Source organism: Aulonocara stuartgranti (assembly GCF_965226115.1).
Source record: "Aulonocara stuartgranti genome assembly, chromosome: 2".
In the NCBI taxonomy this organism is placed as follows: Eukaryota; Metazoa; Chordata; class Actinopteri; order Cichliformes; family Cichlidae; genus Aulonocara; species Aulonocara stuartgranti.
The window spans coordinates 22,464,355-23,038,977 of record NC_138940.1 but is presented as its reverse complement, the minus strand read 5'-3'; the positions used below and the strand labels follow the sequence as shown (position 1 = coordinate 23,038,977).

The 574,623-nt window shown below is 42.3% G+C and overlaps 19 protein-coding genes and 2 long non-coding RNA genes across 34 annotated transcripts in view; 10 read left to right on the top strand and 11 right to left on the bottom strand.

Moving 5' to 3' along the window:
* Positions 1–4,594: 4,594 nt before the first annotated feature.
* On the top strand, positions 4,595–16,655 carry mtmr7a (myotubularin related protein 7a). 2 transcript variants are annotated; one of them, XM_082508901.1, is made up of 14 exons: positions 4,595–4,800; positions 5,100–5,222; positions 5,365–5,527; positions 5,767–5,924; positions 6,007–6,135; positions 7,247–7,381; positions 9,764–9,896; positions 11,207–11,316; positions 13,002–13,127; positions 13,455–13,504; positions 13,589–13,789; positions 13,899–14,033; positions 14,180–14,306; positions 15,194–16,655. In XM_082508901.1, exons 1-14 carry the CDS (start codon positions 4,777–4,779, stop codon positions 15,527–15,529), a joined length of 1,950 nt encoding a protein of 649 aa, XP_082365027.1. In that variant the 5' UTR covers positions 4,595–4,776; the 3' UTR covers positions 15,530–16,655. The 2 variants fall into 2 exon arrangements, with proteins under 2 accessions (XP_082365027.1, XP_082365028.1); XM_082508902.1 differs by lacking the exon at positions 4,595–4,800 and having other exon boundaries at positions 5,217–5,277.
* Positions 16,656–25,210: 8,555 nt separating this feature from the next.
* Positions 25,211–33,067, top strand: cnot7 (CCR4-NOT transcription complex, subunit 7). Of its 2 annotated transcripts, XR_014271969.1 has the most exons (8): positions 25,211–25,404; positions 26,029–26,152; positions 26,227–26,420; positions 28,368–28,529; positions 29,566–29,710; positions 29,844–29,954; positions 31,188–31,379; positions 31,586–31,674. XR_014271969.1 is itself a non-coding variant. In XM_082508974.1 (7 exons), the coding sequence occupies exons 2-7, from the start codon at positions 26,036–26,038 to the stop codon at positions 31,715–31,717; spliced, it is 861 nt and encodes a 286-aa protein (XP_082365100.1). In that variant the 5' UTR covers positions 25,212–25,404; positions 26,029–26,035; the 3' UTR covers positions 31,718–33,067. The 2 variants fall into 2 exon arrangements, 1 of the variants encoding a protein (XP_082365100.1); XM_082508974.1 differs by lacking the exon at positions 31,188–31,379 and having other exon boundaries at positions 25,212–25,404; positions 31,586–33,067.
* A 53-nt stretch (positions 33,068–33,120) lies between these two features.
* Positions 33,121–45,399, bottom strand: zdhhc2 (zDHHC palmitoyltransferase 2). 2 transcript variants are annotated; one of them, XM_082508948.1, is made up of 14 exons: positions 44,919–45,399; positions 42,644–42,670; positions 40,941–41,035; positions 40,199–40,319; positions 39,951–40,020; positions 39,806–39,838; positions 38,563–38,683; positions 38,390–38,428; positions 38,092–38,224; positions 37,339–37,465; positions 35,949–36,041; positions 35,600–35,715; positions 34,400–34,467; positions 33,121–34,311 (listed from the first exon to the last, which is right to left on the bottom strand). In XM_082508948.1, exons 1-13 carry the CDS (start codon positions 45,043–45,045, stop codon positions 34,427–34,429), a joined length of 1,143 nt encoding a protein of 380 aa, XP_082365074.1. In that variant the 5' UTR covers positions 45,046–45,399; the 3' UTR covers positions 33,121–34,311; positions 34,400–34,426. The 2 variants fall into 2 exon arrangements, with proteins under 2 accessions (XP_082365074.1, XP_082365075.1); XM_082508949.1 differs by lacking the exon at positions 38,390–38,428 and having other exon boundaries at positions 44,919–45,398.
* A 2,689-nt stretch (positions 45,400–48,088) lies between these two features.
* micu3b (mitochondrial calcium uptake family, member 3b) lies at positions 48,089–69,394 on the bottom strand. Of its 3 annotated transcripts, none has more exons than XM_082508922.1 (15): positions 69,092–69,394; positions 66,006–66,153; positions 63,488–63,519; positions 63,254–63,332; positions 58,939–58,986; positions 58,749–58,831; positions 58,602–58,673; positions 56,703–56,744; positions 54,775–54,870; positions 54,252–54,340; positions 53,853–54,024; positions 51,715–51,823; positions 50,346–50,503; positions 49,825–49,893; positions 48,089–48,780 (listed from the first exon to the last, which is right to left on the bottom strand). In XM_082508922.1, exons 1-14 carry the CDS (start codon positions 69,356–69,358, stop codon positions 49,825–49,827), a joined length of 1,464 nt encoding a protein of 487 aa, XP_082365048.1. In that variant the 5' UTR covers positions 69,359–69,394; the 3' UTR covers positions 48,089–48,780. The 3 variants fall into 3 exon arrangements, with proteins under 3 accessions (XP_082365048.1, XP_082365049.1, XP_082365050.1); XM_082508923.1 differs by having other exon boundaries at positions 48,089–48,777; XM_082508924.1 differs by lacking the exon at positions 54,775–54,870.
* A 799-nt stretch (positions 69,395–70,193) lies between these two features.
* Positions 70,194–72,414, top strand: fgf20b (fibroblast growth factor 20b; the record flags this gene model as incomplete). 2 transcript variants are annotated; one of them, XM_082509003.1, is made up of 3 exons in its annotated part: positions 70,194–70,467; positions 70,701–70,804; positions 70,955–72,414. In XM_082509003.1, the coding sequence occupies 3 exons, from the start codon at positions 70,194–70,196 to the stop codon at positions 71,195–71,197; spliced, it is 621 nt and encodes a 206-aa protein (XP_082365129.1). In that variant the 3' UTR covers positions 71,198–72,414. The 2 variants fall into 2 exon arrangements, with proteins under 2 accessions (XP_082365129.1, XP_082365128.1); XM_082509002.1 differs by having other exon boundaries at positions 70,952–72,414.
* A 26,817-nt stretch (positions 72,415–99,231) lies between these two features.
* On the bottom strand, positions 99,232–100,664 carry her11 (hairy-related 11). The gene is made up of 4 exons (XM_082547902.1): positions 100,543–100,664; positions 100,235–100,330; positions 100,021–100,114; positions 99,232–99,934 (listed from the first exon to the last, which is right to left on the bottom strand). The coding sequence occupies exons 1-4, from the start codon at positions 100,594–100,596 to the stop codon at positions 99,345–99,347; spliced, it is 834 nt and encodes a 277-aa protein (XP_082404028.1). The 5' UTR covers positions 100,597–100,664; the 3' UTR covers positions 99,232–99,344.
* On the bottom strand, positions 100,616–141,088 carry ints6l (integrator complex subunit 6 like; the record flags this gene model as incomplete). Of its 4 annotated transcripts, none has more annotated exons than XM_082547734.1 (19): positions 140,800–141,087; positions 140,603–140,680; positions 133,557–133,706; positions 127,573–127,662; positions 127,197–127,380; positions 126,953–127,081; positions 126,324–126,487; positions 125,859–126,011; positions 125,486–125,618; positions 125,016–125,110; positions 124,817–124,927; positions 124,022–124,237; positions 123,776–123,902; positions 123,504–123,646; positions 123,181–123,412; positions 122,727–123,101; positions 120,598–120,691; positions 120,094–120,189; positions 100,616–100,733 (listed from the first exon to the last, which is right to left on the bottom strand). In XM_082547734.1, the coding sequence occupies exons 1-19, from the start codon at positions 140,908–140,910 to the stop codon at positions 100,631–100,633; spliced, it is 2,784 nt and encodes a 927-aa protein (XP_082403860.1). In that variant the 5' UTR covers positions 140,911–141,087. The 4 variants fall into 4 exon arrangements, with proteins under 4 accessions (XP_082403860.1, XP_082403862.1, XP_082403861.1 ...); XM_082547736.1 differs by lacking the exon at positions 100,616–100,733 and adding an exon at positions 118,305–118,561 and having other exon boundaries at positions 140,800–141,086; XM_082547735.1 differs by lacking the exons at positions 100,616–100,733; positions 120,094–120,189; positions 120,598–120,691 and adding an exon at positions 120,698–121,768 and having other exon boundaries at positions 140,800–141,088.
* On the top strand, positions 105,338–106,737 carry her5 (hairy-related 5). The gene is made up of 3 exons (XM_082507408.1): positions 105,338–105,570; positions 105,663–105,758; positions 105,869–106,737. Exons 1-3 carry the CDS (start codon positions 105,358–105,360, stop codon positions 106,334–106,336), a joined length of 777 nt encoding a protein of 258 aa, XP_082363534.1. The 5' UTR covers positions 105,338–105,357; the 3' UTR covers positions 106,337–106,737.
* On the bottom strand, positions 110,375–113,367 carry pfdn6 (prefoldin subunit 6). Its single transcript, XM_082547950.1, has 4 exons — positions 113,181–113,367; positions 112,907–112,977; positions 112,659–112,783; positions 110,375–110,642 (listed from the first exon to the last, which is right to left on the bottom strand). The coding sequence occupies exons 1-4, from the start codon at positions 113,242–113,244 to the stop codon at positions 110,522–110,524; spliced, it is 381 nt and encodes a 126-aa protein (XP_082404076.1). The 5' UTR covers positions 113,245–113,367; the 3' UTR covers positions 110,375–110,521.
* Positions 113,463–117,294, top strand: mmgt1 (membrane magnesium transporter 1). The gene is made up of 4 exons (XM_082547938.1): positions 113,463–113,705; positions 114,039–114,091; positions 114,195–114,298; positions 116,438–117,294. Exons 1-4 carry the CDS (start codon positions 113,558–113,560, stop codon positions 116,592–116,594), a joined length of 462 nt encoding a protein of 153 aa, XP_082404064.1. The 5' UTR covers positions 113,463–113,557; the 3' UTR covers positions 116,595–117,294.
* A 996-nt stretch (positions 141,089–142,084) lies between the features above and the next one.
* mospd1 (motile sperm domain containing 1) lies at positions 142,085–145,650 on the top strand. The gene is made up of 6 exons (XM_082547915.1): positions 142,085–142,198; positions 143,570–143,852; positions 143,961–144,036; positions 144,125–144,345; positions 144,684–144,845; positions 144,965–145,650. Exons 2-6 carry the CDS (start codon positions 143,699–143,701, stop codon positions 144,994–144,996), a joined length of 645 nt encoding a protein of 214 aa, XP_082404041.1. The 5' UTR covers positions 142,085–142,198; positions 143,570–143,698; the 3' UTR covers positions 144,997–145,650.
* Positions 145,651–148,847: 3,197 nt separating this feature from the next.
* Positions 148,848–157,508, bottom strand: pabir2 (PABIR family member 2). 2 transcript variants are annotated; one of them, XM_082558407.1, is made up of 11 exons: positions 156,459–157,508; positions 156,185–156,353; positions 155,988–156,066; positions 155,839–155,892; positions 155,271–155,314; positions 155,116–155,170; positions 154,731–154,832; positions 153,707–153,792; positions 153,475–153,539; positions 150,733–150,829; positions 148,848–150,304 (listed from the first exon to the last, which is right to left on the bottom strand). In XM_082558407.1, exons 2-11 carry the CDS (start codon positions 156,307–156,309, stop codon positions 150,166–150,168), a joined length of 846 nt encoding a protein of 281 aa, XP_082414533.1. In that variant the 5' UTR covers positions 156,310–156,353; positions 156,459–157,508; the 3' UTR covers positions 148,848–150,165. The 2 variants fall into 2 exon arrangements, with proteins under 2 accessions (XP_082414533.1, XP_082414532.1); XM_082558406.1 differs by having other exon boundaries at positions 156,185–157,508.
* A 1,322-nt stretch (positions 157,509–158,830) lies between these two features.
* On the bottom strand, positions 158,831–167,881 carry hprt1 (hypoxanthine phosphoribosyltransferase 1). Its single transcript, XM_082502850.1, has 9 exons — positions 167,647–167,881; positions 164,294–164,400; positions 163,870–164,053; positions 162,653–162,718; positions 162,264–162,281; positions 162,097–162,179; positions 161,923–161,969; positions 161,714–161,790; positions 158,831–159,751 (listed from the first exon to the last, which is right to left on the bottom strand). The coding sequence occupies exons 1-9, from the start codon at positions 167,671–167,673 to the stop codon at positions 159,704–159,706; spliced, it is 657 nt and encodes a 218-aa protein (XP_082358976.1). The 5' UTR covers positions 167,674–167,881; the 3' UTR covers positions 158,831–159,703.
* Positions 167,882–173,462: 5,581 nt separating this feature from the next.
* On the bottom strand, positions 173,463–181,051 carry phf6 (PHD finger protein 6). Its single transcript, XM_082547565.1, has 11 exons — positions 180,886–181,051; positions 178,875–179,038; positions 178,460–178,561; positions 176,984–177,117; positions 176,770–176,816; positions 176,397–176,557; positions 176,154–176,297; positions 175,966–176,070; positions 175,741–175,874; positions 174,410–174,536; positions 173,463–174,312 (listed from the first exon to the last, which is right to left on the bottom strand). The coding sequence occupies exons 2-10, from the start codon at positions 179,010–179,012 to the stop codon at positions 174,410–174,412; spliced, it is 1,092 nt and encodes a 363-aa protein (XP_082403691.1). The 5' UTR covers positions 179,013–179,038; positions 180,886–181,051; the 3' UTR covers positions 173,463–174,312.
* Positions 181,052–183,642: 2,591 nt separating this feature from the next.
* cab39l1 (calcium binding protein 39, like 1) lies at positions 183,643–192,713 on the top strand. Its single transcript, XM_082507424.1, has 9 exons — positions 183,643–184,030; positions 184,591–184,738; positions 184,839–185,003; positions 185,185–185,303; positions 188,391–188,559; positions 188,752–188,811; positions 188,894–188,959; positions 189,041–189,184; positions 189,708–192,713. Exons 2-9 carry the CDS (start codon positions 184,622–184,624, stop codon positions 189,897–189,899), a joined length of 1,032 nt encoding a protein of 343 aa, XP_082363550.1. The 5' UTR covers positions 183,643–184,030; positions 184,591–184,621; the 3' UTR covers positions 189,900–192,713.
* A 3,894-nt stretch (positions 192,714–196,607) lies between these two features.
* On the bottom strand, positions 196,608–199,715 carry LOC309715125. 2 transcript variants are annotated; one of them, XR_014279148.1, is made up of 5 exons: positions 199,671–199,715; positions 198,939–199,549; positions 198,423–198,570; positions 197,974–198,061; positions 196,608–197,392 (listed from the first exon to the last, which is right to left on the bottom strand). It is a non-coding gene; the product is annotated as an uncharacterized lncRNA (long non-coding RNA). The 2 variants fall into 2 exon arrangements; XR_014279149.1 differs by having other exon boundaries at positions 198,939–199,709.
* Positions 199,716–201,657: 1,942 nt separating this feature from the next.
* On the top strand, positions 201,658–527,293 carry gpc3 (glypican 3). 3 transcript variants are annotated; one of them, XM_082547798.1, is made up of 8 exons: positions 201,661–202,241; positions 211,498–211,659; positions 467,584–468,269; positions 488,786–488,925; positions 489,405–489,530; positions 494,661–494,772; positions 510,593–510,779; positions 510,965–515,059. In XM_082547798.1, the coding sequence occupies exons 1-8, from the start codon at positions 202,085–202,087 to the stop codon at positions 511,024–511,026; spliced, it is 1,632 nt and encodes a 543-aa protein (XP_082403924.1). In that variant the 5' UTR covers positions 201,661–202,084; the 3' UTR covers positions 511,027–515,059. The 3 variants fall into 3 exon arrangements, with proteins under 3 accessions (XP_082403925.1, XP_082403924.1, XP_082403923.1); XM_082547797.1 differs by lacking the exon at positions 510,965–515,059 and adding an exon at positions 525,627–527,293 and having other exon boundaries at positions 201,663–202,241; XM_082547799.1 differs by lacking the exons at positions 510,593–510,779; positions 510,965–515,059 and adding an exon at positions 504,497–504,779 and having other exon boundaries at positions 201,658–202,241.
* On the bottom strand, positions 317,394–325,518 carry LOC309715746 (ATP-dependent DNA helicase PIF1-like; the record flags this gene model as incomplete). Its single annotated transcript, XM_082549098.1, has 3 exons — positions 317,394–317,617; positions 319,180–321,410; positions 325,281–325,518. 3 exons carry the CDS (start codon positions 325,516–325,518, stop codon positions 317,612–317,614), a joined length of 2,475 nt encoding a protein of 824 aa, XP_082405224.1. The 3' UTR covers positions 317,394–317,611.
* Positions 326,240–329,033, bottom strand: LOC309715121. The gene is made up of 2 exons (XR_014279147.1): positions 327,401–329,033; positions 326,240–326,972 (listed from the first exon to the last, which is right to left on the bottom strand). It is a non-coding gene; the product is annotated as an uncharacterized lncRNA (long non-coding RNA).
* Positions 527,294–531,420: 4,127 nt separating the features above from the next.
* Positions 531,421–563,751, top strand: gpc4 (glypican 4). Its single transcript, XM_082547828.1, has 9 exons — positions 531,421–532,242; positions 552,351–552,509; positions 556,882–557,279; positions 557,610–557,775; positions 558,592–558,722; positions 559,976–560,122; positions 560,210–560,334; positions 560,433–560,605; positions 560,692–563,751. Exons 1-9 carry the CDS (start codon positions 532,092–532,094, stop codon positions 560,937–560,939), a joined length of 1,698 nt encoding a protein of 565 aa, XP_082403954.1. The 5' UTR covers positions 531,421–532,091; the 3' UTR covers positions 560,940–563,751.
* Positions 563,752–569,554: 5,803 nt separating this feature from the next.
* The window catches only part of brd8b (bromodomain containing 8b), a 15,214-nt gene continuing 10,145 nt past the window's right edge, over positions 569,555–574,623 (top strand). Inside the window, exons 1-8 of the mRNA XM_082550089.1 lie at positions 569,555–569,661; positions 571,317–571,413; positions 572,017–572,086; positions 572,233–572,282; positions 572,399–572,521; positions 572,610–572,690; positions 573,138–573,202; positions 574,209–574,378. Of these exons, the coding sequence (XP_082406215.1) occupies positions 569,643–569,661; positions 571,317–571,413; positions 572,017–572,086; positions 572,233–572,282; positions 572,399–572,521; positions 572,610–572,690; positions 573,138–573,202; positions 574,209–574,378 (675 nt within the window). The 5' untranslated portion in view covers positions 569,555–569,642. The remainder of the gene's footprint in view (positions 569,662–571,316; positions 571,414–572,016; positions 572,087–572,232; positions 572,283–572,398; positions 572,522–572,609; positions 572,691–573,137; positions 573,203–574,208; positions 574,379–574,623) is intronic.

The window sequence follows — 574,623 nt, the reverse complement described above, 5'->3', positions numbered from 1 at the left end:
GAAAAATGAGTTTTTCACATGTGAGGGGATGTTTAGGGAGTCTTCATGAACTGTACATAAAAGATGGACACACTTACAGCGATATCATCTATTTGTTTTGAACTGTGTTCTTTGAAGCCTCAACATTAACATTCTGGGTGCAGCCATGTTGCATTTTTGAAGCCAGAAGGTGAAATGCAAAAGCTTGATTTAGGCTTTTGCAGGAAATCTGTGTCCTAATTTATGTAGTAACCATGAACTCTGTTTATCCCTACACCGCAAACTTCCACAACATTCAAGTCGTAAAGTATGTATTGACCCAAAGTGTAGTTAAATTCCTGATAGGTACACATCATGTTACATAAAGGTTGCGGCATTGAGTTAAAATCATTTCCAGTTATGGCGTAAGTTAAGATTACGTAGATGTATAATTCACGTGTTAGGCTAGCAAGCTTGGTTAGCAAGCAGCATCTATAAACTGCACCAGTGTACCTCACAGACATGTATACTTTGTAGTTAGTGATAAATGGTGGTTTTCACCACACAAATACATATCTGTCAGATAATTCCAGTAAAAATGCTCCAAAAGGGCCTAACGGCACAAACTGGTGTGGAGTTTAGTGACTCTGATTAGTGGAGATGAGGCCTATCAGTCAGCTACTGGCTACAACTGACTCTGCGCAGAGACCTGCCAATCAGAGTGGCCATGTGAGCATGTTTTCAATGGATGAAAATTGGGCATTATAACATGGGTTTGTGGGAATTGACTTTCATTTTGAACTACACACCAAGTGGTCATTAGAGGAACTGCAGTTTGTGACACTTCTGTGTTGGCTGCATTTTTGTTCCCCCTGTTGGCCATTTAATAATAATAATAATAATAATAATAATGGATACTTTATTGATCCCCATGGGGAAATTACTTGTTTTTCTCTGCATTTGACCCATTCACTCAGTGAAGCAGTGGGCAGCCCACTAAGCAGGCGCCCGGGGAGCAGTGTGTAGGGACGGTACCTTGCTCAGGGGTACCTCAGGGTAGCCGTTAAGTGGATTCGAACCGCCGACCTTCCGATCATGGGGCGACCACTTTACCTACTGAGCTATCCCTGCCCCAGGAGAATTTTTATTCTAAAAATTCTAAATTGTGGTCTTAGGGCGAGTTTAGCGGAACTCATTTTATAGGGTTTGGAGCCTTTTCCACAAACTATGTATTTGTACTATTCAGTACGACTTATGTATGTGAAGGTTCTCAGTAGAGCTGGGCGATATAAGATTTTTTCATATCACGATATGTTTTTTTTCATTTCAGGCGATAACGATATCTATCACGATATAAGCCAAATAACTATAGTTGTAAGATTTAAATGTGCCGTTGCTCACAAGTAAAATGTGAAATAATCAGCAGCTTGTTTTTATTTAAATATTTATTTCCCATAATAAGTTCAACAGGGTAGATGTACTTAAGGAACATGAGACTTTTTCAGATAAATAAAGGCAAATATTGCAAACTACACAAAAGGCAGCCGCTAAAGCGTTTAGGTTTCAAAATAGAACAAACGAAACAGACTAAATTGTCGATTCCACTTAGAAACAAAATATTAATTCTAAAAATAAATCTTAGTTTGTTTTACAGAAGAACAGACAAAACAGACTAACTTTTGTCAATATCAAATAAACTGAGAACTAAAAGGAAATTCTCAATCTCTCCTTGTTGTATAGCTGAGCTTTTCAAACAGTTTTAACTAGAGATGGACCGATCCGATATTACGTATCGGTATCGGTCCGATACTGACCTAAATTACTGGATCGGATATCGGAGAAAAATAAAAAATGTAATCCGATCCATTAAATATCACGAAAGCACCTCACAAAACTTGCAACACGCCGTAACTCGCCTCAGAACGTTAGCACGTCGGAGCAGTATGCATCACGTGATAGAGCGGCTGTGGCATGCGGGACCTGTCGGTGGTCTGGATAGCATGTGGAGCTTCGCTAGCAACCCGGCATTTCATCTCCGACAAAGTTATCCCCGAGAGAAGTAAAGCAAGTGTGTAAGTCCATCTCTGAATGTTTGTAAAGCATTCCTGCGTTAAGCTTAACGAGCGACTGCCTCTTGCTCTCCGGCTGCTACTTCAATCATGAAACTGCTTAATGATCAGCTGATCGGCTTTTCTGTCGGGAGTCTGTCTCTCTTGTTTGTTTTTGGCCCACTTTGCACCAGAAAGAGGAAACCAGCGGCTGAACAACAGCAGCACGTTTAAGCTTGATAAGCTGTTGTTAGAATTTATTTAATCTTACTTTCTACTCAAGGATCTTTTTCTACGTAGCTGACGGCTGGTAACTGTGCAGGGGCGGATCTTGCAAAGTTTAGCCAGGGGGGCCGATAGGGCATTAACAGGGAAAAGGGGGCACAAAGACATACTTTTCTTTCTTATTCTTATTTAAAATGTCGAGCTTTTAATAAATAATTATCTGACACCCAAAGTTTTAATTTGATGTAAAATGAATAGAAGTCAATTACTGTATATAGTAACTATTAAGTCTAATATATATACCCTAGTAAGCTATAGTACTCTTTACTTTGGGAAGGTACCATCTGTGCAGTCTGCAATTTTGTTGAAGAAAGATGTTGAATCTATTTAATATTTCTTGAAAAATAATTGATTTCTGTGCATTTTTTTTCACACTGCATCAAATTAAGGTTGATTACGTCGATTAAGCATCATGAGGTGGAGTGTGAGGGGTGGTTCCCTATTTTTTATTTATTTATTTTTGTTGTTGCTGGGAGTTGGAACCCTATTAGTTAGGTTGCTTAATATTTACACTAAGTACTCTTTAAAATACCAGAATAGGGAGGATGGTGTAGGTTTAAGTTTATTAGATTGATCAGTATTGCTGAACTATGAAATATTTTTTTTGTATACAGGTATAACAGAATAGCTTTAGTGTAGTTGTTGTTTTAAACCTGAGTATGAACTTGCAGACTTGCAAAATGCAGCAAGATATTTTAAAAAACAGTTTTGTTGGTTAAAAAACACTATATCGGATTCATATCGGTATCGGCAGGTATCCAAATTTATGATATCGGTATCGGTATCGGACATAAAAAAGTGGTATCGTGCCATCTCTAGTTTTAACAGTTACTTTAGTCTGACAAAAGCCGAATGACAAATTAGCGCTTCCAGTCAGAGACTGAGGCTACGTCCACAAGTACACGGGTGTTTTTGAAAACGGAGGTTTTCCGTTTTCGTTTTAAAAAATAATCCCATCCACACATAAAGGGAGAAATGAAGGAAAACGCTGCTATGAACATGCCAAAGCAGCAGGTGGCGCTAGATTCCTAACCGTGCAGAAATGTTGGCCAATCAGAAGTCTAGAAGCCTCGGTGGGAAAAAGTAAACAAAGCTGGGGCATAGAAGCAGAACCGAGTCGTACATGTGGAGGGACAGTAACTGTGTGTGTATATGTAAGCATTTAAACACTGCAGAGAGTAGAATTAACAGTAACAGTATTGTAGAAATACATTTCACCGAAACAATAACGTGGCGCACAGTGTGACGTCAAAAAATGTGCACACCTTTGATGCTGCGTTTTCTCCGTTTTTCTAGTCCACACGTAAATGCAAAAACTGAGTTTTTAAAAATCTTCGTTTTCAGTGACCAAAAACGCCGTTTACGTGTGGACGAAAGGTGCAAACGCATAGAAAAATCTGCGTTTTCAAAAATACCTGGACGTAGCGCATGCACCAGTTTATTGTATTTCCAGACTTGCTTTCGGCACAATTTACCATGCACGCTACTCTGTTTTTTGTCAGACTTGAAATAGCCGAAATACCTTCACACTACGGAACTTCTATGGCTCTTCCGTTCGACAATCTCTCCGGCATTGGAACCATCATCTGTTTTCTCTTCGGTCACGCTCGGTTGATTTTTCTAGTCGGCACACTCATTTCCTCCATTACCCGGGCGGTACGGTGGCTGGCTGCTTCCCAAACAAATACACATGTGCGGCTTGGCACTTGTGCTGTATGTAACAAGTCACGTGACGTGACGCTGCGGCTGTGATTGGTTCGGCTCTGCGCTACTTAATTTGGATTGGCTGTTCTTTTTTTTCTTTTTTCTTTTTTTTTAAAGAGGACAAGAGCGGCGAGGTCTATCACGATAGTTGAATTTTTCTATCGAGAAAAAGTTATATCGCGATACATATCGTTATCGTTCTATCGCCCAGCTCTAGTTCTCAGTCATCCAGTCCAAGCTTTGCAAAGAGCTTGGAAAGAAAATGTTCTGGACTTCTGCTTCTTCTTGCTTGAAGATGTTTCACCTCTCATCCAGAAGCTCATCCAAGAAGCTTCTTGGATGAGAAGCTTCAAGCAAGTTAAGGAAGTCCAGACGCTTTTCTTTCCAAGCTCCTTAGACTATTCAGTATGTCCTGAAACCAGCGCCTGAGTTTTTAAAGTCATCAGGTCAGCATTCACTGAGGTTGTCGCCCTCTGTTGGCCTCTAAAATGAATGATGTTCAGGGCTCGTCTGTGTTGGGTTCACTTTTCAGACACAAAGCTGTTTCCATCTTTTATCTACTGTCTATGTTCACAACCGTGACGGTAACAGCACGACACCGAGCGGGCTTTAGGACCATGCGCTGAAGTCAGCTCAGGCAATAGCAATATTATGGCTGCTTAACCTGAGAGCTACTGACGGACAGCTCCAACCTTATGAGCCAATTTAACGCCTTTTATAACACTGTTGTGCACATATTCTAGTGCTGGTAGTTTAGCCGTGGCTGGAAGCTTAGCTGCCGATGGAGCACATCCGACTGCCAAAGGTAACCGCGGGTCTGGCTGCAGTGATTTGCTACATTTCCGCACTGTACCGCCACTGGCGCTCCAGCAGCAAAGCGTCATGCGCACTCTAAGATCAAATCTAAAGTCAAATAAATAAGACAAACATCTGTCTCAATCCAAAGGACGCGTGCTGCTGTGTTCGCCACGTTGGCAGTAAAGTCACTGCTTTGAGGATGTGTTTCTCTGTCATCTCACACATATGTGCAGCTGTGTCAAACACGCGTGAGATGTGCAGAGGATGAGGCTGTTTTGATGCTGTCCTTCCTCCTCCCCCTTCCAGGTGGAGAATGTCAAGCTGCTTGACAGAATCTCCCACAGAAGGAGGAGGGTGGGCACCCTGTACCTGACTGCCACACACACCATCTTTGTGGAGAGCGAGGCCGGAGTGCGCAATGAAACATGGGTAGGGATCACAGCCCGTGATAAGCAGTCTGTTTGAAGAGAAAAAAATGTTAAGCGTGCGTCACCAGCAGGCTGCAAGACTAACATTTTGCAATCCTCCAAAGCACACTTCAGTAAATTTGTTTTTTTTAACCTTTGCTCAGGTACTTCACAGTTTGGTGTGCAGTGTGGACAAACTGGCTGCAACTCCTTCAGGATGTCCTCTGCTTATTCACTGCAAGAACTTCCAGGTTCTTCATTTTATCATTTCTAAAGAGCAGGAATGCCACGATATTCATCTGTCCCTGCAGCGGCTCTCCCAGCCAGGTGAGCTCTGTCATTATGTCAGCAAAGGCTTGGACTGTATTCCTCTTTGATTATCTTCTTTTTTCTTTATGCCAGCATTTCTGTATCACTGTAAATATCCTAAATATCCTGTAAATATCTGCTCATTTGGTCTAGTTTTCATCTCCTCTGCTTTTGCAACACTTTGGCCTTTTGGACTGAAACAAGTTGAAGGTTGTGCTCATCAGCCTTTAGCTGTCAGTCCCTGTTTTGTCTTTCAGAGAGTTATGACGAGCTGTACTGCTTCTCCTATAAGCCAAATGTTGATGAGAAGGAGAGACGACAGGAATGGGACTTCTTGGACCTCAAGGCTGATTACAGCAGAATGGGACTCCCAAGCTCTCTGTGGAAACTCTCCCCAGTTAACCAACACTACAAGGTCACTGAGCTGGCCTTAGATGCACATTCATCCTAATATGGACAGCTATGCCTAAAGGTTTGTTTGGTCTTTTTTTCTAAAGGTGAGTGACACTTACCCTGCTGACCTGTTTGTACCCGAGAGTGCCACACCACCGGTCATAGTGGGGAGCTCCAAATTCAGAAGCAGAGGCAGATTTCCTGCCCTGTCATACTACTGCAAAGACAATCATGTAAGTTTATTACAGAGTATTTCTCTTTTTATTTCCCATACACTTCCAATCTGCCCCATAGTAATACAAGGGATATGAAGTGATGCTAACAGAGCTAAAATCTCCAGTCCTGCACAACGAAAAACTTTGCAGGAGCTGAGGTAAGAGATTATTTACAGGTATATAAAATAAGTTTTGAATGCTTCACTTGGACCGTTTTAGCCACAAAAGTGAGAAAAGTTGGTCTGTTCTTAAGATGAACATGAGTCACTGCTGTCAGGAAATCTTTTCCCATTTCCACGTGAAAGCAGCATATTCATGATGATTGGCCGGTAGAGAAACAGCACCAGATTCTGTATTTGTCTGAGGTCATGTATTCAGATTCAGATATCTTAATTAATCCCAAAAAAGCAATAGTGGCGACCTGAGAGCAACTTCCTGACAAAATGTGGTCAAGATGGTTGATAATGTATTTTGCCTTCTTAATAAATACATTCTTAATAAATGTTTTTTAGCAGGGGTAAGATATGACCCTGCTAAATACTGTTCCTCTTCTTCAACTTCTTTTTTACAGCCTTGTGTTACAAGTAAAGCGCTATATAAATACAGGCCATTTACCATTTACAAGGCTGTAAAAAAGAAAGCAAGACAGACGTCCATTTGGTCATTAAATAACAACATGAATCGTTACTGTCTCCCTGATCTTGGCTTCATATTTGTGAAAGTCGTATATCTGACACGAGAAAAAGCCAAAGTGCTCATAATTTATTTTATTAATCCATAATTCGACGTTTAGGAGTGCTTTATGTGTGTGAGGTCAGCTTCCCAGGGTTCAGGGTCCTGCTTGTGGAGTTCAGCGCATACAAAAAGCTCCACTTTAGTTCATGTGCCCAAGGGGAGAGCCACACAGTGATCTCTGGCTATTTCCCATGTTGCTATTAAATGTGGAGATATGAGAAACTGTGTGGTTGAATAATTTAAATTGAACATGCAGGGGAAGGAAAAGTACTGTGAATTTCAACTCGTCCTAATTCTCATATATTAGACTGGTTATTGTGCGTGTGCACTGAATGCTGTGAACTGATGAGGATGAGTCCCTGTATGAAGCCTAGCTCCTCTTGCTTCCTCGCAGGCTGCCATCTGCCGCAGCAGCCAGCCCCTGTCAGGTTTCAGCGCTCGCTGCCTGGAGGATGAACAGATGCTTGAGGCCATCTTGAGGTCCAATCCCTGCAGTGACTTCATGTATGTGGTGGATACCAGGCCTAAGGTGAGCCCTTTGTATCTAAAGGAAAGGCCTGCAAGTGTTTAAAGCATCAACTGTATATTCAGCTGGGATTTATTTTTCCAGACTGTGCGCTGCCGGCTGAAGATCTCACAGCAAACGCTTTGAAAACATCCCAGATCTCTGCTAGGTGTTATATGATCAGTATTGATGGCAATGTTTCTGCAACATATGCGTTTTATGTAATTTGGCCTCTGAAAGTGTTTGAACTCAGTAGTTTGCTTTGCTTCTAGATCACCATAACTTTGCATCTACACAGCAAAGCCAATGAGCATGAAATAACAACTCCCTAAACAGAGACATCCACTGAAATTCATCATTTTCCCTTTCTTTATATCTTATGAAGATCACGTCTCTATAACTCTTTTTGAACCATGGCCAGCACAGTGGCGCAGTGATTAGCACGGTTGCCTCACAAAAAGAGGGTCCTGAATTTGATTCCACCACCTGGCCGGGCTCTTTCTGTGTGGAGTTTGCATGTTTGCCCCCATGTTTGCGTGGATTCTCTCCACGTACTGTCTCTCTGTGTTATCCCTGGCGCCCTGTCCAGGGTGTACCCTGCTTCTCGCCCTATGTTAGCTGGGATAGGCTCCAACCCTTGACAAGGATAAGTGGAAGACTATGAACTGCTTTATGTTTGGACACTGCTTCAACTCCGTACTCAGACCATTCCACAGTTTCACTCCACACACAGAAACACAAAAACTTTTCCTGGTAGTTCACACATTCACAAAACCACCTGGTAGTTCATTACTTTTTGCTTTGAACAGAAATTGTGCTATTTGGAATTCCATTAGATCTGCAAATTTCAGTATTTCAAACTGTAAGAATAGTGAGTTTGTATAATTCTCTGATTCCAGACTTCTGCACAACAGCTTAAGTAAAGGGAAACCAGCGAACGGTATGGTAATATGGGGAGATGTACAGTCTAATGCCTGCTTTGCCTTGTTTAGTATTGCAATGCTTCTTGATACATTGGAATGAAAATATCTTACGTGTGCTCTCCGATTAAGTCTCTCATCTGTTATTACCCCAAGAAATATATTTTCATTGACTCTTTATTCTTTATGCCAACACAGAGGATTTTAAAATGTGACCGTGATGATATGTACAAAAGCACAGCCTCACCTGCACATTGCATCTACAGGATCAGTCCTACATTTGTCTCGATCTATTATTGTCTCTCCATTTGCCCTCTATTTGTTTAATATGCATTTTGAGCGACATATCGTGGTGAAAAACGACTCCCAAGGTTCCTCACATTGTTACTGGAGGCTAAGGTAATGCCATTCAGAGTAAGCATCTGGTTGATACCATATTTCTAAGATTTTTAGGGCCGAGTACAATAACCTCAGTTTTATCTTAAATGAAGAAGCAGAAAATTAGAGGTCATCAAAGTCTCTATGTCTTGAAGACATTCCTTCCGATAACTAATTAGTGTGTGTTATCTGGCTTCATTGATAAATAAAGTTCTGTGTCATCTGCATAGCAGTGCAAATGTATGCTACGCCCTCTAATGATACTGCCTAAGGGAAGCATGTATAATGGAAACAGAATTGGTCTCAGCACAGAACCCTGTGGAACTCCAAAACTGACCTTAGTGTGTGAGGAGGACTCTTCATTTAAATTAACAAATTAAAGTCTATTAGATAGATGTGATTCAAACTACTACAGCACAGCACCTTTAATACCTGCAGCATCCTCTTATCGTGAGTGGTATATCTACCAATTCTGGTATTCTATGGCAAATGCCAATTTAGCTCCATGGTCTGGACAGTGAGCACAGAGCCCGCTAAAGGATGTCGGGCCCTCTGGCCTTCCTCGTGATATCTGATGTCTCGTCCTGCTGATGGGTTAAGGACCTTCTATGGCCCTGTCCAGCTCTGGAATCTCCTTCATGCTCTTCAGACTTGGCTGCAAGACACAGCAAATCATCTGATTGATGTGCCATCGTGGAAGAGTTGGACTCCTCGTGTTAGATGCAGTGCATCTAACTAAATGCATAAATTGTGAAAAAATAATGAATGAAAATGTCTGTGGCTCCCATCTGTAAAATCATTCCTGATGTGGGGGCTTTTCTCATTGTTGCCCCTCTAGTGTACCTGTTGTCAATTCATTGAATAACAGTACCTTCTGCTACCCAACTGACAGGATCAATATCCCAGAAGTTTAATCAACTTGATCCTATAGTCTGATTCTTCCTTTATAGTATAATGGGAGGAGGGAAATAAGTTTTAGATACACTATGTTACTATAGTCCAGTATTGCTACTATAAGTTGTAAAACCAGCCTCTTTCTGAGATTACAGATTGTCGGGATTCTTGAATGACAGCTGGATAAAAAAACTGACAGAATTTTTTTTTCTAGCTGAATGCAATCGCAAACCGAGCTGCAGGAAAAGGGTATGAAAACGAAGACAACTACTCCAACATCAAATTCCAGTTTGTTGGGATCGAGAACATCCATGTCATGAGGAACAGCCAGCAGAAAATGCTGGAAGGTAATTACTATGTAATTATCATTTAGCTATAATGACAGCTTGAGCTGGGTTTTTATTTGCTTGACAGCAAATAAAAAAACCAGCTCAAGCTGTCAAAAATGTTTCACCACATCATATTTTACACAGATATTCTGGCATTGTCTGTTTAAATTGGCCGCATCGTCACATTACTAAAGCAGAGCGGGTCCCCCGTGGGGTTTTTTCATATGCAGTCACGCAGAGTGAACTGTGCTGGAATCAAGCCTCAAATGAGCCCACAGGAGAATTTCTGGGTATTGTGCAGGGGTGCTCCTAGGAAGACTTTGAATCCATCTGGGTTTTATTTCAGAGCTATTTTGGTTTCCCGGAGCGGACAAAACCCCGGACATTATCCCCCAAAGAGAGACAGAGGGCGTGAGAATGATGCGATTTCAAGCCTGAAAAGTTATAGCTGCTCTCAGTTGTGATAACTCTTTGCCCACTAGCAGCACAAGGGAAGTCTTTAAATGCTGGAGACAGTGCCTTGCCCTTTCACGTCTGCCCTCTGCCTTCCTCTCTCTGCCCGGTTGCATACTTCAATAAGATTAAGAAGACCCCCCTCCCGCCTGACAGCAAAGCCTCAAACATCTCTTCTTAGTGCAAGTCCACTGTGCGAAGTGTTACAAAACCTTAGAGGCTAAAATGAACCCGTTCACCTGCTTCTCTGTTATCAGCTCTTACAGGTCAGCAAACTGATGTAGTATCAACATAAAACCCACTTTGTCCACACCTCAGTGAGTAATCTGAGGGTTACAGTTTTCTAAAGGTGATTTGTGACCATTAGTGTAATATAGTCTCATCAGCTGAGTTCGATTGAGTTCGTGTCACGCTGCCTGTGAGTGAACCTGACGATGGAAAATGTTTGGAAAATAATTTAAATACATTTTACAATGAAACGACACAGTGAGCCTGCAGCCGTTGGCACTAGAGGGAAAAGTTAGTGCATCATTAAAATGAAAAGGATTCATCCTCTGGGGAACCATTACTGTCTGGGCAAATTGATGGCAGTTGAATAAGTGAACTGAAGTGGTTTTATATTGCTCATCCCCAAGTGGCTGTCGCTGGTGTGAACAAAGCCATCGCCAGTGGGAACAAATAACATGAGAAGATAAACAGAATCTGCTTTAAAAAAGCAAAATATGCTCGGGTGACCCGTATGTTGTCTCAGCGTGCACAGATTCCCTGTAAACTTGTCTCTGCTGCTGTCAGTGTTCTGTGAGGTTTTAATAAAGTCCTGCGATCAGGTATGCTCCGTGTTTCCTGACAGTGAGACAGCTGTGTTGTGGTTACAGTGTGTGAGCTGCGTTCCCCCTCCATGTCTGACTTCCTGGAGGGTCTGGAGAGCTCAGGCTGGCTGAAGCACATCAAAGCTGTTTTGGATGCAGGCATCTTCATCGCCAAGGTCAGTCTGGAGGCTAATCCTCACTGTCTGCCTCACCGTTGCCCTCAATATTGGTTTAGGTGTGGGTTTGTTTGTGTTTTGTATCTTCTGTGTGTCTGTGTGAAACCAACATCATCCATCTTTGCAGGGACGATACGAGAAGCCCTTGAGGCTTTCCCCCAGATTTACACGAATGAGCCACAACCACTGACAGATGAAGTGGTTATCATATTTATCATCTCATTACAATGTACAGCGGTCCCTCTTTTATCATGGGAGTTACATTTTAAAAATAACCGGTGAAATCCACAAAGTAGCCAACTTTATTCTTTACAATTATTATAGATGTTTTAAGGCTGTAAAACCCCTCACTACACAATTTATACACTTTTCTCAGACAGGCATGAACATTTTCACACTTTTCTCTCTAGTTTAAACACTCTCAAAGTTCAAACCTTTGTAGAAAAATAAGTCCAGTATCATAGAATGAAACCAAAGATCAAACCCTGTTTTCAGGTCCAGAACATGGGAATAGAGCAGCTGTGAGAGAATCCAATCAATGGTACAGAAGTGGAGGAAGCAAGAAGAATGAGTTGAGGAAAGTTTGACTTATCTGACTGTTTTGTTTCACTTAATGCACCTTATAATCCGTAGCGTCTACCTTCCTTTAGCATGTCCAGAAGTCCAACATTTTGTGCGATGGTTAGCATCTTTCTCTGCCTTCTGGGTGCTACCGCAGGTGTCTTTGATGGTGCAAAAAGTTTCATCGACATTGTTGTGTTTGTATGGGAGAAAACTTACAAACATACAGTACAGCACTTCAGAGCAGAGTGGGTTTGTTTTGCATGTTTTAACTAAGAGATGGGCCTGACAGCAAAACTGTATGCTCATTGGCTAACAGCGTGTGATTGGCACCAAGCATATCCATCGAATGATCAGTGTCAATAAAATTAACTTTATGTCTTATTCAATATTACCTGAAACTTATTACTGAACCTATAAATTTAACAGGAAGATGTTCACTGGGGTCAACGAGACAACAAGCCGAGGACCGTTTTCCCATAGACTCCTATACAACCACGAGTGTTTTGGAAAGCCAACATTGTTGCCCCCTGCTGGCCATTATAAAGAATGCAGGTTTAAGACATTTCAGTGTTGGCTTCACACTTCAGATCCACAACTTCCTCCATGTTTTATACTGTCTGCACCTCAAAACCACCTTTGTGGTGTTTTTAGCTACAGCAGATTACTCCTCGACCACATTTTGTTATGATACCATCACGAATGTACACAGAAAGACACACACAGACTGATACCGTCTGCGCTGCTGTGGCTTTTTAATAATGTTCCAAATTATCCAAGGGAGAAAGGAGTGTCATTAAAGAAATTGTGTGGGTCTTCTAATTAAAACATCATGATTGTACTTTTTTAATAACACGTCTCTCAGGTTTGAGGTAATACAGCTAAAATTAGTAAAAGGTCAGTATGGGGTACGGGGTTCCTGTGATTAAAACTTATCTGATGACTGGCTGGTTTTCTTCTCACAGCTGCTGTAAAATAGCGTCTGTGTGCAAAGCAGAGGTACGTATAGTGCACAAGTGGAAAATCACCACATCTAATTTTGGACGTTTTATTTGTCTTTGTGTGTGTGTGTGTGTGTGTGTGTGTGTGTGTGTGTGTGTGTGTGTGTGTGTGTGTGTGTGTAGGCTGTTGCAGAGGAGGGCGTCAGCGTCCTTATTCACTGTTCAGATGGGTGGGACCGTACTTCTCAGGTGTGTTCAGTGGCCTGTGTGCTGCTGGACCCCTACTACAGGACCCTCAGAGGATTCATGGTACATACTGGAGCTTTTTTAATTTAAGATACAGAGCGGGGTTACAGCTCAGTGGTATCATGTTAATATATCCAAATGCATTCTGGCTTTACATCAAAGGGGGTCATACTAGGCTCACGCTGCTTGTTTGTTTAATCCAAAGCTATCTTTACTGGCTAATGTGAAATACACCAGAAAAATAAATAAAACACAGAAGCCTACTTTTGAGAAATCCCCCTGGAGTCGGGGGGGAAATTACCCCACAAAGTGGGTGTGGAGGTTCAGTCGTTCTTCCCGTGACTCAAAGTCATCTTGCTTGTGTTTTAACACTTTTCTTTCTGCATTTAGGTTCTCATAGAAAAAGACTGGGTCTCATTTGGACACAAGTTCTCCCACAGGTCTGCCTCTGAAACGTGACTTTCATGGCATCTGCTGGATGTGGTTTAAATCTTCTGATTTCATTCCATGCATCTCTTTTCCAGATGCAAACACGTGGTTGGAGACCCCAAAGAGGTGTCTCCCATCATCGATCAGTTGCTGGAGTGCGTGTGGCAGCTGATGGAGCAGTTCCCCTGTGCCTTTGAGTTTAACGAGAGGTTTCTAATCACTATACACAATCACTTCTACTCCTGCCAGTTTGGCAACTTCATTGGAAACAACCAGAGGGAGAGGATAGAGCTGAGGTGAGATTTAAACCTGCAGACACCATGTTGGGAGAAGATTGTCTTTTTGTCTTTCCCCTGACCTTATTCTCATATTTATTTCCCTGTCTTCCATTTGGACTTCACATAGAGTTCATGAGAGGACTCATTCTTTGTGGAGTTATCTATGGGCGAACCGTACAGACTACACCAACCCCCTGTACAGGCCAAACCACAGCCAGACTCAAGGGCTCCTCCGTGCATCAACTTCCCCCTACAGTTTTAAGTAAGTTCTCTCCAACCGCACCAGCTCACACAGCATCACTTGAACCCTGGTATGTGCACTCTAATCAGGAAGATAATCATTATGTGAAAGGTAAAGACATTCATTGAAATTTTATTCTGCTGATGCATTTCTCTTTTTTTATGGAGATTTTGGAAAGGGCTGTACAACCGTTTTGACCATGGGATGCATCCTCGGCAGTCCGTAGAGGATTATCTACGGGCCATCCAGGAGGAGACACAGCAGCTGGAGGAGCAGCTTTCTTCACACACACAGGTAGGACAGGGCTATGCTGATCTGCCACAAGCTTAAAGCCATTTAAAAAAGGCCATAGGTGTAACAGAAATTGCTGAAAACCTGATGCTGGCTATAATAAAACAATGTTTTGGAGCTTGCTATGTAGCAGCAGAGTAGTCAGAATTCCCATGTTGATTCCTGTGGTCCTACAAACTGTGGTATGCATGTGCAAAGTAATGAAAGAAGGAGGACTTGTCTGATCACATTTTTTCTTTTACACTGACATATCTTTTGTTTACCTGAGAAGGAGATAACATCAGCGTGACCCGTGGGAGGAAGACAAACTAGCTGAGGTGGCGTGATGCTCAAAGGTCACTGGTTACTTTGGCAACCAGTGACCTAAACTTCGCTGCATGTCACATTCACCCCAACATGGCAGTTATATTCCCTCTTCCAGCAGGATAATGCAGCTCAGCAAATTCCCCAGACCTTCCCAAATTCTCCAGTATGTGCAGCATGCTGAAAAAAACGTAATTCCTTGTGAGTAAATTTAACAACCTGTGCACAAAGAAGCCATCACGCGTGCGAGGATATACTAAAAACTGGCACAGGATTACTTTAAAGCTGAAGAAATCTTTCAAATCGGATATTCTAGGAAAAGTTTTGGAGCCTTTTTATAACTTCTGACATAAATATTATTCCATGCTAATGTGATGCCAAAGGTTCTGGAGCCTGTCTCTGGATGGGTCGCAACTGTTTTGACAGCACGGGGGAGGGGCTGCACTATATTAGGGAGGTGATTTTAATATTGTGGCTGATCACCGTGCATTCATACTACAAGTCAAAGGAAAAAAAGAAAATTCCACCTGGATGTTTTTGTGATTATAGAAAATGACTGTTGTCTTCATTTCTTACATTATCAATAGAAGATTTCTGAGCTGGAGCAGGAGCAGGAGTGCAGTGATTCCTGCAAAGCAGCCGCCTTTGATAAGAGCCCCACGGTTTGGGCTCCTGGTAACAACCTCGGTCTAGCCAACACTCCTCAGGACTACACCGGCGGCTTCATCACCGGCAGCCCCTGTCAGCCTAAAGGACCAGACAGCATCCTCCTGCCAAAGAGCACGAACCAAATATCTGACGCCAGCTTCTCCAACGGCAGCGACCAGGAGTCTGGGATCGCGGACCTGAGCTGCCGTTCACCTCTCAGCGAGGACAGCACCAGGGATCCGGACTCCGATGAGGCAGCCTACTCGGCTGCCTGAGGACGTGTAGCATTGGCTGGGAGGCGCAATGCTAGCCAGACGTCACCTGAGCGACACTGAACAAACACTACCATTACGTTGATCGTGTGACCCGACTATTGGCCAATTTCAGTGCGGGTTTTATTGGGGTTGCACGATTTGCTTACACTTTTGTTTGCATGCATGGTGGACTTTCCATGTTCCTGCATTCCTTCGTGTTCATAGTTGTTTCCTGTAGCAGACTGCATTTAACCTTGTCTCAGTTAAAGAGTCCAAAGAAAGCTTACATTTTTGGACATTTTAATCCATATTCAACAGAAAGTAGGAGCAAGACTGACTCTCTGCAGTTTACTGTATTTCTAATGATAAGCCATGTAAGTGCTTCTATTCAGTAGATATTTGGCTTTACAATGTAAACACCTTAACAGTGTAAAATGACATGACGTGTGCTCTGAACATAGGCCAGTAATACATGGTATTAGTTAACATTTAATGCTGAAAGAGTGGCAGTGATTCTGATATGCCCAAATGTAGCAGCACTTCAACCCCAAAGGACTATATTTATGACTGAGGTGAACTCACTCTGCAGGCCACAGTGACCTCAGCTGGGGCTGGGAGTCATTACACTCTAATAACCAGCGGTCAGTGGTTTGTTTTCAGCACCTTGCGGTCCACTCCTGAATATTTCAGCATATTATAGGATTTCACGGGGTTTTACTGCCAAGGGACGTAAAAGGAAGCTTTTGAAAAGACAAAGTGATTTAATAAACGTCTGTGCAGCGTGTTTCGACATCAGTGCATGACTGAACTACCGGACTGAACACACAAACATGGTGCTGCTTAGGGCAGCAGATGACCAACAGAGACTCCTTTAGTGTTTGTGTTATCTCAGCTGTCCAACTGGCAGTAAAGCTGCTTGCTATAGTAGTGCAGTACCCATTATTATTTTGGTGAACTCCTGCTAAAGAACAGTGCAAAGATTACTGGGCAAAGCATGTGAAAATATTTTTGTACTATAACCTATTTTTGTCTCCTCTGACCTCGCTTTAAATGTTTGTTTTGTTGTTGTTTTTTCACTGTCTAAAATGTCTGAGTCATACCAAATTCTGTCCTTGTATTAAAAAAAATACCAGAAAAAAGCCTTAAAGCGTTCTGATGCTGCTCTCATTTGTTCAGTTGGATCACGATAAGTTTGCAAAAGTGCTCGAAAGGCAATCTTATGTAAATTTAAGTCAGTTTTCTGCCATATACTTACTTTTTTCTTGTTTTATTTAAGTGGGAATAGAGTCAGATTACAATATCACATTCAGAAATGGAGAACAGTGTAAGTAAACTCAGCCACTGCACAAAATGAGAGTCTTTGCTAAAGTGTGCTGTTATTGTGCCATTTGTGTATTCAGGTCACCCGTTCTCCTGATCTAATTTTGTTTCTCTAGTCAGATACTCGAGCAGCTGCCTCATAAATGCACAGTCTGACATTATTTACACAAAGCAGTAAGGCTCAAATCCTTCATCTGAAAACAATTTATTTGATATTTGGACTTAATCACCATAAAACAGATTTGCATTACATCATCAGGTAGGTAAAGATAAGAGATAAGATAAGATAAGCTTTATTAGTCCCACACGTGGGAAATTTGTTTTGTCAGTAAATGGCAGCAAAGACTGCCCCTCATTTTAGGGATGAATGATGAAGACTTCAATGTCCTTGTTGTTGCTGCACAGCTGTGCTGGCGGGGAGCCAGACCCCAAAGCGCTGCCACCACCAGCAGTCCTGCTCCATGGCTCATTCAGCTGTTTTATTATGGGTGTGAGTTTTTGGTTTATCATTGTAGTCTTTACAAAATGTACAGATTAAACCAAACCTCTACTAAAAACTGAACAGACAGTTGGCTAAGTAAGTAAAGTAAGTCAAATTTTATTTATATAGCACCTTTCAAGACAAAGATCACAAAGTGCTTCACAAAAAATACCGGGGCATTTAAAAAAACAGACAAAAAGTTAACCCAACACAATTCCAAAAACATGAGTTTTTAGTTGTTGTTTTTTTTTTAAACAACAACAACTCCTGAAGACAGGAGGTAAAGACTGCGGTTGACTGTTGTTGAGGAGATCCTACTGCTGGAAAAACTGAAACTACAGACTGAGCATGAAAAGAGCACGTTTTAAAAGACTGGGACAAATGGTTGACATATAAAGTGAAGGAAGGACATAAGTAATTTTAATTACTAAAAGAGACAGATTTGGTTCACACTGCAGGCTTAGGACTGTTTATATGTTTATGTATCTATTTTTTAGTCTTAGATAGCTTCCAGTTTTGTTCTGGCGTTTTCCTAATTATCATTATCTTTTTATGCTTAAACAAAGCAAAACAAATTCAATTCAATTTTATTTATATAGCGCCAAATCACAACAAAAGTCTCCTCAAGGCGCTTCATAGATACAGAGAAAAACCCAACAATCATATGACCCCCTATGAGCAAGCACTTTGGCGACAGTGGGAAGGAAAAACTCCCTTTTAACAGGAAGAAACCTCCGGCAGAACCAGGCTCAGGGAGGGGCGGGGCCATCTGCTGCGACCGGTTGGGGTGAGAGAAGGAAGACAGGATAAAGACATGCTGTGGAAGAGAGACAGAGGTTAATAACAGATATGATTCAATGCAGAGAAGTCTATTAACACATAGTGAGTGAGAAAGGTGACTGGAAAGGAAAAACTCAATGCATCATGGGAATCCCCCGGCAGCCTACGTCTATTACAGCATCACTAAGGGAGGATTCAGGGTCACCTGGTCCAGCCCTAACTATATGCTTTAGCAAAAAGGAAAGTTTTAAGCCTAATCTTGAAAGTAGAGATAGTGTCTGTCTCCCGAATCCAAACTGGAATCTGGTTCCACAGAAGAGGGGCCTGAAAACTGAAGGCTCTCCCTCCCATTCTACTTTTAAATACTCTAGGAACAACAAGTAGGTCTGCAGAGCGAGAGTGAAGTGCTCTAATAGGGTGATATGGTACTACAAGGTCATTAAGATAAGATGGGGCCTGATTATTTAAGACCTTGTATGTGAGGAGCTGGACTTTGAATTCAATTCTGGATTTAACAGGAAGCCAATGAAGGGAAGCCAAAACAGGAGAAATATGCTCTCTCTTTCTAGTCCCTGTCAGCACTCTTGCTGCAGCATTTTAGATTAGCTGAAGGCTTTTCAGGGAGTTTTTAGGACTTCCTGATAATAATGAATTGCAGTAGTCCAGCCTGGAAGTAATAAATGCATGAACTAGTTTTTCAGCGTCACTCTGAGACAGGATATTTCTAACTTTAGAGATGTTGCACAAAGAAGGTTTTAAGAAATTATAATAGGAATAGTAATGCATATTTGTTTACATGATTTATAAAAGGAAAGGGAATAGTAGAGGTGGGCGGATCAATCCAAATACTGATAGTATCTATATCAGCGCTGGTGCTGGTATCAGATTAATACTAGCATGATAGGATCGAGGCTTTGTTTCTATCCCCTAAGTTCAGTATGTAGCCCACTGAATTGCATATATATTATGCAATATATAAATACTATAAATGCAATTATTTAAAAAACATGTTTATGTATATATATATATATATATATATATATATATATATATATATATATATATATGTATATACACTCAACAAAAATATAAACGCAACACCTTTGTTACTGCTCCCATTCCCCATGGGATGGACGTAGAGACCTAAAATTCATTCCAGATACACAATATAACCATCCCTCCCAAACAGTGGTCACAAATCAGTCCAAATGTGTGGTAGTGGGCACATCTGCTATATTGAGATAATCCATCCCACCTCACAGGTGTGCCACATCAGGATGCTGATCTGACATCATGAGTAGTGCACAGGTGTACCTCAGACTGCCCACAACAAAAGGCCACCCTGGAATGTGCAGTTTTGTCTCACAGCAAAATGCCACAGATGCCACAAGCAATGAGGGAGCGTGCAATTGGCATGCTGACAGCAGGAATGTCAACCAGATCTGTCGCCCGTGCATTGAATCTTCATTTCTCAACCATAAGCCGTCTCCACAGGCGTTTCAGAGAATATGGCAGCACATCCAACCGGCCTCACAACCGCAGACCTCGTGTAACCACACCAGCCCAGGACCTCCACATCCAGCAGGTTCACCTCCAAGATCGTCTGAGACCAGCCACCCAGACAGCTGCTGGAACAATTGGTTTGCACAACCAAACAATTTCTGCACAAACTGTCAGAAACCGTCTCAGGGACGCTCAACTGCATGCCCGTCGTCCTCATCGGGGTCTTGACCTGACTCCAGCTCGTCGCCGTAACAGACTTGTGTGGGCAAATGCTCACATTCGATGGCGTCTGGCACGTTGGAGAAGTGTGCGCTTCACGGATGAATCATGGTTCACATTGTTCAGGGCAGATGGCAGCTGAGAATGTCCCAGTTCTTGCATGGCCAGCATACTCACCGGACATGTCACCCATTGAGCATGTTCGGGATGTGCTTGACCGGCGTATACGACAGCGTGTACCAGTTCCCACGAATATCCAACAACCTCGCACAGCCATTGAAGTGGAGTGGACCAACATTCCACAGGCCACAATTGACAATCTGATAGACTCCATGCGACGATGTGTTGCACTGCATGAGGCAAATGGTGGTCACACCAGATACTGACCGGTTCTGGGTCCCCAGACCCCCAATAGCGCAAAAAACTGCACATTCCAGGGTGGCCTTTTGTTGTGGGCAGTCTGAGGTACACCTGTGCACTACTCATGATGTCAGATCAGCATCCTGATGTGGCACACCTGTGAGGTGGGATGGATTATCTCAATATAGCAGATGTGCCCACTACCACACATTTGGACTGATTTGTGACCACTGTTTGGGAGGGATGGTTATATTGTGTATCTGGAATGAATTTTAGGTCTCTACGTCCATCCCATGGGGAATGGGAGCAAAAACAAAAGTGTTGCGTTTATATTTTTGTTGAGTGTATATATATCAAACATGCACTATGAAAGATGTCTGAATGTTTTTGTGTTGACTGTCATGTCTGTTTTATTTATCACCTACGTCACATTTAACCAGCAGAACAGCAACAGTGCTTCAAAGACAGACATATTTACCTTCCAGGTCACCAATAAAATGCAGTTTCAACAAAAGCTGAATGGTGTTTTGAAGGTAATGGCCTTCTTTAAAAGCAAAGGTATAGAAATGGACAGTAAAAATATTGAGGGATGCCATCCTCTTCCGAGAAAAAATCAAATACCTGCCATTATCATTCGTTTTGTTAATAGAAAACAGAAAAAAGAACTGCTCAAGCAAGGAAGAAAGCTAAAAGGTACAAAGTTTATTTAAATGAACACCTAATCAAGAAAAATGCAGACATTGCAAGACAAGCAAGAATATTAAGAAAACAGAAGAAAATACAGTCAACTTGGACGTCAGACTGTAAAATATTCATTAAGTTAAATGGAACACCAGAGCAGGCTAAGGTTCTAGTCATCAAAGAGATGACTGAACTAGAAAAATATAACTGATAAATGCAAAGCAGTGCTAAATATGATGTGACCGTCCAAGTGCACAACCAACGCAGATGTCTGACAATTTTCAACTAACAACTCATATAGATATTGAAAATAAGACATTGATGTATGACAGCAACATAGATCCTGATTGTAATTTCTTTAACAATAAGACAAATGAATGCAATTATTATACAAATGAGCAACTTAAAAAGGAATTCAAGGTAGAACAGGGTATAACAATGGTTCACTTTAATAGTCAAAGCTTATATGCAAACTTTCAATCCATCAAAGACTACATAACACAGTTTGAACAGCCATTCAATGTGATAGCCATATCGGAGACCTGGATAACTCCTGGAAAAGAAGAAGACTTTAAAATAAATGGATATGAATTCCTTCATGTAGACAGGATCAACAAGAAAGGAGGTGGGGTGGCACTTTACATTGATAAAAACCTAAAGTACAAAAGAATGGGAAGAATGACAACTGTTATTGATGGAGTGATGGAATGTTTATCAGTGGAAATAAGTATAGAAAAAAGGAAAAACCTAATTGTCAGTTGTATATATAGAACACCAGGATCTAAGATTGAGATATTTAAGGATAATATGGAGGACTTATTTACAAATATAAATCAGAAAAGAATGTTTATTTGTGGGGACTTTAATATTGACTTATTGAATCCAAATCATAATAAGAGTACAGAAGAATTTATTGATTCCATGTACAGCATAGGTTTATTTCCACTGATAACAAGACCGACCAGAATAACATCTCATTGTGCAACTCTATTAGATAATATATTTACAAATATAATAGAAGGAAAGATAAAAAGTGGGCTGTTAATCAATGATATAAGTGACCATTTACCAGTCTTTGCATCGTATAATTGCCATTATAAAGTGAACAACGATGGACATAAGATTATTTACAAAAGAATAAGAACAGAGAAGACCTTAAATTGTCTTAGAAATGAACTTTTAAAGCAAGATTGGAATATTGTATATGAACAAACAGAAGTTAATAAAGCTTACGAAGGATTTTTAAGAACATTTAACACATTACTTGATAAAAACTGCCCAGTAATTGAAATCAATAGGAAACACAACTATGCAGGAAGACCATGGATGACAAAAGGACTACAAAATGCCAGCAAAAAAAAGAATACCTTATATCGAGAATTCATAAAAAAGAGAACAATAGAAACTGAAATGAAGTATAAAACTTACAAAAATAAATTAACTAATATAATGAGATCCTGTAAAAGAGAGTATTACATTAAAAGGTTAGAACACAATAAAGATAACACAAGAGATATATGGAATGTATTAAACAGAATAATCAAAAATGAATCAAGGAATAATGATTACCCTGGGTACTTTATAGAAGGGACAAGAAGTATTAATAACATGGAGGAGATAGTAAATGGCTTTAATGAATTCTTCGTAAACATAGGGCCAAAACTGGCAGAAGAAATAAAGGTTGATGGAATAGAAAGGGACACTGGTGAAAATATTGAAAGGAATAGTAGCTCAATGTTTTTAAGAGCAGTGGAAGAGAAAGAGATTTATGACATAGTTAGAGGACTTAAGAACAAAACCAGTACAGACTGGAATGATATTGATATGGTAACGGTAAAGACAGTTATTGATGGTATCGTAAAACCATTAAAATATATATTCAACTTGTCGTTTCAAAAAGGAGTTTTTCCACAAAAAATGAAAGTTGCTAAAGTTATTCCCATTTACAAAACCGGTGAAAGACATCATTTTACAAACTATAGACCAGTGTCAATACTCTCCCAGTTCTCTAAGATACTGGAAAAACTCTTCATAAAAAGATTTGACAGTTTTGTGGAAAAATATGAATTAATGACAGATAGTCAGTATGGGTTCAGAAACAACAGATCAACAGCTTTGGCACTGATAGATTTAATGGAAAAGATAACGGAATGTATGGATAATAAGAGGTATGCGCTCGGAGTTTCCTTAGATCTAAAGAAGGCGTTTGATACTGTTAATCATGAAATTCTATTAAAAAAACTGGAAAAGTACGGGTTTAGGGGAGTGGTTTTGGAATGGTTAAAAAGCTATGTAGGGAATAGGCAACAATATGTACAAATAAATGAATATAAATCTAATTTGATGGATATAGCTTGTGGAGTACCTCAAGGTTCAGTACTGGGTCCAAAAATGTTTATTATGTACTTAAATGATATCTGCAGAGTATCGGAGATTTTAAAGTTTGTAATATTTGCAGATGACACAAATATACTGTGTTCAGGTGGGGAATTGCCACAGGTTTTGGAAATGATCACACAGGAATTAACGATATTAAAGAAGTGGTTTGATATAAATAAATTATCATTGAATCTCGATAAAACCAAATTTATGTTGTTTGGAAACCAAAAGAAAAACATCGAAGTAGAAATATGTGTTGACAATGTATATTTAGAAAGAGTAAATGAAATAAAATTTTCTTGGGGTGATCATTGACCACAAGCTCTGTTGGAAGCCACACATTACTTATGTTCGGGGGAAATTGGCACGGGGCATTGCCGTCCTGGGAAAAGCAAAGCATATGTTGGATCAGAAAGCACTGCACATTTTATACTGTGCTTTACTACTGCCATATATGAGCTACTGTGTAGAGGTCTGGGGAAACACATACAAAAGTAACACACAAACAATAACTATAATACAGAAAAGGGCCATTAGATTAATAAATAATGTAGGGTACAGGGACCATACAAATGCACTCTTTGTCAAAATGCAAGCTATTAAATTCCAAGACTTGGTGAAGCTTAAAACAGCGCAAATAATGTATAAAGTCAGAAATAAATTGCTTCCCAAAGAAATCTGTAAATTGTTCATAGAAAGAGAAGGTGGGTATAACTTAAGAGGGAAATGGAATTTAAAAATACAAAGTGCTAGAACAACTTTAAGAACTATGTCTATCTCAATTGCAGGAGTTAAATTATGGAACAGTCTAACAGAAGAAATAAAAGACAGTCAAAACATAAAACAGTTTAAAGTAAAATATAAAAACCTAATTTTAAATAAGTATAAGAATGAAGAAAACGGGGTTAACCCAGGATGGTAATGTTGCTGGTAATGGTGTTGCGGTTCTTTTTTGGTTGTTTTTTTGTTTTTTTGTTTTGTTTTGGTTTGTTGTTTTTCCATAACTTGTGTATCTGCAAATATACACATTCTGTATTTTTCATATGAAAGAAACTATACTGTGGTGGGGCTTGCTAATTTCTTGTTTTTGATTTATGTATGTTATGTTTTGTTTTACTTCATATGTTTATATGTTTCATATGTTGTTTGTTTAATTTAAGACAAAAAAAAAATTAAATGAATGAGAGGTAAAACTTGAGGGGGTAGGGACAAATAAGTAAATACTTCAGCCTACTCCTTTTCAAACAAATAATGGAATGATATTTTGTAATGATTGTGAAGGCACATGTTTGAAATGTTTGAAATAAAAATGAACTGAACTGAACTGAACTGAACTGTTTTGTTAACTAATTATTGTGACGATTTAGTGACCATTAAAATGTGTTCAAAATTTGCAAACTGATGATAATTCATTTTCTAAATCATGACACACTGCTCTACCGTCCATAAGCTGCTGGTATAGATTCAAATTAATGTAATACGGAGCCTGTATTTACTTGGTTTCGGATCAATAAAAAAACTTGGAGTATTCCACGAGACTAGAACTTAGTTGGTTAAGGTTAAGGTTAAAGTATTCTTAAATGTATGAATGTGATTGGATTAGGAGAATAAAATGCTGCAATATATTTGTCACAATCATAACCAAATTAGTTTTGATTGTGATTTTTTAACTTTCTTTTGTGGTAGAAACCGAACTTTCTTCTAATCATTTTCTAGAATAAACGTTGCTGCTGGGTTGGTCTTTTTTTGGTGTTCATACTTTGCTGACAAAAGTAAATAATAATATTAATAACAACAACATTATTATTGTTGTTGTTGTTGTTGTGTTTTTATTTACTGAAATGACTTTTATTCATGTATTCATTTTCATTATACTGACTGGAGCACTAGTGCATATCTAATATAGTAAAAAAAAAAATTAGTACAGTTTTCAAGGGCTCTGTGCTTAAGCTATACTTACACACGTATATACGCGTATGACGTTGCTGTGTTACGTGATGACGTCCAGTTGTAGGCTCAGCTATGATGGCAGCCGTAGGTTGACATCAATACGATACTGAATATAAAGTATTTAAAAGTTAGCGGAAACTCCCCCGACACTATAACGTGGAACAAACTAACAGTTTTCTGATAGTACACGCTTAAAACACACACCCGCCCGGTTTGGGGAACGGTAAGTTAACGAAGCTACGTTCACCTTTGCTGTATCAAAGTGGCGCCGAGTGTGTGTCTGTGTGTGCGTGCTTGCACCAGTCTCTTTCATGTTCTGCACACAGTCTCAGTTATCTGTGAGCTAGCTGTCCACTTGCAGGAGCTGCTTTGTCTCATTACAGAGCTCCTATTCCTCCTGCCCGTGTTAACTAATGCTAGCTCTGCAGCCTGCTAACTGTTGCAGGTAACCTAGCTAGCCGAAGTGCTGCCGAAAACCCGAGCTAATGCGAAGAGCAGTCGGCTAAGCCCGTCCTGCTCATCATGAGGAGATAGCTGCTCCTCCCACTGTAACAACAGTTAGCATACATTATACTAGAATAGAAACACTAACTGCGAGTAAAGTTAGCTTCCCCAGTGTACCACAAGCAGGCTAAAGTTATTTCCTGTGCCCAATATAGAAGCCTCATTTGTTTTCAGTCAAGTGCTGTGTCAGGAATCCTTCTGTGCCTTTGGTTTAGGTGTTAAAGTGCACTTGTTCAGCCCCCTTTAATGTAATATGCTGACCTATGACAGTACACTTATGCACCACGTTGCAGATGTTGTGTTTATATTCAAGTACAATTCTTTGTCTCCTTGCATGGTGAAGTGGCACTATGCCCGCAGCTACTGTGGATCACAGCCAAAGAATATGTGAGGTTTGGGCCAACAACCTGGAGGAGGAGCTGAAGAGGATACGACATGTCATTCGAAAGTACAACTACATTGCTATGGTGAGTGGTGCCACAGTCGCGGCGCCTCTCCGTGCCCACATTTCCGTTGTTCATCGTGACTCGTCTGCTTGCAGGACACGGAGTTTCCAGGTGTTGTAGCCAGACCGATCGGAGAGTTCAGAAGCAACGCTGACTATCAGTACCAATTGCTGCGCTGCAATGTGGATTTGCTCAAGATAATACAGCTGGGCCTCACATTTATGAACGAGCAGGGGGACTACCCACCCGGGACGTCAACGTGGCAGTTCAATTTTAAGTTTAACCTCACGTAAGATTGCAATCCGGTCTGTCTGTCTGTTGTATTCCTGCTGGAGCCCCATAGATGGATTGATCAGCTGATAACGGCCCATCAGTGCGTGCAAATAGTAAATCCTTTCTTGACTTTTTTTTTAAACTACATGTTATACATACGAAGATGCTCCATTGTTTACAGTACTCCTGGCTCGTTCTTAAGTATAATAAACAGACAGCGTTCACTGCTGCTGGAAAGACAGAGATGCTGTCTTGCTTGTGAAATACTGTAACTGCACACACTACTGGGGTTTTGACTCCCTAAAAACCAGCAATACAAAGTTCCCCCAAAATCCTTCTACTGATCAGACTTTATTTTTCTCGTATTCAATTTAGATGTGTCCAGATTTGCAGTTAACTCTGCAGTGTGGACATGCTGTTGCTGTCTGCCTTCTGACAGTAAGAAAACCGTGCCATGCCTTTACTCACTACTGTAGTGTGGCACTGTATCCATCTGTCAATACAAAATGTTGAGAGATTTATCTGATGGGCTTGATCCGCTTTGTGTGAATGCATTTGACAAAGGACTTGGATGTAAAATAAGTTTGTTTCTTTCTGTGTAAAAGTCTCCACTCCAGCTTTAACGGGACATGAATCGTTTCTACATGCAGGCCCGACTGTAAATATTTGGACAGCTTTTGGTCTACGCACTGTTTCAATATGACACTAAGTTTGAAATAAAACAATTAATACTACACTACACTGCCAAGTCTCAGCTTTAATTTTGAGTATTGCATTAAAACTAGAGAGAGAAGTGTGTGAGACAGGGGCCCAGAGTTTTGGTGCTCAAAAGTTATTCAAATACACACAAAATCATTGTGTTTGCAGTTTTGTAAGCGACTGCTTTGAGTTTTTGACTTAAAGACAGTTGCAGATGCTTTGTAACCTCCCTGCTGATGATCTCCCAGTCCTCAACTGCTCACGTACAGCTCTTTGCTGCTTGTGTCAGCTACCGCCACCTTTTGGAATGGCGCTCAATCAGAGGGCTGACTCGGCCAGTCGAGAATTTTCCTTCTTTTTACTCTTGTAAGCCTTTTGGTTTTATGTAGAGGATTGTAGTCCTGCTGAATAATGAAACATCCAACAGGTTCTGATGCAATTGGCTGAATGTAAGCACAACTCTGCATTCAACGTATGGCTTCTGCCAGCAGTGAAATCATCAACACCAGTGAGCCAGGGCGTTTGGCAGGGTTACGTGCACGAATCCTAACAGAAGCCCTTCGATGTTAGATGATGATGTGGCATTTTATGTTCCAAGCTTTTCCCTTCCTAGAGATGTTTAATCATTTTAATAGAGGTAAATTTTGGTTTGATCAAACAGAACGTGGTTCCAAAACACTACTTTATTTCTTTTTGTACATTTTTTGCAAACTGCAGCCTGTCAGTGGTGAGAGCTCTGAAGTCATGGACAGGGAGTCGTTTCTTGAAGGAAAAACATGTACACTGCATCCTGAAGTGCATTCATAGTTTGTTGCTACCATCTATATATTTTTTCTGCGGATCCACAAAAGACCCAACCAGCTGATTTTGGCAATCAACGTTTTCTTTTAGTTTTAGTTTTTATTTGAACAGAGGATATTCTTCTAGTACATTTCTGTTTAGTTTTGTGGCTTTCTTTTTCTTCACTGTTTGCAGTTTAGGTGCAGTGTGTTAAAGGGTTTGATCTCCCTTACATTTTTGTAATATTCATCTAAACCTACTCAAATGAATCCTGAGACTTGGCATTTTAATTTATTACACATTTTTTTTTGTCCCCCAGAAAAAAGCTGTCCAAATTAAACATGAGTTGATCGTCTAATGTTGTAAAATTTCGTACGGCCAGTTTATTTGTCATTCAAGAGCAACATTATAATCCCTAAACTTAAACTGATTACTGACCTGTTACCTAGTTGACTTTGTTGTTTGTGACTTTCTTCCCCTTTAGAGAAGATATGTATGCACAGGACTCCATTGAGCTCCTGACCACTTCAGGGATTCAGTTCAAGAAGCACGAGGACGAAGGCATTGAGACGCTTTACTTTGCAGAGTTGCTGATGACATCAGGTGTGGTGCTCTGCGACGGAGTCAAGTGGCTGTCTTTTCACAGGTATTCTGCTCTGACTTAATCTTCGCAGTGTCATTAGTAACACTTGTGTTTACCTGCTGCTTCACATCCAGAAACTGGCTTATAGCTATTTTATACACACATGGCAGCAAAGGCAGATTTCCACAATTTTTTACTCTTTAATAACAAAGCACTTATTAGAAACACAGCGTTTTACCTTTGGTACACTATCACCGAGTTTGAATATTATATATTACCTTTGTAAAAGCTCTTCAAATATGAGTGTTTGAACCAAATTACATGTCTGCTGAGCTGTTCAGACATGCTGTTTAGTTTCAATTTGAAATTATATTTAACCTGTCAAATAGTTTTGTCTTGTCTCGTCTTTTTAATAAGAAATGTTACAGAGCACCAAGATTATTTAGCCACAAACGTGTTAACACCAAAAACACAGCACTGTGCCGTCTTTTTTTGCATGTTGCTTCCAAGCAGCCAGACTTGCTGTCAGGCTTTCTAAAGCTCCTTCAAACTTTTCCTCTGAACACTGACGACTTTTTCACTGATTTTTTTCAAGTGTTTGTACCTGAAAATATTCAGAGGAATGTTTTTTTTTCCTGTTTGTTTGTGAAGCCATTTAGCACTGACCTCTGAATCGTCCTAGCATTAAATGCACCTAACTCAAGAGATGAACCAGTGTTGTAGCCACATCTAACACACTACTTTGCAAAGAACTGGTTTTAACTACTAACTTAACTACTTTGTTACTAGCAGATTTTCACAAAAACACATCATTTGTTCTCATTTTTATGTATGAAAAAATACCAAAGAGAAAAAAAATGGGACAAAAAAACCAAAGATTGGGTTTGAAGGTCACTGATGTCACTTTTATTCTCGTCTAGTTTTCTCAGTTGCCACAATGGAATTTATAACTACAGTGTATTTTTATTTCAGTGTTTCTTTGATATGAAACTCTTAGTTATCTTTGTTTCCTTGGAGACTGAAAGTGATATAGTATTTGACACCAGCTGCTGTGCTCCTAAGCAACTTTGTTAAAGTGTGTGCTGTGTGTGTTTTACAGTGGCTATGACTTTGGATACCTGATTAAGATTCTGTCCAACGCTAACCTTCCTGAGGAGGAGGTGGACTTCTTTGAGATTCTTCGCCTGTACTTCCCAGTCATTTACGATGTCAAGTACCTCATGAAGAGCTGTAAAAACCTGAAGGTGCTTCTATAAATATTCCAGCAGCATGCACGCAGCATCTCCTGCTTTATTAATTTAATCACCTTGATTTCTGATGCAATCCCTCAGGTTTTACTTTGACTGCATGCACTGATCTCAAGTGTGTTGCTTTCAGGGTGGGCTTCAGGAAGTAGCTGAGCAACTAGAGCTGGAGAGGATTGGACCACAACATCAGGCTGGTTCGGACTCTTTGCTCACAGGCATGGCTTTCTTCAAGATGAGAGAGGTACGTACCCCGTGTTCGAGAGTGGAGAGGATCAGAATAAGGACCCAGTTTATAATACAGGTTAACACGTTATCAACCCAAAACTCAGACGTGTTTAATACATGTAATCAGTTTAAAAACTTCAGTCTCTGAGAAAGGCTGAGAGTATGGTCAACATGAACATAGAGCTGGGGACACTGTAAAAATGGCTTCAAGTCCTAAACCGTTAATGGAGTACTTTTGTAAAACTCTGTGATTTAAAGTCTGCACTTCACTCACATCCTGATTGTTTGACGACTGATCTGACCATAAACTCAACAGTAAAGTGTTTAATGTCATAAATAATATTCAATTCAATTCAATTAATACAGTACCAAATCACAACCACTGTCACCTCAATAATACATACAGAGAAAAACCCAACAATAATATGACCCCCTATGAACAAGCACCTTGGTGACCATGGGAAGGAAAAACTCCTTTTTAACAGGAAGAAACCTCCAGCAGAAGCAGACTCAGGGAGTGGCGGGGCCATCTGCTGTGATTGGTTGGAGTAAGTGAAGGAAAACAGGATAAAGACATGCTGTGGACGAGAGCCAGAGATTAATAACAGATATGATTCAGTGCAGAGAAGTCTATTAACACATAGTGAGTGAGAAAGGTGACTGAAGAAGAAATACTGAATGCATCATGGGAATCCCTCCGCCTATTACAGCATCACTAAGGGAGGATTCAGGGTCACCTGGTCCAGCCCGAACTATATGTTTTAGCAAAAAGGAAAGTTTGAAGCCTAATCTTAAAAGTAGAGATAGTGTCTGTTTCCCGAATCCAACCTGGAAGCTGGTTCCACAGAAGAGGGGCCTGAAAACTGAAGGCTCTCCCTCTCATTCTACTTTTAAATACTCTAGGAACAACAAGTAGGCCTGCAGAGCGAGAGTGAAGGGCTGTAATAGGGTGATATGGTACTACAAGGTCATTAAGATAAGATGGGGCCTGATTATTTAAGCCGTTGTATGTGAGGAGCCGGACTTTGAATGTAATTCTGGATTGAAGTAAGCAGTAGGCTGGTTTTCCCATAGCAACCAGAAAAGTCCCCACCGTGCTGGCCAAACCTAATAATACAGGTTTATTGCGCTTTGATAGAGGTGGGCAGATCGATTCAAATATCGCAAGTATCGATACTAACGCTGGTACTTGTATTGGATCGATACCAGCATGAAAGAATTGATACTTCACTTTGTTTTTCTTCTCTAGGTTCAGTGCGTTACTCCCAATCATCAGAAAGTAGACATGGCAGTGCAAACAGCGCTTCTTTCACACAGGCTCCACCCCCTCCTCCCTGCTCTGCTGTGTTTAGTTGTTCTGAAGTCATGTGACTTGAATGCTTGAGGAAGCATAGTGTTGACCTTGAATGAAAGCATTACAAACAGTAATGTGTGTTGGAAGGTTTGTTTTATTGTCTTAAATAATTATTCTGGAAAGTTATACCACTATGATATCAATATCACCAATACCAATAACTGATATCGGTAATTTTGGCCCTTTATTTACTTGGTACACTTTGACGTGATCTTTTTTTCACACTTTGTGTGTTATCCTAACCACTAATCGATTGTATTATTGTGTGGGTTTTTTTGTAATCCTTCCCATAGATGTTCTTTGAGGATCATATCGACGATGCAAAGTACTGTGGTCACTTGTACGGGCTCGGCTCAGGCTCCGCCTATGTCCAGAACGGAACCGGAAACGCCTATGAAGAAGAGGCTAACAAGCAGCAGTCGTGACATCGCTCCGAAACTCTTCCCATCCTGCACTTCACACCCAAAATCAGTGCGGCTCTGACGCCAAGCTCCCGAGTGACAATAATGATGGAAGAAGAAAATAACCTACACGTGCATCGTTTAGCAAGCTGTTTCTCAAGTTTCTCATAGGCTCTGCTCACTTTAGACCAATGAATATGATGGTCCAAAAAAAAAGAATCACCGCTGTCCTCACACATGCAAACAACTGCATGTTTGAGTTTAGTCTTTTATTCCTAAGAGGCAGCGTAGACGGCGTGTGGTCGGTTCAGTTCAATTTAACATGCTTAAAAAGGTGGGATTTTAGTTTTCCTAAAGTGTTCTGTAGAAATGTTTTGCACTTTAAAGCTCTAACCTGATTTTATAAGGAAAGCTGAAAATGTTTCCGGTGTGTTTGTGTGTCTCTCTGGCCTCTTTGTTGCCTTCTCTATGTTCCCATTTCACATTGTGAACATGTAAAGCTGTACGATCACAACTCTCACCACGCTCAGCCTTAATAATAACTGCATTCTTATCTTTTAACTTTTTAATTTATTGGCATGGACTAGTTGCCCCCATTTCAACACTAAGTCCACACAGATTTCCTCTCTGATAGTTGGGGTGTGTTTACATGCACTTGAATCTTGAGGATTTTTCTAATCGGTCCCGTTAATGTTAAGTTTATAACGACCCGAGTAAGAGCTAAGTCCACTGTAATAAGCCTTTTAAAGCGGTGCAGACCATAAAGCAAGTGGATGCCATTTCTTTATTATCAGTTGGTCAGAATGGATGCACACTGATGTGCGTGTAAACATCATGGATACACATCACCTCAGCCAACCAACAAAAATGTGTTGGGAAGAAAAACAGAATGAAAGCTGTAGGAAGTGCCGAGGTAACCACTGAGTAACCACCAGAGAGTCAGTTTTTGTTTTAATTTATAGTTTTAGTGTTGAAATAAAAGAAGAGGAATGTTTTACTCGAAGTGACGGTGCTTTTTTAACAAGCGGGAGTTCATTTGTAGTTCTGACCTTTGAATTAGACTTTTTGTGCTTTTTGGTTCCCTTCAAGTGTTGCTTTTCCAGTTCATTCATGCCGCATAAAACTGCCGCATGTACAAAAGAAACAAAAACAAGAATAAACGCTGTTGTTGAATAGTATCCTGAACTTGCATAGGTGCGTGTTAAAGCGTAGGCTCACGGCTTATTAACCTCCGGTGACAGAAACTCGACAGCTGAAGCACTTCCCTCTTTCTGCAGTACGTCTTTCTCTCACTGTAACCGAGTCGAAGAAGAATATGCAATAAAAAAGAGGAATGTTTTTAGATGATTTTGTAAATAAAGGCTTGAAATTTTTCTACCATCGTATCTTTCAGTGGCTTCGCGTTCTTCCATTAAAGAATCGAGTGAGACCGAAGATGAGCTCATTTTATTCTTGTAAGGCATCACAACTGTACAGTACATTGCCTCTCACATCCATATAGTCTTTAAGTCATACACAGAAGAATAGAAAAATAGAGATCGAACACTGACTGTCACTATGAAGCTTTTTGTTTTGAGAAGAGCGTACATTCTTTAATTTTCAGTGACGCTTTTAATCGTTTCCAGCCTCAGAAGGTCAAAGTGAACCACACGAAGCGACCGGAGCAGATTTTTTTCTTTTCTTTTTTTTGCTCTGCAGTACATCCACAACATGTGAGATATTAAAACAATCAACAGAATCTGCAGCAGCATCGCACAAAGGCTTGTTTTTGCTGGCGGGCCCTTCATAGACAGAACAGTCGGGAAGCTTTTTGGCCAGCAGTTTGACGTCAGACTGTAGGACATATTTGGCAGGAGGGGGGACTGGGGGAGGGGCGCTGTCATACGCACAGAGCACCACCAGCTTTTCGGTGTGACGGCAACATCCTCATATATGCTATAAAGATCTAGCAGAGCCCTTATTGGAATTTAATTACTACTAACTACTCTTTTCTGTGGTGGGCGGGGGACACGTTCACTTCACAAGGTGTGTTTGCGTTGACATCCTGAGATGAGAGCATGCATCATTTCATCAACTTGCACAATACTCAACACAGCGGGTGGAGAAACCTGCCCCCAGCCCCTCAAACGACAAAAAAAGAAACAGAAAAAGAAAAATGTCTGAAGGAATGTCAGTTATATAGCACATTAACATCACTACTAATCTATACTCAGAGCAAACATTTGGCAAACTGCATCTACTCGAGCGCTACGCTGTGAGAACGACTGAAAACGAACAGACTTGCAGACTTTTGAACTGGGACGTACAAAAGCAGCTCACTTATAGTTCAAAGTGCAAAAAGTCCGCTCTTCTGTTGCTGCTCTGTGCTTGTCTGTATAGAAAAAAGAAAACGGGATAATTGGAATGCAGTTTCAAATACGGTCGACTTGTTCCAACTTTCAGGCAGCAGCAGATAATAACGATAAGAGAAGTAAATGACGATTATTATGTTTTCCTCCGGTTTGTTAGCGAAGTCAGTCTCTCATAAGCATGGTGCACTAATGGAAAACGACAAATATGATGTCACCACCACGTCACGTTCTGATAGGCACGGACACAGAGGAGGGGGCAGCATAGACCTGCGAGACAAAACAAGGAAACGTGAATTTTAAAAATATAATCCTGAATCTCATTCTGCAGGTAAGGTGTGCGTGAGCGTAAACATACTTTTCTGGTTTGTAGTGTCAAACGTGGTTACGCCTCGTTCTCTATGGTCATCCCTGGGTTACTGGCACCTGAATCAAACACACAGGTGGAACATTACTCAACATCTTGGAGTGCAGTACTGTGCAAAACTCCTGAGCTCGCACTCAGTTTTTAACATTTTAACTGGAAAATGGGAAATAGGTGCAGCAATCCATGACTGATGGTGCTCCACACACACACATATATTTCACTGCACTGCGTGTTTGGGATTTTTGCCATGCAAAAAAGAATAATAATTCCATAAATTATGACAACATCCCAAACACGACCGAGGGGAATCCAGCCCAAACCATTACAGAGCCTCCAACGTGTTTTACTGATGGCTGTCAACACAACCGTCTCTCCTGTACGGTGGCCCTGAGTGGACAAAAACAGACTGCAACTTAAGAAAACACCAGCAATAAGAAAAACGCTGCAATAAGAAAAACGCTGCAAAAGCACACAAAACACAACGGAAATAGGAAAAAAGAAATAGAAAAAACGAAAACAAATAGGAAAAAACAGATTTCCAAAAGCAAGGGAAGTGTTTTTGGGGAGACAATAACTCGACGGACCAGTTGCAGGAACCAAAATATGCTAGGTGTGTGTTAATCTGATGATTCATATAATACTGATGACGAATTTTTAGGCTAATAGTTAGGCTAACACACTTACCTCTCATCTTTTCTTTCCTCATAAAACCGATAGATCCTCCACTTCTTTTAAGTGTCTCCCAGAGCAATTCTTAGCATATTTTGGTTCCTGTAACTGGTCCGTCGAGTTATTGTCTCCCCAAAAACACTTCCCTTGCTTTTGGAAATCTGTTTTTTCCTATTTCTGTTTTCATTTTTCCCCTTTGTTTTGTGTGCTTTGCAACGTGTTTCTTATTGCTGGTGTTTTCTTAAGTTGCAGTGTGTTTGGCCTCTCAGGGCCACCGTACTCCTGACCTCCTTCGCACATACTAACAATGTTTTGAGCCAAAATTTTCAAATTTGCATTCATCACCCCATGAGGCCTGATTTTCAGTCTGGTTCGTGTGATTTGGCATACCTCAGCCTTTGATCAATAGCTACTAAAAAAAAACCATTCCTCTGAAAATGAGTGGCTCAAGACCTTGGTACAGTGCTGCTGTTTTATCATCAAGCAGCTGCGGAGAACCCTACAGAAGGAGCATCATCTTACCCTTTCTGTCCTTGTCCGTTGCAGTTTCATTCTCTGACCAGGAGGGGGTGCTGGTGAGCAGACGACTCTGGCTTTCTCTGAGTGGTTTGGAGGGGAACTGACGGCCCTCTGCTGCACTAAGATTACACAAACAGAACCGGGGGTGAAAATCAATGCAAAATGTTCCTGTAATCTAAACCTGGAGACCCATCACTGATAATGGAGCTGCTAACAGGTGATCTATTTTCTTGCATAATTAAATCTGCACAATTGATAAAACCCCTATAGGCTAATATGCAGCTGTGCAGACTCTGTTTCTGTAAAGTACTCGAGTTCACATATTAATTGGATGGTGTTATTTTTTACTCACCTCTTGTTGGCTGGGTTGGAGCCAGTTGGTGAGGAGGGCTGCTCCGGATCCAGATTCACCAGGCAGGTTGGGAACGAACAGCCATCGCCTAAACTGTAAGGCCACCAGACAAGAAGAAGCACAGTTGTCATGATCCAATTACTGCAGATTGTAAGTGTTCTATGTTATGGATGCATATTTAAGTTTAAGCAGATTCTGTTAAAGCAAACCTGTGTATGTTTTTACTGAATATGAGTCCCTTGAAATTATAGGATTAAAAAAAGCTAAACATTAAAGCATGTATGGATAATCAAGGCAGGAAAACGACTCTGCAAAGTTAGTTATGCAATGCAGTGTTGTTAGGTAACACTAGCCACCAAAAACTGCTATTCATACCAACCGCTGTGAAATGCTAAAAGCTGCAGTTCCTCTAGTGGCCACTTGAGCCCGCCACCAACATTCCGTCAAACCCCATCGACTACAGTGTTAAAAAAATCCAACTTTACAGCACAAATAAGCACGGTTACAGCTTTTCTCTTTAAAACATCAGATATTTACATTTAAATAACAGCATAGCTTGGCGTGTAGTTAATTGTAACGTGACATCCAGGAAGTCCATGTTCCATTTTTATCGCAGGTCAGATTCTTGTTACTTTGCAGTTCATATAGCTGTCACTGCCAAATTGCTGTATAGTCACAAAATAATATTTAAGCTGCAAAACTGGAGCATCAGCATCAACTCACAGCGGTGATGTTGCTGTTTCCTGAGATCTAATGCTCTGCTGCTGTCTCTTCTGGGACTTTCTGTCTCTTTTGAACCATTTTGTTTCAAACTAAGTGGCGATGCTCAGCAATCCCTGAGCTCACTGCTGACTTCATTCATTCACGGCTGCTTTGACAACGTTGTGTTTAAATATGCTAAAATAATTCCCTAAACTGCTTCTTTTTTTTACAACATTGCCTGAAGGACATGATTATGAAGAAGATAAATGTGAATTCCCCACATGACTGTAAGTGTAAATGTTTATGCCGGCATTATTCAGAGCTGGTTTTGATCTAATAATATAACATTCTGAATAGGCTGTTTGTATGACTTTACTTAAGATACCAGGGGGAAAAAAAACATAAAAGAATGCTCTGATATCATGCTTGGACATTTTTCAGTCACATATTAGCCTCTCAGCAGGTGTGGGATGATTATAATTCTACTGATCACATTATTGTATCCTGAAGCAGCTCCTCGAGTCTCTGACCTGATTGCTCTTCAGGCTAGACTGAAATTTTAGTGGTCATCGGGGTTTATAAACTGTAAAATAACCCTCTGTAGGCTGGTGTTAATCATTTATGACTGGTTCAAATGCTTTGTCTGGTATTTGAGAAGTGGTTTTCAAGCTGCTTTTGATGAGCTCACCTGGAGAAGACAGGGATTGGCCAGTATTTGACTTCATCGCCAAACACCTGGCGGAAGTTCTTGCTGAAGCCCAGACTGAAGCCGTTCTTATCTGTGCCGTGACGAAACACAGGAGAACGCACTGCCTCTGTAACAGCAGATGAGGAGAAGAAGAAGAAGAATTAGAAACACAGCACTCCCTCCTCAGCCTCTGCACAATCTGCTAATTTTAAACTGGAGCTCGATCAAACAGCGGATCATCGCGGGACCCGCTCAGGCTGAACTGTGGCATCGAGAAAACAACTCTGAATCAAAGTGTCTTTGTTGTGCAGGAAAAACTAGATCTCAGGCTGTTTCGCCAGGTGTGACTTCTCCCTCTGAACACCGTATCAGTGTCTCTTACTAAGCTGCTTACTGCTCCCAGCCTTGTGTCTTTGCATTACACTGTAACATACTCCTCTGGATAATCCACTCTCCTCCACGCACAGGGACAAAGTGTGCCACTGTGCACGCATAATGGGAAACTCCTCTGTCTGACAGCAGCCCAAAGAGGCTCATCAAGGCAGTGTGCTGATGAGAATGGTGACAGATGGAGAAAGGGGGGAAAAAGGCATACAGCATCCTTCATCATTAGTGCAAAGATGATGCTGTGCAAACAGAGGAGGCAGATTCCTAGAAAACAGAGCGCTGGTGTCCAGCTGAGGCTTTGCAAACACTGCGTCAAAACTCAAAACACACAGACGCACGCATGCGGGCGCGGAGGACGCTACCTACCGAGAGTGGATCTGTTCTTGCAGACGAGCCAGCAGTGATAGATGAAAAGCGAAGCCAGGCTCACGGAAAACATGGAGGCCGAGAAGAAGAGGAAGAGGATGTGGAACTTTGCCTGAGTGTCTGGGAGGCCGTTCTGAGAAGGGAAAAACACACACACACACTTTAACAGAGCTACACCGGCACAAAGCTGACACAAGAATAAACTAAATCTCATCAGCGGGTTTTCTCTAACTGGAGAGACTTCAACTAGCTGTTTTAAGGGAAGCAGTCTCTAATTTAGTAGCTGGTTGGTTCATACCAGGTATTCTTTTAGGCGGAAATGTGCTCTACCTCCAGCCTTGTGAAAAAGGGTAAAACATAAATATTCATCTGTGATTAAACAAGTTGTTTAAAAACAACAACAGCAACAACAACAACAACAACAACACATTCACGCACGGACATATTACACCATGATCGCTTCGTACTTACAGTCCAAAACTTGATGAAGTACTGAAGATCCGTAGCAGTTATAAAAAGGCAGTAGAGTAGCGAGTACAACAAAAACAGCATGAAAAACTTGTAGTTGGCGAATCCCACACAGTTGTTCACCCTGCAAAATAACGAATGGATGAAAGGACGCAGGCTGCTGATGGAAACGATTGTATGCACACTTCAATATTCCTGAGACAATTCGGACACCCTTTACATCGCTGTGCAGAGCAGCAGGGATGGGCTAGGGGGAGGGACCTTTTTTAATGTTAGCTAATGAAACTAAACCGACAGAAAGCAGCTGTTACATTTGTGTCTATTATTTCAGCTTTTTAAAGGGGTTTTTATAATAAAAACGCATAGCTCAGTCAACAAAAGGGGAAGATACAGTCTGCCAGGCAGCAAAGTGACAGAAATGTAGTGTTTCTATCAGGTGTTTGTGAATTTGTTTGTATTTTTTAGCTGGAAAAATCATCAACCAGCAATTAGTCCTTTTAACCAATCAGAGGCCAGCACAGGTGTGTGTGGTTTCACTCCCAAATAAAACCAGCTAATTAAATAAATAACTAGAAATCTCAGATTTTATTGCTTCATGTCCCAGTATAAACTATATACACAGTTCCTACTGATTCTCCTGTTTTTCCCCTGAACACCAGATATGGTGCATTATTCACAAGAGAGCCAACAAGCTGATCGTGTTTACCAAAAATTAGACACACTAGGATCGGATTTGTCTTGTCTCCCTCTGCTGCCAGAACCAGCTGGTAGCTTAGAGTATCAAATCAAGCTGTTTGTGCATCTACGTCAGGGGTGGGAAACTTTTTCTGTTTTTCCAGAAGGCTTTACTGACTTAGATAAAAATGAAAGCTGGAACACCGAATCGAAATTTGCTCAGAGGTGATGATGAAATTATTGGAAGCAGAAATGAAAATTCCACCAAAAAATTAGTCTATATTTTTTTCCACTAGCCTGATATGCAACACTTCCATTATGAAACTGTTAAGGGCAGAGTGGGCTGGGCTGTGTGGTCTAAACGAGGCCTGTTTGCTAGTTATCTTGAATGCTCTGGCAATGTGGTGCAATCTCAGTATGATGGATTGCAGTGAAACTCTATTGCTGTGGGGCTTTACTGAAAGGGAATTTATATCGCTAAAGAGCATAAGTGCACGTGAGTACAGCGGTGCACTAATGCAGTGTCAATAATCCAATACTGTGTGTTAAATAAAAGACAGTCACTCCATACCAGGGGCAGTGGTGATCCATCTTCAGGATGCATCTGTAACACAGCAGGGTGAGACGTCAGTGAAACTGTGAGTAACTCTCTGTGCACCTGCGTGCGGCGAATAGTGCGGTCTGTTCTCTAAAGGTGCATGAGCGAGGAGCCGTACTTATCACAGACTGAACAGTGGTGACATCGATCAGGCTTCAGCAGCTGGCAGCGGTCACAGAAACGGATTGCTGAGGAGACACAGCCAATTCAATCACACAGCCGTCAGCAGCAGTACCAGCAGCCTCTCCTAACTCCTGACCACAGACTAACAAGGTGACAGGCGCTGAAATGAGCTCTGAGAGCTGCGCGTCAGTCTAGACTATTCCAGCTGTTCTGCCTCAGCGGCACCGCGTGCCGTTACTGTACCTCCGGAGTTGGTGCGGGTGTAGATGGGCAGATCCTTGGCTATCCTCCTCAGGATTTCCTGCTGAGACTCTCCCCGATCTTCACGCTCCAGCAGCTCCTTGTCAGAGTGGGACAGGTGAAACTATGGAGGGCAGAGCACGGAGGGAAAGGCAAACAACACCTGTGATTTATCAGCAGACCAATCTCCCATCACTGCTGTTCACCGCCCCTTTGCATTTGTTAAAACCGATTGAATTATTCTGCCAGACAAGCCCCATGCTGTGTGAGAATCAGTAATGCGGGAATTTCTACTACTGTGAAAGCCAACTTAGCAGGGCACTTTCTTCCATTTGTTTCTGGGTTTTCTTTTGGTGTTTTTTTTGGGGTGGGGTGGGGGGCTTTCTCCAGCCCTCGCAGCCACCGGGACAATTTATAACCGAACACTGGAAACAAATAACCATAACAAACAGCACAGCACATGTAAGTCTGGACTTTTATTCCAATGATTGCTGCCTGCGTGTCTGCGGTTCGCCTCTGTGGAAATTGCAACCGTGGCTTTTCTCTTAAGATGTATGCATGCGTTCACCCCGCGGGGCTTAAGTGCTGTGGCCAGGATCAGAGCCATTAAGAGTGCAGATCCAGGCACTTCCACTGGAGAGTATTATTAGTCTAAATGCAGCATTCAATCACACGGGGAAGCGCTAAACTACAGCTTCCCTTCACACTGCGACATGCACGCTGCGTCACGGTCGGACACACTCACCTCCTTCAGGGGGTTCATGGGCTTGGTGAAGATGGTTTGCCAGTACGCCCACACAAACATGATGAAAACGACATGGTACACCAGCAAGTATACGACTGCAAGCAAAAACAAGAAAGAAGAACACCAGCGTCAATTTTCAGCGGTGCGCGTACACTCCATTGAACAAGAACGATGTTGGTGATTCAGTTTCGCCTTTTTCATTGGAAAATCGGTAGAGTATTAAAAATCAGCCTGCGGTAATTATTATTTGTTGTTGTGCCAAACACTGGGACGGTGTAAATCAAAGTGAAGGAGAAATCGGGCTCAATGAACAAGTTGTATAAACTCAGCATTGAGCCAATCATGGCTTCAGTATGCAGCTTAATTACTTTTAAGATGCCTTAAGTGTGTGCTGATGGAAATTTTATTGCAGGCACAGAATCCATTTACAGAGAGTCTCTTTGATTATTTCCTCTGCTAAAGCGAGCGCCAGGGTGGAAGTGTGCCATTGCTGTTTGTCAGCAAAAACAACTGAGCTGAATTTCATGAAACTTGGTAGGAAGCATGTGAAAGAGAGTCTGGAGGTGGAGGTATGCTCTGGAGAGAAGAAGAATGAAAATCTATAGTAGAAGCAAGACAGAATGCATCTGCGTGAATAGTGGAGGTATAACAGTGGAGATGCAAGGAGGTAGTGAAGGTGGATGAGCTTAAATGCCTGGTGTCATCCAAAGCAACAGACAATGCATAAGAGAGGTGAAGAAGAGAGTGTGGGCAGGGTGGAGCAGGTGGAGATGAGCATCAGGGGGTTTGTGACAGAAGGATAGCATCAAGAAACAAAGGGAGGGTTTACAAGATGGTAGTGAGGTTATAAATTGTAATAAACTATAAGACAGGAGGCGGACTTGGAGGTGTCAGAGTTGAGGATGCAAAGGTTTTCATTGGGAGTGACCAGAATGGACAAAAACAGCTCAGGTTGGAGATTAAAGCTAAAGAGGCAAGGCTGAGATGGTTTGAACGTGTGCAGAACAGGAAAAAGGAGGTTGAAGATGGAGCTGCCAGGCAGGAGGAAAACAGGAAGACCTCAGAGAAGGATGTAGAGAAGGAGGACATGCAGAGGGCTGGTGTGACAGAGGAGGACGCTGGAGGCGGGGTGAGATGGAGGCAGATGATCTGCTATGGAGACCCCTAAAGGGAGCGGCCGAAGAGAGACAAAGACGCAATATAATTAAAATTGAACTGAACTGAGATCAGTTTCATGTAACTGGAATTTTCCAACTATGACAATGAAGTTTACAGCGTAACAGCTTAATAGGTCTTCTGACAAAGCAATTAATTTATATTTCCATGCATTTTAACATTATTTAGCCATGTTTCTTTTTTAAAAAATAGGTGGAATCTAACCTGTCGGTGACATTAAATGCTACTAGTTATCAGGATTTATCCTCTGGAGAGTCTGAATATTTAACTCCATCCAACTTCCCTCCTTAAAAAGACTGCTGAAAACAAACCACTCCTGTCTTCATTTGGTGTCTTTGAACTTACCTCCATAAATGCACACTAAATAAAAACCTTTAAACATACAGTTTAATGACAAAACCCAATGGCACATTTCCAGCTGGAGGGCTTACCTTTGCAAAGACTAAAAGGCCACTCAGCTCAACACCTAACAGAGAACAGCTGCCTCATGGAGCTCAGGATGATAAACGCCATTATAAAGCACTTACCCTTTTCTCCTGTGTCTTCAATGGACTCTGAAGAATGGAAAGGGAAACAGTGAAAAGGCACAGTCAGACTACCAGAAACAGATTTTTCACATATGCATTTCTTCCTTAACTTGGGGATGACCCACGTGTGGGGTGGTTCTCATTGTGACTGTCAACATGCTCGGCCATCAGTCAGCGCCTGAATTGAAATCAGCAAAACGGAGAAACGGTGACTCTGTAGAGCCTCCGTCCCAACGTCGGGTCTCACACCAGTCACAAAATCAATATGCAACACGCTCCCTGTCAAACAGTTTGACTCATTGTTCCTCCATAGATGAGCATTGAGTACAGGTAGTGAAAAACAAAGGAGCATCCTGCACAGCGAGTGTGTCTGTGTCTGAGTGTGTGAATTCCCACTGAAGGGACCGGGTGAAGCTGGAGGCTGACAGGAGCACCTGGATGAGCATCCCAAAAAAACCTGCACACGGACACACACACACCTTCAGCGCTGGACTAAAACATTAGAAAGGCAGAGGTTAAGACCTGTTGGGAAATTTCCTGTTGGTGTTTTTTACATTTACCTCAAAGCAATGATTAGTTAAGCATACGGAATCATCTATCTTTGGCAATCAGGCAGTAACGCAGCGTGCACACACACACAGACACTCAGAATAGGTGAGCCAAGGAGTTGAATCGTGGCACACAGTCAAAAACTGTGTGCATGTTGCCATGCCAGCATAAAAACCCCAGAGTCTGACGGTGTGTGTGTTTGATTAAGGACATGTACATGGATCAGCGCTCCCTAATCGTGTTTGCATTCCTGACAAAAAGTGTCTCCAAAAATGGACAAGAAGCTAAACAGCATCTGACTTCAGTTCTTTAACAATCTTTAAAAGGCGATCGATTGTTCAAAAGGCTGATGTTGTGGGTGAGGGGGGGGGGGGGGTTGCAGGAAAGTGGGTCAACCTCAGATAGCTTGGGGGTGAATTATGTAAGCCAGACAATGGGATTAACATGAGCTGATGAGCGAGCTGTATCAGCTGATGATGCTTTCACACAACTGACTCTGTGTATGGCTGCGGAGAGCACGCTGGCCCCGAGCGGCCACTTTCCTGGCCTGCTGCTGCTGTTTTCATCAGCCCATTCCATGTGACCCGAGAGCATCGCTGTTGTTTCCCCGTTGTTCAGCAAAACAGTGCAGTTTTATAAAGAAAAGGCTATTTTTCTATTCCCCTGAAGTAATGAAAGAAGTCTTGTGGGTGGCGGCAGACACGTGGTGACCTGTAATTCTAGAAGAGGTTCATCGTGGGACAGGATCTAGCTGCTGTGTCATGACACTATGACTCCTGCACACTCTAAGCTCTGGTGTCTGTCTAAATTTGGAGAAGATCAGATAAAGGATCAATCAGCCAGAACATCAAACTGCTTCTGTTTGGTCTCATTAGATGTTCTCCATTATTGTGCCCCCCCCCCCCCCTTCTTTTTTTCCCCCTTTTTTGTGACAGAGCAGATTTTCTTTCCTTGTGGTCTGACAATGTGCCAAATGGAGCACAAGAGTAGGCTGCCGAGACTCCACTGAGACATCCTAGAAACCATTACTCACTATCCAGGTCAACTTTGTGCTCACTGCTCACCGAGGAGGCTCGCCGTCTGTAACCGCGCCACCCAATAATCAGCTGCAGGAGGGGAAGTGAAGGAAGGATGCCTGACTAAAGCCATAAGAGACTTTTATTGCTATAGGATAATGCCTGCAGTGTTTGTCACACGATGAAGCTACTGCAAACTGAACCTGAAGCTATTACAGTAAGACTTTAAGATAGTGCTGATAGAGGCGTTAGAATCAGATAATCTGAGACAGATGGTCCAATCCCAATCTCACACCCTGTGCTACATACTTCATAATAAAAGCAGGCTGCACAGTCCTCCAGTTGCACTGTGAAAATACACATTTCTCACTTGCCTGCAACAATATGCTGACAACTGGCTGAAGTGTTGTTGTCATGTGACTGTCCACACACACACACACACACACACACACACACACACACACACACACACACACACACACACACACACTGCGTGAACAATAAAGACATTCTTGTGAATGCCAAAATAAAATAAATAAATAACAAGCCTGATTCACAAACTGCTGAAAGGGAAATGTGTTTCCACCCAATCTCAAAAAATCCACACACACACACCAGTTAGGGGCATTTCCCCTTTCCTCACACACACTCTCTCTCTCTCTTACACACACACATCATCCCCCCTTACTACCGAGACAGCTCATTCTTACCTATGCAAAGCTGCAAAACATACGCGTAGTATGACCACGCCACTATCAGAGCGATGAACAGGACCGGGATCCAGTACAAAACTCTCTGACAGCCTCGCTTGATACTACGCGAGCCCGACGGTGCCATAGTCTAGGAGCGGATCATTTCCCGTGCGCATTCGCGTGGTGCTCTCCCCTCTTCTCCCCCGCTGCGTGTGTGTGCGTGTCTTCCCGTAGACTGTCACTGCATCGTAGCTCCGGCTCTGATCAGCCTAATCGACAGCTCAGACGCAACATCCTAAACCAGCCTCCCGCCCTGCCTCCTCCTCCTCCTCCGCTGCTGGTGGTGGTGGTGGTGCTGCTTGCACCGCTCTCCCCTCTGATCGTCCTGCTCGACTACTAGTACAGACTACAACAACACATCAGACGGCTCACGCACACCTGTGCACGAGCTCAAGCACACATTCACTACGAGTCCGCGCTCGCCTGCTTCCCCACAGGTTGCCATGACGTCCGCGGGATGCTGCAAGCCTGGCACATTTTTCAGCGCGCGCAGAAAATGGGTTCAGCAAGTTCAGACGGACTCGTGCGCGCGCGCCGACTACAAATATAGGTCCAGTCTACAGAAGACTGTGAGGTCAGTTGTACCTCTCTGGTCTGTTTTATTTTTTTGTTCAGATGGAGTGAGTGATGTGATTCAGCTCCTTCCTCACACACTCATCCTGCTCTCTGTGTTCTTGTTTGTTTGTTCGCTCTTCTGTCCCTCTCTCTCCGTCCTACCTTTGTGTTTAATCATTGCTTGACAGTGGAGGCGGAGGTCTGCGCGATCCAGCTGCTTCTACTGCATCTCCACCTGCAAAATATTCTCGCAGTCCTGCCGCAGGATGCTTTGTACAGGCAGACTGCACACTATAGCGTGTGCCATATTTTGCACAGTGATTTATGATTTTTAAAAAAGCAAAGAACTGGAGGTTCAAAGGGAAACAGAAACAAATATCCCATAAAAATGTAAGTAAAGAGCACCTTCTTAGTATTTTAAAAGGGATAGGCACACATTAGATTATAAATATTAGTATTAATATGTAATAGTATGTAGTGTTTGCCCTTACATTTACTCATTCCTGGGTGCGGGCTGTATTCTAACCTCCTTTTCTCATTTCATATCAACACATGCTCCAGTTGTGTAGGCTACAGCGTTAACATGGCCTCTTATTTAGAAGGGAGAACATATATTTTTCCCCTTCAGACTGTGTTGTAGAGAATCCTAACCCTCCCCTTCTTACATTGAAAGAAACATTAGTATAGAGGAGCAGGCTGTTTTAGAGTACCCTGACACAGTATGCCTTTGAGATGCAGGCTGTTATTGTGACATTTTTTCTCCTTCATTCAAAAAGGGCAACCCTGAAGGCACGTGCAAAGTTGTGCAGCCATGTCTTTTCAAAAGTTGATGTTGCATGGTTAGGGCCAGGGCATGACACCACAAACCTTTGCAGGTCTAAAGCTTCTTAATCTTCGGAGTGAAGACTGAGAGAGAGCACGCCAAAACTCCGCACAGTAACATCTTGCATCCCAACGGCATACCCAGTCAGGATGCTCTATAATACAGCCTGCACTCATAGAGTAATGTAAGAAGAGGAAGTTAGCAAACAGAAAAAAGGACAGTGCGAAAGACTCAGCAAAGATAACACAGTATGATAAACAATGAAAATAATTATTTGAAAGCACCACAGAATCACTGGGAGCTTCGCTGTATTATATTTCAGTATAAGCTGGTTATCCCCTAATTTATGTGTTGAACTTTACAAACGTTGCAAATTGATGCGTGTAAAATGTACCAAAGGACAGAAAATGTATTTAAATTTCTTCAGAAAGGACTTCAACCTACACTTAATGTGGGCCACAAATGAATCATAATTATAAATATAACTATAATAGAATAAATAATAGAACAATAAGCACTTACAGGTCTTGTGCTCATTCTATGGACTCTCCCCTCGTGTGCCTCACAGTGTTTGGGTACACGGACCAAAATCAATCAAGTCAATCAATCCAGATCATTATGGCTCACTTTTTGACCAGTTTTCAAAAGTATTTATTTTACTAATTAATATATTACACATGTGTATTATTATTATTTGCTATGCACATTATTGAGAGCCCTGTTGTGCAAAGCTTAATTAATTGTGATCATGAATACGTGAGTTTACATGAGAATAGCTGATGTAAGGTTTTATCTGACGATAAAGTGAAAATATCCTTATGAATGTGTGTTACTTTGGGAAGTACAGCCCAGTTAAATGGAGGGAAATTAAACTGATTGAAGAGATGGCGCTGGAGGGCAGCGCAGATGACCTGAAGCTTTCAGTGAAGCCACAACGTGACACAACAGCAGGCGTCGGTTACATTTCCACATGGATTCAGACTAATACACTTGGATAAGTGATGCTCCTCAGCCTGTGGAATGTGGAATTCTTTAATGTTTATAGTCTCTCAACTTGGTGCAGTTCTTTGAAGTTGCTGAAGCACCACTAAACAGACATTTTCAGATGGCACAATATCTGTTTATATGAACTTGATTGCTCACATGAAAGTGAAGGAAAAGTGAAGCCCTCATCAAAACAAGCTGGAATGCAAAGTACAGTTGAATAGCTAAGAATGAATGTGTGATCACTGAAATGACACTACCTTTCATGTAACTTCAGTAAGTGCAGGATTAGAGCTGAATTAATCATTCAAAGATTAAAAAAAGCCCCTGATTAGAGTCTTGAACACCCACACAGCCCCAAGTTCCCAATGATTAATACTGTTAATGATTTGCCTTCAGGTTGAGATTAAAACAGCTAATTTTATCTAGTGTGGTGCTGCCACCAGTCCACTGTAATCACAGAGAGGAGAAAGCAACAGCAGTTTGTTGAGAGGACGCTCGGCCGAGAGCGGTTTATTCGCTTACAGGCGTGAAAACAGTGATCACGTGAGTGACGTGCATGTCGGTGTAACAGTCAAAGCCTGATCTGAAATAAAGAGGCAGCTCAGCTATTCCAATATTTAAACAGAGAGTAGTCTGAAATGCAAACACATTAGTGTGGTTAATATTAAAGCATGTAACTTTTTTTCCCTCAGCACAGCTCTACCCAAAGCATGACATTGCTTAAGAACTCATTACAATAAGTGGAAGTTAAAGGAACAGTACATTTAGTTTCGGTAACTCCATTTATATTAAAGCTCAGGAGTGAAACAAACATATGGCTTTAGCATTTTGCATACGTTTATACAGAGGTCATCCCTGCAAGTGGTGTGAAAGCACTTCTCTGCACCAGCCAAGAAATGATTAACACTGTTAGCTGCCTGTAGTCAAACGGGGGGGAAAGCCACAGTGAGTGTGTTCGGGCCTGCTGCCTCTCTGGAGGATCCTGGAGGGTTTTAGCTGCAGAGCTTTGGGGGCGAGCGACAGGAGGAGGGGAAGCTGATCTGTTCAGGGGGGCTGCAGAGACCACAAAAGGACCAAGTATGCAGGCATATCAGGCTCAGGACAGAACGAGTGACCAAAAAAAATACTTAAGCATTAATAAGAAAACCCTGATTTTTCTTTTTTAAATTAATAAATAAAAGTCAGCAACAATAAATAGCAAAAGCATATAGTTAGACTTGCAGAGTCCTGTAACACTGGGTGTTAAGTAGCAGGTCACTGTGTTCATTTGACCGCTTACAACGCCTCTTCCATTTGGCTGACCACATCCTCTTCGTGCCACATCCTGTTTATTTCAAAGCTTCTAAGATAGAGCAATAATGTGCTGCAGTGTGCATTAACCCTTCTGTCGTCGCAGAGAGGAGACGCTGCTGATCCACACTGTAAGACATGCACTGGTGCTGGGACCTGCACCTGCTGACAAAACAGAGAGAAGAGAAAAAAGTAACCATGAAACCAAATCGCATTAAGGGAGCATTAAGACAATTCAGTGTTTCCCTCTGAGGAACAAAAACCTTCTCTTAAAAAAGGTCATGGAGCTCAGTGAAGCAGCAGTCCTGCAAGTATGTAGAGAAGAAAAAAAATCAAGGTCTTTTGAAGTATGATGTAAGTTTAGTAGAGTAAATTTTTAGCACAGGCTCTGTACACCTATTGAGCACAACACTGTGCCCAGCTGCCTAATATCATGTTTGTGCCCCTTTTGCTGCCAAAACATCCCTGACCCATCAAGGCACGGGCTCCACTAGCTGTGGTATCTGGCACCAGGATGTTAGCAACAGATCCTTTCAGTCCTGTAAGTTGAGATGTGGGGAATTTGGAGGCCAAGTCAACACCTCAAACTCATTGTTGTGCTCCTCAAACCATTCCAGCAGACATTACCCACAACCTAACAGTGCCTTCACCAGCTCACCTTATTCCTATAGAAGCATTTCCATACACAACAAACTGTGATGCTCTGTGTATTCTGACACCTTTCTGTCAGAACCAGCATTAAGTTTCCAGCAGTTTGAGCTACATGAGCTCGCCTATTGGATCGGATCATGCGGGCCAGCCTTCACTCCCCGTTTGCATCAGTCAGCATTGACTGTCCATGACCCTGCCAGCGGTTCACCACTGTTCCTTCCTTCCTTTAGTTTCTTCCTTCCTTTTCTTCCTTCCTTCCTTCCTTTTTTTTTTTTTAATCAGAGATCAGATTATTATGCCCTCTCCTGCGAGGTTCCTTTGAAACATGTATACAGCTTTAAACTGCACTGCTCACTGCTCATGTATGCAGGCCTAAGCCGGTATCTGGTGGCAGTTGTTCAGGCGTTAATATTACAGTGAAACTTAATGCTGCCGACGAGGACAGCGTGGGCTTCAAACACATCTCCAAAGACTGTGTGCTGTTGTAGTGCAGTTTTTAATTCTTTGTATTTTGTCCCATTCGTCAGTGAACGCTGACACCGTGCAAAAAGCTTTTACCTATTTGCCTGAAAGCTTCTTCTTCATGCAGGATTTGAAAGAGACAAACTTTTCCTCCACTCGGACGCCCTGTGAATTATGTGCGAAAGGGGAAAGAAAGAGAAAGAAAGTCAGTTTGATTTGAAGAGAAGCCACTAGATGGCAGTATAGTGCCATATAAAGCTCAACTCTTTGAGTTGTGTTTCAGTGACAAAATGCAGCAGGAGTGTAATTTAAACATTACTATGTGGTGTATCTAAGGATACTGCAAGCTAAAGAAAAATGGCACAAAATCAGCCTTTACTTAAAGTCAAAATTAAGCAGAACACATGACGATTTTGTTACTAGAAGCTGATCAAGTAGAGGAAATTAGTATCGCTGAATGTAAACATGCATATTTGAGTTCTTAATTAAACCGTATTTTCCTGTTTGACTCTGATTTATGTGCTCACCTTTGAGCCCATTTGCACTGACAGAGAGAGTTAAAGAAAAAAAAAGCAGAAAATAGATCAATAATGCATAAAAGCCCTCAGCTGTCCTACCCCAGCACGGCGGTGCAGCCGGTCCTTCATGACGCCAACAAACTCCCTGTGGCTGAGCTTATTGTCGTGGTCCTCATCGAAGATCCTGAAGACAGTGCTGACCAAGTGGGGGGTCAGTTTGATGCCGGTGGCCACGTACACCGCTCTGGCAAATTCCTCTGCAGATGACACATTATCACATGTGTATTACCAATGTTAACAGTATCAAACATCAGTATCAAGCTTTGGATCCTCGCAATTATGTGGATCATACTTTGATACCATCCACCTAAACATTGCTGCAGTGCTGCCACGCTCCATGATTCCCCGGATCTCCGTCCAACTAAGCATCTGTGCGATATGTCAGACCAAGGACACGAGGCACCCTCAGAAGGCCTTATTTATGCCCTGAGTGGCTCCAAGCTGTTTTCGTGGCACCATCACCATATTAGGTTGGTGAATCTAATGCTGTGGTTGGTCAAAGGAGCAATATTATAAATATTAAAGCTCTCTCAACTTTTAAATGAAAGTCAGAGCGGTTAATTTATTCATGAAGAGCACAACTCAGACTGGTGGAGGAATTTACGACACTCTGTGCAACAAATAAATATACTTCTATTTTAATCGAATGGATTTAAGACTCGAGTTCTACACAAAGCATCGAATCACATTTTAAACAGGAGCAGCTAAAGCGCAAGCTGAACACTTCAGTCAAAGTCACCTATGAGTCAAAGGTCATCGAGCCCATCATCTCTGACCAGCCTCACAAAACTGCCTGTAGCTGCATGGGAGCAAATCCCTGCAGGCAGGTAACCTGCTGCACTGGAGGCTGCTTGAGCAGTTGTAATCTGTTAATACACTCACATGTAGATTCAGTGTTCAAGTGTGGATTTACTTTTTCTGGCTCTAGCTAGATGATGGTACCATTTTTTTTCAGATCTGTTAACGGTAATGATGCTAAGGAGACGTTTAAACTCTGCACTTTTTGTCTCTTTTTACAAACATAAAGAAATTGAACATTAGAGTTGGAATAATCATAAACTGTAGTTATATCACAGATTTCGACGTCATGCGACAGACTGGCGACCTGTCCAGGGTGTACCCTGCCTCTCGCCCTGAGACAGCTGGGATAGGCTTCAGTCCTCCCGCAAGCCTGAAAAAGGTTAAGCGGAAGAGAATGGATGGATGGATTTTTCTCGACTTAAAACTCTTCATAATTAGTCCAGGTAGACTACGAAATGGTTGGTCTTTTCTATAGAAGTTTAGAAGTTGTGTTTTTGGTTTTCCCCCATGAGTCAGAGACAGACAACAAGAAGTCAGAGACACAAAATAAAACTAAAATCACTTTAAAAGCACCTTCTGTCCATGCATCCACAATGTGAGACGTTACCTTGCCCAGTTGAGCGGTTGGCAAAGTTGTACATTTGCATGGCGATGGTAAAATCCTCCAGGTTGTTAAGGAATTGGAAGAAGGACCGAAACTCCTCAAAAGTGATTCCCTGCACAGGAATAATAACCAAATAAAAAAGGCAAAGCTTTTATTCACGGACACGATACCGCCGAGACACGTAAAGCAAACAAGACACATGTGTCAACACTCCGGCACCGTGTGCTAAAATTCACACAATGTGTAATCTGCTTTCTTTCATCTGGTGGGGAATCCTTTAGTGTGTGTGGGACCTTGGAGTCATCAGATAGATAACACACCCAAACAGACAAAGTATACATTGCTGGATTTTCCCTGTGCGGTATGGACACGCTGAGCTGTCAGCAGTGGGTGAGGAAGGGGGGGAGGATCGTCGCTTTTGGGAAGAGGTCAGGCCGTTTGCAGACTTTTCTAAAGCAGATTAACCTGATACTTGAATAAACAAAAACAAAAGTGATGAATCCCCAAACATCTCAGGCTTGGCTGATGACTATAACACTGAGCCCATTGATGTCCACTCAACCATCCTGCAGCTACTAGCTGCTTCTCTCGCCGGGGGCCCAGCCAAACAGACAACACACACAGCCGAACAAATGGAGTAATGACTAATCTGTGATGCTTTGCTGTTTTAACAATGTGAGAGCCATAAAATATCTCTCAGCGTAATGATGAGACCCACTTGATTATCAATGGAAATCTAGCAACAGGCTACTCCAGTTGGCTGAGGAGCTGCTGGCACCTTCTCATGCGGGTCAGCGTGCCAAGAGGAAAAACAAATTCAAGCCAAAATGAGGCTGTTTCACTCAACAGCTAATTCACAGAGCGGCATTAAAAGGAAGAGATGGGTGAAATGCTTCCATGTTCATGTAAACCAATATCTTCGCAGACTACTTCGGGATTAAAGCCCCACATCACCACGCGAGGATCCAAACTTTGTCTTTGTAGAAGAATCGTGATTCTACAGAGCATCTAGTGAAAAGTCTGCATAGCTTTTGGAAATCCCCTCCGACTGCTGGAGTGATGCAGTGTTATGACTTTTGCAGTTGTTTTTATTGGGGTTTAGCAATTTTGAAGCTTTGTGTTTTATTCGGGCCACACAGAAGTGGGAATTCTTTCATTTTGGGAATTTAACAGGACGGCCACAATATTTTGTGGCTTCACAAGGTCTTATCTTGTCTGATGTAGTAGTTTGCCAATTAGCAGCAACACATATCTTCCATTTAGGATAGAGAGTATACTGGACTATAGGGGCGATATCATTCCCATGCATATTTAAGTGCAAACTTAGTTGAATTAAACTAACCATCTTCAAGCTAAAGTTTGGCACAAAAAAATGTCAACCCTCTTTTCTTATACTCAGCAGCTAATTACAGTGAAATCCAGTGAAATGCAGAAATTCTGAGCTGCGGCTGCTGCTGCAGAAAAACAAAGTCAATGCACAGTTGCCAAAAACTGCACTTCCCTGTGTGGCCACTTGAGGCTCCAAAAGCAAGCCGACTCATGGGCATCAGGGGGGACAATGTATACAACCTGCTGCAAAAATTATTTGGTCATTATAGCTAAGTCTACAGCAGCCAGGCAATTTAAGAAAACACAAGCAAATAGACAAAATGCTGCAAAAGCACACAAAACACAATGTTTCGGTTTCGGTGTTTTGTTGGCTTTTCATTGCTTTTGCTGGTGTTTTCTCAGGCTGCAGTGCGTTTGACCTCTCAGGGCCACCGTATATTTACCCCTTCATAACAATTGTACTGACTATGACATGCATATAACTCAACTCTTCCAACTAAATGAAGGTTAAAGGTTTTGTGACAGCATGAATAAGACCACGGCCTTTATCATGCTGTATGATGAAGGGCATGGACACATGAATATGGTATTTTATTTTATTTTTTAAAGGTGCAATACTTTAAACTTCGGGTGACATTAGAGTTTTCATTCATACAGGCTATGATGAAAATACAGATGTACTTCTTAAATTCATTGTTAGGAAGTAGGGGGATACTTTGCGAGTATACTGGTGGTATTGGATTATATTATACTGTAGGTTAAACCTCGTTGTTTGAGTAATGTTCAAAGGGAAATTGAAGGTAAAAGCGCACCTTTTCATCTGGTATACTGTGACGCATGTTCTCCAGATACCCGCTAACATCCTCGACATTGGTGTAGCGAAGGAGGACCTGAGCAAAATCTTCCTCGCCGATGGTGGGCATGCCTTTGGAGTAGGAGAGGAACTCTATCTCAAGCACCTCTGTCTGCAGGTTGTCCATGAACCTGAAGGAGGGAGACAGACGGCAGCTGCTGACAGGAAACGCCATCGCCAGAAGCTTGGTACAAAGGAATACTTAACATAGTCAATAACAAAACCACTAACTGTCGGTGGGTTAGTACGGTACGGTATGAAAATGATTAATGGCCGTATAATAGCATCAGATAATGATTTTTTTTTTCCAGGGACATCGTCATTAATCACCGAGCAAGCAACGGGTTTCTCGACTCACTTGTAAAAATCCTCAAATTTCAACTCAGCTTTGCCTTTTTTCCCAAAGAAATGCACCAAGAGTGTGGTCTCCGATTTTAAGTCCACGTTCTATGAGAGGGAACAAAAGTTCACAGCATTAACACACAGATTTAGCTACAGACTGCAAAACCACACAATGCAACAAATCCCACTGATTACTGCAACCATTAAAGCAGAAACAAAGTTTCAACAAAACTTCCCATCCAGCTGTCAGGTTCAGCTTTTGAATGTTCCAGATTCAGCTCAACTCAGAATTAATTAATTCTCCTTTTTAACAAACGTGTGCCATGCAACAGAACCATCAGCCATGCCACGCTTCTTCCTGTCGACGCGCCATTTAAAAAATTCACACCACTGATTAGACAGATGCGTAAGTGGAGAGCGCTGTGCTCCCTAACACATTATTGTCAGATTCCAGCAGAAGCATCAGGAAACTGAGGATCATGCACAGCATCGTTTTTGTGATTATTTAGCAAAACAGCTAAAAAAAAGTGCCCGGCTACCTCGGTGAGATCAGAAAACAGAACTTGACTCGTGCCACGTCTGAGAACATCCCACATGCCTCGGGCAGCCACATGCTGACCGTCTTTTTTTAGAACCTGTGGTAGCAATCGAAGCACAGCTGTTAGAAGACATAACACATCTGGTTCGTGTCACCAAGAGAAGGGGAATGGAAGGTGGATGAACAGACTCAGACGGTACACGGCGTTACAGGCGGGAGGATCGAGGAAACAGAGCGAGATGGAGAACTGGGCAGGCATACAAAAAAAAGACAGACAGACAGGTGAGCTGAATACCCACAGAGACAACGGGGACAGACACATGCAGAAACAGCGCGGGGCTGACACCTGCGTATCCGAGAGGCTGATCGGCCCTGACATGAGCCTGCGCTGCAGCGATGCATGCAGCCTCTTGGCAGGGATGTCGAGCCAACGTGGCTAACACATGTCCAAAGCATGCGAGGTGTAAGACCTGGAGGAGGATTCATGCCGGGTCAGCGCTGAAACTGAATCCGACAATATGTCATCGTTTGATGCTACACTGCAAAGTAAATGCAGGCAATCAAACACCTTCCATCTCCAGAACTGTAGTGTTTTTTTGCCCCACGTCACATCCACTGCTCGATGCTTACTGGAAGCCACTCTGCTGTATTTTTCTCAACGAGCTCGGGCGGCTTAGATCTTTGATTAACGGATAATTACCATTATTACAGTTTACACTTCTTCCTTAGCCTTCCCAGCTGCCGCGGAGCGACTACAGCTGCTCCAGAAAACATTTTCTCCTTACTGATGTGCAATAAAAAAAAAGAAAAAAAAGATCACAGGAAACCAGTCTTCTGTTTAGTGAAGAAAAACAAATGTAACTCCCACTTATGAAACAAAAGATGTTGGTCCCCTCTCATTCTCATTGTTTATTATTTCAACCCATCGTTTCTTGAGCCTCAAGGCCTCTCAAGTCCCGACATCACCTCCCTGAAAAACAAAAGTATTGCAAAAACCAACCAGAAGCAGCCAGCTGCTGCTGACACGTGTTCTTAAGTGTGGCTTGCTTCATTTCATAATATTTATTTATCTTATTCAGTTCTTTTTTTCATCTCTCAGGCCCGAGGGAGAAAGCGAGACAGCTGATAAAACAGCTCTTCGTCTACGCCTCAGTGCTTCTTAGCAGAGAGGGAGATGTACGGCATGATCCCGCAGCTAATTACGGAACAGCTCTTTAATGCTGGCCGCTGTTCCCATCTCATCCCATGAAAAGACTCTGAAACACTTGTAATTAGAATATGCTGGGGAAAGCCCAACCGCAGCACTCAAGACGTGCCTGTTATGTCTTATTGAAAAGGTTTGACTTTTGAACTCTGTGCAGGAAAGACACCTACAGTAAAGCAGAGGGAATCAAAACACACAAAAAAGAAAGAAGAAGAAGACACACCTACAGGTAAAGTGTTCAAACAGCGCTCTGAGTTAGCTGCAGGCTCTCCTACGTGTTTGCAGAGCGGCTTTCACAGTGCTTCTGCTGCTCCCGTCTGACTGGCATCTTCATGGTCAAACCCATCTCTAAAGGTAACCTGAGCCTAAATACCACTCCTCAAGAAACTGTAAAAATAAAACATGTGGGTCTGAGCAAAAGCGGTGTCAGTCTTCAGGTAAGAGCTTTTTGAAGTGAAATCTCTTGCCCAACACTGACAAAAGGCGAGTACATAAATCATCTGAGCTGCACCCCTCCTGCTTTTGCCACACACACAAATATGAGATAATTCTAAAGCACAGAGTGAGGTATTTCGGATTTCACTGAATGTGAAGTGAGGTTATCTCGGACAAATACGGGTGGTGTCAGCCCCTCAGAAACATGTATATTTCCTATGATAACTCAGGTTAAGGAGACCACATTCCAGAAAGCGTGCAAGAAGAGGCACCGTTTACAGGCTACATACGCTGCGATCCTGGGATTTGTGATTTCCGTAAAGCTGCAGGCTCTGAAATGCAAAAGAAAAAAGACGACAGGTGAATTAGTGCAGAGCTTATAATTCACAATGTATTTTAAAACAGGAAGACAGCTGGAAAAGACATCAAGTCGAGACAGCGTATCTGACAATGGTCCCAAATTACTGTTAAGCCTTATAAACGCATGCACAGCCAGCCCATCCTGATCTAGAGAATCCATTCTAATGATCTTTTTGATAGTTATACGGGCGCAATTTTAATTCAAGGCCGTCCAGAGATGCTAACGTTTGTCCCAGCAGAATAAGCTCCTCTATGCTGCGTTCTTATGAGATAAGACCTCAAAGAGTCGCTCTTATCGCTCTATTGAGCTCGCCCTGTTTACATCCACCTGCATGCAGTGTAAGACAACTCCAAAAAGATGAAAGCCTTAGGCATGTTTTACCCTGTATGACCACCGTCACCTCTGTGCAGCGAGTTTTCTCTCTAGGATTACTGCAAGTGTCTCAAGCGAGCACAGACCCACACAGTCTGATCTGACCTCAATGTTGAGATTCAGACTGATGTCTTTAAATCTGCATTACTTCTTTTCTTTTTTTGGCACTAATGCGGGAAACAGAGCAGGCAGTAAACATGCCGTCTCACCAGCTTATTAAGTTCATATGAGAAGAAGACTGACAACATTTCATTGGAGGTTTCTGAATGTAAATCAATCATTCATTCTCCTTTCAGCTCTGATTTTGGCCTCCACCACCTCCTCAGGGACAATATGGCTCTTTAGCTGCAAACTATGTTCTGCTCTAAGGGGGCAGCATTCGTTGGATTTCTAAAAGCTCTTTTTTTCTTAGTTGGAAACAGTTAAAAAGAAGCTGTTGTAGCCCATAAAAAATAGCTAAATATATAAAAATTATGTTTTGTTTCAGCTCTGTCAGTTCACACCAATTCCCAGTTTGTGGTCAAAGCGCGAAAATGCACTGAATAATGAAGGAATGAAAACTGCAGTTCCTCAACGGCCATATGAGGTCATTAACAGTAAACTCCCTGTTAAAATGGCCAACTTAAGTAATGCTAGCAACACTTTTCTAGTGTTGCAACTCAAACCGGTGGCTGCTGTTTGTTGCTATACTTGTTTGGCATTCAGTTTTATCTCTACCGTTAGCGTATAACTCTCCAGCTCATTATCGTGTTCAGTTTAAATAAAAATAGCTTAGCTTGAGGCAAATTAGTGGTGGCATCTATCGTTTCCTCAGAACAGCTTTTGTGACACACTGAATTACCACCTTGTTGCATGTTGTTGCCATAGATTGTATGTCAGAGAGAGATGTCAAAAATGTGACTTCACCCACTGGCTAAGTCCTTCAAAGTGGGCTTCAGTGTGGAGCCAGAAATGAGCACATCTTGAATACTGAGCTATTAGTTTAGTTCACTAGCACCTCAAGGCCCTTTATATTGTAAGGTAAAGACACTACATTAATAGAGAAAAAACTGCAACAATCAGATTACTACCCCAACCACCAACATGAGTAAGTATTCTGTGACAGCGGGAAGGAAAAACTCCCTTTTAACAGGAAGAGACCTCAGTCGGAAACACACTCAGGGAGGGGCTGCCATCTGGGCTGATGATTTGCAAGATATCAATAGACTGTGTCCAGTGTGTGCACAGAGACAGGAAAAGGTGTTAAATTAACCCCACAGCAAGCCTCATTGCTTTTCTGATAAGCGCATAAAAAAACAGATCCAGACCTCCAATAGTTCCTATATGATAAGTTGCAAACTTTGTCACAGTGTTGCTTGTGCAGACGGCATGCAGCATGCTTTTCAGGCCTTTTCTGGTGAATCCAGGCTGATGAAAAAAACCATTAGAGCCACTAAAAAAGGATTTAAGCTCATACTTGCTGGTCCTGTCTTTGCATATCTTCAGTAATGTCTTTTCTGTCCTTCTTCTTACGGAAAATTTCTTCCAGCTAGGATAGAACATACCATATATTAAACATCAAATCCATGTGATTAAATCTGATAAATAATGGTGATTTCCATACCACCAAGAACTCCCTTTTGTCCACCATTTCATTTCCATCTGCGTCAAACATGTTGAAAGCAATCCTGAAGCCTGCATGGGGCTCTAGAAGCAAACACAATGGATTTACGTCAGACAGGCGTCTTTATATTGCTTTTTTAAAATATAAATTTTAAAGATAACAGAGTAAATCAGTTCAAAGGTATGCTGACTTGTTAAAATGCAGAGCAGGAAGAGGTACTCTGTATAACTGATGACACCTAGAACAAAGACAAAAAAAAGAAAAGAGTCAAAACAAGAAACAAAAACCTAAATGTTCCTTTTCACCCTCAAAATGGCATCAAATGACTTAACCAGGTAGCTCAAGGTGTTTGCAGATGTTCAAAGTCATGATGCCGAGATGAACAATCCATCCAAAGAAACAGAGCACGCCTTCAGACACAGGTAATCTCCTCGTGCTTGGCGATAACATCTTAAAAGGTGCCTTTTACTTCATGCTTGGTGTTCCCCTCACACAAACACCAACTTTACAACTGAGCTGACCTATCTGGACACAAACCCAAACAAATTTAAGGCCCGTGGCTTTCTGATCGTGTTTGGGTAACAAGGTGTAATACATTCTCGAGTGATCTGTCACTGATTGAGAATAGCCGATTTGGGCTTTGTGTCGCATCCTTCAGCCCCCTTTGTTGTGTGACACGGTAAAGAGAAGAGTAAGTGTCAGGAGACATCTCAACCAACTAAGGAGGCTTCTCCCTCCTGCCTCTGAAAGCATTCCCAAGCTTTTGTTTGCTCAGGAAGATCGAGAATCGAGGTAAGATAGTTCTGGGTGACTGCTCTGGATGTTATGGGAAAAGAATTCAGGTACGAGGTTTGCTGCAGGGAGATATCTTCAGAAAGAGGAACACTCGAGGAATAAAACCCAACTAGTCAGGAAAGATTTAGTTATTACCGTCTTATGCTTCTCCTTGGAGCTGGAAGCATTTTGCAAATGCACAAACTAAGGTGGGAGAAGATCATCAGTTGTGCATGGGATCAGCCATAAAATCATCGAAAAATATTCTAAAACAAAGCACCCAGCTCTCTCAGTTTGGCAGGTATGACCCTATAATGACAACAGATCTCTACCTTCAAAGCTTTTAAAGCTTAAACAGCTTGAAGACAGGGAAAAAAACTTTTAAGATTCCTGCCATGTCTCACCAATACCACACACCTTCACTCGTGGAGGGAGACCCCCCTTCTCCCTTCAAGCTCAGCCTCTGAGCTCAAGTAGATGTTGTTAGACAATACAAAGAATTCCACAAAAACACTTCATACAGAGTGGCAGTCCCGGAGATGTAATCCAATGCCATTCTTAGGCTTCATCATGTCCGTGGTGATCAGGGGGGTGGCCAGTGGGACATGTCTCGACACAGCTGGTTTCAAACAGCTCCCTCATTCTCAAAAGCAACGCTTTGTTCACAGATCAATCTAGTCCTTTTTTCACTGACAAAGCTGCAACGTTTAACAGCAGGATTAAAAGCTCCAAATCCCAGCATTGGCACTTAGCTAAAGCAACACAGGAGGAGAGCAGAACAGTGAGATCTGATGCTCCACTGCCACGTCTGACCTGCTGCGCTCAGAGTTTGAAGGCCCAGGTGGAAACATTAAAAGGGGACTTTGAGTCACACCGACAACTTCAGTTGGGCTTCGTGTGATCTCACGAAGACCTCAGGTTTGCGGCAGTTTCACAGTCTGCTGTTTTCAGCACATATAGGCTAAAGACGTGCAGAGTGCAGTGTTCATGTGTACGGTTTACGGGCCTCAGGAGCCTGCACGGTGCACACGGTGAAGACTGGGAAGTCACAATGTTGCCGAGTGCAAAGTGACAGATTTCAGTTGAGCTGTCAATGTAAAAACTTAGCACATAAATTCGATAATTTATGCCACCAACAAGAAATCACTACACTTGAGTAGGTGACACCAGAACATTTTAAAAGCTCTAACCTTCTTCATGTTTTAGCTTTTTAATTGTGCATGGTATAATGAGCATAGTGGCTCATAGTGTAGTGGTTTACAAGTGAAGGATCCCACTGTGTGTTTTGCATACTGTAATTAAAAGTAGAGGGCGATCATGGCTCAAGTGTTGGGAGTTCGCCTTGTAATCGGAAGGTTGCCGGTTCGAGCCCCGGCTCGGTCGTTGTGTCCTTGGGCAACACACTTCACCGCCTACTGGTGTTGGCCAGAAGGGCCGATGGCGCGATATGGCAGCCTCGCTTCTGTCAGTCTGCCCCAGGGCAGCTGTGGCTACAACTGTAGCTTGCCTCCACCAGTGTGTGAATGTGTGTGTGGATGACTGGATGTGTAGAGTGCTTTGGGGTCCCTAGGGGACTAGTAAAAGCGCTCTACAAATACAGGTCATTTACCAAAACTTAGGGAAAATCTGTCTTGGTTGCCTTTTCTCCTTCGTATTTGTGACGCTCTGTCTGAAATGTAATACATTCTTCAGCAACCTGTCCTTTCTTTATATTTTATGAGCAAAATGGGAATATTTATTGAAACGTGCAAACATACAGGGAAATATAGTATAAAAGGCGAAAAGAGAGTTTGTACAATTCTAACGAGCTTAAAAGTGAATATTTGTATGATCACCTTTATTCTTCAGTGCAGACTGAACTCTCTTAGGCAGCTTTCTTTTCAATTCTTTAAGTAGTCTTCAGGAAGAGCTCTGAAACATTCAAAGCTCTTCTTTGGATGTCGGCTACCTTCTGTTCCAGGCTCTGTAAAGATGGTCCCACACTGCTTCAATAATGTTGCGGTCCGGGCTCCAGGGAGGCCAGTCCGTCACTGATAGTGTGTTTGTCTATCCAGGTATGGTTTTACTGTGTTGGGAGTATCCCCAGTGTGTCTTTTGTCCTGTCTTACTCCCCTCACATCCAACCAGTCAGCAGATGGCTGCCCCTCCCTGAGTCTGGTTCTGCTGGAGTTAAAAGGGAGTTTTTCCTTCCCACTGTCACCAAGTGCTTGCTGATAGGCCATCATAGGTTGTTTTGACAAGATTCCCAACACCACTGGCTGAAAGCACCTCAAACCATGACAGGGCCTCCACCGTGTTTTACAGTTGGCTGTAGACATTTACTGTTGTACCTCTCTCTCTCCAAAACATTCAAATCAGTCCAGTTCTTGTGTCATTCGGCATACGTACGTCAGCCTTTTGTCCCCGTTTCCCTTCCTTAAGAACGGCTTCTTGACAGCCACTGAGACCATTTCTGATGAGGTTTCAGTGAACAGTAGATGGATCAGCTAAAGGGTCAGATGCATTTCTCAGGTTTTGTCTCAGTTTATTAAAGACATGACTTTTCACATACTAATCAACTGCTGAAGTTAGTTTTTAAGCCTGGGTATTTTTTCATCCACTTCTCAAGTTTCCTTTTATTTTATGGATACAATGTGCACCATGCCAAAATCTTCCAAGTTTTCAGCTAATAAAGGCGCCCAGTGTCCAAAGAAAAACACGAAAGAGAACTGTTGCTCATGACCACTTTAAAAAAAACAAAATTAGAAGAAAGTCTGGCTCCTTGGAAGCAAAATATAAAGAAATAACCTGTGGATCAAGACTTTGGCAAAGTACTGTATATTTACTTGTATATATATAAAACCTTATATATACATGACCTCTCTGCATTGAATCATGTTGTTAATCTCTGGCTCACTTCCACAGCATGTTTTATATCCTGTTTTCTTTCTCTCACCCCAACCAATCACAGCAGATGGCCCCGCCCCTCCCTGAGCCTGGTTCTGTTGGAGGTTTCTTCCTGTTAAAAGAGTTTTTCCTTCCCACTGTCGCCTAAGTGCTTGCTCATAGGGAGTCAAACAATTGTTGGGTTTCTCCTCTGCATATATTATTGTAGAGTCTACCTTACAATACAAAGCGCCTTGGAGTGACCGTTGTTGTGATTTGGTGCTGTATAAATAAAACTGAATTAAATTGAACCAAACAAATAATTTATGTACTTGTGTTTTTTGGAGGTTGGGTCTGTGACCCAGCATTTTTCTGTTATTTTGTATTTTCTTTGCTTATATATTGAGATAACGTTAAGTTCTAGTATTATATTAGTTTGACTTGAGTTTTAGTCTCTTCTATGTCGCCAGATTTATGAATCTTTTCCTAACATTTGTAGCATTTTTAAGTGCTTTTTTTTTTCAAGGATGCTTGTCACAGGCTGCTTACAGTCATAATTATGTAATTTATGAGCTTCCAAACACTTCACCTTTGAAGCATTTTACTACAGACACAAACAAGCCTTGTTGTGTGTACTGTACCATCAATGAGCCATTCCTTCAAGAAAAGGTTATCTAAAAATATATCTATGACATGTTAGCAGACTGATGGAAAGATAAGATAGAAACTACGACCCACGCTTTCTGCTCCAGATTGGCACATGGACAACAGAGCACGCACTGAACGAGACATGGGAGGGCCTTAAAAAATAAAATCTCACAAAGGATTTATGTGTACAGCAGGAACACAGAGAGTGGGTTCTTTACCTCGTTCACGGATATTTCTAAACAAATTAGATGATCCTTTCCAAACAGGTGGGGTATCAGCCAGCATCTTGTCTAATTCCTGCGAGAACAGAAGAAAATCCCTGATCTCACATTCATTTCTTAGCCCTTCAGTGTGATGTATTTGCTGGTGTTACAGTAATTTGAGAGGATTTTACACAGATAAGGAGGCTCTGTGAAGCAGCATCAAGGGCTACAAATGACGGGAAAACTCACCTTTTTCGTAAGGGACTTGCAGACTCTCCTACCTAAACGAAACAAGGCCAACAGTTAGTTGAGTCAAAAGTACAGGACTGGGAAGCACGAGTGAAAACAAATGTTTACAGGGACAGAAATATACGCTGTGTGTTTCCATGAGCACATTCCAGGGGCCAATAAAGCAGAAGATAAGCAGAACACATCATAAAAACACCTGACTGGGAAACTGTGTCGATAACATTGACATTAACCCTCCACCGACACATTTTAAAGCCTCTGTCTGGAATAACGATCCTGCAGATCTTATGTTTGGCAGCACTGAACAGAAAAGCATGGCTTTATTACAGCCACACAATTAACACTAAGCAGCTTCACAACAATAACAAATAGCGTGCCACTACCTTTCTGCCTCCTGTTTACCTTCATCATTAGATGCAGCGATAGAGGCCACACACCTGATGTTACAATCAATCACAGTAAGTCAAGACTGCCTTATCATTACATTTATGGTATCCGTGCTAAGTTGTTTGGTCTCTGTGGGTCCCTGTGACTTTGTTACCACATAAATGAACCATAAAAGTAAGGTTGCTGGTAAAGATGTCTATCTTTATGCAGGTGTTATGACTGAAAGCACTTAGAGCTGTGTCTAATTGTCCGATGATACTTCGCAGGCCCTCAGCAACAAGGATATTCCGGAAAACAACACCCTGGGGGTTTTTTTTTTTGTTGCTTTTTTTAAAACTGCTATTAAATCATTGCGTAACTGAAAACAATCGGATGAAGGAGTGGAGATTTATCTGGTAACATGACGGACATGTAATTAAGCAAATGGCAGCTGACAAAAGCAGTTAATTCATTCGCAGAACAACAAAGCTCACGGAGGCCATGCGGCATCTGCTGTGTTTGTGAAGTAAATGGTAGACCAGGTCCTCGTGCACGGATGACAGAGACATCTTTAAATAAATCAAAGTCAGATAAATCTTTAATACAACAAATGTAATCTCACCAGAAGCATTATCGCCTGCTTTTAGGATGCCACTGAACTCAAGAGCCTGCGTTTCACTGTAAAATTAGCATCCCAGTAAATGATAAGGACTTGTCCCCACCCTGTCTTTGTGATCAGCCAAGGAGAAAAAAAAGATGCTGAATTCAAAACTCCATATTTTACACACATCCTGCAGTCTTAACCAGAGAAACTAAATGAGATTCCTTTGCCGAAGTTCCTGACTCCTGAAAAGTCTGATTTCTGGAATGGCACTTTCCGATATGAACCCCTGCGAGACACAATACAGCATAGTTACAGGTGCTAAATGTTGGTCCAACCCTAACCTGAGGCTCCAGGTAGCAGTCAATTGCCACTAAAAGCTATATTAGTATGAAAATAATTAACAAGATTATTGATAAAGGTGGAACGCAAATCCGTGAGATAAAGAGACGACAGTCAAGTAAAGTGTTACGTCCCTCTGCAGCCCAAACTGTCCTCGCACTGATGATGGTGGACTGTTTGGGTGTTGCATGGGCTTAATTAAACACCTGATGAGGTGTGGGTGGAAGCATGCTGGGTTGGCTTGGGAGGATACACCATTTCTTGCTGTCCATCATGCTCTCCTGGATGTGTATTCAAGAGGCTCTGAGGACTCAAAAATGTTGGCTGAATAACGTGAATTAAAAAGCTAAAATATTTCAGCCAACTTAAATGTGCTTCAAGGGCCTGTAACCGTGAACAGTTTTCATAACAGGAAGGTACAATTTCGTGTGGCTTTGTTAAGTATACTAAAGTTATTTTACAAAAGAAGAAAAAGAAAAACAGCTGATTCTTCCATGGAATGAGCACCCGCGCCCTAGATTTGAACCTGGTATGTCTGATTATTTTATAAAATGCTTGTTTATTATAAACAAGGCACAGCAGATGGCCCCGCCCCTCCCTGAGCCTGGTTCTGCTGAAGGTTTCTTCCTGTTAAAAGGGAGTTTTTCCTTCCCACTGTCACCAAAGTGCTTGCTCACAGGGGGTCGTGTGATTGTTGGGGTTTTCTCTGTTTGCTTTGATTTATTTTAGGGTCTTTACCTTAAAATATAAAGAGGTTTAATTGATTTTATATAGATAAAATAAGCTGAATTGAATTTTACATTGTGGCTTTATTTACTGAGCTGTAAGAAAAGAACCAAAACTCAATTTTACCATTTATTTCAATGTGCTAAAGCAATACACATAGGTGAACTGAAAAAAGGTTTTTTACTGTCAGTTTCTTGTTCTAAGGTCTCCAAAGGTCCTATTGGCTCAATAAAGGGCAAAGATTTAAAAGCAGTTTATGAATTGTTTGACCGTGTAGTGAAAAAAAGGAGGAAAACACACTCTTTATAGCCCCAAAGGCCACAGTGAAATCTTCAAGCTAATCCTGGCATTTTATAAAGTAGAATAAGTAAGAGATTAATTGACTGGCTAACCATTTGACCCGAGCACCAACACTCATTCCTTCATTCCTTTCAAAGCACATGTGGCACTGTGTTGTGAGCTGGCTGTCAGGAGCTGACTCACTCTTTGGTTCGCTCAGAGTGACCGACTCGATGAAGTTCAGCGGAGTCATGTAGAGCTGTCCCTCGTACTCCACCGAACTGAACAGACGAAATCTGTTTTCATAGGAGGACATGTAGGCATCTCCATCATCCAGACCGTAGGTCCTTGTCTGCAAGCACACACAGACACACATGCGCCATGAAATACTGCAAATCATATCAGTGATTACAGTGTCTGAAAGATGCTTCTTATGAAATCCATGGAAGCTTTTTCTGTCACGAAAAGCCTCGCTCACATGGCACAACAAAGAAGCCCATGCTTTAATTCGGTAATGGGGCGCATGTTATGTCAGCCTTATTTTTCATCCCTGCACAGCAGATAATGTCCCTACAACTGCTCAAACCCAGGCAGATCAGAAGGCCGGACTGGTGAAGACAGAGTGGATCTCTCTGTCAGGTGGCACACCGCCAGGTCCACTGGGCACAGAGCAAACACCCGGGGAATGCGTGCCCCCCTCTGCTTAACCATTAAACCCCCTCTAACCACCCCCGCCTCTCATCAAATATCAGCATGTCCGCCAAACTCTGGTGTCCAGTTTCCTGTGTCCCTGGATCCCCCCTTTATGTGGACACCAGTTGAGCTTACCTCCCTCCTAGCCACAGATATCAAAGAAGCAATCTTTTCGCTGCGTGGAGCCAAGCGAGCACATCACACATGGTTTACGAGTTTGTTTACATCCCCCAATGATCTGTAAAAATCTTGTTAGCATTGTCGACACATTTCTGCGGTGCTGTGTAACAGGACACAATGCACACAGGTTAAACAATTAGAACCAGGCTGCAAAAGTCTGTGTATGAAGCTTATAATTGGTGCTGAAAAGAATGGGTATAAACAGGGGGAGACCTGAATCAGAAACATTTAAAAATCTGCTGAAGTGACAGCAATTACTTGTTTCTTTGGATTTTAATTTATCTATTTATTTATTTTTTGCAGTTGTCCTCTTTGTCTAAATGCTACTAAATACTGTATACTTTCCAGTGTGTTTTAATCCTTTAAAGCCAATATTTGATACATGAATTTGGGGGGTTTTAGATTTCTACATCATCAGTGTGACTCCCCCTGATGTAGCAAATATGACACAAATTAAAACTCATACATGCAAATTAATATTTAATTTTTTTATCAGAAGGTTCACAAAAAGGATTTAATTTTCTGGCAATTACTTCATGTTTTAAAGAAGCTTTAAAGAATTAAAATGACTCCTTTGTGTGTTGTTCTGGTTTACAGCTGCTCAGATGCCATGAATTGTCCTTGCTTTTTGAAAGAAGGCAATGTTGCGCCTGAAAAGCAAAATCACCACAAAGGTTTCATTTACAAAGAAAACATAATATTTTAAAATAACATCCAGTCCTGTTTAGATAAGATGATCACTTACTGGCCACTTTATTAGATACACCTGTCCAAGTTCTTTTAAACACAAATATCTTATCAGCCAATCACATGGAAGCAACTCAATGCATTTAAGCACATAGATGCAGTGAAGAAAACCTGATGGAGTCGAAACTGACCACCAGAATGGGGAAGAAATGTGATTTTTTTTTAAGTGACTTTGAACATGGCATGGTTTTTAATGCCAGATTGGGATTTTCTCACACAGCCGTCTCTAGGGTTTACAGCGAGTGGTCTAAAAAAGAGAAAATATCCAGTGAGCAGCAATTCTCTGGGCAAAAATGCCATGTTGATGCCAGAGGTCAGGGGAGAATGGCCAGATTGCTTCAGGCTGATAGGAAGGCAACAGTAACTCAACACAACCAAGGTATGCTGAAGAGCATCTCTGAATGCACAACACGTCTAAGTTTGAAACAGATGGGCTACAGCAGCAGAAGAACAGAGGCTATAATTCACACCAGCTCACCAAAACTGAACAAGAGAAGGTTGGGGAAAAAGACTCCTAGTCTAATGAGTCTCAATTTCTCAAGAGACATTTGGATAGTAGGGCCACAATTTGGCAGAAACAACATGAAAGCATGATCCATCCTGCCTTGTATCGACAGTTTAGGCTGGTGGTGGTGTGTGATGGTGCAGGGCATATTTTCTTGGCACACTTGGGGCTTGTTAGTAACAACTAAGTATCATTTAAACACTATAGCCTACCTGAGTATTGTATCGATTATACTCATCCCCTTATTATCACAGTCTTGACCTCTTGAACATGACAGTGAGTTCACTGCACTCAAATGGCCTCCACAGTCACCGGATCTCAGTCAAACAGAGCACCTTTGGGATGTGCTGATACAGGAGACTCCTATCGTGGAAGTGAAGCCGACACATCTGCAGCAACTATGTGATGCTGTCAAGTCAACATTGACCAGAACCTCAGAAGAGTGTTTCCACCACCTTGTTGCATTTATGAAACGAAGAATTAAAGCAGCTGTGAAGGTAAAAGAGTGAAACCTGGTAATAGGACGGTGCATCTGACAAACTGATCCGTGAGAGTATAGATAGAGGAAGTATACTGCAGTATATATCGTCATACTACAAGTCATTCAGACCACTTACAAAATGCTAAAATAGTAAATTATAGAAAAGTATTTTAGAAAACACCACACAGAACAAATTCTGATATTAACAAATACACTGCAGCACAGTATCTGGTTACAAATGCAGTCAGGTGTTCCTCTTATGTTGTCCACCACTTAAATCTACACAGCAGTGCGTACACAACATTAAATGTTCAGTCTTGGCCCATAGGCTGTAAGCCAATCAGGCAAAACCTTCAGTCATGGTGGCCACTTGGCCACGCGATCTGGGACGCCTTTTGACCACTTTTTTTTTTTTGCCATTTCAGCACCAAAGGTCGCGGATAGCTCCTTATGGTAACGACATATAATTATAACTGTCACTTCACGTGCACGAGGCTGTCTTGGTGATCACGTGCTGGGGTTCAGGTTGCTGCTGTTCATTGAAGATAAACTGAGAGTATTTTTAATTTCTTTCCTCTCTCTCTGTGTGTGTGTGTGTGTGTGTGTGTGTGTGTGTGTGTGTGTGTGTGTTGGAGTGAGCTGAATGTTGTCGCCATACAGCAGCCGCTGCTTACTTTATCGTACCTTATCGGTGGCGGAAACTGATGGCAGCGCCAGATGCATGAGTCGAGCCTCGACGTGGCTCTTCAGTCCGGGGCGCCTACCGACGTGCGAGCGGCAGGAGTAATAATAGTAATAGTAATAATAAGCGGCGCCGGCTGTGATGCTCGCTCCCGCTGCGATAAGTTTCTGCGCTTTAGTCGCCTTTGAGGGTGTTTGAGGCGGTTTCTGCGCCGTGAACGTCTCTGCTTTGGAGCTGAATGAAACGATAAGCCTGCGCAGTGCAGCCATGGCTGTTTACACTATGGTGTCGTAACCGATATCACGCGCACACACAGACAGAGAGAGAGGGAGAGCAGGGGAGCTCGAGCCGTCTGCTACTCGCGAGCTCGCGAGACATGCCGTGGGTATTTCAAGTAGCTCGTGGATTAAAGAACGTCAAATTTGTAGGAGTGAAAGAACTGCTGGGGGGGAAACTACACGTAGAGTTATATCTCGTGTAAAAGGTGATGTAAAGTGGTTTATAGTTTATCTTTGCTATTTTTGGTTTTATTTTAAGTGATGCGCGCTCAGTTTAAGCCACCAGCCCACCAACAACTCTCTTTCTCTCTCACTGAGATAAGAGGGGGAAAAGGCCCTGTAAGGGCACGTCTAATCTGACAGCCCCGCCCACTACGAGTCCTGTGGTTTTGCACCTGCCTCTGAGCACAAAACCTCCAGGAGCTCCTTTTACCTGCACTGCAGCGTTCAACGAGCCCCTTACTTACTGAAACCTCCGCCACGGCATAACAGAGGCGCGAGCATCTACTGTGGACAGGTATGCAACATGCGGGCTGTCTGACCAGCAACTGCAGCCCACCTCCAACTGATGAAGAAGGCGCACCTTAAAAAAAACAACCCAACAACAACCCGGAGAAGTCTGTGCAGCCAGTAGCTGAGATTTTCTGAGTGTTTGATGTCAGGGGAAACGAACCCGAGGCTGTGACTGCCACACGGGGACATGTGCTAAGTAACACAGGAGGAGAAGGGACGTAAACATGCAATAAGTGGCAGCCAGGTAGCCTACTACGCAAGAGCGCTCCCTCCGGACCTCCTCTCTGAACTTTACCCGCTGAGCTCGGACGCGATGGCTGCTGCTGGTGGTGGTGCTGCCACTCTGGGAGAAGTTGGAGGCGTCTGGCACGGCATCGACGGTGTCGCACAAGTCGGCTCTCATTTCTTCCTCACGGAGAGCCAGACGCGGCTGGAAGAGCACCTCGTACCTGGGGACAGATTCTCGGATTTAACGCACCTCAAAGGAATTCTCAGGAGGAGGCAGTTGTACTGCAGAACTGGATTTCATCTGGAAATACTTCCGGATGGCACAGTGCAAGGCACGAGGAAGGACCACAGCCGTTTTGGTAAATACTAAGATCATTTTTTTCAAAATATAATTCCACTTGCAGAAAAGTAGTTGAGATTAAACAAATGAGAGGAAGAACGAAAACGCGCCAACAATGGTATTAGAACAGACAGGTTTCGATCTGATTCTGATTATTTACAAATATTAATTGTGGTAATGAACTGAGTTTCTTTGATCGTATTCTTTTATCTCTGCCAGGCTTTACAGAACAACTGTGTTATTCTCCTGCAGGTATTTTGGAATTCATAAGCCTGGCTGTTGGATTGATAAGCATTAAAGGGGTGGACAGTGGACTCTATCTGGGGATGAACAACAAAGGAGAGCTGTATGGCTCTGTAAGTATCATTTCTCTTGTTCCTGTTGCCCAAATCTTTATTTCTCAATTTTTTCCCCTGCGAAAGACTTTTTCATTCCTCTATAATTAATAATCCTAATGAATAACTGGGATGTGTGTTTCTGTTTCCCCCCACATCATGTTGCAGAAGGAGCTCACGGCTGATTGTGTCTTCAGGGAGCAGTTTGAGGAGAACTGGTACAACACGTATTCATCCAACCGCTACAAGCACGGAGACAAAGGGACGCGTTACTTTGTGGCATTAAATAAAGATGGGACACCAAGGGATGGGACTAAATCCAGGCGGCACCAGAAATTTACACACTTCTTGCCCAGGCCTGTGGACCCTGAGCGCGTGCCAGAGCTGTACAGGGATATCCTGGGACACAGCTGAGAGCTGGAGGCCTGGTCCAGATCAGGAATAGATGCTTAAAAAGCCTTGGCAGGCAGTCCTGGGAGCAGAAAGGAAGAAGGAGGGACGCAGGCGGGGATGTGACCGGTCGCAGGCTGGTGAACAGCAGCCCGACCAGCGGGGATAAAGGCATCGGAGAAGGGGGTGGGGGGCCTCTTGTAGGAATGCACGGGCCATCATCTCTCAGCAGCCAGGAGGACAGGCTAGAATGTCTGCACGCTCTGCATGAGGGCGTCATTTGTTTCCACAAAAGTACCTGCGTGGATTAGGAGACAAATAAGAAGCAGGGCTGAACGGTTGTGGAGTATCTCCTCAGTTGGACAGAGATGCCAGCTGGTGTGGAGTCTGTGGGAATCTGTGACATTACAAGATGGTACTACAGTGTCACTCAGAGAGACGTAGCTTGATCAGAAGGACTTTGAAGGAATACAGATTTTTCTTTAATCTCACCTGTCTTTAGACCTGTTTAAAAAAACAAAGTGTAAAAGCTTATTTATTCATTTTAGATACACATATTTATGCTATATATTTATTTATTTGAGAATATATTTTTACAGCTAGAATTGTAACGATAATATAGAAAACAAAAGCCCACTAGAAACTGTACTATAGAAAAACTGACACACTGAACTGAACTGTCATTTATTCAGCTAGTACTAATGACTAAAAAATTATAAAAAAAAAACAATAGCAAATTCTTTGAAAAGATTCCCACATCTGGCATGCATTTTATCATAATGTGATTACTGTGAATTTTTTTTTTTATTTTTTATTTTTTTTGACACGGCAACTGACACGGGGGTATTTAAATAAAAAAAATAAAATAAAATAAAAAAAAGTGTGCTTTACTGGTTAACTTTGCCTCTGAACAGTTTAAACCTGCTTATGAGATCAATGTTGTCTTTCTTTATGGATGCCATTACGCCTGGAGACGAATCATAGACCTGATGGATGCATAAAACTTCAAAGCTTCCCTCCCGAACGCTCCAAACGTAGAGGACATGATCGAAGCCAAATAAAATCTGACCTTTAGCTCGGGTCCTGCCACTTTAGCAGCTGCATAAAAAGAAGAGGTCAGGGCGATAAGGATTAAGAAAGTCCTGCTCACCATTTGAGATTTGTAGCCTTGTTGTCATGTCCTATTAAAGAATGTCCAGGTGGCCAAGACATCTTTAAGAAATTGTAGTCTCTCTTTCTCTCTTTTTTTTCTCAATATGTCTTTATGTTCAAAATATTAATTGCACATGAACATCAAAATAAAACTACATTGCAGTATCTCTTATCTGTACACAGTTTCCTCCATGGTTGGGATCAGATCTGTGTTGAAGCATGAAAGATCAGTCTGTGAACTGTGTGTGTGAGTGTGTGAGCCAGTGGGGTTGTCTTGATATGGATAGTCAACCCTGCTGCCAACTCTCTCCTGTCTACAGAGTGATACTGTGGGACTTTCCCACCTGCACACCTTGAACATCAACTGCTGTCGATTAATGACAGCATCCAGGAGTGGATTATATATCCTGCACGCACGTGGACATCCCCCTGTCCATCCAGTAAACGCACGCAGGCCTATTCCAGCATGTCTTTCTTTAGACACTCAGTTTTCAAACAGGGCTTTGTTCCTGTCTTGTTCCATGTTTTCCAGAGTTTGTCCGTGACTTTGACCTGGAGCTTTTTGCTGTTTTTGTTCCCGACATCTCCAACAATACTAATGTTTCAGTGCAGGCTTTGTCGCCATTGCCTTTGTAGGCACGAAAAGCAGACTTTGTCCAATCTAAGCGCGTAAGCCCTCCCTTTTCACATTTTGAAGGTCATCTCTTTAAACATGCTGGAAATCCTGACTTGTGATACCTGATGCCCAGAAGTGCTCTTTGGCACTTGTTAAACTGGTGGGGTTTTTTGGAGTCAACTTGGCCCCTTTAGACAGATGCTTTTGTTCCCCCCGTTCCTCCTCCTCCTCCAGGTGGTCCACGACTCCTTGCTGAAAACACTTAAACCCCTTCGTCCACACCCACTCTGGAGGGCCGTCTGCCATGCTTAATGGATGCTCCACCGACTTTCATCGCGTCCTCAGCAGCGGCCTTAAAGAGCCCTCGGGAGGGAAAAGCAAATCAAGTTTGTGTGAATGTGTGGGTATGGCATGAGTCCACTGGCAGGTGTGGAAGTCAGTGATCTTCCTCATCTATCTTCACAGTCCAGTCAGGCAGCGCAGGTGTTCCCTCAGCACTCCAGCTCTCACACTCTGATCTCAGGCCTGCTGTTTGTCAGCTGGGAACATGACTTAGCAGCAGCAGCAGAAGGAGGAGGAGGGTGTAAATATAGCCGGCTTTTGTTGTCTGCCCCCAATTATCAGAGAGCATAATTTCTATATTTAGAAGGCTGCATTGGGGAAGACAGGGGAGGTGCCGAGAAGCTCACCTGTTGCTTTAAAGCTGTGGCCACTTCTAAGACTGTGTTTGCACAGGGATGGTGCCTGCAGCTTTGTGTCATTGCAATCCTGCAACTATTGATTTCAGGCTCTTTGTTGTTTGTTTATTCCTTAGTAAATTGCTGTGCGCACAAATTATTAGCTGCATGTGTGTTTATGGGCATTACAGCAGAAGTGTAAGTATAGCGTTATCCACTTGATACTTTTAGGCTTTTATCCTAGTCTATGGAGAGACACAGAGAAAGAGGGAGAGAGAGGCATTCCGGAAAAATCTACATCCAGCCTTCCCAAATATCATCCCTTGATCCAAGCTTCCAGTAGTCATTCATGTTTTGTGCCCTGAAAAAGAAAAATAGAGTTTTTTACACGTCCTGCATTGTACTTTGTTAGAGTTCAATAATTTTTAGTGTCATAGCTAAGAGGATTTTGTGGTTTTGCACTTCGCACGCTGCAATTAGACCGGCATACCTGATTTACTGACACTCCACATCGCGAGCTGTCAGCTCCAGTGGAAAATATGCTCCTCTGTTTGCATCTCCATGGAGACATTAGTAGAAAACAGCCATGTTTAGGTGTTGTGCGGTACAGAAAGGAGAAGAAGCCGGGGCACATTTCTGCAGCGTTTAGAGTCTCGGTTAACAAGGCATGAAACGGTGCCGGTGACTGACGGTGCTTTGTTCGACTAAAGGGACGTGAACACACAGAACCTGGTGGAGGCTGAGGAATCTGAGCTGGAAAATCCACAGCTGCCATTTTTAGCATCTAACAGAGCAAAAACAGCACACAGAGATCAGCAGGGTGTCGATAAAAGTATATACCACACATGATGCACTCTAATCACCAATCACACGCAGATAACAGGGTTTAAGAGAATGTAAAAAACAATATAAAACTTTTTCACACTTTCTAATCAGTTTGCAAATTTAATTATTATTTTTTTATGGAGTCAATAATCATCTTTATGTCTGGATTTGTTGATAATTACAGCTCCACCTTCAACTGTAACACAGATGCTAAATGCTCCACTATGCCAACATCCACTCAACAGCTCTGTCTCCTGTTTGGCAGAGTGCAGCTGAGCCTTTTGTCACTGGAAATAACCGTCTGCTCGGCACTTGGAGCAAAGTTAAGAAAGCATTGGGAGTGAAGCAAAACAGTCCGGCTGTGGCCAAAACAAAGAGCTAAAAGGCATTAAAACAGTACGCAGAGCTGAAGCTTTGATATTACAAACAGGAATTTCATCAGTTGTTAATATAAACTATGTGCTAATGCAGCGTTGATTGATCGAGTATTATATGACAGTACTGTGTGCTAATTTATCATTGGGATAATGGGTAAGCTCACATTTCACACTTGAGTGCACATTTCTGATTAAATGTTTGTGCCTGTTTTATACTCTGAAGGCATGAACTTTAACTGTTTTACAGAATAAAAATTGCATCTTTTTATTAATTCCCCTCACTTTAGACCAGCTCGCTCAAAAGAGGCCCCTCACATCTGCTGACCAAACCAGTGTGTGAGTTCCTCCGGAGCAGCCGTGTCACCGTTTCCTCTGGCCTGCGTGTCCACATTACAGAGTCACAAATTAGGTCTTGACATTTCGACGCTATAATTGCCTCCCAAAAAGCATGAGGCATCAATTAGGCTCTCAGCACCATGGCAGGTTATCCCTACAGGACATAATCGCCACTCCGGGCTCCTTGGCTGGACTGTCCCACCAGGGCAGATGCAAAACATCCACACACACAATAACCCTGCAAATATGCAAATATGTCTGGATCACTAGTGGATTTGTTTTTTGTGCAATCACGCCAAGATAAGCAATAAAACCAGCCGCTGTGGTTCCTAAACAGTTGCCATTCTCATTAACACCAAATTATCTCTTTGAACTGAAAGCAGTGTGGCAAAAAAAAGTGTGTGAAATCCATGCTGGGGGAGTGGCAGCAGGTCTGAAGGTGCCGCCGCACTAAATAACAGCACAGATCTCTTTGATTTCCCAACTCTGCTGCAGTCTGACAGTTTGTGCTCCCGCAGGGCGTGGAGATCTCTAGGGTCAGAAAAAAGGTCAATTGGTTCATTTCCATAGCTTCCACTTTTAACATTCTTGGACACTTTGGAAGCAATTGAAAGAAAAAAGGAACACCAGCTAGCATTTACAGACATGCATAAACAAAATAACACACAGAGAAATAAAATATAAGACCTTGTGTAGCTTGGAAATGCTGGAACATATTAGATATAACAGACTTCACATTCACTTAGAGCATTGTCTTTCTTCTAATCTGGTAATTTGGGAAGATTGCAGGCAGCTACAACAACAAATAATGACTTTATTAAAAGTTATTTGACATTTGTGCAGCTGCTTTAACCAGTGCAAAAGTCCACCGAAGACACACATGCTAGTTTGGTTTAGATGAGATGAAAGCATCACACAGTAGCTGCACGTTCATGACGTGAATGTGGCGTTCCACCACATCGCAAAGCTGCACCACTCAACTGAGATCTGGTGAGTACAGTGAAATCACTGTCATGGTGAAGAAACCAGTTTGAGACGATCTGAGCTTTTGTGACAGTGACTGTGAGCAGAAAAAAGAGCAGTAGTCTTAAAATGTGATGCAAGAAAAACAAGCCTTTCTTGTCTTCATCAGCAGATTACCTCACTGCGTGAAGTCAGGCTTTCACTTAACTATGTTTGCCTTGATACATCACACCGAGTGGGACTGTCTGTTTTGACCGTACGGGTAGAAGGCGCCAAAGTAAAGAGTCCAGCTATGTGTAACGCTTACCGCCTGGTTAAAGAGCAAGTGAGATAGCGGGAGACTGTACTCTCGCTGCCTACCGGTGAAAGTGGAAATGTGCTTTGTTGCCCCTCAGTCAGGCGGAAAATTGCAAACCCATTTGTCATTGTGTGCCAAGATGCAGAGGTCAGTCAATGGGTTCCTTCATGACAAGCTTACGGAATCGAATGTTTTTCCACGGCCTCACCCTTTCACACCTGCACCTCCAGGTAAAATAACAAAACAAGGGGAGAAGGAGAGAAAAGAGGGCTTAAAGCGAGCCACATAAAGACGGGGGAAGAGAAAAACGATACGCGAGAAGAATTCACCGTGAAACCCTGCACGTCTATTGGCCATTTCAGCTCATTTGAACCCAATATATGTTCAGCTCACAGTGGCAGATGAAATGCCGTGCTTTGGCCAACATCCAAATCTGGAGAATACCACTAATTATTCCTGCGAGTGACAACAGAACATTCTTTGTTTTTTGTTTGCCTCTCATTGAGGACAGCAACTGCTTGAGCTGACAGAACAACAGCAACACTTAAAACTTTTCCACTGCTTGACTGTTTCGTCCACACAGAGGCTCTGAGCTGCAGCAGTCTAAAGTAAAAATAGAATCAGGTTGATATGTGCCTTTAAAAAAAGTGATTATGCTTTAAATGAAGAGCATGGACAACAGGTAAAAGATGAGAGAGGATCACACATTTTAAAAATATTTGTATTATTTGATATCAACTTTAAAAGTCGTAACTATATCTTAAACATCTGCTGTTGTTTCCAGGAAATCAGAAAGATATCTTGCATGTTTTTCACCTTGTGAAAGGAAAGTGAAGAAAGCAAATATTCTAGCTTTAAATATCAGCCTGTGAGACATTATTGCATTTAACCTTCTTTTTTTTCATGTCTTTCTGTTTCCCTGAACTCTGTTGCCTTTTTTCTTGCAACACATTTATCCAATACATTTAGGCACTGGGCTCAGTTTCAAATATTTTCATCTCACGTTTTCAAAGCATCATTATTTCAGAGAGGTTTTTGTTTTTATTGCTTTTTACTCATGGTCAGTATAAAACATGGGAGTAGTTTCCGGGTCAGAAAAATGAAGCCATTGCAAAATTGCCTTAGACCATTCTTAATGCATTCTCTCTAAAGGCCACCAGGTGGCGATAGCTGTGGTTGAAAAAAGACGTGATCCTATAGAAGTCTGTGGGAAAACAGCTTTCTGTTTTGACCCCTGTTAACTCTTTCCAGATGTGTTTATGGGCACTGTCATCCATCTCGGGTCACAGTGAATATAAAAGTAAAGTCTGTTTTGTAAATCTTGGTCATACAAAATTGAGGATTATCTATTATGCTCTTTGGCTAGCAACTTGTTGCTGTGGAGCAAGTGGTTTTTCACAGTTAGACCCGCCCTTTCTCATCCCATTCATATTTTTGAAATCAAGATGGCGACCAGTGACTGTAAAAAAGTGACAAAAATGCTCCTATTCCTCACGATATACATAAATTTAGCCTGGATATGGGAGCTGTCATCTTGCAGTATTGATAGATTCAAACAGAATTAGCTGCTTAGCTAAAGTACTTTCTAACAATCACCCAATGCAAAGACTCAAGCTGCACTCTAAAATCTCAGTGTCAACAAAGCTATGGTCATACCAGCAGTTAGCGAAGTGATGCTAACATGAACATGCTAAGATTTTTACCATGTTGACATGCTAGTCTTACAGCACGTTTGCCATCTTAGTGTGCATAACACTAAGCAAATGGTAACACTAAATACAAAGGTTTATGAGAGTATTACATGAAATTTAGACGTTGATTTGACTGGAACATCCGACCGGGCATGCAAAAATTTCCCTGTAACCCGAAAGCTATTTGACTACTCATATAAAAGACATTTGAAAAACAACTACCATCTAACAAAGAAAGGTCAATAATTGCTCTCCATATTAAGAATTTAAAACCACGGCAGCCTAATATTTGTGTAGCACTCTTTGAACTTAGAAACTCATATTCTAAACATGACGTTATCTGGAGATCACGCTGCCAGAAGTACAAAGACAAATGGGCTGCAGAAGAAACCGGGAGACAAGAGTTTGTAGGGATTTGCATAGCTTCACTCTAAAGTGTGAAACTTCTTTTGCACTTAGATCAGTTTTTGTCAAGTAATCCTTAAGTTAAACAATTAAAATTCATTTTCCTTTCCCTTCTAGGAGAGTGTGTTTAGTGATTGTGAACAGCTTATCTCCTATGACAAGACTGCTCTACAGATAGAGTAAACAGGGCTTTGCCATACAGTACATTAATCTGTAGCTCTTACATAGTTGCATTGTATAAATCACAGGGCTAAACATGAACAAGCCCCAGCGAGTCACTAGGCTCTGAGGGTGCCGCTTGAGTCGCTTGTTGTTTTGGAGAATAGAAAGGAGTGTGAGCCAAAACAGAAACCACTTCAGAGAAATCAATGTGAATCAATAGACCTGTAATCTGCTGCATTATAAATGCTACGACCCCTAATTACATCACTTATGCATAGTGTTAAGTGTGTATGATATAAAAGCTGGGTGAAAGTGGATTTGCACAACTGTTATCACGCCTGTAACCTCGGATCACATTAAAATGAAACCAGACAGCGGTGTGTGCGTCTGCGTGTGTGTGCTCCCTGCTGCTGCGGCTGCTCTTCGCTGTGATCTCTGGGAGTGTTAGCGGTGCAAAACGTTGTGGCGAACTTCAAACAGGCGTTGCAGCAGAGCTCAGATCCTCCTCCACAGTAATAACTTTGAGTGCTTCTGGAAGAAGGAAATCCCCTGGCCAGGAAAGACACATGACTCCACTACAGAGGCAACGAGACGGGCGGTTTAACACAGCCACCTCACTGACTCCACCTTTAAACCACAACACACAAGACTAGTGGACGGTGCTAAACCTCGGTTAACTTGGACACAAACTTCTGCACGTCCCAGACACCACCAACTGTAAAACTGAAGGCCATTTTGTTTTTGTAAAATAGGGGGGGGGGAGAGCCTTCTTATGGGTTTATTGGATAAGATAGCATTAACTCATATCAGGTCTGTATTTATACAATCTAAAACCAGACTAAGTCTATCTCAGGGAGCTTCACAGTGTGCAGACCATTCAACAATATGTGGATCTAGTCTTATAGACCTTTCTTCAGATTAGGAAACCTTTTACAAAGTAACAGAATTTGGATCTTCTTCTAGTATAAACAGATGAGAAAACTGGATGAATGACAATGAAAATGACTTTAAAAACTCTCAAATGGAATTATAACATGATTATTTCCCAGCCAGCATGTGTGATGAAAACTCCTGTGACAGTATCTTTAGAAGACTTTCTAATGGACCCATATCAATCAAAATCCATCCCAGCATGCTGCTCACAACTGCTGATATCTCCTGCTTATCACAGATTCAGTGTTTAATCAGCAAAGCCTGGAGCGAGCTTTTATTTTCCCAAAGCCTGCATTTGTTCCAGTATCAGAGGCAACATGAAAAACCACAAAAGAACCGCAACAGGTGATAAACCACAAGAGTTAAAAGAGACTGAAAGAAGAGGACGCGCCGTTCAAAGATCGAGATTTTGACTTTTTTTTAAGAACAATTCTAGTTCGGTGAGCATGTTGCATACATGGTGTAATACCTGAGATGTGAATTGGCAAGTTGCGTGTTCAACAAATATAACGAATGCAACATCACCAACTGTCCCTTAGAAGAATACCAAATTCTTCTTCGCTGAAGATGAAAATATCACACATATGCACAACAAACAACATCACAACTCGTGCACGTTAAAGGCCTCATAAAAATCTGATGTTGTCTGCAAGCCAGCTAGCATTGGCACCGTTGCCACTGAAAACATATCCTCCTCTTTGTGGCTGAAAATTGGGTTGTGGGCATCTCTTTTCGTCATGTATGAAGCGTACACAGTAATTGGAGACTAATTGACTCACTATGCAGTCACCTTGCAAATTTGTAACAGTTACAGTTAATTGCTGTCTTCAAACTGACGTTGGCGCATCAAGACAGCGATAAAGTGGCAAAAAGATGGAGCCAGCCTGCTATCAGTGTCAATTAAACGTGTTCAGGTTGGCCAGTAAATGCAATATCTTTACGATAAATTGGCAAAAAAATCTCCAATTTCTTGCTTTGTACATACACAGAAATTCACATTAACTACTTACGTACATTCAGCCAGAACCTCATAGATTTGAAACAGAACTTCAGAAATCAGTGCAGACTGACTCAAACTGATTGCAGTGTACGGGCGATCTGTCTGAGCAGTTATGTGAAAAACTGTCTGAGAGTAAGTGCAGTTGGCGATAAGTTGTCACAGGTGACCTGTGCAATCGCCTTGCGATCAAAAGTTGGTTGCTGCAACCGCCTGATATTTTTACTAATTATAAGGAGGTTGCTATTCTATTTTTACAACATGCAGCTGAGCCATGCTAGAAACTCTGAGACACATTAATGCTTTCAGTTAAAAGCAAAGATACAGTTTAAGAGGCAAACATAGTTCAGTATATAACTCTTCATAGTTCTATCAGGACCACTTTTTGCAGTCTGGCTCTGTTCTGTGATGTAGATATTGAAAACCAGTGCCCAGTTTATGGTCTCCACTGTCCTCATGAATTGTAGCACATGCCAATAGTGACAACTGCTGGTGTCGAAATGCTCTACTGTCATTTGGGTTGGATTTGAACCTATTGGTTTTTGTCAAGCTTAGTTTATGGTAACCTAACATTAAGCAATTTGTGATGGCAACAGTGGCAAGCAAAAACTAGATGTAAATGGTTGAGGAAATGTGGTGACATCATAGTCAAAGCATGCAACAACCAATGGTGTGACCTTAAACTACACTTGAAAAGGTGGAGAGAGTGCAGAATGTGAATCACAGAACAGAGCGGACATCAAGGACAAATGAGATGATATATAATTCCGAAATGGTGCAAATAACATGAAAAATTGGGTGGGTTGCAAATTAGCTTGCAGGGGCAGTGGTAACTATATTCAGGCTAAAGGGTGCTTTAATGCGGGACTTTGCTCGTCTGCTGAGAATGTTGGCTGATCTTGACTCCATGGTCCACTTGAGCTAACGCTGAGCTCAGTTTGAGCATTGTATCATGCTAACATGTGGATATGAACACTAAACGCAAAATCAGGCTAACGTAGATGCCATTTGTTTTCCAGATACATGCTCAAGAAGTATTGGCCAAATCAAAAACTGGATGTGGCCATCAGTTTTATTGTAGACCTTTCCAAACCCTAAACCCCAGATGTCAAACTCAAAGTGACATTACAGGAAAATTCATGCAGATTTTTAAGAGATCTAATAATGTGGACATACGTGGTTTAGTCTCTAATAACACCCAGGACTAGTTAGAAAAGCCTTCACAGATCAGTGACCGCTATAAGTAGAATACAAAGATTAGCAGTAGCTGGACAGGGAGTGGTTTTGATGAGGTTCTTCTTCCTTGTCCTCCTGCTCATAAGGCATGCATACCTCTCCACGTCCCAGTAACTAATCACCATACAGATCTGGCCAAGAACAGAGCGACCGAACACACAGGAAATATCATATTTAAGCTTTGTAGACCTTCACTTGTGCTTCTTGGGTTCATTTCCCATGCCTCAACCAAGGAGATATGAACAGTGTCTGCTTCAGTAGGCAGACATTAGACTTCAAAGCTTTGGGACTCAGCAGAACAGTTTGGGGAGTTGTTCAAATGTTCCAGTGTTAGAGAGAGGAGCCATTTATTTCCTTGCCATTTCCCTATAATGCTTACTGTGCTTGCACTAATAGGCTGGTCCAGCTCACATTAGTCTGTCTGGTTGGCTCTGGTCTTTCAATAACCCAGGTGTGTTTTTATTGGATTCAGAGTTATCAGTGAGGTGATCAAAAACCTGCTGCCAGCTAGGCAGGTCAACCACTCTGTATTATTGAAATGCAAAAAGAAATTGTTGGGCAAAAGAAAGACAATACCTGGTTTCATTATTAAAGAAAGCTAATTTTGTCATATTTGAGTATTCAAAGGTAGAATTTGACACTTTTCTTTCTCAGTCTTGGTTTAGATTAGAAAATAACTCAGTTTGTCTCTAAAAGAAACAAACCAGGAAAAGCACTATCTTCCAGTGAGTTGATACCCAGGATCAAAGCGCTTCCTTGCGCACATCAGGAAAATACTGGGGACTCATTTCAAGCGCTCAAAGTGCCACATAGATGCTTAGCCACACATTCCCCCTGTCAGAGTCAAACAAAGACAGTTTTCTTGTGAGGAGAAAGGCATGCTATTTCCCCAACATGCCTCACCCAGAGCGACCAATCACAGTCGCAGTTACAATCCCGGGCCCTGAAGGAAGACAGGTAAGGGTTTATGTTGTCATTGGTGGATGTTTTGCAATTGGGTGTAATACATCTCACAGTTAATGTTTATTTTCACAGAGACCACCTCATTCCTTTGGTCTGACCCACAAGGATGCTGCGCAAGATCAGAACAGAGCTGATTGAAGTATGCTTGAATGTCTGCAGAGTGGCTGACATAATTAATTTGTTCAGGTTTGGCACTGGGCTTGTCATTCTGTAAATTGGAAACATTTCAGCAACACATCCTTTTAAAAAAAATGAAATCAAATGCAAAAAATAGCATTTGGCATTTGCAAAAGATTCCAATGGGGGGAAAATGGCGATGGCCCACTGGTTAGATGGCCCACATCTAACCAGTTAAGGTAAAAAAATATGTTTTTGAAACAAACTGGTCCAAGCAAAAGTATTTATATCTCCAAAAAAGAAAGGTGCTGAGAGATACTAATGTGAAAATGATACTATTGATGCTAAAAAAAAAAAAATTACTGTGACAGAAAACTATTACTGCTTTCAGCAGATAAAGTTAGCATAATTTAGATGAACTGCTTTTGCTAAGGGTGGAAAATAGTGAGCGTAATCTGCTGTCCTGGCACTGCAGCTCAGGACCTCAGTCCAACACAAAAGTCAGGGCCTTGTGAAGTCAGATGTAGTGCCACAGAGTATCAGATCAGTAATAAAACATCGCTGTTAGCTTTGGGTTCTGAGCTGAACCTGAAGAATGTGGTTCTAATGGAGAGGGCAGCAGGAGACCCAATGAAGTAGATAATTATGAGATGAGGCTTGAGAACTCTTTCATGCCATCTTTTACTTCTGAAAGCCAGTGATATGCAAAAGTATTGTCTATTTGCCTCGCTGTGATGTTGTGGGCAGAAAAGAAGAGAAGAAAAAGCTGATGACAGGGTACTTTCATGTTACTTATCGTGGCACCTTATCAGAGTGATCTAGATGGGCTAGACAAAGTACCACCAGGTCCCGTAGCTCTGAGGAGAATTTCATCTGTTCCATCACATCGCCTTGCCTTTACTCCTCAGGGAAGATGAGAGGTTGGTGGTCCATGCATTTAGACCACAGTGAAAAAAGAGGAGGGAGCCTGAATGACAGATAAGTCTAGTCTCAAGAGGAGGCAGCTGTGTTTTATGAAGAACTTAGAAATAGGGAGCTGGATGAAAAGAGACAAAGAAAAGCTCTGATAAACTACACACACATGGTCTCACGCAACACTTCTCAAGAGGAGATAGCGTGCTCATCTCTTAAAAGTTCCTCAAGCTTTCAGAGGGTATGTTTGAGGATGGGGGCGATGGGACTCGAGAAGAAAACGTCACCACCAAAAATAAACACTGGGAGAGGCAAACTAATGCTTATTTATCAGTGCCGGAGAATCTCTGATTGTGACGTAGAACAAGCGTAGCAGCTTTGATGTTAGAAAGCACTGATCCCCTCGCAGTACATCGTGTCGCCGCTCTCAGGCCTTCAGAGTGTGCTATGATAATGTTCCCAGATGTCACCAGATATGTATAACACACACAGAGGCAGGGAGACTGTAACGGGAGTGACAGTGGAGCTTGAAGTAGTCAGGAGAGTTAACAGCATTGACACAAGAAAGCCCTGCAAATCCTAAGATGTCAAAAATGAATTAGAAAAACTGAAGATTTATGCTAACTAACTAGCTAACTCCTGCTAACATGCTCAGAAAGACAGTTTGGATAAATGTGTCATTAGTTTAGAATAGCGGCATGCTAATGTTTGCAAATGGCACTAAACAGAAAGTCCCAGTCAAGCGAATGATTGTGGTCATAAACAGACCTGATGATGGTGCCAGATAACACTGTAAATGTAATGCGCTGCTGCTAGCTTGGCTACTAGTCAAGCTAGCGGCAGCTTTTGCAAACAATGATTTTAAAAGTTTCTGGGCACATCTTCTCATACACCTCTGGACCATGTTAGGGTCTCCTCTAGAAATCTGTACTCACTCCTCACCTGATCCACAACCTTGAGCTTTGGAAACTGTGGATTCTCCAACTAAAACCCCTCACTCGCAGCCGAAGACACAGCTAATTACTATAATGAAGACCAACTGGACATGCTGGAAAAGCTGATGTGAGTTTGAGATTGGCCATATTTACATCAGGTTCCAGTAAATGTTTGATTACACATCATAAATAGCCAGGCTAGTTGGGCTAACCAGCCCGCTAGCCGATCTTGGAGCAGTTTAACTTCAGTGCACAGATTCAAGCTGTTTCCATCACAAAGAGTCAGTGAGTTAGAGTTGGATGATTTGAAATTATGGTCCTCGTGGATTGTATGAAATGATAAACTGAACAAGTCCTAAAAATCAGAATATGATCAGAATGTCACAAAGAACAGTTCATCAGCCAGGATTTCACTGTTTACACACCTAATTATAAAGAATGGACAGTTGACTGTACAGTGGTGAAAAACTCACAAGCATCATATAACCAACACACGGCCTGGTCCATTTGTCACACACACCAGGAACATCCGACACCTACAGCGATGGGCTCTGCTGTGACTCTGCTGTGTGCAGAGTTTTACTGGCATGCTGTACGCCCACCAGAGTTCACCTTTATACCCCAATGAAACAGAAATCTGAAGAGAGTGGTCCCTTCGATTTTAAGGCACGATAGGTCACTGAATTGTTAAATGAGTATGATATCAATCAAATGTTATGATCTTTGTGGTCATCATATCTCAACCCTCCTGACCGCTTTATGAGAGACTGAAGCTAACCTGTATTAAAACCCGATTCTTTGATCCCCATGATAGAACAGAGAAAACCCGACTCATAGTGGTCAAAAACATTTATAATTCTTTTTATTCAATCATCTTCCGGAAGAGAGAGCCCTGCACAGCCCTAAAAGCCAGTTGCAGAAACTCTAACATTAGAATTTAATAACGTCTCACATATAGGTGTTATTTTGGTACTTTACACGTCACACAGTTTCGATACAAACACTCCTTATATGGTACAAGTTCCTCTTTTCTGTCTGGCTTCCTGTATTTATTAATATACTTGTACAGCTCTACACTAACTTCCTGTTTTTCAGTCTGGCTGAGCACTCAGTTTATGAGTCAAAAGTGGCCTTGCTTTACAAACCTTCATTATTAAAGTACATAAAACAATATAATAAGAAAATAAGCACTAAGGATATATTAATTACATGACAGCTGGCAGCATATTGTGGACCAACACCTTAGTAAGAAGTTGTATATTGTATTTTTTTCCCCGTTTTTCATACACCAAGCATCACTACTCTCTGGTCACTTACTGATTAGCATGACTGCACTAGCCACCTCACAAATGACTACCACCTAAGTTAAAAGTGTAGGTATTTGGCAGTCAAGATATATAATTTCCTCCTTTCCGTTGCTCTGGTGCTTGTTCCTGCATGGAGCTGCAGTGGGAAACCCCAGATCCCCAAGACAGAGCACACTCTGCTCACCTACATCAGTTCTGCCAGGTGTCATCTTGTGAAAGTGCAATAAAAAAGCATTTTTTCCACACTTGTAATGCATGAGTAAGTCAATAAAGGACTAGAATGCTGTCTTGATTAGTTTGTTCATTCTTAGAAAAAGAGGCTACCTCGTTTCCTGAAAGAACACCAGGCTTGTATTTATAGATTTGTCATGGCGTGGTAAATTTGGAACACTGTGCACTTTGGTGTCAATCACCTTTTATCAACCCTTCCTATTAAACTATCCACTGTTTGCTGTCAAACATAGCGCAGCCACTATAAATTGAGGCAATACAAAGTCAAACACAGTTGCAATAAAGACTAATTTTATTTCAACCGTGGCTAATTTTAGAGCTTTCCTAATATGCTTTTTATTGTTCATAAACTCTGGCTTCAGACGCTGCCGTCTCCAGCAGCAGAGGTGGAATTCTTACTTTGTCGAGATAAGGACAGAGTGCTCTATTTGTCAGTGCATGGGGCCCCTTAAGGTCCCGGAGAATCTGATGTCCACACACTCTTTCGCCTGCACTGACATTTTCTCAGCAGTATGAGGTTACATACAAGAAAAAGACATCTGCATCATCAAGCCCGCTTTTTGTCCGAACAAAACAGCCTCTCACTCCTGTTTCTGCAGACGTTGGCCGGTGGAAAATGTCAAAAGTTCCCAAATGTTTCCCTGCAAAACAAAATATTCCGTAAATAAGAACGGACAGGAGCTAGTATTTTTAGATGACCTATGTATCAGTGGCTATTTTTATCTGCAGCTTCTGTTTGGTACGCTGACCTGTGACCTGTTGGGCTCCTACTGAATTCTAGAAAGGGGCAAAGAGCACTAAGCACACTGAAGTACATCCCTAGGATTACAAGCATTGCAGGGTGAGAGTTTGTAACCTGTAGTGGCTGCAGGCAAGCAGGGTCACAGCCCACCCATGGGTGGGGGTGGAGGGGGCGGACAGGGTCACGCAAGCTGAAGAGGATGCATGTTCCCAGACAGAAAATGGAGCGCTCCAGAGCTCAAACACAAAACACAGGAAAATGCTGGAAAACAGGCGGGAGAGGCTCGAGTCAAAACCCCAAGTTTGAAGAAATGGCTCCTCTGGGTTAAAAGTTTAAGACAAATGTGATGAATGTAGCACTGTGATGACGCCAACAGAGATGCATTTCAGGTCAGAACATGCTGACAATTAACTGCGCTTTGAATCTCAAGATATCGCTAAGCAGCACTGGGAAGATTACAATTTGGACCGCGCAAGCAACGCGAATGACAATATGCTTTGGCATACTCGATTGCAAAGGGGTCCCCCGGGAAGAAAAGGTTATAGGATCTCTGAAAAGACAGCCATTGTTCATCATCTACAGCAAAATGACTTTGTAAAATTGAGAGGAAGAAAGGCAAACCACTGGACCAATGTGATACCAGTCTCTGAAAGTGGAGAGCACTGATGCATGAGTGGAAAGCGCCTTATGTCAAATATAATTGCCCTGCTCTGAAAAACAAGCTAGCAACATCTGATTCAATATCCTCTCGTTTGGCTCAGGTTACTTCCTGTCCACTTAAAGCATGTTTGTCGTGACAATGGAGCTCCCGTCAAGATGGTGGGATGTTCAGTCTGAGCTAAATGTGTTACTTTTTCTTTCAAGTGAAAGGATTTATTTTAATCCGGCATAGTTTCCAATCTTAAAGTAACAGTTGCACATTTAGGGAAATAAGATTTTCACTTTCTTGCCAAGAGTCAGGTTAACAACTGTGTGTGTGTCTCTACAGGCTGCAGATGTTTGCGGGTTTGCTTCTGTTAGAAGACTGGAAAGAAACAGTTTGTCCAAGTGTAACAAAATCTGCATCCCAGTATTACCAGCAGTTATTCAAGTTATACATTTTTCTTTAAACATACTCACTATATCAAAGATTGGCCTTCAAATTTGGCTTTTGGGCTGTTGCCATCTTGTCTGTTCAGGAGTTTTTTTGTTTTCTTTTGTGAGATCATATGTAGATAATTGGGTAGACCAGAGGGGTATACTGAGAAGCAAGATTAATAGATTAGCCAGATATCTCAAGCTTAAAGTCAGAGTTTCCTGTGTTACGAAAGGGGCTCTCTTTTTACCCTGCTAAATCACCATGGTAACTGATGTAGAACACATAACCTGGTTATGTCAGTTTAACCCTTTCATACATAGCGGTCACGACAGTGGACAGCTATTCAAAGGCTGTTTTCTTGTATTTGTGTCGGTGTTGATGGCATACTTGCACATAAAGCACCACATTGCACACTGACATGTCACTCCATACCCTGGCACCCACTAGTCCTTTAATGTTATTATAGATGTGTGACGTGTTTCTGTTATTTAACCCTTTCAAGCATGAATTATGACAACCTTAATCAAGATTTTTTCAATTATTTTTATTCATCTTTCATGCCGAAATATTAGGGGGAAAAAAATCCTGATTGAGGTTGTCATAATCCATGCATGTAAGGGTTAAAATCCTCTCAAATTGCCACATTTTCATTTACTCCTTTGTGTACTTCATGTTTCAAGCACAGTATAGATTTTCTGTTGGGTTTACATGTTTTATATGAAACATATGTAATGCAGATTTATTCCATACTCGAATAAAACCACAGAGTTAAGTGCAAACTGCATTGCATTGTCACAGGAATGTGCATGTTGTTTAGAAAATGTGTACATGTTTTATATTTGATTCTCATTGGCTATTTAATCTGTTTCACACAGCTGGAATTCCAACAACTGGAACGCAAAACAGACACATCAAGAATACCTGTTCAATCAGTGCAATTAATTTCACTTTCATCTGCCAACAAACCTTATTAGTCTATGAGATGGTAACCTTTAATGTTTAAATGTATCCAGGTTTAAGTTTCAGAACTTGCAGCCATCACCTTGTAAATAAACAGCAGCACTGAGAGCGCACTCAACAATAAAATACTTAAATAAATTGTATTTTATTACACTAACTCACCAGACACCACTATCTAATATTGTCACTGACTGGAGTAGGTGACACTCATAGGAATCATATTCTGTGAAGAAAAGCCATGTGACCTGTGAAACCTTTTTTTATGTGAGCATGCACATTGTGATATCTGTTATCGCCAACTGGGGTTTTAGGATTTGTCAAGCCAAGCTAAGCCTAAGACAGCCTGGCTGTGTTGAACTTAATATAACCCTCTAAGGAATTACTAGCTGATGCCAGCACTAGCTAGAGCTGATAAAAAAAAAGAAGCATTCATATCTCAAAGTGATATTAAATGGGATGCTAACTTTGATTTAAAAAGACAATTTAAAAATTAAATTGACTTTCACAGGAAACTGGGTAGCTGACTCCAAAGTCTGTCCTTTACAATCAAGTACTGAAGAAAACAGAAATGCACCCACCCACCTAGAAATGCTAGCTGTGTACCTTATTACAGGCGTAACATTTTGCAAGAAGGGTATGCAGTAAAAATGAATAAATACCCATCATGCAGTTGTTTGGAAGAGGAACGTAAAGTAGAGCAGTCAGAACTGTTTTTGTATCAGGCTGTCAACATATTTCTTGTAAATTTGGGCATTTTAACATATTTGTGTGTGTGTGTGTGTGTGTGTGTGTGTGTGTGTGTGTGTGTGTGTGTGTGTGTGTGTGTCTGTCTGTCTCTCTCTCTCTCATCTGGAATGTAAGGGTGTGGTTAGATGAGAGTGATCTTGGAAGGAAAAAACACTAAATCCTGACTGTGGCATTTCCAGTTGAGCCAAAAAAAAAAAAAAAACAGAAAAAAAACAGAAAACCACACAAATGCAGAAAGACTTACATGAAATTGTAATGAATGCAAACAAAATAATGACTGTAAGCACAATTTTTAATAATATTACTATTTTCTTACCTTTACAAACAAAATGTTGTCGAAATGTGGAACTCTGTCTCTTTTTTCATGCAACAGCTGATTCAGTGAGATTTAATCACAATGCAAATGATGCTTTTTTATTGTAAGGGGAGACTTCTTCACACACAAAGGTTAGTTGTGGTTTTCACGCACTTCTGTGCTCTGACCATTATTTTTTACATATACACGCTTCTCTTAAGCAATGTTAATAGAAGACATAGTGTATTTTCACTGCTATGCAGATGATATTCAGTTATATCTATGAAGCCAGATGACAGAAATCAAATAACTAAACTACAGGTATACCTTAAAGACATAAAAGCCTGAATGTCCCATAATTTTCTTCTCCTGATTTCAGATGAAATTGAGGTTTTTGTGCTCAGCTCTAAAAATCTTAGAACCATGATGTGTACCCAAATACTTACTATGGACATTATTACCTTGGTCGGCAGTAACACTGTGAGAAATCTTTGAGTCGTTTTTGATCAAGATATGTCCTTCAGTGTGCATATTAAACAAATTGCTTTCTGTCCATGCAATATGTGTAAAATTAGAAACAGCTTGCCTCAGAGTCGATGCCTTTATCATGTCACAACTGGACTATTGTAAGCCAATATTATTGGACTGTTCTAGAAGTTTCCTCTGTTGATCCAGAACGCTGTAAGACCTCATAGTACTTTACATGTTGGGGAGGTAATTTAGCCATTTGAATCAGCTGTGTTGGATCAAGGACACATGTAAAACCTGGAGGACACTGGCACTCGAGGCCTGGAGTTTCCTACCCCTGGTCTAGAGATCTGCAGCATATGTGCAGTAATATTGTGGTTTAATCGACATCGATTACTGAATGTGTTATCTGCATCATCAAACTAGCTTCTTCATTAATTATTTATTACATTAATAGTGTTAATGAACCAGTTCCAATCTTTTTTATGTTATAATTGAGACTGTAAGTCATAGGTGTCAAACTCCAGGCCAGTGTCCTGCAGGTTTTAGATATGTCCTTGATCCAACACAGCTGATTTAAATGGCTAAATGACCTCCTCAATATGTCTTGAAATTCTCCAGAAGCCTGGGAACAAACTAATCATTTGATTCAGGTGTGTTGACCGAGGGTGAGATCTAAAACCTGCAGGACACCGGCCCTGGAGGCCTGGAGTTCGACACCCCTTCTGTAAGTCAAAGCTATTGTGAAATACTGCAGTTATAAGTCATCATCACTACATATCATAAGTGTGAGACATTTTTTTTTGCCATAAATGAAACAAAAAATCAAAGCAGTTCTTTTATAATTCCCTCCTTCGTGTTTGCAGATGCATACTGTTATATTGAGATAGAAAGGTGGAGGAGGTAGATGTCTCCCAAGGACACGTGTCACACTGCGTCCTGCTTTGGTTTGCAGTCCTGAGTTGTTGGCTCGGTGCTGAGATGTTTGCAGTGGCCCTTCTCATGGCTTTTCTTTTGCCCCTTGCTGCTGGCCTGGAAGCATGTCCAGCTGTCCCATCATTCTGTCAGCGCTGCTGTCTCCCTCAGCCCCAGATTAAAAACGCTAAAGGGGCCGCCAGGAAAAGTGGCTTGCCCTCGTCTCTCAGGACTTATGTCAAAAATGTTTCAGTCCTCAGGTAATTTGCTACAGTCTGGGATCCTTTCACTATTTACATCAAAGACCTTTGCAAAAAGAGGGAAAGAGAAAGAAATGAAAGGTAGGAAAAAATGATATTTAGTTGTGAGTAGTGACAGATCTACATTCTTGAGTATTGACATGCGATCTTAGTGAGGAGTCCTCCTCTCTGCGCGGATGCTTACGGAGTCTAGAGCAGTCCTTCAATCTGACTGATAAAAGCAGTGGGTCCGTGGACTGTCTTCCAAAGCAAAGCTTAGTCAAACAAATCGACTCAACTCCAAAAGAATGCACAGTCACTCCTACACAAATAGACAGCACACCAGACACCAGAGGTTCAGAAAATCACAAACAGTTACTCCAGAGAGCAGTTCCTCATCTGTTTTTCTCACATTCGACAGATTCCAAAATATGAAGGGCAAAATGTGCATAATGTGCTGTCTGGATTTTTCCTCTGCATACTTTTCAGGCAATTTCATCATGTTGCCAAAATATAGGGAGGAGCACTGGATCAGTCTGAAATGGCCTTGGAAAGGTGCACAAGTATTCTGCATTTAAATGTAAGCTGATTCTCCCTCCTGTGTAAGATCATTTTCCGCTGTTGGACCTACAAACGGGTTAAGACCTGTGAAATGAGGGAGAGGAATCAGAAGTGCTCCGATTTTGAAAGTGTATTTGTGTTTTTTGATTTAGTTTCAATGACAAATACCAAGGAAAAAATATCAGGACTGATAAGATAAGATAAGATAAGATAAGATAAGATAAGATAACCTTTATTAGTCCCACACGTGGGAAATTTGTTTTGTCACAGCAGGAAGGACAGTGCAAAAGTTATGAGGCAAAAATTAGAATACAATAAGAATAAATACAGTACACAACTGTACAGAATAGAATAAAATAAAATACTATATACAGTAGAATAAAATAAAATAAATATACAATAAGATAAAAATAGAATACAAATACAAATACTATATACAACTGAGTAAAAATACAACGATGACAGAAAGGATTATTGCACTTAGTATTATTGCATATGTATGGATGTGTGTGCTTGATCAGTTAAAGTCTTTATTATGGAGTCTGACAGCAGTGGGGAGGAAAGACCTGCGAAATCTCTCCGTCCCACACCGTGGGTGCCGCAGTCTCCCACTGAAGGAGCTGCTCAGTGCTGTCACAGTCTGCTGCATGGGGTGGGAGATGTTGTCCATCAGGGATGACAGCTTAGCCGCCGTTCTCCTGTCACTCACCACCTCCACTGGGTCCAGAGGGCATCCTAGAACAGAGCTGGCCCTTCGGATCACCCTGTTCAGTCTCTTCCTGTCCCCAGCAGAGATGCTGCCGCCCCAGCAGACCACGCCATAAAAGATAGCAGAAGCCACAACAGAGTCATAGAATTTCTTCAGGAGTGGGCCCTCCACTCCAAACGACCTGAGTCTCCGCAGCAGGTACAGCCTGCTCTGCCCTTTCCTGTAGAGGGCGTCTGAGTTATGAGTCCAGTCCAGTCTATTGTTCAGATGAACACCAAGGTACCTGTAGCTGTCCACAGCCTCAATGTCCATACCTTGGATGTTCAGTGGTTGCAGTGGAGAATGCTTGTGCCTGCGGAAGTCTACCACCAGTTCCTTGGTTTTACTGGCGTTGATCTGGAGGTAGTTCAGCTGGCACCAGTCCACAAAGTCTTGGGTCAGACCTCTGTACTCCTTGTCGTCCCCATCAGTGATGAGGCCGACTATTGCAGAGTCATCAGAGAACTTCTGCAGGAAGCACTGGGTGGAATTGTGGGAGAAGTCTGCAGTGTAGATGGTGAAGAGGAACGGAGCCAGAACCGTTCCCTGTGGGGCCCCCGTACTGCAGACGACCCTGTCCGACACACAGCCCTGAGTCCTCACATACTGTGGTCGGTCGGTGAGGTAGTCCAGGATCCAGGTAGTGAGGTGATGGTCCACTCCAGAGTTCACCAGCTTGTCCTTTAGAACCGAGGGAAGAATGGTGTTGAAGGCACTGGAGAAATCAAAGAACATGATTCTCACAGTGCTTCCAGCGGTCTCCAGGTGAGCGAGGGAACGATGTAGGAGGTGAATGACGGCATCATCCGCTCCAATGCCAGGCTGGTAGGCAAACTGAAGTGGGTCCAGTGATGAGCTTATTAGGCGCCGAAGCTGAGCCAGGACCAACCGCTCCAGGGTCTTCATCAGGTGGGATGTCAGAGCCACCGGCCTGTAGCTGTTGAGGTCCTTGGGGCGTGAAGTCTTTGGCACTGGTACAACACAGGAGGTTTTCCAGAGCTGTGGGACTCTTCCCAACCTCAGGCTCAGGTTGAAGAGGTGCTCCATCACCCCACACAGTTGGTCCGCGCAGGACCTGACGACCCTCGAGCTGATGCCATCTGGACCCGCTGCCTTCTTGCCATTAATCCTCCTCAGTTCCCTCCTAACCTGGGTGGTTGAGAGAGACAGGCTGGAGCCTTGTGTTGAGTGTGTATTGGATGCTGTTGTTGGGGGTGGGGGGGAGTGAGCAGGGTGAATAGAGGAGGTGTGAAGTGTCTGAGGTGGAACAGCAGCAGTGGGGGTGGGTGAGTCTGCAGCCGATGTTGCAGACTGCCTCATGGCTGAGTCAAATCTGTTGAAGAAATGATTCAGTTCATTTGCCCATCTCACATCCCTCCCAGGCAGAGAGTTCTGCTGTTTGTGGCCCGAGATGGTTCTGAGGCCTCTCCAGACTTCACCAACGTTGTTTTGTTGAAGCTGGTTCTCCATCTTCTGCCTGTAGCTCTCCTTCCCATTCCTTATCAGTCCCCTCAGCTCTCTCTGCACCCTTTTCAACTCCTCTTTGTCTCTGGATTTGAAGGCCCTCCTCTTCTGCTTGAGGACGGTTTTAATTTCTGGGGTAATCCAAGGTTTGTTGTTGGAGAAACACCGTACAGTCCTGGTAGGTACAGTGTTATCCACACAGAAGTTTATATAGTCAGTAATGCATGTAGTAAGGCTGTCGATGTCCTCACCGTGGTCATGATTTGGTGATGATTTTTATTTAAAAAATTGAAATGATCTTTTTGGGGCAACGTGATATGGTGCATAGCACTGTCACCTCACAGCGAAGAGGTCCGGGGTTCGACTATAAGCTTGGGCCATTCTCCCCGTATCCTTGAGGAATCTCTTCAGTTTCCTCCAAAGTCCAAATACATGTATGGGGTTAGGTTAATTGGCCGTAGGTGTGAATCTGTTTCTCTGTGTTAGCCCTTCAACAAACTGGCAGCTGGGATAGTTGGGAGTTTTAATCTATTGAGCATTTTACACAAGTTATAACAGACAGTTCAACACGTGGTTTTTAGCTTAGTTTTCGTCTGGCCTGACCAATGGGCTCCGGTCATGGTGAGGCGTCCGTCATCCATCGACAGTCCATAATAAGACACGTTACTTCTCCCAGAGTACTGGTTAGATTTTAGTGAAACAAGATTAATTTGTCCTGCCGGTAACTGTGAGCCCCACTGACACCTTAGGGGATTTGAATGTTTCCATACGTCACACATTACAATAACCTGTGACTTGAGCGACCAGATCACTGACTTTGAGGTGACCTCTAAATTCTAATACAGTCTGCTGTCTTCATGCGTAAAACAGTAAATGATTTTCATCATCTCACAGTTTGAAATGTGTACTTGTCCTGATTTTTTGCACTGCAAAAGAAATTTAGCCTTTCTCTAATCCTTTCACATTCCCAAGAATCTGCCGCTGCTATGAGTGAAGCAAATGATGGAAATCACAGTCACAAACATACCCTCCCACAAAAGATAAGTGTTTTAAACTGTATTCTTTGTAATGACGAGTAGGGGGCGACTTCAAAAATTATGGTGCCATTTAGAGTAAAATGGACAGTAAAGCATTCCCTACCTTGTGACTGACAAGTCATTAAACTATGAGTGTGCACAACCTTGCTTACTAATTTCTTTTATATCCTATTGCTGGTTACTTTCAGGATCAGTGTGGATTTTCCAATACCACAAATGTTGTAAGTGTTGTGATGCCATAAGCCAACTTGATCTCTCAGATGGCCCCAATCAGAAAATAATCAATAGAATACCTCTTTTTGCATTTCTTGTTCTCTTCGATGTGGGCGCCCCCGTGTGGTCACAGACTAAATGGTAAATAGCCTGCATTTGTATAGCATTTTACTCAGTCCCTAAGGACCCCAAAGCGCTTTACACTACATTCAGTCATCCACCCATTCACACACACATTCACACACTGGCAATGGCAAGCTACATTGTAGCCACAGCTGCCCTGGGGCGCACTGGCAGAGGCGCCCCAGGGCATCCACATATGACCATACATGACCTTTTTGAAAGGGTGGTTCCAACATCAGAGATACTACAGTAGTATGATAGCTTCAACATACTGAATAGAATTAGATTTGTCAGTTCTACACTTTAAATTGCGTCTCATGTAGTTTGATTTGATCATTTTGTGTGTTGAACCCTAACCAAAAACAACAATAACCTAAACTTTATGGTTATTCTTTAACAAAAACTAAGTTGATGACCTGCATCTAAAACCCGCGATGCATGTTGGGTACTGATTATCAATCAACGAAACATGAAATGTCCAAATGTGCTCTACCAAAGCTGATAAATATATAAGAGCTGCTTATAAATCTCTGATGTTTGTCACCCTCGGTCCTGAAAAGAACGCCTGTAGATGTTTTCTGGATGTCTCTCCTTCTGGCAGACAGTCATAACGAGCACCTGCGTTGTGGACCTGCTGGGCTAAGTACAGTGTGCATACTGTGTAGTGTACATACTGCACTTTCAACACATACAAGTGTGCACATGTGTGATGGAAGTGTTTGACACCAGCATTTGGACTTTTGAAACGCACCAACACAAAGGAATTTGCAGATTCTCTGCAGGCCGAGACAAACCTGTGACATCTTCACAGCACAACATCTCGAGCTTTCTACAAACCAGGAATGCAACCTGGCAGAAAAAAACAGTGATTAAAGAGGGTAACAGGATCAGCTGTAATCAGCTTGTCCTGAGAAAATGCCAGGGATTTTTCATCCTTTGTCAGGTCAATCCAAGAGGTGATTTCTTTTCCTATTAATTATCTGCCATGCCGCAAAAAAAGAAAAAAGAAAAAAATATCATATCTCCAGCATGAGCAACTGTCTCTGCTTTCTTTCCAGAATTATCAAAATAGGCAGTGTGGGGAAGCGAGCTATACAGTGATGTGCGTGCCCTCTCATTTCTTTGACAAAGAACAATGGCTACCTCATAACTCCAGAGTTTCTTCAGAAGTGGGGGGGGGAATAACGATTATCCAAAGACATGTTCTCTCATGTGACAAATTCTGTTTTCACAGGCCAAATCCTTTGGTGCCTCTCTGCTGAAAATATTCCGAGCTTGTAATAGAGATTTAATCAGAAGATAAGGAGTGGCCTGAGCACTGAGAGACGGAAAGAGAGAAGAGTGATGATCGTGCATCTCGAGCTTATCGCTGATGGAATAGCTCAATGACATCCTCTATTTAGCCCGAATGACAGCCGCCTTTTATAGCACCCGCTGGAAGACAGGTCACGAAGGAAGCCAGATCACCTTCTCTGCCACACAGGTGTATGCTGTGTCAATGCTGCCCTCTTTTGATCGTGTAAGGAATATCATCAAACCGGCTCAGCTTTTTTACACTTTCATTCTTGTATCCTGGAAACTACATGTGTCCACTTATACCCTACAGCTTAATTTATGGGCAACACAAGAGGGCTGTGTTAAAAACATATTACAGAATATCATCAAAGAGGAACTTTGACATGGTTTGACACCTTTGAGTTAATTTATTGCACATTTTTAAAATTGTATGTATCCTAACTTCAAACATTGCATCAGACAAATTTTAAAAAGTGATCGATCATCATGTCAATGTTCAAGTTACTTCATTTAACGGCTCTTATCCATTGCCCTTCCAAAGCTGGTGAAAAAATGTAATTAAAAGATTCATTTCATAAACACAAACACATTCTGTTCAAGCTTGGTCCTAAAGGGCATGCTTTAGTATTGTTTCTAAGGCACACAGGGCAGGGCAGTAAAGATCAATTACTAAGTTGCTGTGTGAATTCAAAACTGTAGTCAAAACCCAATGAATTCTTCAATTTATCTCACACAGTCTTAAGTACAGTCTTATGGTGCGATGTGGAGGCTGTGTATATGTACCCTAGACCCATGGTTTTCAAACTTTGGCTCTGATGCCCTTGGTGGGGCATTACTGGGGGAAGCATGAACATTCTTTGGCATCTAAGACAAGGTTTGAGAACCAGCGGGATAAACTATGCCTCTAATGCTCTTTAATGCCACATAAGTAACATGACATTAACATACTGTGTGTAGGCTCATTTTTAGCCAGCGGAGCTGCTTCTGATACTGTCCTAAAACAGCAGGGAACCAAATGGAAATTTGAAGCCTAATATTTGCAAAACACACATTAATTATAATGGATTGGATTGATATAGCACTTTTCAAGGCACTCAAAGCGCTTTACAATACCACTATTCATTCACACACTGGTGGAGGCAGCTACAGTTGTAGCCACAGCTGCCCTGGGGCAGACTGACAGAGGCAAGGCTGCCATATCGCGCCATCGGCCCCTCTGGCCAACACCAGTAGGGTAAAGTGTCTTGCCCAAGGACACAACGACCAGGACAGAGAGCCCGGGGATCGAACCAACCTTCCGGTTACAGATGCGATTCCCAACCCCCTGAGCCACGGTCGCCCTTATTATCACTGATGCAATCCAGAGCTACACTGTTGCACTGTGGTTGATGAACTGCCCCGTGTTTCTTGGGCAAACACGCCTCCAGATGTTGCCACAGCCTCCATCAGTTGTTGCTTTACTGCTGTGACTTGTGAAAATGTACATGAAAATAATGTTTTCAAGCTCTTTTAGTGAGATTATAAACAAGATTTGATTTGATATGTCACCACTCACTGTGAAGTATTTTAAGGCTGCCTGAGAAATTGCCCTGCACCTCTCAACAACTCTGAACAATAAAATTAAATGCTAATTGTAAAGCTGTTGTTGAGATCATTGGCTGTTAAGTTTCAAAGAGCTGAGACACTCAAACCATGAATGGCCCACTTTACCTAATGGGCCCACTTTACTACAGTTTACCTTATTAGCATTTTAAAGAAAAATACATTTAGCATCTGTTGCAAGGTTGTTGGGTTCTGGTTTTGTTTTTTCCCTTACAGATTAAGAGCTGAAAATACAAATAAAATAAAATCAGTTTCTGGTCTCAGCCTGGCCACAAATATTCTTTAAAAAAATGTATGGCTCTGCCATTGTTCAGGATTGTTTAGGAGCTATTGATTTAGATTAATGACATGTCACATGGGCACGGGAGGAAGCAAATACACACTTTACGAATTTGAACTTAATTTATTTACAAGAATAGTAATACATTATAGGCAACTTTAAAAATCTGTACACTGTACATTCAAGGCTTTGAGAATTTTCCACCCTCAATTGCAATTTATCCCCACTAGGTGGCTCTGCTCCTGTCAGCATGTCAGTCTCTGATCCACATCAAAACCAAGGCCTCCAAATGGGTGGGGAAGAGTTTGGTGCCAACACTTCCCTGTGTAGAAGGTTTGAGGGGGGTCTCATTGTGGTGAGAGGGGAGAGGCTGGAGTGAGGAACTGTGGGTGAGAAGCTAAAGAAGGAGGTGTTGGAAGATGGAGGTGAAAGGCTGGGGGGGATGGAGAAGAGAGAGGCAAATGACGCAAAAGAAGAGGTGGCATACATGGAGAAAGAAGGGGAGAGCCAGGGAGAAGGAGGAGGGCTCAGGTAGTCATGGCATGGCGTGGAACAAGCGAGAGGCTGAAATGGGGAATAAGACGGGAAAAGCAAAACGGGAGGATCTTTGGAGTTGGATGAGCAAATGGTATCCACAGATGCTGCGCGCTGGTTGAAGTCTGGTTTCAGCTGCAGACCCTCTGCGTGATGTTTAAGCCCCTCAATCAGGCTTGTTCTCTGTGCCGGTGTTATCCTGTGCATGTAGCTGGTCAGCTGGGCCACACACTGCTGAAAACCTGCGCTCTCTCTGCCAAAGAGAGGAGGAGCATTGGACTCCGAGTGGCCACTGTCTGCCAAAGGAGCATGAGTATCAAATGAGTCTGCAGGATGCAAAAAGACAGAGATGTGAGGGATAAACAAGTGGAACATGAATATGCTGGTTTTAGTTTGATTTTGCTTAACTAACCATTGCTCGGGCCCTTTTTATCAGTCCACTTTTGGAGATAGTCAACAGCCAAGTCCAGAATCTGTGCTTTCTCTATTTTTGGATTCTGCAGCCGCTGTTGATGATGGACAGGTCAAATCAAAGAACAAAGGAGAGGAGAAACCGTTTTTTCCCACTGCATTTATGGCTTACTTGCCAACTCATACACAGTTAAGGTTGTTCAGACATTACTCACTGGATCAGATGTGGCATTCATCAGCAGATGCCTCAGTTCAGCTAGACTTTGATTTATTCGATCTCTTCTCTTCTTTTCCACAACTGGCTTCAGAGTCTTTGAGAGGTCACGACAAAGCTTTGCTTTAGTGATGTGATGAAAGTTCAACACAACGAATGCTGACTTCACTGCTTTGCTAAAGCTAAGAAGCTACTTTGTCCTCGTCTACCCAATTTAGAATAAGAACATTAGCTTACAGTGATAAAAAGTTTTCCTAATCCCAAAAAGAATCATGCAATATAACACAGAATAATGATACAGTTTCCTACCCTTTTCCTGCTCTTCCCATCATTCTGGGTTTGGTTTTGGAGTTTCCTGGTCATGTTGCAGTGCTCTATCTAAATGTCCTCCAGCGGTTTAAAGCCCCCTGCCTCCTACAGGGGGACTTATAAGTGCACCTCCTGCGACCTCTGATTGGCTGGCACGTGTGCGTGATGACACTGACCAGAGACTGGAGTGACTGTGGGAAAACCGAAACTTGAAACCATTACCAACATGGTGACAATTAAAGACAACATGTTAAATCTGTGGCTAAACGTGTGGCCTATAGATAGATAGATAGATAGATAGATAGATAGATAGATAGATAGATAGATAGATAGATAGATAGATAGATAGATAGATAGATAGATAGATAGATAGATAGTTTTTTTTAATAAGGAAAGAGGTTTGGTTGCAACACCAAGAAGGTGCACTTGGTGAAGTGAGATCATGGGAAACATCCCATTTTCGTGGGAACAGGGACAAAGTGAGAAAACGAGCAGCTACAAGGACTTTTGTGACGTGTGAGACATCAGCACGTTGCATGAAGTGATTTTTGTCCTTCCTCTTCTTTAAAGACCAAGTTGAGATGAAGGAGCAGGGCGCAAGTTGAAGATAGCCTCGTGTGTTGTCTGCGTTTGCAGCTTTACGCACACAAGATAATCGTTAAAAACTAGATTTAAGCAACTTCGTGAGCGCACAGTTGTAGATATGGGCCAAATGGGAGAAGGGCAAGTTGGTGTGCTGACGTGATGACGTGTGAAGATGATGATTATGACACCCAAGCGTTAAGTGTGTGCCAGTTTCTCCTTCGGGACAGTTGGTTGGGTGTTTGGACTTCACACAAACTCTTTCAAAATCAAACCACTTGTCGACCTCGCTCCACGTTCCCAAACCTGTCAGGTCCGACACCCAGCCTCCTTTGTCACTGGCACACACGAGGAGTCACCATATTAGAACTGAATGCTCCATTTCTCTGCTAGAAGGGCAGCATTTCAGACCAGTCAGTTTCCATCCTAGGTTTCACGGGCTCATTATTTATGGGGCGGGTTCACGTGGCTTAAATCCTGCACACATTAATGCTCGAGCGCACTCGGAGACCCAAACTGTGCGTTTACTTGTATTTGCATTCACAACTTGAACACCTAATTCCTTTCTATATCTATATTTTATATCCTCATGCTGGAAATGGTGTATCTTAAATAGCGAGTTTCTTTCCCGACTGCCATAGAAACCAGGGCTGATCCCCGGGCCTCCACTAATCGCCCTTTCTTTGATTTGAAACGGAAGTATCATTGCTTTTGAAAAGCTACTTAATCTCCTCTGGATCCCCGTGATCCGATCATCCCAGTGTTATCTCCACACTCTTTAGCCCATTATGAGGATCAGGGTGACCATAAATGCAGTGCACAGAGAGCTACACCAAGCTAAAAGCGCAGTTAACGCCAACTTCACTCACTCTGCGTCATGTGAGAACACGCAGGTCGCACTGAAACAGTCGTTCAGCTCGATGATTTCACTATTTGTATTTCGATAGTTAATAAGTACGCCCGGGAAAGATTTTTTTTAAAGAAGGAAAAAAAGTGGGTCTCACCAGCATGACATGTTGGAAACAATTACAGTAGATCAGGGTCAGAAATACATCTGTTAATGTATAAAATGTTTAAGGCCAAACACATGAAACAAACAAGTTTAAAGAACAGCAAAAACATAACAGTGTGTGGAAGCGAGATGCCGTGAGGGCATCCATGTTTGTTATTCAGTAGAAAACTAGAAAAAGTAGATTTTTTTCTTGGTGATGTTGATAATGATCATTACACCTGAGTGTAAAAATCAACTTCTAAAAAGTCTTGAGCCATTCCTCGTGGCTTTATGCTTCGCCTCCAGTGACTTTCTGTAGTGTTCAGGCTTTATGGAGGATTTTGTGTTTTTCTGGACATCGAATGCTTTTTCATATATTTTCAGTTGTTGTATCTGACCACTGTCTAAGCAATATCTTGGGGATTTTTTTGTTTTTGTTTGCTTGTTAAGCCACTTAACATCATTCAAGCATAAAAAGGCACCTACCTTAATGGAGCAAATAATCTATTTTATTTATTTTGTTTTAATATTTCTGTATTTATTTATTGTTACCAGCGGCCTCTATCTATGGGGCAAAAATGCCAAATTTAAGACACAATTTGACATGCAGAAAAATGACTATTTTTTGCACGAATAAGGGGATTCCCAAAGAGATTTTATTCGAAACATGGCGTGTGCACTTTGTCCTTAAAAAAAAACAACAACTGAGGACAATCCACAGGTGGAGGACAAAAGAAGAACATGCAGGCCTAAAAACATATCACCAGCTAATGAAAATATCAGTAATGAAAAGCACGTCCTTAAGAAACAAGGGAACAAAATCCTGACACAAGACCTGAGAGATGCCACTATTCCTTCAGCCATTCTTACAGTTTTTTTTTAAATTGGTTTGGTACTATTTTCATAACTAAAGTGTGCATTTTTAAATCTCTCAGTACAAAACTCACATTTGATCACATTTGTAACACCACTAGTCATTCTTTAAAATCTGATGTCATGATTTCATTGTATTTGCACATATTTTCATTCCACTTAATCATTGTTTCAGAACACATGATCATTGTGATATATTTTGAGAACATTTGCTTTAATCACCCAAACAAAACAGTAAGATCTTTTTTCAACTTAGTACTTTTACCAATCATTTCATTCAGGAGCAAATAATATAAGGTAAGCGTTTCAAATTGTCCCTGGTGATGAATGAGTGTAACTGAACTGTAAAACTTTACACAGCAAATATTACACTTATGTTCAGACATAAAAAATATATATATATATATGTGTGTATATATATATATATATATATATATATATATATATATATATATATATGTGTGTGTGTGTGTATATATATATATATATATGTGTGTGTGTATATATATATATATATATATACACACACACACACACACACACACACGAAAAAGGGAGAAAAAACAACAAGTCATTTACATAAGCACAATATATTTTTTATTTTATTTTCATCACTTTTACACAATTAATCAAGCCGGTCATTAACATTGGGCCATGAGTTTTCATCAACATCACAGTGGATGTCTTCATTGTTCAGGCACCGTGGGAAAAATCTCCTGGCATGACGAATCCAGGCTTGACATTGCTCAGCAGTTATATCACCACAAGCTTCACACATGGCTTGAAGAAGGGAGACATGCTCATGGGGATGGCGATCATACACCTTCCACCTCCATGTAGAGATGAATTTCTCAATTTGGTTGAGGAAAGGGGAATATGGTGTGTTTGAAACCATTCCTGAACCAGCTGTGCATGGTGGAAGCTGACATTGTCCCACACAACAACATAGACGATGTCTTCTCCCTGACAGGCCTGCTCCAGTTCATTTAAAAAAAACTATCAGGTGTTCAGTGTTGTATGACCCTAGAACTGGTCTACAGCCTACCACACCATCTTCAGATATAGCTGCACACATTGAGATGTTCCCCCCACATTGTCCAGGGACGTGGATGGTAGCCCAATAAGGTTACGTCCTCTGTGTCTAGTTTTTGCCAGATTGAAACCGGCCTCATCAACAAAAATATACTTGTGATGATTCACAGCAGCATCCAGCTCCATCACCCTCTGTTACAGTAATTGCATGCCAGTTTAGTGTTGTATCTGAATATATTCTGAACGCAGTTGTTTCACCTGGACATTGTTCCTCTCAAAAGGAACTTACAAATGACCAGACAACAATCAGTCAAGTTGAAAATCCATGGACATAATGAATGATTCATTGATTAAACATTAAGATCGGTTGAATTAAATGACAAAAAAATGTATTAAACTGAATAATAAGGGATGCAAATCAAAAATTTTATAGTGATAACATTATGAAAGGCAGTAACTGTGAACGAAACATTTATTTAGATGAAACACTTATTTTGTGTAGTGAAAAGGATATTATGTCATTATGTGTATTGTACTAACACAATTGAAAATATGCTGAAATGTTTGAAAAAGGTGCACTTTTGATGATCTGTTGTGATATAAGTACTAAGAGTTTTGAAAATGTACCAATTGCTTGTGGAAACTGCGCCAAACCAATAAAAAAAACTGTAAAGGAAGGAATTAAGGGGTGGAAGGCTGAGGTCTACCACACTACACACGAAAAATCAGTGCCGAAAAATCAAAGTCTGAATCTGGGGTGCTGAATCCAACTTTACATTTTTGTTTAAATCGTCATCAGCATGTGGAGAGGAGGCCAAGAGAGACGACTGAGTGTATTTATGCAAAACAATAATCCTATAAATCGAGTGCCTGTTCAACGTATTCATTGGATCACCATTTTACTTTCCAAAAGAACAATTAGACAACTGTTAATGGCATCGCGTTTGCTTTTTTGTTTGTTTTGAACGAGTCTCTTTGAGTGTTAGGTTTTTAAGGTATTCTGTGTCGGGGTGCACAAGCAAAAAGGCAACATGAGGCTGATGAATTGATGAAGAAACGCACAAAAATAATTCAAAATAGAAATATGAATGAGGCAGTGTTTGCGCAAATACCGCTGATCTTTATTTTCAAGCATCAAGCAGACACAAGCATTAACCGCAAAGAAAAAGGAGTAGACAGAGTTCATGCTTTTGGGGAGCCGATCTAAAAGAAACTGTCCGAGTTAAATGCGTAAAAAAGGCAGGCCTCGTGTGTAGCTGTTTCACTCGTTCAAAAAGTTCCATTAAATCAATAAACATTTTTAATAAGAGTGCCTAAACAAAATCATTTAAAATTCAATGGAAGCAACGGCTGTATCGAACCACGTGACTCAGATTCTTTCGGGTGTCAAGAGGGGGCGTGACCGTGTGCACGGGGATCAACAAATTGCAACAAGGGCGCAAACTTGTGTCATTCGTTCGGTTTGGATCTGCAGCAACGAGGAGAGGCACGAGGCAAGCATGAAGGCTATATCTTCACCTGGAGCTCGAGGACAGAGGGCCGCCAGAAGGGTGAGTTACATCTCCGCAGGAGCAACACTTTGTGCAAAAAGCGCGATCTTCCTGTTTGCAGTCTAAAGTGTTTTACTTTTTCGCCCACAAAGATTTCTAAACCTCAGATGGAGAAGCGCAGGCGGGAGCGCATCAACCACAGTCTGGAGACTCTGCGAGTTCTGATGCTGGAGAGCACCCACAATGAGGTACGTCTCTGCGTCGTAGTTTTAATTTCGATTGTTCATAATGTTTTTGTTGTTGTTGTTGTTGTTATTTATTTTATATGCTGTTTGTGAGTGATTTGATTTTAATGCAGAAACTAAAGAATCCGAAAGTGGAGAAGGCAGAGATTCTAGAGAGTGTGGTCGATTTCCTGAAGGCAGAGGAGGATGTACAGAAGGATCACCAGGCTTCAAAGAGGGCCCTGTCCGTGGAGCAGAGACCGGCCTGTGCCTGCCAGTCCAGCTACCATGACGGCATGAGGACCTGCCTGCTCAGGGTCAACCAGTTCATAGCCAGCAAGAGCCAGGAGGCAGGGGAGCCCAGCGGAGCGGCTGTTCGGGCTTCCTTTACGCTTCCAGAGATCCCCATGCACCCCACCACTCCCGGCCACATTCACCATCCTCCTGCTGCTCTGCCTCCTCATCCTCTGCCCTTCCATCACCCCCAGCTCTCTCACCACTACCTGACGCAGACGGCTGGCTTCCACGCTGACACCAGCAATCTGTCCCCCGCAGGTGTGGGGCACATCCCTGATCCCCTGTGGAGGCCCTGGCCTCAGTGATTCCAGCATCAAGACCGAGGCTTATGTGTCCTTGTAACTACTGTACCAACTATGCGAGCAAAATGTATAAATGTGTATTTTTTAGGCTACTGCGCAGCCTGTATTTAGCTCACTCAAGTCACTTTCTATTACCTCGCACATGTACGAGTGTAATCAGTGATTTCTCTTTTTAAAACGTTGAGCCTCACCTATATGTGCTCATAAGTTTTTTGGGGGGGGGGGTTGGGTTTTTTTTTTCCACATTTACGCATCAGTACGTAAAACATTTATTTGTGCTGACAGGACGGGCGAAAAATTGCTTTCCCTGCTTTACTGTTGCTGAGGGTTTTGTTTTTGTTTTTCCCTCTTTTTTTTTTTTGGCTCGAACGTGTGTATATATTTGAGCCACTGTGTGTGAGAAATAATTCATGAATGTGTTTGCTGAGTCTTCAATAAAGACACAGTTTGCTCAAACCTCCCAGAGTGGCCTGTTGTATCGTGTGAAGCTTTTAAAGCTGCTGCACTTGTAGATGAAACGGGCACAGGATAGTTAACCACAACGATCGACAGGTATGACATCCTTTGTGATGCTGATAGGCAGGCGAATCATCAGAGCAGTTTTTTTTCAGGGGTAGAGGAGCAAACAATGGCGCCCATTCACACACTGTCCAGAGTCTAGACTCCTTCAGGGTGCGGCACCATCCAATCCACAAAATCCTCCCACGTCAAAGAAAAGGCTATAGGAAACTAAAAAGCAAAACCAGGTGTGAAATGGAATAATATATATATATATGTGTGTGTGTGTATATATATATACACACACACACACACACCTGTGGGAGGGGGGGTCAACATTAGGGTCTTTTCTTATTCTTTGATATGCCGACAGCTTTTTTCGTTAATTTCTCTGGCATGAAGTAATGTTGCTACTATATGAAGTAATGTTGCTACTATATGAAGTAATGTTGCTACTATTTAAATGTCCAACATATTATAAATGAGGGATCGATAAAGGTGAATGTCTGGTTTAAATCTAGTGCGTTTCCTTTTCAACAAATTTTATTGTGTTTTGTTCAAACAGAAGCCAGAAAAAAATAACAAAAATTAGATTTACATTTTTGCATTGAATCATTTCTAACTAAAAGCCTTACTAAGAAATTATCTAAATATGTTGATTTATTTGTTAAAGTGAGACCTTTTACCGGGTTTAAATTGACTCGGAGCCTCACTGAAATTGCTGTATTGTTTTATGGTGCATTACTTACCCTACATACAGATTACAGACTTTACAAACCAAAGTTATATAGCTGGATGCTCCGGCGGATCCTCTTTTCATAGTTACAAATCTTTAGTTAACTGAATGCAACATTTTTCTGAATGCTTGTGTAATGTAAAATAATGTAAGACTTATAGATTATTCCTCTCACAGATACGATGCAAAAAAATGCTTCTGAGGGGAAATAAATGCAAAGTTAATTATACAAGTTTTAGTGTAAACTGTAGAGATCCACAATTTTAGAATGAGCTTCAAAGCAGTTGCTACTAAAACCCTGTATGATAAAGACCTTTTAAAACTATTGGATTGGTGTTATTTATATGTGAGGATCCTTGGGTTATTTTAGGATATTTGCATTGATTTAGGGTAGGATGATAATATATGCTGAAAATTATATATGTATTTGGTCCATGTTATCTAAAGTTTGAGTCCCCATTTATAAGCTTTATATAATATTATGTTGGACCTTGTATTTGAGTTGATTTGTGATTTAAGAATAAACTGAAACTATTCCAAACTTCTTAAATCTTATTCTGATAATTAAACACACATAGAATAAGTAAACTAATTAAAGTAAATACATTATATAAATACAAATATATTAAACTATATTAACGTCCAGATGGTAAAATGGTCTGGTTGAGTAATGTAGGTTTGCCAGTTTTGTTGAGGTATATTTGATGTGGTCTGTTTCCACCAAAGACCTATACTTAGAACATATACTAACAAGGTTCTGTAAAAGGAGCATGTTGGATATATTCAGCCAGTGTCTTGATGCATCTCCATCATTTAGATCTTGGGGATATTCAGCCAGCAAGTGTTTTGCTGTTGTTTGTGTCATCAAAGCCACTGAAAGGACAGCATCACGGAAACTGTCTCTGGTGGTGAGGGGAGGGGGGCTGATATTTATTTAGCCTTGAGAAACTTTGAAATCCACGTTCTGGGTTTTGGTGACAGATTTGATGAAACTGTCTGAATAGGCTACCGCCAGGTGTGATCAGTGCGATAACAGCCTCGATTGTGTGCTTATCTGCATTTGAAAAAAAGATCCACTCAAAACTGGGAACTGCCCTCCATCAGCATTTCAATGCACGCTGGATGTGATAGGTCACAGCCCAACGCTTACCCGTCCTGGATAAAGTAGCGGTGATTGTCCTGCAATCATCCCCTTTTATTTGAAAATGTAACTGCTCTCGTTTTCCCTTCACATCGCTGAAATGCCTTAAGTTTTAAAAAAAATGACAGAGGACACAAATAAAAGAAGACATTTTAAAGAATGTATGTTTTTCTGTGTTTGTGCGTCAAAACTCACAAACTCATCCACAGCTTCATGTTTATAGCGACTTGAAATATCGTGTGTCTCTTTAAGTCTCCTTATCAAAAATCCTACAGGAATTCCTTCAAAGTGCGTTTGAAAACATCTATCAAAGGAGGTGTTAGTCCCGCTGCGCTGATCTCTGGACAGGATGCTCCTTTGTGCGCCTCTAAGCTTTAACCGCACGAAGAAAAGCCCACACAAGACTAAGTAAATCAATTAAAGTTGAAATCAGATTAGGTTTCATTAGAGGGGCATCTGTCTAAATGAAGATCAAACAGGTCAACAGGAAACTTGTTTTTTTAAAGGCGCTGTGAAGTGGATAAGAATACAACCTATAAATCAGATAGATTTGCTCAGAATGATGCCAGAGAGGACATGAAATTGAATTTTGTCCCAAAACAAATATCCCAAACTGCATCGGAAAGTGTTTGACTAAACCTGCAGATCAGCAGTTGCTCCCGCCCGTGATGGTTTTCCCACATTAGGGAGAACACAATAAACACGCCGTTTGCCCTCCACAACAAAGCATTTGACGCTCGCAGGAGACACAAGTCAGAGCCACAAAATACAGCACATGATTTAATAGCAGGTAAACAGACAGTTTTTATTGTCTGAAATCAATAAAAAACAAAACAAAGCAAAGTATCTCTCTCGTGTAGACCGACTAAATACCCGAACGTTCAGCTGGTTTCGGTCTGTCAGTGGCTCGGCTCTGGCTGTGTTTAAAGCATATTGCACCTCCAGGTGTTAATGGGTCTGCTGGAGCACGCGCGCTGGAGATAACCGACTCGTGCACGAGGACACCTTCGTGTCGTAGTGCCAATTACCGCACGTCCTCGTGAGGTTAGCGTTAGCCAAATTAAGGATACTCACAGCAGATGTGAAACATTTTAACGCAAACCGGTGATGCAGGAGTTTGAGCCCCTAAATGCGCTCGGCTTCGGCTTTTACACATGTAGCCTACGCTGCAAAGCAGGGTTACAATTACACAGGTTAGCGGCGAAATTCAGCAAAGAAACCGATTTACGTGCGACTTTTATAACACAATTGGTATTTCTTCTGTATGAACAGTTTTTAAAAGCTCAAAATCCGCTGGCTGACAACAGTTTAGTCGCATATCTATATTAATTTAGAGTATATGTTTTTCCTTTAAACCCTCAGACAGGCTTCACTTCTTGACTATTAGTGAACCCCTCCGCTGGTGGTAAATGGAGAGGAACGCACATTCATTGAGTTGAACAAAGCAGCACCGCTGTGCTTTTTTCTCTGCTGTAAGCTGTGGAAGAGGTCAGTGACTGGACAACATCTGCTCTGGTGGCAACCAGCATGCCCCAGTAATTAAGGCAAATGTTCACAGAAACAAACACAGAGTGCTGCACAGGCCTGGTGTGTAATTTGTCAGGATGCAGCACATGTCCTAAAGGTAAAATGCCCCCTAAAATGAAAACTAACGCAAAGGTGATGGTTCATGACAAAAAAAAATGTTTATTCGTATCAAGAGAAAAGTCACAGTAATAACACTGCAAAGAAATGCCAAGAAACAAGCAGAGTGTCGCAGGTTTACATGATATTAACTACTTTGTGTAAGCGTGCGTGCAGCTACATCACTCCATCAGACTTTGCCCACAGCGAGGCCCTGTGCTTTCTGAAACTCCTGTTGTAAACTTGACAACACTTCTCGATGCTGTTCGGATTTCTTTTCCATGTCTTTCAGTAGCGTCTCATACCTCTGACTGCAAAAGGACAAAAAAAGGAAACCACTGAGTTTTAAACACACACACAAATGAGGAATATTTAAATCCCATTCTTGTACACTGAACATCTGTAATTATTCAGGATTATAATACTTTAACATTTAATATCTCAAACCATTCAAACACAAAAAGAACGCTACCTTAAATTAAGTATTACAAGCCCACACACCCACATTTTTGCATTTTGCATTTTGTTGCCTTGTACTTGTGACATGTGCAATGACAAAGTTGAATTCTATTCTATTTTTATCTATAATTGTACAAAAAAATGTAACCCGTTTAAAAAGCACAAAGTGGCAATAAAGCTGAATCAAGAAGTTAGTTTAGTACTTTTGCCTAAAGGACTCTGGTCTTTTTAAATCTTCTTCTGCTATTATGTAATCTCAGTGAGGACAAAAGACTGACACAGATCAAGCTCATGACTGCCCTCTACCTATGAAGGAGCACAGTGACACAGCTAAAGTCTGTTCTCATATCTACAATGGAGTCATCTGTAAGCTGCCTGCACAGTTCATTTTTAATGGGCAGGCATTGTTTCTGATTTTATGAGGTTCCAGTTGTCCCAAAACTACGTTCACATGTGAACTGTAGTGTTTACCACAGTATTAGACATGTGGCTATAAAAACACTTTGGAACAATACATATTGGAGCAATAATCAGCTGCCTCTCCAGTGAGTCCAGTGAAAAGACTCTGGTTTCACTGTCTTAAGGTGCAGACTGGAAAAGGACTTCAGTCCACAACAGGGGAAATGGAATCAATTTGACCATAACATGAGACTTTCTTTAGAGGCAGCTGGGTGATATTGAGGACAGCTACAAAACTGGCTTGGTGTGCACACCAGTGGGGAAACATGAGGCGGGAAGACCTGGGGCAACACAACAAGAGCAAGGGCACAGCAAGATGGATCTATTCTCCTGGACAGATTGCAAACAATGGGGAAAAAAAACAAAAAAAAAAACATGAAGTAATAAAATACTTTTTCAAACACTGTCCCATGTATGTCGACAAGGACAAGAAGAGCAAAAAGAGGAAAGAATTAATGTTGGAAGTTGAACTGAAACAGACAAATGTTTTCCCAGAGCTGGTTTAATTAGCTCTGTAAGTATAGCCTGGAGTTGAAGTTAAAATGCTTCATAAGAGTCTTCTGTTGCAGATTCAGGCCACAGTGGGACCAGAATATTGGCACAAAAGGAACCTCTGAGTCCACTGTATTTAGTCTACAGCGAAGCAATAGTAATCCTAAACAGATTTGCTGACTCCCACCACATCCTGAACTCATCCTGAACAAAACTAATTTCCCATGTGTGGGACTGATAAAGGTTATCTTATCTTATCGGAAAAGAAAAGAACTTGGACTCTTATCAGTTATTCCTTGAGCTTAATATGACTAAACAACATGACAGCTGATTTCAGGAAGTCATGCACGTGTCCAAGACTGACTGCGAAGCAGCCTTTACAATAACACCAATAACACCTTGAATTACTGCTGCAGTTGGTGATGGCGCTGCTTGTCTTTTTACTTGTGTGCAATCACCAGTGAATCTGAGCTCTTGGACTTGACGGTAGTTTTTTTGTTTAAATTGAACTCTCTGAATGTCACAAATTCTGCAATACTGATGAGTCTCAGTTATAGACCAGAGGAGGCCAATTAATTTTCCCAAGAACCCGGGACTGTTGTGGAGGATTGCACCAATAAGTTGAACTCAGATGTGCTAAATATGAATTCAATATTAATTTTAACTTCTTTATAAGCTTGTTGGGGCAGCCATCCAAAACCGCCCCAGCTTCTCATGTTCTCAAAAATCATTGCCCACCCCCAATATAGACGGTGTGTGCGCCCGCTCCACCTCTCCCCCATCATCACAACACCTACACTTAGTCAACTCACAGCGGGTGTTTTGAATCATAATTGATCCCCAGTGACCAAAACCTCATGTATTCCCATAGCACTGTGAAGGTGTCTTCACACATTGGTGTGGGTGAAATGGCTTACATTTCTCCGTTGATGTACTCCAGCCTTTTGGCTACTGTGGCTTTGGCCTCATCTAGGTCCTGCTTCACTAATACAGGACCAATGAGCTTATAAACGGTGTTTGAGCAGTCCAGCAGATCAAGCTCCTGGAAAGACAAAATGAGATCTCGTGTTTACTACAGAACACAACACATACCGCAACATAGAAACAAATGGTATGCCAATGGTGCTATCAGTGAATATAATAGCAAATAAGCGATCATAGTTACCTCTTTAACAATGTTGTTCTCTGTCAGCTGCGTCTCGAGCTTCTGTCTGGCTGACATGCTCTTGCTAACCTCTGAACAATACACAGTTAGCTAATCAGGGGAGGAACTGGTTACATTTTAATTACAGCGAAAGTATTGTTGCGACTATAATTCAAATGAATACGGCAGTTATAACGAAACACTTTAATGTATATCTACCTTTCCTAATATGGTCAGTTAGCTCAATGCATCATGTCACACTAGGAGAAACCACGCAGGGCTAGCTAGCACCCACCTTTCTGCATCTGCGCGTATTTCTCCACTTCCACCTTCAGCTTCTTTTGAATGGCTTCTGCCATATTTGTGTTTGTTTTAAATAGTACTGTCGAGTGAGTAAATGTTTCAAAGAGATATAATAAGTTATAGATGATATGGCATATGAAAGCTCTATGCGAGCTAACCGGAAAGGGCAGAGGCTAGAGCGGATATTAGCTCATCCCTTCAAAGTAAGAGCACAAATGGGTAAGGGCCGTGTATTCGCGACCAATAAAGTAGTCAAATTAAACCATTCAGTCTGTGTATATTCAGGTATATTTATATATAACTTATTAATATGTGTTTCCCTTAATAACTAATTTCCCACTTATTAATAGGGTGTTTTTTTACACCGCCATGTGTGCGGCTGTTTACGACACCGTTTTACGACACCGTACGCGCAGTTCCTCTTCGCTTCGGTTCAAGATGGCTTCGTCGTTTTGGAAAGGTGTTGTCGGCATCGGACTTTTCTCCTTAGCTCATGCGGCTTTCTCAGCGGCACAACGTGAGTTTCATTGCACAGAGCCAAAGACACGTCTCTGTAGCTATATTTAACGCACACTGTCTCCGGTATCACCGGGTAGCTCGACAAAACAGCAGCTCGGGCCTTTTGGCTAGCTAACATCATGCTAGGTGGGCTCTGCTCCGCTTTGAATGGGGCGCAGTGGTTGCGATTGAAATCTTTTCCTTGCAGTGCAGAGTCAGTGCTAGTGGTAGACAGCTATCTAGAGTAATGGCATTTCTTTTGGAGCCCTTTTTAGAGTTGGCTAATTAGCACTGTTTGTGTGAGGTGTTCATTTTATTAACTGCATTAGCTCAAACATGTTTCTCCCATCAGATCGATCATACATGCGACTTACAGAGAAGGAGCACGAGACGCTACCAATTGATGTGAGTAACTTTTATCCTTACTTTCAGCCTTCTTCCTGATTTCAAATACTTTTCTTTTTTTTCTTTTTGTTTTACCAAGCGTTTTCCTTCTTTATGTTTCCAGATTGTACTGCAGACTTTGTTGTCATTTATCATGACCTGTTACGGTATTGTCCACATCGCTGGAGAGTTCAAAGATATGGATGCTTCCTCAGAGCTGAAAAACAAGTAAGCTGACTTCACCTTGGCACACCTCCACTCCCTCGGCAGTGCAGTTGTTTTTTTTGTCCTCTGTCACAGGGGAAGCTCATGGCTCACCACCTCAGCGACATTTATAGTAATATTACTGTGAAGCTGTTCACCTCGAATCCCACAGATGCAGCTTTACATCACACAGCTAGTGTGTTGAAAGCCTCCTAAGACTGAAAACGTATTCAAAGCAAAGCCAAAGAATGGGGCCTATACGTGAAAGTAAATGAAAGGTTGCTGGGTTGACAGAAGAACTTTGGGTCACAGTGTGACATTATTATAACTACAGCTGCAGGTGACAAGATGGTGTTTTGGCTGGAGCTTCAGTCTGTTGTTCAGTGTTATGAACATTGACTACTTCAGCTGTTAGTGAAGGGAGGAGTTGTGTGCCTGTCTAGTATCATACTGTTGCAAATGACTAAAATTATTAATTCAATAATTTTTAGCAGTGATTAATATGAGTCTTTGTGCTTAAACTGTAAGAACTGTGTAACATTACAAACAAAACACACATTTCTGTAGTACATAGAAAAGTTCATGTGTTTCACTGTCATTTATTTGTTTATATATTCATTACTTTGGCATTGTGTGTATGGCTGTAGGTAGGTAGGTGAGGTGTTTATCAATAGAAAAAGCTGTCAAATTCATGAAAATACTGTTAAACCCAGGCTCTATACCCTTGTTTACATTTTTCAAAGGCATGGAGTGGGCCCGGTCTGAATCCTTGTCAGGCTGAATCTGGTACCTAGGCCTCATGTTTCCCATCCCTGCTTGATCACCTTTAATCCATCAGTGAGGTTTTATCAGATCAGATAAAAGAATGAATAAAGTGATTAGGACGCAACTGCAGCAGCAACATTGTATAAACTAAGCAGTCTTTGGCTACGTTCACACTGCAGGTCTTAATGCTCAATTCCGATTTTTTGATCAAATCCGATTTTTTTGTCTGCTCGTTCACACTACAATTAAATGCGACAGCAAACGTGCTCTAGTGTGAACGCTCAAAGCGGCCCGCATGCGCAAAAGAAGATGTCACACACAACGCGCTCTGTTTAGACCCAGACCAACAGCATTGTTTGACTGATGGCCCTTAATATGAAGACTTCGGACTTCACGTTTCCCAATTTTTGCTTTAAGTTATTTTGTTATTTACATAATAATGTAAATAACCTAATAATGATCCATATTGCTGTTTAAGAGAGGAGCGGTGCTTCAAAGGATAGCTGCAGATTTCTGTCAGAATCTGCAGATTATACAGTACAAATAAAATGTTTACGTTGTCTTCCCAACAGTTTCACTGACATCTACACTGGATGGCCAGGAAGCGTTCGCGATGTCTTCTCGGGCGCTTCTCTGGCGCTGATAATTGGCTTCAGTCTTGTGTCGGTGACGTAAAAGGCGAATTTAATGCGACTTGACCGTTCAAACAGCAGTCGCTTTCTAAAACATCGGATATGTATCGGATTCAGTACCACATACGAAAGTGACCCAGATCGGATTTGAAAATATCGGATTTGCGCCGTTCACACATGATCGGATATGGGTCGCATAGGGTCAAAAAAATCGGATTTGATGCGCTTTCGCCTGCAGTGTGAACGTAGCCATACATAAGAATTAAAGAGATGTTTTAAAGTAAGGCGGTAAGAAAGCCAAACATAAGTGACTTGTTCATGTTGTGATCTGCTAACTGGTTAGTTTGAGTGCTGAACCCAAAATATAGGCAAAGTTTTTACAGCGGGAGTGTAACCACTTCTAGATTTAATAAGTGAACCCTGTAGATGCAAATCGGCAAGCAAAGCATCCCACATGAGAAATCACAGCTTGAATGTTACACAGTTGATGCAATTCTCCCCTGAAACTTTCAATTTTACCTGAAAAATGTCTCATCTGATGACTGGACACTGGGTTGTCCACACTGCAACACTAATGATTCCAGTGGGTGTTAACATTGGTTTGTTTCTTTATTCTAACTCTGTATTGGGATGTAAACACACTTTTCTGTCCCTTCTCTCCTACAGGAGTGGATTATATAATTTAACAAATGTAATCAATCTCCATAACTTCCTGCCTCTTGGTGCCAGTGTTTAAGACGTTTTTCTATTTTCTTTCTTTCCCCAGGACTTTTGACACTCTGAGGAACCACCCATCCTTCTACCTTTTCAATCACAGGGGTCGGGTGCTATTCCGCACACCAGAGGAGGAGCCCTCTTCTGTACGCAACCAACAAGCTCTGCCCAACCCCATACGGTTACGCAAGCTGGAGCATTTGCACTGAGACTGGCCTTTTCCTGTCTGTAACACGGTCATTGTCAGATAAGATTTGTTTTTGTTAGGCAGAAGGAGGGAGAACGTGTCAGAATTCATCTTTCTCCTATTTAACTTTTCTTTATTTTTTTGTAAATAAACTAATAATGCTGTCTGAACATGCATCTCTGTCCATAACGTGGTTGCCACCATATTCAACACTGACTGTGCCAACCCCTCAGTTTTTGTTTTTATTATTTCCAAGCAGACTTGTTTGTATATACAGTATGTAAACGCTTTGGAGTCTTAAAATATTGAGACATGTACCCCTTTGATCCCTTCTGAACTGAACTGGGATATTACTCTCCTTTGTATATCTTTTGTATGAAGGGAATAACAAAGCCTGCTTTGGTTGCTGTTTCGTTTCAAACACACGTCAGCAACTGAAAACTTTGTCAACTAAAATGAGATTAATCAGTGGACTCTAATATTTGCTTTATTATTTCCAGGAAGCATAAATGATCTGTACACAAAATGCTTTTTAAGTCACAGGAAATGAGGTGAACACTGGGATGGGCGATATTAGAGCGCTATTATAATGAGACTGTGAACACTATAAGGCAGACTAGCCAGTACTGGTACATTAGAGTGGATTTTTATTTCCCTTCATTTTACATTTCGTCAATATTCAACAGATTGTTTTTAATTTAATAAAAGGCATACTGATTTTACGAAGTGTCCAGATCTCCTTTTTTGTTGTACTTGGGCTGGAATATTGCTTTTGTGAGACAAAACTAAGTGGACTATTTATTTTCCAGGTAATCTATTTATGCAGGAAGAAGTTGGTACGCATGGCTTTAAAAAATTTAATTACTATAGTGACAGTCTGCAGAGCTGTGCTGTACCTGTGACCTTGGTGCAGGACTGCTGCGTCACAAAAAAACCCTCCTGATTCAAAAAACCTGCAGCTGCTTATGATGGACACTAGGTGGCAGTCAAGGCTAAAGTTCCAGTCTGGGTTAAAATGGAGCAAACTAACAAACCATGTAGAACAGAAATGGAGAAAAAGTACATATTAAATGCTTGTTTCACTAATGTGTCTTTAATATAAAAACACAAGAATCAAGTAATTTAAAAATTGAGACTTTAAAAGATTTCGGAGATGTACTGGTGCAATTTTCAAGAACAAGTGTGATGTGCAGAGCTGCACTAAGTACACAGGGATCAAGTTTATGAGCTGCATCATAAAGTAGGAGGTCATTTCGACCACGTCTACACGCTTAAATTCGCGGAGTTGCTGATGTGTGATTGGCTCGCAAGACACCTCCAATAACAAGCAGTTGAACAGGCGTGCCTAATAAAGTGGCTGCTGAGTGTAAATGCAATTCCAGCGTTTGCAGGCCTTTGTAAAATTACAATTTGTTGTAATCAATGACAAAGGGTCACCAAGAAAATAGGTCCAGCTGCCGTGCGTGTCGCAGAGCTCTGCTCCACAACTCCATCACTCTGTCAGACACACACTGAAAGTGTTGTGTCTGCAGCATTTGCTCAGTTTAAAAGTGAGGCTTTACAAAAGAAACACAGACTCTAGAGACTTTATGGGGGTTAAACCAAAACTGCTTGAATAAAAAAGATGAAAGTAAGCGAGCTGTGTGCTCATCAACTGTTTAAGTATTTAAAAAAAACACCAACTTCAAGCTAGAACTACACAGTCTGACGCACAAAACACCGTTCTACCCGTGGCTTAATTTTTTATCATTTTTTTTATTTTTTTGTTTTGATGAAAAAAGAAGTAGGTTCATAAAACTTTCCACTTTTTATATGTATTTTAACAGTTTACAAAAATGGCTTTGAACATTTGTCTTTCAAAATATTTCTTAGACTCTGAAATAAGCAATTTCACAAAAATAATCTCTATTCCCTATGAACATTAAAAAGTAGTGTACATCTGTTGTAAAAACAAGGAGAACTCAGGAGGAGTGCTGACACCGGGTTCATCTGAAAAGCAGCAGAGGAGAAATGCAAAAGGTTCAACTTCAACAAAAAGGCGACTGCTGGATGCAAAACTGCGTTACGCTGGGGAACCACTGGAGCGTTTGAGGTGTGAGGATGACTCGGGCGTGAGTGTGCGCCTGTGGAGTTGCAGGAGTGACCCATGTTGTATTGCTGTGATGGCAGGTGAGAGGAAGAATGCTCCTCGGTCACTTAACCAGTAAACACTGCTGCTTCTGTGCAACTATCACAAAAAACACTGATTCGGCTACTTGGTGCTGTCCTTCAAAGTCACGCTTTAAAAGGTTGGAGCTGGTTGTGGGTTCAGAACATGTTGGGAGCTGCCATGAGTGAGGCATATGTGAATCTTATTTAATGCTGTTTGGGGTTGGGCAATATGGTCATATTCACACTATGAGTTTGCTATACTGACTCAAATCTATTACACACCAATACTGAACACAGTATTGTCCATAATGTGCAGCCTGCTGACTGATTTAGCCATAAATACACATTTCTAATGCATTCCCAGAAAAGCAACGCTTTATCGCTACTAAGGGTGGGTTTAAAAAACTCACTTTTCTGATTCAAATCGATTTTAGCTTGAATAACACGTTATCGATTCATTATATCCTGAATTGATTTTTAAATACAAATGTATTTTACCAGCAATGTCAGAATCTCCGGTTAAAGCTCACAAAATTATTTCAGCAACCACCAAACAGCTAAAACAGAAAACGAGAGCAGGTAAACGGATTCTGCACGAAGCGCGGATTGTTCAGCCGATGGCACGGACACGGACACGCTGTCGGGCTGAAAGCCGACATCTCACAGATTCTGATGCTGAAGGTTTGGATGTCTCAAATCTCTGTTTTCTGTTACTTCTGCTACTATGGCACTCATAGTCCTATTCCCATATTGCCCACCTCTGATGCCAGTGCAACCAGTAATAATCATATTGATCAACAGTAACATGGACAACAAAGTGCATCCTGTTGCCGATTTAACACAAAAAAATATGAGGGTTTGTCTTGCTTCTGGACAGTATTTCTCCTTCCATCCGTGAATTTCCATGAATGTACATTTTATTACCCATAAAACACTTTTCAGACCAGCTGAAGAAGGGCCTGTTTTGTTTTGTTTTTTATTTTTTAGCATAACTATCCCAATAAGCCAGTCTACCCACTGCTTTGCTGGCTTACTGTGTTATCTGTCTAATGGAGTGTATGTGTGGTTTCTGAGCAACGTCCCCATACAGACAAAAGCCATATGGGTGTTTAAGGCATCTGTCAGAGGATTATTTTTAAAGTGTCTGTACTCATCCCCAGTGGAGCTGCTCCCCAAGGCCCCTCCTCTGAATAAGCCCTCTGCCTCTAACAGGATGTGACGTACAGCACAGGGACTATCAGTGCATTTGTTCCTCTCCCAAGCTGGTTTCCAAATCGGAATTTCTGAGGCTTGGTCTAGAGGGATGCCTCTCTTCGGGTTGCGATGTCCAGCCGGCAAGAAAATTTAAGCAAAAGTGGCTTTGTCACTACCTGCCATGGTCATTGGGAAGCTGTGGTGTTGTTTGCTTCTCCTCCAGCTCCGTGAGGGCGTTCTCCAGCTGCTGGATCAGTACTCGCTTCTTGAACCTGTTCGGGACATGTTTAGATGTTACTTTGGATCACAGCGACGACTTTTCAATAACAGGAAGAACAAGGAGTTGTGCGACATCAACCTCACATGAAATCAGTGTAAGAAGAGACAGAACAGATGAATCCACAGATGAACTGCGGCAAGGTGTTTGGAACAAGTGCAGTTGTAATGCTGGTGGGAGCTCACACTATCGATTTGATTTCCTTTTCCAGCTTACTGCAGTGGGAACCTCAAACTTTATCAGAGTGCTGCAGATGAATTTGATTCAAAGGGCTATGAAATGAATGCCATTGAAGCCGCAGTGCCTCAGAAACACTGAACTCACTGTATGTCAGTGCAGCGACGCGCTGTTTAACAGGCTTGTCTGGGGATTTCAAAAGATTCAAAGCCGCTCAGTTTCTTACCTCATTGCTTCTTTGATGGCGTGCTGGATGAAGTACCTCTGTACGTTTGGCGGGCCTTTCACCTGCTGCAGTAGTCTGAGTATTGCATCATAGTCTGAGAAAAGGCACAAGGTAAGGAAGCGGTTCAAATGTTCCCAGTACGTCCCCAAATTAGAAATAAAATGAATCAGTATTTTACATTTCTCTGCCACCTCTGACTGATTTAGCTGAGAAATCAAAAACAATTTGGGATTTATATGAAAAAAAGTTTTTAAAAATGTGTAAACATATTGTTAATGTTGTATTACTGGCCGCACAGCTGACAGATCCATTATGTTTTATTTTTAAAAAAAAATACTGCAGTGTTCCTCACTGGGTGCACATAGACTGTAAATGGGCTACAGCTACCTCTTCTCTGATGTAATGAAAAAAAGCTAAAAATCAGAAAACGAATCCAATTTTAAAACATGTGAAAGTGTGATATGATCAAGCATTAAGGACAATCAAGCTTCGACCTTTAACTTTACCCCCATAAAGACGACATCTGACAATAACTCTAACAGACGCCCAAGGAGAAAAGAGTTTTCATGTGTTTGAAGAGGTTTAACATCCGTTTCATCCGAACTTTGAACTAAAGGGAAACATTTTATCTTAAAAGAACATTTTAAAGGCACAGCAGCATAATTCCCCCACCAACAATGACCAAAGACTGTTTTAGAAAGTGCATCACTCAGTCTAATTACCTTTTTAGAGCATCTTCATCTGGGAGTTCACATGAAAAACTAAATGCATGGGGCTGAAAATCAGGACCCTGAAATCTCATCAGATGACTAGAAATCAGCTTGTGCTGGAACTCATAATCAGATGATGAATACGAACCGTAGATTACCATAGATTAATAAGTATTAAATGTAAACAGCTAAAGAAGTCTCACTGTGGCAAGATTTAAACATTATGGGACGAATGCTGCTGTGTTTGGCTACGATGCGCTCGCCTTTCAGTGTACCAACTTCCTGATAAAGTGAAGTATAATGCAAAGAAATTCGCTGTTGAAAGGACAATGATTTCAAGTTCAATAAATCCTCTGTGATCGGGCGCCGGTTTAGCTCAGTGATTTGCCACGTGTCTTCCCCTGCCTCTCTGTCTTTGCTGTCCCTTCCTGTCATTTCTTCACTGTATCTGTCAACAAAAGCTGAAAAAGACCCAAAAAATCAATAAAAATCAACTGTGATAATTTAAATCACAATATTGTCCAGAATGTCCGACCGTCCACTACAAACACTAACACAAATATTTTAAGCAAACAAAAAAATCTGAAAAGGTTTGAGGAACTCTTTTGAACTTTCTCCAACGTCGTCTGAATAAGTCCGTGTTTCATGCACTTGAAATTGATCATTTTTATTTGAAATTAAATATTTCTTTTTAAAACTTGCACTTTTTCCTAATAAACTATACAGACTGTCACGCATCAGTCTTAGTTCTGTGTTTTGCTTCTGCTTCTTTTCATATTGACAGTCTTTTTTGGCTATTATTAATATGAAGGCCTGGAAAAATATGTTTTAGAGACTCACCAATTCTTAATGTAGCCGTTCACACAGACCACATAATTTTGCTTGATAATTTTTGGCATTTTTTCCAATCAAGCTTGAATTTTCCATTTTTTTGCAAATAGATGATGAGAACAGATGTGACTAATCAGGCCACTGCCTTTGGTAACAAGTGACCTCGTAACACACATATACAACTACTAAAATAATATTATTATAAATCAGACACACAGCTAGATGCTGATTCAGGACAGTTAGCTCTCTGAAATGATTTCACAGCTCCCAGCTCTGCTAACAAGAGATCAAACTGCCCACTGACGCCCTGAAATATGTACGTAAGCGGCCGTGATGCAGTTTCATCTCCTGGATCGAACCCTGAGGAATTGGATGAACTGAGAATCTGTTTCTTCCTTTTCTTGTTGTGAAACATCAGGACCAGCTCATCGTGGTTTGATGGAAACTTTTCATAAAATCGTAACGCTTACGTTACACGGCAATGCCAGAGCTGAAAAATTCTGAATTTTGTGTTGGTTTTTTTTGCAAAGCACTCTTTGTGTAAAGATCTTTAATTATGATATTGTTGAAAAACAAAAATGCACTCACTTCGTCCGGGTTTGCGGACCTCCTTGATGACCCGCGTCCGCAGCTCTGCCAGGTTGCCGTCTAGTGGAGCTATGAAAATGATCTCAGGCACTGCCGGCTCAGCGTCAGCGCCATCCAGCTGGCTCTGTGGACTCAGGCGTTCACAGTTGTGCTTCTCCTCCAGCGGCTGCTCGTTTAGATGATCTTCCACCAGCCTCTCCTCCATCGTGCCAAGGTCCTCCCCGCGAACTGCTGCTCCTGTCCCAACGTTCTCCTCTAAACTCGGTGAGGATGTATTCCCTGCCTCAGTTTCCATCTCTGCAGGCCAGATTTCCCCAGAGTCGAGCCCGAGAGCGCTGTCGCCATTACTCTCTGTGACCACCATGCTATCCACTCCTGATGATGCAACAATGAACAGCGTGAGCCTCATATTCACCACCTTCGAGCATACTTTGTTATTACCTTCGCATCTTACCTTTGTTCTGTGGACCCGGTTTGAGGAGGTTCTGCTGCCCCTGAATCCCTGCTAGGTTCTTCCCAATCACCACATGGTTGGTGTTCCCTGATGGGGTCTGCGGCCGCCGCAGCAACGGTGACATGTTCCGCCTTCTCTTCACAGTAGCTCCCGAATTGGAGTCACTGGAATTTCCTCTCTTCTTATTTTGAGGGCCTGCTACAAACTCATCCGCCTCATCGATCATCATCCCCTGGGAATAACAGACAGAGAGAGGAAACCGTTACACAATGTAAGGGCGCGATACGGAGTGAAGACATCTGTGTGCAGCTAAACTGCATTACCTTCTTATCCTGCTTGAAAGGATTCCCAAATGTGTGCAGCCGTTTAGGCTGATCGGGATCAATCTCTCTCAAAGGGGACGGCATCATTTTTAAGTACTCCTGATAGTTTCCCATCTGAGCCACTGGAATACTGTGCAGGGAATCTAACAACCACAAAACGATGATTTCATGAAATGGTGTAGTAACTACACCGGATTCCAGCTGAAGAAACGCATGATGCAAGCTCATTAAGTTGTTGCCTCCCACTAGCAACACACTGCGTATTGACTTACCTTCATCTTGCCCTCGGATCAGTTTTAGTGACGTCCGCAGCAAATTGGAGCGCATTCGTGTGAGCTGATCCAGGAGGTTCCGTCTTGGGATGTCGTAGGCATTCCGATAAGCTTGAGGCTTTACATCCTGCAAACACATCTAGTCAGAAAGAATCCTACCAAATACTGTACACGCTGTGTTTTCCCTCTCCGCTGACAGAAAGTATGCCACACACTGCACAAAGTGTCCGACTGTCCTAAACCTACCTTGTTGAGCAGGACGATCTGGAAACCGGCAAACTCTTTGAAATTAATGTCCGGCAGGCGAAGGGGCCCCTCCCCCGTGATTCCCTGCAGCAGCTGCTTAAAGTCTCGCCGGTGGGCTAGAGAAAGCGAGCTGGAGTGGTTCTTCACCTTTATGCCAGTTTCCTGCGGAGCCTTTTTCCCCACCGACACAATCAGACGATCCGACTCCATTTTTGCCTTCGAGCCAACAAAACAACATCTCAGTATGAGGATAACAAGCAAAGTGAAATGAGTGAAATATAATTTGGAAGACATCTCTCCACTCCATTTCTTGGCAGTCTTTCATGCAGATAATTTCAGCCACAGATAATCATATTAAAAAATAAGACAAGTATTTATAAAGACTTTATATCCTCATGTAGAAACTCTTTTAGCTCCACACTTGATAGTTAAATTATGGCAGCACGGGACTCATAGCTGTATAGTCAGCACCTGTATCTGCAGCAGATGGTGAGACTGTCACTCCTGAAAATATCCAGTCAGCGTGCATGAGTTTCCAAACTATGACTTGAATAATACTTCCACTTAGACGCCGCTGCTTGATGCTTAACATACTCTTTAAACTAACAGAAGAAATAAGATAAGAAGCCTTTGATGGAACCGGAGGCCTCACACAGCATCAGTGCTCGTTGTCTTTGACAAGTTTATAGTTTCAGTTCAGTCTCCTCAGCGCTTGTGTCGTTTAGTCTGATCTCTACATTTCATCACGATCAATAAGCACCACAAAACCTCTTTTACTGCCTGGAAGTGACTTACCTGCTGGCTGAGCTTCTTCAGGTAAGAAATGACGCTGTAACTCAGTCCGCAGTCCATGGTGTCCGCGATAAGGTTAGGTGCACCCATCATCCTCAGTGCCTTTTTCAAGGGCTGTCAGAATTTAAGATGTTAGTTACAAGAAAAACACCATAAATCAATTTAAGCTAAAGGCAGCATTAAAGATGTTGCATTCATTTACCAAGAGGTAGTATGGCGGCATCGTCTTCAGGTACATCTCAAAGGCCTGTCGCCACTTAAGGTTTGGTTTTAGTTTGTGCACTTTGAAAAAATCGTCTGCAGGGAGAAGGAGAAAATGAGCAGTGGGTTAGTCTGAGAGATTATAGCATCTGCATCAGTGTCCAGCTGCAGCAGACCCACTGATCCACATGCATCAGTACTGAGGATGATGATGGTAAGTCTACAACAAGCTTTGAAACACACATAAAGACCCAGACAATATTCATGTCTTGTACAGAATTGTTAAAGATAAACCTTTTAATGATGTTCTGTGTTGTTAGACTGATACTTGTCATGACTGGAGATGATGAGGTGTCCCAGAAAAGGAGAGCTTTTAAATATGATGTCAGCTCAGGCCTACTGACCCAGAAGTTATAGTTTTGGGGGTTTTTTAGGCCACCCTAAAGACAAATTTACTACAATATGTCTCACCGAGGAGTGGGAGAAGGACTGGGTAGTTGTACGGCATAACAAACAGATTAACACAAGTGAGAGTGGTGCTGGCTTTAAGGTAGCCAAAAGGATGCCCCAGGTCATTCTGCTTCCCGCTGCTGCTGACAAACACCTGAGGACAGCAAGAGAAAACATGAAGGTAAAGCAGAGCTGCTAAAAATGAAGCCAAGCTGTATTCACAGAGCTTTAATGGCGTGACCAACAACTACTTCATAACAGCCCAAAAAAGGTGAAACGCTATGATGAATTAAGCAAGTAACCTCATTATGTCTGGGTTTCTAGAAAGTCCCCGAGGCAACACCTGTGACTTTGTAAACAAGGCGAAGAGCGTTAGTGGAAGCATTTACTCTACCTGCCAGCACATGTGTGGGGACTTCCTTTCCAGGATGTACTGGGTGAGCGGAGAGGGCTCCAGTTCATACTTGTCGAAGGGAAGCTTGTCGATCACCATGGGTTCACAGTCCACGCAAGAGAAACGCACCACGGGGTGAGCAGTGCGAGGTGGCTGTGAGCAGCAGATGGAAATGAGCAAACTGTTAGGTGTGTTTGTCTTTGATACACAATCCTCTGACGTCCTTATGACAGCAGTATATAACAAAGCATTAAAGTTTTACAGGTAATCGCAATTATACTGGACGGTTACTAAAAGGTGTTACAGAAAAAAACTGGTGCCAATAAAAGAGAAAGGAAGTAAGAGAGTTTGCGTGTCCATAAAGCTACACAATACAAATATTGACATATAATCAAACACTATAAGATGTAATCTGAAAGACAGACTAAGAAGGCTGCTGAGGTATTTTGAAGCTTCTCTGCTCACTAGGGTTGGAGAGTTCTGGTCCGGCCAGAAGGACTCTGGTATGGGCCAATGCCCGACTGGCACCCCAGTCTTTGGGTTTGGTCGCACATAGATGAGTTTGTGGCAGCTGTGCCATGGCTGTGGGCCGAAGGATGACACAGGCCGATTTGAGTCCACAGAATTATCTGGAAAACAAAAAAAAAGAAAACAATAAGCGGGCTGATACTAACTGTTCTACTTGGCAGGATCACGCCACGTTGACTGATATGAGCTAAGAGGCAAATAAGAATACGTTTGCACGAACGGGGGAAAAAATAACAAAATATGCAAATGGGAAAGAACAGAATTTGATTTTAGTTGATCACATTCATCCAAACTACATTCAACAAGGAATCTCTAGTTTCTCTTTCACTCAAAAAATGATTCTTTGCCCTCTTAAACATGAAGCGATAATTTTAAATAAAATGCAACTTAAACATATCAAATCAAAGGTTTATTTATCCAAATAACTAATCATTAAGTACTTGGCCAAACTAGAAAATGCACTCAGTTCTCCTTTAATTTCATTTACTGTGTTTAAAGTTTAAACAGGTGAAAAACTTCATCCTGGGATTTGAACTTTTAATGGTCGCTGCGTTCTGATCACTCACCTTCCCCAATTGGAGGCGGATCTGGCCCGTTTTTTTCAAAATTAATGACAACACCGCTTTGAACCTTTTGGACCAGAGACTCCAGACACTGGTTCAACATCCTCTGTGTTCGCACGCAATATGATCGCCCTGAGCGGAAAAAGCAAGACACACGCCGATCAGGCATAAGAGAATTTATTGTGGACTCTACCCCAAAGACTGCAGACACACAGTGAATGAATGAAAATAGGAAAACATGACAAACCTCCAGTAACTTCACACATCTGGGTGATTGCAGACTCATCCGTGGGGACACTACCAAGTTGCTCATTATCTGGTGTAGCTGCTCCTGGCAGCCTCAGTACCAATGCAAACAGACGCTGGTCCCAGCGAAAAGGCTCTTTGGTCAGCTCGCTGCCAGCCAAGGGAGAATTCAGAGGCAGGTGCAGCTACACAGCAGACAAGAATGAAGTAGGAGAGCAAGTTAATAAGTGGAAATGCAAAAGGTCGCTCGTTTTACAGATCTTAACCTTCAGATGGCTTCAGCGACTCAAAGTATGACATGTGTGTACAACAGGCCCAGCTGGAATCACTGTATAAATACTACATGGTAGTGCCACTGCATTTGTTTGTGCTCTCACCTCATCTGGCACTCCCGAGCTGTGCGTGAGCTTGTTCCCATCAGTGATGGTGATGATCACAGATGGCTCAAGGAAGAATGGGTTGCGGCCCTGAGAGGGAAACGATAACATTCAGCAATTAATTCCAAGTTCAATACTAAATGGAAAAAAACACTGAGGCCATTTATTTTCACTACTCTGACTTCTTTTTTTTCTTTGCATTCCAACTCACTGTTCAGGGCTCTGTGGATGAAAAGGATCATAAAATTGGTAACACATGTGAACCTAATAGCACAACCGTTACACGTTGCACGCTTCACCTAATTGCAAAATGCTGGTAAACCGTTTAAACAGACATCTACTAAGATGCAGGAATCATTATGGAATTACCATCCCACAGAAACTACATGTAATCTTTTTCTTTGTGTGTGGGTGAATCTGTAAGGTGCAAAGCGTCCGTGTGTTCCTTGTTAATAAGGACAGAGGCCTTTAGTACTGCGCTGCAGAGGTCAGCCTCATCTAATTCAAACACACAGAGAATGCTTAAGTAGATTTAAACGCTCCTGATGCACAGAACTCGGGTCACTGCCCGAGCGTAGTAATCCATCTGTGCCTTAGAGCAGGGGTTTAGAAAAAAGATGTACTTGACGAGAAGATGACTGGGTTAACTGAAGTGAGGTCGAGTGGATTAGGCAAAAGTCTCTATTCTCCATGTTGTCTCCAGGTACATGATGTCTTCCTCTTATTACTTCAGTTACATTTACTCCAACTTAAGTCTTAATTTGGGTTTAGCCATAAAATGTCTCGGTTATAAACACATATCAGACTCCGCTATTCATTTTTGTACTTTTCTTTAAAAGTTAAAATGAGTAAAATCCACTTCTCCTTTCACATTATTCTGGTAGACCTGCCCTTGGTCACCTGATTAGTACATGAGCAGCTTAAACAAGCAAACCTAAATTAAAACATCAAAAAACATACAGGGTAAAATCAATTCAAAACTACATCAGTGTGTTAAAAGCACTATTGTGTCCCATAATTTCTTTTTAAGACAATGCATTTATATCACTGACTAACAGTTTAAAGCAAACACACAAGGGCAGAATGTGTGAATCCATTTTTCCACCTTCAACTCCACAAAAGCTGTGAACTGCATGCAGATGCATTAAACAGTAGGAATGCACAAGATTAAGACTGTGCATGCCTCTGGTGCTTAATCAATTCAGGTTCGAGAGTGCATCTCTGCTCTTGCTCTTGACGAAGGCAGTCGCACTTTTCTCCTCTCCTCCTCCTCCTCTCCCTTAGCTTCCCTGCTTAGCCTCTTATGTCCTTGTCTAGTCTTGTGTTTTTTGTATTACTTTTCCCTGGAACACTCTCTCACAGTCTGTTCTCTAAAACCTAAAAGAGAATTATGGATTTGATCAACTGGTCTCTGAATGCAATTGACACCCCTTCTGAACGAGAAGTCTGGGCTCGGGTGAGCCTGACTGCTGAAGATATCTACCTATTCAGAACCATGATAACAGGGTTCGTGCTGATCGGAGCTGGCTTGGCCCTGGCTTATCGAAGAATTAAGGAAGCGGAACCGGCTGTTCAAACCCCCACAAGGCTGCCCGCTGGGATTGAAATGATGGGACGAGGCGTGAGTTTCTCAAAATGGGCTCATTGAGTACAGCACGGAGAAGATCTTGGAGAGGCTTACGGCTGCCGTGAATACTCAGAACAAGACCTCTGAGTGAAAAACTGGATTACATCTGGAGGGGCTAGCTCAAATAACACCTTTGAGCGCAAATTCGATCACATCTTGGGGAAGTGCACTGCGGTCGTGAGTTCTCAGAACCTGCTCTTTGAGCAAAAAGAATGACAACATCGCGGAACTTAAGTTTGGATAACATCATAGAAAGCTCACGGCTCTCCAACGGGAGATTGAGAGACCAGTGTTGGACTGTTAGAACACCTTTGAAATTCATATGAGTTGTTCGCACTAAAGTAAAAAGCACCATCACTTCATGCGGATACCCTCTCGGCGCCAGCTGCGGTCGCAAGGCTGGAGCCGAACAAAAAACACCCTGATAACGACTGTGTTTAGACTAGAGCTGCGCAATAGAACGATAACGATATGTATTGCGAAATAACTTTCCCTCGATAGAAAAGTTAAACTATTGCGATAGGCCTCATCTCTCTTGTCCTCTTTAAACAAAAAAAAGAACAACAGCCAATCCAAATTAAGTAGCGCAGAGCCGAACCAATCACAGCCGCAGCGTCACGTCACGTGACTTGTTACGTGCCGCACATGTGTATTTGTTTGGGAAGCAGCCAGCGGTAATGGAGGAAATGACTGACTAGAGAAAAATCAACCGAGCGTGACCGAAGGTTACTGAAGAGAAAACAGATGATGGTTCCAATGCCGGAGAGATTGTCGAACGGAAGAGCCATAGAAGTTCCGTAGTGTGAAGGTATTTCGGCTATTTCAAGTCTGACAAAAACAGAGTAGCGCGCACGTTAAATTGTGCCAAAAGCAAGTCTGGAAATACAATAAAGCGGTGCATGCTCAATCTCTGACTGGAAGCTCTAATTCATCATTCGGCTTTTGTCAGACTAAAGTAACTGTTAAAACTGTTTGAAAAGCTAAGCTATACAACAAGGAGAGATTGAGAATTTCCTTTTAGTTCTCAGTTTATTTGATATTGACAAAAGTTACTCAATTTTGTCTGATCTTCTGTAAAACAAACTAAGATTTATTTTTAGAATTAATATTTTGTTTCTAAGTGGAATTGACAATTTAGTCTGTTTCGTTTGTTCTATTTTGAAACTTAAACACTTTAGCGGCTGCCTTTTGTGTAGTTTGCAATATTTGCCTTTATTTATCTGAAAAAGTCTCATGTTCCTTGAGTACATCTACCCTGTTGAACTTATTATGGGAAATAAATATTTAAATCAAAACAAGCTGCTGATTATTTCACATTTTACTTGTGAGCAACGGCACATTTAAATCTTACAAATATAGTTATTTGGCTTATATCGTGATAGATATCGTTATCGACTGAAATGAAAAAAACATATCGTGATATGAAAAAAATCTTATATCGCCCAGCTCTAGTTTAGACTGTTCCTTCCCATTCCATGCAAGGCCACCTGGGTTGGCTGGAAGACTGTTTACTTAGCCTAGCAGGGCGAAGGACACTGTCTCAGCTGAACTCTGGACACGCACACACATACATATACTGATATGCACACACTCATCCCTCCTCCCTTTCCAAACGCCTTCGACGCTTATTCCCTTCCGATGCTGACGGTGGATCAAGGAGACCAGCGCACGCAGGCCCGGATGTACTGTCTAAATCGGCTGTCTCTCACCCTTTACCCACCCCTGTTGCTTGTCATGTGTTTCTTTGGTGTATTAAGAGTTTTTTTTCATGTGCTATGTGCAGAGGTGTTTTTTTCTGTTCTCAAACTGATCTCCCTGTTGGAGCTCAGTCTGGGGGGAGTTATTTTTTTATCTCCTTATCTTTCCTCATGTTGTGCTTTTCCATGTTATACCCCTCTGACCTGTCTTCCCCATGTGATGTTTTGTGTCATGTATGTATGGTCGGAGGGTAAGATGGCGCCGCCATTGCGTGCAATAGGTCGGCAGCCTTATGAAATTATGAAATTTCCCCTTGTGGGACTAATAAAGGTATATCAAATCAAATCAAATCAAATCAAATCAATAGGTTTAAAACATTTCCTACATGATAATATGAGGCATGGTGTAAAATGAGACTGTCGAGCACACCGACACTGTCACTAAAACCTGCCATAAATGCTGCCATAAGACAGAGTCAAGGTGTTGAATACATCCAATATGTTTCTGATAATACAACCATTACCTGTAATAAAGTGTCATAAATCCCACATATGTTCGTTTCTAAACAGACAGAAATTCATTTATATAATTTGCACTCTGAAACTTTCCTGTTCTTTTTGAAGATAACCAGAATACAGCCAGTTGAGTCGAGTCCCCTCAAATTGTGCTCATTTACCAAGATTCAATCCGACTAATGACCAGAGATGGGCAGTAACGCGTTACTTGTAACGCATTACTTGTAACGCGTTACTGTAATCTGATTACTTTTTTCAAGTAACGAGTAAAGTAAGGGATTACTATTGCAAAACGGTAATTAGATTACCGTTACTTTCCTGTAGGAACGCTGCGTTACTAAAACCGTGATTTTTTTTGCGAGAATGTCTCATGACAATGACATAAGCGAGTGCGACGTTCGTGACAACAGCTGTGCGCAGATTAACAATGGATAATATATCGAGTGCGGGAGAGAGTATGAGCGTGCAGCGTTTAAATCGTGGAAGTACTGACCTTATTTTGAGTTTGATTCCATAAAAAGTGACAAAAACATTAACGTCCGTTGTGCGTGGGAAGAAAACTTCTTTTTACAGCGAAAAAAACCCCTAAACAAGCACCGAGTGCGCTACCACGTAATGGGAAATTCACAGAGAAACTGCCGTATCCTTCCACTGACCGCTGCGGCACACCTGCACCAGAGCACACCTCCGCCTGCAACTGTTTGCAGAAAAGTTGCCTCCTATTAGGCAAATATTGATATTCCATGGTATGATATCTATTATATATCAAAAATATCACATTTTACTTAATAAAATATCAATATTTGGTGTCTAGTATTGTTACAATATTGCCACGCAAAATATTGATTATGACTATGACATAGACTACTGACTATGTTGTCCTGATTTTTTCTCCCCTAGCAAACAGTAACAGATTCCAGTGTGATCTGGTCACAGTCCTGTGTTTCTGGTTTCATTTATAGGCTGATATTCAGTGGGAGCCAGTATGTGAGCAGGTGACAGAGAGGATGAGAAGAAAGAGAGACGATTTTTTTGATGAATGTCTGTGCAGATGTAGAGTCGGAGCACAGGATGGTGGAAATGTGATATACAATAAATGGCTTCACTCAGTCAGATTTCATCCCAAACTCCAAGACGTCATGCACTAATGGGCAACTTTAACTGCATCAGTCAGCCCCACTACACAAGATTCCTGTGGTGAGACACTCAGTACTGTTGAGTGAGGTAATTTCAGACTCATGATTAATGGCTCATTCACATGAAAGTAAAAGTAGGATAGCAACCTCCTTGTGAATAGGAAAAAAGCAGTTGGTTGCCTGATGATTGCACTCAACATTTTTGCTTTTGAAAAAACTGCAAGTAGTTGTAGCAACTTCTTTTTTATCACAAGTAAATTGCATAAGTCACCTGGTGGGGTACCTGTCTCAAAACCATCAGGATCTGATTGGGACCGACTGCAATCGCTCTCAGCCACACTGTGAAAGCTTCACAAATAACTGCTGTCTAATTTAGAAATGCAGACAAAGTGCCAACGCATTGCAATCAGTGTGAGTCTGTCTACGCAACCCTACTGTGACAAGTCTCTTCACAATAGGAGACTTGCCTCAAATGGTTGCCAGCTATAGGGTATATTCGGATATAAAAGCAAAGTTGCTCTACACCTGTATTACTCTGCAGATAAATCACCATCCTGCAACACTTACACCACTGTTTCTGAATTTCTATTTAAGATTGATGACATGAATGCGTAGTTATTGTAAATTTCTGAGTATGTAGCACTAACAGATTTGGGATTTTTCCTGACTTGTCACATTTTGTTGCCATATTATCACAAACAGACTGCCAAGTAACTGAAAACTATACACAAAAAGGAACAAGGAAAATAAACCTCACACTACACACAATAATCTGGGCCACCTTTGCAGATCATGTAAACATAAATTGGGATTTTGCTTTACTAGACTTGATGTATACAACGTGAAGTGCGACTTTGCTCATGCGTACTGTGGCTCTCCCTATGAATGAATCTGTGGGGAACATGGATGCTCGAAAAAGGGCTTAAAAATAACTATGCAGTGTTGTGTTAACATCCATAACAAACAATGAAACAAGTTCTGTTTCAATAACTCTGAAACCTTTCACACCTGCCCGTAGTTGTCGATTCCCGAGATGAGGCGGTTGAGGTTAAGCAGGTCGAAGGCGGTGCGAAGAGCGTGTCCTAATGTTGTGAGCCCGGACGCCTGCAGATTCTTCAGCTCGCACATGAAAGTGGCATGGTTCTCCTTCCAGCCGGCCTGAAACACAAGCAGTGCAGAGACATGTGTTAAAGGCACAAGCAGTAGCGAAGGAGGTCTGAAGTCACTGTTCTGCAAAAAAGACTCACACCCACACATAGTTAGATCAAGTCATTATAAGAAAGAAAAAAACACAGCAAATTGTGTTCACTGAAAAGCTCAAACTGACCCTTTGGTAAGAGGAGTTTCAGTTTCACTGACTCTTTGCACCGTGGCTTAATTGTAACTATAAAATTTGATCAGGTAATGTGAAGTTCTGGAAATAGAAGATAACATTGTTGAAACTCACACCCACGTTTGAGCTGCAAGTTGCCTTTCAGAAAAGGTCTAATTTCATACATGACAAGCATCCAAAAATACACTTCCCAGCGCTGCCTGTCCTCCGTGACAGAGAGATACTGCTAAGAGAGGATGTGAGTGTGTAACTGCACTTGGACTTTTCTCCAGCGGGGTCAAGTGCTTTACCGCTGCAGATTCATGCTTAATCTAAGGATGACCTGCAAGCTTACCACTTCCTTTGCTAGGAGAGGGAGGGGAAGAGACAGAGAGAGAATAAAAAAAGAAGCTTGAATTGCTGGGGTGAACACGAATGCTTCGAATCAAGCCAGTGGGTAGATTTTTGGATTAACATGAGATATGACTCCAAAGCCACGATTTAGATGGAATTTCTACACAGCACACTGTTATGTGAATGACATTAGATGAATATTGGGCAGTTATACAAGAAAACCTCACTAAAAACACTCAAGAGGGTTAGCAGCAAAGTAACCCAGACACCGATCATCCCTGACAGAAGTGTAAAGCTTAGTGTGCACTCAATAATTCAGACTACAGAATATTTCTATTTTCTTCCCACCCAACCTCATCTCTCTCTCCCTCTGCATCAACAATTTATTGCTTCTGTAACTGTGCAATCAGACTAGCTCCGTTCACTATAACCTTGTCCTTTATCGTAATCCTCGGCACACAAAGAAAGCAATAAAAGAGGGGACAGCAACAAAGACAAAGAGAGGAAGAGCAGGATGAAGCTGAGGGTAGACTTTAGAATGAGGAAAAAGCACTTCAGCACCTGGGTGCTTCTGAGTGGTGGGGGGGTGAGAATCATGTTTTGGATTGTTTTAATCTATAACTGGTGGTGAATAGGGATGAGTACCGGTATCCGGTGCGTAACCAAACCAAAAAGCAGCACACATTTCAGTGCTTTATTTCGGTGCTTTTTTTTCCTGAGCTGTGATACACTTTAGATTCTAGCCAATCATTTTACGTTTCCGAGGATAGTAGGCGGGTCCAGGTACGTACGTTCTGTTAGAGCAGAGCTACAGATTAAAAATGCCCAAGGCAAAGCGGTCAAAAGTCTGGTTGTACTTCACAGCAAAATATACAAACTCAGCAGCCTGCAACAAGTGCTTTAAGCTGATACTGTGATATTGTCAAAGGAGGTAACACCTCAAATCCGATGAAACACGTGGCAACGCATAACGTTTTTTTTAAAAGCCCAGAAATGCGCCGTATTTGATAGCTTGCCTGCGAGACCTCACACCGAGCACGTCTACTGCGGGTGCGGTGCCTGTTATCGGACCCGGAGTTAGCAACATCCCCCAAAAACCCGAAGAGGAGAGTCCTGGCCCCTAGCCCTGCCAGTGTAGCAGAAATGATGACGGATGATGATGGCAGCAGCAGCCGTTCTTCTCTGGGTCAGTAGCTTAATGTTGTTCGTGTGTAATTTACGTTGAGTAGGCTAACCACGTTATTACATTAATGCATGTAAGGTGAACTAGCAAACATCATCATAGCTACATGCGGCTGTCCTCTTGTTTGATGGCAGATACTCCCTTCACCCTGGCCAAAAAGGCTAAAATGACCAAAGAAAAAGTGGAAAACAGTTAAACATGAGAGGTTTTTGGATAAAGTTTGTGTTTTTTCCATTGTTTAAGCACTGCTTCCAGCCAAGAGTGATACCATATATGCCCCATAGCTGCAGAAAAGGCTAACATTGTTATCTTTTTACAAAAACCAGCTGAACGTGAGAGGTTTTTGGACCAATTTTGTGTTCTCCATTCTTTAAGCACTGGTTTGAGCACCGTTTAAGCACCGGCACCATTTCAAAAGTACCGGTTTGGCACCGGTATCGGATAAAACCTAAACGATACCCATCCCTAATGGTGAATACTGTGAATACAAGTAGCATAATCTGAGTCCTATAGATAGCAATATAACAACCATATGGTTGTTATATTCTATATTGTTATAGAACTGGTTATTAATTGATCAGCTAATTTTGGATTATTCATCAATGCAGCTTTAACAGAGAGTTCAAAATACTTATACTGGTCCTTGGCAGGTGCTTTCATTTCTTTCACGCTCTAAAATAAGCAGTTTAAGATAGGGCTGCTCAATTAATCGAATTGTAATCACAATTACGATCTGGGCTTTCAGCGATCATTAAAAATGACTGAGCCGATTATTAGCCCCTCCCTCGTACTTTACTCTCGTGCTGCTCCGTGTGGCAAATCGAGCGCACCTCTCTGCATTTCGAACACGCGTCACAACAATTAAGAGCAGCGGTCCCAAACCTTTTTTGTGCCACGGACCGGTTTATGCCCGACAATATTTTCATGGACCGGCCTTTAAGGTGTCGCGGATAAATACAATAAAATAAAACTAGTACCGGTACCGAAAAAAAGAAAATTTATTCATAACACGAAAAGTCCAAGGAAAACCAAGTAAACGATAAAAACGATAACAAAATAACGCTGAAAACCGATAAAAACCCTGAAAAATATACATTTCACACCTGAGCCTCAACTCTCGCGGCCCGGTACCAAACGACTCACGGACCGGTACCGGTCCGAGGCCCGGGGATTGGGGACCGCTGATTAAGAGGACCCGAGGGAAGCTCGGAAAGCTTCGAAAGCTCGAAAATTATTTGGAGAGTGACTGCTGTTGGTTGAAAAGAGAGGTAAAAAAACTTCAGTGGTGTGAAAACATTATTGGTTCGCGGAGTCAAACGTGGATCAAGTAGACATAGAGTGTAAACTTTGCTACAGTGTCGTAGCTGCACCACAGAGCAACACTGCAAAGTTCACTAAACATAGATGTTTATATTTTTCATTTATTTTTTATATTGCGAACATTTGCACTGTTATCAGTATTTGCATACTATTTTATATTATTTTTTGACAATCTTTAAAGTCATTATTCAATACATTGTTATTGTTAAATAAATATCGTCAAATAATCGAGATCTCAATTTCAGTGAAAATAATCGTGATTATCATTTTTGCCAGGGGATTTGCCACACGGAGCAGCGCGAGAGTAAAGTACGAGGGAGGAGCTAATAATCGGCTCAGTCATTTTTAATGATTGCTGAAAGCCCAGATTGTAATCGTGATTACAATTTGATTAATTGAGCAGCCCTACATCCAGGCATCCATGAAAACAGAATTAATTCAATTTAACAGATTTAGAAGTTAGCAGGAAGTTAGCTCGCTAGTTTCCACCTAAACATGGTATAGCATGTTCTGACTGAGAGATTTCTGAAACAAATTAAAACGTACAGCTCTGCTATCACTTCCAACATAAATGAAGAGAGAAAACTAAACAGCAGTGACGTTTGTAGGGTTACTGAAGTTGGACTAGCTGGTATATAATAATGTGCTACGTGGTGTCTAGCTACACAGCTATGTTAGCATAATATAAACACAGTGAAGCTGGAGGATGAACGCTAACTTTTTTCCACTCGATAAAAGTTAATGTGGGGGTTCCTGATGGTTGGAGACAAATGCAGTCGCATGGCAGGATACTGTAAACGGACCAAACTTCAGTCAGGAGAACAACTGAGATAATCCATCCACAATATGAGGTTAGTCATTAATATACTGCTGTGTGAGCTGGGCTGTAGTGACATCGTAAGGATTTAAAAACTGAGCTTTAAAATAAACAGTGGTAATAAAACTGAGAGAGGCCGACAGTGATCCCTGCCTTTTTTCACGGGCTTGTTCAGATTAAATAGAACAAGATAAAAAGCATTAAAACATGTTAAAAACACAACAGCCTTAATAAACGCAGAGTAGTTTGGAAAGAAGCAGGTTTCATACGTCATCACTTAAAGACTGGATTGGAGATATGAGCTCACTGACATCATACAGAGCCGCTGTTAGTGCCACCTTTACCATTACACTTGGTTATTAATTGTTCAGTTAATTTTGATTACTGATTGTGAGAGCTTTAAATTGACATACAACTTTTATATTGTTTTTAAAAAATTGTAGTTTCTTTTTAATTTTATCAAAAGTATAAAATTCACATCATCCTGGAGTCTGAAGCCTGAGCTTTTGCCTCAATATGAGCTGCAGAGGTGGACAGAGAGACGTGAGCTAAAAATGGTCTTTTTGCCTTATTTTAATATGAAGGTCAACGAAGAGAAAGAGCCCATCTTCATCTTTGTAGCAGTCATCCGAACACACACACACACACACACACACACACACACACACACACACACACATATATACATATATATACACATATACATATATATATATATACACATATACATATATATATATATATATATACACATATACATATATATATATATACACATATATACATATATATATATATATATATACATATATATATACATATATATATATATATATATATATATATATATATACACATATACATATATTAGGGGTGAAACGATACACAAAATCACAAAATTCACGGTTCAGTTCGGTGTTCGATACTTTGGTGTCACGGTTTGATTTTTTTTTTTCGATACAAAAAAATGTTGATGCCTTTTTAATTTGTCATTTATTAAAATATAAATATATATTTTAACTCAGAAGTACAGTTTTTAAATTTAATGTTGCTGAAACAACAAAATAATAAAAAATATCTGATCAAGAAATCACTCATCTTTCCAAAATAAAAGCTATACTACGCTTCTTCTGGGCTATATTCTCAGCAGCATATTAAACATATCAGGTCGCCATAAGGAGAATCATGTGCTAACGGCTGTCTAAATGACTCGGGTAAAGTTTGTAGCATGTTTGTCAGAAAAATTATGTAGTTCATAACTTAAGTGATGCAACAGCAAATGCAAAAAATCCTTTACCATATTAAAAAAAAATTTTCTTCTATATATTTCATGCATATAGTATGCATGAAATATGTGTAGGGTGTAGCATCAGTAACAGCAAATGGCATACATCGCATCGCTTATACATGACACATTAATATGCATGAATGAGAAATTGTAGCCGTATGCTTTACTCAAATAAATGCCATTTTTAAAAATGCATGATTTTATAAGTACAAATAAACTGATATTGTGTAAACTTGCACTTTGTACTTGCTTCCATTATCCCATCCAAACTGTTGCTGTGTTACTTAACACATATTGCTTGTATATGAATTTTTTATTTTTTTAAACCTCTAAATATGCCAATAGAAAAGACGTTTACTGCGTTAAACCAAACAGCTGCTAATTGTAACAGACATTTTGTAACAGGAAAACAAAAAATTCCGAGCTGCCCATCTTCACTACATTTTACAACCTATTTCACAAGACGATAAAGTTACAGAAGTATAAAAACTAGCATTCTGGCGAAAAAGTAATTACACAGTAGTCAAAAGTATAACTAGATTAATAGTAGTGAGTTGAATGTTTTAAATTTAAAATAAGCTTTTTTGAAACCTTGAATTAGTTTGAATAATAAATAATGATTTTAAGTATATTATCCAAATGACTGGGCATATGAAGATGGAGCATAAAATACTGTGTCACATAGTTTGCATTTAATTATCATGAGATATGATTTCAGAATCTCACTTCTGGTTTCAGTGTCTTTAAAAACACCGCTGCTGTTTGAACAGTTCAGAGTAAACAGTAACTCAGCTTTTGAGAGGATTATAAAGAACTGAAATGTGGAAGTAATTTATCATCACACTGTGAGCTGAGCGATGCTTTCTAACATATGCTTTTGTACATTTATTAACTCTTCAGCTTTGAGCATTTTGCTTCTTGGTAGTGAGGCATGCAAACTATTCTGTTTTCTCCAGGCAGTGATGGCACAAGACGGAGTAAGCTCCCTGCACGCTGTGTTGAGTAGTAGAGTGTGGTTTGTAGACAGAGTTATGGAAGCCTGGAGAGACCTAATATAGTGTAGAGAGCAGCCACTGAAGCACACCAGGGACCTTAGGGGTTCATGTGGATTGTATTTTATTGGGAATGAAAAGATCAGATGGAGATATGTGTCTGGTCATAAAACATGTCAATAGATTATAGTCAGGAAACCTTTGTTGATATTAACCCCGTGAAATTATCGCAGTGATTCCCACGCTGTATTTATTTGTTCCTGTGTGTCTGTGCATGTATGAAGACTACTGCTCCTATGCAAGGACATGACGATCACTCGTATCGGGATGACAAATAATTATAATATGAATAATGAGAACATGAGCAAACTCATAAAAATACAAAAAAAAGAGATCTCATGATGAAGAGGGCTTATCAACTTTCAGCCCAGATTGGCCAATGGCGATGCGTGACTGATGCAAGGGGCGGGGTAAAAAGTGATCGGCGGGCTCTTTGACCAGTCTACACGTTGTTATATTAAAAAAAGAGCGACGTCATAGCTGATAATAAATCTCCACGCCTCCATCTCAACGCCCGAGACTTTTCTCAACACAAAAGCAAAATGTCTGCTGGATGTTCGGAGGCAGTGCAGCTCCGCGTTTGTCAGTATTTGGAGCACTAATTTGCCGTTTTTTGCCACCGGGAAGCCGCCCAACACTGACTACAAACCAGAAGGACAATAAAATCTCACTGACAGAAAAATACGAACGGCTTGTAAAATGTAAAAATGGCATCAGTTGCTAATTACCTTCACTCCGTATGGTGGATCATCGAATGTAACTAGCATGTACCTGTCGCCTCTACTAGCCGGGTCTCGGGCACGCAGCTGTCAAAAAAGAAAACCAAAACAACATATATTAATTTTGACCTATCTTCCCCAAGGAACCCTAAGCTAACCAAAGGTGCATACGTGCTGAAAAAGGTCGGGGTAAAATCATTATTTACCTTCATAAAGACCTCAACCGCGCCTTTAGCAACGTCCAGATACGTCGTACCCAAATAAGTGCGCTGATTCATAGAGGCGGACGTGTCTAACAGGAAAAGTAAAATAGGCATTTTAAATGTAAAGCCGCGGTTATATGCTTTTCTAAAATAACTATTATCCACATATGACCTATCGTGCAGCCCAACAGTTCACACATGTGTGTATATATTTGTTATAATAAGCCCCCCCCCCCTCCAGTAGAGGGCCGTTGCCTCTGCCCTCTCCCTATCTGCCTTTCTAGAGCTCTGTCTCGGCTCGCGCTGTTCAACTTCTGCTCCTAACCGAATGGAACGCCCAGCTCCTTTCAGTGCGACGCCATTGGCTGAGTCCGATGGAAATGACCACGCCCCCTCAAGCACAGATATAACGAAGTCGAAATGGCTCGTGAGTACAGTTTGTCAGTCTCCTGGTGTTTGGGGTGGTTATTCAAAAGCGTGGTATAATGCCCTCGTATCTGTGGTCTCTTGAGGCTAGTTTGAAGCCACATAACTGTTTGTTGCAGTGTGAGAATTATATTCTTAGACCTGAAATTTCTTGCCGCTTGCACCGTATCCCTCCCGCCCCATCACAACTTCATACGCGCGCCCACAGATGTGATTCTTTTGCTGCGTTCAAGGCGTCTCAAAGGCTCCGTCCTTCTGACTAACGTAATAACAACGCATGTAGTTACATGACCTTGTTAACTAAAACAAAAACTGGGGAAGAAACTTACACATGCATGCTTGAGTTTGCAAATACCACAGCGGGAAAATAATTCTCGCTACCGAACCGTGTTTTTTGTATCGTTTGGCCGTAATGGTGGTAACTCCGACAATACTGAAGTCACGATAGTGTGCTTCGATGCTACCATGATATTAAGAAATAACGGAAAAATCAAATTACAGTAAGTTTTAAAACTTTATACCAGCAGTTTAGAAAAATACCTCATGCCTGGTGGAAGTTTAAAACAGGCTATTTCTTGTTTTCAGTTGGCCTATTTATACGTTATATGCTAAAGAAAACAATTTATTGCACTAGGAAAGTGTGAGTATACTTTACATCTGAGCACATTTTTTTCACAGCAGTTGTGTTGTCAAAGCATTCTGCAAATATAATTAAATTATGCCTGGGGGATAAAGTTTTCTGTGCTCCGATCCAAACGTTGTGAAATAGTAATAAACACGTTAGCCCGCGTGCTGGGAGAACATTTACGTTCTCACGTACTCGTCTTCTGCCATCCCAGCATGCACCGCGAGGTCTGCAGTACAATTATTCACAAAGAAAAAAAAGGCTTGAGGAGCAACAACAACAGGGTGGGAGCAGAAGCACAGATCTCGTTTACAGCTCCAACGTTTCACGAACCCGTGTGCTGACAACAAGGTAAAGTTTCACTCTGACTTGCTATTGAAATTAAATAAATCTGCGCTTTGCTTTCTGAAATGACACTGCGTGTAGACAACGTTTAAGAGGCAATTTGCTATCAGCTGGGTTTTCTTAGCCGGCTAACGCTAGCCATCAGTATTGAACACCGTTAGCATTACAGTGAAAATATGTGTTATTACACGAGCAGATAAAGAACATGTTATACCATCGGTATTACTTAATAATAGGCACCGTATTAATTTAAAATCACAGTTGTTATAGATTTATGTCAAATATTCAACGAAAAACCTATTTCTGGTGTTTGTTTACGTTGTTACCTGTGCTTTAAAGACAGTTTTGAGTTTATATACACTAACGAAATGCTAAAGAAATCTAGATAACTTAATAACATATCATATCTCATATACTGAAAGTGACTTCGTAGCATCGTGCTTCAAATGTAGTGATTTTATTGTGTTTTTCTGACGTGGAGCAAACTATACGTAGAAAATAAAAAGTGTTACGACACCACAGGTCTCGCTCCTCGAGTTCTTCCGTTACCATGTAAACACAAAGGGCCACGTGACCAGGCACATGGAGTTCACTTTAACTTTGTTTGCCTTTAATAAAAAGTTGTACCAATGAAATTGCCTTAGCTTTCTCGCTTATCATTAAGGTCTGAGTTTTGTTTCAAGTATTTGCCTTTAAAAATACACGTAGCGTTAAAATATAGCACGTGTAGGATTATCAGTATATAACAAAACCTTGCTGTGCTCAAGTTTTAAAGACATGGGTTTAGGTGGTTTAGAAAAGGTTTATCAATGTAAATATCTTATTACACTGTTAAATTAAAAAAAAAAACAGACTAAACTAAAACATTTAGATGAGTCTAACATTTTCATTTTTTTAATCACGTAAGTGATATAATAATATTTTTTGCTTTAAATACAGAGTATTTAAAAACAGAGTAAATCTAGAATCTAATTAAGTTATAAGTGTTTAAATGTACTTTTAAATATACTAGAATATCATAATAAAATTAAGGCTATGGGGGTGGGTTAACATTTGTTGGCGGGGGATGGCTTCACTCTTTGTTATGCAGTGGGGGTGTGGAAACAGAGGGTGTGAACCCACAGAGGTGGGGGAGAAGCTAAACAGACAAAGCATCCAAGAGGTGGGCAGAAACTTGCCTTTGAGTCACTAAAGTAAACAAACAGGCACAGTAAAGTGTAAGGTAACTAGAAGCTATAGGAGATATATGAAAAAAATGAAAGAAATGTATTACCACTACACTATTACTAACCTATTAGAGTTTCATAAAATGTAAAAGAGTGACAGGCTGTTGCCTCTTGGCGTATTTTGCGTTTCATCACTTGTGTTTCTTCACAGTATCATGTCATGGCCCTAAGGAGCTGAGAGTGGGAAGTGCTGTTCACCTGAAGGGAGCTCACAAAGCTTGAGAGTTGCTAGAGAAGAGTTGGCGGGGCCTGGGCAGAGGGTAGAGCTCAGCGGGAGCCAATGCAGCAGCAGCATCGACCGCCAGAGCTGGTGGGAGGAAGCCTTCCCGTGTTCGTGTTCCCCAATGAGCTCGTCTTCTATGCCGATGATCAGTCGTCTCACAAACAGGTGCTCACGCTCTACAATCCCTATGAGTTCGCCCTCAAGTTTAAAGGTCAGTGAGCAGATCGAAACAACATCTCTGTGTTTACGTATAATTGTTATGTTCATTTTTCATCTCCAATCACATGGCTACGTCGTGTATTGTTTTCTTCGTTGTCAGTGCTGTGCACAGCGCCAAACAAGTACACCGTGGTGGATGCAACTGGAGCCGTCAAGCCTCAGTGTTGCGTTGATATGTGAGTTAGTTCACGCTTTGGTGAACCTAAACTAGCAGATTGATTAATTTATTGCTATCTGTACAGCTAACTTTCTGCATCCACGCAGAGTAATCCGACACCGAGATGTGCGCGCGTGCCATTATGGGGTCTACGACAAGTTCCGGCTGCAGGTGTCAGAGCAGAGTCAGCGGAAAGCTCTGGGCCGCAAAGAGGTGACGGCCACTCTCCGTCCCTCTGCCTCACAGGACCCGCCTAGCCCCCGGCCCCAAGATGAGGAACGCCGAATTGCTGACAGCGAGTTTTTTGAACAGACTGCATTCCAGACAGGTAGGAAAAAGAGGGGAAATCGCTGCTGTGTGAAACTGCCTCTAGATGGAGCCAAATTATCACAAAATTCAATTGGTGAGCATTTCAAACGATATCGCTTATTCTAATTTTATTATTGTTCTTCCAACCCTGTGTTGCTTTGTTTTAAATAATATTCTTAATTATACCCACATTAATTTAGTGCCACATAATCTGCTGTATATTGCTATTGGGTCCCCCTTCAGACTTAAATGGAAGCAGTTTAAGTTAGTTTGGTAAATTACCAGGCTTTTTCTGAGTTACACAAGTGATTGCACTCAATCTAAGTGTGTTTATTTGTGTGTATGTGACACTTGCAGAGAGCCGTCCTGTTGCTGGAGGACCCAGTCTGTTGACAGTACTGCTTGGGCTGGTGTGTATGGCCGCCCTGATGCTCCCGACACTTGGGGAGCAAGAATCTACTGTGCCTGTCTACCTCCACTTAAGTGTTAACAAGAAACTTGTAGCTGCTTATGTTCTCGGTGAGTAAAAACAGAAGGAAGTTGCATGTTCCATTCTGAAGTGAGAACCAGGCTGTTTGTTTTGACAAAGCGTGTGATGAAATTTATAATACCCGGTGTTATTTCTTGTCATATTTTAGGGCTTCTTACAATGGTCATTCTACGCACATGAAGTGCCGTGAGCCGAAAGGAGGGAAGAAAAGAAACAGAAACATGAAGAGAATGTTCTCCCACCAGAGGCACTACTACGAGTAAAAAAAAAGTAGAGCTGACAGCAGGGGAACAGGGGTACTTATTCGATTACCTCATCCTCTGAAAAATACATTTTAGCATACTTGTTTTCAAATCTACACATTTGTGTTAATACATACACGGAACTAAAGTGACGTAAATGGGAAGAGCTGTCGTGTGTAAGGTCAGAGTGAGGGGAGCTGTCCCTGAGATAAAGGGCCTGTGAAGAAGCGTGAGGCCATTTGCTGTTGTTTGGCCTCACATATTGTCTGTAACTCTGTTGCCATTATGTGAAAGAAAGTGGTCATTTCAGTGTGAAGGAATCAACATGCAAACGCGGTACTTGTATATAAAGCCATTAAAGTTTTGTTACCTGTTACCATTATTAAATTGATGTTTTTTTAAAGCTTTTTAGAGTAGACTGAAGACTAAATGCCGTTCCTTGCATGTGTGGATACTTTGTATGAGTGGGCTTTAAGTTTGTTAGCAGTAAGATACTTCTACCTGTCACCAAAGGAGGGGTCTCCTCTTGAAAGAAGAATGGTTCGCTTGCCATGCTTTATCAAATGTTTAATAAAGTCTCAATACAGCTGTAGTGTGTCATGTTCAAAGATAGATTCTGTTTTATTTTTTACACATTACATGTTGTGTCAGGAAAGCACACGGCACAGAACAGGACAATAAAGCTCTTGTTAGCTTTGCAATGATGGTGCCTGAAAATAATCCAGCGGTCTCCCTCGGGGAAGGGGTGTCATCTCAAAGCAACATGATGTGCAGCTGCTTGGGAACCAGTTGCCTCTAAAGCTGTAAATAAGGCAGAGAAATAACACTGAAGAAATTATACAGAGAGGGACGTGACACTCAAGAGAATGCTGAACTGAAATCTGTGGAAGCATTTTCCAGCAGCGAAGATGGAGGATACGCATGCACAGGGTTGTCTGATGGCATGCAAGACATTATGCACACATTGTTCTATGAAGTATTAAGATATTAATAAAAGTAAAGTACTATGAAATTACATAAATATTAACAAAACACAGCTAAATACAACCAGGAGTGAGAACGGTGTAAAGGACTATTATAAAGTTGGTGCATCCAGTAACCTACGTTTTTTTCTAGTACAGTCATTTCTCCACAGTCATCATCCCCACGTGGACACATGTTAACAGCACAAATACTTATTTCAACTTGTGTTTTTAATCACATTTAAGGAAGAATATTTTAAGCCACCCAAAGCGTCTGTGAATATTTCAGCTTGGACACCACTATCTAAAGTGTCCCGACAAAAACGAAAAGAACAAAAATGAACTATGATTGACTGATTATTGAGGGACTGTCTTGAAAACAAAGTTCAGTGACTCAAACTTGATCCACCAAAGCAAAAGTTTCAGGTGTAATTAGGGAGCATGCAAACTTTCACTGTTACATCGACAGTTTTAATGAGCAGCACCTGTGCAAAGTTTGCTGTGTGTGTACATCTCTCTGATTCCTGTCAGGATGGCCTGGACCATGTGATCTCTGATGGAGCGTTACACAATGGCCTGGCTTTATGTTGCTGTGTGAGTGGCAGGGATTCAATTCAAAGTGGCCTTTCTAACATCAGTGGAAAGTTTATTCAAAATCTGAGATGCAGTGATCAGAAGGACTCTGAGAACTCTCACCACTTCCTGCAGAGCCAGCAGCGTGGAGCCCTGTGTTTTATAATTTTTACTTCAAGCCATTCAAACAAAACTGAGATACTGAAACATAGTTTAACTGGTACAAACTCCTTCTCAAAACTGACTCACTGAAACTTCAAGTATATCTGGGCTTGAAACATAACGTAATAAACATAATTTGAAAGAAAATCTGCAAATTACTACAGGATATGGATGGACCTTGGATATTTTGTTTCAGCTTCTTATTCATCAAAATTTTGCAGTTTGAACTCCCAAAACCTTCGAAGAGAAACAAAACAGATTTCATCTCAGCATTTATGCTTCCCTTTAAAAAGCCTGGAGGGGAATCCCAGCATGTATCCTGTAAACAACACAGCACAATCATAATGCCTCAAATAATAAATAGATTAATTACTAGGAAATTACCTGTTGCCATCTTTTCTTAGTTAATAATTTTCAGAGTTCGATCTTATTCTAATAAACAAACATTTACATATAATAATAACAATATATTAATAATGATACTATTATCACAACTGCAGATATTGACTTTAGGTTGTGCACATTGTTACCATGTGGTACAACAAGCATCAGCATGAAAAAAACTGAAGTGCATTAAAATAAAATGAGAGATCCCATCCTGCAGAGGTCAGGCTCCTGCTGTCCTTTTCTCTGCCCACACTCACGCAGGCTCTGCCCCCTCTAGCCTGCAGATGTCACTGTTGAGGCATTTTGAGCTCAATTTTGATAAATGTCCCTGCAACTATTAGGCTACATAATTATAGGTTGGCTAAAAACAGTTGGGCAATGTTTTTGGCACACTTTGGGCCCCTTACTACCAACTAACTATCGTTACAACTATGAACTCCTTTGTATACCAAAGTATTCTAGAGTCAATCTGTCTGACAGGTAAAGCTTGGCTGAAAGTGGGTCATGCACCAGGAAAATGATCCTAAGTATAGCAGCAGTGAGACTTGCACTACATTCCCAAAAGTATTCACTCACCCATCCAAATCACTGAATTGTGAGTGAATTCAGGGTTCCAATCACTTCCATGGACATTTCCATGACTGTTCCACAGTCAACTGTTAGTGGTATAAGTGGAAGCAACTGGGAACAACAGCAACAGTAGAATCACAGAGTGGTGTCAGTGGATGCTGAGGCACACAGCCTCCTCGTCCAACATCAGTGTCCTCAAAAACGCGAAGCACTTTGAACTGTTTTGAAAAGTGCTATATAAATAGTTTATTTTTAAATGTGCTTCTGGGAGAATGGTAAAACATTTCCATAAACTCAGTCCTAAAGAGTTGAAGCTGTTATCACTATATCATTAAATCCTATGGATTAAGAATCAGATGTCACTCAAGTTCATATGTGAAGGTAGACGAGTGAATACTTTTAGCAATATTGTTTACTTCTAGAAGAACTGGTAACACTGTCGTGCTCCTTGATGCATCCGCATTTAATTTGTATGTTTTGGTTTATGAAGTACTAAAACTGAGAAAAATCAATAATTGACACCAAAAAAAAAAAAAAAAAAAAAGTAGTAAAAATAAATGCACGAAATGTCCTATAAAAATACTGGTACCATAATTGATGAAATGTGAAACTTGCTATTCAGATTAAACTTCTCCATTTCCATATGTTTGTTTTCCTATATTTATCGTTTCCCATTTTCCCCATGCATTATTTTTATATGGATTTTTAAATATATCCAGTGCATTTGATTGGATATTTCTTTAATTCATTCCTTATTTTTTTCTGGATTTTTGGCAGTCATAAACTGAGAAAAACCCCACAAACTCCAATTTCCGTTGGACTAATATTTCGGGAATTTATTTTTATTTTGGTAGTTTTGGTCTTCCATATACGAGCGCTAATACAGAAGAAAACACTGATACAAAAGCATAATGAAATAATTTATTTACTCCTGATGTCCGCTACAATAGCAGTCACAAAAGACGAGCAGATTACAGCCTCTATTACAGACATACAGTATAGCATATCATTTGCTAAGTTCATGCCCTGAACACTTCATAAAATGAGCAGAAGAGAGAAAAAAAAAAAAAAACGCATCGTGAAGGGAACAAAAACAAAGCAGAAACCCCCAACATTTTCCTATTTGTATTTAAAAAAAACAAACAAACAAAAAAAAAACAAACCCATTCAGTAAGTGAACTGCAACCACACTTGTTTAAATTAAAAGGGCACACTTCCATAAAATGATTTACAATCACTTCCTTTTTGTACCGGTACATAAACATTTAAGGTTACAGAGCCACAGAGGGGTTCGGAAGTATCGAGTTATACGGATGGATATGAACACTGGGGTCAGGACAAATGAAACCAAATTTAGGTGCAAATATCACAGTGCAGGCTTTAACCTCTACATATTGTAGTCAGACTTTTTTCTTCTTCAAATTTAGTTGTTTCCTGCTTAAGACTCACACAGGCTGAAACACTACAGGACCAAGCATCCTGTGCAATATGTGTTGGAGAAAAAAAAAGAAAAAAGTGTAACCACAGCAGAAAGAGCAGTCTCTTTACTCACAATGTGATGGTGCTGTTTTTTTGCCTCGTGTTCCAGCAGTCACTTAATTTGGTGTAAATGACAGCACAGATGGCTTACTGCAGATAGAACGAATCCAATTTTATAACAAATGTGTTGTCCATAAATAAGAACACTTTGCCAGAAGGAACAAGGGGAAAAAGAAGTCAGATTTTCATACTTTTATCCACAAAAATCATCCTGGTAAGAACACAGGAACTTTTAGTGTTGAGACTACCAGGAATGATCATGATTTACCACTTGCTCAGAATTACCAATTAAAGTAGCAGCAAATCATTTTTTTGGAGCTGAAGGGGAGGGAAGAAAAAAAAAAAAAAAAATGCAAACACCACAGTTCACAGCCTATACCATAAAAATATTTAGAATATCTGCTCAGGCAGCAGGAAAACAATAAGTTAAATCTTTTCTTACAAAATCTGCAGACTGTGCACACACCAAGGCCAGTGGGCCAGACATTTTCCAGCACAAAAACAGGGAAATGCACACATCCAAGTAGTCTTTATATGTCCAGTGCTCAATGTCTCTCTCTCTGGTGAGGGGAACTGGCAGGACAGATTTATACAACAGCCACTTATTAGTATCCCTAAGAAAGGCTGGCACCATCCAAGATCAATTAGCAGCTGGTGCGCGCAGCGACTTCCCTCAGTCCTAGTTTTACTAGGATTACCTCTTACACAAATACATCCATGGCTGTAGTCTCCTTAAAATCGAGACCCTCCATAAAAGATAGCCATAAAAACAGCCAGTCAGAAGAAAGTGTGGGGGAAAACTCCACTTGAAGGAAATGTAGTTGGCGATGTGAAGGGTCTGAAAAGGAAACCAGTTCCCTGGAGAGAAGTCTTTTCCACTCTTCCCCCCCCCCATAGTCTTAGATATCCCATGCTCATTTGGGAGACAAATCCTGGAGAGAAGCAAAGGGTGAGTTGCTGGACGAGGAAGGAGACACTCCCTCCATTTTGCCTGGCGAGTCGGTGGAGGAGCCCACGCTGCTGAGGCTTCCATCCAGTAAATCTGGAGAGTGACTGAGAGGGAAGAAAAAGGTAGTCTTCAGAAAAGTTTGCATAACTAATTCACCCTGAATGAATGCACTGCTCAAAATCTCAAATGTCAGCACTCACACTGACTCAACTTTGAGACAGAATCGCCCCAGAATCAATATACTTCGATTTCTATGGAAGTAAATAGTTCTTAAATAAAACTGTAAAACTGCTGCCAGTGAGGTGACTGACATTTGATTCCGATCAGAATCAACAAGGCTCAATAAAATCCCCTATTAATTACTCAAATCCTCTTCATGTAGGGGTTTCCTTGTTTTTCCATTTACGAGATGGTGACTAGTAATCAAGCTTGGCTTTTAGAGCCAGTGTGTCTGCCTACTTGCCTCAGCACTCAAAAGCTCATCCTTATCTAAGCAGCTTCTTATTTGTTGATGGGCCTGAGAGTTACTTACCAGGAGCTGAGATCTGACAGGTTGGAGACATCCGAGGACAGCATGGTGGTGGTGCCCTGGAAGAGCCTCTTGGGTTGACTCTCCATTTCCATCTCACCTGCAGAGTAAAAGGCGTCCAACATTTAGAAATTGACACATGAGCTGTGCGACTATTCACAAAAGAGCCAGGCAGATGAACAGGCAAAGTTTACACTTGGTGAACTTTTACCTAGTCACATCCATACTGATTAACAGCACGTTCAATCTGCAGCGTGGCAGTGTTTTGTCAACAGAGGACCACAAAGTACACATGCACACACCAACACACCCAAAATCAAAACAAATGTCATGTTTAATGATTAAGGATTCAAATGTGAACCTCTCAGAATTTGCATATTGCAATAGGTTTACTCTACTTTACCCGTCTGTGTGTATACACAGGCACACATTTACTGGCTACAATGGCAGCAGCAACAACCAGCCTGAGCCGGTTGTGACACTCGTTACCCTCTCATATAATGTTATTTCAGTTCAAAACAATGAGGTTAGAATGATTTAATATTCTCACACTGATTTACTCCATTTAGAAATAACATGCAGTCAGTTTGTTGACTGAAGAGCAGGTTCATTTCAGATGACTCAGACTGAGACTGAGTTGAGACTCCTCGTCAGACATGTAACCAAACCGAGTTGTGTGGCATTAACATTTAGTGTCCAGATCACAAGTCAAATGTTTTTCTTCCAAGAATCTTTATTTCCATGAACCATTATAGATACTGTTTAACCACAGATATGGCACAAGCACAACATCATCAAGTCTGTTTGGAAAATATTTTGAATCTCATGTAGAACATCGGCTGGCATGTCTAGCCCTATTGGGCTGTTCGCTATAACGAGATACATCAGACGAAACATCTATCGTTTCATGTTACGCTATTGTTTGTTTCGTGGTATCGCAAAATAAACTGTTGACAGCAAAGTTTTTTCATTGTTTTGATGGTAACTGTAGAATTTCTTGAAGTTCTCTCTTTCTCTTATATTTAATATAACCACACTACAGATGGACAAGTGGCTGTTTTTAAGCGTTGTCATTAGCAACAACAACAACAACAACGGTAAAATCATTGCGTGGCTCCGCCGTCCGCTTGCTTATTTCCCCACATAAACCTTTCATAATTAAGTTGAAGATCCTGTTCAGATTTTTCAAAATAAACTGAATCACACAAAAGAGCCGTCAGGTACTAAAAAAATAAACCTTAGAACAGGCGTTTCCCTGCTGCACGCCGTGTAATAAATACTCAATGAAAATTGCGGCCGTGCCTCGACTCCAGGTACACCGCGCTCAGCTGAAAACACTTTAACCAAGCCGAGTTGCCCGAGATTCACAGAATTTACAGAAAATGTAAAAATGTATTTAGTTGTCAGGAGGATGATAAATGTCTCATATCGGGATATGAGATTTTGGTCATATCGCACAGCCCTACCAGCCTAACAAGCATTTCCTGCACCACAGCGCTTAATAAATTAACTTCATCAATATAAAGACCACCGAAGACTCATTTCCACAACATTTGTCCTGTAGTCTAAGAACAGTGATGATTAACAGAAATATGCATGTCATACCATTTAAAATGTATTAAATTCTTAGATGTCCGACATTTCTTTACAAATATATTCTTCATTAGAATCAAAGCTTCAAGGCCGACATGTTGAACAGATGGCTTCTGACTACAGTCGTGCTGATGGACGATAACATCAGAGCTCACCAATCAAGACGACTTTCACCTCATTTCCCCTTTGATGCATTAAATTAAATATTATCCGATTCAAGTTTTAAGTTGCATGTTCACATCCACATCCCTCCCATAACCAACACTTTCGAAACATATGTCCGAGGGCACACAGGTTCATGCCCAGACTTTCAAATTGATCATCATTATATGACAGAAGACTAACAGGATACTTCTGACTGCATGATGGTTTAGAAACTGGAACTTAATGAGCCCACTCACCAGTTTTTTGCTTTTTGGGGAATTTTTTGGCACATTGTGCTTTATAAAGGGTGGATAGTGCTGCCATAATGGAGGGACTATAGATCAAATCATCCAACCCTAGTTCCAACCATAAAAGAAATCTACATCATGATCAGAAAACCTTTTTAACCCTTCGCTGTGACCTTTCAGAGTAATCTCACGTAGACTGAATGGTGTGGAAGGTCACAGCCTATTGAGTTAAAACCAGTTTCTGGTTATGATGTAGATTTCCTAAATAAGTCTAAATCAGGCATTAATCACTGGATGTGAGCACCAGTCTCTCAAGTCAAAACAGATGAACACCTTGGCCATGATTAACTCCTCCCTCAGCAAGGTGTTGTAAAATAAAGTGGCCCCTGATCCCACAGCGAGAACAATGTGCAGAGGTTACACCAGACAAGTCAGAGGACTGACGCCTAAACCCTAAAAACATAAAGTAAAATATGCTTAAGGTAGCTAAAGTTTGTTTTAGGACGCCACCAGCAAACTGATGCGATTATAGCTCATCTCTTTTGAGTGGGAGGTCAATCTCATAATCTCCGTGTAAACACAGAGGGTCAGAGGTTACAAATGCCAGGATGTACATGCACTCAAATCAGCTTCCAAAACAGAGAGCAGAGGTAGGTCTGATTGCAACACACTCAGAGGGAGTGTGCCTGTTTGCTGCTGCGTTAATGTGCAAAGCCTCCCTTACACAGAGCATTGAAAGCATGTCTAAAGCACGACTCACCTTTGCGTTTTATTGGACCGAGTATGCTGGCTCTGATGCAGTTGATCGGACTTTGACTCCGTCGACTGAACAAGACAGAAAACAGGAACAATTAAAATCAATACATTTGGAAATACAGCAACAAACTGTGGGCATGAGCTGAAGTTGCAAACATAATTGTGCAAAGTTTGTAACTGACAGATTTTAACTCTTTAACTTTAAGCTGTGACAGCTCAAAAGAATTTGTACTCACCCAAATCGCCGTGTTGGGCTGGGTATTGGGCTGGGAGTGAGACCATTGCTGCTCACCAGAATTTGTAGTGAAGGAGAGAAACACTGCTGCTTGTAGGAGGGGGAGAGCAGAAAACATAGATAACGCATTAGATAAATCTGCAACTGATAACATTCAAGTGGTGAAAAATTACTGCTTAATCGTCACCAACTTCAGACTGCTCCAAATACTCAGTTTTAGATGGTTTTACATGGTCACCGCAGGAGGGGGGACAAATGAAGGAAGAGGAGCAAGAATTGTTTGTTTCAGACCACGGAGACATTAAAGTGTAGTGCTAATATAAAAATCTGAATTGTTTTGTGGAGCTGGAAAAAAAGCCGAATGAATCTCTTAAGAGAAAATGTTGCATCTTGGAGCTGCAGCAAACTAGAAGCCTTTTTTCACTAGTACCTAATTTGGCTCGACTTTGGTTGGTTTCCACTACAAGCCGGTAACACCTGATGTGCATGAGGATGTTAAAGCAATGCAGCCCAAAGTCCCCTGAAGTCATGTGTATGAGACATGAACACCACAGCATGTTGAGGCGATGGTATATCTGCCGCTCGGTCTACAGCTTTTTGCCAGACTCTGGGATCACGGTGTTTTTTTTCTGGCCATCATGCTCGTTGCTGGGTTTAAAAGAGGGACGTTTTGATTTTCACGAAGGAGACCCTCTCATGACTCATCAAGTGATGCCACTGACTAGCCAATCTGTGAATGCAGTCTGCTGGCGTCACATTTCCAGATCGCATCGGCTCTTTTTACCAGGCACTACCGCATAATGGAAAACCTACAAACGGAGTTGAGCTGTGCTGAGCCAAACAGGTACTAGTGGAAAAAGGCTAAAGGTCTAAGAAGCTCCTGCTTCACTGCAGCCAACTGTTCCCTGTAGGCTGCACATAATTAAATTATTAGTCAACTGGGTTATAGTGAGTAACTAGATCTAGTTAATGAAACTATAATGCGATAACTGTGTGACTCTAACCACAGTTAATGTCAGATGTACCTTTTTTCCTATTCCTCTTGTTGGGGACGGGGCTGGAGACACAGGCACAAAGTCGATTCGCTTTGGAGATGAAGATACAGGCTTTTCCAAATCATTGTCACTCTAAAAAACATTAAAGATTTCACAGTTCACCGTGTGTTTACAGAATCCTTTAGTCCAATAGTAACATCACTGCAAGTGTGGGAGTATTATACTACCAACTCAGCCTGACCTTTAGAGACTGGTGGCCCTGTTAACTCCCAGTTATTTCAGCGTTACTCTAGCATGTTTCTACTTGTCCTCTCTATAGTAACAAAGAGAGACCAAGAAAGGCCAGGGGCCAAAACATGCAAAACTGCCCGTCAGCAGAACATAATCAGCAACATATATGGGACAGAGTTTTTACCAGACTAAGGCTTTCCTCCCAAGAATGGCTCATCTGCATAGCAGCTTGAACTTCCCTGAGTGCACAACAACAATCAGAACATGGAGTCATCAGCCTGTCACCAACAACACAGCAGATCTCCTCATTCAAACACTGTGTATAAATGGATAGCTTACCGTTCATGTGCAGTTTCTCTGTTCATCACGTCTATGCCCTCTTCCTGCAAGAGAACAAAAGAGACCCAAAGGTTTAAAAAATAAATAAATAAATTTAAAAAAAAAAATCACATTAGCTACCATCACATCATTTTAACTTTTCTGAGTTATGTTCTTTAAAGTGGACCCATTACATTTTCCCCCTGGATAAAAATGATATGTACTCTTATTAAAATATTATTAAATATGGCAGAGAGAGAGAAAGACATCTTTTTTTGATGGGGGTCAAGAAGAAGCGCTTCAGTTCACAGTACAAGATTAACAAGCCCATTTCAGGCTCAGTCTTATCTCAGATGCTACAACTGAACCACTCCCCACCACCAACATCCATGTGTTTTCTTATGGAAATCAAGACTTGCTCTGCAGGAGTGTGATACTAAGAGTTGATTGGCTTGTTAAGATCAAGGACCCTGTGAATGCCTAAAGAGGTTGCTCTTGCATGTCTCTTACTACAGCCGACGTAGACATTGGTCTGAAGAGCTCAACTTCCACAGGAATTACTTTTACTGCAACCACCTCAATTCCTTACTTGTTTAATTTGATGAAGTCTGGTACTCGGGACCCGAATGGGCGATGAAGGAACCTGTAAGAGGAGGACATGGCTGATAATGAGTAAACACTCATTACAGTAACTCAGGCATCTCAATCAAGTTAGAATATGTTTATGAACCACTATACCATGTTGGGCCTGTTCACAACTGTAGTGCTATTTCTCCGGCACCGTAGGACCTCCTTCTGGAACACCTGGGAGTTATCACTGCAAAGACGAATTATGAACGCCTTTAACCATCATGTCAATGCAAATGAACTTATTTCAATGTGTGAATAAGGAAAGAGTTTTAACTTTGCAGTAAATTAAAGTCAGATTGCCCTACCTTAATCCATTTATCATGGGTGCACTGTTGGATCTTCTCAGGTGTCCATCACTTGGAAGTATGGAAGCTGGGATTTCCAGATCCAGTTCCATCTTTTCTTGTGGCATTACTCCTGAGCTGTTCATTTCGCTAAACAACGCTTCACCACCACCCCTCACCGATTCAGCAACTTAAAATGGCGAACCGACTCAGTAAAGTTACATTACTGATCTTCAACCTGTGCAAACTTTACATGTTCTTGAAGCAATATGAGTAAACAGGCAGTTGAGCTCACCTAAGACAAGCCAACACAGTGTAGGTAACTCTCGGCAATCTGCAAGGCCCCGTGCCCAGGGTGACTCCGGTGCTGAAGCAAACTAACGCTGTATATGTACCATAACGGCGTCCAGTCCACAAAGCAGCCGTGTGTTCACCGAAGCTGCCCCTCATCAACCCTGTCTGTAACCGGTCACCAACTTTCCTGATGGATTGTTAGAGAGCCATGGCTATACACACCGCACAATGCCTACTAACAGTTGGTCTGCTGGTGCAAGGCAGCAGTTTGTGACGAGTGGATCCAAACTACCGCTGCATGTTAGCGCCTTAAATGAGCTAGCCGTAGTTAAACTAGCCAAATGGTCGCTCTGTCCACCAACTGAACGCTCGTCTTTCAGTCTACTACAAACGACATTAAAATAGCAGAGCTACATGTAGTGATGCTGATCAGCATACCCCGTAGCTAACACCGCACAGCTAGCTAATGGAAGCCAGTTGGCTCAGCGACAACAAGAGTCCAGCTACCTAGCCCGATAAGCTAACTAGCTAAGTTAACCACAATGCCATTTTCAGAAAGAGAGAGGCCGGGTCACCGTCTCACTTCACGTTTTGTCCATCAGCCCGACAGCTACAACTGCACGCAAGACGAATTAATCCGTGTCAGCTTGAAATATTGTCCACAGACTATCAAAAAAAGAAACGCTTCTGCTGGGCACCGCCAAGAATGAACCAGATCCCCCAGATGATCACACAAGAGCGAAAAGCTAGCAGCGAAGTTCACGCCCCTTTTTTTTAGCATTAGCAGGCCTGTCCAATAAAAGCGCTCCATTAGCCGGCGTGCTCAGGCGGAAAGTATTATGCTCCATCCGTGCGTTTGTTCCCCTCCAATTTCCATACATGCAAACGGTTTCACGGCAAGCCCCGGTATTCACCAGTTCCACAAAGAAATCAAAATTTACTCTGGCACACAAAGACGGCTAACGACGCGATAGTTTGTTAGAGACAGCTATGTTTGTCTTATTCCGGATATTGTTTATATCCTTCCTTGCGATCAAAAAAGATTAATTGAAAAAGAAAGGCATACAATTTATGAAGTATAGTCTCAATGTTTTCTGTAAGGACACTTTTTTTCAGCGCTATAAAATAATTATGGCTAAAAGATTTCAGTAAGGTTTTACGGCAGTAAAATTTTACTGGAAAACAAACACCTCAACAGGCCCTGTACAGGATGGACTGGCCTTACTGTTTTCACGGGTTGCTTACTACCTGCAGATAACCATGTTTATTATGGTGCCAGTTTTGTGGTCATAAATGAAGTGAAGCTTGCAGTGAGGAGGCGAACTAGGCAGAGAAAAGTGGTTAATTTAAGGCTGGGTCTTGATAAGCATCATGAAACACAGCTGGTTATGGTTAAGATTAGTCTCAGTTTGAGGTAAGAGGAAACACACAGTTTCCATTAGACTTGACACATGAAATTGGAATATAATCTAGTGCCTAGAGTTAAACATCCAGTCAGTATGAAAACAAATGTGAGCGGTGCATCTGCAAACATGAGTGGCTTTTCATCAACAGCACAAATTAAAAACCACAGTAATTATTAATTAGTGGTTGGCACTCTTGCCTCAGAGCAAGAAGGTTGCTGGTTAGCTGGAGCCTTCCTGTGTAGGCTTCCCCCCACAGTCTAAAGACACCGAGGTGTAATGTCCAGGGGGGTTATGACCCCCCCCCCCCCAATAATCAGACCCAACCAATATAACCCCCTCAATAAAATTATGAATTATCTTGCATAAATAGGCTGTTGATTTTCTTTACTCATTTCAGGTATTACCAGCAAAATAGTTGCATGTTTAATGATCTGGGAATTTACCCAGATTTATTTATTTACATAGGCAGGGGTTTCTCCACCAAATACTGAGTCATCAAATGCTTATTTCAGTCAGTGACATGGAAACAGTGTATGACTTTTAGGTAACGTGTTGGGCTTTTTCTGGATATTTGGTTAATATTCTGTCTCTCTCCATTAAAATGCAACTGCTATAAAATTACAGATTTTTTGCAAGAGAGCAAACTTAAAAATCTTACAAATCATCAGGGGACCAAATAATTATCCCCCAATGTTAGCTTCAATTTCCAAATGACGATCAGACAACAGGAGCTCAAATGTTCATGATCTTAATGAGCAAAGATGGAAGACCAAATCTTGGCAGCATCATTCTGTCTCTGTCACTATTTATATTTTTTGGCACTTCGTGTTTCAATATATCAATAACTTGCTGTAATAGTAAAATGAAAAACTTTCTTTCAGGTTTGGTGTGGAAAATTTTAATGGCTGGTGCTGCAACACTGACGATTACAGAACATTTAATTTAGCGAAACTGCAAACAAAAAGGATATTTTTTAAAAAGGGGCCTTTAATTAAATTATGTGTGAATAAAACATGTAGATACAGATTAGGAATTTCAAATATTCAAATGAAAGATTCTTAACCATTAACAGTTTGTGATTGAATATCTGCAGCGTTAAAAGGATCACCTTTTATGTTACACAAAGGAAGTGCATGTCTAAAGCTTTGATTTCATTCATTTTCATAAATTTCTTCTCAGGTTTACCAATGTCTACATAATTTAATCAGGGACAGCAGCAATTTACTTTTCTACCTAATGTTTCTTCAGCGTTACAAAACAGTACCGTAGAAAAGTGAAGTATTCTTCCAAAATATACACACACTTCAATAAAATTTTACTTCCTCTTAAGGTGTCCCATAAAACAAAAAAACAAGCACATTTTAATAGTTTCAGGTAGAATTACACAAACACAAAATAATAATATTAATAATAATAACAATAATCATTTTACACAAAATACAAAATATGAAAGAGGAGGTTGTAAATCTTATGGCAGCACAACAATTACACGACTGCACTTGAAGCTAGCAGCATTTCCCTAAAATGCTCTCAATTAAAAAATAAAAAAGGAATAAAAGTGGGGACCATAAAAGCAATATTCTAATTCAAGGTGAAGCTGGGATCCATTCTATTAAACCCAGACGTGATTCTTTCTCAAGCAATCGAATGCAAAAAAATTGAAACCTTTGCGTGTCCATGCGTGGTGATTCAAACACGGGATTATCACGTTGGGTGTATCCTCAGGGACCCTGAGCAAGCCGATTATATTCTCATGACACAATACAAAGCAATGAAATATAACATCAATGCTAAATGGAAATGAAATAACCAAATGTTGAAAACTGTTACGAGGTGCTCTTCATGCTTTGTACTTCTCCTTCCCTGTTTCACTAATGACGCAGATATGCTGGAACAGAAAAGAAAAGAAAAAAAATACACTTAATTCTGTCAGAGATGTATAAAGAGAAAAATAGTTTTAAAATATGAGTTACAGTACTAGGAAAAAGTCTTGAGCCACTTCTTATATTTTGCTAGGAAATTAGGAAACGGCTGTAGCGATTGACAGAAACGAAAACAGAAATGGAACTACAGAGAGCAAAAACAGAGTTTGTACAAATGCAACAAACTTGAAAGTCAATATTTGTTATGACCACGTTTGTTCTTCCACACAGCCTGAATTCTTATGCTGAAAAGTTAAGCTATTCTTGGTATTGTATACTGGATCAAAATCTGACTTTTCTAGGTTCATAATAATGTCCATTAGTTTCCCATCCCCCTGAGCCATGGATTGCATTTATATAGCGCTTTTCAAGGCACCCAAAGCGCTTTACAATTCCACTTCATTCACACACTAGTGGAGACAGCTACAGTTGTAGCCACAGCTGCCCTGGGGCAGACTGACAGAAGCGAGGCTGCCATATCACGCCATCGGCCCCTCTGGCCAACACCAGTAGGCGGTAGGGTAAAGTGTCTTGCCCAAGGACACAACGACCAGGACAGAGAGCCCGGGGATCGAACCGTTGACCTTCCGGTTACAGGTTCCCATCCCCCTGAGCCACGGGGCGACCTTTTCAATATACAGATCAACTGCCTGGGAACTGGGCAACACGGTGGTTAGCACTGTTGCCGCACAGCAAGAAGGTCCTGAGTTCAATTCCACCATCAGGCCGGGATCTTTCTGTGTGGAGTTTGTTCTCCCCGTGTTTGCGTGGGTTCCCTCCGGGCACTCCGGCTTCCTCCCACCGTCCAAAGACATGCAGTTTGTGGGGATAGGTTAATTGATTAGTCTAAATTGCCCACAGGTGTGAATGTGAGCGCTAATGGTTGTCTGTCTCTCTGTGTTAGCCCTGCAACAGACTGGCGACCTGCCCAGGGTGTACCCTGCCTCTCGCCCTATGACAGCTGGGATAGGCTCCAACACCCCCGGCGACCCTGAAAAGGACAAGCGGAAGCGAATGGATGGATAGATGGATGAACTGCCTGGGAAATGGAATCAGTTCTTGACCCTGACAGGCCGGTCAGCTCTGACTACCAGATGATCTGTTTCGTGTATGTACAACACATACGCACACGCACACAGTGGTGCTGGGAAATAGTTGTGCAAAATCTTACTGCCACATGCTAATATGTTGCTTAAGCTCTTCACTGTGAGATCAATTGAAACAAAAGCATCAATAGAATTCATAACAAATCCAATAATACACTTAAAATCACCCAGCTGAACGTGGACATTTTAAAGAATCTGACAAAGTCAAAGTGCCTAAAGCTCAAACCATCCAGAACTCAGAGCCAGCCACAAGCCAGGGGCCTCAGTATGAGCACAGGGCCGAGGCAGTTATGAAGAAAATTATAAAGACAAGTGGAAAAAACAAAGACTTGAAACTGATATAAGAACAAAACTGATATTTGTTTTGTTCCCGTTTTGTTTGGTAAGGTAAAATGTGTCAGGTGTTTCTGCGACAGGTTCCCATAAAGATATAATTTAAAATCAGTTCTTTGCCAAGTCGCCTGCAATGTGAAGAGTCAGCACTGGTTCATCCCTTGAGTTGGGTGCGTTTTTATGCTTGATTTATTCATAGGTTAGTGTTAAATGGCTGGTTAAACTGGGTCAAACTGTTAATGAATACCTTTTGAGACAGGCTGCTAGTAACAAAGTGTCTAAAGACAACCTCTGGAATGAAAATGAGTGAAAAAGAAGCCAATGTCTAAAGAAAATCTTTGAGAGACCTTCAGAAAACCTGGAGAACTATGGCCCAAGACCATTTTAAAAACTTACAATAAAGTCTAAAAGGCTTGCAAGCAAAAGAAATGAAATATTAGAGGGCTCAAGACTTTTACACGATACTGTTTATCTCTTTCAAATACTTACGTTTAGATCTCTAAAGTACTCGTTGTAGTCTAGTGCATAACCCACCACAAATTTGTCAGGGACCTCAAACCCTACATCTGGGAGAAAAAGAAAAAGAACACGTGAAGCTTTTCTTACATCTTCATTGTTGCAGTTTAACAAACTGTTCTATGAGCTGAACTTCAACCAAAGTCTGTTAGGAATTCACAAGTTACAAATAATCAACTCACAATCCGGTCGGTAGCCAACACTTCTTGGTGTTCTCTTCACCAGCAAACTGAAGACACAAACCAAAATGACGATAAAAATCTGCTCTAGCTGCTTAAAACCCCTCAGCCTGAAACATACCAGTCTGAAGCAGCTTTCCAGTAAAACTCCAGCAGTTCAGTGAAGCCATGAATTACCTCGCTACTTTGACCATTTTAGGATTGTACTGTTTGAGGAGCTGCAATAGCGTCTTCATCGTCTTCCCTGTGTCGATAATATCCTAGAAGCACAAAAGAGGAGCACAGATAAGCACTACTGGAAATAACAGCTGCCTACTTTAATACAGATGAAAAACAGTACGTACCTCCACAATCAAGACATTCTGTGTGCAAGAAAAAAGAAAAAGCCATTAATCAAGTGAAAAACAAGTCATCTTAAAATGCAACTGAGCTGAGTAGGAGAGCTGTGGTCTCCTGATTACACAGGGAATGCTTGCAACAGTGCAAAAGGCTGTAACTATGTGGGAGCTGTTTTACTTACAACCACATAAACAGGCCTGTTTTAAATTAATGTAAGATATTTGGGAAATGATTACATGAAAACAATAGCTTTGCTTAAATGTGGATATATTTCTTTCAAATATCTGCTCATCCTGACTGCTAGCAACTTTAGATTGGAGAAAAAACAAGGGGGTAAAAACCAGCCTTTAATATTTTTAATCATGTCAGTAGCGTTTTAGCTAGCTGTCTTTACCTTGCCTGTCAGAGTAGACAGGTCGTCTCCACCGATTACTTTGATTTCACCCGTCGACTGGTCATTCTGTGCAGACAAAAATAGGAAAAGAATAAAGGAAACCTTCAGACTGGCAAGAAAGAGTCTTTCACAGGGCGGCACAGAGTCGTGCAAAAGACCAGACAAAAGCCTGTTCTAACGTTTGAGTCTAAGGTTTATTTTTTAGCATCTGGCGGCTCTTTTTTACTTCTCATCCCTAATATAATCTGCTCTTTCACGTGGTTCAGTTTATTTTGAAAAGTCTAAACAGGATCTTGAGCTTTATTGTGAAAGGTTTATGTGGAACATAAACAAGTGGACACACAATGGTGTTACCGTCGTTATTGCTAACCACAACGCATAAAAACAGGCGCTTGTCTGTCCGTAGTGTGGTTATATAAACTTTAAGAGAAATAGAGAACTTTAAGAAATTAATATAGCCACTACAGTGACCATCAAAACGGTGAAAAAATATTGTCGTAAACAGTTTATTTTGCGACACCACGAAACAAACGATAGCGTAAAATGAAACGATAGACGTTTTTATATCGTCATCCGATATATATCGTTATATCGAACAGTATTCTGGAGTCAAATATGAGCCCAACTGTATGACAGCTAAAGCTTGCATGATGCAATGGGACAATGATTCCAAGCACAGCAGCAAAACTACAACAGAATGGCTGAAAAAGAAAAATCAACGGCTCAGTCAAAGTGCAGACCTCAACCTGACTGCAATGCTGTGGCAGGAGCCTAAGAGAGCTGTGCATAAACAAATGGACTGATGCAACAAGAAGGTCAAAGACAGAAAGTCCAACCATGAAGTCTGAGGCTGAAAATGATTAGAAACAACATTTATGGGTTGTTTTGCGTTCATGCAGTTTCTTCATTGCTCTAGACAGACTTCATATTTTTTGTTTATTTTATTTTAATAATTTAATTGATGTTAAGGCTTTATATTTCCAGGCATCCCCAGTGGGCTGACTGAAAGACACCAGCATTGCCTCATACGACCATCATTTATTTGCCGAATCCTTTCCCTACTGTGCTGTTTTGCATTTTACTTTTATAATTTAAGCAACTTTTAATCATCAGCCAAACTTTTTAGTTTATTTCCACTTTTTTTAAGTGTATACTCTAAGAAAAAGTTCCAAGAGGCTTTGGTGATTTAAAGAAAAACTATAAGACAGATCAATTACATAGTAGCTCTTGAGGCGTATGAAGTCGACCGTCATTGGGATGGAGCGGTCGCTGTTCCTGTTCAGAGCCTTGATGTAGTCGAGCAGGTCTGCGAAAAACTTGTAGCCCCCTTTCAGCACACAGAGAGCCACGATGTGGTGTCCACCCATTTCCTTCATGATCTCTCTGGCCAGCCTCTCAGTCCTGATATCACACGGTTTGGGGAGCAAGAAATAGAGGATAGTGACCTCAGTGTTCTGCAACAGTCAGCAGAAGTTGTCATTTCTTTTCAGTTTGTGTCAGCAAGCAAATGTTTCTGAAAGATTTCTGATTGCTGTAAGTTTGTCTGCATTAATCAGTGAATCCAGGTTTAACAGAGCACTTTCATCCACCACTTGCAGGAAATCTCTGGCAAGTCATAGCTGTATGAATGGGACCACCCACCTGTCCAAAATGAGTCCATGTGGGATATAGACCCTCTCCAGGTCAGCAGCATAATGCTTTGGTATGCAGAAAAGGTCCAAGTCATAACCCTGCTCCTCATCACTGATCTGAAAATAATAATAAGAAAAAACATTAGCACAAAAGAATTGAAAGAAAAATCTCAGGGGGGGATTACCAAACAAGGAGCATGGGGGGGGGGGGGGGCCTCACCTGACACAGGGCAACCAAGGTGAAAGAGATCAGGTTAATGGAAGTCTACTTTCCCACGAATTTTGCTGCCACACTAGTTTATCTGCCTCATTTTACCACCTAGGGCCACACTGAGCCGTCTCAAGAAAAAAACCCTGGATTCTCAGAAAGAGGAAGTTTTCCAATTTGGACATCATTAAAGCGTCAATGAATCATTTCTTTGTTGCTGCTGAAGGTCTCCTCACAAACATTTTGTCCAGCAAGATACTGCCATCTGATCTCCTTCCAGAAGTGTATGCCTCTTCCTAAGGAGGTACTTGGTAATTTGTAAAATTACATTTTATGCTGCAGGTCAAACAGCAGACCACAGGAAACCAAACAACATGACTGGCATCATGTGACAGCCGCAGCACAGAGTTCGAGGAGTCGTGGGAGGGATGAGAAAAACTGAGAAAGGGACGGTGCAGAATTTGAATCAAATACAGGAATGAACGCACCAAAACTCTGGATAACACGGTTCCCATTCTCGTGCCACATGCAGCTACACTGAAATAAAGCCTTTCCCTTTAGTCCTGCTGACATGTGGGTCAGTTTGTGAACTCTTGATAAAGGCTGATACAAAGCAGATGTCATCACAGTCACATGATTAGAAAGAGTATGTTCCACTGTTACTCACAGACTTGCCGTTTGTTTTAAAGACGTATTCGGTTCATTTCCTGCTTCGTATATTCAAGAACTCAGAAATCTATCATACCAAACAAAAACAATAGAACAAGGAAAAACAAATCAAGAAAACATAGTTGTATTTGCTTTATTTGTGGGCATTTTACCCTTTATTGGAATGGGCGGTGGAGAGAAGAGACAGGAAAGTATGGAGAGAGGAATGGGGATGAAATGCAGGAAATAAGTCAGCAGCAGGCTTGAAACCAGTACTCTAAAAGTACTCTAGCCTTCAGTAGGAGTCTCCTAGTCAACCATAATTTCCCTCTTGATTAGAAATGGCAGCTATTTTAAAACCCATATACATTTAAAGCCCAAAAATAATTCAGAAAATGACAGCAGACAGCACAATTATGTGCAACAAATAGTATTATCAGATATTCTAAAACAGTCATAGAAACACCTTAATAAATACGTACCCCTGTAAACACACAATGATTTGGAAATGTGCTTACAGACTAGCCCTGGTCAGGAACAAAGGTAATACAACTAGCAAAATGTCACTCTGCTGGTGCAACATCCTTTATCTATAGAGGACAAGGAGCAGATAACAGTGAAAAGAAACAAACTTCTTTCACATACATTTACCTAATATTTTAAACTTAAGCTATGTCTCATATAACTGCTGTTATAAAGCATCAACATTTATCAAAACGCAGAAAAACAAATCCAGTGATCCAGACTGTGGTCAAAGGAATGATGACCTTTGTGCTTGCATATTGGTCTATGTTTGACAACTTGTCAATTTTTCTTTCAATGTGATTAAGACAACAGCACAGTAAAAAGATACATTTTAGCCAAATGGACACTTTGCTTTATTATCTGTGTCTGCAAATGTTTTGGGAAATCTGTTTCCCAGAAAGGATCACAAGTACACTGGGCTTAAAATGCTGGCAACAGCCTGAAAAACAGCACACCGGTTATCTATTTACTGATCCTAGTGTAGGGGCCAGGGTAGCCTGTAGTACAGTGCACAACACAAAACACACACCAACAGATCCAGTAAGGTAGGACCTTGTATTTTGACTCAGAATGATGTAAGAAAAAGTAAATGTTACTTATCTTTTGTTAACAGCTATTTCAGTCCATCTGTGTGTCTTTTCTTTAATCTTAAAAAAGCTTAAAATTCAGTACAGCTTGGGACTTTTTCCAGAAGCAGAAGAGAACTTTTTCCATCTGTGACATCAGCTCTGCAGCGCAGACATCCACACCAACATATTTGATGTAATGTCACACATACTGGTGGTGAAATCGAATTTATTTCATTGCTGGGCCAATTTAATTTTCCACAATGCAATCACTGTACACCACCAAGCAGCTCTTCTACAGTTAGCTACTTTATATTTCAGACTGAAGTGGGCAAATCGAGCCAAATATCAGTAGCAATACTAGTATTGGTATGGGCTCAATACTAGCACAAAAGGATCTATACTTTGACTTGTGCTAAATTCATTGTTTATTTGGAAATGGGTATAAAATATTTATTTATAGCCTATAATACATTTAAACAACAGAACTACTTATGACGTTGATTACTTATGATGGAAGGTAAAAATCACAGTGATTTGGTTGTCATTAAAATGTATTTAGAATTGTCAAATTAATGATGACATCTCCACTACTCTCCTCTCCATCAGCTGCCTTTACGAGTGAAAAGTATCGGTATGTGTACTGGCCCTGTATTTACTTGGTGTCGGACCGATACCAAACTGCACGCACACTCGGGATCCTAAAGGGTTTAAAGACACCACATTCTCATACAAGTGTGGAAGCAAGATTTATACAGAGGTCTAAAGCCGCCCCAACATATTCGTATAGTACAGAAATACCACAATAGACCCATTTCTGTAATATACTTACATATCTATATTATTGCTAATATATATTGTAATATATCTATATCATGGCTAAAGCACTTCTGGATGGATGAAAACTGCATTTCGTTGCCCTGTACCTGTGACATGTGCAATGACAATAAAGTTGAATTCTATTCTATTCTATTCTACACCAACATAAACACAGTGCCGTGCACCGTTACTTAGGAGCCACACTTAAAGGGCGCGTGCTCTAACACGCCCCCTTCTTTACCCCCTCGTTCGTTTCGAGCACTTTGTTATTTTGTATAATGGTTCTGCTGACAGACGTATACACCCACACGTTAGTGGGTCCACCGCTTGCGTCACGTACGTAAGGCATATGTGGAGCGCGTGTCTATAGAGCGCCACAGGCCAAGCTGTATTGAATACAATATCCATGCAAAATAAATAAAGCAAAATACAACAAAAAGTTACCGATGTGTGAGTGGTGAAGAGTACTCAGTCCACACAGGTAGCTATCATCTAATAACTGCGGCTAACAGCCCGTCCACACACAGCGTGTTTGGCTGCATGCAGAGGTAACCTCCAACCACCTTCTGTCTCTTATTTCACTTGGGAAGAACTTACCACCACACAGGAGCTGGAAGTCGCCATGTCCGTGTCAGTCCCTGCCGTTAACAACGTGTGTACTCCAAGGTGCGGACTTCAGACAGAAAACGCTACAGCGTATCCTCAGCTTGATCTCGCGGACTCTTCACCCTCGCGACAGCGTACACATGGAGCAGATAGCTCCGCTGCTACCAGAGGTGTCTGTCTTCTTCCGGGTTCGCGCCTCTGCTGCTGTCCCGTTGCAAGCACGTGATCGTACGCACAAGGGCGGCGGGCAAATCGAAAAATGCGGGGAGGGGTCAACTCCTCCCATCGTACATAGGCTGTTGGAGAGCTGCCAATCAAAGAACAAAGCTCCGTCGAAATCCAGCGAACCCGAGTTTAAGAAGATTCTATTGGTCATAGATACACGATGTTGCACACACCCACCCAACACTTCAACCAATGACCTCGCTTAAAGTTGCACTAATGAAAGAGGCTACCTTTTTAGGCGAAGCTGATCATCATTCAGGACAGGGTGTTAACCGTTAACTTCTTCATCATCTTCTTTCGGCTGCTCCCCTTCTTCCATCTCACTCATCTCACTCCATCTCTAGCATCCTCATACCAGCCCTCTGCAAGTTCTCCTACACTACATAATCTTCTCTGTGGTCTTCCTCTTTTCCTCCTGCCTGTCAGCTCCATCTTCAGCATCCTTTGTACAGTGTATCCACTATCTCTCCTCTGCACATGTCCAAACTGCCTCAGTTTTTCCTCTCTAACTTTGTCTCCAACCTAAGCTGTGCCTCTGATGTACTAAATTCTAATCCTGTGCATTCTGGTCACTCTCAATGAAAGTCTTAACACCTACAGCTCACTCTCCTGTCTTTAAGTCGGTGCCACCTTCTCCAAACCATAATTCAATTTTCAATTCAATTTTATTTATATAGCGCCACATCACAACAAAAGTCACCTCAAGGCGCTTCATAGATACAGAGAAAAACCCAACAATCATATGACCCCCTATGAGCAAGCACTTTGGCGACAGTGGGAAGGAAAAACTCCCTTTTAACAGGAAGAAACCTCCAGCAGAACCAGGCTCAGGGAGGAGCGGGGCCATCTGCTGCAACCGGTTGGGGTGAGAGAAGGAAAACAGGATGAAAGACATGCTGTGGAAGAGAGACAGAGGTTAATAACAGATATGATTCAATGCAGAGAGGTCTATTAACACATAGTGAGTGAGAAAGGTGACTGGAAAGGAAAAACTCAATGCATCATGGGAATCCTCCGGCAGCCTACGTCTATTGCAGTATAACTAAGGGAGGATTCAGGGTCACCTGGTCCAGCCCTAACTATATGCTTTAGCAAAAAGGAAAGTTTTAAGCCTAATCTTGAAAGTAGAGATAGTGTCTGACTCCCGAATCCAAACTGGAATCTGGTTCCACAGAAGAGGGGCCTGAAAACTGAAGGCTCTCCCTCCCATTCTACTTTTAAATACTCTAGGAACAACAAGTAGGCCTGCAGTGCAAGAGCGAAGTGCTCTAATAGGGTGATATGGTACTACAAGGTCATTAAGATAAGATGGGGCCTGATTATTTAAGACCTTGTGAGGAGCAGGATTTTGAATTCTGGATTTAACAGGAAGCCAATGAAGGGAAGCCAATACAGGAGAAATATGCTCTCTCTTTCTAGTCCCTGTCAGCACTCTTGCTGCAGCATTTTGGATTAACTGAAGGCTTTTCAGGGAGTTTTTAGGACTTCCTGATAATAATGAATTGCAGTAGTCCAGCCTGGAAGTAATAAATGCATGAACTAGTTTTTCAGCGTCACTCTGAGACAGGATATTTCTAACTTTAGAGATGTTGCACAAATGGAAGAAAGCAGTCTTACATATTTGTTTAATATGTTCGTTGAAGGACATGTCCTGGTCAAAAATTACTCCAAGGTTCCTCACAGCATTACTGGAGGCCAATGTAATGCCATCCAGAGTAAGAATCTGGTTAGATACCATATTTCTAAGATTTTCAGGGCCGAGTACAATAACCTCAGTTTGATCTGAATTAAGAAGCAGGTTTCACAAATCACCTCTAACACTCGACTCCACCCACTCCTACCCTGCATGCACTCTGTTCTTCACCTCTTCTCTGCATGAGTGGGAGGCAGGTATAAACACGTGCATTGCTTTGACTTACGTTCATTCTTCTCCTCTCCAGTATAAACCTGCACCTCTTCAGGCTCTCCTCCACCCACCTTCTACTCTCACTATGGATTTGTATTCTCTGTGAAAATCATAGTCCGTGCAGACTCCTGCCTGACTGCATCTGTCTTCAGTACAAACAAGTAGGGGTCAGAGCTGATAATTGATTTAATCTCACCTCCCCACCTTGAACCCATCTGTCCTACTGCACAGCTCACAACCGTCTTACTGTCCTCATACATGCCCTGCACCAGCCCTACATACTTCTCTGCCACTCTGGAATTCCTCACTGCACGCAGCAGTTCTATACTAAGAAAAAATGCAGTTTTATGCTGCAACTCCCCAAATGCACCCCCTGAAAGACATCTTTACCTAAGAATTATTTATTGGTGGCACTGCACTTAATTGGTTTAGGTCTTATTTGTCAAATAGAACTTTCTCTGTCAGCCTTCTCGGTTACGAATCGTCTTCTGCTCCTCTGTCATGCGGTGTCCCACAGGGCTCAATTTTAGGGCCACTGCTCTTTTTACTGTATCTATTGCCTCTGGGTTCCATCCTTAGAAGGCATGGGATCTCATTTCATTGTTATGCCGATGACTACCAAATTTATTTGCCATTAAAGTACAAGGATGGCATCTCCATAAAACCTCTTTTGACATGTCTAGATGACATTAAAGCTTGGTCGGCTCTAAACTTTTTAAATTTTAATTAAAAGAAAACAGAAGTGTTGGTGTTTGGACCCAGTGGTCCTTGCGAGTGGTCCTCTGTAGATTTGGGACTCCTGGAAGTCTATTTTAAACCTTACTGACCTTGGTTTTAAGTTGGACAGTGATTTTAAATTGGACAACCAAATCAGAGCAGTGGTGAAGTCCAGTTTTTATCATTTAAGGCGACTGGCAAGAGTAAAATCTTTTCTTTCGAGGCAGCACCTTGAAACAGTGATCCATGCTTTTATTTCTTCCTGCCTGGACTACTGTAACTCACTTTATGTGGGGGTCAGTCAGTCATTGCTCTCATGTCTGCAGCTTGTTCAAAATGCTGTTGTGATTTATGGTGACAACCGAACAAAACACCCATTGTTGTGTTACATTATTGTGAAACCTGTTTTTATGTGTAAGTCACAATGTCTGCACACCCTAAAATTCTGTATATAAGAATATAATGACAGGTCAAAATGTAAGTGGGAAGTAGTTGAGAATTACAGACATATTAAAACCGTTTCTTTCCGTGGTCATTTTGTCACAATGATGGAAGAAATCCTATAGTCACTTGTTGACTTTCACTATAATACTACAACTCAGTTTATTAAAGACCCATCAATGATTTTCTTAGGAACAAGTGTACATGACGGTTCTTCTGAATTAATTAGATCTTATAGTAAAGTAGTACAGCCACAAACTGAGAGAATACAACTGTGTTCATTTTTCATACAGTTATGTCTGATGGTATATGGAGGGTGATGTGACTTTGGCTCTGTACGCGAACGTAATAGATTTTCCAATGAAGGAACTGAGATGCATTGGAAGCATAGCCTTTTGCTAAAACGTATTACATTTACCACAGTCCTCAATCAGCAGTGTCTGGAAATTATGACCACCATCAAAGAACGTGTGCAGCCTTTACTGAAGCTGTGTTCAGTTGTTTGTTTCAGCGTTTAGTTTCAAGTGAACTACAGCTGGATTGGGCTGAGATTCATTGCAGAAATTCTTGTGTTGCTTTTTCATGATATTTTAAGTCACTGTCCATCTTTTCTGCAAACTACTGCCCAATAACCTTTGCTGAATTTGTCTATATTTGAGCAGACAGCTCAGGACTGATCAGGCTGCTTCTAACTTCTGTCAGATCATCAGTAAACACCACAGACCCAATCCATTAGAAGCCATCATGCTCATTCCTCACACTGCCATCATTTCTCTGTCCATTCCCTTACAGGCTGATTTGAGTTTCATTTGTGCTGTTTCAGAGCTGTTTGGGCGTCTTTAGTTGTTGTTTTTTTAGCCAAGTTTAATCTGGCTTTTCTAATCCTCAGACTGATGATTTGTTTGTAACTTGTGGCGAACACTGTGGATTTCCACTCATGGCAGTCTGTCTTTATGATACACTTTCCTCGTAGACACCGTTCTTTACTTGGCTTCCTATCAGGGGTTTTTATTTTCCATGGAAATGATCTTGTAATCACTCATTACTGGGTTCTTCAACAAGATTCAACAAGCAGCTGGAAACATTTCTTGAGAGATTTTGGTCCATGTTGACATGACGACAACACTGCTGCTGCAAATTTGTCAGTGGTGAATCTCTGAATGGTGTGAATCTCTGTTCCATCACACCCCAAAGGTGCTCTACTGGATTGATATCTGACTGCTATGGAGGCCATTTGCCTACAGTGAGCTCATTTTCATGTTCAAGAAACCAGTTAAAGCTTTGAGTTTTGTGACACGGTGTAATATCCTGCTGGAAACAGCCATCAGAAAAAGGCTACACTGTGCTCATAAAGAGATGCACAAGGTCTGCAATAATAGTAAGGTGGGCTGTGGCATTTAAATGATGCTCAGTTGGTACTAAGATGCCCACATTGTTACACCCTTACCCTGAACCGCTGTTACAAGGCAGGATGAATTCATGTTGGTTACACTAAACTCGGACCCTTCCAACAGATCGTCACAGCAGAAATCAACTCATCAGATCAGGCAACATTTTTCCAAACTTCAGTCCAATTTTGGCGAGTCCATGTGAAGTGTAACGTCAGATTTGTGTTCTTAGCTGGTGTGGGATTCTGCTGCTGTAGCACATCTGCAATCAGCTCAAAGTAGTCTGACCTCTTGCATCAACACAGCATTTTTGCCAAGAGAACTGACTTTTTTTTTCTTCCCCTTTTATGTCCTATTCACTGTAAACCTGAGAGATGCTTGTGTGAGAAAGTCCCAATAAATGAGCAGATTTTGAAAATACTCAGATCAGCCTGTCTGGCACTGAGAACCACACCATGTTTCAAGTCACTTTAATCACTTTTCTTCTGATAATTAGTTTGAACATCAGCAGATTGTCTCAACCATGTTGGCATGCCTAAATACACTGGCAAAGTTACTGCCTGTGATTGGTGATCTAGATATTTATGTTGAGCAGTCGAACAGGTGTACCTGTTGGCCTGTGAGTAATAGGCTATTGTAGCATAATGATGGCTATATTTCACTTGCACTGATGACTTTTTCAGCTCATGTTGATCCCAGAAACAACTCCAAATACAACAGCCCTTTCAGCAGCCTAACCTATGTAATCAGGGGACAGTCTGTGGAACAGCTTTGAATCAACAGTACAATAACTTTTGGCCTTTTGAAAAAGAGTGCACATCAATACAGCGTTTTTGGCAAATAGCTAAAGCAACAAATGTTGCATCACTCTGTAACAACATACAGGCCTGACTGTACCTGCATGTTCTCACAGCTAGCGTGTCACATTTAAACTTTTAAAACTCACTTTTGTATTTCTTTTGCCTCCTTTCTGGGTTGTTTTTGTTTTTTTCCTTTTTTCTCGTTGCTTGTTTGGTAAATAATAAGAGAGGAAAACCCTCACTTTTAATACTCTAACAGGCCACGTGTAGGGCTTCTAGTCTCTACTACCCTTAAGACTCACTTTTAAAACAAAAACTCGATTCACTCAGTAAAAGTGTAAAATAAAAATATTTTCTATTCCAATCATTCATGGATACATTTGTAGAGATACAAGTAACAGTACATCAAACAAAGTCAAGCCAACTCCTCTAAAGGGCTCTACTTGGCCCTTTAGCAGCTAAATAAAAAATGCCACCTTTAACAGTGGGAAAATCCAAGTGCATGCTGGCAAAACTTGTAATTGTGACTGTCTGAAATCCAGATATTCAAAAGTACTCATGATGATAATACAGTAGCAAAATATTACATATCAAGAAAGAAAGGCTAACATGAAAAGAGTATTCTTAAGACGCGATTACAGAAACAAGGTAATCAAACTGCACAACGTCATCGACACTAGTAACAAACAGACCCCTCTTAAAAGTGAGTCCTTTAGAAGCTAGGGAAGAGGAAACAACGCTTTGACGTTCAACAAGTGTGGGTCATGTCATTTGTGGCAACATGGGCAGTGAGTGACAATCAGAAGATCAGTTCATCATCTCCTTTCCCCGACATTAACATGTAGTTTTCAAAATTGGTTCAATAGCTGAAACTTGGGGAAGTCTTGGCTTGTTATGATGCTTTTGCAGTCCAGTGCACTGCCGAGTACCACCGGTCATCCTGTTCAACTCTTAAAAAAAGGGTTTCATGAAGAAGACATCTGGTGCACACTGGGGGCATCCTGTCCACGTGAAACACTTTGGGAGCTTGTAGACCACAACTTTGTGAGTAGGCTAAGGTTTAGTATAAAGAAAGGAAAAAAAAGAAAAGAAAAAGAATCTCTCTCCGAGGTCTTGCGCTCTTCGGGTTTTCTTCCTACGTCACACCGACTGGGCCAAACCTGTTAAAACTGAACCCACCCTAAAAAGCAAAAATCATAAGGAAAGTTTGGTTAATGATGGCAATCGGACATTTTTACACTAATTCTTTGTGCACAACCAGAGGAGCAGTTACGTACTTAGTTGCCATTCACTTGTGTTGGTGTTCCTGCGTGGTGGATTGCTGCCCTCTCTCTACTGCGATTCTCTCGTTCCTCATCCTCTTCATCTCTCTCCTCATTGCCACTGTGGTTCTTACAGTATAGCCTTAAAAAACAAAAAACACAAACAGTGTTTGTAAGTTATGGAAATGTGTTTGTTTTTTTAAGTGATGAATAACTCAGGAAAGTGGAAAACCACAGAGTGAGTGCTGAACACGCCGCCAACACTATGCTGATTTCATTACTGCAGAGCTCCAAACTTCCTCTCCCATTAACATCATCACAAACACTGTGGACACAAACACTGGGAGCTTCATAGCAGCTCCTGTAGGTGTAATGTGTAGATAGAGCAGTGCTTTGGTCCATATAATGTAGCAATCTCAGCTGCAAACCATGCACACCATTTATCAAACCTTAAAAAAGGACCATGTTGCTGTATTTTAGCCTTAAGTCTTTAGTGTTTAATGGTTTGCAACCTCTGTCATGCTAACACTGCACTCTTCACCTCTGCTGGAGAGGAGAAAAATGAGGAGTCATTCAAAACAGCATGTGAATGGTGTTTATCAGAACAACCTGCATGAGCTCCAAAAAAACTGTAATGAATCATATTAACTTTTTTTTTTCCAGGCTGACTGATAACAAACTCAGAAATTAGCCACCTGGCAACAGCCGCTTTGCTAACTGCATTGCAGAACCGGGGCAGCCTGCCAGCAGCTGACTGTCGTGGCTTGTTGCTCCTCAAATCGACCCTAACACAACTATCAAGGCACTCCGTCTGGCAGACCATCGGGTATGTACTGAACATCGTGAAAGAGGTGACTGTGTGCATCCTGCTGGATCAAAAGATGCATCTTCCTGAAACACACACTTGTACTGAACGAGCAACAAAAACACTTTAAGGAGAAATAAGCAAGGAAGGAATTCTCCTTTCACGATACACTCGATGCTTTGTGACAACACTAAAAAATTAATAAAAAGTCTTAAGAGCACAATTTTTCTACCTCACTTCCATAGTCGTGATCACAAAATTGGGGCCGGGATTACGATAAACATAATATATACCAGAAGGTGTTCTTATTCAAATCCCTGCACATCACTGAGACAACCATTAATTATCTTTGTGATCCAGTATTCACGTCAGTAACTGAGTTACAAAATAATTGCAATGCTCTTGATGATCACACATAAAAACAAGTAATTGTGTGTTAACAATTACTGTCACTATAATGAGACCACAACTGTGCAATAAATATATAATTAAGCAGTTTAGGACACAAAAACAGAAGATAAAATAGAGAAGTTTTGCTCACTTGTAAATGCCACGCGCCATGTTTTCAATATACTTGGCTTTGTCCTGCAGGCCGCAGTGGTAGTGGTAGGTCTTCACACATGCTTTGATTTCACACCCAATGGTAGCACCCAACTGAGTACACAGCGTGCATTTCTGGGGGGGAAAAACCCAACACAATCCACAACTCTGTCAAAACGAATTTTAGATGCAAAACTTTAAACTGCTATTTGTTTCGTGTCCCCACCATTCTTTTGCCTCTTTTGATTTCCTGGATGACAGTTTTCACATCAAAGTTTCCAAATTCGGCCCGTGACGTGGTGGTCAGCTGTACCGTCCCCGATGAAAAAAGCTGAAACAGATCAGAGATTAAATGCAGGCCGGCGGTACTTTAAAAGCACATCCACAGATTACCCTCCGAACGGGAATTCTCACCATGCACTTGTAGTGTGCGGCCACTTTTTTGGAGTTATCCGTATGAAGCATGCCTCTTGTTTCATTCTCTTCCTCACCAGCATGGCAAAAGCCGCAGCGCTGGCCGCTGTCTCCAGGGCTGGTCCGGAGAGGTGACCTGTCCCGCTAAATAAACAAAAAGGGCACATCAGCTAAAATTCACACCCAGCACAGACACCATTCAAGGGAATCTCGTATTGTTTTATGGACTGAGCGCTGCCGTACGTGAGAGGAGCTCTCCTCATCTGCAGCCTGTGACGAGGTAGAGCGTGTGTCTTCTGACTGGCCGCGAGATCCCGCCTTGGCTCTCCCCTTCTCGAACCTTCCCCTGCCCCTGCTTTGTGGAGGCGACGAGTCTGAATCCTCGGCCACAGCTCCCTCTTCATCTAATGACAAAGAAATAAATCGGGTTTCACAAATTTCAGCTTCACAACAACACAAAGACACATGCAAGTGGAAGTGTTTTGACAATAAAACAGATTACAGTTTTAAATCAGAATACTGCTAACAATGGCTGTTGTTGCACAGGTTCAATGATAAATGTCACAGGCTTGTGGTTAAGTAGTAGCAGTGTAACTGATGTTAAAGTAAACTTTACCTTGAATGCCATCCTGGGAAGCATCCCTGTGTTTGCGGCAGTAAACGCTACAATCAGAAATAAAAGAGTTCAGTTAAAAGACGCCAGGACTGAATATGAGTGACAAATGGTTGAGATTAATGACCAGCTGTGCAGCTATAGTTAATAAATGCCTGGGTGTATGACTGTTTATTGTACAGTAATGCTCAGCAGAATCCAAATGTAAGAGTCTTACAGGTAAATCCCTTGCGAGGGATTCTCTTTGATCTGGGCTTTGTCCTTAACAGCACAGTAATAGTGATACGTCCTCCGGCACGTCTTCACATCGCAACCGATGGTCGCACCCGGTCGGTGACAAGAAGAACACATCTACAACAACAGCAGATGCAGCGACATTATTTTGTACGCCGATTCAAAACAGTCATCCATTAGTAACGCATTCATACGTGGATCTGAGAAATGATCGCTCCAAGTATTATGGGTCTGGTGTGTCATATGAAAATATTAAAAACATGTCCCAGTGGGACACCGCTGATTGATTCAAGAGAAGAACAAATTAAAATCAGCAGGGAAGGTTAAACCAAAAGGAAAACAATGTGATACAATTTAAAAGAAAACCAGCACAGGAAGCTTAGAGCGGCTGATAACATACCGTCTGTAGATGAACACTGAACTGATCAGAGAGCGTTATTTTTAAAAACTGATGAATATTTTTAATTATTTTTTCCCCAAAATGTAAGGATGCTTTGTTGTTTATGATCATACACCAAATGTGTAGTTACTGGTCAAATAGGACCTGCCTTTTAAAGGAAGGGATTTAACGTTTTATAGGCAGAAATATGAGCCGATTCATCAACATAATATCCAAAAGATGAATCAGTGACAATCTGCAGAAAGGTTTGGGAAACAAATTAAAATGTTTGCAAACGCACAACTTTAAAGGCTACATTTTTTACTCTTTACTAAGTGATGATGTAACAAAAACAATTATTAAATAAGTCAAATACAACATGTGCAACTTATTAATGCACAGCTCTGCAGATCAATTCTCATTTTGAAATAAGCTGCATTTCAGTGTGACACCCCTCTCACACTTATATACAGGAAATACAGAATAGTGCAAGCACACACTTACAGACCACTGCAGTGCATCCCATTAGCATTCAGTGGCACACTGACACACACACAACCAGTTTTGAAAGCATCCTGGAAAAGCCATCTTTTTATTTAACAGTGTGTCAGATTGAGGCAAGAAGAACCAGCAGCTTTAGATCTTTTATTGGATGAGAACAGCTGACATTTCCCACTTAAAGATGCCAAGAAAGAGGATATAATGTAATAATAGTAGCTGGTATCAACCCCAGTCCTCTGTAGCAAACTTGCATAGTTACATAAACACACACACACAGCTTAAAAGGTGAGACACCATTATTATAATGATGATGATGATTATAGCAAAAGCAGTAAAAACTATGAGTACATTTTGGCATTAGTAACTATTACTTAGAAGCAGGCATTGTACAGCCACAGATGTGCAATTTCCTCAAAGAGAAATGCGCTCAGGGTCATTCCCTTGAATGATTCCACGACTGCTTTCAGATGCTAAACAGTCTCTGAACTGAAAATTTGGGCCTTTAACACTAATTTGGCAGCGGTGCTAACCCATGGATGCAGCCTATCTGCTGACCTGAGCACAACAGTAGGTACTCACCAGTTTATTTCCCCTCTTGATCTCTTTTTTCACATCCTCAATGGAAAATCCTCCAATGTTTTCACTGTCTGAATGTGATGTGACGAGGGCTGAAGAGAAAAGCTGAAGAGGACAGAAAAAGAAGCAATAAAATAATGAGAAATTTATTTACGTAGCATTAATATAAGGATGAATTTGATATACAGAACATCTCTGGGATTATTTCTCTTAACTATTGCTGATGTACAGTTTTCCACAAAGGCATTAGATCATTTATGGGAGAAGAATCATTTCATTTCACAACTGCATGAAGAAATAAAAACAAAAACAGACGTGAGCTGTTCACTATTCTGCTCATGTGGCAGAGGGCTGCAAAGTAGGCAGCTTGGATGACGGATCCCGGGCTGAAAAACTGAGAACAACGCGGCTTCCTCACCATGCACTTATGGTGGGCTGCCACCTTCTGGCTGTCAGACATCAGCAGCTGCCCACACTCCTTGTCCCGGTTGGTTCTGCAGAAGGCACATTTGGGTAGCCGTGCTGCTGCTGCGGCTCCTTTCCTCTGTCCTGACATGGCCAAAGGCTTTTTTGTTTGTGAATCTAATTTAGAAAAGGAAAAAAAAAAAAAAAGTAAGAAAAACAAGATAAATTTCACTTGCAAAAGCTTGTAGACTCTTTTAGCAGGGATGGAATCAAAGGAAATGTTCACTATGATGCATTGGTCTACATGGAGTTTAATCACCGCTCATAAACTAGAAACTACAAGACAGTAGATACTCACCGCTAACGTAGGCAAAGAGTGAGTGATGAATAGAAACATCACTTACAGTTTGGATATTTAAGCATAAACCACGTTCTTGGACTCACACACCCCCAACCCCACGCCCTCACTTAAGTGAAATAACACATAAGTTGCTTTGGAAATGAGCCACGAGAAACTCTTTTCCAGAAACAGCAGGAAACAAAAACTTTCAACTACTCGCAGACAAGTAACTTCAAAACAGAGGGGGAAAGTCACAACAGAGCAGCTCGTGCCTGCTTTAAGTGCTGCTTGGCAAAGCCAGGAATGGATCACACATTTTTTTTTTTTTTGGGGGGGGGATTTCCCATTTCACTTCAGTTTTTCCAACTTCAGAATCTCATAAAGTTTATTCTAACAGAGCATGTGGGGGTTTTTTTTCTAGATGCTGAATGGAGAGGGAAAAAAAGTAACAACCACCTACAGTTTTTGTGTGAAGAAGGCAGTCAAATATAAAATCCTGTTGTAAAGTGTCATGGCTGAAGGCCATATTGTGAGGATACAGGGAACCTTTACCAGTCATCCAAAGCCTAGATAAGATTAAAAAGGAAGGGAAATCAGCAGAAGCTGGTGGAGCACATCTGATGCAACCCGGAGTACTTTTAATTATAATGTCCTCCATAGCAGTTTTATTTGTGATGACTAGTTAGTACACAGGCATTACCTGGAGTTTGAATGATTTCAAGGTTCATATTGTTTTTGATTCAATGCCAGCTAAATTTTAAATGCACATCTTATTTATGTATTAATCTAAATTTTATTAAAATTCAAACAAATCCGTTAGTGTATTCTTCAGAGTGCATAGGTGGATCAAACCCCCAAACGCGTGCTGTTATTCTCACATAGTCCGCTGTCATAGTGCTCTGCACACATTCTTTAAAGGAAAATAACCCAAAAAGCAAAGGAAAACTTAAAAGATATAATCAATCCACAAACGAAACTGGGTGATTTTATGTAGATATTAGAGAAAGAAAGAAAAAGAATCACAATAGCAGTACGCTGCGACGCCTTGATAGAGCCATTACAGCCATGACAGCAGGGCCAGGATTTCACTGCGGCGGCTCCAGCAACAGAGCTCAGCGTGCAAACACACAATACTGGCCGAGCAAATAACACCAAAAAGACTATATTTCAACATCTGCTGCTCTCTGAATCGCTCTCACATCACAATCTTGCACTACAAGACGATAGTTGTGGGGGGATTTTTGACGAGAAGGGGCGAAACATAAGAAGCGACTGAAATTGCTCCCACAAACTTTTGAATTAAAGGGGGTGTGTGACTCTTTCTCCACCAAACTAGTTATAACTGAAAACATTTTTACTACGAACATCTCAGCGCCGCGAAATGTTCCTCCCAAGGCCTTTTCATGCAGAGAAATAAAGGTCGGTTGCAGGAAAATGTGACTCTTCGACATTATGATTTCACTGGAAGTCGAAAAACTGCGAATATTTCCCTTTAAATGTGGGAAATTATCATGACAGGCGCGGGTCTTTGCGAACCGTTTCGAAGTAAAGAGCGCCATACGTGATGTATCCCTGTGAAAAGCGAGCAGCTCGGCTTGTACGCAAGCAATACGGCCTGAAACGACAACAGGCCATAAAACACAGCGGGTATCATCCAGCCGTGGATTCACAGCTCGTAGCTTACCTGTTAATGTAATCTTATCGCGCCGAAACGCTACAAAAGAAGGAAAAGTGCTCCGGCCAGCGGCTGTGTTTCTTTCCGTCCTTCAGAAGTGATCGTGTGCTTTTCGCAATAGCACCAAGCTAGCTAAAATGTCCACGGCGCTAGGACTTCCGGGTCTGGCTTTCACAATAAAAGTCATGACGACAAACTTACGTGTCAGGCGTAAAAAAAAAAGCAAAACTATTTTTTAAAAAAGACCTAAATGAAATGGCTTTAATGAAGTGTATCTTTCCTAAAAGCAGAGCAGAACAATGGCCGGACATGCAGGTTTAGTAAAAGCTAGTACTGATTTTAATTTAAATATAAGTTGTTGCTGCTGTTATAGCTAAAATCAGCCCATGTTGTCATGTTTTGGGGATTTTTGTTTTAAATTATCAAAAATAAAGGTCTCTTCTAAGAAAAAATCCATTTGATTTAATTTATTTTCTTTCATGTTGTAATATTGCTACAAAGATAAGTGTGTCTAAACCTTGTACGTTATCACATTTTTATCACATATCATCGGGCCACATGAGACCATCAAAGAAGGACTTGTAAATAAATGCCATTTACACTGTGTAATGTAATGTAATTACAGATGGATCTAAGTTTGGTCCCCGTGACACACATTAAAAGATAGATAGATAGATCAACCTCCTCATCATACAAAACAGTTGTCTTAATAATACTGTCTGTTTTGTGGCCCGTTTGAGTTTGCTGGGTATATGCAGAGTCAGGTATTTGACTATGGTCACCACAGCTTTTCCTCTAATGAGGACAACTGAAGGATGTGAGGTCTCCTCCTACCACCACAATCTCTTTTATGTTCCCCAAATTTCCCACAAATTGTTTGCATCACACCAGCCAACAAGTTCTTCCACGTCTCTCCTCTACATTGACTCATCATTAATTGCAACAGCTGCATCATCTGTAAAAGTCACAATATGATTGCCCGGATACTTTGCTGAGCAATCACGTGTGAGTAGTGTGCACAGTAAGGGGCTCAATACAAGCTTAATCACAGCTGAGTTTTTATGCACTGGGACAATAATGGACCTCTAAGGCACCACAGTCTGGGATATGTTAAAAAATGCATGTCAACACCATGGTGGGGCCCTGAGTAGGAAAAGTTTAAACCAGTGATGTCAAACTTATTTTATGTCATGAGACACGTGCATCCTACTTTGATCTTAAGCCAGGCGGTCCTGTAAAACACCCCTTTCTGTCACTCTAAAGAAATGTAACTTGCATTTAAACCCTGAGATATCTTAATATAAAAAAGTACAATTTCAAGAGAATGCCTCAGTTTTTCTACATGACCTGAACGGTGATAAACAAAATAATGAAGTAATAAATGTGTAAAATTACAGAAAAAGTTCTATAAAAAATCCCAGAAATTTCCACAGTATTTCATTTAATTACTTACGTATTACTTTATTATTTTAGTGTGATATGAATGTCAAGGACACCCTTATCAGTAGGAAAAGTAAAACTTACACTTGCATGGTCTAAATTTATGCCCTTCATTTACTGTTTTCAAAGCCATCCAGTGGGCTGAATTTGGAGTCTTTGCCAGCTCAATTCTGGATCCCCTCATGTTTGACACCTGTGGTTTAAACTATTCTAAAAACATACAGCATTGTGCAAAAGTCTTGAGCTGCCACTCCGTTCTTTGTATTTTGCTTCCAAGGAGCCAGACTTTCTTTTAGTAATAGTTTTGCATGCTTTCATCGTTCTCTTTCAGCTAATTCCTTTATGGATCTCTTCCATTATCCCACCCTATACCTAGAATCCACCTCTCTCACTCCAACCATCTTTCCTTTTTCTCTCTCTCCTCTGTTCGTGTGTGTGGGTTCCTGCCTGTGTTCCAGAGGTGGAGTGTTTCCTGGGCGTCGGCCCTGCCCACACACCTGAAATTCAGAAGCAGTTGTGTTGATTATTACATGGACTGTTAATCCAGTCATGAATTGGCCTCCGCAAAGCCTGGACGTCAACAATATTATTATATAACATTACTAAGACAATGTGGGATCACCCCGGCAGAGCATGGAGCAAAACGCAGCCACCTCCCGAAGAAGAGCTTTGAAGGTGAAGTGTCCATATGTTCCCTTAAATGACATTCAAAGTTTCACTAATGCAAGTAAAAAGCTTATATGCAGGGTTTGTTAATGTAGTGTGGTTATTATCGCAAATTTGGACAACATGTAGTTGGAGAATACAGAGGAGAGTCAACTCATTATGCCTGTCATCCGTTATTAAGTGATGGTAAGTGGACATACATTAAAGAAAGACTTTGGTAACTATTCACGTTGAGGAACTTTTTGTGGTCCATATGTGTTCTAGAAATTGCTTGCTTTGATAATATCTAGTGAAATGTGTTTTATAGATGTTGCTATTGGATACTGAATTTTCTTGTGACTCAACAAAGAAATCACCAAAAGGCGATTAGATGAAAGAAAGAAAAAAAAACAACTAATCCTGTTTCTTATTCTGGCCGATTTTTACAACGTTTAGATTTCATAACCACAGATAAAACACGAGCTATTTCTCAACTAATGGCTCATCTCTTCCCGAGAATTTAGATGCACTTGATTTCTATTAACGGGATGTCCGGTAGAGTGGCTTCCTCTGCAACATACTCCCCCTCATTAGTATGTAACTTTGTGAAACATGCGCTCCCATAGTGGGGTAGAGGGCGTGCCCACATCACGCAAAAGTGATAGGATAAAATTGGTGTCAGTCATATTACATAGCAAAACATGACCGCCCATTGTCCCCGGGATGAGAAGAGGACGGGTGTTTCGGCAGAAAAGAACAGGGAAATGAAGTTGACAGACGGGCAAGCCCAGCAGCAAGTCACTCTGTAATAACTAGGAAGCTAGCAAGTTCGATGACAGGGGTCACTAGAAGTGAAATTTACGTCAAATATCACTGCTATGAATGTCTCCAGTTTGAGGAAGTTGTAGCTACAGTTAGGGGACGTTAGGTAGCTACAGCTGTCAGACAACGTTACAGACTTTTTCAAAGTAACGTTACAGTGGATATTGAAAGTGGAGACGACTCGCTAGCCCGCTAGCTCACCTTTGGTCACCGAGCGTCTTTGAAGTTCAAAGCTACCCTTCATTCGGTGAGTGTACACAGCCTGAAGTAAATATTTCAGCAGGGTGTTTTGTGCGTGTGTGCTTCCCCACAACCGTCCTTCTCTAACTGCGTCCTGTTGGTAGTTGCCTTGTTTCTAGCTATAGCTAACTAGGTCACAAGCTAGCTCAACTTTTCCGATGAGCATGCTGCAACGTTGACATTTTGACGTCCTGTTCTCCGTTACATCCTTGTTTTGGTTTGAAAGCTTGGCTTCTACTGTTCAGCTGACCCCGCTTAGTTTGAAAGTGGACTAATATAGACTAATATAATGAATACACCCTAAACTCGACGTAAGAAACGTTAAGTACGAAAAGTTGCTAGCCTTTTTTTCGACTAACGTGAAGTAGCGTTGTGAGTTACTTTAAACTTTAGTCTCTTCCTTATGAGCTTCTGTCTTTAGCCAAACGCCATAACTCACTCATGTCTAGCTCATCAGGTGAAGTTTTTTTTGTTGTTTTTTTGTTAGCGATTTCCTGATGCAAAGCGGTGCAGGAAGTCGAATAGGTTTATTTGCACAATTTAAAAACCCGTGTTATGTTTCATCAGCGATCTGGTCTTAGATTACCTGTCTTCAGCCATGCCTTTTCCTTTTGGAAAGTCTCAGAAGAACCCAGCTGAGATAGTGAAGAGTCTGAAGGACCATGTTGCATATATGGAAAAGCTGGATGCTGGTGACAGCAAGAAGTGTGAAAAGGTCAGCTGTGGATTTCTCTGAGGATGGCATGAATGTTAAAAATTACAGTAACGCTGAGCAGCAGCTGATCATACTCTTTTTACCCCCTCATGTTATTAAGGTTGCAGAGGAGGTGTCCAAAAATCTTGCCTCACTGAAGGAAGTACTTTGTGGAACAGGTGACAAGGAGCCCCAAACTGAAGCAGTGGCTCAGCTTGCACAGGAGCTGTACAACACCAACCTTCTAATTTCTCTCATTGCAAACCTACAGAAGATTGATTTTGAGGTAGGAGAAAAAATGCCTTCTTTCTGCACTGACTTTATGAGTTTAAAGTATTGATTGCTTGGTGCACACATTGAATGATCAGGGGGAGTGCGTGTTTGCATGCCTGATTTGAACGTCTATGCCCAAAGCAAAAAAACCCTGTGTATATCAGCACCCAGTCTGAGTGGTTGTTACTGTGCAGGGGAAGAAGGATGTGGTCCATTTGTTCAGCAATATCGTGAGACGTCAGATTGGCACCCGCACGCCCACGGTAGAATACATTTCTACACACCCACAGATCCTCTTCATGCTTCTCAAAGGGTAAGTTCATATTTTCAGTGTACAGAAACTCAGTGTTTGGTCATTTGATCTTCAATCTGACTGCTCGTTGTCCATTTATATGCATTAACAACAAATCCACCCTCAGAGCCTCATAAACAAACAAACAAATCCTTAGCATGAAATAAAAAGCATTTGGTTTTTGCTTTTTAGGTACAAATACCTTCCTTTAACATGCCTTGCAGTCTTCTGCATTAGCCAGTATGAGTTTCAACAACTCCCAAAGGAACAAGCATGAACTTGCTCACATGTGGGCTACACATGTAGATGATGGATAAAGCAAAAAGTACAGTGCTAGTTTTACAGCTCTGAAAAACTGAGTCATCCTGCTCACTCACTCAGAGACCAGCTGCATGCTCCGGCTGCTGTTTGGTGGATCGAATGCCATCTTATCCGGTTAAATGTCACAACTATAAAGTGGAAGATTTGGTTTGTTTATGAGAGGCAGACATCAAAACCTGACATTTAACGTTGATGTCTCGGTTTGTTACACTGCTAATGAACTCCCTTGTTGTGCGTAGGGAAATTGTGTACTTTTTTGCACAGGAAAAAAATACCTCTCTGTGGAAAATGAGATCTAGAAATGGCACGTTCAACCCAAAATTATACCAAACAACTTCATTGATCCCACTAGGAGCGATTTGTTGTACACAAAACAGGAACATTCATACAAACGGATGGGTAATAATGTGGAAGGAGATGGATTAAAATAGAAATGTATATGAATTAAAAAAATACTAATAGAATATAAACTACACAGAGCATTTTGTACTATGATTGCAGAGGGAAAGATTGTCCAAAGAGGTAAAACATTACGACACTCTGATGGCTGCAGAGGCAGCTCACTTACAAGACCACATTCAGCCAAAACACTTCCTGCTTTCATTAAAAAAAAAAAAAAAATCTTTTTTTGGTTCACTGTTGAGCTTGTGAACAACTTTTATTAATAATGCTGTTCAGGCTGTTTCTACTATTTACCATTAAACCAATAGATAAAAGGAAAAAACTGTGTAGACTCACAAAAAGTGGACAGTGGGTAACAGGACTGGCAAAAAAAAAAAATTAGGTGTGGAGAAACTGATTTTTTTTGTTGTTGTTGTTGTTGCCCTCTGTGGTCATAATAAACCTGGGGATCATGAAAAATGCCACCAAAATATTTGTATAACGGTTCCCACACATCACCTTTTCAAAGCCTCTTTCAGACGTCCAGTCCTCTCTGCTCATCAGAGACATCTGAATATGTCAGCTGAATGGCCCCCCGGCTACTTTTCCATGGAAAAAGTCACAGCTTTTAATACTGCAAGAATCTGAATGCAGATAGGCTCACATGTCTCGCGCCAGTATCTTGCGTTGCCCTGCTTTTGTTAAGAAACATGAGAATGCTTTAAAGAGCAACAACATGGGGGGGCGAAGAAAAAGAAGTTTGTATGAGACACCTGCTTTCCTTCTGTTTCACAGTCTTGCACTGCCCAAGCTCATTAAGACCTCAAAACAGATTGTTCTTTAAATAAATTGTTGTACATGTCACAGAGGACAAAGCATGAACATCTAGGTTGTTCCACATTTTAGCACAAAATTCGAAAGGCACATTTTGTGTACATTTAATGGCCCGATGAGTGCACAGACCTCTCGAAAATCACAAAATGCCTTTCACATCTATGTTAACGTTGTTCACTTTGCGTCATTTGTATCATTTCACATCTATTACAGATTGAAATGTTTATAAAATCCAAGTTTACGTAAGTTTCTGCCAGGTCTCTGTCTGAAGAAGTCTGCGACAGGTTGGATTAATCAAAGTCAGCAGTGACGGTAGTTTGTGTTCCAGCTGTTTGTACAAGTCTTCTGAGTTCATAACTAACCTGCAGCAGCAGAGAGCAGTGCGATAACATATGCTATTACAGGGTCCATCGTGATCGAACTACAAAATCCTTACCTTCAGACTGGTAGGTGTTTTTTATAAACTGGACTTTAACGTTTTCTCAGCTCCATATGGGACGTTGCGTTTCTAATTATCAAAGCGACCAGAAGCTTTTGACGTTTCTTGATGTGCTGTCAAATATCTGGCAGAGCTTAAGGGACACTGTCTAGCATAAGAGGGTTATGGCTCATTCTGTCATAGTTGTGAGGATATAGGGATGAAACCTGGATGGGCATTAACTTAATTGACCTTTATCTGAATACTGTCTCTTTAAAAGATTGATGAGAGGGCTTATAATGCATTCTTTGCAGCTCCTTGATTTAAGCCAAAGAATATATCACACTAAGAAATAGTACAGCGTCCACTACTGTAAATAATAAAGACTGAGAGTGTTAATGAGACCCTTTGAAAGCAAACGGCAGCCTTTTTATTAAAAGTTACTATTGTGACGTTGTATAAACAGTTCTCAAACAAAAGCTTGGTGTACTCCTTGCCATTTTTCTACCTGCTTAAATGAGTATAACAAGCTTTGCATCCTGTGCTCCTCTCCCTGCCAAGTAAGCAAATTGCATTGGTTCAGACTTTCCATTCACACTTAACAAAACATAGTTTTCTCCCAAAGTTTTTCATAATTAATGAGCACAACTGATCTAAAATCACTGCTTATTGGTCATCTTTAGATGAGTACATAAGTGCTCCAAAATGCGAAGATCTGGTTTCAGGGTAGTGACCTATGGAGGATGCTGCCATTCAGCAGACTTGTTTTGGACCAGATGTAACACTTTTTATTTATGTATTTGTTTTAAGGATCGCTTACACATTCTTCAGGCTCTTTTAAAAATATAAAAAATATTTTGGCGATTTACAGAATCTGTTCCATAAGTTTTACCCTAGTTTAAATTCTCAGCGTCACTGAGTGATTGACGACTTCTCTGCGTGTAGATCGCTGCTGCTGTACTCACGTTCTGCCTTAGTTTAATCCATTTGTTTATTTTTTGCGAGGATCTCGTTCCTTCGTCATTGGAAACACAGAGTTGATGTCAAACTAACAGTGACAGTGTTTAGGATGTGATTATACATCTCGAGTGAAAATTGTATAACTTGTGATGAGTTCACCATCACTTGGACCTGACATGTATGAACCTGTGCAGATACGAGGCTCCAGAAGTGGCTCTTAACTGTGGGATGATGCTGAGAGAGTGCCTGCGTCACGAGCCTTTGGCCAGAATAGTGCTCTTCTCTGAAGACTTCTTCTGCTTCTTCCATTATGTGGAGCTGTCAACCTTTGACATCGCCTCAGATGCTTTTGCCTCGTTCAAGGTACACTTTATATATATATATATATATATATATATATATATATATATATATATATATATATATATATATATATATATATATATATATATATATATAAAAATTTTAAAAAAAAAAAATTTTTTTTTTTTAATGGCAAGATTAACATCCTGACTGTTCCTAGTTGATATCTTGACCTCTTCTATTCCCCATCAGGATCTTCTCACGAGACACAAGATTATGTGTGCAGACTTCCTGGAGAATAATTATGACAGGGTGAGCTTTCTTGAGTGGTTTTGATATTTAATTGGAAAAACTGCTCATTCTTTACCCAACTTACTTTTGACATTTTTATCAGGTGTTTACAGAGTATGAAAAACTTCTGCACTCTGAGAACTACGTCACAAAACGGCAGTCTTTGAAGGTACATCCTCCTGCTCAGTCTTAAGTTTAACTGACAAGTTTGTGGACTGATTCTGTAAACTCATGTATATTTATTTGTTAGCTGCTAGGTGAACTTCTCCTGGATAGGCACAACTTCACTGTCATGACGAGGTACATCAGTCGGGCAGAGAACTTGAAGCTGATGATGAACCTGCTGAGAGATAACAGCCGAAACATCCAGTTTGAAGCATTCCACGTCTTCAAGGTGCGCAAAAAATTTCTCAAAATCCACTCTTAAATCTGAATTGTGTCATGAAAACCCCACATACCTGCTACCTTAAGTTGGTCTAATATTGAATGTGGGTTTTTGTTTAGTCAGGCTGAGTCATTGTGATTTCTCTTATTTAAAAGTTTGGTTGCTGCTAACAGCTTCACCTCTCGTTTTTACTGCTAGCTGGATATTTGTCCAGCTTTCTGTTATGCCAGTGTTTAGTATCATTCAGCTGCTTCTCCTTGGAGTCCTCCTGTCTAGCAGTTGGTCAGTCAGGAGGACTCAAACTCCGTCTTGTTGGACTACAGCTGGCGAAGGTGTCCTTGATCTGCTCTGAAGATGGGATCACTGAACCTAATCAGAACCTGCAGCAGGAAGAGAACTGGTTCATGATCAAAGCAGAACAAGAACTACCATCACAGCTGCAGTGCAAGACTTTGGCTAAAAGTAGATTCACTGGACTCTGTGCATTGCATCCACAAATGGTACTTAAACTTTTTACATAATCTTTCCAAAGGTATTTGTTGCAAACCCCAACAAGACTCAGCCCGTGATGGACATCCTTCTGAAGAACCAGACCAAGCTCGTGGAGTTCCTTGGCAACTTCCAGACGGATAGATCTGAGGACGAGCAGTTCTGCGATGAGAAAAACTATCTGATCAAGCAAATCAAAGACCTGAAGAGACCCACAGCGTCCGAGGAAGCTTAATGCAGTCGTCCCATTCTAATAATGGGACGACTGCTCTGTCAGGTGGTAGATTTTAGAGGTGGTGGTTCAAGAGGAAAAAACAAAACAAAATAAAAACATGCATAATTAAAAGTTCATACTAAGTATAAAAAATAGGAAACGTTAAGTTTACTTCCTTCACTTTCTGGCTTAGTGTGGATGTGGATGTTCTTTCCATCCAGCAACCTGAGTGGGCCAAGAACTGTTATTTAAACCGCAGTGCTTCTTATTTAGTTATAACCAAATGCCTTTTGGTTCCTTCTTCTAATGTTGGACCTTACACTGTTACTTTTCCATATACATGGAAATTCGCAACCAGCTCGAGCACTGAGGTCATTTTCCAGAACTTGTACATGCTTTAGAGATTGAAAGGTTGAGAGGTAAATATATTATTTTTCTAATGTATCTTTTATGCTAAAACATTTAAAGCCTCCAGTAACTCTTCTTTCTGAATGATGCTTATTCTCATTGCTTAGGTTTGGTTTGTTGCGTCTTTTGTTTTTTGGAAAGCTGTTCTTTGTACAGGGACTGTCTTTAGAAATCCAGCTTTAGAAGAGTGGCACGTCGGCTCATATTGGGCAGGTCAGCTCGTAGTAGTAACATTTGGCAATTATTGCGCAGTTTTCAGGCTTTCGTTGGAGTGCACGCGATTATGCTGGTCAGAAACGACTCCGCAGTGCTGCACTAGCCAATGCATTAGCTGTCACAGGAAGAGAAAATCAAAACTATAGAGGAATCAATTAATTGTACTGTGATTTTTCAGGCTGTGCTCAGCGATGCTTACATGACTGAAATAGAAACAAGGCATCAGATAACGCTGCAGGCTACCAGCCCATCCGTTCACAGCTAACGCGGACAGCCAGGATACACCGATTGATCTCGCTGGATGCGCTTCATTTCTTCTTCACGTTCTAAAACTGATGGCAACAAATTAACAAAAAATCATAAAAATGTTACACTGTTATATTCATATCGGAGCACGGTGTGTTATTGAACCACAGACTTTTATAATAATTTTAATCAGGGTCGTGTTTTTCCCCTGATTAATTTCACTGCTACACTGGACTTGATTAGTCTGAAGACTGAAATATTACTAAAACAAAATGACATTTCACCTCAGAAACCACACAAATGCAAACTCCTAACCACACCATCATTCACTTTAATACAGAAGAGACAAACTGCTTAAGGAAAAGGTAAATTGTTAGGTTAGCTCTCTTTTCTGATATGATTATAACAGTGACACAGTGCAACAACATGCCTGCAAAGCATCAGAACAGTAGGTCCCATCTCATGTCACAATATTGTCAGGATAACCACATGCACTGTTCCACATGAGATTTTTGGATGATGAGCACTGACTTTACTCCTCACGTGCATCACCAGAGCTCAGTTGAAATAATTACCCTATTTCTGCTGTTGTTGTTGTTATAGTGGCTGAAATTACAGCGTTTCAGAATGCGTTGTCTGTGCAGACTGTTAGTGTATATACCTCATGGGATTTGAGTTTGCGGATGCTGGTTTTTATTTTTTTTTATTTTATTTCCTTGACAAGATATTTAATTTGACATTTGACCAAAACAAAAGCACACAGCAGTGGTTTGAATGGATGCCGACATGTGATACATTTGTTCCGACTTGAGCAGGGACCGCAGCCTGGTTTTCACAATGGAAAACTGGATCCTTTTTTAAAACTTAAACTTTTCATTGTGTGGTACCTCATAAATGTTAATTCATAATGAATTGCAGTGTGGTACCTTGTAATGAATTTTTGCCTTATTTAAAGACATTTCATGGATCATGATTGATTCTTTCAATTTCTAATTTGTTTTAAACCAAAGCTGATATGAAAAAAGGGTTTAAAAATGTAAAAAATTAATTTAAAAAAATGTTAATTTCAGGTCCCAAATACATTAGCAGTTAATTTCTCATGTTCATGCGTAGACCAGGTTTATTACTAACTGCGATACTTGCTTATATGTAAACCCTGGGAGTGTAAATATATTTTAAGAGATCTGTAGTAGGCATCACACAGTGTAGTTTTCAGTTGGGTTGATTTGGCTTGATCATTCTTTGGTCCACTTCATGAGACCGTCACAAAGAGTGAGGACTTTCAGGAGCCATTAAATAATTTGATAAACTTGCTGTGAATGTGGTACACGATGCATAGATAAACTGAAGTCCTACACACCGTGCATTGTCATGTCATCAGTTTAGAAACTATAAAACAAATGAAAACTGTGAGAATACGTTGGGAATAATCCGTATACACAGTGGTCATTACTGATGTCTCCATGCCGCTGACTATAGATTTACTGAGGACAAAAAGTCTGTTATCAGTAATAATTAATGGAAGGAGGAAAAAAATTATTGCCCGTATGAATTTGTATGCAGACTTTGAAATTTGGCCCCAGTCTTGACATGCACTTTTAGAAGGATGTGTTGTGCGCAGCCATCCCACTAGGGGGTGCTGTTAGCAACAGTGTTAGCACTTGTGTTAGTTGTACAAACAAAGCATTTCAAGTTTCTTTAACCCTACCTCCTGTTATGAATATACGAGTCACTGGCAATATGTAGTCACAAATTTAAATTCCTTAAAATCAATAATATGTATGAAATGAATTTAACTTTTCTGGGTTATTGTGCTTTACGTTTTTTGACTCTGTTGCCTTCTTTTCTTTCTTTACCTTTCCACACTGGATATTTTATTTTCTTCGGGAGGAAATTATGTGTATATAACTTTATAAAGGATAAGTGAAGTGTGAGAGCATTCATGAAAATAAAATGTCATTGCAATGTTTTGTTTTGCATTGTTTTTGTTGCCTAAACAATTATTACACATGAACGTGTAGGGTGATACAGAGTGTGGTAGTCACGTATTAGTTTATCTCTCACAGCAAAGCTTTAATCATCTTAGTAAATAAATAAATAAAACTCATGAAATTACGCCAGACTTTTAGGAAACTACCACAAATGAATGTATGATATTTATAATAAGGGTGCAAATCAATAAAACCTCAGGACTAATAACTTTGTAGCAAACAGTTAATTATTTATGCATAAAGTTAAGGAGCAGCCTCATAATAAATTTTTGCTGATGTCTCAGAACACAGAGAATGCTTGAGTGATATGGCCTCCAGTTTTGTGATAATGTTTGAAGGAAACTGGTTATTGACACAAATTTCTAATCACCCAATCACATGAGAGCAACTCATTAGCATATTGACATCAAGACAACCTGCTGAAGTTCAAAGTGGGAAAGGAACTCTGAACATGGCAATGTTGTGGTACCAAACAGGGTGGTCTGAGTATTTCAGAAATTGGTGATCTGCTGGAATCTTCCTACAAACATTGTTAGGGTTCAGAGAGAATGTCCTGAAAAAGAGGAAATATCCAGTGGGCAGCAGTTCTCTGTGTGAAAATGTCTTGTTGACACCAGAGGTCAGCAGAGATTGGACAGGCTGCTCTGAGCTGATTGGAGGGCAACAGTAACTAAACCAATGGATCATTACATACCAACATATGCAGAAGAGCATCTCTAAATGCGCAAAGCAAGCAGATGGGCTACAGCAGCAGAAGACCGCACTGGGTGTCACTCCTCTCAGCTCCTAGGACAAAAGAGGGCAGCTTCCACCCAGAGCTTGTTGCCTGTTTTGTATTAGTATTTCTCAAGTGCTGCTACACAGAGCAAATTTTTAACACAGCTTTTCAAAACATCGTATCCTGAACAATTCCAGCTCATTCTCCTTCAAAGAATCTCTCAAGCTCCTCCAGATTTCATGATCTTCCAGCATAGATCCTGGTCTTCAGTTCAACACAGAGATTTTCAGTGGGATTCAAGTCAGGGATTTGTGCCGGCCAGTCAGGAATTTTACTTTGGTCTTCTGGAGGTAGTTCTTCACCAGGAGCGACAGATTTTGGGTCGTTGTTGTGTTTGAAAATAAAGAGACGACCCAGACCCAGGATTGTTTCTGACTCCTTGAGGTTTCCTTCCACCTTGATGAGATAAAGAAAAGAAAACTAGTTTGTTTCAAAATGCTATTTTCTGTTTTTCTGTTCTTTGATAAAAACTTTAAAATTCATAGCAGGGCTAATAATTTTGTCCACGTCTGCATGCGTTCTTCAAGCTGGCTCTAAGTAAAAAAGCAGGGTGTATCGCAAGCGGAGTGGGCAGTAGTATCGTGATTTATGAGATGAATCATCATCAGTTTGCAAATTCTGATTCAGAATGACTGACACTGATTCTGAGGATAGAAACAAAGTATGTATCCGATACCAATACCATCGTTGGTATCAACACTATCGATATTTTGATTGATCCTCTCATGTGTAGCAGGCAGTGCGACGGCAGGAGGAGCAACTTGATCTGTGCTGGAGTTGGGCGCAGTTTCGATGGCGGGGGTAACCCCGAGCCACCTACAGGCACCAATGTAAACCACTGAGCCACCCTGCTGCTGCCACCAATGCACACAATGGACTCTGCATTTTTTTTTCTGTGTTTCTATGATGATCCCTTTTCTTGTGTCTGTGCAGACATCAATCACGTATTGCAGATGAGTTAAATAAAATGGCAGCTGGGGGCCTTCTTTCTCTTTATGCAGCCAATCACAGGCTTTCTAACACACATACAGCCTGGGAAACTAGGTCAAAGTTCAACCAGAGAAGACGGAAAGTAAGGCAACACTGCAGCTCGGCTCCACGGTGGAGAGGGGAGTGCCGCCGTGCTTTGGAAAGGCCGTGCATCCCTCTGCTTGACAGCTGAAAACAGAGTTTTATTAAATGGTGTTTTGTGTGGGACTGCAGAGGAGGGACATCCTGGCTGCGGACAGCACAGAAGGCTATGTGGGGGCAGGGTTTTACTGGGGTTATAGGTCACAAGCTTCCTGGGTTTCTTTGGCCAGCACGGGAGTGAATGGATGAGTGAGGTGGGTCAATAAAACTGATCTCACTTCAGGTTTCATATTCAGATTGTTTTTTTCTTCCCCAGCGGATGTCGCTTCAGAGGAAAGCTTGTAGATATATGATACCAAATATCTACAAGTGCATTGATTATGAGTGGATTTAAGGACGCACATCCGCCTGCGCTCCTGCCCCCACCCCCACAAAGAGGAAGAAATACAGAAAGAGAAAAAGATGCTGTTACAATTTGATGAATGACAAAAGTTTTTTTGTTGTTGTTGTTTTTTTGCGCTGAAGGGTGGTAAAAGGAATACACTGAGATGGAAAATCCACAGAGATACTGCGAGATTTCTGCTTTATGGGAAGCCCCCGTTGGTTTGACTACACCCATTAAACTGAATGAAGCTCAACACGATCAGAGGTAAGCCGTGTGCTGACAACTGCGCTAATAGAAACGTTTGATTGGCAAGGTCTGGACATAAAGTCTGATGCGGCTGTTGATTAGTTTGTCGGCGCCACCTGCGCATTAATCTGAACGCTGTGTGAGGCAGTATTGAATCTATCGGATTATTCAGTCTTGGTGTAATCTGCACACGAAGGCTGACAATAGCTTGTTAAAGTGCATTTGCTCAGGTCGCAAATGAAGGCCGATCTCTTTATTAATCCGCGAACACCTAAACATGAACCCGCTTACTGCTCAGCAGCCGGCACTGATTGTCTTAATTGCGTCATTAGATTGATTGAGTGCTATTCTTTAATTGAGGGACTCCATGCGCTCATCAGGGCAGCACCAGACGCCGCTGGCGCCGCTTCGTGAAAGCAAAGCAGAGCAGGGCAGGGCTCGGCTCTCCGGCCTTCTGAAACTTTTAGTTCAGGGATAAAAAGCGAACAAAGATGACCTCCGATGTTGTATCCTGAAATATGGTTTTGGAAAATGGAGCGTCGTAAGTTTAAACTTCCTCCTGCTTCTCCAAACTTTAGTGAAACACGTGGGCCGTGCTGATACCGTGGAGAGAAACCTCTAGAACTGCACTGAAAAAAATATGTTGTTGGATTTACTTAATTCAATGGTGGACATTTGTTGCACACAGATGTTTTGCTTTGGCAGCAACTTAAACAATTGAGTTAAATTAACACAATTTATTCATGTTCAATAAACCTGTGCAATTTGTGTTGATAAAATGTGACTTAAACATGTTTTGATGAAGTAATTTGAGCTCTTGAAATATTTTAATCCTTCACAATTTTCTCACTTTATCCCAACACCATTCAATAACTTTTACCCAATACTACTTGGTCACTTAAATACTACATGTTATCTTCAAATTACATTTTGCTATTATATTCTAGTATCAAATACACAATTTTCAAATGGAGGCCTTATAACAGATTATATTGTTCTCTTCCAAGATGGTTGCTGGCATCCACCAGTAACCTTTCAAAACAAAATGTCTAATTTCACTGCATTGACAGTAGGTAAAGAATTAAACTGACATTACTCCACTACTGAATCTATATAAACCAACAGTTAAATAATGTCAGTTCTTCCGTGTTCTCTGGAATCAATCACAGCAAAGAAATTAGACTCTTTCTTTTGAAAAATGTTGGGAAAGAACAATACAAAACATTCTATTTAAGGCCTCTGACGTCAAGATTCAGTTAAACAACAATTATAACTAAACAATTTGAGGTAATGTTAGTTTCCATTAACATTAAATTAGGTTACTGAATTGGCAAACACCTTCCTATTAACATTACCCATTTTACCCCAATAACTAAAGAAATTAGCACTTGCAGGTCAAAACCTTTATTCAAGAGATGCAAAAATAACATTGATACGGTGAGTGACTGTCAAAAATTACGGCACTGATCATACTGTGACATCTTGGTTCAAAACAGCAAGCTTAGAAATATTCAACGTTCCTTACTTCAACTGAATGAAACTGAAAATACCATTTCACACGACCCATATGGGATATTTAGACTGCATAACTGTTCATGCTACATCTCTTCACTAGTAAAAGAAAGAAAAAATACAAAGAGAAATTTAAAAATGCTGCCAAACAGACAGAGAACTTGTACAGAGCAAAAGGAAAAACAAACAACAACAACAACAAAAAAACGGCTCGTCCTCATGGCAGTTGCAGTGTATATAAAAATGAACCCTGCGATCTGTTCCTGGAATTGAGCTTCAAAAATGCAGCAGAACAAGTGTGAGATTTAAATGTCTTCTCACCTAGAGCTGGTCACCTCACATGCATAACAGTGAGCTTCGTTGCAGGAGCAGTTTTGTCTTAGTTGTGAGCTTTTCTTGAGAGCTGAGTTGCTTCCAACTCCATTACCACCCTTTGAATCACCTCAAAAGTGTAGCAGAGTTGTGATGGGTAACTCATGTTGAAGGAATAAAAAAGGTCCAAACAGCATGGCTACTGCAAAGGTCACGTTATCCAGATCTTGAAGAACTACTATACCCTCGATGATGATGCCAACGTCAGAAAAGTCATTGCCTGCCGCATCCTCTGGAGACAGATGTTCATTGTGGTTTTCTCAATCTGTGCAGTGGCCTCAGTCAAGTCCTGGTTAAACACAAAACATTTCTTTAAGATTCCTTTTTAAACTCATCTCTTTTGAATCTACCAGTTCTAATGTTAGAGTAATTTAAACCAATGCAAGCAACATAGTAAATAGCTATAGCCAAAGAGTGGCCTGCCATGCTGCCATTCATGGTCTAACAGAGTTTCTAAGAGAGGGTGAAAAACATAATTTCAAATGCTTTACATTAGTTTTTCTTAGAAAGACACCGGCCCATCAGAAATCCAGGTTTTGTCACTCAGAAGATGTTAGAATTTAGACTTTCAGCCCCACAATTTGGTTAGCTGTTGGTCTTTTTTTTTTTCAAACAAAAGCTAATGTAAATATTGGTGGGATTTTCCTTTGTTCACTAGAATGACAAATTTAAAGTTTTTTCACACTGATGTGACCCCTAATACAGGGGTGGGGCCTCAAGGGCCGGCGGCTGAGTTCACTACCAGGCCTCATGTGAACTTCAAATTATTAAAGAGGACTACTGGTCCTAACTGGTCCAATGAGGATCAAGTGGATAACTAAATGCATTTTAAAATGTTGCAAAGCCACAATCTACTCATAAAACACTCACCATGAACTCCTGCACCAAGATGTTGCAATTGTCTTTCACACAGATGCGGAGCACTTTGATGAGACTCCCTTTGAGCATTAATGTCATCCTAAAGTATTATAACAAAGAAAACAGAGATTTGTGAACTTTTCAGTAGCACAGAAGAAAATGATCCCAGACCAAAACTTAAACCAGTCAACATGCAACACCAGCATCTACAAAGCAATATCAAAAGTTCCTGTTTGACATCAACTTTATGGATATATAGTTTCCAGAACATTTATTTTTTTAAAAAGATCAATTTTTCTCAGTGGGCCAGTAAATGCATGACGAAAATTATGGCATCCTTTCGGTGGAATCAGTACTCACAGGTAATAGTTGACTGTTTCAATGGATGCAGCATAAAAATCTTTTACTGACCTAATGCAATACATATACACTTTGTAGTTAAAGAATTTTAAAGTTCTTACTGTCATCATGGCAGCTACATCCTTTAGCTTTGTGCCCTGTTCCCCCGATCACTTTGCAAACACTTTCAGCAGACTGTCAGAGAGAAACTCAGCTCTGTCAGAAACCTGTAAAGGCATGGTTGGGATGCACTGGAATGCTGCATTTCATCTGAAATGACATAAAATTATTTTGAAATAACAGCAGGCACTGTGCTTGGTTAATAATCAGTAATGTTTTGTTGAATAAAAACTGTGTTTCCAGATCTTATGGGATTAAAAAAATGTTTATTTCTGATTTGCAACCCAAGAACCCACAAGTTACAACCTCATTTTAGTTCAAGTGTGCATTAATGTGAGTCCAGTAATCACCTTTCTGACAATACATACAGGTATAAGTCAAACCTATGGCAGATTTTGGATTTCTCAGTTGTATTAATAGGGTGGTCTATTTGAGTATGCATGCACCTAATAATTATAAAAAACCTATTATAATTAAGTTACAGAAACCTTAAGCGAAAATAGAATATACTTTCTTACCATAACACCTTGAACCCACAATCCATCAGCTGACTCCTGGTGAAATGCAGAATAGATGTGGTCTCTCAATGTGCATCAACAAAAACAAAAACAAAAGGACAGCAGGTGAGGGCAGGAGGGGTAGGGATGTAAGCTAGCATAATACCGCTGATGATATTAGCTAAAGCTGTTCAATGTCCAAAATCTCACTAACACCACGGTGCAGTAAATACACAATGTAACTGAAGAGTCAGTTGTCAAATCTATTCACACAGAAAACCAGATTATGTTATGAGTGCCTCGTAATTAGGTTTAATGTGATATTACGGCTCTTGTGCCAAAGACAAATTCAAATGAAAAAGCGCCAATTCTTTGATAACAGATAAAACAGCAAATAAGCTAACGGCTCTTTTTTAGCATGTTACATGGCGGCACTTTAGACGTTTAACTACATTTGGCTGAAATATGGTAAATATTAATTCAAAAAATCAAGACATACCAAAAAACGTAGAGTTGGCTGCTCGACTTGACTGAGATGGATGCATTTTTTAAACCACGATCCAAAGCCCGCGAGATGAAATCACGCGTGGTTTCACGAGATTTAACGTTGCTATCTTATTGACTTACTTCACCTGAACATGATATAAACAATTTAATACACCCTTTCTGCATATCATGTAGTTTTTACACTATATAGTTACATTTATCTTTAAAACATGAGGCAATTGTGTTAAATACATGCAAGATGCTTACATAAATCCAAGAGATGGCCAGTCCCTTTTTTTCAGTGTGGTGTGGCTCGATCGAAGATTAAGGCTTGATTGTAACCTTTGGGTAATGTGGAGTACCAAAGCTGGCCTGCACTCATGCAAAACTCGGGGTACGTCGGATCATTTGTGAGGCGTTTTTCACGGTTTTATTTCTGAAAAATGAGACTTCACATTGGTGCAAAGGGAAACTTCTCCATGTTTTCTCCACGCTGCAGAACAGCTTCGGCAGCCCGTTGTAACTCAGTTATAGGATTTCCTCGGTGCATCAGCTGGTTAAATCTGATGCAGTGTTTAATTGCACAGGTTAATCGGATTTTTAAATGAGCAGACGGAATAATTTCCTTTAATGTGAAGGAGTGTGTGCACGTGTAACATATCAGAATCTCTTGGACTGTAACTTTTGCGTGTCAGTGCAGGGCTAATGGCAACGTGACCATCCTTTTTGCAATGTCGTGCCTGTAAACCGCCGTTTATCGTGTTTAACTTCTTTTTAACTCTAATATAGAGCACGTTGGTGTTAATGAGTTTCCTATACCACTTAAAGGCAACACATGTATCCAGTCTTAATATTGGAATCCGTTTAAGTAATTATTCATGTTCTGTTTGATTTCCTTGCAGATCGTGCAGACTGGCGGTGTGTGGAAGTGATCCAGTTTATCACTTCCCTCCATTTTTGCCTCATGGTCCTCCAGCTAAGGTGCATCTAGTGTAGTTGGTGAAGTATTCAAAGTCTACTGCCCTAGTTGCCCCTTCTGTCTGGAGGGCTTGTTTTTCAGTTCACTTCAATTGTGTAGCGCCCAATCAACAAGATGGCGTACGGCGCTTTATATTGCCCCCCCCCAACGAACACTTGGCGACAGTGGTAAGAAAAAACTCAATGGACAAATATCTAGATTGATAAATGGATGCTTTAAAGTTGCCCAGGGAGTTGTCCCCCCCCACGGCCCACCCATCAATTTGTATTTTTAAAATCGAAAAATATAACACATGCCACTGGAACATAGAAGCAATGGCTGCTGGCCATTTAAAAAAATTAAAAAAAATCATCTTGTATAAGTGTGACAGTAAAAGCAGTCTGTGTCTGTCACATGTGCTTCTTTACAGGTCTTTCCTCTGACATCTTCCCTCATGACTTTTCATTCCTTGAGATGAACACACTGTTGTCCAGGCAGTTCCAAAGTGCTCACAGTGCAGGTAGTAAACGTTCATCTACTGCAGTTTGTGCACTTGGGGTATTGCTGGTCACCTTTCCGCCTGTTCATAGCACTTAAACTCAGCTGGGCTTACAGTGAGTTTTGATGGTTTGTTCTCAGCTTCTGAAAGACTCTGCTGTGCAAATCCATGCAAAGCTCTCTGTTTCTCAGAAATGCGACACGCGTGTGTTTTGTCTGTCCTGAGCAACACTTGAAAGACTGAAAGCCTTTCACAGCAGGCACGAGATGAGCTGCTGCTGTTTCTACTTCTGCTGTGATTCTGGTGTTGTGACACTTGCTGTTTTTAAGATGGATGATTTAAATTTCAACACTTAACATTGTGAATAGATGAGAAATTAAACTCCCAAAACAACTTTTCTGACTTGATGAACTGTTCGGTCTGCGGAGTTTAATATCTTGTCCTTGTCTGTTGGGCAACGTTTTTGCTGTTGACATCCACACTGAACACTAGATGGCACCATCTCAACTTTAATGCTTGTAGATCTGAGTGAAAGTAAGACTCATTTTAAACTGACATGAAGAAATCTGTATAATGTAACAGTGAGTTTTGTGCTTCGTGCACAACCAGCTGTCTGTATGAACAATCTCCATGTGAATGAAAAATAAACTGCCGCTCATACATGTCTTTGGTGTTTTGTGTGCAGCTCCTGGTAAACACGGGTTTAAATGTATAGTGAAACGCACGAGTGATGTGCCCCAGTTAAATCCCGTACGGTTAATCTAAAGCGGCTCGTGCAGCGCATTAAGCCCCTCATATTTCCACTCGAGCGCCCACACAGGGCCACTGTGTCAGCGCATCACTGAGAGGAGCTCTCTGTAAGCGCAGCTAGCTTCACGCCGTGGCGCGCGCTTTTTAATGAGCGCGCACATGGAATCGGGGGGGGGGGGCGTTCATCCATCTGTGCGGAGAGATGACGCTCGCTGCTGCAAATGAACAGGGAGTCATAAGTTCTCGGCATCCGTGTAGCTCCAAGAAGCCCGAGAAAGCAGCTTTGCAGAGTGCACGGACTCTGAGAGGAGGAGAAGAGGAAAGCGGAAGGATGCTGATCCGAGCCGAGCCGGGAGCTGCAGCTTCACCTCATCAGCGCAAACGCTGGCTCCTTCTGTAACTTTTAGCGCGCTGAACTTTACCGCTGCTTCTTCTACTCTGTCCGCTTTGGTTGAGTGCTGCTGCCCGTCAGCCATGGCTTCCTCACCGGTCCACAGTGCGCTCTTTCTGTGCGCCTTCCTCCAGCTGTTCTCCCTTCCCGGCGGACACGTGCCAAACTGCCAGGAGGTGCGCACAGTATTTCAGTCTCTGCACCCGGGCTCCAAGTGGGTCCCCGAAACCCCAGTGTCAGGTAACTGTCATTAATAAAGCTCGTAGATACGGGACGTTAATGTTTTACGTACTCCTGATAATGTTGTGGGATAGAGCACGTTTCTAACAATCGGCACCAACGCATTAAGTCAAATATAGATTTGTAAATATATATTTTTTCCTAGCGGATAGTACCGCTATAGCGCTTCTGTGTTTTGTTTTAAATGCTGACCTTTTCAGTGAGAGCCAACCCACACACTCTCCATCCCTCTGGCTGAACGTTTACTAACCTGCTCTGAGAATTTTATTTTATTAAAAAAAAAAAAAAAAAATCTGGCCGCATTAAGCGGAATATCCTGTTACAAATACGAAACTGAAACTTGTAAAATTTGTTCTTGTATTGATCTGAACATGGAGTAACCTTGCCTTGCACCTCACTTTGATTCTGTTAGTGCTGAAACATTGCAAGATTTGAGTTAGGATATTGACAGCCTCCTTAAAACACTAACTTTGGTGCTTGTTTAAATACATGACGACGGGGTAAAAGCTGAGGGAATGAAAGAGGATTAATAGTCAAAATGTACACAGCCACTCCTGTTACATTGTCAGCAAATATCAATTATGTGTGTGATCTGAGCTGCAAGCAAACTGGAAGTTATTTTGTAAATGATGCAATGATCCAAACTCATCTTTATTGTTTTTGTTCCATGGAGCTCAACTGTCACTGACTTCTATCTTCTCTAATGAAGAAGGAATAGATCTGGAGAAGTGAGTTGGCAAAAAACAGAAAAGGTTAATGGTGAAATGATTCGGGTCTTTGTGGACAGAAGTCCATATTTTTGTCCTCTTTTGCAGAATGCAGCATGTTGGTGCACTGGAGCCTGTTGCGTGCATTCTGATTCACTATGGAAATGGTAAAAGCCTCTCATGTGTCTGCATCACAGCCAGCCGCAAATGTTAATTAGGTGTTTTAGTGTCATGTCAGCACAGGGAAGTGCTCCAGGTTATCTGTTTTCTCTCCGTTCGCAGCATGCAATACTCCCACCTGATTCAAAGAGGGGTGTTTTTTTTCTTTCTTTTTTTTTCTTTTTGAATAACACTAAATGTTCTGTAAACATGAAAGAGTGTGGCGAATCGCAAAATACTTCAAATCAAACAGCAGGAGAGAGAGAGCGCGATGCACTGTGAAGCATATTTTGTCATGCTCCTTCTGCCATATATTAAGCTCCCATCGTGTAAGGTGCATGCAGCCCTAACCGCTGAGCCCTACATTTCTCCAAGCATCCATGTTTAATCACACACCTTGCACCTAGGCCATCAGGCGTTTTATCTGCCAGCCAAAGGGGAAGCTAAATATTTCTCTTGGCAGGCAATGAGAAATATTTAGCCTTCCCAAATCTGAGGCTAGGCAGACCAGCTGTCTGTGCACCATCTCTAAGGAATCAGTCTGAGCTGGACACTAACAGTTCATAACCATTACTTTCACTGGAATCAATTCACCAATCAGCCATAGAACAATCCATCACGGCCAGCGAAGGCATGGTTTGGTTTACTCATCCTCGCTGCAGGTCTGTTGCAGATTAATTGCTTGGTTTATGGCTTATACAGTTCTGCAGAAAAGGTGTTCACAAGCGTGTTAAACCTAATGTTCTGCTTTGGCTCCCTGAAGTCTGCTGATTGACTAAATGTTATGTCGGATATAAAAAAAAAATGTTTGTATCCCCTGTATCTATGATAGAGGTTAACAGTACCCTCAGTGATGCTACACACAACTGATGCTCCTGGCAATTTGTTAAAAATACCTTGTGCATGGAGGAAACATCTAGAAGTTTTATTTGGCCTTGAGCATTTTGGCAAATGGAAAAATATACTGTACATTAGGTCCTAAATATTCAATAATACTCTATAAATACCCCCTTCTCAGCAAAACAATAGCACTTTAAGTATTTTCTCCCGTTAATCAACTGTGCAAGCTGAATTTTCTGAATGCGTTCTGCATTATATTGTTTCAATGCAAAACAGCAAGAGATAAAAAAAAGAAATCAATCACTTTCAGCAAAGCAAATATCAGACAAACTCCAGGGTTAATATACCCAGTTAGAGTTCTTTCTCCAACATTTAGATTTAAACGTTAGAAAAATAAGAGTGTACTGTAACACAGCTCCCAATAAAGTATCTATAGTACATCCCTCAAGCTAGATTTACCAGCATGAAACTGTTATTTTGACAGCTACTGTAAACTACAACAACAACAACTGTAAAACATCACTGTACTGATGCAAAGACTGTAACACAGCATTACACTTGCAGCACTTTATTCTGTCTTCATTCTGTCTTCAACATTTAAGCACCGGCCCTGCAGATAAATGTTTGTGATTTATCGCTGTTAACCGCTTGGCCCATTGCTAATCAAACTCTAAATACCATTCTCAGTTTTCAGGAAAACACACCAGTCAAAGTCAGAGTGGAAAATAACTAATAGAACCATCACAAAGCTGCTGAATTAATGATTTCCTCATAAACACCCATGAGTCACTGCTGTAGACAGGTTGGAAATGACCATGCTTCAAGTCTTTGTCACTTACTTCTTCAGTTCTTTAACACTGACTGAGCACGTTGCCGTACATCATTTCATCAGTTTTTACAGCATTTGTATTAAAGAGTAGGCCTCTGTGAGTGCGCCCCAGGGTGGCTGTGGCTACAATGTAGCTTGCCATCACCAGTGTGTGAATGTGTGTGTGAATGGGTGGATGACTGGATGTGTAAAGCGCTTTGGGGTCCTTAGGGACTAGTAAAGCGCTATATAAATACAGGCCATTTACCATTTACTTATGACTAATGAAGAATTATGTAACTGTACCTGTATGGTGACAGGTGTCTCTCACGTTCACTTCATGTCTTTTGAAAAGAAACTGAAGTAATATAGGAAATTAAAAATCCCAGATGTCCTGAAATATCTGCAGTCCCGCTGTATCACAGATACTGGGACGGATGGGATTTGATTTTGGGCTCGCGGTAGTGACGCTGAATGGCCCCACAATGCTTTATGTGCAGTGACCAGTGCTGGTCCTTAACAGATTTTAAGCACTCTGTAAAGATTTCAGAATGAGCGGCTTATTGGGCATGCTCGAGCTTTTGGTGGCATTTCCATAACTCTCAAATCTTCCACTTTTGTCCTAATGAGCTGACTTTATTATTATTAGTATTATTTTTGGGGAGGACATGAAATCGGCAGTCACTTTTCACACATTTAGTACATTTTTGACCTATTTTTTATTCATTTTTGGTCATGTCTCATCTATAATATATACTCACCATTAATTCATGCTGAATAAGTTGGAGTCACAGCTACAGCTGCTTGTCATGCAGGCTGATATAACACGAGTTCTCCGATGAGGCGCACAGTAAATGAAAGATTGATGAAATTACTTGTTGAGGGTGGCTAGTTGTGATCCGACTGAGGGAAGTATAACTTTCTGCGTGCGTGCGTGTGTGTGTGTGTGTGTATGAGTGAAATGTGAAGTGGACTGTATCGATATTGAGTATAGTGTAGGGGAGGTGGCTGATTCAGAAACATGTCCGCAGGAAGGCAGAGCAGAATTTCTAATAATGCTGCATGTGGTGCCGGAGGGGGCAAAAAAAGCACCAAAAGACTAAAGTTTTTCTTTCCAAAAGTGTGATTCAAAAGAAGTGAGTGCAGAGGAAGATTACAGCAGGCATATAGAGGGGAAAAAATCAAAGCTTGGCACATCTGTAGGAGTAGTACCACTCGTGTCTTTGTTGCGGCTGTTGCTGTGGGTGGTTGGATTGGCTGAAGGTGAAATGGAGGCTGGGTGTCGGTTCACTCCATCGTGTCATCACATATGTGTGAGGCGAGGCGCACAGGCAGCGCTGAACACTCACCCCGGGACATGAGCGAGAAAGCGGCTCCACTAGTGACGGCGCTGGCTTGATGATGGGAAGACCTTTTGGATCTCCGACAGCGGCGGTGGGACCTGATTCATGAGAGCAGCATCAGATACTCACGAAATATAAGAGTAACACTTGTGTGCTGGAGGCTGAGATCCAACTAGTTTCAGCAGAAAATCCTGCAAAGAGGTCCTGCAAAGGAGTTTTTTCCTCCTCCTCCTTTTGCTGTGAGCTAAAACAATTATAGCTTTGTGTTGCTTTATAGTTCTCAGCAGGATGCCATGCAAAAAGGTCCCAAATGCCCCTGTTTTAGAAATGACAGCGAATGACTAATAGGTGGATGAGTCTGATTTGAAGCGAGAAGCCTTTCCAGCTGGTTAAACACCGATTCATACTTGGTTTTATTCAGTTCTTCCTTTTTGAACGGTCCCACTTTAAAGACAGGAGCCTTTTGTTTACTGCCTCATTGTTATGTGCAAAACAAAAAGGAAAAAGCAGAGAACAATGTTGGGCACTTTCACATTCCTGCTTCCAGCTTTCAAACCATTGCTTCATCAAATGGTTTAAAGTGGAGCAGCTCTAAAAATACTTAAAGCCACTTTAATCCCCAGTAGTTAATGATATTATCACTCCTTAGGTTGGTTGTAAATGGCTCTATCTTTAAAAAGTGACACTGGCTTATTTTGCCCCGGAGAGGTAGCCACGGAGTCCCACGCGCTTCCACTCGAAACTAGCTGTTGTATAATTTATGCTCATAATGAACGGCTTTTAGCATATTCTATATTTTAGTACAACTTGTTTTTTCCCCCATGGTCGCCATCATTAAGCTTGCATAGTGATAGCTTTCTAATTGGTGCCGAGAAACTTAGACACATAATGCACTGTATCTGTTCCCCTGACTCTGATTTCCTGGGCTTGTTAAAGATGTGAGGACTCCTCCAGTGTTTGTGTGTGTTAGTGTGAGGACAGGGCCATCGTTTCCAGCAGTGGCCTTTCAAAGGAAACTTTCTGTGAGGGGTAGAGCAGCGAGGATGGTTAGATGAGGCTGTGACAATCTGAAGGGCGATCAATGTGTTTATAAAAGGCATTCAGAGACACTCATAAAAACAGCAGCTGTCCTGCACGTCGAATTACCCGGCCTCCTTTCACAGTATTGATTGAAAGCACGCAGTAATTTAAAGGCGCCACCTTGGACCGAGGTTGCATGCTGGGGAAATTTACATGTAAATTGCTACCTTGTCTTTCTTCATTTTGCGGGAGAGAATTGGCCATAAGGACGCCCAAAATTGACCAATTAACCAATAACAGGCTGATTTTAAAGTTGCTCACAGTGCCCAGGAGCTGTTAAGCTCAAGGTAGGTGAAGGAAAACGAGCTCGGAACAAAAGTGCGCGCAGATGAAAAGGAGTAAAAGAGGAAAAATAAGAAAGCAGAGGGGCGAGAAACAGGGATGGAGCCTAAAGCAAAGGGGAGCAGGAGGAAGCTCGTTCCCCAGTGATGTGTCAGTCAGAAAGAAAGCTTTATTTAGACGGTACGATTTTGTTATTTCTGAAACTCTACGGGGGAATCATCTCCCTCCCGAATCCTTCGCTTATTCCCTCAGTGCTGTGGAACTCGTGTAATGAAACACATTTATCATCTGCAAAACGACAAACGGTGCAGATGAATCTGCCTGTTTCGCCGGAGATAATTGCTAAATCCCCGTCTCTTCTCCGCTCAGGCCGCGCTCGCCTCACCTACGGCGCTATTGACAGCTTAATAATTTTGCCCCTGCAGTCTGAAATTAACTTGATCTTATCCGTCAGGAGTCTTTTGTCCGCATTGATTTAAGATATTAAGCCTGTCAGTATGCACACAAAAAGGTGCTGGGTGACAGCTTTATTGCCTCTTTTGCTCATTAGACTGTACACCCTAAACCCTGATGGGAGTAAGGGGTGAGCTGGGAGTTAGCAGAAGCTGTTCTCTGTTTAATTCTGCAGCGATTCTTAATTATCAAGACTGTCGCTCTGTTGCATCTCCCGGTAGTTTAATGTGCACCGTGTCTGTGTCTGCATTGTTGCAGCCCGAGCCCGCTACTAAAGATCTATTCTTTTGAAGATCTCACAGAGAAAGAGCCCCGATCCAATAGAGACACTCACTTTTGTTATTAAGATAAACCCTCTGCCTCCACAAAAGCCTTTCCTCCTTCTTTTGACACGCCAGCTATCAAGACTTTTCTGATTCGCAATCCTAGCAGCCCCCCCTTCCTCCAAATTAATCTCACTGCTTCCGCCTCCTTATATCCTCGCACCCAAAGCAGCGGCAGCCAAAGCTGGCAGGCTCCCCTGACATTTGTTTACCGTGGCATCAATCAGGCCCTTGTCACCGATGCCTCTCAGGGAGGCAGTTCCTGGAGACAACTCCTCAACGAGGCTTTGGCACGTTACCACTGCAGCCTCCACTGAGCTCTCAGCAGCCATGTGGGACAGAGAGGCTGAGAGGGGGAAGCACCGAGGAAAGGGGTTTTCATTGGAGCTGCTCTTTGTATCTAAACACTGGATGGTTGTGTCCTACTTATGTCTGACTGTCCATCATTTTCAAGCAGAGATAAGGTGGAAATCTTTAAACTTTGTAAGTATTTGGACAATTATGCAGATTTGTAATTTTGCAATGTTGCCTCTCTACACGACAACAGGGGATTTTAAACCAGTCAGTTAGTTTCAGCTTTAATTAGGAATTAAAGCCTGTTTTTATACACAATCTCCCATTTTCAGAGGCTCAAAAGTTTTTAGAAAATTGGCGGAAACCGATATTACTCTCCTTTATGTGGACAAACGTTCTGATCTCTACAAATTTTCAACATGAAGGTTTTGGTTTCACATAGGAATCTTAAATTTTATTTAATTTTATGATCAAATTCTAACTTGAAATGGGGTTTCTGCGGCCGAACTAATCTCCTACTCACTCGAACTCCTCCACTGCCTCTTTTTGTCTTTATAATTTTTTATGTTGTTGTTTTTGTCTTGTTCTTACTGTTTTGATTACTATGTAATGTTCTTTAAGTATTTGCAAAAAAAAAAGTAATCAGAAAATTGACTGACAGGGAGTTTCATGGCCTGATGAGGCCCTTTCCTTCATTATTTTATGACAAGATAAACAGATACACTTCCAGTGCTGAACTTGCATATGACCGCTGTCGAGAGGCCATCATTTGGTCGAAAGATCAAAAGAAACAAGAGAGATGGCAAAAACATGTCCAAGTCAAAAATCTGGTGCTTTAAAAGAAGGAATTCACCACCCAGCTCAGCAACATCAAACGTGAAGTGAAAAAGGTGAATGATCACAGAATTATTTCTATGATGAACAGCTTCACAACATCTAACCAACTGAAGAACCCTCTCAAGGAGGTGGGTTAACTATTCTCAAAGTTTGCAATCAAGAATGGAGCAAATTATTAGACGACTCAAAATGCAGAGGATTTACAACAAGGTGCAAACCACCGATTACATTCAAGAACATGAAAGCCAGATTAGATTTTATCAGAAAACATTTAAAAGAGTCTGCACAGTCCTGGAAAAACATCTTTGAACAGGTGAAACCAAGATTAAATTGTAGCACAATGAAGGGAAGAGAAAAGTATGGAGACTGACAGGCTCATGATCTGAAACACAACACATCATCTGACAAACACGGTGGAGGCAGTGTTATTGCATGAGTGTGTATGGGTGCCAGTGGAAGCAAGGTCACTAGTGTTTATTGATTATGATACTGCTGATATGACGTATCAGGATGAATCGTAGCGCATGCAGGGCCGTAGTCTCCAATCAGATTCAGCCAAATGCTGCAAAACTGATCAACCAGTGCTTCACAGTTCAAATGGATAACGACCCAAAGCATCCTGCAAATGCAACAGAGCAGCTTTTCAGTTATTAAATGCAAAAGATAGGCAGAAAGACTCACAGACAAACAGCAACTGAAAGACAGTAAAGGTCTGGCAGAGCATTTGGTGATGTTTATGGGTTCTACACTCCAGGCTGTCACTGACTGCACCGGATTTTCATCCAAGCACTAAAAACAGTCCTTATATTTGCTCCTTATGTTGGCTCCACAGTGTGGTGGTTAACACATTTTACTGGCAAGCAAAAGATTGCCGGTTGCAGGTGGAGACACAAATCTACTTTGGGGCTGAATCAGGAAGGCCACCCGGTGTGGAGACCACTTGTGACAGCTGAAAATAGCACGCATCAAAAAGAATCCTTAAATTTAAAACGATGCCACGTTGTCCAGTTACTTTTGAAGCTCTGAAAATGTGGAACTAAAAAAATTAAAAACACTGTAATTCATATAAAAATGTCTGTAATTTCCAAACAGTTATTTCAATATTTTTTAAGCCCTCCCCAAATTAACCCGATCTTCTGTATTTGTGTCACATCTTGACTGTTCAGGCTAAAATCCACTGTGGGTACACTGAACTTTAGCTCAGAAAATATGATGCAAAGCATTTATTTAAAGACACAGATATTGTGTTGTTTCCTCTTTATTAATGTGAACTCTTTTTATCTAAAAAAACAAAAACAAACAAACAGATTTCACACTCCTTTTAGCATGACCATGACTCGAAGTTTACTGAGTTTCACAGTGGCGGCAGGCTCTTGTTTATCTTTCCTGCTTTCCTCCTGTGTGGGATTAATTGAATTAATTTCTTCGAAGTGTTTGCTCTTTGATCAGGTCGTGTCTGGCTACATCGCCCCTCTGAAACATCCCTGACACCCCAGTTTTGCTTTCGCAGGCTTGAATGCGTTGCTCAAAAAGGAGCTCGGGGAATCCAATTATTTCTCATAGGTGTAAACAACCTTTAGTGTCCACAGCCAGGTGAACGAATGTTGTTTCACTGCCTTCAATCTTACTCGTGGCTGTTTTTTTTTAATGTGTATCCATAATGAAAGCATGCTGGAACCTAGGTTTATTTGTCTGCATGATGCACTGCTCCTGGCTCTCATCTTAAGTCTAAAAACACAAAAAAAACATACTTTTTTTGATCCTCGGAGTGAAAAGTGTAGCCTTGAGTGGAGGAAAAGTTTCTGTTGACCAAATTGATCTCTGAGGAGAACTACACAGCTTTAGTGTTTTGCACGAATGTGGATCAAAATGACTTATTTTTAAGCAGCAATTTATTTTTGACTTGAGCCCGGCTACATAACACAGCCTCTACATAATAATCATACGCTCATTAAGGCTGCGGACTCTGCTGGAGATATTTCTTAGTTTTTGCATTCGGAAAATGCTGCTGAATCTATTTGTGTGTGTTTGTGTGTCTTTTTTTTCTTGAAAATTAAACACCAGTGGCTTCGCAGCTACTTCCCTCTGTTCATCCAGACTACCATCCTGTCCCTGCTGATTTCCTGCCAGGTGCAGATCTGCAGGTTTGCCAAACCAAAGGCCCGACCTGCTGTTCCAAGAAGATGGAGGAGCGGTATCAGGTAGCGGCGCGCAGCAATATGGAGTCTGGTCTGCAGGTTGTCAGCGCACAACTCAAACGTCTCATCATCCAGAACGCCGCGATATTCCAAGGTAAGCAGTCTGCACAGTTCATCCAAGACCTGCCTCGAAGAAAGACGAGATAATTTCATCTGGCACGCACAACAAAAAAACAACCCAGTGTCACAAATGCACACATTTAAACACATAAATCAACAGTGTTCACTTTCTTGGCTACAATTTTTTTTTCACATCGGCAGCTCACTCCTCCAGGCAGTGAGTCACGTATAAATAAAGCTGTAGCAAAATGCATACAGACAGGAGGCTGCTGTTCAACTAAATGTTGGAATGGCAGCGACGCGTTGTTTAAGTGACTTTAGATGTAGTGTGGTTGTCTGTGCCAGACATGTTGCTCCAGAAAGTGACAGCCTCCTGAGATTTGGCGCACTGCAGTTGGCGATGACTGTTATTCACAGGGAAAGAGAGAGAAAATCCCCCACGACAGTCAGCAGCCTTCCTGGAAACCTGGATGAGAGCGGTCAGAGGAGGCGCGCTGCTAGGACTAACTCAAGCGAACAGTCGCATGCAAAATAACAACTCGGGGAAACGGTGACGCGAAAAAAAGACGTAGATTTTGTCGAAGGTGCAGGAAGCAGGTGAGTGACTGAACAGTGAAATGAAATACCTGGTGTAGCAGGTGCTACTCAGGTGTGCAAAGACTATTACAGTGTCCGAATCATTCTGTTAAAGAAAATGTACGATGCTTCTGTGTTTTCCTGTTGAAAATTAGATGAAAAGAAAAACACTCTTGGAAAGTAAATGCAAAGTTATAACCTGCAGTAGGTAAAGGTGTTTCCTCCTGCTTCTAGTGTATGCATGGTTCAGTAGTCCAAAATAGTCCAAACTATGACATTTGTCATGCTAAAGCCAATATGTACAGATAAGATCTTCACTCTGAGAATAAAGCTTAAAATACGACTGTTATCCAAGTATTCCTCTCAGCCGGACTGGACCAGTGAAATTATGAGTTAAATGGGTAAAATTACAGAAAAGGTTATGATAGTTCACTGTCCAGATTATCCTGTAATTATAAAGTTTTTACTGTGAACTCACTGACCTATTAACCGCCCTCAAAACCCCCCAAACCCAGACATTTTGATATACATGGCAGAAAAACTGAAATTTTTTTGTCATCGTTTAGCTATTATTTAATTACTCTGGTGAAGTATGAATTTTAATGCCTCTTTATGAATAGAATAAGCTGTAAAAGTTACAAAAATACAGGCAAAAATCTATGCACTCCTTCACATTTTCCGGAGCTGCCCAGCTGGCCAGATTGGACTCTTCACTTGGCTGATTCTGGCCCCTGGGCCATATGTTTGACACCACTGCTCTACATGGATGCTTTCAGGTGACCTGGGAGAGAAAAAACAGGCAGTGAAAAGACACTGCTTCTGGTTTGTAAGATCCTGGGCATCGGTTAAGAACTCCTGTCACCAGTCAAAAAGAAGGGAAATTAAAATCTCAATACGGCCACGTCTCAAGAATGACAAGTTTGACAAAGACCACTCTCCAGGGGAGAGGAAGAAAAAGCGGACAGCAAAAGAAGTGGCTGGATAACATCAAAGGAACTATTAGGGCTGATGCAACACAAGTCCAGGCTAAGAAATGAGACAGACATAGAGAGAGCTGGCCGGTCGTGTGACTGCTGTGGTGTCTCCACAGTACGTGGGATCATTGGACACATGCATCGTAAGAATCCTCCAGAAGCCTAGATTATCCACAGCACACTCATTGGCTAATGACTTGTGATTGACAGGTAATCACAATACGTCTTCTAGTAAGGCAATAAAGCAGAGGTGTCAAACTCCAGGCCTCGAGGGCCGGTGTCCTGCAGGTTTTAGATCTCACCCTGGGTCAACACACCTGAATCAAGTGATCAGTTCATTACCAGGCCTCTGGGGAACTTCAGGACATGTTGAGGAGGTAAATCAGCTGTGTTGGATCGGGGAAACATCTAAAACCTGCAGGACACCGGGCCTTGAGGCCTGGAGTTCGACACCAGTGCAATAAAGTAACGTGTTAGTGTACTACATGCAGTAATTACATTACAATTGTAATCAGATAAAAAGGAAAAAAAAACATGAAACATGTTTTTTCTTTAATCAACTGATTTCAGTTGAGTGGAGATGCGGACATTGTTTTTATTTTTATTGCACTGCAGGAAAGAGCACAAAGTTCAATCGGCACCCAGGACAGAAAAAGAACTTGTTGTGCTGCAAACAGACTCTTTGCAAACATCTGCAGAAACAGCATGCTAACACAAAGCTAGCAAAAAAAGCTGAGTGACTCCCAACCCCAGTGACGAGCAGTCAGGCTGTAGGCTCTGTTTCTACCTGCTCATGTTTCTAAAGTAGAGTCTCTGTGATGATTACTTTGAAGTCTCTCTGCGCTGGTTTTCAGCTTTGCTTTGCGTTCATACACGAACAATGAAAGAAAGATCACACGTGTCCTTGGCAGGACGGCGATTTCGATCAGTGTGTGGAACTGTAGCCTAACTGGTAATTAGGTTACAGTGTGTATCAGGTCATTTTACCAGACAGTAATGTACTGAGTAGTGTGATGAATCTTCCAGGGAATAATGAAGTTACGTACTTCGTTACTGTCAAGAAATGTGATGTGTGCTACATAACATTTTCATTTAGTTACAATCCCAACACTGCCAGTGAGCGAGTGGTTTCACAGTCAGAGTTGTTGTTTTAAAAAAAGAAAAAACCAAGATGGCGACGGCAGAAATGACACAATCTCACTTTGAATGAAAACTTTACAAAGTGGTTTCAAATGAGCTGGACGGCAACAAAGAAACACACTGCTCGTTTCTCTCTGTCGCCACGCTATCGACAGCTCTTTCGAAGTATCCCTTTCACTTTTAATGTTGAGCTTTTGTTATCGTGCTATGCAGGCCTTTTCAACCCAGCAAAGCAGCACTGTTTACTGTCTCGGGGTTTCCAGTTGAAGAGGGACTCACTGGGCCAACTTTTTTGAGAGTACACACTTATGGGCTGTGAAATGCGGCACCATCCTGACACGGCAATTAAAACTTGAGGTTTAATGGGGACCGTGGGGTTTGCTTGACTTGGTTGTTTCACACTAACAGTGTTAGAGATTGCCGCTGTGGTTTGGCTGCTCTTTCCTAGAAGGGGTTCAATACTAATTGCTTTAGCATAGGGCTGGAGAGAACTCCCCAAACAGCCCACGGACTGAAATCCTTTTAACATCCTGGTCTTATCTGTTTCCCTCAACTTCATTTTCATCCTCTCTGTCTTCTCCTCCTTTCTTCTCTATCTCTCTGCGACCCTGCCATTCTCTCTCGCCCTCTCCTTTCTGTCTCGTTCAATCTGCTCAACTTTTCTCTCTCCTTCTGTCTTCCCCTCTTTTTCTATCTTCCTTTCGCGTTGGTGCGACTATTGGGAATTGAGTGCATGCCTTGTTTGCAGTCTTCTTTGCAGCTCTCTGTCTCTTCTCTTCAGCATCCACTTCTGCCAGAGATCAAAGGGCTCCCCCTCTTCACTCCTCTGTCTCCAATCTCTCCATCCCTGCATCCTCCTCTCCTTCCAGCTCCACCTGCCTGCTCTGCTTTCCCAAGCCTCAGACTACACCAGAGTTTTCACCCTTTTGAAGTGAACTTCTGCAAACAATGGAAAAGTAATGGCTCTGTCTATCTTTGTCTTTTAAGTAGTAAGATGACAGGCCGCCTTAACTTTAGCTTTCTTTAGGATCAATACCAGGAAATAGGTAAGGCATTAGGAATTGTGCTTTGCGCATGTTTCAAATGCCAGTTCACAATCTAATGAGCCTTAGCTGATCTCTTTATAGCATAGCAGGAAAATACAACATAATGGATAAAACACCGCATCCTCTCTAATATGACAGATGATTGGATTTCACTTTGATTCGCATTAGCGCGATCATACGGCCGTGTTCGCCGAGATTGCCTCACGTTCAGCGTCTTGATGATGTCAGTTTAGTTTCAAAATGAGAATCTGTACCCTGCGCAGGATGCACAGCTTTAAATCTAATCTTTGTAACGAGAGTCTGATCTCATGCATGCTGAGAATTTAATTTGGTAAATAAATCATGGAGTTCAATATTTCTGACGAGTGCATTAGTATGTGATGTTGCACATCGGTGAACATGTTTTTTATTGCAGAGTTTGGAGTGGTGAGAGTAGATGATAGTGATTAGGGTAATTTGAGAGTCTTTAAAGGGGCATTGCATAGATTTTAAACATAGAGCTTGATCTATGCTTTTCACTAGTAATAACACATCTGGTGAAAGTTCTCATATACGGTCCCACGTGGCTTTTTAGCCTGTCCTCAAATAAACATATAAATAAATAAACACGTGACATCACAAGCTTTGGGACCACAGACTGTATATAAAAGATAGACAAGCCTGGACTTCAGCATAGTCGCTATTACAAAATTGGACTTTTGAAACTGGGTGTGATGAATGTAACCACGACTGAAAACATACCCTGCTTTATCATTTCTTGTACTAACTATACTAATAATAATATTAAATAATATTAATAATATTAAAAAAGACTAAACAACAATCAGTGAGATCATAGGTTCGACTGCAAGTCTTTACTTAGGTCATGAGTCGATCAAATGAATAAATCGCATTTATACAATTGGGCTGCTTTTAGTTTTTTGCAACTGCCCCCTGCTGGCCATTAGAAAGAATGCAGGTGTAAGGAACTTACAGGAATTGGCCATGCTTTTTACACAGTGTGCAAAAAAAAATGGTATTTAAATTTTTCAGTTGTATCTTTTTATTAGATTCGATTGAAATAAAGAATTGTATACTGGTAATACTTTTGATAATTTACATTTTAAAAACTTAATTCTAAGACACTGCAATTAAGTGAAATGGGCGTGTTCATAGTTTAAAGTAGATACGCCCCAGGAGAAGGAGGAGGGACTCCCAGTTGCTGGGAACTGGGTGATAGTCGGCCACCAGCCAATTGGGACATGTGGAGGCCACACCAATCTTTAATCTACAGTCTGTGTTGAAGACTTCAAATTAAACAGACCACCCATAAGTCGACTATCTGGGTTATAGAGTTACAAAAACGTGGTCTCAAGGTCCTATCTCTATAAGTCTCTCATCAACACAGGCATGTAAACACTAAACTGTTGCATAAGCCCTTTGAGTGCCCTGTTTTCTGACTGCTTGTGCAATCATACAGTCTAGACAATTTTGAAAAATAGTGAGAAGATAATGACGGCTTCTCACAGCTCAAGCTGGCAACCTTTTAATTGCTTGATTTGTGTGACTAACACTCGAAAGCCCCTGGAGTGCTCGAATCACGATTCAAAATAGACAAAAGAAGAGAACCATCAGATTTGAGGAGCTGGAATTAGGAAGAATATCTGAAAAACTAAAACACTTAGTGTGGGTTTGATTTTATAGCATCCAGCTGACAGTGACCAAACACTGATGTTGTGAGTGCTGCCCGGGGCAGTGAATTTATCATTTTGGTTAGCTGCTTCAGCACTAAAGTTCTTAAGCGGACTGTCAGCACTAATTAGAATGAACTTTCAGGTGTGATTTTGAGTTGCACATGTGCGGTAAACGGTCTGCTCTGAAGAACAAGTCCAAAAATGACGTCTTTATGTTGAGGCTTAGCGAAGTAAGCCACAGATTTGTGTTTGTGATGTGATTACACTTCACACCTCATCTCATCCCCTCTGACTCACCCATCCTCCCTGTCGTCTGTGTAACTGCCCGACAAAGCAGAAATTCATCCAAAACTGTCTTCTGGCATTTTGGGTGATTGGCAGCTCTAATTGATGTTATTTCCCCAGTGTTGTCCTTCAGAGCTGCGCTGCCACTGTTGCGACGACACTCAGCCTGAGCCCGCAGATTAAAAATGAAATTATACTTCTCTGTTAATGAGAGACGCGTTTATTTAACTTTAACTAACTTTTATTGGAGTGATCTCTTTTTGCATTAGTGCTGAAAGCCGCTGTAGCTGATTGGCACTGCGGGCTGGATAGGGCTGCTTTCTTGTGCGGCGCTTGTGTAAAAAATGACATATCAGAAAATGACCACAGTGCTGTCTCGCTCAGTTTCAGCACAGCTTGGCGTTCCCGAGGAATAGTCTTCACCCAGAAGGGAGTCAGATTCAAGTCCAAGAGCAAGCCTAATTAATAAACATGAGAGGACAGGATTGGCCCGATTGCTTATAAAGTGGAATGTGTGGGGAGGAAAGTTGTGCAGTGCAAGCGTGCGCGCGCGTAGATATCAGAGAGTCTGTGTGATATCTGTTGAAAAAAGTGGGACAGCCAGCCTGGCGCTCCTGGAATGACTCAATGAGAAGGCTGGCTCAGTGGGGTGTTCGAAAACAGGTCTGACTTGGACTACTTTCAGGCAGCATGAGGGCGATCTGCGTGTGGCTTCACTCGTTGCCGCGAGGCAGGGGAGCTTTCTCCACTTTACTCTGAACTCACAGGGGTGATGCTCTGTAAATTATCAGGAGTTTGGAAAGAGTTTGAAAGGATGCTCGTATCTTTTTATCAAACATAAAGACACCGGGAGTCCTGCCGTGTTTATTGCTCAACAAACTTGGCAAATGTTTTAGTGAAGAAGAAGACACACACACGCACACTCCATCATTTTAAAAGGGAATAAATCTTTTGTGTCCTTGAGATCCTCATGCCTCGTTCCTAGCGGGCCAACAAATTAGCATCTCATTAGCAGTCTCAAAAAATTCCATCGACTTCCCCCGCTTCTTCTGGACGAGTTTTAATTACTCTGAGTGTATAAGGAATTACAATGGCAGACCCCCTGTGGCCGTAGTGGAGGTGGTTGTTGACCTTGACAGGAGTTTGCCCTCATTTGTCTCTGATAGTGCTGAATGGACATTTGCTGTGGCAGTAACCCAAACGAGATGTGGCAGGAGGCGGATGATGCAGAAACCTGGCAGACTCGAGCTGCCTCTCCTTCCAGCAGCCAATAATCAAAACCAGACCTCGCTGCCCTCTGTATCCCTTCCCTGTCTCCTGCTTGTTAGCCATCCGCTCGATCCTAAGTGCTCCGGGCGTCTGGCCTGAGCAGGCCTTTCCTCTGCTCTTCCCATCATCTGCTTTCCAATAATCATCCCGTAGCTCGCTCGCTCCATGGAGTCATTTTGTCTTCTGGAAAAGTTTCCCTGAGTAATCCAATAACGGTGAGGGCTGGTGGGATGTATGCCTGCAGTGAGATGTCTGAAGTTGTTTACTTGCTGCCCCGGGCTGATCTAATAACTTAATGATGGGGAGAGGCAGTGTTGCTATGTCCAATGGGCTCCTTCGAGCATCGTTTACCAGACACGATGAGATATACCAGCCATTACCACATCTTCTTTTATCAACTGGTAACTTGGTTTTAAACTAATTGCTGCTGTTTTATCATTGTGCGTCACTTATTAGTTTTCCCGTAATGAGATTTTCAGTACTTTTTTGATCCCTCTGCTGGGCCGGCAAACTGTTGTACAGATTGATACTTAATAAAGCACTGTAATTCTGAAGGGTGTGCTGTCTGTCTGACTTCTGAGGTTTCTCTTGGAGCTCTGGAGCCACAGAGGAAAAAGCGTGTCTCTTTGCTGTGAGCCCGAGAGAACATAGTGAGCTAGATGAAGAAACAGCAGCAGCAGCAGATACAAAGGAGCACCCAAACATCCAGGTACAGCAAATGTACGAAGCCTCCTTATTGTTTCTGTCGCTGTTTTGTGGAGAAAGCCTAATGTGATTTACTATTGGCAAACGGATGTTTGGGTGCCACTGAAATTAAACTCTAACATGTGTGTTTTTCTTTTGTGTGTCATCCTTTTCTGCACGACAAAGGCAGAAGCTGAGAAGTACTGCAGACAGAAATGTATTAATCTTGCTTCTTCGCATGTTCTTTTAGATTGAAGTGGAAAAATTGGAAGAACATACATGAATGTGTTAACAAAGTTGTGTTGTGAATCACATTACCTTTAGTAATGGTGTAAAAACACATTTGCAGTCTTGTAAGAACCAAAAAATCAATATGTGTTTTATGCCAGCAGTGCTTTGAATTCAATGAACTGATGTCAGAATTCTCAGAAACTCTTGTTATTATAACGGCGCTTCAGCTATTTGGAATTCTCTTTTAGTAGGACTTTGAGTACATGTCACCTTTTTTCATTTCCTTGAAAGAAGGCACAAAATAGGCAAACTGAATTGAAAACAGTTTCTCAGAGTGATGAAAAAGTTGTGCAAGTTTGTGGCTTCCTGGACTAAGTAATGTGAGTGAGTATGTGAGTAGTATAGCCTGGTGGTCATTTGTTTGGCCAGCTACACCCTCGCTCTCTGCCTCCACTATCTGAACTTGATCTTTGGCTCAGTGCTGAATTCACCATTTTCCTTTCATGTAGCATAAATGGTCAACACTGTTTCCACAGGAGGTCGGTAAGTCTTTTTTTCCCTAGCCTTTAGGTGGGTACACTTGTGATGTGGCATTGGTCTGAATGTCTTTCATCAGATTTTGCTTTGCTGAGTCACACCATTGGTCACAAATTGCTTTTAGTCATGTCTCAGATTGTTATCATAATTATGCATTTAGGTTCACCCTCTAGTTCTCTCCATATTATATAGAGGAAAATGGTGCAACAGGGGATACAGTATCCTGTCCCACGCTAGGCTACTTAATACACTGAAAATATATTATTAATACAGGCTCTGTCAAAAAGAATTATCCAGTTTCAAAGTGCTTTAATTCCACAGCCATTCACTGGTAACAACTGAAACTACATTAAAAAGAGCGGATTCGTGACTTAAATGTGGTTTCTGGTAGTTAGCATAACAACAGCAATGGCTAAAGTGATTCCAGACATGCTAACAAAAATAAGGGACAAGTCTGACTGTCGTATGGACATGTGCTGTGTGTCCAAGGGGGACCCTTTAGCACGTGTGAGAATTGTAAGTTTTGTATGTAAAACTATATTATAATGACGTCAGATCAACCTCAAACTCTGCAGATGCAGCTAAAAGGTTTGCTGTGTGTTTGGCTTCCATACTGTGTACTTCCATACTTGTGTTATTTTGAGTGTGTTCACACTATCAGGTGTGATCCTGAATACTTTTCTGGATGGTGTGTGGACTATGTGTTGCATACTTTGCTCCCATAATGGTGGGAAATGGAAGGAGAACCAAACAAGGCAATGCTTGATATCTAGCTAACTGTTAGCTAGATTAACAGTGAGGTTGTTATTGTAATTACCTAAAATAAAAAAAGCAAAGCAAAAAGAATTAAGCGTGAAAAAACATTTTTAATTGACCTAAGTAAAACAAAATAAAACAATCCTGTTAAAAAAGTAAAATAAAAAAAATATTTAAATACTAAGTAACAAACAGAAAGAAAAAATACCCATAATGCCTCAAGCAATGTATAAGAATAAAATACTTCATGCAGTTATTTAGGTATATATCAGATTTATTCACCTTATGAACTCCAATGTGCCACATAAATTATCTAGTATATAAAAAGTTCTATAACATTGACACACTATACTATCAAAAGAGAAACATTCTTCAATAAAACTCAATAAAAGGTCTTGTGTAAGACCTTTTATTGAGTTTTTCTTTTCTGGGCATTAAATTTTTATGCTTCTGCCAGGAGGAAATGTAATTTATTTCAACTTTATATCAGCTGTTTGCTCTAAGTATTACTGTCATCATTTGTGGTCATGGGACCAATCATAGGTGATTTAAGGTGGTAGTGCCTGTGTTTCATTCTCTGATGAAGAACAGGTGTGCGCTAAACGTCACACACTACTTAAGATGATACTCATAAAGTAAACTGGAGTTCTGCAGCGTGTGAGCTGTTAATTCCTTTGTTGTAATTATTTGATTTTTTTTGTAACTAAATAAAGGGTAATGATTTGAAAAGTAAAAATTTTTAAATAAATGTCTTTTCATACAACTCAAATATCTAACATAAATTAGCCGTATTAGGCATTAGGATTTGTTTATTGAGATTTAGAGTGTACGCCAGAATCGTGATGTTCTGGAAGAAAAAATTGTATTCATGTTCTCCAGAGGATTTTGATTGTGAGCCATAGGGGGTGTCCAAATTCACAGGCTGCATCCTCCTGAGGCCGCATTTGTAGTCCAATTATGTCACAGTGACGCGATGAAGGCTGTCCAAATTTGTAGACTCCTCCAAATGCGGCCGACAAATGCGTCCTCCTTTTCCCCAGATTTGAAGCATGGGTCAGTGTCACTACCCGATCCGTACCGGAAACCCGATCGGTACCCCGCATGCGCAAATCTTACGTCACTTCCTCTCTTTGCCAACATTGCGACATTCAATATATTTGAATGATACGGTTAGCGCCCAGTTAGCTCCTAGCATTTCTCAACAGCTCTGCCTCCTTTTCGACTGCCCGGGACATTTAAACAATGGATAATCCGTATACAAAGAAATCATGCTTTTCTCCTCAACAGAGAGCGTCCCCGATTGAGCAACAGCGCTGTAAAATAAGAAGAATGGCGCCTAATTACAGAGTTAATAATGCAGACTTTGTAATATCTCACGTGTAGATTCATCAGCCAGATTAAGTGTTTACTGACAATTGACAGTGATAGCGCACATCATCATCACTATTCCAACAATCCTCTCCTCACAGACAAGCATAAACACACTCGACTATCGCTAAATCAGATTTAACACACGTTTGTAATGACGATAATTCAGTTTATAATAGGGTTTATTCGCTCGGTCAGCAGGTGGCGGTATCCTCGTACACTGGGGAGTAAACTGCCATTAAACAAACAGAAGAAGAAGAAAACATCTGCACATGCGCGGTACGGATCGGGTAGACCCGATTTGTACGGTCAGACTTTACACATGCGCAGTAAGGATCGGAGAGTCCTGATCCGTAACTTTCTTTTTATTTTTCGTTTTTGTCTACATTGTACTGAAATGCTTCATTATTGCAAACATTTTAAGATATACTTGTTATTCTTAACATCTTAACTCTTACTCTGACCCATAACTATCGTAAAACGCTACGACCGGAAGTAGAAACCTTTCGCGCATGCGGGGTACCGATCGGGTTTCCGGTATGGATCGGGTAGTGACAGTCAGGTGTATACTTCGTGGCCCAAAATATCCCAGAATTCATAGCGCGGCCAGTAGGGATGGGTATCGAAAACCGGTTCTTATTGAGAACTGGTTCCCACTGTTTCAATTCCTTGGAATTGTTTGCCATTTTTGCAAACGATTCCCTTATCGATTCCAGTCGCCCCGAATGACGTCACCACGTTGCGGAGCATCATTTACCTGGCAGGAAACACGGCGCCTAAGCGGCTCAAACGCCCAAAAGTTTGGTTATACTTTACGAGAACGGATGACAACAGGGCAACTTGCAATACTTGCAAAGTAGATATTTCATTTAAGGGAGGAAACGCTACGAATATGCAAAAGCATTTGCTCACAAAACACACGATGACCTTAAATGAATGTCGTGTTTTTAATTCTGCTCCGGACTCGTGAATCTCAACCCAGCAGCAGCGGTAACGTTTGCACGTCCTCTCCCGTTAATGCGGCAGGTAAATAATCAACTAACAGTGCATATTATGTTAGCAGAGTCTGGCCGGCTCAGATGCTGGCAGTTCTCGCTGCAGTCTATCGGTAGCGTCTCCTTTCAGGCCAGGATAGACGAATGTCACCGAGCAGTGACTAAGTTTGTGGTAAAAGGCTTGCACCCATTTGCCACAGCAGATGCCCAAGATTTTCGGAATGTGTTTAATTGTAGGCAGGGAGATTACTGGATATTCTTGTGTAATTGCTACAGAATAATTTATGTTATACTTTGTTATTGCTACAGAAGAATATTTATTTTATTATTTTACATTTACAATTTTTTTTCCTGGGGGCCCTGTGACACCCCATTGAAGAGCCGTAGGCTGGATCTCTTAAGATCTCACTGTTGGGTTTGTAAGGCCATGTTACTCCTAAATTTCTACCTTGTTCAAAGAGAAAATGTAAAACAAAGTTCTAAGCTAATCGAACTTAGTGTTCTCCTTTAAAAAAAAAAAAAGAATCGATAAGAGAATTGATAAAGAATCGAATCGTTAAACAAAATCGAAAATGGAATCGGAATCGTGAAAATCTTATCAATACCCATCCCTAGCGGCCAGCCAATTCCAGTTTCCAACAATGGCGGCAGCTGCTTAGTTTTAATATTACTCTTATTAATCTTTCTGGATCACAAAATAAACTTTCAAGATGTTTTCAGGTGAGAATATAGCTGTGTAAACTTCAAATATCTGCTCGGTTTATCAAGACATCATATATTTGCAAAAGTGCTCCGACGTTTTCTAAGACATCTGTTACCCACCAGCTCGATAGCTAGCCCGGGGTTCAAGGCTCACTAGAGCCGGCGAGAGCAGCGAACTCCCGGCACATCGTTTTCAAACCCCCCGCAGTCTTTCACTACTCAGGTTAAACATGATTTATAAGTCACTTAGATAACTTAAAGATGTTATTGTTTGTCTTTTTTCAGTGTTTTACTTGTTTGTGAGTAAATCGGTTTGGCTGAGATTACAGCTGAATAAACGTCAAACGGAAAACTGATTAAAGTGTGAGATGATCGAGAATTTACGGCAGTGTCCTGATATATTTTAGATAGCAAGGAGCAGATGCTGAGTTTATTAATCTCCACCGAGACAGCTCAGTGGAGTTTAATAACTGAAGGCTAGAGCATCCCATTTCACAGCCGCTCACTTCGGGCCTACCCAGCCTTCGGAGGACCCGGCCCACGAAGACCGCAAAGGCCGGGTCCTCAGGAGGATGCAGCCTATGAATTTGGACACGGCTATATTCTTATGATTACTATTACTTTCTATGTGCTACAAGATTGTGACATGATGGTACATGCTCCTTTAGAAACTGCAAGTCTGTATGATACCAAACTTATTTCAACAATAAGGTAATTTATTTATGATATGTTGCAAAAGAACTACTGTACCCACAATTCTAAATAGAAATGACAGCGTGTGATCGGTAGAGCTCACTGTGACTACGGAAACGTCACAAACTGCTGAGTGGTTATTGCAGTCAGGAACACATCATTGTGTCATTACAAAACATATTTAAAACTCTTATTATACAACACTATGATGATGAAACGGATTCAACTGGAAAAGGGATTTACAGTGCATTATTCTTAGCAAATTCCAAATAATGATAGAAGAATTGGTTTAACCGCCACTTTCAAACCTCAAACAAGTGGACAGGTGTTCTGTTTGACTTGAAGTAAAGTAAGCCTGTCAAAAACGGGTACAGAGTACATATAGTGGATATAAAATGGTACTGAAAGACATCTATAAATTAGAAACACTTTACTTTTATACAGAGACAACAGCAGGTTTATTGAGGTTTGCTTCACTGGTCCTCTAACCCGGGCTAACTCACATCATACTAACTAATCAATGGCTTTGTTTATTGGTGGAGAGTCTGTAGAAACAATTTCATATCATTCTTTTTATTCCCCCAGATACAGTTTTTTTTTCTTTCTTTTTTTACATTCTTTTATTTTTCCATTGTTTGGCTTTCCAAAGTGTTCGCCTTATCTCTGCAGGCTTTTGTGTTGGCTGCTAGTCGCTCCTGTCTCCACAGGAAGCCTCAGCCTCCTATTCCCAACAGGGTTGGCATCCTGTTTAAAGTGCTCCTGTAGTCTTGTGCGCGTCGCAGTACACCTTTTTAATCGGGCCTCTGTCTTTTGATTTGACCACGCTCAAGCCCCCCTCAAAAAATGCAGCGTCTGTCTCTCTGCTGATAATATGTCAGCCAGTCAGCACCCCATGGGGTACTTATTTGCATATTATTTCAACTGTGACTCTGGAAATCTTCAATAGGAGAATTATCACCCCAGGAAGAAATGAGCCAACTCCCTCAGACGAACTCTTTGGGCTGTTCGTCTTATTCACTCCCACCATTATTTTTTAAACAAAGGCTCATTCCTCCGTTGAGATTAGGAGCCGGTGTAGTATGTTCATATTAAATTTGGAAAAACCTGTGAAAGATTGGTTAGCTTTGCTTCTGAGCTTTTAGAATTAAATCTTTAGAAATAAAAAGAATTTAAAAAAGAAGAAATTGCTTTAAAAGTTGCAGGTCCATTTTTTTTGTTTGTTCCGATCTAGCTTGTGTCCTTGAATGTTTTCTCGTGAAAAGCAACATCTTACTCAACATAAATGAGCCTTTCATGGTTCTGAAGTGAAGCTTTTACTTGTAGTTGCGTCTGCAAATGCACTCATCCTCCTCCTTGAGCTGGGACGCAGGCGTTTGGGCTTCAGCTCCCACCAGATCAGAGACAACACTTAGCTCTGGCAGATCTGCCTCATTAGATTTATTTATTCTATAGAGTTTTGACTGAGCTTTGGCGTCACCTCAGCGGAGCGTTATCTGTGGGGTGAACGCGTGGTCCCGTTCAGTTCTACAGTTGCGACATCACCTACCCTGTTGTGTTCTGTAAGCCGACGCGGAAAGACAAAATTGTCATGGGTGGTTTCTAGGGACGAGCCTGGCTCTCAGTGTTTGAGCCACGTTTGAATGATGTGCCCTGTTGCACGCCTCTCGAGCCGAATTTCATCATAGAGGAAAAAACAAACAGTGTGGAGTGGGGATCAAAGTGTCATTTGAAATGCTATCATCAAAAAGCGCTGTAGGGACTGACAGCTCCTCCCAGCTCCAACTGAGGGAAGCAGCCTTTGTTTCTTTCCAAGTCTGATGACTAGTGCATCAGCTGGGAAGGGAAAGGGAAGAGCTCGGATTAAAAAAAGGAATAGAGAAAATGAAGAGTAAGTAGCAGAAATGCAAAGTAAAGAGAAAAGGATGAAAAGCAGCATATTGATATGTACACATCGCCTACCAAGCTAATAAGCTCCTTTAAATGAATCACCCAGTGTCTCCATACATCATGTGAGACTTTTTTCTCCCGCTTAATGGATGATACAGATCTGCTTTTCAGAAATGCCTACAGTTCTTTTTAATCAAAGCCTGCTCTGCCAGCGAAATCAATGCAAATGTAAGCTCACATCTGAACAGCCACATCTATTAACAAGGCGCACTTTAGAAGGCACACATTTGTCTTCACATTAACCCAAATGGAGTCTATTTTTAGATGTCACTTTGTTTGCATCCTTGCACCAGGGCGGGCACGTTTGGTCTTGATCTGGAGGCTGAATGATTCTTTATAGCTGATACACTGTGGCTCCAAAAGTTCCCTTTTGCTCAAAGCTCTCACTCCCTCAGTCTGAAGTTATTTGAGCGCAGCTCTGTGGGGGCAACCCAAGCAAGACCTGAAGGTGTTTGCCTGTCAATCTTTTTCTTTGTGCACCACGTTTGGCAGGTCGTGGCATGGGACCCCTGTTCCAGAATTAATCTTCAAGGTTGCGTTGTTTGTGAAAAGCCGCCTCTGCTTTGCCGAAATGCACTCCGCAGTCGGTTCGCGCATGTCTGACATGTTTAAGTGTAATTCAGGTTACTATTTCATGGTATCAGCAAAGCGTTTGCATGAATAGGAAGATTGTAGGACTGTTACGGCAGCCAGGAGTGAGCCATTTATCTCTGCTCATCTATTTTTCCGCAGTTCATACTTCACCTCCCGACCCCACCAGGTTGCCCTGCAATCGTGCACTTATAGTTCAAAGAGATGCATTTTTCATTTCGGCCTATGAAATATTGAAAAACTTACGCAATGTGTGCTCAGCCATGTGAACATAACAAGCATGTCAGGTCAGAGTGGAGCAGGGCAGAGGGGCTTATCTCCCATCTTTGGGATCTCATTGCCTATTTCCAACAATATAACAACATTTATTCAAATTCAACTTCCTCTTGAGGAAGAAGACTCGCTGTTTCTCAACCAACACTATCATGGAGACAGTTCAAATGACTTATGGCTGTTATTGCAGTGAGACTATAAGGATTTCTAAGTTGCAAAGATAAAGTAATATGATATTTACAACATGTATAACCTTAGAACTTAGCCCAGATTAGTTGTCTAAACTGATTTTATCTATATGGAGCCAGAGTGAAACTGGGATTTCCTAGTTTTGTTAATTCAAACTACACATGCAGTTATGCAAATGACATAGAAGAATATGAGACTGTGGCTCAGGGAGAAATGCTTTGAGTTTAATTGCTTATGTTAGCATAAAGCCATGTTAGCATATGTTAGCATAAAGCTAAGCAAAATAAAAATGCTATAATGGAAATGTAACTTAATCTCCAAAAATATAGCATAGAGTCCCATGACCAACATGGAACTGGCAAAAACTGCTGCTTCTCTCTGCTTCTCCCAGTACACAGGTTTAATGTTTAAATGTCCACCACTACAGCACTGAAAGCATGTTAAAAGCCCAACAAAGTTAGCTGGAGTAGATCATCTGCTAGGCCTCTTCCACTATTTTTAGTCTTAAACTGTGCTGCTTTGCTGTGTGTGCTGTTAGCTAACATGATTAACACCATGGCTTATTGTGAGGTAGAGACTATCACACAAGCTTGTAGTTGTGTTTTGGGGAATGAAATTCTAGTTTATTTGGCTGTTTCTGTGTGTTGCAACAGTGCGATTAATGAATACAGCTTGCTAACCGAGCTAGCTAGCATTAAGTGATAAATTACCACGCCACCCTTTAATCCATATAGAGGTTTTTTTCAGGTCATTACTTGGCATAGTTTGGGAGTTTTCCCACCATGTTGAGCATTAAACAACCACTGGTTGCTAAGGAAAAATGTGTACTTCCTGTTTGGTTGGTAAATGGTCGCCCTAAAAACTTCCTTGCAATTACTTTGGTAGCTAGCAAATTTCTGTGGCTTCTTGTAGTTTGAAGACTGAAGACAAGACGGTTTTCATTGTGATTGGTGCTTACCAGATGACTGGAGACTGGTGTATAGGCCTGTATGACTGAGGTCTTATTTAGTTGACCCAACATTGTCACACATCCAAAGTGGGAGACAGGTATATGTCATGTGATTAGTGGTCATATGAATGCAAAACCTCATTAAGCTAACATATGTACAATCTCCAAAATGACAAAATAACACTGGACCATATTAGTTAATTTCTCTTTTCATAACAGCAGTGGCAGCCATGCACGCACAGAAACAAGTTAGTGGCATGTTCACTTTAGCTGGATGACAAGCGGCTGTGTGTTGGTTTTAGCTTAGCTAATTTAAGTCAATGGACTAGACCTCTGGACTGTTTGTGGTAAAGGTGCCTTCTGGAGCATTTTTGATACAGTTGTCTGACAGACATGACCTGCCTTGTGGTTTAATTGTACTAACTGTACTTTTGGCTCTAGGAACGCTCAACTTTAATTGAATCAAAGCAGGACTTTGCACACCAGCGGGTGATAGTACTTCCTAAGCCAATAAAGCAGTTTTTTTGGTCCTACATTAAAACTCTTTTCTTAAGAGAATATCTAGTGTGTAGTCTTCCATACAGTAATGATTGACCCTAGAAATTATTGATGAATTGGAACACTGTGTTCACCCAGCAGGAGTGTGTGAAGAGGGCACTGTAGCCCAAGGACGTGCCAAGACGGAGCAGCTTAACGAAGGAAAGAAAGAGAGGTGGAAGTGATGGTGGTGGGGAGCTGCTGTACACTTCCGTGTCTGTATGGCGTGACTGATGTGAAGAGAAATGTTTGGGTGGTGAAGAGTCTGCTGTGAGTCCCGGTGGAGCTTCATCAGTGGACCCACCCTACCACCCCTCCCATGACTGGACTAGAGGCTAAGTGGTGTGAAGCAGGGAGCTCTCCGACAAGCTCCATTACTCCTCCTCAGCCAATTCCCCTGGTCTGCCTGTCAGTGAAGAGGTGATGGGGTGGGTGCTGGGGAGTGGTGGGTCGATCAAAGGAGGTAGAATGGAGCGGAGTCTTGTTCATTTACCAGCTCCCTCATCAGCTATGTGTGCTTTTTAGCAACTTCCAAATGAAGCCTCTAAAAGTAGTTAATTCTGCCTTGTTAGGCGGACTTTTTAGCATGCACCGAGAGATCGTCTCTCTCCTCCTAAGAGCCAGCGAGACTGAGAAGTGGCGGGAAGAGGGGAGGAACAAACAAAGATGGAGAACTGTGTCACGGCTAACTTGAACCTCGTTAGTATCGATCCTCTCAGATCGAGCACCCTTTCATTTATAATTCATCTCTGCCTGATGGACACAGATGGAGGCTGGAGAGGGTGGGTGCAAGCTGTGTTTTAGTGCGTTTTCATTAGCAGTCTGAGATGTTTGCCTTTGATGGCGGCAATCATAATGAGCCACCAGGGGCCTGTGTTGCAGCTTGGGTGTCCGAGGGTTCAGCCTTGCTCTGTCAGGTCTGATGGGAGCTGCGGGCGACCCTGGTGGCCTCTGGTGCATTACAGGGGGCCGGGATGTTTGCTCTCTACTGGAGTGCTGTTGTCCCAATTCAGGGAATGTCAGTTTGAACAAGGCTAGCGGAGGGGATCGCTCCCTATTAATATTTGAGGAGCTCTCGTCGCTGCAGCTGTTTACTTAACAGAACACGCTCCGGGGCTCCCCTGAAGAGCGCGCCGCAGAGGAGCTGGCAGTGTCACCCTGTCACTCACTCCTCTTGTCCTCACCCTCCCACACCCCTCCTTGTCTCTCATGGGTGCTGTAGTGCTACCTGTCTCTTTTCCCTCGAGCTCCTTCCCTCCACCCTCACCCCCATCCATCACAGCCCTCATCGCGCTGCTTTTCCTACCTGACAGCTTCTGCTGGGACTGTCATTATTTTTCATTTCTGCAGCCATGTCACAAAAGCGTGTGCTCCCTCAGTGAATGCTGCGCCATCTGCGTTCTCCGCTTCAATTTGTAAACACATCCGTACACGTGTGATCTGCTCAGTCGGGATTGTGCCGACGTGTGACGGCGCTCTGAGCAGCCTGGGTGGATTAATGGCTGCTACAGTCAAACTCTGCCCTCCCTCTCTACCAATCTAAAGATAATAACAAGCGTTCACCCGTGCAGGCCTACCTGGTCCCGGCCTCATTTGGCTGAAGTGCATATCACCGCTCTGAAGTCAGACAGAGTTCAGGCTTTCATGCAGCTTTAATAACCGAGATTTTCCTCCCTAATTTCTCTCTGTCCTGCCTGTGCAGATATGACACAGATCACGCTGCTGAAAGGAGCATTCAGGGCTTTATGAATTATGCCCGTTTGCTTTCCTGCGTCCTTCAAAAGTGACGATCAATGCAGCACTTGTGTTTATATGCTAACAATGAAGCTATTATATACGTATAACAGTAATGTGATCTAAAAGTGGTACTGATCTTTACATCTGTCTTATGAGTAAAGCCCTGCCTTTGTGCAGGCTCCAGAACAAATACTACCAAAGTACTAAAAGATGCAGGATTTTAAATGTCCTCTTTCTGCTCTTTTAGGCCCACTGTTCTTTTTTTAAATCTCTGTCTTTGTCATGGTTGCAGCTGTGTGCAGGCTGGATGAGGACCCAATCGCAAACTCACGGAGGCAGGAATTAACTCAAAATTCACAGCTTTATTGCTGGACAGAAAAACCATACAAACTAAACTGGAAACTATAACATGTTACACGGAAAAACACACGGCCAATGAATGAGGGAGAACACGACACAGAACTGAGGGAGACGCAGACATACACAGAGGGTTAACGAGGGAAGTGGGAGCACACGGGGAACACAGGTGACACTGATAATCATAACAAGACACGGCGGGAGTAAACGCAACACTGACGTGAGACTGTCAAAGTAAAACAGGAAGTACGCAGAGGTTCAGACAGGATGAGAGAGAGCACGGGGAGAGCACAGACATAACGGGCTGGGGAAAACATGGAATAAAACACAAGGAGGGGAAACGAGGGCTCACAGATACACAGAGGGTAATCAAATAAGGAACATCTTTACAGAACCTAGGAACCACGGCATAAATAAAGAACAAAATACAAAACACACGAAAACCAAGAATACTGGGCCAACATGGCCCAGGACCATGACAGTCTTTGTTTTTCCAGTATTCTTCTCCCAACTGTCTTCCTTTCTGAAGGCTTCCTGTTCTCCTCAGTAGACCAGGATTTGTCACAGGTGTTAGCAGGAAGCTCTCGTTCTCATTATGCCATAAAGTCTTTTCTGTCCTGCTTTGAACTCTGCTTCATTTTGGCGATTTCAGCATCGAAAAGCAGACTCGATACGCCTGAGTAGATTGCATAATCTTAATGACCAGGCCCACATCAGGCTGAGAGAAAAGGTGTGTGTGTGTGTGTGTGTGTGTGTGTGTGTGTGTGTGTGTGTGTGTGTGTGTGTGTGTGAAACGCCCCGTTAATTGAAGCAACAAGAGCCTCCCTGAGCCGATGCAGATTTCCCCCTCATGTTGAGCTTTGTCTTTCGCAGCTTAATTTGCACACCTTACACCACGCTGGTATCTCTTATGTTGTGTTATTGTTTGATTCCAGGCCGTGTTTTCTCCTAGTGGGCTTGTTTGTCGAGCAAAACTGCACAGTCAAATGCACCTGGGAAAGTATAGAAGCTGCTCATGTGTCTGTCTGCACGCAACACGTTCACATACTTCTCTACGCTTTTATTTCCTCTCCTTCAACTACAAATACACAGTCATATAAACCACTCTTTGTGTGATGAGGCTTAACATCTTGTATAGGTGTATAAGGGAAAAAATATCTCTTGCTTCTGAAGGTTGGCGGAATTTCTTTAAAAACGAGGTTACTAAAGGATGGAGTATTTTATTTTTCTTTAGAACGGATTCTTTTAATTTGGCGGGGAACACAAAGACAGAAAAATGACTCGATGTATAGTTAATTGATTACTCATCAGTACTTGAGTAACTTTAATTACAGTTACAGTCATGATTAACTCAATCTTTTACTTAACTTTTCTGTCACCTTCACAACTGTCACCATCCATTACATAATGATTTCAATCCCATACTGCTTCTGTATTTGTCTGAACACTAAGCAAAATCTATGCAAAATAACCGATAAATAGCTTCTAACACCTGAAAAACTCTCATATGCTAACGTTGGTCAACAAAGCAGACAGGGGCTGATGCCTATGTTTGTCCCCTATATCAATACCTATTACCATATGATGTTTTATAGATTAGAAAAACCTCAGATTTTATTTTTTCCCCATCTGGATTGACATTATGACACCAAGTGAGCTTCACGTGCTCAAGATAAGCAATTGGTAAAACCCTAAGACTAGTCAGCAAAAGATCGAAGTTAGACTTACTGTATTTTCCACACTATAAGGCGCACTTAAAATCCTTTAATTTTCTCAAAATTAACAGTGCGCTTTATTATCTGGTGCGTCTTATGTATGAATTCTGGTTGTGCTTACTGACCTCGAACCAATTTTATGTGGTACACGGCGCTCAAAACTCTGTCAAAAAATGTTTTAGTATGACTTTGCTAAGCTACGAAGCCGCACCGCTCGATGGATTGTCGGAGCATTACGGCTACCGTAGGCAGGAGCCTCACGGAGGAATCTGGGTCCAAAACTGTGAAGCTGGAGGATGAACGCTAACTTTTTTCCACTGGATAAAAGTTAACATGAGGGTTCCCGATGGTTAGGGACAAATGCAATCACATGGCAGGATGCTGTAAACGGACCAAACTTCAGTCAGGAGAACAACTGAGATAATCCATCCACAATACCAGGTTAAACATTAATATACTGCAACAACATGGGAATAGAGCAGCTGTGAGAGAATTCAACATTAATGAATCAATGTTACGGAAGTGGAGGAAGCAAGAAGAATGAATGACTAAAGTTTGATTTAACTGTTTTGTTTTGCTTAATGCGCCTTATAATCTGGTGCACCTCATGTATGAAAACAGACCCGTTCACCGATGGTGCGCCTTATAGTCCGACAAATACGGTACAAACCTCACTATGTACCTTTTTTATACATTCATATTTCACACTCTTTTATGTGGAAAGGTTACGCACACCTGTGAAAACCTAAAAACACGCTATGATTCAATAGGTTGCAGAACTACTGAATCTTTAGCAGCAATAACCTCAAGTAAGTTTTCTGTATGAATTTATCAGTCTCTCACAGCTCTCTTAAGGTCCTGACAGCATTTCAATCAGGTTGAGGTTCTGGACTTCACAACTCCTGTTGTTTTTCTTGATTACATTAAACATTAAGGGTAAATATCACCATCCTAATTTGAGCATTTCGTGCAGTTACATTAGAGATATTTCAGTATTAATGTTAAAATATCTGCAATGCAGTTATGTGGTTAAAACACTGGTTAGAGGTACACCATGAAAACAGTAGGAGCAGTTTGTTCAGATGACTCACACATGCAGTAAAAGTGTCCAAACCCTGATGAAACCCCAAGAGAGGTGTTGGGTTTAACCGCGACATTTCAGAGCAAACTGTAGACAAGACCCAAGGGTGCACTGATGACTGGATCTCCTTACAACACTCCAGTACGTATACAGATGCCCTCGTGAGGTTAAGAGAGTAAAAATGAGAAGAGAGCCCGTGAAGGCTAATGACCATCTCAGGGGAAAACATGGTCAGCAGCAACGCAGAGAGGAAGAAGAAGCCAGATGGCCCTAAAGGAACAGACAAAATATTATAAGATTTTCCCCTTTGCTTCCAGTTCTAAATATTTATGTTAATTTCATGCAAATCTCTTTCCAAGAAATTTGAATGCCGTGTAAAATGTTAATGAAAACAGAATTCATTGACTTGTAAATCTTTTAAAACCCTATATTATTAGGTGAAAATATACCAAAATAACATATCAAATGTGTCTCTTACGGCGGGGAAAACAAGTGTTGAGCGCATCAACATATTTTTCACTGAATATTCTTTAATAGGAATATTGACATTAAATTTCCACCAAATCCTGAAGGTTCCGGGGGCCTCGTATGCCTCACTCCATGATGTTTCCACCTCCAAACAACACTGCTGGTGTGGTGTTTTGGGGGTGATGTGCAATGACATCCAAGTAGTTCAGTTCTAGTCTGACACGATTTTTCTCCCAGTAGTTTATTGGTCTCTCCAAATGTTGTGCAGCAAACTTTAAGTGAGCTAAACATGGCTTTTCTTCAGCAGAGGAGGTTTGCACGATAGTCCTGATTAGTCTTTTGAATAGTCTGCCAGAAATCTGCTTGTGGCTGGTTTATGGTGGAATTTCCACATTCCTGGATGCCCCCAGCAGTGCTCATGGGTACATTCAGAAGTTAAGAAATATGTCTACAACCACTGACAGCAGTGTGTTTTGCAACACTAAGGTTGCGATGGGCTTGAGAGAGCTCTTTGCTTTTACCCATCATGAGAGGCTTCTTCTGTGAGACCCTGGTTGAAGCCTTTTTTATAAGCCATCAGTTACGACTGAATCAGCTGATACTAAACTGCACTGACAGGGGGAAGGATTGCTTTCAAAACAGACAGATATTTTAGCTGGTTTCTTGGTTTTCCATGTATTTTTGCATCTCCTTTTCATCATATGTTTAACCCACGTTCATTCCGTGTCATTCCGCTTTATTATTATATGGACTTGTTTATTTTGATTTCTTTGCATGTGTGGATTCCCTGGGTTGTCACTGACATCTGGTGAAAATTTCCCATCAATAGCCCCATTAAAAATATATTTACTGAAAAAAAAGGAAAAGAATGTTGACATGTTCAATACTTATTTTCACTACATGTTACACTTGATCCCCCCCCCCCCCCCCCCCCCCAAAAGGGCTGGAATAGTTGCGTAGAAACTGGTGAAAAATCTAGTTTCATCCATTTTCTCAACTGTTCATCCAGCTGAGGGTGGTGCAGGGCTGCAGCCTGTTCCAGCTGTCACTGGGCGAGAATGGACAGGTTGCCGGTCTTTAGCAGGGTTAATCTCACAGCTAATTATGTTCATTAGTGACATGACTGGGTATTAAAGGAGCATCTAAAGAGCCTTTTAGTTGTAAAGATTTTAAAGAGTACATCACTCTCTGTAAGATTGCAAGGGCAAGACGTTTAATAATTCAAAAATGGTTCCTCAATGTAAATTTGCAGAGGGACTTCTTTCTTTACAACATTAAAGGTTTAGAGAATCTGGAGAAATCCCTGTATGCAAAGAAGAGCGCTGAGGCCATTATTGAATAGCCATCATCTTCTCCATTGAAAACAGACACATTTGTGTAGTGGGAATTGTTACACAGGCTTAAGAAGATTTCTGAAAACCAGTGCGCGTGAACGCTGGACACAGTTCATCTCTGCATCCATGGATACAAGTTAAACCACTCGCATACGAAGGAGAAGAAAAACATTTCAATTAGTGAAGCTGTAGCCTTCTGTGCCAAAACTTGGGCAACACAGCGGTGGAGTGGTTGCACTGATGGATGGATAGACAATACAGTCTCCTGGTGGATGTTTCCTTTGCACTTTTTCCAGTGAAATGTAGGCTTTAAATGACTTGCAGGTGAATGCATCATGGCTTTATGTTCATAACGGGGGCATGAGATCACTAGTATAAAATGTGCACTAAACAGCTTGAGCTTGAGCACTAATGAGTACTCTGTTACTAACTTACCATTAACACTTTTTATTAACTGTGTCAGCTGGAGTCTTTCTGTGTGGAGTTCATGTGCACGTCACGGTCCCTGTGTGGGTTTCCTCCAGGTAATCCAGCTTCCTCCCACAGTCCAAAGACATGCACGTTAGCATCATTTAGGATTTCATATTGGCTGTGGATGCAAAGAAGATAAACTGCTTTGCGAATACACGTGCAAAAGATAAATATTGCCAAGCCGTTCCACCTTAGGCTCCTTGAGAAAACCATCACCCAGTTTCACATCCCCCACCCGCCGATTGTTCTGGTTTTACGGCCCACAGATTTTTCCTTTTTAACTTTTTTTTTTAAGGCAAACCCTTTTCAGAGAAAAAAGCTACTGCACACACCAGAGAAAAGAACAAACCTATACAGTTACCTATAGTGACCTAAAAATGTCGGCTTAGAAAAGAAAGCAATCCAAACAGTACTGAAAACAGGGCCATATTTAAAGTTCACCGCAATTAACTTAATAAACTTAATAATGGGAATGAGAATCAGCACCTCCAAATCTGAGACCATGGTCCTCAGCTGGAAAAGGGTGGAGTGCCCACTCCGGGTCGGGGACGAGACCCTGCCCCAAGTGGAGGAGTTTAAGTATCTCAGGGTCTTGTTCACGAGTGATGGGAGAAGGGAGCAGAGATTGACAGACGGATTGGTGCAGCGGCCGCAGTGATGCAGACGCTGTACCGGTCCGTTGTGGTGAAGAGGGAGCTGAGTGTAAAAGCGAAGCTCTCAATTTACCGGTCGATCTACGTCCCTACCCTCACCTATGATCACAAGCTGTGGGTAGTGACCGAAAGAACGATACAAGTGGTGGAAATGAGTTTCCTCCGAAGGGTGGCTGGCCTCTCCCTTAGAGATAGGGAGAGAAGTTTGGCCATTCGGGAGGGGCTCAGAGTAGAGCCGCTGCTCCTCCACATCGAAAGGAGCCAGTTGAGGTGGTTTGGGCATCTGACAAGGATGCCCCCTGGGCGCGTCCTGGGTGAGGTGTTCCAGGCATGTCCCACCGGGAGGAGGCCCCGGGGCAGACCCAGGACACGCTGGAGAGATTATATCTCTCAGCTGGCCTGGGAACGCCTTGGTGTTCCCCCGGATAAGCTGGAGGAGGTGGCTGGGGAGAGAGAGGTCTGGGCTTCTCTGCTTAGGCTGCTGCCCCCGGTTATTATAGTTATTATAAAACTATAATAACCAGTGCTGTGTAAGGAGTTTAAAACTTCTGACAGTTCCTGTCAATGACTTGTGTCTAAATACTTATTCGCTTGTTATTGAATTTAATTCCCCATAGTAAATTAGCTGAAGAAAATAAGCAGACTTTTTGCACACCACAGTGAGATACCCAGACTAAAATATGCTGGCTGCTATTGTCCATTTTAATAACCTGCATAGAAAATTTGCTGTCAGAGCCACAGCACACAGATGGAGCGGGCTGTAAAGGTGTCATCTCTGTTTAGTGTTTAGCAAAAGAACGTAATGATATAATAGCTGATTAACGAGGTTCACGCTAAATTAAAGTGCCAGGTTTGTAAAGGCTGATTATTCAGGCGAGCTTTGAAGTTTGGCTTGAGGTTTTCAGAGTGATTGCTGTGCGATCAGCGATATAAACATTTAACAATGAATTTGTACACATAAAAAAGTTCATAGCCCGAGAACCTTCCGTTCTTGGCTGCTGCAAACAAGGCTTTTGTGCTGCTGATTTGTAGATAGTTACTCCAGCCAGAAATTCTTCGTATGTCTTTGGTTCATCTGGCAGAAAGCTCCCCTGTTCTTTGAAAAATAATAGGCAGCCTTGGGAATGTACTGAAATGAAAGGACAAGACAAGGCATGTCAGGAAATTACTTTCTCACTAAATGATTATTTCTTAAAGAAACTGAGTTCTCTAAAATAATGCCTTCCATTGACCATTTTCCTGAAGGTGTCTTTTTTTACTCTCTTTGTGTTCGACAGTGAAAAATAAAAAAAACACAAATTGAATGAAATTTCAGTTAAATGCGTTTCCTTAAAAAAAAAACCTTACAATCGATAGCTGTAGTTGCCATTTGTGTCGCAGGAATGGACAAAAGAAACGTTGACTGTGAATGTCATTTGAAAGTCTGCACACTTTGAATGGCAGCTGCTTTGAGTCTCACAGCGAGACACTGAAGTACACAGAGAAATTAAATCTAAGACACAGAGTTGCAGTCTGACTGACGACGGCTGTCACTTCGTCTCTGACTCTCACAGCCGCTGTGACAGTGCACATGCACTGCAGAGCCATCCGCAGAAAGTTCAAACTGGATTAGCCGTGACTATGACATGAAATAAATAGGAGCGTTAGTGGAGACAAATGCTTTGTATGCATATGTGTGCTGCTGCTGGTGCACGTGTGTCCTTGCTCCTGCGGTTGTGGGTCTAATTATCGGGCCTCAGACAAGAGCCAGAGGCCAACAGGTGCCTAGAAGAGACTGCTCTGGATCAAAGCCAGTGAAAATAATTACACAGCCCGACTCTCCGTCTCTTAGATAAGACTAACTGCCTGCTGCCTCGCACTCGGACACACTCTAACCGCAGACCACATATCCGCAGCCCTTTTACTTGAAGGCAAAACAGCACAGTCAGTTACATTTATAACCCACGGTGTTGTGACGACAAGTCGACAGACGGACGGACACCCTTGCTTTCTGTTTGCTCGCGCACATGCCTGCATATGCAGCAAGCTGAGAGGGGAGCACAGACAGGCAGACAGACAGCAGAGCGGTGCCACCCGGTTGAATTTTTTATCTGCTCATCATTAACACGCAGCCAGGAAGCCAGGAGCAGACTTTAAAGGACAGACGCACACGCTCCACCAGTGCTCTGGCATTTTCATGGCCTCATTTCAAAGCACCCTTTGAAGTCTCTTAACTCACTACATTTGAGCCACATTTATCTAAAACTACTGTAATATGATAGAAGTGATCAGTTCATCAAAAAAAGAGGAGCTTGTGGTTCAATTCGACGCCACCGGACTCGCCCCACGGTGACGTGACTAACCTGGGCTGATTAGATTTTTACTCAAAAACAGATATGCGTGTTAAAAGATTTCCTACTGCGAGGAGAAAATAGCAGGTGGAGTTTTTTTAAATACAGAATTAAAGATAATATTAAATCTGATTCTTTTATACTGAAAAAAGATGGGATTTAAATGACTTCTGTTCAGTGTCACAAGCAGACAGACTGTTCTGAAAACAAATGCCTCTACATCCATCATGTATGACACATCAGAGATAAATAAATCTGAGCTAAATCTGCAGTTTAAATTGACTTCATCTGCAGCTGTGAAATCACGTCACTCTATATGCACAGCGGCGTTTTACCTGGATGGAACGATGTAACTGACACCGACAGCTTTGATTAAATGGGCTCTAACGCAGTTTTATCAGCTGGATGTTAAGCAGACGTTTATATATTGGAAAATGTTATAGATTATCTCATCAGCTCTGCACAACAATGCTCAAGTGATATTTTATATTCATGCCCCACAGTAATATTAGTTCAAACCCTGCAGTTACACACAGGGATATCGTGCCTCTGGCAAGATGCACACTGGATGTGACGAGTATGTAAATGAAGTCTGACTTTACGTTGTGATCCTGCGATTCTGACTTTGCCTGCCGTCCTTGCAAAAGTGTCTTTCTCTCTCTTCACTCACAGAATAAATTTACATTTACCTCAGGTTCACCAAAGCTATATCCAAAATACCTGATCATCCATGCTATCTGTATATGCTGTTCACAACAGACTTGAACAGGACTAGATGACATTACTCATAAGGCCTCTTGTGTTCCTCTAGAAGGAAAAATCTGTGTGATTTTCCTTCCAGGTGAAAGGCACTGCTCAGTGACCACAACCACAGATAACATCTGCCACTGATGGACATTGTTCTCATTGATTCTCAACAACAGAATATGTTTCTCAGTTGACTGCAATACACTGTGTAACCTGATCAAGGACAAATTTTGCCCCCGATTATAAATATAGCAAAGAACCATGGGAGTGCAATGGTAATGGGTAGGAGGAGAAAGGGGCTGATGTCCTTGAATGTTTATTTTGTACCATACAGCTGTTTTCACACATGAACTTTGGAAAATGTCATAAAATGCCAGGAAACAGGACAACCGCTCGCTTGCTGTGAATTCACCCAAACAGTATCTGGGCTGTCATCGCGCTGGACTGAAATAGCTAGCAGGTTAAAGACATTCTAATGACCGATCAGACTGTATTTGTGTTCTGCACCTAGTGGGTAAAGTATGAAAAGCTTATGTGTAAAAACAGCTTAAAGTTAGTCCGTAAAATCTGAACAGTAGATGTCAGTAGATTGCAGTCAACTGAAGTTTGTTTTCTTACCCATCCCAAGTTCGAGTGCATTAACCTAGCTAACGCTGTGGCCACCGTTCATCTGTAGTGAGTGCAGCCTGTTTACGTCAGGTGGTGTCCATGTCTGTTTACTCAGAGGAGGAAGTGAAAGGAGTCTGAAATAAGTCAGTGAAGCTCACTTCTGTGTGATGATAGCCATACTGAGGTAAGCTGTTGAGGAAATGCTGCTGTTAGCATGTGTTAGCTGCTGTTAGCCTCTTATAGCTACTGTTCGCCTATGTTAGCTGCTGTTAGTCAGCATTAATAAAATTTTCTTTGATGTCCATCTAAGATTGTTGGAGTTGGACGTTCAGTGAAAAACTCTGATATAATGTGAGAATATAATCAAACTGTTTATCAGAAGGAAAGTGTGACTACTAGGACACTCAAGCTTAACATTAGCGGGCATAATGTTAGGTTATAACCAGCTGTTGTTGTTTAGCCTGCTTGCTTCAGCTGTCTAGAGACATGTCCCATGTCTAATCTGCAGACATTAAGTAATTGTGACAAGATTTGGAAATGTTTATGCACATTTCTGTGTGTTGGAGCTCTGACTTTGACTTAAAACACTTGAGGTGAAGAGGTAGAGGATGACGTTTCATTAAGATGCTGGTCGTGTTGTCTTTTTCCTTCTTGTTTTCTTTTTTTGGTGAATTGGACCATTTCTCAGATGATAAAACATAGATATGATCCCCCACATGTTGAGTCTGAAGGTGCAGCAATGAATTAAAATTTGCCTCCATGATTCTTGAACTTCTATGAGTTCTCGGCTCCTCTCCTTTTGATGAATTATGCATGTGGCTGGTCTCGATGTAATGTCCACCTTGGCCACTGTATCCAGGATGGTGAGGCAACATGGCTGCTTCCCCAAACTCCTATGTATTTTTAATGGATTCATTCTAAGTTCATGAGACCGTATCAATTTGTTGGAAGAACCTCAAAAAATGACTCACTATACCTTCAAATCTTTAATTGAACAAACCATCCAAGAAGCTTCTTCTTCTGTATTGGTGAATGAAATTCTGGTATTTTGTTGGTCTGTTATTTAGAATTAAAAGGGATGTGTGTGTGTCTGTTCTTTGTACCTGCATAGTTAATGGAGACTTCCTTCTAACTAGCTAGTTAGTCTTTTCTGATACTTTAGTACTTTTAGTAATAGCTGTTTGGGTGTTAGAAACCCCAAATAAAGCTAGAGCGCTAAGGTTGAAGCCTCAGACTGGGGAGTATGAAGCCACGATTTATGTGATGCGCGTGATATCAGGATTCTCAATGGTTTTTATTTTTAATGGTTATCAGTGTATTTATTTTTTATCACAACCTTGAGTGGAATTTATTCAAAACAGATCAACATTTCTTTCTGTATAGTAAATATTTATTCTCTTATTTCAAGAGGCTTATTGACGGCACTGTGTGATGTTGTTGCTTCCTTGAGTTAGCGCTGACCTTAGAAAGACAGATTTTACATTTTGTGCTCCACATACCTGGAACAAATTAGAGCCTGATGCTGTGAGAGCAGCGGGACATTCACCCTTGATTAACTCTGAATATAAAGGATGTAATTTGTTTGTTTGAATCAATCCAAGGATTTTGTTTCTTCATTTCAGGACACATAATTGTGTGTGTGTGTTTTTTTTAGTTTGTGCTAAAATACACGTGTTGGGGATGTTAGCTAAAGTGAAACACAGCCGCCCTCACCTCGCAGCTCTGATTTCACAGATTGGCAGGGCTGTGTCATGGTGAGATCAGGCGTCACTTGAGGCTTGAACTTGGCTGCCTCATCTGCCCGTGAGCGAGAATTCCTCCCTGGAGCCGTACTGCCAGGCTCGGCACAGACTGTGTGACAGACAAACCGCCGTCTGTGGCAGACCACAGTGGACCCGAGCAATAGAAGAGCAAGGCCCAATAGGAAAGGAGGAAGTGTCCGTCTTAAGCTCATGTATGTGTGTGGGCACGCGTGTGTGTGTATGTGTGCGGGAGCACATATATGCATATAGTCCAGACACTGCCTGAGCTACTTAACGCAGGCAGAAATGTGACGGGACCCCCCAGTGAGACTTGAACTTCGGCTCTTGTGGCTAAGGCCCAGAGGCTGTCAGACTCTTAAGTCTGCTCTGTGAGCCTGTGATCAGAGCTGGAAAGAGTGCTATTGAATTCTGGCCAGGTGGAAATATACTGCTTCCAATGAAGTGTTATTAAAGTGGATGAAAATATAGTGGTTCGAGGTGGTTTGTTTTTAAATAGGAGTAATATGTATATGACCAGATCAGTAGAGGAAGTAAATCATCAAATACATTTGAATGTGTGTTTTTGAAATGAAACGAGGATGTAAATGACCACGGCAGACCCTATGGCATGAACATACTTTGCAGCATATTGGCTTACCAAACTGGTTGCCACTCATGTCAGCTAAGAGCAGGAAACTGAAGCTACACTTCACATGGGCGCACCATAGTTGGGTAATAGAAAATACCTGCTGCAACATTCAGATGGTGGGGTCAGAATCTCGAAGCGTGGATCCATTCTGTCTTGCAGCAGAAGTTCAGGCTGCTGCTGGTGCAGCACACCAGGATTACACACCATGTGATCAACCTCAGATCTTCTCAAAGTGCATACTTAAAAATGACAATGAGTCCATTGTACTCTAATGGCCTCCACAGTCACCAGATCTAAATCCAATAGAGTACTTTTGGGCTGTGGCGTAATTGGAGAGTGGATGGATGTGCGTCTGATAAATCTCTGATATTTCCAGCACCTTGCTGAATGTGTGCTATGAAAAATGAAGGCTGTTCTGAAGGAAAAAGGGGGAACTAGGGAGTGGGAAGTCTAGTAAAGTGACTGTCGAGCTTAGATTAAAATGGTCTGTAGCTCCGGTACAGAAGGTAACCTCTGAGCCTGGAAAATGAAGCCAAGGAGATATTACATGGCATAACAAACAGAATTAAGTCTGGCACAAACTCTCACTTGTCTGGATTGGAAGCAAAACAGAGAGAAAAGAAAAGTTTACTTCGCTGACACCATATCAATATTCCTATTTTAGCTGGTAGGATTCAGAGCTGACATACAAGATGTTTTATACCAAGAACAAGAACGTGTTTATGTGTTAGCCTGTGAAAAGAAAACCTTGTTGCTATGCTGTGAGCTAAATGCAAAGCTGACAGTGCTGGAGGTATTTTCAGCACGTAGACTCTGCCACTTTACTATGGCTGGATTTACAGTGTCTCCAACACTAACATCCTTTAGTCATCAGTCAGAACTTTAGTTTGACTCTGGCCTCCAGGTTTCATAGTGTCATCAGGCTCATAGGGGATTAAAGACTCTGTGATCTTGCACAGCCACGGGCCAAGTCTGGATTTATCTTAAAACATCCTTTTTAAACACAAACCACCTCTCTGTCCACCCTGGAAGAGGGAGCCCAGCTTCATGTCTTTCCTTTTTTTTCTGTTAAATGATTCTGGGAGATTTTATCCAGGTTACAAAACCCCAGAGACAAATGTATTATTAGTAATCAGTTTTTGTAATTATTACTAATTATTCTTAAAGAATATTTAAATAACCTTTTAAAAACTTTGAAATTAAAAAGCATGTTTAATCTTAAATGAAGCAGCTTTGGCTCAGGAGGCAGAGCAGGCTGCTAACTGGAAAGTTGGTAGTTCGATCCCCGGCTTCTCCAGTCTGCACATCAGTCCCTAAACACTAACCCCAATCTGTCACTGGTGTGTGATGCCTGCTTCTTTTTCTGTGTGGCACATCACTGTAGGCGTTTCAATGTGTGCTTTATTAGAAACATACGGAGCAAATGCGTGAAGGGCCTCAAAGAGCTTTAGAAAAAAAATCAAGACACAGCAGTGTGATGGTTTCAGCTCAGCAGTACACAAACAGATTTGTAACAGTGATGTAATTCATGCACTCCAATCCTGTTTTAATTAAAGAAAAATGCAATAAAGCGTAAGCTTAAATTCTAAACTCATTCATCCTGCTCTGCTACTTGTGCTGGAATCACATAATGCTTTGGTGTCAGAATTAATTCTGTTTACAGGTGTTTGGATTATCTTGTCGCTTGAAATTTCCACAGCAACACAGAAAGCGCAGCACAAAGGCGTCTGTCTGTGCCTGCGTGTTTGCGAGTCATTGTCCAGCGGATGTATTTACAGCATGCTTTCGTTGTTGCGTATGCTCACTGGGATTGGGAAAAACACAAAGCAGATGAGCGGGGCACAGCGTATTCTTACAGCGTCCTATCCCCTCTGTTGAAACAGGAGACTGTCGTTTCAATAAAAGTATGTGTAACGTGATGGTACACTCCATATCCTTATATTTTCAAACTATACTGTCCATCCATCCGTCTGTTTTCTTTTGTATATCCAGTGCAGGGTCGTGATGAGGACGGAGCCATTCAGTCTATTGCAGTAGCCACTCACACTCACATTCACTACTTACAGCCGACTACTCCAATATACAAGAGACTGTAGACCCCGACTCATATATCTTTGGGTCCATATTACAGGAGCTATTTGACGATATATTAGCATTTTGAATATATCGGCTGGCAGATAAATGAAAAAAATTACAGAAGAAACAGCCATGTCATGAGTGTAGACTTTACATAGTTCGTCCACTGTCACTCTGCAACGCCACAAAAACAACAACAAGCTAATGATGTTTTTATGCTCGCCTTTCATCCCGTGTCAGTCGGTGTTGTGCGACGAAACCGACGTGTTATCTGCTGTACTGAGGGTGTAAACGAGTGAGCCACGACTTGTTGTGATAATAAAACAAGTTTAAATTTTTTTAAATTGCACTGTTGTTTTAACGGTGGCACGGTGTTTAGCACTGTTGCCTCACAGCAAGAATGTCCTGATCCACCATCAGGCCGGGGTCTTTTTGTGTGGACTTTGCATGTTCTCCCTGTGCTTGCGTGGGTCGCTGATAATCACACATAAGGCATATTCGGGAAATCTGCTTATGTTGCATGTTTCTGAAAGAAACAAAAAATCTGCCAATATATTTGATTTTGAATTCACAAATATAGGCATTAGTGTTAAAAACCCTAAACTGGTAGCCACTGCAGGCCCACCCATTTGTCTGTAGACATTTTAAAGCCTGAACATTAGCATTTTGGTTGCTGCCATATTTGTTTTTTTTGTTTTGAGCCAGATGATTGCATTTGGACAAGTTATCAGCTAACAGCACTTCCTGTTGGCTTCATTTTTTAGCCATGGAAGTTGCAGTGTATTGAGTTGTTTACCATCAGAAATGACCAGTCGGGTTACCACAAGTGTGCTAATTACTCTCATTATTAAGGTAAAATTGTACAAACCCTTAATAAAAAACCTTACAGCTCAGTCAGACTGCTGAGTTGTGAAAGATGCACCGAGCGTGTTAAGCACAGCACATTTGTTGTGTTTCTCTCTCTGTTGGAGTCGTTTCCTTTGATGATTTCTTAAAAAGTCAATTGACTGGTGTGTGAGATGAAGCTGTCTACGTGAGGAGCAGTGAATGTCTTTCTATTCTATTCGTTCACGGGGCCGAATCTGCTCTGGCTGACTTCAATGACACACTATTTATTTATCCTTGACTTTTGTACTTTCAGCATTTGTACTTTCACAGTGTTTGTTCCGTAACACAACACGCTCAGTAAAATTGCATCACACTTATTTGTCTTTCATATTTTCATATTCAGCGTGATGCGGCTGTAGTTCATTAGAGACCAGACTTCAAGGAACAGATGGGAGCGCTCTTAATGACCAGGTGGACAAACATTGATTTACATAATCAGCACCTGATCTGTCAGGCTGTGATGCTGTGAAGTTTTTTCTTCTCTTGGATTATTTGTTTTTATTCGACTAAGCATTATATCAACCCAATTAAACAGCTTTACCAAAAACTGTGTTCAAATTGATAAAACACATGGCATAGATGTGTAAAAAAAATAAATTAAACAAAATTGCTGGCTTGTGAAAACCAAGTAGCTCCATGTTTGAATTTGATTTGAGTTGCCTTTAAAACCGCGATAAATCTCCAGCTTCTCCTAAAACATTAACAAGAACAGCAGATAAGCTGAAAATAATGACTCCAAAACTGAAGACATTACCTTCCTAACTTGTTAAAAGCTGACACCTTAGTTTCACACAACAGCAGCACTAAGCAGAAACCCACCAGATATTATCAACTTAATTGCAGTCTGCACAGAGCAACAACATGACAGCGTAAAACAACTGTTTTACATATTTATTTATGTGATGCTCCAATCACGTTTTATATTTAGGAACTGAAATATAAGAAGACAAAAAGATGTGAAGAGCCAGGCTGTAGTCCTGTGTACATCCTTAGTACATCATTAGTGTATTCACAGGAAGTAAGAGGGTTACTAGCAGCTAGGTGTTTCTAATCAAATGCAATTGATTAACTGAAGATTGTAGCATTGTGGGTTAACACACAGTATTTGTTTGGAGGGTTTGCCAGGCAGCACAGGTTAGGTTGCAAATGTGTCCCTGAACAAACCACAAGACTTCTGAAACAACGCCCAAACAAGATCAGAGTGCACATGTTCGGCCTTAATGCACGTGCAACCTTATTTGGTAAAAGCAATGCTGCAGAGCAACACAAACACCCACAGCAGCTATAAGGACAGTGGTGCAGGGGTGATGATTTGGGCTTTGCAGACAAAGGACCTGGGGACCCTGCAGTTATGGAGTCCACCATGAACTCGTCTGTATATTAAAGTATTCTAGAATCAGATCTGAGACTGCTAAAACTTTAAATTGGGTCATGCAACAGGACAACAGCCCCAAACACAGCAGCAAATCTGCAACAGAATGACTGAAAAACCAAATAATCAAAGTGTTGACACCTGAACGCGATTGAAATGCTGTGGTGAAACCTGGAGAGAGCTGTGCCAAAGTGAACACCTCGGTAAAGTAAAGCAACATTGTAAAGACGAGTGAGCCAGAAATCCTTCACAACGATGTGAAGTTATTGCTGCTAATGGTGGTTTTACTAGCCACTGAATCTTGAGGTGTAGTTAGGTTTTGACAGAATTACATAGAAAAAAATATCTGTAGCTATTTCTCCAGCTTACCTCAGAGCATGATGACTCTGTCTTTACAGACAGAAGAAATCAGTCTAGCTATAACTGTAAGTGAATGTCAGTACTTCTGCTGGCTTTACACTGTGCGATCTTTGGCCCATTTTGAGCCGATTTTTCAGCCTTGCGACCGTTTTGGGGATTGGCCCTAGTTTCGCCTTCATCGTGTGTCGTGCATCGTGTAGTATACGTTGAGAAGCGATTAACACCTCACGACCAGCTCCCGATCATCAGTCGTTTGGTCGTAAGAAAATCAAACCTGTTTGAAATCCTGTCGACCGTCGTGAGGGTGTAACCGCAGCCTCTCACACTGCGCAAAGTGAAAAACGGAGTAGCACAGCAGTGCAGCGCGTGATCTGGACACAAGCGATGAAGGCACAACTTGTAGAACTTTGGCTCACCTGAGCCTTTTCGATGTGGCCTCACAAAATGATCGCGACTGCAACAACCGTGAAAATAGTTGGATCTACATTGCTGCTCAATCACAGCTGTCTGATCAATGTTTTTCATTAGCAATTTAGCAAAGTTGATGGTGGTGGCGTGTCTGTGTGAGTGAAAGACAGATTTTGTGTTATAACCTTCATGTTATGGACGCACAGTGTGAGCACTCAGGTCGCATCAGAGCATCGGGCCGTTTAGTGTGAGACCCTGCATCGTGACCTACGAACTTCTAACCTCTGCGAGTCAATCATACAGTTTGAGCAGGAGCTGAATAACGCGACTGAAAAAAATTGCACAGTGTTTGCCCAACTTATCAAATCCCAAAATGTCAAACTGTAACTGTAACCTTTGGTAACACAATATGTAACCAAATAACTGAAGCTCAAATATCCGCTCTAGCTTTAAGCCTAATATATGAAACATCAAGCTTTGTTCTTTCTCTTTGATGTTTTTTCTTTCGTTTTGAAAAGCAAAGTTCATCTGGTGTCAGCAGGCCTTTCATACCTGTAATAAGTGACAGCAAGTACGTGTACGTGTCGCTCTTCAGCAGTGAGCAACACATGTACTGCAGGAGTGTGCGCAACAACCTGACATAGATGCTGTGATCACTTTTCACGATAACAGGAAATAATACGAGCGTTGACACTCAGGTGAACTGATTTTATTTTATAAGTGACACTCTGCATGCACACTGTACTGCTGCTAATCAGTATGTTTAGTCTTTCTCGTGTGGGGTTGTAGTGAGATTTGTTTGTGTGAAACACCTTCAGAATTGTGTGGCTGAGGACAAATCTTTTGGCTTGTTTGTGTTCAGTCTGCTCATCTGTTTGTTCAGCTGATTGAGAACATCCACGAGGTTTCTCTTACACCGTCACATTTCATTTTCATTAATTCCTCGGTCTGTTTTCTGCCTCTTTGTCGGCTTCGCTTTTATTTTTACGTCTCTGCATAATTTTTTTTTTTTAATTTCTCTGTCAGCTACTCGCTGTCTTCCCTTCTCATTGCCACTTCAGACGCATTTTTCAGGGAAGACAAGCACTTAAACTAAATCCACAAACATTTCTTTAATAAGCTCAGACTTTTACAATCATTCTTTGTGAACTAGAACAGCTTGTTTTCAGAACTGTAAATCAAAGAAAAGCATATGGAGAAAAAAGTCCACATTTCTGTAAGAGATTCAGACAAGTTTCAGGGAATGATCAGTGGCTCCATGTCAGTGTGACTTACAAAACAACACCTCCCAATTGTTACCTTTTTTATGGTTACATTTAATAAACCATCCAATGAAAACAGACCAAGAACAGTTGATAAAAATAGCTGCTGTCTTAACTTAGACAGTAGCACAAATGTGAGTTTTTTTATATGTGTAGTGTGGGAGGCATGTCTGCAGTGGGCTGATTCTAGCCCATAGTTATATATGTTAGCACTATAAAGAACTGTAAAAGATGACCGTGGCTAAGTGTTATCAGCTGGCTAGCTAGCTTGGTTTGTAAGGTGCATCTGTGATTCACATAGACCAGGGGTGGGCAACTCCAGGCCTCGAGGGCCGGTGTCCTGCAGGTTTTAGATCTCACCCTGGGTCAACACACCTGAATCAAATGATTAGTTCATTACCAGGCCTCTGGAGAACTTCAAGACATGTTGGGGAGGTCATTTAGCCATTTAAATCAGCTGTGTTGGATCAAGGACACATCTAAAACCTGCAGGACACCGGGCCTCGAGGCCTGGAGTTGCCCACCGCTGACATAGACTGTATATAATAATAATAATAATGCATTTTATTTGAGGTCGCCTTTCAGAAACCCAAGGTCACCTTACAAAGAACAAAATTAATAAAAGGAACAATAATCGTAAAATACATAAAATAAGTTAAAATTGCAAAACAGAGCTTGACAACAGATAAAATCAGCACTAAAGTGAATAAACCAGTTTAAACAGATGTGTTTTGAGCTGTGACTTAAATACGGAAAGGGAGTCAATATTTCTTATGGCTGGAGGAAGAGAGTTCCAGAGCCGAGGAGCAGAGCGACTGAAGGCTCTGTTCCCCATAGTGACAAGGCGTGAGGACGGAACAGTAAGATGAATAGCAGATGATGATCTGAGAGGGCGGGAAACAGTGGTGATATGGAGCAGGTCACACAAATATGAAGGAGCAGATTTATAGATACACTTGTATGTAAGAAGTACGATTTTAAAATTTATCCTGTCTTCTACAGGCAACCAGTGAAGCTGCTGAAGAACTGAGGTAATATGAGCTCTTGACGGAGTGCAAGTTATGACCCGAGCTGCAGAATTTTGAAGAAGTTGGAGTTTATGAAGGGACCTTTTAGGGAGGGAATTACAGTAATCAATACGGGACATAATAAGACTATGGACAAGGATGGCAGCAGCATGGGGAGTAAGGAAGGGACGGAGTCGGTTAATATTACGTAAATGGAAGTAAGCAGACCGGGTTATGTAATTAATGTGAGACTGGAATGAAAGAGCATTATCAAGTAGGACACCCAAACTCTTAACCTGAGGGGAGGGAAGGGTAGGAGAATTTTCAATGTTAATGGAAAAGCTGTTGGATTTGGTTAAGATAGATGGTGTAGCAACAAGTAAAACTTCAGTTTTATTACTGTTAAGTTTGAGAAAATTGGAGGAGAACCAGGATCTAATCTCAATAAGACAGTTTGAGAGGGAGGTAGGTGGGAGGGATGCATTGGGTTTAGAAGAAATGTAGAGCTGGGTGTCATCGGCATAACAGTAATGCCAATGGATGCTATCCATGGTATCAAACGCTGCACTAAGCTCAAGAAGGATGAGGATGGATAGGAGACCAGAATCAGCTGCCATCAGAAGGTCATTGGTAATCCTTAACAGAGCAGTTTCTGTGCTATGATTGGGGCGGAAACCAGATTGAAATTGTTCATAGAGATTATGGTTATTGAGATGTAAATGAAGCTGGGCGGCGACAACTTTTTCGAGAATTTTTGAAATAAAGGGGAGATTTGATATAGGGCGAAGATTATCAAAGTTATTGGGGTCTGCACCAGGCTTTTTGAGAATTGGAATAACAGAAGCATTTTTCAGTGCTTCAGGAACAATTCCAGTGTTCAGGGAGGAATGAATAATAATCGTTATGAGTGGTGCTAACAAGGGAAGACAGACTTTAACTAACACAGTGAGGAGAGGGTCAAGTTGACAGGGGGATGACTTAGATTTTTTAATAAGATTAGATACATCAGTTATGGAGGGAAGAGTATAGCTGACAATAAAATAACTGACAGGAAGACAGTGGGGGAAACAGGAAGTGTACTTCAGAGTCAGAAGCTCCTAAAAAGTTAAGTTGACGGTGAATATCAGAGATTTTACAAGTGAAAAAAGAGATAAGAGAATTGCAAAAATCAACAGAATACATGTGGGAAGGGAATGTGTCTGGAGGTTTTGTAGTTTTACTGAACAATGAAAAGAGAGACCTGGCGTTAACTTCATTAGAACTATAAGGTTCTAATATAAATGGTGTTGCCTTAAACCTGATTTCCTTTTGATGGTCAGCAGGGGGCGACTTGTCTGGTTGCAGAAAGATTTTTTGTAGCCTTTGCTACTCTTGCATGTGAACATCAGTAAACATTTTTCCTGATTACTTCATGGGCCCAAATGCTAGTTATTTTTCAGAAAGAAGGATAATACAAGTTGAGCTCTTTGGCTAACGATGTGTCAATCAAGCTGTTTGGTAACTTCAGAGCCTTTTTCTAACAGGACTTCAATAACGAGTAGGTAAATAACTGTGGCTACATCCATCTTTTATATACAGACTGTGGTAATTCACATGGATATTAAATGGAAGTGAACAACATGGAAACCTGGATAGTGGAGCACTTTTTGTTACTTGGTTAAAAACAATGAATAGCAAAAGAATAAAAAAATGCACGCCAAATTTATGAATTAATTAAATTTATTAGTATTTCACCCCAAGTTTGTGTTGGAACAAAAAAAAAGAGGTTCTTTTAATCATTTGCAGGCCTGTGGATCCTTCCTTTCAAGCTTTTGGACTCAAATGTTTGTAGATTTAAGTTTGGTGTCTCTTTGTCAGAGCTCCTGCTCATCTTTAGACTCTGTGTAATGCAACCCTTTTAGCTTCCACTGTTATCTGCCACTTACTTCCTGTCACACCTGTACCTCTGATTTCTTGTCCCCTGCCTCCCTGAGCCCCGACACTACTCCATCTTTCACCACCATCATCCACTCTGGGAATCCTTCTCTCTCACGCTTTCTTTTCAACTTTCTCTTCCTCTTTTCCGCTCTTTAATGTCTTTGACATTAAAGCTCTTTCCTGGAATGATAAATGTTTTATTAGGTCTCACTCTCTTTTTTTGAAGGGTAAATACAAAGAGGAAGTGAAGGAAAAGTTCGTGTCTCTGTCTCCCTCTTGACTTAATTTCCATATCTGTCAGTGTGCTCTCCTCCGCTGTGACCTCTCATCTCCATTCATCCTCGCTCCACTCTCCTCTTTCATCCAGTCTCTCCATTTGATGCTCTCATCTCGCTTTACTAGAAACCAGCAGCTATGTATTCGCTACGCAGAAGTCCGGTAATTGCAGATGGAATAGAAGTCTCAAGACAGATTAAACCCAAGGAAAATCCTCAATTCTGCAGCTATAATATTTTGTGATGCATCAACAATTCCTCTCAATAGGTGTACAAGTATCTTTGATGAAATTTTCCAGCAGCTCAAACACATTTAGAAGTGAGTGGGGGGTTTGCTGGTTGGACTTTAAAAGGACTTAACTCCTCTGCTGCACTGTTGCTGAATCTTACATTTAGCCTCTAGGCTCATGGATGATTGTATTTCCTGTGCTGTATCGCTGTCTGTCTTCTGGGACTGCATGTGTGCTCCCTGTCTCTGGCACCCCTCGGCTATGCTGCTGATTGCTCCTCCTTTTGGAAAAAAATGGGTCACGTTATGTGGGCTGCAGCTCGACACCTACTTCTACCTGATTTCAGGACAGCCAGCAAGCAATGCTTGATGAATCCCGCTGCTGACTAACTGCCTCATGTTGCGAGAATTGAAGAAAATGGCAGAAACGGTTTTTAGCCATGCTGGCAATGTTTGTTTGTTGGTGAGTCCTTCTGTCCACCATTTACCAGTCTCTCTACTGTTGGACAGCGTTCCATGAAATTTGGCACATCCATTGTTCCCAGAGCATAAATCCCACTGACTCTGGCAAGTGTTTCATATATGTAATTCCATAATTAGGTCATTTTATAAATGTGTTCAGCTTTGTGTGCTAAAATAAAAATCATTCTAAAGTGGTCTTTAACAATAGTTCTCCAGGCTTTTCTTTGGACTACACTGGCTGCTTTTTGACTCATTTTCAGTCCAGTCCATGTATCTGACTATTTTCAGAGGATAGTGGAAAGGTGGCTGTCAAGAAATCATTCATAAGGAAAGGAAACATGGAGAAGGGTTGAGGTGATGCCAAATTACACAAGAACTGGATTTAAAATCCAGGCAACAGGTCTGATGGAGTGATGAATCCAGGTTTCAAGATTACGGTTCAAGTTGCTGTCAGAGGAAAGGGACGACAGCAAGTGTGTGCAGCCATCTGTAAAACACGGTGGAGGCTCTGTCATGGTTTGGGCTGCATTTCAGTCAGTGGTGTTGGAGATCTTGTCAAAATTGATGCAATTATGAATGCCGAAAAAGTACCATCAGACTTTAAATCATTCCAGCGTTAGAACCTGAGTTACAATGTTCTAAAAGTAACTAATTACTAGAAAGAGTAACTATTGCATTACTAAAACGTTTAACCCTCTGGGGTCCACTGTATAATTGGCCATTTTTGACTACTTTTGATTTTATCTCTGCATTTCACCTTTAACAACTATTTATCTTGCCTTGTTTGGTATCATTCTTTTCAGCACAACCTCACATGTCTGAATTTACATCTATTTTTTCATTTCGACATACTGTATTAACACAATTGATATAAAATCAGACAAAAAACATAAAATCTGAGTAGAAAAAGGTTAGATTTTTTACTGTAACAACCACAAACATGTTTAACGAATCATTTTCATAACTTGAAATGCAAATATAAATTGTAAATTTTAAAAACCTATGCACAACTTTTGCAAACCACAAAGTTATTTGCAGCTATTTACCTAAAAATGCAGCCAAGGTGTTTTTTTATAACCATTTCAAACTATTTACAGAACAATCAGGTGTTCCTGCATCAAATAAGTTGAAACACAAATTATTTGTGCCGCTCCAAAAAGTAGTTCCTGTCCACTATAAGACAAAGGAGAACATTGAAAACCTGATAACTGCAGGCCTGACAGCACGAGGTGTATCATCCTGTTTTCTACCTGGAGACAGGGTTTACGCTGTAATCTGCCTTTGGTTGCTTTTTGGCAGCAACTGTGACATTCACCAGTCCCCTCATTGTTCTGACACACAACACTAAACTATCCACTACACAACACACTAGCTACACACTCCAGACATGCTAAACGTCACAAATCTCGTGGACTTTCAACACAATTTGAAAACTGGTTTATAGCATCTTGTTGCTATGACAGCTTAAATTGGTCATGTGATTGGTTTACCATGACTACTTTATGCTTCCTCAGCCAATTAGCAGGACTCGTGCGATTGTTTCGCCCCACTAGCTCCCGGTAAGAAGAAGACAGCTTCAACCCTCTGTGTGTTGAAAAACAGTGACGCATTTTCATGTTAGCAATGATAACAGCGTTGTAACGATAGAAATTATTCCCATCACTGTTGCTGACACAAGTGGAGACTGACAAAAGGTGGTTTGAAGAAGCTGTTCAATAAGTTGTGTGTGGATTGGATCACTAGACAGACAGTTGCCTCTTAACCTCCAGCAGACAGCCACCTCATCACTCTCCGTGCCTCCTCTGCACCCACCACAGAGCCAGCAGTTAGTTTGCCAGATGATTTTGAGTGTTTGTGCAAGAAGCCTGATTAGAAGTTAAAAAATTAATCTTGAGAGCTAAGTTGGTTATTTTGCCCTCTGTGCTGTTAGCTGAGAGCTTTTTGCAGTAGTAATTCGTAAGTACATTTACGCTGTACATACTGAGCACCTTGTGATAGTTTAGTAGGAGTTAGAAGGCATTTTTTTATAAATCAGTTTTCTCCTATTTTGTGGTTGGAAGTAAAGCTTAGAGAATTGTGATTTGCTTGCCTTTTATTTTCTGTTAGAGAGAAATAAGGATCACTAGAGGTTTTTTGTTTGTTGTTCGGGGAACTGCTCAACTCTGAAGTCAGCCAAATGCTGTTTAGCATCTTGAAGTGTTCTCACTTTCTTGGGAGTGGGAAGAATTGTGCATCAAATTATGTCCAGGTTTAAAATCTGAATCATGTGCACACCATCTTAAAACCTTAGAGGCATTTTCCAAACCACCAATTTTTATTACTTCTTTCCAAGCAGATATCATTATTTGTAGTATAGGTTTATCTGCCATATGTATTTTATTCTGCAATTTTATGTCCGATATTAAAGCTGAAACTGGTATTTCTTTTACTATTGTTCCTTCAACATCTTTCCATCCGGCGGTGTAGTCTGGACAACAGAGACAAATCAGTGGTCTTAGCTGAGCTGCACAATAATATTCTCGTAGACAGGGAAGCCCACGACCTCCCTTTTCTTTCTTTAATTGGAGCGTTTTATATTTAACTCTAGCTTTTTTCCCGTTCCAGATGTATTTTGACAATGTTCTATCCCATGCCGCAAACTGTTTTTGTGGTATGGCAATCGGTAAAGACTGAAACAAATACAGCAGTCGGGGAAGAATATTTAATCTGACTGATTCAATCCTGGAGTGTAGGTCCAGAAACGGAATAGTGTTCCATCTTTGTATGTCTGATTTTATAGATTCATTTAGCGGGGCATAGTTGGCATTGAGCGCTTTGGTGAAGTCACGATGTATTACCACCCCTAAATACCTAATGCTATCTGCATCCCATTTCCATTTATAGCGATTCTTAATTTCGACTGGTGGTTTATAGTTTAAATTTAATACCTGCGTTTTATTTACATTGACCTTATATCCCGATAAAGAACCATACTCTGATAGTGCTTCCATGATTTGGGGGAGTGCCTGTGAGGGGTAGGATAATGTTAAAAGTAAGTCGTCAGCAAATAATGCTAATTTCTGTTCCCCTCCTGGCGTTCTTACTCCTGTTATATCCTGTCTCTGCCTGATCCACTGACTTAATGGTTCTATAAACAAAGCAAAAAGCAGCGGTGAAATGCAGCAACCCTGTCGTGTCCCTCATTCCAATATAAATGGTTCGGTGAGGTCTCCACTGATTTTGATTTTAGCTGTTGGTTTGTTGTACAGCCCTGAAATAATATCAATTATAGATTTATCAAAATTAAACTTCTCAAGCACTTTGTATAAAAAGGACCATCTCACTGATAATATCATTTCTAGTCTCTTAGAGATAATAGATGTAAACAACTTGTATTCAATATTCAATACACTGATTGGGCGATAGTTACTATATTCTAGTTTATCTTTTCCTTCTTTTGGTATAATGGAAATTATTGCTTCCCTCCATGAAGAAGGGATAGTTTTCTTTTCCATTACCCAATTAAATGTCTTTATCATGGTGGGAGTCAAACGATCCTGCATTATTTTGTACCATTCTGGGCCGAACCATCTGGCCCTGCCATTTTCCCTCCCTTTAGTCTTTTAATTGCCAAGTAAATTTCTTCTTTAGTTATTGTGGACAACAGCATTTTATTTTGTTCCTCTGTCACACCTTGCAACTTTAGACCAGACAGGAAAGTATTGACAATAGAGTTGTTATCTACAAAGGGTTGGGAGTAAAGTTTTCTGTTGTAATTCTGGAAGCATAGTTAAATTTTCCCCAGTTCAGTTTCTATTTGTCCATTAAGAGGATTCTTTATTTTATGTATAGTCCTCTCTGCTTGTTGCTTTCAAATCCTCAAAATCAATATGATAATAGATTCAAAAACTGGATTTCAAAAGGTATAACTAATTATTATTCATTTGTCCATAAGGGAGCATTTCAAAGCTTTGAATCTTTAAGGAGTAAACATGACTTAGGGTCAGATGACTTTTTTAGATATCTACAGGTCAGAAATTATTTTAATCAAAACTTAAAAGTGAACCTAAACGAATTACAATATGTAGAAACATTATTATTACTAACCAAATCTGGAGCGCAAAGTAAAATTATTTCCAAATTATATCCCAGCATCCTGCGGTGTAAAAACGACAGCACTGTGTATATTAAAGCGAAGTGGGAAAAGGAGGGTAATTTGTCAATTACAGAGAAGTGTTGGGCTCACGCATGCAAGATACAGTGGGCTACCACTGGGTCTAATGTTTGGCAGGAATTTTGCTGGAAAAGCATCATGAGATTTTTCATTACCCCTGCTCAACAAAGATATCGAGGACTTGGTGATAAATGTTGGAGATGTGGGGGAGACGCAGCCAACCGTTTCCACATCTTTTGGGACTGTAAAGTTATTCGCCAGTATTGGTCTCTAATCCATGATCATTTACAAAATGTTTTTTCATTTGTTTTTCCTTCAACTTTTGACTGCACTTTTTTTGTGCAATGTACCAGTGGATAAACTGAATTCCAACGACAGAAAACTCCTGTATATCCTACTGGCCGCAAGTAAAAAGCCTCTTACGAGAAGATGGCTTAAGCCTGAACCACCAACGATGGAAGACTGGATACATTCTGTGCAAGAGATCTATACGATGGAAAAAGTGTCATTTTCTCTTAAACTTCAGAGGGATTCCTTCTACGGAATATGGTCTAAATGGACAGACTATGTTAAGCCTGTGAGGTGTGATTTTGTATAAGAGTATTATGTAAGCCTCCCTGCCCTGCTGCCTCCTAACCCAAGTTCCTTTTTTTCTTTTTTTTTCTCCCTCTTCTTTTTTTCTTTATTTTTTAATTATAAGTTAAAAATGTGACAGCAAAGAAAGTGTCAAAGGGCATAGTTATGTTCAACTGCTGTCTCAATGAAAGAGATAATAATAAAAAAAAATTATGTCCAGGTTATCCCCAGGCCAGGGATGTAACAACTGCCAAAGCAGTAAAAGCAAAACAATAGAGCTCAATCGGTCATAGACTGACTTCCTGGCAGCTCGGACCACAACGTCATTGAACCAGTGTGCGATCTTATCTTGACAGAGAACGGAACAAAGGGCTGCCAATATCTAAAGAAGGGCATTTCTATTAGAGCCATCCTGAAATCTACTTAAAGAAATGACAAGAAAGTTGCCAAAGAGAGCTCAGGCTGTGCTGAAGAAAGTGGTCACATCACATTGACTTTAAAGCTCACTGGAACTGTAAAAACTCTGTTTTTGCCCCTCATATACTATGTGCTTAAACATTTCAATAAATCATTGCACTTATTTCCTATTTTCTTAGCAAAAAAACAAAAGTGGAGTGGCTGACGACTTCTGCACAGGCTTGAACATCTAAAAAGAGCAGCTTGTGCCGGCTCTTAAATTTGACTTTCATTTTCTTTAACAGAAGATGTTGCGTCTCTTACTGACTGAGCGGCTGTGTGCTGCCCAACAGTTGAAAGCCTGACAGGAAGCATCTGAGTCGTTTCCATTCCCTACAAACACCTGTGCTGTCACTGACCCCTCCCTCCCCTTTGTGCCCTCACACACCCACTACGTGTTTGTCATGTTTCCTGCAAAATCTAACATTTCCCGCTTTGTTCCTTTTGAGCGTCATTTGTGCCGTAATCGCACCAGGCTCAGCCATAGCTGCACGCAAAAACCTGAGAGACCGCACACTAAGAGAGCAGCTCTACAGCACTCCATTTCCCCTCAGTTATCTCATTAGGCTATGGGGACATGTGATCGGTATGCCGGCTAGCCTAGGACTAATGATGCATGGAGCTGTAGCCTCTGGTTAGACGCCATGGACCAGAGGAAACCAGCCAGGCGCCCGTGTACAGTGCTCTGCGCTGCCCTAATCGGTCATCCCCCGAAACATTAAGCATGTCAAAGCGGGTAATGGATTGGCCCAATTAACATGGATCTTTGACGGAGAACACACCTGTTTATACGTCCAGCCCTGACACATTTTTCTTTTACCTTGCGGTTTGTCTCTGAGACTCTCTTATCAAGGTAAATGCAATTTAATTTGGGAGCTGAGTCCTCTCTCGCGTCTGCAGACAATTAGTGTTTAGTGATTATTCTGAGAAGCGGCACAGACAATGGATTTATTCAAACAAAGGAGCTGAAATAATGGTTCGCAGCCACCCCCCCCCCCCCCCCCCCCCTTCACAGTTGTAGAAAAGCTCCCCGCAGCTCCATCCTCGCTGATGTTGAATGTCATTGTAGACGTGGTTTGTGTTGGTGTTTTCGTCTGTGTGTGTGTGTGTGTGTGTGTGTGTGTGTGTGTGTGTGTGTGTGTGTGTTCGTTTTAGTATGTTTGACCCCGCAGTTCAAGGACAGTCTTGTATGTGCCGCCTCTGGCTCCTCCAGTCTGCACCCAAGTGGTGTTTATTTAGGGAGCTCATCTACCCACAAACACACAAACGCACACCAGCCTAACCTTGTTCTCTGAAACACATCACCCCGAGTTCTACACATATATCAGAAAACAAAAACTCTGGAGTTTCTATCCTCTGTTTCCTATAATTTACGTTGAAACACACACACACACATGAACACACACACACAGTGTCCTGAAGCTCGCAGTATGTCCTGCAACCCTGCCTCCCATCCTACTGGATTAATTACTCTCCTCGCTGCCTGTGATCCCCGAGAGCGTCTGAGCCGCGTTAGCCGGCCTCTACCTCTTGCTGGTGGGCACAGAGATGGCAGCGCTTGCCCATTCATCACCGTGACTTTGGGAGGAGAGACACGAGGGACGGGGCGCGTAGGCGAGCACGAGTAAGAGAGAGGGCAGAAGTGAAGGTGAGACTAAGGTGGTGGGAGAAGGGGAGCGTAAAAGAGCCCGGTCCCTGCTGACTGAGGCCCTGATTAAAAATTAAAAGTGTTGCAGTTTCGCCGGTTTCAGAGGTTCAGAGTGTAACGCGTGGATTGCTGAGGTGATTCTCAGAGGAGGAGACGGAGGTAGTGAGGTGGCTGAAGAGGAGCTCTGGGGCTGTGGGAGTATAGGATTAGGAATGGGGGAGGAATAGTAGGGAAGAGACACATCTTTACCTGGAGATAAATAACCTAACATTGCTCAGCCTGGGGACTCTCCCCATTGTTTCTGCCCCAAGAATATTGTCACATTCATTTTTTTACCCTGCTGCAGACATCTTTTTTACTGTAGATGGATGAGGGCTGGTGTAGGAGGGGCTGGGAGGGATGTGGAGGGGGGTGGTTGGCCAGGTGGAGATTGGTGCAGAAGGTTAGCGCAGCTCTACGTAATGGAGACAAAAAGGAAAGCAAAGACAGACAGAGGAGAAAACTGCACAGCGTGGATGCATGCATGTGTGTGTGTATGCGTCGGCCTTTGATCAAACCACTTGTCAGGCTGCTTGTGAGTGTTTGTGAGCCCTATTTGTGCCTCCGCGTGTCTCATTTGTGTGCTGGTGGCTGAGGCATGCACCGTGCAAAACTGGGATCAGCCTTAACAAGTGTGTGTGTGTGTGTGTGTGTGCGTGTGTGTGTGTGAGGGCACAGACAAGGGAGTCCTGTTCTGCTTGTGGGATGAGAAAGCTGCATGTGTGAGGAAGCAGTGAAGAAGAGGAGGGGAGACTGGGGAGGATCGAGGAGGGTGAGGTGTGTCTCAGCCATTCAGGCGGCGTAGGCGTATGTCTTTCATCTCGTTTCTCACACAAACAACAAAGAGGCTCTGCAAGTTTTCCCCCCGTCATGTACAATACCCTTTCCTAACTCTCACCTATTTATAGTAGCACAGGTTGAGAAGTACCGTACACCGTTGCAGCATCACTTAATTAGGTGCTTGTTTACCAATAAACTCAGCGTGGCAAATGCAACTCAGAAACTACAGTGTATGAGACTCAAGTCTCTTATATGACAGGTAGGAGAGGGAAACTGGCTTATAGTCAGCCTGGAGTGTTACTCTAGTCCTGGTAAAGGAGGAAAAGGACATTTTTAGTAGGTTTTTTAGGATTGCTCTTTCGTATAGTTAAGCCACATCACTAAGACAAGGAAAAACGTAAGCAGTCACAGATGCAAATTCAAGCACCGCTTGGTGCAAAGTCACAAAATTGTGGGAGGAAGTGGCGGAGGCTTATTTACATAATGTTTGCCAACAATCACATTGACGGTTTACACAGCAGCAAGACTCGCAGAGCAGCTGTGATGACGTAACCCGTAACCCAGACAGTGAAATGTAAGTCCATGTTTTTAAGAAGAGCTGTCGGATTTTTCTTCAGCGTTACTTTCTGAGAGGGAGCGCGTTAGTACCAAGCCTCACGTCGGAAGTTATTACCCTAGCTTTGCAGAAATGACTGCGAGTCCTTAGAAACAGCTGGCTTATTTCACGCAACAGTGTTTCCCACCCAGGTGGGCTATTGGTTCTTTAACGGGGCATGTAAAAAAAATATTTAGGCAGATAGTTGTAATATAAAATAAAATACAGATTATATTCCAAATGGGAATAAACTATAATGGAGCTTGGGGCGATTCATTTAGGAGCAAACAGGAGCTGCTAATTGCATGTTTTCCTGCAAGAGATGCTTTATAATGTTTATGGCACATAATTACCAAAAAATAATAAAATTAGAAGAATATTCTGGTGTTATTTATGTTTATACAGATTCTATCTATGTTTACAGTTTTTCACAGGACTCTATGCAGTCCTGTGAAAAACTCATTATACCCCACGATTCAGTAGCGTACCAGCTTTTTCTGTATGACTTTATTGGTCTCTCACATCTGTTTGGAGGAATTTTGGCCGGCTACTCTTTCCAACATTGCTTCAGTTCATTAAAGTTTTCCGGTATTTAGTCATTCACTGCTCTCTTAAGGTCCGGCCACAGCATTTCAGTCGGGTTGAAGTCTGGACTTTGACTGGAACATTGCAATTGTTGCATGACCCACCTGTTGGACGCATGGCCTCACATGTGAGGAGTTCATGGTCAACTCAGTGGCTGTAAGGTGCACAGGTCCTGTGGCTACAAAGCAAGCCCCTCCACCACCGTGTTTGAGCAGAGTCTGATATTGTTGTAAATTTGCTGGGACGTCCTGTTACAAAGATTGTGGCATTTTGATTACACCAGACCAGCAAACTGCAAAAACTTCTGCTTTAATGGAGATGTTTGCACTTGCTGATGATCAGTTAATCAAGTGCAATGGACTAGCAGCACGTAGCTGCTAATCTTTCCCGGCGACGTCTCTGAACGTCACCAGCCTCAGTCCACCGCTTCTGAAGCTCTAAAAAGTCCTTGATGAACTTTTCTTGAAAATCCTCCCAGGTCTGCAGTTATTCCCGCTGCTTGTGCATCTTTTTCCTCCCACATTTTCACGTTTTTAATTTCGCAGTAATATGCAGCACTCTGTAAACAGCCAGCCTTCACAGCAATGACCTTCTGTGCCTTTCCTTCTTTGTGAAGGGGGTGTTGATGAGCATCATTTGGACAACTGTCAAGTCTGCAGTTATCCCGACGACGGTGGTTGTGTGCAGTGACCTAGACTTCACTGTGAGATCTGTGATGTTTGAGTATTATTATAAAGTGAGATACTGCATTTTAGCTATCAGCCATCATCAAGAATAGGACAGAAAAGGTTTTAAAATATTTCACTTTGTCTGTAATATGATTTATAGAATGAAAGTAAAACATGAAAGTTTACCTTTTTGAATTAAATTACAAAAAAATGAACTTTTTCTCCTAATGTAACTGTTTAAAACGCTCAAGTGCACATCAAATAAAACTGCAGGAATATTGTTTAGACTATAAACTCAGGATAGTCATCAATACATTAACAGTTTACAGGTTTCCACAGTTCAGTCTCAATGTGAAACTTGAATCAACATCACTGACCAGCGTCTGACTGAAGCACTACCAGACATCAAAGCGGACCCTATTTTCCTGCTATCACCGCCACATTGGTTCCAGCTGCTGTGCTGTTTGACGTGATGCAACAACGTATTTATTTTCCATTACCGCTTTACCACAGCACATCAAAAATATTGACACTGCATGATTCCCAATAAATGAGCTTAAAAAAAAGCCCCTGCAGTCTCCTCCTACGAGTGCACCAGATGTCCTGAGATTTGGGGATTATGCCAGTTTGTGAAACAAGAGACAGAAACAATTAATCTCTTGACCAAAGAGGAAGAAGGATTCGGATCTCAAACAGTCGGATTGTTGCCTATAAGCCCTTTTTAATCTGAAGCAATTATTTTCTTAAGCACGATGACACGGCGGTTTGCAAATTATAATAAACCATCACATTCGGATTGATAAAGGGCATAAAAGCCTCTCTGGGTTATTAAAACTAATAAGCATAATTGGCACTAAATCAGGAAAACAACAGAGCAGAGACCCCTGAGTTGTGTTTTAACATCTGAAATATGCATTAGGCTTAGTACCCCAAACATCATTTCAGCAACAGACATCACAATCTGGTTAAAGCCTTTTTCCGGGACGTTCAAATGTGTTTTGCTGCCGTAATTGACTACAACATTGCATCTGGTGAAAATCGTCATTCATGGTGTGTGGCGTGCAATGTTCCTTTTAAATTTAGCAAGGTGATGAGAAGGATATATTTGGAAAAATATCAGCAGAAAGGATAAACAACAGACCTCAGACAACCGAGAAAACTGGCTCCTCTCATCTTCTAGAGATTGTGTGTGTGTGTGTGTGTGTGTGTGTGTGTGTGTGTGTGTGTGTGTGTGTGTGTGTGTGTGTGTGTGTGTGTGTGTGTGTGTGTGTGTGTGTGTGGTCTCCAGAAAGTTTTATTACCAGGGCTAAAGAGAACTTTGAATTTTGGAAATGGTCAATGCTCAGATTCTGGAGGAAGAGTGAAAAGTATCAGGAGTATCAAGAATCTGAGGTCTTTGAAGTCCAGTGAAGTTTCTGAAGTCGGCCATGTCCTCTACTAGTGTCCACTTTGCTTTATCGAGCCTAAAGTCAGCCCAGTCACCTACCCAAAGAGTGTAGAGCAGGTCAAGCTTCCATCTGCTGACAGAGTTTATACTGATTTTCTTTTCCAGCAGGATTTAGCATCTGCCCAAAACTACTGCTAGCCAAATCGACTGACCCAAAGCCCACAGAGACTCCATAGAGTGAAGGAGAAGCACCTGACCCAATAATCCAGACGAGCTCAATGAGTGTTGGTGTCTTGAAGAAAATCCCATACTTTATCTTTAGTGAAGGCTTAGCTGAAAATTTGGGAAACATGAGCGTCCAAGGTTAGCTTGCCTGCTGTTATTTCACAACAATCAAAGTTCTGTAAAGTCAGGCGTTTCTCCACCAGGATGAAATGGCCAGAGTCCAGTGGGAGAAGGTTGTGGTGCTGGAAACAAAGCTGTTGGCAGATTGTTTCTATCTCTCCATCTTTTCTGCTTCCACGGTTTTCAGCAGCAACCAAACAAAAGCCTGGCTTCTTGCCTCTGAACTGCCTGTGTGGGATGAAAAACATTGAAGCACACTTGTTGCGAGTTGTGTTCACATTTTGACATATAACCTGGTTTGTTCTCTCGCTGACACATTCAGCAGACAAAGCTCAACAGAATTTCACTTATTTCACTAAAAACTTTATTATCATCATGTTTGCCGACGGCTGATGCTGCACCGATGCTGTGAGCGCTGCAGTGCTGCTGAGAATCATCGTTTAGTTTTCGAACAGGTGCAGAGACCTGTTCGATTGGCCACCGCGTAGCAACCACCTGTCGCTGGGGAAAAATTAGTGTTGTCCCACTGGTTGCGAGTGGTTGCTGTGAAATTGATCGCTAGGTCAGTCACGCCAGCCTAAGCGTGTATTCCCCGACCGAGGCCCCGACACATTCACCTGTACTTTGGATTTTTCAAATAAAAGCATAACCGACTGATTCTCCTGCCCTGCTTTGTTCTCTTGGTATTTCTATACTGTATTTTTTAACAGCTTGCTTTAGCAACTTCTTTTTAGATTACACTGTTAACTTGGTTCTTGCATCACAGTTTCTCTAAAGGGTTAAATATGTCACTTTTCCATCAAGTAAGAAGAAAACACCCGAAGAACATGAGTATTTTCTTAGAATTGAAAGCAGGCAGCTAAATGTGTGCATATACTGCCAAAACCATGGGCTGCGAAGAGAATGAATGTCGTGAACTCTATTGAGACTGCGTGTAAACCGAATTTGTCTCAGAGCAGGAGAATAAGCAGCGGCTTTATGATTTTTAAATGAGCCTCTCAAAATGCTGTCTTAGCTCATTCACCTTCCTTTGTTTTTCCTGGCATCCATTGTTGTCGTCACCACGATCTGGAGTTCCTCCAGTTTACACATGAACAGCAATGCACTGATGCATTCTCTGTCATCCTCTGAAGTCTGGCTTTGTGAGGCGTCGTCTTCTTTGCTCTTTGACTTGTTGCCACTCCCAAACATTTCTTTTGACACAGCTGCCTCCTTTTTTCTCAAAACTCTTTATCTTTCCTCTGAAAGCTATCTCAATTTTAGTGGAAGCTTCTCAGCGGATCTTTCAAACACTGTTGTTAAATCAGCATAAATCTGTAGCCTTTGGCTATTTCCTGCTGATATTTTCTCTGCACTTCCATGACCTCTGCGCACCCCACCCTCGACTGTGTATTTTAGCTGTGATACCTCCCACCTCAGTGACAACTATATCGATAAGCTGAGCTGCTGTTTCTGAGCTGCAGGGTCCAACATTTCCTTTCCTTCTTGAATGTGAAGACCTGCAAGAAGCCCAGCTTGTGCCTTTTCTTCCTCCACCACTTTTTTGTGCTAAATTGTTTCTGCTAAAAAGCTCCATATTTCCATGTCCTACATCAAAGTCTGTCAGCATGTTCCTTATCCTCGAGGCCACCTATCTTCTCTCAAAAGTGAGATTTTACACTCCTCCTGCAAAAAAAAAAAATGTTGCAGCCATTTTTCCCTCAAAGTTAATCATTGTTGGGCAATCAAACACACCTCACACTGATTCAGTGTTTTGAGTCACATCTGAACCCACGTTGACAAACCGGGAGAAGAAACACTCCTCACACTGCACTCTGCGGCTCTGTAATGAAACTGTCATCGGTGTCCTTCAACCCACATGGCTTGAGGCAGTCAATTACAAACACGATCACACGCTAACACACACACTCAAAGTCCATTTGATCTCATGACAAAGGATGGGAATAAGTCGTCTTCAGGCAGTCCTGACACTATAATAGTGGCATCGTGCAAGGTGCATCATTATTTTCAGGGAGAATGTTCCACATATAGACGAGCCACAATTAATTATTAAAGTGGCAATGACCTGGCCTTTAATCTTTTATTAAATTCAGCTTGTAATAATTAAAAAAACCTCATCTCATTTGTTCACACACACATACAGAAGGTTAGAGTGGGACTTCATGATAGCTCGAGCAACAGGACTGTAAAGTGTCAGAGCCTCCAACACGTGTCAGGTTAAAACCTGACGTGTTTTAACTTTATTATTATTATTTTTAATCCACCGAAAGTTATTAGTCTGGGTTTTATAATTAAGGAAGCCTCCTCTCATGCAGCCTCACTATTTCCCCTCACACTGTGCACCCATCTGCTTCAGAACTTCAAAAACACTTGCTGCTTCTCCTCATAAGTTCTCTTCACTTCAGTCCGCTTCTCCTTTTATGTGTCATAAGCCCGACTTCAAAAAAAAAGAAAAAGGGGATCACGAATCTCATCTTTTATTACTGCGAGCGCATCGTGAAATGGCAACGCAAATATTCCCTCTATAACATTTGTCTCTGTTTGAAATTGAGCTGTTCAGCATTAAGCCGATGCATGGGCGTAATGCGGCGCAAGCATGAAAACTAGCATGAGGGTGAATGAGTAGGAGTGCATTCATCACGAACCACAGGATCTACTTAGAGATGCATATTGGATTAATAGAGCTCGGATGCTTAATTTGGAGTGGAGTGCTCGCGCTGCGTTAGTCGTGACCTCTCTCATCTTCGATCAGATGTGGACGGACGGGCTGCGGGCTTTTTATCCGCGGCCTTGAACGGCAGCCCCAGAGAGCAATAACGCCTATGTTTGTGTGTTGGGTTGTGTATGTGTGTCCTGTCTCTGCGTCTCGGTCTGTGCGCTGGAAATGAATCCATTATTGGAATAGCCTTTCACTCAAGTATCACTTTTCTGAGTGGTAGGATTCCTCGGGGTCCGATGTGTATTTTGTCTGCGAGGCGAGCGTTTGATTGGGGTGTCAGGTCTCTCTCACCCGTGGCTGAGTTTTGGCGAGAGGAGTGCGACGTGTCTCACAGCTCTGGCACTGCTTGACTCCAGATGCCTTTGAATGGAGCTTCAAAGCTCGCCTCGCTGAATGTTTCTCTCCACACGTTCTGGCACCATTCACTGAACCCCCTCCTCCTCCTCCTCCTCTACCTCCCCTCCAGCTCTCAGTTGTGTTTTTCCACTTCACTTTTGCCCTCGCGTCCTTCCCACCTCGCCGTGTCCTCTATTCTGCTGCACACCGTGTCCTCTGACAGCGCCTGTTTGCCGGTTAGAGATACAGCACGGCTCAACTTTGACCTCTGCATTGGAGGCCAGTGCCAGAGATCAATGGAGTCAATGGTGACAAGCAGAAATATGGAAGCACGGGAGGAAAGAAAAACTGGCTGCTGGCGTATCTGTATCACCCAGGAACAGCAATTTCTATCTCTGTGTGTCTAATGCTTCCTGTTTTAGATTTTGATGGTATAAGAAGAAGTAATCGTGGATGTGGTTTATTGCTCTTGGAATTGTTTTCCAGTCAATGAGATGATGTGTTTCTTATACTTGGATAGTTCTAATGATATTTGGCTGAGCTGTCAAAAAGGAGGCAGGCACAAAGCACACACAGATGCTACTTTTATTGCAGATTTTTTTATGGCATTGGCCCCACTTCTGAAGGTGAAAAACAGTCTACGCTCCACGACCCACGTTTAAAAAAAAAACAACCCACGATGAATGGAGAAAAAACGCTCCAAATTGAATTCGAAACACATTTCACGTTTTAACCGTTGTCGTCTGCACCCATCAGCCGCGGCTTTATTCCCCAGCAGTGGCACCTGTGGGGAATAAAGCCAACAGGTATGATAAACTGAGTGGGAATATACACTCATCTTAATCCTTCACAACTGCTTTCTTTTTGTAGCTGTCACAGTAAGTAAATAGTTTTCCACTAATTATCCCAAAGCCGCTTTAGATATTTGTCCTTTTTTGCAATAAAGTTGATATTCTTAGCAAATTAACCAGAGCTTAAATGGAACTTGGTAAGTGTGGAAAAAATCTTTTGCATTAAAAATTATTAAAATATTTTGTGCTCTGAGCTCCAGTGAATCAGTTTTCTTTGTTGTTGTGCTGTTTGATGAGCAGACCTCTGCTGCTCTTTGTGAATTCAGGCAATTGCATTTTACAATGTATTAAAAAACCGTGGCTGCCATACATCACCATGGCTGCTTTCCAACTCTCAGCCAACCAGGTAAAAATAAAGTCTGATACTTGCCAGCTTATTTTCAAACCAGTGACTTCTATGCCTGACCTAGCTTGGTGGTTCTCAAACTGTGAGACCTGTTTAATAGAGGACAAAGTCTTTGCAGGTGGGCGTGGAGAAAAATACTGAATGTACACTAAGTAAGCAAACATGGCTGGTAATTATGAACAAAAATTTGGGGATGTAGAGTCTATGCATATCATATGTACATATGCATATATGTACATAAACATCAAGCTTTACATTTCTTCATGCTTGTGAATGTTTTCATCCTTCATTGTGCTCATCATCTGAACTCTATTAGCGTAGCTTGGCAGGCTTCACTGTTTAAAGTGATTATTATTTATCTTATACTGAGCCACTGTGAAGCCCCTGCAGTTCCTCTGTCTGAAACAAGCCAGTATGGCTCTCCTGCCTTTTAGTCATCTTCTTTCTGATTGTCAGCCCCTTGCAAATACACATGCTGCTATAAACCGAATGCTATAAACAGTCTGCATCCTGTGCTGTGGATACATCAATGGAAAGTACAGTATGTTAGGCCCAAACAGAGTTGGCCCTGCTGTATGGTGGAAAACTTCATTTCATCTATTCATACAATGTCACCTTCAGCTTTTCAAACCAGCCACCCTGTGAGAGGCACATGGATCTGTTTTCTCTAGTGGCTCATACCCAGTGTTACATTGCAGCAGAAGGACGGCACACAAAGATGAGCTATGCAGTGCGCCCCGACTGTGACAGCAGCAGCAGAAGCTTGGAAGTCAATATTTGGTATGACCACCTTTATTCTTCAACACAGCCTGAGCTCTCCTAGCTTTCTTTCGCCCTGTCTGAGTTTTCGTGTATTTTGTATTTTGCTTGAGTTCAGCAGTAAAGCTGCTGTTTAGTTCAAATCCTGTTCTGTGTGTCCTAACCTGCCTGGCCCACAGAACCACATGCGTAATTTTAATTTTGAAATAGTCGTCAGTATGAATGGAGGAAGTCAGAAGAGAGGTCTGTAAAACACAGCAGAGGCTCTGTCATGGTTTGGGCTGCACTTCTGCACTGATCTTGTCAAAACTGATAGAATTATGAACACAGAAAAGTGATCGACCAGATTTTGATCGACCATGTTATAAAATCTGGAAAGCATCAGATTGGCAACGGCTTCATTTTTTAGCATGGTAATGATCCCAAACTCACTGACAATGCAATAAGTGTAATCCTGGAACACTATCAGTCAGTCAAAAAGGAGCCAACATCCAAAGAAAAACTTGGAAAGAGCGTCAGAAACCCTGGAGAACTATTGCTGGCTGAAGCTCAGGCTCCTCAAATAAATAACAAAAAAGAAATGAGAGATGACAAATTTTGCCAATTTTTTTTACTGAAATAGAAATATTTGAGAACTATTTTTTCATTAATGCATCAAATTATGAAAAATATCTTTTAACTGTCTCAGAACTTTAGAAGTAAAGTTCTGTTTGTGTGTTTTTATCCAGCGCAGCTTGGGACTGCTACCTAGATTTTAACCTTCAATTAATGTAGAACAGATAACGACTTGAAGATTATCCTGAAATAATAAACCACATTTTCAAAAAATATACACAGAAGTAAAAGTGCTGTATATTTTTTTCAGTGGATCCGAGTGGACTGTATGAGTTTTTGGAGAAAAAACCCCCCAAAACAAACCTCTCGAGTTGTTTTCTTATTAGAAACAGACTACGAGTAATAAAAGCAGTGTATGAATTTTGTTTATTTTACTGCCTAGCTGGGAGGAAACATTAGCTGGACGCTCACAGGGCAGCAGTTAAATGAACACAAAGAAAAATCTGTTAGCGTGTGTGTGTATGAGTGTCCTTACACCTGACTTACACCTTGCCATCCCACCATGGTCCGCCAAATGTTCGCCCTCGCTGTCACCACCTGGCTGCTGCTGAGTGCTCTGATTGCATTGTGCGCGGCTGCGTGTGGGCACGTGCGTGTGTGTGTTTGTGTGTTCGATGAGGTGCTCCCTAACAGATGGAGTAACCTAATACACCTCTCATTTCTACCCCGCTGTCCATTGGCCCTCATGGTCTGCTGGTGATGTTATCAAGGCCTTACCAGCATCCTGCCTGCTTTGTTCCTGGAATCAGCCGGCCCCGCCCCGCTCTGCCTCTCTGCCGCCGTCCCGTAAAGCCCCGAGCAGATGCAAACGTACAACAATCCCGCAAGGGGGAAAAAAGGGCTGTCAGGTGGAGCAGGTCTCAGGTTACCTGAGTGCAGAGTGCTCTGAGTGAAACGTGCCTGGAAAATGCAGCGCACTGTTTACAGTCAGTGAACAGATGCTGCTTTGTTGTAGCTCATAAAATCACGACTGAACGTCGACGCTGCTGGGAGGTGTCTGTTAGAGTCAGCCTGCGCACGTGCTTGGTGCACCCACAGACACATGATAAGACAGTTGGATCATCACCGGCCCCCTTTAGAAGCCCAATCACCTTACATCAAAAGTGTCACCGTGGCACCCCCGCCAGTCCTCTGTCTGCGTCCCGGACAGGTACGGCTTTGTTAACGGGACCAGGTGGCAGCGACTCCTCCATCCGTCTCCATGGCAGCTAGAGGTGAAACTCCATCAGCCAAATGGATTAGTCTCATTGGCTGGGTAATTTATTGATGTTTTCCTCTCAGGGGATAATGGGTGTATGGGCCGCTGATTGATGAGGCAGCACGGTGCATGTCTTTGCCTTCGCAGCGTGTCAACCACAGGCAACGGTCAGCCAAGCCTGGTACGTTATGAGCCGCAGATTTATGTACTTATACGTAACGTGGAGACTGATGGGCTCCTGAACATCAAATATGCTTATTTGACAGGCCCTTCATAGATTACGGGAGCGCCTGTTTTATGTCAGAGCTGCAGTCACTTAAAGGCTTTAGATGTCAGAAAGAATTTACCTCATTGTGCCGCAGATTTATCAGACTTATTTTACTAATAACATGAAATGTGTGATACTTGATCGCTGCTTAATTTGGGATTAATGGCTTGAAATGCACAGAAACCAGATATTATGAGAAATTCGCATAGTAGAGGTTTACTGGACCGCATTTAGTCAATCCGACATGAGCATTTCAAGGCCTGAGAAAGATGAGATGCCCAGATGCCTTGGAGTAAACAGGTGGTCTGTCAGTAAAAGGCCTTCAGTCTCAGGAGAAACAGCTTTCCAGCAGCCTTCTGCCTCCATCCCTGACGCTCACAAAATGAATGTTACTGCTAATTTTAAGCGTGACCTAATATGCTGCTCTGGGCTCCTGCTCTTGTAATGCGTGCTCTTGACCTCGTACACTTGTATCCGGCGTGTCACAGGTCCCCGACATACGGCCCCATTCCCCTCCATTAAGGGATACCTGATCCCGTCCAGGCTTTCACCGCTGAAAGAACGTGAGGAGCATTTGCAGGAAATGGGCTCGCAATGGTTCATGCTATGACCCCGGCTACTCAGAGCCATTGAATTGCATTTATGAAGAGCCCTCTAGTATTTCTCTTTACCATCGCAAAGTGGCTCTCCTCTTTACGGCGTGAGAGATGCTACAGGTAGCGGCTGAATTTCAGGGTTTGATGTGGGTGGATTTTTTTTAGAAACCGCTTTGTGAGCTGGATACATTTTCTCACTGCCTCCACTTTTCAATCGATAACCAAATATCTGCTTGTTGAAAACTTTCTGTGCTCATCTGCGAGTTCTGTGTGTAACCGTGTGTGTGTGTGTGTGTGTGGGTTTGTTTTCCCTCCTTTCAGTCTGTCTCCTTGTCTCAGCTGGCAATCTGCACATCTGCCTCTTCACTGATCACAGAGGGAAGTGCTTCACAGACACAGCAGGACAGCCGTAGAGTGAAAAACCAAACAGATGTGCGCTGCTCCTGAACATCCTCCAATGCTTTTCTTAACCTTTAGGCAGCCAGCGACTGTTCTGCTGAGCGAGCAGGCTGCTTACATACACATTAGACCCTAAAGCTGCAGTTTACTCCAGCCTATGATAAAGTTTGCTTAAACAGGTTCAGTATTTTATTAACTAAAGCTGGCTACTTACAGGGTCGTTACTTCTCTTTAGCCAGTTAAGGCAGCATATTTCAACACTTTCAGCATTTTAAAGTTGAAAACCAACTTTTAAACTCAGGCTTACAACCTTGAAACATGGCAGTGAAGCTATGCAACATCAAAAAATGTTCTAATATTTCCTGTTATTTCCAGAGCTGAGCTTAATTTTCCCCGTACAAAGGCAAATACCTTGTGCCGCAATGAACACGATAAAATGGGACCAGAAAGATTAAAATGATTCAGCAGCAATTCAACAACACAAAAAGGTGGATTTAGTGTCAAATTATTAATAATAATATGCTCTGATCTGCCTGCTAGTGTGCAGTTTGGTTGCCATAAAAGGGCAAATAAGTGCGCTGCAGACATTCATTCGTGCTAGCAAGTAAACCACAATCTGGTTGTGCTATATTTGTTTATCCTTTGATCTGAGACTTTGACAGAGAATCAATTTCTTCTTGTTTTTTTCTTCAAAATAAGTTTCTGTAAATTAATAAATTGAAATCGCTGAGCCTCAAAATGAGTTGAAACATTTGCAGCTCATATCAGTGTGTTTTCACCTCACTTCACACCACAAATAGCAAAGCTGGATCACTTCGGGCCTGCTTGCATTTATGCATTAGCTGCTGTGTTTCGAGTCCTACTAAACATGGGAAGAAGAAATTGCACTCGTTTCTAAGGTTTTACATATCGGATGATAATAAAAATCTTAAAACGAGGTAAATATAACCTCAGATGAACAAAAACACTGTGAATGTTTAATTTGAGGAACGAATGTGTTTATTCCTCTGTGAGAGTTTACTTAGTTTACAGAATTCATTTCAATCATAGTGAAACATCTCATATATATGTATTTATATCCTCATGTGGATTTGTTTACGCATACACAGAAAGTCACATTATGTCCTAAAAACAGAGGAGTTAAATTGTTTCTCAACGCCAAAGCTCCGCATAGGCTTCACTGACCTCAGAGAGGCATGAAGAAAAACAAATTAAATTAAAGCTGCAAGCAGCGTTATGAGGGCCCTCGCACCCCATCGCGTCGAGCCACGCCCAACACCTACAACCAGCACCTCCGATCTGATGTCACATTGATGGAATTCATGCATTTAACCACCAGCTAACATTTCAACTCATTCATTCATGATTAGTTAGTCGTTCCACTAGGTGGCGCTCTAACCATTACGTACAAATGGCATAACAAACATTTCCGAGCTCAAGTCTCATCACACCTGAGACGTTTGGGAGAGATTGGACATTGTGTTTTTGAGTGACAGCAGATTACTGCTTTTTGGCGATTGTTTGAAACTCCACGTGGCGCCATGACCATCCCGTTTCACTGAGCGTAAAAAGCTTCGCAATTTAACATCACAAAGGTCTTTAGATTCCACACACTGGAGATTGGTTCAATATGATGAAATCCCTTGGAGGAGTTCGTCAAAGAACGATGCCTGGAAAGACGGGAAAATGTTGCCAAAATTACACATTAATTTTAAAATGGCTGACTTCCTGTTGGATTTGGGATATTGCTCCAAGAGACTTTTTTGTACATCTTGATATCTCCTATAAGCTTACCAGGTTTAAGACTCATACATAAAACACAGAGCTGGGGCTGTGGTTTTGAAATTTTGTAGGGGGCGCTGTGGAGCCATTTTGGGATATTCAATGAAAATGATCACATAACAACAAAGCCTTCGTCACATTGGAGGGGTGTGCCAAATTTCAAGCCTCTATAAACTTGCCAAGACCCTCAAAAGCCACTTCATCTTTCATCGTGAACAGCGTTGCCACCAGGGTGCGCCGTTCAGTTTAAAGTCACAATTTTTGCACTGAAGCATCACGAGGGACTGATGGTGATATTCACCGCTTTTGAGGTGGCCACGATGAACCTGTGAAAATCAGTACAACAAAATTAAAGCCATGACATTTCCTGTTGCCACTAGGTGGCGCTGTCCGTATTTCTGACAATGGGCACATCAATCTGTTCAGGGCGCGTCTGACATCGTGCCTGTAAAGTCTGGTACTGATCAGACTGGATTTCATTGAGTTATACTAATTTGTTTCTTCATGGCGTGACATCAAAGTTCGCCATGCTGCTGGGGTCACACCCTTTCGCGAAAACTCACAGTTTTCACTGTAACCCAAGACCAACTCCTTAAGGCTTTCCTGGAGAAATTTGAGGCTGCAGATGTCACCCATTACTATACTGTACCCCAAAGTGTAAAACATGACATTTCCTGTTCCCACTAGGTGGCGCTGTCCTTGATGTCAAATATGGCAGTTGAAATATGTTCAGGGGTGGAGCCTTATCATATGTGTTCACTTTGGTCAAGGTCAGAAAATGTATGACAAAATGAGAGGCAATAAGATTTTCATGGCGAGTCATCGAAATTCGCCATGGCGCCACGGCCTCATAGTATTGTGAAAACTCAAAAGCTCCGCAATTTAACATGGCACAAGGGTGTAGTTGACACTGTCCAAATTTGAAGGTTAAGAAATGAAACCCCAAGGAGGAGTTCGCAAAAGTTCGAGGCATGGAAATGGCAAAATTAGAGCCAAAATGTCACCTTCTCTTCCAAATGGCGGACTTCCTGTTGGGTTTGCGTCAATGGGCCCACAGACTTTTTTGTTTGTCTTGGCATGATACACATGTGTGCCAAATTTCATACATGTAGCTCAAACCATGTGGTCGTAGGGCTGCATTTAACAAGGCATAGGTGGCGCTGTAGAGCCATTTCCCAGTGCTCATATGTAAAACCATTAAAATACAAAATTTTTCACCAGACCTGGCATGTGTGCAAAATTTCATGAGTTTTTGAGCATGTTTAGGCCCTCAAAAAGGCCCTTGTTTGGGGTGAATAATAATAATAATAATAATAATAATAATAATTAAAGCTGCAAGCAGCGTTATGAGGGCCCTCGCACCCCCGGCGCGTCGAGCCACGCCCAACACCTACAACCAGCACGTCCGATCTGATGTCACATTGATGGAATTCATGCATTTAACCACCAGCTAACATTTCAACTCATTCATTCATGATTAGTTAGTCGTTCCACTAGGTGGCGCTCTAACCATTATGTACAAATGGCATAACAAACACTTCCAAGCTCGAGTCTCATCACACCTTCGACGTTTGGGAGAGATTGGACATTGTGTTTTTGAGTGACAGCAGATTACTGCTTTTTGGCGAGTGATTCAAACTCTAAGTGCCACCATAACCACCCCGTTTCACTGAACGTAAAAAGCTTCGCAATTTAACATCACAAAGGTCTTTAAATTCCACACACTGGAGATTGGTTCAATATGATGAAATCCCTTGGAGGAGTTCGTCAAAGAACGGTGCCTGGAAAGAGGGGAAAATGTTGCCAAAATTACACATTAATTTTAAAATGGCTGACTTCCTGTTGGATTTGGGATATTGCTCCAAGAGACTTTTTTGTACATCTTGATATCTCCTATAAGCTTACCAGGTTTCAGAATCATACATAGAACACAGAGCAGGGGCTGTGGTTTTGAAATTTTGTAGGGGGCGCTGTGGAGCAATTTCGCGCTATTCAATGAAAATGATCACATGCCAACAAAGCCTTCATCCATTTGGAGGTGTTTGCCAAATTTCAAGCCTCTATAAACTTGCCAAGACCCTCAAAAGCCACTTCATCTTTCATGTTGAACAGCGTTGCCACCAGGGTGCGCCGTTCAGTTTAAACTCACAATTTTTGCACTGAAGCATCACGAGGGACTGATGGTGATATTCACCGCTTTTGAGGTGGCCAAGATGAACCTGTGAAAATCAGTACAACAAAATTAAAGCCATGACATTTCCTGTTGCCACTAGGTGGCGCTGTCCGTATTTCCGACAATGGGCACATCAATCTGTTCAGGGCGGGTCTGACATCATGCCTGTAAAGTCTGGTACTGATCAGACTGGATTTCATTGAGTTATACTAATTTGTTTCTTCATGGCGTGACATCAAAGTTCGCCATGCTGCTGGGGTCACACCCTTTCGCGAAAAGTCACAGTTTTCACTGTAACCCAAGACCAACTCCTTAAGGCTTTCCTGGAGAAATTTGAGGCTGCAGATGTCACCCATCACTATACTGTACCCCAAAGTGTAAAACATGACATTTCCTGTTCCCACTAGGTGGCGCTGTCCTTGATGTCAAATATGGCAGTTGAAATATGTTCAGGGGTGGAGCCTTATCATATGTGTGCTGTTTGGTCCAGATCGGAACATGTATGACAGAATGAGAGGCAATAAGATTTTCATGGCGAGTCATCGAAATTCGCCATGGCGCCACGGCCTCATGGTATTGTGAAAACTCAAAAGCTCCGCAATTTAACATGGCACAAGGGTGTAGTTGACACTGTCCAAATTTGAAGGTTATGAAATGAAACCCCAAGGAGGAGTTCGCAAAAGTTCGAGGCATGGAAATGGCAAAATTAGAGCCAAAATGTCACCTTCTCTTCCAAATGGCGGACTTCCTGTTGGGTTTGCGTCAATGGGCCCACAGACTTTTTTGTTCGTCTTGGCATGATACACATGTGTGCCAAATTTCATACATGTAGCTCAAACGATGTGGTCGTAGGGCTGCATTTAACAAGGCATAGGTGGCGCTGTAGAGCCATTTCCCAGTGCTCATATGTAAAACCATTAAAATACAAAATTTTTCACCAAACCTGGCATGTGTGCAAAATTTCATGAGTTTTTGAGCATGTTTAGGCCCTCAAAAAGGCCCTTGTTTGGGGTGAATAATAATAATAATAATTAAAGCTGCAAGCAGCGTTATGAGGGCCCTCGCACCCCATCGCGTCGAGCCACGCCCAACACCTACAACCAGCACCTCCGATCTGATGTCACATTGATGGAATTCATGCATTTAACCACCAGCTAACATTTCATCTCATTCAATCATCATTATAGTCGTCCCACTAGGTGGCGCTCTAACCATTACTGACAAATGGCATAACAAACATTTCCGAGCTCGAGTCTCGTCACGCCTGCTACCTTTGGGAGACCTTTGGGAGAGTTTGGACATTTTGATTTTGAGTGACAGCAGATTACTGCTTTTTGGCGAATGATTGAAACTCCACGTGCCGCCATGACAACCCCGTTTCCCTGAACGTAAAAAGCTTCGCAATTTAACATCACAAAGGTCTTTAGATTCCACACACTGGAGATTGGTTCAATCTGATGAAATCCCTTGGAGGAGTTCGTCAAAGAACGGTGCCTGGAAAGAGGGGAAAATGTTGCCAAAATTGCACATTAATTTTAAAATGGCTGACTTCCTGTTGGATTTTGGATATTGCTCCAAGAGACTTTTTTGTACATCTTGATATCTCCTATAAGCTTACCAGGTTTCAGACTCATACATAAAACACAGAGCTGGGGCTGTGGTTTTGAAATTTTGTAGGGGGCGCTGTGGAGCCATTTCGCGCTATTCAATGAAAATGATCACATGACAACAAAGCCTTCATCCATTTGGAGGGGTGTGCTTAATTTAAAGCCTCTATATACTTTCCAAGCCCCTCAAAAGCCACTTCATCTTTCATGGTGGACGGCGTTGCCACCAGGGTGCGCCGTTCAGTTTAAAGTCACAATTTTTGCACTGAAGCATCACAAGGGACTGATGGTGATATTCACCGCTTTTGAGGTGGCCACGATGAACCTGTGAAAATCAGTACAACAAAATTAAAGCCATGACATTTCCTGTTCCCACTAAGTGGCGCTGTCCGTATTCCCGACAATGGGCACATCAATCTGTTCAGGGCGGGTCTGACATCATGCCTGTAAAGTCTGGTACTGATCAGACTGGATTTCATTGAGTTATACTAATTTGTTTCTTCATGGCGTGACATCAAAGTTCGCCATGCTGCTGGGGTCACACCCTTTTGCGAAAACTCACAGTTTTCACTGTAACCCAAGACCAACTCCTTAAGGCTTTTCTGGAGAAATTTGAGGCTGCAGATGTCACCCATCACTATACTGTACCCCAAAGTGTAAAACATGACATTTCCTGTTCCCACTAGGTGGCGCTGTCCTTGATGTCAAATATGGCAGTTGAAATATGTTCAGGGGTGGAGCCTTATCATATGTGTTCACTTTGGTCAAGGTCAGAAAATGTATGACAAAATGAGAGGCAATAAGATTTTCATGGCGAGTCATCGAAATTCGCCATGGCGCCACGGCCTCATAGTATTGTGAAAACTCAAAAGCTCCGCAATTTAACATGGCACAAGGGTGTAGTTGACACTGTCCAAATTTGAAGGTTATGAAATGAAACCCCAAGAAGGAGTTCGCAAAAGTTCGAGGCATGGAAATGGCAAAATTAGAGCCAAAATGTCACCTTCTCTTCCAAATGGCGGACTTCCTGTTGGGTTTGCGTCAATGGGCCCACAGACTTTTTTGTTCGTCTTGGCATGATACACATGTGTGCCAAATTTCATACATGTAGCTCAAACGATGTGGTCGCAGGGCTGCATTTAACAAGGCATAGGTGGCGCTGTAGAGCCATTTCCCAGTGCTCATATGTAAAACCATTAAAATACAAAATTTTTCACCAGACCTGGCATGTGTGCAAAATTTCATGAGTTTTTGAGCATGTTTAGGCCCTCAAAAAGGCCCTTGTTTGGGGTGAATAATAATAATAATAATAATAATAATAATTAAAGCTGCAAGCAGCGTTATGAGGGCCCTCGCACCCCCGGCACGTCGAGCCACTGCCAACACCTCAAACCGGCACGTCCGATGTGATGTCACATTGATGGATTTCATGCTTTTAATCACCAGCTAACATTTCATCTTATTCAACCAGGATTATAGTCATGCCACTAGGTGGCGCTCTAACCATTATTGACAAATAGCATAACAAACATTTCCAAGCTCGAGTCTCATCACACCTGCGACCTTTGGGAGAGATTGGACATTGTGTTTTTTAGTGACAGCAGATTACTGCTTTTTGCGAGTGATTGAAACTCTACGTGCCGCCATGACCACCCCGTTTCCCTGAACGGAAAAAGCTTCGCAATTTAACATCACAAAGGTCTTTAGATTCTACACACTGAAGAATGCTTCAATATGATGAAATCCCTTGAAGGAGTTCGTCAAAGTATGAGGCCTGAAAAGGGGGGAAAATGTCATCAAAATTACACATTAATTTTAAAATGGCTGACTTCCTGTTGGATTTGGGATATTGCTCCAAGAGACTTTTTTGTACATCTTGATATCTTACACAAGCTTACCAAGTGTCAGACTCATAGATGAAACACAGAGCAGGGGCTGATGTTTTGAAATATTGTAGGGGGCGCTGTGGAGCCATTTCGCGCTATTCAATGAAAATGATCACATGCCAACAAAGCGTTCATCCATTTGGAGGTGTGTGCCAAATTTCAAGCCTCTATAAACTTTCCAAGCCCCTCAAAAGCCACTTCATCTTTCATGGTGAACCGCGTTACCACCAGGGTGCGCCGTTCAGTTTAAAGTCACAATTTTTGCACTGAAGCATCACGAGGGACTGATGTTGATATTCACCGCTTTTGAGGTGGCCACGATGAACCTGTGAAAATCAGTACAACAAAATTAAAGCCATGACATTTCCTGTTGCCACTAGGTGGCGCTGTCCGTATTTCCGACAATGGGCACATCAATCTGTTCAGGGCGGGTCTGACATCATGCCTGTAAAGTCTGGTACTGATCAGACTGGATTTCATTGAGTTATACTAATTTGTTTCTTCATGGCGTGACATCAAAGTTCGCCATGCTGCTGGGGTCACACCCTTTCGTGAAAAGTCACAGTTTTCACTGTAACCCAAGACCAACTCCTTAAGGCTTTCCTGGAGAAATTTGAGGCTGCAGATGTCACCCATCACAATACTGTACCCCAAAGTGTAAAACATGACATTTCCTGTTCCCACTAGGTGGCGCTGTACCTGGTGTCAAATATGGCAGTTGAAATATGTTCAGGGGTGGAGCCTTATCATATGTGTTCACTTTGGTCAAGTTCAGAAAATGTATGACAAAATGAGAGGCAATAAGATTTTCATGGCGAGTCATCGAAATTCGCCGTGGCGCCACGGCCTCATAGTATTGTGAAAACTCAAAAGCTCCGCAATTTAACATGGCACAAGGGTGTAGTTGACACTGACCAAATATGAAGGTTATGAAATCAAACCCCAAGGAGGAGTTCGCAAAAGTTCGAGGCATGGAAATGACAAAATTAGAGCCAAAATGTCACCTTCTCTTCCAAATGGCGGACTTCCTGTTGGGTTTGCGTCAATGGGCCCACAGACTTTTTTGTTCGTCTTGGCATGATACATATGTGTGCCAAATTTCATACATGTAGCTCAAACGATGTGGTCGTAGGGCTGCATTTAACAAGGCATAGGTGGCGCTCTAGAGCCATTTCCAAGTGCTCATATGTAAAACCATTAAAATACAAAATTTTTCACCAGACCTGGCATGTGTGCAAAATTTCATGAGTTTTTGAGCATGTTTAGGCCCTCAAAAAGGCCCTTGTTTCGCCTGAATAATAATAATAATAATAATAATTAAAGCTGCAAGCAGCGTTATGAGGGCCCTCGCACCCTGGCGTGTCGAGCCACGCCCAACACCTAAAACCAGCACGTCCAATGTGATGTCACATTGATGGAATTCATGCATTTAACCACCAGCTAACATTTCATCTCATTGAACCATGATTATAGTCGTCCCACTAGGTGGCGCTCTAACTATTACTGACAAATGGCATAACAAACATTTCCGAGCTCGAGTCTCATCACACCTGCGACGTTTGGGAGAGATTGGATATTGTGTTTTTGAGTGACAGCAGATTACTGCTTTTTGGCGAGTGATTCAAACTCTAAGTGCCGCCATGACCACCCCGTTTCCCTGAACGTAAAAAGCTTCGCAATTTAACATCACAAAGGTCTTTAGATTCCACAAACTGCAGATCGGTCCAATCTGATGAAATCCCTTGGAGGAGTTCGTCAAAGTATGAAGCCTGAAAAGAGGGGAAAATGTCGCCAAAATTACACATTAATTTTAAAATGGCTGACTTCCTGTTGGATTTGGGATATTGCTCCAAGAGACTTTTTTGTACATCTTAATATCTTCCATGAGCTTACCAAGTTTCAGACTCATAGATAAAACACAGAGCAGGGGCTGATATTTTGAAACTTTGTAGGGGGCGCTGTGGAGCAATTTCGCGCTATTCAATGAAAATGATCACATGACAACAAAGCCTTCATCCATTTGGGGGTGTGTGCCAAATTTAAAGCCTCTATAAACTTTCCAAGCCCCTCAAAAGCCACTTCATCTTTCATGTTGAACCGCGTTGCCACCAGGGTGCGCCGTTCAGTGTAAAGTCACAATTTTTGCACTGAAGCATCACGAGGGACTGATGGTGATATTCACCGCTTTTGAGGTGGCCACGATGAACCTGTGAAAATCAGTACAACAAAATTAAAGCCATGACATTTCCTGTGGCCACTAGGTGGCGCTGTCCGTATTTCCGACAATGGGCACGTCAATCTGTTCAGGGCGGGTCTGACATCATGCCTGTAAAGTCTGGTACTGATCAGACTGGATTTCATTGAGTTATACTAATTTGTTTCTTCATGGCGTGACATCAAAGTTCGCCATGCTGCTGGGGTCACACCCTTTTGCGAAAACTCACAGTTTTCACTGTAACCCAAGACCAACTCCTTAAGGCTTTCCTGGAGAAATTTGAGGCTGCAGGTGTCACCCATCACTATACTGTACCCCAAAGTGTAAAACATGACATTTCCTGTTCCCACTAGGTGGCGCTGTCCCTGGTGTCAAATATGGCAGTTGAAATATGTTCAGGGGTGGAGCCTTATCATATGTGTTCACTTTGGTCAAGGTCAGAAAATGTATGACAAAATGAGAGGCAATAAGATTTTCATGGCGAGTCATCGAAATTCGCCATGGCGCCACGGCCTCATAGTATTGTGAAAACTCAAAAGCTCCGCAATTTAACATGGCACAAGGGTGTAGTTGACACTGTCCAAATTTGAAGGTTATGAAATGAAACCCCAAGGAGGAGTTCGCAAAAGTTCGAGGCATGGAAATGGCAAAATTAGAGCCAAAATGTCACCTTCTCTTCCAAATGGCGGACTTCCTGTTGGGTTTGCGTCAATGGGCCCACAGACTTTTTTGTTCGTCTTGGCATGATACACATGTGTGCCAAATTTCATACATGTAGCTCAAACCATGTGGTCGTAGGGCTGCATTTAACAAGGCATAGGTGGCGCTGTAGAGCCATTTCCCAGTGCTCATATGTAAAACCATTAAAATACAAAATTTTTCACCAGACCTGGCATGTGTGCAAAATTTCATGAGTTTTTGAGCATGTTTAGGCCCTCAAAAAGGCCCTTGTTTGGGGTGAATAATAATAATAATAATAATAATAATAATAAGAAACGGAGCAGATACAATAGGGCCTTCGCACTCTCAGTGCTCGGGCCCTAATAATAATAATAATAATAATAATAATAATAATAAGAAACGGAGCAGATACAATAGGGCCTTCGCACTCTCGGTGCTCGGGCCCTAATTAAAGCTGCAAGCAGCGTTATGAGGGCCCTCGCACACCCGGCGTGTCGAGCCATGCCCAACACCTGAAACCAGCACGTCCGATCTGATGTCACATTGATGGAATTCATGCATTTAACCACCAGTTAACATTTCATTTGCTTCAACCATGAGTATAGTCGTCCCACTAGGTGGCGCTCTAACCATTATGTACAAATGGCATAACAAACATTTCCGAGCTCGAGTCTCATCACGCCTATGAGCTTTGGGAGAGATTGGACATTGTGTTTTTGAGTGACAGCAGATTACTGCTTTTTGGCGAGTGATTCAAACTCTAAGTGCCACCATAACCACCCCGTTTCACTGAACGTAAAAAGCTTCGCAATTTAACATCACAAAGGTCTTTAGATTCCACACACTGGAGATTGGTTCAATATGATGAAATCCCTTGGAGGAGTTCGTCAAAGAACGGTGCCTGGAAAGAGGGGAAAATGTTGCCAAAATTACACATTCATTTTAAAATGGCTGACTTCCTGTTGGATTTGGGATATTGCACCAAGAGACTTTTTTGTACATCTTGATATCTCCTATAAGCTTACCAGGTTTCAGAATCATACATAGAACACAGAGCAGGGGCTGTGGTTTTGAAATTTTGTAGGGGGCGCTGTGGAGCAATTTCGCGCTGTTTAATGAAAATGATCACATGCCAACAAAGCCTTCATCCATTTGGAGGTGTGTGCCAAATTTCAAGCCTCTATAAACTTGCCAAGACCCTCAAAAGCCACTTCATCTTTCATGTTGAACAGCATTGCCACCAGGGTGCGCCGTTCAGTTTAAACTCACAATTTTTGCACTGAAGCATCACGAGGGACTGATGGTGATATTCACCGCTTTTGAGGTGGCCAAGATGAACCTGTGAAAATCAGTACAACAAAATTAAAGCCATGACATTTCCTGTTGCCACTAGGTGGCGCTGTCTGTATTTCCGACAATGGGCACATCAATCTGTTCAGGGCGGGTCTGACATCATGCCTGTAAAGTCTGGTACTGATCAGACTGGATTTCATTGAGTTATACTAATTTCTTTCTTCATGGCGTGACATCAAAGTTCGCCATGCTGCTGGGGTCACACCCTTTCGCGAAAACTCACAGTTTTCACTGTAACCCAAGACCAACTCCTTAAGGCTTTCCTGGAGAAATTTGAGGCTGCAGATGTCACCCATCACTATACTGTACCCCAAAGTGTAAAACATGACATTTCCTGTTCCCACTAGGTGGCGCTGTCCTTGATGTCAAATATGGCAGTTGAAATATGTTCAGGGGTGGAGCCTTATCATATGTGTGCTCTTTGGTCAAGGTCAGAAAATGTATGACAAAATGAGAGGCAATAAGATTTTCATGGTGAGTCATCGAAATTCGCCATGGCGCCACGGCCTCATAGTATTGTGAAAACTCAAAAGCTCCGCAATTTAACATGGCACAAGGGTGTAGTTGACACTGTCCAAATTTGAAGCTTATACGACCAAATCCCAAGGAGGAGTTCGTTAAAGTTCGAGGCATGGAAATGGCAAAATTAGAGCCAAAATGTCACCTTCTCTTCCAAATGGCGGACTTCCTGTTGGGTTTGCGTCAATGGGCCCACAGACTTTTTTGTTCGTCTTCGAATGATACACATGTGTGCCAAATTTCATACATGTAGCTCAAACGATGTGGTCGTAGGGCTGCATTTAACAAGGCATAGGTGGCGCTCTAGAGCCATTTCCCAGTGCTCATAAGTAAAACCATTAAAATACAAAATTTTTCACCAGACCTGGCATGTGTGCAAAATTTCATGAGTTTTTGAGCATGTTTAGGCCCTCAAAAAGGCCCTTGTTTGGGGTGAATAATAATAATAATAATAATAATAATAATAATAATAATAATAATAACTAGAAAAATTTGCATTTCCTGCGAAAATGCAGTGTGGATGCTTAAAGCTGAAGCTGTATGCAAAAAGTAGCTGAAAAAGCTGAAAAGTTGCAGAAATTGTAAAAACTTTGCAGAAGCAAAAGAAGTTTGCTAAAATGGAATAACTTAGCAGAACTGCAATATCTTAGAGGAAACATAATACTTGGCAGAAATACAATAGCATAGCAGAATTTAGCAGAAATATTGTAACTTACCAGAAACATGATAACTTCTCAAAAATACAAGAATTTAGGAGAAATAGTATAAGATAACAGAAAGAATATATTTAGCCAAAAATACTTAAACATTACAGAAACACTATGATTTAGAAAAATAGTACAACAGAGCAGAAATATTGTGATTTACCAGAGACACTGTGATGAACTATGAATATTGTAATTTTAAATTAAGACTATGTTTTAGCACAAATATTATAATTTGGCAGAAATACTATAATTTAGCAGAAATACTATATTAAGCACAAATCCTATAAAAAGCAGAAATGGTATGATTAAGCATAAATACTACATTTAGTAGAAATACTTTGTTTTAGCACAAATCCCATAAAAAGCAGAAATACTGTACTATGATTTAGTAGAAAGACTATAATTAATCAGAAATACTAAATTTAGCAGAAATACTATATTAAGCACAAATCCTATGAAAAGCAGAAATAGTATGATTAAGCATAAATACTACATTTAGGAGAAATACTATATTAAGCACAAATCTTATAAAAAGCAGAAATACTATATTAAGCACAAATCCTATAAAAGCAGAAATAGTATATTAAGCACAAATCTTATAAAATAGCAGAAATAGTGTGATTTAGCACAATAGTAATAAGTTAAACAGAAAAATTGGAAAAGCAAAATGGACAGCTGAAAAAATGCTGAACATGCTGAGGTTCCCTCAAATATACTTGTTAAATGACAAAAATCAGCAAAAAAATTTATGACTGCCACACAATTACAAATATGTACACATGAGGAAACACACATGCACAGAGAGACACACACACACAAGATCCAATTCAGTCAACCAGTCTAAATATATTGAATTTGAATCTTACAATGGGATCATCCCATTAAAAGGCTTTCTCTCTCTCTCTCTCTCTCTGTCACACACACACACACACACACACACACACACACACACACACACACACACACACACACAGGGAGAGAGAAGTAAGTTTCTTGGTCAGCCTGGGAGCTGGTGAATTTGAATCCACCAATCAGAGAGGCTGTGCACTTTTCCCCACCAAAACAGGTGCATCTGTTTACACACGCAGCAGCACAGAGAGACACAGGATTTTTGCAGTCTATTTCTCATAGTGACGACTCCCCTCAAACAAATGACCGTAATTTCCTAACCGTAGGGGCTAGAACGGTCATTCTTACACCGTTTTGTTCAGAAGAGATGGGGGAATCTTCAAGTGTTGACAATTTAATATTAAAATATGAATTTTTAGAGATATATGACATGGATGACTTGTTGACTTAGAAGCCACGAATTCCCCAATATGCAAATTTGAATGCCTGAGACCACATATGTGATTGGCTGGCTGGGAAGCCGTGCAGGCCCTGATTTGTGGATTTGAATTCCTCAGCCCTCAGATATGATTGGCTGGCTTAGAAGCCACGAAGGCCCCAATATGCAAATTTGAATGCCTCAGGACACTTATTTGATTGGCTGGGAAACTGTGCAGGCCCTGATTTGAAAATTTGAATGTCTCAGTCCTCACAGAGGATTGGCTGCCTGGGGACCTGGCAGAAATATATAGAAATACTATTATTAAGCATAAATACTACATTTAGTAGAAATACTATGTTTTAGCACAAATACTATAAAAAGCAGAAATACTATAATTTAGCAGAAATACTATATTAAGCACAAATCCTATAAAAAGCAGAAATACTATAATTTAGAACAAATAGTATAAAAAGCAGAAATACTATAATTTAGCAGAAATACTATGTTAGGCACAAATCCTATAAAAAGCAGAAATACTATAATTTAGCAGAAATACTATATTAGGCATAAATCCTATGAAAAGCAGAAATAGTATGATTTAGCAGAAATACTGTATTTAGCACAAGTACCGAAAAGTACCAGAAATACTATGATTTAGCAGAATAGTAATAACTTATTGAAACACAAATGCACAGAGGGACACACAAACACAGGCTCTAATCCAGTCAACCAGTCTATGTTCAATTTAAATCCTACAATGACATGCTGCCAAATAAGGGCAGGGTCCTCTCTCTCCCACTAAACACACACACACACACACACACACACACACACACACACACAGGGAGAGAGGACTAAGTTTCTAGGTCAGCCTGGGAGCTGCTGAATTTGAATCCACCAATCAGAGAGGCTGTTTACGTTTTCCCGCCAAAACAGGTGCATCTTTTTACACACGCAGCACAGAGACATAGACCTGCTTCTTTCAGTTTATTTCACATAGTGAGGATTCCCCTCAAACAAATGACCATAATTTCCTAACCATAGGGGCTAGAGCGGTCATTCTTACACCGTTTTGTTCAGAAGAGATGGGGGAATCTTCAAGTGTTGACAATTTATCATTAAAATATGAATTTTTAGAGATATATGACATGGATGACTTGTTGACTTAGAAGCCACGAATTCCCCAATATGCAAATTTGAATACCTGGAGCCCACATACATGATTGGCTGGCTGGGAAGCTGTGCAGGCCCTGATTTGTGGATTTGAATTCCTCAGCCCTCAGATATGATTGGCTGGCTTAGAAGCCATGAAGGCCCCAATATGCAAATTTGAATGCCTCAGGACACATATATGATTGGCTGGGAAACCGTGCAGGCCCTGATTTGAAAATTTGAATGTCTAAGTCCTCACAGAGGATTGGCTGCCTGGGGACCTGGCAGAAATATATAGAAATATATAGAAATACTATGATTAAGCATAAATACTACATTTAGTAGAAATACTATGTTTTAGCACAAATACTATAAAAAGCAGAAATACTATAATTTAGCAGAAATACTATATTAAGCACAAATCCTATAAAAAGCAGAAATAGGATGATTAAGCATAAACACTACATTTAGTAGAAATATTATGTTTGAGCAAAAATCCTATAAAAAGCAGAAATACTATATTAGGCACAAATCCCATAAAAAGCAGAAATAGTATGATTAAGCATAAATACTACATTTAGTAGAAATACTATGTTTTAGCACAAATACTATAAAAAGCAGAAATACTATAATTTAGCAGAAATACTATATTAAGCACAAATCCTATAAAAAGCAGAAATAGGATGATTAAGCATAAACACTACATTTAGTAGAAATATTATGTTTGAGCAAAAATCCTATAAAAAGCAGAAATACTATATTAGGCACAAATCCCATAAAAAGCAGAAATAGTATGATTAAGCATAAATACTACATTTAGTAGAAATACTATGTTTTAGCACAAATAGTATAAAAAGCAGAAATACTGTAATTTAGCAGAAATACTATATTAAGCACAAATCTTATGAAATAGCAGAAACAGTATGATTTAGCACAATAGTAATCAGTTAAACAGAAAAATTGGAAAAGCAAAATGGACAGCTGAAAAAATGCTGAACATGCTGAGGGTCCCTCAAATATACTTGTTAAATGAAAAAATCAGCAAAAAAATGCACAGGGAGAGAGAAGTAAGTTTCTAGGTGAGCCTGGGAGCTGGTGAATTTGAATCCACCAATCAGAGAGCCTGTGTACTTTTTCCCGCCAAAACATGTGCCTCTTTTTACACAGGCAGCACAGAGAGGCACAGGATTATTGCAGCCTATTTCTCATAGTGAGGACTCCCCTCAAACAAATGACCATAATTTCCAAACCGTAGGGGCTAGAGCGGTCATTCTTACACCGTTTTGTTCAGAAGAGATGGGGGAATCTTCCAGTGTTTACAATTTATCATTAAAATATGAATTATTAAAGATATTTGACTTCTAATGCACCATAACTGAGTAGAGCGAAGCAAAAACTGCCTTGACTTGCCCTCAAACAACGCTTTGTAACTCGAAATCTATTTGGAGTATCGATATCATTCTTTCACCGTAAGAGACAGCAGGCTTTGGTGAACAATCATGGAAATTTTCAGGTCTCTGTGGAAATCCAACAAAAAGTTATGACGAGAGAAAAAAGTGGTTCATTTCCACAGTTTGAAATCTGAAGAAATCTGAGCGAAGGACGAATTTCCTACCCTCAAACAAGTCCAACTCATTTCAGAACGGTAATAGGTGAGAAAGAAATTCTTGAATTGTGAGCGTCAGGGGTGTCTGAAGATATTCGGGGACAAGCCTCATGTCTTAAAGTCGCTTCGTTAAGGAGATATGACGATTCGAATATGCCTCTCATTACAGAAATCCAGCGATGATTTTGAACAAGCTCTCCATTGACTTTATATGGAGAGTTTTGAGACCTTGTGTTGGTCTGAGGAGATTTGCAAAAATTCTATAAATCCCACAACAATGATAGTGACATTTTCTGAAAGCCAGCAAAAATACCTACGTTTTGATGTATAATTTGTGGAAGTTGAGTGAAAATTGAGCAAGTAGCAAGAAGTTGTTCGGACATGAAGTGAAAATTGCAAAACCTTCAGTGGCACACTGGAAGCCAAGAGCATAGCAACCATAACAACGCATGTATTTTGTGAAAAATCACAATTTTGCAACTCAAAACTTTAAGAGGCATAAAAGTAAAACAGTAAAAGATTTGAAAAAGCTGAATCATACCTGAATAGCCCAATAATTTATGAACATTTTAAAGTTTGAATGGTTGTTCTAGGTGAAAATATGAGGAAGTAGTTAAGTTTCAAAAACAAGCAAATTTTAGCAGAATTGCAGAAGTTTCCCATTCATTTCAATGGGACAAATTAAAGGAAAAAAGCTTAATATTTTAAAAAGTATAATAGTTAAAAATAGCAAAAATCGTAGCGTAAATTAGCAGAAATAGCAGAATAGTTTAAAATTTGAACGGTGAAAATCGGCTGAAAATTGTGGAAGTAGTTAAGTGCCAAAAAGTGTACGGAAGCAACTAGAATAATAATAAAGAATAAAGAGAAACAGGAACTCAATAGTGTGGATGCTTAAAGCATCCACACAATAATTAAAGCTGCAAGCAGCGTTATGAGGGCCCTCGCACCCCATCGCGTCGAGCTACGCCCAACACCTACAACCAGCACCTCCGATCTGATGTCACATTAATGACATTCATGCATTCAACCACCAGCTAACATTTCATCTCATTCAATCATGATTATAGTCGTCCCACTAGGTGGCGCTCTAACCATTACTGACAAATGGCATAACAAACATTTCCGAGCTCGAGTCTCATCACGCCTGCGACCTTTGGGACATATTGGACATTTTGATTTTGAGTGACAGCAGATTACTGCTTTTTGGCGAGTGACTGAAACTCCACATGCCGCCATGACCACCCCGTTTCCCTGAACGTAAAAACCTTCGCAATTTAACATCACAAAGGTCTTTAGATTCCACACACTGGAGATTGGTTCAATATGATGAAATCCCTTGGAGGAGTTCGTCAAAGAACGGTGCCTGAAAAGAGGGGAAAATGTCACAAAAATTACACATTAATTTTAAAATGGCTGACTTCCTGTTAGATTTGGGATATTGCTCCAAGAGACTTTTTTGTACATCTTGATATCTCCTATAAGCTTACCAGGTTTCAGACTCATACATAAAACACAGAGCTGGGGCTGTGGTTTTGAAATTTTGTAGGGGGCGCTGTGGAGCCATTTTGCGCTATTCAATGAAAATGATCACATAACAACAAAGCCTTAAGCACAATGGAGGTGTGTGCCAAATTTCAAGCCTCTATAAACTTTCCAAGCCCCTCAAAAGCCACTTCATTTTTCATGGTGAACAGCGTTGCCACCAGGGTGCGCCGTTCAGTTTAAAGTCACAATTTTTGCACTGAAGCATCATGAGGGACTGATGGTGATATTCACCGCTTTTGAGGTGGCCACGATGAACCTGTGAAAACCAGTACAACAAAATTAAAGCCATGACATTTCCTGTTGCCACTAGGTGGCGCTGTCCGTATTTCCGACAATGGGCACATCAATCTGTTCAGGGTGGGTCTGACATCATGCGTGTAAAGTCTGGTACTGATCAGACTGGATTTCATTGAGTTATACTAATTTGTTTCTTCATGGCGTGACATCAAAGTTCGCCATGCTGCTGGGGTCACACCCTTTCGCGAAAACTCACAGTTTTCACTGTAACCCAAGACCAACTCCTTAAGGCTTTCCTGGAGAAATTTGAGGCTGCAGATGTCACCCATCACTATACTGTACCCCAAAGTGTAAAACATGACATTTCCTGTTCCCACTAGGTGGCGCTGTCCTTGATGTCAAATATGGCAGTTGAAATATGTTCAGGGGTGGAGCCTTATCATATGTGTGCTGTTTGGTCCAGATCGGAACATGTATGACAGAATGAGAGGCAATAAGATTTTCATGGCGAGTCATCGAAATTCGCCATGGCGCCACGGCCTCATAGTATTGTGAAAACTCAAAAGCTCCGCAATTTAACATGGCACAAGGGTATAGTTGACACTGTCCAAATTTCAAGTTTATAGGACCAAATCCCAAGGAGGAGTTCGTTAAAGTACAAGGCATGGAAATGGTAAAATCAGACCCAAAATCTCACCTTCAATCCAAAATGGCGGACTTCCTGTTGGGTTTAGGACATTGCCATAATAGACTTTTTTGTTCGACTCTGAACGTTATATAGGTGTACCGACTTTCAAACATGTAGGTCATACCCATACCGGGGGCTCGCGTTTTTCATTTTTCTAGGTGGCGCTACTGAGCTAATTTTCCCTGGCCATGTCTGAGAACATTAAAATACGTAAATTTTCACCAGACCTGACGCGTGTGCAAAATTTCATGAGTTTTCGAGCATGTTTAGGCCCTCAAACGGCCAATTCATTTGCCGGAATAATAATAATAATAATAATAATAATAATAATAATAATAATAATTAAAGCTGCAAGCAGCGTTATGAGGGCCCTCGCACCCCCGGCGCGTCGAGCCACGCCCAACACCTAAAACCAGCACCTCCGATCTCATGTCACATTGATGGAATTCATGCATTTAACCACCAGCTAACATTTCAACTCATTCATTCATGATTTGTTAGTCGTTCCACTAGGTGGCGCTCTAACCCTTATGCACAAATGGCATAACAAACATTTCCGAGCTCGAGTCTCATCACGCCTATGAGCTTTGGGAGAGATTGGACATTGTGTTTTTGAGTGACAGCAGATTACTGCTTTTTGGCGAGTGATTCAAACTCTAAGTGCCACCATAACCACCCCGTTTCACTGAACGTAAAAAGCTTCGCAATTTAACATCACAAAGGTCTTTAGATTCCACACACTGGAGATTGGTTCAATATGATGAAATCCCTTGGAGGAGTTCGTCAAAGAACGGTGCCTGGAAAGAGGGGAAAATGTTGCCAAAATTGCACATTAATTTTAAAATGGCTGACTTCCTGTTGGATTTTGGATATTGCTCCAAGAGACTTTTTTGTACATCTTGATATCTCCTATAAGCTTACCAGGTTTCAGACTCATACATAAAACACAGAGCTGGGGCTGTGGTTTTGAAATTTTGTAGGGGGCGCTGTGGAGCCATTTCGCGCTATTCAATAAAAATGATCACATGACAACAAAGCCTTCATCCATTTGGAGGGGTGTGCTAAATTTAAAGCCTCTATAAACTTGCCAAGACCCTCAAAAGCCACTTCATCTTTCATGGTGGACCGCGTTGCCACCAGGGTGCGCCGTTCAGTTTAAAGTCACAATTTTTGCACTGAAGCATCACGAGGGACTGATGTTGATATTCACCGCTTTTGAGGTGGCCACGATGAACCTGTGAAAATCAGTACAACAAAATTAAAGCCATGACATTTCCTGTTGCCACTAGGTGGCGCTGTACGTATTCCCGACAATGGGCACATCAATCTGTTCAGGGCGGGTCTGACATCACGCCTGTAAAGTCTGGTACTGAACAGACTGGATTTCATTGAGTTATACTAATTTGTTTCTTCATGGCGTGACATCAAAGTTCGCCATGCTGCTGGGGTCACACCCTTTTGCGAAAACTCACAGTTTTCACTGTAACCCAAGACCAACTCCTTAAGGCTTTCCTGGAGAAATTTGAGGCTGCAGGTGTCACCCATCACTATACTGTACCCCAAAGTGTAAAACATGACATTTCCTGTTCCCACTAGGTGGCGCTGTCCCTGGTGTCAAATATGGCAGTTGAAATATGTTCAGGGGTCGAGCCTTATCATATGTGTTCACTTTGGTCAAGGTCAGAAAATGTATGACAAAATGAGAGGCAATAAGATTTTCATGGCGAGTCATCGAAATTCGCCATGGCGCCACGGCCTCATAGTATTGTGAAAACTCAAAAGCTCCGCAATTTAACATGGCATAAGGGTGTAGTTGACACTGTCCAAATTTGAAGCTTATACGCCCAAATCCCAAGGAGGAGTTCGAAAAAGTTCGAGGCATGGAAATGGCAAAATTAGAGCCAAAATGTCACCTTCACTTCTAAATTGCGGACTTCCTGTTGGGTTTGCATCAATGGGCCCACAGACTTTTTTGTTCGACTTGGCATGATACACATGTGTGCCAAATTTCATACATGTAGCTCAAACTATGTGGTCGTAGGGCTGCATTTAACAAGGCATAGGTGGCGCTCTAGAGCCATTTCCCAGTGCTCATATGTAAAACCATTAAAATACAAAATTTTTCACCAGACCTGGCATGTGTGCAAAATTTCATGAGTTTTTGAGCATGTTTAGGCACTCAAAAAGGCCCTTGTTTGGGGTGAATAATAATAATAATAATAATAATAATAATAATAATAATAAGAAACGGAGCAGATACAATAGGGCCTTCGCACTCTCGGTGCTCGGGCCCTAATAAGAAACGGAGCAGATACAATAGGGCCTTCGCACTCTCAGTGCTCGGGCCCTAATTAAAGCTGCAAGCAGCGTTATGAGGGCCCTCGCACCCCCGGCACGTCGAGCCACTGCCAACACCTCAAACCGGCACGTCCGATGTGATGTCACATTGATGGATTTCATGCTTTTAATCACCAGCTAACATTTCATCTTATTCAACCAGGATTATAGTCATGCCACTAGGTGGCGCTCTAACCATTATTGACAAATAGCATAACAAACATTTCCAAGCTCGAGTCTCATCACACCTGCGACCTTTGGGAGAGATTGGACATTGTGTTTTTTAGTGACAGCAGATTACTGCTTTTTGCGAGTGATTGAAACTCTACGTGCCGCCATGACCACCCCGTTTCCCTAAACGGAAAAAGCTTCGCAATTTAACATCACAAAGGTCTTTAGATTCTACACACTGAAGAATGCTTCAATATGATGAAATCCCTTGGAGGAGTTCGTCAAAGTATGAGGCCTGAAAAGGGGGGAAAATGTCATCAAAATTACACATTAATTTTAAAATGGCTGACTTCCTGTTGGATTTGGGATATTGCTCCAAGAGACTTTTTTGTACATCTTGATATCTTACACAAGCTTACCAAGTGTCAGACTCATAGATGAAACACAGAGCAGGGGCTGATGTTTTGAAATATTGTAGGGGGCGCTGTGGAGCCATTTTGCGCTATTCAAGGAAAATGATCACATGCCAACAAAGCCTTCATCCATTTGGAGGTGTGTGCCAAATTTCAAGCCTCTATAAACTTGCCAAGACCCTCAAAAGCCACTTCATCTTTCATGTTGAACAGCGTTGCCACCAGGGTGCGCCGTTCAGTTTAAAGTCACAATTTTTTCACTGAAGCATCACGAGGGACTGATGGTGATTTTCACCGCTTTTGAGGTGGCCACGATCAACCTGTGAAAATCAGTACAACAAAATTAAAGCCATGACATTTCCTGTTGCCACTAGGTGGCGCTGTCCGTATTTCCGACAATGGGCACATCAATCTGTTCAGGGCGGGTCTGACATCATGCCTGTAAAGTCTGGTACTGATCAGACTGGATTTCATTGAGTTATACTAATTTGTTTCTTCATGGCGTGACATCAAAGTTCGCCATGCTGCTGGGGTCACACCCTTTTGCGAAAACTCACAGTTTTCACTGTAACCCAAGACCAACTCCTTAAGGCTTTCCTGGAGAAATTTGAGGCTGCAGATGTCACCCATCACTATACTGTACCCCAAAGTGTAAAACATGACATTTCCTGTTCCCACTAGGTGGCGCTGTCCTTGATGTCAAATATGGCAGTTGAAATATGTTCAGGGGTGGAGCCTTATCATATGTCTTCACTTTGGTCAAGGTCAGAAAATGTATGACAAAATGAGAGGCAATAAGATTTTCATGGCGAGTCATCGAAATTCGCCATGGCGCCACGGCCTCATGGTATTGTGAAAACTCAAAAGCTCCGCAATTTAACATGGCACAAGGGTGTAGTTGGCACTGACCAAATATGAAGGTTATGAAATCAAACCCCAAGGAGGAGTTCGTTAAAGTTCGAGGCATGGAAACGGTAAAATCAGAGCCAAAATGTCACCTTCAATCCAAAATGGCGGACTTCCTGTTGGGTTTAGGACATTGCCATAATAGACTTTTTTGTTCGACTCTGAACGTTATATAGGTGTGCCGACTTTCAAACATGTAGGTCATACCCATATCGGGGGCTCGCGTTTTTCATTTTTCTAGGTGGCGCTACTGAGCTAATTTTCCCTGGCCATGTCTGGGAACATTAAAATACGTAAATTTTCACCAGACCTGACGCGTGTGCAAAATTTCATGAGTTTTCGAGCATGTTTAGGCCCTCAAACGGCCAATTCATTTGCCGAAATAATAATAATAATAATAATAATAATAAACAGAGCAATTACAATAGGGCCTTCGCACTGTCAGTGCTCGGGCCCTAATAATAATAATAATTAAAGCTGCAAGCAGCGTTATGAGGGCCCTCGCACCCCCGGCACGTCGAGCCACTGCCAACACCTCAAACCGGCACGTCCGATGTGATGTCACATTGATGGATTTCATGCTTTTAATCACCAGCTAACATTTCATCTTATTCAACCAGGATTATAGTCATGCCACTAGGTGGCGCTCTAACCATTATTGACAAATAGCATAACAAACATTTCCAAGCTCGAGTCTCATCACACCTGCGACCTTTGGGAGAGATTGGACATTGTGTTTTTTAGTGACAGCAGATTACTGCTTTTTGCGAGTGATTGAAACTCTACGTGCCGCCATGACCACCCCGTTTCCCTGAACGGAAAAAGCTTCGCAATTTAACATCACAAAGGTCTTTAGATTCTACACACTGAAGAATGCTTCAATATGATGAAATCCCTTGGAGGAGTTCGTCAAAGTATGAGGCCTGAAAAGGGGGGAAAATGTCATCAAAATTACACATTAATTTTAAAATGGCTGACTTCCTGTTGGATTTGGGATATTGCTCCAAGAGACTTTTTTGTACATCTTGATATCTTACACAAGCTTACCAAGTGTCAGACTCATAGATGAAACACAGAGCAGGGGCTGATGTTTTGAAATATTGTAGGGGGCGCTGTGGAGCCATTTCGCGCTATTCAATGAAAATGATCACATGCCAACAAAGCGTTCATCCATTTGGAGGTGTGTGCCAAATTTCAAGCCTCTATAAACTTTCCAAGCCCCTCAAAAGCCACTTCATCTTTCATGGTGAACCGCGTTACCACCAGGGTGCGCCGTTCAGTTTAAAGTCACAATTTTTGCACTGAAGCATCACGAGGGACTGATGTTGATATTCACCGCTTTTGAGGTGGCCACGATGAACCTGTGAAAATCAGTACAACAAAATTAAAGCCATGACATTTCCTGTTGCCACTAGGTGGCGCTGTCCGTATTTCCGACAATGGGCACATCAATCTGTTCAGGGCGGGTCTGACATCATGCCTGTAAAGTCTGGTACTGATCAGACTGGATTTCATTGAGTTATACTAATTTGTTTCTTCATGGCGTGACATCAAAGTTCGCCATGCTGCTGGGGTCACACCCTTTCGTGAAAACTCACAGTTTTCACTGTAACCCAAGACCAACTCCTTAAGGCTTTCCTGGAGAAATTTGAGGCTGCAGATGTCACCCATCACAATACTGTACCCCAAAGTGTAAAACATGACATTTCCTGTTCCCACTAGGTGGCGCTGTACCTGGTGTCAAATATGGCAGTTGAAATATGTTCAGGGGTGGAGCCTTATCATATGTGTTCACTTTGGTCAAGGTCAGAAAATGTATGACAAAATGAGAGGCAATAAGATTTTCATGGCGAGTCATCGAAATTCGCCATGGCGCCACGGCCTCATAGTATTGTGAAAACTCAAAAGCTCCGCAATTTAACATGGCACAAGGGTGTAGTTGACACTGACCAAATATGAAGGTTATGAAATCAAACCCCAAGGAGGAGTTCGCAAAAGTTCGAGGCATGGAAATGGCAAAATTAGAGCCAAAATGTCACCTTCTCTTCCAAATGGCGGACTTCCTGTTTGGTTTGCGTCAATGGGCCCAGAGACTTTTTTGTTCGTCTTGCCATGATACATATGTGTGCCAAATTTCATACATGTAGCTCAAACGATGTGGTCGTAGGGCTGCATTTAACAAGGCATAGGTGGCGCTGTAGAGCCATTTCCCAGTGCTCATATGTAAAACCATTAAAATACAAAATTTTTCACCAGACCTGGCATGTGTGCAAAATTTCATGAGTTTTTGAGCATGTTTAGGCCCTCAAAAAGGCCCTTGTTTCGCCTGAATAATAATAATAATAATAATAATAATAATAATAATAAGAAACGGAGCAGATACAATAGGGCCTTCGCACTCTCGGTGCTCGGGCCCTAATAATAAACAGAGCAATTACAATAGGGCCTTCGCACTGTCAGTGCTCGGGCCCTAATAATAAGAAACGGAGCAGATACAATAGGGCCTTCGCACTCTCAGTGCTCGGGCCCTAATAATAAGAAACGGAGCAGATACAATAGGGCCTTCGCACTCTCAGTGCTCGGGCCCTAATTAAAGCTGCAAGCAGCGTTATGAGGGCCCTCGCACCCCCGGCACGTCGAGCCACTGCCAACACCTCAAACCGGCACGTCCGATGTGATGTCACATTGATGGATTTCATGCTTTTAATCACCAGCTAACATTTCATCTTATTCAACCAGGATTATAGTCATGCCACTAGGTGGCGCTCTAACCATTATTGACAAATAGCATAACAAACATTTCCAAGCTCGAGTCTCATCACACCTGCGACCTTTGGGAGAGATTGGACATTGTGTTTTTAGTGACAGTAGATTACTGCTTTTTGCGAGTGATTGAAACTCTACGTGCCGCCATGACCACCCCGTTTCCCTGAACGGAAAAAGCTTCGCAATTTAACATCACAAAGGTCTTTAGATTCTACACACTGAAGAATGCTTCAATATGATGAAATCCCTTGGAGGAGTTCGTCAAAGTATGAGGCCTGAAAAGATGGGAAAATGTCATCAAAATTACACATTAATTTTAAAATGGCTGACTTCCTGTTGGATTTGGGATATTGCTCCAAGAGACTTTTTTGTACATCTTGATATCTTACACTAGCTTACCAAGTGTCAGACTCATAGATGAAACACAGAGCAGGGGCTGATGTTTTGAAATATTGTAGGGGGCGCTGTGGAGCCATTTTGCGCTATTCAAGGAAAATGGTTACATAACAACAATGCGTTCATCCATTTGGAGGTGTGTGCCAAATTTCAAGCCTCTATAAACTTTCCAAGCCCCTCAAAAGCCACTTCATCTTTCATGATGAACCGCGTTGCCACCAGGGTGCGCCGTTCAGTTTAAAGTCACAATTTTTGCACTGAAGCATCACGAGGGACTGATGGTGATATTCACCGCTTTTCAGGTGGCCACGATGAACCTGTGAAAATCAGTACAACAAAATGAAAGCCATGACATTTCCTGTTCCCACTAGGTGGCGCTGTCCGTATTTCCGACAATGGGCACATCAATCTGTTCAGGGCGGGTCTGACATCATGCCTGTAAAGTCTGGTACTGATCAGACTGGATTTCATTGAGTTATACTAATTTGTTTCTTCATGGCGTGACATCAAAGTTCGCCATGCTGCTGGGGTCACACCCTTTCGCGAAAAGTCACAGTTTTCACTGTAACCCAAGACCAACTCCTTAAGGCTTTCCTGGAGAAATTTGAGGCTGCAGATGTCACCCATCACTATACTGTACCCCAAAGTGTAAAACATGACATTTCCTGTTCCCACTAGGTGGCGCTGTCCCTGGTGTCAAATATGGCAGTTGAAATATGTTCAGGGGTGGAGCCTTATCATATGTGTTCACTTTGGTCAAGGTCAGAAAATGTATGACAAAATGAGAGGCAATAAGATTTTCATGGCGAGTCATCGAAATTCGCCATGGCGCCACGGCCTCATAGTATTGTGAAAACTCAAAAGCTCCGCAATTTAACATGGCACAAGGGTGTAGTTGACACTGTCCAAATTTGAAGGTTATGAAATGAAACCCCAAGGAGGAGTTCGCAAAAGTTCGAGGCATGGAAATGGCAAAATTAGAGCCAAAATGTCACCTTCTCTTCCAAATGGCGGACTTCCTGTTGGGTTTGCGTCAATGGGCCCACAGACTTTTTTGTTCGTCTTGGCATGATACATATGTGTGCCAAATTTCATACATGTAGCTCAAACGATGTGGTCGTAGGGCTGCATTTAACAAGGCATAGGTGGCGCTCTAGAGCCATTTCCCAGTGCTCATATGTAAAACCATTAAAATACAAAATTTTTCACCAGACCTGGCATGTGTGCAAAATTTCATGAGTTTTTGAGCATGTTTAGGCCCTCAAAAAGGCCCTTGTTTTGCCTGAATAATAATAATAATAATTAAAGCTGCAAGCAGCGTTATGAGGGCCCTCGCACCCCCGGCACGTCGAGCCACTGCCAACACCTCAAACCGGCACGTCCGATGTGATGTCACATTGATGGATTTCATGCTTTTAATCACCAGCTAACATTTCATCTTATTCAACCAGGATTATAGTCATGCCACTAGGTGGCGCTCTAACCATTATTGACAAATAGCATAACAAACATTTCCAAGCTCGAGTCTCATCACACCTGCGACCTTTGGGAGAGATTGGACATTGTGTTTTTTAGTGACAGCAGATTACTGCTTTTTGCGAGTGATTGAAACTCTACGTGCCGCCATGACCACCCCGTTTCCCTGAACGGAAAAAGCTTCGCAATTTAACATCACAAAGGTCTTTAGATTCTACACACTGAAGAATGCTTCAATATGATGAAATCCCTTGGAGGAGTTCGTCAAAGTATGAGGCCTGAAAAGGGGGGAAAATGTCATCAAAATTACACATTAATTTTAAAATGGCTGACTTCCTGTTGGATTTGGGATATTGCTCCAAGAGACTTTTTTGTACATCTTGATATCTTACACAAGCTTACCAAGTGTCAGACTCATAGATGAAACACAGAGCAGGGGCTGATGTTTTGAAATATTGTAGGGGGCGCTGTGGAGCCATTTTGCGCTATTCAAGGAAAATGGTTACATAACAACAATGCCTTCATCCATTTGGAGGTGTGTGCCAAATTTAAAGCCTCTATAAACTTTCCAAGTCCCTCAAAAGCCACTTCATCTTTCATGATGAACCGCGTTGCCACCAGGGTGCGCCGTTCAGTTTAAAGTCACAATTTTTGCACTGAAGCATCACGAGGGACTGATGGTGATATTCACCGCTTTTGAGGTGGCCACGATCAACCTGTGAAAATCAGTACAACAAAGTTAAAGCCATGACATTTCCTGTTGCCACTAGGTGGCGCTGTCCGTATTTCCGACAATGGGCACATCAATCTGTTCAGGGCGGGTCTGACATCATGCCTGTAAAGTCTGGTACTGATCAGACTGGATTTCATTGAGTTATACTAATTTGTTTCTTCATGGCGTGACATCAAAGTTCGCCATGCTGCTGGGGTCACACCCTTTCCTGAAAAGTCACAGTTTTCACTGTAACCCAAGACCAACTCCTTAAGGCTTTCCTGGAGAAATTTGAGGCTGCAGATGTCACCCATCACTATACTGTACCCCAAAGTGTAAAACATGACATTTCCTGTTCCCACTAGGTGGCGCTGTCCTTGATGTCAAATATGGCAGTTGAAATATGTTCAGGGGTGGAGCCTTATCATATGTGTTCACTTTGGTCAAGGTCAGAAAATGTATGACAAAATGAGAGGCAATAAGATTTTCATGGCGAGTCATCGAAATTCGCCATGGCGCCACGGCCTCATAGTATTGTGAAAACTCAAAAGCTCCGCAATTTAACATGGCACAAGGGTGTAGTTGACACTGTCCAAATTTGAAGGTTATGAAATCAAACCCCAAGGAGGAGTTCGCAAAAGTTCGAGGCATGGAAATGGCAAAATTAGAGCCAAAATGTCACCTTCTCTTCCAAATGGCGGACTTCCTGTTGGGTTGGCGTCAATGGGCCCACAGACTTTTTTGTTCGTCTTGGCATGATACACATGTGTGCCAAATTTCATACATGTAGCTCAAACCATGTGGTCGTAGGGCTGCATTTAACAAGGCATAGGTGGCGCTGTAGAGCCATTTCCCAGTGCTCATATGTAAAACCATTAAAATACAAAATTTTTCACCAGACCTGGCATGTGTGCAAAATTTCATGAGTTTTTGAGCATGTTTAGGCCCTCAAAAAGGCCCTTGTTTGGGGTGAATAATAATAATAATAATAATTAAAGCTGCAAGCAGCGTTATGAGGGCCCTCGCACCCCCGGCACGTCGAGCCACTGCCAACACCTCAAACCGGCACGTCCGATGTGATGTCACATTGATGGATTTCATGCTTTTAATCACCAGCTAACATTTCATCTTATTCAACCAGGATTATAGTCATGCCACTAGGTGGCGCTCTAACCATTATTGACAAATAGCATAACAAACATTTCCAAGCTCGAGTCTCATCACACCTGCGACCTTTGGGAGAGATTGGACATTGTGTTTTTTAGTGACAGCAGATTACTGCTTTTTGCGAGTGATTGAAACTCTACGTGCCGCCATGACCACCCCGTTTCCCTGAACGGAAAAAGCTTCGCAATTTAACATCACAAAGGTCTTTAGATTCTACACACTGAAGAATGCTTCAATATGATGAAATCCCTTGGAGGAGTTCGTCAAAGTATGAAGCCTGAAAAGAGGGGAAAATGTCATCAAAATTACACATTAATTTTAAAATGGCTGACTTCCTGTTGGATTTGGGATATTGCTCCAAGAGACTTTTTTGTACATCTTGATATCTTACACAAGCTTACCAAGTGTCAGACTCATAGATGAAACACAGAGCAGGGGCTGATGTTTTGAAATATTGTAGGGGGCGCTGTGGAGCCATTTCGCGCTATTCAATGAAAATGATCACATGCCAACAAAGCGTTCATCCATTTGGAGGTGTGTGCCAAATTTCAAGCCTCTATAAACTTTCCAAGCCCCTCAAAAGCCACTTCATCTTTCATGGTGAACCGCGTTACCACCAGGGTGCGCCGTTCAGTTTAAAGTCACAATTTTTGCACTGAAGCATCACGAGGGACTGATGTTGATATTCACCGCTTTTGAGGTGGCCACGATGAACCTGTGAAAATCAGTACAACAAAATTAAAGCCATGACATTTCCTGTTGCCACTAGGTGGCGCTGTCCGTATTTCCGACAATGGGCACATCAATCTGTTCAGGGCGGGTCTGACATCATGCCTGTAAAGTCTGGTACTGATCAGACTGGATTTCATTGAGTTATACTAATTTGTTTCTTCATGGCGTGACATCAAAGTTCGCCATGCTGCTGGGGTCACACCCTTTCGTGAAAAGTCACAGTTTTCACTGTAACCCAAGACCAACTCCTTAAGGCTTTCCTGGAGAAATTTGAGGCTGCAGATGTCACCCATCACAATACTGTACCCCAAAGTGTAAAACATGACATTTCCTGTTCCCACTAGGTGGCGCTGTACCTGGTGTCAAATATGGCAGTTGAAATATGTTCAGGGGTGGAGCCTTATCATATGTGTTCACTTTGGTCAAGGTCAGAAAATGTATGACAAAATGAGAGGCAATAAGATTTTCATGGCGAGTCATCGAAATTCGCCATGGCGCCACGGCCTCATAGTATTGTGAAAACTCAAAAGCTCCGCAATTTAACATGGCACAAGGGTGTAGTTGACACTGACCAAATATGAAGGTTATGAAATCAAACCCCAAGGAGGAGTTCGCAAAAGTTCGAGGCATGGAAATGGCAAAATTAGAGCCAAAATGTCACCTTCTCTTCCAAATGGCGGACTTCCTGTTGGGTTTGCGTCAATGGGCCCACAGACTTTTTTGTTCGTCTTGGCATGATACATATGTGTGCCAAATTTCATACATGTAGCTCAAACGATGTGGTCGTAGGGCTGCATTTAACAAGGCATAGGTGGCGCTCTAGAGCCATTTCCCAGTGCTCATATGTAAAACCATTAAAATACAAAATTTTTCACCAGACCTGGCATGTGTGCAAAATTTCATGAGTTTTTGAGCATGTTTAGGCCCTCAAAAAGGCCCTTGTTTCGCCTGAATAATAATAATAATAATAATAATAATAATAATAATAATAATAATAATAATAATAATAATAATAAGAAACGGAGCAGATACAATAGGGCCTTCGCACTCTCAGTGCTCGGGCCCTAATTAAAGCTGCAAGCAGCGTTATGAGGGCCCTCGCACCCCCGGCACGTCGAGCCACTGCCAACACCTCAAACCGGCACGTCCGATGTGATGTCACATTGATGGATTTCATGCTTTTAATCACCAGCTAACATTTCATCTTATTCAACCAGGATTATAGTCATGCCACTAGGTGGCGCTCTAACCATTATTGACAAATAGCATAACAAACATTTCCAAGCTCGAGTCTCATCACACCTGCGACCTTTGGGAGAGATTGGACATTGTGTTTTTTAGTGACAGCAGATTACTGCTTTTTGCGAGTGATTGAAACTCTACGTGCCGCTATGACCACCCCGTTTCCCTGAACGGAAAAAGCTTCACAATTTAACATCACAAAGGTCTTTAGATTCTACACACTGAAGAATGCTTCAATATGATGAAATCCCTTGGAGGAGTTCGTCAAAGTATGAGGCCTGAAAAGGGGGGAAAATGTCATCAAAATTACACATTAATTTTAAAATGGCTGACTTCCTGTTGGATTTGGGATATTGCTCCAAGAGACTTTTTTGTACACCTTGATATCTTACACAAGCTTACCAAGTGTCAGACTCATAGATGAAACACAGAGCAGGGGCTGATGGATGTTTTGAAATATTGTAGGGGGCGCTGTGGAGCCATTTTGCGCTATTCAAGGAAAATGGTTACATAACAACAATGCCTTCATCCATTTGGAGGTGTGTGCCAAATTTCAAGCCTCTATAAACTTTCCAAGCCCCTCAAAAGCCACATCATCTTTCATGATGAACCGCGTTGCCACCAGGGTGCGCCGTTCAGTTTAAAGTCACAATTTTTGCACTGAAGCATCACGAGGGACTGATGGTGATATTCACCGCTTTTGAGGTGGCCACGATCAACCTGTGAAAATCAGTACAACAAAGTTAAAGCCATGACATTTCCTGTTGCCACTAGGTGGCGCTGTCCGTATTTCCGACAATGGGCATATCAATCTGTTCAGGGCGGGTCTGACATCATGCCTGTAAAGTCTGGTACTGATCAGACTGGATTTCATTGAGTTATACTAATTTGTTTCTTCATGGCGTGACATCAAAGTTCGCCATGCTGCTGGGGTCACACCCTTTCGTGAAAAGTCACAGTTTTCACTGTAACCCAAGACCAACTCCTTAAGGCTTTCCTGGAGAAATTTGAGGCTGCAGATGTCACCCATCACAATACTGTACCCCAAAGTGTAAAACATGACATTTCCTGTTCCCACTAGGTGGCGCTGTCCTTGATGTCAAATATGGCAGTTGAAATATGTTCAGGGGTGGAGCCTTATCATATGTGTGCTCTTTGGTCCAGATCGGAACATGTATGACAGAATGAGAGGCAATAAGATTTTCATGGCGAGTCATCAAAATTCGCCATGGCGCCACGGCCTCATACTATTGTGAAAACTCAAAAGCTCCGCAATTTAACATGGCACAAGGGTGTAGTTGACACTGTCCAAATTTGAAGGTCATGAAATCAAACCCCAAGGAGGAGTTCGCAAAAGTTCGAGGCATGGAAATGGCAAAATTAGAGCCAAAATGTCACCTTCTCTTCCAAATGGCGGACTTCCTGTTGGGTTTGCGTCAATGGGCCCCAAGACTTTTTTGTTCGTCTTGGCATGATACACATGTGTGCCAAATTTCATACGTGTAGCTCAAACGATGTGGTCGTAGGGCTGCATTTAACAAGGCATAGGTGGCGCTGTAGAGCCATTTCCCAGTGCTCATATGTAAAACCATTAAAATACAAAATTTTTCACCAAACCTGGCATGTGTGCAAAATTTCATGAGTTTTTGAGCATGTTTAGGCCCTCAAAAAGGCCCTTGTTTGGGGTGAATAATAATAATAATAATAATAAGAAACGGAGCAGATACAATAGGGCCTTCGCACTCTCAGTGCTCGGGCCCTAATAATAATAATAATTAAAGCTGCAAGCAGCGTTATGAGGGCCCTCGCACCCCCGGGGTGTCGAGCCATGCCCAACACCTGAAACCAGCACCTCCGATCTGATGTCACATTGATGGAATTCATGCATTTAACCACCAGTTAACATTTCATTTGGTTCAACCATGAGTATAGTCGTCCCACTAGGTGGCGCGCTAACCATTATAGACAAAGGGCATAACAAACATTTCCGAGCTCGAGTCTCATCACGCCTGCGACCTTTGGGAGAGATTGGACTTTGTGTCTTTGAGTGACAGCATATTACTGCTTTTTGGCGAGTGATTGAAACTCCACGTGCCGCCATGACCACCCCGTTTCCTTGAACGTAAAAAGCTTCGCAATTTAACATCACAAAGGTCTTTAGATTCCACACACTGGAGAATGGTTCAATATGATGAAATCCCTTGGAGGAGTTCGTCAAAGTATGAAGCCTGAAAAGAGGGGAAAATGCCGCCAAAATTACACATTAATTTTAAAATGGCTGACTTCCTGTTGGATTTGGGATATTGCTCCAAGAGACTTTTTTGTACATCTTGATACTTTCCATAAGCTTACCAGGTTTCAGACTCATAGATGAAACACAGAGCTGGGGCTGATGTTTTGAAATTTTGTAGGGGGCGCTGTGGAGCAATTTCGCGCTATTCAATGAAAATGATCACATGACAACAAAGCCTACATCCATTTGGAGGTGTGTGCCAAATTTCAAGCCTCTATAAACTTTCCAAGCCCCTCAAAAGCCACTTCATCTTTCATGGTGAACCGCGTTGCCACCAGGGTGCGCCGTTCAGTTTAAAGTCACAATTTTTGCACTGAAGCATCACGAGGGACTGATGTTGATATTCACCGCTTTTGAGGTGGCCACGATGAACCTGTGAACATCAGTACAACAAAATTAAAGCCATGACATTTCCTGTTGCCACTAGGTGGCGCTGTCCGTATTTCCGACAATGGGCACATCAATCTGTTCAGGGCGGGTCTGACATCATGCCTGTAAAGTCTGGTACTGATCAGACTGGATTTCATTGAGTTATACTAATTTGTTTCTTCATGGCGTGACATCAAAGTTCGCCATGCTGCTGGGGTCACACCCTTTCGCGAAAACTCACAGTTTTCACTGTAACCCAAGACCAACTCCTTAAGGCTTTCCTGGAGAAATTTGAGGCTTCAGATGTCACCCTTCACTATACTGTACCCCAAAGTGTAAAACATGACATTTCCTGTTCCCACTAGGTGGCGCTGTCCTTGATGTCAAATATGGCAGTTGAAATATGTTCAGGGGTGGAGCCTTATCATATGTGTGCTCTTTGGTCCAGATCGGAACATGTATGACAAAATGAGAGGCAATAAGATTTTCATGGCGAGTCATCGAAATTCGCCATGGCGCCACGGCCTCATAGTATTGTGAAAACTCAAAAGCTCCGCAATTTAACATGGCACAAGGGTGTAGTTGACACTGTCCAAATTTGAAGCTTATACGACCAAATCCCAAGGAGGAGTTCGTTAAAGTTCGAGGCATGGAAATGGCAAAATTAGAGCCAAAATGTCACCTTCTCTTCCAAATGGTGGACTTCCTGTTGGGTTTGCGTCAATGGGCCCACAGACTTTTTTGTTCGTCTTGGCATGATACACATGTGTGCCAAATTTCATACATGTAGCTCAAACGATGTGGTCGTAGGGCTGCATTTAACAAGGCATAGGTGGCGCTCTAGAGCCATTTCCCAGTGCTCATATGTAAAACCATTAAAATACAAAATTTTTCACCAGACCTGGCATGTGTGCAAAATTTCATGAGTTTTTGAGCATGTTTAGGCCCTCAAAAAGGCCCTTGTTTGGGGTGAATAATAATAATAATAATAATTAAAGCTGCAAGCAGCGTTATGAGGGCCCTCGCACCCCCGGCACGTCGAGCCACGCCCAACACTTAAAACCAGCACGTCCGATCTGATGTCACATTGATGGAATTCATGCATTTAACCACCAGCTAACATTTCAACTCATTCATTCATGATTAGCTAGTCGTTCCACTAGGTGGCGCTCTAACCATTATGTACAAATGGCATAACAAACATTTCCGAACTCGAGTCTCATTATGCCTGCGACCTTTGGGTGAGATTGGACATTGTGTTTTTGAGTGAAAGCAGATTACTTCTTTTTGGCGAGTGATTGAAACTCCACATGCCGCCATGACCACCCCGTTTCCCTGAACGTAAAAAGCTTCGCAATTTAACAACACAAAGGTCTTTGGATTCCACACACTGAAGAATAGTGCAATCTGATGAAATCCCTTGGAGGAGTTCGTCAAAGAACGATGCCTGAAAAGAGGGGAAAATGTTGCCAAAATTGCACATAAATTTTAAAATGGCTGACTTCCTGTTGGATTTGGGATATTGCTCCAAGAGACTTTTTTTTACATCTTGATATCTCCTATAAGCTTACCAGGTTTCAGACTCATACATAAAACACAGAGCAGGGGCTGTGATTTTGAAATTTTGTAGGGGGCGCTGTGGAGCCATTTTGGGATATTCAATGAAAATGATCACATAACAACAAAGCCTTAACCACATTGGAGGTGTGCGCCAAATTTCAAGACTTTTTAAACTTTCCAAGCCCCTCAAAAGCCACTTCATCTTTCATGGTGAACCGCGTTGCCACCAGGGTGCGGCGTTCAGTTTAAAGTCACAATTTTTGCACTGAAGCATCACAAGGGACTGATGGTGACATTCACCGCTTTTGAGGTGGCCACGATCAACCTGTGAAAATCAGTACAACAAAATTAAAGCCATGACATTTCCTGTTCCCACTAGGTGGCGCTGTCCGTATTCCCGACAATGGGCACATCAATCTGTTCAGGGCGGGTCTGACATCATGCCTGTAAAGTCTGGTACTGATCAGACTGGATTTCATTGAGTTATACTAATTTGTTTCTTCATGGCGTGACATCAAAGTTCGCCATGCTGCTGGGGTCACACCCTTTTGCGAAAAGTCACAGTTTTCACTGTAACCCAAGACCAACTCCTTAAGGCTTTTCTGGAGAAATTTGAGGCTGCAGATGTCACCCATCACTATACTGTACCCCAAAGTGTAAAACATGACATTTCCTGTTCCCACTAGGTGGCGCTGTCCTTGATGTCAAATATGGCAGTTGAAATATGTTCAGGGGTGGAGCCTTATCATATGTGTGCTCTTTGGTCCAGATCGGAACATGTATGACAGAATGAGAGGCAATAAGATTTTCATGGCGAGTCATCGAAATTCGCCGTGGCGCCACGGCCTCACCGTATTGTGAAAACTCAAAAGCTCCGCAATTTAACATGGCACAAGGGTGTAGTTGGCACTGACCAAATATGAAGCTTATACGACCAATTTCCAAGGAGGAGTTCGTTAAAGTTCGAGGCATGGAAATGGCAAAATTAGAGCCAAAATGTCACCTTCTCTTCCAAATGGCGGACTTCCTGTTGGGTTTGCGTCAATGGGCCCACAGACTTTTTTGTTCGTCTTGGCATGATACACATGTGTGCCAAATTTCATACATGTAGCTCAAACGATGTGGTCGTAGGGCTGCATTTAACAAGGCATAGGTGGCGCTGTAGAGCCATTTCCCAGTGCTCATATGTAAAACCATTAAAATACAAAATTTTTCACCAGACCTGGCATGTGTGCAAAATTTCATGACTTTTTGAGCATGTTTAGGCCCTCAAAAAGGCCCTTGTTTTGCCTGAATAATAATAATAATAATAATAATAATAATAATTAAAGCTGCAAGCAGCGTTATGAGGGCCCTCGCACCCCCGGCACGTCGAGCCACACCCAACACCTAAAACCAGCACGTCCGATCTGATGTCACATTGATGGAATTCATGCATTTAACCACCAGCTAACATTTCAACTCATTCATTCATGATTAGTTAGTCGTTCCACTAGGTGGCGCTCTAACCATTATGTACAAATGGCATAACAAACACTTCCAAGCTCGAGTCTCATCACACCTGAGACGTTTGGGAGAGATTGGACATTGTGTTTTTGAGTGACAGCAGATTACTGCTTTTTGGCGAGTGATTCAAACTCTAAGTGCCGCCATAACCACCCCGTTTCCCTGGACGTAAAAAGCTTCGCAATTTAACAACACAAAGGTCTTTGGATTCCACACACTGAAGAATGCTTCAATATGATGAAATCCCTTGGAGGAGTTCGTCAAAGTATGAGGCCTGAAAAGAGGGGAAAATGTCATCAAAATTGCACATTAATTTTAAAATGGCTGACTTCCTGTTGGATTTGGGATATTGCTCCAAGAGACTTTTTTGTACATCTTGATATCTTACACAAGCTTACCAAGTGTCAGACTCATAGATGAAACACAGAGCAGGGGCTGATGTTTTGAAATATTGTAGGGGGCGCTGTGGAGCCATTTTGCGCTATTCAAGGAAAATGGTTACATAACAACAATGCCTTCATCCATTTAGAGGTGTGTGCCAAATTTCAAGCCTCTATAAACTTTCCAAGCCCCTCAAAAGCCACTTCATCTTTCATGATGAACCGCGTTGCCACCAGGGTGCGCCGTTCAGTTTAAAGTCACAATTTTTGCACTGAAGCATCACGAGGGACTGATGGTGATATTCACCGCTTTTGAGGTGGCCACGATCAACCTGTGAAAATCAGTACAACAAAGTTAAAGCCATGACATTTCCTGTTGCCACTAGGTGGCGCTGTCCGTATTTCCGACAATGGGCACATCAATCTGTTCAGGGCGGGTCTGACATCATGCCTGTAAAGTCTGGTACTGATCAGACTGGATTTCATTGAGTTATACTAATTTGTTTCTTCATGGCGTGACATCAAAGTTCGCCATGCTGCTGGGGTCACACCCTTTCGCGAAAACTCACAGTTTTCACTGTAACCCAAGACCAACTCCTTAAGGCTTTCCTGGAGAAATTTGAGGCTGCAGATGTCACCCATCACTATACTGTACCCCAAAGTGTAAAACATGACATTTCCTGTTCCCACTAGGTGGCGCTGTCCCTGGTGTCAAATATGGCAGTTGAAATATGTTCAGGGGTGGAGCCTTATCATATGTGTTCACTTTGGTCAAGGTCAGAACTTCTATGACAAAATGAGAGGCAATAAGATTTTCATGGCGAGTCATCGAAATTCGCCATGGCGCCACGGCCTCATAGTATTGTGAAAACTCAAAAGCTCCGCAATTTAACATGGCACAAGGGTGTAGTTGACACTGTCCAAATTTGAAGGTTATGAAATGAAACCCCAAGGAGGAGTTCGCAAAAGTTCGAGGCATGGAAATGGCAAAATTAGAGCCAAAATGTCACCTTCTCTTCCAAATGGCGGACTTCCTGTTGGGTTTGCATCAATGGGCCCACAGACTTTTTTGTTCGTCTTGGCATGATACACATGTGTGCCAAATTTCATACATGTAGCTCAAACGATGTGGTCGTAGGGCTGCATTTAACAAGGCATAGGTGGCGCTGTAGAGCCATTTCCCAGTGCTCATATGTAAAACCATTAAAATACAAAATTTTTCACCAGACCTGGCATGTGTGCAAAATTTCATGAGTTTTTGAGCATGTTTAGGCCCTCAAAAAGGCCCTTGTTTGGGGTGAATAATAATAATAATAATAATTAAAGCTGCAAGCAGCGTTATGAGGGCCCTCGCACCCCCGGCACGTCGAGCCACGCCCAACACCTAAAACCAGCACCTCCGATCTCATGTCACATTGATGGAATTCATGCATTTAACCACCAGCTAACATTTCAACTCATTCATTCATGATTTGTTAGTCGTTCCACTAGGTGGCGCTCTAACCATTATGTACAAATGGCATAACAAACACTTCCAAGCTCGAGTCTCATCACACCTGAGACGTTTGGGAGAGATTGGACATTGTGTTTTTGAGTGACAGCAGATTACTGCTTTTTGGCGAGTGATTCAAACTCTAAGTGCCGCCATAACCACCCCGTTTCCTTGAACGTAAAAAGCTTCGCAATTTAACATCACAAAGGTCTTTAGATTCCACACACTGGAGAATGGTTCAATATGATGAAATCCCTTGGAGGAGTTCGTCAAAGTATGAAGCCTGAAAAGAGGGGAAAATGTCGCCAAAATTGCACATTAATTTTAAAATGGCTGACTTCCTGTTGGATTTAGGATATTGCTCCAAGAGACTTTTTTGTACATCTTGATATTTTCCATAAGCTTACCAGGTTTCAGACTCATAGATGAAACACAGAGCAGGGGCTGTTGTTTTGAAATTTTGTAGGGGGCGCTGTGGAGCCATTTTGCGCTATTCAATGAAAATGATCACATAACAACAAAGCCTTAAGCACAATGGAGGTGTGCACCAAATGTCAAGCCTCTATAAACTTTCCAAGCCCCTCAAAAGCCACTTCATTTTTCATGGTGAACAGCGTTGCCACCAGGGTGCGCCGTTCAGTTTAAAGTCACAATTTTTGCACTAAAGCATCATCAAGGACTGATGGTGATATTCACCGCTTTTGAGGTGGCCACTATGAACCTGTGAAAATCAGTACAACAAAGTGTAAGACATGACATTTCCTCTTCCCACTAGGTGGCGCTGTTCATATTCCTGACAATGGGCACGTCAATCTGTTCAGGGCGGGTGTGACATCATGCCTGTAAAGTCTGGTACTAATCAGACTGGATTTCATTGAGTTATACTAATTTGTTTCTTCATGGCGTGACATCAAAGTTCGCCATGCTGCTGGGGTCACACCCTTTCACGAAAAGTCACAGTTTTCACTGTAACCCAAGACCAACTCCTTAAGGCTTTCCTGGAGAAATTTGAGGCTGCAGATGTCACCCATCACAATACTGTACCCCAAAGTGTAAAACATGACATTTCCTGTTCCCACTAGGTGGCGCTGTCCTTGATGTCAAATATGGCAGTTGAAATATGTTCAGGGGTGGAGCCTTATCATATGTGTTCACTTTGGTCAAGGTCAGAAAATGTATGACAAAATGAGAGGCAATAAGATTTTCATGGCGAGTCATCGAAATTCGCCATGGCGCCACGGCCTCATAGTATTGTGAAAACTCAAAAGCTCCGCAATTTAACATGGCACAAGGGTGTAGTTGACACTGTCCAAATTTGAAGGTTATGAAATGAAACCCCAAGGAGGAGTTCGCAAAAGTTCGAGGCATGGAAATGGCAAAATTAGAGCCAAAATGTCACCTTCTCTTCCAAATGGCGGACTTCCTGTTGGGTTTGCGTCAATGGGCCCACAGACTTTTTTGTTCGTCTTGGCATGATACACATGTGTGCCAAATTTCATACATGTAGCTCAAACGATGTGGTCGTAGGGCTGCATTTAACAAGGCATAGGTGGCGCTGTAGAGCCATTTCCCAGTGCTCATATGTAAAACCATTAAAATACAAAATTTTTCACCAGACCTGGCATGTGTGCAAAATTTCATGAGTTTTTGAGCATGTTTAGGCCCTCAAAAAGGCCCTTGTTTGGGGTGAATAATAATAATAATAATAATAATAATAATAATAATAATAATAATAATAATAATAATAAGAAACGGAGCAGATACAATAGGGCCTTCGCACTCTCGGTGCTCGGGCCCTAATAATTAAAGCTGCAAGCAGCGTTATGAGGGCCCTCGCACCCCCGACACGTCGAGCCACTGCCAACACCTCAAACCGGCACGTCCAATGTGATGTCACATTGATGGATTTCATACTTTTAATCACCAGCTAACATTTCATCTTATTCAACCAGGATTATAGTCATGCCACTAGGTGGCGCTCTAACCATTATTGACAAATAGCATAACAAACATTTCCAAGCTCGAGTCTCATCACACCTGCGACCTTTGGGAGAGATTGGACATTGTGTTTTTTAGTGACAGCAGATTACTGCTTTTTGCGAGTGATTGAAACTCTACGTGCCGCCATGACCACCCCGTTTCCCTGAACGGAAAAAGCTTCGCAATTTAACATCACAAAGGTCTTTAGATTCTACACACTGAAGAATGCTTCAATATGATGAAATCCCTTGGAGGAGTTCGTCAAAGTATGAGGCCTGAAAAGGGGGGAAAATGTCATCAAAATTACACATTAATTTAAAAATGGCTGACTTCCTGTTGGATTTGGGATATTGCTCCAAGAGACTTTTTTGTACATCTTGATATCTTACACAAGCTTACCAAGTGTCAGACTCATAGATGAAACACAGAGCAGGGGCTGATGTTTTGAAATTTTGTAGGGGGCGCTGTGGAGCCATTTTGCGCTATTCAAGGAAAATGGTTACATAACAACAATGCCTTCATGCATTTGGAGGTGTGTGCCAAATTTCAAGCCTCTATAAACTTTCCAAGCCCCTCAAAAGCCACTTCATCTTTCATGATGAACCGCGTTGCCACCAGGGTGCGCCGTTCAGTTTAAAGTCACAATTTTTGCACTGAAGCATCACGAGGGACTGATGGTGATATTCACCGCTTTTGAGGTGGCCACGATCAACCTGTGAAAATCAGTACAACAAAGTTAAAGCCATGACATTTCCTGTTGCCACTAGGTGGCGCTGTCCGTATTTCCGACAATGGGCACATCAATCTGTTCAGGGCGGGTCTGACATTGTGCCTGTAAAGTCTGGTACTGATCAGACTGGATTTCATTGAGTTATACTAATTTGTTTCTTCATGGCGTGACATCAAAGTTCGCCATGCTGCTGGGGTCACACCCTTTCGCGAAAAGTCACAGTTTTCACTGTAACCCAAGACCAACTCCTTAAGGCTTTCCTGGAGAAATTTGAGGCTGCAGATGTCACCCATCACTATACTGTACCCCAAAGTGTAAAACATGACATTTCCTGTTCCCACTAGGTGGCGCTGTACCTGGTGTCAAATATGGCAGTTGAAATATGTTCAGGGGTGGAGCCTTATCATATGTGTTCACTTTGGTCAAGGTCAGAAAATGTATGACAAAATGAGAGGCAATAAGATTTTCATGGCGAGTCATCGAAATTCGCCATGGCGCCACGGCCTCATAGTATTGTGAAAACTCAAAAGCTCCGCAATTTAACATGGCACAAGGGTGTAGTTGACACTGACCAAATATGAAGGTTATGAAATCAAACCCCAAGGAGGAGTTCGCAAAAGTTCGAGGCATGGAAATGGCAAAATTTGAGCCAAAATGTCACCTTCTCTTCCAAATGGCGGACTTCCTGTTGGGTTTGCGTCAATGGGCCCACAGACTTTTTTGTTCGACTCGGCATGATACACATGTGTGCCAAATTTCATACATGTAGCTGAAACGATGTGGTCGTAGGGCTGCATTTAACAAGGCATAGGTGGCGCTGTAGAGCCATTTCCCAGTGCTCATATGTAAAACCATTAAAATACAAAATTTTTCACCAGACCTGGCATGTGTGCAAAATTTCATGAGTTTTTGAGCATGTTTAGGCCCTCAAAAAGGCCCTTGTTTCGCCTGAATAATAATAATAATAATAATAATAACTAGAAAGTGCATTTTCTGAAGAAACTGCAGTGTGAATGCTTGAATCTGAATGTATGCACTGAAATGAATTAATTGCTGAATTTTGAGTTAAAAATATTGAATGAGATTAAAAAAAACCAAAAAAAAAACCGAATTTAACCTGAAAACAAAGGTGCTGAACTGCTAAAAGCTGAAGGTTACACAGAAGAAGAAGTTGGAAAAAAGCTAAACATGTTTAAAATGTAAATAATAAAAAAATGAGTAATGACAAAAGAAAATTTAGAGTCAGAAAATCTCTGAATGAATATTAAAAGTTCAAATTCTTCTAACTGAAATGAACTTAAAAGATGAACAAAAATTCTGGAGAAAATACAAACTTTAATATACAGCATAATGTTTTTCAGACATATACACATGTGTATATCATGTTTAATAGTATTACATACATCAATTTGTTTTGTATGTCATAGAAAATAAAAAAAAAATCTTAAGTCATATTTTACAGCTTCTTTCTGAAAAGGACTAGTAGAATAAATAAAAATAACTAAATTAAATAACTAAATAAAAAATAATAAGCAAGATATGAAATACATGAAAATTCAACTTTTAAAACCACAATCCTGAACCTTTAAATTGTGTTGGTTTCTTAGAACATGGCTGAACAGCTGTTTCTATCGTCCTACTTAATCTGTCTACACATCTTTTTATTACTCATTCTTCTTTATGTTTTAATGTAAACAGAGTCCACACAGTGGTAAAAGAGAACTGTATAGAGATTTTTGAGTAAACTCAAATGAAAGCCTAAGGTGGTGACACAGTTTAACACGTGCAAATAATCAAATAAACACATTAGTCCTTTTTGTGAACATGGATAAATAAGTATCCATACAGCATTGTTCAGCCATGCCACTAAATGCTTTTTTACACATTGTTTTAACCTGGGCTCAGACACAAAGTCCCAAAATTAGTTAGTCCCTGACTTTGAGTTGTGGTTATGACTAATTATTATACACAAGGCTTTATCTATGTAAACTCTAAGTACACAAATATGAAAAAAAAACCTATACTTACCAGCTGATACCCCACACTACACACTAGGTGTGCCATGTGACCTGAAACTTTGGTACAAAATCATCATAATCATTCTGTTAACACTGTTTTTTAACACTGTTTGTGTTGCTGTTCAGCAGTTTAAAATGTTTTAGATTGGATTACATGGAATGAATTTGAATTTTCTTGGGGGGTTTTGTGTGTGTTTTGTTCTTAGCAGATTTTTTCTTCCATAACGTTGAATTCCAGTTACCACATTTCTGGCCATATGACATCCCGAGTGCCCACTTAAAAAAATCCCCACAGTTAATTCAACATTAAAACAAAATAAAAATATGTTAAATAAATAAAGGTTTGCTCTGTGATGAAATACTAAATAAGCATACATTGTACAGAGCACTAACAATGACAACAATCCTTTAGCCTGTTGATCAGAGAGAGGCAGTCATTATGTCCATTTAAAACCTGTAATCACAGAGCACAACGTTTCTGTGAAACTATGAAGTCCCATATGATCCTCATCATGTCCAGTGACTTCAGAGTGGATCCTCCCTGTCATCCGGCCAGTGTTTGATGTGTGGCAAGCAGCACAGAAGCAGGATAGCTGAGGACTTTAAAAGAAGAGCAGAAAACAGGAATATGTAGTTGTAAATGTAAATATCAGTGATACTTGTCTTGTCAAAGGGAATAAAATAATGAAAATGTTAACTTACACACTCATTTAGGGAGGATCTTGACACTGCACAGAGGAGGCACAGTCAGTCTGACAATGATGGTGATCTCCAGGGATGTTTTCCTGCAGCAACATTCCTGCCAACTGGCCGTATGATCCAGAGTAGTTGGTTTGTAATAAACAGAAAGGTGTATATGTTAGGTAGTGTGCACTCAGAGCTGGTCCTAAGAAACAAACACATCCTGTAATAAACTGAATACCTGTAGTAGTGCTGCTGCAAATATGAAGCCCTTCTATCATGAGTGGTTTCAAAGAAGGTGTTTTGGAGGCTCAGTCACAGAAACTGTGCCGTCTGTTCAGTCCTGAGTGTCTCAGCTCTGAAGGGGATGGATCACAGAGGGAAACACCTGAGTACAGACATTACAATACACTCTAACACTCCTAAGGTCAAGTGAAAACACAATTTAAACACTTCACAAAGAATGAATACATGTTTTCATGGAAATAATGTCATTAACCCTTTTTGTTGTTAGTAAATCTCACCGACTGCTTGTGGGACAAGCTAGAAGGAAGACTTATCACAGAATCTCTCCTGTGCTCCAGATGTGAAGTCTCACGCTCTGATCGTATGGCGATGAAGATGGTGATGATGAAGTTTCTCTGATCTGTGGCATTACAGTTTCTAGCTGCTATGTGCTTCACATTGTTGGATTTTACATGTGAAGATTGGAGAAGACACAGGAGGACTGTGTCTTGCTTAAAAAAGAAAAAAGAAAAAAAAAGGAAACCTAACAGGAAAGGAAACCCCCCCTCAACTCCCACCGTACCCTCCCCCCCCCCCCCCCCCCCCCCCTCCCACTCAACTCCCCAACCTCACACCATCAAATGTCTATACAAATGTAGGGTATCAGCTGGTAACAGAAAGCAAGTGTAACATATGCACTACATATGTAACACTGCTGAAACATTTCTGGCCAGAAATGTGCAGTTATCAACCCAGACCCACCCTGATGATTGCACTGGCCAGAAACATGATAAAAGCTCATAAAAATTTATGTTTCATAGTAAAATTGGTCCAAAAATATAATTGTGTACTTTTGAAAAAGTTTAAAGTTTATAACAAACCAAAATAATAATATTTTTGTAAATAGTATTTCAAAATAGAGGCACACATAAAGTGGCTTAACTGTCATTATTGCTGTAATTAGGTTTGTTTGTTTGTTTGTTTGTTTTTTTAAAAAGCAACCTTTAGTCATTATTGTTCTCTCAGAAACAATGAAGAAGCTGTTGAACATTTATGTGTTGTGTGGGCAATCCTCTGGTCCACCCTCCCTCCCTCCCAGCCACAGTGAGACTGGGGCAGCCTGGCAGGATGTTGAAGCCTGGCTGCAGAGAGGATATGCCTACACTATTCATTTTAAACTGCTATATTTGATTTTTCTGACATTTATAGGTTACTGTTAGTGAATTTTAGATTTTCTGTAATAAATAAAATTGTCATCTTTTACTGATATCATTACTTAATTCATGTAATTGTATTTTATGTAAACAATTCAAACATTATACTGCAATGCAGGGCGTCAACTTTTAAATAGCGCTCTACTTTCTTAAGTCATTCAAAAATATAGAAATTACTTACTGTATTCAAAGATCTAGATCATGAATCATCACAGGACAATACACAGTATACTGGGTCATGGTAACTATGGTATGTCTTCATGACTCCAGAATGGAGACATCGATCTGACTGAGAAATGAAAATAAGGTCAAGCAGTGTGTTCTTCTCTGTGGTAGGGGCAGTGATGACCTGTGCGTATCCCCTAGACTCAAACAACTCCATGATTGGTTTGTTTGCACTGGATAAAACATTCTCATTAAAATCACCACAAACTATGATGGGATGACAGTCCATGATCTCCAATGAGTCTAATAGGCTTACCAGGTTTTTCAGGAATGGCCTCAGAGTGTAGTCTGGAGGTCTGTATACAACTGCAATCAGAGCACTGACTGGTGCTTCAACCTTTAAAGCCAGAAATTCAAGGTCAGTTACATTATGGATGTACTGTTTTTCATGCACTTGAATGTCACTTTTCACATAAACAGCAACTCCACCACCACTTCTGTTTGCCATCTGGGGAAAGTTTGTGTAGGACAGGTGTCTGTTGCGTTTGAACAAATTATAATTTTCCAAGTGGAGACTCTCTGCGACAAAAGAGCCCCGCAGGTGTGTTTCTGTTAGGCACAAAACATCTGCTAGACACAATTCATGGTGACTTTTGATGTCATTAATGTGAGCTGGCAGTCCCTCTGTATTATGATGAACAATGGTGAAAACCTCTGACCTGCTGAGGGTTTGTCTCACGTGTAGAAGAGGCATCATGTCATCAAGGTTGGCTTGTCTCATGTTCTCAAGTGCTGCAGTGATTTCTGGGTTGGTGAATATTTTTTTCTCCTCCATATCAAGAAGATACAGTCCACTGAGAGACGTCACTCTACTGACAGCTACGTAGGCCATGCCGGGCTCAAAAATGCTCTTAAGAGAGACAACAGCTGATGTGGTTGTCATACCCTGTACCTTATGTATTGTACATGCAAAGGCCAGCTTCACTGGGAACTGTCTTCGTACCACTCCTTTCTGCTTCAGATTCTCCTCTGCTCTCTCAATGTACACCATGTCGTCTGCTGGTGTGCGGTTATTCTTTCCAGATGTCTCATTATCCATTTTAAGTCCAAGCTTGATGATGTGTTGGTCGTTTTCAGAGTAAACTACTCTAAGTAGTTTTCCAAAAGCTCCATTAACCAAACCATTTTGTATGTCAATGTTTCTGGTGAGCATGACACGAGCTCCTTCTGCAACTTTCAGTGTGTCTGGTAACTCGTTTTTACCTCCTTTCAATGGTCTGTCTTGAAGTGCCATTCTGCCAGTTCTAGGATCTTTTCTAAAATCATCTGCATCGATGTCAATGACATGAGTGTGGAGCAGAGCCAGTGTTGCAGAGTTGTGTGCATCCACTTCTTTATTAGTTGCAAAAATGTGCAATGCATCAGTCGGACAATGGGCTGGTTCAGTTATGGCCTGTAACAACAAATCTCTATCTGCTTCGCAAAGCTCATCCAACTTTCCTTTTACACGAATTCTGTTCAGCATCTCTGCAAAGACAACATCATCTTTCTGACGCATAATCTCGGTCAGAGTGATCATCTGAAAATGCTCCCGCCACAGGTCGATCTCGGATGGGTTGTGCACACAGAGAGGTTTAGACTGTCGCACTGGGGGTAGCTGATAGAAGTCTCCGACAGCAATGACTGACATGCCTCCAAAGGCTCTCCGAGTCCCTTTGATCTGTTTGAGTCTTGCATCTACATATGCAAACAGATGTCTTGACACCATAGACACTTCGTCAATGACGATTATTTCAGCATTCATAAGTTCTGATCTGACTTCATCCAGCTGATTGCCAAGTCCCTGAATGGGAGGTTTTAAGCTTCTAGGCAGCTTGAGAAGAGAATGCAGTGTTGTTCCAGAAATGTTAAATGCTGCAGTCCCAGTGAAAGCAGTTAACAGGACAGTGGGTTTTGATATGTCAACGTCGTCTGCATATCTGGGCACTTTGCTCAGTATCTTAGATGCTTCTGAGTAGATGCATTTGATAAGATGTGATTTTCCTGTTCCAGCACCACCATTAATATAAAAGAAAAACTGCTCTGGATTTAGAGCACAGACTCTTTTAATGCACCAGTCTCTAACTGCATAAAATATGCAGGCTTGATTCTTATTCAGATTCTGAAACATCTGACGTAACAATGTGGGATCAATAGCAGGGGGTTCCCTGATGGCTCTGACTTCTGTTGAAGCATCAGCCTGACGGCTGTAGTCGGGCACATCTTCCTGTTCATTTTCATTGTCTCGCTCTCTTTCTTGTTCAACAAGTGGCAACCTTACGAGATCTGATTCAGGTGCCAGATTACACCATTCGTCAGTCACACCTCTGTTCTGCTCATATTCCTCAACAGCGCTCTCGATCTCCTCACTGTTTTTCTCATATTTTTCTCTATTTCTTTTGACAATGTGTTGCACGTACTCAAGACGGTCAGTACCTGGTAGCTGTACACAGCCAGCACCATAGAAAGCCTGATAGGTTGGCAAAGATGGTGTTTTCAGTTCGTGGTCTGAACGATGAGGAAGGTACAGTTTAAGCAGTCTTCCATAATATTGCTCTGGATGTTTTTCTTGTGAGCAGCGGTGAAATCTGATGATAGCAGGCTTATTGTTTTTGCGCCTTTGCACAAACCCCATCTCATTGAGAAGGGGCAAAACATCTTTACCTTTTTTCTGTTGGCCATAGACAATCCTGCAAGTAGCAGCAAAGTCTGCCATGCACATCTCCTCATACTCTGGTGTTTCAGGTCTGGCTTTGTATTTGTCATTCAAAGATGTCATCCAAACATTGGAAGATTCAGGTGTTGTGTTGTCCAGAACTGACAGGGGACGACTCATTTTCACAGGATTATCATCAGTTGGTATGAATATTACAGCACGTGAACATTGCTTCATGTGAAGACCACATGCACGAGCAACACATTCTTGTGCACTGATCTCTCGCTTCTTTGAATATGCCTGCATGACGGCTCTCATTTCATCGCACTCATTTACACTGTCCTTATGGGAGTTCTCAATGACAGTTTTCAGGTACTCAGATAGCCCGCCCTCTTTTTTTGATATATATTTCATTAAATAATTTGCAGCACCAAAAGCATCTAAAACAAAGCTTATGTCGATATTACTGTTCCAGGCTTCAAGCAGATGTGGATTATAGCCATTTATCCAAGAGTCTTTTGGATCACGCTTTAGTATGATCGTACTCCTTGTGTTCATTTTATTCAGGTATCTCTGATATTCTGCATGTGTCAACTTGCATCTTGCCAAGAGCTGCTCTAAACTCATGGAAGCAGTTTCAGGTTCATTCAGCAGCTGGTTCAGTGGTCTGAGCTTGTTCTTTGCCGTTTCTACTTCCAGTGCATCATCCTCACTGGGTCTTGTGATCATTGTCTCATTGCAGGGTGGTTTGGGAAAACCAAAACGGCACCCGGAGCTTAAACTCCTAAAGCACGTCTTTGTGTGGTTCTTACTGTGTTTTTGCACTTCTGTTACTTTTTTGTACAGTTCAGGTTGTTTATGTGGATCAGGCAGCTGAGCTGTGATGTATTTGTTTATAAAATCAAGAACAGTTTGCTCATCATCCTCCTCAAACACAGGAGCACCTTCTACCCACAGGAGGCAGTGTATGTGTGGGCTTCCTCTGTGCTGAAACTCAACTCTGTAAAAGTAGTCAATGACTTTGCCAAGTGGCTCTGCGGGAGATAAGAGTAAATCTCTGAATAATGCTTCAACTCTCTTGTCAAACATGCGCATTGTTGTGACAGGATTGCTTCTCAGGATGTCACACTTTGCTGACCAGTCGAGTCCTTCAAAATTCACTTGTTCACCTTGCTGCCTTGTTATTGCCTCGATCACTTCAGGCCAGCGCATTTCAGCAGCTGAAAATGTGCAAAAGAACGTGGGAGTTCCCAACTGTCTGATCATGGCAAAAAGATCTCTTGTTGTTTTCTCCCAATAGGCTGGGGTTCCTCTCAGAGGCTGCATGAATCTCACTGCATCTTTATTTCGCACCAGTTTCTCCACCTCATGTTTATCTTGTAACATGCCTGAGGTTATTTTTCTACCATCTCTGGTCAGAGGCTTTGCCTTCCTTAACTGTACTGTCATGCTGGATGTAGCCAAGTGTATTTCAGTCACAAACTGTGCAAAGAACAAATAGTTTGTGTCTTTGGCAAAACGATCATCAATGCAGAAAAGTCTTGATTTGAAATACCCACTGGGGGATACTTTGATCAGCCTTCTTTCATCAAGTGTGTTTTGACCTGTAGGAAACTGCACAGGGAAGGCCATGGCCTCCAGTTTAGGTGTTTTGAAAAAACTTATTGGATTGTTTCTCTCTGCAGGAGCAACAGAGTAGATTCCTTCACTGAAACATAATATCTCCTCAGCCACATCAGGGGGCTGCAAACAGGACTCGAGTGCAAAACCACCATTAGTCAGTCCATCTGCTTGCTCTGAATCATCTCTCATCTGTTCATGCGATTGTTCACCATCACAGGGTAACATGTCAATGTCCTGTTCATTTATATTTTGTGCTTCACTCAGTGCATTTTTCTCACAGCTGTCAATTTCCATTAAATCAGCCTCATCATAATCGTCCTCATTCATGTTTTCATCATCATCATCCTCATCATCTTCATCAGGAAGAGTTGGATCACACAGCTCAGCATCATCTCTGATGCTCACATCCTTATACTGTGGATGAATCTGCTTGAGTTTATGCAGTGCTTGCACAAGTTTAGACCAGCTTACAGTCTGAAACAGCTGATGACCTTTGTAAGACAAGCGTCTCTTCAGTTTCACTCTGATCACCTGACAATTAATTCTCAATCGAGGTAGTGTTTCAACAGTTTCCTGTACCTCTGATGGGACACAGACCACATTTCCTCTAATTGCTCTTTGTCTGCCTTTGGGAAGAGGAATGATCTTGGCAAATGGTATGCACTTGGCTATGAGATGTCTCTCCAGTATGTTGAGATCAGACAGTTCAGCTGGAATATCAGCAAGATCCAACTTATTGGCAACAGCAAGTGCTGGCATGGATCCATTTTTAAGATGATCGTGGCAGGTGTGACAAATCCACTCTCTCTTTCTCTCATCGGGAACATTGCACTGCTCATTTCTGCAGTTTTCATCACAAACATGAACAAACTTTCCTGTCAAACATGTTGTAACTACATGTGGGTTTTTGACATAATTTGACCTTCTGCAGGGTCGTACTTGGTTTGGAAATGAAGCCTTGAAACATACAGTACATGGGTATGATGGTCCAGCTTTGATTTGTGATTTGAACACAGATATGGCCTCGTTAATCACACTGTTGTCACTCTCTTGGGTTTGTCTGTTCACCCATCTGTATTTCCTTTTTATTTTCATTGCACATCTCATATTGTGCATAATCCTGAAGGCAAGATTACTTTGATACCTGTCTCGCATTAGTTGTTTCATTAGTTGTCTGTGTCTTACTCTGAATGCGTTATCACGTGCATAACGCTGAGTCACTCGAGATCTCTGTCTCTCTCTGAAATCTGGGCTCTCTTGATACCTTTTAGTGATATAGTTTTTTTGTTTTTGTCTAAATTCAGCATTGTCACAGTAGCGTCTTTTAATATATTGTTGTTGTTTCTTTCTGAATTCAGCATTCTCACAGTAACGTCTTTTAATATATTGTTGATGTTTCTGTCTAACTTCAGGATTGTTTTTATATGATTCGCTTGTAGAAGATTTCTTCTTTTCTTTGTAATCTTTATTTGAAGCGTACTTTTGTCGTTCTTTCCTTTTTTGGTTTTCTTTTCTCTGATTTCTTGGTTTGTCTGATGCCATTAATCTTCTTTTCATTTTGCGCCTTTGCTGTTTATTAACTTTTGTCAGTTTATAGATTTTTTGTATAACTGTATCAGAAAGATCACAGTTAGCACCATTTTTTATTGCAGTCCTTGACTGACAGGAAAAAACATCATTTGATGGAAGGAAATTAAAGTCACTCGATAGTTCTTTGGTAGTTATAAAAGTAAATTCATTTTGAGGAGCTTCGTGTGATGTGAACTGAGTCATACGGACTTCTTGTTGTTTCTCCAGTGGTGTACAAACAGACATTGGAGAGATCTCAGTAAGATCAGTGGTTGTGTTTCTCCTTGGAGAAGAGGAGTTTGCTTCATCAACAGTTGTATCAGAGTGAGTAGGTGCCACAGCAGTGGCAGCTGTTGGTCTGCAGACTGTGTCTGTGATAGTATCACTCAGGTTGACTGTGCTCATACTGTAGAACTGCACAGGCTTCAGTTCATAGTTACAAGAAGGTGATATCTCCATCATTTCATAAGAATCCTGGAGTCTCTTAATCATGTCACTGAGGAGTGTGAATTTCACCATCACAGCCGTACCACGATCACGTGACCATAGTGCTAGAGGAAGACCACTGGCTGTTCTGGAGTGTGGATCAAAGAAACCATATTTGCCCGATGTGGATCTGAACACTGCGATACACAATCCACTCATAATCAGTAAGGCATACTGCACATCTGACAACAGGCAGCTCAGTCCTGCTTCTAAGCTCAGAAAGGTATCTACTGCCTCCTCTGGAGGTTCTTCAAATGTCCCATACCGGGAAGGCTGTGTCATGTCGACATGATACATAGACCTGCGAGCATCAACTTTGTCTGGCAGCTCATCGGTAGCCAAATGAATATTTTTAGGAAATCTTTTCTTGGCCTCTTTGTACATCACATCACCTTTATCCAAGACCAGATTAAGGTCAGCTGTAGTCATGTTATCATTCTCATGAAGGAAAGCAAGAAATGTGAGTGAGTTACATGTGCACTGCTTGTTTCTGGAGTCTCCATATTTGGGATGAGCCTGGCTGTGAGATGCACAGATATGTGTAACAGAGGGCTGGTTTTCAAAGTTCACTCTTTCTGCATGAGATGGTCCTGCCACATCACTGTGACGGCCTCTTTTTACAATATCAGCATAACCCACCTGTGGGGCACTTGACACCTCAGGTTGGTCTCTATGGTTTACCTGATGATCATTAAATTCATGCTGCAATCCAATCTTTACAGCATCTGCATAGGATACCTGTTGTACATGTGCAGGAACATGTTGACCTGCCTGTTTGACACCATCAGCATTGGTCTTTGCAGACACAAAGTCTTCTGCAGAGCTCTGAGGAAAATCACACTCAGCTTGTTCACATGTTGGTACTTCATGAAACTCATGGAACTTCTTCCAGCGTTGTTTTGCAGCTTGTGACTTTTTCTGCTTCCTTGGCATTTTTACACAAGTGTTTCTCTTAGTCTTTAGAAAATATGTTTATAAAATAAGAGTGGCACAGAGCAGGAGATGTTTTCTTTGTCTTTATATTTCAGTTTTTATTTCTCAGAAACAGATGTCTTTGTTTGTTTGACAGTTTGTCAGTCGAGAGAATAATATGCACTCTCTTTATTGGCTTGGCACAACTTAGCAGCAAGCGCAAAGTGAAAAACAGCTAGAGAGAAAATTTAGAAGAGAGAACAGACAGAGCAGGAGAAACACGGCTGGGAAATCACAATCAAACCGTGAATTAGAGTTTTCTTTATTTGTTCAGTTTGTTCTCAGGTAGAGGCAATATGCACTCTTTATTGCTTTAATGGCTTGGCATTTTTCAGCAGCAAGCCAAGAGTGAAAAACAGGTAGAGAGAAAATTTAGCAGAGAGAACAGACAGAGCAGGAGAGACACGGCTTTAAATCAAACCGCAGAGTTTTCTTTGTTTGTTCAGTTTGTTCTCAGGTTGAGGCAAAATATGCACTCTTTATTGCTTTATTGGCTTGTGCATTTTTCAGCAGCAAGCCAAAGAGTGAAAAACAGGTAGAGAGAAAATTTAGCAGAGAGAACAGACAGAGCAGGAGAGACACGGCTTTAAATCAAACCGCAATAAGATTCTTGGTTTGGCAAAATTTCTCACAAACCACAGGGTGAAATACAGATGGAAAGAAGGCAGAGACAACAGGTGGAGTAGGACAGAAGATAGAGGGGTTGGGGGGTTGGGATGTGAGATAGAAGACTGGAGATCTGGTCCTTGTTCTTCTTCTGCACACTGTGAACAAAAAACAAGAAAAAAAATAATTTTAATAAAATTATATCACATGGTAATTGTATGAACTAATTGTGACTACTGAAAAAGGACAAAACAAATATTCAAGCTAAACTGTTGTCGGCTGCCATGTGCAAAAAGTTGCACAATTTGGCACTTTTTAAAAGAATAAATATTTAATTAAATTCAGCAATAATATTTTTAAATACAAATATGATTGAGTGAATTGTTAACTAATCACATGTAATGTGCAAAAATGTACGAAAAAAATATTTTAGCCCAATTGTTAAGCTGAACTTATGTGTATTTATTATAAAAATGTGTTTAAAAGGTCTAGCACAAAGTTTGAACCCATCACTTTAAAGCTTATATTAGTCAGACTCTTTTTTTAAAATTTTGGTGTACTTCTCTAACAGTATGTGCACACCTACCAGGCAAAGCACAGATGTGAGTCAAGTTCCTGAAAGTGTAAGACAAGAAATAACATGTTAGTTGTCTGTACAGTGTTATCAGACTAACAAAAAAACAAAGCCCACACGACATGATATACTGAACTTATAGTCAGCAGGGTAATTATAGAGTAATATAGCACACCAGCTGATACAGCAGCCATTTTATAATTCAAACTAATTAACTGAAGTATTTATTTAAGTACTTATATAAGGCTACTGTTAGACTGTTACTAGCCTTAGCATCGCTGCTAACGCTAGCATTCCTGCTAGCGTTAGCACTTCAGTTAGTGTTAGCACTGCTGGTAGAACTAGCACTCTTACTGTTAAAACTGAGGCACAATGGCAATAATAAAGCTCATTTGTTACTTTTGTCTCACTGACCGCCAATAAATATCACAGGAATATCACAGGAATATTCTTTTTGTCAGTTAAAAACTGCTAAGGCTAGTGTTGGCACTATAGCTAGCGTTAGCATTGATGCTAGCATTAGCATCGAAGCTAGCATTAGCACTGCTACTAACAGCAAAAGTCATGAAGTACTCTTACTGTTAAAACTGAGGCACAATGGCAATAATAAATCTCATTTGTTACTTTTGTCTCACTGACCGCCAATAAATATCACAGGAATATCACAGGAATATTCTTTTTGTCAGTTAACAACTGCTAAGGCTAGTGTTAGCACTATAGCTAGCATTAGCATTGAAGCTAGCGTTAGCACTGCTGCTAACAGCAAAAGTCATAAACCTATATAAATGGTAGCAAAGGTTATTCTTTTTTTGCTTTCTTTATTCTTTGAACTCTGTTGAACTTTAAAAAGACTTGATATGTGAGTTTAAATGTCAAACATGTATTTTTACCATCATAAAATTAAAACAGTGCTGTACTGAATGTATTGTACTTACCACAGCAGAGAGCAAAGCGGAATGACAACCGTTGGTGTAGTGATTAGTTAAAGACCGATGAGGCGTTCAGGTGGTGCTTGGAAATTTGAGCATCAGTTTGAACATCAATAATGAGCATATATATTTCTCTGTCATAGAGAGACAGAGAAAAAAATACACAAGACTCACCAGCATACAAATTGGTACTTTTTCTCTTTATGTCACTCATTCGCTTATACTCAGGAAAGAGGGCAACTGGCATTAAATGAGCAAATAAAAAGTCATCATCTTGAACTGTTTTATGGATTTTATTTTAAGACTACTTTGAGCGTATTTGTGGGGAGATAAACTATACAGACTAAAAACAGAGACATTAAATGAGATTAGATTATTTAAAATGTGGGAAAATACACTACAGACAGGTAGATGCTGTGAGCTTTAATTATCCAGTCAGAAAAGATTATTTTAAAGTCATCAACTGACTCAAACTGCCCAGATCTGAAAAACCTGTGTGGAGAAGACAAGTCCACCAATACACAATCAACTTGAATTTAACAGGGCAATAATTCAGGGCACTATTCAGTTAGCCTATACTAACTACTGACATACTGTTAATCTGTGGCAAAAGCCTGTCAAACCTGTCTTATTGTACCTATTGAAAAAGTTAATCTTACTACAACTGCTTAGATATAACACACATTTTTGATTTAATCTTGGCAGAGAGAGAGAGAGCTCGTTCAGCAGGCAGGTGTGAGCCTGGTTGCTATAGTGACTGCACCCAAGGGCTCCATACACACGGACACAGACATGCACCTCACTTTTGCTGCTTAAAATGAACAGAAAAGTCAGGCCGAAACAAATCGCTCCCAAATGAAAAGTAAAAGTCGTATTGACAAAATTCTTTCACCGTGAGCGACAGCAATGTCTAGTCTACCTAATTCTCAGTTTTCATGCCTGTGGAGCTTATTATATGGACGTGGTGACAGTGGAAAGACACCATGCTCTTCTGATTTTCAAACGAACCTTCTGAGACATTTTAACATTAGAGTCTATGGAAGAGTTGGAGGGAGGAGGCTGTGCATTGGTGACATTTATGAAAGAACCATAAGACCTAGTACAATAGTAAACACATTGGATGAAAGAGGACAGCGATGGCTACGTTTTGAGGGTAAAATCATACCTGTAGAGCAAACGCTGTGGACACAGCAGCAGTTTTAAAAAAGATTTTAAGATTAATTTTTTTGCTCCTCTCACTCTAGCAGTTGAGCTGCCTCACTCTAGCCCCAACATTCCGTCCCATACACACCCATTATAAACTCTGAAACGGGTGAAAAAACATCATGAAACTTAAACTGGAACTGAAGAAAAAGTATAATAGATATTGAAAAGATAAATACAAGTTGAATAGTTGAATGTCTTGTCTTCGTTTTAAAGTTTGAATGGTGGCTCTATGTCAACGTATGTGGAAGTAGTAAGAGTTTAAAAATGAGTAAGTTGAATGAGAATTTGAAGGGTCTCCCCATTGAAATACATTATAAATTTTTGTTGAATAAATTTGAATAAAATTAAAAATATAAATGTTAAAAATATGAAAAATAGAAGCAGTCATGTCCAAAAGAATAGGAATCTAACGGTGTTTGAATGGTTTTTCTAAGTTGAACGGTTTTGAAGGAGTTAGATGCCAAAAAACGTACGGAATATATAATAATAATAAAGATTCGAATAACAATACTGTGAATGCTTTTCAAGCATTCACACTAATAATAATAATAATAATAAGAAACGGAGCAGATACAATAGGGCCTTCGCACTCTCGGTGCTCGGGCCCTAATAATAAGAAACGGAGCAGATACAATAGGGCCTTCGCACTCTCGGTGCTCGGGCCCTAATAATAATAATAAGAAACGGAGCAGATACAATAGGGCCTTCGCACAGTCAGTGCTCGGGCCCTAATTAAAGCTGCAAGCAGCGTTATGAGGGCCCTCGCACCCCCGGCACGTCGAGCCACTGCCAACACCTCAAACCGGCACGTCCGATGTGATGTCACATTGATGGATTTCATGCTTTTAATCACCAGCTAACATTTCATCTTATTCAACCAGGATTATAGTCATGCCACTAGGTGGCACTCTAACCATTATTGACAAATAGCATAACAAACATTTCCAAGCTCGAGTCTCATCACACCTGCGACCTTTGGGAGAGATTGGACATTGTGTTTTTTAGTGACAGCAGATTACTGCTTTTTGCGAGTGATTGAAACTCTACGTGCCGCCATGACCACCCCGTTTCCCTGAACGGAAAAAGCTTCGCAATTTAACATCACAAAGGTCTTTAGATTCTACACACTGAAGAATGCTTCAATATGATGAAATCCCTTGGAGGAGTTCGTCAAACTATGAGGCCTGAAAAGGGGGGAAAATGTCATCAAAATTACACATTAATTTTAAAATGGCTGACTTCCTGTTGGATTTGGGATATTGCACCAAGAGACTTTTTTGTACATCTTAATATCTTCCATGAGCTTACCAAGTGTCAGACTCATAGATGAAACACAGAGCAGGGGCTGATGTTTTGAAATATTGTAGGGGGCGCTGTGGAGCCATTTTGCGCTATTCAATGAAAATGATCACATGCCAACAAAGCGTTCATCCATTTGGAGGTGTGTGCCAAATTTCAAGCCTCTATAAACTTTCCAAGCCCCTCAAAAGCCACTTCATCTTTCATGGTGAACCGCGTTACCACCAGGGTGCGCCGTTCAGTTTAAAGTCACAATTTTTGCACTGAAGCATCACGAGGGACTGATGTTGATATTCACCGCTTTTGAGGTGGCCACGATGAACCTGTGAAAATCAGTACAACAAAATTAAAGCCATGACATTTCCTGTTGCCACTAGGTGGCGCTGTCCGTATTTCCGACAATGGGCACATCAATCTGTTCAGGGCGGGTCTGACATCATGCCTGTAAAGTCTGGTACTGATCAGACTGGATTTCATTGAGTTATACTAATTTGTTTCTTCATGGCGTGACATCAAAGTTCGCCATGCTGCTGGGGTCACACCCTTTCGTGAAAAGTCACAGTTTTCACTGTAACCCAAGACCAACTCCTTAAGGCTTTCCTGGAGAAATTTGAGGCTGCAGATGTCACCCATCACAATACTGTACCCCAAAGTGTAAAACATGACATTTCCTGTTCCCACTAGGTGGCGCTGTACCTGGTGTCAAATATGGCAGTTGAAATATGTTCAGGGGTGGAGCCTTATCATATGTGTTCACTTTGGTCAAGGTCAGAAAATGTATGACAAAATGAGAGGCAATAAGATTTTCATGGCGAGTCATCGAAATTCGCCATGGCGCCACGGCCTCATAGTATTGTGAAAACTCAAAAGCTCCGCAATTTAACATGGCCCAGGTGTGTAGTTGACACTGACCAAAGATGAAGCTTATACGACCAAATCCCAAGGAGGAGTTCGAAAAAGTTCGAGGCATGGAAACGGCAAAATTAGAGCCAAAATGTCACATTCACGTCCAAATGGCGGACTTCCTGTTGGGTTTGCGTCAATGGGCCCACTGACTTTTTTGTTCGTCTTGGCATGATACACATGTGTGCCAAATTTCATACATGTAGCCCAAACGATGTGGTCGTAGGGCTGCATTTTACAAGGCATAGGTGGCGCTGTAGAGCCATTTCCCAGTGCTCATATGTAAAACCATTAAAATACAAAATTTTTCACCAGACCTGGCATGTGTGCAAAATTTCATGAGTTTTTGAGCATGTTTAGGCCCTCAAAAAGGCCCTTGTTTGGGGTGAATAATAATAATAATAATAATTAAAGCTGCAAGCAGCGTTATGAGGGCCCTCGCACCCTGGCGTGTCGAGCCACACCCAACACCTAAAACCAGCACGTCCGATCTGATGTCACATTGATGGAATTCATGCATTTAACCAACAGCTAACATTTCATCTCATTCAATCATGATTATAGTCATCCCACTAGGTGGCGCTCTAACCATTAATGACAAATGGCATAACAAACATTTCCGAGCTTGAGTCTCATCATGCCTGCGACCTTTGGGAGAGATTGGACATTGTGTTTTTGAGTGACAGCAGATTACTGCTTTTTGGCGAGTGATTCAAACTCCACGTGGCGCCATGACCATCCCGTTTCCCTGAACGTAAAAAGCTTCGCAATTTAACATCACAAAGGTCTTTAGATTCCACACACTGGAGAATGGTTCAATATGATGAAATCCCTTGGAGGAGTTCGTCAAAGTATGAAGCCTGAAAAGAGGGGAAAATGTCGCCAAAATTACACATTAATTTTAAAATGGCTGACTTCCTGTTGGATTTGGGATATTGCTCCAAGAGACTTTTTTGTACATCTTAATATCTTCCATAAGCTTACCAGGTTTCAGACTCATAGATAAAACACAGAGCAAGGGCTGATGTTTTGAAATATTGTAGGGGGCGCTGTGGAGCCATTTCGCGCTATTCAATGAAAATGATCACATAACAACAAAGCCTTCATCACATTGGAGGTGTGTGCCAAATTTCAAGCCTCTATAAACTTTCCAAGCCCCTCAAAAGCCACTTCATCTTTCATGGTGGACCGCGTTGCCACCAGGGTGCACCGTTCAGTATAAAGTCACAATTTTCGCACTGCAGCATCATGAAGGACTGACGGTGACATTCACCGCTTTTGAGGTATCCACAATGAACCTGTGAAAATCAGTACAACAAAGTGTAAGACATGACATTTCCTGTTGCCACTAGGTGGCGCTCTTCATATTCCTGACAATGGGCACATCAATTTGTTCAGGGCGGGTCTGACATCATGCCTGTAAAGTCTGGTACTAATCAGACTGGATTTCATGGAGTTATACTAATTTGTTTCTTCATGGCGAGATATCAAAGTTCGCCATGCTGCTGAGGTCAAACCCTTTCGTGAAAAGTCACAGTTTTCACTGTACCCCAAGACCAACTCCTTACGCCTTTCCTGGAGAAATTTGAGGCTGCAGATGTCACCCATCACAATACTGTACCCCAAAGTGTAAAACATGACATTTCCTGTTCCCACTAGGTGGTGCTGTTGCTGACGTCAAATATGGCAGTTGAAATATGTTCAGGGCTGGAGCCTTATCATATGTGTGCTCTTTGGTCCAGATCGGACAATGTATGACAGAATGAGATGCAATAAGATTTTCATTGCGAGTCATCGAAATTCGCCGTGGCGCCACGGCCTCATGGTATTGTGAAAACTCAAAAGCTCCGCAATTTAACATGGCACAAGGGTGTAGTTGGCACTGACCAAATATGAAGCTTATACGACCAATTTCCAAGGAGGAGTTCGTTAAAGTTCGAGGCATGGAAATGGCAAAATTAGAGCCAAAATGTCACCTTCTCTTCCAAATGGCGGACTTCCTGTTGGGTTTGCGTCAATGGGCCCACAGACTTTTTTGTTCGTCTTGGCATGATACACATGTGTGCCAAATTTCATACATGTAGCTGAAACGATGTGGTCGTAGGGCTGCATTTAACAAGGCATAGGTGGCGCTGTAGAGCCATTTCCCAGTGCTCATATGTAAAACCATTAAAATACAAAATTTTTCACCAGACCTGGCATGTGTGCAAAATTTCATGAGTTTTTGAGCATGTTTAGGCCCTCAAAAAGGCCCTTGTTTTGCCTGAATAATAATAATAATAATAATTAAAGCTGCAAGCAGCGTTATGAGGGCCCTCGCACCCCCGGCACGTCGAGCCACTGCCAACACCTCAAACCGGCACGTCCGATGTGATGTCACATTGATGGATTTCATGCTTTTAATCACCAGCTAACATTTCATCTTATTCAACCAGGATTAAAGTCATGCCACTAGGTGGCGCTCTAACCATTATTGACAAATAGCATAACAAACATTTCCAAGCTCGAGTCTCATCACACCTGCGACCTTTGGGAGAGATTGGACATTGTGTTTTTTAGTGACAGCAGATTACTGCTTTTTGCGAGTGATTGAAACTCTACGTGCCGCCATGACCACCCCGTTTCCCTGAACGGAAAAAGCTTCGCAATTTAACATCACAAAGGTCTTTAGATTCTACACACTGAAGAATGCTTCAATATGATGAAATCCCTTGGAGGAGTTCGTCAAAGTATGAGGCCTGAAAAGGGGGGAAAATGTCATCAAAATTACACATTAATTTTAAAATGGCTGACTTCCTGTTGGATTTGGGATATTGCTCCAAGAGACTTTTTTGTACATCTTGATATCTTACACAAGCTTACCAAGTGTCAGACTCATAGATGAAACACAGAGCAGGGGCTGATGTTTTGAAATATTGTAGGGGGCGCTGTGGAGCCATTTTGCGCTATTCAAGGAAAATGGTTACATAACAACAATGCCTTCATCCATTTGGAGGTGTGTGCCAAATTTCAAGCCTCTATAAACTTTCCAAGCCCCTCAAAAGCCACTTCATCTTTCATGATGAACCGCGTTGCCACCAGGGTGCGCCGTTCAGTTTAAAGTCACAATTTTTGCACTGAAGCATCACGAGGGACTGATGTTGATATTCACCGCTTTTGAGGTGGCCACGATCAACCTGTGAAAATCAGTACAACAAAATTAAAGCCATGACATTTCCTGTGGCCACTAGGTGGCGCTGTCCGTATTTCCGACAATGGGCACATCAATCTGTTCAGGGCGGGTCTGACATCATGCCTGTAAAGTCTGGTACTGATCAGACTGGATTTCATTGAGTTATACTAATTTGTTTCTTCATGGCGTGACATCAAAGTTCGCCATGCTGCTGGGGTCACACCCTTTCGCGAAAACTCACAGTTTTCACTGTAACCCAAGACCAACTCCTTAAGGCTTTCCTGGAGAAATTTGAGGCTGCAGATGTCACCCATCACTATACTGTACCCCAAAGTGTAAAACATGACATTTCCTGTTCCCACTAGGTGGCGCTGTCCTTGATGTCAAATATGGCAGTTGAAATATGTTCAGGGGTGGAGCCTTATCATATCTGTGCTCTTTGGTCCAGATCGGAACATGTATGACAGAATGAGAGGCAATAAGATTTTCATGGCGAGTCATCGAAATTCGCCATGGCGCCACGGCCTCATAGTATTGTGAAAACTCAAAAGCTCCGCAATTTAACATGGCACAAGGGTGTAGTTGACACTGTCCAAATTTGAAGTTTATAGGACCAAATCCCAAGGAGGAGTTCGTTAAAGTACAAGGCATGGAAACGGTAAAATCAGAGCCAAAATGTCACCTTCAATCCAAAATGGCGGACTTCCTGTTGGGTTTAGGACATTGCCATAATAGACTTTTTTGTTCGACTCTGAACGTTATATAGGTGTACCGACTTTCAAACGTGTAGGTCATACCCATACCGGGGGCTTGCGTTTTTCATTTTTCTAGGTGGCGCTACTGAGCTAATTTTCCCTGGCCATGTCTGGGAACATTAAAATACGTAAATTTTCACCAGACCTGACACGTGTGCAAAATTTCATGAGTTTTCGAGCATGTTTAGGCCCTCAAACGGCCAATTCATTTGCCGGAATAATAATAATAATAATAATTAAAGCTGCAAGCAGCGTTATGAGGGCCCTCGCACCCCCGGCGCGTCGAACCACGCCCAACACCTAAAACCAGCACCTCCGATCTGATGTCACATTGATGGAATTCATGCATTTAACCACCAGCTAACATTTCAACTCATTCATTCGTGATTAGTTAGTCGTTCCACTAGGTGGCGCTCTAACCATTATGTACAAATGGCATAACAAACATTTCCGAGCTCGAGTCTCATCCCGCCTATGAGCTTTGGGAGAGATTGGACATTGTGTTTTTGAGTGACAGCAGATTACTGCTTTTTGGCGAGTGATTCAAACTCTAAGTGCCGCCATAACCACCCCGTTTCCCTGGACGTAAAAAGCTTCGCAATTTAACATCACAAAGGTCTTTAGATTCTACACACTGAAGAATGCTTCAATATGATGAAATCCCTTGGAGGAGTTCGTCAAAGTATGAGGCCTGAAAAGGGGGGAAAATGTCATCAAAATTACACATTAATTTTAAAATGGCTGACTTCCTGTTGGATTTGGGATATTGCTCCAAGAGACTTTTTTGTACATCTTGATATCTTACACAAGCTTACCAAGTGTCAGACTCATAGATGAAACACAGAGCAGGGGCTGATGTTTTGAAATATTGTAGGGGGCGCTGTTGAGCCATTTTGGGATATTCAAGGAAAATGGTTACATAACAACAATGCCTTCATCAATTTGGAGGTGTGTGCCAAATTTCAAGCCTCTATAAACTTTCCAAGCCCCTCAAAAGCCACTTCATCTTTCATGATGAACCGCGTTGCCACCAGGGTGCGCCGTTCAGTTTAAAGTCACAATTTTTGCACTGAAGCATCACGAGGGACTGATGTTGATATTCACCGCTTTTGAGGTGGCCACGATCAACCTGTGAAAATCAGTACAACAAAGTTAAAGCCATGACATTTCCTGTTGCCACTAGGTGGCGCTGTCCGTATTTCCGACAATGGGCACATCAATCTGTTCAGGGCGGGTCTGACATCATGCCTGTAAAGTCTGGTACTGATCAGACTGGATTTCATTGAGTTATACTAATTTGTTTCTTCATGGCGTGACATCAAAGTTCGCCATGCTGCTGGGGTCACACCCTTTCGCGAAAACTCACAGTTTTCACTGTAACCCAAGACCAACTCCTTAAGGCTTTCCTGGAGAAATTTGAGGCTGCAGATGTCACCCATCACTATACTGTACCCCAAAGTGTAAAACATGACATTTCCTGTTCCCACTAGGTGGCGCTGTCCTTGATGTCAAATATGGCAGTTGAAATATGTTCAGGGGTGGAGCCTTATCATATGTGTTCACTTTGGTCAAGGTCAGAAAATGTATGACAAAATGAGAGGCAATAAGATTTTCATGGCGAGTCATCGAAATTCGCCATGGCGCCACGGCCTCATAGTATTGTGAAAACTCAAAAGCTCCGCAATTTAACATGGCACAAGGGTGTAGTTGACACTGTCCAAATTTGAAGGTTATGAAATGAAACCCCAAGGAGGAGTTCGCAAAAGTTCGAGGCATGGAAATGGCAAAATTAGAGCCAAAATGTCACCTTCTCTTCCAAATGGCGGACTTCCTGTTGGGTTTGCGTAAATGGGCCCACAGACTTTTTTGTTAGTCTTGGCATGATACACATGTGTGCCAAATTTCATACATGTAGCTGAAACGATGTGGTCGTAGGGCTGCATTTAACAAGGCATAGGTGGCGCTCTAGAGCCATTTCCCAGTGCTCATATGTAAAACCATTAAAATACAAAATTTTTCACCAGACCTGGCATGTGTGCAAAATTTCATGAGTTTTTGAGCATGTTTAGGCCCTCAAAAAGGCCCTTGTTTGGGGTGAATAATAATAATAATAATAATAATTAAAGCTGCAAGCAGCGTTATGAGGGCCCTCGCACCCCGGCGCGTCGAGCCACGCCCAACACCTAAAACCAGCACGTCCGATCTGATGTCACATTGATGGAATTCATGCATTTAACCACCAGCTAACATTTCAACTCATTCATTCATGATTAGTTAGTCATTCCACTAGGTGGCGCTCTAACCATTATGTACAAATGGCATAACAAACACTTCCGAGCTGGAGTCTCATCACGCCTATGAGCTTTGGAAGAGATTGGACATTGTTTTTTTTAGTGACAGCAGATTACTGCTTTTTGCGAGTGATTGAAACTCTACGTGCCGCCATGACCACCCCGTTTCCCTGAACGGAAAAAGCTTCGCAATTTAACATCACAAAGGTCTTTAGATTCTACACACTGAAGAATGCTTCAATATGATGAAATCCCTTGGAGGAGTTCGTCAAAGTATGAGACCTGAAAAGGGGGGAAAATGTCGTCAAAATTACACATTAATTTTAAAATGGCTGACTTCCTGTTGGATTTGGGATATTGCTCCAAGAGACTTTTTTGTACATCTTGATATCTTACATACGCTTACCAGGTTTCAGACTCATAGATGAAACACAGAGCAGGGGCTGATGTTTTGAAATATTGTAGGGGGCGCTGTGGAGCCAGTTTGCGCTATTGAAGGAAAATGGTTACATAACCACAATGCATTCATCCATTTGGAGGTGTGTGCCAAATTTCAAGCCTCTATAAACTTTCCAAGCCCCTCAAAAGCCACTTCATCTTTCATGATGAACCGCGTTGCCACCAGGGTGCGCCGTTCAGTTTAAAGTCACAATTTTTGCACTGAAGCATCATGAAGGACTGATGGTGATATTCACCGCTTTTGAGGTGGCCACAATGAACCTGTGAAAATCAGTACAACAAAGTGTAAGACATGACATTTCCTGTTGCCACTAGGTGGCGCTGTCCGTATTTCCGACAATGGGCATATCAATTTGTTCAGGGCGGGTCTGACATCATGCCTGTAAAGTCTGGTACTGATCAGACTGGATTTCATTGAGTTATACTAATTTGTTTCTTCATGGCGTGACATCAAAGTTCGCCATGCTGCTGGGGTCACACCCTTTCGTGAAAAGTCACAGTTTTCACTGTAACCCAAGACCAACTCCTTAAGGCTTTCCTGGAGAAATTTGAGGCTGCAGATGTCACCCATCACAATACTGTACCCCAAAGTGTAAAACATGACATTTCCTGTTCCCACTAGGTGGCGCTGTCCCTGGTGTCAAATATGGCAGTTGAAATATGTTCAGGGGTGGAGCCTTATCATATGTGTTCACTTTGGTCAAGGTCAGAAAATGTATGACAAAATGAGAGGCAATAAGATTTTCATGGCGAGTCATCGAAATTCGCCATGGCGCCACGGCCTCACCGTATTGTGAAAACTCAAAAGCTCCGCAATTTAACATGGCACAAGGGTGTAGTTGACACTGACCAAATATGAAGGTTATGAAATCAAACCCCAAGGAGGAGTTCGCAAAAGTTCGAGGCATGGAAATGGCCAAATTAGAGCCAAAATGTCACCTTCTCTTCCAAATGGCGGACTTCCTGTTGGGTTTGCGTCAATGGGCCCACTGACTTTTTTGTTCGTCTTGGCATGATACACATGTGTGCCAAATTTCATACATGTAGCTCAAACGATGTGGTCGTAGGGCTGCATTTAACAAGGCATAGGTGGCGCTCTAGAGCCATTTCCCAGTGCTCATATGTAAAACCATTAAAATACAAAATTTTTCACCAGACCTGGCATGTGTGCAAAATTTCATGAGTTTTTGAGCATGTTTAGGCCCTCAAAAAGGCCCTTGTTTCGCCTGAATAATAATAATAATAATAATAATAAGAAACGGAGCAGATACAATAGGGCCTTCGCACTGTCAGTGCTCGGGCCCTAATAATAATAATAATAATAATAATAATAATAATAATAATAATAATAATAATAATAATAAACAGAGCAATTACAATAGGGCCTTCGCACTATCAGTGCTCGGGCCCTAATAAGAAGAAACGGAGCAGATACAATAGGGCCTTCGCACTCTCAGTGCTCGGGCCCTAATAATAATTAAAGCTGCAAGCAGCGTTATGAGGGCCCTCGCACCCCCGGCACGTCGAGCCACTGCCAACACCTCAAACCGGCACGTCCGATGTGATGTCACATTGATGGATTTCATGCTTTTAATCACCAGCTAACATTTCATCTTATTCAACCAGGATTATAGTCATGCCACTAGGTGGCGCTCTAACCATTATTGACAAATAGCATAACAAACATTTCCAAGCTCGAGTCTCATCACACCTGCGACCTTTGGGAGAAATTGGACATTGTGTTTTTTAGTGACAGCAGATTACTGCTTTTTGCGAGTGATTGAAACTCTACGTGCCGCCATGACCACCCCGTTTCCCTGAACGGAAAAAGCTTCGCAATTTAACATCAGAAAGGTCTTTAGATTCTACACACTGAAGAATGCTTCAATATGATGAAATCCCTTGGAGGAGTTCGTCAAAGTATGAAGCCTGAAAAGAGGGGAAAATGTCATCAAAATTACACATTAATTTTAAAATGGCTGACTTCCTGTTGGATTTGGGATATTGCTCCAAGAGACTTTTTTGTACATCTTGATATCTTACACAAGCTTACCAAGTGTCAGACTCATAGATGAAACACAGAGCAGGGGCTGATGTTTTGAAATATTGTAGGGGGCGCTGTGGAGCCATTTTGCGCTATTCAAGGAAAATGGTTACATAACAACAAAGCCTACATCCATTTGGAGGTGTGTGCCAAATTTCAAGCCTCTATAAACTTTCCAAGCCCCTCAAAAGCCACTTCATCTTTCATGATGAACTGCGTTGCCACCAGGGTGCGCCGTTCAGTTTAAAGTCACAATTTTTGCACTGAAGCATCACGAGGGACTGATGGTGATATTCACCGCTTTTGAGGTGGCCACGATGAACCTGTGAAAATCAGTACAACAAAGTTAAAGCCATGACATTTCCTGTTGCCACTAGGTGGCGCTGTCCGTATTTCCGACAATGGGCATATCAATTTGTTCAGGGCGGGTCTGACATCATGCCTGTAAAGTCTGGTACTGATCAGACTGGATTTCATTGAGTTATACTAATTTGTTTCTTCATGGCGTGACATCAAAGTTCGCCATGCTGCTGGGGTCACACCCTTTCGTGAAAAGTCACAGTTTTCACTGTAACCCAAGACCAACTCCTTAAGGCTTTCCTGGAGAAATTTGAGGCTGCAGATGTCACCCATCACAATACTGTACCCCAAAGTGTAAAACATGACATTTCCTGTTCCCACTAGGTGGCGCTGTCCCTGGTGTCAAATATGGCAGTTGAAATATGTTCAGGGGTGGAGCCTTATCATATGTGTTCACTTTGGTCAAGGTCAGAAAATGTATGACAAAATGAGAGGCAATAAGATTTTCATGGCGAGTCATCGAAATTCGCCATGGCGCCACGGCCTCACCGTATTGTGAAAACTCAAAAGCTCCGCAATTTAACATGGCACAAGGGTGTAGTTGACACTGACCAAATATGAAGGTTATGAAATCAAAACCCAAGGAGGAGTTCGCAAAAGTTCGAGGCATGGAAATGGCAAAATTAGAGCCAAAATGTCACCTTCTCTTCCAAATGGCGGACTTCCTGTTGGGTTTGCGTCAATGGGCCCACAGACTTTTTTGTTCGTCTTGGCATGATACACATGTGTGCCAAATTTCATACATGTAGCTCAAACCATGTGGTCGTAGGGCTGCATTTAACAAGGCATAGGTGGCGCTCTAGAGCCATTTCCCAGTGCTCATATGTAAAACCATTAAAATACAAAATTTTTCACCAGACCTGGCATGTCTGCAAAATTTCATGAGTTTTTGAGCATGTTTAGGCCCTCAAAAAGGCCCTTGTTTCGCCTGAATAATAATAATAATAATAATAATAATAATAATAATAATAATAATTAAAGCTGCAAGCAGCGTTATGAGGGCCCTCGCACCCCCGGCACGTCGAGCCACTGCCAACACCTCAAACCGGCACGTCCGATGTGATGTCACATTGATGGATTTCATGCTTTTAATCACCAGCTAACATTTCATCTTATTCAACCAGGATTATAGTCATGCCACTAGGTGGCGCTCTAACCATTATTGACAAATAGCATAACAAACATTTCCAAGCTCGAGTCTCATCACACCTGCGACCTTTGGGAGAGATTGGACATTGTGTTTTTTAGTGACAGCAGATTACTGCTTTTTGCGAGTGATTGAAACTCTACGTGCCGCCATGACCACCCCGTTTCCCTGAACGGAAAAAGCTTCGCAATTTAACATCACAAAGGTCTTTAGATTCTACACCCTGAAGAATGCTTCAATATGATGAAATCCCTTGGAGGAGTTCGTCAAAGTATGAGGCCTGAAAAGGGGGGAAAATGTCATCAAAATTACACATTAATTTTAAAATGGCTGACTTCCTGTTGGATTTGGGATATTGCTCCAAGAGACTTTTTTGTACATCTTGATATCTTACACAAGCTTACCAAGTGTCAGACTCATAGATGAAACACAGAGCAGGGGCTGATGTTTTGAAATATTGTAGGGGGCGCTGTGGAGCCATTTCGCGCTATTCAATGAAAATGATCACATGACAACAAAGCCTTCATCCATTTGGAGGTGTGTGCCAAATTTCAAGCCTCTATAAACTTTCCAAGCCCCTCAAAAGCCACTTCATCTTTCATGGTGAACCGCGTTACCACCAGGGTGCGCCGTTCAGTTTAAAGTCACAATTTTTGCACTGAAGCATCACGAGGGACTGATGTTGATATTCACCGCTTTTGAGGTGGCCACGATGAACCTGTGAAAATCAGTACAACAAAATTAAAGCCATGACATTTCCTGTTGCCACTAGGTGGCGCTGTCCGTATTTCCGACAATGGGCACATCAATCTGTTCAGGGCGGGTCTGACATCATGCCTGTAAAGTCTGGTACTGATCAGACTGGATTTCATTGAGTTATACTAATTTGTTTCTTCATGGCGTGACATCAAAGTTCGCCATGCTGCTGGGGTCACACCCTTTCGTGAAAAGTCACAGTTTTCACTGTAACCCAAGACCAACTCCTTAAGGCTTTCCTGGAGAAATTTGAGGCTGCAGATGTCACCCATCACAATACTGTACCCCAAAGTGTAAAACATGACATTTCCTGTTCCCACTAGGTGGCGCTGTACCTGGTGTCAAATATGGCAGTTGAAATATGTTCAGGGGTGGAGCCTTATCATATGTGTTCACTTTGGTCAAGGTCAGAAAATGTATGACAAAATGAGAGGCAATAAGATTTTCATGGCGAGTCATCGAAATTCGCCATGGCGCCACGGCCTCATAGTATTGTGAAAACTCAAAAGCTCCGCAATTTAACATGGCACAAGGGTGTAGTTGACACTGACCAAATATGAAGGTTATGAAATCAAACTCCAAGGAGGAGTTCGCAAAAGTTCGAGGCATGGAAATGGCAAAATTTGAGCCAAAATGTCACCTTCTCTTCCAAATGGCGGACTTCCTGTTGGGTTTGCGTCAATGGGCCCACAGACTTTTTTGTTCGTCTTGGCATGATACATATGTGTGCCAAATTTCATACATGTAGCTCAAACGATGTGGTCGTAGGGCTGCATTTAACAAGGCATAGGTGGCGCTCTAGAGCCATTTCCCAGTGCTCATATGTAAAACCATTAAAATACAAAATTTTTCACCAGACCTGGCACGTGTGCAAAATTTCATGAGTTTTTGAGCATGTTTAGGCCCTCAAAAAGGCCCTTGTTTCGCCTGAATAATAATAATAATAATAATTAAAGCTGCAAGCAGCGTTATGAGGGCCCTCGCACCCCCGGCACGTCGAGCCACTGCCAACACCTCAAACCGGCACGTCCGATGTGATGTCACATTGATGGATTTCATGCTTTTAATCACCAGCTAACATTTCATCTTATTCAACCAGGATTATAGTCATGCCACTAGGTGGCGCTCTAACCATTATTGACAAATAGCATAACAAACATTTCCAAGCTCGAGTCTCATCACACCTGCGACCTTTGGGAGAGATTGGACATTGTGTTTTTTAGTGACAGCAGATTACTGCTTTTTGCGAGTGATTGAAACTCTACGTGCCGCCATGACCACCCCGTTTCCCTGAAAGGAAAAAGCTTCGCAATTTAACATCACAAAGGTCTTTAGATTCTACACACTGAAGAATGCTTCAATATGATGAAATCCCTTGGAGGAGTTCGTCAAAGTATGAGGCCTGAAAAGGGGGGAAAATGTCATCAAAATTACACATTAATTTTAAAATGGCTGACTTCCTGTTGGATTTGGGATATTGCTCCAAGAGACTTTTTTGTACATCTTGATATCTCCTATAAGCCTACCAGGTTTCAGATTCATACATAAAACACAGAGCTGGGGCTGTGGTTTTGAAATTTTGTAGGGGGCGCTGTGGAGCCATTTTGCGCTATTCAAGGAAAATGGTTACAAAACAACAATGCCTTCATCCATTTGGAGGTGTGTGCCAAATTTCAAGCCTCTATAAACTTTCCAAGCCCCTCAAAAGCCACTTCATCTTTCATGATGAACCGCGTTGCCACCAGGGTGCGCCGTTCAGTTTAAACTCACAATTTTTGCACTGAAGCATCACGAGGGACTGATGGTGATATTCACCGCTTTTGAGGTGGCCACGATCAACCCGTGAAAATCAGTACAACAAAGTTAAAGCCATGACATTTCCTGTTGCCACTAGGTGGCGCTGTCCGTATTTCCGACAATGGGCATATCAATCTGTTCAGGGCGGGTCTGACATCATGCCTGTAAAGTCTGGTACTGATCAGACTGGATTTCATTGAGTTATACTAATTTGTTTCTTCATGGCGTGACATCAAAGTTCGCCATGCTGCTGGGGTCACACCCTTTCGTGAAAAGTCACAGTTTTCACTGTAACCCAAGACCAACTCCTTAAGGCTTTCCTGGAGAAATTTGAGGCTGCAGATGTCACCCATCACAATACTGTACCCCAAAGTGTAAAACATGACATTTCCTGTTCCCACTAGGTGGCGCTGTCCTTGATGTCAAATATGGCAGTTGAAATATGTTCAGGGGTGGAGCCTTATCATATGTGTGCTCTTTGGTCCAGATCGGAACATGTATGACAGAATGAGAGGCAATAAGATTTTCATGGCGAGTCATCAAAATTCGCCATGGCGCCACGGCCTCATACTATTGTGAAAACTCAAAAGCTCCGCAATTTAACATGGCACAAGGGTGTAGTTGACACTGTCCAAATTTGAAGCTTATAGGACCAAATCCCAAGGAGGAGTTCGTTAAAGTTCGAGGCATGGAAATGGCAAAATTAGAGCCAAAATGTCACCTTCTCTTCCAAATGGCGGACTTCCTGTTGGGTTTGCGTCAATGGGCCCACAGACTTTTTTGTTCGTCTTGGCATGATACACATGGGTGCCAAATTTCATACATGTAGCTCAAACAATGTGGTCGTAGGGCTGCATTTAACAAGGCATAGGTGGCGCTCTAGAGCCATTTCCCAGTGCTCATATGTAAAACCATTAAAATACAAAATTTTTCACCAGACCTGGCATGTGTGCAAAATTTCATGAGTTTTTGAGCATGTTTAGGCCCTCAAAAAGGCCCTTGTTTGGGGTGAATAATAATAATAATAATAATAATAATTAAAGCTGCAAGCAGCGTTATGAGGGCCCTCGCACCCAATCGCGTCGAGCCACGCCCAACACCTACAACCAGCACCTCCGATCTGATGTCACATTGATGGAATTCATGCATTTAACCACCAGCTAACATTTCATCTCATTCAATCATCATTATAGTCGTCCCACTAGGTGGCGCTCTAACCATTACTGACAAATGGCATAACAAACATTTCCGAGCTCGAGTCTCATCACGCCTGCGACCTTTGGGAGACCTTTGGGAGAGTTTGGACATTTTGATTTTGAGTGACAGCAGATTACTGCTTTTTCGCGAGTGATTGAAACTCCACGTGCCGCCATGACAACCCCGTTTCCCTGAACGTAAAAAGCTTCGCAATTTAACATCACAAAGGTCTTTAGATTCCACACACTGGAGATTGGTTCAATCTGATGAAATCCCTTGGAGGAGTTCGTCAAAGAACGGTGCCTGGAAAGAGGGGAAAATGTTGCCAAAATTGCACATTCATTTTAAAATGGCTGACTTCCTGTTGGATTTGGGATATTGCTCCAAGAGACTTTTTTGTACATCTTGATATCTCCTATAAGCTTACCAGGTTTCAGACTCATACATAAAACACAGAGCAGGGGCTGTGGTTTTGAAATTTTGTAGGGGGCGCTGTGGAGCCATTTCGCGCTATTCAATGAAAATGATCACATGACAACAAAGCCTTCATCCATTTGGAGGGGTGTGCTAAATTTAAAGCCTCTATATACTTTCCAAGCCCCTCAAAAGCCACTTCATCTTTCATGGTGGACGGCGTTGCCACCAGGGTGCGCCGTTCAGTTTAAAGTCACAATTTTTGCACTGAAGCATCACGAGGGACTGATGGTGATATTCACCGCTTTTGAGGTGGTCACGATGAACCTGTGAGAATCAGTACAACAAAATTAAAGCCATGACATTTCCTGTTGCCACTAGGTGGCGCTGTCCGTATTTCCGACAATGGGAACATCAATCTGTTCAGGGCGGGTCTGACATCATGCCTGTAAAGTCTGGTATTGAACAGACTGGATTTCATTGAGTTATACTAATTTGTTTCTTCATGGCGTGACATCAAAGTTCGCCATGCTGCTGGGGTCACACCCTTTTGCGAAAACTCACAGTTTTCACTGTAACCCAAGACCAACTCCTTAAGGCTTTCCTTGAGAAATTTGAGGCTGCAGATGTCACCCATCACAATACTGTACCCCAAAGTGTAAAACATGACATTTCCTGTTCCCACTAGGTGGCGCTGTCCTTGACGTCAAATATGGCAGTTGAAATATGTTCAGGGGTGGAGCCTTATCATATGTGTTCACTTTGGTCAAGGTCAGAAAATGTATGACAAAATGAGAGGCAATAAGATTTTCATGGCGAGTCATCGAAATTCGCCATGGCGCCACGGCCTCATAGTATTGTGAAAACTCAAAAGCTCCGCAATTTAACATGGCACAAGGGTGTAGTTGACACTGTCCAAATTTGAAGGTTATGGAATGAAACCCCAAGGAGGAGTTCGCAAAAGTTCGAGGCATGGAAATGGCAAAATTAGAGCCAAAATGTCACCTTCTCTTCCAAATGGCGGACTTCCTGTTGGGTTTGCGTCAATGGGCCCACAGACTTTTTTGTTCGTCTTGGCATGATACACATGTGTGCCAAATTTCATACATGTAGCTCAAACGATGTGGTCGTAGGGCTGCATTTAACAAGGCATAGGTGGCGCTGTAGAGCCATTTCCCAGTGCTCATATGTAAAACCATTAAAATACAAAATTTTTCACCAGACCTGGCATGTGTGCAAAATTTCATGAGTTTTTGAGCATGTTTAGGCCCTCAAAAAGGCCCTTGTTTGGGGTGAATAATAATAATAATAATAATAATAAGAAACGGAGCAGATACAATAGGGCCTTCGCACTCTCAGTGCTCGGGCCCTAATTAAAGCTGCAAGCAGCGTTATGAGGGCCCTCGCACCCCCGGCACGTCGAGCCACTGCCAACACCTCAAACCGGCACGTCCGATGTGATGTCACATTGATGGATTTCATGCTTTTAATCACCAGCTAACATTTCATCTTATTCAACCAGGATTATAGTCATGCCACTAGGTGGCGCTCTAACCATTATTGACAAATAGCATAACAAACATTTCCAAGCTCGAGTCTCATCACACCTGCGACCTTTGGGAGAGATTGGACATTGTGTTTTTTAGTGACAGCAGATTACTGCTTTTTGCGAGTGATTGAAACTCTACGTGCCGCCATGACCACCCCGTTTCCCTGAACGGAAAAAGCTTCGCAATTTAACATCACAAAGGTCTTTAGATTCTACACACTGAAGAATGCTTCAATATGATGAAATCCCTTGGAGGAGTTCGTCAAAGTATGAGGCCTGAAAAGGGGGGAAAATGTCATCAAAATTACACATTAATTTTAAAATGGCTGACTTCCTGTTGGATTTGGGATATTGCTCCAAGAGACTTTTTTGTACATCTTGATATCTTACACAAGCTTACCAAGTGTCAGACTCATAGATGAAACACAGAGCAGGGGCTGATGTTTTGAAATGTTGTAGGGGGCGCTGTGGAGCCATTTTGCGCTATTCAAGGAAAATGGTTACATAACAACAATGCCTTCATCCATTTGGAGGTGTGTGCCAAATTTAAAGCCTCTATAAACTTTCCAAGCCCCTCAAAAGCCACTTCATCTTTCATGATGAACCGCGTTGCCACCAGGGTGCGCCGTTCAGTTTAAAGTCACAATTTTTGCACTGAAGCATCACGAGGGACTGATGGTGATATTCACCGCTTTTGAGGTGGCCACGATCAACCTGTGAAAATCAGTACAACAAAGTTAAAGCCATGACATTTCCTGTTGCCACTAGGTGGCGCTGTCCGTATTTCCGACAATGGGCACATCAATCTGTTCAGGGCGGGTCTGACATCATGCCTGTAAAGTCTGGTACTGATCAGACTGGATTTCATTGAGTTATACTAATTTGTTTCTTCATGGCGTGACATCAAAGTTCGCCATGCTGCTGGGGTCACACCCTTTCGCGAAAACTCACAGTTTTCACTGTAACCCAAGACCAACTCCTTAAGGCTTTCCTGGAGAAATTTGAGGCTGCAGATGTCACCCATCACTATACTGTACCCCAAAGTGTAAAACATGACATTTCCTGTTCCCACTAGGTGGCGCTGTCCTTGATGTCAAATATGGCAGTTGAAATATGTTCAGGGGTGGAGCCTTATCATATGTGTTCACTTTGGTCAAGGTCAGAAAATGTATGACAAAATGAGAGGCAATAAGATTTTCATGGCGAGTCATCGAAATTCGCCATGGCGCCACGGCCTCATAGTATTGTGAAAACTCAAAAGCTCCGCAATTTAACATGGCACAAGGGTGTAGTTGACACTGTCCAAATTTGAAGCTTATGAAATCAAACCCCAAGGAGGAGTTCGCAAAAGTTCGAGGCATGGAAATGGAAAAATTAGAGCCAAAATGTCACATTCTCTTCCAAATGGCGGACTTCCTGTTGGGTTTGCGTCAATGGGCCCACAGACTTTTTTGTTCGTCTTGGCATGATACACATGTGTGCCAAATTTCATACATGTAGCTCAAACCATGTGGTCGTAGGGCTGCATTTAACAAGGCATAGGTGGCGCTCTAGAGCCATTTCCCAGTGCTCATAAGTAAAACCATTAAAATACAAAATTTTTCACCAGACCTGGCATGTGTGCAAAATTTCATGAGTTTTTGAGCATGTTTAGGCCCTCAAAAAGGCCCTTGTTTGGGGTGAATAATAATAATAATAATTAAAGCTGCAAGCAGCGTTATGAGGGCCCTCGCACCCCCGGCGTGTCGAGCCATGCCCAACACCTGAAACCAGCACGTCCGATCTGATGTCACATTGATGGAATTCATGCATTTAACCACCAGTTAACATTTCATTTGGTTCAACCATGAGTATAGTCGTCCCACTAGGTGGCGTTCTAACCATTATAGACAAAGGGCATAACAAACATTTCCGAGCTCGAGTCTCATCACGCCTGCGACCTTTGGGAGAGATTGGACATTGTGTCTTTGAGTGACAGCATATTACTGCTTTTTGGCCAGTGATTGAAACTCCACGTGCCGCCATGACCACCCCGTTTCCTTGAACGTAAAAAGCTTCGCAATTTAACATCACAAAGGTCTTTAGATTCCACACACTGGAGAATGGTTCAATATGATGAAATCCCTTGGAGGAGTTCGTCAAAGTATGAAGCCTGAAAAGAGGGGAAAATGTTGCCAAAATTGCACATTAAATTTAAAATGGCTGACTTCCTGTTGGATTTGGGATATTGCTCCAAGAGACTTTTTTGTACATCTTGATATTTTCCATAAGCTTACCAGGTTTCAGACTCATAGATGAAACACAGAGCAGGGGCTGTTGTTTTGAAATTTTGTAGGGGGCGCTGTGGAGCAATTTCGCGCTATTCAATGAAAATGATCACATGACAACAAAGCCTACATCCATTTGGAGGTGTGTGCCAAATTTCAAGCCTCTATAAACTTTCCAAGCCCCTCAAAAGCCACTTCATCTTTCATGTTGAACCGCGTTGCCACCAGGGTGCGCCGTTCAGTTTAAAGTCACAATTTTTGCACTGAAGCATCACGAGGGACTGATGTTGATATTCACCGCTTTTGAGGTGGCCACGATGAACCTGTGAAAATCAGTACAACAAAATTAAAGCCATGACATTTCCTGTTGCCACTAGGTGGCGCTGTCCGTATTTCCGACAATAGACACATCAATCTGTTCAGGGTGGGTCTGACATCATGCCTGTAAAGTCTGGTACTGATCAGACTGGATTTCATTGAGTTATACTAATTTCTTTCTTCATGGCGTGACATCAAAGTTCGCCATGCTGCTGGGGTCACACCCTTTCGTGAAAAGTCACAGTTTTCACTGTAACCCAAGACCAACTCCTTAAGGCTTTCCTGGAGAAATTTGAGGCTGCAGATGTCACCCATCACAATACTGTACCCCAAAGTGTAAAACATGACATTTCCTGTTCCCACTAGGTGGCGCTGTACCTGGTGTCAAATATGGCAGTTGAAATATGTTCAGGGGTGGAGCCTTATCATATGTGTTCACTTTGGTCAAGGTCAGAAAATGTATGACAAAATGAGAGGCAATAAGATTTTCATGGCGAGTCATCGAAATTCGCCATGGCGCCACGGCCTCATAGTATTGTGAAAACTCAAAAGCTCCGCAATTTAACATGGCACAAGGGTGTAGTTGACACTGACCAAATATGAAGGTTATGAAATCAAACTCCAAGGAGGAGTTCGCAAAAGTTCGAGGCATGGAAATGGCAAAATTTGAGCCAAAATGTCACCTTCTCTTCCAAATGGCGGACTTCCTGTTGGGTTTGCGTCAATGGGCCCACAGACTTTTTTGTTCGTCTTGGCATGATACATATGTGTGCCAAATTTCATACATGTAGCTCAAACGATGTGGTCGTAGGGCTGCATTTAACAAGGCATAGGTGGCGCTCTAGAGCCATTTCCCAGTGCTCATATGTAAAACCATTAAAATACAAAATTTTTCACCAGACCTGGCACGTGTGCAAAATTTCATGAGTTTTTGAGCATGTTTAGGCCCTCAAAAAGGCCCTTGTTTCGCCTGAATAATAATAATAATAATAATTAAAGCTGCAAGCAGCGTTATGAGGGCCCTCGCACCCCCGGCACGTCGAGCCACTGCCAACACCTCAAACCGGCACGTCCGATGTGATGTCACATTGATGGATTTCATGCTTTTAATCACCAGCTAACATTTCATCTTATTCAACCAGGATTATAGTCATGCCACTAGGTGGCGCTCTAACCATTATTGACAAATAGCATAACAAACATTTCCAAGCTCGAGTCTCATCACACCTGCGACCTTTGGGAGAGATTGGACATTGTGTTTTTTAGTGACAGCAGATTACTGCTTTTTGCGAGTGATTGAAACTCTACGTGCCGCCATGACCACCCCGTTTCCCTGAAAGGAAAAAGCTTCGCAATTTAACATCACAAAGGTCTTTAGATTCTACACACTGAAGAATGCTTCAATATGATGAAATCCCTTGGAGGAGTTCGTCAAAGTATGAGGCCTGAAAAGGGGGGAAAATGTCATCAAAATTACACATTAATTTTAAAATGGCTGACTTCCTGTTGGATTTGGGATATTGCTCCAAGAGACTTTTTTGTACATCTTGATATCTCCTATAAGCCTACCAGGTTTCAGATTCATACATAAAACACAGAGCTGGGGCTGTGGTTTTGAAATTTTGTAGGGGGCGCTGTGGAGCCATTTTGCGCTATTCAAGGAAAATGGTTACAAAACAACAATGCCTTCATCCATTTGGAGGTGTGTGCCAAATTTCAAGCCTCTATAAACTTTCCAAGCCCCTCAAAAGCCACTTCATCTTTCATGATGAACCGCGTTGCCACCAGGGTGCGCCGTTCAGTTTAAACTCACAATTTTTGCACTGAAGCATCACGAGGGACTGATGGTGATATTCACCGCTTTTGAGGTGGCCACGATCAACCTGTGAAAATCAGTACAACAAAGTTAAAGCCATGACATTTCCTGTTGCCACTAGGTGGCGCTGTCCGTATTTCCGACAATGGGCATATCAATCTGTTCAGGGCGGGTCTGACATCATGCCTGTAAAGTCTGGTACTGATCAGACTGGATTTCATTGAGTTATACTAATTTGTTTCTTCATGGCGTGACATCAAAGTTCGCCATGCTGCTGGGGTCACACCCTTTCGTGAAAAGTCACAGTTTTCACTGTAACCCAAGACCAACACCTTAAGGCTTTCCTGGAGAAATTTGAGGCTGCAGATGTCACCCATCACAATACTGTACCCCAAAGTGTAAAACATGACATTTCCTGTTCCCACTAGGTGGCGCTGTCCTTGATGTCAAATATGGCAGTTGAAATATGTTCAGGGGTGGAGCCTTATCATATGTGTGCTCTTTGGTCCAGATCGGAACATGTATGACAGAATGAGAGGCAATAAGATTTTCATGGCGAGTCATCAAAATTCGCCATGGCGCCACGGCCTCATACTATTGTGAAAACTCAAAAGCTCCGCAATTTAACATGGCACAAGGGTGTAGTTGACACTGTCCAAATTTGAAGCTTATAGGACCAAATCCCAAGGAGGAGTTCGTTAAAGTTCGAGGCATGGAAATGGCAAAATTAGAGCCAAAATGTCACCTTCTCTTCCAAATGGCGGACTTCCTGTTGGGTTTGCGTCAATGGGCCCACAGACTTTTTTGTTCGTCTTGGCATGATACACATGGGTGCCAAATTTCATACATGTAGCTCAAACAATGTGGTCGTAGGGCTGCATTTAACAAGGCATAGGTGGCGCTCTAGAGCCATTTCCCAGTGCTCATATGTAAAACCATTAAAATACAAAATTTTTCACCAGACCTGGCATGTGTGCAAAATTTCATGAGTTTTTGAGCATGTTTAGGCCCTCAAAAAGGCCCTTGTTTGGGGTGAATAATAATAATAATAATAATAATAATTAAAGCTGCAAGCAGCGTTATGAGGGCCCTCGCACCCAATCGCGTCGAGCCACGCCCAACACCTACAACCAGCACCTCCGATCTGATGTCACATTGATGGAATTCATGCATTTAACCACCAGCTAACATTTCATCTCATTCAATCATCATTATAGTCGTCCCACTAGGTGGCGCTCTAACCATTACTGACAAATGGCATAACAAACATTTCCGAGCTCGAGTCTCATCACGCCTGCGACCTTTGGGAGACCTTTGGGAGAGTTTGGACATTTTGATTTTGAGTGACAGCAGATTACTGCTTTTTCGCGAGTGATTGAAACTCCACGTGCCGCCATGACAACCCCGTTTCCCTGAACGTAAAAAGCTTCGCAATTTAACATCACAAAGGTCTTTAGATTCCACACACTGGAGATTGGTTCAATCTGATGAAATCCCTTGGAGGAGTTCGTCAAAGAACGGTGCCTGGAAAGAGGGGAAAATGTTGCCAAAATTGCACATTCATTTTAAAATGGCTGACTTCCTGTTGGATTTGGGATATTGCTCCAAGAGACTTTTTTGTACATCTTGATATCTCCTATAAGCTTACCAGGTTTCAGACTCATACATAAAACACAGAGCAGGGGCTGTGGTTTTGAAATTTTGTAGGGGGCGCTGTGGAGCCATTTCGCGCTATTCAATGAAAATGATCACATGACAACAAAGCCTTCATCCATTTGGAGGGGTGTGCTAAATTTAAAGCCTCTATATACTTTCCAAGCCCCTCAAAAGCCACTTCATCTTTCATGGTGGACGGCGTTGCCACCAGGGTGCGCCGTTCAGTTTAAAGTCACAATTTTTGCACTGAAGCATCACGAGGGACTGATGGTGATATTCACCGCTTTTGAGGTGGTCACGATGAACCTGTGAGAATCAGTACAACAAAATTAAAGCCATGACATTTCCTGTTGCCACTAGGTGGCGCTGTCCGTATTTCCGACAATGGGAACATCAATCTGTTCAGGGCGGGTCTGACATCATGCCTGTAAAGTCTGGTATTGAACAGACTGGATTTCATTGAGTTATACTAATTTGTTTCTTCATGGCGTGACATCAAAGTTCGCCATGCTGCTGGGGTCACACCCTTTTGCGAAAACTCACAGTTTTCACTGTAACCCAAGACCAACTCCTTAAGGCTTTCCTTGAGAAATTTGAGGCTGCAGATGTCACCCATCACAATACTGTACCCCAAAGTGTAAAACATGACATTTCCTGTTCCCACTAGGTGGCGCTGTCCTTGACGTCAAATATGGCAGTTGAAATATGTTCAGGGGTGGAGCCTTATCATATGTGTTCACTTTGGTCAAGGTCAGAAAATGTATGACAAAATGAGAGGCAATAAGATTTTCATGGCGAGTCATCGAAATTCGCCATGGCGCCACGGCCTCATAGTATTGTGAAAACTCAAAAGCTCCGCAATTTAACATGGCACAAGGGTGTAGTTGACACTGTCCAAATTTGAAGGTTATGGAATGAAACCCCAAGGAGGAGTTCGCAAAAGTTCGAGGCATGGAAATGGCAAAATTAGAGCCAAAATGTCACCTTCTCTTCCAAATGGCGGACTTCCTGTTGGGTTTGCGTCAATGGGCCCACAGACTTTTTTGTTCGTCTTGGCATGATACACATGTGTGCCAAATTTCATACATGTAGCTCAAACGATGTGGTCGTAGGGCTGCATTTAACAAGGCATAGGTGGCGCTGTAGAGCCATTTCCCAGTGCTCATATGTAAAACCATTAAAATACAAAATTTTTCACCAGACCTGGCATGTGTGCAAAATTTCATGAGTTTTTGAGCATGTTTAGGCCCTCAAAAAGGCCCTTGTTTGGGGTGAATAATAATAATAATAATAATAATAAGAAACGGAGCAGATACAATAGGGCCTTCGCACTCTCAGTGCTCGGGCCCTAATTAAAGCTGCAAGCAGCGTTATGAGGGCCCTCGCACCCCCGGCACGTCGAGCCACTGCCAACACCTCAAACCGGCACGTCCGATGTGATGTCACATTGATGGATTTCATGCTTTTAATCACCAGCTAACATTTCATCTTATTCAACCAGGATTATAGTCATGCCACTAGGTGGCGCTCTAACCATTATTGACAAATAGCATAACAAACATTTCCAAGCTCGAGTCTCATCACACCTGCGACCTTTGGGAGAGATTGGACATTGTGTTTTTTAGTGACAGCAGATTACTGCTTTTTGCGAGTGATTGAAACTCTACGTGCCGCCATGACCACCCCGTTTCCCTGAACGGAAAAAGCTTCGCAATTTAACATCACAAAGGTCTTTAGATTCTACACACTGAAGAATGCTTCAATATGATGAAATCCCTTGGAGGAGTTCGTCAAAGTATGAGGCCTGAAAAGGGGGGAAAATGTCATCAAAATTACACATTAATTTTAAAATGGCTGACTTCCTGTTGGATTTGGGATATTGCTCCAAGAGACTTTTTTGTACATCTTGATATCTTACACAAGCTTACCAAGTGTCAGACTCATAGATGAAACACAGAGCAGGGGCTGATGTTTTGAAATGTTGTAGGGGGCGCTGTGGAGCCATTTTGCGCTATTCAAGGAAAATGGTTACATAACAACAATGCCTTCATCCATTTGGAGGTGTGTGCCAAATTTAAAGCCTCTATAAACTTTCCAAGCCCCTCAAAAGCCACTTCATCTTTCATGATGAACCGCGTTGCCACCAGGGTGCGCCGTTCAGTTTAAAGTCACAATTTTTGCACTGAAGCATCACGAGGGACTGATGGTGATATTCACCGCTTTTGAGGTGGCCACGATCAACCTGTGAAAATCAGTACAACAAAGTTAAAGCCATGACATTTCCTGTTGCCACTAGGTGGCGCTGTCCGTATTTCCGACAATGGGCACATCAATCTGTTCAGGGCGGGTCTGACATCATGCCTGTAAAGTCTGGTACTGATCAGACTGGATTTCATTGAGTTATACTAATTTGTTTCTTCATGGCGTGACATCAAAGTTCGCCATGCTGCTGGGGTCACACCCTTTCGCGAAAACTCACAGTTTTCACTGTAACCCAAGACCAACTCCTTAAGGCTTTCCTGGAGAAATTTGAGGCTGCAGATGTCACCCATCACTATACTGTACCCCAAAGTGTAAAACATGACATTTCCTGTTCCCACTAGGTGGCGCTGTCCTTGATGTCAAATATGGCAGTTGAAATATGTTCAGGGGTGGAGCCTTATCATATGTGTTCACTTTGGTCAAGGTCAGAAAATGTATGACAAAATGAGAGGCAATAAGATTTTCATGGCGAGTCATCGAAATTCGCCATGGCGCCACGGCCTCATAGTATTGTGAAAACTCAAAAGCTCCGCAATTTAACATGGCACAAGGGTGTAGTTGACACTGTCCAAATTTGAAGCTTATGAAATCAAACCCCAAGGAGGAGTTCGCAAAAGTTCGAGGCATGGAAATGGAAAAATTAGAGCCAAAATGTCACATTCTCTTCCAAATGGCGGACTTCCTGTTGGGTTTGCGTCAATGGGCCCACAGACTTTTTTGTTCGTCTTGGCATGATACACATGTGTGCCAAATTTCATACATGTAGCTCAAACCATGTGGTCGTAGGGCTGCATTTAACAAGGCATAGGTGGCGCTCTAGAGCCATTTCCCAGTGCTCATAAGTAAAACCATTAAAATACAAAATTTTTCACCAGACCTGGCATGTGTGCAAAATTTCATGAGTTTTTGAGCATGTTTAGGCCCTCAAAAAGGCCCTTGTTTGGGGTGAATAATAATAATAATTAAAGCTGCAAGCAGCGTTATGAGGGCCCTCGCACCCCCGGCACGTCGAGCCACTGCCAACACCTCAAACCGGCACGTCCGATGTGATGTCACATTGATGGATTTCATGCTTTTAATCACCAGCTAACATTTCATCTTATTCAACCAGGATTATAGTCATGCCACTAGGTGGCGCTCTAACCATTATTGACAAATAGCATAACAAACATTTCCAAGCTCGAGTCTCATCACACCTGCGACCTTTGGGAGAGATTGGACATTGTGTTTTTTAGTGACAGCAGATTACTGCTTTTTGCGAGTGATTGGAACTCTACGTGCCGCCATGACCACCCCGTTTCCCTGAACGGAAAAAGCTTCGCAATTTAACATCACAAAGGTCTTTAGATTCTACACACTGAAGAATGCTTCAATATGATGAAATCCCTTGGAGGAGTTCGTCAAAGTATGAGGCCTGAAAAGGGGGGAAAATGTCATCAAAATTACACATTAATTTTAAAATGGCTGACTTCCTGTTGGATTTGGGATATTGCTCCAAGAGACTTTTTTGTACATCTTGATATCTTACACAAGCTTACCAAGTGTCAGACTCATAGATGAAACACAGAGCAGGGGCTGATGTTTTGAAATATTGTAGGGGGCGCTGTGGAGCCATTTTGCGCTATTCAAGGAAAATGGTTACATAACAACAATGCCTTCATCCATTTGGAGGTGTGTGCCAAATTTAAAGCCTCTATAAACTTTCCAAGCCCCTCAAAAGCCACTTCATCTTTCATGATGAACCGCGTTGCCACCAGGGTGCGCCGTTCAGTTTAAAGTCACAATTTTTGCACTGAAGCATCACGAGGGACTGATGGTGATATTCACCGCTTTTGAGGTGGCCACGATCAACCTGTGAAAATCAGTACAACAAAGTTAAAGCCATGACATTTCCTGTTGCCACTAGGTGGCGCTGTCCGTATTTCCGACAATGGGCACATCAATCTGTTCAGGGCGGGTGTGACATCATGCCTGTAAAGTCTGGTACTGATCAGACTGGATTTCATTGAGTTATACTAATTTGTTTCTTCATGGCGTGACATCAAAGTTCGCCATGCTGCTGGGGTCACACCCTTTTGCGAAAAGTCACAGTTTTCACTGTAACCCAAGACCAACTCCTTAAGGCTTTCCTGGAGAAATTTGAGGCTGCAGATGTCACCCATCACAATACTGTACCCCAAAGTGTAAAACATGACATTTCCTGTTCCCACTAGGTGGCGCTGTCCCTGGTGTCAAATATGGCAGTTGAAATATGTTCAGGCGTGGAGCCTTATCATATGTGTGCTCTTTGGTCCAGATCGGAACATGTATGACAGAATGAGAGGCAATAAGATTTTCATGGCGAGTCATCGAAATTCGCCATGGCGCCACGGCCTCATAGTATTGTGAAAACTCAAAAGCTCCGCAATTTAACATGGCACAAGGGTGTAGTTGACACTGTCCAAATTTGAAGGTTATGAAATGAAACCCCAAGGAGGAGTTCGCAAAAGTTCGAGGCATGGAAATGGCAAAATTAGAGCCAAAATGTCACCTTCTCTTCCAAATGGCGGACTTCCTGTTGGGTTTGCGTCAATGGGCCCACAGACTTTTTTGTTCGTCTTGGCATGATACACATGTGTGCCAAATTTCATACATGTAGCTCAAACGATGTGGTCGTAGGGCTGCATTTAACAAGGCATAGGTGGCGCTGTAGAGCCATTTCCCAGTGCTCATATGTAAAACCATTAAAATACAAAATTTTTCACCAGACCTGGCATGTGTGCAAAATTTCATGAGTTTTTGAGCATGTTTAGGCCCTCAAAAAGGCCCTTGTTTGGGGTGAATAATAATAATAATAATAATAATAATAATAATAATAAGAAACGGAGCAGATACAATAGGGCCTTCGCACTCTCGGTGCTCGGGCCCTAATAATTAAAGCTGCAAGCAGCGTTATGAGGGCCCTCGCACCCCCGGCGTGTCGAGCCATGCCCAACACCTGAAACCAGCACGTCCGATCTGATGTCACATTGATGGAATTCATGCATTTAACCACCAGTTAACATTTCATTTGGTTCAACCATGAGTATAGTCGTCCCACTAGGTGGCGTTCTAACCATTATAGACAAAGGGCATAACAAACATTTCCGAGCTCGAGTCTCATCACGCCTGCGACCTTTGGGAGAGATTGGACATTGTGTCTTTGAGTGACAGCATATTACTGCTTTTTGGCCAGTGATTGAAACTCCACGTGCCGCCATGACCACCCCGTTTCCTTGAACGTAAAAAGCTTCGCAATTTAACATCACAAAGGTCTTTAGATTCCACACACTGGAGAATGGTTCAATATGATGAAATCCCTTGGAGGAGTTCGTCAAAGTATGAAGCCTGAAAAGAGGGGAAAATGTTGCCAAAATTGCACATTAAATTTAAAATGGCTGACTTCCTGTTGGATTTGGGATATTGCTCCAAGAGACTTTTTTGTACATCTTGATATTTTCCATAAGCTTACCAGGTTTCAGACTCATAGATGAAACACAGAGCAGGGGCTGTTGTTTTGAAATTTTGTAGGGGGCGCTGTGGAGCAATTTCGCGCTATTCAATGAAAATGATCACATGACAACAAAGCCTACATCCATTTGGAGGTGTGTGCCAAATTTCAAGCCTCTATAAACTTTCCAAGCCCCTCAAAAGCCACTTCATCTTTCATGTTGAACCGCGTTGCCACCAGGGTGCGCCGTTCAGTTTAAAGTCACAATTTTTGCACTGAAGCATCACGAGGGACTGATGTTGATATTCACCGCTTTTGAGGTGGCCACGATGAACCTGTGAAAATCAGTACAACAAAATTAAAGCCATGACATTTCCTGTTGCCACTAGGTGGCGCTGTCCGTATTTCCGACAATAGACACATCAATCTGTTCAGGGTGGGTCTGACATCATGCCTGTAAAGTCTGGTACTGATCAGACTGGATTTCATTGAGTTATACTAATTTCTTTCTTCATGGCGTGACATCAAAGTTCGCCATGCTGCTGGGGTCACACCCTTTTGTGAAAAGTCACAGTTTTCATTGTAACCCAAGACCAACTCCTTAAGGGTTTCCTGGAGAAATTTGAGGCTGCAGATGTCACCCATCACTATACTGTACCCCAAAGTGTAAAACATGACATTTCCTGTTCCCACTAGGTGGCGCTGTCCTTGATGTCAAATATGGCAGTTGAAATATGTTCAGGGGTGGAGCCTTATCATATGTGTTCACTTTGGTCAAGGTCAGAAAATGTATGACAAAATGAGAGGCAATAAGATTTTCATGGCGAGTCATCGAAATTCGCCATGGCGCCACGGCCTCATAGTATTGTGAAAACTCAAAAGCTCCGCAATTTAACATGGCACAAGGGTGTAGTTGACACTGTCCAAATTTGAAGGTTATGAAATGAAACCCCAAGGAGGAGTTCGCAAAAGTTCGAGGCATGGAAATGGCAAAATTAGAGCCAAAATGTCACCTTCTCTTCCAAATGGCGGACTTCCTGTTGGGTTTGCGTCAATGGGCCCACAGACTTTTTTGTTCGTCTTGGCATGATACACATGTGTGCCAAATTTCATACATGTAGCTCAAACGATGTGGTCGTAGGGCTGCATTTAACAAGGCATAGGTGGCGCTGTAGAGCCATTTCCCAGTGCTCATATGTAAAACCATTAAAATACAAAATTTTTCACCAGACCTGGCATGTGTGCAAAATTTCATGAGTTTTTGAGCATGTTTAGGCCCTCAAAAAGGCCCTTGTTTGGGGTGAATAATAATAATAATAATAATTAAAGCTGCAAGCAGCGTTATGAGGGCCCTCGCACCCCCGGCACGTCGAGCCACACCCAACACCTAAAACCAGCACGTCCGATCTGATGTCACATTGATGGAATTCATGCATTTAACCACCAGCTAACATTTCAACTCATTCATTCATGATTAGTTAGTCGTTCCACTAGGTGGCGCTCTAACCATTATGTACAAATGGCATAACAAACACTTCCAAGCTCGAGTCTCATCACACCTGAGACGTTTGGGAGAGATTGGACATTGTGTTTTTGAGTGACAGCAGATTACTGCTTTTTGGCGAGTGATTCAAACTCTAAGTGCCGCCATAACCACCCCGTTTCCCTGGACGTAAAAAGCTTCGCAATTTAACAACACAAAGGTCTTTGGATTCCACACACTGAAGAATGCTTCAATATGATGAAATCCCTTGGAGGAGTTCGTCAAAGTATGAGGCCTGAAAAGAGGGGAAAATGTCATCAAAATTGCACATTAATTTTAAAATGGCTGACTTCCTGTTGGATTTGGGATATTGCTCCAAGAGACTTTTTTGTACATCTTGATATCTTACACAAGCTTACCAAGTGTCAGACTCATAGATGAAACACAGAGCAGGGGCTGATGTTTTGAAATATTGTAGGGGGCGCTGTGGAGCCATTTTGCGCTATTCAAGGAAAATGGTTACATAACAACAATGCCTTCATCCATTTAGAGGTGTGTGCCAAATTTCAAGCCTCTATAAACTTTCCAAGCCCCTCAAAAGCCACTTCATCTTTCATGATGAACCGCGTTGCCACCAGGGTGCGCCGTTCAGTTTAAAGTCACAATTTTTGCACTGAAGCATCACGAGGGACTGATGGTGATATTCACCGCTTTTGAGGTGGCCACGATCAACCTGTGAAAATCAGTACAACAAAGTTAAAGCCATGACATTTCCTGTTGCCACTAGGTGGCGCTGTCCGTATTTCCGACAATGGGCACATCAATCTGTTCAGGGCGGGTCTGACATCATGCCTGTAAAGTCTGGTACTGATCAGACTGGATTTCATTGAGTTATACTAATTTGTTTCTTCATGGCGTGACATCAAAGTTCGCCATGCTGCTGGGGTCACACCCTTTCGCGAAAACTCACAGTTTTCACTGTAACCCAAGACCAACTCCTTAAGGCTTTCCTGGAGAAATTTGAGGCTGCAGATGTCACCCATCACTATACTGTACCCCAAAGTGTAAAACATGACATTTCCTGTTCCCACTAGGTGGCGCTGTCCCTGGTGTCAAATATGGCAGTTGAAATATGTTCAGGGGTGGAGCCTTATCATATGTGTTCACTTTGGTCAAGGTCAGAACTTCTATGACAAAATGAGAGGCAATAAGATTTTCATGGCGAGTCATCGAAATTCGCCATGGCGCCACGGCCTCATAGTATTGTGAAAACTCAAAAGCTCCGCAATTTAACATGGCACAAGGGTGTAGTTGACACTGTCCAAATTTGAAGGTTATGAAATGAAACCCCAAGGAGGAGTTCGCAAAAGTTCGAGGCATGGAAATGGCAAAATTAGAGCCAAAATGTCACCTTCTCTTCCAAATGGCGGACTTCCTGTTGGGTTTGCGTCAATGGGCCCACAGACTTTTTTGTTCGTCTTGGCATGATACACATGTGTGCCAAATTTCATACATGTAGCTCAAACGATGTGGTCGTAGGGCTGCATTTAACAAGGCATAGGTGGCGCTGTAGAGCCATTTCCCAGTGCTCATATGTAAAACCATTAAAATACAAAATTTTTCACCAGACCTGGCATGTGTGCAAAATTTCATGAGTTTTTGAGCATGTTTAGGCCCTCAAAAAGGCCCTTGTTTGGGGTGAATAATAATAATAATAATAATAATAATAATTAAAGCTGCAAGCAGCGTTATGAGGGCCCTCGCACCCCATCGCGTCGAGCTACGCCCAACACCTAAAACCAGCACCTCGGATCTGATGTCACATTGATGAAATTCATGCATTCAAATACCAGCTAACATTTCATCTCATTCAATCATGATTATAGTAGTCCCACTAGGTGGCGCTCTAACCATTACTGACAAATGGCATAACAAACATTTCTGAGCTCGAGTCTCATCACGCCTGCGACCTTTGGGACATATTAGACATTTTGATTTTGAGTGACAGCAGATTACTGCTTTTTGGCGAGTGACTGAATCTCCACGTGCCGCCATGACCACCCCGTTTCCCTGAACGTAAAAACCTTCGCAATTTAACATCACAAAGGTCTTTAGATTCCACACACTGGAGATTGGTTCAATATGATGAAATCCCTTGGAGTAGTTCGTCAAAGAATGGTGCCTGGAAAGAGGGGAAAAAGTCGCCAAAATTACACATTAATTTTAAAATGGCTGACTTCCTGTTGGATTTGGGATATTGCTCCAAGAGACTTTTTTGTACATCTTGATATCTCCTATAAGCTTACCAGGTTTAAGACTCATACATAAAACACAGAGCTGGGGCTGTTGTTTTGAAATTTTGTAGGGGGCGCTGTGGAGCAATTTCGCGCTATTCAATGAAAATGATCACATGACAACAAAGCCTACATACATTTGGAGGTGTGTGCCAAATTTCAAGCCTCTATAAACTTTCCAAGCCCCTCAAAAGCCACTTCATCTTTCATGGTGAACAGCGTTGCCACCAGGGTGCGCCGTTCAGTTTAAAGTCACAACTTTTGCACTGAAGCATCACGAGGGACTGATGTTGATATTCACCGCTTTTGAGGTGGCCACGATGAACCTGTGAAAATCAGTACAACAAAATTAAAGCCATGACATTTCCTGTTGCCACTAGGTGGCGCTGTACGTATTCCCGACAATGGGCACATCAATCTGTTCAGGGCGGGTCTGACATCATGCCTGTAAAGTCTGGTACTGAACAGACTGGATTTCATTGAGTTATACTAATTTGTTTCTTCATGGCGTGACATCAAAGTTCGCCATGCTACTGGGGTCACACCCTTTTGCGAAAAGTCACAGTTTTCACTGTAACCCAAGACCAACTCCTTAAGGCTTTCCTGGAGAAATTTGAGGCTGCAGGTGTCACCCATCACTATACTGTACCCCAAAGTGTAAAACATGACATTTCCTGTTCCCACTAGGTGGCGCTGTCCCTGGTGTCAAATATGGCAGTTGAAATATGTTCAGGGGTGGAGCCTTATCATATGTGTTCACTTTGGTCAAGGTCAGAAAATGTATGACAAAATGAGAGGCAATAAGATTTTCATGGCGAGTCATCGAAATTCGCCATGGCGCCACGGCCTCATAGTATTGTGAAAACTCAAAAGCTCCGCAATTTAACATGGCACAAGGGTGTAGTTGACACTGTCCAAATTTGAAGGTTATGAAATGAAACCCCAAGGAGGAGTTCGCAAAAGTTCGAGGCATGGAAATGGCAAAATTAGAGCCAAAATGTCACCTTCTCTTCCAAATGGCGGACTTCCTGTTGGGTTTGCGTCAATGGGCCCACAGACTTTTTTGTTCGTCTTGGCATGATACACATGTGTGCCAAATTTCATACATGTAGCTCAAACGATGTGGTCGTAGGGCTGCATTTAACAAGGCATAGGTGGCGCTCTAGAGCCATTTCCCAGTGCTCATATGTAAAACCATTAAAATACAAAATTTTTCACCAGACCTGGCATGTGTGCAAAATTTCATGAGTTTTTGAGCATGTTTAGGCCCTCAAAAAGGCCCTTGTTTCGCCTGAATAATAATAATAATAATAATAATAATAATAATAATAATAAATAAGAAACGGAGCAGATACAATAGGGCCTTCGCACTCTCGGTGCTCGGGCCCTAATAATAAGAAACGGAGCAGATACAATAGGGCCTTCGCACTCTCAGTGCTCGGGCCCTAATAATAATAATAAGAAACGGAGCAGATACAATAGGGCCTTCGCACTCTCAGTGCTCGGGCCCTAATAATAATAATAATAATAATAATAATAATTAAAGCTGCAAGCAGCGTTATGAGGGCCCTCGCACCCCCGGCGCGTCGAGCCACGCCCAACACCTAAAACCAGCACGTCCGATCGATGTCACATTGATGGAATTCATGCATTTAACCACCAGCTAACATTTCAACTCATTCATTCATGATTAGCTAGTCGTTCCACTAGGTGGCACTCTAACCATTATGTAGAAATGGCATAACAAACATTTCCGAACTCGAGTCTCATTATGCCTGCGACCTTTGGGTGAGATTGGACATTGTGTTTTTGAGTAACAGCAGATTACTGCGTTTTGGCGAGTGATTGAGAGTCTACGTGCCGCCATGACCACCCCGTTTCCCTGAACGTAAAAAGCTTCGCAATTTAACAACACAAAGGTCTTTGGATTCCACACACTGAAGAATAGTGCAATATGATGAAATCCCTTGGAGGAGTTCGTCAAAGAACGATGCCTGGAAAGAGGGGAAAATGTTGCCAAAATTGCACATTAATTTTAAAATGGCTGACTTCCTGTTGGATTTGGGATATTGCTCCAAGAGACTTTTTTGTACATCTTGATATCTCCTATAAGCTTACCAGGTTTCAGAATCATACATAAAACACAGAGCAGGGGCTGTGATTTTGAAATTTTGTAGGGGGCGCTGAGGAGCCATTTTGGGATATTCAATGAAAATGATCACATAACAACAAAGCCTTAACCACATTGGAGGTGTGCGCCAAATTTCAAGACTTTTTAAACTTTCCAAGCCCCTCAAAAGCCACTTCATCTTTCATGGTGAACTGCGTTGCCACCAGGGTGCGGCGTTCAGTTTAAAGTCACAATTTTTGCACTGAAGCATCACAAGGGACTGATGGTGATATTCACCGCTTTTGAGGTGGCCACGATGAACCTGTGAAAATCAGTACAACAAAATTAAAGCCATGACATTTCCTGTTCCCACTAGGTGGCGCTGTCCGTATTCCCGACAATGGGCACATCAATCTGTTCAGGGCGGGTCTGACTTCATGCCTGTAAAGTCTGGTACTGATCAGACTGGATTTCATGGAGTTATACTAATTTGTTTCTTCATGGCGTGACATCAAAGTTCGCCATGCTGCTGGGGTCACACCCTTTTGCGAAAACTCACAGTTTTCACTGTAACCCAAGACCAACTCCTTAAGGGTTTTCTGGAGAAATTTGAGGCTGCAGATGTCACCCATCACTATACTGTACCCCAAAGTGTAAAACATGACATTTCCTGTTCCCACTAGGTGGCGCTGTCCTTCATGTCAAATATGGCAGTTGAAATATGTTTAGGGGTGGAGCCTTATCATATGTGTTCACTTTGGTCAAGGTCAGAAAATGTATGACAAAATGAGAGGCAATAAGATTTTCATGGCGAGTCATCGAAATTCGCCATGGCGCCACGGCCTCATAGTATTGTGAAAACTCAAAAGCTCCGCAATTTAACATGGCACAAGGGTGTAGTTGACACTGTCCAAATTTGAAGGTTATGAAATGAAACCCCAAGGAGGAGTTCGCAAAAGTTCGAGGCATGGAAATGGCAAAATTAGAGCCAAAATGTCACCTTCTCTTCCAAATGGCGGACTTCCTGTTGGGTTTGCGTCAATGGGCCCACAGACTTTTTTGTTCGTCTTGGCATGATACACATGTGTGCCAAATTTCATACATGTAGCTCAAACCATGTGGTCGTAGGGCTGCATTTAACAAGGCATAGGTGGCGCTGTAGAGCCATTTCCCAGTGCTCATATGTAAAACCATTAAAATACAAAATTTTTCACCAGACCTGGCATGTGTGCAAAATTTCATGAGTTTTTGAGCATGTTTAGGCCCTCAAAAAGGCCCTTGTTTCGCCTGAATAATAATAATAATAATAATTAAAGCTGCAAGCAGCGTTATGAGGGCCCTCGCACCCCCGGCGCGTCGAGCCACGCCCAACACCTACAACCAGCACGTCCGATCTGATGTCACATTGATGGAATTCATGCATTTAACCACCAGCTAACATTTCAACTCATTCATTCATGATTAGTTAGTCGTTCCACTAGGTGGCGCTCTAACCATTATGTACAAATGGCATAACAAACACTTCCAAGCTCGAATCTCATCACACCTGAGACGTTTGGGAGAGATTGGACATTGTGTTTTTGAGTGACAGCAGATTACTGCTTTTTGGCGAGTGATTGAAACTCCACGTGCCGCCATAACCACCCCGTTTCCCTGGACGTAAAAAGCTTCGCAATTTAACATCACAAAGGTCTTTAGATTCCACAAACTGCAAATCGGTCCAATCTGATGAAATCCCTTGGAGGAGTTCGTCAAAGAACGATGCCTGAAAAGAGGGGAAAAATTGCACATTAATTTTAAAATGGCTGACTTCCTGTTGGATTTGGGATATTGCTCCAAGAGACTTTTTTGTACTTCTTGATATCTCCTATAAGCTTACCAGGTTTCAGACTCATACATAAAACACAGAGCTGGGGCTGTGGTTTTGAAATTTTGTAGGGGGCGCTGTTGAGCCATTTTGGGATATTCAATGAAAATGATCACATGACAACAAAGCCTTCATCACATTGGAGGTGTGTGCCAAATTTCAAGCCTCTATAAACTTGCCAAGACCCTCAAAAGCCACTTCATCTTTCATGGTGAACAGCGTTGCCACCAGGGTGCGCCGTTCAGTTTAAAGTCACAATGTTTGCACTGAAGCATCACGAGGGACTGATGGTGATATTCACCGCTTTTGAGGTGGCCACGATGAACCTGTGAAAATCAGTACAACAAAATTAAAGCCATGACATTTCCTGTTGCCACTAGGTGGCGCTGTCCGTATTTCTGACAATGGGCACATCAATCTGTTCAGGGCGCGTCTGACATCATGCCTGTAAAGTCTGGTACTGATCAGACTGGATTTCATTGAGTTATACTAATTTGTTTCTTCATGGCGTGACATCAAAGTTCGCCATGCTGCTGGGGTCACACCCTTTCGTGAAAAGTCACAGTTTTCACTGTAACCCAAGACCAACTCCTTAAGGCTTTCCTGGAGAAATTTGAGGCTGCAGATGTCACCCATCACAATACTGTACCCCAAAGTGTAAAACATGACATTTCCTGTTCCCACTAGGTGGCGCTGTCCCTGGTGTCAAATATGGCAGTTGAAATATGTTCAGGGGTGGAGCCTTATCATATGTGTTCACTTTGGTCAAGGTCAGAAAATGTATGACAAAATGAGAGGCAATAAGATTTTCATGGCGAGTCATCGAAATTCGCCATGGCGCCACGGCCTCATAGTATTGTGAAAACTCAAAAGCTCCGCAATTTAACATGGCACAAGGGTGTAGTTGACACTGTCCAAATTTGAAGCTTATAGGACCAAATCCCAAGGAGGAGTTCGTTAAAGTTCGAGGCATGGAAACGGTAAAATCAGAGCCAAAATGTCACCTTCAATCCAAAATGGCGGACTTCCTGTTGGGTTTAGGACATTGCCATAATAGACTTTTTTGTTCGACGCTGAAAGTTATATAGGTGTACCGACTTTCAAACATGTAGATCATACCCATACCGGGGGCTCGCGTTTTTCATTTTTCTAGGTGGCGCTACTGAGCTAATTTTCCCTGGCCATGTCTGAGAACATTAAAATACGTAAATTTTCACCAGACCTGACGCGTGTGCAAAATTTCATGAGTTTTCGAGCATGTTTAGGCCCTCAAAAGGCCAATTCATTTGCCGAAATAATAATAATAATAATAAACAGAGCAATTACAATAGGGCCTTCGCACTGTCAGTGCTCGGGCCCTAATAATAATAATAATAATTAAAGCTGCAAGCAGCGTTATGAGGGCCCTCGCACCCTGGCGTGTCGAGCCACGCCCAACACCTAAAACCAGCACGTCCAATGTGATGTCACATTGATGGAATTCATGCATTTAACCACCAGCTAACATTTCATCTCATTGAACCATGATTATAGTCGTCCCACTAGGTGGCGCTCTAACTATTACTGACAAATGGCATAACAAACATTTCCGAGCTCGAGTCTCATCACACCTGCGACGTTTGGGAGAGATTGGATATTGTGTTTTTGAGTGACAGCAGATTACTGCTTTTTGGCGAGTGATTCAAACTCTAAGTGCCGCCATGACCACCCCGTTTCCCTGAACGTAAAAAGCTTCGCAATTTAACATCACAAAGGTCTTTAGATTCCACAAACTGCAGATCGGTCCAATCTGATGAAATCCCTTGGAGGAGTTCGTCAAAGTATGAAGCCTGAAAAGAGGGGAAAATGTCGCCAAAATTACACATTAATTTTAAAATGGCTGACTTCCTGTTGGATTTGGGATATTGCTCCAAGAGACTTTTTTGTACATCTTAATATCTTCCATGAGCTTACCAAGTTTCAGACTCATAGATAAAACACAGAGCAGGGGCTGATATTTTGAAACTTTGTAGGGGGCGCTGTGGAGCAATTTCGCGCTATTCAATGAAAATGATCACATGACAACAAAGCCTTCATCCATTTGGGGGTGTGTGCCAAATTTAAAGCCTCTATAAACTTTCCAAGCCCCTCAAAAGCCACTTCATCTTTCATGTTGAACCGCGTTGCCACCAGGGTGCGCCGTTCAGTGTAAAGTCACAATTTTTGCACTGAAGCATCACGAGGGACTGATGGTGATATTCACCGCTTTTGAGGTGGCCACGATGAACCTGTGAAAATCAGTACAACAAAATTAAAGCCATGACATTTCCTGTGGCCACTAGGTGGCGCTGTCCGTATTTCCGACAATGGGCACGTCAATCTGTTCAGGGCGGGTCTGACATCATGCCTGTAAAGTCTGGTACTGATCAGACTGGATTTCATTGAGTTATACTAATTTGTTTCTTCATGGCGTGACATCAAAGTTCGCCATGCTGCTGGGGTCACACCCTTTTGCGAAAACTCACAGTTTTCACTGTAACCCAAGACCAACTCCTTAAGGCTTTCCTGGAGAAATTTGAGGCTGCAGGTGTCACCCATCACTATACTGTACCCCAAAGTGTAAAACATGACATTTCCTGTTCCCACTAGGTGGCGCTGTCCCTGGTGTCAAATATGGCAGTTGAAATATGTTCAGGGGTGGAGCCTTATCATATGTGTTCACTTTGGTCAAGGTCAGAAAATGTATGACAAAATGAGAGGCAATAAGATTTTCATGGCGAGTCATCGAAATTCGCCATGGCGCCACGGCCTCATAGTATTGTGAAAACTCAAAAGCTCCGCAATTTAACATGGCACAAGGGTGTAGTTGACACTGTCCAAATTTGAAGGTTATGAAATGAAACCCCAAGGAGGAGTTCGCAAAAGTTCGAGGCATGGAAATGGCAAAATTAGAGCCAAAATGTCACCTTCTCTTCCAAATGGCGGACTTCCTGTTGGGTTTGCGTCAATGGGCCCACAGACTTTTTTGTTCGTCTTGGCATGATACACATGTGTGCCAAATTTCATACATGTAGCTCAAACCATGTGGTCGTAGGGCTGCATTTAACAAGGCATAGGTGGCGCTGTAGAGCCATTTCCCAGTGCTCATATGTAAAACCATTAAAATACAAAATTTTTCACCAGACCTGGCATGTGTGCAAAATTTCATGAGTTTTTGAGCATGTTTAGGCCCTCAAAAAGGCCCTTGTTTGGGGTGAATAATAATAATAATAATAATAATAATAATAAGAAACGGAGCAGATACAATAGGGCCTTCGCACTCTCAGTGCTCGGGCCCTAATAATTAAAGCTGCAAGCAGCGTTATGAGGGCCCTCGCACCCCCGGCACGTCGAGCCACTGCCAACACCTCAAACCGGCACGTCCGATGTGATGTCACATTGATGGATTTCATGCTTTTAATCACCAGCTAACATTTCATCTTATTCAACCAGGATTATAGTCATGCCACTAGGTGGCGCTCTAACTATTATTGACAAATAGCATAACAAACATTTCCAAGCTCGAGTCTCATCACACCTGCGACCTTTGGGAGAGATTGGACATTATGTTTTTTAGTGACAGCAGATTACTGCTTTTTGCGAGTGATTGAAACTCTACGTGCCGCCATGACCACCCCGTTTCCCTGAACGGAAAAAGCTTCGCAATTTAACATCACAAAGGTCTTTAGATTCTACACACTGAAGAATGCTTCAATATGATGAAATCCCTTGGAGGAGTTCGTCAAAGTATGAGGCCTGAAAAGGGGGGAAAATGTCATCAAAATTACACATTAATTTTAAAATGGCTGACTTCCTGTTGGATTTGGGATATTGCTCCAAGAGACTTTTTTGTACATCTTAATATCTTACACAAGCTTACCAAGTGTCAGACTCATAGATGAAACACAGAGCAGGGGCTGATGTTTTGAAATATTGTAGGGGGCGCTGTGGAGCCATTTCACGCTATTCAATGAAAATGATCACATGCCAACAAAGCCTTCATCCATTTGGAGGTGTGTGCCAAATTTAAAGCCTCTATAAACTTTCCAAGCCCCTCAAAAGCCACTTCATCTTTCATGGTGAACCGCGTTACCACCAGGGTGCGCCGTTCAGTTTAAAGTCACAATTTTTGCACTGAAGCATCACGAGGGACTGATGTTGATATTCACCGCTTTTGAGGTGGCCACGATGAACCTGTGAAAATCAGTACAACAAAATTAAAGCCATGACATTTCCTGTTGCCACTAGGTGGCGCTGTCCGTATTTCCGACAATGGGCACATCAATCTGTTCAGGGCGGGTCTGACATCATGCCTGTAAAGTCTGGTACTGATCAGACTGGATTTCATTGAGTTATACTAATTTGTTTCTTCATGGCGTGACATCAAAGTTCGCCATGCTGCTGGGGTCACACCCTTTCGTGAAAAGTCACAGTTTTCACTGTAACCCAAGACCAACTCCTTAAGGCTTTCCTGGAGAAATTTGAGGCTGCAGATGTCACCCATCACAATACTGTACCCCAAAGTGTAAAACATGACATTTCCTGTTCCCACTAGGTGGCGCTGTACCTGGTGTCAAATATGGCAGTTGAAATATGTTCAGGGGTGGAGCCTTATCATATGTGTGCTCTTTGGTCCAGATCGGAACATGTATGACAGAATGAGAGGCAATAAGATTTTCATGGCGAGTCATCGAAATTCGCCATGGCGCCACGGCCTCATAGTATTGTGAAAACTCAAAAGCTCCGCAATTTAACATGGCACAAGGGTGTAGTTGACACTGTCCAAATTTGAAGTTTATAGGACCAAATCCCAAGGAGGAGTTCGTTAAAGTACAAGGCATGGAAACGGTAAAATCAGAGCCAAAATGTCACCTTCAATCCAAAATGGCGGACTTCCTGTTGGGTTTAGGACATTGCCATAATAGACTTTTTTGTTCGACTCTGAACGTTATATAGGTGTACCGACTTTCAAACGTGTAGGTCATACCCATACCGGGGGCTCGCGTTTTTCATTTTTCTAGGTGGCGCTACTGAGCTAATTTTCCCTGGCCATGTCTGGGAACATTAAAATACGTAAATTTTCACCAGACCTGACGCGTGTGCAAAATTTCATGAGTTTTCGAGCATGTTTAGGCCCTCAAATGGCCAATTCATTTGCCGGAATAATAATAATAATAATAATAATAATAATAATAATAATAATAATAATAATAAACAGAGCAATTACAATAGGGCCTTCGCACTGTCAGTGCTCGGGCCCTAATAATAAGAAACGGAGCAGATACAATAGGGCCTTCGCACTCTCGGTGCTCGGGCCCTAATAATAATAATAATAATAAGAAACGGAGCAGATACAATAGGGCCTTCGCACTCTCGGTGCTCGGGCCCTAATAATAATAATAATAATAATAAGAAACGGAGCAGATACAATAGGGCCTTCGCACTCTCGGTGCTCGGGCCCTAATAAGAAACGGAGCAGATACAATAGGGCCTTCGCACTCTCAGTGCTCGGGCCCTAATAATTAAAGCTGCAAGCAGCGTTATGAGGGCCCTCGCACCCCATCGCGTCGAGCTACGCCCAACACCTACAACCAGCACCTCCGATCTGATGTCACATTGATGAAATTCATGCATTGAACCTCCAGCTAACATTGTATCTCATTCAATCATGATTATAGTCGTCCCACTAGGTGGCGCTCTAACCATTACTGACAAATGGCATAACAAACATTTCCGAGCTCGAGTCTCATCACGCCTGCGACCTTTGGGACATATTGGACATTTTGATTTTGAGTGACAGCAGATTACTGCTTTTTGGCGAGTGACTGAAACTCCACATGCCGCCATGACCACCCCGTTTCCCTGAACGTAAAAACCTTCGCAATTTAACATCACAAAGGTCTTTAGATTCCACACACTGGAGAATGGTTCAATATGATGAAATCCCTTGGAGGAGTTCGTCAAAGTATGAAGCCTGAAAAGAGGGGAAAATGCCGCCAAAATTACACATTAATTTTAAAATGGCTGACTTCCTGTTGGATTTGGGATATTGCTCCAAGAGACTTTTTTGTACATCTTGATATTTTCCATAAGCTTACCAGGTTTCAGACTCATAGATGAAACACAGAGCTGGGGCTGATGTTTTGAAATTTTGTAGGGGGCGCTGTGGAGCAATTTCGCGCTATTCAATGAAAATGATCACATGCCAACAAAACCTTCATCCATTTGGAGGTGTGTGCCAAATTTCAAGCCTCTATAAACTTGCCAAGACCCTCAAAAGCCACTTCATCTTTCATGTTGAACAGCGTTGCCACCAGGGTGCGCCGTTCAGTTTAAACTCACAATTTTTGCACTGAAGCATCACGAGGGACTGATGGTGATATTCACCGCTTTTGAGGTGGCCAAGATGAACCTGTGAAAATCAGTACAACAAAATTAAAGCCATGACATTTCCTGTTGCCACTAGGTGGCGCTGTCCGTATTTCCGACAATGGGCACATCAATCTGTTCAGGGCGGGTCTGACATCATGCCTGTAAAGTCTGGTACTGATCAGACTGGATTTCATTGAGTTATACTAATTTGTTTCTTCATGGCGTGACATCAAAGTTCGCCATGCCGCTGGGGTCACACCCTTTTGCGAAAACGCACAGTTTTCACTGTAACCCAAGACCAACTCCTTAAGGCTTTTCTGGAGAAATTTGAGGCTGCAGATGTCACCCATCACTATACTGTACCCCAAAGTGTAAAACATGACATTTCCTGTTCCCACTAGGCGGCGCTGTCCTTGATGTCAAATATGGCAGTTGAAATATGTTCAGGGGTGGAGCCTTATCATATGTGTGCTCTTTGGTCCAGATCGGAACATGTATGACAGAATGAGAGGCAATAAGATTTTCATGGCGAGTCATCGAAATTCGCCATGGCGCCACGGCCTCATACTATTGTGAAAACTCAAAAGCTCCGCAATTTAACATGGCACAAGGGTGTAGTTGACACTGTCCAAATTTGAAGCTTATAGGACCAAATCCCAAGGAGGAGTTCGTTAAAGTACAACGCATGGAAACGGTAAAATCAGACCCAAAATGTCACCTTCAATCCAAAATGGCGGACTTCCTGTTGGGTTTAGGACATTGCCATAATAGACTTTTTTGTTCGACTCTCAACGTTATATAGGTGTACCGACTTTCAAATATGTGGGTCATACCCATACCGGGGGCTCGCATTTTTCATTTTTCTAGGTGGCGCTACTGAGCTAATTTTCCCTGGCCATGTCTGAGAACATTAAAATACGTAAATTTTCACCAGACCTGACGCGTGTGCAAAATTTCATGAGTTTTCGAGCATGTTTAGGCCCTCAAAAGGCCAATTCATTTGCCGGAATAATAATAATAATAATAATTAAAGCTGCAAGCAGCGTTATGAGGGCCCTCGCACCCTGGCGTGTCGAGCCACGCCCAACACCTAAAACCAGCACGTCCAATGTGATGTCACATTGATGGAATTCATGCATTTAACCACCAGCTAACATTTCATCTCATTGAACCATGATTATAGTCGTCCCACTAGGTGGCGCTCTAACTATTACCGACAAATGGCATAACAAACATTTCCGAACTCGAGTCTCATCACACCTGCGACGTTTGGGAGAGATTGGATATTGTGTTTTTGAGTGACAGCAGATTACTGCTTTTTGGCGAGTGATTGAAACTCTAAGTGCCGCCATGACCACCCCGTTTCCCTGAACGTAAAAAGCTTCGCAATTTAACATCACAAAGGTCTTTAGATTCCACAAACTTCAGATCGGTCCAATCTGATGAAATCCCTTGGAGGAGTTCGTCAAAGTATGAAGCCTGAAAAGAGGGGAAAATGTCGCCAAAATTACACATGAATTTTAAAATGGCTGACTTCCTGTTGGATTTGGGATATTGCTCCAAGAGACTTTTTTGTACATCTTAATATCTTCCATGAGCTTACCAAGTTTCAGACTCATAGATAAAACACAGAGCAGGGGCTGATATTTTGAAACTTTGTAGGGGGCGCTGTGGAGCAATTTCGCGCTATTCAATGAAAATGCTCATATGACAACAAAGCCTTCATCCATTTGGGGGTGTGTGCCAAATTTAAAGCCTCTATAAACTTTCCAAGCCCCTCAAAAGCCACTTCATCTTTCATGTTGAACCGCGTTGCCACCAGGGTGCGCCGTTCAGTGTAAAGTCACAATTTTTGCACTGAAGCATCACGAGGGACTGATGGTGATATTCACCGCTTTTGAGGTGGCCACGATGAACCTGTGAAAATCAGTACAACAAAATGAAAGCCATGACATTTCCTGTGGCCACTAGGTGGCGCTGTCCGTATTTCCGATAATGGGCACGTCAATCTGTTCAGGGCGGGTCTGACATCATGCCTGTAAAGTCTGGTACTGATCAGACTGGATTTCATTGAGTTATACTAATTTGTTTCTTCATGGCGTGACATCAAAGTTCGCCATGCTGCTGGGGTCACACCCTTTTGCAAAAAGTCACAGTTTTCACTGTAACCCAAGACCAACTCCTTAAGGCTTTCCTGGAGAAATTTGAGGCTGCAGATGTCACCCATCACTATACTGTACCCCAAAGTGTAAAACATGACATTTCCTGTTCCCACTAGGTGGCGCTGTCCCTGGTGTCAAATATGGCAGTTGAAATATGTTCAGGGGTGGAGCCTTATCATATGTGTTCACTTTGGTCAAGGTCAGAAAATGTATGACAAAATGAGAGGCAATAAGATTTTCATGGCGAGTCATCGAAATTCGCCATGGCGCCACGGCCTCATAGTATTGTGAAAACTCAAAAGCTCCGCAATTTAACATGGCACAAGGGTGTAGTTGACACTGTCCAAATTTGAAGGTTATGAAATGAAACCCCAAGGAGGAGTTCGCAAAAGTTCGAGGCATGGAAATGGCAAAATTAGAGCCAAAATGTCACCTTCTCTTCAAAATGGCGGACTTCCTGTTGGGTTTGCGTCAATGGGCCCACAGACTTTTTTGTTCGTCTTGGCATGATACACATGTGTGCCAAATTTCATACATGTAGCTCAAACGATGTGGTCGTAGGGCTGCATTTAACAAGGCATAGGTGGCGCTCTAGAGCCATTTCCCAGTGCTCATATGTAAAACCATTAAAATACAAAATTTTTCACCAGACCTGGCATGTGTGCAAAATTTCATGAGTTTTTGAGCATGTTTAGGCCCTCAAAAAGGCCCTTGTTTCGCCTGAATAATAATAATAATAATAATAATAATAATAATAATAAGAAACGGAGCAGATACAATAGGGCCTTCGCACTCTCGGTGCTCGGGCCCTAATTAAAGCTGCAAGCAGCGTTATGAGGGCCCTCGCACCCCATCGCGTCGAGCTACGCCCAACACCTACAACCAGCACCTCCGATCTGATGTCACATTAATGACATTCATGCATTCAACCACCAGCTAACATTTCATCTCATTCAATCATGATTATAGTCGTCCCACTAGGTGGCGCTCTAACCATTACTGACAAATGGCATAACAAACATTTCCGAGCTCGAGTCTCATCACGCCTGCGACCTTTGGGACATATTGGACATTTTGATTTTGAGTGACAGCAGATTACTGCTTTTTGGCGAGTGACTGAAACTCCACATGCCGCCATGACCACCCCGTTTCCCTGAACGTAAAAACCTTCGCAATTTAACATCACAAAGGTCTTTAGATTCCACACACTGGAGATTGGTTCAATATGATGAAATCCCTTGGAGGAGTTCGTCAAAGAACGGTGCCTGAAAAGAGGGGAAAATGTCACAAAAATTACACATTAATTTTAAAATGGCTGACTTCCTGTTAGATTTGGGATATTGCTCCAAGAGACTTTTTTGTACATCTTGATATCTCCTATAAGCTTACCAGGTTTCAGACTCATACATAAAACACAGAGCTGGGGCTGTGGTTTTGAAATTTTGTAGGGGGCGCTGTGGAGCCATTTTGCGCTATTCAATGAAAATGATCACATAACAACAAAGCCTTAAGCACAATGGAGGTGTGTGCCAAATTTCAAGCCTCTATAAACTTTCCAAGCCCCTCAAAAGCCACTTCATTTTTCATGGTGAACAGCGTTGCCACCAGGGTGCGCCGTTCAGTTTAAAGTCACAATTTTTGCACTGAAGCATCATGAGGGACTGATGGTGATATTCACCGCTTTTGAGGTGGCCACGATGAACCTGTGAAAACCAGTACAACAAAATTAAAGCCATGACATTTCCTGTTGCCACTAGGTGGCGCTGTCCGTATTTCCGACAATGGGCACATCAATCTGTTCAGGGTGGGTCTGACATCATGCGTGTAAAGTCTGGTACTGATCAGACTGGATTTCATTGAGTTATACTAATTTGTTTCTTCATGGCGTGACATCAAAGTTCGCCATGCTGCTGGGGTCACACCCTTTCGCGAAAACTCACAGTTTTCACTGTAACCCAAGACCAACTCCTTAAGGCTTTCCTGGAGAAATTTGAGGCTGCAGATGTCACCCATCACTATACTGTACCCCAAAGTGTAAAACATGACATTTCCTGTTCCCACTAGGTGGCGCTGTCCTTGATGTCAAATATGGCAGTTGAAATATGTTCAGGGGTGGAGCCTTATCATATGTGTGCTGTTTGGTCCAGATCGGAACATGTATGACAGAATGAGAGGCAATAAGATTTTCATGGCGAGTCATCGAAATTCGCCATGGCGCCACGGCCTCATAGTATTGTGAAAACTCAAAAGCTCCGCAATTTAACATGGCACAAGGGTATAGTTGACACTGTCCAAATTTCAAGTTTATAGGACCAAATCCCAAGGAGGAGTTCGTTAAAGTACAAGGCATGGAAATGGTAAAATCAGACCCAAAATCTCACCTTCAATCCAAAATGGCGGACTTCCTGTTGGGTTTAGGACATTGCCATAATAGACTTTTTTGTTCGACTCTGAACGTTATATAGGTGTACCGACTTTCAAACATGTAGGTCATACCCATACCGGGGGCTCGCGTTTTTCATTTTTCTAGGTGGCGCTACTGAGCTAATTTTCCCTGGCCATGTCTGAGAACATTAAAATACGTAAATTTTCACCAGACCTGACGCGTGTGCAAAATTTCATGAGTTTTCGAGCATGTTTAGGCCCTCAAACGGCCAATTCATTTGCCGGAATAATAATAATAATAATAATAATAATAATAATAATAATAATAATAATAATAATAATAATAATAATAATAAACAGAGCAATTACAATAGGGCCTTCGCACTGTCAGTGCTCGGGCCCTAATTAAAGCTGCAAGCAGCGTTATGAGGGCCCTCGCACCCCCGGCACGTCGAGCCACTGCCAACACCTCAAACCGGCACGTCCGATGTGATGTCACATTGATGGATTTCATGCTTTTAATCACCAGCTAACATTTCATCTTATTCAACCAGGATTATAGTCATGCCACTAGGTGGCGCTCTAACCATTATTGACAAATAGCATAAGAAACATTTCCAAGCTCGAGTCTCATCACACCTGCGACCTTTGGGAGAGATTGGACATTGTGTTTTTTAGTGACAGCAGATTACTGCTTTTTGCGAGTGATTGAAACTCTACGTGCCGCCATGACCACCCCGTTTCCCTGAACGGAAAAAGCTTCGCAATTTAACATCACAAAGGTCTTTAGATTCTACACACTGAAGAATGCTTCAATATGATGAAATCCCTTGGAGGAGTTCGTCAAAGTATGAGGCCTGAAAAGGGGGGAAAATGTCATCAAAATTACACATTAATTTTAAAATGGCTGACTTCCTGTTGGATTTGGGATATTGCTCCAAGAGACTTTTTTGTACACCTTGATATCTTACACAAGCTTACCAAGTGTCAGACTCATAGATGAAACACAGAGCAGGGGCTGATGTTTTGAAATATTGTAGGGGGCGCTGTGGAGCCATTTTGCGCTATTCAAGGAAAATGGTTACATAACAACAATGCCTTCATCCATTTGGAGGTGTGTGCCAAATTTCAAGCCTCTATAAACTTTCCAAGCCCCTCAAAAGCCACTTCATCTTTCATGATGAACCGCGTTGCCACCAGGGTGCGCCGTTCAGTTTAAAGTCACAATTTTTGCACTGAAGCATCACGAGGGACTGATGGTGATATTCACCGCTTTTGAGGTGGCCACGATCAACCTGTGAAAATCAGTACAACAAAGTTAAAGCCATGACATTTCCTGTTGCCACTAGGTGGCGCTGTCCGTATTTCCGACAATGGGCATATCAATCTGTTCAGGGCGGGTCTGACATCATGCCTGTAAAGTCTGGTACTGATCAGACTGGATTTCATTGAGTTATACTAATTTGTTTCTTCATGGCGTGACATCAAAGTTCGCCATGCTGCTGGGGTCACACCCTTTGGCGAAAACTCACAGTTTTCACTGTAACCCAAGACCAACTCCTTAAGGCTTTCCTGGAGAAATTTGAGGCTGCAGATGTCACCCATCACAATACTGTACCCCAAAGTGTAAAACATGACATTTCCTGTTCCCACTAGGTGGCGCTGTCCTTGATGTCAAATATGGCAGTTGAAATATGTTCAGGGGTGGAGCCTTATCATATGTGTGCTCTTTGGTCCAGATCGGAACATGTATGACAGAATGAGAGGCAATAAGATTTTCATGGCGAGTCATCAAAATTCGCCATGGCGCCACGGCCTCATGGTATTGTGAAAACTCAAAAGCTCCGCAATTTAACATGGCACAAGGGTGTAGTTGACACTGTCCAAATTTGAAGCTTATAGGACCAAATCCCAAGGAGGAGTTCGTTAAAGTTCGAGGCATGGAAATGGCAAAATTAGAGCCAAAATGTCACCTTCTCTTCCAAATGGCGGACTTCCTGTTGGGTTTGCGTCAATGGACCCACAGACTTTTTTGTTCGTCTTGGCATGATACACATGTGTGCCAAATTTCATACATGTAGCTCAAACGATGTGGTCGTAGGGCTGCATTTAACAAGGCATAGGTGGCGCTGTAGAGCCATTTCCCAGTGCTCATATGTAAAACCATTAAAATACAAAATTTTTCACCAAACCTGGCATGTGTGCAAAATTTCATGAGTTTTTGAGCATGTTTAGGCCCTCAAAAAGGCCCTTGTTTGGGGTGAATAATAATAATAATAATAATAAGAAACGGAGCAGATACAATAGGGCCTTCGCACTCTCAGTGCTCGGGCCCTAATTAAAGCTGCAAGCAGCGTTATGAGGGCCCTCGCACCCCCGGCACGTCGAGCCACGCTCAACACCTAAAACCAGCACCTCCGATCTGATGTCACATTGATGGAATTCATGCATTTAACCACCAGCTAACATTTCAACTCATTCATTCATGATTAGTTAGTCGTTCCACTAGGTGGCGCTCTAACCATTATGTACAAATGGCATAACAAACATTTCCGAGCTCGAGTCTCATCACGCCTGCGACCTTTGGGAGAGATTGGATATTGTGTTTTTGAGTGACAGCAGATTACTGCTTTTTGGCGAGTGATTCAAACTCTAAGTGCCGCCATAACCACCCCTTTTCCCTGAACGTAAAAAGCTTCGCAATTTAACATCACAAAGGTCTTTAGATTCCACAAACTTCAGATCGGTCCAATCTGATGAAATCCCTTGGAAGAGTTCGTCAAAGTACGGTGCCTGAAAAGAGGGGAAAATGTCGCCAAAATTACACATTAATTTTAAAATGGCTGACTTCCTGTTGGATTTGGGATATTGCTCCAAGAGACTTTTTTGTACATCTTAATATCTTCCATAAGCTTACCAGGTTTCAGACTCATAGATAAAACACAGAGCAAGGGCTGATGTTTAGAAATATTGTAGGGGGCGCTGTGGAGCAATTTCGCGCTATTCAATGAAAATGATCACATGACAACAAAGCCTTCATCCATTTGGAGGTGTGGGCCAAATTTCAAGCCTCTATAAACTTGCAAGCCCCTCAAAAGCCACTTCATCTTTCATGTTGAACAGCGTTGCCACCAGGGTGCGCCGTTCAGTTTAAAGTCACAATTTTTGCACTAAAGCATCACGAGGGACTGATGTTGATATTCACCGCTTTTGAGGTGGCCACGATGAACCTGTGAAAATCAGTACAACAAAATTAAAGCCATGACATTTCCTGTTGCCACTAGGTGGCGCTGTACGTATTCCCGACAATGGGCACATCAATCTGTTCAGAGCGGGTCTGACATCATGCCTGTAAAGTCTGGTACTGAACAGACTGGATTTCATTGAGTTATACTAATTTGTTTCTTCATGGCGTGACATCAAAGTTCGCCATGCTGCTGGGGTCACACCCTTTTGCGAAAAGTCACAGTTTTCACTGTAACCCAAGACCAACTCCTTAAGGCTTTCCTGGAGAAATTTGAGGCTGCAGGTGTCACCCATCACTATACTGTACCCCGAAGTGTAAAACATGACATTTCCTGTTCCCACTAGGTGGCGCTGTCCCTGGTGTCAAATATGGCAGTTGAAATATGTTCAGGGGTGGAGCCTTATCATATGTGTGCTCTTTGGTCCAGATCGGAACATGTATGACAGAATGAGAGGCAATAAGATTTTCATGGCGAGTCATCAAAATTCGCCATGGCGCCACGGCCTCATACTATTGTGAAAACTCAAAAGCTCCGCAATTTAACATGGCACAAGGGTGTAGTTGACACTGTCCAAATTTGAAGTTTATAGGACCAAATCCCAAGGAGGAGTTCGTTAAAGTACAAGGCATGGAAACGGTAAAATCAGACCCAAAATGTCACCTTCAATCCAAAATGGCGGACTTCCTGTTGGGTTTAGGACATTGCCATAATAGACTTTTTTGTTCCACTCTGAACGTTATATAGGTGTACCGACTTTCAAACATGTAGGTCATACCCATACCGGGGGCTCGCGTTTTTCATTTTTCTAGGTGGCGCTACTGAGCTAATTTTCCCTGGCCATGTCTGAGAACATTAAAATACGTAAATTTTCACCAGACCTGACGCGTGTGCAAAATTTCATGAGTTTTCGAGCATGTTTAGGCCCTCAAACGGCCAATTCATTTGCCGGAATAATAATAATAATAATAATTAAAGCTGCAAGCAGCGTTATGAGGGCCCTCGCACCCCATCGCGTCGAGCTACGCCCAACACCTACAACCAGCACCTCCGATCTGAGGTCACATTGATGAAATTCATGCATTCAACCACCAGCTAACATTTCATCTCATTCAATCATGATTATAGTCGTCCCACTAGGTGGCGCTCTAACCATTACTGACAAATGGCATAACAAACATTTCCGAGCTCGAGTCTCATCACACCTGCGACCTTTGGGACATATTGGACATTTTGATTTTGAGTGACAGCAGATTACTGCTTTTTGGCGAGTGACTGAAACTCCACATGCCGCCATGACCACCCCGTTTTCCTGAACGTAAAAACCTTCGCAATTTAACATCACAAAGGTCTTTAGATTCCACACACTGGAGATTGGTTCAATATGATGAAATCCCTTGGAGGAGTTCGTCAAAGAACGGTGCCTGGAAAGAGGGGAAAATGTCACAAAAATTACACATTCATTTTAAAATGGCTGACTTCCTGTTAGATTTGGGATATTGCTCCAAGAGACTTTTTTGTACATCTTGATATCTCCTATAAGCTTACCAGGTTTCAGACTCATACATAAAACACAGAGCTGGGGCTGATGTTTTGAAATTTTGTAGGGGGCGCTGTGGAGCCATTTCGCGCTATTCAATGAAAATGATCACATAACAACAAAGCCTTAAGCACAATGGAGGAGTGCGCTAAATTTCAAGCCTCTATAAACTTTCCAAGCCCCTCAAAAGCCACTTCATTTTTCATGGTGAACAGCGTTGCCACCAGGGTGCGCCGTTCAGTTTAAAGTCACAATTTTTGCACTAAAGCATCATCAAGGACTGATGGTGATATTCACCGCTTTTGAGGTGGCCACTATGAACCTGTGAAAATCAGTACAACAAAGTGTAAGACATGACATTTCCTCTTCCCACTAGGTGGCGCTCTTCATATTCCTGACAATGGGCACATCAATCTGTTCAGGGCGGGTGTGACATCATGCCTGTAAAGTCTGGTACTAATCAGACTGGATTTCATTGAGTTATACTAATTTGTTTCTTCATGGCGTGACATCAAAGTTCGCCATGCTGCTGGGGTCACACCCTTTCACGAAAAGTCACAGTTTTCACTGTAACCCAAGACCAACTCCTTAAGGCTTTCCTGGAGAAATTTGAGGCTGCAGATGTCACCCATCACAATACTGTACCCCAAAGTGTAAAACATGACATTTCCTGTTCCCACTAGGTGGCGCTGTCCTTGATGTCAAATATGGCAGTTGAAATATGTTCAGGGGTGGAGCCTTATCATATGTGTTCACTTTGGTCAAGGTCAGAAAATGTATGACAAAATGAGAGGCAATAAGATTTTCATGGCGAGTCATCGAAATTCGCCGTGGCGCCACGGCCTCATGGTATTGTGAAAACTCAAAAGCTCCGCAATTTAACATGGCACAAGGGTGTAGTTGGCACTGACCAAATATGAAGGTTATGAAATCAAACCCCAAGGAGGAGTTCGTTAAAGTTCGAGGCATGGAAACGGTAAAATCAGAGCCAAAATGTCACCTTCAATCCAAAATGGCGGACTTCCTGTTGGGTTTAGGACATTGCCATAATAGACTTTTTTGTTCGACTCTGAACGTTATATAGGTGTACCGACTTTCAAACATGTAGGTCATACCCATATCGGGGGCTCGCGTTTTTCATTTTTCTAGGTGGCGCTACTGAGCTAATTTTCCCTGGCCATGTCTGAAAACATTAAAATACGTAAATTTTCACCAGACCTGACGCGTGTGCAAAATTTCATGAGTTTTCGAGCATGTTTAGGCCCTCAAACGGCCAATTCATTTGCCGAAATAATAATAATAATAATAATTAAAGCTGCAAGCAGCGTTATGAGGGCCCTCGCACCCTGGCGTGTCGAGCCACGCCCAACACCTAAAACCAGCACGTCCAATGTGATGTCACATTGATGGAATTCATGCATTTAACCACCAGCTAACATTTCATCTCATTGAACCATGATTATAGTCGTCCCACTAGGTGGCGCTCTAACTATTACTGACAAATGGCATAACAAACATTTCCGAGCTCGAGTCTCATCACACCTGCGACGTTTGGGAGAGATTGGATATTGTGTTTTTGAGTGACAGCAGATTACTGCTTTTTGGCGAGTGATTCAAACTCTAAGTGCCGCCATGACCACCCCGTTTCCCTGAACGTAAAAAGCTTCGCAATTTAACATCACAAAGGTCTTTAGATTCCACAAACTGCAGATCGGTCCAATCTGATGAAATCCCTTGGAGGAGTTCGTCAAAGTATGAAGCCTGAAAAGAGGGGAAAATGTCGCCAAAATTACACATTAATTTTAAAATGGCTGACTTCCTGTTGGATTTGGGATATTGCTCCAAGAGACTTTTTTGTACATCTTAATATCTTCCATGAGCTTACCAAGTTTCAGACTCATAGATAAAACACAGAGCAGGGGCTGATATTTTGAAACTTTGTAGGGGGCGCTGTGGAGCAATTTCGCGCTATTCAATGAAAATGATCACATGACAACAAAGCCTTCATCCATTTGGGGGTGTGTGCCAAATTTAAAGCCTCTATAAACTTTCCAAGCCCCTCAAAAGCCACTTCATCTTTCATGTTGAACCGCGTTGCCACCAGGGTGCGCCGTTCAGTGTAAAGTCACAATTTTTGCACTGAAGCATCACGAGGGACTGATGGTGATATTCACCGCTTTTGAGGTGGCCACGATGAACCTGTGAAAATCAGTACAACAAAATTAAAGCCATGACATTTCCTGTGGCCACTAGGTGGCGCTGTCCGTATTTCCGACAATGGGCACGTCAATCTGTTCAGGGCGGGTCTGACATCATGCCTGTAAAGTCTGGTACTGATCAGACTGGATTTCATTGAGTTATACTAATTTGTTTCTTCATGGCGTGACATCAAAGTTCGCCATGCTGCTGGGGTCACACCCTTTTGCGAAAACTCACAGTTTTCACTGTAACCCAAGACCAACTCCTTAAGGCTTTCCTGGAGAAATTTGAGGCTGCAGGTGTCACCCATCACTATACTGTACCCCAAAGTGTAAAACATGACATTTCCTGTTCCCACTAGGTGGCGCTGTCCCTGGTGTCAAATATGGCAGTTGAAATATGTTCAGGGGTGGAGCCTTATCATATGTGTTCACTTTGGTCAAGGTCAGAAAATGTATGACAAAATGAGAGGCAATAAGATTTTCATGGCGAGTCATCGAAATTCGCCATGGCGCCACGGCCTCATAGTATTGTGAAAACTCAAAAGCTCCGCAATTTAACATGGCACAAGGGTGTAGTTGACACTGTCCAAATTTGAAGGTTATGAAATGAAACCCCAAGGAGGAGTTCGCAAAAGTTCGAGGCATGGAAATGGCAAAATTAGAGCCAAAATGTCACCTTCTCTTCCAAATGGCGGACTTCCTGTTGGGTTTGCGTCAATGGGCCCACAGACTTTTTTGTTCGTCTTGGCATGATACACATGTGTGCCAAATTTCATACATGTAGCTCAAACCATGTGGTCGTAGGGCTGCATTTAACAAGGCATAGGTGGCGCTGTAGAGCCATTTCCCAGTGCTCATATGTAAAACCATTAAAATACAAAATTTTTCACCAGACCTGGCATGTGTGCAAAATTTCATGAGTTTTTGAGCATGTTTAGGCCCTCAAAAAGGCCCTTGTTTGGGGTGAATAATAATAATAATAATAATAATAATAATAAGAAACGGAGCAGATACAATAGGGCCTTCGCACTCTCAGTGCTCGGGCCCTAATAATAAACAGAGCAATTACAATAGGGCCTTCGCACTGTCAGTGCTCGGGCCCTAATTAAAGCTGCAAGCAGCGTTATGAGGGCCCTCGCACCCCATCGCGTCGAGCTACGCCCAACACCTACAACCAGCACGTCCGATCTGATGTCACATTGATGAAATTCATGCATTCAACCACCAGCTAACATTTCATCTCATTCAATCATGATTATAGTCGTCCCACTAGGTGGCGCTCTAACCATTACTGACAAATGGCATAACAAACATTTCCGAGCTCGAGTCTCATCACGCCTGCGACCTTTGGGACATATTGGACATTTTGATTTTGTGTGACAGCAGATTACTGCTTTTTGGCGAGTGACTGAAACTCCACGTGCCGCCATGACCACCCCGTTTCCCTCAACGTAAAAACCTTCGCAATTTAACATCACAAAGGTCTTTAGATTCCACACACTGGAGATTGGTTCAATATGATGAAATCCCTTGGAGGAGTTCGTCAAAGAACGGTGCCTGAAAAGAGGGGAAAATGTCACAAAAATTACACATTAATTTTAAAATGGCTGACTTCCTGTTAGATTTGGGATATTGCTCCAAGAGACTTTTCTGTACATCTTGATATCTCCTATAAGCTTACCAGGTTTCAGACTCATACATAAAACACAGAGCTGGGGCTGTGGTTTTGAAATTTTGTAGGGGGCGCTGTGGAGCCATTTCGCGCTATTCAATAAAAATGATCACATGACAACAAAGCCTTCATCCATTTGGAGGGGTGTGCTAAATTTAAAGCCTCTATATACTATCCAAGCCCCTCAAAAGCCACTTCATCTTTCATGGTGGACCGCGTTGCCACCAGGGTGCGCCGTTCAGTTTAAAGTCACAATTTTTGCACTGAAGCATCACGAGGGACTGATGTTGATAGTCACCGCTTTTGAGGTGGCCACGATGAACCTGTGAAAATCAGTACAACAAAATTAAAGCCATGACCTTTCCTGTTGCCACTAGGTGGCGCTGTACGTATTCCCGACAATGGGCACATCAATCTGTTCAGGGCGGGTCTGACATCATGCCTGTAAAGTCTGGTACTGAACAGACTGGATTTCATTGAGTTATACTAATTTGTTTCTTCATGGCGTGACATCAAAGTTCGCCATGCTGCTGGGGTCACACCCTTTTGCGAAAACTCACAGTTTTCACTGTAACCCAAGACCAACTCCTTAAGGCTTTCCTGGAGAAATTTGAGGCTGCAGATGTCACCCATCACAATACTGTACCCCAAAGTGTAAAACATGACATTTCCTGTTCCCACTAGGTGGCGCTGTCCCTGGTGTCAAATATGGCAGTTGAAATATATTCAGGGGTGGAGCCTTATCATATGTGTTCACTTTGGTCAAGGTCAGAAAATGTATGACAAAATGAGAGGCAATAAGATTTTCATGGCGAGTCATCGAAATTCGCCATGGCGCCACGGCCTCATAGTATTGTGAAAACTCAAAAGCTCCGCAATTTAACATGGCACAAGGGTGTAGTTGACACTGTCCAAATTTGAAGGTTATGACATGAAACCCCAAGGAGGAGTTCGCAAAAGTTCGAGGCATGGAAATGGCAAAATTAGAGCCAAAATGTCACATTCTCTTCCAAATGGCGGACTTCCTGTTGGGTTTGCGTCAATGGGCCCACAGACTTTTTTGTTCGTCTTGGCATGATACACATGTGTGCCAAATTTCATACATGTAGCTCAAACCATGTGGTCGTAGGGCTGCATTTAACAAGGCATAGGTGGCGCTGTAGAGCCATTTCCCAGTGCTCATATGTAAAACCATTAAAATACAAAATTTTTCACCAGACCTGGCATGTGTGCAAAATTTCATGAGTTTTTGAGCATGTTTAGGCCCTCAAAAAGGCCCTTGTTTGGGGTGAATAATAATAATAATAATAATTAAAGCTGCAAGCAGCGTTATGAGGGCCCTCGCACCCCCGGCGCGTCGAGCCACGCCCAACACCTAAAACCAGCACGTCCGATGTGATGTCACATTGATGGAATTCATGCATTTAACCATCAGCTAACATTTCAACTCATTCATTCATGATTAGTTAGTCGTTCCACTAGGTGGCGCTCTAACTATTACCGACAAATGGCATAACAAACATTTCCGAGCTCGAGTCTCATCACACCTGCGACGTTTGGGAGAGAATGGATATTGTGTTTTTGAGTGACAGCAGATTACTGCTTTTTGGCGAGTGATTGAAACTCTAAGTGCCGCCATGACCACCCCGTTTCCTTGAATGTAAAAAGCTTCGCAATTTAACATCACAAAGGTCTTTAGATTCCACAAACTTCAGATCGGTCCAATCTGATGAAATCCCTTGGAGGAGTTCGTCAAAGTATGAAGCCTGAAAAGAGGGGAAAATGTCGCCAAAATTACACATTAATTTTAAAATGGCTGACTTCCTGTTGGATTTGGGATATTGCTCCAAGAGACTTTTTTGTACATCTTGATATCTCCTATAAGCTTACCAGGTTTCAGACTCATAGATCAAACACAGAGCTGGGGCTGATGTTTTGAAATTTTGTAGGGGGCGCTGTGGAGCCATTTTGCGCTATTCAATGAAAATGATCACATAACAACAAAGCCTTAAGCACATTGGAGGTGTGTGCCAAATTTCAAGACTTTTTAAACTTTCCAAGCCCCTCAAAAGCCACTTCATTTTTCATGGTGAACAGCGTTGCCACCAGGGTGCGCCGTTCAGTTTAAAGTCACAATTTTCGCACTGCAGCATCATGAAGGACTGATGGTGATATTCACCGCTTTTGAGGTGGCCACGATGAACCTGTGAAAATCAGTACAACAAAATTAAAGCCATGACATTTCCTGTTGCCACTAGGTGGCGCTGTCCGTATTTCCGACAATGGGCACATCAATCTGTTCAGGGCGGGTCTGACATCATGCCTGTAAAGTCTGGTACTGATCAGACTGGATTTCATTGAGTTATACTAATTTGTTTCTTCATGGCGAGACATCAAAGTTCGCCATGCTGCTGGGGTCACACCCTTTCGCGAAAACTCACAGTTTTCACTGTAACCCAAGACCAACTCCTTAAGGCTTTCCTGGAGAAATTTGAGGCTGCAGGTGTCACCCATCACTATACTGTACCCCAAAGTGTAAAACATGACATTTCCTGTTCCCACTAGGTGGCGCTGTCCCTGGTGTCAAATATGGCAGTTGAAATATGTTCAGGGGTGGAGCCTTATCATATGTGTTCACTTTGGTCAAGGTCAGAAAATGTATGACAAAATGAGAGGCAATAAGATTTTCATGGCGAGTCATCGAAATTCGCCATGGCGCCACGGCCTCATAGTATTGTGAAAACTCAAAAGCTCCGCAATTTAACATGGCACAAGGGTGTAGTTGACACTGTCCAAATTTGAAGGTTATGAAATGAAACCCCAAGGAGGAGTTCGCAAAAGTTCGAGGCATGGAAATGGCAAAATTAGAGCCAAAATGTCACCTTCTCTTCCAAATGGCGGACTTCCTGTTGGGTTTGCGTCAATGGGCCCACAGACTTTTTTGTTCGTCTTGGCATGATACACATGTGTGCCAAATTTCATACATGTAGCTCAAACGATGTGGTCGTAGGGCTGCATTTAACAAGGCATAGGTGGCGCTCTAGAGCCATTTCCCAGTGCTCATATGTAAAACCATTAAAATACAAAATTTTTCACCAGACCTGGCATGTGTGCAAAATTTCATGAGTTTTTGAGCATGTTTAGGCCCTCAAAAAGGCCCTTGTTTCGCCTGAATAATAATAATAATAATAATAATTAAAGCTGCAAGCAGCGTTATGAGGGCCCTCGCACCCCCGGCACGTCGAGCCACTGCCAACACCTCAAACCGGCACGTCCGATGTGATGTCACATTGATGGATTTCATGCTTTTAATCACCAGCTAACATTTCATCTTATTCAACCAGGATTATAGTCATGCCACTAGGTGGCGCTCTAACCATTATTGACAAATAGCATAACAAACATTTCCAAGCTCGAGTCTCATCACACCTGCGACCTTTGGGAGAGATTGGACATTGTGTTTTTTAGTGACAGCAGATTACTGCTTTTTGCGAGTGATTGAAACTCTACGTGCCGCCATGACCACCCCGTTTCCCTGAACGGAAAAAGCTTCGCAATTTAACATCACAAAGGTCTTTAGATTCTACACACTGAAGAATGCTTCAATATGATGAAATCCCTTGGAGGAGTTCGTCAAAGTATGAGGCCTGAAAAGGGGGGAAAATGTCATCAAAATTACACATTAATTTTAAAATGGCTGACTTCCTGTTGGATTTGGGATATTGCTCCAAGAGACTTTTTTGTACACCTTGATATCTTACACAAGCTTACCAAGTGTCAGACTCATAGATGAAACACAGAGCAGGGGCTGATGTTTTGAAATATTGTAGGGGGCGCTGTGGAGCCATTTTGCGCTATTCAAGGAAAATGGTTACATAACAACAATGCCTTCATCCATTTGGAGGTGTGTGCCAAATTTCAAGCCTCTATAAACTTTCCAAGCCCCTCAAAAGCCACTTCATCTTTCATGATGAACCGCGTTGCCACCAGGGTGCGCCGTTCAGTTTAAAGTCACAATTTTTGCACTGAAGCATCACGAGGGACTGATGGTGATATTCACCGCTTTTGAGGTGGCCACGATCAACCTGTGAAAATCAGTACAACAAAGTGTAAGACATGACATTTCCTGTTGCCACTAGGTGGCGCTGTCCGTATTTCCGACAATGGGCATATCAATCTGTTCAGGGCGGGTCTGACATCATGCCTGTAAAGTCTGGTACTGATCAGACTGGATTTCATTGAGTTATACTAATTTGTTTCTTCATGGCGTGACATCAAAGTTCGCCATGCTGCTGGGGTCACACCCTTTCGTGAAAAGTCACAGTTTTCACTGTAACCCAAGACCAACTCCTTAAGGCTTTCCTGGAGAAATTTGAGGCTGCAGATGTCACCCATCACAATACTGTACCCCAAAGTGTAAAACATGACATTTCCTGTTCCCACTAGGTGGCGCTGTCCTTGATGTCAAATATGGCAGTTGAAATATGTTCAGGGGTGGAGCCTTATCATATGTGTGCTCTTTGGTCCAGATCGGAACATGTATGACAGAATGAGAGGCAATAAGATTTTCATGGCGAGTCATCAAAATTCGCCATGGCGCCACGGCCTCATACTATTGTGAAAACTCAAAAGCTCCGCAATTTAACATGGCACAAGGGTGTAGTTGACACTGTCCAAATTTGAAGCTTATAGGACCAAATCCCAAGGAGGAGTTCGTTAAAGTTCGAGGCATGGAAATGGCAAAATTAGAGCCAAAATGTCACCTTCTCTTCCAAATGGCGGACTTCCTGTTGGGTTTGCGTCAATGGGCCCACAGACTTTTTTGTTCGTCTTGGCATGATACACATGTGTGCCAAATTTCATACATGTAGCTCAAACGATGTGGTCGTAGGGCTGCATTTAACAAGGCATAGGTGGCGCTGTAGAGCCATTTCCCAGTGCTCATATGTAAAACCATTAAAATACAAAATTTTTCACCAAACCTGGCATGTGTGCAAAATTTCATGAGTTTTTGAGCATGTTTAGGCCCTCAAAAAGGCCCTTGTTTGGGGTGAATAATAATAATAATAATAATAAGAAACGGAGCAGATACAATAGGGCCTTCGCACTCTCAGTGCTCGGGCCCTAATAATAATAATAAGAAGAAACGGAGCAGATACAATAGGGCCTTCGCACTCTCGGTGCTCGGGCCCTAATAATAATAATAATAATAAGAAACGGAGCAGATACAATAGGGCCTTCGCACTCTCGGTGCTCGGGCCCTAATAATAATAAGAAACGGAGCAGATACAATAGGGCCTTCGCACTCTCGGTGCTCGGGCCCTAATAATAATAATAATAATAATAATGATAATAATTAAAGCTGCAAGCAGCGTTATGAGGGCCCTCGCACCCCGGCGCGTCGAGCCACGCCCAACACCTAAAACCAGCACGTCCGATCTGATGTCACATTGATGAAATTCATGCATTTAACCACCAGCTAACATTTCAACTCATTCATTCATGATTAGTTAGTCATTCCACTAGGTGGCGCTCTAACCATTATGTATAAATGGCATAACAAACATTTCCGAGCTGGAGTCTCATCACGCCTATGAGCTTTGGGAGAGATTGGACATTGTGTCTTTGAGTGACAGCAGATTACTGCTTTTTGGCGAGTGATAGAAACTCTACATGCCGCCATGACCACCCCGTTTCCCTGAAAGTAAAAAGCTTCGCAATTTAATATCACAAAGGTCTTTAGATTCCACACACTGGAGATTGGTTCAATATGATGAAATCCCTTGGAGGAGTTCGTCAAAGAACGGTGCCTGGAAAGAGGGGAAAATGTTGCCAAAATTACACATTAATTTTAAAATGGCTGACTTCCTGTTGGATTTGGGATATTGCACCAAGAGACTTTTTTGTACATCTTGATATCTCCTATAAGCTTACCAGGTTTCAGAATCATACATAGAACACAGAGCAGGGGCTGTGGTTTTGAAATTTTGTAGGGGGCGCTGTGGAGCAATTTCGCGCTATTCAATGAAAATGATCACATGCCAACAAAGCCTTCATCCATTTGGAGGTGTGTGCCAAATTTCAAGCCTCTATAAACTTGCCAAGACCCTCAAAAGCCACTTCATCTTTCATGTTGAACAGCGTTGCCACCAGGGTGCGCCGTTCAGTTTAAACTCACAATTTTTGCACTGAAGCATCACGAGGGACTGATGGTGATATTCACCGCTTTTGAGGTGGCCAAGATGAACCTGTGAAAATCAGTACAACAAAATTAAAGCCATGACATTTCCTGTTGCCACTAGGTGGCGCTGTCCGTATTTCCGACAATGGGCACATCAATCTGTTCAGGGCGGGTCTGACATCATGCCTGTAAAGTCTGGTACTGATCAGACTGGATTTCATTGAGTTATACTAATTTGTTTCTTCATGGCGTGACATCAAAGTTCGCCATGCCGCTGGGGTCACACCCTTTTGCGAAAACGCACAGTTTTCACTGTAACCCAAGACCAACTCCTTAAGGCTTTTCTGGAGAAATTTGAGGCTGCAGATGTCACCCATCACTATACTGTACCCCAAAGTGTAAAACATGACATTTCCTGTTCCCACTAGGTGGCGCTGTCCTTGATGTCAAATATGGCAGTTGAAATATGTTCAGGGGTGGAGCCTTATCATATGTGTGCTCTTTGGTCCAGATCGGAACATGTATGACAGAATGAGAGGCAATAAGATTTTCATGGCGAGTCATCAAAATTCGCCATGGCGCCACGGCCTCATACTATTGTGAAAACTCAAAAGCTCCGCAATTTAACATGGCACAAGGGTGTAGTTGACACTGTCCAAATTTGAAGCTTATAGGACCAAATCCCAAGGAGGAGTTCGTTAAAGTACAACGCATGGAAACGGTAAAATCAGACCCAAAATGTCACCTTCAATCCAAAATGGCGGACTTCCTGTTGGGTTTAGGACATTGCCATAATAGACTTTTTTGTTCGACTCTCAACGTTATATAGGTGTACCGACTTTCAAATATGTAGGTCATACCCATACCGGGGGCTCGCATTTTTCATTTTTCTAGGTGGCGCTACTGAGCTAATTTTCCCTGGCCATGTCTGAGAACATTAAAATACGTAAATTTTCACCAGACCTGACGCGTGTGCAAAATTTCATGAGTTTTCGAGCATGTTTAGGCCCTCAAAAGGCCAATTCATTTGCCGGAATAATAATAATAATAATAATAATAATAATAATAATAATAATAATAATAATAATAATAATAATAATAATAAACAGAGCAATTACAATAGGGCCTTCGCACTGTCAGTGCTCGGGCCCTAATTAAAGCTGCAAGCAGCGTTATGAGGGCCCTCGCACCCTGGCGTGTCGAGCCACGCCCAACACCTAAAACTAGCACGTCCAATGTGATGTCACATTGATGGAATTCATGCATTTAACCACCAGCTAACATTTCATCTCATTGAACCATGATTATAGTCGTCCCACTAGGTGGCGCTCTAACTATTACTGACAAATGGCATAACAAACATTTCCGAGCTCGAGTCTCATCACACCTGCGACGTTTGGGAGAGATTGGATATTGTGTTTTTGAGTGACAGCAGATTACTGCTTTTTGGCGAGTGATTGAAACTCTAAGTGCCGCCATAACCACCCCGTTTCCCTGAACGTAAAAAGCTTCGCAATTTAACATCACAAAGGTCTTTAGATTCCACAAACTTCAGATCGGTCCAATCTGATGAAATCCCTTGGAGGAGTTCGTCAAAGTATGAAGCCTGAAAAGAGGGGAAAATGTCGCCAAAATTACACATTAATTTTAAAATGGCTGACTTCCTGTTGGATTTGGGATATTGCTCCAAGAGACTTTTTTGTACATCTTAATATCTTCCATGAGCTTACCAAGTTTCAGACTCATAGATAAAACACAGAGCAGGGGCTGATATTTTGAAACTTTGTAGGGGGCGCTGTGGAGCAATTTCGCGCTATTCAATGAAAATGATCACATGACAACAAAGCCTTCATCCATTTGGGGGTGTGTGCCAAATTTCAAGCCTCTATAAACTTTCCAAGCCCCTCAAAAGCCACTTCATCTTTCATGTTGAACCGCGTTGCCACCAGGGTGCGCCGTTCAGTGTAAAGTCACAATTTTTGCACTGAAGCATCACGAGGGACTGATGGTGATATTCACCGCTTTTGAGGTGGCCACGATGAACCTGTGAAAATCAGTACAACAAAATTAAAGCCATGACATTTCCTGTGGCCACTAGGTGGCGCTGTCCGTATTTCCGACAATGGGCACGTCAATCTGTTCAGGGCGGGTCTGACATCATGCCTGTAAAGTCTGGTACTGATCAGACTGGATTTCATTGAGTTATACTAATTTGTTTCTTCATGGCGTGACATCAAAGTTCGCCATGCTACTGGGGTCACACCCTTTTGCGAAAAGTCACAGTTTTCACTGTAACCCAAGACCAACTCCTTAAGGCTTTCCTGGAGAAATTTGAGGCTGCAGATGTCACCCATCACAATACTGTACCCCAAAGTGTAAAACATGACATTTCCTGTTCCCACTAGGTGGCGCTGTCCCTGGTGTCAAATATGGCAGTTGAAATATGTTCAGGGGTGGAGCCTTATCATATGTGTTCACTTTGGTCAAGGTCAGAAAATGTATGACAAAATGAGAGGCAATAAGATTTTGATGGCGAGTCATCGAAATTCGCCATGGCGCCACGGCCTCATAGTATTGTGAAAACTCAAAAGCTCCGCAATTTAACATGGCCCAGGTGTGTAGTTGACACTGACCAAAGATGAAGCTTATACAACCAAATCCCAAGGAGGAGTTCGCAAAAGTTCGAGGCATGGAAATGGCAAAATTAGAGCCAAAATGTCACCTTCAATCCAAAATGGCGGACTTCCTGTTGGGTTTAGGACATTGCCATAATAGACTTTTTTGTTCGACTCTGAACGTTATAACGGTGTACTGACTTTCAAACTTGTAGGCCATACCCTTACCGGGGGCTCGCGTTTTTCAATTTTCTAGGTGGCGCTACTGAGCTAATTTTCCCTGGCCATGTCTGAGAACATTAAAATACGTAAATTTTCAACAGACCTGACGCGTGTGCAAAATTTCATGAGTTTTCGAGCATGTTTAGGCCCTCAAACGGCCAATTCATTTGCCGAAATAATAATAATAATAATAATTAAAGCTGCAAGCAGCGTTATGAGGGCCCTCGCACCCCCGGCGCGTCGAGCCACGCCCAACACCTACAACCAGCACGTCCGATCTGATGTCACATTGATGGAATTCATGCATTTAACCACCAGCTAACATTTCAACTCATTCATTCATGATTAGTTAGTCGTTCCACTAGGTGGCGCTCTAACCATTATGTACAAATGGCATAACAAACACTTCCGAGCTCGAGTCTCATCACACCTTAGACGTTTGGGAGAGATTGGACATTGTGTTTTTGAGTGACAGCAGATTACTGCTTTTTGGCGAGTGATTCAAACTCTAAGTGCCACCATAACCACCCCGTTTCACTGAACGTAAAAAGCTTCGCAATTTAACATCACAAAGGTCTTTAGATTCCACACACTGGAGATTGGTTCAATATGATGAAATCCCTTGGAGGAGTTCGTCAAAGAACGGTGCCTGGAAAGAGGGGAAAATGTTGCCAAAATTACACATTAATTTTAAAATGGCTGACTTCCTGTTGGATTTGGGATATTGCACCAAGAGACTTTTTTGTACATCTTGATATCTCCTATAAGCTTACCAGGTTTCAGAATCATACATAGAACACAGAGCAGGGGCTGTGGTTTTGAAATTTTGTAGGGGGCGCTGTGGAGCCACTTCGCGCTATTCAATGAAAATGATCACATGCCAACAAAGCGTTCATCCATTTGGAGGTGTGTGCCAAATTTCAAGCCTCTATAAACTTGCCAAGACCCTCAAAAGCCACTTCATCTTTCATGTTGAACAGCGTTGCCACCAGGGTGCGCCGTTCAGTTTAAAGTCACAATTTTTGCACTGAAGCATCACGAGGGACTGATGGTGATATTCACCGCTTTTGAGGTGGCCAAGATGAACCTGTGAAAATCAGTACAACAAAATTAAAGCCATGACATTTCCTGTTGCCACTAGGTGGCGCTGTCCGTATTTCCGACAATGGGCACATCAATCTGTTCAGGGCGGGTCTGACATCATGCCTGTAAAGTCTGGTACTGATCAGACTGGATTTCATTGAGTTATACTAATTTGTTTCTTCATGGCGTGACATCAAAGTTCGCCATGCTGCTGGGGTCACACCCTTTCACGAAAAGTCACAGTTTTCACTGTAACCCAAGACCAACTCCTTAAGGCTTTCCTGGAGAAATTTGAGGCTGCAGATGTCACCCATCACTATACTGTACCCCAAAGTGTAAAACATGACATTTCCTGTTCCCACTAGGTGGCGCTGTCCCTGGTGTCAAATATGGCAGTTGAAATATGTTCAGGGGTGGAGCCTTATCATATGTGTGCTCTTTGGTCCAGATCGGAACATGTATGACAGAATGAGAGGCAATAAGATTTTCATGGCGAGTCATCGAAATTCGCCATGGCGCCATGGCCTCATGGTATTGTGAAAACTCAAAAGCTCCGCAATTTAACATGGCACAAGGGTGTAGTTGGCACTGACCAAATATGAAGGTTATGAAATCAAACCCCAAGGAGGAGTTCGTTAAAATTCGAGGCATGGAAACGGTAAAATCAGAGCCAAAATGTCACCTTCAATCCAAAATGGCGGACTTCCTGTTGGGTTTAGGACATTGCCATAATAGACTTTTTTGTTCGACTCTGAACGTTATATAGGTGTACCGACTTTCAAACATGTAGGTCATACCCATATCGGGGGCTCGCGTTTTTCATTTTTCTAGGTGGCGCTACTGAGCTAATTTTCCCTGGCCATGTCTGAGAACATTAAAATACGTAAATTTTCACCAGACCTGACGCGTGTGCAAAATTTCATGAGTTTTCGAGCATGTTTAGGCCCTCAAACGGCCAATTCATTTGCCGAAATAATAATAATAATAATAATAATAAACAGAGCAATTACAATAGGGCCTTCGCACTATCAGTGCTCGGGCCCTAATAATTAAAGCTGCAAGCAGCGTTATGAGGGCCCTCGCACCCCCAGCACGTCGAGCCACGCCCAACACCTAAAACCAGCACCTCCGATCTGATGTCACATTGATGGAATTCATGCATTTAACCACCAGCTAACAATTCATCTAATTCAATCATGATTATAGTTGTCCCACTAGGTGGCGCTCTAACTATTACCGACAAATGGCATAACAAACATTTCCTAGCTCGAGTCTCATCACGCCTGTGACCTTTGGGAGAGATTGAACATTTTGATTTTGAGTGACAGCAGATTACTGCTTTTTGGCGAGTGATTGAAACTCCACGTGCCGCCATGACCACCCCATTTCCCTTAATGTAAAAAGCTTCGCAATTTAACATCACAAAGGTATTTAGATTCCACAAACTTCAGATCGGTCCAATCTGATGAAATCCCTTGGAGGAGTTCGTCAAAGTATGAAGCCTGAAAAGAGGGGAAAATGTCGCCAAAATTGCACATTAATTTTAAAATGGCTGACTTCCTGTTGGATTTGGGATATTGCTCCAAGAGACTTTTTTGTACATCTTGATATCTCCTATAAGCCTACCAGGTTTCAGATTCATACATAAAACACAGAGCTGGGGCTGTGGTTTTGAAATTTTGTACAGGGCGCTGTGGAGCCATTTTGGGATATTCAATGAAAATGATCACATGACAACAAAGCCTTCATAGATTTGGAGGTGTGTGCTAAATTTAAAGCCTCTATAAACTTTCCAAGCCCCTCAAAAGCCACTTCATCTTTCATGGTGGACCGCGTTGCCACCAGGGTGCGCCGTTCAGTTTAAAGTCACAATTTTTGCACTGAAGCATCACAAGGGACTGATGGTGATATTCACCGCTTTTGAGGTGGCCACGATCAACCTGTGAAAATCAGTACAACAAAATTAAAGCCATGACATTTCCTGTTGCCACTAGGTGGCGCTGTACGTATTCCCGACAATGGGCACATCAATCTGTTCAGGGCGGGTCTGACATCATGCCTGTAAAGTCTGGTACTGAACAGACTGGATTTCATTGAGTTATACTAATTTGTTTCTTCATGGCGTGACATCAAAGTTCGCCATGCTGCTGGGGTCACACCCTTTGGCGAAAACTCACAGTTTTCACTGTAACCCAAGACCAACTCCTTAAGGCTTTCCTGGAGAAATTTGAGGCTGCAGGTGTCACCCATCACTATACTGTACCCCAAAGTGTAAAACATGACATTTCCTGTTCCCACTAGGTGGCGCTGTCCCTGGTGTCAAATATGGCAGTTGAAATATGTTCAGGGGTGGAGCCTTATCATATGTGTTCACTTTGGTCAAGGTCAGAAAATGTATGACAAAATGAGAGGCAATAAGATTTTCATGGCGAGTCATCGAAATTCGCCATGGCGCCACGGCCTCATAGTATTGTGAAAACTCAAAAGCTCCGCAATTTAACATGGCCCAGGTGTGTAGTTGACACTGACCAAAGATGAAGCTTATACAACCAAATCCCAAGGAGGAGTTCGCAAAAGTTCGAGGCATGGAAATGGCAAAATTAGAGCCAAAATGTCACCTTCTCTTCCAAATGGCGGACTTCCTGTTGGGTTTGCATCAATGGGCCCACTGACTTTTTTGTTCGTCTTGGCATGATACACATGTGTGCCAAATTTCATACATGTAGCCCAAACGATGTGGTCGTAGGGCTGCATTTTACAAGGCATAGGTGGCGCTCTAGAGCCATTTCCCAGTGCTCATATGTAAAACCATTAAAATACAAAATTTTTCACCAGACCTGGCATGTGTGCAAAATTTCATGAGTTTTTGAGCATGTTTAGGCCCTCAAAAAGGCCCTTGTTTTGCCTGAATAATAATAATAATAATAATAATAATAATAATAATAATAATAATAATAATAAGAAACGGAGCAGATACAATAGGGCCTTCGCACTCTCGGTGCTCGGGCCCTAATAATAATAATAATAATAAACAGAGCAATTACAATAGGGCCTTCGCACTGTCAGTGCTCGGGCCCTAATAAGAAACGGAGCAGATACAATAGGGCCTTCGCACTCTCAGTGCTCGGGCCCTAATTAAAGCTGCAAGCAGCGTTATGAGGGCCCTCGCACCCCCGGCGCGTCGAGCCACGCCCAACACCTAAAACCAGCACGTCCGATCTCATGTCACATTGATGGAATTCATGCATTTAACCACCAGCTAACATTTCATCTCATTGAACCATGATTATAGTCGTCCCAATAGGTGGCGCTCTAACTATTACCGACAAATGGCATACCAAACATTTCCGAGCTCGAGTCTCATCACACCTGAGACGTTTGGGAGAGATTGGACATTGTGTTTTTGAGTGACAGCAGATTACTGCTTTTTGGAGAGTGATTGAAACTCCACGTGCCGCCATGACCACCCCGTTTCCCTGAACGTAAAAACCTTCGCAATTTAACATCACAAAGGTCTTTAGATTCCACACACTGGAGATTGGTTCAATATGATGAAATCCCTTGGAGGAGTTCGTCAAAGAACAATGCCTGGAAAGAGGGGAAAATGTCGCCAAAATTACACATTCATTTTAAAATGGCTGACTTCCTGTTGGATTTGGGATATTGCTCCAGGAGACTTTTTTGTACATCTTGATATCTCCTATAAGCTTACCAGGTTTCAGACTCATACATAAAACACAGAGCTGGGGCTGATGTTTTGAAATTTTGTAGGGGGCGCTGTGGAGCCATTTTGCGCTATTCAATGAAAATGATCACATAACAACAAAGCCTTATGCACATTGGAGGTGTGCGCCAAATTTCAAGACTTTTTAAACTTTCCAAGCCCCTCAAAAGCCACTTCATTTTTCATGGTGAACAGCGTTGCCACCAGGGTGCGCCGTTCAGTTTAAAGTCACAATTTTCGCACTGCAGCATCAAGAAGGACTGATGGTGATATTCATCGCTTTTGAGGTGGCCACAATGAACCTGTGAAAATCAGTACAACAAAGTGTAAGACATAACATTTCCTGTTCCCACTAGGTGGCGCTCTTCATATTCCTGACAATGGGCACATCAATCTGTTCAGGGCGGGTCTGACATCATGCCTGTAAAGTCTGGTACTGATCAGACTGGATTTCATTGAGTTATACTAATTTGTTTCTTCATGGCGTGACATCAAAGTTCGCCATGCTGCTGGGGTCACACCCTTTCGTGAAAAGTCACAGTCTTCACTGTAACCCAAGACCAACTCCTTAAGGCTTTCCTGGAGAAATTTGAGGCTGCAGATGTCACCCATCACAATACTGTACCCCAAAGTGTAAAACATGACATTTCCTGTTCCCACTAGGTGGCGCTGTACCTGGTGTCAAATATGGCAGTTGAAATATGTTCAGGGGTGGAGCCTTATCATATGTGTTCACTTTGGTCAAGGTCAGAAAATGTATGACAAAATGAGAGGCAATAAGATTTTCATGGCGAGTCATCGAAATTCGCCATGGCGCCACGGCGTCACCGTATTGTGAAAACTCAAAAGCTCCGCAATTTAACATGGCACAAGGGTGTAGTTGACACTGTCCAAATTTGAAGGTTATGAAATGAAACCCCAAGGAGGAGTTCGCAAAAGTTCGAGGCATGGAAATGGCAAAATTTGAGCCAAAATGTCACCTTCTCTTCCAAATGGCGGACTTCCTGTTGGGTTTGCGTCAATGGGCCCACAGACTTTTTTGTTCGTCTTGGCATGATACATATGTGTGCCAAATTTCATACATGTAGCTCAAACGATGTGGTCGTAGGGCTGCATTTAACAAGGCATAGGTGGCGCTCTAGAGCCATTTCCCAGTGCTCATATGTAAAACCATTAAAATACAAAATTTTTCACCAGACCTGGCATGTGTGCAAAATTTCATGAGTTTTTGAGCATGTTTAGGCCCTCAAAAAGGCCCTTGTTTCGCCTGAATAATAATAATAATAATAATAATAATAATTAAAGCTGCAAGCAGCGTTATGAGGGCCCTCGCACCCCCGGCACGTCGAGCCACTGCCAACACCTCAAACCGGCACGTCCGATGTGATGTCACATTGATGGATTTCATGCTTTTAATCACCAGCTAACATTTCATCTTATTCAACCAGGATTATAGTCATGCCACTAGGTGGCGCTCTAACCATTATTGACAAATAGCATAACAAACATTTCCAAGCTCGAGTCTCATCACACCTGCGACCTTTGGGAGAAATTGGACATTGTGTTTTTTAGTGACAGCAGATTACTGCTTTTTGCGAGTGATTGAAACTCTACGTGCCGCCATGACCACCCCGTTTCCCTGAACGGAAAAAGCTTCGCAATTTAACATCAGAAAGGTCTTTAGATTCTACACACTGAAGAATGCTTCAATATGATGAAATCCCTTGGAGGAGTTCGTCAAAGTATGAAGCCTGAAAAGAGGGGAAAATGTCATCAAAATTACACATTAATTTTAAAATGGCTGACTTCCTGTTGGATTTGGGATATTGCTCCAAGAGACTTTTTTGTACATCTTGATATCTTACACAAGCTTACCAAGTGTCAGACTCATAGATGAAACACAGAGCAGGGGCTGATGTTTTGAAATATTGTAGGGGGCGCTGTGGAGCCATTTTGCGCTATTCAAGGAAAATGGTTACATAACAACAAAGCCTACATCCATTTGGAGGTGTGTGCCAAATTTCAAGCCTCTATAAACTTTCCAAGCCCCTCAAAAGCCACTTCATCTTTCATGATGAACTGCGTTGCCACCAGGGTGCGCCGTTCAGTTTAAAGTCACAATTTTTGCACTGAAGCATCACGAGGGACTGATGGTGATATTCACCGCTTTTGAGGTGGCCACGATCAACCTGTGAAAATCAGTACAACAAAGTTAAAGCCATGACATTTCCTGTTGCCACTAGGTGGCGCTGTCCGTATTTCCGACAATGGGCATATCAATTTGTTCAGGGCGGGTCTGACATCATGCCTGTAAAGTCTGGTACTGATCAGACTGGATTTCATTGAGTTATACTAATTTGTTTCTTCATGGCGTGACATCAAAGTTCGCCATGCTGCTGGGGTCACACCCTTTCGTGAAAAGTCACAGTTTTCACTGTAACCCAAGACCAACTCCTTAAGGCTTTCCTGGAGAAATTTGAGGCTGCAGATGTCACCCATCACAATACTGTACCCCAAAGTGTAAAACATGACATTTCCTGTTCCCACTAGGTGGCGCTGTCCCTGGTGTCAAATATGGCAGTTGAAATATGTTCAGGGGTGGAGCCTTATCATATGTGTTCACTTTGGTCAAGGTCAGAAAATGTATGACAAAATGAGAGGCAATAAGATTTTCATGGCGAGTCATCGAAATTCGCCATGGCGCCACGGCCTCACCGTATTGTGAAAACTCAAAAGCTCCGCAATTTAACATGGCACAAGGGTGTAGTTGACACTGACCAAATATGAAGGTTATGAAATCAAAACCCAAGGAGGAGTTCGCAAAAGTTCGAGGCATGGAAATGGCAAAATTAGAGCCAAAATGTCACCTTCTCTTCCAAATGGCGGACTTCCTGTTGGGTTTGCGTCAATGGGCCCACAGACTTTTTTGTTCGTCTTGGCATGATACACATGTGTGCCAAATTTCATACATGTAGCTCAAACCATGTGGTCGTAGGGCTGCATTTAACAAGGCATAGGTGGCGCTCTAGAGCCATTTCCCAGTGCTCATATGTAAAACCATTAAAATACAAAATTTTTCACCAGACCTGGCATGTCTGCAAAATTTCATGAGTTTTTGAGCATGTTTAGGCCCTCAAAAAGGCCCTTGTTTCGCCTGAATAATAATAATAATAATAATAATAATAATTAAAGCTGCAAGCAGCGTTATGAGGGCCCTCGCACCCCCGGCACGTCGAGCCACTGCCAACACCTCAAACCGGCACGTCCGATGTGATGTCACATTGATGGATTTCATGCTTTTAATCACCAGCTAACATTTCATCTTATTCAACCAGGATTATAGTCATGCCACTAGGTGGCGCTCTAACTATTATTGACAAATAGCATAACAAACATTTCCAAGCTCGAGTCTCATCACACCTGCGACCTTTGGGAGAGATTGGACATTGTGTTTTTTAGTGACAGCAGATTACTGCTTTTTGCGAGTGATTGAAACTCTACGTGCCGCTATGACCACCCCGTTTCCCTGAACGGAAAAAGCTTCACAATTTAACATCACAAAGGTCTTTAGATTCTACACACTGAAGAATGCTTCAATATGATGAAATCCCTTGGAGGAGTTCGTCAAAGTATGAGGCCTGAAAAGGGGGGAAAATGTCATCAAAATTACACATTAATTTTAAAATGGCTGACTTCCTGTTGGATTTGGGATATTGCTCCAAGAGACTTTTTTGTACACCTTGATATCTTACACAAGCTTACCAAGTGTCAGACTCATAGATGAAACACAGAGCAGGGGCTGATGTTTTGAAATATTGTAGGGGGCGCTGTGGAGCCATTTTGCGCTATTCAAGGAAAATGGTTACATAACAACAATGCCTTCATCCATTTGGAGGTGTGTGCCAAATTTCAAGCCTCTATAAACTTTCCAAGCCCCTCAAAAGCCACATCATCTTTCATGATGAACCGCGTTGCCACCAGGGTGCGCCGTTCAGTTTAAAGTCACAATTTTTGCACTGAAGCATCACGAGGGACTGATGGTGATATTCACCGCTTTTGAGGTGGCCACGATCAACCTGTGAAAATCAGTACAACAAAGTTAAAGCCATGACATTTCCTGTTGCCACTAGGTGGCGCTGTCCGTATTTCCGACAATGGGCATATCAATCTGTTCAGGGCGGGTCTGACATCATGCCTGTAAAGTCTGGTACTGATCAGACTGGATTTCATTGAGTTATACTAATTTGTTTCTTCATGGCGTGACATCAAAGTTCGCCATGCTGCTGGGGTCACACCCTTTCGTGAAAAGTCACAGTTTTCACTGTAACCCAAGACCAACTCCTTAAGGCTTTCCTGGAGAAATTTGAGGCTGCAGATGTCACCCATCACAATACTGTACCCCAAAGTGTAAAACATGACATTTCCTGTTCCCACTAGGTGGCGCTGTCCTTGATGTCAAATATGGCAGTTGAAATATGTTCAGGGGTGGAGCCTTATCATATGTGTGCTCTTTGGTCCAGATCGGAACATGTATGACAGAATGAGAGGCAATAAGATTTTCATGGCGAGTCATCAAAATTCGCCATGGCGCCACGGCCTCATACTATTGTGAAAACTCAAAAGCTCCGCAATTTAACATGGCACAAGGGTGTAGTTGACACTGTCCAAATTTGAAGGTCATGAAATCAAACCCCAAGGAGGAGTTCGCAAAAGTTCGAGGCATGGAAATGGCAAAATTAGAGCCAAAATGTCACCTTCTCTTCCAAATGGCGGACTTCCTGTTGGGTTTGCGTCAATGGGCCCCAAGACTTTTTTGTTCGTCTTGGCATGATACACATGTGTGCCAAATTTCATACGTGTAGCTCAAACGATGTGGTCGTAGGGCTGCATTTAACAAGGCATAGGTGGCGCTGTAGAGCCATTTCCCAGTGCTCATATGTAAAACCATTAAAATACAAAATTTTTCACCAAACCTGGCATGTGTGCAAAATTTCATGAGTTTTTGAGCATGTTTAGGCCCTCAAAAAGGCCCTTGTTTGGGGTGAATAATAATAATAATAATAATTAAAGCTGCAAGCAGCGTTATGAGGGCCCTCGCACCCCCGGCACGTCGAGCCACTGCCAACACCTCAAACCGGCACGTCCGATGTGATGTCACATTGATGGATTTCATGCTTTTAATCACCAGCTAACATTTCATCTTATTCAACCAGGATTATAGTCATGCCACTAGGTGGCGCTCTAACCATTATTGACAAATAGCATAACAAACATTTCCAAGCTCGAGTCTCATCACACCTGCGACCTTTGGGAGAGATTGGACATTGTGTTTTTTAGTGACAGCAGATTACTGCTTTTTGCGAGTGATTGAAACTCTACGTGCCGCCATGACCACCCCGTTTCCCTGAACGGAAAAAGCTTCGCAATTTAACATCACAAAGGTCTTTAGATTCTACACACTGAAGAATGCTTCAATATGATGAAATCCCTTGGAGGAGTTCGTCAAAGTATGAGGCCTGAAAAGGGGGGAAAATGTCATCAAAATTACACATTAATTTTAAAATGGCTGACTTCCTGTTGGATTTGGGATATTGCTCCAAGAGACTTTTTTATACACCTTGATATCTTACACAAGCTTACCAAGTGTCAGACTCATAGATGAAACACAGAGCAGGGGCTGATGTTTTGAAATATTGTAGGGGGCGCTGTGGAGCCATTTTGCGCTATTCAAGGAAAATGGTTACATAACAACAATGCCTTCATCCATTTGGAGGTGTGTGCCAAATTTCAAGCCTCTATAAACTTTCCAAGCCCCTCAAAAGCCACTTCATCTTTCATGATGAACCGCGTTGCCACCAGGGTGCGCCGTTCAGTTTAAAGTCACAATTTTTGCACTGAAGCATCACGAGGGACTGATGGTGATATTCACCGCTTTTGAGGTGGCCACGATCAACCTGTGAAAATCAGTACAACAAAGTTAAAGCCATGACATTTCCTGTTGCCACTAGGTGGCGCTGTCCGTATTTCCGACAATGGGCATATCAATCTGTTCAGGGCGGGTCTGACATCATGCCTGTAAAGTCTGGTACTGATCAGACTGGATTTCATTGAGTTATACTAATTTGTTTCTTCATGGCGAGATATCAAAGTTCGCCATGCTGCTGGGGTCACACCCTTTCGTGAAAAGTCACAGTTTTCACTGTAACCCAAGACCAACTCCTTAAGGCTTTCCTGGAGAAATTTGAGGCTGCAGATGTCACCCATCACAATACTGTACCCCAAAGTGTAAAACATGACATTTCCTGTTCCCACTAGGTGGCGCTGTCCCTGGTGTCAAATATGGCAGTTGAAATATGTTCAGGGGTGGAGCCTTATCATATGTGTGCTCTTTGGTCCAGATCGGAACATGTATGACAGAATGAGAGGCAATAAGATTTTCATGGCGAGTCATCAAAATTCGCCATGGCGCCACGGCCTCATACTATTGTGAAAACTCAAAAGCTCCGCAATTTAACATGGCACAAGGGTGTAGTTGACACTGTCCAAATTTGAAGCTTATAGGACCAAATCCCAAGGAGGAGTTCGTTAAAGTTCGAGGCATGGAAATGGCAAAATTAGAGCCAAAATGTCACCTTCTCTTCCAAATGGCGGACTTCCTGTTGGGTTTGCGTCAATGGGCCCCCAGACTTTTTTGTTCGTCTTGGCATGATACACATGTGTGCCAAATTTCATACATGTAGCTCAAACGATGTGGTCGTAGGGCTGCATTTAACAAGGCATAGGTGGCGCTGTAGAGCCATTTCCCAGTGCTCATATGTAAAACCATTAAAACACAAAATTTTTCACCAAACCTGGCATGTGTGCAAAATTTCATGAGTTTTTGAGCATGTTTAGGCCCTCAAAAAGGCCCTTGTTTCGCCTGAATAATAATAATAATAATAAGAAACGGAGCAGATACAATAGGGCCTTCGCACTCTCGGTGCTCGGGCCCTAATAAGAAACGGAGCAGATACAATAGGGCCTTCGCACTCTCAGTGCTCGGGCCCTAATAATAATAATAATAATAAGAAACGGAGCAGATACAATAGGGCCTTCGCACTCTCGGTGCTCGGGCCCTAATAATAATAATAATAATAATAATAATAATAATAATAATAATAATAATAATAAACAGAGCAATTACAATAGGGCCTTCGCACTATCAGTGCTCGGGCCCTAATAATAATTAAAGCTGCAAGCAGCGTTATGAGGGCCCGAGCACCCCCGGCGCGTCGAGCCACGCCCAACACCTAAAACCAGCACGTCCGATCGATGTCACATTGATGGAATTCATGCATTTAACCACCAGCTAACATTTCAACTCATTCATTCATGATTAGCTAGTCGTTCCACTAGGTGGCACTCTAACCATTATGTACAAATGGCATAACAAACATTTCTGAACTCGAGTCTCATTATGCCTGCGACCTTTGGGTGAGATTGGACATTGTGTTTTTGAGTAACAGCAGATTACTGCGTTTTGGCGAGTGATTGAGAGCCTACGTGCCGCCATAACCACCCCGTTTCCCTGAACGTAAAAAGCTTCGCAATTTAACAACACAAAGGTCTTTGGATTCCACACACTGAAGAATAGTGCAATCTGATGAAATCCCTTGGAGGAGTTCGTCAAAGAACGATGCCTGAAAAGAGGGGAAAATGTTGCCAAAATTGCACATTAATTTTAAAATGGCTGACTTCCTGTTGGATTTGGGATATTGCTCCAAGAGACTTTTTTGTACATCTTGATATCTCCTATAAGCTTACCAGGTTTCAGACTCATACATAAAACACAGAGCAGGGGCTGTGATTTTGAAATTTTGTAGGGGGCGCTGTGGAGCCATTTTGGGATATTCAATGAAAATGATCACATAACAACAAAGCCTTAACCACATTGGAGGTGTGCGCCAAATTTCAAGCCTCTATAAACTTGCCAAGACCCTCAAAAGCCACTTCATCTTTCATGGTGAACAGCGTTGCCACCAGGGTGCGCCGTTCAGTTTAAAGTAACAATTTTTGCACTGAAGCATCACGAGGGACTGATGGTGATATTCACCGCTTTTGAGGTGGCCACGATGAACCTGTGAAAATCAGTACAACAAAATTAAAGCCATGACATTTCCTGTTGCCACTAGGTGGCGCTGTCCGTATTTCTGACAATGGGCACATCAATCTGTTCAGGGCGAGTCTGACATCATGCCTGTAAAGTCTGGTACTGATCAGACTGGATTTCATTGAGTTATACTAATTTCTTTCTTCATGGCGTGACATCAAAGTTCGCCATGCTGCTGGGGTCACACCCTTTTGCAAAAAGTCACAGTTTTCACTGTAACCCAAGACCAACTCCTTAAGGCTTTCCTGGAGAAATTTGAGGCTGCAGATGTCACCCATCACAATACTGTACCCCAAAGTGTAAAACATAACATTTCCTGTTCCCACTAGGTGGCGCTGTCCCTGATGTAAAATATGGCAGTTGTAATATGTTCAGGGGTGGAGCCTTATCATATGTGTTCACTTTGGTCAAGGTCAGAAAATCTATGACAGAATGAGAGGCAATAAGATTTTCATGGCGAGTCATCGAAATTCGCCGTGGCGCCACGGCCTCATGGTATTGTGAAAACTCAAAAGCTCCGCAATTTAACATGGCATAAGGGTGTAGTTGGCACTGACCAAATATGAAGGTTATGAAATCAAACCCCAAGGAGGAGTTCGTTAAAGTTCGAGGCATGGAAACGGTAAAATCAGAGCCAAAATGTCACATTCAATCCAAAATGGCGGACTTCCTGTTGGGTTTAGGACATTGCCATAATAGACTTTTTTGTTCGACTCTGAACGTTATATAGGTGTACCGACTTTCAAACATGTAGGTGATACCCATACCGGGGGCTCGCATTTTTCATTTTTCTAGGTGGCGCTACTGAGCTAATTTTCCCTGGCCATGTCTGAGAACATTAAAATACGTAAATTTTCACCAGACCTGACGCGTGTGCAAAATTTCATGAGTTTTCGAGCATGTTTAGGTCCTCAAAAGGCCGATTCATTTGCCGAAATAATAATAATAATAATAATTAAAGCTGCAAGCAGCGTTATGAGGGCCCTCGCACCCCCGGCGCGTCGAGCCACGCCCAACACCTAAAACCAGCACGTCCGATCTGATGTCACATTGATGGAATTCATGCATTTAACCACCAGCTAACATTTCAACTCATTCATTCGTGATTAGTTAGTCATTCCACTAGGTGGCGCTCTAACCATTATGTACAAATGGCATAACAAACATTTCCGAGCTCGAGTCTCATCACGCCTATGAGCTTTGGGAGAGATTGGACATTGTGTTTTTGAGTGACAGCAGATTAGTGCTTTTTGGCGAGTGACTGAAACTCTACGTGCCGCCATGACCACCCCGTTTCCCTGAATGTAAAAAGCTTCGCAATTTAACATCACAAAGGTCTTTAGATTCCACACACAGGAGATTGCATCAATCTGATGAAATCCCTTGGAGGAGTACGTCAAAGCACGGTGCCTGAAAAGAGAGGAAAATGTTGCCAAAATTGCACATTAATTTTAAAATGGCTGACTTCCTGTTGGATTTGGGATATTGCTCCAAGAGACTTTTTTGTACATTTTGATATCTCCTATAAGCCTACCAGGTTTCAGATTCATACAAAAAACACAGAGCTGGGGCTGTGGTTTTGAAATTTTGTAGGGGGCGCTGTGCAGCCATTTCGCGCTATTCAATGAAAATGATCACATGACAACAAAGCCTTCATCCGTTTGGAGGTGTGTGCTAAATTTAAGGCCTCTATAAACTTTCCAAGCCCCTCAAAAGCCACTTCATCTTTCATGGTGGAGCGCGTTGCCACCAGGGTGCGCCGTTCAGTTTAAAGTCACAATTTTTGAACTGAAACATCACGAGGGACTGATGGTGATATTCACCGCTTTTGAGGTGGCCACGATGAACCTGTGAAAATCAGTACAACAAAGTGTAAGACATGACATTTCCTGTTGCCACTAGGTGGCGCTCTTCATATTCCTGACAATGGGCACATCAATCTGTTCAGGGCGGGTCTGACATCACGCCTGTAAAGTCTGGTACTGATCAGACTGGATTTCATTGAGTTATACTAATTTGTTTCTTCATGGCGAGACATCAAAGTTCGCCATGCTGCTGGGGTCACACCCTTTCGCGAAAAGTCACAGTTTTCACTGTACCCCAAGACCAACTCCTTAAGGCTTTCCTGGAGAAATATGAGGCTGCAGATGTCACCCATCACAATACTGTACCCCAAAGTGTAAAACATGACATTTCCTGTTCCCACTAGGTGGCGCTGGCCCTTATGTCAAATATGGCACTTGAAATATGTTCAGGGGTGGAGCCTTATCATATGTGTTCACTTTGGTCAAGGTCAGAAAATGTATGACAAAATGAGAGGCAATAAGATTTTCATGGCGAGTCATCGAAATTCGCCATGGCGCCACGGCCTCATAGTATTGTGAAAACTCAAAAGCTCCGCAATTTAACATGGCACAAGGGTGTAGTTGACACTGTCCAAATTTGAAGGTTATGAAATGAAACCCCAAGGAGGAGTTCGCAAAAGTTCGAGGCATGGAAATGGCAAAATTAGAGCCAAAATGTCACCTTCGCTTCCAAATGGCGGACTTCCTGTTGGGTTTGCGTCAATGGGCCCACAGACTTTTTTGTTCGTCTTGGCATGATACACATGTGTGCCAAATTTCATACATGTAGCTCAAACGATGTGGTCGTAGGGCTGCATTTAACAAGGCATAGGTGGCGCTGTAGAGCCATTTCCCAGTGCTCATATGTAAAACCATTAAAATACAAAATTTTTCACCAGACCTGGCATGTGTGCAAAATTTCATGAGTTTTTGAGCATGTTTAGGCCCTCAAAAAGGCCCTTGTTTGGGGTGAATAATAATAATAATAATTAAAGCTGCAAGCAGCGTTATGAGGGCCCTCGCACCCCCGGCGCGTCGAGCCACGCCCAACACCTAAAACCAGCACGTCCGATCGATGTCACATTGATGGAATTCATGCATTTAACCACCAGCTAACATTTCAACTCATTCATTCATGATTAGCTAGTCGTTCCACTAGGTGGCACTCTAACCATTATGTACAAATGGCATAACAAACATTTCCGAACTCGAGTCTCATTATGCCTGCGACCTTTGGGTGAGATTGGACATTGTGTTTTTGAGTGACAGCAGATTACTTCTTTTTGGCGAGTGATTGAGAGTCTACGTGCCGCCATAACCACCCCGTTTCCCTGAACGTAAAAAGCTTCGCAATTTAACAACACAAAGGTCTTTGGATTCCACACACTGAAGAATAGTGCAATCTGATGAAATCCCTTGGAGGAGTTCGTCAAAGAACGATGCCTGAAAAGAGGGGAAAATGTTGCCAAAATTGCACATTAATTTTAAAATGGCTGACTTCCTGTTGGATTTGGGATATTGCTCCAAGAGACTTTTTTGTACATCTTGATATCTCCTATAAGCTTACCAGGTTTCAGACTCATACATAAAACACAGAGCAGGGGCTGTGATTTTGAAATTTTGTAGGGGGCGCTGTGGAGCCATTTTGGGATATTCAATGAAAATGATCACATAACAACAAAGCCTTAACCACATTGGAGGTGTGCGCCAAATTTCAAGACTTTTTAAACTTTCCAAGCCCCTCAAAAGCCACTTCATCTTTCATGGTGAACTGCGTTGCCACCAGGGTGCGGCGTTCAGTTTAAAGTCACAATTTTTGCACTGAAGCATCACAAGGGACTGATGGTGATATTCACCGCTTTTGAGGTGGCCACGATGAACCTGTGAAAATCAGTACAACAAAATTAAAGCCATGACATTTCCTGTTCCCACTAGGTGGCGCTGTCCGTATTCCCGACAATGGGCACATCAATCTGTTCAGGGCGGGTCTGACTTCATGCCTGTAAAGTCTGGTACTGATCAGACTGGATTTCATGGAGTTATACTAATTTGTTTCTTCATGGCGTGACATCAAAGTTCGCCATGCTGCTGGGGTCACACCCTTTTGCGAAAAGTCACAGTTTTCACTGTAACCCAAGACCAACTCCTTAAGGCTTTTCTGGAGAAATTTGAGGCTGCAGATGTCACCCATCACTATACTGTACCCCAAAGTGTAAAACATGACATTTCCTGTTCCCACTAGGTGGCGCTGTCCTTCATGTCAAATATGGCAGTTGAAATATGTTTAGGGGTGGAGCCTTATCATATGTGTTCACTTTGGTCAAGGTCAGAAAATGTATGACAAAATGAGAGGCAATAAGATTTTCATGGCGAGTCATCGAAATTCGCCATGGCGCCACGGCCTCATAGTATTGTGAAAACTCAAAAGCTCCGCAATTTAACATGGCACAAGGGTGTAGTTGACACTGTCCAAATTTGAAGGTTATGAAATGAAACCCCAAGGAGGAGTTCGCAAAAGTTCGAGGCATGGAAATGGCAAAATTAGAGCCAAAATGTCACCTTCTCTTCCAAATGGCGGACTTCCTGTTGGGTTTGCGTCAATGGGCCCACAGACTTTTTTGTTCGTCTTGGCATGATACACATGTGTGCCAAATTTCATACATGTAGCTCAAACCATGTGGTCGTAGGGCTGCATTTAACAAGGCATAGGTGGCGCTGTAGAGCCATTTCCCAGTGCTCATATGTAAAACCATTAAAATACAAAATTTTTCACCAGACCTGGCATGTGTGCAAAATTTCATGAGTTTTTGAGCATGTTTAGGCCCTCAAAAAGGCCCTTGTTTGGGGTGAATAATAATAATAATAATAATAATAATAATAAGAAACGGAGCAGATACAATAGGGCCTTCGCACTCTCGGTGCTCGGGCCCTAATTAAAGCTGCAAGCAGCGTTATGAGGGCCCTCGCACCCCCGGCACGTCGAGCCACTGCCAACACCTCAAACCGGCACGTCCGATGTGATGTCACATTGATGGATTTCATGCTTTTAATCACCAGCTAACATTTCATCTTATTCAACCAGGATTATAGTCATGCCACTAGGTGGCGCTCTAACCATTATTGACAAATAGCATAACAAACATTTCCAAGCTCGAGTCTCATCACACCTGCGACCTTTGGGAGAGATTGGACATTGTGTTTTTTAGTGACAGCAGATTACTGCTTTTTGCGAGTGATTGAAACTCTACGTGCCGCCATGACCACCCCGTTTCCCTGAACGGAAAAAGCTTCGCAATTTAACATCACAAAGGTCTTTAGATTCTACACACTGAAGAATGCTTCAATATGATGAAATCCCTTGGAGGAGTTCGTCAAAGTATGAAGCCTGAAAAGAGGGGAAAATGTCATCAAAATTACACATTAATTTTAAAATGGCTGACTTCCTGTTGGATTTGGGATATTGCTCCAAGAGACTTTTTTGTACATCTTGATATCTTACACAAGCTTACCAAGTGTCAGACTCATAGATGAAACACAGAGCAGGGGCTGATGTTTTGAAATATTGTAGGGGGCGCTGTGGAGCCATTTTGCGCTATTCAAGGAAAATGGTTACATAACAACAATGCTTTCATCCATTTGGAGGTGTGTGCCAAATTTCAAGCCTCTATAAACTTTCCAAGCCCCTCAAAAGCCACTTCATCTTTCATGATGAACTGCGTTGCCACCAGGGTGCGCCGTTCAGTTTAAAGTCACAATTTTTGCACTGAAGCATCACGAGGGACTGATGGTGATATTCACCGCTTTTGAGGTGGCCACGATCAACCTGTGAAAATCAGTACAACAAAGTTAAAGCCATGACATTTCCTGTTGCCACTGGGTGGCGCTGTCCGTATTTCCGACAATGGGCATATCAATTTGTTCAGGGCGGGTCTGACATCATGCCTGTAAAGTCTGGTACTGATCAGACTGGATTTCATTGAGTTATACTAATTTGTTTCTTCATGGCGTGACATCAAAGTTCGCCATGCCGCTGGGGTCACACCCTTTCGTGAAAAGTCACAGTTTTCACTGTAACCCAAGACCAACTCCTTAAGGCTTTCCTGGAGAAATTTGAGGCTGCAGATGTCACCCATCACAATACTGTACCCCAAAGTGTAAAACATGACATTTCCTGTTCCCACTAGGTGGCGCTGTCCCTGGTGTCAAATATGGCAGTTGAAATATGTTCAGGGGTGGAGCCTTATCATATGTGTTCACTTTGGTCAAGGTCAGAAAATGTATGACAAAATGAGAGGCAATAAGATTTTCATGGCGAGTCATCGAAATTCGCCATGGCGCCACGGCCTCACCGTATTGTGAAAACTCAAAAGCTCCGCAATTTAACATGGCACAAGGGTGTAGTTGACACTGACCAAATATGAAGGTTATGAAATCAAACCCCAAGGAGGAGTTCGCAAAAGTTCGAGGCATGGAAATGGCAAAATTAGAGCCAAAATGTCACCTTCTCTTCCAAATGGCGGACTTCCTGTTGGGTTTGCGTCAATGGGCCCACTGACTTTTTTGTTCGTCTTGGCATGATACACATGTGTGCCAAATTTCATACATGTAGTTCAAACGATGTGGTCGTAGGGCTGCATTTAACAAGGCATAGGTGGCGCTGTAGAGCCATTTCCCAGTGCTCATATGTAAAACCATTAAAATACAAAATTTTTCACCAGACCTGGCATGTGTGCAAAATTTCATGAGTTTTTGAGCATGTTTAGGCCCTCAAAAAGGCCCTTGTTTCGCCTGAATAATAATAATAATAATAATAATAATAATAATAATAATAATAAGAAACGGAGCAGATACAATAGGGCCTTCACCTCGCACTCTCGGTGCTCGGGCCCTAATTAAAGCTGCAAGCAGCGTTATGAGGGCCCTCGCACCCCCGGCACGTCGAGCCACTGCCAACACCTCAAACCGGCACGTCCGATGTGATGTCACATTGATGGATTTCATGCTTTTAATCACCAGCTAACATTTCATCTTATTCAACCAGGATTATAGTCATGCCACTAGGTGGCGCTCTAACCATTATTGACAAATAGCATAACAAACATTTCCAAGCTCGAGTCTCATCACACCTGCGACCTTTGGGAGAGATTGGACATTGTGTTTTTTAGTGACAGCAGATTACTGCTTTTTGCGAGTGATTGAAACTCTACGTGCCGCCATGACCACCCCGTTTCCCTGAACGGAAAAAGCTTCGCAATTTAACATCACAAAGGTCTTTAGATTCTACACACTGAAGAATGCTTCAATATGATGAAATCCCTTGGAGGAGTTCGTCAAAATATGAGGCCTGAAAAGGGGGGGAAATGTCATCAAAATTACACATTAATTTTAAAATGGCTGACTTCCTGTTGGATTTGGGATATTGCTCCAAGAGACTTTTTTGTACATCTTGATATCTTACACAAGCTTACCAAGTGTCAGACTCATAGATTAAACACAGAGCAGGGGCTGATGTTTTGAAATATTGTAGGGGGCGCTGCAGAGCCATTTTGCGCTATTCAAGGAAAATGCTTACATAACAACAATGCCTTCATCCATTTGGAGGTGTGTGCCAAATTTCAAGCCTCTATAAACTTTCCAAGCCCCTCAAAAGCCACTTCATCTTTCATGATGAACCGCGTTGCCACCAGGGTGCGCCGTTCAGTTTAAAGTCACAATTTTTGCACTGAAGCATCACGAGGGACTGATGGTGATATTCACCGCTTTTGAGGTGGCCACGATGAACCTGTGAAAATCAGTACAACAAAGTTAAAGCCATGACATTTCCTTTTGCCACTAGGTGGCGCTGTCCGTATTCCCGACAATGGGCACATCAATCTGTTCAGGGCGGGTCTGACATCATGCCTGTAAAGTCTGGTACTGATCAGACTGGATTTCATTGAGTTATACTAATTTGTTTCTTCATGGCGTGACATCAAAGTTCGCCATGCTGCTGGGGTCACACCCTTTCGCGAAAACTCACAGTTTTCACTGTAACCCAAGACCAACTCCTTAAGGCTTTCCTGGAGAAATTTGAGGCTGCAGATGTCACCCATCACTATACTGTACCCCAAAGTGTAAAACATGACATTTCCTGTTCCCACTAGGTGGCGCTGTCCTTGATGTCAAATATGGCAGTTGAAATATGTTCAGGGGTGGAGCCTTATCATATGTGTTCACTTTGGTCAAGGTCAGAAAATGTATGACAAAATGAGAGGCAATAAGATTTTCATGGCGAGTCATCGAAATTCGCCATGGCGCCACGGCCTCATAGTATTGTGAAAACTCAAAAGCTCCGCAATTTAACATGGCACAAGGGTGTAGTTGACACTGACCAAATATGAATGTTATGAAATGAAACCCCAAGGAGGAGTTCGCAAAAGTTCGAGGCATGGAAATGGCAAAATTAGAGCCAAAATGTCACCTTCTCTTCCAAATGGCGGACTTCCTGTTGGGTTTGCGTCAATGGGCCCACAGACTTTTTTGTTCGTCTTGGCATGATACACATGTGTGCCAAATTTCATACATGTAGCTCAAACGATGTGGTCGTAGGGCTGCATTTAACAAGGCATAGGTGGCGCTCTAGAGCCATTTCCCAGTGCTCATATGTAAAACCATTAAAATACAAAATTTTTCACCAGACCTGGCATGTGTGCAAAATTTCATGAGTTTTTGAGCATGTTTAGGCCCTCAAAAAGGCCCTTGTTTGGGGTGAATAATAATAATAATAATAATTAAAGCTGCAAGCAGCGTTATGAGGGCCCTCGCACCCCGGCGTGTCGAGCCACACCCAACACCTAAAACCAGCACGTCCGATCTGATGTCACATTGATGGAATTCATGCATTTAACCAACAGCTAACCTTTCATCTCATTCAATCATGATTATAGTCGTCCCACTAGGTGGCGCTCTAACCATTAATGACAAATGGCATAACAAACATTTCCGAGCTTGAGTCTCATCATGTCTGCGACCTTTGGGAGAGATTGGACATTGTGTTTTTGAGTGACAGCAGATTACTGCTTTTTGGCGAGTGATTCAAACTCCACGTGGCGCCATGACCATCCCGTTTCCCTGAACGTAAAAAGCTTCGCAATTTAACATCACAAAGGTCTTTAGATTCCACAAACTTCAGATCGGTCCAATCTGATGAAATCCCTTGGAGGAGTTCGTCAAAGTATGAAGCCTGAAAAGAGGGGAAAATGTCGCCAAAATTACACATTAATTTTAAAATGGCTGACTTCCTGTTGGATTTGGGATATTGCTCCAAGAGACTTTTTTGTACATCTTGATATCTCCTATAAGCTTACCAGGTTTCAGACTCATAGATAAAACACAGAGCTGGGGCTGATGTTTTGAAATTTTGTAGGGGGCGCTGTGGAGTTATTTTGCGCTATTCAATGAAAATGATCACATAACAACAAAGCCTTAAGCACATTGGAGGTGTGCGCCAAATTTCAAGACTTTTTAAACTTTCCAAGCCCCTCAAAAGCCACTTCATTTTTCATGGTGAACAGCGTTGCCACCAGGGTGCGCCGTTCAGTTTAAAGTCACAATTTTCGCACTGCAGCATCATGAAGGACTGATGGTGATATTCACCGCTTTTGAGGTGGCCACGATGAACCTGTGAAAATCAGTACAACAAAGTGTAAGACATGAGATTTCCTGTTCCCACTAGGTGGCGCTCTTCATATTCCTGACAATGGGCACATCAATCTGTTCAGGGCGGGTCTGACATCATGCCTGTAAAGTCTGGTACTAATCAGACTGGATTTCATGGAGTTATACTAATTTGTTTCTTCATGGCGAGATATCAAAGTTCGCCATGCTGCTGGGGTCACACCCTTTCCTGAAAAGTCACAGTTTTCACTGTACCCCAAGACCAACTCCTTACGCCTTTCCTGGAGAAATTTGAGGCTGCAGATGTCACCCATCACTATACTGTACCCCAAAGTGTAAAACATGACATTTCCTGTTCCCACTAGGTGGCGCTGTCCTTGATGTGAAATATGGCAGTTGAAATATGTTCAGGGGTGGAGCCTTATCATATGTGTGCTCTTTGGTCCAGATCGGAACATGTATGACAAAATGAGAGGCAATAAGATTTTCATGGCGAGTCATCGAAATTCGCCATGGCGCCACGGCCTCATGGTATTGTGAAAACTCAAAAGCTCCGCAATTTAACATGGCATAAGGGTGTAGTTGGCACTGACCAAATATGAAGGTTATGAAATCAAACCCCAAGGAGGAGTTCGTCAAAGTTCGAGGCATGGAAATGGTAAAATCAGAGCTAAAATGTCACCTTCAATCCAAAATGGCGGACTTCCTGTTGGGTTTAGGACATTGCCATAATAGACTTTTTTGTTCGACTCTGAACATTATATAGGTGTACCGACTTTCAAACATGTAGGTCATACCCATACCGGGGGCTCGCGTTTTTCATTTTTCTAGGTGGCGCTACTGAGCTAATTTTCCCTGGCCATGTCTGAGAACATTAAAATACGTAAATTTTCACCAGACCTGACGCGTGTGCAAAATTTCATGAGTTTTCGAGCATGTTTAGGCCCTCAAACGGCCAATTCATTTGCCGAAATAATAATAATAATAATAATTAAAGCTGCAAGCAGCGTTATGAGGGCCCTCGCACCCCCGGCACGTCGAGCCACTGCCAACACCTCAAACCGGCACGTCCGATGTGATGTCACATTGATGGATATCATGCTTTTAATCACCAGTTAACATTTCATCTTATTCAACCAGGATTATAGTCATGCCACTAGGTGGCGCTCTAACCATTATTGACAAATAGCATAACAAACATTTCCAAGCTCGAGTCTCATCACACCTGCGACCTTTGGGTGAGATTGGACATTGTGTTTTTAGTGACAGCAGATTACTGCTTTTTGCGAGTGATTGAAACTCTACGTGCCGCCATGACCACCCCGTTTCCCTGAACGGAAAAAGCTTCGCAATTTAACATCACAAAGGTCTTTAGATTCTACACACTGAAGAATGCTTCAATATGATGAAATCCCTTGGAGGAGTTCGTCAAAGTATGAGGCCTGAAAAGGGGGGAAAATGTCATCAAAATTACACATTAATTTTAAAATGGCTGACTTCCTGTTGGATTTGGGATATTGCTCCAAGAGACTTTTTTGTACATCTTGATATCTTACACAAGCTTACCAAGTGTCAGACTCATAGATGAAACACAGAGCAGGGGCTGTGGTTTTGAAATATTGTAGGGGGCGCTGTTGAGCAATTTTGGGATATTCAATGAAAATGATCACATGACAACAAAGCCTTCATCACATTGGAGGTGTGTGCCAAATTTCAAGCCTCTATAAACTTGCCAAGACCCTCAAAAGCCACTTCATCTTTCATGGTGAACAGCGTTGCCACCAGGGTGCGCCGTTCAGTTTAAAGTCACAATTTTTGCACTGAAGCATCACGAGGGAATGATGGTGATATTCACCGCTTTTCAGGTGGCCACGATGAACCTGTGAAAATCAGTACAAGAAAATGAAAGCCATGACATTTCCTGTTCCCACTAGGTGGCGCTGTCCGTATTTCCGACAATGGGCACATCAATCTGTTCAGGGCGGGTCTGACATCATGCCTGTAAAGTCTGGTACTGATCAGACTGGATTTCATTGAGTTATACTAATTTGTTTCTTCATGGCGTGACATCAAAGTTCGCCATGCTGCTGGGGTCACACCCTTTTGCGAAAAGTCACAGTTTTCACTGTAACCCAAGACCAACTCCTTAAGGCTTTCCTGGAGAAATTTGAGGCTGCAGATGTCACCCATCACTATACTGTACCCCAAAGTGTAAAACATGACATTTCCTGTTCCCACTAGGTGGCGCTGTCCTTGATGTCAAATATGGCAGTTGAAATATGTTCAGGGGTGGAGCCTTATCATATGTGTTCACTTTGGTCAAGGTCAGAAAATGTATGACAAAATGAGAGGCAATAAGATTTTCATGGCGAGTCATCGAAATTCGCCATGGCGCCACGGCCTCATAGTATTGTGAAAACTCAAAAGCTCCGCAATTTAACATGGCACAAGGGTGTAGTTGACACTGTCCAAATTTGAAGGTTATGAAATGAAACCCCAAGGAGGAGTTCGTTAAAGTTCGAGGCATGGAAATGGCAAAATTAGAGCCAAAATGTCACCTTCTCTTCCAAATGGCGGACTTCCTGTTGGGTTTGCGTCAATGGGCCCACAGACTTTTTTGTTCGTCTTGGCATGATACACATGTGTGCCAAATTTCATACATGTAGCTCAAACGATGTGGTCGTAGGGCTGCATTTAACAAGGCATAGGTGGCGCTGTAGAGCCATTTCCCAGTGCTCATATGTAAAACCATTAAAATACAAAATTTTTCACCAGACCTGGCATGTGTGCAAAATTTCATGAGTTTTTGAGCATGTTTAGGCCCTCAAAAAGGCCCTTGTTTGGGGTGAATAATAATAATAATAATAATAATAATAATAATAATAATAATAATAATAATAATAATAAGAAACGGAGCAGATACAATAGGGCCTTCGCACTCTCGGTGCTCGGGCCCTAATTAAAGCTGCAAGCAGCGTTATGAGGGCCCTCGCACCCCCGGCGCGTCGAGCCACGCCCAACACCTAAAACCAGCACGTCCGATCTGATGTCACATTGATGGAATTCATGCATTTAACCACCAGCTAACATTTCAACTCATTCATTCATGATTAGTTAGTCGTTCCACTAGGTGGCGCTCTAACCATTATGTACAAATGGCATAACAAACACTTCCAAGCTCGAGTCTCATCACACCTGAGACGTTTGGGAGAGATTGGACATTGTGTTTTTGAGTGACAGCAGATTACTGCTTTTTGGCGAGTGATTCAAACTCTAAGTGCCGCCATAACCACCCCGTTTCCCTGGACGTAAAAAGCTTCGCAATTTAACAACACAAAGGTCTTTGGATTCCACACACTGAAGAATGCTTCAATATGATGAAATCCCTTCGAGGAGTTCGTCAAAGTATGAGGCCTGAAAAGAGGGGAAAATGTCATCAAAATTGCACATTAATTTTAAAATGGCTGACTTCCTGTTGGATTTGGGATATTGCTCCAAGAGACTTTTTTGTACATCTTGATATCTTACACAAGCTTACCAAGTGTCAGACTCATAGATGAAACACAGAGCAGGGGCTGATGTTTTGAAATATTGTAGGGGGCGCTGTGGAGCCATTTTGCGCTATTCAAGGAAAATGGTTACATAACAACAATGCCTTCATCCATTTGGAGGTGTGTGCCAAATTTCAAGCCTCTATAAACTTTCCAAGCCCCTCAAAAGCCACTTCATCTTTCATGATGAACCGCGTTGCCACCAGGGTGCGCCGTTCAGTTTAAAGTCACAATTTTTGCACTGAAGCATCACGAGGGACTGATGTTGATATTCACCGCTTTTGAGGTGGCCACGATCAACCTGTGAAAATCAGTACAACAAAATTAAAGCCATGACATTTCCTGTTGCCACTAGGTGGCGCTGTCCGTATTTCCAACAATGGGCACATCAATCTGTTCAGGGCGGGTCTGACATCATGCCTGTAAAGTCTGGTACTGATCAGACTGGATTTCATTGAGTTATACTAATTTGTTTCTTCATGGCGTGACATCAAAGTTCGCCATGCTGCTGGGGTCACACCCTTTCGCGAAAACTCACAGTTTTCACTGTAACCCAAGACCAACTCCTTAAGGCTTTCCTGGAGAAATTTGAGGCTGCAGATGTCACCCATCACTATACTGTACCCCAAAGTGTAAAACATGACATTTCCTGTTCCCACTAGGTGGCGCTGTACCTGGTGTCAAATATGGCAGTTGAAATATGTTCAGGGGTGGAGCCTTATCATATGTGTTCACTTTGGTCAAGGTCAGAAAATGTATGACAAAATGAGAGGCAATAAGATTTTCATGGCGAGTCATCGAAATTCGCCATGGCGCCACGGCCTCATAGTATTGTGAAAACTCAAAAGCTCCGCAATTTAACATGGCACAAGGGTGTAGTTGACACTGAACAAATATGAAGGTTATGAAATCAAACCCCAAGGAGGAGTTCGCAAAAGTTCGAGGCATGGAAATGGCAAAATTAGAGCCAAAATGTCACCTTCTCTTCCAAATGGCGGACTTCCTGTTGGGTTTGCGTCAATGGGCCCACAGACTTTTTTGTTCGTCTTGGCATGATACATATGTGTGCCAAATTTCATACATGTAGCTCAAACGATGTGGTCGTAGGGCTGCATTTAACAAGGCATAGGTGGCGCTCTAGAGCCATTTCCCAGTGCTCATATGTAAAACCATTAAAATACAAAATTTTTCACCAGACCTGGCATGTGTGCAAAATTTCATGAGTTTTTGAGCATGTTTAGGCCCTCAAAAAGGCCCTTGTTTCGCCTGAATAATAATAATAATAATAATAATAATAATAATAATAATAATAATAAGAAACGGAGCAGATACAATAGGGCCTTCGCACTCTCGGTGCTCGGGCCCTAATAATAATAATAATAAACAGAGCAATTACAATAGGGCCTTCGCACTGTCAGTGCTCGGGCCCTAATAATAATAATAATAATAATAAGAAACGGAGCAGATACAATAGGGCCTTCGCACTCTCAGTGCTCGGGCCCTAATAATAATAATTAAAGCTGCAAGCAGCGTTATGAGGGCCCTCGCACCCCCGGCACGTCGAGCCACTGCCAACACCTCAAACCGGCACGTCCGATGTGATGTCACATTGATGGATTTCATGCTTTTAATCACCAGCTAACATTTCATCTTATTCAACCAGGATTATAGTCATGCCACTAGGTGGCGCTCTAACCATTATTGACAAATAGCATAACAAACATTTCCAAGCTCGAGTCTCATCACACCTGCGACCTTTGGGAGAGATTGGACATTGTGTTTTTTAGTGACAGCAGATTACTGCTTTTTGCGAGTGATTGGAACTCTACGTGCCGCCATGACCACCCCGTTTCCCTGAACGGAAAAAGCTTCGCAATTTAACATCACAAAGGTCTTTAGATTCTACACACTGAAGAATGCTTCAATATGATGAAATCCCTTGGAGGAGTTCGTCAAAGTATGAGGCCTGAAAAGGGGGGAAAATGTCATCAAAATTACACATTAATTTTAAAATGGCTGACTTCCTGTTGGATTTGGGATATTGCTCCAAGAGACTTTTTTGTACATCTTGATATCTTACACAAGCTTACCAAGTGTCAGACTCATAGATGAAACACAGAGCAGGGGCTGATGTTTTGAAATATTGTAGGGGGCGCTGTGGAGCCATTTTGCGCTATTCAAGGAAAATGGTTACATAACAACAATGCCTTCATCCATTTGGAGGTGTGTGCCAAATTTAAAGCCTCTATAAACTTTCCAAGCCCCTCAAAAGCCACTTCATCTTTCATGATGAACCGCGTTGCCACCAGGGTGCGCCGTTCAGTTTAAAGTCACAATTTTTGCACTGAAGCATCACGAGGGACTGATGGTGATATTCACCGCTTTTGAGGTGGCCACGATCAACCTGTGAAAATCAGTACAACAAAGTTAAAGCCATGACATTTCCTGTTGCCACTAGGTGGCGCTGTCCGTATTTCCGACAATGGGCACATCAATCTGTTCAGGGCGGGTGTGACATCATGCCTGTAAAGTCTGGTACTGATCAGACTGGATTTCATTGAGTTATACTAATTTGTTTCTTCATGGCGTGACATCAAAGTTCGCCATGCTGCTGGGGTCACACCCTTTTGCGAAAAGTCACAGTTTTCGCTGTAACCCAAGACCAACTCCTTAAGGCTTTCCTGGAGAAATTTGAGGCTGCAGATGTCACCCATCACAATACTGTACCCCAAAGTGTAAAACATGACATTTCCTGTTCCCACTAGGTGGCGCTGTCCCTGGTGTCAAATATGGCAGTTGAAATATGTTCAGGCGTGGAGCCTTATCATATGTGTGCTCTTTGGTCCAGATCGGAACATGTATGACAGAATGAGAGGCAATAAGATTTTCATGGCGAGTCATCGAAATTCGCCATGGCGCCACGGCCTCATAGTATTGTGAAAACTCAAAAGCTCCGCAATTTAACATGGCACAAGGGTGTAGTTGACACTGTCCAAATTTGAAGGTTATGAAATGAAACCCCAAGGAGGAGTTCGCAAAAGTTCGAGGCATGGAAATGGCAAAATTAGAGCCAAAATGTCACCTTCTCTTCCAAATGGCGGACTTCCTGTTGGGTTTGCGTCAATGGGCCCACAGACTTTTTTGTTCGTCTTGGCATGATACACATGTGTGCCAAATTTCATACATGTAGCTCAAACGATGTGGTCGTAGGGCTGCATTTAACAAGGCATAGGTGGCGCTGTAGAGCCATTTCCCAGTGCTCATATGTAAAACCATTAAAATACAAAATTTTTCACCAGACCTGGCATGTGTGCAAAATTTCATGAGTTTTTGAGCATGTTTAGGCCCTCAAAAAGGCCCTTGTTTGGGGTGAATAATAATAATAATAATAATAATAATAATAATAATAAGAAACGGAGCAGATACAATAGGGCCTTCGCACTCTCGGTGCTCGGGCCCTAATTAAAGCTGCAAGCAGCGTTATGAGGGCCCTCGCACCCCGGCGCGTCGAGCCACGCCCAACACCTAAAACCAGCACGTCCGATCTGATGTCACATTGATGGAATTCATGCATTCAACCACCAGCTAACATTTCAACTCATTCATTCATGATTAGTTAGTCATTCCACTAGGTGGCGCTCTAACCATTATGTACAAATGGCATAACAAACACTTCCGAGCTGGAGTCTCATCACGCCTATGAGCTTTGGAAGAGATTGGACATTGTTTTTTTTAGTGACAGCAGATTACTGCTTTTTGCGAGTGATTGAAACTCTACGTGCCGCCATGACCACCCCGTTTCCCTGAACGGAAAAAGCTTCGCAATTTAACATCACAAAGGTCTTTAGATTCTACACACTGAAGAATGCTTCAATATGATGAAATCCCTTGGAGGAGTTCATCAAAGTATGAGACCTGAAAAGGGGGGAAAATGTCGTCAAAATTACACATTAATTTTAAAATGGCTGACTTCCTGTTGGATTTGGGATATTGCTCCAAGAGACTTTTTTGTACATCTTGATATCTTACATACGCTTACCAGGTTTCAGACTCATAGATGAAACACAGAGCAGGGGCTGATGTTTTGAAATATTGTAGGGGGCGCTGTGGAGCCAGTTTGCGCTATTGAAGGAAAATGGTTACATAACCACAATGCATTCATCCATTTGGAGGTGTGTGCCAAATTTCAAGCCTCTATAAACTTTCCAAGCCCCTCAAAAGCCACTTCAACTTTCATGATGAACCGCGTTGCCACCAGGGTGCGCCGTTCAGTTTAAAGTCACAATTTTTGCACTGAAGCATCATGAAGGACTGATGGTGATATTCACCGCTTTTGAGGTGGCCACAATGAACCTGTGAAAATCAGTACAACAAAGTGTAAGACATGACATTTCCTGTTGCCACTAGGTGGCGCTGTCCGTATTTCCGACAATGGGCACATCAATCTGTTCAGGGCGGGTCTGACATCATGCCTGTAAAGTCTGGTACTGAACAGACTGGATTTCATTGAGTTATACTAATTTGTTTCTTCATGGCGTGACATCAAAGTTCGCCATGCCGCTGGGGTCACACCCTTTTGCGAAAAGTCACAGTTTTCACTGTAACCCAAGACCAACTCCTTAAGGCTTTCCTGGAGAAATTTGAGGCTGCAGATGTCACCCATCACTATGCTGTACCCCAAAGTGTAAAACATGACATTTCCTGTTCCCACTAGGTGGCGCTGTCCTTGATGTCAAATATGGCAGTTGAAATATGTTCAGGGGTGGAGCCTTATCATATGTGTTCACTTTGGTCAAGGTCAGAAAATGTATGACAAAATGAGAGGCAATAAGATTTTCATGGCGAGTCATCGAAATTCGCCATGGCGCCACGGCCTCATAGTATTGTGAAAACTCAAAAGCTCCGCAATTTAACATGGCACAAGGGTGTAGTTGACACTGTCCAAATTTGAAGGTTATGAAATGAAACCCCAAGGAGGAGTTCGCAAAAGTTCGAGGCATGGAAATGGCAAAATTAGAGCCAAATTGTCACCTTCTCTTCCAAATGGCGGACTTCCTGTTGGGTTTGCGTCAATGGGCCCACAGACTTTTTTGTTCGTCTTGGCATGATACACATATGTGCCAAATTTCATACATGTAGCTCAAACGATGTGGTCGTAGGGCTGCATTTAACAAGGCATAGGTGGCGCTCTAGAGCCATTTCCCAGTGCTCATATGTAAAACCATTAAAATACAAAATTTTTCACCAGACCTGGCATGTGTGCAAAATTTCATGAGTTTTTGAGCATGTTTAGGCCCTCAAAAAGGCCCTTGTTTGGGGTGAATAATAATAATAATAATAATAATAATAATAATAATAATTAAAGCTGCAAGCAGCGTTATGAGGGCCCTCGCACCCCCGGCACGTCGAGCCACTGCCAACACCTCAAACCGGCACGTCCGATGTGATGTCACATTGATGGATTTCATGCTTTTAATCACCAGCTAACATTTCATCTTATTCAACCAGGATTATAGTCATGCCACTAGGTGGCGCTCTAACCATTATTGACAAATAGCATAACAAACATTTCCAAGCTCGAGTCTCATCACACCTGCGACCTTTGGGAGAGATTGGACATTGTGTTTTTTAGTGACAGCAGATTACTGCTTTTTGCGAGTGATTGAAACTCTACGTGCCGCCATGACCACCCCGTTTCCCTGAACGGAAAAAGCTTCGCAATTTAACATCACAAAGGTCTTTAGATTCTACACACTGAAGAATGCTTCAATATGATGAAATCCCTTGGAGGAGTTCGTCAAAGTATGAGGCCTGAAAAGGGGGGAAAATGTCATCAAAATTACACATTAATTTTAAAATGGCTGACTTCCTGTTGGATTTGGGATATTGCTCCAAGAGACTTTTTTGTACATCTTGATATCTTACACAAGCTTACCAAGTGTCAGACTCATAGATGAAACACAGAGCAGGGGCTGATGTTTTGAAATATTGTAGGGGGCGCTGTGGAGCCATTTCGCGCTATTCAATGAAAATGATCACATGCCAACAAAGCGTTCATCCATTTGGAGGTGTGTGCCAAATTTCAAGCCTCTATAAACTTTCCAAGCCCCTCAAAAGCCACTTCATCTTTCATGGTGAACCGCGTTACCACCAGGGTGCGCCGTTCAGTTTAAAGTCACAATTTTTGCACTGAAGCATCACGAGGGACTGATGTTGATATTCACCGCTTTTGAGGTGGCCACGATGAACCTGTGAAAATCAGTACAACAAAATTAAAGCCATGACATTTCCTGTTGCCACTAGGTGGCGCTGTCCGTATTTCCGACAATGGGCACATCAATCTGTTCAGGGCGGGTCTGACATCATGCCTGTAAAGTCTGGTACTGATCAGACTGGATTTCATTGAGTTATACTAATTTGTTTCTTCATGGCATGACATCAAAGTTCGCCATGCTGCTGGGGTCACACCCTTTTGCGAAAACTCACAGTTTTCACTGTAACCCAAGACCAACTCCTTAAGGCTTTCCTGGAGAAATTTGAGGCTGCAGATGTCACCCATCACAATACTGTACCCCAAAGTGTAAAACATGACATTTCCTGTTCCCACTAGGTGGCGCTGTCCCTGGTGTCAAATATGGCAGTTGAAATATGTTCAGGGGTGGAGCCTTATCATATGTGTTCACTTTGGTCAAGGTCAGAAAATGTATGACAAAATGAGAGGCAATAAGATTTTCATGGCGAGTCATCGAAATTCGCCATGGCGCCACGGCCTCATAGTATTGTGAAAACTCAAAAGCTCCGCAATTTAACATGGCACAAGGGTGTAGTTGACACTGACCAAATATGAAGGTTATGAAATCAAACCCCAAGGAGGAGTTCGCAAAAGTTCGAGGCATGGAAATGGCAAAATTAGAGCCAAAATGTCACCTTCTCTTCCAAATGGCGGACTTCCTGTTGGGTTTGCGTCAATGGGCCCACAGACTTTTTTGTTCGTCTTGGCATGATACATATGTGTGCCAAATTTCATACATGTAGCTCAAACGATGTGGTCGTAGGGCTGCATTTAACAAGGCATAGGTGGCGCTCTAGAGCCATTTCCCAGTGCTCATATGTAAAACCATTAAAATACAAAATTTTTCACCAGACCTGGCATGTGTGCAAAATTTCATGAGTTTTTGAGCATGTTTAGGCCCTCAAAAAGGCCCTTGTTTCGCCTGAATAATAATAATAATAATAATAATTAAAGCTGCAAGCAGCGTTATGAGGGCCCTCGCACCCCCGGCGTGTCGAGCCATGCCCAACACCTGAAACCAGCACGTCCGATCTGATGTCACATTGATGGAATTCATGCATTTAACCACCAGCTAACATTTCAACTCATTCATTCATGATTAGTTAGTCGTTCCACTAGGTGGCGCTCTAACCATTATGTACAAATGGCATAACAAACATTTCCGAGCTCGAGTCTCATCACGCCTATGAGCTTTGGGAGAGATTGGACATTGTGTTTTTGAGTGACAGCAGATTACTGCTTTTTGGCGAGTGATTCAAACTCTAAGTGCCACCATAACCACCCCGTTTCACTGAACGTAAAAAGCTTCGCAATTTAACATCACAAAGGTCTTTAGATTCCACACACTGGAGATTGGTTCAATATGATGAAATCCCTTGGAGGAGTTCGTCAAAGAACGGTGCCTGGAAAGAGGGGAAAATGTTGCCAAAATTACACATTAATTTTAAAATGGCTGACTTCCTGTTGGATTTGGGATATTGCACCAAGAGACTTTTTTGTACATCTTGATATCTCCTATAAGCTTACCAGGTTTCAGAATCATACATAGAACACAGAGCAGGGGCTGTGGTTTTGAAATTTTGTAGGGGGCGCTGTGGAGCAATTTCGCGCTATTTAATGAAAATGATCACATGCCAACAAAGCCTTCATCAATTTGGAGATGTGTGCCAAATTTCAAGCCTCTATAAACTTGCCAAGACCCTCAAAAGCCACTTCATCTTTCATGTTGAACAGCATTGCCACCAGGGTGCGCCGTTCAGTTTAAACTCACAATTTTTGCACTGAAGCATCACGAGGGACTGATGGTGATATTCACCGCTTTTGAGGTGGCGAAGATGAACCTGTGAAAATCAGTACAACAAAATTAAAGCCATGACATTTCCTGTTGCCACTAGGTGGCGCTGTCCGTATTTCTGACAATGGGCACATCAATCTGTTCAGGGCGGGTCTGACATCATGCCTGTAAAGTCTGGTACTGATCAGACTGGATTTCATTGAGTTATACTAATTTGTTTCTTCATGGCGTGACATCAAAGTTCGCCATGCTGCTGGGGTCACACCCTTTCGCGAAAACTCACAGTTTTCACTGTAACCCAAGACCAACTCCTTAAGGCTTTCCTGGAGAAATTTGAGGCTGCAGATGTCACCCATCACTATACTGTACCCCAAAGTGTAAAACATGACATTTCCTGTTCCCACTAGGTGGCGCTGTCCTTGATGTCAAATATGGCAGTTGAAATATGTTCAGGGGTGGAGCCTTATCATATGTGTGCTCTTTGGTCCAGATCGGAACATGTATGACAGAATGAGAGGCAATAAGATTTTCATGGCGAGTCATCAAAATTCGCCATGGCGCCACGGCCTCATAGTATTGTGAAAACTCAAAAGCTCCGCAATTTAACATGGCACAAGGGTGTAGTTGACACTGTCCAAATTTGAAGGTTATGAAATGAAACCCCAAGGAGGAGTTCGCAAAAGTTCGAGGCATGGAAATGGCAAAATTAGAGCCAAAATGTCACCTTCTCTTCCAAATGGCGGACTTCCTGTTGGGTTTGCGTCAATGGGCCCACAGACTTTTTTGTTCGTCTTGGCATGATACACATGTGTGCCAAATTTCATACATGTAGCTGAAACGATGTGGTCGTAGGGCTGCATTTAACAAGGCATAGGTGGCGCTGTAGAGCCATTTCCCAGTGCTCATATGTAAAATCATTAAAATACAAAATTTTTCACCAGACCTGGCATGTGTGCAAAATTTCATGAGTTTTTGAGCATGTTTAGGCCCTCAAAAAGGCCCTTGTTTGGGGTGAATAATAATAATAATAATAATAATTAAAGCTGCAAGCAGCGTTATGAGGGCCCTCGCACCCCCGGCACGTCGAGCCACTGCCAACACCTCAAACCGGCACGTCCGATGTGATGTCACATTGATGGATTTCATGCTTTTAATCACCAGCTAACATTTCATCTTATTCAACCAGGATTATAGTCATGCCACTAGGTGGCGCTCTAACCATTATTGACAAATAGCATAACAAACATTTCCAAGCTCGAGTCTCATCACACCTGCGACCTTTGGGAGAGATTGGACATTGTGTTTTTTAGTGACAGCAGATTACTGCTTTTTGCGAGTGATTGAAACTCTACGTGCCGCCATGACCACCCCGTTTCCCTGAACGGAAAAAGCTTCGCAATTTAACATCACAAAGGTCTTTAGATTCTACACACTGAAGAATGCTTCAATATGATGAAATCCCTTGGAGGAGTTCGTCAAAGTATGAGGCCTGAAAAGGGGGGAAAATGTCATCAAAATTACACATTAATTTTAAAATGGCTGACTTCCTGTTGGATTTGGGATATTGCTCCAAGAGACTTTTTTGTACATCTTGATATCTTACACAAGCTTACCAAGTGTCAGACTCATAGATGAAACACAGAGCAGGGGCTGATGTTTTGAAATATTGTAGGGGGCGCTGTGGAGCCATTTCGCGCTATTCAATGAAAATGATCACATGCCAACAAAGCGTTCATCCATTTGGAGGTGTGTGCCAAATTTCAAGCCTCTATAAACTTTCCAAGCCCCTCAAAAGCCACTTCATCTTTCATGGTGAACCGCGTTACCACCAGGGTGCGCCGTTCAGTTTAAAGTCACAATTTTTGCACTGAAGCATCACGAGGGACTGATGTTGATATTCACCGCTTTTGAGGTGGCCACGATGAACCTGTGAAAATCAGTACAACAAAATTAAAGCCATGACATTTCCTGTTGCCACTAGGTGGCGCTGTCCGTATTTCCGACAATGGGCACATCAATCTGTTCAGGGCGGGTCTGACATCATGCCTGTAAAGTCTGGTACTGATCAGACTGGATTTCATTGAGTTATACTAATTTGATTCTTCATGGCATGACATCAAAGTTCGCCATGCTGCTGGGGTCACACCCTTTTGCGAAAACTCACAGTTTTCACTGTAACCCAAGACCAACTCCTTAAGGCTTTCCTGGAGAAATTTGAGGCTGCAGATGTCACCCATCACAATACTGTACCCCAAAGTGTAAAACATGACATTTCCTGTTCCCACTAGGTGGCGCTGTCCCTGGTGTCAAATATGGCAGTTGAAATATGTTCAGGGGTGGAGCCTTATCATATGTGTTCACTTTGGTCAAGGTCAGAAAATGTATGACAAAATGAGAGGCAATAAGATTTTCATGGCGAGTCATCGAAATTCGCCATGGCGCCACGGCCTCATAGTATTGTGAAAACTCAAAAGCTCCGCAATTTAACATGGCACAAGGGTGTAGTTGACACTGACCAAATATGAAGGTTATGAAATCAAACCCCAAGGAGGAGTTCGCAAAAGTTCGAGGCATGGAAATGGCAAAATTAGAGCCAAAATGTCACCTTCTCTTCCAAATGGCGGACTTCCTGTTGGGTTTGCGTCAATGGGCCCACAGACTTTTTTGTTCGTCTTGGCATGATACATATGTGTGCCAAATTTCATACATGTAGCTCAAACGATGTGGTCGTAGGGCTGCATTTAACAAGGCATAGGTGGCGCTCTAGAGCCATTTCCCAGTGCTCATATGTAAAACCATTAAAATACAAAATTTTTCACCAGACCTGGCATGTGTGCAAAATTTCATGAGTTTTTGAGCATGTTTAGGCCCTCAAAAAGGCCCTTGTTTCGCCTGAATAATAATAATAATAATAATAATAATAATTAAAGCTGCAAGCAGCGTTATGAGGGCCCTCGCACCCCCGGCGTGTCGAGCCATGCCCAACACCTGAAACCAGCACGTCCGATCTGATGTCACATTGATGGAATTCATGCATTTAACCACCAGTTAACATTTCATTTGGTTCAACCATGAGTATAGTTGTCCCACTAGGTGGCACTCTAACCATTATAGACAAAGGGAATAACAAACATTTCCGAGCTCGAGTCTCATCATGCCTGCGACCTTTGGGAGAGATTGGACTTTGTGTCTTTGAGTGACAGCATATTACTGCTTTTTGGCGAGTGATTGAAACTCCACGTGCCGCCATGACCACCCCGTTTCCTTGAACGTAAAAAGCTTTGCAATTTAACATCACAAAGGTCTTTAGATTCCACACACTGGAGAATGGTTCAATATGATGAAATCCCTTGGAGGAGTTCGTCAAAGTATGAAGCCTGAAAAGAGGGGAAAATGTCGCCAAAATTACACATTAATTTTAAAATGGCTGACTTCCTGTTGTATTTGGGATATTGCTCCAAGAGACTTTTTTGTACATCTTGATATTTTCCATAAGCTTACCAGGTTTCAGACTCATAGATGAAACACAGAGCAGGGGCTGTTGTTTTGAAATTTTGTAGGGGGCGCTGTGGAGCAATTTCGAGCTATTCAATGAAAATGATCACATGACAACAAAGCCTACATCCATTTGGAGGTGTGTGCCAAATTTCAAGCCTCTATAAACTTGCCAAGACCCTCAAAAGCCACTTCATCTTTCATGTTGAACAGCGTTACCACCAGGGTGCGCCGTTAAGTTTAAAGTCACAATTTTTGCACTGAGGCATCACGAGGGACTGATGGTGATATTCACCGCTTTTGAGGTGGCCAAGATGAACCTGTGAAAATCAGTACAACAAAATTAAAGCCATGACATTTCCTGTTGCCACTAGGTGGCGCTGTCCGTATTTCCGACAATGGGCACATCAATCTGTTCAGGGCGGGTCTGACATCATGCCTGTAAAGTCTGGTACTGCTCAGACTGGATTTCATTGAGTTATACTAATTTGTTTCTTCATGGCGTGACATCAAAGTTCGCCATGCTGCTGGGGTCACACCCTTTGGCGAAAAGTCACAGTTTTCACTGTAACCCAAGACCAACTCCTTAAGGCTTTCCTGGAGAAATTTGAGGCTGCAGATGTCACCCTTCACTATACTGTACCCCAAAGTGTAAAACATGACATTTCCTGTTCCCACTAGGTGGCGCTGTCCTTGATGTCAAATATGGCAGTTGAAATATGTTCAAGGGTGGAGCCTTATCATATGTGTGCTCTTTGGTCCAGATCGGAACATGTATGACAGAATGAGAGGCAATAAGATTTTCATGGCGAGTCATCGAAATTCGCCATGGCGCCACGGCCTCATAGTATTGTGAAAACTCAAAAGCTCCGCAATTTAACATGGCACAAGGGTGTAGTTGACACTGTCCAAATTTGAAGCTTATACAACCAAATCCCAAGGAGGAGTTCGCAAAAGTTCGAGGCATGGAAATGGCAAAATTAGAGCCAAAATGTCACCTTCTCTTCCAAATGGCGGACTTCCTGTTGGGTTTGCATCAATGGGCCCACAGACTTTTTTGTTCGACTCGGCATGATACACATGTGTGCCAAATTTCATACATGTAGCTCAAACGATGTGGTCGTAGGGCTGCATTTAACAAGGCATAGGTGGCGCTCTAGAGCCATTTCCCAGTGCTCATATGTAAAACCATTAAAATACAAAATTTTTCACCAGACCTGGCATGTGTGCAAAATTTCATGAGTTTTTGAGCATGTTTAGGCCCTCAAAAAGGCCCTTGTTTCGCCTGAATAATAATAATAATAATTAAAGCTGCAAGCAGCGTTATGAGGGCCCTCGCACCCCCGGCACGTCGAGCCACTGCCAACACCTCAAACCGGCACGTCCGATGTGATGTCACATTGATGGATTTCATGCTTTTAATCACCAGCTAACATTTCATCTTATTCAACCAGGATTATAGTCATGCCACTAGGTGGCGCTCTAACCATTATTGACAAATAGCATAACAAACATTTCCAAGCTCGAGTCTCATCACACCTGCGACCTTTGGGAGAGATTGGACATTGTGTTTTTTAGTGACAGCAGATTACTGCTTTTTGCGAGTGATTGAAACTCTACGTGCCGCCATGACCACCCCGTTTCCCTGAACGGAAAAAGCTTCGCAATTTAACATCACAAAGGTCTTTAGATTCTACACACTGAAGAATGCTTCAATATGATGAAATCCCTTGGAGGAGTTCGTCAAAGTATGAGGCCTGAAAAGGGGGGAAAATGTCATCAAAATTACACATTAATTTTAAAATGGCTGACTTCCTGTTGGATTTGGGATATTGCTCCAAGAGACTTTTTTGTACATCTTGATATCTTACACAAGCTTACCAAGTGTCAGACTCATAGATGAAACACAGAGCAGGGGCTGATGTTTTGAAATATTGTAGGGGGCGCTGTGGAGCCATTTCGCGCTATTCAATGAAAATGATCACATGCCAACAAAGCGTTCATCCATTTGGAGGTGTGTGCCAAATTTCAAGCCTCTATAAACTTTCCAAGCCCCTCAAAAGCCACTTCATCTTTCATGGTGAACCGCGTTACCACCAGGGTGCGCCGTTCAGTTTAAAGTCACAATTTTTGCACTGAAGCATCACGAGGGACTGATGTTGATATTCACCGCTTTTGAGGTGGCCACGATGAACCTGTGAAAATCAGTACAACAAAATTAAAGCCATGACATTTCCTGTTGCCACTAGGTGGCGCTGTCCGTATTTCCGACAATGGGCACATCAATCTGTTCAGGGCGGGTCTGACATCATGCCTGTAAAGTCTGGTACTGATCAGACTGGATTTCATTGAGTTATACTAATTTGTTTCTTCATGGCGTGACATCAAAGTTCGCCATGCTGCTGGGGTCACACCCTTTCGTGAAAAGTCACAGTTTTCACTGTAACCCAAGACCAACTCCTTAAGGCTTTCCTGGAGAAATTTGAGGCTGCAGATGTCACCCATCACAATACTGTACCCCAAAGTGTAAAACATGACATTTCCTGTTCCCACTAGGTGGCGCTGTACCTGGTGTCAAATATGGCAGTTGAAATATGTTCAGGGGTGGAGCCTTATCATATGTGTTCACTTTGGTCAAGGTCAGAAAATGTATGACAAAATGAGAGGCAATAAGATTTTCATGGCGAGTCATCGAAATTCGCCATGGCGCCACGGCCTCATAGTATTGTGAAAACTCAAAAGCTCCGCAATTTAACATGGCACAAGGGTGTAGTTGACACTGACCAAATATGAAGGTTATGAAATCAAACCCCAAGGAGGAGTTCGCAAAAGTTCGAGGCATGGAAATGGCAAAATTTGAGCCAAAATGTCACCTTCTCTTCCAAATGGCGGACTTCCTGTTGGGTTTGCGTCAATGGGCCCACAGACTTTTTTGTTCGTCTTGGCATGATACATATGTGTGCCAAATTTCATACATGTAGCTCAAACGATGTGGTCGTAGGGCTGCATTTAACAAGGCATAGGTGGCGCTCTAGAGCCATTTCCCAGTGCTCATATGTAAAACCATTAAAATACAAAATTTTTCACCAGACCTGGCATGTGTGCAAAATTTCATGAGTTTTTGAGCATGTTTAGGCCCTCAAAAAGGCCCTTGTTTCGCCTGAATAATAATAATAATAATAATAATAATAATAATAATAATAATAAGAAACGGAGCAGATACAATAGGGCCTTCGCACTCTCAGTGCTCGGGCCCTAATAATAATAATAATAATAATAATAAGAAACGGAGCAGATACAATAGGGCCTTCGCACTCTCGGTGCTCGGGCCCTAATAATAATAATAATAAGAAACGGAGCAGATACAATAGGGCCTTCGCACTCTCGGTGCTCGGGCCCTAATAATAATAATTAAAGCTGCAAGCAGCGTTATGAGGGCCCTCGCACCCCCGGCACGTCGAGCCACGCCCAACACCTAAAACCAGCACGTCCGATCTGATGTCACATTGATGGAATTCATGCATTTAACCACCAGCTAACATTTCAACTCATTCATTCATGATTAGTTAGTCGTTCCACTAGGTGGCGCTCTAACCATTATGTACAAATGGCATAACAAACATTTCCGAGCTCAAGTCTCATCACACCTGGGACGTTTGGGAGAGATTGGACATTGTGTTTTTGAGTGACAGCAGATTATTGCTTTTTGGAGAGTGATTCAAACTCTAAGTGCCGCCATAACCATCCCGTTTCCCTGAACGTAAAAAGCTTCGCAATTTAACATCACAAAGGTCTTTAGATTCCACACACAGGAGATTGCATCAATCTGATGAAATCCCTTGGAGGAGTACGTCAAAGCACGGTGCCTGAAAAGAGGGGAAAATGTTGCCAAAATTGCACATTAATTTTAAAATGGCTGACTTCCTGTTGGATTTGGGATATTGCTCCAAGAGACTTTTTTGTACATCTTGATATCTCCTATAAGCCTACCAGGTTTCAGATTCATACATAAAACACAGAGCTGGGGCTGTGGTTTTGAAATTTTGTAGGGGGCGCTGTGGAGCCATTTTGGGATATTCAATGAAAATGATCACATAACAACAAAGCCTTCGTCACATTGGAGGTGTGTGCCAAATTTCAAGCCTCTATAAACTTGCCAAGACCCTCAAAAGCCACTTCATCTTTCATGGTGAACAGCGTTGCCACCAGGGTGCGCCGTTCAGTTTAAAGTCACAATTTTTGCACTGAAGCATCACAAGGGACTGATGGTGATATTCACCGCTTTTGAGGTGGCCACGATCAACCTGTGAAAATCAGTACAACAAAATTAAAGCCATGACATTTCCTGTTCCCACTAGGTGGCGCTGTCCGTATTCCCGACAATGGGCACATCAATCTGTTCAGGGCGGGTCTGACATCATGCCTGTAAAGTCTGGTACTGATCAGACTGGATTTCATTGAGTTATACTAATTTGTTTCTTCATGGCGTGACATCAAAGTTCGCCATGCCACTGGGGTCACACCCTTTTGCGAAAAGTCACAGTTTTCACTGTAACCCAAGACCAACTCCTTAAGGCTTTCCTGGAGAAATTTGAAGCTGCAGGTGTCACCCATCACTATACTGTACCCCAAAGTGTAAAACATGACATTTCCTGTTCCCACTAGGTGGCGCTGTCCCTGGTGTCAAATATGGCAGTTGAAATATGTTCAGGGGTGGAGCCTTATCATATGTGTTCACTTTGGTCAAGGTCAGAAAATGTATGACAAAATGAGAGGCAATAAGATTTTCATGGCGAGTCATCGAAATTCGCCATGGCGCCACGGCCTCATGGTATTGTGAAAACTCAAAAGCTCCGCAATTTAACATGGCCCAGGTGTGTAGTTGAAACTGACCAAAGATGAAGCTTATACGACCAAATCCCAAGGAGGAGTTCGCAAAAGTTCGAAGCATGGAAATGGCAAAATTAGAGCCAAAATGTCACCTTCTCTTCCAAATGGCGGACTTCCTGTTGGGTTTGCGTCAATGGGCCCACAGACTTTTTTGTTCGTCTTGGCATGATACACATGTGTGCCAAATTTCATACATGTAGCTCAAACGATGTGGTCGTAGGGCTGCATTTAACAAGGCATAGGTGGCGCTCTAGAGCCATTTCCCAGTGCTCATATGTAAAACCATTAAAATACAAAATTTTTCACCAGACCTGGCATGTGTGCAAAATTTCATGAGTTTTTGAGCATGTTTAGGCCCTCAAAAAGGCCCTTGTTTGGGGTGAATAATAATAATAATAATAATAATAATAATAATAATAATAATAATTAAAGCTGCAAGCAGCGTTATGAGGGCCCTCGCACCCCCGGCGCGTCGAGCCACGCCCAACACCTAAAACCAGCACGTCCGATCTCATGTCACATTGATGGAATTCATGCATTTAACCACCAGCTAACATTTCAACTCATTCATTCATGATTTGTTAGTCATTCCACTAGGTGGCGCTCTAACCCTTATGCACAAATGGCATAACAAACATTTCCGAGCTCGAGTCTCATCACGCATATGAGCTTTGGGAGAGATTGGACATTGTGTTTTTGAGTGACAGCAGATTAGTGCTTTTTGGCGAGTGACTGAAACTCTACGTGCCGCCATGACCACCCCGTTTCCCTGAACGTAAAAAGCTTCGCAATTTAACATCACAAAGGTCTTTAGATTCCACACACAGGAGATCGCATCAATCTGATGAAATCCCTTGGAGGAGTTCGTCAAAGAACGGTGCCTGGAAAGAGGGGAAAATGTTGCCAAAATTACACATTAATTTTAAAATGGCTGACTTCCTGTTGGATTTTGGATATTGCTCCAAGAGACTTTTTTGTACATCTTGATATCTCCTATAAGCTTACCAGGTTTCAGACTCATACATAAAACACAGAGCTGGGGCTGTGGTTTTGAAATTTCGTAGGGGGCGCTGTGGAGCCATTTCGCGCTATTCAATGAAAATGATCACATGACAACAAAGCCTTCATCCATTTGGAGGGGTGTGCTAAATTTAAAGCCTCTATATACTTTCCAAGCCCCTCAAAAGCCACTTCATCTTTCATGGTGGACCACGTTGCCACCAGGGTGCGCCGTTCAGTTTAAAGTCACAATTTTTGCACTGAAACATCACGAGGGACTGATGTTGATATTCACCGCTTTTGAGGTGGCCACGATGAACCTGTGAAAATCAGTACAACAAAGTGTAAGACATGACATTTCCTGTTCCCACTAGGTGGCGCTCTTCATATTCCTGACAATGGGCACATCAATCTGTTCAGGGCGGGTCTGACATCACGCCTGTAAAGTCTGGTACTGATCAGACTGGATTTCATTGAGTTATACTAATTTGTTTCTTCATGGCGAGACATCAAAGTTCGCCATGCTGCTGGGGTCACACCCTTTCGCGAAAACTCACAGTTTTCACTGTACCCCAAGACCAACTCCTTAAGGCTTTCTTGGAGAAATATGAGGCTGCAGATGTCACCCATCACAATACTGTACCCCAAAGTGTAAAACATGACATTTCCTGTTCCCACTAGGTGGCGCTGGCCCTTATGTCAAATATGGCACTTGAAATATGTTCAGGGGTGGAGCCTTATCATATGTGTGCTCTTTGGTCAAGGTCAGAAAATGTATGACAAAATGAGAGGCAATAAGATTTTCTTGGCGAGTCATCGAAATTCGCCATGGCGCCACGGCCTCATGGTATTGTGAAAACTCAAAAGCTCCGCAATTTAACATGGCACAAGGGTGTAGTTGACACTGTCCAAATTTGAAGTTTATAGGACCAAATCCCAAGGAGGAGTTCGTTAAAGTTCGAGGCATGGAAATGGCAAAATTAGAGCCAAAATGTCACCTTCTCTTCCAAATGGCGGACTTCCTGTTGGGTTTGCGTCAATGGGCCCACAGACTTTTTTGTTCGTCTTGGCATGATACACATGTGTGCCAAATTTCATACATGTAGCTGAAACGATGTGGTCGTAGGGCTGCATTTAACAAGGCATAGGTGGCGCTGTAGAGCCATTTCCCAGTGCTCATATGTAAAACCATTAAAATACAAAATTTTTCACCAGACCTGGCATGTGTGCAAAATTTCATGAGTTTTTGAGCATGTTTAGGCCCTCAAAAAGGCCCTTGTTTGGGGTGAATAATAATAATAATAATAATAATAATAATAATAATAATAAGAAACGGAGCAGATACAATAGGGCCTTCGCACTATCAGTGCTCGGGCCCTAATAATAATAATAATAATAAGAAACAGAGCAGATACAATAGGGCCTTCGCACAGTCAGTGCTCGGGCCCTAATTAAAGCTGCAAGCAGCGTTATGAGGGCCCTCGCACCCCCGGCGCGTCGAACCACGCCCAACACCTAAAACCAGCACCTCCGATCTGATGTCACATTGATGGAATTCATGCATTTAACCACCAGCTAACATTTCAACTCATTCATTCGTGATTAGTTAGTCGTTCCACTAGGTGGCGCTCTAACCATTATGTACAAATGGCATAACAAACATTTCCGAGCTCGAGTCTCATCCCGCCTATGAGCTTTGGGAGAGATTGGACATTGTGTTTTTGAGTGACAGCAGATTACTGCTTTTTGGCGAGTGATTCAAACTCTAAGTGCCGCCATAACCACCCCGTTTCCCTGGACGTAAAAAGCTTCGCAATTTAACATCACAAAGGTCTTTAGATTCTACACACTGAAGAATGCTTCAATATGATGAAATCCCTTGGAGGAGTTCGTCAAAGTATGAGGCCTGAAAAGGGGGGAAAATGTCATCAAAATTACACATTAATTTTAAAATGGCTGACTTCCTGTTGGATTTGGGATATTGCTCCAAGAGACTTTTTTGTACATCTTGATATCTTACACAAGCTTACCAAGTGTCAGACTCATAGATGAAACACAGAGCAGGGGCTGATGTTTTGAAATATTGTAGGGGGCGCTGTTGAGCCATTTTGGGATATTCAAGGAAAATGGTTACATAACAACAATGCCTTCATCAATTTGGAGGTGTGTGCCAAATTTCAAGCCTCTATAAACTTTCCAAGCCCCTCAAAAGCCACTTCATCTTTCATGATGAACCGCGTTGCCACCAGGGTGCGCCGTTCAGTTTAAAGTCACAATTTTTGCACTGAAGCATCACGAGGGACTGATGTTGATATTCACCGCTTTTGAGGTGGCCACGATCAACCTGTGAAAATCAGTACAACAAAGTTAAAGCCATGACATTTCCTGTTGCCACTAGGTGGCGCTGTCCGTATTTCCGACAATGGGCACATCAATCTGTTCAGGGCGGGTCTGACATCATGCCTGTAAAGTCTGGTACTGATCAGACTGGATTTCATTGAGTTATACTAATTTGTTTCTTCATGGCGTGACATCAAAGTTCGCCATGCTGCTGGGGTCACACCCTTTCGCGAAAACTCACAGTTTTCACTGTAACCCAAGACCAACTCCTTAAGGCTTTCCTGGAGAAATTTGAGGCTGCAGATGTCACCCATCACTATACTGTACCCCAAAGTGTAAAACATGACATTTCCTGTTCCCACTAGGTGGCGCTGTCCTTGATGTCAAATATGGCAGTTGAAATATGTTCAGGGGTGGAGCCTTATCATATGTGTTCACTTTGGTCAAGGTCAGAAAATGTATGACAAAATGAGAGGCAATAAGATTTTCATGGCGAGTCATCGAAATTCGCCATGGCGCCACGGCCTCATAGTATTGTGAAAACTCAAAAGCTCCGCAATTTAACATGGCACAAGGGTGTAGTTGACACTGTCCAAATTTGAAGGTTATGAAATGAAACCCCAAGGAGGAGTTCGCAAAAGTTCGAGGCATGGAAATGGCAAAATTAGAGCCAAAATGTCACCTTCTCTTCCAAATGGCGGACTTCCTGTTGGGTTTGCGTAAATGGGCCCACAGACTTTTTTGTTAGTCTTGGCATGATACACATGTGTGCCAAATTTCATACATGTAGCTGAAACGATGTGGTCGTAGGGCTGCATTTAACAAGGCATAGGTGGCGCTCTAGAGCCATTTCCCAGTGCTCATATGTAAAACCATTAAAATACAAAATTTTTCACCAGACCTGGCATGTGTGCAAAATTTCATGAGTTTTTGAGCATGTTTAGGCCCTCAAAAAGGCCCTTGTTTGGGGTGAATAATAATAATAATAATAATAATTAAAGCTGCAAGCAGCGTTATGAGGGCCCTCGCACCCCGGCGCGTCGAGCCACGCCCAACACCTAAAACCAGCACGTCCGATCTGATGTCACATTGATGGAATTCATGCATTTAACCACCAGCTAACATTTCAACTCATTCATTCATGATTAGTTAGTCATTCCACTAGGTGGCGCTCTAACCATTATGTACAAATGGCATAACAAACACTTCCGAGCTGGAGTCTCATCACGCCTATGAGCTTTGGAAGAGATTGGACATTGTTTTTTTTAGTGACAGCAGATTACTGCTTTTTGCGAGTGATTGAAACTCTACGTGCCGCCATGACCACCCCGTTTCCCTGAACGGAAAAAGCTTCGCAATTTAACATCACAAAGGTCTTTAGATTCTACACACTGAAGAATGCTTCAATATGATGAAATCCCTTGGAGGAGTTCGTCAAAGTATGAGACCTGAAAAGGGGGGAAAATGTCGTCAAAATTACACATTAATTTTAAAATGGCTGACTTCCTGTTGGATTTGGGATATTGCTCCAAGAGACTTTTTTGTACATCTTGATATCTTACATACGCTTACCAGGTTTCAGACTCATAGATGAAACACAGAGCAGGGGCTGATGTTTTGAAATATTGTAGGGGGCGCTGTGGAGCCAGTTTGCGCTATTGAAGGAAAATGGTTACATAACCACAATGCATTCATCCATTTGGAGGTGTGTGCCAAATTTCAAGCCTCTATAAACTTTCCAAGCCCCTCAAAAGCCACTTCATCTTTCATGATGAACCGCGTTGCCACCAGGGTGCGCCGTTCAGTTTAAAGTCACAATTTTTGCACTGAAGCATCATGAAGGACTGATGGTGATATTCACCGCTTTTGAGGTGGCCACAATGAACCTGTGAAAATCAGTACAACAAAGTGTAAGACATGACATTTCCTGTTGCCACTAGGTGGCGCTGTCCGTATTTCCGACAATGGGCATATCAATTTGTTCAGGGCGGGTCTGACATCATGCCTGTAAAGTCTGGTACTGATCAGACTGGATTTCATTGAGTTATACTAATTTGTTTCTTCATGGCGTGACATCAAAGTTCGCCATGCTGCTGGGGTCACACCCTTTCGTGAAAAGTCACAGTTTTCACTGTAACCCAAGACCAACTCCTTAAGGCTTTCCTGGAGAAATTTGAGGCTGCAGATGTCACCCATCACAATACTGTACCCCAAAGTGTAAAACATGACATTTCCTGTTCCCACTAGGTGGCGCTGTCCCTGGTGTCAAATATGGCAGTTGAAATATGTTCAGGGGTGGAGCCTTATCATATGTGTTCACTTTGGTCAAGGTCAGAAAATGTATGACAAAATGAGAGGCAATAAGATTTTCATGGCGAGTCATCGAAATTCGCCATGGCGCCACGGCCTCACCGTATTGTGAAAACTCAAAAGCTCCGCAATTTAACATGGCACAAGGGTGTAGTTGACACTGACCAAATATGAAGGTTATGAAATCAAACCCCAAGGAGGAGTTCGCAAAAGTTCGAGGCATGGAAATGGCCAAATTAGAGCCAAAATGTCACCTTCTCTTCCAAATGGCGGACTTCCTGTTGGGTTTGCGTCAATGGGCCCACTGACTTTTTTGTTCGTCTTGGCATGATACACATGTGTGCCAAATTTCATACATGTAGCTCAAACGATGTGGTCGTAGGGCTGCATTTAACAAGGCATAGGTGGCGCTCTAGAGCCATTTCCCAGTGCTCATATGTAAAACCATTAAAATACAAAATTTTTCACCAGACCTGGCATGTGTGCAAAATTTCATGAGTTTTTGAGCATGTTTAGGCCCTCAAAAAGGCCCTTGTTTCGCCTGAATAATAATAATAATAATAATAATAAGAAACGGAGCAGATACAATAGGGCCTTCGCACTGTCAGTGCTCGGGCCCTAATAATAAGAAACGGAGCAGATACAATAGGGCCTTCGCACTCTCGGTGCTCGGGCCCTAATAATAATAATAATAATAATAATAAGAAACGGAGCAGATACAATAGGGCCTTCGCACTCTCGGTGCTCGGGCCCTAATAATAAGAAACGGAGCAGATACAATAGGGCCTTCGCACTCTCGGTGCTCGGGCCCTAATAATAATAATAACAAGCAGCGTTATGAGGGCCCTCGCACCCCCGGCACGTCGAGCCACTGCCAACACCTCAAACCGGCACGTCCGATGTGATGTCACATTGATGGATTTCATGCTTTTAATCACCAGCTAACATTTCATCTTATTCAACCAGGATTATAGTCATGCCACTAGGTGGCGCTCTAACCATTATTGACAAATAGCATAACAAACATTTCCAAGCTCGAGTCTCATCACACCTGCGACCTTTGGGAGAGATTGGACATTGTGTTTTTTAGTGACAGCAGATTACTGCTTTTTGCGAGTGATTGAAACTCTACGTGCCGCCATGACCACCCCGTTTCCCTGAACGGAAAAAGCTTCGCAATTTAACATCACAAAGGTCTTTAGATTCTACACACTGAAGAATGCTTCAATATGATGAAATCCCTTGGAGGAGTTCGTCAAAGTATGAGGCCTGAAAAGGGGGGAAAATGTCATCAAAATTACACATTAATTTTAAAATGGCTGACTTCCTGTTGGATTTGGGATATTGCTCCAAGAGACTTTTTTGTACATCTTGATATCTTACACAAGCTTACCAAGTGTCAGACTCATAGATGAAACACAGAGCAGGGGCTGATGTTTTGAAATATTGTAGGGGGCGCTGTGGAGCCATTTTGCGCTATTCAAGGAAAATGGTTACATAACAACAATGCCTTCATCCATTTGGAGGTGTGTGCCAAATTTCAAGCCTCTATAAACTTTCCAAGCCCCTCAAAAGCCACTTCATCTTTCATGATGAACCGCGTTGCCACCAGGGTGCGCCGTTCAGTTTAAAGTCACAATTTTTGCACTGAAGCATCACGAGGAACTGATGGTGATATTCACCGCTTTTGAGGTGGCCACGATCAACCTGTGAAAATCAGTACAACAAAGTTAAAGCCATGACATTTCCTGTTGCCACTAGGTGGCGCTGTCCGTATTTCCGACAATGGGCACATCAATCTGTTCAGGGCGGGTCTGACATCATGCCTGTAAAGTCTGGTACTGATCAGACTGGATTTCATTGAGTTATACTAATTTGTTTCTTCATGGCGTGACATCAAAGTTCGCCATGCTGCTGGGGTCACACCCTTTCGTGAAAAGTCACAGTTTTCACTGTAACCCAAGACCAACTCCTTAAGGCTTTCCTGGAGAAATTTGAGGTTGCAGATGTCACCCATCACAATACTGTACCCCAAAGTGTAAAACATGACATTTCCTGTTCCCACTAGGTGGCGCTGTCCCTGGTGTCAAATATGGCAGTTGAAATATGTTCAGGGGTGGAGCCTTATCATATGTGTTCACTTTGGTCAAGGTCAGAAAATGTATGACAAAATGAGAGGCAATAAGATTTTCATGGCGAGTCATCGAAATTCGCCATGGCGCCACGGCCTCATAGTATTGTGAAAACTCAAAAGCTCCGCAATTTAACATGGCACAAGGGTGTAGTTGACACTGTCCAAATTTGAAGGTTATGAAATGAAACCCCAAGGAGGAGTTCGCAAAAGTTCGAGGCATGGAAATGGCAAAATTAGAGCCAAAATGTCACCTTCTCTTCCAAATGGCGGACTTCCTGTTGGGTTTGCGTCAATGGGCCCACTGACTTTTTTGTTCGTCTTGGCATGATACACATGTGTGCCAAATTTCATACATGTAGCTGAAACGATGTGGTCGTAGGGCTGCATTTAACAAGGCATAGGTGGCGCTGTAGAGCCATTTCCCAGTGCTCATATGTAAAACCATTAAAATACAAAATTTTTCACCAGACCTGGCATGTGTGCAAAATTTCATGAGTTTTTGAGCATGTTTAGGCCCTCAAAAAGGCCCTTGTTTGGGGTGAATAATAATAATAATAATTAAAGCTGCAAGCAGCGTTATGAGGGCCCTCGCACCCCCGGCACGTCGAGCCACTGCCAACACCTCAAACCGGCACGTCCGATGTGATGTCACATTGATGGATTTCATGCTTTTAATCACCAGCTAACATTTCATCTTATTCAACCAGGATTATAGTCATGCCACTAGGTGGCGCTCTAACTATTATTGACAAATAGCATAACAAACATTTCCAAGCTCGAGTCTCATCACACCTGCGACCTTTGGGAGAGATTGGACATTGTGTTTTTTAGTGACAGCAGATTACTGCTTTTTGCGAGTGATTGAAACTCTACGTGCCGCCATGACCACCCCGTTTCCCTGAACGGAAAAAGCTTCGCAATTTAACATCACAAAGGTCTTTAGATTCTACACACTGAAGAATGCTTCAATATGATGAAATCCCTTGGAGGAGTTCGTCAAAGTATGAGGCCTGAAAAGGGGGGAAAATGTCATCAAAATTACACATTAATTTTAAAATGGCTGACTTCCTGTTGGATTTGGGATATTGCTCCAAGAGACTTTTTTGTACATCTTGATATCTTACACAAGCTTACCAAGTGTCAGACTCATAGATGAAACACAGAGCAGGGGCTGATGTTTTGAAATATTGTAGGGGGCGCTGTGGAGCCATTTCGCGCTATTCAATGAAAATGATCACATGCCAACAAAGCGTTCATCCATTTGGAGGTGTGTGCCAAATTTCAAGCCTCTATAAACTTTCCAAGCCCCTCAAAAACCACTTCATCTTTCATGGTGAACCGCGTTACCACCAGGGTGCGCCGTTCAGTTTAAAGTCACAATTTTTGCACTGAAGCATCACGAGGGACTGATGTTGATATTCACCGCTTTTGAGGTGGCCACGATGAACCTGTGAAAATCAGTACAACAAAATTAAAGCCATGACATTTCCTGTTGCCACTAGGTGGCGCTGTCCGTATTTCCGACAATGGGCACATCAATCTGTTCAGGGCGGGTCTGACATCATGCCTGTAAAGTCTGGTACTGATCAGACTGGATTTCATTGAGTTATACTAATTTGTTTCTTCATGGCGTGACATCAAAGTTCGCCATGCTGCTGGGGTCACACCCTTTCGTGAAAAGTCACAGTTTTCACTGTAACCCAAGACCAACTCCTTAAGGCTTTCCTGGAGAAATTTGAGGCTGCAGATGTCACCCATCACAATACTGTACCCCAAAGTGTAAAACATGACATTTCCTGTTCCCACTAGGTGGCGCTGTACCTGGTGTCAAATATGGCAGTTGAAATATGTTCAGGGGTGGAGCCTTATCATATGTGTTCACTTTGGTCAAGGTCAGAAAATGTATGACAAAATGAGAGGCAATAAGATTTTCATGGCGAGTCATCGAAATTCGCCATGGCGCCACGGCCTCATAGTATTGTGAAAACTCAAAAGCTCCGCAATTTAACATGGCACAAGGGTGTAGTTGACACTGACCAAATATGAAGGTTATGAAATCAAACCCCAAGGAGGAGTTCGCAAAAGTTCGAGGCATGGAAATGGCAAAATTAGAGCCAAAATGTCACCTTCTCTTCCAAATGGCGGACTTCCTGTTGGGTTTGCGTCAATGGGCCCACAGACTTTTTTGTTCGTCTTGGCATGATACATATGTGTGCCAAATTTCATACATGTAGCTCAAACGATGTGGTCGTAGGGCTGCATTTAACAAGGCATAGGTGGCGCTCTAGAGCCATTTCCCAGTGCTCATATGTAAAACCATTAAAATACAAAATTTTTCACCAGACCTGGCATGTGTGCAAAATTTCATGAGTTTTTGAGCATGTTTAGGCCCTCAAAAAGGCCCTTGTTTCGCCTGAATAATAATAATAATAATAATAATAATAATAATAATAATAATAAGAAACGGAGCAGATACAATAGGGCCTTCGCACTCTCGGTGCTCGGGCCCTAATTAAAGCTGCAAGCAGCGTTATGAGGGCCCTCGCACCCCCGGCGCGTCGAGCCACGCCCAACACCTAAAACCAGCACGTCCGATCTGATGTCACATTGATGGAATTCATGCATTTAACCACCAGCTAACATTTCAACTCATTCATTCATGATTAGTTAGTCGTTCCACTAGGTGGCGCTCTAACCATTATGTACAAATGGCATAACAAACACTTCCGAGCTCGAGTCTCATCACACCTGAGACGTTTGGGAGAGATTGGACATTGTGTTTTTGAGTGACAGCAGATTACTGCTTTTTGGCGAGTGATTCAAACTCTAAGTGCCGCCATAACCACCCCGTTTCCTTGGACGTAAAAAGCTTCGCAATTTTACATCACAAAGGTCTTTAGATTCCACACACTGGAGAATGGTTCAATATGATGAAATCCCTTGGAGGAGTTTGTCAAAGTATGAAGCCTGAAAAGAGGGGAAAATGTCGCCAAAATTACACATTAATTTTAAAATGGCTGACTTCCTGTTGGATTTGGGATATTGCTCCAAGAGACTTTTTTGTACATCTTGATATCTTACACAAGCTTACCAAGTGTCAGACTCATAGATGAAACACAGAGCAGGGGCTGATGTTTTGAAATATTGTAGGGGGCGCTGTGGAGCCATTTTGCGCTATTCAAGGAAAATGGTTACATAACAACAATGCCTTCATCCATTTGGAGGTGTGTGCCAAATTTCAAGCCTCTATAAACTTTCCAAGCCCCTCAAAAGCCACTTCATCTTTCATGATGAACCGCGTTGCCACCAGGGTGCGCCGTTCAGTTTAAAGTCACAATTTTTGCACTGAAGCATCACGAGGGACTGATGGTGATATTCACCGCTTTTGAGGTGGCCACGATCAACCTGTGAAAATCAGTACAACAAAGTTAAAGCCATGACATTTCCTGTTGCCACTAGGTGGCGCTGTCCGTATTTCCGACAATGGGCATATCAATCTGTTCAGGGTGGGTCTGACATCATGCCTGTAAAGTCTGGTACTGATCAGACTGGATTTCATTGAGTTATACTAATTTGTTTCTTCATGGCGTGACATCAAAGTTCGCCATGCTGCTGGGGTCACACCCTTTCGTGAAAAGTCACAGTTTTCACTGTAACCCAAGACCAACTCCTTAAGGCTTTCCTGGAGAAATTTGAGGCTGCAGATGTCACCCATCACAATACTGTACCCCAAAGTGTAAAACATGACATTTCCTGTTCCCACTAGGTGGCGCTGTCCTTGATGTCAAATATGGCAGTTGAAATATGTTCAGGGGTGGAGCCTTATCATATGTGTGCTCTTTGGTCCAGATCGGAACATGTATGACAGAATGAGAGGCAATAAGATTTTCATGGCGAGTCATCAAAATTCGCCATGGCGCCACGGCCTCATACTATTGTGAAAACTCAAAAGCTCCGCAATTTAACATGGCACAAGGGTGTAGTTGACACTGTCCAAATTTGAAGCTTATAGGACCAAATCCCAAGGAGGAGTTCGTTAAAGTTCGAGGCATGGAAATGGCAAAATTAGAGCCAAAATGTCACCTTCTCTTCCAAATGGCGGACTTCCTGTTGGGTTTGCGTCAATGGGCCCACTGACTTTTTTGTTCGTCTTGGCATGATACACATGTGTGCCAAATTTCATACATGTAGCTCAAACGATGTGGTCGTAGGGCTGCATTTAACAAGGCATAGGTGGCGCTCTAGAGCCATTTCCCAGTGCTCATATGTAAAACCATTAAAATACAAAATTTTTCACCAGACCTGGCATGTGTGCAAAATTTCATGAGTTTTTGAGCATGTTTAGGCCCTCAAAAAGGCCCTTGTTTCGCCTGAATAATAATAATAATAATAATAATAATAATAATTAAAGCTGCAAGCAGCGTTATGAGGGCCCTCGCACCCCCGGCGCGTCGAGCCACGCCCAACACCTAAAACCAGCACGTCCGATCGATGTCACATTGATGGAATTCATGCATTTAACCACCAGCTAACATTTCAACTCATTCATTCATGATTAGCTAGTCGTTCCACTAGGTGGCACTCTAACCATTATGTACAAATGGCATAACAAACATTTCCGAACTCGAGTCTCATTATGCCTGCGACCTTTGGGTGAGATTGGACATTGTGTTTTTGAGTAACAGCAGATTACTGCGTTTTGGCGAGTGATTGAGAGTCTACGTGCCGCCATAACCACCCCGTTTCCCTGAACGTAAAAAGCTTCGCAATTTAACAACACAAAGGTCTTTGGATTCCACACACTGAAGAATAGTGCAATATGATGAAATCCCTTGGAGGAGTTCGTCAAAGAACGATGCCTGAAAAGAGGGGAAAATGTTGCCAAAATTACACATTAATTTTAAAATGGCTGACTTCCTGTTGGATTTGGGATATTGCTCCAAGAGACTTTTTTGTACATCTTGATATCTCCTATAAGCTTACCAGGTTTAAGACTCATACATAAAACACAGAGCTGGGGCTGATGTTTTGAAATTTCGTAGGGGGCGCTGTGGAGCCATTTTGTGCTATTCAATAAAAATGATCACATAACAACAAATCCTTATGCACATTGGAGGTGTGCGCCAAATTTCAAGACTTTTTAAACTTTCCAAGCCCCTCAAAAGCCACTTCATCTTTCATGGTGAACAGCGTTGCCACCAGGGTGCGCCGTTCAGTATAAAGTCACAATATTCGCACTGCAGCATCATGAAGGACTGACGGTGATATTCACCGCTTTTGAGGTGTCCACAATGAACCTGTGAAAATCAGTACAACAAAGTGTAAGACATGACATTTCCTGTTGCCACTAGGTGGCGCTGTCCGTATTTCCGACAATGGGCACATCAATCTGTTCAGGGCGGGTCTGACATCATGCCTGTAAAGTCTAGTACTGATCAGACTGGATTTCATTGAGTTATACTAATTTGTTTCTTCATGGCGTGACATCAAAGTTCGCCATGCTGCTGGGGTCACACCCTTTGGCGAAAAGTCACAGTTTTCACTGTAACCCAAGACCAACTCCTTAAGGCTTTCCTGGAGAAATTTGAGGCTGCAGATGTCACCCTTCACTATACTGTACCCCAAAGTGTAAAACATGACATTTCCTGTTCCCACTAGGTGGCGCTGTCCTTGATGTCAAATATGGCAGTTGAAATATGTTCAGGGGTGGAGCCTTATCATATGTGTGCTCTTTGGTCCAGATCGGAACATGTATGACAGAATGAGAGGCAATAAGATTTTCATGGCGAGTCATCGAAATTCGCCATGGCGCCACGGCCTCATAGTATTGTGAAAACTCAAAAGCTCCGCAATTTAACATGGCACAAGGGTGTAGTTGACACTGTCCAAATTTGAAGGTTATGAAATGAAACCCCAAGGAGGAGTTCGCAAAAGTTCGAGGCATGGAAATGGCAAAATTAGAGCCAAAATGTCACCTTCTCTTCCAAATGGCGGACTTCCTGTTGGGTTTGCGTCAATGGGCCCACAGACTTTTTTGTTCGTCTTGGCATGATACACATGTGTGCCAAATTTCATACATGTAGCTGAAACGATGTGGTCGTAGGGCTGCATTTAACAAGGCATAGGTGGCGCTGTAGAGCCATTTCCCAGTGCTCATATGTAAAACCATTAAAATACAAAATTTTTCACCAGACCTGGCATGTGTGCAAAATTTCATGAGTTTTTGAGCATGTTTAGGCCCTCAAAAAGGCCCTTGTTTGGGGTGAATAATAATAATAATAATAATAATAATAATAAGAAACGGAGCAGATACAATAGGGCCTTCGCACTCTCGGTGCTCGGGCCCTAATAATAATAATAATAATAATAAGAAACGGAGCAGATACAATAGGGCCTTCGCACTCTCGGTGCTCGGGCCCTAATTAAAGCTGCAAGCAGCGTTATGAGGGCCCTCGCACCCCCGGCGCGTCGAGCCACGCCCAACACCTAAAACCAGCACCTCCGATCTGATGTCACATTGATGGAATTCATGCATTTAACCACCAGCTAACATTTCAACTCATTCATTCATGATTAGTTAGTCGTTCCACTAGGTGGCGCTCTAACCATTATGTACAAATGGCATAACAAACACTTCCAAGCTCGAGTCTCATCACACCTGAGACGTTTGGGAGAGATTGGACATTGTGTTTTTGAGTGACAGCAGATTACTGCTTTTTGGCGAGTGATTCAAACTCTAAGTGCCGCCATAACCACCCCGTTTCCCTGGACGTAAAAAGCTTCGCAATTTAACAACACAAAGGTCTTTGGATTCCACACACTGAAGAATGCTTCAATATGATGAAATCCCTTGGAGGAGTTCGTCAAAGTATGAGGCCTGAAAAGAGGGGAAAATGTCATCAAAATTGCACATTAATTTTAAAATGGCTGACTTCCTGTTGGATTTGGGATATTGCTCCAAGAGACTTTTTTGTACATCTTGATATCTTACACAAGCTTACCAAGTGTCAGACTCATAGATGAAACACAGAGCAGGGGCTGATGTTTTGAAATATTGTAGGGGGCGCTGTGGAGCCATTTTGCGCTATTCAAGGAAAATGGTTACATAACAACAATGCCTTCATCCATTTGGAGGTGTGTGCCAAATTTCAAGCCTCTATAAACTTTCCAAGCCCCTCAAAAGCCACTTCATCTTTCATGATGAACCGCGTTGCCACCAGGGTGCGCCGTTCATTTTAAAGTCACAATTTTTGCACTGAAGCATCACGAGGGACTGATGGTGATATTCACCGCTTTTGAGGTGGCCACGATCAACCTGTGAAAATCAGTACAACAAAATTAAAGCCATGACATTTCCTGTTGCCACTAGGTGGCGCTGTCCATATTTCCGACAATGGGCACATCAATCTGTTCAGGGCGGGTCTGACATCATGCCTGTAAAGTCTGGTACTGATCAGACTGGATTTCATTGAGTTATACTAATTTGTTTCTTCATGGCGTGACATCAAAGTTCGCCATGCTGCTGGGGTCACACCCTTTCGTGAAAAGTCACAGTCTTCACTGTAACCCAAGACCAACTCCTTAAGGCTTTCCTGGAGAAATTTGAGGCTGCAGATGTCACCCATCACAATACTGTACCCCAAAGTGTAAAACATGACATTTCCTGTTCCCACTAGGTGGCGCTGTACCTGGTGTCAAATATGGCAGTTGAAATATGTTCAGGGGTGGAGCCTTATCATATGTGTTCACTTTGGTCAAGGTCAGAAAATGTATGACAAAATGAGAGGCAATAAGATTTTCATGGCGAGTCATCGAAATTCGCCATGGCGCCACGGCGTCACCGTATTGTGAAAACTCAAAAGCTCCGCAATTTAACATGGCACAAGGGTGTAGTTGACACTGTCCAAATTTGAAGGTTATGAAATGAAACCCCAAGGAGGAGTTCGCAAAAGTTCGAGGCATGGAAATGGCAAAATTTGAGCCAAAATGTCACCTTCTCTTCCAAATGGCGGACTTCCTGTTGGGTTTGCGTCAATGGGCCCACAGACTTTTTTGTTCGTCTTGGCATGATACATATGTGTGCCAAATTTCATACATGTAGCTCAAACGATGTGGTCGTAGGGCTGCATTTAACAAGGCATAGGTGGCGCTCTAGAGCCATTTCCCAGTGCTCATATGTAAAACCATTAAAATACAAAATTTTTCACCAGACCTGGCATGTGTGCAAAATTTCATGAGTTTTTGAGCATGTTTAGGCCCTCAAAAAGGCCCTTGTTTCGCCTGAATAATAATAATAATAATAATAATAATAATAATTAAAGCTGCAAGCAGCGTTATGAGGGCCCTCGCACCCCCGGCACGTCGAGCCACTGCCAACACCTCAAACCGGCACGTCCGATGTGATGTCACATTGATGGATTTCATGCTTTTAATCACCAGCTAACATTTCATCTTATTCAACCAGGATTATAGTCATGCCACTAGGTGGCGCTCTAACCATTATTGACAAATAGCATAACAAACATTTCCAAGCTCGAGTCTCATCACACCTGCGACCTTTGGGAGAGATTGGACATTGTGTTTTTTAGTGACAGCAGATTACTGCTTTTTGCGAGTGATTGAAACTCTACGTGCCGCCATGACCACCCCGTTTCCCTGAACGGAAAAAGCTTCGCAATTTAACATCACAAAGGTCTTTAGATTCTACACACTGAAGAATGCTTCAATATGATGAAATCCCTTGGAGGAGTTCGTCAAAGTATGAGGCCTGAAAAGGGGGGAAAATGTCATCAAAATTACACATTAATTTTAAAATGGCTGACTTCCTGTTGGATTTGGGATATTGCTCCAAGAGACTTTTTTGTACACCTTGATATCTTACACAAGCTTACCAAGTGTCAGACTCATAGATGAAACACAGAGCAGGGGCTGATGTTTTGAAATATTGTAGGGGGCGCTGTGGAGCCATTTTGCGCTATTCAAGGAAAATGGTTACATAACAACAATGCCTTCATCCATTTGGAGGTGTGTGCCAAATTTCAAGCCTCTATAAACTTTCCAAGCCCCTCAAAAGCCACTTCATCTTTCATGATGAACCGCGTTGCCACCAGGGTGCGCCGTTCAGTTTAAAGTCACAATTTTTGCACTGAAGCATCACGAGGGACTGATGGTGATATTCACCGCTTTTGAGGTGGCCACGATCAACCTGTGAAAATCAGTACAACAAAGTTAAAGCCATGACATTTCCTGTTGCCACTAGGTGGCGCTGTCCGTATTTCCGACAATGGGCATATCAATCTGTTCAGGGCGGGTCTGACATCATGCCTGTAAAGTCTGGTACTGATCAGACTGGATTTCATTGAGTTATACTAATTTGTTTCTTCATGGCGTGACATCAAAGTTCGCCATGCTGCTGGGGTCACACCCTTTGGCGAAAACTCACAGTTTTCACTGTAACCCAAGACCAACTCCTTAAGGCTTTCCTGGAGAAATTTGAGGCTGCAGATGTCACCCATCACAATACTGTACCCCAAAGTGTAAAACATGACATTTCCTGTTCCCACTAGGTGGCGCTGTCCTTGATGTCAAATATGGCAGTTGAAATATGTTCAGGGGTGGAGCCTTATCATATGTGTGCTCTTTGGTCCAGATCGGAACATGTATGACAGAATGAGAGGCAATAAGATTTTCATGGCGAGTCATCAAAATTCGCCATGGCGCCACGGCCTCATAGTATTGTGAAAACTCAAAAGCTCCGCAATTTAACATGGCACAAGGGTGTAGTTGACACTGTCCAAATTTGAAGCTTATAGGACCAAATCCCAAGGAGGAGTTCGTTAAAGTTCGAGGCATGGAAATGGCAAAATTAGAGCCAAAATGTCACCTTCTCTTCCAAATGGCGGACTTCCTGTTGGGTTTGCGTCAATGGACCCACAGACTTTTTTGTTCGTCTTGGCATGATACACATGTGTGCCAAATTTCATACATGTAGCTCAAACGATGTGGTCGTAGGGCTGCATTTAACAAGGCATAGGTGGCGCTGTAGAGCCATTTCCCAGTGCTCATATGTAAAACCATTAAAATACAAAATTTTTCACCAAACCTGGCATGTGTGCAAAATTTCATGAGTTTTTGAGCATGTTTAGGCCCTCAAAAAGGCCCTTGTTTGGGGTGAATAATAATAATAATAATTAAAGCTGCAAGCAGCGTTATGAGGGCCCTCGCACCCCAGCGTGTCTAGCCACGCCCAACACCTAAAACCAGCACGTCCGATGTGATGTCACATTGATGGAATTCATGCATTTAACCACCAGCTAACATTTCATCTCATTGAACCATGATTATAGTCGTCCCAATAGGTGGCGCTCTAACTATTACCGACAATTGGCATACCAAACATTTCCGAGCTCGAGTCTCATCACACCTGAGACGTTTGGGAGAGATTGGACATTGTGTTTTTGAGTGACAGCAGATTACTGCTTTTTGGAGAGTGATTCAAACTCTAAGTGCCGCCATAACCACCCCGTTTCCCTGAACGTAAAAAGCTTCGCAATTTAACATCACAAAGGTCTTTAGATTCCACACACTGGAGAATGGTTCAATATGATGAAATCCCTTGGAGGAGTTCGTCAAAGTATGAAGCCTGAAAAGAGGGGAAAATGTCGCCAAAATTACACATTAATTTTAAAATGGCTGACTTCCTGTTGGATTTGGGATATTGCTCCAAGAGACTTTTTTGTACATCTTGATATTTTCCATAAGCTTACCAGGTTTCAGACTCATAGATGAAACACAGAGCTGGGGCTGACTTTTTGAAATTTTGTAGGGGGCGCTGTGGAGCAATTTCGCGCTATTCAATGAAAATGATCACATGACAACAAAGCCTTCATCCATTTGGAGGTGTGGGCCAAATTTCAAGCCTCTATAAACTTGCAAGCCCCTCAAAAGCCACCTCATCTTTCATGTTGAACAGCGTTGCCACCAGGGTGCGCCGTTCAGTTTAAAGTCACAATTTTTGCACTGAAGCATCACGAGGGACTGATGTTGATATTCACCGCTTTTGAGGTGGCCACGATGAACCTGTGAAAATCAGTACAACAAAGTGTAACACGTGACATTTCCTGTTCCCACTAGGTGGCGCTGTACGTATTCCCGACAATGGGCACATCAATCTGTTCAGGGCGGGTCTGACATCATGCCTGTAAAGTCTGGTACTGATCAGACTGGATTTCATTGAGTTATACTAATTTGTTTCTTCATGGCGTGACATCAAAGTTCGCCATGCCGCTGGTGTCACACCCTTTTGCGAAAAGTCACAGTTTTCACTGTAACCCAAGACCAACTCCTTAAGGCTTTCCTGGAGAAATTTGAGGCTGCAGATGTCACCCATCACAATACTGTACCCCAAAGTGTAAAACATGACATTTCCTGTTCCCACTAGGTGGCGCTGTCCCTGATGTAAAATATGGCAGTTGAAATATGTTCAGGGATGGAGCCTTATCATATGTGTTCACTTTGGTCAAGGTCAGAAAATCTATGACAGAATGAGAGGCAATAAGATTTTCATGGCGAGTCATTGAAATTCGCCATGGCGCCACGGCCTCATGGTATTGTGAAAACTCAAAAGCTCCGCAATTTAACATGGCATAAGGGTGTAGTTGGCACTGACCAAATATGAAGGTTATGAAATCAAACCCCAAGGAGGAGTTCGTCAAAGTTCGAGGCATGGAAATGGTAAAATCAGAGCCAAAATGTCACCTTCAATCCAAAATGGCGGACTTCCTGTTGGGTTTAGGACATTGCCATAATAGACTTTTTTGTTCGACTCTGAACATTATATAGGTGTACCGACTTTCAAACATGTAGGTCATACCCATACCGGGGGCTCGCGTTTTTCATTTTTCTAGGTGGCGCTACTGAGCTAATTTTCCCTGGCCATGTCTGAGAACATTAAAATACGTAAATTTTCACCAGACCTGACGCGTGTGCAAAATTTCATGAGTTTTCGAGCATGTTTAGGCCCTCAAACGGCCAATTCATTTGCCGAAATAATAATAATAATAATAATAATAATAAACAGAGCAATTACAATAGGGCCTTCGCACTGTCAGTGCTCGGGCCCTAATAATTAAAGCTGCAAGCAGCGTTATGAGGGCCCTCGCACCCCCAGCGCGTCGAGCCACGCCCAACACCTAAAACCAGCACCTCCGATCTGATGTCACATTGATGGAATTCATGCATTTAACCACCAGCTAACATTTCAACTCATTCATTTATGATTAGTTAGTCGTTCCACTAGGTGGCGCTCTAACCATTATGCACAAATGGCATAACAAACATTTCCGAGCTCGAGTCTCATCACGCCTATGAGCTTTGGGAGAGATTGGACATTGTGTTTTTGAGTGACAGCAGATTACTGCTTTTTGGTGAGTGATTGAAACTATGTGCCGCCATAACCACCCCGTTTCCCTGAATGTAAAAAGCTTCGCAATTTAACATCACAAAGGTCTTTAGATTCCACACACAGGAGATCGCATCAATGTGATGAAATCCCTTGTAGGAGTTCGTCAAAGAACGGTGCCTGAAAAGCGGGGAAAATGTTGCCAAAATTGCACATTAATTTTAAAATGGCTGACTTCCTGTTGGATTTGGGATATTGCTCCAAGAGACTTTTTTGTACATCTTGATATCTCCTATAAGCTTACCAGGTTTCAGACTCATACATAAAACACAGAGCTGGGGCTGTGGTTTTGAAATTTTGTAGGGGGCGCTGTGGAGCAATTTCGCGCTATTCAATGAAAATGATCACATGATAACAAAGCTTTCCTCTATTTGGGGGTGTGTGCCAAATTCCAAGCCTCTATAGACTTTCCAAGCCCCTCAAAAGCCACTTCATCTTTCATGGTGGACCGCGTTGCCACCAGGGTGCGCCGTTCAGTTTAAAGTCACAATTTTTGCACTGAAGCATCACGAGGGACTGATGGTGATATTCACCGCTTTTGAGGTGGCCACGATGAACCTGTGAAAATCAGTACAACAAAGTGTAAGACATGACATGTCCTGTTGCCACTAGGTGGCGCTGTCCGTATTCCCGACAATGGGCACATCAATCTGTTCAGGGCGGGTCTGACATCATGCCTGTAAAGTCTGGTACTGATCAGACTGGATTTCATTGAGTTATACTAATTTGTTTCTTCATGGCGAGACATCAAAGTTCGCCATGCTGCTGGGGTCACACCCTTTCGCGAAAACTCACAGTTTTCACTGTACCCCAAGACCAACTCCTTAAGGCTTTCCTGGAGAAATATGAGGCTGCAGATGTCACCCATCACGATACTGTACCCCAAAGTGTAAAACATGACATTTCCTGTTCCCACTAGGTGGCGCTGTCCCTGATGTCAAATATGGCAGTTGAAATATGTTCAGGGGTGGAGCCTTATCATATGTGTTCACTTTGGTCAAGGTCAGAAAATGTATGACAAAATGAGAGGCAATAAGATTTTCATGGCGAGTCATCGAAATTCGCCATGGCGCCACGGCCTCATAGTATTGTGAAAACTCAAAAGCTCCGCAATTTAACATGGCACAAGGGTGTAGTTGGCACTGACCAAATATGAAGGTTATGAAATCAAACCCCAAGGAGGAGTTCGTTAAAGTTCGAGGCATGGAAACGGTAAAATCAGAGCCAAAATGTCACCTTCAATCCAAAATGGCGGACTTCCTGTTGGGTTTAGGACATTGCCATAATAGACTTTTTTGTTCGACTCTGAACGTTATATAGGTGTACCGACTTTCAAACATGTAGGTCATACCCATATCGGGGGCTCGCGTTTTTCATTTTTCTAGGTGGCGCTACTGAGCTAATTTTCCCTGGCCATGTCTGAGAACATTAAAATACGTAAATTTTCACCAGACCTGACGCGTGTGCAAAATTTCATGAGTTTTCGAGCATGTTTAGGCCCTCAAACGGCCAATTCATTTGCCGAAATAATAATAATAATAATAATAATTAAAGCTGCAAGCAGCGTTATGAGGGCCCTCGCACCCCCGGCGCGTCGAACCACGCCCAACACCTAAAACCAGCACCTCCGATCTGATGTCACATTGATGGAATTCATGCATTTAACCACCAGCTAACAATTCATCTCATTCAATCATGATTATAGTTGTCCCACTAGGTGGCGCTATAACCATTACTGACAAATGGCATAACAAACATTTCCTAGCTCGAGTCTCATCACGCCTGCGACCTTTGGGAGAGATTGGATATTGTGTTTTTGAGTGACAGCAGATTACTGCTTTTTGGCGAGTGATTCAAACTCTAAGTGCCGCCATAACCACCCCGTTTCCCTGGACGTAAAAAGCTTCGCAATTTAACATCACAAAGGTCTTTAGATTCCACACACTGGAGAATGGTTCAATATGATGAAATCCCTTGGAGGAGTTCGTCAAAGTATGAAGCCTGAAAAGAGGGGAAAATGTTGCCAAAATTGCACATTAATTTTAAAATGGCTGACTTCCTGTTGGATTTGGGATATTGCTCCAAGAGACTTTTTTGTACATCTTGATATCTCCTATAAGCCTACCAGGTTTCAGATTCATACATAAAACACAGAGCTGGGGCTGTGGTTTTGAAATTTTGTAGGGGGCGCTGTGGAGCCATTTTGGGATATTCAATGAAAATGATCACATGCCAACAAAGCCTTCGTCACATTGGAGGTGTGTGCCAAATTTCAAGCCTCTATAAACTTGCCAAGACCCTCAAAAGCCACTTCATCTTTCATGTTGAACAGCGTTGCCACCAGGGTGCGCCGTTCAGTTTAAACTCACAATTTTTGCACTGAAGCATCACGAGGGACTGATGGTGATATTCACCGCTTTTGAGGTGGCCAAGATGAACCTGTGAAAATCAGTACAACAAAATTAAAGCCATGACATTTCCTGTTGCCACTAGGTGGCGCTGTCCGTATTTCCGACAATGGGCACATCAATCTGTTCAGGGCGGGTCTGACATCATGCCTGTAAAGTCTGGTACTGATCAGACTGGATTTCATTGAGTTATACTAATTTGTTTCTTCATGGCGTGACATCAAAGTTCGCCATGTCGCTGGGGTCACACCCTTTCGCGAAAAGTCACAGTTTTCACTGTAACCCAAGACCAACTCCTTAAGGCTTTCCTGGAGAAATTTGAGGCTGCAGATGTCACCCATCACTATACTGTACCCCAAAGTGTAAAACATGACATTTCCTGTTCCCACTGGGTGGCGCTGTCCTTGATGTCAAATATGGCAGTTGAAATATGTTCAGGGGTGGAGCCTTATCATATGTGTTCACTTTGGTCAAGGTCAGAAAATGTATGACAAAATGAGAGGCAATAAGATTTTCATGGCGAGTCATCGAAATTCGCCGTGGCGCCACGGCCTCATAGTATTGTGAAAACTCAAAAGCTCCGCAATTTAACATGGCATAAGGGTGTAGTTGGCACTGACCAAATATGAAGGTTATGAAATCAAACCCCAAGGAGGAGTTCGTTAAAGTTCGAGGCATGGAAATGGTAAAATCAGAGCCAAAATGTCACCTTCAATCCAAAATGGCGGACTTCCTGTTGGGTTTAGGACATTGCCATAATAGACTTTTTTGTTCGACTCTGAACGTTATATAGGTGTACCGACTTTCAAACATGTAGGTCATACCCATACCGGGGGCTCGCGTTTTTCATTTTTCTAGGTGGCGCTACTGAGCTAATTTTCCCAGGCCATGTCTGAGAACATTAAAATACGTAAATTTTCACCAGACCTGACGCGTGTGCAAAATTTCATGAGTTTTCGAGCATGTTTAGGCCCTCAAACGGCCAATTCATTTGCCGAAATAATAATAATAATAATAATAATAATAATAATAATAAACAGAGCAATTACAATAGGGCCTTCGCACTGTCAGTGCTCGGGCCCTAATAAACAGAGCAATTACAATAGGGCCTTCGCACTGTCAGTGCTCGGGCCCTAATAAGAAACGGAGCAGATACAATAGGGCCTTCGCACTCTCAGTGCTCGGGCCCTAATAATAATAATAATAAGAAACGGAGCAGATACAATAGGGCCTTCGCACTCTCGGTGCTCGGGCCCTAATAATAATAATAATAATAAGAAACGGAGCAGATACAATAGGGCCTTCGCACTCTCGGTGCTCGGGCCCTAATAATAATAATAATAATAATAATAAGAAACGGAGCAGATACAATAGGGCCTTCGCACTCTCGGTGCTCGGGCCCTAATAATAAGAAACGGAGCAGATACAATAGGGCCTTCGCACTCTCGGTGCTCGGGCCCTAATAATAAACGGAGCAATTACAATAGGGCCTTCGCACTGTCAGTGCTCGGGCCCTAATAATAATAATAATAATAATAATTAAAGCTGCAAGCAGCGTTATGAGGGCCCTCGCACCCCCGGCACGTCGAGCCACTGCCAACACCTCAAACCGGCACGTCCGATGTGATGTCACATTGATGGATTTCATGCTTTTAATCACCAGCTAACATTTCATCTTATTCAACCAGGATTATAGTCATGCCACTAGGTGGCGCTCTAACCATTATTGACAAATAGCATAACAAACATTTCCAAGCTCGAGTCTCATCACACCTGCGACCTTTGGGAGAGATTGGACATTGTGTTTTTTAGTGACAGCAGATTACTGCTTTTTGCGAGTGATTGAAACTCTACGTGCCGCCATGACCACCCCGTTTCCCTGAACGGAAAAAGCTTCGCAATTTAACATCACAAAGGTCTTTAGATTCTACACACTGAAGAATGCTTCAATATGATGAAATCCCTTGGAGGAGTTCGTCAAAGTATGAGGCCTGAAAAGGGGGGAAAATGTCATCAAAATTACACATTAATTTTAAAATGGCTGACTTCCTGTTGGATTTGGGATATTGCTCCAAGAGACTTTTTTGTACATCTTGATATCTTACACAAGCTTACCAAGTGTCAGACTCATAGATGAAACACAGAGCAGGGGCTGATGTTTTGAAATATTGTAGGGGGCGCTGTGGAGCCATTTCGCGCTATTCAATGAAAATGATCACATGCCAACAAAGCGTTCATCCATTTGGAGGTGTGTGCCAAATTTCAAGCCTCTATAAACTTTCCAAGCCCCTCAAAAGCCACTTCATCTTTCATGGTGAACCGCGTTACCACCAGGGTGCGCCGTTCAGTTTAAAGTCACAATTTTTGCACTGAAGCATCACGAGGGACTGATGTTGATATTCACCGCTTTTGAGGTGGCCACGATGAACCTGTGAAAATCAGTACAACAAAATTAAAGCCATGACATTTCCTGTTGCCACTAGGTGGCGCTGTCCGTATTTCCGACAATGGGCACATCAATCTGTTCAGGGCGGGTCTGACATCATGCCTGTAAAGTCTGGTACTGATCAGACTGGATTTCATTGAGTTATACTAATTTGTTTCTTCATGGCGTGACATCAAAGTTCGCCATGCTGCTGGGGTCACACCCTTTCGTGAAAAGTCACAGTTTTCACTGTAACCCAAGACCAACTCCTTAAGGCTTTCCTGGAGAAATTTGAGGCTGCAGATGTCACCCATCACAATACTGTACCCCAAAGTGTAAAACATGACATTTCCTGTTCCCACTAGGTGGCGCTGTACCTGGTGTCAAATATGGCAGTTGAAATATGTTCAGGGGTGGAGCCTTATCATATGTGTTCACTTTGGTCAAGGTCAGAAAATGTATGACAAAATGAGAGGCAATAAGATTTTCATGGCGAGTCATCGAAATTCGCCATGGCGCCACGGCCTCATAGTATTGTGAAAACTCAAAAGCTCCGCAATTTAACATGGCACAAGGGTGTAGTTGACACTGTCCAAATTTGAAGGTTATGAAATCAAACCCCAAGGAGGAGTTCGCAAAAGTTCGAGGCATGGAAATGGCAAAATTAGAGCCAAAATGTCACCTTCTCTTCCAAATGGCGGACTTCCTGTTGGGTTTGCGTCAATGGGCCCACAGACTTTTTTGTTCGTCTTGGCATGATACATATGTGTGCCAAATTTCATACATGTAGCTCAAACGATGTGGTCGTAGGGCTGCATTTAACAAGGCATAGGTGGCGCTCTAGAGCCATTTCCCTGTGCTCATATGTAAAACCATTAAAATACAAAATTTTTCACCAGACCTGGCATGTGTGCAAAATTTCATGAGTTTTTGAGCATGTTTAGGCCCTCAAAAAGGCCCTTGTTTCGCCTGAATAATAATAATAATAATAATAATAATAATAATAATAATAATAATAATAATAATAATAATAATAAGAAACGGAGCAGATACAATAGGGCCTTCGCACTCTCGGTGCTCGGGCCCTAATAATAATAATTAAAGCTGCAAGCAGCGTTATGAGGGCCCTCGCACCCCCGGCGCGTCGAGCCACGCCCAACACCTAAAACCAGCACCTCCGATCTGATGTCACATTGATGGAATTCATGCATTTAACCACCAGCTAACATTTCAACTCATTCATTCATGATTAGTTAGTCGTTCCACTAGGTGGCACTCTAACCATTATGTACAAATGGCATAACAAACACTTCCAAGCTCGAGTCTCATCACACCTGAGACGTTTGGGAGAGATTGGACATTGTGTTTTTGAGTGACAGCAGATTACTGCTTTTTGGCGAGTGATTCAAACTCTAAGTGCCGCCATAACCACCCCGTTTCCCTGGACGTAAAAAGCTTCGCAATTTAACAACACAAAGGTCTTTGGATTCCACACACTGAAGAATGCTTCAATATGATGAAATCCCTTGGAGGAGTTCGTCAAAGTATGAGGCCTGAAAAGAGGGGAAAATGTTGCCAAAATTGCACATTAATTTTAAAATGGCTGACTTCCTGTTGGATTTGGGATATTGCTCCAAGAGACTTTTTTGTACATCTTGATATCTTACACAAGCTTACCAAGTGTCAGACTCATAGATGAAACACAGAGCAGGGGCTGATGTTTTGAAATATTGTAGGGGGCGCTGTGGAGCCATTTTGCGCTATTCAAGGAAAATGGTTACATAACAACAATGCCTTCATCCATTTGGAGGTGTGTGCCAAATTTCAAGCCTCTATAAACTTTCCAAGCCCCTCAAAAGCCACTTCATCTTTCATGATGAACCGCGTTGCCACCAGGGTGCGCCGTTCATTTTAAAGTCACAATTTTTGCACTGAAGCATCACGAGGGACTGATGGTGATATTCACCGCTTTTGAGGTGGCCACGATGAACCTGTGAAAATCAGTACAACAAAGTTAAAGCCATGACATTTCCTGTTGCCACTAGGTGGCGCTGTCCATATTTCCGACAATGGGCACATCAATCTGTTCAGGGCGGGTCTGACATCATGCCTGTAAAGTCTGGTACTGATCAGACTGGATTTCATTGAGTTATACTAATTTGTTTCTTCATGGCGTGACATCAAAGTTCGCCATGCTGCTGGGGTCACACCCTTTCGTGAAAAGTCACAGTCTTCACTGTAACCCAAGACCAACTCCTTAAGGCTTTCCTGGAGAAATTTGAGGCTGCAGATGTCACCCATCACAATACTGTACCCCAAAGTGTAAAACATGACATTTCCTGTTCCCACTAGGTGGCGCTGTACCTGGTGTCAAATATGGCAGTTGAAATATGTTCAGGGGTGGAGCCTTATCATATGTGTTCACTTTGGTCAAGGTCAGAAAATGTATGACAAAATGAGAGGCAATAAGATTTTCATGGCGAGTCATCGAAATTCGCCATGGCGCCACGGCGTCACCGTATTGTGAAAACTCAAAAGCTCCGCAATTTAACATGGCACAAGGGTGTAGTTGACACTGTCCAAATTTGAAGGTTATGAAATGAAACCCCAAGGAGGAGTTCGCAAAAGTTCGAGGCATGGAAATGGCAAAATTTGAGCCAAAATGTCACCTTCTCTTCCAAATGGCGGACTTCCTGTTGGGTTTGCGTCAATGGGCCCACAGACTTTTTTGTTCGTCTTGGCATGATACATATGTGTGCCAAATTTCATACATGTAGCTCAAACGATGTGGTCGTAGGGCTGCATTTAACAAGGCATAGGTGGCGCTCTAGAGCCATTTCCCAGTGCTCATATGTAAAACCATTAAAATACAAAATTTTTCACCAGACCTGGCATGTGTGCAAAATTTCATGAGTTTTTGAGCATGTTTAGGCCCTCAAAAAGGCCCTTGTTTCGCCTGAATAATAATAATAATAATAATAATAATAATAATAATAAGAAACGGAGCAGATACAATAGGGCCTTCGCACTCTCAGTGCTCGGGCCCTAATAATAATAATAATAATAATAATAAACAGAGCAATTACAATAGGGCCTTCGCACTGTCAGTGCTCGGGCCCTAATAATAATAATAATAATAATAATAATAATAATAATAAGAAACGGAGCAGATACAATAGGGCCTTCGCACTCTCGGTGCTCGGGCCCTAATAATAAGAAACGGAGCAGATACAATAGGGCCTTCGCACTCTCGGTGCTCGGGCCCTAACTATCCAAGCAGGGAAAAACGAATAACAAAGATGAAATGGCTATTTGTTGTAGCACATAAACCAATAACTTCCTCTAATGTTCCCTAAACCACTGTTTTTCCTCTGCTCCTCACAAAGCATTTGCGGCAGTCACTCCCAACAAAGTGATATAGTGGACTAGCCGTGGTATAAATGGGATTTCGGGATCTCACGCTATTCTCCCGTCCAAAGCTTCATTTCACTGAGTCCCGGCTCCCCTGCTAAGTTCAGTAATGGAGCTTTAAATCCCCTCTGTTGTCGGGTCCTCACTCATTTTGCAACTGGGTCGATGATGGAGCTCCCGCTTCTTGTGCCACCTTGTTGATAAGACTTCACTTTGTGCCTTGAAACGCCACTGATTATTTTCTCTTCTCACAGTGGCCCCTGCTCCACTCCCTCCTGCAGGTTTTGAATGCTTTTCTCCTCACAGACATCCTTACGGCCATGCCTCTCACACTTGACTAATATATTGACGTTACTGGTGTCTTTTTACGATTCTGTGAGCTTTTTACAGACCGTTGCTTTGTACTGTGGAAAGGTCAAAGCCAGAATCTCACTGTTTATCTATTGGAGAAGCTTGTTTGAAGCCATCACCCGTTACTGTAATAACACGCATGTGTTCGTGCTTTTCCTCAGAGTGTGTGTGAGCACATTAGAGGAAAACAACAAATGGAGAAAAAGTGGGAAAAAGGGAACGCGAGGCTGCGCGTGGGAAGTTTTCCCTGGCTTTGATCGTTAAGGATAGGATCTTTGTTTGGGGGAAAGCTTCTGTTTGCGTGTTTCATGTTTTTGAGTTAAGCTGATGCCTGTTTGCTGAGAACTTTGAGGTAATTGTAGTGATTATTAAGGCGTGACTGAATGAAATTTTTGAGCTTTCAGAAGATGGCCTGACTGTCACCCTGTCTCACTCTTTCTTGCAGAGGCCTTTGACCTGGTGCTGCGCCACGGACGTAACTCCACCCTGACGATGCTGAAGTCAGAGTTCCCGACTCTTGCGAGCGGTGCCCAGAGCTCTGTGGGGCAGCTGTTCCTGGACATGTCGCTTTACATCCTTGGCTCGGACTCCACAGTTGACCACATGGTGGCGGTGCTCTACGGCCGCCTCTTTCCGCTCACGTACCGCCGCCTGCTGGGAGGCAGTGGCACCTCAGTGTCCGAGGAGTGTGTAAGAGGAGCTTGGAAGGACTCGGGAGCATTTGGTCCTTATCCTAAACTGATGATGACTCGACTCTCTCGCTCCCTCCTGGCCACACGAGTCTTCCTGCAGGCGCTGAACCTGGGCATCGAGGTCGTCAACACCACAGACCATCTGCGGCCCGGCCGAGAGTGCAGCCGGTCCCTGCTGAGGCTGTGGTACTGCCCGCACTGCCAGGGCATGCTGGGGCCGCCGGCCTGCAGAGGCTTCTGTCAAGCAGTGATGCACAACTGCCTGGGGGGAGCTGCAGAAGTGCAGCCTCATTGGAGGAGCTATATAGATGGACTGGGGAAGTTGGCTGGTGCCATGAGGGGAGAGCAGGATATGGAGGCTGTTGTTCTTAGACTGCCCACAATGATTAAACTGGCTCTCAAACACGCCGTGAATACCCGCAGCCACCTGAACACCCTGGTGAGTCCCGTACACTAACACACGTACACACTGTAAGATGTGCTTTTAAACTGAAGAGGAATAAATCCAGAGCGATGTCACAACTTGGACCTGCTTTATGGTCATCAAATGTGATTTGAGCTTGGTATTTATCATCCCTCTGCAAATGCAATGTTACTTTCTCCGTCTGCATTTGTTTGTATTCCCAATAAAACTTTCTTCGAGTCATCACTCGAATATGAAATTTGCTGCAGGCCTGATAAAAACCACGCACAGGGCCTTTTATTTATTTTTTCGCTTGTTGGTTTAGCTTTCCAGCCCCGCATGCTGCTGCCTATTTAAATGTTAAAGGTCTGCAGTATGGGGGCTCTGTTGTTGAAGTTACAACCTGCTAGAAGTCTGGTCTTTCATCTGAAACCCTACCAGAAAGGTCCCAGCAGCTTACAATACTTGCTGCTAGGGCTGCTCAATTAATCGAATTTTAATCACGATTACGATCTGGGCTTTCAACGATCATTAAAAATGACTGAGCCGATTATTAGCCCCTCCCTCCTGCTTTACTCTCGCACTGCTCCGTGTGGCAAATCGAGCGCACACAACAATTAAGAGCAGCGGTCCCCAGCCTTTTTTGCGCCACGGACCGGTTTATGCCCGACAATATTTTCATGGACCGGCCTTTAAGGTGTCGCGGATAAATACAACAAAATAATACTAGTACCGGTACCGAAAAAAATGAGATTTATTCATAACACATGTGAAAATACCGAGGAAAACTGAGTTAACGATAAAAACGATAACAAAATAACGCTGAAAACCGATAAAAACCCTGAAAACTATACATTTCACACCTGAGCCTCAACTCTCGCGGCCCGGTACCAAACGAGGTAAAAAAAACTTCAGTGGTGTGGAAACATTATGGGTTCGCGGAGTCTGACGTGGATCAAGTAGACATAGAGTGTAAACTTTGCTACAGTGTCGTAGCTGCACCACAGAGCAACGCTGCAAAGTTCACTAAACATAGATGTTTACATTTTTCATTTATTTTTTATATTGCGAACATTTGCACTGTTATCAGTATTTGCACACTATTTTATATTATTTTTTGACAATCTTTAAAGTCATTATTCAATACATTGTTATTGTTAAATAAATATCGTCAAATAATCGAGATCTCAATTTCGGTGAAAATAATCGTGATTATCATTTTTGCCATAATCGAGCAGCCCTAGTTGCTGCTTTGAACACTACGAGATGAGATGTTGCTAATCAAGGCAGCAATCATCTCATTTTGATCTCAGCAGGTTGGAAGAGAACACAGCTACAAATATCACCTCAGTTGTGGCCATGAGACGTAAACACTTGATAACCTTGTTTATCTGGATTTTCAGTTTCGAGATGATTTGAATAAATTTCTCTGAATGTTGTTTATTTGCTTGTTTTCTGGCCTATAGCGCATAATCACTGCAGTCCTCTCACTGAGCCGACCCACTTTCCTTCTGCTTACATTAAAAGACTGCAAATGATTCATTTATATTATTCTATAGTGTTTTAATTTTACCTGAACTCTTGGTATACCTATAGCAGTAATGTGAGAGTCTACATATTTTTTTCACCTTTGATTTCACTAAATCTCTAATCGTGCGAGCAGAGATTTGGTGACACCTCCCGCTGTAGTATCACACTGATAGTATGTATGCTTGTAACCACATTAGACCCGCTGAGTCACATCCTTTTTCAGCGTTCGGTGCTGAAGAAGACAGGCTGAGACGTTTCTTCTGCCTAAGACAGCAGGCTGCAACACATTACTTCTCCACATCCAAAGCAAAAATGCACTTTGGGTGGAACTGCATTAAAAGGAGAAGCAACAAGCAGGCAAGAGAGGGATGAAGACTAGCACGTATCAGACAGATGCTCCCAGCACGTCTCTCTGAAACTTGTCTCTCACTTCTCAGCAGCGGTGACCCGTTATGTGTAGCGTTAACTGCAATAAAACCATCAAGTTGGTTCTTAGCCCACATGCGAAGTCAGACAGAACTGCTTATGAAATATGAAAGGCCCTTTCTGCTGGGGTTACAGAGCTGGATGTGCTTTTTCTCCTGGATATCTGCTGAACTTTTCACTCTCACACCCTGAATCCCCACAGTGACCAGGTTTTCACTCTGAACCCATCATTTATTAACGCACAGGTTGACCTCACTTACTCTGCAGTGTGAGGGTGTGGCTGCATCTATGAATCACTGACTTGTGGGGGAAAGCTCACTTTCTTCTGTGTGTGTGTTTGAGATGGATTTTTTTATTTTTTTATTCTTGTCTGTGGTACTTAAGACTCCAATTCAAATCATCATGACGTTACATTGTGTTTATGAGTCTGTGTCCTGTATATGAGGCAGAACGGGGCTGCTGTGACAGTGTATTCACTGACTCGGTGAAAAAGTGTGTGTGTGTGTGAGAGACAGAGGATGTGAATGTCATCTCGCTCCTTTCTTAGTGTCACAGAAGGGACAGAGCTATTGTCTCTCTCAGGGCTAATTGTGTCACACTAAAGAGCCTCACCCAGAGTTAAACACCTGAATGAAGGACCACTAACTACAGTGGTGTCAGGGTTTTTTCACCTGTATAGACGACCTGCTGAGCTTAAAATTAACTGACTTTAAGCATAGCATGGTTGTTGGTGCCATAAACAGCTGATCCACTGGGTTTTTTCTTGCACTACCATCTCTAGGGCTTACAGCGAAAGATCTGAAACAGAGAAAACATTCGCTGAGCAGCAGATCTCTGGGTGAAAGTTTTTCATGCAGAAGTCAGAGGAGAATGGCCAGATTGCTTCAAGCTGAGAGGAACAGTAGCTGAGTTACCACCTTGTTTGTAGGCTCTTCTACATACTACCAAGGTGTGCAGAAGAGCATCTCTGAACACACAAAACACTGAACCTTGAATGAGAAGAAGACCAAACTGGGTGTCAACTAAGAACAGGAAACTGAGGCTACCATTCACACAGACTCATCAAAATTGGGCAATAAAAGTCTGATGAGTCTCGATTTCTGTTGCTACATCCGGGTGGTAGGGTCAAACTTTGGCATGAAACATAAAAGCATGGATCTATCCTGCCTTGTATCAGCGGTTCAGCCTTCGCCTGGTGGTTTAATAGCGCAGGCGATATTTTCTTGGCATACTTTGGCTGCCTTAGTATCAGTTAAGCACCATTAAAATACCACATTCTTCCTGATTATTGTTGCTGACCTCGTCCATCCTTTTATGACGTCAGTGTACCCATCTTCTGATGGGCCTATGCACCATATCACAAAACTCAAACAATCCCAAACTGGTTTCTTGAACATGAAAATGAGCCCTATGGTGAAAAAGCTCCCTCCCAACAACCAACAAGCAGCTTTATAGTTTATCCTGTTTGGTAACATGTAGAACATCAGCTATAAGAAGAATGATAAGAGAAAAAGCGAGAAGCAGTAAAAAAGTTTTTTAAATGAGAAGAATATACAGAATTGCAGGCAGGTGACAAACATGGTGACACCCAGAGACAGCTGTGGCTGCAGGGACTGGTTTCATGTTGTCTAACCAGCTGTGCGGTTCTTTTTAAAATCTTGATGGAATTTCTTCAAGGTAGTTAAAGATGACCGTTTTGTGGTCATTACACTAACTTTTTTATTGTCACCCCACAAAACAAAAACAAATGCATGCACTATTTCTTTAATTACAAATTTTGCCACAAGATCACATGATGACGAGGTGACAGCAATTTAAAAGGTTGAAAGTAAATCGTGGACATAAAGCGTGGATGTAAACGGCAACATGATTGTTTGGATGGATTTTCAGATATGATGTACCTTTGAAGCCCAGTTTTCACTATAAATGAAACAGATGGAAAAATTTGAATTTTCAGAAATGTTTATTCGTCATGGAAACTAAAACTGTTGGCAGAGCTGTCAAAAATGTAACCTGAATTAAATGGTGACTTGTTGGGGATAGATTGATTGTCCACCACAGCCTATCAAAATCATTTGCAGGGATACCAAACAGGAAGTGAGTTCATATCACAGTAATGCTTTGATCTGTGGGTCATGGATTTGGGCGCTTCATTTACAGAGGAAATATTTACATTATGTGGCGATTATTTGGCAGTGCAGTAATCATTTTGCCTAAAATAGCGCAGATGAATCCTCAGACCAATTCTCACCAAAGTTATCAGATTGATTTTAGATGTTTATACAGCATGTGTCTGTTACAGCCAGTTGAAATCAACACCAGATGGCCTAACAGGAAGTTTTTCATCTGCTGGCACCAAACTTGGAGCATGGACTCTGCACTCTTACTGGGGTTCTCCCAAACATTTCATCATCTTATAATGGTGGGGGGTTATGGCAGCTTACAGCCATGTTTTTAACACGATCAAATAAAACTCGCTGCAGCTGCGTTATCAAATAACTTTGATTTCTAATCTTTTTAAAAAAAATCACAGCCGTGGTGATTTTTTCACTAAGAGGAACCCTTAAGTAATATTCTCGTGATACAATATTTTGTACAACAGCCTAATGGATCTACCGTGCCTTGTTTTGGGGTTTCATGTGATTCTACATGTGGTGCAGTTGTCGTAGCGATCTCACACTTAACCTTCCCGCCAGTCAGAGTGCAGACCCCTGTTACTAAGGGCGACAGACGGATCGACCCTATCTGAGTAAGAGAGTCCTCAAGGTGCGAGAGAGACATCTCTTCTCCGCTCTGCGAGCTTGAAACATGTAACTCTGCTGGCGAGATGACCACTCATCGTCCGCCAGCCCACTCCTTGGCATGTTAACATTCATTTCCTCCAACTCCAGCGTGAATCAGCCAATGTTCAGAGAGACGGAGAGGGCAGCCAAGAGCCCTGCAGCTCCAATCTATTCCCCTGTCAACTTCCCACCCTTCTCCTGGAGTTTGATGTCATCCACCTCCGTCTCCACATCTCATCCTCAACATCCCCCCCCCCCCCCCCCCATTTATTTCTTTTCCTCTCTTTTATTTTTTACGCACTGCTGTGAAAGACGATGCATGATTTATGAAGCTCTATTTTTACCAGTTACCGAGGAGAAAGAAAGGAGAGAAAGAGGGGACAAAGAGACGGAGAGACGAAAGAATAGAGTGGGAGGGGGGAAGTGTGTGAAGAGCAAGCCCAAGGGGAAGGAGGACAGGAGAGTGTGGAGGAGACATCCATCACCCCTCGACCCCTCGGCTGAAAATGAAGACGGGAAGTAGGTTGAGACAGAAATATGATGGATCTGACCAAGATTAGAGGAGATATACTGCGGAGTACATGACTTATGTGTTGTTATACACTCAATGCAGCTGGGTGCTTAGTTTTAAGTCTAATATCAAATAGCTCTTTGTGTGCCTGTTGCAGTTTTTGTCAATAACACACTCTTTTCATCAGCTGTCTTTATTTGGTGGCTTTCCCATTGTGCTCACACATATCAGAGGCAGATCAAATCACATCCAAACTGTTGCTTCAGCGAGAAAACAAGAAAACTAATTAAATCTTCGCTGCATTTTTACTGCCTATTAATCCGTTCGAACAAGTGCGAAACTACTGCAGAGAAACGGGAAGCGCAGCCAGCTCTGAAACCGTTGATACCATCAGAGCCAGCATCCAGCCAATCAGATTTCCAAACGCTCCAACATATTTCTAATTTATCAGCTATTTCTTAGTTATTTATCTAGTCGTGTTTAAATATTTAATTGATGCATAATTAATAAAAGTCATGTTTAACTGTTCAATGCAAATTATAGAAGATGATTTGGGATGTTTAAAGGTCCCAGAGGGATCATTCTGTAGCTTAACACTGTAAATTATGATAGATTTTTATCACTCACCAGCCCCTTCTTTAGATACATCTTACTAATACCAGGGTTGCTTTAAATCTTCACACCACAGGTGGTGGATTTTGGTCCATACTAACATGACAGCATCACACTGCAGATTTGTCAGCTGCACGTTCACGATGCAAATCTCCTGTTCCACCACATCCCAAAGGTGCTCTGTTGGCTTGAGATCTGTGACTGTGGAGGCCATCTGAGTACAGTGAAGTCACCGTAATGCTGAAGCCAGCAGGCCACAGCCAGGCTCCACCATCAGCCAGCAGGCCACAGCCAGCAGACCCAGCCAGGCTCCACCATCAGCCAGCAGGCCTAGCCAGGCGCCATCATCAGAAATTCCGCTTCCGGGTCCTTCGTGGTGGCCGCCTCGTGCTCTCGCTTCAGTATGCCACCCAAGAAAGGCCCAACACCAGAGGAGGTTGAGGACATTAAAACCTCCCTCGGAGCGCTGTGCGGAGACGTGGCCGCAGTCAGGGCACAGCAGGAGCTGCTTCTGGGGCTTCTGGAGGAGGTAAAACAGCTACGCCTCCAAAATGCCGAGAAGGACAGACGGATCATGGATCTCGAGCGGCGGGTGGATGAGCTGGAGCAGTACACCCGTACGAACGACGTGGTCATCAGCGGTATTAAAATCAAGCCGCGCTCGTACGCGCGCGCGGTGGCCGGGAACGTCGGGGAGCCCAGCGACGAGGAGACCCGCTCGGTGGAGCAACAGGTGGCGTCCTTCCTCCAAAGCAAGGGGATAGAGATGGACCTGGAGCACATAGAAGCATGTCACTCACTGCCCAGGAGGAGTGACAGACCGCCGGCCGTCGTTATGAGATTTGTCAATCGGAAGAACAAGGTCGCACTGCTGAAACAAGGACGCAAACTGAAAGGCACGGACGTTTTCATTAATGAGCATCTGACACGAAAAAACGCAGACATCGCGAGGAAGGCAAGGCAACTGAAGAAGAACGGTAAAATACAACATACATGGGTAACAAACTGTAAGATTTTCATTAAGCTAAACGGGACACCAGAAGAGGCAAAAGTACTGATAGTGAGGAACATGGAGGATCTGGACAAGTATAACTGACACCAATGTATCAATTACACCAGGAAATGACATGGACATGTTGAAATTAGTTCTTCAACAGAAAGTAATTGATCTAGATTGTGAATATAAGGAGCATAATATAATAGATCCAGAAATAGATTCTGAAAGTAACTTTCTCTCTTCTTTTGTTAAAAATTGTAATTATTTCACTCAGGAACAATATGAAAAAGAAATTAACCTAGACGGGAAGCTCTCATTAATTCACTTTAACAGCAGAAGTATGTACTCTAATTTTGATTTCATTAAGGACTATTTGCAACAATTTTCTCGCCCCTTTAGTGTTATAGCCATCACTGAAACGTGGTTCAATGTCGATAAAGGAATAGATTTTTGTTTGAATGGATATGATTTAAAATACATGAATAGATTAAATAAGGCGGGCGGCGGGGTTGCTATATATGTTCATAACTCTATAAAATATAATGTTGTAACAACTATGTCTATGGCTATTGATGGAACTTTGGAATGTTTGACTATTGAGATTATGAATGAAAAAAAGAGAAATGTTATAATAAGTTGTATATATCGGACACCCAGTTCAAGTATTGACACTTTTAATGAATGGATAGAAAAAACGTTTGCTTCGGTGAACCAAAAATTACTATTTATCTGTGGTGATTTTAACATTGATTTGCTAAATCCAACAAGGTTAAAAGCCATTGATGACTTTACTGACACAATGTACAGCTTATCACTATATCCAACAATAACAAAGCCAAGCAGAATAACATCACATAGCGCCACTATTATTGACAATATTTTTACTAATGTCATGGATTTCCAAATTAATAGTGGCCTGCTTGTCTGTGATATAACTGACCACTTACCAGTTTTTACTTTGTGTGACTGTGATTTAAAAAAAATAGGTACCAAGATCATGATAGCAAAGCGAACAATAAATGAAGAAGCAATTCATGCCTTCAATTTCGATTTAGCACAACAAGATTGGAGTTCGGTGTATGAAGAGTCAGATGTGGACAAGGCTTATGATAATTTTCTAGATATTTTTACTATGTGGTACAATAAACATTGTCCTGTAAACGAACACATGACAAAGAAAAAAAAGATAAAAAGTCCTTGGCTCACAAAAGGAATTATTAATGCTTGCAAAAAGAAAAACAATCTGTATAAACAGTTTATCAAAGTAAAAACAAAAGAAGTGGAACAAAGATATAAAGCATATAGAAATAAATTGACTGATATTATAAGAACGAGCAAACAACTTTATTATAGAAGAAGATTATATGAAAATAAAAACAATATAAAAGGAACTTGGGATGTGTTAAACAACTTAATTAAACAAGGATCTTCTGGAACATCATATCCTGAATATTTTACTGATGCAAATGGTGAAAATCACAACATGAGTAATATTGTCGATGGGTTCAATAAATTCTTCATAAATGTTGGCCCAGAACTAGCAGCGGACATCCCGTGTCATAAAAATGAAAATATCAGCAATATAAAATCAAATCCCTTTTCACTGTTCCTCTCAGCTACAAATGAGCAAGAAGTAATAAATATCACATTAAAATGTAAAAGTAAGTCTTCAATGGATTATCATGACATAAATATGTCTGTAGTTAAACAGGTTATTCTGAATATTGCTAGTCCCTTAACATATATCTGTAATTTATCATTTCAGTCCGGTTGTTTTCCAAAAAAAATGAAAATTGCGAAAGTAATACCACTATATAAAAGTAATGACAAACACAGTTTTACCAATTATAGGCCTATTTCTCTACTGCCTCAATTCTCAAAAGTTCTAGAAAAACTTTTTAATTCAAGATTAGAAAAATTCCTTGAAAAACATCAAATAATAAATGTTGGTCAGTATGGTTTCAGAACGCAAAGAACCACTTCAATGGCGATAATTGAGGCAGTAGAAGAAATTACTGATACACTGGATAAAAATAAATATGCAGTTGGTATTTTTGTTGATCTCAAAAAGGCCTTCGACACAATCAATCACTCAATTTTACTGGATAAATTGGAAAGATATGGTATTCGAGGGAAAGCTGGTAACTGGTTAAAAAGTTACCTAACGGGTCGGGAACAATATGTTAGCATAGGGCATTACCATTCAGAGAAACTTGGTATTACATGTGGTGTTCCCCAAGGGTCAGTGTTGGGACCAAAACTTTTCAATGTATACATAAATGATATTTTTGATGTTTCTCAAGTACTTAAACTCATACTGTTCGCAGATGACACCAACATATTTTTCAGTAGCGATGATTATACTGATCTTGTAATGACTGTAAACAGGGAGCTAAAATTAATAAAAAAATGGATGGACATAAATAAATTATCATTAAATATAAATAAAACTAAAGCAATGTTTTTTGGTAATTTAAAATATAATATAGAATTACCAATTATCATTGAAGGTGTACCAATTGATAATGTGAGTGAAAACAAATTTTTGGGAGTTATAATTGATAACAAAATTTCATGGAAACCCCACATCAGACACATAAAAACCAGTTTTGAACAAAGTGAAACAATTCCTTGATAAAGATGCACTTTGTACTCTGTACTGTACCCTGGTTCTTCCATATCTTACATATTGTGTGGAAGTGTGGGGAAATACATATAAAAATACAACTAATCCATTAGTCACAGTACAGAAACGAGCACTGCGTATTATTCACAAGGCTGGTTATCTAGATCATACTCACAAATTCTTTCTTCAGGCAAAGTTACTTAAATTCCAGGATCTGGTTAATTACAATACATCCATAATTTTGTATAAAGCTTTTACTAAACTTTTACCGGCAAATTTACAAACTAGATTTGAAATTCGAGAAAAGGTTTATAATGTGAGAGGCTTTGGAGAATTCAAATTACCCAGAACTCGAACAACCCGTAAAGGCTTTTGTGTGTCTGTATGTGGTGTGAAAATCTGGAACAGTCTGAGTTTACAATTGAAACAATGCAAAAATATTGATAGATTTAAATTTCTCTACAAACAGTTGGTCTGGTCACAGTATACTCAATGATGGGTTTTAGTGTGCTCTGTAATGTCTGTCCTCTTACCATTGCTGGTATGGATTCCAAAATAAAAAATAAAAAATAAAGTGTGCGTATGTATGTACATATATGTACTTGTGTGTGTAGATATATATGTATGTATATGTATGTGTGTTTGTTACTTGTAGTTATTACTGCCCGTTACCTGTGGTAATGCAATTTATAATTTATATATTCTGTATTCAGTTATGAAGGCTCTAATTGTTGGTTGCGAGCTGCCGCTTAGATGCTTGTATGTGCCCGGAGCTGTTGATGGGTCTGTATGCAATGATGGGCGTAGCTGCGGGAAGTTTATTGTTTTTTTTGTTGATGAGTGAGTATAGGGGTGGGATTTAATAAGTTTTCTTCGTCCCACTCCTTTTTCAGGCAATTTTTGTTTTTTGTTTTGTGTATTTTATGTTCAATATAGGTATTTGTTGTGCCTGAAAATGAATAAATAAATGAAATGAATGAATGAAATGAAATGAAGAAACCAGGTTGATATGATTTGAGTTTTGTGATATGCTGTGAAATCCTGCTGGGAGCAGCCATCAGGAGATACTATGCATAACGACAAGATCAGCAACAATACTGTAGTAGGCTGTGGCATTTAAAAGATGGTCAGCTGGTACTACGGGACTTCTGCCATGAAAATGTGGCCCACACCATTATACCTCTACCAACCTGAACATTAACACAAGGTAGGATGGATCCATGCTTTTATGCTGTTTCTGCCAACATCTGACCATACCAGTCAGATGTTGCAGTGTTTTCCCAGTCTTCTGTTGTTTGGTGAGCCTGTGTGAACTATACTCTTAGTTTCCTGTTCTTAGCTGAAACGATTGGCATCTGCTGTGGTCCTCTGCAGCTGAAGCCCATCTGCTTCAAAGTTTGTTGTTTAGAAGCTCTTCTGCATACAGCAGGGAATGCAGAAGAGCATACAAGCCTCACCGCATTCTATCTATTCTCCTCTGAGCTCTGACATCAACAAGACATTTTCAGCCAGAAACTGCGGCTCACTGGAAATTTTGTTTTTCAGACCATTGTCTGTAAACGCTTCTGATGCTCAGTTTGAACTTCAGCAGGTCATCTTAAATCCACTGATGTGCTCTCATGTTATTGGCTGATTAGATCTTTGTATTAATAAGCAGTCAAACAGGCATACCTAATAAAGAGGCTAGAGAGTGTGTATCTGTAAGCCATGATAAGGAAGCCCAGCAGTTGAACTAAAATTCTTCTTGTGCTACTGGTCAGCCATGTTGGAACATGTCTGAACTATTTTGAGCTGTTTTAACTACTAGTTGAATTAAATGAATTGTGTGCAGAGTACCAGTCAAGTTTGACAAACATTAAAATGTTCCACTGACTTTCATTAAAACAATGTTTTTTCCACACAAGTTGAACTTGTAGATTGCATCAGACCGAAGCCGTGGCTGGAAGCTCTGATAGGAAATCTTCTGTGTGTTCTTGCTTATTGCAATGACCTGAGCAGTGGTCAGATTATGCAGAAGTGCCTACAGACACTGCGTTTAGGGTTAAAACATCAAATCTCATATTCTGTTTGGAGGCTCATCTGTTGTCATTGATTGGCTGTAACAGATAAATGGCTTTGAAAATCTAAAATCCGTCTGATAGTTTTTGTGAGACTTAAAGATCAGTTGTTAAAAAATTGTGGCCTTTTTGATTCAAAGGGGAGGTCACATCAATCAATTTGACCAGATACAAGAATTACTTCCAGCTAATTAACACCTTTCCAGTTATTGCAGCACCCTCCAAGTAGTGACGTTTTTTGTTTTTTTGATCTAGCAATACAAAGTTTGCTTTTGCTAAACTGCAGAACGGCTTTGATTGTGATCTCATTTCATGTCTGCCACTTTTCACTGTGATTGTGATTGGCTGTGTGTGGCTCAAAAATCGATTTGATAACTTTAATGAGACATTTATGAGGCTTGCTCTGAAGATCTCTGTGCTGGTTTTTCTAAAGATTGGGAAGAAAAATTATGATTTTTTTTTTCTTTTTTCATGAGATAAAATGTGATGGAAATGCTTTGAACTCTGCTTGATCCAAGGAGTCCAACAGTACCTCGTTTTTGAAAACTAGGCACATGGTTCAATAGTTTAACTCCAACCGAATGGTGATGCCGGGGTGCTTGATGTGCATACATGAAAAGAATTAAGAGACTGTCCACAGTTAATACTCTTTATTTTCAAAACTCTTTATTATATGACTCTGGGTGGCTGGATTTCAGAGAAATAAAAAGGAGGAAGAAGATAAAGATGAATAAGAAATGACAGAAACAGCGGCGGGTCCTGTGCAGGCTTTTGTTTGTTTAGCTGAGCTTTAATAACAAATGACTAATTCTCTAATTTAAAAATTAATCAAAACCAACTCGGCTTTTAAGTCTAATTCCCTTTCTGGTCATCACTTGTATGTTGTATAATTATTTATAATATGGATACAAATTTCAATTTGAACAACATCCTTCTCACTAAAGAGCCATTTATCAAATGCTTTCCCCATGCAGGCAATTAGCTCCTCGTTGCAGGGGGCATCTATCACATTTCTTGGACTTGTTTTCCATCTTACTTGAATAAAACATCAGGATTTACACCCCCCCACACCCCCCCTTGATCTGCATTGGGACAGTGTTGATAAAATCAAAAATACATCATGCTTTAATAGCTTTTCACAGTCTCCGAATGCTTCAGGAATAGTAGCACAGTGAGTGAGGAGTGTGAAATCCATTTTTCCAAAGAGTGTCTCCATACGCGTGATTCACAAACAAGTTTCATTTTAAATTAAACTGTCAGCTGTACATTATCTGTTTTAGACATTAACATCCTCCTTTCAGCTCAGCGTTTAGTCACTTGTGTGTTTTTAGCACTGATAGTTTTGCTACGGGATTTCTGTGTTCACTGGTCCATGTGCGCTTTACATTACTGCTCACATTTCCCACACTTCACCTCTGGCTCAGAAAGTCCCAACCAGAGGGTACATGTACCCCCTGGGGTACCTCTGGAACTGCTAGAGGGTAGACTGTGGAGTAGCTCAGCTAATTTGAAAAAAAGTTAAAAAAAAATGCAACACAGACAGTATATGTGGGCAATTTCACCAATAGGTCAGCATGCTGGAACTTTTAAAATGATGCTTCACCTTTGAAAGATATCTGTAGATATTTATACGGCACACATTACAGTGAGAGCGAGAAACAGGAGTCAGGAGCAGGAGTGATGCTAAGATAGCACGAGTGTAGATGTCACAGGGCGTGCGGGAGATTTATGAGCTCAGTTAGCTTTAGAGCATCTCCTCTGGTATAATGGCTGATAACCATTAAGGAGAGAAAAAATAAGAAGAGGTTCAATAGTAGGATGCTTTCTCTTCTCAGAAATCTCAAAATGGATCATGTTTTAAGTGGTTAAGGTTTTGCTGTGCTAGCGAATCAAGCTAATAAGTCAGCCTCGGGCATACAGCGGAGCTTTATGTAATTCCTAACATTGATCACTACAACAGAGAAACACGGACCTGTGACATGTTTTTGAAAATTCTTTTGAATGTGATCATAACATTTTCTGGAAACACACGTGAGCTACTGAAATCCTCCTGAGATCACAACAGTGATATCAGACAGAAATGAGAAAATCTGACAATAATAAAGAATAATTAATAATAATAGAAAAGTGATGATTTTTTTTATACATTTCCACTATAAAATAATGTCAAAATCTACGTACTAACAGTTCACTGTAAATTAATAAAAGTTCATCAAAATGCAAGAAATTAAGTAGAGCCCGACCAATATATCAGTCTAATATTAGACATTTGCTGATATGTCCGTATCGTACAGTGGCCCTGAGAGTCCAAACGGACTGCAACTTAAGAAAACACCAGCATTAAGAAAAACGCTGCAAAAGCACACAAAACACAACGGAAATAGGAAAAAAGAGATTTCCAAAAGCACAAGGGAAGTGTTTCTGGGGAGACAATAACCTGACGGACCAGTTGCAGGAACCAAAACATGCTAGGTAAGTATTTTTTAATCTGATGATTCATATAATACTGATGACGGATTTTTAGGCTAATAGTTAGGCTAACACACTTACCTCTCATCTTTTCTTTCCTCACAAAACCGATAGATCCTCCACTTCTGTGTCTCCCAGCGCAACTCTTAGCACATTTTGGTTCCTGCAACTGGTCCGTCGGGTTATTTTCTCCCCAGAAACACTTCCCTTGCGCTTTTGGAAATCTTTTTTCCTATTTCTGTTTTCTTTTTTTCTATTTCTGTTTTACTTTTCCTGTTTCCATTTTTGTTTTTTGTTTTCCTATGTGGTGTTTTCTTAAGTTGCAGTGCATTTGGCCTCTCAGGGCCACCATAGTATCGGCATTTATATTGACCAATAAGCAAAAAAACTAAAAAGTTAAAGTAAGACAGGAGAAATACTCTTCAACCATGTATTAGTGACAATAAAACAAAATTAATTTTAAAATGAATTGTTGTATTATTCTAGTAAATAATTACACATAACAAATGTTAGGGGAAATCTGCTTATATTTCACGTGTCTACAAGAAAGCATATCAGAAAATTGTTATTGGTCTGAAAAAATCCAATGTCAGTTGAGCTCTAAAGTGGAGTGTCTAATCACCATTTAATATGTCGAATGAAACCTACACTCACATAAAACTACGCAACGTTAGCTCAAGAGAGAGGGAGAAAATGACACCAGCTGGCAGGACGGGTTAAACGATGCCCCTCTCTAACAGTTCATGCAAGCACAGGGTCAACATGGGCATGCTTATGCTGTGAAGGATTTGCTTGCTCACGTCTGTTGTAATTGTAACTTGAACATGTTTGACAAAAATACGTTTTTTTCTGTGCTGGAAAGAAACCAGATCAGTTAAAGGACGATCTCAGGTGTGACTGCAGTGTAAAGAGGAAAAGCTTCGTTCCTGACAAATCTGTTAAAAAAAGCCTCAGTACATGTTTTTCCTAAATAAAATGCAAGCATAACAATACATTTCCCCCCCGAAGCCATTAGGTTGCTTCTGTCATACTCATTTCAAACACAGAGCCTGATAAACATCAGCGTTACCGTGTGAGCAATTGCTTCACTGTAAAGCTCTTCCTTCATAAAATCCAAGCCTCTGACCAGATATATACAGATAAGAACCAATGTGAGCTGACGGGCTGTTTTCATTCTCAGAAAAAAAAAACAGGCACCTAATAAGCTCTCAATCGTTGAATTTTGTGCACGTTAGCACGTTATGGTTGTGATATGGTCTGGGAACATGTGGGTAATAGTCACAAACTAAGGCTACGTTCACACTGCAGGTCTTAATGCTCAATTCCGATTTTTTGATCAAATCCGATTTTTTGTCTGCGTGTTCACACTACAAATAAAATGCGAAAGCAAACGCGCTCTAGTGTGAACGCTCAAAGCGGCCGCATGCGCAAAAGAAGACGTCACACACAACGCGGTGTGTTTAGACCCAGAGCAAACAATATTGTTTGACAGATGGCCGTTAATATGAAGACTTCGGACTTTACGTTTCCCAATTTTTGCTTTAAGTTATTTTGTTATTTACATAATAATGTAGATAACCTAATAATGATCCTTATTGCTGTTTAAGAGAGGAGCGGTGCTTCAAAGGATGGTTGCAGATTTCTGTCAGAATCTGCAGATTATACAGTACAAATAAAATGTTTACGTTTCTCCAACGTTGTCTTCCCAACAGTTTCACTGACATCTACACTGGATGGCCAGGAAGCGTTCGCGATGTCTTCTCTGGCGCTGATAATTGGCTTCAGTCTTGTGTCGGTGACGTAAAAGGCGGATTTAATGCGACCTGACCGTTCACACAGCAGTCGCTTTCTAAAACATCGGATATGTATCGGATTCAGTACCACATACGAAAGTGACCCAGATCGGATTTGAAAATATCGGATTTGCGCCGTTCACACTGTCATAGCATGATCGGATATGGGTCGCATAGGGTCAAAAAAGTCGGATTTGATGCGCTTTCACCTGCAGTGTGAACGTAGCCTTAAAGACACCTAATCCTACAACCTTGTAGCCATGAATTTATTAAGAGAGACCTCACAGTTATAAAAGATACGTCAATTGGTTTATAATGTGCCAATGAAAAATGAGTTATCTTATTTGAAGTCTGTTGTCTGTGTATAAACCAAGGTCGGGGCCAGTGAAAGAAACACTAACGTGCATGTGTAGTGAGCTGCACTCATGGTTCAGGAGCCACAATTAATATTGTAACACCTGAACTCCACAAGTTGAAATAGTTTGCTAAGAGAAAAGGATTTTAAATGCGCTCTAATAGTAACCACAGCTACGGTTAATCACAGCCACTTTAAATCACAGCGACTTCAGATCTTTGGCTGTGGTTGTGAGTCAGCCAGCAAAGACTGACGCAAGCAAAACTTTTGAATCAAACCCAAGTCCGACAATATCTTTCAGCCCGAAAGACTCGATGACGGTAAAAATAATAATAAAAATTGATTAAATAAGATTAAAATAGAGAGGAAATAGTTTTCTTGTTAATCTGGAAACATTTGTTATGATAACTCAGATGATAGCGATGATGATCTCGCAGCCTGAGATCATCTAATCAAAGGCTGTTGGGAGTCCCACAAACTCGTTTTAAGACCAGAGGTGATAGATCTTTTAGAGCGGTGGCCCCCAGGTTGTGGGATGCTCTCCCTCCATCATTACGTTGCCTTGATTGTATTTATTCTTTTAAAAATCAGCTTAAGACTCATTTATTTAGATTGGCTAAATAAATGACACAGCACAGCACAAATAAACACACAGCACAGACTTGTGCTGTGTGTTTGATTATTAATTTATTTTATGCATTTCTGTTTTATATTACTGTGAAGCACTTTGTGGTATTTATCCTGTGAAAAGTGCTATATAAATAAATTGATTTGATTTGATGATGTGTTCACTGAGCACGCATGATTTCCTCTGTGTTGAACAAAAGGAGATTCATTTGAAACCAGATATTTTCATGTAAAGACATAAATTAAATTGACAACAAAGCATGTTTAGCACTGTTGGCTCGCAGTGAGAGGTTCCTAGGGTTAAAAGAAAGTTAATGTTATTTGTCTCTGACATTCTTAATCTAAAAAAGTTTACTTCCTTAAATTAAAAACAAAAAACTGCTAATTTCAGCTCCTTTCCAGATGCCCTTCCTGACATAATTCCAAAGGAATTTGTGTTTCCTCCTGGCATCAAACCAGGAATCTTTTACTTAGGTTGGATAAAAGTGTAAACCACTATTGTGACAGTATGGAGTGACGAAGAGGACCCAAAATGCAGACACTAAGGAACGTGGAAGAAAACTTAACAGAAAGCGAGCCATTTATTAAGGCTGGGAAAAGATTACAAAACAAAAGTCAGAGGTGAAGCTAAACAATAACCTAAACTGGGGAAACTGAAGATAAACATAAAAATACCAAACCATGAAACTTGGTGTGGATACAAAGATACATGGAACATGGACAAGGGGAAGCAAAACTAGACACACTGCACATAGGACAAGGACTTTCACAATAAAACAGGAAACAGAGTGGAATGCAGACATGACAACACGAATGTGATAACATAGGACACACAGCATGAAACACATAAAGGGTGAGGGAAGCTTAAATACAGGGGTAGAAAACACAAGGGGAAATCTAATAAACAAATGAAGCTAACTTAAGGAACTTAAACATAAACATCAACATCCAAAAAAACTAAAACTTGAAACGCTGGGTCAACAGACGCAGGAACGTGACAGCTACACTATTTAGCCAATTTCTTCATAAAGTTTATACAAAAATAGAAATGAATTATTAAAAATGAAAATTTGCATATCAATTTAAAAAGCCCATGCAAGTGTAACATATAAAAATCAATGTGACTCCCTAATAATGAATAAAAAGTTGAACAAACAAAAACAAAGGTAAGCTGAGCATGTCAAGGACATAAAATCTATCATCAAATTTATGAGAAGGCCCTGCATTATAAATGGGTTTCTAATAGTGATTTAAAAGAAGCCACTGACCAAGTAGGCAGGTCGTTCAACAATCGAGGAGCCCAAACAGAAAACGCTCGATCGCCATTTATCTTTAAACGTGAGGCTGGAACAGTTAGCGGGATCTCAGGCTGCACACAGGTCGGCACAAGAACAGCAGCTCTAGTGTGCACTCTGGAGCCAGGCCGTGAAGGGCTTTAAAAGGAGTCAGTAAAATCTTAAAATCAATTCTGAAACAAACGAGCAGCCATCGTAGACTCGTTAAAACTGACCTTGACGCCGCATCCTGAACAGTTTGAAGTCTATTCATTGATTTATGATTGATACCTCTTTAAAAAGGGCATTACAATAATGCAAAGATGACATAAAAGCATGAATTTATAGACAATCCAGATTTTTTTTTTCTGTGTACAGTGTGTATTTCAGCAAAAGTTAGTTTCTATGCTGGTGACAGGAGGAGGATGGGGGCTGAGTGCTGACTCAGTCTGTCCCCTGAGCCTTGACTTCTCTGGAGCACGAGCATTACTCACTAAATTTTCTCCAGTATGTTGTTACAGCTGTGCGTGGCATCGTGCCATCCTATAACACTGATAGTATCGTCTTTGCTCCTGAAACCGTTTGCTTATTAAAAACTCCTCGCGATCATAATGAAAGCAAAAGCCCGATCTCACATTAGTCCCAGCGCTGTGTGCAATTCCATTGATTTGTTTGCGGTGCATCTCTACACCATGTTTGCACATGCTGAGCCCAAAATGCAGGTGTGCCAGTGCAACCAAGTGTGGGCTGCGAGGTTTGTGTGACTCGTACTACTGGCCGCCAGCACCCCTCTCTTCCTCTGAGAGAAAGGCACAGGCTGCCCGGTGCAGATAAAAGTGTGCAGATATTTCTGAGCTGTCCCGCTGAGGCAGACTTTATCCAACTCTCCTGTTGGTTGTGTTAGTCGAGCCCTGGGTAATATTAATACCCCACTAATGAGCCCCTTCCTTGAAGAATCCGGAAAACAATCGGCGGGGATGGGGTGGGGCTGTGTTGGCGTGCGTGCTGAATCAGTCCTCTCCCTTGTGCCACAACTTCCCTACGGCTTCCCGAGAATGCTCAAACAAAAAGGAGAAACGCAGCTCCGATCACATTAATCATGGCCCGTGGAAGCACCGGCAATTGCTCCAGGCGCACGAGAACAAAAGTATCGCACGAGAGGAAGATGTGGAAGGAGAGAGTGGGGTGGGAGAAGCAATGAGCTCAAATAGGTGTGTGTGTGTGTGTGTGTGTGTGTGTGTGTGTGTGTGTGTGTGTGTTATATCCCCTTAAGCACACGGTAGGGAAGATGGCTAGTCAGGGAAGCTGTGTGTTGGTAAATGCCTAGTGCAGGAGAACTCAGCCATCTGTGACTGTCAGGAGTGTGTGTGTGTGTGTGTGTGTGTGTGTGTGTGTGTGTGTGTGTGTGTGTGTGTGTGTGTGTGTGTGTGAGTCTCTAACACCATCCTTGGATGACAAGGCTGTATTGATTAACCCTGATGGTTCCGTGTTGCAGCCGATCAGCATTTCAGTGTGTCAGCACGCGTGCGATAAATGAGCGCATGCACTGTTGTAAGATATGCAAGTGCTTGCAAAGAGTATATTATGTAGGCGTGTGTGTTTATCATGTTAATGGGATTAGGTGCATTATGCAAAAATGAATCATTGCATGAAATGATTCATTTTTGTTTATGCTGAAAAGATCTGTGTGCATGCATGCATTTCTGTGTGTGTGTGTGTGTGTGTGTGTGTGTGTGTGTGTGTGTGTGTGTGTGTGTGTGTGTGTGTGTGTGTGTGTGTGTGTGTGTGTGTGTGTTATGTGGCCTCGGTTAGCTCCAGATGAAGATGTCCGTCGCTGCTCTATCGGATCCCATCAGTATTCAGCGGCAGTGATGCCAGCCTTTTCACTTAAAGGGGAGCTGGGCACAATTAGCTGTTAACATTACATGGCAGAATTAAGCCCTGCCAGTATTCCCCAGGGAAATTAAACCACCGGCAAATCATTAAACCACAAGCTAAACATTAACAGCCATTTGCATTTTTATTGCACCTGAAAAGAATGTGCCAGGTCCGTTATCTCTGAGAGACAGAGAAGGACTCCTTATTTATTATTGTTATGTTGTCTCTCGTGTGAAACACAATGGCATTTATACAGGAAAGAAGCAGCAAAATGAGAGGCTGGAGGGTTTTTTTTTTTTTTTTTGGAGTGTTATGATTACAAATTCGAACATGGCTGGCAGAGGATACAATGACTTGTTTGTTATGCAAATCCCGGTGCTTTCATCCCTCCCAAAAATAAACAATTCCAAACAGATGACAATTTGCAGAGGCGCTCAGCTGAGTAAGGCCGGCAGTTTGGTACTGACAGGCTCGTACCGTCTGCAGTGTCACCGCTGCTTGAATGAAGAGGCTTTTAGGAGCAGGAAGTGGATACAGTGCCACATAAGTGGTGATGAAGAGGTTCTGGGGAGAAGTGAGATCTTCCTTTCTAATCTCCTCTCTCTCTTGGGCAGGTGAGCGGGATGTGCGGACAAACTCCTCAGCGGGCCTCTCGCTCTGTCGGATCCCCTCCGTCCCAGCCTCCGGCCGCCGCAGCCCGTGGGGCTCAGCCGTCATCCTCGGACCCCGACGAGACGTTGGCAGACCTCCGCAGGTGAGGAAATCGGGCGCCAGGACAAGACCTCTTCCTATGATGAAGCGATTCTCTGTCTCTCCAGGGTGCCATGGGGGCAATATTTTTCCCTGACAGACAAATATTGCCCCTGACGCTGTCGACAGGTCCGCTCCTGCTTGCGCACGATGCTTTGGCTCGGTCTCTCTCCGCTTGAGTATTTTTTTTTAGCACTTCTGATGCAGTAACAGGCTTAATGAACAGTGTAATGACGCCCAGCGGGGGCTGCTGGCCTCAGCAGCACAATGGCCAGATTAATGTCAATTAGGAATAGAGACACTGCTCATTTTGGCCTCTTTTATTCTCTCCTTCTCCAGGGGGATCTAATCGAGTTGCTTTCGCTGCTATCAAGCTGAATTCCCTCTCTTGCACTTTCCCTGCCTCCTTTCGCTGCTGTTTTCTTCTCCACTCACTAACAATGGTGTTAACTGACGTTTGTATTCTTTGCCTTTGTGTTTCAGGGACTTCATAACCAGCCTGAGAGGCTTCAGCTCCTTTTATAGTGGTCTCGGGGAGGCCTTATGCAGCCGCGAGCCTGCTCCAGTGAACCACTCCCTCTGCTGGAACGGGCAGGAGATGACAGACAGGTAAGGCGGGGGTCTGGTTTTTGTTTGCAGACTGCGAATCAGCACTTCACAGTTTATTGGCTCTCTCTAAATGATCGCTTATGCAAACACTTTGCTCCCATTCTTGAATTCCCAGCCCTCTAGCTTCACATCTAGGAGTGTAGGTGAACTGAAGGGCAAGTTTTCCCAGAGCTGATGAGCTTCCCACAAGGCCCCCCCACTCCCACCGTCTCACCCACTGAGTGCGAGTGTAAATCTTGACTTTGGCTCTATGGGATGTTATTAATGTCAGGAACACTGTCACCTTCTTCTCGCTTAGTTAATTGCAGTTTCGATCGCTCTCTCCTCCTTCATCCAGCGTCTCCTGTGCACCCCGCAGAACAGCATTCGGTTTCCACAATATTTCATTTCACCCCTGTCCTTTGGCTTCACACATCACAACTCTCAGCGCTCTTTCCGCCTGCACCGTCAGCTGGCCCCGATTTCAATTTGGCTCACATAGTTACAGATATCATAGGATTTTTAGGCTTTTAAATCATGTGTGGAATTAAATCAGTGTAGATGCACAAATTCTAGTATAAAAGCACTGGGGGATGTTTTAAGTTCCCAAGGATGAAGGAGAATAAGTTCAGTACTTCTTGCACAAAGATATAAAAAAAAAGAACCCGAGTCTGAGGAGGAGATATCAGGCTGGCAAGGGGGCAGAGCTGTCCTGAGGGGATGATTACAAGCTGGACCAAGCAGTGCGACAGGAAGGTGCAGGGGAGGCAGGAACAGGAGACAAAATGATGGAGAGATTACAGTGTCTCGCGGCAAGCAATTCTCCATGTCACCTGCGAGGGCATATGTCTGCAGATTCACTCTGGTGCATTTTCACTTCGAGATTTGTTCTGGATCATCTTCCATTATCTCCTGAGATAGGACCTTCTTCAGAGCCAAATGTGGCATTCATTCAGTGCATTGTCTCATGCAGATAAATTTAGACCGGGTGGGTGGGGAGGATAAGCACTGGAGGGGTCGGGTGCTGAATGTCTCTGATACTTGAGGAGTGATCTGTGGAGCTAAATGAGGCGCCTGTTATCGGGCTCTGTTTACCATCACACCTGGAAGCCAGATCAGAGGAGGAACACTTTTCACCACATCAAAGAGTGTTACCGTGCTAACTGTGATAAAAACGTAACGCCGTATCAACTCAAAACATTCCTCTTTTGGATCTACTGACAGTGTAAATTCATGTGTGTGTGATAATTGATTCAAAGATAAGATTCGGTGTCGACCGTGAATGTTTCATTTTGGGGATTGTGACGATGGAGACTGAGAGGAGGTCAGCAGATATCATATTTAAAGAGTTTCAGCTGCTGCCATGTTGATTTTTGCAGCCAGAAATAAGCAAATGTGGTCCAGAAGGATAGCAGCAAGACTGAAAGTTAAGGTTTACAAGGTGGTAGTGAGACCTGATGCAATGTATGGTTTGGAGATGGGAGTGACCAGAATGGACAGCAGTAGAAATGAGACTATCAAGCTGGGAAGGTTTGAACATGTGCAGAGGAGGGATATACTGGAGAAAAGGTGTTGAAGATGGAGCTTCCAGACAGGAGGAAAAGAAGAAGACCTCAGAGAAGATTCATGGATGTAGTGAAGGAGGTAGAGTGAGATGAAAACAGGAGAAAGGACATAAAGATAGAGTGCTAAGTTAGCGAGTTAGCTGTCCCTAGCCAGCTTAGCTAGCAAGCTGCACCCGTGAAGCACAGACACTTGCTGCAACAGGCACCAGCAGTATAACACAGATAGGTGGAGTCGAGTTCTAGGTCACAGCCCAACTGTAAGCCTAAATCCACATGGATGGGAGCCGGATTCAAGTGGCCACTAAAGGAACTGCAGTTTTTGGGGCTTCAACTCTGTTTTCAGCCTCAGTGGCTGCCACATGCTCCGTGCCCACTGTCATCCTTTAGCATTGTGTTAAATTATAGTTGTCTGAGAGCCTACAGCACATGCTATGCTAAATGTCTTGTGAGGCCTTGAGTTGAGTCAGATACGACTCTTTATGCTAACACTCTGCCAGCGGCAATGCTATTTAGATATATAGACACTTAAAGAATAACAGAGCCTAATGGGAAAGTTCAGAGTTTTAAGCTTGTATCAAATTTATTTTTAAAAACTGGTTCTACTTAAAGAGGTGAAGAAAGTTGAAGCATCACCAAAGGTATTTCCATTCTTTCTGAGGAAAACATGAATTCCCTCAGTAGATTTAATCTAATTGTGTAATCAGAGTCCCCAACTTTTCTTTACAAGGAAGAAATGCCATTAGTGCCAAACTGGGTCAATAAAAAGCAGTAATGGTTTGTCACACTCTGACAGACTCGACTGAATTCATGACAGCTGATGTGATGTGGTACATGTAAGAATTACTGTGGCCCCAAAGACATCATACACAATAATGCATATCTGTATATATGTTTTTTCAGTCACAGTTGATTTAAAGCAAATGATTTAGTACCTCCGTCAGCTAGAACAATTTCACCCCACCCTCAAACATTAACCTCATGGTCTAAAGTTAAGGCAACGCGAGCTTCATAGTCAGTGTCATGTTTCGTCTTTGCATGTAGGGTAGCAAAACCAAATTTTACGGCAATCCATCAACAATTTCTGAGAAAGTTCAACCTGGACCAGTGCAGACTGGCCAAGAATCGAGATAAGTCGTTTCAAGGAGCCATTAAAAGGGAACCATTATCCTCTCCCTTAGAGTCTCCCATGTGAATATGCTGTTACTGAGGTGGATGCTCATATTACAAATGGTCAGTGGTTCAATGATTTCAGCATATGTACAATAAAAGCTAAGGCTTTAAGAACGTTTGTACCTGCCATGTGAACGGCACCGTATGACAAAGTTAACGTCAGACTGTCGCTTGCAGCACTTTCTGCCGGTCGTGCACCGCTTTTTGAAACCTGCTGCGTTGTACTGTTGCTACGGCAGCTAGGATGAATAAAACGAGTGCATAATTGTGTCAGTTTTTACCACCATTTTAATGATACATTAGTACAGAAGAGCGGAGCTACTGATGATGTAAAGTAAGCAACTCCGCCCACCTGCTGTTCAAACTTGACATTTACAAGGGGTCAGCCAGTTGGAAGAAATCTGGCTTAATTTAGTTTAAAGGAAAGGGAAGGATTGAGGATTAAAGAATAATGAGGATTATGTTGAAGTTAGAATCATGCAGCGCTCCAAAAATAAAAGTATAGAGCATAATGCGCCCACTTTAATGAGACTTAAGTTCACCCACCCGCTGCTCCATAACAGCTGTTTGTATGAACTCTGAATTTTGTGTTTTCTCAGTGCGACATTAAAACAAAGGAACAGTGTTAATAATCACGTGTGTGTCTGTGTTTGTGTGTGTTAGACAAGATTCTTAGGCACAGAAAAAGGTGTTTGTATAAACGTGTGTGTGTGAATGTGGCTTGTAGTAGGACGTGTTCTTCTACTTCTGCGGGTTATTTTGCTGCGAGAGATGGCAGCCTCACACTGGACCTAATGGCAGCGTGGTAATTGGTGTTACATTAGATTAAGTTATCGCAAGCATGAGGCGATGTGATCAGCTCTGCTGGCAGCGAACAATAACACAAGCAGGATTGGATAACGAGCCGAGAGTCGACAACTGAGACTATCGGCGGTGAAAAACGGTTTAACGGTGAGACACGCTAAATTATATTGTGGTAAAATTATCTGACAGGCACTTATCATGTGAAACACTAACCTGCCTCGGCTTCTTATCGTCACTCAAAATCTCCCCGTCCTAATCCTCCCTCCTCTTAACCATATTTCCTCTTTTCCTCTGCTTAAGTGATCACACGTTTTTCCATTATTCATGTGATAATTAGCAGCGAAGAAGGGATGAGATCATGGATAATAAGAAGAATAAATAACTGGGGAAATGTAATTTGAGCTTAATGAAAAGTCTGACTTGGAGGAGAATGAAAGACTGATGAAAAGAGACGGCAGCTCATAGGTGTGTGTGTGTGAGTGTGTGAGTGTGTGTGTGAGTGTGTGTTGGGGGAGTGTGCCCACAGGGCTGTTTAAAAGAGAGAGAACAAAGGATGACCTCATACTTTACACACAAACACACACATGTGCACAGATTCTTTTTTCAAGGCCCCTTTTTCGCTCTCGCTAATCTACTTCCTCTAAAATAGTTCGTCCTTCATCTTTTCAAACATTTACAACAACACGGCAGACGACATTTACGCTGCAGCGTGACATCCACTGCGGCACCTGAGAGAGATGTCTGATTCAGGTTCACCTAAACGTGCTCGTCTCAGTCAAGCAGAATTAGCCGGTCTCATCCTTCCGAGCGTGCGGTGAGGAAGGGGTTAAACCCTTGGGACTGTCAGAAGTGAAAAAAAAAACACACCTGCAGGAAAGTCTCAACATGAAAGAACAGCTGTGAAGAAATCTACCTTTCAGACATCCCAGCTCCTCCTCTTCATAGTGTACACAAGTGTAAACAGAGCAGCACTTCCTCAGTCGTACATTTATGCATGTAAGAGCCTGCCCGTGTGCTGCTTCTACCTAAATATACCCTCACAGCTAAAGCAGGGCAAAAATACATCTCTGCTAATGTTCTCTCATTAACTTCAGATGATTAAAAAGCTACTAACTGAGCAGATAATGTGCATGAAATTAATCAGCAGCCAAACTTTACATGATAGTTCAAGATCTTTGGGGATGTTGTCGGCACCCTTGAAACACTTAAAAATGTCAAAGAAGGTGGTAATGTAACAGCCTGCCTCTTAAAGGCAGATGTTCAGAGTTAGCGTGTGATGAGTGATGAATTGCAGCCTTTATAACTACATTAACAGCATTAAGCTGTCTTTAAACAGCAGATCTTGGATAAATATCAACCCGCCTCTGGTTTTGTAGCTGTAGCTTCTCCATTGAGGGAAAAGTTGGTTCTTTGGTCAGAGCTCATTGACAAATGAGTTTTTTAGCTCAGGAAACTAAAATCCAGAAGACCTGAGATTCCTCTTATCAACACTAGATGGTGATAAATCCCTGTTTGTGTCTTCCACAAAGGTACCTTAGCCTGAAGTCACTGAAGCTCTTCAGAGTTTCATAAACATAAGGCTTATTTAAGCATTTTCTTCCCGTCCTTTCAGATATCCTGGGCCCGGCCTAAAACGACTGCACCCCAGCTCCGAGTCCAGGAGCAACAAGCCGCCTGAGCCGGTCATCAGCCAGATCATAGACAAACTCAAACACATCAACCAGGTGAGCTGTGCTCTTTTATTTCCTTCATGGTTATAGCTCCGGCTCTGCAGAGGTGGGATAGTCCACTCTCCCATTAGCTCTGCTTCTTGGCTCACAGTTGGACACTGATTCCCAAGCTGCTGGAGGCCCTGCTCTGCAGCTCCTGTGGGGGTCAGCACAAGCCAAGTAAAGATTTTAAATAAGGATGTTTTGTTTACTATTTTGCCCTTTTAAAACACAGCAAAACACTTGTGACTGGAAACTGTTTTTAAAAAAAAAGCTCTTCCTGGACACAAATTCTCCCGCATGGCAGCCAGAATATGAAAGGATGCGTGTCCTCCATCCACAAAAGGCCCAGCTGTCATCAAGGCCGAAGCCCTTGTTTTTTTCCCACCACTTCCGCTGGCATGTAAACCACGGTCGGGGCAGGCTGGCTTTGTTCAGAGATGCAGGATCGAACTCACGTATCAGCCCACAGATCTGCTGGCACGTCCTGATTCTTGGTGGTTGCATTTGTAGCTGTCAACACTTCTAGCTGACTACCCCTCGCCCCCTCCCGCATGCATACACACATATGTGTGCATGTTAACACGAGTCTGTTTGAGCTTTAGGATGTTGTAGCCCTGTCAAGGTGGATTCCCCTGTTTAAAAGGGAACCTGGGAGATCTAAGAAGTAGCTCCGGACCCTTCTGCACTCCCCGCTGACAACCAGAGAGCCTCAAGAAAAAACAAAATTGAGAGGGCTGTGGGTTGAAACTAATTCTATCATTTACTTCCACAGTATTACTTCATTCATATGTGTCAGACGCCTCCTGCTGCCTTCAAACGCCACCATACCTGATTCATCCTGGCTCTACATACGTTGGACAGTTTAAACGCTCATTCAAATGTGGGTCTTATTTTTTTTATAGCTTTGGCCATCTTTTCTGTGAGCTGTGAAGACGTTGGACTCACCAGAGAAAGTTCCTGACATTCACTGGGGAAAGAAAAACTGTTTAACCATTTTATTTGGTGCTAAAACGCAAAGAAAGCATAAAATGTCAATAATAATCCATAAGTGCAGAGACCAGGATGGATGTTTTGTGTAATAATTTCAGTGTAAAATCAGTGTGATCACCTGACTGTGCATTTTTTGCCCTTTCAGCCTTCTTTGGAGGAATTTTGTACACTATTATTATAAGTAGGAGTGAGAGCCAAAATGACCAAAATAAAAGCCAAGCTGTAATAAACCTGAATTATCCTGTAAGCTTAAAAACACAGGACATACCCTTTAATGTAATAAGTCTTTCAAAACTTCCTGCATCGGCACAGATAAACAATTGTAGCCATATGATTACAAGCAGAGCTGCTGCAGTGCAGACTGTTTACCATCCTGATAGGCTTTTGATGAGATTTTGCAAGAAAATGCAGTTTAGTGAAATGACTGAGCTCATTGTGTTATAGATATTGAGACAATCCCTTGGAAGCATGAACTCAGTCAAGTCATATGTTCTCAGTAACCTAATTTCCATTTCTAATTGGCTCGCATGTTGCACTGATGATGTGGCAAACATGTGGACATTTATGGGGTTTTTCTTCTGTTTACACAATCGGTTAATATTTATGCAGATTGACCATTCGCAAGGGAGCTTTTAGTCTCATATCTGATGACCGTGCAGCAGAGTCAAGCGTGTTTCTGCTTCGGCTCCCCTTCCCTTCAGATCTTAACTTCAATGGCCTGGATTAACATCTGACAAAAGAATGACTGCACTTGATTGCATATTTCATGTGCAGTAAAACTGTTCATGGCTCACAGCCATGCTTTCCCTCCCCCCTTTTGTTGCAGAAATTGGTTTTAAAAATATTAGTGTAATCCTATCACCATTATACTTGGGCGTGCAAAATGACAGGAACACCTTGTAATGTTGTGCAATCTGCTGCAACAGTCCTGCTGTAAATCAGCCCACTGAGAAGTTTAAAGTATTGGAATTTTAGGGGAAGATGACTCACCGAGTTTATCTTGATAGTAATTTGTAATTTTCTTGTAACATCTCTTATCAAAACATATGAAACTAATTCGTTTTCATAAAAATAAAATTACTTTTGCTTTAGTTGGAGCTCTGAGACACAATAAAACTGCTAATCTGCACAATGTCCATTTACCTGACGTTGTTGTTAACATGGTAATAGATCTAATGTTTATTATTGCCACTGTGGGGGGGGGTGGCATGTTAGTATGGGAGCTCAACCAATAAACTGGTAGAGTGATGTTAATAATGGGCTTAATTTCTAGAATACTGTGGCTGCAAACCCAGCACAAACTCTGACCCCTCCACCACTGTTCTTGACAGTTGGTAAGAGATGTGCTCTGTTCGCTTTTCTCCAAACATGGCGCTGTGCACTACGGTCAAACATCTGCACTTTGGTCTCGTGTGTCCAAACAACATTGTTCCAGAAGTCCTGTGTTTTGTTCAGATGGAGCTTTGCAAATATAAACCATGCTGTCATGCTCTTTTTGGAGAGAGGAGGCTTTCTCCTGGCAACCCTTCCAAACAGGCCAGACTTGTTCAGGGGTGAATTTGCTGGACTGTCCACATATCTGAACGCTTCAGACCAGGAAACTGCAAAAACCAAACTGCTCACACTTGCTGATTATCAGTTAATGATCAATGATTAGCAATGCCTGGCTGCTACTTGCAATGTATTCAAGTTTTCACAGACTGCATAGAATTGTCCGTCCATTAGGGGCCAGACTTTACTCCCAGCCACAAATGTTAACCCCCTGGTTGAGCTAGAAGAAAAAGAAGGGGATCGTCAAAGTCCTTCGACATACCTAACGAAACACATGAATGCATACATACTTTTACCTGCTAATTAAAAACAGTTGCCAGACTCAGTGGGATCCTTCCTTTGGGAAGCCAAGAATAACAATTTGCCAAATTTCAAATCTGAAACCAAGTTGTGTACCAAGTGACTTGGCAGCATAACCATACCCAGAGCTACAATGCTAATATGTTTGAAAGGATACCTGCCAACAGGGAAGGATCAAGTCGCTCTTCAACAGAGAGGCACAGCCCTAAACATACTTTCTAATCCTGCTAAATGTTTATTGAGTATACACCGCATTTCATGGTCCTGCTCTCCGCTTGCATATTGTAAACAACCACCGAGGGCACTGGAGAAAGTGATGTTGTTCAGTTAAAAGCAGTTTTACAAGGTCTCCGCCTCCCCGCCAGTTGAAAGACCGACAGTTCCAGATGATGCAGGGCTAAAAGCAAGTAATTAACCATGTGATATGAAAGAGTGGGGCCATGGCTCACAGATAATTACTTTCATCTGCCCTGTTTATATGCAAAGTGTATGAGGACAGGCCAACGGTGAGATAGTAATGTTGCGTAATGGTCCAGGAAGGCAAACAGCGGAGTGCCATGTTGATTAAAACCTGCAGTATTCACAGACGATCGTGCTCAGATGAATGTGCACATGTAAGTCCTGGATATGCATTCAGCTCTGCATGCTGGACAGGGGTCGCTTGCATACAGTCCTCTGCAAATCCTATAAGGCTCTTTTTCTCCTGTGCACATTTTCCATTTGAATGAACATTATTCTCCTTTTGGCTGGAGCAGCGAACATGATCAGCGGTTCTTCCAGGTCTTACTGACCCACTTTCAAACAGTGAATCGGTCCCAGACCATAGTATGTAAGACTGTGTCGTAAAATATACATTCTCCAAGAGCGAGAGGGAACGTGGGACCCCTCAAAAAATCGACTTCCTTCCAACTTTAATCCCTCTGATGTTTCATTCCTCGACTCTTAAGTGCTCCGTGACGATGGCCCCGTGAAATGCAACTATGCGGCGGAAATGTGTCATTTCTCACGTTGTCAGTGTTGATCAAAGTATCAGCAGATACAGAGACAGTTTGGCAGGGGACCCCTTGCCTTTGTGCCTCTGTGAGGCTAAACTAAACACAATAAGAAGAGGAAAAAATTCAGAGCCGGTCGCCTCAGCTTATAAAACAGCGTTTTCTCACGCCTGAACCAGTTGATGTCATGACTGAGCCGTAGCCAAGTTTAAAGTGAGCCGCACACTATAAATGGATGAGGAGAAATGGCTTTCTCCTTCAGTTATTGCTTCCCGACTTGGAATCTTTAAACAGTGCGGGACTGTGAGGAGCCACGGACATTTTTGTGCATGCAAACACTGTGTGTAACAAATTCCCGTGTGAGGTCCTGTCTGTATATGCAATATGAGCTGATAAAGACGGGAGTGCTCGAGCTCGCTCTCTCCCCGGCTCTGACGTCAGGTTTGAGATATTCTTTTGATGCCAGACTGGCGATTCTTCCTGGTTTTCTTGCTGAGAAGTGGACTGTGTGAACGTGACTCCGCATTAACACTTTCGTTTTTCGTGAAGTTCTTGCGCGCAGGGGACGTAGGGGCGTTAGCGCTCCTAAATTAGAACATATTATATTGATGATGTGTTCTTGTTCTGGGGGGATTAGTTTGTTTTTTTTGTTGTTTTTTCTGAACATCTGTTTAACTTCCCAGAGTATCAAGTTTCTCCTCTGAACAACTAATCTGGCAGGAGATGGTTGAGCTAGTGGCAAAATAGAGCAATTATGTGATTGGTCTTTGATTACAGAGCGTTTCATTTGTCAGATGAGTTTGCCATTTGGAGGGTCAGACCTCCTGGGATTCTTCTGACAGCCCCCCTTTTCTGGCTACACGACACTCTTTGGAGAGCTTAAATTTGGAATGCATCTTTTATGAGTCAGTTTCATTAAAACACAGCTGTTTGATCTGACACTGTTATAATTGCTCTGTAATTTGAAAAATAACTTCTTCACATTGCCAGCCAAAGCTTTCATTTTCAGCTATTTGAACATTTTAGCTTTTACTTCCATCCGTCTCTATCCCTCCCTGTTCGTTTCACTTCTTTCCATCTCCCCAGCTGTGCTGAGTTGTGTGTGACAGACTGCAGCGCTGTCGCCCTTCGCTCCTCCAGCCCCCACCTTCTATCCCCCCCCTAAAACCCCAAGACCCCCCCCTCCCTCTTCCCCACACCCACCTCTCTTCTGCTCGCAGCTTCCCAGACTAATTGAAGCCAGAACCTGGGAAAATCCTGCAGGTAGGACAGGAATCCAGGGTGGAAAATGAACCAGATCCCAAGCGCCACAAATTCCATCACGCAGTCTCACTTCCTCCGAGCCACCAGAGCCTGGGCGGCGTGCGCTTGACACCTAGTGCATGTTTGCGCAGAATGCACTCTTTAATATCATAACTCACAGAAACACTCGTCCTGAGTCACTGTGCACAGTGGTAGTAATTAATTACGGACACGTCGAAGCTCATATAGCAGGAATATATAAATAAGAAACCCTTTACTGAATACTACTGTAGAGATGTGTGCAGTGGCCTTTAACTTAGGACTAATGCACACTATGGGTGTCTACTAGGCCTGCTGTTTTGTAAACTTGCTAACCTAGTCATTACACGTACTCCAGTCAAAGAGACTGACTTCTGTTTGATGTTATTGACTGAGAGGGTTTTGAAGCGGGGGTTTTTTTTTTTTTATGTATCCCCTCAGGGCTTTGTCCTCTCGCCCTCCTCGTCTTTTTTTATTTTCTTTTTTTTCATGTACAGCAGAGAGGAAAGAGGGGATGCTAATATTTGTGAGCGGGTACGAGCTCACGAGGGGTGCTTTAAATGATGTGTGACACCTGGTGTAAACCTCTGAAGGGGCTGCAGGGCGTTTGTGTACCCCTGTTAGCGCACCGTACATGCGTGTTATCCTTTCGTTTTCCGGAGACTTAGGAATTCATGGTAAGTTTAGGATTTGAGCAGTTGTGGTTCCTTAACTTGACAAATCCAACCAACAGATTACACACACACTCACACACCATTCTCCCACCCCAGGCTTTCTCCCCTGCTGACTGTGAGGTCAGACAGAGCATGTGAGGGGCCTTTTCCTCCCAATTAGTCTGCCTGCTAATGAGTCCCAACCATCCTTTCTACCACTGCCACCCGTTCCTCCTTACCTCCATACCTCCACCTCTCCCTCCATCTTTGCCCCCTCCCCAAACCCTCAATCAATCCTGAGGCCCATGCCACCCCCTTCGCTCCCACACTACTACCACCCCAGTGGGTGTAATTATCACACAGCCGGCTTATAAAAACCCCGCAGCACAAGGCGGGCACTCGCCTTGCTGAGCAGGAACACCGGTGAGGGGTATTTTCCTATTTTTTACCTGTGACTCTGAGCTGAGGGCTTGCTTGCTTGTTTGTTTGTTTGTTTGTTTGTCTTTTTCGTGCTAACTTTTCTTTGCTGATTCTTGACTTTTCGTTGAACTGTCAGGGAATCGGACAGCTGAGTCTTCCTGCTGCGTTCTCACACTCTCTGTCGCTGGGCACAGTCATATGTTGCTGTGTAACAGGATACCTCCCCGTAGAGGTCACGGGTCACACTTCCTGTTTCCTGTTTCTGCTAGGTCATCATAGGGTCTTATCCGCGAGGGTCATAGACCTCCCCGTTCATCCTGCGCCTTTTGTTTGGGACAGCAGTGCTCAGGGCGGAGTGGGTGGTTACAGCTCAGTTGAGGCTCCTCTCTAGACCCGTCAAAATGTCAGCACTCCCAAATTTTATCATCCCCTCTCATGCTCCCCGTCTTCTCATATCGCAAGACCCCTATTTATCTCTGTGGTTAGCGGTTTTTACGTTTCTCTTTCATTCTTTCCAGCACCTTCAGTTCTCTATGTGCTTAGGCTAGAAGCTAAGCTAAGCCTACAGCACATCAGCTGATTGCCGCTCACACACAAGCATAGCTCCTCCACTCTTTCTTACCCACTTGCCCCAGTGATCATCCACAGATTCCCACTAGGTGTGATCATGGAACATGCAGTGACAGTCTGCTGATGTTGAAATGGAGGATTTCTGAGCAACACATGACTCTGGAAAGCACTGGACAAAAAGAGATTGTCTGACGGGGTGTAATCAGATTTAGCAACCAGCAGCCTGAGCAGGAATGAGACTTTTTAAACTATTAAACCCCATAGAGACAATCAGGCACATTCACAGACATAAGTCGATATTTTCATTTGGTTACCCTCAAAAAAAGATTGAAAATTGCTGTCATACCAGATATATTTAATACTAAAGGGAGTTAACCCCCTGCGTTCATGCGCCGCCTCGATCTGAGCCCAGCGTGTTGGAAAACAACATTCTTCTATTCTTAAACACCAACAGTTTAAGCTCCCTCTGCAACATCATCTAAACATGCGTTCAGGATTCAGTCCAAACTGAGAGGTCTGGAAATAGAGTTACGGGCTAAGGTGGAGCACAAACACTCCCAGTTTCATGCCGGACCGGAGAGCCGCTTCTTTTTTTTCCTCCTGCGTGTTCTGTGTCCGACTGGAATGAACATCAGGAAATTAATTTTGTCTGCATTAACCGTCTGAGGCTGAGCTCCTGTTGCGTGACACGCTCGAGCGTGGACAGATAGGGAAAGACAGGAGGGTGAGGGGAGAAGAAACAGAGGAGAATGAGACAGCGCTGGTCCTCCTCCTCCTCCTCTCTTTACATTTCACATTCAATAAAAGTTGAGTAACGACTCGAGGAGAGCGGGTGGGAATGCGAGGCAGGCTGCGCTGACCCAAACGCCGCTCCGCCCCGCTGAGGAGCTATCCATGACTCACTCTGTGGAAAGTGCCTCCTGTCATTCCTCCATCTGTCTGTCTATCTGTCTCTACTCTCCCATGATGTGCCTCATTTATTTCCACTCTCATGCCGTTTCTCCCCAGGCTACGAGCTCCGAACAGGGATATCTGCCAGCGTGACAGAAACACAGCAGCTCACGGGACATGTGCACATTAAATGCAAGGAAAGTCCATTTCCTTCGTTTATCAAGAAAAACAGTGCGCGATGGAAAGGCTTTGTCTGACACAATGACCTGCACGCTTGCTTTAAAAGTGTGCTGTACCTTTTTTGCGCTAGAGGCGCTCTGATATCAATACCAGAGTGTCGCAAACTATTTTTAACCAGGGCCTGGAAGGTACAGGAGAAATGTCTTGTAATCTGGGTCTGATTTTCTTAGTTCAGGACACTATTTCTGTTAGTTATAACAGAATTATACTCCTCAAGCCACTTCTATGGCAAGCATCGCTTAGAAGGAGGCTGAGAGGCTAACACATGCATACAATCTGACAATTAGACAGGCTGTAAACAGAACTTCAGGTTAGTCAGAGAAACAAAGGCATGATGCAAACATCCGTTTTTGTAGCTTTGTGCAGTGGAAGAAGGGGTTATTACCGACACTTGAGGTTCACTCTGAGGTTGGTTTCACTTCTAAATAAAGATGGGAAAGTTTAGAACATGTGGCCAGACTGCTTGAAAGCATTCCACATGTCCATCAAAACAATTGTTTCCAACCTGAGGAGAATTGTGGGTAATATTTTAGCAAATATTTTCCAACTCACACACTCAGCAGACATGGGGCAACATCAGCATCAGTTTGGAGCATGTGTGTGAGTCAGACTCCACATCAAAGGGTTGTGACATGTACCAAAGATGTTTTGGTCTTCAAAGACAAATCAGCAGCATTGTGTGGAAAATACAGGGCCGTGCAAAGGTCTCGAGCCACCACTCATTTCTTTCTATCTTGCTAGAGAAATGCGAGGTTGAATGATTTATCAAAACATGCAGCATAAAAAACAGAGTTTGTGAAGTTTGAATGAGCTTCACGTGACCACCTTTATTCTTTAACACAGCCTCAACTTTCTTATGTAGCTCTGTGATCAGTTCTCCAGGCTTCTTAAAGGACATTCAAATCTGTTCTTTGGATGTTTCAGCCGTTTGTTCCATCCTCTGTCAAAATGATCCCACACTGCTTCAATAATGCTGAGGTCTGGGATCTGGGGAGGCCAATCCATGGCTGATAGTGTTTCATTCGGTGTCTTTAGGCCCTTGTGGTGGAATTAAGGCACGACGGGACCACAGATCCATGTTTTGAGCCATCTTTATTTAATATTTGCATCACACCACCACAACCCCCCACCAACCCCTGAGTCCCCGTGTTTTAACACGGCGGGCGTGATTGCGGATGCCGTGCAGGTGCGTATGCACGGCACCGCAGACCACGCCCCACCACAGCCCTCTCTCAGGTCCTTCCCGATTTTTTTTCCTGTTTCTTAAAGACATGAGTCTCAGATACTGTTCATCTGCTGTACTTGTTTTTTAGGCCTGTCACTTCTTTTGTACTCCACTTGTTCTTTTTCCTCATAGCCTTTACGGATACACTGCACACCGTGCTGAGATATGCATGTACATTTACAATAAATGGCTCTTTGGGAATCGCCTTTTTTGGTTCGTGCCACTTTGTCTGTTAAACTGCGTGATTTTTTTAATCTTTGTAAAGAAATGGGAACGCATTATTTATTTTTGTGACAGGCCACTAGTAACAAAGTGCCTAAAGATTCTATTTAAAATTAGTTATTTGTAAATTGTCTGCTATATGTGCATACAGGACTTCTTAGGTGCCATTTTTCATGCTTGAATGATTTATAGGTCACTGTTAAGCAGCTAAACAGAAAAGTCCTGGTTAGGTGCAAGGACTGGACTGAAAATGTGTGAAATAAAGCTGCCAGTGTCCAAAGGAACAACTAGAAAGCCTGGATGAGAATTACATCACATGAGGAGTGGCTCAAGACTTTTGCACACTACTGCATTTGTGACCATTTTTATTATTTGTTAATTATAGGTCTGTTTTATTCCAGGAAAACCCCTGCTTCAGTACCCAGCACGTCCTCATTCCTGTGAACTTAGCCTTCTACCAGCGCTGCTTATTGATGAAATACTTTTCCTGCAGCTCATCAGACACTGAAAAGCTTTGTAAGGTGGAGGAGGACGACAGAGTCTGTGGAGCAAAAAGCTCCCACAAAGGGAGAGGAGCTAAAACTGTTTGTTTCACACAGGTATCAGGTAAATAAGGATTATTTTTAATTGTGAGTCATGCAAAGCTACTTTAAAAAAGCAGGACTGAAACCCCTTAAATCAGGTCAGCTAATTTCATCACTGTGTCACTGATTTCCTTCAGGTCAGAACAATTAAACACTGAGGAACTTTCTTTTTTTAACTTATGGGAGGTAGTCTGTTTGGAAACCGAATCCTTGAATTCTGTAGATTAGATTTGCAGGCGTGATGTAAATGTGTTGAAGCACTGATAGAAACATTCAGTCCTACAGATTCCATCTGGGCCGAGTCACATAGCAGCATGTCCAGACAAGTCCTGTGCATGTAGAGGAGGACATAACACAGGCCCAGATCCCAATCACAGACACTGATAAAAAAAATTCCATGCACTTTTCCTTTTTTACTCATCCTCTCCATTTTTGACTATCACCCATTCAACCAGGCTCTTCCTACATTCTGAAAATTTCTGTGACTTATGGGAAAATGTGATCCAAGATCTCGGTGCCAGCTCGAGCAGACCACAGCTGATGATCAGCGAGCGCAGGTTGATTTCTATCAGCGGAGGTCAGCCAGAGGCTCTGAGGCTCAGCTGCAGCTGTCGTGTCGAGCAGTGACCCTGTGTGGAGTTCATGTCATGTGTGGGAGGCAGTGACAGACTTGTGGTTTCTGTGTCTCTGTCTGGGCTGGCCTGCATTGAGCAATCTGCCACATGTTTGGGCTTTGTGTGCAGCCTTTGAGCCCATGTTTCCTTGGTGTGACTTGCACTTTTGTGTTAAAGGGAGGTGAACCCTGTGGCGTGCGGGATGCCTATGGTCGAGCTGATTACATGTTCCCTGTGTCCAGCTGTCTGTGGGAGCCAGCTCCCGATGCTACTCGTGAAACAGAGAAGAGGAGAGCGAGAGATTTCCTCTCGTAATGGAAAACATGCCGAACATTTCTCGAAAAAAAAAAGTCCCTTTTATTTGCTTCCTCCCTGCTTCCTCTTGCTTTGGTTTTTCTTTTCTCTTTTTTTATAATTGCAGAAGATTCCAGTTCAGAGCTGCTTGAGGTTTCTCCTCTTGTGGTAAATCTGGATGCTCTTGGCGTATCACGCAGCGGCTTTGCCATGCCAAAAGCGCAGCGTCACTTTCGATACAAACATCCATCCCACCCCTAGATGCTACCGCAGCCGCGGCAGAGGCGGGTAGCCAGTGGGCAGAATCCACAGCGCCCTGCCACAGAGCTACTGCCCTGTCATCCTCCCCTCTGTACCGCTGTGGAGAAGGGTCAGTGCCATGCCTGTATATACAGTTTCTTTTTTTAATTCTCCAAAACCGTTTTCATGCGTTCTCCATGTACAGCTCATATGCTCTTCACTCAAATGTGTGCATGAAACTAGATTTTAATCAACATCTTAAAAAAAAAGATTAGCTCTGAGACAATGTTGGTCGGTTAGTTGGTTTGTCTACTACTTTATCTTAACAGTTATCAAACTGTCATGAAGGTTAGCAGTAATACCCGTGAGAACTATTCCTGTAAACTGCCTCTGGTGTCACTGGCAGGTTTCTCGTGCTCGGCAAAATATTTCTAGACTTACTTGGTCGGCTGGCATATTTGTGGTCTCTAAATATTTAATCCACAGTGACTTTTGTGGTGCCCTCTAGCTGTACAATGACAATAACAGCATTCATGTCTTCATCAGAATGAATTGTTATTTCTTTGACATTTTAATTGTGCTCCATGACCAGGGCTAAATATTGATTTATCCAATACAGTGGTTTAAGACAAAACAATTAATCCTAGAATGTCAATCGTTGTGATGTGCACAGCACTTTTTTCTGTTCAAAATCCAGAGAAATGTTTTAATTAAAATAATTCCTCAGAAAAATAACAGTGTTCTCTGAACTGATCAGAGCTCTGAAGCTGAGGTGAATCATAAATGCCTTATTGTTTCAAGGTTCAAAATGTACATTTATCGTGTGTTCAGCAAACAAATGTACGATGTTCCCTCAGTTTTCATGCTGCAGCTGCACCGCACATTTTACAGTGTAATCCATCGGTTGCCATGAGGATGATGACTTTTTGCTGGAAGTTGTGACTTGTGTGTGTGTGATTTGGGTTAAAGTGAGGGGGACTTCTGGATCCAGTGCCAGGATATATTTGGAACGGCGGGAGGATGCAGGAGCTTCCTGACAGTGACAAGAAAGTCATCCAACCAACTTTGAGACTCCATTCTGGATTTTGGTCTTTGTCACTCCCGACACAACCACAAGGCAGTGGTGCTAACTACCCATAGCTGGGGATCTGGTTCGCGGCCATGAGGGCATGTTCACGCACCACTGCCAGGGGTCAGATCTCCTCCAATCCCCCTGTAGCTCCGCCTGAGTCCAAAGGGTGCTCTGTTGATGTGTGGCGCTACAAAGACACTATGTACTAGCAGGAAGGGACTTACAGACTCAGGTCAGCTTTTCATTGATCCACAAGCAGCGGCGGTTGCTGGTGGTGTAGGCGCGCACTAGATGGGTCACACCCACCAGATGACACACCAGGTTTAAACTGCTATTGATTTTGTGTTTTAAAATTTTTACATGTGTTGCTTTGCATATATCCAGCTAGCATGTTTACACGTTTTTCATTATATTTATTACTCGTCCAATAGCAGCCACTGGCCTCGTTGGCACCTGGTGAAAGGAGTCCAATGTAGGTTGATGAGTCTGAGAAGCTCACATCTGTCTGATGACAGCGATACTGAGGTGATTTAGTGAGGATGCTACTTTTTTTCCTGAATTTCTTTGTTGTGGATTGTTGGATACTGGTGTGTTAGAGCTCTAACTTCAGTTCGGGGCATAATGCTTGAAGACGAGGATGACATTTTATTAAGTTGCTTGTTGTCTCTTTCGTTCGCATTTTTGCTTGATTGGTGAAGGGGACCCATTTCAGATTATAACACACCATGTCTGAGTCTGAAGGTCCAGGCATGAATTAAAACTTGCCTCCACTGAGTGCAAGCATCTATAAGTTGATCGTTCTCCTGCCACAAACATAAAACGAGGTTGGGGGAACGGTGATATCCATCTCAGCCATGGCATTCAAGATGGCAGGGCAACATGGCGGCGCCCTGCAGTCTATGAGACTTCATCAGTTTGTTGGAAGATAATAATTACACACTAATCAATGTATATTTATGAGTCCCACATTTTTTTCCATTGAATAAACTTCAAAAAATGACTAAATGTATCTTTACGAAGGAGAAAACTGGGTATAAGACAAAAATATTTATTCTTTATAGCAGGCTGTAAACATTTTAAATTCTGCTGTAAAGTTGACCATTTCATCTAAGAGATCGGTGGGATCGTCTGACTTTTTCACAACATTAAACTTGAAGGTGCGTGTTTGCTTTTGTGTGGTTTTCTGTTTGAGGAAGCAGGCCATTGATTGTATAGCGTTAACTCCCAGCTACCGCCGTGTTAGGATAATGAACTGAATTACTCATTCAGTGACTGAATATATCCCGCATGTTTGCTCGCAGCTGACTAAGAGCTTTTAAGTGATTCAACTCAGTCATTCACCCAAAACATTTATTCTTTTAAACAAATTGATTGTGACATTAGCTGACATGCCAAACTAAGATGGTAAACATGAAACCTGACAAACACCGGTGTGTCAGCACTGTTATTGTGAGGATATTAGCCTGCCGACACATTAGCGCTGAGCTCAAAGCCCCACCAAGCTGCAGATCCTGCACGACTGTAAACACTTAGCCCTGTGTCATCTACCGTCAGGATGTAGTAAAGCAGACGTCAGAGTGTCTGTTTATGCGAGTTTGTATGTATACTGGAAGGTGAAGATCTGCTCATGGCAGTAAACTCCAAACACGGCTGTTGACATCAGTGGTTTTCCCTCCTCTCCTCATTCCTTTTTTTAGGTTTTGCTCTAAAATACCCCGAGCCACCTCATTCTCTCCCTGCTTTACAAGTGTCTGTTTGCCTTTTAACAAGGTTTGCCCCTCCCGTGCCTGAGTCTGGACAAGTTGCCAGGATACAAGTCGTTAGAAGGAATTTCGGGCCCAGCTCGGTAAATCTGTGGAGGGCTCTGCAGGCAAACACATATGTCTCTTTAACACAGTTCAGTACATTAAAGTTCCATTCACGATGTGGAGAGTGTACTTGTGGAAGATAACGGGGTGTTTTCATGAGAGCTCAGCTTTGTCAGCAGGTGGTGCTTCGCTGCACAGCCTCAAAAAGAAGCTAAAATATTCCTGTGGATCCGATGTCTGTGAGTTACTGTTTGTCCGTCCCTCGGTCCAAGTGACCAGGCTTTTAAAAATGTTGTGGTCATCATCAGTGTATGGCCTCAATGTTGCTAAATGAATGGAGGTTTGTTGGTTGGCTGTGCTGGGAACAGGGTAATGTGTGTTCCCGCTCCAAAATTGAGAGTTTATGTCACTTGTAAAAGCCAGATTGACTGGCTTGTATATGGAGCCGAAGGGAAAAGGGTTGTTTATCTTCCGACTGACGTAATTCTGTGATTAGCTTGGGCTTTTTATACCTCCGCTCTCTATCGCGCGCACACAAACTCACACACACGAGTCTGGGCCCAGACAGACGTCGCAGCTGACCTGAGACGAGGCCCATATGAACCCAATTTTCTCCCAAAGACAACTAGAAACAACAGCAAAATATGCATGCTGACGCACACAAATAGGAAGGAAATCAATAAAAAACAAACAAGGAGGAGCTTGAGCGGCGAGATGAGAGGACACTGCCAGAGAGGGCAGGCGGCTGGAATTTAGCACATCTGTTCCTCTGGCGAGGCTCTCAATCACGTGTGATGTCATGAAGCCTGAACGATGGTCAGAGTGCGACCGTGTACGTTGTCTCCAAGCTCTCACACGCATTTTTTTTCACGCACGAATGTAAGATGGGAACTGAATGAGGTTTTTCAAGGATGTTTCATTCAGTTTAAGTTATTAAACGTGTAAAACTTGATGTATTTTTATTATACTAGGTCGACTGGAATTTAAACATCGTTAATGAAATAGCTTAACAGCTCCAGGGTATTTTTTTTTATATGATTTATGAGTTGATGAGTTTCCCACATTTCTCCCAAACAAAGGAAGAAGTTAAGGAATGTGTTGCAGAACTCATTATGAGCTTCTGTAAATTGTCTAAGTCACACAGCCACTGCTTTTCCAGCCCAGAGGCCAAACTGGATAAAGGCTATGCTGAAAATCACATTTCTGTCGCACACTTACTCGAGCTTGTGGTGCATGTTTGTCTTTTACCATCTTGCTTTGATGTCGTATTGATCCATCTGCTGGATTTTATCTTCTTTTCAAGCTAAAATGCTCCAAAAATATTGCAAACATCATTTCTCCTAATCTCACATCTAGCTGTGTATTTTTAGTTGCCGGGGGAGGGGGGGGCCTTGATGTCCACCCGGGTGGAGTGTGTTATGTGGTGTTATCCTTGTTGCCCTGAGACAACCACTCAAGACAATGATGTTTGCCAGTAACAACACAATCACACCAGTCTGCTTACCCCAGTTTCTTTTTCGACCGGCAAATTACATGGAGCAAAAGCCGCAGCCCTTTGAATGAATCACGTTTGGACAAAAATAACAAAACTGGCACCGATAACAAAACTGTTTTTCCTGCCTGGTGATTGTCATACACGTTTGGTAAATACCAACCTTTTTTAGATCTCGCCGACTTTTTTCCTTTTTCCCTGGAATTCCCCTCACCCTGTTATAATCACATGCTACACACTCAGATCAAGAGACACCCCTTATTTATTTTCACAGCTTTGTTAAACTTTTAATGTGCGCAGGCCCACTCCGCAGCCGCAGAGTGACTCACGGAGAGGCTGAGGGTGCATTTTTTTCACATGATTACCTTTAACCGCTTCCTGTTTGTCCCACAGTTGCTGCAGATTGTGACGGTGTCTGAGAAGCGCTGGAGAGCCCGGTCTCGTGGAGCAGGAGCGAACGGGTGGAGCGAAGAGGGGGAGGAGGAATTTGAGAGTGGCGACTGCGACGACGAGGACGAGTGCACGGGGGTGTCTGGGCTGGGCCCGCCGCCACGACGCAAGCGATTACGCATCTTTGCAGGTTAGACGCACACGATATGGACTTTAATTTGTGTGGTTTTAAGTGATGCTGTATCCATGCTCACGAATCAAAATCAGCTTAACTTGTATTTATGAGCCAGGCTGTAAAAGGAAGAAGAAAAAGGTTGTTTAGTTGTTTATGTTTGTGCCCGCTAACCAGATTAACAGATCTGGCCTCTTTTGCAGCGAGTCAGAGCGATCGCAGTCCAAAGCAGAGAGGTGGTTTACGTGACTGCTGTGCATGTTGACACCAACGTGACACTATGTGGCAGGAGACATGAGACTTCCGCAGGTAGCTGCCTCACCTCCACCTCGTGACCTGCCGTCAATCTTGTGAAAAACGTCAGATGCACGCTGTGAAAGACAAACAGAGAACAAAAAAAAGGCCACAAACAGTTGGAAGAAAAAAAACCAAACAGAAGAAGAGGGAGAAAACACCCAGGGAGCAGAAACAAGAGGGTTCGATACACTGATACAAAGCCAGCGCAGCTGAGCAAACACAGCAGTGGGAGTAGTCCTCCTGTCTGGGATGTTGTGGCAGAGATTTGGGTTTGCCGGGCAGGGAGCGAGAGCAGGAACCCAGGGTTCACACAGGAATCCTGCAGGGCCATCGCTTCCAGCGTGAGAGCCTGATGCCCTCTCTTAAACACTCCTGTCAGCCTCTCTGTGCAGCTCTGCTTCACTGCAGTATATTTCTAGATTAGGTATGTGTGCATCAGTGTGTGTTTGCAACCACCTGAAAGCCTGTTTGCACCGGCCTCTATGCAAGTCAGTAATGTTTGCAGACCTTGAGAAGTCGGTGCTTATTGGCAGATGCGCAGATAGCTGCTGATAGCCTGTGATGACCTAGCAAAATGCTGACCCCACACGGCCTCTCAGTCCATTCTGGTCAAATGGGGGACTGGAGTTCAAAGGTTAACCTGCAGAGCAGAGGGGCCTAATGGCCTGCTTGTCTGTGCTCTGCTGGTCTGAGATGGACGAGGCAGATCGGATTTCACAAAGCCTGGTAAGCGATCAGTGGTGTGACACACACGCATACCCACACAGGCCGTGGGGAAAGGTGACCGAAGCCACAACAACAAGGTGCAGACAGGCAGGGCTAAGCCACCAACGTAGTCAGCTGTCAGCCTGGTGACCAGAGCGAGGCTGTTACCAAACGGTAACGACGGATCTCTCCTCACCGACTCTCTGCGCAGATTCCATAACCTTCTGACAACACATACGCAGACCGACACGCTTCTCCTCCCGAGCCAATCAAACCTTCGCGCTACACATTCCCCAGAACATTCCAGTCCCGGAGCTATTCCAGGACAGGGACACCCCACCACCACCTGCCCCACCTCCATACCTCCTGAACCAAACTGGTTGCAAATTACACACCAAAGAATCTCTATGCCATGACCTGAGGTGGTGTTAAAAAAAGAAAACAGCATTAAATTTGCGAATCATTTAATGATGCAAATGTTGCATTAGCGGGGTTGTGGATACATTTTTATGATCACTGGATTTACAGGGAGATTTATTGAAATGTGGTTGGTAAATAGACTCATTCTTATAGCGCTTTTCTACTCTCCTGGAGTACTCAAAGCGCTGTATACAACACATTCACCCATGACACAAGCACTGTTATCTATACTTTCAGTGCTTTCTAACTGTCATTCATACGCATTCATACTCCGATGGGTGCATCGGAGTTCAACTCAGAGTTAGTATCTTTGGCATGCAAACTGGGGGAGCCAGGGATCGAACCACCAACCTCCCAATCTGAGCAACAGCAACCAGGTTCTGGGCCTTAAGTAGGCTGTATCGTGACAGAGCCTCCACCGTGCTTTACCACAAAGTAAGATATTAAGTTCTGCCATAACTACCTAATGTTTTACTACAAGGACTGGATCCATCTCTCACATCCTGTGTCATATGTGTTCAGATACTTTTTATAGGCTGCAGACAGTTTTTAGGCCTGATACTACTTCTTTTATCCTCCACTTGTCCTGTTTCCTCAAACTTTTGAAGGACAAACTGCACAACACCATGAAGTTTTCAGCTAATAGCTCTTTAGAAATATAGTTTTATACTGTTATGTGTAGACATTAAGCTGGTTCATCTCTTGAGTTAAGCTCCTTTTTTATGCTTGACTGAATCCTAAGTCAGTGTAAAGTGTCTTAACAACCAAGCAAAACAAAACAAAACAAAAGTCATTCTTCTGAAAATGGTCAGGTACAAGTAACGGACTGAAGAAATGTTGAAAGACGACTTTAAAATGACTAGAAAGAGGCTCCTTGGAAGGAAAATATGAAGGAACGATGGAAGTCTTTGCACAGTACTGTACCTATGAATAGATGTGTGTTTGTGAACAGATGGAGTTGTCTCTAGCTTTGTTGTAGTCCAGTAAAATGTGATTCTATATGGCGTGTCTTTACCTTTATGATGAGGGCTCACCTGTGTTTCTGTGCTTTCATGCACACCTGGCCTCTGACTGTATGGCCTCTATGAGAAACAAAGGATGTGCTGCCATCTCTGCAAAAACCTGCTCACAGATTCCTCTCAAAGCCTCTCTTCATTGCCTGAGCCACACATTTTTTTCTCCTGTTTCCACCTGGTGCTAAAAAACTTCACAAAAACATCTGCTAATACACACTCATTTACTGCATAAAGTCTTAAAATTTGAAGAAAAAATTTAATTGTGAAAAGCTGGCAGTGAGGGAATCATCTGTTTCCAGCTCAGTGTGGAAGCCCAGTGAAATACAGCAGATAACTCCCAGTAGGATCAAGGTAATATTTCATGGTCCAGTCAGTACACAGTGGGAAAACGAGTGATTAATCCAGAGAAGTGGCTAAGATAATCACACAATTTTAATTCCCTTTAATAAAAGGGTTGTTTTTTGTTTTTTTTGTGGCGCTAAGTGGACTACTACTAAACAACCTGCGAAAATGGCTTTTTGATGCAGTTTGGAAACATTCAGTAGTCTGCAAGCAAACAGTGTGCTCTGCTTTGGCTCAGCAGCTCAGATCCCTGCCTCGTGTGTTTTCTTGCTGAGCTGGACGGGCTTTTGCTCGCTATGCTCAGCAGGAGCCACGTGAATAGACCTCTTGTTATGTTCCTGAGCTCAGACATTCGCTCACTATAAGCGCCCCGAAGGAAAGCCGTTCCTTTGGGAGCTCTGGATCTTTTTTATCAGCGCCAGAGGTTAGCAAAATACAAAGTGGAAATATTCCTGTAATGTGAAACACGCGGCTTACGATGAGAGGCTGGGCTCGGCTCACCTTTCAGGTCTGCTACAAATTTTGCGGCTGGAACAAAGGAGTGAGTAAAAGAGCGAAGAAGGTGATGAGAGAATGTGGGGAACGAACACAAAGAGACAAAAACACCTTTGATAACTGTAAAGGCTGATACACTGGGAAACCTAAACATTCTTTATTCTGTATGTGGGTCAAATTAACAGCCTAACGTGCTGTCAGTGCTCCAGCATGGTATGTTAATTAACTGCAGCTGTGACCTCTGACCCTTCTGCACCTGATAGGTGAGTCACACGGTGCCTGTCTTCCACAACAGTGTTTGCACATGTCTTCATCACAGCGGACACAGTTTACATTAACAGCACCGGATGCATCCACCGTATAAGCAATTTCCTTCTTCTTCAAGCTTCGTGTAATTTCATAGAGCTGATCGTCAGCGCTACTGTACTCATGAAGAGTCATCAACATATGGTTGCCAGCCAGGGAGGCTCTGTGCCACAGGCCAGGATGAGAAAGAGACGGGCTCAGACGGTGCACATGTGAGAGGAAGCGTGCAGGTGCCTGCATGCCCACGTGGCAGGCAGAAAAAACACACTTCACTCCTTGGCCCGTGCATCGATCAGCATTAAGTTGTCTTTTTACACATTTCATTCAACGTTTTTCTTTCTAAAATTATTTTTTGAAAAAAAAAATTGTAAAAACATGTTGGGTAACAGGAGGTGAAAAACGATTAAAGAAAAACATTGAAATGAAGTCAAATACTGTGAGCTCTGTGTGGTGATTGGACAAACTATTAGATGCCGAGACTAGTTTGAATTTGAGTGCCAAATGTGCCAACAGTTATTACCCAGGTTATCAATACGATGCCAGATCTGAAGTGTTTACCTCTATAAGGAGTTCAGAACTAATTAAGTACGAAGAAAATGTGATAATATATCTGTCAGTGAACCACAAAGTTGCTGTTAAAGGAGGTGGTTACTGTAATGTTTTGGACATTTCATTATTAGCACTGTATTCTCTAAAAGTGATACTCGTAATCTCTCAACCTTGCAAATGGTTTGTTTCCTTTTTCAAATACCTGCAAAGGTATTTAGATAGATCACAGGTGGTCAATCCAGGCCTCGACGGCCAGTGTCCTGCAGGTTTTAGATGTGTCCTTAATCCAACACAGCTGATTTAAATGGCTAAATGACCTCCCCAACATGTCTTGAAGTTCTCCAGAGGCCTGCTAATGAACTAATCATTTGATTCAGGTGTGTTGACCCAGGGTGAGATCTAAAACCTGCAGGACGCCGGCCCTCGAGGCCTGGAGTTGCTCACCCCTGAGATAGATAAATGGGTCAGTTGGTGGTTACACTGTGGAGCTTTTGTCCGTATTAAAATACATAATGACATCAGAGTTCCTGCAAATTTGTTTGCGGCACATCAATGACGTGAATCTCCCATTCTCACACGACATGAGTACATGTCAAGAAACCAGTTTGAGGTGATTTCAGCTTTGTGACATGATGAGTAGCCTGGTGGAAGCAGTCATCAGCAGATGGGTGCACTGTGGTCATAAAGGGATGGACATGGTCAGCAACAATACTCAGGAAGGCTGTTGCGTTTCGTTGATACTCAGTCGGTACTAATGGTCCCAAAGTAGGACATTAAAGTAATCGCCACAGCTTCACACACAGCAGGATAGATCCATCTTTTCATGTTTACAACAAATTCTGCAGTGGCACCCAGTGCGGTCACGTTGTGCATTCAGAGGTGCTCTTCTGCACACCTTTGTTTTAATGAGCAGAGATTTGAGCTTCTGTTGCCTTCCTGTCATATCAAAGTAGTCTGGCCATTCTCCTCTGACCTCTTGCATCAACAAAGCATTTCACCCTGACAACTGCAGCTAGCTGGATGTTTTCTTTATTTACAACTGTTCTCTGAAACCCTAGAGATGGAGATAAAATCCCAGTAGATCAGTAGATTCTGAAATACTCAGAGCAGCTTCACCTGGCACCAACAACCATGGACTGTCCAAAGTGTCACTTTTCCTCCCCATTCTAATGCTCACTTTGAACTTCAGCAGGTTGTTTTGACCACGTATGTACCTAAAATATATGTATTTAAATAAATACATATAAATAAAATGCATAGATTAAAATGATGTGATCTGCAGGATTACTGCAAATCAAAATCTTCATTCAGAAAAGAGATTTGGACAGAGTGCCTGCTGCTTTCATCCTTGTCTGACACAATGATGACTGTTTACCAGCCCAAATCTGTGTAGGCTTCACATGATAAATGATTTCAAAGTACTAACTGTTTGGCGGAGTGGGTATATAAAATTTCTGGAGAAGTCTTAAACTGATGACAGCGTGAAATCCTTGGGGTAGAGGAATTGTTGAAAGGCTGTGTAGTTGAGGGGGCTGATAATGTGCAACACACTGGAAATGTTCTGACCCAATGTTCTCCGTGTCCATCCCTCTTTGAGCTTATAAACAACCTCTGTAAATTCAGCCAATCCTCCTCCTTCCACACCCCTCACAAAAATAATGAAGCTTGCCACCATCTGTGTAAACAGGCTTGGCTAGTAAGAGTCATAGTTTCCCAGTCTTGTTCTTCTTGGGGCTGATCACAAGGCCTTGTGTGTCCCCAGTTCCTGAGCTGAATGAGGTGGCAGTAAGAGGGGAAGATGGAAATGGAGCAGAAAAAGAGGGGGGAGAGGAACAGGGGGATGATGTTGTCTTCTTATTGTCGTTGGGCTTCTGTCATGGTGTTATCTCAGATCAGTTCAGGGATAAAACACTCCAAATTAGCCAGAAGGCAGGAAGAAGAGTCCTGGTTTTAATTTATGTGGATACAAGGGCTCAGAGCTGGGTTCTCATCATGTACTTGAAGGGGGCCCACCAGCATTTGATTCATTTTGTAGGCCTTTTGCATTTCTCCGTGTTTGTGTGTGCCTCTTGGAAAAGCGTTTGTTTGCTCAAGAGCTTTATTTACATTCACAGGCACTTTCTGGACGCACTAAATTGATTCCAGGCCTGTTCCTGGGTCGTGTCCATCAGCTCAGCCACAGTCCACAAACACTCTGCACACAGCGGGACCATTCTCGAGGTCCGCAGCTCTGCTGCTCGCCGCCACAGTGACACACAGAAGCCATTTTGTGGGGAATGTCTTAAAAGCTCGGCTGAGAGTTTGGGAGGTTTGCAATTCACACGTTAACCCTCTAATCTCACCTGCGTTTTTTAAATTTTCCCTCCATCCATTCCCCTCCCTCTGGCCTGCTCTCACTCTCTCCTTCCAGGCTGTTCGTGAAAGTAACTCGACGACACAGTGAACAGTCCTGCTGTCACTACACTCGGAGCTGCTGCAGGAAACCGCAGGCTAACCACTAAAAAGGGCTCAGACAGATAGTGAAACTGCGCTGCAGGAGCTCTCTGTGTGTGCAGTCAGACCAGCCAAGTTGTCACTCCTGGCTGTATTTGTAGTCTGGCTTTTTTCTATGACAGGAATGTGGGGACAATTCGGCTGGTTAGTCAGTGAGGACATCTAAACAACAAACATATCAGAATCTACCAGCACCATTTCCATTACTGATTGCCGGACTCAGGAAAAGAATGTAAACATGTTTTTGTCGGCTTCCTTTATTATAAGAAGATAAAGACAGAATCCAAAAAATGTGCTTGTTGGAGGCAGCTTGACCAGGACGAGGCCCAGGATGCCCCTTGGGTCAAATGCTGACCCATCAGCTACCCACTAACTTGATTCTCTCTCTCGTGTCTCTGTCGTTCTATGCCAGTCTCTCGCTTGTTCCAATAAGAACTGCCATTGTCCAGTCTTTTCAGAAGCAGTCTCAAACGGTGCACCCTGCCAACCTCTGACCCCGCCTCAGGACTGACCTCTTAGAGGGTTCACAGCCCTTCTCTGTACACAGAAGCGCTCCCCCCCCCTGCCCTGAATGAGCTCTTCGCCCTGAGTACAGAATCAACTCTTTGTATTCAAAGGAGCTTGCAAAGAAAAGCGTCTGGACTTCTTTAAGTTGCTTGAAGACGTTTCACCTCTCATCCGAGAAGCTTCTTCAGTTCTAAGGTCAAATGGTGGAAAGTCTCGGATGAGAGGTGAAACGTCTTCAAGCAACTTAAAGAAGTCCAGACGCTTTTCTTTGCAAGCTCCTTTGACTACGATGACCTGGATGACTGAGAACCTTCACAGACAACTCTTTGTATGTTTGATTTGTTATGGTTTTTACCTCTCTCGCTAGTGCGCACACTTTCCGCCCTCGCAGCGTCAGCACTGCAAGGAATTCTCGGTTAAAATTTACGTCCCTGCTCAAAGCTTTTATTTCTATTCAAGCTAGGTCTTTTACTCCTTTCTGTGATCATATTAGCTGCTTCGGGAGGCGGAGACTATAAATACACTGGAGTAAATTTAATTTGGATGGTGCAGGGGAGAGGGTAATGGGTGCAGCATGCTGGTCATTCCCTCGGTGACAGCACCGCCCTTCGTTGACCATGTTAATTAATAACTGTTGACTTGCATTTGTTCCACAAGCCGCAGTTGAGAGAGTGCCTGTGATGGGTCGGTTTTCCCCGGTCAACAGGAGGGTGTATTCCTCTCCCATCGGAGCAACGGGGAACTTTTGCAGATTCACTCAAGCAACGTCTTCTCGCATTTTTTAATCAATTGTGCACCTTTGTTTTTCAAAAGCAATTAAAACGCCATCATCTGTGTTTTCATGTCCCCGGCCCTCTTTGGCATCGTGTCTCTCTGTCTTGCTCTCTTGCCCTTTGTGTGGGAGGGTCCCTCTGTCTAGAATAACAGAGTTGTGGAAGTTGGGAGGCCGGAGTAGCTCAGAGAGCAGCGCCGTTGCAAAGGCCAGCGCCAGGGCCGCCTCTGGGCGTCCCGTTTTTCTTGGCCCGACATTCCCAGCCTCTCCGAGCGCCCCTGTGGTCGGCCTGTGGGTGTGGAGGCAGACGGTCACATTCCCAGCCCATCGACAGAGGCATCCCGGACCGCTCCCTCATTTCACTCCCGGCTCTCAGTCAAGCAGTGTCCCAGGACTCAGCGCCCTGGCCAAGTGTCGGAGTTTGAGAATGTGACCAAGGAGCCGATAATCACAGTGCACTGTCTTATCAGTTAATCTCTTCCAGATAAGCCAAACGAATGAGCAGCTCCTATTATGTTTTTATAGAACCCATGTCTTTGCAGCTGTAAGGGCGGCTACTGAAAGAAGACTATACACACACACACACACACACACACACACACACACACACACACATACATATATACATGCTGGCCATTCAATTTCTAAATTTGCTGAGTTTAATATCCAAGCGAGTAGTTTGCTCTGCTGCAATGGGACAAGGGATAAAATATTTGCTTTATCTTGGAAACCAAAATATCACTTAATCTGTTGAATCTTCAAAACCCAGATCAAATTTGAGCAGCTTAGATGTGTTATGCGCACACATCGTCTGCCAATGTAGCAGCAATCTAAACCATCTCCTCCATTTCATAAGAAGCACCTGTGTTTGGAGACTTAACATTCCACATACTTATCTGACCAAAAAAGGCCTTTGTGCATAGCACACATGTACTGAATAAACTGTACTGCACCATGAAGGCACACACTCTCACAGTAACGCTTCAGCCACTGGTGTGCACCCACTCCGTTAAGATGAGTTAAATTAAGAAAACGTTTTTACAGACAGCATTTCGTGTGATTTATTTATTTTTTCTCCAACCTGTACTCTTCACCTGTGCTGGGAAATGCGTCTCTCTCTGCTCGCCGTTGCAATTTTTCTACATAGTTTGCTTGTTGTGACAACTGCAAAGCGTAAAGGACGAGCCTCGGGCACCGAGCGCTGCTGAAAACAACGCTCCAGACTCCCCTCCTTCTCTGTCTTCCCCCTGTCCTCCTTTTGCACAGACAGAGACAACAGACACACTTAATGCACATGCACGCACACACACACACTGCAGCCACCGTTTGACCTGTGAGGAGAATCCAAACAAACATCCGCTCCCACGCTAAAATACTGCAGCGCCTGGATATATTGGTCTGTCCTCCCAGGGACCGGTCACTAAAGAAAACATAAAGCTAAACCCTGAATGCGACCTCGTTTGTTAACTTGCATGTGACTACCGTGCTTGCTTCGCAGCCCAGAGCCTTTACCGTTACCAATCAATGGTTGGACTGTTGACCTCTCCCCTGGGTCGTAACTCAAGCTCATAAGGCCACGATAAAGGTAGCAGGGGTACGCTAGCAAGGTGGCGTCTTTTTGCAGAGGCTCTGAATGGATGAGCAGGAGGGGGGCTGTGTTCTGCCGAAAGCCACCAGGGCCCACATTGGTCACATTAATCACAGTCTGGACTGTGGCTCTATTTATATCCAGGAGTTATTCATCTATTTGCCTAATTGTCCCTGTCTGTCCGCTGTCCAGGTTCCTCCTCAAAAGGGGGAAAAGAATCTGGATTACTTGTGTCTGTGTTCTCCTCTCAGTCACTTTCACTTACTTGCTGCACACAGGCACAGGTGTTCATCACTAATTATACCAGGATATTATTAGTCCCAGCCCTGCGCAGGAGTGTAAGGGATCTAAGTTTGCATAGTGTTCAGTCCCCGTTGGGTTGTTTTTAAATCCTGCAGAACAAGGCCCCTCTGTGGTGCTGCTCATGTCAAAGTGTTTAAACTAGCAAGAAAAGGCCCTCTCTCTCCCCTCCCTCCCTGGCTTTAGGGATTTTTTTCAGAGCCTGAGATTTTTCCCTTTTTTTCACTCGCATTATTGCCGCTGTAAAGCAACACCAACACAATGCTCTCCCACTTTGTCTCCAGCTTTTTCACAACCACACATAGGGACGGGCGTGCGCACACACCCCACTCAATCATCCCCGCACAACTCCACAAATGCAAACGCGCATGCAAACGGCCCCCACATCCCCCGCCCGAGACCCCGCCCGAGACCCTGCCCTCCCTCTTACCCACAGTGTATATAAAAGCTGTATCAAATTGCACCTTGAGCTTAATTGGCTCGGCAGTACAGTGCGCCGCTGTCGACAGTGACAAATCGTTCTTTCAGAGCCCCAGAGAATGCCTGCCCACTGCCATGTCAGAGGACACAGGAGGAGGAAAAAAAGTCAATTGTCCCCTGGCCGCCATTCAAATGATGTCGTAACGGCAAAGAAATTTGTAGGAGATGCATTTCGAAGCTCTGGAGTGCATTTACAGTGCTGTGCAAAAATCTTGAGCCACTCATTTCTTTGCATTTTGCTAGAACAATAGGAAGTGTGCAAACATACATGGAAGTAGACTATATGTAAAGCGCCAACAGAGTTTATTCAATTCTAATGAGCTTGAAAGTTTATTCTTCAACACAGCCAGGACTCTCTTAGTCAGGGTTTCTTCTCATTTCCTTCAGGACACAAAGTGCGTAATGTCAAGATATGCCAAGGTGTCAGCTAATAGCTCTTTGGGAATCACCTTGTTGATGTAAAAAAAAAAAAAAAGATTTTGCCACAGGCTGCTAATAACGAAGTGGCTAAAGGTGCAGTTTGAAACGGGTTATTTGTAAGTTGTCTGCTGAGTTAGGAGTCGTTTTTATGCTTGAACTGGAGTGTATTTCTCTGTTCAAGATGGTGCCTGAGTGTGTAGGAGCCTGAGGCGCTACACAGTTAGGCGGTTTGTTGTGTTTTTACTCAAGTAAAGCAGGGCGAAGCTTTCATCAGATTCCTGACTGCTCCCTGTGATCACACAGCGGCTCAGATCAGCCACTTCCTCCTGCTGGATCGCTGCCGTGAGGGGGAACAGTACACAGATCAGATGAGACAGCTAATTCAATTAGGAGCAATGTGTTATTTTTAGGAGCTCAGATGTGACCGTGCGGTATGAGTGTGTGTCAGGATGAGAATGTATGCACAACCATCAGGAGTGTGTGGGAGGAAGCTATGTCAGAAGTCCACCTGCGCACATGTGTGTGTGTTTGTGTCTGGTTTAACAGAGGGCGGCTCAACTCATAGCTCGCATTCCTAACTGTACTGCTGCTTTATTACTGATATCCTCCTGGCCTCCCTAATAGCTCACCCTTTATATTTCAGCCTTTCTCACAGCTTTTTGCCAGACAAAGTAACACAGAATATTTCACACAAAGGGAGGGTGATCTGCTCGGTGTCAGGGGGGAAACAGATGTGGATGCAGTGCAGCAAGAGAGCAGTAAGCAACATCAGAGCAGCAGGTAGCCAAGGAGTCACTGCAGCACGCAAAACAGATGGAGAAAAATAGGAAAAGAGATTATCTTTCTCTGACTCACATCCACAAAATAGTGACACTAAGCCCCAAGCAGCCCCATTGGAGCAAATGAGTTACCTGCGTTGCCTCAGGGCATCATTACAGTAGCTGCAGAGGGAGAGATGAAAGTGAAAAATAACAGTATGCCTTAAATGGAAGCTTTCACCAGAGGCAAACAGTGCATAAACCTCGCACAACTCTAATTTTCTCCATATTATCCCTGGTGCGCTCGCAGCGCATGTGCGATACAATAAACCCTGAGCGTTAGCTGATTCTGATGGACTCCAAGGTCCAAGCCACATCAGATGTGTTTTAGAAGCCGGATCCATCAGTTAATGAACACTGATCCCCGCTGGCTCAGATGGCTTTTTCACTTGACTGCCCACTGGTGCGTTATCTGTTCTTTTTTTAACTTTTTTTTTTTTCAAACATTTATGCTTGGTTGCAGACCTGTAAAAATTATGAAAATTAATAGCATACTTTCTATCACTTCCTCACCCTAATCACTTATTTAACAGCAATAACAGCACAGTAACTTATTGTTGCTCAAGTGTGTAAGCAGGTATTTCCTAGGCTAAACCGCTAACAGATGTGTTTCTGCCCCAGTAAACATGTGAATACAGGTTAGCTTAGCAATGACAAATACAGCGGCAACAATCCTGTGATGGCACCCTGGTACTGAGAAAACAGCAGGGACAAAAAGTCTTTTTTCAAGGTCAAAACGAACCTAGATATTCTTTTTTTATATTATTTTATTTTTAATCTCACATGAGAAATAATGAAATAAATAAAAAGATTCCAGTTTATCTCCACAAATGTTTTTCTCCTAAATATGCCAACTCTCTCCTTTATATATGTGTGTGTATATACGTATATATATATAATATGTGTGTGTGTGTGTGTATGAATTCTCATAGCAACAACATAGCAACCATACTTCCTGTGCTCTCATCAGCACTACGTTCATATACAGTGCTGAGCACAAAACTGCTACTTGGCAATGACAGTGCATCTTCAAGGGAAAAAATGCACAGTCTGCATGAAAGAGTTAATGCAGCAATAAGAAAAGGTGACAACTTTCCACCTTTTTCTGCTTACTGGAAACAAAAGTTTGCATTTCCAGAACAAAAAGCTGAATGAAAAACAAAGCAGCACTCAATAACGGGAGAGATTACATTTCAATATACCTTTGTAAAAAAAAAAAAAACAACCAAAAGGGCATATCAGATGGTTAAAATGGTAACTGATACACAATAATAACATTTCACGATCTGTAAAAAAAAAAAAAAAAAAAAAAGGGGGGGGGGGGGAGCAGACCATTTGACAAAAGATTAACATAATCATAGAAGAAGAATGATGAGAGGAAAACATTACAGCTCATTTGGTTGCCACATGATACTGATGAGACAATCTAATTACAGGTTGTATTCTGTGTCTTCATCTGTGTGATTTCTCTCTGACAGTACTGAATATTGACTGTCTGAATACAGCAATTGTTTGTTCTGTGTGGCAGAGAATTTTGGGATATATTAAATTTAGTAAACATGTAAAAGTTAAACCATTTTATGAGATTTTTGAGATGCATTTTATACTCACATGACTGTCATATGTGCTTCTGATGATGGCTCATTTTGCTTTTTTGGGTAGGAATATTTAAGCTATATATAACTTTTTTTCTCATGTAAAGCACTCAGTCATTTTTACATGTAGTAAGTAGAAATATGCAACTTCCTTGAAGATAATAAGTAATTACCTTTGGAAGAAAGGGGAGAAAAAAAACATCACTGTAGATTTATTTGATGAAAAGTATGTTTTTATTCTTTTGGCTAGAATTAGTAACACTGGTGCTGACTTCAACTGGGGATAGTTGGTCAGCAGAAGGAACGATCTGAGGATTGTGTCCATCCCATTGGCACGCCTCCCATAGAGAAAGCACAGACGGATGACCAGCCCGTTTTCACTCCCGAGGCGTAATATACTGACGATTTCTCAAGTCCTGAGGCGGAAGGTCTCCACTTTGGTGGCTGCAGGATTTCGTCTCTGCATTTTGCAGATGTGGTTCTGTTGGCTTTATTAGTGGATAATCTCAACCTTGCACTTGTACAGTTTGCTGCCAAGTGTGAAGCAGCAGAAACAGCTGAATTAGCAACTCAAACTCTATGCCGCAGATATTTTGGTCCATCTTGACATGGTAGCCTCACACAATTGCTGCAGAATTTTTTAAGCTGCACATCCATGATGCAAATCTCCCATTCCACCACATCCAAAAGATGCTCTATTGGACTGAGATCTAGTGACTGTGAAGGCCATTTGGATACAGTGAGCTAACTGTCATGTTCAACAGACCGGTTTGAGATTACTTGATTTTTATGATGTGCATTATCCTGCTGGAAGAATCCAACAGAAAATACTGAACCTAACTGAGTACTGATACTGACATAAACAGTTGATACACGGCAGGATGGATCCATGTGTTCATGTCCTTTACACCAAATTCTGACCCTACCATCCAAATATCACAGCATTAATCGAGATTCATCAGACCGACAACATTTTTCCAACCTTTCATCGTTTGGTTTTTGTGAATCTGTGTAAATTGTAGCCTCGTTTTCCTGTCAGGAAATGACAGGAAAGTGAGACCAGTGTGGTCTTCTGCTTGAAGTGTTGTGATGTGTTCTGTGTTCAGAGATGCCCTTCTGCATACCTTGGTTGTAACAAGTGGATATTTGAGTTACTGTTGACTTCCTATCAGCCTGAAGCAGTCTGCTCATTCTCCTCTGACACCCAGAACACCCAGAGAGCTGCTGCTCACTGGGTGTTATCTCCTTTTTACTGTTTACAGTAAACCCTAGAGATGGTTGTGAGGGAAAATACCAGTATATATGAAGAACAACAATATGAAGGGTTGTTGCCGTAGTCTTGTTTTAACTAAAATGTCAGTTAAATTGTGACAGATGATTCACATTAAGTTTTCGACATGACCTTAGGCAGCTTTTGTGGTTTTTCACTTTAATTTTTTGTTTTTCAGCATCTCACCACATTTCAGCACTTGCTATCAGCAAAATTTATGTCTGTATGATTCAGCACGTGTTTACAACAATAACATGCAACATCTGGTTATATGAGCAGCTTGGGTTTCTCCCAATGTAACATTGTTTTTACAGCTGTGTCAGACATCATGCAGAAAGATGACAGACATGTGTTTTTCAGCTTTTGTGGCAGCCTTTATTTCTAATTGCCTCTTCTTTTTCCTGCTTCGCTCATATTTTTCATTCTTTCACCTTCCTTCATTATCTTCTGTCCATCTCCTCCGTCTCTGACTCCGTCTGTCTCCCTCCTTAGACCTTTCTGATAACCTGGCAATGGATGACTTCACCTTCCAGGAGCAGCTGTTAACCCCTCGTTTGGCTACAGCTGGGATGGGAGGCGTCTCCTCACTCGCGGCTCCACTGTGGAGGAGCTACCTAGTTCCAATCCTCTCCTTGATGCTCAGTCTGTTCCCGGTCTATCCCCACTGACCCATGCATTCCCATCACCTCTTCCCTCTAGGATTCAGTACAAAATGTGTGGAATGTGACAAACCTTTTTTTGGAATTCTTGTTCCTGATATAAAGTTTAGTGGCTCAGCAGAGGACGCATGAACAACAGAAAATGCTACATTTCTCTTTATCTGTCTGAACAAGAACCTGTTCAACCTGTGTTCTTAACAAACCTATTAAAGCACATTAGACGCCATTGTGTAAATAAGAAAGTTGCCCACTGGTCCGCTGCCACAATGGTTATTTCAACTTTTGCGTCCTGTTGCCTAACCTCTGTTCTCACACTCACTTCTTATGTAATGTAACAAAGTGATGGAGAGACTCATTTTTAGACATATAAAGGACCTAGAACACAACGGGCCTTTTAAAAAAATAAATAAATAAATGCTCCCGCTCAGTCTGTACTGAGTCACAGCCCAGCAGGTACAAACTGGAAGAAGACGAAATCAGCTGCTGTCATTTTCCTTCGTGGCAGAGCATGACCTCCTGCCAGGGCTGGACTTTATCTGGTCAGTTTTAGTGAGCTCCTTCCCCCCGAATGATGCAATGAATCACTTATTTAAACATGCACTGTTCCTTAAAATGCTCTGCTACTACTCACCCTTCTCTCTGATTGTTTATGTCGTAGTGATAGCTAAATTATTACCGACTGCTTCCTTCACACGCCCACCATCACTGTTTGCTCTGTTTTGTAAAGCTGGTGCACTTTTTTTTAGAAACAGTAACAGCCCTATAATTTAAAAAAAAGGATCCAAGGGCTATCATTCGAATATAAGTCTCCAAAGTCAGCCTGATAACTGTACAGGTGTATGTTTCTCTGTGTTGGTGACATGTTTACATTAACGTGTTTATTTACAATACTGGCATTTTGGTTTTTTCTGGACTAATTATTGGCCGGATTGTGAAGCCTTGCTGCAGTTTCTAGCTTACTCTTTAGCACTGTGCATAAAGCGATCATTAATGTGAAATATAAATATGTATAAAAACGTGTACATTAATTTTGTTATGTTGCACTGGTCTCATACATTTCCAAGGATGGCCTCTGTATTTAATCTTTTTTTCTGTGCTTTTTGGGTTAAAAGCAAAAGTGAGATTCTTATTGTTTCATTTGTTTGGTTTTTTAACATGGTGCTGCTGCTACCACACAGCTGACTCCACAGCTGCAAGTGCTGAGTCTGCCCATGGCCCACTGTTTGACTTGTCATGTCAGGAAAAGCACAGGTGTACAGCTAAGTCATATCAGCGATCGAGCATGCCGACTACCAGGGTCCTGGCAGTGGAATGCCTAAACAAAGTGCAGGCCTAAATTATTTGACTAGCGCCACCTGATTTTTGTCTCCTATGGCCAGTTACAAGACCCCTGGCCAGTGTCCCACCTAGGAGTCATAAGAAATAATGATGTGTTTGTTTTTCTCTCAATTGAATGTTGATGGGGAAAATACATTGTAAAATAAACTCAATCTGTTTTGATGTTTTGTGCCTGTGGCAATGTGTTTTTAAGCTAAGATATTAGCATCACAATTAGCATTAGCGTATTCAGCTAAGCATTTAGCAATGAAGCAAGAAATGAAGTTTAAGACACGAAGGGGGTGGAAATATGCTTAGCTGCTAACACTAAGCATATTTCAGTGGTATGAGTGTAACAGGAAAAGTACTACACACTAGTTTAGTATAAAAAGTGCTGAATGAATGTGTGGGCACTTTAAGTGCTTTGAACAATGGATAGAGCTACTACAAGGATAAGAAGTAGAGCTAGCAAAAATGCTGACTGTGTAAGCTAGCAGACTTTTTAGTGTCACAGCTCTATCATTAAGACCCAAGAATCTGATGGATTTGCTATTCCATCCGTCTGCACAGTCACAATATGCTAACCTCCAGTTCTACTCTAGCTTCTATGAATGTGTGTGAATGTTAGATAGGTAAAGAATGCAGCAAGATGTAAAAAGTGCTTGGTGTGGTCAGGTAGAGTAGAAAAGCACTATATAAGAACCACTTGCTGTGTGGACAAGCATGGATGAACTTGATGGATGTTAGTTTGCTACTGTTAATAAACTCAAATAACATTAAAAAGTGTCTTTCTGCTCCAGGCGAGCACTCCCATGACTTCTTTGTTGACTGAACATTATGTTGGCAGGTCAAAAGTCATTCACTTGTGATTAGTTGAGGCAAAAGAAAACACCCCCTTCCAGGAATAAACTGATTGACATGGATGTAGTGTCAGGCTGAATGAATTAAGTAAAATTAAGTTGCAGATTAACTTGGTTGTCAGGCTTGTTTTACGTGAGAGTAATGGCAGAATGAGCAAATGTTTGGACTAAAAGCTACCAACAGCTCAATGCTAAGTTGTTGGAGGAAAGTGGAAAAACAACCCCAAAAACATGAAGTGAAAGATTCCAACTCACAGATTTGGCTTTTTGGGTATGGAATAATCCTTAAAATGCCATGAAAAACAAGGATTAAATGGATGGCACGCTGCTGCGATTACAAATTGCACACACAATGTTCCAGGCATATATATTACTTTCTGTGCTTTTCGCTACTGATCCACTTCAAAGCGAGTCATGAATCATGAAATTTATGTGTTTCTGGACTGCACTCGTTGCTCTGAGTCCTAAAGCAGCACGTGGATTATGTGTTTTTTCTTTGGATCTGTATTTTTTCACTCCCAGCAGATTATGAACTACTGTCCTCGCTGTCCCTCTCTGTGGGGCTTCTCTCTATTGACCCAGTCTGTTAACCTCCTGAGCTTAACTTAACCAGGTAGCTATACTCATCCACAACCCAGCAGTGAACCAGGGTTCATTAGTCCCAAGTGTTTGTGTTTCGTCTCCATTATTAAAGCCTGTCTTCTTCCCTAACAAGGCCAATCACTCACAGCTCCGCAGATAACACGCCTGTCACAGCAAACGCACTTCAAAATCCCATTTCTGTGTCCCCGATTCTCTGCTGTAACTTTTCACACTCACACACCCTCTGCTCGGCAGTGCTAGATAAAAACGCCATTATTATCCAGCTGTGCCTTTCTCTCCTGAGCTGCAGCTTTTAAGATGTAAACGGGAGGCTGATTATAAGGAGATGAGCAAACGCTGGCTGCAGAGAGAGCAGCAGCTAGCCCAGGATGGAGGGGGAGGGGGGGGGAGTATACTCTGAATGCTAATATGAGGCTGGAGAATGGGCATACAGGCCCATTGAGATGCAGAGTCCATGTGTTTTCTTAGGGTAATATTGGGGCAATGTTGGAACAGCCTGCATTATGAGAGTGAAAGGTCAATGTGATGTTAGTCAGCAGGAACAGTGAGAATTGCTGACTATTAGGAATTGTTGCATTTTCTGCCTGAGTGATTGACTCCCCTATGAATATGTATTTCAGCCCTTTTTTCATGGCCACACAAAGATGTTCGGGCTTGTGTACCTTCACGAGCCAGAGGGGTCATTAAACACTGCATATAAATTAAAATAACAATGTAATTCAGGTGCTCAAAAGTGCACGGCCACATCCCCGCCCACCCCCCAAAGTCCAGTCCAATTTTTACCAAGCTGGATGTTGAAATTCCTTCGCTGCAGAGAAAGGCCCGAGACATGTCATGTTGCTCAAAGCTCATTCACGTCTAATTACCATGGCACTGGACCATTTTCTTACCTTTTGTTGGCCCGCTGAGAGGAGCGCTGGGCCCACGCTCTCCCATGCACACACAGCTCCAGCATCCTCCTCCTTCTCCTGCTCCTCAGCAGCCCCTGGCTTCCCCTGCAGCAGCCGCAGTCACACAGAATGAGTGGAGCCGCCTGAGGAATGTGGACACAAAAGGAGGAATGTCATTTTGCTGATCGCTAACCCCCCCGCACCCTCCCCAAACCAACGGACATGTGCACAAGTCCGGGCATTTTTAAATGCAGGGGGTACAAAAATCTTGTCAATGCTACTTTTGGCATAAAAAAGACTGTAGTGCACCTCATCCTTGCTGAAAATGAGCAAATAGTGCAGCTTCTGATTGTGAATTGAATTATTTTTCTCCTTTTTTGACGGTTCTGGTGTTTTAAGAGGTTGACACTTTGAATTTTTCACATGCTTAATCTTTTCAGTGCTAAATGGCCTATAAAGCTCTGAATGGTTTAGGACCAAAATACATCAATGACCTCCTGACCCAGTATGAACCATCCAGATCCCTCAGGTCATCTGGATCCGGTCTTTTATCAGTTCCCAGAGTCAGAACCAGACACGGAGAAGCTGCATTCAGCTTTTATGCTCCTTATATCTGGAACAAACTCCCAGAAAGCCTCAGATCAGCTAAAACACTCAGTTTATTTAAATCCAGGTTGAAGACTCACCTGTTCTCAGCTGCATTTGAATAAAGCACCAAATCCACACTTTAAGCTTAAATTTCAAAACTTACATTTAACTACTGATTTTATCTACTGTTCTGATTTTATCTGTTTTGATTTTATATACTGTTTTGTTTGTTTGTTTGTTTGTTTGTTTGTTAATTAGTTAGTTAGTTTATTTGCTTGTTTTAATCAATTTTAAATCATGCTTTTTATTTGTTCTTGTTTCTAATGTCTCTGTAAAGCACTTTGAATCACCTTGTTGTTGAATTGTGCTATACAAATAAACTTGCCTTGCCTTGCCTAAATAAACTCAGATTGTTTTTTTCTTTCCTCTTTTCTTGCCGGCGTTGCGAGATGGACAAAGGTCAGAGGCAAAGAACAGCATGACAACACCAGCAGACAGACGCCAACAAAGTGCAGCTTAAAAAACTAAAACATGACAGGAGGACGCATCATTTCAAGCATGTCCAGCAGCTTTTTATCTAAACAAAAAAAGCATTCTTCCTCATTTCATCTCAGTGAGCATCTGCTTTTCACTGATTTATACATCTCCCATTAGATGCGAGTGCAATCTCAGTCCACCTCTACAGCCTGCTACCATGCTTCCAGCAAGCTGCTTACTGTTGTTTACAGCACTATATGACAGGCAGCTGGATGTGCAAAGCACAGCTGCCCCATTGCTAACACAGGACAGCCTGATCGTGTTTGTGTAAGGAGCGGGCCCTGTCATTTTTTTTGACTCCTTGTTACAGAAACACTGGCCACGGTTTCACCCACCCATTTTAAACAAACTCTAATGTACTGGACTCAAATAAAAGCATCTGGGTGAAGACTTAAAAGACTTCACACTGGTCTCTGTTTCCCCACCTTGGATAAGATGTGGTTACAAAATGTCCTGGTTATCATTCAAGTCCTTGGGGTGGCCTAGAAACAGAGATAAAAATGGTTTATTGTCACTAATATCTGTTAAGACTGTGTGTGTAAGCCTGTTTGACTCCAAGGACTTTTATCTACTCTTATCTCAACACTAACAGCAAAAAAGAAAAAAAACTGATAAGAAATCCCTGCTCAAAGCAGAGGTCAGACTTGGATCTTCTGTGAAAGAGATCTGTGATTTTGAGCACTTTTGCATATCTAAATGAGTCTTTTCTTTATGTCATGTGGGCCAGTAATAGGTCATACCCACATGTTATGCCACCGTGTAGCTCCACCCTCAGCTCCAGTCCTGATTTTCAAGCGCGGCTTCCTCCAGTCTAAACATTAAAGTGGGAGAGAGCTCCTGGGTTGGTTGGAAGCCCCTGCTCCACCCCTGGTGTTCCTGATCTCCAGGTCTTTGTCCCCCGGAACTTGCTCTCACTCCTGGGTGTCCACCAGGGCTTTTTCTGCTCGCATCTGGATCCCAGTACAACCTGCAAGCGGTCCAGCGTCCTCTCCCACTGAAACCCTCGGCCTCCTCCGATTCGGAAAAGAAAAGAGAAGAAGACTGAAGAAACCCAAATTTTTCCCGATAACTTTCCACAGCCTGCTCTCCTCCCGTGGTTTTTACTTTTCGTCGAAACTCTGAAGCAGTAGTGAGACTGTGATTGTTGCTTTCAGTCTCAAAGAAAAAAAAAGTTTTTTCATGTTTTAACCCCGTTGTTTTGTCGCGTCTTTGTGTGTTTTTCATTTGAGTCTGGAACTCGACACTTAACCCACGTACCTGTAGTTGTGAAACGTCCGACGTGAATGGTGTTTTTTCGGTGTCTTTTCTGCTCTCCCGGCCTCTGCTGCTGTGAATGAAGTATCTGTTGAGCCGAAGAAATCAGCGCGTCTCCATGAGGAAACTCGACCGTGGACTCGCTGAAACTTTGTCCTAGCCGTGCACACACTCACACCTGAGCGACTTTAACATTTTTGCGGTTTTCGCTGTTAGGCTTCTTATTTTTCTGTCTTCGCCTGGCCCAAAATGAAGAGTTTGTTGGCGCTGTGTGTCGTGTGGACGGTGGCTGTGGTGTCGGGGACTGAGGAGCAAAAGTTGAACAACTGTAATGAAGTTCGTGCTGCCTACAGCTCCAAAGGCTTCAACGTTAACGACGTCCCCAGCAAAGGAGTCAACGGTGAGACCCATTTTTATTTATGTGTATATACAAATATATCTCAAGTTTAACCTTAAAACCCAATGGGTTCTAAAGTAGGGAGCGGGGACCCCCGGTGGGTCTTGCAGAGGTTTCCGGGTGGTCCTAGCTAAGAGAACTTTTTAAGCTAGCAAAGTTAGCTTGAAGAGAGTTTAGCTTCAAATCTGTGAAATTAACTCCAATATTTCAATCCAAACCTGACATTTAGACATCTTTTAATCACACCCATGTTTTCCATTTTAGCCAAAAACTACCTAACTGCTTTTTGACACTGCCACAAATAACAACCTCTACAGCAAATGATTAAACGGTCACTTTTGTAAATGGACATTTAGTGCTTATTCCAGATTTGATATAGAGGCGTTGTTAATCATACTGACATGCTGCTTTTTTCATTTTCTTTTGGTCTGTGTTTTTCCTCAATTATTAAGTAGCAATGAAACATTTGGGAATGCATTCTTCTGGCTTAGTGCTGCTGGCAACACTTCACTGCTCCAGTGTGTAAACAGAGTCATCATTTAGGAAATACTTGTAGGTAATTCATAACAATAAAGAGCTATAATCAACACACAGGCTCTGTTCCACACAGAAAGAACCCAGGCCCATGTTTATTTCCAAGCTTCCTCAGTAGAGACCCCCATGGCTGTGAAGCACAGGCCGCCGGCAGCGATTTAGTAAGCATTCCTCTGCATTATGGAAAAAAGAGCTTATGGATTTTTCTTTCTCTCCAGGCTTGGCTGAATTATTATTTTTTTTTATTTGTTTATCTCCCAAATCCACCTCCAGACCAGTCACAGGATGCAGAGTGCTAAGTAATAATGGAAGCAGACATGTTAATAATCAGAGAGGCAAAAAGGCAAATCAATGATGCTAATCATGAGATAAGCCCAAGCAATGGAAACTTTCCTTGAAGGAGGGGGGTGGGGGCGTTTACAGTAAATCCTTGAGGGCAACAAGGGGAGGGGTTGGGGGGTTGAAATTCCTATGTGCCCTGCATACTTTCACCCACCCCTCACTGCCACTCATTTCCTTTTAATTTTAATGGCACTTAAAATAAATACGCAACATTTGGTGAAGTTAGGTTTGCCAGTTTTGGAGTGGCTTCAGCATGGTGTATGACAGTATAGAAGTAAGTCATCTGGGGGGAAGCTTAGGTCTTGTTTCCCACTTGGGAAAAAAATACATATGTAGGTTTTGGCCCTCATAAAGAGCTTAATTAGCAGAAAAGCTATTTTTACAACTTGGATAACTGTTTTTGGCGAAGTGCTCACAGCATTATTCCATCTGACTACGTGAGCCAATGTGCATATGTTCTCTTTATTATCATAAAGCCCTTTATGAGTTCTCGTTTGCATACTAAGAGGATGTTCAGATCAGCTTTTTTATTTTGGGGCCACAATGGCTCATTAGAATTTGAGTTGGGTGTAGCTGTCAAAGAGACAGAAATTTGATCCCAAGTTTCACACAAGTCTCAGTCTTTTTTAAATAAGGTTTGTGTGGGGTTTTTGCTTCTGTCTTTGTGATAGTAAATGTCATTAGGAGTACCGCAACACGTCTGTCTCGGTCAGATTTTATTGTCTTGCATCCCTGGGTTTGAAAGGATGTGAATGAAAGCTTGTCCAGGTTTGTGTGCTACATACACACATGTGGCTTTTCCTTACAATAGTTTGCTGGTGTATGTCTGGGTTTTTAGGCAGGGCTGACCTCAATGAGCGGCTTTTTGTCGCTGATAGAGACTGAGATGATAGAGACCCCCCCACACACACACACACCACACTGAATCTGAATAAAGCAACTGTTTTACTATTACTGTGTGGCAAAGTTGACATGCTTTAAAAATGATGCACAATCTCAGCCAGTTGTCACAGGACAAGTTCTTGAAATGTTTACGTCCTCCGATATGTGCATCACAAATCAGTTTCGTGGAATATGAGTCTTATAGAGATTGACAGACCACGTGACTTTCGCGCATTGCATGCCGGTAACTCGTGGCAAAACAATCCATGTACCTACATCAAATGCAAGCATTTGCAGCACCGCAAACGTCCATTCTTCGGTTCCAATAAATTCTTGCCTTTTCTTTGTCCCCCAAAAAGGTATGTACAAAACGAAGGAGAACAATGCCGGTCCGTACAAAGACAGACTTAATGAAAAGTCAAAGAAAAGATACGAGGAAAAAAATCAAACCAGTGAAAGTGTTAGATCCTTACGAGCACACAGAGGGACAAAATACGTTAGCGTGCTGCCCAACTTCACCACGCTCATATTTATAATCATACGGTTCTTGGAGTGAGTGCATACACTCGTGAAGTTTAGTAACTTCAGGTCACTGCAACAAGCCCAGGTACAGTTTACCGACGGATGGGTGCAGGACCTTGAAATGCACCGTGTAGAAAGTAAAGACCATCGTACGTATCATAAGTTTACCAGTCTCACAAATCGTCTTCATAAATACACATTTGTTAACCGTTTATTAATAGGACCTTTGAGCTCAATGGTAATTAATTAGTAGTAGAAATAATTTCTGGTACCCATCACAGAAATGTAGCAGTGACAATAATATTGTATGCTGTAATCGCACTGGGCAATTAGTGATACAAAACAACTATTTTATCCTGTGAATAAAAGTATATGTTTTTGTCAGTGTACCATGGCAATAACCGAAGCGAAACGCAATATTGTGTCAGGACAATTTACTATTTTGTCTTTGAATGGCTGCAATCCAGGCCACCCGTCGCCTCTTTGTTACTTCGGAAACATGGCTCGAACAATTTCTCTTCAACGACGTAATCCGATAACAACCGATCTCTTTACCCGTCGGCTTTCCGTGGCTGTCATGCGACCGGCTATTGCAGTTAATAATACAACAGCTTCTTGACATTTTTTGTTTCTTTTTATCGCTGTGTAACTGATTTCAATTGAAAGCCTGCGTGCGCTAGTACCTCTTGCCACGAGTTCCCAGAATTCTTTGCGGGTTTACCCCTGAGTGACGTCACATTTTCAATCTCTATTGGTGGGATTCAAAACTTGCCTTTTGTAACCGCAAGTATCTTGTGTTATTGTTGGCAGCACGGAGATATGAATGTTTGTTGCCATTAAAATTACTGTCAGCCTGAGCTGAAGCCAGACTTGAGATTCAGTAAAGATGTTTTAATGCCGTAAAACTGAAATGGAAACCCTGCTTTGCTGTAGACAGAATTAAGTGGTGCAGAGGAAGAGCAGGCTCACTCGGTAAATTCCTTTCTGATCCCATAGTATCAGTCGTTTACCACTCACGTGAAAACAGTTCAAGCCCCATTTCCAAGGTTCCTGTCTTATGGATGATGATTTGTTTATGTCCCGTGGTTGGATACTTCACTGAAATGGGAAATAAATTCGATTTACTCCCTTAATGATGACAGATAAATAATGCTGGTAATCGCACAGGATGTAAATGGTGGTTTTGCTGTCTGACTATATCTGCTAATAATAGTTTAGTTCCCTTTACAGTTGTATTTGATACTGTGATAAATTGTTAACAGCATTTCCTGCAAAGCTGTAACAGGACCATCTCTTTAGTGGTTTGGGCCATGTCAAAGGCTACCCAAAGCAGGGTCAGACTTCACGCTTCATTTAAAAGAGTGGGGGGGGTAAATCTGTTTTGATTTACTCTGGCTGTCAGGCTTCATATCATGCTTCAGGTATGAGACAATAGCAGAGTTCAAAGAAAGGAGGGTCGTTTTCCCTCCTTTCAGTGCGCGGAACATCCTCTGCTCATAATCAGCTCAGTGCATTATGGCTGAAACTTAAGGCGTGCATGACCTCAGTGCGTTGGCCTCTCAGTAAGCTCGAGACATTCTGCAGTCTCACATTGTAAGGGCTACCCCCCTCCCTTAGCTGGTGGCAGCACGCCCCACATCATTACAGTTTGGGGAAATGGCAGGTTGTGCTGCTGCAGCGACATTCTGCAGATAAGATAAGAGCAGGAAACTGTGGCGCACACACACGGTCTGCAAGTTTTTATGGTGCAACAACCAATATTGGAGTGGCTCTGCTCACTAGAGTAGTGCCCCAGCATTTTGCGCTTGTAATAATTAACCAATAACGAACCCATCAAGTGTCTCAAGGTCAGACTCGTAAAACCAACTGGCAAGTGTTGTCATTAAGAATCACTTCCACAGTTTTATAAAGTGTTATTGCTTCCAAGAAAAAGAAACTGTGGGAAACGTCAGTGCAAAAGTTTTGTTGGCACTGTCAAATATAACACCCACCCACCCCCTAAAAAATAAAGGTTCCTGCTTATACTTTTGTCTTCTATGGTTAAAATCACATGTCACAGTGTGCATTGCCAAAAGTCAACAAACCTGACTTCTCATAGCAAAGTGTTACCAGTCCAAACATCAAAAATGCTTGTAGAAACCGACCTTGCATCTCTTGCATGGCAAAGAGTTGGAGGAATGCAACATCAAGGGTCCCACAGGGACACAAGACATTGAGTTAATGAATTAATTGGTTTTAAAATGTAAGACATAGGAAGTTGGATTTTTCTAAACATTGTTAGAAAACATTGTTAAAAAATCAGAACACATATTTTATATTGTGGTCTGGATGCTAGTTGGCAATGACGCAGGGAAGGGCGAATTCAAAGAAAATTGGCTATGCAACAAATATTCTGTGGCATGGCTGCAAAATGTGAAACATTAAAACAAATGTGAAACACGAAGTTTTGTTTGAGGCTCTGCAGGCTGGGAGTGAAGACAAGGCGGCTCACAGCAAGTTTACATTAGCATCATTAGCTAAGAAGGAGGTGTTTGTCTTAATGTTCTTTTTTTAATCCTTAATCTTTGCTTTGTTAGATTTTCAGACCCTTCCCCCCCCAGAGGCAACATGTTTTTTTGTTTACTTTGAGAATATTGTAGGTCCCCAACTGATTGAAATGTAGTCTACTTAATTAAAGGTTTTTCCTCCCATGGCAGAAGAAGCTCAGGCAGGCCGTATAAATACATAGCTATTTGGCTTTCAGGTCTCACATATGGAACTGCAGGCTGCATCCTTTGAAAGATGCATTTGCTGTGAAATGCTTCATTTGTTCTTTTCTGAATGGTACATTAGAGAAGTACATGTTTTTAAGTCTCAGTTATTTATTTATATATATTTTTAAATCGGGTATGGAGGGATCAGATGGATTCAGGTGGTGTGCCAATCAAGTAACTGTCTGTAGGCCCACCCATAGGTGTGGTTACAGCCAACAGAAAATTCACACATCTAAGTCTGACTCATAGCATTTACGAAGAACCACTTATAGCTCTTTAAAGCCACATTCTTGCTTGGATCTAGACTTGGTGAGCCTAAAAAGTAATTTAAATGCATTATACACCTATCTAGGTGTGAGTCTAATAAAAACCTTATGTTAAGTGTGCTGTTTTGCCCCCCCCCCCCCCCCCGAATATTAACCCTGCTTAGTTAAGGGCTAATATTTGTAAAATGAATTGCATTCATCCGGCTTCATTACTGACGTGTGTTGCCTTCATTTGGTTGCATGAGGATGTAAAGATCTTCTGTATTTGTGACTAATCGTTGATGCTGAACACAAGAGTTCCAAATCATGTGGGCTCAAGTTCATGACAGCAGCTTTTGGTTGCTGCTGATCAAATGCAGTCATAATATTGCTGTCTGCAGTGAATTTGTAACATCTTTTGCCTTACTGTTTGACTCGCCTTGGGGATAATTGAGTTTATATATCATGAGGATGAGGTCTTGTGAATCGGTGAGGGGTTTGGGGGGGAAGTGTTATCCCGGCTGTGAGTTTGAGCACCCAGATGGGGCCAAAGGAGGAAGGGAGGGTGGCTACAGGTGCCTGCCAGCTCTTATCAGTTTCCTGCTATCGCGGTGTGGCAGCTCTGAGATCAGGGGTTCTCATGGTATCCCGTTCCTAAGCACATCAGCATATCACAGTGTATAAAAATATTCAGGCTGAGCACAGAAGCGGCTTGGGAGTGCTGACGAAAGTACCTGGTTTTGTTGTTGCGTGGATCTTGGGAATTCAGGCCTGTTTTAGTCTTTGGGTAAGAACCACCTTCAACAACTCTGGAATGTTAAGTTTGTCTCTTATGCTCATTTAGTATGCTGCAAGTGTAGCATCAGTTCAATAGCTGTGTGTGTGCGCGTCGACTCGACGTCCTTAATTCCAACGCTTTGCATCCTTTGCTTTGGTCCCCACAACCCCCAAATGGCCAAGTGAGCGACAGATCAGTGGGGGGGTGGATGCTCTGTGTGGGAACAATTGATTACCCCCTTTTTGGGCCGGCCTGCCTCCCCCCTCCTCACCACATTCCACACCGGACCACCAAGACCTGCACACAGGAGTCCCGGAGCTGGGAACACACGGCAACAAAGAGAGCACTGGAGGGACTGACTGAGGCATGCAGAGAAAGGGAGAGATTTGACTGACAGGACAGTTTTGTACCCGAGTCCACTTGAATATCCACAAGTGGTGGGCTAGACGGGAGCCAGAGAGTGGTTGGGAATGTGTGACACAGGCTCATTGAATCCAGGGAGGCAACTGGATGCATGTGAATCATCCTCGGTTGGCCATATAGGCCGTGTACAAGTCGACATCTAGCCTGCTCCGCTTAGTAAATCCCTCTGAGTGCACGTGCCTGTCAAGCACAATACAAGGTTTTAAACAAGCGCCTCACAGTACATTTTTGGCACTGCAGGCCACAGTTGAACACAACTGTATCATTTGGCGGCTCTTGCCCTCATGCAAACTGTGGGGAATCCTGATCTGGCCTTGCGGTTTTCCGTATTTTGATTTGAGAGAGATGACACCCCCCCCCCCCCCCCCCCCCCCAAAAAAAAAAAAAGAAAAAAACCCCCCTCCTTGTTAACACATCCTGTTTGCTCGCTGTTTAAAAAGAAAAAAAACGAAAGAGTCGACTGTGCCTCTTCTCTCCCGACTGACACATCAGATCATTTTCTTCTCCCACCGCTCGCTGTTTTGCAGCTCCTCTGGGAGGTTTTGTTTCACTGCTAGTCTTTCCCTTTTCTCCCCTTCCTGTTCTTTCTCTTCAGTCAGTCTTTTTCTTCAGTCAGAAGTGGTTCACTGGCACTTTCCTGCCTTGCAGCCCACCTAGCTCCTGTCTAGTCTCCTTTTACCACTGTTGTTCACTTGACCTGAAAGGGTTTGATTATGTGAACGCCAAAAGTAAGCCACATTTCTTGTTATAGCTTTGCACACGCTTCTGATGGTTAGGGAGGCACCAGTAAGACGTCTCCCAGTATGAAAATATGTTTAAAAATTTGGCTTTGACATGAAATGATGCTTTTAAACCCACAAGCTGAGGAAGTATCTGCTCTGAAACACACAAAAATGTTGTCTGTGTATCAAGACAAGCACTTTAGGCTAGTTTTGGTGTGCTGTCAGATCACTTGAATACCTGCTCTGTATGCTTTTGGGTTGTTTTATCACAGCTACTCCCTCACCACCTCAGCCTGTCTCTGCCAGTTGACTCCAGGCTTCTAAGCTGCTGCTTCTGCCACTTTTTTTGTCCTGATATTTGAGCTGCCGTTTTGCTGACCACTTGGTGACACCCGGCCAGCTGTGAGGAGTGTGGTACAGGGTCGCTAGCGCTGATCTCAAACTGCAGGGGTGGAGTGTGACACCCCCCACCTCCTTGCCTGTTGCATCGTGTCTCCAATCACTCACTCAAGTCATCTCACCACGTAGCGTGGAGTGTGGTTAAGATGTAGGTGTAACTCGACCAAGGTTAATTGATTTCCTCTGAAGCCCCAGCGGGCTTGATGCCCCGTTTTGATAGTCATGATCGTCATTAGGATTTGTGTGACCACCAGAGGCCTGTGCGGTTGGGGAAAGCTGTGAGGGAGCGAAGCCAGGGACTTGCCTGGGTGTTTGGGCTGAAACCCCAGTGCTGGGTGCAGGCCAGAGGAGCTGTAATCCTTGCTAATTACTCCCAAGGCCTGCATCAAGACTCCCACTGACATGGCAGTCAGTCACTTAGCTCAACTTTCCAAACTGCAGTTAGCTTAATAGGTTTCCTAATATTTACCCATTCTCTCTCCTTGTGCGCTGCTCACTCTTGGATTTATTTTCATATAAATTATATTGTTTGAGATCAAAAAGCTCTCTTGTTTTTCTTGCGTAAACATCCCCCAAAAAAAGCAATAGTCAGATTTTTGGCTGCTCGACATAGCTTTGTGAACTTGATAAGTTTGCACCACGATAAAAGTAGGTTTTGAAAAGATGAAGGAGACAGCGGCAGATGTTCTTCTGGTTGAGGCCGGGTAAAGGAGCGTGATAAAAAACGTACACATAAAAGGATCGAATGCTTTGCTAAGTGATGGCTGCAAATCATTTGGTCAGTGTGTGGTTTGTGGGCAGAAAAATTACTCGTTATGTGGGAATGCGAGACGGCGCGCCAGTGGTTGAAATATTGTGAATGACTGAAACAGCAAGTAGCTTTGATTTATCGACCCATTCGGTGCACATCGTCGTGAACAGACTGAGCCATCCATGACTGAGAACCATTAAAGCATTGTACCCCAAGGTTTAGTCTTTCCGCTCCTTTTGACAGTCGGCAGTGAGTGCTTCTCTTCCCAACGCCTCTGTTGGGTGTCCAGTTTCGTAAGGCCCAACAGGTATATCAGAATCTTTGTTGCCCCCCCCCCCCTTGTAGCTTTGAGCTTCCAGAAACGTGATCTCGTACCTGACCTCATTCTGCCTGGGGGGGCTTCGCCGGGCCCCGTCCTGCCTCAACATCTGGTGGACTTCAGCTGCTTTTTGAGGTCTGTTATAAACATTGTCAAAGAGCTCCCAGTCCTTAGGAGTGGTTCGTTGGGTTTTACTACCAACAATGAAATGTATTGTTTGCATGTCAGGTCTTTTAAGAGCCCTCGTATGTTTCGAAAAATTAGAATTTTTTTGAGTGGCAGGGTGTTAATTTGGGTTTTGCGACTTGCACAGGGCACACATAAAGGCCACAAACTGGTTTAAGCTTTCTCCATATATTCTACTGCATAGCTCTCATGCGTTGTGTGTGAAGCACATCTATTTGCAAGCTTAACGGTAGTCCATTTCTCTGACAGCACAACAGTGTTTGCGCAGGGTCCCCTGGTAAAGCACTTGGCGTTAAGTAAAGAGTGTTTTTCATCTTCTCCTTTAAAGTCTGTTTTCATTTGTGTGCCATGAGTCAGTGGAAAGATGGAGGGCTGGTGTATAGGGACAAGCCAGGAACGTCTTTTGTGCCTCCTCCCCCCCCTCTTGCTCTTCCCTTGTGATAATCACACTGTGCTGTAACTTGTTCTCTCCATTTGTCTGCAAACTCTGTCTGCTTGTCTCTGCAAATCTTCAGCGTAACAGTCTCGCTCTCTCTCGCTGTAACTGCGTCACATTTCCTCGCACGCGTGTACACGCAAACACTGAAAGACTAAAGCGGCAAGGTGGAATCTGTAGTTGAAGCCATGGGTCTAATACTTCAAATCTGCGGCTCATCAAAGGCAGCATCACCTGAGAGATAGATGTGGGGAAGGTTAAAAGATTAGACCAGTTGTTAACGTGAATCCAACGCGTGCTGATAGATGGTGCAGTTGTTGAGGAAGATTCCCAGCAGAGTGATGGTAGGAAGGAACGTTTCTTGATTTACTTGCAAGTGTTTAGTGTTGTCTTTTCTTTTATGTACGAATCTGTTCTCTGTGCATTACTTGACACAGATGCGTCAAAAACCAGCTGGCTAAGCGGAGCTGAGTAGCAGTCACCCCACTGAACCGGGGCTGATTTATGGACGGGAGGTTTTCAGAAAGTAAAACATGTTGCAGAAAGTTTGTGCGGCGCACACTATGAAAGTACCCCAAGCTAAATCATATCCTGAACCAAACCACTTCTGTTTGAACTATGAATTCCCCATAACTATGTTAATATGAATTATGGCTTCAAGCGCCCTCGTGGTTGGAGGCTAAACTCGCAGTTGTGTTGGAGGCCTGACCTTTCTGTCTATAATCTAATTTCAGGGCAGTTATGACCGTGGTTTGACCTGCTTCTTTCTGGGCCGAATGTTGAACCGTTTTATTCTAATTTAAGAGCATTTAATTTAAAATGGGCATTTTAAGCACTAATACCTGAACCCGTTGAATCCACATGCACAGTCTTTAATCAGAACATATAGCTGTTTTGCATGCATTGGTCAGGGATTCAAGTCCAGCAGGTGAACTTGCAGAGCAGTTGCGGAACAGCGGCTGGAATTTGGTTTGACTTGTTAAATGCACTTGGGGAAGTTAAGAAGCGAGCTGAAGTCCTGACAAAGCAGTGACCTGGGAAGTGGTGTAGGCAGGGAGCTTTTGTGTGGGGAGACAAAGCCGGAGATGCAGGGCTGGGATGGGAGAAGGGGGAGAAAAAAAAAAGAAAAAAAAAAAGGCCGAACCAGAGGCCAGGGCAGTGTTGAGGAATCTCCCCAGGGGCTTCTGGGTAAATGTTCATGGATGACAGCGTTTTGGAATGTTCACAAATGGAGAGTTTTAATTGGCCCGAGCCCCCGACTGGTTTAGTAATCAGAAATGGACTCTGGTGGCGAAGGGCTCCGATTTATGGATCCTAGTGTGAGGTTTGTTTGTTAGGTTGAGAGCCATTAAGAGAACAACTCGCAAGCTGGACAAAATCTTGCAGATTTTAGCGCAGATAAAGTCTTAAATGTGACATTTCTTCACTCTAAATTGGAGCTGGGCCGTGCTCTGTTTTTCTGCTGAGATGGCAGGAGGCATCTACTGCTTTTGTTTTTGTTTTCTTAAAAAAAAAAACAGTAGATGCACTTTAGGATTTTAATGATTTTTTTGCTCTTGCACCGCAGCAGTAGCCACATTTTTATTTTTTCCCCCTCCTCACACTGATGCCACGTGACAAGTACATTTTGGCAGTTTGGTGTTTTCACAGCTGTGCGGAAGAGATTTTAATTCTTGATTTATTTAAGGAAACATCATTTTGCACAGTTATTATCCAAAGCTCTGTGGCTGCCTGCATAGCTCTGAATATTCACTCCAGAGAGTACTCCGCTAAACCTCAACTTCCTCCCTCACAAATGGATGGTGAACATTGTTCTAAGTGGAGTAAATCTTTCACGTCACAGGCGGTGTTCGAGTTTCCCAAGCTCGACACTAGTGATCAACTTCCTCTGTGACTGTAGTCTGCATTAACCTCCAAGGCTGAAACAACATCGGTGCCTTGACTCATCATGTGAACGATGGTCGCTTTATGGTCAGCTGACTAACAGACTCAGAGTTGTCGTTACTTGACATCTTGTTAACCTGCTGTGAGTGAAATCAAAGCTTCCCAATAAGATGAACAAGAAGGCGGTCCTTCAGACGATGCTTGGCAACAATGAGCTAACCTGCAGTGTGATGCTGAGTGTTATGTCATGCGGTCAGCCTGAGATGGTTGTTGGGTTCTTTTCCTGCTATAAAGGTGAAAAACAAATCTCTAAAACTTACACGAATATTCCTCAAAGTTAAAAAATAATAATTGTTTACAGCCCTGCTATAGAGACAACTATCATTGTTATTGGACATATTCAGTAACGGATCAACAAAACGCAGTTTAGTGTATGGTCTAGAAGTATTGTAGCACATGCAGTTTTTGTCTAGGATGAAAAACTTCATGAAGATGGTGATCCTGCTGAGGGAAAACCTTTTGTTCCAGGCACGTTTTCTGTTTTTGCAGATGTTTGGATTTAAGTTTGAAATGACCGTCGTAAAAGATTTTACCGCTTAACTTAAATTTTTAAAGCCATTGCCCACTTCACTTGCATCCTTTACAAGCTAGAGGGTAGTTACGAGAGCTGTGTGTGTGTGAGTGTGAGTGAGTCATAGGTTAGCTGGAGCCTGTCTCCAAAAACTGCCACTCCCTGTGAGGAGCCACAGCTCTACAGCATGTGTTGTAGTGTCTTCTTTAGAGCAGATGTCCGGGTCAGTGGTGCTGTGCTGTGTTTGTAGAGCAGACGGGATTTCTGTGCAGACACTTGACTTGACACACAGCTTATGATCAGCTGTGTTTGTTAGCTTTGCTTCTATGCAGGCGCTGACGACACCGCTTGAGTAGAACCACGTTAAACAATCGTTTCTTGTCCATCAAGTGCAGAATTTGTTGGTTCGGTTATTCTTAACTTCACAAACAATGGATACAGGGCAGCATTTCTACCCACCATTTTGTTGAGGCTTGTGACTTCAGACTCAGAATTCCCCTCCCAGCACATTCAGAATCTCTTGGACGTCCCTAATGGTGCGGGACCCAAAAAGCATTATTGGTTTGGCCAAAGCTGCCATAAACTTGTCATTACTCTATTTTTGTAAGGGCTGAAGTGTAGAAAAGGAGTAGGTGGAAATATCGCCCTGCCCTGATGATCTCCATATGAACAGCCCAGTCTCTAATAATGGTTTCCGCTTACAGCATAATGTTGCTGAACATTTTCTCCCTTTGCGGTAATTCAGCTGAAGCTCAGTATGTATTCAAGATATTAGAGTGTGCGTTTAACGTTGCTTTATTTCTTCTTCTTTTCTTCTTCTTCTTTGTTCTTCTTTTTCTTTCTTCTTCTTTTCCCAGTTGCTGAATGTGATGGTAGTGGTGTTTAAGCTTAAAAAGGGGGCACACTTTTCAAGTTGATATCTGAACAGTAATTACTTTAACGTAATGGTCACCTTGCAGACATGAGTAGGTTGACTCCTCAGAAGGGAGCAAGGAAAATGTGGATGTGGAAAGTGAACCAGAGACACTTCCCCCTCCCTCCCTGAACTAGTGCTGGCATGATGCCCTTCAGCAAGTCTGCGGTTGTACTGAGTAGCAGGCAGTGAATGTTTGTTATAACCCCCCCCCCTTCCAAGCTGTAAACAAGGTTTGAGTAAGGCTTGGTTAAAGAATTTCTTGAAAAGCACTTATCCTAGCTGTACTGTGAAAAATCACGGGATAAAGTAACACTAGACTGATGTCATGGCAGACACTGAATCGCTAAGCCCTGCACAGAGAACATTCATTCCCTCATTTTGCATAGCTGTGAGGGTGTAATTTCGAAATACTCGCTTCCCAAAGTAATTAGTGAAAGCTGACTTAAAAAGCGAAGCATTTTTTAGTCTGTACTGAGTTATTTAGTTCTGCATTAAGCGCAGAATTATTAGAATTCTTTTGAACATTACATTAGCTGAGAAAACTAATGGATCAGTGACGAATGAGCGAATGAGTCAAAGGATTTCTTAAAACCCGGATACAGACGACAACTTTAGGCTTCTTGGAGATGAAAGGGAGGCAGAGAGGGAGACAAAAAGAACGGGCTGATTTGACAACATGTTGCAACAGGAAAGAATCTAAGAAGGGAATGAGTTGGAGGGGGGAATGCTATGATTTTATGTTTTTGGAAGGGATATGCGCAGCTGTTTGCTTATTTTTTCATCTCTTTCTCCTCATTTAAATCAATCCACAATTTATTCTGCCCTTAACGTCATGCTTGTGCGTAAAATATCACACCTTTTTTAAATGAGCGGTGACGTCGACCTGCTCCGCCGCAGGTTTGGTTCACGTGATTGTGCCTGACAGGATGTGGCGCAAGAAAAGAAAGTTGCCCAACAAATGGCACCAATCTCTTAACCCCCTCGGGAAAATTGCACCGCAGACAGAGGTGAGAAGCAAAAGGAGAATGTTATGGCTGAAGGGTGTGCAAATTTACAACAACGTGTGTGAGTAACGCTCAGCAGACTAGCAGCACTCTCCCTTTTACAGGACCGAGCATAATATGTGAATTAATAGTGAACCTTTGCATTCACGGGTGTTGTTTTTCATTTTTCTTTCTTGTACTTCACTCGGCTGGGAATGTTTGAATCTTTTGTTTTATATATTGAGCATTCACACATAAATCAGAGCGACTTGGAAGGCGCCCGCACATTTTTGGTGTTTCGAAGTGAGATTTCCCAGCTTTCGCCATCTCAAACGACCTGCATTCCACTGGGACTGAAGTGTGTGTTTGTGTATATACACGAGCTTTAAGCTGCATTTATCATTTTAATTATTTACAAATGTTGATGGTCGTGTGAAAGCTCGGTGTTATGGTTCAGTCACAGATGACTAGGCTCCAATTAGTAGTGTGTGCCCGTTAAGTAGTCCTTTTTATATGTTGTCTGTTTCCGTGTCTCTTAATTGCCTGTACTTGTGAGGATTTTTACAATTTTTGTTTGGGGGGGATATGTGTGTTGGCAGCGTTATTATTGGAGTGATTGGGGTTTGAGGCATGACTAACTGTGTGTGTGGTGGATGTGCTGGCTAGCGGACAGGGAGGGAGAGGAGGGGTCAGAGGACAGGACCTCTCTCAGAGGAGTCGCTGTTAACCCCTGACCTCGCTGGTTAAGCCTGCAGGGTGGTGGCGGGCGAGGCGGCAGCGGGGGGCACTTTGAGGTCCGTCTGGTTCAGGGGCACATGATGGCAGGCAGAGGGGGTGGCGAGGTGTCTAATCTGGTTTTTGTCTGTAAGGCGTTTTCACCTCCCCCACCATCCTTCCTCTGAGAACAAAGTTTGAGAGGCAGGACAATGTCAAAGGGAAGTGACTTATTTTATGAGCCATTTAAAGGGGATGGTGGTCGCTCCCCCCTCAACAGCCACAAAGGAAAGGCCAGAGAGGCAGCAAAGAGCCCATGAATGCCACGACACAGTCGCATGTTTGTTTACAAGATGCTACTCTCTCGTTTTCCCTGCCATAAATTGCAGTTTTCCTCTTCTAAGTGACACTTGAACAATGCTCTGTCACTGTGTCTTATTACATCTTAAAGTACTTGGGGAAACTGGAGGGGATGACGGAGGCCCCTCAAAGGAACTCCATCAGGCAACTCGTCGCACAAAGACTATTCATGCTAGTGCTGGTGGAGAAATGACTGATGCATCAACTGACAAAGCTTTTTCCTTTTTTCCCTGCAATGGTGAGGCAGAAACATGTCAGTGGGATGTTGATTTTTATAAGCTCTAACTGTTCGTTTTCGCTGCGCGCTCTTTTTGTTCCAGCGGGTGCCGTTTCTCTCCCAGCGGTTTGAGCAATTGGCTGCCAAAATGTTTTCACAAAGTATGCATTAGCTAAGATTCTTCAGTTTTCAGAGACCTAATCCTTTGAGCTAACAATGTGACATTTGTACAGACATTCCTGTGAAATATTGACCATCTCACTTTTATTTGTGTACTTTGGTAACTACGTCTATTTTCCACATGGATATAGCCCTTTTGATTGTACGCCTGCGCTGTGGGCAAGCAGGGGGCCCTGCTCGAGGAGAGACTGGATGGTTGTTTCACCTAAAAGTTCAGCCTGTGTGTGTGTGTGTGTTTGTGTGTGTCTGCGTACCTCCAATCAGGCTCCTCATACAAAGAGCCATGTGTTGAGCGGTGATGTGATGTGTGAATATGTTTAGGTATGGGGTGCCAACTGTGCCTGGGTATGTGTGAGAGGTAGGTGCATATGTTTAAAGGAACAAGGGGGATGAGTTTGAGGAGAAGGGGTGACTTGAGGCTTATTTGGACTCGATCCCAGACAGAGGCGTCCAGTTTATGGCGCCAGGGTGCATCCCTCCCTCTGGTGCCCCGTTTAGACCATTGCACTGCTGAGAGTCACGTCTGACCCTTAAGTTTCATTATTTTTAAGTTCTAGGTGCTTATTCAAACATGCTAGGAACTATGATATGTTTGATTCACTGTGCTGAAGAAAATCTTGGTTGGTGTGTGTGTGTGTGTGTTTGCAATCTTTTTATGCTGTGCTGCCAAGAAAAATCACCAAAAGTCGGGCCCTGTTTGCTAATAGAATTCAATGGGCGTCTTCTATTACATTTACAGCAGTAATGAAAGCAGCCTCAAGATGTCACAGAGAAACACATCCACATTGTCAGGGTTGTCATAGCAACGCATTAAACATTTGAAGATAACACAAGGCGGGGGAAAAATCCCAGTCATATGCTTTGATTTTAATGTAATCAAACCAGTTTCAACAGGCAGAACCTCAGCTGCAGCAGAGCAGCTTCCCTGAGTGTAACAGAAACGAGTAACACAAGGAAGTGAATAATAACTGATTATCAGCGCTGAAAGTGACGGGAACAAAAGATGAGCTTATGGTAGCTTTGCCAGGGTTATTCAGGACATGTTAGTGAATGGAATGGCCAGATGTGGTTTACATACGGTTCTTTTAGTGTCACTTAAAGGAAGTACAGGGTTTTGGGTTTTTTGTTTGTTTGTTTTTTTATGTTGAAAAGTCTCAACTTGTCATAAAATGTTTAAACCAATAATAACCTTTTTGAATAACTGTGAGGGTATAAAGTATTAATAGTGTGTCAGTAATGTGGGAACTTGGTGAAATCTGAAAACACTAATCCAGGATTTTTATGTATTTATTTTTTTGAATGAGTGGCTGATAATCCCAAAGCGTCAGTCCATGAATGACATGCTAGTCCTGCAAGTAGCAGGAACGTGTTCAGCACAAGCTGGTGGGGAAAACTAAACTGGCTGCTGGTGCTGGGATCCAGTGAAAGGATCCCTGTGTTCTCCCAGTTTCCAACAGCTACATTTAAAACAAAACATTATTGCAGCTGCGGCTTGCATACGTCCTCCATTGACCCTCCTTTTAATTGGATGGTAAACTGACTTATGGCAGTTCGCATTTTGTCAGACACAGTATTTGGGTTTTAACAGAGATGAACAGGCTGCTGTTTTGTTTTTGTTTTTAATCGAGTCAATCTTTCAGAGCCATGTCTGTCAGTTTTGTACCCCAGCTGTTCGTGCTGAGATTCTAGGGGAGAAGAACACCACTTGTCTAGTATAACGAGCCTTGAAGAAGGCATCACTTGGCACTTACTCTTGATGGAAATCTTATGCATATATACACTTTCAGTTCACACCAAAATAGGGCTGCCACGATTGGTCGACTAGTCACGATTACATCAACTATTAAAATCGTCGATGACTGATTTAATAGTCGATGCGTCGTTTGAAGCTTTGTAAGATCCCAAAAGACGCAGGAATAAGTAGTAGGATTTAAGAGTGTAATAACGGACTGAAACAGAAGATGGCAGCACTGCATGTACAAGGATGCCAGCTGCCATTAAACCCCGAAGAAGAAGCTGTGTCCCAGAATTCATAGCACGGCCCAGCGCAGTTGTCAACAATAGCGGCAGCTAGTTAGTTTTAATATTACTCTTATTATTCTTTCTGGGTCACAAAATAAACGTTTAACATATTTTCAGGCGAGAATGTAGCTGTGTAAACTTCAAATATCTGCTCAGTTTATCAAGACACCACATATTTTCAAAATCGCTCCGACGTTTTCGGAGACGTCTGTTACCCACTAGCTCGATAGCTAGCTGGGGGCAAGGCTCACTAGAGCCCGTGAGAACGCCGGACTCCCGGCAAATCGTTTTCAAACCCACCGCCATCTTTCGCTACTCAGGTTAAACATGTAATATAAGTCACTTAGATAACTTACAAATGTTATTGTTTGGCTTTTTGTAGTATTTTATTTGTTCCTGAGTAAATCAGTTTGGATTAGATTGAAGTTATAGTTTTTACACAGCTGAATAAACGTCAAGCAGACAGCTGATTATCAGAAGTGTGAGATGCTTGAGAATTTACTCCGGTGTCCTGTAGAGCTGGGCGATATAAGATTTTTTCATATCATGATATGTTTTTTTCCCATTTCAGGCGATAACGATATCCATCACGATATAAGCCAAATAACTATATTTGTAAGATTTAAATGTGCCGTTGCTCACAAGTAAAATGTGAAATAATCAGCAGCTTGTTTTTATTTAAATATTTATTTCCCATAATAAGTTCAACAGGGTAGATGTACTTAAGGAACATGAGACTTTTTCAGATAAATAAAGGCAAATAATGCAAACTACACAAAAGGCAGCCGCTAAAGCGTTTAAGTTTCAAAATAGAACAAACGAAACAGACTAAATTGTCAATTCCACTTAGAAACAAAATATTAATTCTAAAAATAAATCTTAGTTTGTTTTACAGAAAAACAGACAAAACTGACTAACTTTTGTCAATATCAAATAAACTGAGAACTAAAAGGAAATTCTCAATCTCTCCTTGTTGTATAGCTGAGCTTTTCAAACAGTTTTAACAGTTACTTTAGTCTGACAAAAGCCGAATGATGAATTAGCGCTTCCAGTCAGAGACTGAGGCTACGTCCACACGTACACGGGTGTTTTTGAAAACTGAGATTTTCCGTTTTCGTTTTTAAAAAAATAATCCCGTCCACACATAAAGGCAGAAATGAAGGAAAACGCTGCTATGAACATGCCAAAGCAGCAGGTGGCGCTAGATTCCTAACCATGCAGAAATGTTGGCCAATCAGAAGTCTAGAAGCCTCGGTGGGAAAAAGTAAACAAAGCTGCGGCATAGAAGCAGAACCGAGTCGTACGTGTGGAGGGACAGTAACTGTGTGTGTATATGTAAGCATTTAAACACTGCAGAGAGTAGAATTAACAGTAACAGTATTGTAGGAATTCATTTCACCGAAACAATAACGTGGCGCACAGTGTGACGTCAAAAAATGCGCACACCTCTGACGCTGCGTTTTCTCCGTTTTTCTAGTCCACACGTAAATGCAAAAACGAAGTTTTCAAAAATATCCACCCTGGCCGGAGTTTTTGAAAATCTTCGTTTTCAGTGACCAAAAACGCCGTTTACGTGTGGACGAAAGGTGCAAACGCATAGAAAAATCTGCGTTTTCAAGAATGCCCGGGTACATGTGGACGTAGCGCATGCACCAGTTTATTGTATTTCCAGACTTGCTTTCGGCACAATTTACAGTGCACGCTACTCTGTTTTGTTGTCAGACTTGAAATAGCCGAAATACCTTCACACTACGGAACTTCTCTGGCTCTTCCGTTCGACAATCTCTCCGGCATTACCACCATCATCTGTTTTCTCTTCGGTCACGCTCGGTTGATTTTTCTAGTCGGCACACTCATTTCCTCCATTACCCGGGCGGTACGGTGGCTGGCTGCTTCCCAAACAAATACACATGTGCGGCTTGGCACTTGTGCTGTACGTAACAAATCACGTGACGTGACGCTGCGGCTGTGTGGCTCTGCGCTACTTAATTTGGATTGGCTGTTCTTTTTTTTTTCTTTTTTTTTAAGAGGACAAGAGCGGCGAGGTCTATCGCGATAGTTTAATTTTTCTATCGAGAAAAAGTTATATCGCGATACATATCATTATCGTTCTATCGCCCGGCTCTAGTGTCCTGTTATATTTTAGATAGCAAGGAGCAGACAGATGAGTTTATTAAACTTCACTGAAACAACCTGCAGATTTCATTAAAATTTAATAAACTATCATCTTGTCTTTATTTTTAGTTAGCACATACCTTAAACACTTCAAGCTGTAAGCTAATGATAGTTATATAAGAGCAGATGTGTGCTGGTGCAATAAGCTGTACGTTTTACGTTCAATGGATGCATGATCTGATTAGTCGACTAATCGCAAAAATAATCGATGACTAGTCGACTATCAAAATAATCGTTTGTGGCAGCCCTACACCGAAATAAGGAGTCCAAAACCTTCTAATTTACATTACTTGGAGAGCATTTTCAGACTCCTCAGCCCAGCATGCTTGCACATATGTTTATCTCCATTCATGTGCTTGTGGTTGACGTCAGCGCACTTACCTGCAGTGTGGGCGAAAAGTTAATCGTTTCCTCTTAAACACTGTTTAGGAGGGACAGCACTCAGAGAAAGCTTTGGCACTGAACTATCCATCAAGACAGGGGAGTGTCGGGATAAGAGCGGGGCTCTATAAAGCGGCCAGCTAAAGGCTCCTCTGAGCTGCAATTAAGTGAATTTAAGGGGGCTTTAACAGCCAGGGTGCGTTTGATTTGGTGAGAGGTGAACCTGTTATTTCTCAGCATAAGGTCTGAATCCCAGGGAAGAAATCAATGACTGATCTGCATTACTTGCTGCTACAGTGACATTAACAGCATCATAATCGAATCTTAAATTTTGTTCCTCGAGTTAATTTGTGTTGACTTGCATGTTTCTCAGATGACGTGGAAATTTAACGCACGTTCTCCCTCGTCTGTTCCAGGAGTCCCCCTGAAAGTGTGTCCGCAGGGCTACTCCTGCTGCACTGTGGAGATGGAGGAGAAGCTAAGCCAGCAGAGCCACACGGAGATCAAAGCTCCCGTCTCCAAGCTTAGCACCAGCCTACAATCCACCTTCAAACAGAGGCATGACCACTTTGACAGTAAGCAAACACACTGGCTCACAAACACATGCAGCTTTTCAGGTTATGTTGTAAGACTGGCTTTGGTTTCCTCATCACAGCATTTGTGCTACACTTTTATTTATTTTTATTTTTTTCCCTTTTGATGGACACTCCCACCTGCCAGCGCACTGCTCATAGCAGAGACAGCCAGTCTGTGTCTTCTGGCCTGTCCACCTGTCTCCCAATGTCTCTGCTCCCTGTCTCATCATCCCCCTGAAGGAAATGTAAAAAAATAAAATAAAAGAAATACAGGCTTCCCTTTCTCCAGAGAGACACGCGTGCTTCCAGACGGACCACACACATCTTCAGATTTAGTCGTCTCTATACTTCCTGTTCCTCTGTGTGTGAGCACATGTGTGTATGCCTGTAAATATTGGGATCAGGTTTCCCCTGCTGAGGGCCAGAGCGCATGGGAACATGCAACAGTGCTGACTCACAGAGGAAGCAGGGCAGCTCTGAATACCTTCAACCACCAAACCATGCCACCACTGCAGCCCTGCGATGATAGGATAGAGGGGAGGATGAGGATTCCCAAACAGGCTGAGTGGAAAAACATGGGAAGAAAAAATATTTTTAGTTTCCCGGTGCATTGGAATCTTGCTTGTTAAAGGAGGTTATGTGCATAGCTCTGCATTGGTGTGCACACATGTGGGTCAGATCTTATGTGTCTGTGAAAGGCAGCGAGGGATGGTGAGTAACAGGGAGCATGTGTATTGCAGCCAGATGTGAAGAGGAATGTGACGTGTTGGAATGCAGTGGCTGCTCGAGCTGTCCCGCCCATCTTTTTCTCCTTTCTTACTGCCCTTTGTCCCCTTCTTATGCCTCACTCTCCCAAAAACCCCTCTCTTTGCCGCTCTTTCTCGTTCCATCTCTCTTCACTGTGTCCAAGTGCTGCTTGTGATTCACTGCGCTCAGTTCTCACGCATGCATGTCCTCCACCCTGTTTGTCTTGCACAACTCATCTGGTGCTTAGTGGCAATATTAAGGGCTGTTCTCATTACTGAGAAATCTATAAATTATTATTTTCTCGTTTAATCATCTCGTCCATAATATACAAAAACAGCCTGTAACAAATGGTCAGCTTCAGAAATGTCAGTGTCACGTTTAAGTAACGACCACAAACCAGGTTTAAAAACAACACCCGAGATGCGTGCGAGCAAATGAAGATGTTGTTTCCGTAACAGGGTTCAACTTTAGAGTGGAACGTTGAGATTAAAATAGTGTTCACGGTGTTTGATTTTAGAGGGACTGATACCAGAACCACAATTTCGTAAAAATAATCTTTCTGAACAATTGTGGCTTCGGCTCCTTATGTCAAGTTTATCCATCCAGAGCACCACCGATCAACTATTGCATAAATATTGTTTTGTTTAGGAATTTTTCCGATATTATTCAGCACGGAGTGTTTTTCTAACGGAGTCATAACAACTGGCTTGCGCAAAAATTCTAAAGCTTGGCAACGCCCAAAAAGAACGTCCAGTTTATCAGAAGGGCACAGCTCTACGGATGACCATGAACCTCTTCCCTGCGTGCTCCCTCCTCATCATCACTGTAGGCAGGTTGCTGCAGTCTCTCAACAGTTAGATGTGGGATCTCTTTACAAAGCCCTGCTGTGCTCTCTTCTACCTAAATCGCCAGGCCCTCTCTCTCTCTCACATCAAATGTGGTGACGGGCTCAGGCTGCCGGCCTATTATTTCCTTTTGTCACATCAAGACGCCACCGAAGGAAGCGCTTACAGCCAGTGAAATGGGAACAGGAAGTGCTCATTGGTCTGCTTACTGTTGCAGAGAAATGACAGCAGCGGCCGTGACATCACAAGGAGTGCGCACATGTGCACAAACGCAGCTGCACATGAAGGCGTTCGCTCGCGCACTAATAAACTCAGGAAGTAGTGTATGTGATTGGGCAGGCTCTCATCATGCGCCTGGAGCGAAGAGTCATGGCCAATTAAGACCAGAGCCAGAAATAGTTCTCTCTTTCTCTGTGTGTCTCGTCGCTGCGTGTTTATTCTGACCTCAGCCTGTCCTGCTGCAGTGACCCTGTCCAGCAGAGCAACTCCATGTCTGGGGAATTAAGCGCTTGGATTATGGCCCCATTGCCTCCAGACACATACAAGCGACATCCATCTGAGCACCGAGCTCAGCAGCAGGAGGGACAGAATCCCATACCATAAGAAAAGGGAGAAGCTCGGCGACTAATTGGCACAAATAGGATGCAATTACCGCCTGGGCTGGGATTGGGAGGAGCATAGTTTATAGGGACACTAGTGGGGGGAGTTTTTGGAAGAGGAAGTGGGAGGAGATCGGTCAGTTCCTCTGTTCCTGTGATGGATTGGGCCCAGGATCGTTGTTCGTAATTTAGCGCTTTCTCTGCAGCACGTTGGAATAGTGACAAGCTGGGGGGGAGCGTGCAGGAAGGGAAAGACAGATAGTCGAGCAGGAGTCGTCCTTTTCCTTACATTTCCCTACAGCTGACACTCTCATGTGTAACCTTTCACCCAGATTCTCTCAGACCATTGGCTGAGTGACAGGTACATTTTTAATGGGGAAATCCAGAGGGAGCGTTCAGCTCCTCGGCCTGTTGGCAGACGACTGCGTGTCATAAATTGTTTTTAATGACAATGCAAGATGCCTGAGTAATGCTGCTCATACTTGGGCCCCTCAGCCTGGGCCAGAGAGCCTCCGTATCCCCGCCACCCCTGCCCCCACTGTGCCACCACCCCTCACACACCCTTCTTAAAAACCCGTGGGTTTGTCCAGACGCATAATGGAGCTTATCTGTTTAGCATATAGGAATTACTCCTCTAATTAACTGTAGAAAGGAAACGGAGAAGTTTAGGGTTGTCCTCGTGCTTCATGCCTCTCCCACCTCCTCCTCCTCCTCCTCCTCCTCTTCTTCACCTCCTCAGTCTCCTTTCACTGACTTTCATGTCAGTGTGGCTACTATGACATTCCAGGGGTGGGGGTGGACCATTTTGTTTTAATCTCTGTCAATGGAGCGTGGAACTTGGTGCCCTCTCCCCTGGCTCTGTGTGTGTGTCTGTGTGTGCGCGTGCACTTGTGATGGCGAGGAGGTAAATGGAGGGGCTGCAGTGTTTCCGGTATCCTTGGCGACACAGTAAGGATTTGAAGTTCTTAAAAAAAGCCCTCAACTTAACCCGCCCCAAGCCACCCTTACCCCTCCTCTATCTCATTTTTTCTTTTTAGTGTGTCAGTCTGAAGTGGAAGTGACAGCACTACTCGGGTCCTCTGTGTGAGTGTGAATGTGCGAGAGTGTGTTTGTGTGTGTACTGGTAGCAGAGAGCATTTAGTGACTCCCCCTGCGAGAGCATGGGAACTTTACATTTCAAAGCCACGCAGTGGGCACCCCGAGAAACTGCAACGGGACAGAAGGTCTGTGAGAGGGGGGTGGGGGGCACAGATAATGGATAAAAAGGGCGAGTGTGTGTGAGACTGAAGGTGAAACATGTTTCAGAGGCTCTGTGGAATTCTCATTTTATTCAGATTAAGAAAATTGGGCAAGGAGGGTGGTGTGGGGTCTGGGAGAAGGGGCTTGGATTATTTGGGGGGTGGTAGGGGGGTGATGGACATTCCTCAGGATGAAGTAGGTCATTGTTCCTCATCTCTAGTGAAGAGAGCTCTCTGAAGGAACTGATGAAGTGAAAGCAGGGGAGGGAGGCAGATGCAGGGCTGGTAGGATAGTAGTGGGAGGGGGGTGCATACAGGTCCATATACGGTAGCTGGGAGGGGCTGCTGCTGCTGGTGGTTGTGGGGTCGCATTATTCCGTAATCCTATTGAAAATGTCTCTGAAGGACAGTCCAAGAGAAGCTGGCAGAAAGGAAGGCGAATGGAATGTGACAACAGAAAAATGGCATTGATGGTGGTCAGTCTGAAGCACACTGATGTGGAGAGACATCTCTGCTGATGCTCCGCGCTCACCCCCTCGTCTCCAACTGTCCCCTAACACATTCCTTTTGCCTTTCATTAAAGATTTTATGCTTAAGCTCGTTCTAAGTGTGGGGCACAGGTGAATGGGAGTAACGTCAGTCTGATTTCAAATGGTGGCAGCAAAATTTTTAATGTACTGAAAGAAAACTTGGGCCTCTAAAGTCCTTTAAAATGTTGAGAGAGGAACACAACAGTAAGTTCAAAATGTCACAAAAAACAGGAAAAGTCCAACTGGGCAGATAGTCATAACTTTAGCCCTGAGCTCCTTTAGATGTTCTCTTCGTGACATCTTGAACTCTTCCCTGTAGACACTTAAATATAAACAATCTGACACTGTTTGTTCTTGCTCTTTGTCACCCGCAGGCTGTAGACTAACCCGGCCTTTCTTTCACATCTCCACAGAGTTTTTCCGCGAGCTTTTGAAAAACGCAGAGATCTCGCTGGACAGCATGTTTGTGAAAACATACGGGATGATGTATGTGCAGAACTCGGCACTTTTCAAGAACTTCTTCCAGTCCCTGACCCAGTACTACGTGTCCGGCAGCGCTGCCGTCAACTTGGACTCCATGCTGTCGGAATTCTGGGCCGACCTTTTGGAGAGGATGTTCCAGCTGGTCAACGTGCAATACGAGTTCAGCGACACCTACATGGACTGCGTCAGCCGACATACGGAGGAGCTGCAGCCGTTCGGCGACGTGCCCCGCAAGCTCCGCATCCAGTTAACGAGGTCCTTTATCGCCGCACGCACCTTTGTGCGTGGCCTGGCGCTCATGCCTGAGGTGGCCAATAAAGTTTCTACGGTAAGTGACGGAGCACAGTTTCAACAAAGAGAAAAACTAACAGCCGAGAACGAGACTTGTTTTCCTTGTAGTCCTGTACATCTCTGATCTGTAGTTCTCTTTCTCTCTGTCTGGTAACATAAACCACTCTGACTGTTCTGGTATGACTTGTTTTTCCACTGTACTGAGTGATTCATAGGCGATTAGATTAAACTGCTTTGTGGATCTGGCTTATGCAATTAATGGTCATGCTTTTTCAGAGTATGAGAATGTGTCTCTGGTGGTGTCGAGTGAGTGCTTCGGCTATGATGTAATGAAAACGGCCCACTAACTGCCCTCTGCCTACTCCAGGTCAGCGCCTCTCCCAGCTGTGTGCGAGCGGCCATGAAGATGTTGTACTGTCCCTACTGCTCGGGCCAAGTAGCCCTGAAACCCTGCCAGAATTACTGTCTGAATGTGATGCGTGGCTGTTTGGCTAACCAGGCAGACTTGGACACGGAGTGGAACAACTTCCTCGGTAAGCAGACGACATGCGAACAAGGGCACCTTTAGCAGCCACTGTTTAACAGAAACCTGCCCGTGATTACACCGCCTTATAACCATAATAGCTGAAAGTTTTTAATTTGGCAACAGAGTATATTTATGCAGCCTCCTGCTCCTGGGTTCATTGCCACTTACTCATATTTCTTCAAAGATCATTAGTTTCATCGACTTTCTTATCTAAGCGTGCACCCCTTATTCTCCTTGTGAGCGTGAAACCAGAGTGGCAATGGGATTTGTGACATGATAGACCCGGGGTAAATAAAGGAGGTAAACTGCAGTTCAGCTTTGGAAGAAAAACATTTAACATAGGAACGGTTTTATTGTTGAAAACCATGTACAAACATGTCCCTCATTCTTTAGTAGGTTGTTTAAGAAAAGGGGGAGGGAGGGGCTGTACATGCGGTGACCCTTGGAATGAATGCAGTCTTGTGCTGTGTACAAACAGACCCAGATCAGTTACATTACACTCAGGGTGGTGCACACATCCACAGTTCTTCACTGTGTGCTTTATATTTATCCTGCATGATGGATCTTGTGACCAGAAACATGGTTTCTGACTATATCACCGTTACATGTGTCGATCTCTGGCTGCTGGCACCGCTGCGGTCTGCAGAGGCATCTGGTTTCTGTTGCCCCCTTGCTGTGCTGCAGCTTGATCCTGCCCTACACTAATGGCTCATCTCACTGGTTAAAAATGTCTCACCCTAATGCGAGTGCTTCTCCCTAGTGGTAGGAGCGTGTAATTGCTTTCCCCTGTGTTGATTTCAACTTGTTATGTTTTGGTTTTCAGATGCCATGCATAGTCTCGCCGAGAGGCTCGAAGGTCCCTTTAATTTCGAGTCTGTCATGGATCCCATTGATGTGAAGATTTCAGACGCCATTATGAACATGCAGGAGAACAGCATGCAGGTGTCGCAGAAGGTGAGTCTCATTTCAGCGCCTTTCAAATTAAACAAAATAAAAAGAGATGAGGATGGAATTATTAGCCCTCCCTTCCAAGTGCAGAGGAAGGACTTTTTTTAGCACAGCTTGTCCGAACATCTTTGTTTTATTTTGAATGCTTAGATTATTTTTACTTTGCATATAGAAACAAAATGATTTCACAAAAACTACCAGGGTCAAAATAATTACCTCCTGGATGCTAATAGTCGTTTACTCTTTTTGCTGGATAACAGCTTGCAGTCGTTTATGGTAGTTTTCAGCCAGTCTCAAACGCGTCTCCTGAACAAACTTTTGTTTGCTCATTCTTCTTTGGAGAATGTCTGAAGCTCCTCCCATTTTCAGTGGGATTCAATTCAGGGCTTTGCACTGGCCGGTCAGTAACGTTCACTTTGGTCTTCTGGCGGTAGGTCTTCACCAGGAGCGACATGTTTTAGGTTGTTGTGTTTGAAGATAAAGAGACGACTCAGACCCAGGTTGGTTTCTGACTGCTCGAGGTTTTCTTTTAAAATCTTCACATAAACTTCTTTCTTCATGATTCCTTCCACCTTGATGAGATTCCCAGTTCCAGACACACTGAAGCATCAACCCATCATGATCCTCCCACCACTGTGTTCCTCTGTGGGGACGCTGTCCTCTGAGTTGTAGAACTCTCACTACTTTCTCCAAACATCAGCAAAGTGTCTGCAGCTAAAGAGCTGTAGTTTTATCTCCTCTGACCGAAGGACGCTCTTCTAGTCTGGATTATTTGTCTCCAGGTCGTTCTTAGCACACCTCAGTCTGGCTTGAAGGCGTTTCTTCTGCAGAAGTTTTTCCTGGTCTCTAACCTCGCAGCTCATTCCTGTGCAGGTCTATAGTGATTGTCTCCTTCAGACTACAATTTCAAACTTGACTAAGTCATTCACGGGTGTCTTGGCAGTTGTTCTCTCACCATTTTTCTTTCTAGTCTTTTGCTTCCCACTGCTGCCAGGTGTGTTCTGCGTTGTGTGTCTGTCTTTACATTTCTTGATGATTTTGTTTGTTTTTGTCTGAAATAATTCTTATATTGTGGGCAAATAGAAATAATTTATGCTTTCTGAAGAAACTAGTTTGTTTAGAAATGCTGTGTTGAAAATCCCTTCTATTGTTAAAAAAGCACTCAGGACATTTTTGACCAAAACGTAACATTTCACAGGGTGGCTAATCATTTTGTCTTCATCTGTAAAACATTTCTGTTCTTGTTCCTCCTCTGACAGGTTTTCCAAGGATGTGGAACGCCCAAAATAAGCGCCGGCTTTCGTTCCAAACGTTCTGTTAAAGAGTCCACCTTCACCAGCCGCTTCCGCCCTTACAGTCCTGAAGCAAGACCCACCACTGCTGCTGGAACCAGTTTAGATCGACTGGTGAGGACTAAGAAGGCAAAGAAGTGAATATCACATTTACTCTGAGTAATTGTTTTTGATCTTTTTCTTTTTGTGTGTTCTAAACAGACAATTGAAGTAAAAAAGAAATTGAAGCATGCCAAAAAGTTCTGGTCCACGTTGCCAGAGACTGTGTGTGTAAGCGAGGGGATTGCAGCTGGTGATGAGTGCTGGAATGGTACAGCGAAAAGCAGGTGAGAGGCGCAGACTTCACAAAGAGAGAATCTAAATTTTACTGCGTTGCTTGTAAATTATTGAATTTAAAGTCTAATGCCAGACTTGATTCCACCAGGTACGAATCAGATGTCATTGGCAGCGGGCTGGCCAATCAGATATCAAACCCGGACGTGGACGTGGACATAACAAAACCAGACACCGTCATCCGCAGTCAGATAGCAGTTTTGAAGGAAATGACGAGCCGGCTCAAAGCTGCACACAGCGGCGTCGACATTACTGCAGAGAGCGGTGAGAGCGGTTAATGAGCTTCACAGCTTTTGCGACTCGGTTTCCTAGCTGCACGTCTCACCTGCTTGTCTTTTTTTGCCCCCTAGATGATGACGGCAGCGGAGATGAGAGCGGCAGCGGTTGCGACGGTCCGAACTGCGACATGTACTTCTCTGTTCCACCAACGTCTGATAAAGAACGGGGTGGAAAAGCAGCGGGTGGAAGTGAAGTGGCTGGATCACCACGGGTTAATCCAGTGCAAAGCAATAACTCAGCTGGGGTCACCTCACGGGGAAGCATGGCGCTGGCGCTCTGCGGGCTCGCCCTGGCCCTGTTAGTTTCCCGCTTGAGCTAAAACTGGCTGGACAGGGAGAGGGAAGAGAACGACCAGGAGCAACAGCACGAAGGGGAAAACTGTCAGAGAGACTTTAAAAAACAAAAAGACTGCCTTCAGGACATTGGACTGTCCACTGTTGGGGTGGGAGGGGAAGAAACTTCTTAATATTACAATAACCTCACTATTAACTATTTGTTCGTATGTTGTTAAAGACATCAGTGTACAGCAGTATGATTTTTCTTCCCAAGAGATCCACCTTTGTCGCCCAGATAAACCTGCCCTCCGACAGCTCTCTCCGAGCTACTTTTTGGTTGTGCTTGCAGCATTTCACACTTACTTTGGCAGTTTAATCTCATGATTAACTTTGTGCCTTCTTCAATGACTGAAATCTGACATCTAAGCATTAAGAAAGATATTGGGTCAAACTCTGAGTGCCTGTGTTGGGACACATCTTTAAATTTCTGAGGCTGGTCTTTCTATCGGTCACAAAACACGACTAATAGAAACAGAACCCACGTGACGCTGTCTTATTACTAATTCAAAGCTTTTTTTTTATTTTTTTGCACATTATAAAAGTGCATACTGTGAATATTTGTGCCTGTGTGCATTTATACTTTTACAAAGGCTAGAAATTCTGAAGCATTTTGAGACTTGTTTTGCTCGGTTTGCTTTGGAGGCAGCTCGTCTCAAAAATGCAGTGAGAGTTTACAGCACAGGTGCTCATGTTTGACCTGAAGATGGCGTCGTTCTGTGGAAGAGTCTGCGGGGTGCTCTGCAAGCCCCTAACACGCATAATGTACGTTTGCTGCGAGCATTTCGCATCTTAACTTTAAATTTCTTCATTATTATTTCACTGAACTTCTTTCAGCTTAAGCAATTCAATAGTAAGGTTATACCTCGTGCTTACTGAGTCAATGTGATCTAGACCATAAGGTTGAGTGTCTGATAGAGTTGGATATGTCCCCTGCCATTAAACCCCCTAGAAGGCAAAGCTGACATGTCCCAAATGCCCTCTTTTTTTCTTTTCTTTTCTTTTCTTTTCTTTTTTTTTTTTGGTACTGTAAGCTCAGTTCGGCACAGAAGATCTGACTCTATACAGTCTTAACGTTTGGAAAGAAAAGAGGGCAACATGCACGTTTTGGGAGCATTTTAATTAAACAAGACAAGAGGAACAAAAGTCAGTGTTTTAACCAAATGGAAATCTAGAAAAGATTATTTTAATACAGGGTTTTATGTTGAGGAGGTGTTGAGATTTTTAGCTTTTTTTTTTTTGGTATGAAGATATATATTAGGTACTACAGTGGATTTTACTGGTAGTTGTAGGTGGTGGAAGAGGTCAGTGTGCACAGATAAGGGGTGCGCCCTGGTCAGTGTGCACAGGTTTTGGGGCCTTTGTTTTGTTTTTCTGGCCCCGTCCCACAGTACACGCTGTACCTCGTTAAATGGCCTGTGTCAGTATAAATGGACTCATTCTGAACGGTTCTCATCATTTCAACTCAAAGTTAAGTGTTTTCACAATTACTACCAAAATTAATGCAATGAAAGGTGCCTGATTATTTTTTTATGTTTGGTACATTACTAGCATCTTCTTACGTTTTTTTTTGTTTTGTTTGTTTTTGGGAAAAGAAAAGAAAGTGGCTGTTGTTGATGATTTATGATCTATCTGCTCAGATTCCCTGAGGTGTTTGAGTATATTGTTACCAGCTGACAAGCACAATGTACGTTTTTTTTTTTGTTTTTTGTTTTGTTTGTTTTTTTCTTGGAGCTTTTCATTTGATAATCGGGTCTGTTAAGTTGCATTACCTGAACATCTCATCTCTACAACGATGCCGACTCGTGCAGCATTGCTGCACTAATGTATTCCATGTATTTCAAACATGCATTTAGAACTTACACATTATCAAAAATGCAACATCTACAATGTTTCAGTGTGCAGATTAAGGTGGACAGAAATATACATTTTTGTAAAAGTATAGCGAAAAGATTTGCAGCTTTAATGCGAGTCTGCACGGATGAAGTGATTAGATGGGAGTTTATTCCTTTGCATGTTGTCTGGCTTTGACATTAACAGGTTGATCTTGAGCTTACGGGACATCTTCAGGTTATCAGTTATCATCCGCAATCATCAGACGAAGATGTCGTATCAAGATCTGACCTTGAAGGATTTGATGAAACATCTATGCAACCCGTATGAAATACTGAAGCCTTAATTTAAAATCAAAAAGCTGTGCTTGAGCAGCTCGATTTGGCATTACTTCTGCAGGTGACCAGTTTAATTCTAGGTTACTGTTTTTTCTCCCTTGTGTTCCACCAACATTTCCACAAGGGCACGTGCACGTGTTCGTGTCATGTGTGAGGAGTGTGAAGAAGCCCGACTTTTGGAGAGACGGAAGAAATGTTTTAGGCTGACGACGGTGACAAAAATGTCTGTGCTTGCAGGCCAGGGCAGCAACGTTTCCAGCTGGCAGGAGTTGGTCCAGCTGCTGGAAGACGTCCATTCGGTCCACAGAGCGAGTTCAGTCTTGTGTCTTTTAAAGTTGGACTGTTGTTGAAACCTTTCCATGTATGCCTTTGGCCCACAAGAACAGAAAGGACTCTCTCTGAGGATGGAGTGAGTGACTGAAAAGAGTGGTGGGGGGGAGTGTAAATAAAAAGCAGCGGTTTTAGATGTCTCTAAAAGAGGCCCTACAAGTACACCAGATTTCTACTTGTCAGAGTATCTCCTAAATGTTATGGAAAAACAAGATGAGATAGATGTTAAAGTGTAAGAGAAAATGTATATTAAACAACATTTTTAGTCTTGTTGAAATAAAGACTGCCAATATTTAAATGTGGTGTGACTGCTTGCTTCTTGGATTTTAAGTTTTTGTGGTCAGTGTTTACATAAATGCATGCATAGTGTCTTGGTTTACAGTCGCTTGGTCGGAGATTGCTGCAGATCCAAATCCCCTTTGATTTATGTCTGGAAGGCCACCCGGCTTGATAACTGCCAAGTCGATCATGCACAGCTGTGGTGACCCCATGCAACAAGGAAGCAGCCAAAAGTAGCTTTCTACTGGTTACAATGCATGATGCGTGCACACACTGGGCAGAGGATTATAGGATACTATCATCATTGAGAAATGAGGCAACAAGCTATGAACTAGAGCACTTGTGTTTAATTGTCCTTTCTAATAAATGTGTGTTTGACCCCAATTTGAATTGTTTTTAAGGGCACGACAGAAGGTCCACCTCCAGCTGTTCGAACCATGTTATGGGAGACGGCCAATCAGGAGGAAGCTGACTTGGAAGTTATTTTTCAGGCAGTGGATGAATTGAGGGATTCTATCAAGAACCTGTTTGCAATTTACTGTGATTTTTATAAATTATGAATCAAAGTAAATATTATAGAGAAAATATAAATTGCCGTCCTTTATTTAGAGAATATCCTGAGCCCCTTATATATAAGTCCCAGAGACCACCCTCATCTGCCTATAAGGCATACAAGGAAACAGGGCTACAGTCTACAGTCAACCACCCTCACTGAATAATGGAATTGATCAGTTGGGACCAGAGAGAAAGAAATTCACCCAGTTGGTTTTTTGGAGGCAGACATTCTCTCCAGACTAATGTGATCTAGAAGTAAAATTCTATATTGATTTGATTAATACAGAAACTGTGTTTTCTTAGTGATGCATAAGGAAGTAAGGAGTATATGTGATGTATCTGCTTCCATATCTAGTTCACTTATGCCACCTAAGATGCACAGCTTAGGTGAGCCTTGGATACAGCAACTAAACCATGTGTATAAGTCTTCACATATCCTCTGCCAGAACCTCTAAACAGCAGAATTGTCTTTGCAGTAGGTACATATGTTTGAGTGTGTAAAGCCCATTTGGAACAACCTTTGTCCTGTACAGTGTGTTCTACGAAGAATTTTGCATTGTATAAGATGTAAGTTGGGGCTTTTAGTCATTTTGAAGGCGTTTAAGCATAATTCAGGGTAGCGGAGGGGCTGGATCCTACCACAAGGTGAGAAAACCAATCTATTATCACCTATGGCCAATGTAAAATTAACGTAACCCCATGCAGATCTTTGAATAGGATACTGGCAGACACAGAGAAAGCATGTAAACACCACATAAAAAAGGATTGCTGGACTCAAACCCAGGACCTATTTGCTGTGAGACAACAGTGCCAACCACTACACTACCGTGCCACTCACACAAACTTTGCAAACCAACAGCTAGAAGGTTTTTCAATGCATTTGGAAAGAAAGTGTTTAATGTTAACTCAAAATTGTCAACCTCACAACATTTATTAAGAAGTCTTTTAACATCCACGATCGGATTATCATGACCATGATCATGACCTGGACAGGTTGACAGTGTGTCACAGGGCTTTTTTATTCCTGTATTCCATTATTTTTCTACCGAGAGAGCTAACACTAGTGATCATCACGGCTGTGTACATTCCACCCGATGCCAACGTAAACATGGCGCTCTCTATCCTGCTGAACACCATTAACGAACAGCAGCGGGCCCACCCGGACGGTGTTCACATAATTGCAGGTGACTTTAATAAGGCCAACATAAAGACTGTACTCCCAAAGTTCTATCAGCATGTCAAATGTCCCACCAGAGGAGAAAACACTCTAGATCATGTTTACTCCAACATCAAGCATGCATATAGAGCCATACCCCTCCCCCACCTCGGTCAGTCCGACCATCTCTCCCTCCTGCTCTCCCCAGCCTACACCCCCCTCAGGCGGAGTGCCAGGCCCACCACAAAGACTGTTACAACCTGGCCGGAAAATGCTCTCTCCAAACTACAGGACTGCTTCACAGAGACAGACTGGGACATATTTGAACACCAGGACCTAGAAACATTCACAGGATCAGTACTGGACTACATCAAGTTCTGTACTGCAAATGTGACAGTGGACAAAAGCATTCGGGTTTTCCCAAATCAAAAACCCTGGATGACCAGCGAGGTCCGCTCACTCCTCAAAGCCCGTGATGCTGCCTTCAGGTCAGGTGACAGAGCTCTGTACAGGGCTGCTCGAGCTGACCTGAAAAGGGGGATTAAAAAAGCCAAGTCAGACCACAAAAGGAACATCGAGTCCCACCTGTCCAGCAACAACACACGAGAGGTGTGGCAGGGAATGCAAGACATCATCAACCACAGAGGCAGTACTGCGAAAACAGAAAACCCGAGTGGGCAGCTGGCAGAGGAAATAAACAGCTTCTTCGCCCGCTTTGAAACACCACAACAGCAACACTCATCTGCTTCAGCCCTGCTCCCATCCTCATCCTCACCTGGTTCCTGCACCGCCCCACTCACGGTAACAGAGCACGATGTCAGACGTGTGCTCCTAGCAGTGAACCCCAGGAAGGTGGCCGGTCCAGATGGAGTACCTGGCAAGGTACTAAGAGCATGCGCACACCATCATCTTCACCAGACTCTTCAGTGGATCTCACTGGATCAGGCAGCCATCCCATCCTGTCTAAGATCAGCCACAATCATCCCAGTGCCGAAGAAGTCTCCCATCTCCAGCCTGAATGATTACCGCCCTGTGGCCCTCACACCGGTAATCATGAAATTCTTTGAGAGACTAGTCCTTCAGCACATCAAGGATTACCTCCCCCCAGAATTCGACCCCCACCAGTTTGCATACCGTGCAAACAGATCCACAGAAGACGCCATCGCCACAGCCCTCCACGCTGTGCTGAGTCACCTAGAGCACGGCAAAGCTACGTCCAAATGCTCTTTGTGGACTACAGCTCAGCCTTTAATACAATCATCCCGGACATCCTCATCACCAAACTGGTCACTCTTGGCCTCCCTCCTCTCACATGTGCCTGGATAAAGGATTTCCTCACAAACCGGCCCCAGACTGTAAGACTCGGCCCTCATCTCTCCTCCACTCGCACACTGAGCACCGGCTCCCCACAGGGCTGTGTGCTGAGCCCCCTCCTGTATTCTCTCTACACCCACGACTGCAGTTCGACCCACAACAACACTCTCATCATCAAGTTTGCTGATGACACCACGGTAGTCGGACTCATCTCGAAGGGAGACGAGGCAGAGTACAGAGAGGAAGTCCTGAAGCTGGCAGCATGGTGTTCAGAAAACAACCTGGCACTGAACACTAAGAAAACCAAAGAGCTCATTGTTGACTTCAGGAGACACAGCACCGACTTGGCCCCCCTCTACATCAACGGGGAGTGTGTGGAGAGGGTCCACACTTTCCGGTTCCTTGGTGTCCTCATCTCTGCTGACATCTCCTGGACAGGAAACATCTCAGCGGTCATCAAGAAGGCCCAACAGCGGCTGCACTTCCTGAGAGTCCTCAGGAAGTACAAGCTGAACTCCAACCTGCTGCTGACCTTCTACCGCTCGTCCATTGAGAGCCTGCTAACCTACTGCATCATGGTATGGTACGGCAGCTGCACCAAAGCAGATAGAGTGAGGCTTCAGAGTGTGGTCAAGACAGCACAAAAGATCATTGGCTGCCCTCTCCCCTCCCTGATGGACATTTATTCCTCCCGCTGCCACTACGCTATATGAATTTAGAAAACAAGATTACATCATAACATGGGAACACATTTGTTAAAAGATCCTTATTTATGTCTCTAAAATGTAAAATCTAGACTTAAAATGTGGACTTAAAGTGAGATGTCTGGAACACTACTCCTTTGGTTAAAATAATAAAAAAATAAAAAATAATAAATAAAAAAAAAGGTGTAGTTCATAAAAACTCATGAAAAATCCTCATTCATACCTCTGGGGTACAGACGCTTAAAACGGAATATCCAAAATGCTTCTCTTTTTTTCCGGATAAAATTTATATTGCCACCTTTTTAGTGGTTTAGTTTAATGGCTTCAATGCCTAGGAAAAATAATGGTGAATTTGGATGTTTATTATTGAAGTGTCTTGCAACAGGGCTGGTTAAATCATTCCTCTTGATCGAGCTTCTGTGTTCGTTAATTCGATCTTTAAGAGGGCGGGATGTTTCTCCTATATATATTTTATTGCATGGGCACTGTATCATGTAGATTACATTTTTAGTTCTGCATGTGATAAAGCCCTTTATGGCAATGGTTTTGTCACCTATAGGGTCTTTGAATGATTTAACATTTTTGGTGTATTGACAATTAATGCATGCCCCACACTTGAAATTGCCATGTAGGTTATGGGTTATCAGGATTTTATCTGGAGTAATAGGGTCCTGGTAAGCTCTAACAAGCCTATCTTTGATATTCCTTCCTCTCCTGTAGGTTATCATTGGTGGTTCTTTGAAGGTACCTAATAAGTTTGGGTCATTCTGAAGGATATGCCAATGTTTTAGAATTATTTCTTTAATTGTTCTGGTTTTTGGCGTAAAGGTTGTGCAGAAGATAAGGTTGGGTTTATGTTTTGGAGATTTCTTGGTTGTTAAATAGACATCCCTACTTACTGAACTCACCTTCTCTTCTGCAGAACTTCAACAGTTCTCTTTATACTTTCTTTCTTTGAATTTGTTCAACATCTCTTCTTTACTCTCATTATATTCATCATGAGTCTCACAGATACGCTTGAGTCTAATCAACTGGCTTACAGGGAGGCTCTTTTTGAGGTGGTTCGGATGGAAACTTGCAGCATGTAATAATGTATTCCAATCAGTGGGTTTAGAATACAGAGATGTGGACAGAGATTTGTCTTTTTTTGTTACTTTCATGTCCAGAAAGTTAATTTCTTCAGTACTGTAATTGAGGGTGAAACGTAAGCCTGCAAAGTGTCCATTAAGGAATTCTACAAACTCTAGTAATATAGAGACTGGTCCTTTCCAGAGTAGAAATACGTCATCTATATAACGTTTCCAAGATACAATGAATGGTAAATAAGGGTTATTTTGGTGATTATATAGAATTTGTTCTTCCAGATGACCAACAAAAAGACAGGCAAAACTGGGGGCCATTTGGGTTCCCATTGCAGTGCCAGAGATCTGAAAGTATGGCTAAAATTTGGCATGAACTTTTAGTTTTTCAAAGAGAAAAATATTTCGATTAGTAAATTTACGTATTTCACAAGCACCTTTTATACATCTTAATTGCTTTCTATCTAACATTCACACTCTGATAATCACGCTGGAAATAACTTAGATTCAGTATCTTGGCCAAGAACACTTTGGGGATATAGGCTAAAGCAGCCAGGGATCAAACTCCCAATCAGTAGTTACATTTATTTGAATTATGCAGGGGTAGTTAGGTTAGCCACAACAACCATCAAGTAACAAATGACAATTGTGTGTGTGTGTGTGTGTGTGTGTGTGTGTGTGTGTGTGTATTATGTACATGGTTCTGTGCTATACCATGCATTATGCATTGGTTCTGTGTGTCTGAATATGTCTAACTACTCTGTATGTAACAAGAGTTACGAGCCTATTTTAAAAATATAGGGAGTATGATTAAAAAGTTGTCAGAAAAAAAACCGACTCAAGTAAAGTACTGATACCTGATAATTGTACGTAAGTACAGTAACGGAGTATTTGTATTTCGTTACAGTAACGAAGTATTTCCAACTCTGCTTAAGTGTAATGAAACAGCTCCTAGTATCCCTCACTGTTTTTAAAGCTTCGTTTATTTATTTATTTATTTAATCAAATTTCCATTTGTTCCGCTCGCTTGGGTTGACTTTACTGTGTGTTCCGTTGAAACCTGTCCGGCGGAAGTTGTGATCAAGGCCTCGTCACAAAAGCAATGGCGAGCGGTATCGGCAGTGAGTAATATATTTCAAGTCTTTCTGTTTTTCCTCGTCATTTATAGACAGTAGTAATAGCAAACAAACTCCAAGCCTTGCAGCTAGATTATTTTAGTCAGAACCTGTAGCCCCTTACCTTGCTAAAACGTTGCACCGTGTTTACCTGTGTGTGTGTGTCTCACGAATGTGTCCCCCTTAATCGACTATGCTAAGCTAACGCTATAAATTAAATATTAGCAATGCGTATGTTGTTGTTTTTTTCTAGAAATGTATGTGATACGTCTCTTGATAGGGTTGTGTGTTTTAACTTATATTCACGCCCCAGTAAACGTGAGGAATGCTTTGCTGTAATCATATTAGCATACCCAAGCTAATATCAATAGTGTAGCATTAGCTAGCTACCTTGGCTAAATAACGAAAGACGTTTAAATCATTCATTTGACGCCGTTGCCCTTGGTTTTTTTATATTTTTAAACTTAAAATAACGTTTTCAACATATTACGATCTGAACGGTTTTTATTGACCGTACGAGAACAGGACCGTCGTATGTGTGGTACTTAGCGAAAAAACAATAACAAACCATTAAAAAAACTGAGACAGTCCGCAGAGACTGATTCGTCATCTGACTGATGATAGTGTTCTTCTTAGAAAAAATACTAGTTTTTTTTTAACATGTTTTTGTGTGTATTTGACCAAGTAAGCAGGGATAGAAAGTTCCGTAAAATAGCACTCAATTAAAAATAATGTTAATTGGGATTTTACTCAATTAAAATTGTCAAAACGCAGTCAGATAATATTGCTAGTAATAACAAAGCCATAACGTTACAATCTAATGTGGCAGAACTACTACTACACGTAACCACAAGCCCCATATATTTTATGTTCAGTTACTGAGATTACCCTCAGATGCTTTTGCAATTTGGATGGAAGCTTGTGTGGCAGAATGAAGTTAACTGAGTTGTTTCGGAATGTCTCATATTTTATGTGGCTCTTTTTGAGCCATTGCTTTTGCCCTAAAATACAGGTTTTCAATTAGCTTCTTTCAGCTGTGCCTTTTAGGGGTCACCACAGTGGATCATCTGGACCATCTGCCTCTATCTCACCCAACCCCTAACATCCTCTTCTGTCGCACCACCCTCTGCATAGTCCTCCTCCACTGCATCCACGAATCTTCCCTCTGTTCTTCCCCTTTTCTTTCTGTCTTGTAGCTCCATCTTCAGCGTCCTTTGTTCAGTATATCTATTATCTTTCCTCTGGTCATATCCAATCAGTCAGCTATCTCCCTTTCCCAGTCCCTGCTCTGTCCTCCACGCTCCAGAATTTCTCTGTTACTGACTCTAGCCACACTAACCTTGGCCTTCTTCTAATCTGTCTTCACTCATCAGTGGCATAGTTTCCACTGGTACTCTGCTTGCCAGCAGCACTGGTTGCAGTTTGTGGGCTCCTGACCAGTCCAGTATGCAGATCTTACTAATGAGCCACATGATTGGATTGGTGATGATTTTAAGTCAGATCCTCTTCCTCATGCACCCCTCTCCATTATTCATTTGGGTTTGGGGCAAGCCAGTACACTGTGTACTGGCTTGTGGCACCCTGTGGCTTGTTAGCTAGTAGCAACAAAGTAGCAGGAAAAACAGTCAATCGTGTAATAAATTCTTCTTTCCCCCCAACAGAACACAAGATACTGAATGTGGGGCCGACGGAGCCCTGGTCAGTCAGGGAGAAATTGTGCCTGGCCTCCTCTGTTATGAGGAGCGGAGACCAAAACTGGTAAAAAGAAATATGCTCAGCTACTTTTGTGTGTGTGTGTGTGTGTGTGTGTGTGTGTGTGTGTGTGTGTGTGTGTGTGTGTGTGTGTGTGTGTGAGAGAGAGATTTAGTTTGCCCATGGGACCTCATATTCATATTTTAAATGTGTTGGAGAAATGCTGTAAGGAGAAGATATGTAAAATGATTTAAGGATCTTGTTTGATAAATATAACTGTAATTGTATTTACTATCATTATATACCACTATTTTTCTGCAGTTCTCCTAAAAATGAGCCATATAATATGAAAATTATCTTCAGAGGGTTTTGTACCATTTCTTTTAAGATATCAGTGTTTGCAAACAGTTTGTGCTTTCCCTAAGATTACCAGTTTTTGTCTAAATGAACCATCGAACTAGAATATATCAGATTGAGTGTCTTAACAATGATCCTTATGGTGGTTATTGTTCTGTGCTCATAATCTGTTTCAAACACTGGCAGTAGGTGAGTGCAAGGCAGTTCGTAAGACAAAATAATATTATTTTATTTTATTTTTAAAATGCTTGTTATTGTTAGATTATCTGCTTAATGCTTGAGTTTAGTCTGAGGAGACTCTCTGTGTTCCAGGGTAAGTGTAAGTAGAGCCATCAAGCCTTTCGCAGAGCCTGGGCGTCCACCAGACTGGTTCTCACAAAAGGTGAGAGCATAACAAATATTCCTTTTGTGAATTTATCTCACACTTCACTTCCATAAGTCTTCAGGAAAATTGTCTTTTGAGTGTAACTGCAGTTGGACTGATCTCCTCTGCTCACCTATAAGAATAATTTGTTCTCTGTTTCTCAGCACTGTGCCTCACAATATTCAGAACTGCTGGAAGCTACTGAAGCCCCTAAGTCAGTATTACAGTGTGTACACATATCTGTGTGCAGATATAAAAAGTAAACAATATTATTATGCATTTTAAAAATAATTTGAGAGTTGACTCAAAATGTGTGTTTTCCTGTTCCAGGCGTAAGCGCGGTGAGAAGGGCGAGGTGGTCGAGACCATCGAAGATGTCATCGTTCGTAGGCTGACCACTGAGAGAATAGAGGAGTTAAAAAAACTTATACGAGATACACAAGAGCAGTACAGGTACATAAACTCTTAAAGGGAAAACATTTGACAACTTTGATATCTGAACTTTAACCCCTTTTTGCTTTGTTTGTTTTAATCACAACAGGAAGTTGAAGAAGGAGGTGGATCTGATACAGATGGGTCACATGGACTCCCAGCTGAAAGAGCTTTGGGGAGAGATCACACTGTAAGCATCTTATCTGTGGGATAGTGCTTCCACCTAATGGGTGGATTACCATGATAGCTGTTTCACACAACCAACTCCAGTGTGTTAAAGATCTTGCAGAACGCTGCCAGTAAAACTTTGCTCTGTTTGCCAGTAACCAACAACTATACATGTTTTGTACACTGTTCTTTTATTTATATATATATATATGTGTGTGTGTGTGTGTGTGTGTGTGTGTGTGTGTGTTTTCTAATATATCTCTTATTCACATTTTTCTTCTGTCTGTGCTGCTGTAACAAGTAAATTTCCCCAATGTGGGATTAAAAAAGTATATGTCTGTATCTCTGTAGATGAGTGGGTTATTTAGATAAATGAGGGCGTTCTCTCATTTAGTTTTGTATACAAACTGTTATATTGTCATAAAATGCTCATTTTTTTTGTTTGTTTTTTTAAATTTGTCTTACCTAGAAAGAAGAAGCAGGACGAGGAGGAAGCAGAGCAGAAGAGGAAAGCCACAGAAATGGCGTACCAAGGTAGTTTAGGTTCACTTTCACTCTACGAAGGCTGGTGCATGTATTTCTTAGGAAAAGGCGAAGAATTAGTTGCAAACTTGTTGCTCTGTGGTGGGTGTTGCCATTGTCATTGTCTGTATGTTATGGTAAGATCTGTCAGAGTTTGAAGTTAAGTATATATGTCATACTATTAAAATTCGAGTGAGTCATTTGATATAAAAACAAAGTTCCCATATGAAGCTGAAACCTGTGATCTTGGTAAACTAAGGGACAGATTTGTGAAGGTAGAACTTCATTTTGTACCTACAGGTTTTTTTAGCATAAAGATTTCCCTTGTTGGCACGAACTCTAAGCTAAGATTAAAGACGACCATCTCTCACATCCACGTACAACCAGGAAGATTCAAATCACACGTCGAACCTCGGCCCACACATGTAGCCGACCTGTTGCAAAGCCCTTGTGGTTTTGGCTATGTGGACAATACTAGAAGGGAATTAGGATGTCTGAAAACAATAGCATTCTAAAAAATGATGAGAGGTCCTCTGTAGCCAGGCATTTTATTTCTCCTGGACTATTGCACTCTACATTTTATGGCTATTTGAGGTTGTTGGATAGAGGAAACGTTTTGAAAATAGAGTTTAGACCATCTGCAAACCGAGAATCATGAAGATGAAGTAGAAAAATTCTTTGCTGTAATTTATAGTTTGATATTTTTAGGAAGGGGAGGGAAGCTTAATAAAAACCTTAGGGGTAACATAGATGTGAGATCAGAATCAACTGAGAGGATGTAATAAAGCAGGAGTATATGCATCTATATCTCAGAAGATTGCAACTTCTCGTCCTTCTTGGAATGTTTCTCAGCTTCTCCTAAGACAAGAGCATCTTTCACTCAAGTGCTTGGGTTGGAGTGATGATCCTCTCACATGATGTTCAGGATTTCTCTGCTGCTTTTTTTCAGATTTGTTTTTAAGGAGAGTTTGAAAATTGTCATGCTCACCTCCACTCTGGTCTTCTGTCTGTATCGCAGCTCGCCAGGCAGTGAAAAACACACCCAAGCGTCTGCCCAGTGTGACTTTACGGTCTCCCCTGGGTGCCAGCCCGCCAAACCTGGATTCTCAGACTGACTCTTCAGTGCCCACTCCACCCATGGATACAGGAGCCGGTGTCTCTGAAGATACAACCACCACCCACTCAGTTGTAAGAACACTTAGTTTGCCATATATACTTGTTTAGCTCACAGGATAGAAGAATGATGGTGAAGGGAAATGAGTTTATAAGAGTCCCAGTTTTCTGTTAAGAGATAAATTTCAGCCAAGCTCACAGCAACATAAACCATTTTTCACTGCAGTGAATATGGAGACGTCTACAGTAACATTAAACATGAGTATATTCGGCCCCAGGGGTTATAGTTTTTGCCTCATTACAAGTCAGAGGAATAAGAT

What these genes read in the sequence shown, in the direction of transcription:
- zdhhc2 (XM_082508948.1), bottom strand. Translation starts at nt 45,045, where the DNA reads ATGGCACCGTCGGGCTCGCGTAGTATCAAGCGAGGCTGTCAGAGAGTT. An exon ending in TGTTTTGCAGCTTTGCATAG is followed by an intron (nt 42,671 to 44,918) that starts GTAAGAATGAGC and finishes TCCATTCTTCAG; the next exon opens with AGTCCATTGAAGACACAGGA. An exon ending in CAAGAACAGATCCACTCTCG is followed by an intron (nt 37,466 to 38,091) that starts GTAGGTAGCGTC and finishes CTGCTGTTACAG; the next exon opens with AGGCAGTGCGTTCTCCTGTG.
- pabir2 (XM_082558406.1), bottom strand. Translation starts at nt 156,309, where the DNA reads ATGAACAGCTCAGGAGTAATGCCACAAGAAAAGATGGAACTGGATCTG. An exon ending in CCCATGATAAATGGATTAAG is followed by an intron (nt 156,067 to 156,184) that starts GTAGGGCAATCT and finishes TCGTCTTTGCAG; the next exon opens with TGATAACTCCCAGGTGTTCC. An exon ending in AGCCCAACACGGCGATTTGG is followed by an intron (nt 153,540 to 153,706) that starts GTGAGTACAAAT and finishes TGTCTTGTTCAG; the next exon opens with TCGACGGAGTCAAAGTCCGA.
- hprt1 (XM_082502850.1), bottom strand. Translation starts at nt 167,673, where the DNA reads ATGGCGACTTCCAGCTCCTGTGTGGTG. An exon ending in CTTCCAGCTCCTGTGTGGTG is followed by an intron (nt 164,401 to 167,646) that starts GTAAGTTCTTCC and finishes TATTATTTTCAG; the next exon opens with ATCAGTGATGAGGAGCAGGG. An exon ending in TACGCCTCAAGAGCTACTAT is followed by an intron (nt 162,719 to 163,869) that starts GTAATTGATCTG and finishes TTGTCTGCACAG; the next exon opens with AATGACCAGTCGACGGGTGA.
- her5 (XM_082507408.1), top strand. Translation starts at nt 105,358, where the DNA reads ATGGAAGCAACGGCTGTATCGAACCACGTGACTCAGATTCTTTCGGGT. An exon ending in GACAGAGGGCCGCCAGAAGG is followed by an intron (nt 105,571 to 105,662) that starts GTGAGTTACATC and finishes TCGCCCACAAAG; the next exon opens with ATTTCTAAACCTCAGATGGA. An exon ending in TGGAGAGCACCCACAATGAG is followed by an intron (nt 105,759 to 105,868) that starts GTACGTCTCTGC and finishes ATTTTAATGCAG; the next exon opens with AAACTAAAGAATCCGAAAGT.
- mmgt1 (XM_082547938.1), top strand. Translation starts at nt 113,558, where the DNA reads ATGTGTGCGGCTGTTTACGACACCGTTTTACGACACCGTACGCGCAGT. An exon ending in ACGAGACGCTACCAATTGAT is followed by an intron (nt 114,092 to 114,194) that starts GTGAGTAACTTT and finishes TTATGTTTCCAG; the next exon opens with ATTGTACTGCAGACTTTGTT. An exon ending in TCCTCAGAGCTGAAAAACAA is followed by an intron (nt 114,299 to 116,437) that starts GTAAGCTGACTT and finishes TTCTTTCCCCAG; the next exon opens with GACTTTTGACACTCTGAGGA.
- gpc3 (XM_082547797.1), top strand. Translation starts at nt 202,085, where the DNA reads ATGGCTTCCTCACCGGTCCACAGTGCGCTCTTTCTGTGCGCCTTCCTC. An exon ending in ACGTTGGCAGACCTCCGCAG is followed by an intron (nt 488,926 to 489,404) that starts GTGAGGAAATCG and finishes TTTGTGTTTCAG; the next exon opens with GGACTTCATAACCAGCCTGA. An exon ending in GGGCAGGAGATGACAGACAG is followed by an intron (nt 489,531 to 494,660) that starts GTAAGGCGGGGG and finishes CCGTCCTTTCAG; the next exon opens with ATATCCTGGGCCCGGCCTAA.
- her11 (XM_082547902.1), bottom strand. Translation starts at nt 100,596, where the DNA reads ATGACCAGGAAACTCCAAAACCAAACCCAGAATGATGGGAAGAGCAGG. An exon ending in ATGGGAAGAGCAGGAAAAGG is followed by an intron (nt 100,331 to 100,542) that starts GTAGGAAACTGT and finishes GACCTCTCAAAG; the next exon opens with ACTCTGAAGCCAGTTGTGGA. An exon ending in TGAATGCCACATCTGATCCA is followed by an intron (nt 100,115 to 100,234) that starts GTGAGTAATGTC and finishes CATCATCAACAG; the next exon opens with CGGCTGCAGAATCCAAAAAT.
- cab39l1 (XM_082507424.1), top strand. Translation starts at nt 184,622, where the DNA reads ATGCCTTTTCCTTTTGGAAAGTCTCAGAAGAACCCAGCTGAGATAGTG. An exon ending in ATGCTTTTGCCTCGTTCAAG is followed by an intron (nt 188,560 to 188,751) that starts GTACACTTTATA and finishes ATTCCCCATCAG; the next exon opens with GATCTTCTCACGAGACACAA. An exon ending in TGGAGAATAATTATGACAGG is followed by an intron (nt 188,812 to 188,893) that starts GTGAGCTTTCTT and finishes CATTTTTATCAG; the next exon opens with GTGTTTACAGAGTATGAAAA.
- pfdn6 (XM_082547950.1), bottom strand. Translation starts at nt 113,244, where the DNA reads ATGGCAGAAGCCATTCAAAAGAAGCTGAAGGTGGAAGTGGAGAAATAC. An exon ending in ATACGCGCAGATGCAGAAAG is followed by an intron (nt 112,978 to 113,180) that starts GTGGGTGCTAGC and finishes TGTATTGTTCAG; the next exon opens with AGGTTAGCAAGAGCATGTCA. An exon ending in AGAACAACATTGTTAAAGAG is followed by an intron (nt 112,784 to 112,906) that starts GTAACTATGATC and finishes TTGTCTTTCCAG; the next exon opens with GAGCTTGATCTGCTGGACTG.
- mospd1 (XM_082547915.1), top strand. Translation starts at nt 143,699, where the DNA reads ATGCAGCAGCAGCATCGACCGCCAGAGCTGGTGGGAGGAAGCCTTCCC. An exon ending in GTTCGCCCTCAAGTTTAAAG is followed by an intron (nt 143,853 to 143,960) that starts GTCAGTGAGCAG and finishes CTTCGTTGTCAG; the next exon opens with TGCTGTGCACAGCGCCAAAC. An exon ending in CCTCAGTGTTGCGTTGATAT is followed by an intron (nt 144,037 to 144,124) that starts GTGAGTTAGTTC and finishes GCATCCACGCAG; the next exon opens with AGTAATCCGACACCGAGATG.
- mtmr7a (XM_082508901.1), top strand. Translation starts at nt 4,777, where the DNA reads ATGGAGCACATCCGACTGCCAAAG. An exon ending in CCAGCAGAAAATGCTGGAAG is followed by an intron (nt 9,897 to 11,206) that starts GTAATTACTATG and finishes TTGTGGTTACAG; the next exon opens with TGTGTGAGCTGCGTTCCCCC. An exon ending in GGACACAAGTTCTCCCACAG is followed by an intron (nt 13,505 to 13,588) that starts GTCTGCCTCTGA and finishes TCTCTTTTCCAG; the next exon opens with ATGCAAACACGTGGTTGGAG.
- phf6 (XM_082547565.1), bottom strand. Translation starts at nt 179,012, where the DNA reads ATGTCAGGACAGAGGAAAGGAGCCGCAGCAGCAGCACGGCTACCCAAA. An exon ending in CAGCCCACCATAAGTGCATG is followed by an intron (nt 178,562 to 178,874) that starts GTGAGGAAGCCG and finishes TGTCCTCTTCAG; the next exon opens with CTTTTCTCTTCAGCCCTCGT. An exon ending in TTCCCAGGATGGCATTCAAG is followed by an intron (nt 176,558 to 176,769) that starts GTAAAGTTTACT and finishes CTTTGTCATTAG; the next exon opens with ATGAAGAGGGAGCTGTGGCC.
- cnot7 (XM_082508974.1), top strand. Translation starts at nt 26,036, where the DNA reads ATGCCCGCAGCTACTGTGGATCACAGCCAAAGAATATGTGAGGTTTGG. An exon ending in AGTACAACTACATTGCTATG is followed by an intron (nt 26,153 to 26,226) that starts GTGAGTGGTGCC and finishes GTCTGCTTGCAG; the next exon opens with GACACGGAGTTTCCAGGTGT. An exon ending in CTTTCTTCAAGATGAGAGAG is followed by an intron (nt 29,955 to 31,585) that starts GTACGTACCCCG and finishes TCCTTCCCATAG; the next exon opens with ATGTTCTTTGAGGATCATAT.
- gpc4 (XM_082547828.1), top strand. Translation starts at nt 532,092, where the DNA reads ATGAAGAGTTTGTTGGCGCTGTGTGTCGTGTGGACGGTGGCTGTGGTG. An exon ending in GAGGCATGACCACTTTGACA is followed by an intron (nt 552,510 to 556,881) that starts GTAAGCAAACAC and finishes ACATCTCCACAG; the next exon opens with AGTTTTTCCGCGAGCTTTTG. An exon ending in GGAGTGGAACAACTTCCTCG is followed by an intron (nt 557,776 to 558,591) that starts GTAAGCAGACGA and finishes TTTGGTTTTCAG; the next exon opens with ATGCCATGCATAGTCTCGCC.
- micu3b (XM_082508922.1), bottom strand. Translation starts at nt 69,358, where the DNA reads ATGGCTGCACTGCGCAGGCTTATCGTTTCATTCAGCTCCAAAGCAGAG. An exon ending in CAACCGCTCAACTGGGCAAG is followed by an intron (nt 50,504 to 51,714) that starts GTAACGTCTCAC and finishes TGTCATCTGCAG; the next exon opens with AGGAATTTGCCAGAGCGGTG. An exon ending in GGCTGCACCGCCGTGCTGGG is followed by an intron (nt 49,894 to 50,345) that starts GTAGGACAGCTG and finishes CATAATTCACAG; the next exon opens with GGCGTCCGAGTGGAGGAAAA.